At 58.2% G+C, this 562,317-nt stretch overlaps 1 long non-coding RNA gene and 1 pseudogene across 3 annotated transcripts; both read left to right on the plus strand.

The window, feature by feature from the left end:
* The first annotated feature begins 90,033 nt into the window (after positions 1-90,033).
* On the plus strand, positions 90,034-351,388 carry LOC135967862 (uncharacterized). 3 transcript variants are annotated; one of them, XR_010582180.2, is made up of 3 exons: positions 90,034-90,075; positions 347,516-347,641; positions 351,248-351,388. It is a non-coding gene; the product is annotated as an uncharacterized lncRNA (long non-coding RNA). The 3 variants fall into 3 exon arrangements; XR_012426415.1 differs by lacking the exon at positions 347,516-347,641 and adding an exon at positions 350,910-351,027; XR_012426416.1 differs by lacking the exons at positions 90,034-90,075; positions 347,516-347,641 and adding exons at positions 350,143-350,483; positions 350,910-351,027.
* Positions 351,389-376,326: 24,938 nt separating this feature from the next.
* Positions 376,327-377,345, plus strand: LOC141408879 (uncharacterized; annotated as a pseudogene).
* Positions 377,346-562,317: the final 184,972 nt, after the last annotated feature.

Consider the following 562,317-nt stretch of genomic DNA (forward strand, 5'->3'; position numbering starts at 1 on the left):
AGGAACGTCTCCGGACGGACGCCGGGAGTCGCAACGCGCCGGCCAGGATGACAAAACCGCAGGCGGAGTCCGGGGGAAGCGGCGCGTCGTCCCAGCCTCAGGCCTGCCCGGACGGCGTTGGGGTGAGTCTCCCCAAAAGTCTTGCCCCCGTGATCTCCACGACAGGTCCGCCCGCCTGTCCGTGGGCTGCTCTCTCCCCCGAGGGGCCTTCACGCCCGGAGCAGAAGCCTGCAGCGTCAGGGGGGCTGTGTGCCTGCGGGGGCTGCGTTTCTGTGCCGCTGCTGCCGTGTGACTGTGTGTGTGGGGGTCTCTCCCATTCTCTCTTGTCTCTCTGGCCCTCACTCTCTGTGTGTGTCTTTCCCTCTTTCTGCCGGTTGGTGTGTGCGTGCCCGTGTGCGTGGGTGCGTTCGGACGAATGCGCCCGGTGCGCCCAAAGGCGACTTCTTGCGCGTCGGCCTGGCTCTGCCGAGCCTCTTTCTTCTGCCTCTGTGCCTGGGTCTTGCGGCGGGCTCGTCAGTGGGTTTTCGCCGCCGTTCCACTTGGGGTCCTCCCTGAGGGCCTCGACCGCGTGAGGAGATGCGTCTTCCCCAGCAGCAGTGGAAATCTCCTTACCCGTGCCGAGCGGACTCTCTCCTGGGATCAAGATAACCACAGTCCAGCCAGGGCCAAAAGCCCCAGAGGAGCTCGTCGCCCTGCAGGAGAGGAGCAGACCCGCCTCAGAGGAGACGCTTGGACCTTTTCACGGCTCTTCTCTGAGAAATGAAGCCGCACCACGGCAGAAGCTTGAAGAGGAAGCCGGGAAGGGGGGATGCCAGGCCTCCCGGTCCCTGGAAGGCTGGCCTCTCCGGACAAGTCAGCCGTTGGGCAACCCTCCCCTTAGGCCCGCGGCGGTGGCACCGGGCAGTATCCGGCCCGGGCTCCGGCCTCTGCTCTGTCCTCCCTCTTGCTCTGTCTCCCCTGTCTCTCGGGGGCCTACACGCTTGTCGGTCTGGCTGAACGTCTTGGACGCAGATCGCTTCCCAGTGGGTCAGGGAGACACTCGTCGGAGATCCGTGTGGTGACGGTTTCTCTCTCCAAACCTGTTTCTGCTTGCTTGGGCAGGTTCCATGACCCTGGAGCTCCTGGCTCCCATACGTGTCTCCCACAGGGAAGCTGTCTTGCTCTCCCTGTTTCACCTCATGGCTGGGTGGCCTGCCTAGCATGAGCGCTAGGCCACCGTGAGGGGCCTTGTCTTCTTGGACAGGCGGTGCGGCACTTCCCCTCTGCACTTCCCCTCTCGTTCTTGAGGGACAGCCTCTCCTCTGCTCCTCTGAGCAGGTGGACTGACTCCCTGAATCTTCCGGCTCCCTCCTGGATCCCAGGCGATCTTTGATTTCCCTTGGAATCCACGGGCAGGTCCCTTGGGACCCTCTTCCACCCGGGCACAGGCCTGGACTCCGCTGTTGGTTTCGCCGTCGCCCCGTACGCCCGGGCTGACACGCATTCACATCGTCTGCTCGGGGATCGGCCAGTGCCACGCGTGGGGCCAATGGCTCCGCCGCGGAACCGCCCCTGTCCCTGCTGGCGCGGGTCCTGGAAAGCAGAGGCAGCTTGCGGGAGCCCCGGGGCTTTTGCAAGCGGGGCTAGGCCGCCGCTCTTTCGGAGGGGGAGGGAGGCCGAGGGCTCGTGGGTCAGTGAATTTTCGGCTGGCACCACGCCTTAAGGCCCAGGGGATGATTCTGTGCTGCAGCGAGGCCCCGCCTGCCTCAGCCGATGATGGCGAGTCCATCCTCTCTCACCCGGAGGGGTCCAAAATCCCATCCCAAGAGGAGTCCAGAGACCCCAGCGGAGGCCCTGAAGCTCCCCCTCCACCGGTGGCAGTCGGCTCAAGGAGGTCCTGAAGACAGGACTCCGGGGGTCTTGGTACTGGGATGCCCGCCGCCCCTTCTCCCACGCCGCCCCCTGCTGGAGCCCGGATCCGGCGGCCGTCGGGGCCGCAGCAGCAGCCCCCAGCGGCCCCCCCACCCCCGCTCCCCCCTGCCCCACCGCGCACACGCCCCCTCCCACCCCATCCCCGGCCGCGGCGCACCGCGCAGCCGCCGTTGTTTAAAGGGGCCGCAGCCTGACTTCCAGGTGGGGAGCGCGAGTGGGCCCGGCGCGGCAGGGCCAGTGCGCATGCGCGAGGCGCGAGCGGCCTCTCGCGTCACAGCGCTTCCCACGGTTGTCTTAGAAACCGGCCCCCTGAGGCTTGGCAAAGCAGGAGCCCTCCGTGGCGGCGCTGGGGTGTCGGGGCTGCGAGGCTCCTGCCTCACCTCTCCACGGGGTCGACAGGAACGTCTCCGGACGGACGCCGGGAGTCGCAACGCGCCGGCCAGGATGACAAAACCGCAGGCGGAGTCCGGGGGAAGCGGCGCGTCGTCCCAGCCTCAGGCCTGCCCGGACGGCGTTGGGGTGAGTCTCCCCAAACGTCTTGCCCCCGTGATCTCCACGACAGGTCCGCCCGCCTGTCCGTGGGCTGCTCTCTCCCCCGAGGGGCCTTCACGCCCGGAGCAGAAGCCTGCAGCGTCAGGGGGGCTGTGTGCCTGCGGGGGCTGCGTTTCTGTGCCGCTGCTGCCGTGTGACTGTGTGTGTGGGGGTCTCTCCCATTCTCTCTTGTCTCTCTGGCCCTCACTCTCTGTGTGTGTCTTTCCCTCTTTCTGCCGGTTGGTGTGTGCGTGCCCGTGTGCGTGGGTGCGTTCGGACGAATGCGCCCGGTGCGCCCAAAGGCGACTTCTTGCGCGTCGGCCTGGCTCTGCCGAGCCTCTTTCTTCTGCCTCTGTGCCTGGGTCTTGCGGCGGGCTCGTCAGTGGGTTTTCACCGCCGTTCCACTTGGGGTCCTCCCTGAGGGCCTCGACCGCGTGAGGAGATGCGTCTTCCCCAGCAGCAGTGGAAATCTCCTTACCCGTGCCGAGCGGACTCTCTCCTGGGATCAAGATAACCACAGTCCAGCCAGGGCCAAAAGCCCCAGAGGAGCTCGTCGCCCTGCAGGAGAGGAGCAGACCCGCCTCAGAGGAGACGCTTGGACCTTTTCACGGCTCTTCTCTGAGAAATGAAGCCGCACCACGGCAGAAGCTTGAAGAGGAAGCCGGGAAGGGGGGATGCCAGGCCTCCCGGTCCCTGGAAGGCTGGCCTCTCCGGACAAGTCAGCCGTTGGGCAACCCTCCCCTTAGGCCCGCGGCGGTGGCACCGGGCAGTATCCGGCCCGGGCTCCGGCCTCTGCTCTGTCCTCCCTCTTGCTCTGTCTCCCCTGTCTCTCGGGGGCCTACACGCTTGTCGGTCTGGCTGAACGTCTTGGACGCAGATCGCTTCCCAGTGGGTCAGGGAGACACTCGTCGGAGATCCGTGTGGTGACGGTTTCTCTCTCCAAACCTGTTTCTGCTTGCTTGGGCAGGTTCCATGACCCTGGAGCTCCTGGCTCCCATACGTGTCTCCCACAGGGAAGCTGTCTTGCTCTCCCTGTTTCACCTCATGGCTGGGTGGCCTGCCTAGCATGAGCGCTAGGCCACCGTGAGGGGCCTTGTCTTCTTGGACAGGCGGTGCGGCACTTCCCCTCTGCACTTCCCCTCTCGTTCTTGAGGGACAGCCTCTCCTCTGCTCCTCTGAGCAGGTGGACTGACTCCCTGAATCTTCCGGCTCCCTCCTGGATCCCAGGCGATCTTTGATTTCCCTTGGAATCCACGGGCAGGTCCCTTGGGACCCTCTTCCACCCGGGCACAGGCCTGGACTCCGCTGTTGGTTTCGCCGTCGCCCCGTACGCCCGGGCTGACACGCATTCACATCGTCTGCTCGGGGATCGGCCAGTGCCACGCGTGGGGCCAATGGCTCCGCCGCGGAACCGCCCCTGTCCCTGCTGGCGCGGGTCCTGGAAAGCAGAGGCAGCTTGCGGGAGCCCCGGGGCTTTTGCAAGCGGGGCTAGGCCGCCGCTCTTTCGGAGGGGGAGGGAGGCCGAGGGCTCGTGGGTCAGTGAATTTTCGGCTGGCACCACGCCTTAAGGCCCAGGGGATGATTCTGTGCTGCAGCGAGGCCCCGCCTGCCTCAGCCGATGATGGCGAGTCCATCCTCTCTCACCCGGAGGGGTCCAAAATCCCATCCCAAGAGGAGTCCAGAGACCCCAGCGGAGGCCCTGAAGCTCCCCCTCCACCGGTGGCAGTCGGCTCAAGGAGGTCCTGAAGACAGGACTCCGGGGGTCTTGGTACTGGGATGCCCGCCGCCCCTTCTCCCACGCCGCCCCCTGCTGGAGCCCGGATCCGGCGGCCGTCGGGGCCGCAGCAGCAGCCCCCAGCGGCCCCCCCACCCCCGCTCCCCCCTGCCCCACCGCGCACACGCCCCCTCCCACCCCATCCCCGGCCGCGGCGCACCGCGCAGCCGCCGTTGTTTAAAGGGGCCGCAGCCTGACTTCCAGGTGGGGAGCGCGAGTGGGCCCGGCGCGGCAGGGCCAGTGCGCATGCGCGAGGCGCGAGCGGCCTCTCGCGTCACAGCGCTTCCCACGGTTGTCTTAGAAACCGGCCCCCTGAGGCTTGGCAAAGCAGGAGCCCTCCGTGGCGGCGCTGGGGTGTCGGGGCTGCGAGGCTCCTGCCTCACCTCTCCACGGGGTCGACAGGAACGTCTCCGGACGGACGCCGGGAGTCGCAACGCGCCGGCCAGGATGACAAAACCGCAGGCGGAGTCCGGGGGAAGCGGCGCGTCGTCCCAGCCTCAGGCCTGCCCGGACGGCGTTGGGGTGAGTCTCCCCAAACGTCTTGCCCCCGTGATCTCCACGACAGGTCCGCCCGCCTGTCCGTGGGCTGCTCTCTCCCCCGAGGGGCCTTCACGCCCGGAGCAGAAGCCTGCAGCGTCAGGGGGGCTGTGTGCCTGCGGGGGCTGCGTTTCTGTGCCGCTGCTGCCGTGTGACTGTGTGTGTGGGGGTCTCTCCCATTCTCTCTTGTCTCTCTGGCCCTCACTCTCTGTGTGTGTCTTTCCCTCTTTCTGCCGGTTGGTGTGTGCGTGCCCGTGTGCGTGGGTGCGTTCGGACGAATGCGCCCGGTGCGCCCAAAGGCGACTTCTTGCGCGTCGGCCTGGCTCTGCCGAGCCTCTTTCTTCTGCCTCTGTGCCTGGGTCTTGCGGCGGGCTCGTCAGTGGGTTTTCGCCGCCGTTCCACTTGGGGTCCTCCCTGAGGGCCTCGACCGCGTGAGGAGATGCGTCTTCCCCAGCAGCAGTGGAAATCTCCTTACCCGTGCCGAGCGGACTCTCTCCTGGGATCAAGATAACCACAGTCCAGCCAGGGCCAAAAGCCCCAGAGGAGCTCGTCGCCCTGCAGGAGAGGAGCAGACCCGCCTCAGAGGAGACGCTTGGACCTTTTCACGGCTCTTCTCTGAGAAATGAAGCCGCACCACGGCAGAAGCTTGAAGAGGAAGCCGGGAAGGGGGGATGCCAGGCCTCCCGGTCCCTGGAAGGCTGGCCTCTCCGGACAAGTCAGCCGTTGGGCAACCCTCCCCTTAGGCCCGCGGCGGTGGCACCGGGCAGTATCCGGCCCGGGCTCCGGCCTCTGCTCTGTCCTCCCTCTTGCTCTGTCTCCCCTGTCTCTCGGGGGCCTACACGCTTGTCGGTCTGGCTGAACGTCTTGGACGCAGATCGCTTCCCAGTGGGTCAGGGAGACACTCGTCGGAGATCCGTGTGGTGACGGTTTCTCTCTCCAAACCTGTTTCTGCTTGCTTGGGCAGGTTCCATGACCCTGGAGCTCCTGGCTCCCATACGTGTCTCCCACAGGGAAGCTGTCTTGCTCTCCCTGTTTCACCTCATGGCTGGGTGGCCTGCCTAGCATGAGCGCTAGGCCACCGTGAGGGGCCTTGTCTTCTTGGACAGGCGGTGCGGCACTTCCCCTCTGCACTTCCCCTCTCGTTCTTGAGGGACAGCCTCTCCTCTGCTCCTCTGAGCAGGTGGACTGACTCCCTGAATCTTCCGGCTCCCTCCTGGATCCCAGGCGATCTTTGATTTCCCTTGGAATCCACGGGCAGGTCCCTTGGGACCCTCTTCCACCCGGGCACAGGCCTGGACTCCGCTGTTGGTTTCGCCGTCGCCCCGTACGCCCGGGCTGACACGCATTCACATCGTCTGCTCGGGGATCGGCCAGTGCCACGCGTGGGGCCAATGGCTCCGCCGCGGAACCGCCCCTGTCCCTGCTGGCGCGGGTCCTGGAAAGCAGAGGCAGCTTGCGGGAGCCCCGGGGCTTTTGCAAGCGGGGCTAGGCCGCCGCTCTTTCGGAGGGGGAGGGAGGCCGAGGGCTCGTGGGTCAGTGAATTTTCGGCTGGCACCACGCCTTAAGGCCCAGGGGATGATTCTGTGCTGCAGCGAGGCCCCGCCTGCCTCAGCCGATGATGGCGAGTCCATCCTCTCTCACCCGGAGGGGTCCAAAATCCCATCCCAAGAGGAGTCCAGAGACCCCAGCGGAGGCCCTGAAGCTCCCCCTCCACCGGTGGCAGTCGGCTCAAGGAGGTCCTGAAGACAGGACTCCGGGGGTCTTGGTACTGGGATGCCCGCCGCCCCTTCTCCCACGCCGCCCCCTGCTGGAGCCCGGATCCGGCGGCCGTCGGGGCCGCAGCAGCAGCCCCCAGCGGCCCCCCCACCCCCGCTCCCCCCTGCCCCACCGCGCACACGCCCCCTCCCACCCCATCCCCGGCCGCGGCGCACCGCGCAGCCGCCGTTGTTTAAAGGGGCCGCAGCCTGACTTCCAGGTGGGGAGCGCGAGTGGGCCCGGCGCGGCAGGGCCAGTGCGCATGCGCGAGGCGCGAGCGGCCTCTCGCGTCACAGCGCTTCCCACGGTTGTCTTAGAAACCGGCCCCCTGAGGCTTGGCAAAGCAGGAGCCCTCCGTGGCGGCGCTGGGGTGTCGGGGCTGCGAGGCTCCTGCCTCACCTCTCCACGGGGTCGACAGGAACGTCTCCGGACGGACGCCGGGAGTCGCAACGCGCCGGCCAGGATGACAAAACCGCAGGCGGAGTCCGGGGGAAGCGGCGCGTCGTCCCAGCCTCAGGCCTGCCCGGACGGCGTTGGGGTGAGTCTCCCCAAACGTCTTGCCCCCGTGATCTCCACGACAGGTCCGCCCGCCTGTCCGTGGGCTGCTCTCTCCCCCGAGGGGCCTTCACGCCCGGAGCAGAAGCCTGCAGCGTCAGGGGGGCTGTGTGCCTGCGGGGGCTGCGTTTCTGTGCCGCTGCTGCCGTGTGACTGTGTGTGTGGGGGTCTCTCCCATTCTCTCTTGTCTCTCTGGCCCTCACTCTCTGTGTGTGTCTTTCCCTCTTTCTGCCGGTTGGTGTGTGCCTGCCCGTGTGCGTGGGTGCGTTCGGACGAATGCGCCCGGTGCGCCCAAAGGCGACTTCTTGCGCGTCGGCCTGGCTCTGCCGAGCCTCTTTCTTCTGCCTCTGTGCCTGGGTCTTGCGGCGGGCTCGTCAGTGGGTTTTCGCCGCCGTTCCACTTGGGGTCCTCCCTGAGGGCCTCGACCGCGTGAGGAGATGCGTCTTCCCCAGCAGCAGTGGAAATCTCCTTACCCGTGCCGAGCGGACTCTCTCCTGGGATCAAGATAACCACAGTCCAGCCAGGGCCAAAAGCCCCAGAGGAGCTCGTCGCCCTGCAGGAGAGGAGCAGACCCGCCTCAGAGGAGACGCTTGGACCTTTTCACGGCTCTTCTCTGAGAAATGAAGCCGCACCACGGCAGAAGCTTGAAGAGGAAGCCGGGAAGGGGGGATGCCAGGCCTCCCGGTCCCTGGAAGGCTGGCCTCTCCGGACAAGTCAGCCGTTGGGCAACCCTCCCCTTAGGCCCGCGGCGGTGGCACCGGGCAGTATCCGGCCCGGGCTCCGGCCTCTGCTCTGTCCTCCCTCTTGCTCTGTCTCCCCTGTCTCTCGGGGGCCTACACGCTTGTCGGTCTGGCTGAACGTCTTGGACGCAGATCGCTTCCCAGTGGGTCAGGGAGACACTCGTCGGAGATCCGTGTGGTGACGGTTTCTCTCTCCAAACCTGTTTCTGCTTGCTTGGGCAGGTTCCATGACCCTGGAGCTCCTGGCTCCCATACGTGTCTCCCACAGGGAAGCTGTCTTGCTCTCCCTGTTTCACCTCATGGCTGGGTGGCCTGCCTAGCATGAGCGCTAGGCCACCGTGAGGGGCCTTGTCTTCTTGGACAGGCGGTGCGGCACTTCCCCTCTGCACTTCCCCTCTCGTTCTTGAGGGACAGCCTCTCCTCTGCTCCTCTGAGCAGGTGGACTGACTCCCTGAATCTTCCGGCTCCCTCCTGGATCCCAGGCGATCTTTGATTTCCCTTGGAATCCACGGGCAGGTCCCTTGGGACCCTCTTCCACCCGGGCACAGGCCTGGACTCCGCTGTTGGTTTCGCCGTCGCCCCGTACGCCCGGGCTGACACGCATTCACATCGTCTGCTCGGGGATCGGCCAGTGCCACGCGTGGGGCCAATGGCTCCGCCGCGGAACCGCCCCTGTCCCTGCTGGCGCGGGTCCTGGAAAGCAGAGGCAGCTTGCGGGAGCCCCGGGGCTTTTGCAAGCGGGGCTAGGCCGCCGCTCTTTCGGAGGGGGAGGGAGGCCGAGGGCTCGTGGGTCAGTGAATTTTCGGCTGGCACCACGCCTTAAGGCCCAGGGGATGATTCTGTGCTGCAGCGAGGCCCCGCCTGCCTCAGCCGATGATGGCGAGTCCATCCTCTCTCACCCGGAGGGGTCCAAAATCCCATCCCAAGAGGAGTCCAGAGACCCCAGCGGAGGCCCTGAAGCTCCCCCTCCACCGGTGGCAGTCGGCTCAAGGAGGTCCTGAAGACAGGACTCCGGGGGTCTTGGTACTGGGATGCCCGCCGCCCCTTCTCCCACGCCGCCCCCTGCTGGAGCCCGGATCCGGCGGCCGTCGGGGCCGCAGCAGCAGCCCCCAGCGGCCCCCCCACCCCCGCTCCCCCCTGCCCCACCGCGCACACGCCCCCTCCCACCCCATCCCCGGCCGCGGCGCACCGCGCAGCCGCCGTTGTTTAAAGGGGCCGCAGCCTGACTTCCAGGTGGGGAGCGCGAGTGGGCCCGGCGCGGCAGGGCCAGTGCGCATGCGCGAGGCGCGAGCGGCCTCTCGCGTCACAGCGCTTCCCACGGTTGTCTTAGAAACCGGCCCCCTGAGGCTTGGCAAAGCAGGAGCCCTCCGTGGCGGCGCTGGGGTGTCGGGGCTGCGAGGCTCCTGCCTCACCTCTCCACGGGGTCGACAGGAACGTCTCCGGACGGACGCCGGGAGTCGCAACGCGCCGGCCAGGATGACAAAACCGCAGGCGGAGTCCGGGGGAAGCGGCGCGTCGTCCCAGCCTCAGGCCTGCCCGGACGGCGTTGGGGTGAGTCTCCCCAAAAGTCTTGCCCCCGTGATCTCCACGACAGGTCCGCCCGCCTGTCCGTGGGCTGCTCTCTCCCCCGAGGGGCCTTCACGCCCGGAGCAGAAGCCTGCAGCGTCAGGGGGGCTGTGTGCCTGCGGGGGCTGCGTTTCTGTGCCGCTGCTGCCGTGTGACTGTGTGTGTGGGGGTCTCTCCCATTCTCTCTTGTCTCTCTGGCCCTCACTCTCTGTGTGTGTCTTTCCCTCTTTCTGCCGGTTGGTGTGTGCGTGCCCGTGTGCGTGGGTGCGTTCGGACGAATGCGCCCGGTGCGCCCAAAGGCGACTTCTTGCGCGTCGGCCTGGCTCTGCCGAGCCTCTTTCTTCTGCCTCTGTGCCTGGGTCTTGCGGCGGGCTCGTCAGTGGGTTTTCGCCGCCGTTCCACTTGGGGTCCTCCCTGAGGGCCTCGACCGCGTGAGGAGATGCGTCTTCCCCAGCAGCAGTGGAAATCTCCTTACCCGTGCCGAGCGGACTCTCTCCTGGGATCAAGATAACCACAGTCCAGCCAGGGCCAAAAGCCCCAGAGGAGCTCGTCGCCCTGCAGGAGAGGAGCAGACCCGCCTCAGAGGAGACGCTTGGACCTTTTCACGGCTCTTCTCTGAGAAATGAAGCCGCACCACGGCAGAAGCTTGAAGAGGAAGCCGGGAAGGGGGGATGCCAGGCCTCCCGGTCCCTGGAAGGCTGGCCTCTCCGGACAAGTCAGCCGTTGGGCAACCCTCCCCTTAGGCCCGCGGCGGTGGCACCGGGCAGTATCCGGCCCGGGCTCCGGCCTCTGCTCTGTCCTCCCTCTTGCTCTGTCTCCCCTGTCTCTCGGGGGCCTACACGCTTGTCGGTCTGGCTGAACGTCTTGGACGCAGATCGCTTCCCAGTGGGTCAGGGAGACACTCGTCGGAGATCCGTGTGGTGACGGTTTCTCTCTCCAAACCTGTTTCTGCTTGCTTGGGCAGGTTCCATGACCCTGGAGCTCCTGGCTCCCATACGTGTCTCCCACAGGGAAGCTGTCTTGCTCTCCCTGTTTCACCTCATGGCTGGGTGGCCTGCCTAGCATGAGCGCTAGGCCACCGTGAGGGGCCTTGTCTTCTTGGACAGGCGGTGCGGCACTTCCCCTCTGCACTTCCCCTCTCGTTCTTGAGGGACAGCCTCTCCTCTGCTCCTCTGAGCAGGTGGACTGACTCCCTGAATCTTCCGGCTCCCTCCTGGATCCCAGGCGATCTTTGATTTCCCTTGGAATCCACGGGCAGGTCCCTTGGGACCCTCTTCCACCCGGGCACAGGCCTGGACTCCGCTGTTGGTTTCGCCGTCGCCCCGTACGCCCGGGCTGACACGCATTCACATCGTCTGCTCGGGGATCGGCCAGTGCCACGCGTGGGGCCAATGGCTCCGCCGCGGAACCGCCCCTGTCCCTGCTGGCGCGGGTCCTGGAAAGCAGAGGCAGCTTGCGGGAGCCCCGGGGCTTTTGCAAGCGGGGCTAGGCCGCCGCTCTTTCGGAGGGGGAGGGAGGCCGAGGGCTCGTGGGTCAGTGAATTTTCGGCTGGCACCACGCCTTAAGGCCCAGGGGATGATTCTGTGCTGCAGCGAGGCCCCGCCTGCCTCAGCCGATGATGGCGAGTCCATCCTCTCTCACCCGGAGGGGTCCAAAATCCCATCCCAAGAGGAGTCCAGAGACCCCAGCGGAGGCCCTGAAGCTCCCCCTCCACCGGTGGCAGTCGGCTCAAGGAGGTCCTGAAGACAGGACTCCGGGGGTCTTGGTACTGGGATGCCCGCCGCCCCTTCTCCCACGCCGCCCCCTGCTGGAGCCCGGATCCGGCGGCCGTCGGGGCCGCAGCAGCAGCCCCCAGCGGCCCCCCCACCCCCGCTCCCCCCTGCCCCACCGCGCACACGCCCCCTCCCACCCCATCCCCGGCCGCGGCGCACCGCGCAGCCGCCGTTGTTTAAAGGGGCCGCAGCCTGACTTCCAGGTGGGGAGCGCGAGTGGGCCCGGCGCGGCAGGGCCAGTGCGCATGCGCGAGGCGCGAGCGGCCTCTCGCGTCACAGCGCTTCCCACGGTTGTCTTAGAAACCGGCCCCCTGAGGCTTGGCAAAGCAGGAGCCCTCCGTGGCGGCGCTGGGGTGTCGGGGCTGCGAGGCTCCTGCCTCACCTCTCCACGGGGTCGACAGGAACGTCTCCGGACGGACGCCGGGAGTCGCAACGCGCCGGCCAGGATGACAAAACCGCAGGCGGAGTCCGGGGGAAGCGGCGCGTCGTCCCAGCCTCAGGCCTGCCCGGACGGCGTTGGGGTGAGTCTCCCCAAACGTCTTGCCCCCGTGATCTCCACGACAGGTCCGCCCGCCTGTCCGTGGGCTGCTCTCTCCCCCGAGGGGCCTTCACGCCCGGAGCAGAAGCCTGCAGCGTCAGGGGGGCTGTGTGCCTGCGGGGGCTGCGTTTCTGTGCCGCTGCTGCCGTGTGACTGTGTGTGTGGGGGTCTCTCCCATTCTCTCTTGTCTCTCTGGCCCTCACTCTCTGTGTGTGTCTTTCCCTCTTTCTGCCGGTTGGTGTGTGCGTGCCCGTGTGCGTGGGTGCGTTCGGACGAATGCGCCCGGTGCGCCCAAAGGCGACTTCTTGCGCGTCGGCCTGGCTCTGCCGAGCCTCTTTCTTCTGCCTCTGTGCCTGGGTCTTGCGGCGGGCTCGTCAGTGGGTTTTCGCCGCCGTTCCACTTGGGGTCCTCCCTGAGGGCCTCGACCGCGTGAGGAGATGCGTCTTCCCCAGCAGCAGTGGAAATCTCCTTACCCGTGCCGAGCGGACTCTCTCCTGGGATCAAGATAACCACAGTCCAGCCAGGGCCAAAAGCCCCAGAGGAGCTCGTCGCCCTGCAGGAGAGGAGCAGACCCGCCTCAGAGGAGACGCTTGGACCTTTTCACGGCTCTTCTCTGAGAAATGAAGCCGCACCACGGCAGAAGCTTGAAGAGGAAGCCGGGAAGGGGGGATGCCAGGCCTCCCGGTCCCTGGAAGGCTGGCCTCTCCGGACAAGTCAGCCGTTGGGCAACCCTCCCCTTAGGCCCGCGGCGGTGGCACCGGGCAGTATCCGGCCCGGGCTCCGGCCTCTGCTCTGTCCTCCCTCTTGCTCTGTCTCCCCTGTCTCTCGGGGGCCTACACGCTTGTCGGTCTGGCTGAACGTCTTGGACGCAGATCGCTTCCCAGTGGGTCAGGGAGACACTCGTCGGAGATCCGTGTGGTGACGGTTTCTCTCTCCAAACCTGTTTCTGCTTGCTTGGGCAGGTTCCATGACCCTGGAGCTCCTGGCTCCCATACGTGTCTCCCACAGGGAAGCTGTCTTGCTCTCCCTGTTTCACCTCATGGCTGGGTGGCCTGCCTAGCATGAGCGCTAGGCCACCGTGAGGGGCCTTGTCTTCTTGGACAGGCGGTGCGGCACTTCCCCTCTGCACTTCCCCTCTCGTTCTTGAGGGACAGCCTCTCCTCTGCTCCTCTGAGCAGGTGGACTGACTCCCTGAATCTTCCGGCTCCCTCCTGGATCCCAGGCGATCTTTGATTTCCCTTGGAATCCACGGGCAGGTCCCTTGGGACCCTCTTCCACCCGGGCACAGGCCTGGACTCCGCTGTTGGTTTCGCCGTCGCCCCGTACGCCCGGGCTGACACGCATTCACATCGTCTGCTCGGGGATCGGCCAGTGCCACGCGTGGGGCCAATGGCTCCGCCGCGGAACCGCCCCTGTCCCTGCTGGCGCGGGTCCTGGAAAGCAGAGGCAGCTTGCGGGAGCCCCGGGGCTTTTGCAAGCGGGGCTAGGCCGCCGCTCTTTCGGAGGGGGAGGGAGGCCGAGGGCTCGTGGGTCAGTGAATTTTCGGCTGGCACCACGCCTTAAGGCCCAGGGGATGATTCTGTGCTGCAGCGAGGCCCCGCCTGCCTCAGCCGATGATGGCGAGTCCATCCTCTCTCACCCGGAGGGGTCCAAAATCCCATCCCAAGAGGAGTCCAGAGACCCCAGCGGAGGCCCTGAAGCTCCCCCTCCACCGGTGGCAGTCGGCTCAAGGAGGTCCTGAAGACAGGACTCCGGGGGTCTTGGTACTGGGATGCCCGCCGCCCCTTCTCCCACGCCGCCCCCTGCTGGAGCCCGGATCCGGCGGCCGTCGGGGCCGCAGCAGCAGCCCCCAGCGGCCCCCCCACCCCCGCTCCCCCCTGCCCCACCGCGCACACGCCCCCTCCCACCCCATCCCCGGCCGCGGCGCACCGCGCAGCCGCCGTTGTTTAAAGGGGCCGCAGCCTGACTTCCAGGTGGGGAGCGCGAGTGGGCCCGGCGCGGCAGGGCCAGTGCGCATGCGCGAGGCGCGAGCGGCCTCTCGCGTCACAGCGCTTCCCACGGTTGTCTTAGAAACCGGCCCCCTGAGGCTTGGCAAAGCAGGAGCCCTCCGTGGCGGCGCTGGGGTGTCGGGGCTGCGAGGCTCCTGCCTCACCTCTCCACGGGGTCGACAGGAACGTCTCCGGACGGACGCCGGGAGTCGCAACGCGCCGGCCAGGATGACAAAACCGCAGGCGGAGTCCGGGGGAAGCGGCGCGTCGTCCCAGCCTCAGGCCTGCCCGGACGGCGTTGGGGTGAGTCTCCCCAAAAGTCTTGCCCCCGTGATCTCCACGACAGGTCCGCCCGCCTGTCCGTGGGCTGCTCTCTCCCCCGAGGGGCCTTCACGCCCGGAGCAGAAGCCTGCAGCGTCAGGGGGGCTGTGTGCCTGCGGGGGCTGCGTTTCTGTGCCGCTGCTGCCGTGTGACTGTGTGTGTGGGGGTCTCTCCCATTCTCTCTTGTCTCTCTGGCCCTCACTCTCTGTGTGTGTCTTTCCCTCTTTCTGCCGGTTGGTGTGTGCGTGCCCGTGTGCGTGGGTGCGTTCGGACGAATGCGCCCGGTGCGCCCAAAGGCGACTTCTTGCGCGTCGGCCTGGCTCTGCCGAGCCTCTTTCTTCTGCCTCTGTGCCTGGGTCTTGCGGCGGGCTCGTCAGTGGGTTTTCGCCGCCGTTCCACTTGGGGTCCTCCCTGAGGGCCTCGACCGCGTGAGGAGATGCGTCTTCCCCAGCAGCAGTGGAAATCTCCTTACCCGTGCCGAGCGGACTCTCTCCTGGGATCAAGATAACCACAGTCCAGCCAGGGCCAAAAGCCCCAGAGGAGCTCGTCGCCCTGCAGGAGAGGAGCAGACCCGCCTCAGAGGAGACGCTTGGACCTTTTCACGGCTCTTCTCTGAGAAATGAAGCCGCACCACGGCAGAAGCTTGAAGAGGAAGCCGGGAAGGGGGGATGCCAGGCCTCCCGGTCCCTGGAAGGCTGGCCTCTCCGGACAAGTCAGCCGTTGGGCAACCCTCCCCTTAGGCCCGCGGCGGTGGCACCGGGCAGTATCCGGCCCGGGCTCCGGCCTCTGCTCTGTCCTCCCTCTTGCTCTGTCTCCCCTGTCTCTCGGGGGCCTACACGCTTGTCGGTCTGGCTGAACGTCTTGGACGCAGATCGCTTCCCAGTGGGTCAGGGAGACACTCGTCGGAGATCCGTGTGGTGACGGTTTCTCTCTCCAAACCTGTTTCTGCTTGCTTGGGCAGGTTCCATGACCCTGGAGCTCCTGGCTCCCATACGTGTCTCCCACAGGGAAGCTGTCTTGCTCTCCCTGTTTCACCTCATGGCTGGGTGGCCTGCCTAGCATGAGCGCTAGGCCACCGTGAGGGGCCTTGTCTTCTTGGACAGGCGGTGCGGCACTTCCCCTCTGCACTTCCCCTCTCGTTCTTGAGGGACAGCCTCTCCTCTGCTCCTCTGAGCAGGTGGACTGACTCCCTGAATCTTCCGGCTCCCTCCTGGATCCCAGGCGATCTTTGATTTCCCTTGGAATCCACGGGCAGGTCCCTTGGGACCCTCTTCCACCCGGGCACAGGCCTGGACTCCGCTGTTGGTTTCGCCGTCGCCCCGTACGCCCGGGCTGACACGCATTCACATCGTCTGCTCGGGGATCGGCCAGTGCCACGCGTGGGGCCAATGGCTCCGCCGCGGAACCGCCCCTGTCCCTGCTGGCGCGGGTCCTGGAAAGCAGAGGCAGCTTGCGGGAGCCCCGGGGCTTTTGCAAGCGGGGCTAGGCCGCCGCTCTTTCGGAGGGGGAGGGAGGCCGAGGGCTCGTGGGTCAGTGAATTTTCGGCTGGCACCACGCCTTAAGGCCCAGGGGATGATTCTGTGCTGCAGCGAGGCCCCGCCTGCCTCAGCCGATGATGGCGAGTCCATCCTCTCTCACCCGGAGGGGTCCAAAATCCCATCCCAAGAGGAGTCCAGAGACCCCAGCGGAGGCCCTGAAGCTCCCCCTCCACCGGTGGCAGTCGGCTCAAGGAGGTCCTGAAGACAGGACTCCGGGGGTCTTGGTACTGGGATGCCCGCCGCCCCTTCTCCCACGCCGCCCCCTGCTGGAGCCCGGATCCGGCGGCCGTCGGGGCCGCAGCAGCAGCCCCCAGCGGCCCCCCCACCCCCGCTCCCCCCTGCCCCACCGCGCACACGCCCCCTCCCACCCCATCCCCGGCCGCGGCGCACCGCGCAGCCGCCGTTGTTTAAAGGGGCCGCAGCCTGACTTCCAGGTGGGGAGCGCGAGTGGGCCCGGCGCGGCAGGGCCAGTGCGCATGCGCGAGGCGCGAGCGGCCTCTCGCGTCACAGCGCTTCCCACGGTTGTCTTAGAAACCGGCCCCCTGAGGCTTGGCAAAGCAGGAGCCCTCCGTGGCGGCGCTGGGGTGTCGGGGCTGCGAGGCTCCTGCCTCACCTCTCCACGGGGTCGACAGGAACGTCTCCGGACGGACGCCGGGAGTCGCAACGCGCCGGCCAGGATGACAAAACCGCAGGCGGAGTCCGGGGGAAGCGGCGCGTCGTCCCAGCCTCAGGCCTGCCCGGACGGCGTTGGGGTGAGTCTCCCCAAACGTCTTGCCCCCGTGATCTCCACGACAGGTCCGCCCGCCTGTCCGTGGGCTGCTCTCTCCCCCGAGGGGCCTTCACGCCCGGAGCAGAAGCCTGCAGCGTCAGGGGGGCTGTGTGCCTGCGGGGGCTGCGTTTCTGTGCCGCTGCTGCCGTGTGACTGTGTGTGTGGGGGTCTCTCCCATTCTCTCTTGTCTCTCTGGCCCTCACTCTCTGTGTGTGTCTTTCCCTCTTTCTGCCGGTTGGTGTGTGCGTGCCCGTGTGCGTGGGTGCGTTCGGACGAATGCGCCCGGTGCGCCCAAAGGCGACTTCTTGCGCGTCGGCCTGGCTCTGCCGAGCCTCTTTCTTCTGCCTCTGTGCCTGGGTCTTGCGGCGGGCTCGTCAGTGGGTTTTCACCGCCGTTCCACTTGGGGTCCTCCCTGAGGGCCTCGACCGCGTGAGGAGATGCGTCTTCCCCAGCAGCAGTGGAAATCTCCTTACCCGTGCCGAGCGGACTCTCTCCTGGGATCAAGATAACCACAGTCCAGCCAGGGCCAAAAGCCCCAGAGGAGCTCGTCGCCCTGCAGGAGAGGAGCAGACCCGCCTCAGAGGAGACGCTTGGACCTTTTCACGGCTCTTCTCTGAGAAATGAAGCCGCACCACGGCAGAAGCTTGAAGAGGAAGCCGGGAAGGGGGGATGCCAGGCCTCCCGGTCCCTGGAAGGCTGGCCTCTCCGGACAAGTCAGCCGTTGGGCAACCCTCCCCTTAGGCCCGCGGCGGTGGCACCGGGCAGTATCCGGCCCGGGCTCCGGCCTCTGCTCTGTCCTCCCTCTTGCTCTGTCTCCCCTGTCTCTCGGGGGCCTACACGCTTGTCGGTCTGGCTGAACGTCTTGGACGCAGATCGCTTCCCAGTGGGTCAGGGAGACACTCGTCGGAGATCCGTGTGGTGACGGTTTCTCTCTCCAAACCTGTTTCTGCTTGCTTGGGCAGGTTCCATGACCCTGGAGCTCCTGGCTCCCATACGTGTCTCCCACAGGGAAGCTGTCTTGCTCTCCCTGTTTCACCTCATGGCTGGGTGGCCTGCCTAGCATGAGCGCTAGGCCACCGTGAGGGGCCTTGTCTTCTTGGACAGGCGGTGCGGCACTTCCCCTCTGCACTTCCCCTCTCGTTCTTGAGGGACAGCCTCTCCTCTGCTCCTCTGAGCAGGTGGACTGACTCCCTGAATCTTCCGGCTCCCTCCTGGATCCCAGGCGATCTTTGATTTCCCTTGGAATCCACGGGCAGGTCCCTTGGGACCCTCTTCCACCCGGGCACAGGCCTGGACTCCGCTGTTGGTTTCGCCGTCGCCCCGTACGCCCGGGCTGACACGCATTCACATCGTCTGCTCGGGGATCGGCCAGTGCCACGCGTGGGGCCAATGGCTCCGCCGCGGAACCGCCCCTGTCCCTGCTGGCGCGGGTCCTGGAAAGCAGAGGCAGCTTGCGGGAGCCCCGGGGCTTTTGCAAGCGGGGCTAGGCCGCCGCTCTTTCGGAGGGGGAGGGAGGCCGAGGGCTCGTGGGTCAGTGAATTTTCGGCTGGCACCACGCCTTAAGGCCCAGGGGATGATTCTGTGCTGCAGCGAGGCCCCGCCTGCCTCAGCCGATGATGGCGAGTCCATCCTCTCTCACCCGGAGGGGTCCAAAATCCCATCCCAAGAGGAGTCCAGAGACCCCAGCGGAGGCCCTGAAGCTCCCCCTCCACCGGTGGCAGTCGGCTCAAGGAGGTCCTGAAGACAGGACTCCGGGGGTCTTGGTACTGGGATGCCCGCCGCCCCTTCTCCCACGCCGCCCCCTGCTGGAGCCCGGATCCGGCGGCCGTCGGGGCCGCAGCAGCAGCCCCCAGCGGCCCCCCCACCCCCGCTCCCCCCTGCCCCACCGCGCACACGCCCCCTCCCACCCCATCCCCGGCCGCGGCGCACCGCGCAGCCGCCGTTGTTTAAAGGGGCCGCAGCCTGACTTCCAGGTGGGGAGCGCGAGTGGGCCCGGCGCGGCAGGGCCAGTGCGCATGCGCGAGGCGCGAGCGGCCTCTCGCGTCACAGCGCTTCCCACGGTTGTCTTAGAAACCGGCCCCCTGAGGCTTGGCAAAGCAGGAGCCCTCCGTGGCGGCGCTGGGGTGTCGGGGCTGCGAGGCTCCTGCCTCACCTCTCCACGGGGTCGACAGGAACGTCTCCGGACGGACGCCGGGAGTCGCAACGCGCCGGCCAGGATGACAAAACCGCAGGCGGAGTCCGGGGGAAGCGGCGCGTCGTCCCAGCCTCAGGCCTGCCCGGACGGCGTTGGGGTGAGTCTCCCCAAACGTCTTGCCCCCGTGATCTCCACGACAGGTCCGCCCGCCTGTCCGTGGGCTGCTCTCTCCCCCGAGGGGCCTTCACGCCCGGAGCAGAAGCCTGCAGCGTCAGGGGGGCTGTGTGCCTGCGGGGGCTGCGTTTCTGTGCCGCTGCTGCCGTGTGACTGTGTGTGTGGGGGTCTCTCCCATTCTCTCTTGTCTCTCTGGCCCTCACTCTCTGTGTGTGTCTTTCCCTCTTTCTGCCGGTTGGTGTGTGCGTGCCCGTGTGCGTGGGTGCGTTCGGACGAATGCGCCCGGTGCGCCCAAAGGCGACTTCTTGCGCGTCGGCCTGGCTCTGCCGAGCCTCTTTCTTCTGCCTCTGTGCCTGGGTCTTGCGGCGGGCTCGTCAGTGGGTTTTCGCCGCCGTTCCACTTGGGGTCCTCCCTGAGGGCCTCGACCGCGTGAGGAGATGCGTCTTCCCCAGCAGCAGTGGAAATCTCCTTACCCGTGCCGAGCGGACTCTCTCCTGGGATCAAGATAACCACAGTCCAGCCAGGGCCAAAAGCCCCAGAGGAGCTCGTCGCCCTGCAGGAGAGGAGCAGACCCGCCTCAGAGGAGACGCTTGGACCTTTTCACGGCTCTTCTCTGAGAAATGAAGCCGCACCACGGCAGAAGCTTGAAGAGGAAGCCGGGAAGGGGGGATGCCAGGCCTCCCGGTCCCTGGAAGGCTGGCCTCTCCGGACAAGTCAGCCGTTGGGCAACCCTCCCCTTAGGCCCGCGGCGGTGGCACCGGGCAGTATCCGGCCCGGGCTCCGGCCTCTGCTCTGTCCTCCCTCTTGCTCTGTCTCCCCTGTCTCTCGGGGGCCTACACGCTTGTCGGTCTGGCTGAACGTCTTGGACGCAGATCGCTTCCCAGTGGGTCAGGGAGACACTCGTCGGAGATCCGTGTGGTGACGGTTTCTCTCTCCAAACCTGTTTCTGCTTGCTTGGGCAGGTTCCATGACCCTGGAGCTCCTGGCTCCCATACGTGTCTCCCACAGGGAAGCTGTCTTGCTCTCCCTGTTTCACCTCATGGCTGGGTGGCCTGCCTAGCATGAGCGCTAGGCCACCGTGAGGGGCCTTGTCTTCTTGGACAGGCGGTGCGGCACTTCCCCTCTGCACTTCCCCTCTCGTTCTTGAGGGACAGCCTCTCCTCTGCTCCTCTGAGCAGGTGGACTGACTCCCTGAATCTTCCGGCTCCCTCCTGGATCCCAGGCGATCTTTGATTTCCCTTGGAATCCACGGGCAGGTCCCTTGGGACCCTCTTCCACCCGGGCACAGGCCTGGACTCCGCTGTTGGTTTCGCCGTCGCCCCGTACGCCCGGGCTGACACGCATTCACATCGTCTGCTCGGGGATCGGCCAGTGCCACGCGTGGGGCCAATGGCTCCGCCGCGGAACCGCCCCTGTCCCTGCTGGCGCGGGTCCTGGAAAGCAGAGGCAGCTTGCGGGAGCCCCGGGGCTTTTGCAAGCGGGGCTAGGCCGCCGCTCTTTCGGAGGGGGAGGGAGGCCGAGGGCTCGTGGGTCAGTGAATTTTCGGCTGGCACCACGCCTTAAGGCCCAGGGGATGATTCTGTGCTGCAGCGAGGCCCCGCCTGCCTCAGCCGATGATGGCGAGTCCATCCTCTCTCACCCGGAGGGGTCCAAAATCCCATCCCAAGAGGAGTCCAGAGACCCCAGCGGAGGCCCTGAAGCTCCCCCTCCACCGGTGGCAGTCGGCTCAAGGAGGTCCTGAAGACAGGACTCCGGGGGTCTTGGTACTGGGATGCCCGCCGCCCCTTCTCCCACGCCGCCCCCTGCTGGAGCCCGGATCCGGCGGCCGTCGGGGCCGCAGCAGCAGCCCCCAGCGGCCCCCCCACCCCCGCTCCCCCCTGCCCCACCGCGCACACGCCCCCTCCCACCCCATCCCCGGCCGCGGCGCACCGCGCAGCCGCCGTTGTTTAAAGGGGCCGCAGCCTGACTTCCAGGTGGGGAGCGCGAGTGGGCCCGGCGCGGCAGGGCCAGTGCGCATGCGCGAGGCGCGAGCGGCCTCTCGCGTCACAGCGCTTCCCACGGTTGTCTTAGAAACCGGCCCCCTGAGGCTTGGCAAAGCAGGAGCCCTCCGTGGCGGCGCTGGGGTGTCGGGGCTGCGAGGCTCCTGCCTCACCTCTCCACGGGGTCGACAGGAACGTCTCCGGACGGACGCCGGGAGTCGCAACGCGCCGGCCAGGATGACAAAACCGCAGGCGGAGTCCGGGGGAAGCGGCGCGTCGTCCCAGCCTCAGGCCTGCCCGGACGGCGTTGGGGTGAGTCTCCCCAAAAGTCTTGCCCCCGTGATCTCCACGACAGGTCCGCCCGCCTGTCCGTGGGCTGCTCTCTCCCCCGAGGGGCCTTCACGCCCGGAGCAGAAGCCTGCAGCGTCAGGGGGGCTGTGTGCCTGCGGGGGCTGCGTTTCTGTGCCGCTGCTGCCGTGTGACTGTGTGTGTGGGGGTCTCTCCCATTCTCTCTTGTCTCTCTGGCCCTCACTCTCTGTGTGTGTCTTTCCCTCTTTCTGCCGGTTGGTGTGTGCGTGCCCGTGTGCGTGGGTGCGTTCGGACGAATGCGCCCGGTGCGCCCAAAGGCGACTTCTTGCGCGTCGGCCTGGCTCTGCCGAGCCTCTTTCTTCTGCCTCTGTGCCTGGGTCTTGCGGCGGGCTCGTCAGTGGGTTTTCGCCGCCGTTCCACTTGGGGTCCTCCCTGAGGGCCTCGACCGCGTGAGGAGATGCGTCTTCCCCAGCAGCAGTGGAAATCTCCTTACCCGTGCCGAGCGGACTCTCTCCTGGGATCAAGATAACCACAGTCCAGCCAGGGCCAAAAGCCCCAGAGGAGCTCGTCGCCCTGCAGGAGAGGAGCAGACCCGCCTCAGAGGAGACGCTTGGACCTTTTCACGGCTCTTCTCTGAGAAATGAAGCCGCACCACGGCAGAAGCTTGAAGAGGAAGCCGGGAAGGGGGGATGCCAGGCCTCCCGGTCCCTGGAAGGCTGGCCTCTCCGGACAAGTCAGCCGTTGGGCAACCCTCCCCTTAGGCCCGCGGCGGTGGCACCGGGCAGTATCCGGCCCGGGCTCCGGCCTCTGCTCTGTCCTCCCTCTTGCTCTGTCTCCCCTGTCTCTCGGGGGCCTACACGCTTGTCGGTCTGGCTGAACGTCTTGGACGCAGATCGCTTCCCAGTGGGTCAGGGAGACACTCGTCGGAGATCCGTGTGGTGACGGTTTCTCTCTCCAAACCTGTTTCTGCTTGCTTGGGCAGGTTCCATGACCCTGGAGCTCCTGGCTCCCATACGTGTCTCCCACAGGGAAGCTGTCTTGCTCTCCCTGTTTCACCTCATGGCTGGGTGGCCTGCCTAGCATGAGCGCTAGGCCACCGTGAGGGGCCTTGTCTTCTTGGACAGGCGGTGCGGCACTTCCCCTCTGCACTTCCCCTCTCGTTCTTGAGGGACAGCCTCTCCTCTGCTCCTCTGAGCAGGTGGACTGACTCCCTGAATCTTCCGGCTCCCTCCTGGATCCCAGGCGATCTTTGATTTCCCTTGGAATCCACGGGCAGGTCCCTTGGGACCCTCTTCCACCCGGGCACAGGCCTGGACTCCGCTGTTGGTTTCGCCGTCGCCCCGTACGCCCGGGCTGACACGCATTCACATCGTCTGCTCGGGGATCGGCCAGTGCCACGCGTGGGGCCAATGGCTCCGCCGCGGAACCGCCCCTGTCCCTGCTGGCGCGGGTCCTGGAAAGCAGAGGCAGCTTGCGGGAGCCCCGGGGCTTTTGCAAGCGGGGCTAGGCCGCCGCTCTTTCGGAGGGGGAGGGAGGCCGAGGGCTCGTGGGTCAGTGAATTTTCGGCTGGCACCACGCCTTAAGGCCCAGGGGATGATTCTGTGCTGCAGCGAGGCCCCGCCTGCCTCAGCCGATGATGGCGAGTCCATCCTCTCTCACCCGGAGGGGTCCAAAATCCCATCCCAAGAGGAGTCCAGAGACCCCAGCGGAGGCCCTGAAGCTCCCCCTCCACCGGTGGCAGTCGGCTCAAGGAGGTCCTGAAGACAGGACTCCGGGGGTCTTGGTACTGGGATGCCCGCCGCCCCTTCTCCCACGCCGCCCCCTGCTGGAGCCCGGATCCGGCGGCCGTCGGGGCCGCAGCAGCAGCCCCCAGCGGCCCCCCCACCCCCGCTCCCCCCTGCCCCACCGCGCACACGCCCCCTCCCACCCCATCCCCGGCCGCGGCGCACCGCGCAGCCGCCGTTGTTTAAAGGGGCCGCAGCCTGACTTCCAGGTGGGGAGCGCGAGTGGGCCCGGCGCGGCAGGGCCAGTGCGCATGCGCGAGGCGCGAGCGGCCTCTCGCGTCACAGCGCTTCCCACGGTTGTCTTAGAAACCGGCCCCCTGAGGCTTGGCAAAGCAGGAGCCCTCCGTGGCGGCGCTGGGGTGTCGGGGCTGCGAGGCTCCTGCCTCACCTCTCCACGGGGTCGACAGGAACGTCTCCGGACGGACGCCGGGAGTCGCAACGCGCCGGCCAGGATGACAAAACCGCAGGCGGAGTCCGGGGGAAGCGGCGCGTCGTCCCAGCCTCAGGCCTGCCCGGACGGCGTTGGGGTGAGTCTCCCCAAACGTCTTGCCCCCGTGATCTCCACGACAGGTCCGCCCGCCTGTCCGTGGGCTGCTCTCTCCCCCGAGGGGCCTTCACGCCCGGAGCAGAAGCCTGCAGCGTCAGGGGGGCTGTGTGCCTGCGGGGGCTGCGTTTCTGTGCCGCTGCTGCCGTGTGACTGTGTGTGTGGGGGTCTCTCCCATTCTCTCTTGTCTCTCTGGCCCTCACTCTCTGTGTGTGTCTTTCCCTCTTTCTGCCGGTTGGTGTGTGCGTGCCCGTGTGCGTGGGTGCGTTCGGACGAATGCGCCCGGTGCGCCCAAAGGCGACTTCTTGCGCGTCGGCCTGGCTCTGCCGAGCCTCTTTCTTCTGCCTCTGTGCCTGGGTCTTGCGGCGGGCTCGTCAGTGGGTTTTCGCCGCCGTTCCACTTGGGGTCCTCCCTGAGGGCCTCGACCGCGTGAGGAGATGCGTCTTCCCCAGCAGCAGTGGAAATCTCCTTACCCGTGCCGAGCGGACTCTCTCCTGGGATCAAGATAACCACAGTCCAGCCAGGGCCAAAAGCCCCAGAGGAGCTCGTCGCCCTGCAGGAGAGGAGCAGACCCGCCTCAGAGGAGACGCTTGGACCTTTTCACGGCTCTTCTCTGAGAAATGAAGCCGCACCACGGCAGAAGCTTGAAGAGGAAGCCGGGAAGGGGGGATGCCAGGCCTCCCGGTCCCTGGAAGGCTGGCCTCTCCGGACAAGTCAGCCGTTGGGCAACCCTCCCCTTAGGCCCGCGGCGGTGGCACCGGGCAGTATCCGGCCCGGGCTCCGGCCTCTGCTCTGTCCTCCCTCTTGCTCTGTCTCCCCTGTCTCTCGGGGGCCTACACGCTTGTCGGTCTGGCTGAACGTCTTGGACGCAGATCGCTTCCCAGTGGGTCAGGGAGACACTCGTCGGAGATCCGTGTGGTGACGGTTTCTCTCTCCAAACCTGTTTCTGCTTGCTTGGGCAGGTTCCATGACCCTGGAGCTCCTGGCTCCCATACGTGTCTCCCACAGGGAAGCTGTCTTGCTCTCCCTGTTTCACCTCATGGCTGGGTGGCCTGCCTAGCATGAGCGCTAGGCCACCGTGAGGGGCCTTGTCTTCTTGGACAGGCGGTGCGGCACTTCCCCTCTGCACTTCCCCTCTCGTTCTTGAGGGACAGCCTCTCCTCTGCTCCTCTGAGCAGGTGGACTGACTCCCTGAATCTTCCGGCTCCCTCCTGGATCCCAGGCGATCTTTGATTTCCCTTGGAATCCACGGGCAGGTCCCTTGGGACCCTCTTCCACCCGGGCACAGGCCTGGACTCCGCTGTTGGTTTCGCCGTCGCCCCGTACGCCCGGGCTGACACGCATTCACATCGTCTGCTCGGGGATCGGCCAGTGCCACGCGTGGGGCCAATGGCTCCGCCGCGGAACCGCCCCTGTCCCTGCTGGCGCGGGTCCTGGAAAGCAGAGGCAGCTTGCGGGAGCCCCGGGGCTTTTGCAAGCGGGGCTAGGCCGCCGCTCTTTCGGAGGGGGAGGGAGGCCGAGGGCTCGTGGGTCAGTGAATTTTCGGCTGGCACCACGCCTTAAGGCCCAGGGGATGATTCTGTGCTGCAGCGAGGCCCCGCCTGCCTCAGCCGATGATGGCGAGTCCATCCTCTCTCACCCGGAGGGGTCCAAAATCCCATCCCAAGAGGAGTCCAGAGACCCCAGCGGAGGCCCTGAAGCTCCCCCTCCACCGGTGGCAGTCGGCTCAAGGAGGTCCTGAAGACAGGACTCCGGGGGTCTTGGTACTGGGATGCCCGCCGCCCCTTCTCCCACGCCGCCCCCTGCTGGAGCCCGGATCCGGCGGCCGTCGGGGCCGCAGCAGCAGCCCCCAGCGGCCCCCCCACCCCCGCTCCCCCCTGCCCCACCGCGCACACGCCCCCTCCCACCCCATCCCCGGCCGCGGCGCACCGCGCAGCCGCCGTTGTTTAAAGGGGCCGCAGCCTGACTTCCAGGTGGGGAGCGCGAGTGGGCCCGGCGCGGCAGGGCCAGTGCGCATGCGCGAGGCGCGAGCGGCCTCTCGCGTCACAGCGCTTCCCACGGTTGTCTTAGAAACCGGCCCCCTGAGGCTTGGCAAAGCAGGAGCCCTCCGTGGCGGCGCTGGGGTGTCGGGGCTGCGAGGCTCCTGCCTCACCTCTCCACGGGGTCGACAGGAACGTCTCCGGACGGACGCCGGGAGTCGCAACGCGCCGGCCAGGATGACAAAACCGCAGGCGGAGTCCGGGGGAAGCGGCGCGTCGTCCCAGCCTCAGGCCTGCCCGGACGGCGTTGGGGTGAGTCTCCCCAAAAGTCTTGCCCCCGTGATCTCCACGACAGGTCCGCCCGCCTGTCCGTGGGCTGCTCTCTCCCCCGAGGGGCCTTCACGCCCGGAGCAGAAGCCTGCAGCGTCAGGGGGGCTGTGTGCCTGCGGGGGCTGCGTTTCTGTGCCGCTGCTGCCGTGTGACTGTGTGTGTGGGGGTCTCTCCCATTCTCTCTTGTCTCTCTGGCCCTCACTCTCTGTGTGTGTCTTTCCCTCTTTCTGCCGGTTGGTGTGTGCGTGCCCGTGTGCGTGGGTGCGTTCGGACGAATGCGCCCGGTGCGCCCAAAGGCGACTTCTTGCGCGTCGGCCTGGCTCTGCCGAGCCTCTTTCTTCTGCCTCTGTGCCTGGGTCTTGCGGCGGGCTCGTCAGTGGGTTTTCGCCGCCGTTCCACTTGGGGTCCTCCCTGAGGGCCTCGACCGCGTGAGGAGATGCGTCTTCCCCAGCAGCAGTGGAAATCTCCTTACCCGTGCCGAGCGGACTCTCTCCTGGGATCAAGATAACCACAGTCCAGCCAGGGCCAAAAGCCCCAGAGGAGCTCGTCGCCCTGCAGGAGAGGAGCAGACCCGCCTCAGAGGAGACGCTTGGACCTTTTCACGGCTCTTCTCTGAGAAATGAAGCCGCACCACGGCAGAAGCTTGAAGAGGAAGCCGGGAAGGGGGGATGCCAGGCCTCCCGGTCCCTGGAAGGCTGGCCTCTCCGGACAAGTCAGCCGTTGGGCAACCCTCCCCTTAGGCCCGCGGCGGTGGCACCGGGCAGTATCCGGCCCGGGCTCCGGCCTCTGCTCTGTCCTCCCTCTTGCTCTGTCTCCCCTGTCTCTCGGGGGCCTACACGCTTGTCGGTCTGGCTGAACGTCTTGGACGCAGATCGCTTCCCAGTGGGTCAGGGAGACACTCGTCGGAGATCCGTGTGGTGACGGTTTCTCTCTCCAAACCTGTTTCTGCTTGCTTGGGCAGGTTCCATGACCCTGGAGCTCCTGGCTCCCATACGTGTCTCCCACAGGGAAGCTGTCTTGCTCTCCCTGTTTCACCTCATGGCTGGGTGGCCTGCCTAGCATGAGCGCTAGGCCACCGTGAGGGGCCTTGTCTTCTTGGACAGGCGGTGCGGCACTTCCCCTCTGCACTTCCCCTCTCGTTCTTGAGGGACAGCCTCTCCTCTGCTCCTCTGAGCAGGTGGACTGACTCCCTGAATCTTCCGGCTCCCTCCTGGATCCCAGGCGATCTTTGATTTCCCTTGGAATCCACGGGCAGGTCCCTTGGGACCCTCTTCCACCCGGGCACAGGCCTGGACTCCGCTGTTGGTTTCGCCGTCGCCCCGTACGCCCGGGCTGACACGCATTCACATCGTCTGCTCGGGGATCGGCCAGTGCCACGCGTGGGGCCAATGGCTCCGCCGCGGAACCGCCCCTGTCCCTGCTGGCGCGGGTCCTGGAAAGCAGAGGCAGCTTGCGGGAGCCCCGGGGCTTTTGCAAGCGGGGCTAGGCCGCCGCTCTTTCGGAGGGGGAGGGAGGCCGAGGGCTCGTGGGTCAGTGAATTTTCGGCTGGCACCACGCCTTAAGGCCCAGGGGATGATTCTGTGCTGCAGCGAGGCCCCGCCTGCCTCAGCCGATGATGGCGAGTCCATCCTCTCTCACCCGGAGGGGTCCAAAATCCCATCCCAAGAGGAGTCCAGAGACCCCAGCGGAGGCCCTGAAGCTCCCCCTCCACCGGTGGCAGTCGGCTCAAGGAGGTCCTGAAGACAGGACTCCGGGGGTCTTGGTACTGGGATGCCCGCCGCCCCTTCTCCCACGCCGCCCCCTGCTGGAGCCCGGATCCGGCGGCCGTCGGGGCCGCAGCAGCAGCCCCCAGCGGCCCCCCCACCCCCGCTCCCCCCTGCCCCACCGCGCACACGCCCCCTCCCACCCCATCCCCGGCCGCGGCGCACCGCGCAGCCGCCGTTGTTTAAAGGGGCCGCAGCCTGACTTCCAGGTGGGGAGCGCGAGTGGGCCCGGCGCGGCAGGGCCAGTGCGCATGCGCGAGGCGCGAGCGGCCTCTCGCGTCACAGCGCTTCCCACGGTTGTCTTAGAAACCGGCCCCCTGAGGCTTGGCAAAGCAGGAGCCCTCCGTGGCGGCGCTGGGGTGTCGGGGCTGCGAGGCTCCTGCCTCACCTCTCCACGGGGTCGACAGGAACGTCTCCGGACGGACGCCGGGAGTCGCAACGCGCCGGCCAGGATGACAAAACCGCAGGCGGAGTCCGGGGGAAGCGGCGCGTCGTCCCAGCCTCAGGCCTGCCCGGACGGCGTTGGGGTGAGTCTCCCCAAACGTCTTGCCCCCGTGATCTCCACGACAGGTCCGCCCGCCTGTCCGTGGGCTGCTCTCTCCCCCGAGGGGCCTTCACGCCCGGAGCAGAAGCCTGCAGCGTCAGGGGGGCTGTGTGCCTGCGGGGGCTGCGTTTCTGTGCCGCTGCTGCCGTGTGACTGTGTGTGTGGGGGTCTCTCCCATTCTCTCTTGTCTCTCTGGCCCTCACTCTCTGTGTGTGTCTTTCCCTCTTTCTGCCGGTTGGTGTGTGCGTGCCCGTGTGCGTGGGTGCGTTCGGACGAATGCGCCCGGTGCGCCCAAAGGCGACTTCTTGCGCGTCGGCCTGGCTCTGCCGAGCCTCTTTCTTCTGCCTCTGTGCCTGGGTCTTGCGGCGGGCTCGTCAGTGGGTTTTCGCCGCCGTTCCACTTGGGGTCCTCCCTGAGGGCCTCGACCGCGTGAGGAGATGCGTCTTCCCCAGCAGCAGTGGAAATCTCCTTACCCGTGCCGAGCGGACTCTCTCCTGGGATCAAGATAACCACAGTCCAGCCAGGGCCAAAAGCCCCAGAGGAGCTCGTCGCCCTGCAGGAGAGGAGCAGACCCGCCTCAGAGGAGACGCTTGGACCTTTTCACGGCTCTTCTCTGAGAAATGAAGCCGCACCACGGCAGAAGCTTGAAGAGGAAGCCGGGAAGGGGGGATGCCAGGCCTCCCGGTCCCTGGAAGGCTGGCCTCTCCGGACAAGTCAGCCGTTGGGCAACCCTCCCCTTAGGCCCGCGGCGGTGGCACCGGGCAGTATCCGGCCCGGGCTCCGGCCTCTGCTCTGTCCTCCCTCTTGCTCTGTCTCCCCTGTCTCTCGGGGGCCTACACGCTTGTCGGTCTGGCTGAACGTCTTGGACGCAGATCGCTTCCCAGTGGGTCAGGGAGACACTCGTCGGAGATCCGTGTGGTGACGGTTTCTCTCTCCAAACCTGTTTCTGCTTGCTTGGGCAGGTTCCATGACCCTGGAGCTCCTGGCTCCCATACGTGTCTCCCACAGGGAAGCTGTCTTGCTCTCCCTGTTTCACCTCATGGCTGGGTGGCCTGCCTAGCATGAGCGCTAGGCCACCGTGAGGGGCCTTGTCTTCTTGGACAGGCGGTGCGGCACTTCCCCTCTGCACTTCCCCTCTCGTTCTTGAGGGACAGCCTCTCCTCTGCTCCTCTGAGCAGGTGGACTGACTCCCTGAATCTTCCGGCTCCCTCCTGGATCCCAGGCGATCTTTGATTTCCCTTGGAATCCACGGGCAGGTCCCTTGGGACCCTCTTCCACCCGGGCACAGGCCTGGACTCCGCTGTTGGTTTCGCCGTCGCCCCGTACGCCCGGGCTGACACGCATTCACATCGTCTGCTCGGGGATCGGCCAGTGCCACGCGTGGGGCCAATGGCTCCGCCGCGGAACCGCCCCTGTCCCTGCTGGCGCGGGTCCTGGAAAGCAGAGGCAGCTTGCGGGAGCCCCGGGGCTTTTGCAAGCGGGGCTAGGCCGCCGCTCTTTCGGAGGGGGAGGGAGGCCGAGGGCTCGTGGGTCAGTGAATTTTCGGCTGGCACCACGCCTTAAGGCCCAGGGGATGATTCTGTGCTGCAGCGAGGCCCCGCCTGCCTCAGCCGATGATGGCGAGTCCATCCTCTCTCACCCGGAGGGGTCCAAAATCCCATCCCAAGAGGAGTCCAGAGACCCCAGCGGAGGCCCTGAAGCTCCCCCTCCACCGGTGGCAGTCGGCTCAAGGAGGTCCTGAAGACAGGACTCCGGGGGTCTTGGTACTGGGATGCCCGCCGCCCCTTCTCCCACGCCGCCCCCTGCTGGAGCCCGGATCCGGCGGCCGTCGGGGCCGCAGCAGCAGCCCCCAGCGGCCCCCCCACCCCCGCTCCCCCCTGCCCCACCGCGCACACGCCCCCTCCCACCCCATCCCCGGCCGCGGCGCACCGCGCAGCCGCCGTTGTTTAAAGGGGCCGCAGCCTGACTTCCAGGTGGGGAGCGCGAGTGGGCCCGGCGCGGCAGGGCCAGTGCGCATGCGCGAGGCGCGAGCGGCCTCTCGCGTCACAGCGCTTCCCACGGTTGTCTTAGAAACCGGCCCCCTGAGGCTTGGCAAAGCAGGAGCCCTCCGTGGCGGCGCTGGGGTGTCGGGGCTGCGAGGCTCCTGCCTCACCTCTCCACGGGGTCGACAGGAACGTCTCCGGACGGACGCCGGGAGTCGCAACGCGCCGGCCAGGATGACAAAACCGCAGGCGGAGTCCGGGGGAAGCGGCGCGTCGTCCCAGCCTCAGGCCTGCCCGGACGGCGTTGGGGTGAGTCTCCCCAAAAGTCTTGCCCCCGTGATCTCCACGACAGGTCCGCCCGCCTGTCCGTGGGCTGCTCTCTCCCCCGAGGGGCCTTCACGCCCGGAGCAGAAGCCTGCAGCGTCAGGGGGGCTGTGTGCCTGCGGGGGCTGCGTTTCTGTGCCGCTGCTGCCGTGTGACTGTGTGTGTGGGGGTCTCTCCCATTCTCTCTTGTCTCTCTGGCCCTCACTCTCTGTGTGTGTCTTTCCCTCTTTCTGCCGGTTGGTGTGTGCGTGCCCGTGTGCGTGGGTGCGTTCGGACGAATGCGCCCGGTGCGCCCAAAGGCGACTTCTTGCGCGTCGGCCTGGCTCTGCCGAGCCTCTTTCTTCTGCCTCTGTGCCTGGGTCTTGCGGCGGGCTCGTCAGTGGGTTTTCGCCGCCGTTCCACTTGGGGTCCTCCCTGAGGGCCTCGACCGCGTGAGGAGATGCGTCTTCCCCAGCAGCAGTGGAAATCTCCTTACCCGTGCCGAGCGGACTCTCTCCTGGGATCAAGATAACCACAGTCCAGCCAGGGCCAAAAGCCCCAGAGGAGCTCGTCGCCCTGCAGGAGAGGAGCAGACCCGCCTCAGAGGAGACGCTTGGACCTTTTCACGGCTCTTCTCTGAGAAATGAAGCCGCACCACGGCAGAAGCTTGAAGAGGAAGCCGGGAAGGGGGGATGCCAGGCCTCCCGGTCCCTGGAAGGCTGGCCTCTCCGGACAAGTCAGCCGTTGGGCAACCCTCCCCTTAGGCCCGCGGCGGTGGCACCGGGCAGTATCCGGCCCGGGCTCCGGCCTCTGCTCTGTCCTCCCTCTTGCTCTGTCTCCCCTGTCTCTCGGGGGCCTACACGCTTGTCGGTCTGGCTGAACGTCTTGGACGCAGATCGCTTCCCAGTGGGTCAGGGAGACACTCGTCGGAGATCCGTGTGGTGACGGTTTCTCTCTCCAAACCTGTTTCTGCTTGCTTGGGCAGGTTCCATGACCCTGGAGCTCCTGGCTCCCATACGTGTCTCCCACAGGGAAGCTGTCTTGCTCTCCCTGTTTCACCTCATGGCTGGGTGGCCTGCCTAGCATGAGCGCTAGGCCACCGTGAGGGGCCTTGTCTTCTTGGACAGGCGGTGCGGCACTTCCCCTCTGCACTTCCCCTCTCGTTCTTGAGGGACAGCCTCTCCTCTGCTCCTCTGAGCAGGTGGACTGACTCCCTGAATCTTCCGGCTCCCTCCTGGATCCCAGGCGATCTTTGATTTCCCTTGGAATCCACGGGCAGGTCCCTTGGGACCCTCTTCCACCCGGGCACAGGCCTGGACTCCGCTGTTGGTTTCGCCGTCGCCCCGTACGCCCGGGCTGACACGCATTCACATCGTCTGCTCGGGGATCGGCCAGTGCCACGCGTGGGGCCAATGGCTCCGCCGCGGAACCGCCCCTGTCCCTGCTGGCGCGGGTCCTGGAAAGCAGAGGCAGCTTGCGGGAGCCCCGGGGCTTTTGCAAGCGGGGCTAGGCCGCCGCTCTTTCGGAGGGGGAGGGAGGCCGAGGGCTCGTGGGTCAGTGAATTTTCGGCTGGCACCACGCCTTAAGGCCCAGGGGATGATTCTGTGCTGCAGCGAGGCCCCGCCTGCCTCAGCCGATGATGGCGAGTCCATCCTCTCTCACCCGGAGGGGTCCAAAATCCCATCCCAAGAGGAGTCCAGAGACCCCAGCGGAGGCCCTGAAGCTCCCCCTCCACCGGTGGCAGTCGGCTCAAGGAGGTCCTGAAGACAGGACTCCGGGGGTCTTGGTACTGGGATGCCCGCCGCCCCTTCTCCCACGCCGCCCCCTGCTGGAGCCCGGATCCGGCGGCCGTCGGGGCCGCAGCAGCAGCCCCCAGCGGCCCCCCCACCCCCGCTCCCCCCTGCCCCACCGCGCACACGCCCCCTCCCACCCCATCCCCGGCCGCGGCGCACCGCGCAGCCGCCGTTGTTTAAAGGGGCCGCAGCCTGACTTCCAGGTGGGGAGCGCGAGTGGGCCCGGCGCGGCAGGGCCAGTGCGCATGCGCGAGGCGCGAGCGGCCTCTCGCGTCACAGCGCTTCCCACGGTTGTCTTAGAAACCGGCCCCCTGAGGCTTGGCAAAGCAGGAGCCCTCCGTGGCGGCGCTGGGGTGTCGGGGCTGCGAGGCTCCTGCCTCACCTCTCCACGGGGTCGACAGGAACGTCTCCGGACGGACGCCGGGAGTCGCAACGCGCCGGCCAGGATGACAAAACCGCAGGCGGAGTCCGGGGGAAGCGGCGCGTCGTCCCAGCCTCAGGCCTGCCCGGACGGCGTTGGGGTGAGTCTCCCCAAACGTCTTGCCCCCGTGATCTCCACGACAGGTCCGCCCGCCTGTCCGTGGGCTGCTCTCTCCCCCGAGGGGCCTTCACGCCCGGAGCAGAAGCCTGCAGCGTCAGGGGGGCTGTGTGCCTGCGGGGGCTGCGTTTCTGTGCCGCTGCTGCCGTGTGACTGTGTGTGTGGGGGTCTCTCCCATTCTCTCTTGTCTCTCTGGCCCTCACTCTCTGTGTGTGTCTTTCCCTCTTTCTGCCGGTTGGTGTGTGCGTGCCCGTGTGCGTGGGTGCGTTCGGACGAATGCGCCCGGTGCGCCCAAAGGCGACTTCTTGCGCGTCGGCCTGGCTCTGCCGAGCCTCTTTCTTCTGCCTCTGTGCCTGGGTCTTGCGGCGGGCTCGTCAGTGGGTTTTCGCCGCCGTTCCACTTGGGGTCCTCCCTGAGGGCCTCGACCGCGTGAGGAGATGCGTCTTCCCCAGCAGCAGTGGAAATCTCCTTACCCGTGCCGAGCGGACTCTCTCCTGGGATCAAGATAACCACAGTCCAGCCAGGGCCAAAAGCCCCAGAGGAGCTCGTCGCCCTGCAGGAGAGGAGCAGACCCGCCTCAGAGGAGACGCTTGGACCTTTTCACGGCTCTTCTCTGAGAAATGAAGCCGCACCACGGCAGAAGCTTGAAGAGGAAGCCGGGAAGGGGGGATGCCAGGCCTCCCGGTCCCTGGAAGGCTGGCCTCTCCGGACAAGTCAGCCGTTGGGCAACCCTCCCCTTAGGCCCGCGGCGGTGGCACCGGGCAGTATCCGGCCCGGGCTCCGGCCTCTGCTCTGTCCTCCCTCTTGCTCTGTCTCCCCTGTCTCTCGGGGGCCTACACGCTTGTCGGTCTGGCTGAACGTCTTGGACGCAGATCGCTTCCCAGTGGGTCAGGGAGACACTCGTCGGAGATCCGTGTGGTGACGGTTTCTCTCTCCAAACCTGTTTCTGCTTGCTTGGGCAGGTTCCATGACCCTGGAGCTCCTGGCTCCCATACGTGTCTCCCACAGGGAAGCTGTCTTGCTCTCCCTGTTTCACCTCATGGCTGGGTGGCCTGCCTAGCATGAGCGCTAGGCCACCGTGAGGGGCCTTGTCTTCTTGGACAGGCGGTGCGGCACTTCCCCTCTGCACTTCCCCTCTCGTTCTTGAGGGACAGCCTCTCCTCTGCTCCTCTGAGCAGGTGGACTGACTCCCTGAATCTTCCGGCTCCCTCCTGGATCCCAGGCGATCTTTGATTTCCCTTGGAATCCACGGGCAGGTCCCTTGGGACCCTCTTCCACCCGGGCACAGGCCTGGACTCCGCTGTTGGTTTCGCCGTCGCCCCGTACGCCCGGGCTGACACGCATTCACATCGTCTGCTCGGGGATCGGCCAGTGCCACGCGTGGGGCCAATGGCTCCGCCGCGGAACCGCCCCTGTCCCTGCTGGCGCGGGTCCTGGAAAGCAGAGGCAGCTTGCGGGAGCCCCGGGGCTTTTGCAAGCGGGGCTAGGCCGCCGCTCTTTCGGAGGGGGAGGGAGGCCGAGGGCTCGTGGGTCAGTGAATTTTCGGCTGGCACCACGCCTTAAGGCCCAGGGGATGATTCTGTGCTGCAGCGAGGCCCCGCCTGCCTCAGCCGATGATGGCGAGTCCATCCTCTCTCACCCGGAGGGGTCCAAAATCCCATCCCAAGAGGAGTCCAGAGACCCCAGCGGAGGCCCTGAAGCTCCCCCTCCACCGGTGGCAGTCGGCTCAAGGAGGTCCTGAAGACAGGACTCCGGGGGTCTTGGTACTGGGATGCCCGCCGCCCCTTCTCCCACGCCGCCCCCTGCTGGAGCCCGGATCCGGCGGCCGTCGGGGCCGCAGCAGCAGCCCCCAGCGGCCCCCCCACCCCCGCTCCCCCCTGCCCCACCGCGCACACGCCCCCTCCCACCCCATCCCCGGCCGCGGCGCACCGCGCAGCCGCCGTTGTTTAAAGGGGCCGCAGCCTGACTTCCAGGTGGGGAGCGCGAGTGGGCCCGGCGCGGCAGGGCCAGTGCGCATGCGCGAGGCGCGAGCGGCCTCTCGCGTCACAGCGCTTCCCACGGTTGTCTTAGAAACCGGCCCCCTGAGGCTTGGCAAAGCAGGAGCCCTCCGTGGCGGCGCTGGGGTGTCGGGGCTGCGAGGCTCCTGCCTCACCTCTCCACGGGGTCGACAGGAACGTCTCCGGACGGACGCCGGGAGTCGCAACGCGCCGGCCAGGATGACAAAACCGCAGGCGGAGTCCGGGGGAAGCGGCGCGTCGTCCCAGCCTCAGGCCTGCCCGGACGGCGTTGGGGTGAGTCTCCCCAAAAGTCTTGCCCCCGTGATCTCCACGACAGGTCCGCCCGCCTGTCCGTGGGCTGCTCTCTCCCCCGAGGGGCCTTCACGCCCGGAGCAGAAGCCTGCAGCGTCAGGGGGGCTGTGTGCCTGCGGGGGCTGCGTTTCTGTGCCGCTGCTGCCGTGTGACTGTGTGTGTGGGGGTCTCTCCCATTCTCTCTTGTCTCTCTGGCCCTCACTCTCTGTGTGTGTCTTTCCCTCTTTCTGCCGGTTGGTGTGTGCGTGCCCGTGTGCGTGGGTGCGTTCGGACGAATGCGCCCGGTGCGCCCAAAGGCGACTTCTTGCGCGTCGGCCTGGCTCTGCCGAGCCTCTTTATTCTGCCTCTGTGCCTGGGTCTTGCGGCGGGCTCGTCAGTGGGTTTTCGCCGCCGTTCCACTTGGGGTCCTCCCTGAGGGCCTCGACCGCGTGAGGAGATGCGTCTTCCCCAGCAGCAGTGGAAATCTCCTTACCCGTGCCGAGCGGACTCTCTCCTGGGATCAAGATAACCACAGTCCAGCCAGGGCCAAAAGCCCCAGAGGAGCTCGTCGCCCTGCAGGAGAGGAGCAGACCCGCCTCAGAGGAGACGCTTGGACCTTTTCACGGCTCTTCTCTGAGAAATGAAGCCGCACCACGGCAGAAGCTTGAAGAGGAAGCCGGGAAGGGGGGATGCCAGGCCTCCCGGTCCCTGGAAGGCTGGCCTCTCCGGACAAGTCAGCCGTTGGGCAACCCTCCCCTTAGGCCCGCGGCGGTGGCACCGGGCAGTATCCGGCCCGGGCTCCGGCCTCTGCTCTGTCCTCCCTCTTGCTCTGTCTCCCCTGTCTCTCGGGGGCCTACACGCTTGTCGGTCTGGCTGAACGTCTTGGACGCAGATCGCTTCCCAGTGGGTCAGGGAGACACTCGTCGGAGATCCGTGTGGTGACGGTTTCTCTCTCCAAACCTGTTTCTGCTTGCTTGGGCAGGTTCCATGACCCTGGAGCTCCTGGCTCCCATACGTGTCTCCCACAGGGAAGCTGTCTTGCTCTCCCTGTTTCACCTCATGGCTGGGTGGCCTGCCTAGCATGAGCGCTAGGCCACCGTGAGGGGCCTTGTCTTCTTGGACAGGCGGTGCGGCACTTCCCCTCTGCACTTCCCCTCTCGTTCTTGAGGGACAGCCTCTCCTCTGCTCCTCTGAGCAGGTGGACTGACTCCCTGAATCTTCCGGCTCCCTCCTGGATCCCAGGCGATCTTTGATTTCCCTTGGAATCCACGGGCAGGTCCCTTGGGACCCTCTTCCACCCGGGCACAGGCCTGGACTCCGCTGTTGGTTTCGCCGTCGCCCCGTACGCCCGGGCTGACACGCATTCACATCGTCTGCTCGGGGATCGGCCAGTGCCACGCGTGGGGCCAATGGCTCCGCCGCGGAACCGCCCCTGTCCCTGCTGGCGCGGGTCCTGGAAAGCAGAGGCAGCTTGCGGGAGCCCCGGGGCTTTTGCAAGCGGGGCTAGGCCGCCGCTCTTTCGGAGGGGGAGGGAGGCCGAGGGCTCGTGGGTCAGTGAATTTTCGGCTGGCACCACGCCTTAAGGCCCAGGGGATGATTCTGTGCTGCAGCGAGGCCCCGCCTGCCTCAGCCGATGATGGCGAGTCCATCCTCTCTCACCCGGAGGGGTCCAAAATCCCATCCCAAGAGGAGTCCAGAGACCCCAGCGGAGGCCCTGAAGCTCCCCCTCCACCGGTGGCAGTCGGCTCAAGGAGGTCCTGAAGACAGGACTCCGGGGGTCTTGGTACTGGGATGCCCGCCGCCCCTTCTCCCACGCCGCCCCCTGCTGGAGCCCGGATCCGGCGGCCGTCGGGGCCGCAGCAGCAGCCCCCAGCGGCCCCCCCACCCCCGCTCCCCCCTGCCCCACCGCGCACACGCCCCCTCCCACCCCATCCCCGGCCGCGGCGCACCGCGCAGCCGCCGTTGTTTAAAGGGGCCGCAGCCTGACTTCCAGGTGGGGAGCGCGAGTGGGCCCGGCGCGGCAGGGCCAGTGCGCATGCGCGAGGCGCGAGCGGCCTCTCGCGTCACAGCGCTTCCCACGGTTGTCTTAGAAACCGGCCCCCTGAGGCTTGGCAAAGCAGGAGCCCTCCGTGGCGGCGCTGGGGTGTCGGGGCTGCGAGGCTCCTGCCTCACCTCTCCACGGGGTCGACAGGAACGTCTCCGGACGGACGCCGGGAGTCGCAACGCGCCGGCCAGGATGACAAAACCGCAGGCGGAGTCCGGGGGAAGCGGCGCGTCGTCCCAGCCTCAGGCCTGCCCGGACGGCGTTGGGGTGAGTCTCCCCAAAAGTCTTGCCCCCGTGATCTCCACGACAGGTCCGCCCGCCTGTCCGTGGGCTGCTCTCTCCCCCGAGGGGCCTTCACGCCCGGAGCAGAAGCCTGCAGCGTCAGGGGGGCTGTGTGCCTGCGGGGGCTGCGTTTCTGTGCCGCTGCTGCCGTGTGACTGTGTGTGTGGGGGTCTCTCCCATTCTCTCTTGTCTCTCTGGCCCTCACTCTCTGTGTGTGTCTTTCCCTCTTTCTGCCGGTTGGTGTGTGCGTGCCCGTGTGCGTGGGTGCGTTCGGACGAATGCGCCCGGTGCGCCCAAAGGCGACTTCTTGCGCGTCGGCCTGGCTCTGCCGAGCCTCTTTCTTCTGCCTCTGTGCCTGGGTCTTGCGGCGGGCTCGTCAGTGGGTTTTCGCCGCCGTTCCACTTGGGGTCCTCCCTGAGGGCCTCGACCGCGTGAGGAGATGCGTCTTCCCCAGCAGCAGTGGAAATCTCCTTACCCGTGCCGAGCGGACTCTCTCCTGGGATCAAGATAACCACAGTCCAGCCAGGGCCAAAAGCCCCAGAGGAGCTCGTCGCCCTGCAGGAGAGGAGCAGACCCGCCTCAGAGGAGACGCTTGGACCTTTTCACGGCTCTTCTCTGAGAAATGAAGCCGCACCACGGCAGAAGCTTGAAGAGGAAGCCGGGAAGGGGGGATGCCAGGCCTCCCGGTCCCTGGAAGGCTGGCCTCTCCGGACAAGTCAGCCGTTGGGCAACCCTCCCCTTAGGCCCGCGGCGGTGGCACCGGGCAGTATCCGGCCCGGGCTCCGGCCTCTGCTCTGTCCTCCCTCTTGCTCTGTCTCCCCTGTCTCTCGGGGGCCTACACGCTTGTCGGTCTGGCTGAACGTCTTGGACGCAGATCGCTTCCCAGTGGGTCAGGGAGACACTCGTCGGAGATCCGTGTGGTGACGGTTTCTCTCTCCAAACCTGTTTCTGCTTGCTTGGGCAGGTTCCATGACCCTGGAGCTCCTGGCTCCCATACGTGTCTCCCACAGGGAAGCTGTCTTGCTCTCCCTGTTTCACCTCATGGCTGGGTGGCCTGCCTAGCATGAGCGCTAGGCCACCGTGAGGGGCCTTGTCTTCTTGGACAGGCGGTGCGGCACTTCCCCTCTGCACTTCCCCTCTCGTTCTTGAGGGACAGCCTCTCCTCTGCTCCTCTGAGCAGGTGGACTGACTCCCTGAATCTTCCGGCTCCCTCCTGGATCCCAGGCGATCTTTGATTTCCCTTGGAATCCACGGGCAGGTCCCTTGGGACCCTCTTCCACCCGGGCACAGGCCTGGACTCCGCTGTTGGTTTCGCCGTCGCCCCGTACGCCCGGGCTGACACGCATTCACATCGTCTGCTCGGGGATCGGCCAGTGCCACGCGTGGGGCCAATGGCTCCGCCGCGGAACCGCCCCTGTCCCTGCTGGCGCGGGTCCTGGAAAGCAGAGGCAGCTTGCGGGAGCCCCGGGGCTTTTGCAAGCGGGGCTAGGCCGCCGCTCTTTCGGAGGGGGAGGGAGGCCGAGGGCTCGTGGGTCAGTGAATTTTCGGCTGGCACCACGCCTTAAGGCCCAGGGGATGATTCTGTGCTGCAGCGAGGCCCCGCCTGCCTCAGCCGATGATGGCGAGTCCATCCTCTCTCACCCGGAGGGGTCCAAAATCCCATCCCAAGAGGAGTCCAGAGACCCCAGCGGAGGCCCTGAAGCTCCCCCTCCACCGGTGGCAGTCGGCTCAAGGAGGTCCTGAAGACAGGACTCCGGGGGTCTTGGTACTGGGATGCCCGCCGCCCCTTCTCCCACGCCGCCCCCTGCTGGAGCCCGGATCCGGCGGCCGTCGGGGCCGCAGCAGCAGCCCCCAGCGGCCCCCCCACCCCCGCTCCCCCCTGCCCCACCGCGCACACGCCCCCTCCCACCCCATCCCCGGCCGCGGCGCACCGCGCAGCCGCCGTTGTTTAAAGGGGCCGCAGCCTGACTTCCAGGTGGGGAGCGCGAGTGGGCCCGGCGCGGCAGGGCCAGTGCGCATGCGCGAGGCGCGAGCGGCCTCTCGCGTCACAGCGCTTCCCACGGTTGTCTTAGAAACCGGCCCCCTGAGGCTTGGCAAAGCAGGAGCCCTCCGTGGCGGCGCTGGGGTGTCGGGGCTGCGAGGCTCCTGCCTCACCTCTCCACGGGGTCGACAGGAACGTCTCCGGACGGACGCCGGGAGTCGCAACGCGCCGGCCAGGATGACAAAACCGCAGGCGGAGTCCGGGGGAAGCGGCGCGTCGTCCCAGCCTCAGGCCTGCCCGGACGGCGTTGGGGTGAGTCTCCCCAAAAGTCTTGCCCCCGTGATCTCCACGACAGGTCCGCCCGCCTGTCCGTGGGCTGCTCTCTCCCCCGAGGGGCCTTCACGCCCGGAGCAGAAGCCTGCAGCGTCAGGGGGGCTGTGTGCCTGCGGGGGCTGCGTTTCTGTGCCGCTGCTGCCGTGTGACTGTGTGTGTGGGGGTCTCTCCCATTCTCTCTTGTCTCTCTGGCCCTCACTCTCTGTGTGTGTCTTTCCCTCTTTCTGCCGGTTGGTGTGTGCGTGCCCGTGTGCGTGGGTGCGTTCGGACGAATGCGCCCGGTGCGCCCAAAGGCGACTTCTTGCGCGTCGGCCTGGCTCTGCCGAGCCTCTTTCTTCTGCCTCTGTGCCTGGGTCTTGCGGCGGGCTCGTCAGTGGGTTTTCGCCGCCGTTCCACTTGGGGTCCTCCCTGAGGGCCTCGACCGCGTGAGGAGATGCGTCTTCCCCAGCAGCAGTGGAAATCTCCTTACCCGTGCCGAGCGGACTCTCTCCTGGGATCAAGATAACCACAGTCCAGCCAGGGCCAAAAGCCCCAGAGGAGCTCGTCGCCCTGCAGGAGAGGAGCAGACCCGCCTCAGAGGAGACGCTTGGACCTTTTCACGGCTCTTCTCTGAGAAATGAAGCCGCACCACGGCAGAAGCTTGAAGAGGAAGCCGGGAAGGGGGGATGCCAGGCCTCCCGGTCCCTGGAAGGCTGGCCTCTCCGGACAAGTCAGCCGTTGGGCAACCCTCCCCTTAGGCCCGCGGCGGTGGCACCGGGCAGTATCCGGCCCGGGCTCCGGCCTCTGCTCTGTCCTCCCTCTTGCTCTGTCTCCCCTGTCTCTCGGGGGCCTACACGCTTGTCGGTCTGGCTGAACGTCTTGGACGCAGATCGCTTCCCAGTGGGTCAGGGAGACACTCGTCGGAGATCCGTGTGGTGACGGTTTCTCTCTCCAAACCTGTTTCTGCTTGCTTGGGCAGGTTCCATGACCCTGGAGCTCCTGGCTCCCATACGTGTCTCCCACAGGGAAGCTGTCTTGCTCTCCCTGTTTCACCTCATGGCTGGGTGGCCTGCCTAGCATGAGCGCTAGGCCACCGTGAGGGGCCTTGTCTTCTTGGACAGGCGGTGCGGCACTTCCCCTCTGCACTTCCCCTCTCGTTCTTGAGGGACAGCCTCTCCTCTGCTCCTCTGAGCAGGTGGACTGACTCCCTGAATCTTCCGGCTCCCTCCTGGATCCCAGGCGATCTTTGATTTCCCTTGGAATCCACGGGCAGGTCCCTTGGGACCCTCTTCCACCCGGGCACAGGCCTGGACTCCGCTGTTGGTTTCGCCGTCGCCCCGTACGCCCGGGCTGACACGCATTCACATCGTCTGCTCGGGGATCGGCCAGTGCCACGCGTGGGGCCAATGGCTCCGCCGCGGAACCGCCCCTGTCCCTGCTGGCGCGGGTCCTGGAAAGCAGAGGCAGCTTGCGGGAGCCCCGGGGCTTTTGCAAGCGGGGCTAGGCCGCCGCTCTTTCGGAGGGGGAGGGAGGCCGAGGGCTCGTGGGTCAGTGAATTTTCGGCTGGCACCACGCCTTAAGGCCCAGGGGATGATTCTGTGCTGCAGCGAGGCCCCGCCTGCCTCAGCCGATGATGGCGAGTCCATCCTCTCTCACCCGGAGGGGTCCAAAATCCCATCCCAAGAGGAGTCCAGAGACCCCAGCGGAGGCCCTGAAGCTCCCCCTCCACCGGTGGCAGTCGGCTCAAGGAGGTCCTGAAGACAGGACTCCGGGGGTCTTGGTACTGGGATGCCCGCCGCCCCTTCTCCCACGCCGCCCCCTGCTGGAGCCCGGATCCGGCGGCCGTCGGGGCCGCAGCAGCAGCCCCCAGCGGCCCCCCCACCCCCGCTCCCCCCTGCCCCACCGCGCACACGCCCCCTCCCACCCCATCCCCGGCCGCGGCGCACCGCGCAGCCGCCGTTGTTTAAAGGGGCCGCAGCCTGACTTCCAGGTGGGGAGCGCGAGTGGGCCCGGCGCGGCAGGGCCAGTGCGCATGCGCGAGGCGCGAGCGGCCTCTCGCGTCACAGCGCTTCCCACGGTTGTCTTAGAAACCGGCCCCCTGAGGCTTGGCAAAGCAGGAGCCCTCCGTGGCGGCGCTGGGGTGTCGGGGCTGCGAGGCTCCTGCCTCACCTCTCCACGGGGTCGACAGGAACGTCTCCGGACGGACGCCGGGAGTCGCAACGCGCCGGCCAGGATGACAAAACCGCAGGCGGAGTCCGGGGGAAGCGGCGCGTCGTCCCAGCCTCAGGCCTGCCCGGACGGCGTTGGGGTGAGTCTCCCCAAAAGTCTTGCCCCCGTGATCTCCACGACAGGTCCGCCCGCCTGTCCGTGGGCTGCTCTCTCCCCCGAGGGGCCTTCACGCCCGGAGCAGAAGCCTGCAGCGTCAGGGGGGCTGTGTGCCTGCGGGGGCTGCGTTTCTGTGCCGCTGCTGCCGTGTGACTGTGTGTGTGGGGGTCTCTCCCATTCTCTCTTGTCTCTCTGGCCCTCACTCTCTGTGTGTGTCTTTCCCTCTTTCTGCCGGTTGGTGTGTGCGTGCCCGTGTGCGTGGGTGCGTTCGGACGAATGCGCCCGGTGCGCCCAAAGGCGACTTCTTGCGCGTCGGCCTGGCTCTGCCGAGCCTCTTTCTTCTGCCTCTGTGCCTGGGTCTTGCGGCGGGCTCGTCAGTGGGTTTTCGCCGCCGTTCCACTTGGGGTCCTCCCTGAGGGCCTCGACCGCGTGAGGAGATGCGTCTTCCCCAGCAGCAGTGGAAATCTCCTTACCCGTGCCGAGCGGACTCTCTCCTGGGATCAAGATAACCACAGTCCAGCCAGGGCCAAAAGCCCCAGAGGAGCTCGTCGCCCTGCAGGAGAGGAGCAGACCCGCCTCAGAGGAGACGCTTGGACCTTTTCACGGCTCTTCTCTGAGAAATGAAGCCGCACCACGGCAGAAGCTTGAAGAGGAAGCCGGGAAGGGGGGATGCCAGGCCTCCCGGTCCCTGGAAGGCTGGCCTCTCCGGACAAGTCAGCCGTTGGGCAACCCTCCCCTTAGGCCCGCGGCGGTGGCACCGGGCAGTATCCGGCCCGGGCTCCGGCCTCTGCTCTGTCCTCCCTCTTGCTCTGTCTCCCCTGTCTCTCGGGGGCCTACACGCTTGTCGGTCTGGCTGAACGTCTTGGACGCAGATCGCTTCCCAGTGGGTCAGGGAGACACTCGTCGGAGATCCGTGTGGTGACGGTTTCTCTCTCCAAACCTGTTTCTGCTTGCTTGGGCAGGTTCCATGACCCTGGAGCTCCTGGCTCCCATACGTGTCTCCCACAGGGAAGCTGTCTTGCTCTCCCTGTTTCACCTCATGGCTGGGTGGCCTGCCTAGCATGAGCGCTAGGCCACCGTGAGGGGCCTTGTCTTCTTGGACAGGCGGTGCGGCACTTCCCCTCTGCACTTCCCCTCTCGTTCTTGAGGGACAGCCTCTCCTCTGCTCCTCTGAGCAGGTGGACTGACTCCCTGAATCTTCCGGCTCCCTCCTGGATCCCAGGCGATCTTTGATTTCCCTTGGAATCCACGGGCAGGTCCCTTGGGACCCTCTTCCACCCGGGCACAGGCCTGGACTCCGCTGTTGGTTTCGCCGTCGCCCCGTACGCCCGGGCTGACACGCATTCACATCGTCTGCTCGGGGATCGGCCAGTGCCACGCGTGGGGCCAATGGCTCCGCCGCGGAACCGCCCCTGTCCCTGCTGGCGCGGGTCCTGGAAAGCAGAGGCAGCTTGCGGGAGCCCCGGGGCTTTTGCAAGCGGGGCTAGGCCGCCGCTCTTTCGGAGGGGGAGGGAGGCCGAGGGCTCGTGGGTCAGTGAATTTTCGGCTGGCACCACGCCTTAAGGCCCAGGGGATGATTCTGTGCTGCAGCGAGGCCCCGCCTGCCTCAGCCGATGATGGCGAGTCCATCCTCTCTCACCCGGAGGGGTCCAAAATCCCATCCCAAGAGGAGTCCAGAGACCCCAGCGGAGGCCCTGAAGCTCCCCCTCCACCGGTGGCAGTCGGCTCAAGGAGGTCCTGAAGACAGGACTCCGGGGGTCTTGGTACTGGGATGCCCGCCGCCCCTTCTCCCACGCCGCCCCCTGCTGGAGCCCGGATCCGGCGGCCGTCGGGGCCGCAGCAGCAGCCCCCAGCGGCCCCCCCACCCCCGCTCCCCCCTGCCCCACCGCGCACACGCCCCCTCCCACCCCATCCCCGGCCGCGGCGCACCGCGCAGCCGCCGTTGTTTAAAGGGGCCGCAGCCTGACTTCCAGGTGGGGAGCGCGAGTGGGCCCGGCGCGGCAGGGCCAGTGCGCATGCGCGAGGCGCGAGCGGCCTCTCGCGTCACAGCGCTTCCCACGGTTGTCTTAGAAACCGGCCCCCTGAGGCTTGGCAAAGCAGGAGCCCTCCGTGGCGGCGCTGGGGTGTCGGGGCTGCGAGGCTCCTGCCTCACCTCTCCACGGGGTCGACAGGAACGTCTCCGGACGGACGCCGGGAGTCGCAACGCGCCGGCCAGGATGACAAAACCGCAGGCGGAGTCCGGGGGAAGCGGCGCGTCGTCCCAGCCTCAGGCCTGCCCGGACGGCGTTGGGGTGAGTCTCCCCAAAAGTCTTGCCCCCGTGATCTCCACGACAGGTCCGCCCGCCTGTCCGTGGGCTGCTCTCTCCCCCGAGGGGCCTTCACGCCCGGAGCAGAAGCCTGCAGCGTCAGGGGGGCTGTGTGCCTGCGGGGGCTGCGTTTCTGTGCCGCTGCTGCCGTGTGACTGTGTGTGTGGGGGTCTCTCCCATTCTCTCTTGTCTCTCTGGCCCTCACTCTCTGTGTGTGTCTTTCCCTCTTTCTGCCGGTTGGTGTGTGCGTGCCCGTGTGCGTGGGTGCGTTCGGACGAATGCGCCCGGTGCGCCCAAAGGCGACTTCTTGCGCGTCGGCCTGGCTCTGCCGAGCCTCTTTCTTCTGCCTCTGTGCCTGGGTCTTGCGGCGGGCTCGTCAGTGGGTTTTCGCCGCCGTTCCACTTGGGGTCCTCCCTGAGGGCCTCGACCGCGTGAGGAGATGCGTCTTCCCCAGCAGCAGTGGAAATCTCCTTACCCGTGCCGAGCGGACTCTCTCCTGGGATCAAGATAACCACAGTCCAGCCAGGGCCAAAAGCCCCAGAGGAGCTCGTCGCCCTGCAGGAGAGGAGCAGACCCGCCTCAGAGGAGACGCTTGGACCTTTTCACGGCTCTTCTCTGAGAAATGAAGCCACACCACGGCAGAAGCTTGAAGAGGAAGCCGGGAAGGGGGGATGCCAGGCCTCCCGGTCCCTGGAAGGCTGGCCTCTCTGGACAAGTCAGCCGTTGGGCAACCCTCCCCTTAGGCCCGCGGCGGTGGCACCGGGCAGTATCCGGCCCGGGCTCCGGCCTCTGCTCTGTCCTCCCTCTTGCTCTGTCTCCCCTGTCTCTCGGGGGCCTACACGCTTGTCGGTCTGGCTGAACGTCTTGGACGCAGATCGCTTCCCAGTGGGTCAGGGAGACACTCGTCGGAGATCCGTGTGGTGACGGTTTCTCTCTCCAAACCTGTTTCTGCTTGCTTGGGCAGGTTCCATGACCCTGGAGCTCCTGGCTCCCATACGTGTCTCCCACAGGGAAGCTGTCTTGCTCTCCCTGTTTCACCTCATGGCTGGGTGGCCTGCCTAGCATGAGCGCTAGGCCACCGTGAGGGGCCTTGTCTTCTTGGACAGGCGGTGCGGCACTTCCCCTCTGCACTTCCCCTCTCGTTCTTGAGGGACAGCCTCTCCTCTGCTCCTCTGAGCAGGTGGACTGACTCCCTGAATCTTCCGGCTCCCTCCTGGATCCCAGGCGATCTTTGATTTCCCTTGGAATCCACGGGCAGGTCCCTTGGGACCCTCTTCCACCCGGGCACAGGCCTGGACTCCGCTGTTGGTTTCGCCGTCGCCCCGTACGCCCGGGCTGACACGCATTCACATCGTCTGCTCGGGGATCGGCCAGTGCCACGCGTGGGGCCAATGGCTCCGCCGCGGAACCGCCCCTGTCCCTGCTGGCGCGGGTCCTGGAAAGCAGAGGCAGCTTGCGGGAGCCCCGGGGCTTTTGCAAGCGGGGCTAGGCCGCCGCTCTTTCGGAGGGGGAGGGAGGCCGAGGGCTCGTGGGTCAGTGAATTTTCGGCTGGCACCACGCCTTAAGGCCCAGGGGATGATTCTGTGCTGCAGCGAGGCCCCGCCTGCCTCAGCCGATGATGGCGAGTCCATCCTCTCTCACCCGGAGGGGTCCAAAATCCCATCCCAAGAGGAGTCCAGAGACCCCAGCGGAGGCCCTGAAGCTCCCCCTCCACCGGTGGCAGTCGGCTCAAGGAGGTCCTGAAGACAGGACTCCGGGGGTCTTGGTACTGGGATGCCCGCCGCCCCTTCTCCCACGCCGCCCCCTGCTGGAGCCCGGATCCGGCGGCCGTCGGGGCCGCAGCAGCAGCCCCCAGCGGCCCCCCCACCCCCGCTCCCCCCTGCCCCACCGCGCACACGCCCCCTCCCACCCCATCCCCGGCCGCGGCGCACCGCGCAGCCGCCGTTGTTTAAAGGGGCCGCAGCCTGACTTCCAGGTGGGGAGCGCGAGTGGGCCCGGCGCGGCAGGGCCAGTGCGCATGCGCGAGGCGCGAGCGGCCTCTCGCGTCACAGCGCTTCCCACGGTTGTCTTAGAAACCGGCCCCCTGAGGCTTGGCAAAGCAGGAGCCCTCCGTGGCGGCGCTGGGGTGTCGGGGCTGCGAGGCTCCTGCCTCACCTCTCCACGGGGTCGACAGGAACGTCTCCGGACGGACGCCGGGAGTCGCAACGCGCCGGCCAGGATGACAAAACCGCAGGCGGAGTCCGGGGGAAGCGGCGCGTCGTCCCAGCCTCAGGCCTGCCCGGACGGCGTTGGGGTGAGTCTCCCCAAAAGTCTTGCCCCCGTGATCTCCACGACAGGTCCGCCCGCCTGTCCGTGGGCTGCTCTCTCCCCCGAGGGGCCTTCACGCCCGGAGCAGAAGCCTGCAGCGTCAGGGGGGCTGTGTGCCTGCGGGGGCTGCGTTTCTGTGCCGCTGCTGCCGTGTGACTGTGTGTGTGGGGGTCTCTCCCATTCTCTCTTGTCTCTCTGGCCCTCACTCTCTGTGTGTGTCTTTCCCTCTTTCTGCCGGTTGGTGTGTGCGTGCCCGTGTGCGTGGGTGCGTTCGGACGAATGCGCCCGGTGCGCCCAAAGGCGACTTCTTGCGCGTCGGCCTGGCTCTGCCGAGCCTCTTTCTTCTGCCTCTGTGCCTGGGTCTTGCGGCGGGCTCGTCAGTGGGTTTTCGCCGCCGTTCCACTTGGGGTCCTCCCTGAGGGCCTCGACCGCGTGAGGAGATGCGTCTTCCCCAGCAGCAGTGGAAATCTCCTTACCCGTGCCGAGCGGACTCTCTCCTGGGATCAAGATAACCACAGTCCAGCCAGGGCCAAAAGCCCCAGAGGAGCTCGTCGCCCTGCAGGAGAGGAGCAGACCCGCCTCAGAGGAGACGCTTGGACCTTTTCACGGCTCTTCTCTGAGAAATGAAGCCGCACCACGGCAGAAGCTTGAAGAGGAAGCCGGGAAGGGGGGATGCCAGGCCTCCCGGTCCCTGGAAGGCTGGCCTCTCCGGACAAGTCAGCCGTTGGGCAACCCTCCCCTTAGGCCCGCGGCGGTGGCACCGGGCAGTATCCGGCCCGGGCTCCGGCCTCTGCTCTGTCCTCCCTCTTGCTCTGTCTCCCCTGTCTCTCGGGGGCCTACACGCTTGTCGGTCTGGCTGAACGTCTTGGACGCAGATCGCTTCCCAGTGGGTCAGGGAGACACTCGTCGGAGATCCGTGTGGTGACGGTTTCTCTCTCCAAACCTGTTTCTGCTTGCTTGGGCAGGTTCCATGACCCTGGAGCTCCTGGCTCCCATACGTGTCTCCCACAGGGAAGCTGTCTTGCTCTCCCTGTTTCACCTCATGGCTGGGTGGCCTGCCTAGCATGAGCGCTAGGCCACCGTGAGGGGCCTTGTCTTCTTGGACAGGCGGTGCGGCACTTCCCCTCTGCACTTCCCCTCTCGTTCTTGAGGGACAGCCTCTCCTCTGCTCCTCTGAGCAGGTGGACTGACTCCCTGAATCTTCCGGCTCCCTCCTGGATCCCAGGCGATCTTTGATTTCCCTTGGAATCCACGGGCAGGTCCCTTGGGACCCTCTTCCACCCGGGCACAGGCCTGGACTCCGCTGTTGGTTTCGCCGTCGCCCCGTACGCCCGGGCTGACACGCATTCACATCGTCTGCTCGGGGATCGGCCAGTGCCACGCGTGGGGCCAATGGCTCCGCCGCGGAACCGCCCCTGTCCCTGCTGGCGCGGGTCCTGGAAAGCAGAGGCAGCTTGCGGGAGCCCCGGGGCTTTTGCAAGCGGGGCTAGGCCGCCGCTCTTTCGGAGGGGGAGGGAGGCCGAGGGCTCGTGGGTCAGTGAATTTTCGGCTGGCACCACGCCTTAAGGCCCAGGGGATGATTCTGTGCTGCAGCGAGGCCCCGCCTGCCTCAGCCGATGATGGCGAGTCCATCCTCTCTCACCCGGAGGGGTCCAAAATCCCATCCCAAGAGGAGTCCAGAGACCCCAGCGGAGGCCCTGAAGCTCCCCCTCCACCGGTGGCAGTCGGCTCAAGGAGGTCCTGAAGACAGGACTCCGGGGGTCTTGGTACTGGGATGCCCGCCGCCCCTTCTCCCACGCCGCCCCCTGCTGGAGCCCGGATCCGGCGGCCGTCGGGGCCGCAGCAGCAGCCCCCAGCGGCCCCCCCACCCCCGCTCCCCCCTGCCCCACCGCGCACACGCCCCCTCCCACCCCATCCCCGGCCGCGGCGCACCGCGCAGCCGCCGTTGTTTAAAGGGGCCGCAGCCTGACTTCCAGGTGGGGAGCGCGAGTGGGCCCGGCGCGGCAGGGCCAGTGCGCATGCGCGAGGCGCGAGCGGCCTCTCGCGTCACAGCGCTTCCCACGGTTGTCTTAGAAACCGGCCCCCTGAGGCTTGGCAAAGCAGGAGCCCTCCGTGGCGGCGCTGGGGTGTCGGGGCTGCGAGGCTCCTGCCTCACCTCTCCACGGGGTCGACAGGAACGTCTCCGGACGGACGCCGGGAGTCGCAACGCGCCGGCCAGGATGACAAAACCGCAGGCGGAGTCCGGGGGAAGCGGCGCGTCGTCCCAGCCTCAGGCCTGCCCGGACGGCGTTGGGGTGAGTCTCCCCAAAAGTCTTGCCCCCGTGATCTCCACGACAGGTCCGCCCGCCTGTCCGTGGGCTGCTCTCTCCCCCGAGGGGCCTTCACGCCCGGAGCAGAAGCCTGCAGCGTCAGGGGGGCTGTGTGCCTGCGGGGGCTGCGTTTCTGTGCCGCTGCTGCCGTGTGACTGTGTGTGTGGGGGTCTCTCCCATTCTCTCTTGTCTCTCTGGCCCTCACTCTCTGTGTGTGTCTTTCCCTCTTTCTGCCGGTTGGTGTGTGCGTGCCCGTGTGCGTGGGTGCGTTCGGACGAATGCGCCCGGTGCGCCCAAAGGCGACTTCTTGCGCGTCGGCCTGGCTCTGCCGAGCCTCTTTCTTCTGCCTCTGTGCCTGGGTCTTGCGGCGGGCTCGTCAGTGGGTTTTCGCCGCCGTTCCACTTGGGGTCCTCCCTGAGGGCCTCGACCGCGTGAGGAGATGCGTCTTCCCCAGCAGCAGTGGAAATCTCCTTACCCGTGCCGAGCGGACTCTCTCCTGGGATCAAGATAACCACAGTCCAGCCAGGGCCAAAAGCCCCAGAGGAGCTCGTCGCCCTGCAGGAGAGGAGCAGACCCGCCTCAGAGGAGACGCTTGGACCTTTTCACGGCTCTTCTCTGAGAAATGAAGCCGCACCACGGCAGAAGCTTGAAGAGGAAGCCGGGAAGGGGGGATGCCAGGCCTCCCGGTCCCTGGAAGGCTGGCCTCTCCGGACAAGTCAGCCGTTGGGCAACCCTCCCCTTAGGCCCGCGGCGGTGGCACCGGGCAGTATCCGGCCCGGGCTCCGGCCTCTGCTCTGTCCTCCCTCTTGCTCTGTCTCCCCTGTCTCTCGGGGGCCTACACGCTTGTCGGTCTGGCTGAACGTCTTGGACGCAGATCGCTTCCCAGTGGGTCAGGGAGACACTCGTCGGAGATCCGTGTGGTGACGGTTTCTCTCTCCAAACCTGTTTCTGCTTGCTTGGGCAGGTTCCATGACCCTGGAGCTCCTGGCTCCCATACGTGTCTCCCACAGGGAAGCTGTCTTGCTCTCCCTGTTTCACCTCATGGCTGGGTGGCCTGCCTAGCATGAGCGCTAGGCCACCGTGAGGGGCCTTGTCTTCTTGGACAGGCGGTGCGGCACTTCCCCTCTGCACTTCCCCTCTCGTTCTTGAGGGACAGCCTCTCCTCTGCTCCTCTGAGCAGGTGGACTGACTCCCTGAATCTTCCGGCTCCCTCCTGGATCCCAGGCGATCTTTGATTTCCCTTGGAATCCACGGGCAGGTCCCTTGGGACCCTCTTCCACCCGGGCACAGGCCTGGACTCCGCTGTTGGTTTCGCCGTCGCCCCGTACGCCCGGGCTGACACGCATTCACATCGTCTGCTCGGGGATCGGCCAGTGCCACGCGTGGGGCCAATGGCTCCGCCGCGGAACCGCCCCTGTCCCTGCTGGCGCGGGTCCTGGAAAGCAGAGGCAGCTTGCGGGAGCCCCGGGGCTTTTGCAAGCGGGGCTAGGCCGCCGCTCTTTCGGAGGGGGAGGGAGGCCGAGGGCTCGTGGGTCAGTGAATTTTCGGCTGGCACCACGCCTTAAGGCCCAGGGGATGATTCTGTGCTGCAGCGAGGCCCCGCCTGCCTCAGCCGATGATGGCGAGTCCATCCTCTCTCACCCGGAGGGGTCCAAAATCCCATCCCAAGAGGAGTCCAGAGACCCCAGCGGAGGCCCTGAAGCTCCCCCTCCACCGGTGGCAGTCGGCTCAAGGAGGTCCTGAAGACAGGACTCCGGGGGTCTTGGTACTGGGATGCCCGCCGCCCCTTCTCCCACGCCGCCCCCTGCTGGAGCCCGGATCCGGCGGCCGTCGGGGCCGCAGCAGCAGCCCCCAGCGGCCCCCCCACCCCCGCTCCCCCCTGCCCCACCGCGCACACGCCCCCTCCCACCCCATCCCCGGCCGCGGCGCACCGCGCAGCCGCCGTTGTTTAAAGGGGCCGCAGCCTGACTTCCAGGTGGGGAGCGCGAGTGGGCCCGGCGCGGCAGGGCCAGTGCGCATGCGCGAGGCGCGAGCGGCCTCTCGCGTCACAGCGCTTCCCACGGTTGTCTTAGAAACCGGCCCCCTGAGGCTTGGCAAAGCAGGAGCCCTCCGTGGCGGCGCTGGGGTGTCGGGGCTGCGAGGCTCCTGTCTCACCTCTCCACGGGGTCGACAGGAACGTCTCCGGACGGACGCCGGGAGTCGCAACGCGCCGGCCAGGATGACAAAACCGCAGGCGGAGTCCGGGGGAAGCGGCGCGTCGTCCCAGCCTCAGGCCTGCCCGGACGGCGTTGGGGTGAGTCTCCCCAAAAGTCTTGCCCCCGTGATCTCCACGACAGGTCCGCCCGCCTGTCCGTGGGCTGCTCTCTCCCCCGAGGGGCCTTCACGCCCGGAGCAGAAGCCTGCAGCGTCAGGGGGGCTGTGTGCCTGCGGGGGCTGCGTTTCTGTGCCGCTGCTGCCGTGTGACTGTGTGTGTGGGGGTCTCTCCCATTCTCTCTTGTCTCTCTGGCCCTCACTCTCTGTGTGTGTCTTTCCCTCTTTCTGCCGGTTGGTGTGTGCGTGCCCGTGTGCGTGGGTGCGTTCGGACGAATGCGCCCGGTGCGCCCAAAGGCGACTTCTTGCGCGTCGGCCTGGCTCTGCCGAGCCTCTTTCTTCTGCCTCTGTGCCTGGGTCTTGCGGCGGGCTCGTCAGTGGGTTTTCGCCGCCGTTCCACTTGGGGTCCTCCCTGAGGGCCTCGACCGCGTGAGGAGATGCGTCTTCCCCAGCAGCAGTGGAAATCTCCTTACCCGTGCCGAGCGGACTCTCTCCTGGGATCAAGATAACCACAGTCCAGCCAGGGCCAAAAGCCCCAGAGGAGCTCGTCGCCCTGCAGGAGAGGAGCAGACCCGCCTCAGAGGAGACGCTTGGACCTTTTCACGGCTCTTCTCTGAGAAATGAAGCCGCACCACGGCAGAAGCTTGAAGAGGAAGCCGGGAAGGGGGGATGCCAGGCCTCCCGGTCCCTGGAAGGCTGGCCTCTCCGGACAAGTCAGCCGTTGGGCAACCCTCCCCTTAGGCCCGCGGCGGTGGCACCGGGCAGTATCCGGCCCGGGCTCCGGCCTCTGCTCTGTCCTCCCTCTTGCTCTGTCTCCCCTGTCTCTCGGGGGCCTACACGCTTGTCGGTCTGGCTGAACGTCTTGGACGCAGATCGCTTCCCAGTGGGTCAGGGAGACACTCGTCGGAGATCCGTGTGGTGACGGTTTCTCTCTCCAAACCTGTTTCTGCTTGCTTGGGCAGGTTCCATGACCCTGGAGCTCCTGGCTCCCATACGTGTCTCCCACAGGGAAGCTGTCTTGCTCTCCCTGTTTCACCTCATGGCTGGGTGGCCTGCCTAGCATGAGCGCTAGGCCACCGTGAGGGGCCTTGTCTTCTTGGACAGGCGGTGCGGCACTTCCCCTCTGCACTTCCCCTCTCGTTCTTGAGGGACAGCCTCTCCTCTGCTCCTCTGAGCAGGTGGACTGACTCCCTGAATCTTCCGGCTCCCTCCTGGATCCCAGGCGATCTTTGATTTCCCTTGGAATCCACGGGCAGGTCCCTTGGGACCCTCTTCCACCCGGGCACAGGCCTGGACTCCGCTGTTGGTTTCGCCGTCGCCCCGTACGCCCGGGCTGACACGCATTCACATCGTCTGCTCGGGGATCGGCCAGTGCCACGCGTGGGGCCAATGGCTCCGCCGCGGAACCGCCCCTGTCCCTGCTGGCGCGGGTCCTGGAAAGCAGAGGCAGCTTGCGGGAGCCCCGGGGCTTTTGCAAGCAGGGCTAGGCCGCCGCTCTTTCGGAGGGGGAGGGAGGCCGAGGGCTCGTGGGTCAGTGAATTTTCGGCTGGCACCACGCCTTAAGGCCCAGGGGATGATTCTGTGCTGCAGCGAGGCCCCGCCTGCCTCAGCCGATGATGGCGAGTCCATCCTCTCTCACCCGGAGGGGTCCAAAATCCCATCCCAAGAGGAGTCCAGAGACCCCAGCGGAGGCCCTGAAGCTCCCCCTCCACCGGTGGCAGTCGGCTCAAGGAGGTCCTGAAGACAGGACTCCGGGGGTCTTGGTACTGGGATGCCCGCCGCCCCTTCTCCCACGCCGCCCCCTGCTGGAGCCCGGATCCGGCGGCCGTCGGGGCCGCAGCAGCAGCCCCCAGCGGCCCCCCCACCCCCGCTCCCCCCTGCCCCACCGCGCACACGCCCCCTCCCACCCCATCCCCGGCCGCGGCGCACCGCGCAGCCGCCGTTGTTTAAAGGGGCCGCAGCCTGACTTCCAGGTGGGGAGCGCGAGTGGGCCCGGCGCGGCAGGGCCAGTGCGCATGCGCGAGGCGCGAGCGGCCTCTCGCGTCACAGCGCTTCCCACGGTTGTCTTAGAAACCGGCCCCCTGAGGCTTGGCAAAGCAGGAGCCCTCCGTGGCGGCGCTGGGGTGTCGGGGCTGCGAGGCTCCTGCCTCACCTCTCCACGGGGTCGACAGGAACGTCTCCGGACGGACGCCGGGAGTCGCAACGCGCCGGCCAGGATGACAAAACCGCAGGCGGAGTCCGGGGGAAGCGGCGCGTCGTCCCAGCCTCAGGCCTGCCCGGACGGCGTTGGGGTGAGTCTCCCCAAAAGTCTTGCCCCCGTGATCTCCACGACAGGTCCGCCCGCCTGTCCGTGGGCTGCTCTCTCCCCCGAGGGGCCTTCACGCCCGGAGCAGAAGCCTGCAGCGTCAGGGGGGCTGTGTGCCTGCGGGGGCTGCGTTTCTGTGCCGCTGCTGCCGTGTGACTGTGTGTGTGGGGGTCTCTCCCATTCTCTCTTGTCTCTCTGGCCCTCACTCTCTGTGTGTGTCTTTCCCTCTTTCTGCCGGTTGGTGTGTGCGTGCCCGTGTGCGTGGGTGCGTTCGGACGAATGCGCCCGGTGCGCCCAAAGGCGACTTCTTGCGCGTCGGCCTGGCTCTGCCGAGCCTCTTTCTTCTGCCTCTGTGCCTGGGTCTTGCGGCGGGCTCGTCAGTGGGTTTTCGCCGCCGTTCCACTTGGGGTCCTCCCTGAGGGCCTCGACCGCGTGAGGAGATGCGTCTTCCCCAGCAGCAGTGGAAATCTCCTTACCCGTGCCGAGCGGACTCTCTCCTGGGATCAAGATAACCACAGTCCAGCCAGGGCCAAAAGCCCCAGAGGAGCTCGTCGCCCTGCAGGAGAGGAGCAGACCCGCCTCAGAGGAGACGCTTGGACCTTTTCACGGCTCTTCTCTGAGAAATGAAGCCGCACCACGGCAGAAGCTTGAAGAGGAAGCCGGGAAGGGGGGATGCCAGGCCTCCCGGTCCCTGGAAGGCTGGCCTCTCCGGACAAGTCAGCCGTTGGGCAACCCTCCCCTTAGGCCCGCGGCGGTGGCACCGGGCAGTATCCGGCCCGGGCTCCGGCCTCTGCTCTGTCCTCCCTCTTGCTCTGTCTCCCCTGTCTCTCGGGGGCCTACACGCTTGTCGGTCTGGCTGAACGTCTTGGACGCAGATCGCTTCCCAGTGGGTCAGGGAGACACTCGTCGGAGATCCGTGTGGTGACGGTTTCTCTCTCCAAACCTGTTTCTGCTTGCTTGGGCAGGTTCCATGACCCTGGAGCTCCTGGCTCCCATACGTGTCTCCCACAGGGAAGCTGTCTTGCTCTCCCTGTTTCACCTCATGGCTGGGTGGCCTGCCTAGCATGAGCGCTAGGCCACCGTGAGGGGCCTTGTCTTCTTGGACAGGCGGTGCGGCACTTCCCCTCTGCACTTCCCCTCTCGTTCTTGAGGGACAGCCTCTCCTCTGCTCCTCTGAGCAGGTGGACTGACTCCCTGAATCTTCCGGCTCCCTCCTGGATCCCAGGCGATCTTTGATTTCCCTTGGAATCCACGGGCAGGTCCCTTGGGACCCTCTTCCACCCGGGCACAGGCCTGGACTCCGCTGTTGGTTTCGCCGTCGCCCCGTACGCCCGGGCTGACACGCATTCACATCGTCTGCTCGGGGATCGGCCAGTGCCACGCGTGGGGCCAATGGCTCCGCCGCGGAACCGCCCCTGTCCCTGCTGGCGCGGGTCCTGGAAAGCAGAGGCAGCTTGCGGGAGCCCCGGGGCTTTTGCAAGCGGGGCTAGGCCGCCGCTCTTTCGGAGGGGGAGGGAGGCCGAGGGCTCGTGGGTCAGTGAATTTTCGGCTGGCACCACGCCTTAAGGCCCAGGGGATGATTCTGTGCTGCAGCGAGGCCCCGCCTGCCTCAGCCGATGATGGCGAGTCCATCCTCTCTCACCCGGAGGGGTCCAAAATCCCATCCCAAGAGGAGTCCAGAGACCCCAGCGGAGGCCCTGAAGCTCCCCCTCCACCGGTGGCAGTCGGCTCAAGGAGGTCCTGAAGACAGGACTCCGGGGGTCTTGGTACTGGGATGCCCGCCGCCCCTTCTCCCACGCCGCCCCCTGCTGGAGCCCGGATCCGGCGGCCGTCGGGGCCGCAGCAGCAGCCCCCAGCGGCCCCCCCACCCCCGCTCCCCCCTGCCCCACCGCGCACACGCCCCCTCCCACCCCATCCCCGGCCGCGGCGCACCGCGCAGCCGCCGTTGTTTAAAGGGGCCGCAGCCTGACTTCCAGGTGGGGAGCGCGAGTGGGCCCGGCGCGGCAGGGCCAGTGCGCATGCGCGAGGCGCGAGCGGCCTCTCGCGTCACAGCGCTTCCCACGGTTGTCTTAGAAACCGGCCCCCTGAGGCTTGGCAAAGCAGGAGCCCTCCGTGGCGGCGCTGGGGTGTCGGGGCTGCGAGGCTCCTGCCTCACCTCTCCACGGGGTCGACAGGAACGTCTCCGGACGGACGCCGGGAGTCGCAACGCGCCGGCCAGGATGACAAAACCGCAGGCGGAGTCCGGGGGAAGCGGCGCGTCGTCCCAGCCTCAGGCCTGCCCGGACGGCGTTGGGGTGAGTCTCCCCAAAAGTCTTGCCCCCGTGATCTCCACGACAGGTCCGCCCGCCTGTCCGTGGGCTGCTCTCTCCCCCGAGGGGCCTTCACGCCCGGAGCAGAAGCCTGCAGCGTCAGGGGGGCTGTGTGCCTGCGGGGGCTGCGTTTCTGTGCCGCTGCTGCCGTGTGACTGTGTGTGTGGGGGTCTCTCCCATTCTCTCTTGTCTCTCTGGCCCTCACTCTCTGTGTGTGTCTTTCCCTCTTTCTGCCGGTTGGTGTGTGCGTGCCCGTGTGCGTGGGTGCGTTCGGACGAATGCGCCCGGTGCGCCCAAAGGCGACTTCTTGCGCGTCGGCCTGGCTCTGCCGAGCCTCTTTCTTCTGCCTCTGTGCCTGGGTCTTGCGGCGGGCTCGTCAGTGGGTTTTCGCCGCCGTTCCACTTGGGGTCCTCCCTGAGGGCCTCGACCGCGTGAGGAGATGCGTCTTCCCCAGCAGCAGTGGAAATCTCCTTACCCGTGCCGAGCGGACTCTCTCCTGGGATCAAGATAACCACAGTCCAGCCAGGGCCAAAAGCCCCAGAGGAGCTCGTCGCCCTGCAGGAGAGGAGCAGACCCGCCTCAGAGGAGACGCTTGGACCTTTTCACGGCTCTTCTCTGAGAAATGAAGCCGCACCACGGCAGAAGCTTGAAGAGGAAGCCGGGAAGGGGGGATGCCAGGCCTCCCGGTCCCTGGAAGGCTGGCCTCTCCGGACAAGTCAGCCGTTGGGCAACCCTCCCCTTAGGCCCGCGGCGGTGGCACCGGGCAGTATCCGGCCCGGGCTCCGGCCTCTGCTCTGTCCTCCCTCTTGCTCTGTCTCCCCTGTCTCTCGGGGGCCTACACGCTTGTCGGTCTGGCTGAACGTCTTGGACGCAGATCGCTTCCCAGTGGGTCAGGGAGACACTCGTCGGAGATCCGTGTGGTGACGGTTTCTCTCTCCAAACCTGTTTCTGCTTGCTTGGGCAGGTTCCATGACCCTGGAGCTCCTGGCTCCCATACGTGTCTCCCACAGGGAAGCTGTCTTGCTCTCCCTGTTTCACCTCATGGCTGGGTGGCCTGCCTAGCATGAGCGCTAGGCCACCGTGAGGGGCCTTGTCTTCTTGGACAGGCGGTGCGGCACTTCCCCTCTGCACTTCCCCTCTCGTTCTTGAGGGACAGCCTCTCCTCTGCTCCTCTGAGCAGGTGGACTGACTCCCTGAATCTTCCGGCTCCCTCCTGGATCCCAGGCGATCTTTGATTTCCCTTGGAATCCACGGGCAGGTCCCTTGGGACCCTCTTCCACCCGGGCACAGGCCTGGACTCCGCTGTTGGTTTCGCCGTCGCCCCGTACGCCCGGGCTGACACGCATTCACATCGTCTGCTCGGGGATCGGCCAGTGCCACGCGTGGGGCCAATGGCTCCGCCGCGGAACCGCCCCTGTCCCTGCTGGCGCGGGTCCTGGAAAGCAGAGGCAGCTTGCGGGAGCCCCGGGGCTTTTGCAAGCGGGGCTAGGCCGCCGCTCTTTCGGAGGGGGAGGGAGGCCGAGGGCTCGTGGGTCAGTGAATTTTCGGCTGGCACCACGCCTTAAGGCCCAGGGGATGATTCTGTGCTGCAGCGAGGCCCCGCCTGCCTCAGCCGATGATGGCGAGTCCATCCTCTCTCACCCGGAGGGGTCCAAAATCCCATCCCAAGAGGAGTCCAGAGACCCCAGCGGAGGCCCTGAAGCTCCCCCTCCACCGGTGGCAGTCGGCTCAAGGAGGTCCTGAAGACAGGACTCCGGGGGTCTTGGTACTGGGATGCCCGCCGCCCCTTCTCCCACGCCGCCCCCTGCTGGAGCCCGGATCCGGCGGCCGTCGGGGCCGCAGCAGCAGCCCCCAGCGGCCCCCCCACCCCCGCTCCCCCCTGCCCCACCGCGCACACGCCCCCTCCCACCCCATCCCCGGCCGCGGCGCACCGCGCAGCCGCCGTTGTTTAAAGGGGCCGCAGCCTGACTTCCAGGTGGGGAGCGCGAGTGGGCCCGGCGCGGCAGGGCCAGTGCGCATGCGCGAGGCGCGAGCGGCCTCTCGCGTCACAGCGCTTCCCACGGTTGTCTTAGAAACCGGCCCCCTGAGGCTTGGCAAAGCAGGAGCCCTCCGTGGCGGCGCTGGGGTGTCGGGGCTGCGAGGCTCCTGCCTCACCTCTCCACGGGGTCGACAGGAACGTCTCCGGACGGACGCCGGGAGTCGCAACGCGCCGGCCAGGATGACAAAACCGCAGGCGGAGTCCGGGGGAAGCGGCGCGTCGTCCCAGCCTCAGGCCTGCCCGGACGGCGTTGGGGTGAGTCTCCCCAAAAGTCTTGCCCCCGTGATCTCCACGACAGGTCCGCCCGCCTGTCCGTGGGCTGCTCTCTCCCCCGAGGGGCCTTCACGCCCGGAGCAGAAGCCTGCAGCGTCAGGGGGGCTGTGTGCCTGCGGGGGCTGCGTTTCTGTGCCGCTGCTGCCGTGTGACTGTGTGTGGGGGGGTCTCTCCCATTCTCTCTTGTCTCTCTGGCCCTCACTCTCTGTGTGTGTCTTTCCCTCTTTCTGCCGGTTGGTGTGTGCGTGCCCGTGTGCGTGGGTGCGTTCGGACGAATGCGCCCGGTGCGCCCAAAGGCGACTTCTTGCGCGTCGGCCTGGCTCTGCCGAGCCTCTTTCTTCTGCCTCTGTGCCTGGGTCTTGCGGCGGGCTCGTCAGTGGGTTTTCGCCGCCGTTCCACTTGGGGTCCTCCCTGAGGGCCTCGACCGCGTGAGGAGATGCGTCTTCCCCAGCAGCAGTGGAAATCTCCTTACCCGTGCCGAGCGGACTCTCTCCTGGGATCAAGATAACCACAGTCCAGCCAGGGCCAAAAGCCCCAGAGGAGCTCGTCGCCCTGCAGGAGAGGAGCAGACCCGCCTCAGAGGAGACGCTTGGACCTTTTCACGGCTCTTCTCTGAGAAATGAAGCCGCACCACGGCAGAAGCTTGAAGAGGAAGCCGGGAAGGGGGGATGCCAGGCCTCCCGGTCCCTGGAAGGCTGGCCTCTCCGGACAAGTCAGCCGTTGGGCAACCCTCCCCTTAGGCCCGCGGCGGTGGCACCGGGCAGTATCCGGCCCGGGCTCCGGCCTCTGCTCTGTCCTCCCTCTTGCTCTGTCTCCCCTGTCTCTCGGGGGCCTACACGCTTGTCGGTCTGGCTGAACGTCTTGGACGCAGATCGCTTCCCAGTGGGTCAGGGAGACACTCGTCGGAGATCCGTGTGGTGACGGTTTCTCTCTCCAAACCTGTTTCTGCTTGCTTGGGCAGGTTCCATGACCCTGGAGCTCCTGGCTCCCATACGTGTCTCCCACAGGGAAGCTGTCTTGCTCTCCCTGTTTCACCTCATGGCTGGGTGGCCTGCCTAGCATGAGCGCTAGGCCACCGTGAGGGGCCTTGTCTTCTTGGACAGGCGGTGCGGCACTTCCCCTCTGCACTTCCCCTCTCGTTCTTGAGGGACAGCCTCTCCTCTGCTCCTCTGAGCAGGTGGACTGACTCCCTGAATCTTCCGGCTCCCTCCTGGATCCCAGGCGATCTTTGATTTCCCTTGGAATCCACGGGCAGGTCCCTTGGGACCCTCTTCCACCCGGGCACAGGCCTGGACTCCGCTGTTGGTTTCGCCGTCGCCCCGTACGCCCGGGCTGACACGCATTCACATCGTCTGCTCGGGGATCGGCCAGTGCCACGCGTGGGGCCAATGGCTCCGCCGCGGAACCGCCCCTGTCCCTGCTGGCGCGGGTCCTGGAAAGCAGAGGCAGCTTGCGGGAGCCCCGGGGCTTTTGCAAGCGGGGCTAGGCCGCCGCTCTTTCGGAGGGGGAGGGAGGCCGAGGGCTCGTGGGTCAGTGAATTTTCGGCTGGCACCACGCCTTAAGGCCCAGGGGATGATTCTGTGCTGCAGCGAGGCCCCGCCTGCCTCAGCCGATGATGGCGAGTCCATCCTCTCTCACCCGGAGGGGTCCAAAATCCCATCCCAAGAGGAGTCCAGAGACCCCAGCGGAGGCCCTGAAGCTCCCCCTCCACCGGTGGCAGTCGGCTCAAGGAGGTCCTGAAGACAGGACTCCGGGGGTCTTGGTACTGGGATGCCCGCCGCCCCTTCTCCCACGCCGCCCCCTGCTGGAGCCCGGATCCGGCGGCCGTCGGGGCCGCAGCAGCAGCCCCCAGCGGCCCCCCCACCCCCGCTCCCCCCTGCCCCACCGCGCACACGCCCCCTCCCACCCCATCCCCGGCCGCGGCGCACCGCGCAGCCGCCGTTGTTTAAAGGGGCCGCAGCCTGACTTCCAGGTGGGGAGCGCGAGTGGGCCCGGCGCGGCAGGGCCAGTGCGCATGCGCGAGGCGCGAGCGGCCTCTCGCGTCACAGCGCTTCCCACGGTTGTCTTAGAAACCGGCCCCCTGAGGCTTGGCAAAGCAGGAGCCCTCCGTGGCGGCGCTGGGGTGTCGGGGCTGCGAGGCTCCTGCCTCACCTCTCCACGGGGTCGACAGGAACGTCTCCGGACGGACGCCGGGAGTCGCAACGCGCCGGCCAGGATGACAAAACCGCAGGCGGAGTCCGGGGGAAGCGGCGCGTCGTCCCAGCCTCAGGCCTGCCCGGACGGCGTTGGGGTGAGTCTCCCCAAAAGTCTTGCCCCCGTGATCTCCACGACAGGTCCGCCCGCCTGTCCGTGGGCTGCTCTCTCCCCCGAGGGGCCTTCACGCCCGGAGCAGAAGCCTGCAGCGTCAGGGGGGCTGTGTGCCTGCGGGGGCTGCGTTTCTGTGCCGCTGCTGCCGTGTGACTGTGTGTGTGGGGGTCTCTCCCATTCTCTCTTGTCTCTCTGGCCCTCACTCTCTGTGTGTGTCTTTCCCTCTTTCTGCCGGTTGGTGTGTGCGTGCCCGTGTGCGTGGGTGCGTTCGGACGAATGCGCCCGGTGCGCCCAAAGGCGACTTCTTGCGCGTCGGCCTGGCTCTGCCGAGCCTCTTTCTTCTGCCTCTGTGCCTGGGTCTTGCGGCGGGCTCGTCAGTGGGTTTTCGCCGCCGTTCCACTTGGGGTCCTCCCTGAGGGCCTCGACCGCGTGAGGAGATGCGTCTTCCCCAGCAGCAGTGGAAATCTCCTTACCCGTGCCGAGCGGACTCTCTCCTGGGATCAAGATAACCACAGTCCAGCCAGGGCCAAAAGCCCCAGAGGAGCTCGTCGCCCTGCAGGAGAGGAGCAGACCCGCCTCAGAGGAGACGCTTGGACCTTTTCACGGCTCTTCTCTGAGAAATGAAGCCGCACCACGGCAGAAGCTTGAAGAGGAAGCCGGGAAGGGGGGATGCCAGGCCTCCCGGTCCCTGGAAGGCTGGCCTCTCCGGACAAGTCAGCCGTTGGGCAACCCTCCCCTTAGGCCCGCGGCGGTGGCACCGGGCAGTATCCGGCCCGGGCTCCGGCCTCTGCTCTGTCCTCCCTCTTGCTCTGTCTCCCCTGTCTCTCGGGGGCCTACACGCTTGTCGGTCTGGCTGAACGTCTTGGACGCAGATCGCTTCCCAGTGGGTCAGGGAGACACTCGTCGGAGATCCGTGTGGTGACGGTTTCTCTCTCCAAACCTGTTTCTGCTTGCTTGGGCAGGTTCCATGACCCTGGAGCTCCTGGCTCCCATACGTGTCTCCCACAGGGAAGCTGTCTTGCTCTCCCTGTTTCACCTCATGGCTGGGTGGCCTGCCTAGCATGAGCGCTAGGCCACCGTGAGGGGCCTTGTCTTCTTGGACAGGCGGTGCGGCACTTCCCCTCTGCACTTCCCCTCTCGTTCTTGAGGGACAGCCTCTCCTCTGCTCCTCTGAGCAGGTGGACTGACTCCCTGAATCTTCCGGCTCCCTCCTGGATCCCAGGCGATCTTTGATTTCCCTTGGAATCCACGGGCAGGTCCCTTGGGACCCTCTTCCACCCGGGCACAGGCCTGGACTCCGCTGTTGGTTTCGCCGTCGCCCCGTACGCCCGGGCTGACACGCATTCACATCGTCTGCTCGGGGATCGGCCAGTGCCACGCGTGGGGCCAATGGCTCCGCCGCGGAACCGCCCCTGTCCCTGCTGGCGCGGGTCCTGGAAAGCAGAGGCAGCTTGCGGGAGCCCCGGGGCTTTTGCAAGCGGGGCTAGGCCGCCGCTCTTTCGGAGGGGGAGGGAGGCCGAGGGCTCGTGGGTCAGTGAATTTTCGGCTGGCACCACGCCTTAAGGCCCAGGGGATGATTCTGTGCTGCAGCGAGGCCCCGCCTGCCTCAGCCGATGATGGCGAGTCCATCCTCTCTCACCCGGAGGGGTCCAAAATCCCATCCCAAGAGGAGTCCAGAGACCCCAGCGGAGGCCCTGAAGCTCCCCCTCCACCGGTGGCAGTCGGCTCAAGGAGGTCCTGAAGACAGGACTCCGGGGGTCTTGGTACTGGGATGCCCGCCGCCCCTTCTCCCACGCCGCCCCCTGCTGGAGCCCGGATCCGGCGGCCGTCGGGGCCGCAGCAGCAGCCCCCAGCGGCCCCCCCACCCCCGCTCCCCCCTGCCCCACCGCGCACACGCCCCCTCCCACCCCATCCCCGGCCGCGGCGCACCGCGCAGCCGCCGTTGTTTAAAGGGGCCGCAGCCTGACTTCCAGGTGGGGAGCGCGAGTGGGCCCGGCGCGGCAGGGCCAGTGCGCATGCGCGAGGCGCGAGCGGCCTCTCGCGTCACAGCGCTTCCCACGGTTGTCTTAGAAACCGGCCCCCTGAGGCTTGGCAAAGCAGGAGCCCTCCGTGGCGGCGCTGGGGTGTCGGGGCTGCGAGGCTCCTGCCTCACCTCTCCACGGGGTCGACAGGAACGTCTCCGGACGGACGCCGGGAGTCGCAACGCGCCGGCCAGGATGACAAAACCGCAGGCGGAGTCCGGGGGAAGCGGCGCGTCGTCCCAGCCTCAGGCCTGCCCGGACGGCGTTGGGGTGAGTCTCCCCAAAAGTCTTGCCCCCGTGATCTCCACGACAGGTCCGCCCGCCTGTCCGTGGGCTGCTCTCTCCCCCGAGGGGCCTTCACGCCCGGAGCAGAAGCCTGCAGCGTCAGGGGGGCTGTGTGCCTGCGGGGGCTGCGTTTCTGTGCCGCTGCTGCCGTGTGACTGTGTGTGTGGGGGTCTCTCCCATTCTCTCTTGTCTCTCTGGCCCTCACTCTCTGTGTGTGTCTTTCCCTCTTTCTGCCGGTTGGTGTGTGCGTGCCCGTGTGCGTGGGTGCGTTCGGACGAATGCGCCCGGTGCGCCCAAAGGCGACTTCTTGCGCGTCGGCCTGGCTCTGCCGAGCCTCTTTCTTCTGCCTCTGTGCCTGGGTCTTGCGGCGGGCTCGTCAGTGGGTTTTCGCCGCCGTTCCACTTGGGGTCCTCCCTGAGGGCCTCGACCGCGTGAGGAGATGCGTCTTCCCCAGCAGCAGTGGAAATCTCCTTACCCGTGCCGAGCGGACTCTCTCCTGGGATCAAGATAACCACAGTCCAGCCAGGGCCAAAAGCCCCAGAGGAGCTCGTCGCCCTGCAGGAGAGGAGCAGACCCGCCTCAGAGGAGACGCTTGGACCTTTTCACGGCTCTTCTCTGAGAAATGAAGCCGCACCACGGCAGAAGCTTGAAGAGGAAGCCGGGAAGGGGGGATGCCAGGCCTCCCGGTCCCTGGAAGGCTGGCCTCTCCGGACAAGTCAGCCGTTGGGCAACCCTCCCCTTAGGCCCGCGGCGGTGGCACCGGGCAGTATCCGGCCCGGGCTCCGGCCTCTGCTCTGTCCTCCCTCTTGCTCTGTCTCCCCTGTCTCTCGGGGGCCTACACGCTTGTCGGTCTGGCTGAACGTCTTGGACGCAGATCGCTTCCCAGTGGGTCAGGGAGACACTCGTCGGAGATCCGTGTGGTGACGGTTTCTCTCTCCAAACCTGTTTCTGCTTGCTTGGGCAGGTTCCATGACCCTGGAGCTCCTGGCTCCCATACGTGTCTCCCACAGGGAAGCTGTCTTGCTCTCCCTGTTTCACCTCATGGCTGGGTGGCCTGCCTAGCATGAGCGCTAGGCCACCGTGAGGGGCCTTGTCTTCTTGGACAGGCGGTGCGGCACTTCCCCTCTGCACTTCCCCTCTCGTTCTTGAGGGAGCAGGTGGACTGACTCCCTGAATCCCTGAATCTTCCGGCTCCCTCCTGGATCCCAGGCGATCTTTGATTTCCCTTGGAATCCACGGGCAGGTCCCTTGGGACCCTCTTCCACCCGGGCACAGGCCTGGACTCCGCTGTTGGTTTCGCCGTCGCCCCGTACGCCCGGGCTGACACGCATTCACATCGTCTGCTCGGGGATCGGCCAGTGCCACGCGTGGGGCCAATGGCTCCGCCGCGGAACCGCCCCTGTCCCTGCTGGCGCGGGTCCTGGAAAGCAGAGGCAGCTTGCGGGAGCCCCGGGGCTTTTGCAAGCGGGGCTAGGCCGCCGCTCTTTCGGAGGGGGAGGGAGGCCGAGGGCTCGTGGGTCAGTGAATTTTCGGCTGGCACCACGCCTTAAGGCCCAGGGGATGATTCTGTGCTGCAGCGAGGCCCCGCCTGCCTCAGCCGATGATGGCGAGTCCATCCTCTCTCACCCGGAGGGGTCCAAAATCCCATCCCAAGAGGAGTCCAGAGACCCCAGCGGAGGCCCTGAAGCTCCCCCTCCACCGGTGGCAGTCGGCTCAAGGAGGTCCTGAAGACAGGACTCCGGGGGTCTTGGTACTGGGATGCCCGCCGCCCCTTCTCCCACGCCGCCCCCTGCTGGAGCCCGGATCCGGCGGCCGTCGGGGCCGCAGCAGCAGCCCCCAGCGGCCCCCCCACCCCCGCTCCCCCCTGCCCCACCGCGCACACGCCCCCTCCCACCCCATCCCCGGCCGCGGCGCACCGCGCAGCCGCCGTTGTTTAAAGGGGCCGCAGCCTGACTTCCAGGTGGGGAGCGCGAGTGGGCCCGGCGCGGCAGGGCCAGTGCGCATGCGCGAGGCGCGAGCGGCCTCTCGCGTCACAGCGCTTCCCACGGTTGTCTTAGAAACCGGCCCCCTGAGGCTTGGCAAAGCAGGAGCCCTCCGTGGCGGCGCTGGGGTGTCGGGGCTTCGAGGCTCCTGCCTCACCTCTCCACGGGGTCGACAGGAACGTCTCCGGACGGACGCCGGGAGTCGCAACGCGCCGGCCAGGATGACAAAACCGCAGGCGGAGTCCGGGGGAAGCGGCGCGTCGTCCCAGCCTCAGGCCTGCCCGGACGGCGTTGGGGTGAGTCTCCCCAAAAGTCTTGCCCCCGTGATCTCCACGACAGGTCCGCCCGCCTGTCCGTGGGCTGCTCTCTCCCCCGAGGGGCCTTCACGCCCGGAGCAGAAGCCTGCAGCGTCAGGGGGGCTGTGTGCCTGCGGGGGCTGCGTTTCTGTGCCGCTGCTGCCGTGTGACTGTGTGTGTGGGGGTCTCTCCCATTCTCTCTTGTCTCTCTGGCCCTCACTCTCTGTGTGTGTCTTTCCCTCTTTCTGCCGGTTGGTGTGTGCGTGCCCGTGTGCGTGGGTGCGTTCGGACGAATGCGCCCGGTGCGCCCAAAGGCGACTTCTTGCGCGTCGGCCTGGCTCTGCCGAGCCTCTTTCTTCTGCCTCTGTGCCTGGGTCTTGCGGCGGGCTCGTCAGTGGGTTTTCGCCGCCGTTCCACTTGGGGTCCTCCCTGAGGGCCTCGACCGCGTGAGGAGATGCGTCTTCCCCAGCAGCAGTGGAAATCTCCTTACCCGTGCCGAGCGGACTCTCTCCTGGGATCAAGATAACCACAGTCCAGCCAGGGCCAAAAGCCCCAGAGGAGCTCGTCGCCCTGCAGGAGAGGAGCAGACCCGCCTCAGAGGAGACGCTTGGACCTTTTCACGGCTCTTCTCTGAGAAATGAAGCCGCACCACGGCAGAAGCTTGAAGAGGAAGCCGGGAAGGGGGGATGCCAGGCCTCCCGGTCCCTGGAAGGCTGGCCTCTCCGGACAAGTCAGCCGTTGGGCAACCCTCCCCTTAGGCCCGCGGCGGTGGCACCGGGCAGTATCCGGCCCGGGCTCCGGCCTCTGCTCTGTCCTCCCTCTTGCTCTGTCTCCCCTGTCTCTCGGGGGCCTACACGCTTGTCGGTCTGGCTGAACGTCTTGGACGCAGATCGCTTCCCAGTGGGTCAGGGAGACACTCTTCGGAGATCCGTGTGGTGACGGTTTCTCTCTCCAAACCTGTTTCTGCTTGCTTGGGCAGGTTCCATGACCCTGGAGCTCCTGGCTCCCATACGTGTCTCCCACAGGGAAGCTGTCTTGCTCTCCCTGTTTCACCTCATGGCTGGGTGGCCTGCCTAGCATGAGCGCTAGGCCACCGTGAGGGGCCTTGTCTTCTTGGACAGGCGGTGCGGCACTTCCCCTCTGCACTTCCCCTCTCGTTCTTGAGGGACAGCCTCTCCTCTGCTCCTCTGAGCAGGTGGACTGACTCCCTGAATCTTCCGGCTCCCTCCTGGATCCCAGGCGATCTTTGATTTCCCTTGGAATCCACGGGCAGGTCCCTTGGGACCCTCTTCCACCCGGGCACAGGCCTGGACTCCGCTGTTGGTTTCGCCGTCGCCCCGTACGCCCGGGCTGACACGCATTCACATCGTCTGCTCGGGGATCGGCCAGTGCCACGCGTGGGGCCAATGGCTCCGCCGCGGAACCGCCCCTGTCCCTGCTGGCGCGGGTCCTGGAAAGCAGAGGCAGCTTGCGGGAGCCCCGGGGCTTTTGCAAGCGGGGCTAGGCCGCCGCTCTTTCGGAGGGGGAGGGAGGCCGAGGGCTCGTGGGTCAGTGAATTTTCGGCTGGCACCACGCCTTAAGGCCCAGGGGATGATTCTGTGCTGCAGCGAGGCCCCGCCTGCCTCAGCCGATGATGGCGAGTCCATCCTCTCTCACCCGGAGGGGTCCAAAATCCCATCCCAAGAGGAGTCCAGAGACCCCAGCGGAGGCCCTGAAGCTCCCCCTCCACCGGTGGCAGTCGGCTCAAGGAGGTCCTGAAGACAGGACTCCGGGGGTCTTGGTACTGGGATGCCCGCCGCCCCTTCTCCCACGCCGCCCCCTGCTGGAGCCCGGATCCGGCGGCCGTCGGGGCCGCAGCAGCAGCCCCCAGCGGCCCCCCCACCCCCGCTCCCCCCTGCCCCACCGCGCACACGCCCCCTCCCACCCCATCCCCGGCCGCGGCGCACCGCGCAGCCGCCGTTGTTTAAAGGGGCCGCAGCCTGACTTCCAGGTGGGGAGCGCGAGTGGGCCCGGCGCGGCAGGGCCAGTGCGCATGCGCGAGGCGCGAGCGGCCTCTCGCGTCACAGCGCTTCCCACGGTTGTCTTAGAAACCGGCCCCCTGAGGCTTGGCAAAGCAGGAGCCCTCCGTGGCGGCGCTGGGGTGTCGGGGCTGCGAGGCTCCTGTCTCACCTCTCCACGGGGTCGACAGGAACGTCTCCGGACGGACGCCGGGAGTCGCAACGCGCCGGCCAGGATGACAAAACCGCAGGCGGAGTCCGGGGGAAGCGGCGCGTCGTCCCAGCCTCAGGCCTGCCCGGACGGCGTTGGGGTGAGTCTCCCCAAAAGTCTTGCCCCCGTGATCTCCACGACAGGTCCGCCCGCCTGTCCGTGGGCTGCTCTCTCCCCCGAGGGGCCTTCACGCCCGGAGCAGAAGCCTGCAGCGTCAGGGGGGCTGTGTGCCTGCGGGGGCTGCGTTTCTGTGCCGCTGCTGCCGTGTGACTGTGTGTGTGGGGGTCTCTCCCATTCTCTCTTGTCTCTCTGGCCCTCACTCTCTGTGTGTGTCTTTCCCTCTTTCTGCCGGTTGGTGTGTGCGTGCCCGTGTGCGTGGGTGCGTTCGGACGAATGCGCCCGGTGCGCCCAAAGGCGACTTCTTGCGCGTCGGCCTGGCTCTGCCGAGCCTCTTTCTTCTGCCTCTGTGCCTGGGTCTTGCGGCGGGCTCGTCAGTGGGTTTTCGCCGCCGTTCCACTTGGGGTCCTCCCTGAGGGCCTCGACCGCGTGAGGAGATGCGTCTTCCCCAGCAGCAGTGGAAATCTCCTTACCCGTGCCGAGCGGACTCTCTCCTGGGATCAAGATAACCACAGTCCAGCCAGGGCCAAAAGCCCCAGAGGAGCTCGTCGCCCTGCAGGAGAGGAGCAGACCCGCCTCAGAGGAGACGCTTGGACCTTTTCACGGCTCTTCTCTGAGAAATGAAGCCGCACCACGGCAGAAGCTTGAAGAGGAAGCCGGGAAGGGGGGATGCCAGGCCTCCCGGTCCCTGGAAGGCTGGCCTCTCCGGACAAGTCAGCCGTTGGGCAACCCTCCCCTTAGGCCCGCGGCGGTGGCACCGGGCAGTATCCGGCCCGGGCTCCGGCCTCTGCTCTGTCCTCCCTCTTGCTCTGTCTCCCCTGTCTCTCGGGGGCCTACACGCTTGTCGGTCTGGCTGAACGTCTTGGACGCAGATCGCTTCCCAGTGGGTCAGGGAGACACTCGTCGGAGATCCGTGTGGTGACGGTTTCTCTCTCCAAACCTGTTTCTGCTTGCTTGGGCAGGTTCCATGACCCTGGAGCTCCTGGCTCCCATACGTGTCTCCCACAGGGAAGCTGTCTTGCTCTCCCTGTTTCACCTCATGGCTGGGTGGCCTGCCTAGCATGAGCGCTAGGCCACCGTGAGGGGCCTTGTCTTCTTGGACAGGCGGTGCGGCACTTCCCCTCTGCACTTCCCCTCTCGTTCTTGAGGGAGCAGGTGGACTGACTCCCTGAATCCCTGAATCTTCCGGCTCCCTCCTGGATCCCAGGCGATCTTTGATTTCCCTTGGAATCCACGGGCAGGTCCCTTGGGACCCTCTTCCACCCGGGCACAGGCCTGGACTCCGCTGTTGGTTTCGCCGTCGCCCCGTACGCCCGGGCTGACACGCATTCACATCGTCTGCTCGGGGATCGGCCAGTGCCACGCGTGGGGCCAATGGCTCCGCCGCGGAACCGCCCCTGTCCCTGCTGGCGCGGGTCCTGGAAAGCAGAGGCAGCTTGCGGGAGCCCCGGGGCTTTTGCAAGCGGGGCTAGGCCGCCGCTCTTTCGGAGGGGGAGGGAGGCCGAGGGCTCGTGGGTCAGTGAATTTTCGGCTGGCACCACGCCTTAAGGCCCAGGGGATGATTCTGTGCTGCAGCGAGGCCCCGCCTGCCTCAGCCGATGATGGCGAGTCCATCCTCTCTCACCCGGAGGGGTCCAAAATCCCATCCCAAGAGGAGTCCAGAGACCCCAGCGGAGGCCCTGAAGCTCCCCCTCCACCGGTGGCAGTCGGCTCAAGGAGGTCCTGAAGACAGGACTCCGGGGGTCTTGGTACTGGGATGCCCGCCGCCCCTTCTCCCACGCCGCCCCCTGCTGGAGCCCGGATCCGGCGGCCGTCGGGGCCGCAGCAGCAGCCCCCAGCGGCCCCCCCACCCCCGCTCCCCCCTGCCCCACCGCGCACACGCCCCCTCCCACCCCATCCCCGGCCGCGGCGCACCGCGCAGCCGCCGTTGTTTAAAGGGGCCGCAGCCTGACTTCCAGGTGGGGAGCGCGAGTGGGCCCGGCGCGGCAGGGCCAGTGCGCATGCGCGAGGCGCGAGCGGCCTCTCACGTCACAGCGCTTCCCACGGTTGTCTTAGAAACCGGCCCCCTGAGGCTTGGCAAAGCAGGAGCCCTCCGTGGCGGCGCTGGGGTGTCGGGGCTGCGAGGCTCCTGCCTCACCTCTCCACGGGGTCGACAGGAACGTCTCCGGACGGACGCCGGGAGTCGCAACGCGCCGGCCAGGATGACAAAACCGCAGGCGGAGTCCGGGGGAAGCGGCGCGTCGTCCCAGCCTCAGGCCTGCCCGGACGGCGTTGGGGTGAGTCTCCCCAAAAGTCTTGCCCCCGTGATCTCCACGACAGGTCCGCCCGCCTGTCCGTGGGCTGCTCTCTCCCCCGAGGGGCCTTCACGCCCGGAGCAGAAGCCTGCAGCGTCAGGGGGGCTGTGTGCCTGCGGGGGCTGCGTTTCTGTGCCGCTGCTGCCGTGTGACTGTGTGTGGGGGGGTCTCTCCCATTCTCTCTTGTCTCTCTGGCCCTCACTCTCTGTGTGTGTCTTTCCCTCTTTCTGCCGGTTGGTGTGTGCGTGCACGTGTGCGTGGGTGCGTTCGGACGAATGCGCCCGGTGCGCCCAAAGGCGACTTCTTGCGCGTCGGCCTGGCTCTGCCGAGCCTCTTTCTTCTGCCTCTGTGCCTGGGTCTTGTGGCGGGCTCGTCAGTGGGTTTTCGCCGCCGTTCCACTTGGGGTCCTCCCTGAGGGCCTCGACCGCGTGAGGAGATGCGTCTTCCCCAGCAGCAGTGGAAATCTCCTTACCCGTGCCGAGCGGACTCTCTCCTGGGATCAAGATAACCACAGTCCAGCCAGGGCCAAAAGCCCCAGAGGAGCTCGTCGCCCTGCAGGAGAGGAGCAGACCCGCCTCAGAGGAGACGCTTGGACCTTTTCACGGCTCTTCTCTGAGAAATGAAGCCGCACCACGGCAGAAGCTTGAAGAGGAAGCCGGGAAGGGGGGATGCCAGGCCTCCCGGTCCCTGGAAGGCTGGCCTCTCCGGACAAGTCAGCCGTTGGGCAACCCTCCCCTTAGGCCCGCGGCGGTGGCACCGGGCAGTATCCGGCCCGGGCTCCGGCCTCTGCTCTGTCCTCCCTCTTGCTCTGTCTCCCCTGTCTCTCGGGGGCCTACACGCTTGTCGGTCTGGCTGAACGTCTTGGACGCAGATCGCTTCCCAGTGGGTCAGGGAGACACTCGTCGGAGATCCGTGTGGTGACGGTTTCTCTCTCCAAACCTGTTTCTGCTTGCTTGGGCAGGTTCCATGACCCTGGAGCTCCTGGCTCCCATACGTGTCTCCCACAGGGAAGCTGTCTTGCTCTCCCTGTTTCACCTCATGGCTGGGTGGCCTGCCTAGCATGAGCGCTAGGCCACCGTGAGGGGCCTTGTCTTCTTGGACAGGCGGTGCGGCACTTCCCCTCTGCACTTCCCCTCTCGTTCTTGAGGGACAGCCTCTCCTCTGCTCCTCTGAGCAGGTGGACTGACTCCCTGAATCTTCCGGCTCCCTCCTGGATCCCAGGCGATCTTTGATTTCCCTTGGAATCCACGGGCAGGTCCCTTGGGACCCTCTTCCACCCGGGCACAGGCCTGGACTCCGCTGTTGGTTTCGCCGTCGCCCCGTACGCCCGGGCTGACACGCATTCACATCGTCTGCTCGGGGATCGGCCAGTGCCACGCGTGGGGCCAATGGCTCCGCCGCGGAACCGCCCCTGTCCCTGCTGGCGCGGGTCCTGGAAAGCAGAGGCAGCTTGCGGGAGCCCCGGGGCTTTTGCAAGCGGGGCTAGGCCGCCGCTCTTTCGGAGGGGGAGGGAGGCCGAGGGCTCGTGGGTCAGTGAATTTTCGGCTGGCACCACGCCTTAAGGCCCAGGGGATGATTCTGTGCTGCAGCGAGGCCCCGCCTGCCTCAGCCGATGATGGCGAGTCCATCCTCTCTCACCCGGAGGGGTCCAAAATCCCATCCCAAGAGGAGTCCAGAGACCCCAGCGGAGGCCCTGAAGCTCCCCCTCCACCGGTGGCAGTCGGCTCAAGGAGGTCCTGAAGACAGGACTCCGGGGGTCTTGGTACTGGGATGCCCGCCGCCCCTTCTCCCACGCCGCCCCCTGCTGGAGCCCGGATCCGGCGGCCGTCGGGGCCGCAGCAGCAGCCCCCAGCGGCCCCCCCACCCCCGCTCCCCCCTGCCCCACCGCGCACACGCCCCCTCCCACCCCATCCCCGGCCGCGGCGCACCGCGCAGCCGCCGTTGTTTAAAGGGGCCGCAGCCTGACTTCCAGGTGGGGAGCGCGAGTGGGCCCGGCGCGGCAGGGCCAGTGCGCATGCGCGAGGCGCGAGCGGCCTCTCGCGTCACAGCGCTTCCCACGGTTGTCTTAGAAACCGGCCCCCTGAGGCTTGGCAAAGCAGGAGCCCTCCGTGGCGGCGCTGGGGTGTCGGGGCTGCGAGGCTCCTGCCTCACCTCTCCACGGGGTCGACAGGAACGTCTCCGGACGGACGCCGGGAGTCGCAACGCGCCGGCCAGGATGACAAAACCGCAGGCGGAGTCCGGGGGAAGCGGCGCGTCGTCCCAGCCTCAGGCCTGCCCGGACGGCGTTGGGGTGAGTCTCCCCAAAAGTCTTGCCCCCGTGATCTCCACGACAGGTCCGCCCGCCTGTCCGTGGGCTGCTCTCTCCCCCGAGGGGCCTTCACGCCCGGAGCAGAAGCCTGCAGCGTCAGGGGGGCTGTGTGCCTGCGGGGGCTGCGTTTCTGTGCCGCTGCTGCCGTGTGACTGTGTGTGTGGGGGTCTCTCCCATTCTCTCTTGTCTCTCTGGCCCTCACTCTCTGTGTGTGTCTTTCCCTCTTTCTGCCGGTTGGTGTGTGCGTGCCCGTGTGCGTGGGTGCGTTCGGACGAATGCGCCCGGTGCGCCCAAAGGCGACTTCTTGCGCGTCGGCCTGGCTCTGCCGAGCCTCTTTCTTCTGCCTCTGTGCCTGGGTCTTGCGGCGGGCTCGTCAGTGGGTTTTCGCCGCCGTTCCACTTGGGGTCCTCCCTGAGGGCCTCGACCGCGTGAGGAGATGCGTCTTCCCCAGCAGCAGTGGAAATCTCCTTACCCGTGCCGAGCGGACTCTCTCCTGGGATCAAGATAACCACAGTCCAGCCAGGGCCAAAAGCCCCAGAGGAGCTCGTCGCCCTGCAGGAGAGGAGCAGACCCGCCTCAGAGGAGACGCTTGGACCTTTTCACGGCTCTTCTCTGAGAAATGAAGCCGCACCACGGCAGAAGCTTGAAGAGGAAGCCGGGAAGGGGGGATGCCAGGCCTCCCGGTCCCTGGAAGGCTGGCCTCTCCGGACAAGTCAGCCGTTGGGCAACCCTCCCCTTAGGCCCGCGGCGGTGGCACCGGGCAGTATCCGGCCCGGGCTCCGGCCTCTGCTCTGTCCTCCCTCTTGCTCTGTCTCCCCTGTCTCTCGGGGGCCTACACGCTTGTCGGTCTGGCTGAACGTCTTGGACGCAGATCGCTTCCCAGTGGGTCAGGGAGACACTCGTCGGAGATCCGTGTGGTGACGGTTTCTCTCTCCAAACCTGTTTCTGCTTGCTTGGGCAGGTTCCATGACCCTGGAGCTCCTGGCTCCCATACGTGTCTCCCACAGGGAAGCTGTCTTGCTCTCCCTGTTTCACCTCATGGCTGGGTGGCCTGCCTAGCATGAGCGCTAGGCCACCGTGAGGGGCCTTGTCTTCTTGGACAGGCGGTGCGGCACTTCCCCTCTGCACTTCCCCTCTCGTTCTTGAGGGACAGCCTCTCCTCTGCTCCTCTGAGCAGGTGGACTGACTCCCTGAATCTTCCGGCTCCCTCCTGGATCCCAGGCGATCTTTGATTTCCCTTGGAATCCACGGGCAGGTCCCTTGGGACCCTCTTCCACCCGGGCACAGGCCTGGACTCCGCTGTTGGTTTCGCCGTCGCCCCGTACGCCCGGGCTGACACGCATTCACATCGTCTGCTCGGGGATCGGCCAGTGCCACGCGTGGGGCCAATGGCTCCGCCGCGGAACCGCCCCTGTCCCTGCTGGCGCGGGTCCTGGAAAGCAGAGGCAGCTTGCGGGAGCCCCGGGGCTTTTGCAAGCGGGGCTAGGCCGCCGCTCTTTCGGAGGGGGAGGGAGGCCGAGGGCTCGTGGGTCAGTGAATTTTCGGCTGGCACCACGCCTTAAGGCCCAGGGGATGATTCTGTGCTGCAGCGAGGCCCCGCCTGCCTCAGCCGATGATGGCGAGTCCATCCTCTCTCACCCGGAGGGGTCCAAAATCCCATCCCAAGAGGAGTCCAGAGACCCCAGCGGAGGCCCTGAAGCTCCCCCTCCACCGGTGGCAGTCGGCTCAAGGAGGTCCTGAAGACAGGACTCCGGGGGTCTTGGTACTGGGATGCCCGCCGCCCCTTCTCCCACGCCGCCCCCTGCTGGAGCCCGGATCCGGCGGCCGTCGGGGCCGCAGCAGCAGCCCCCAGCGGCCCCCCCACCCCCGCTCCCCCCTGCCCCACCGCGCACACGCCCCCTCCCACCCCATCCCCGGCCGCGGCGCACCGCGCAGCCGCCGTTGTTTAAAGGGGCCGCAGCCTGACTTCCAGGTGGGGAGCGCGAGTGGGCCCGGCGCGGCAGGGCCAGTGCGCATGCGCGAGGCGCGAGCGGCCTCTCGCGTCACAGCGCTTCCCACGGTTGTCTTAGAAACCGGCCCCCTGAGGCTTGGCAAAGCAGGAGCCCTCCGTGGCGGCGCTGGGGTGTCGGGGCTGCGAGGCTCCTGCCTCACCTCTCCACGGGGTCGACAGGAACGTCTCCGGACGGACGCCGGGAGTCGCAACGCGCCGGCCAGGATGACAAAACCGCAGGCGGAGTCCGGGGGAAGCGGCGCGTCGTCCCAGCCTCAGGCCTGCCCGGACGGCGTTGGGGTGAGTCTCCCCAAAAGTCTTGCCCCCGTGATCTCCACGACAGGTCCGCCCGCCTGTCCGTGGGCTGCTCTCTCCCCCGAGGGGCCTTCACGCCCGGAGCAGAAGCCTGCAGCGTCAGGGGGGCTGTGTGCCTGCGGGGGCTGCGTTTCTGTGCCGCTGCTGCCGTGTGACTGTGTGTGTGGGGGTCTCTCCCATTCTCTCTTGTCTCTCTGGCCCTCACTCTCTGTGTGTGTCTTTCCCTCTTTCTGCCGGTTGGTGTGTGCGTGCCCGTGTGCGTGGGTGCGTTCGGACGAATGCGCCCGGTGCGCCCAAAGGCGACTTCTTGCGCGTCGGCCTGGCTCTGCCGAGCCTCTTTCTTCTGCCTCTGTGCCTGGGTCTTGCGGCGGGCTCGTCAGTGGGTTTTCGCCGCCGTTCCACTTGGGGTCCTCCCTGAGGGCCTCGACCGCGTGAGGAGATGCGTCTTCCCCAGCAGCAGTGGAAATCTCCTTACCCGTGCCGAGCGGACTCTCTCCTGGGATCAAGATAACCACAGTCCAGCCAGGGCCAAAAGCCCCAGAGGAGCTCGTCGCCCTGCAGGAGAGGAGCAGACCCGCCTCAGAGGAGACGCTTGGACCTTTTCACGGCTCTTCTCTGAGAAATGAAGCCGCACCACGGCAGAAGCTTGAAGAGGAAGCCGGGAAGGGGGGATGCCAGGCCTCCCGGTCCCTGGAAGGCTGGCCTCTCCGGACAAGTCAGCCGTTGGGCAACCCTCCCCTTAGGCCCGCGGCGGTGGCACCGGGCAGTATCCGGCCCGGGCTCCGGCCTCTGCTCTGTCCTCCCTCTTGCTCTGTCTCCCCTGTCTCTCGGGGGCCTACACGCTTGTCGGTCTGGCTGAACGTCTTGGACGCAGATCGCTTCCCAGTGGGTCAGGGAGACACTCGTCGGAGATCCGTGTGGTGACGGTTTCTCTCTCCAAACCTGTTTCTGCTTGCTTGGGCAGGTTCCATGACCCTGGAGCTCCTGGCTCCCATACGTGTCTCCCACAGGGAAGCTGTCTTGCTCTCCCTGTTTCACCTCATGGCTGGGTGGCCTGCCTAGCATGAGCGCTAGGCCACCGTGAGGGGCCTTGTCTTCTTGGACAGGCGGTGCGGCACTTCCCCTCTGCACTTCCCCTCTCGTTCTTGAGGGACAGCCTCTCCTCTGCTCCTCTGAGCAGGTGGACTGACTCCCTGAATCTTCCGGCTCCCTCCTGGATCCCAGGCGATCTTTGATTTCCCTTGGAATCCACGGGCAGGTCCCTTGGGACCCTCTTCCACCCGGGCACAGGCCTGGACTCCGCTGTTGGTTTCGCCGTCGCCCCGTACGCCCGGGCTGACACGCATTCACATCGTCTGCTCGGGGATCGGCCAGTGCCACGCGTGGGGCCAATGGCTCCGCCGCGGAACCGCCCCTGTCCCTGCTGGCGCGGGTCCTGGAAAGCAGAGGCAGCTTGCGGGAGCCCCGGGGCTTTTGCAAGCGGGGCTAGGCCGCCGCTCTTTCGGAGGGGGAGGGAGGCCGAGGGCTCGTGGGTCAGTGAATTTTCGGCTGGCACCACGCCTTAAGGCCCAGGGGATGATTCTGTGCTGCAGCGAGGCCCCGCCTGCCTCAGCCGATGATGGCGAGTCCATCCTCTCTCACCCGGAGGGGTCCAAAATCCCATCCCAAGAGGAGTCCAGAGACCCCAGCGGAGGCCCTGAAGCTCCCCCTCCACCGGTGGCAGTCGGCTCAAGGAGGTCCTGAAGACAGGACTCCGGGGGTCTTGGTACTGGGATGCCCGCCGCCCCTTCTCCCACGCCGCCCCCTGCTGGAGCCCGGATCCGGCGGCCGTCGGGGCCGCAGCAGCAGCCCCCAGCGGCCCCCCCACCCCCGCTCCCCCCTGCCCCACCGCGCACACGCCCCCTCCCACCCCATCCCCGGCCGCGGCGCACCGCGCAGCCGCCGTTGTTTAAAGGGGCCGCAGCCTGACTTCCAGGTGGGGAGCGCGAGTGGGCCCGGCGCGGCAGGGCCAGTGCGCATGCGCGAGGCGCGAGCGGCCTCTCGCGTCACAGCGCTTCCCACGGTTGTCTTAGAAACCGGCCCCCTGAGGCTTGGCAAAGCAGGAGCCCTCCGTGGCGGCGCTGGGGTGTCGGGGCTGCGAGGCTCCTGCCTCACCTCTCCACGGGGTCGACAGGAACGTCTCCGGACGGACGCCGGGAGTCGCAACGCGCCGGCCAGGATGACAAAACCGCAGGCGGAGTCCGGGGGAAGCGGCGCGTCGTCCCAGCCTCAGGCCTGCCCGGACGGCGTTGGGGTGAGTCTCCCCAAAAGTCTTGCCCCCGTGATCTCCACGACAGGTCCGCCCGCCTGTCCGTGGGCTGCTCTCTCCCCCGAGGGGCCTTCACGCCCGGAGCAGAAGCCTGCAGCGTCAGGGGGGCTGTGTGCCTGCGGGGGCTGCGTTTCTGTGCCGCTGCTGCCGTGTGACTGTGTGTGTGGGGGTCTCTCCCATTCTCTCTTGTCTCTCTGGCCCTCACTCTCTGTGTGTGTCTTTCCCTCTTTCTGCCGGTTGGTGTGTGCGTGCCCGTGTGCGTGGGTGCGTTCGGACGAATGCGCCCGGTGCGCCCAAAGGCGACTTCTTGCGCGTCGGCCTGGCTCTGCCGAGCCTCTTTCTTCTGCCTCTGTGCCTGGGTCTTGCGGCGGGCTCGTCAGTGGGTTTTCGCCGCCGTTCCACTTGGGGTCCTCCCTGAGGGCCTCGACCGCGTGAGGAGATGCGTCTTCCCCAGCAGCAGTGGAAATCTCCTTACCCGTGCCGAGCGGACTCTCTCCTGGGATCAAGATAACCACAGTCCAGCCAGGGCCAAAAGCCCCAGAGGAGCTCGTCGCCCTGCAGGAGAGGAGCAGACCCGCCTCAGAGGAGACGCTTGGACCTTTTCACGGCTCTTCTCTGAGAAATGAAGCCGCACCACGGCAGAAGCTTGAAGAGGAAGCCGGGAAGGGGGGATGCCAGGCCTCCCGGTCCCTGGAAGGCTGGCCTCTCCGGACAAGTCAGCCGTTGGGCAACCCTCCCCTTAGGCCCGCGGCGGTGGCACCGGGCAGTATCCGGCCCGGGCTCCGGCCTCTGCTCTGTCCTCCCTCTTGCTCTGTCTCCCCTGTCTCTCGGGGGCCTACACGCTTGTCGGTCTGGCTGAACGTCTTGGACGCAGATCGCTTCCCAGTGGGTCAGGGAGACACTCGTCGGAGATCCGTGTGGTGACGGTTTCTCTCTCCAAACCTGTTTCTGCTTGCTTGGGCAGGTTCCATGACCCTGGAGCTCCTGGCTCCCATACGTGTCTCCCACAGGGAAGCTGTCTTGCTCTCCCTGTTTCACCTCATGGCTGGGTGGCCTGCCTAGCATGAGCGCTAGGCCACCGTGAGGGGCCTTGTCTTCTTGGACAGGCGGTGCGGCACTTCCCCTCTGCACTTCCCCTCTCGTTCTTGAGGGAGCAGGTGGACTGACTCCCTGAATCCCTGAATCTTCCGGCTCCCTCCTGGATCCCAGGCGATCTTTGATTTCCCTTGGAATCCACGGGCAGGTCCCTTGGGACCCTCTTCCACCCGGGCACAGGCCTGGACTCCGCTGTTGGTTTCGCCGTCGCCCCGTACGCCCGGGCTGACACGCATTCACATCGTCTGCTCGGGGATCGGCCAGTGCCACGCGTGGGGCCAATGGCTCCGCCGCGGAACCGCCCCTGTCCCTGCTGGCGCGGGTCCTGGAAAGCAGAGGCAGCTTGCGGGAGCCCCGGGGCTTTTGCAAGCGGGGCTAGGCCGCCGCTCTTTCGGAGGGGGAGGGAGGCCGAGGGCTCGTGGGTCAGTGAATTTTCGGCTGGCACCACGCCTTAAGGCCCAGGGGATGATTCTGTGCTGCAGCGAGGCCCCGCCTGCCTCAGCCGATGATGGCGAGTCCATCCTCTCTCACCCGGAGGGGTCCAAAATCCCATCCCAAGAGGAGTCCAGAGACCCCAGCGGAGGCCCTGAAGCTCCCCCTCCACCGGTGGCAGTCGGCTCAAGGAGGTCCTGAAGACAGGACTCCGGGGGTCTTGGTACTGGGATGCCCGCCGCCCCTTCTCCCACGCCGCCCCCTGCTGGAGCCCGGATCCGGCGGCCGTCGGGGCCGCAGCAGCAGCCCCCAGCGGCCCCCCCACCCCCGCTCCCCCCTGCCCCACCGCGCACACGCCCCCTCCCACCCCATCCCCGGCCGCGGCGCACCGCGCAGCCGCCGTTGTTTAAAGGGGCCGCAGCCTGACTTCCAGGTGGGGAGCGCGAGTGGGCCCGGCGCGGCAGGGCCAGTGCGCATGCGCGAGGCGCGAGCGGCCTCTCGCGTCACAGCGCTTCCCACGGTTGTCTTAGAAACCGGCCCCCTGAGGCTTGGCAAAGCAGGAGCCCTCCGTGGCGGCGCTGGGGTGTCGGGGCTGCGAGGCTCCTGCCTCACCTCTCCACGGGGTCGACAGGAACGTCTCCGGACGGACGCCGGGAGTCGCAACGCGCCGGCCAGGATGACAAAACCGCAGGCGGAGTCCGGGGGAAGCGGCGCGTCGTCCCAGCCTCAGGCCTGCCCGGACGGCGTTGGGGTGAGTCTCCCCAAAAGTCTTGCCCCCGTGATCTCCACGACAGGTCCGCCCGCCTGTCCGTGGGCTGCTCTCTCCCCCGAGGGGCCTTCACGCCCGGAGCAGAAGCCTGCAGCGTCAGGGGGGCTGTGTGCCTGCGGGGGCTGCGTTTCTGTGCCGCTGCTGCCGTGTGACTGTGTGTGTGGGGGTCTCTCCCATTCTCTCTTGTCTCTCTGGCCCTCACTCTCTGTGTGTGTCTTTCCCTCTTTCTGCCGGTTGGTGTGTGCGTGCCCGTGTGCGTGGGTGCGTTCGGACGAATGCGCCCGGTGCGCCCAAAGGCGACTTCTTGCGCGTCGGCCTGGCTCTGCCGAGCCTCTTTCTTCTGCCTCTGTGCCTGGGTCTTGCGGCGGGCTCGTCAGTGGGTTTTCGCCGCCGTTCCACTTGGGGTCCTCCCTGAGGGCCTCGACCGCGTGAGGAGATGCGTCTTCCCCAGCAGCAGTGGAAATCTCCTTACCCGTGCCGAGCGGACTCTCTCCTGGGATCAAGATAACCACAGTCCAGCCAGGGCCAAAAGCCCCAGAGGAGCTCGTCGCCCTGCAGGAGAGGAGCAGACCCGCCTCAGAGGAGACGCTTGGACCTTTTCACGGCTCTTCTCTGAGAAATGAAGCCGCACCACGGCAGAAGCTTGAAGAGGAAGCCGGGAAGGGGGGATGCCAGGCCTCCCGGTCCCTGGAAGGCTGGCCTCTCCGGACAAGTCAGCCGTTGGGCAACCCTCCCCTTAGGCCCGCGGCGGTGGCACCGGGCAGTATCCGGCCCGGGCTCCGGCCTCTGCTCTGTCCTCCCTCTTGCTCTGTCTCCCCTGTCTCTCGGGGGCCTACACGCTTGTCGGTCTGGCTGAACGTCTTGGACGCAGATCGCTTCCCAGTGGGTCAGGGAGACACTCGTCGGAGATCCGTGTGGTGACGGTTTCTCTCTCCAAACCTGTTTCTGCTTGCTTGGGCAGGTTCCATGACCCTGGAGCTCCTGGCTCCCATACGTGTCTCCCACAGGGAAGCTGTCTTGCTCTCCCTGTTTCACCTCATGGCTGGGTGGCCTGCCTAGCATGAGCGCTAGGCCACCGTGAGGGGCCTTGTCTTCTTGGACAGGCGGTGCGGCACTTCCCCTCTGCACTTCCCCTCTCGTTCTTGAGGGACAGCCTCTCCTCTGCTCCTCTGAGCAGGTGGACTGACTCCCTGAATCTTCCGGCTCCCTCCTGGATCCCAGGCGATCTTTGATTTCCCTTGGAATCCACGGGCAGGTCCCTTGGGACCCTCTTCCACCCGGGCACAGGCCTGGACTCCGCTGTTGGTTTCGCCGTCGCCCCGTACGCCCGGGCTGACACGCATTCACATCGTCTGCTCGGGGATCGGCCAGTGCCACGCGTGGGGCCAATGGCTCCGCCGCGGAACCGCCCCTGTCCCTGCTGGCGCGGGTCCTGGAAAGCAGAGGCAGCTTGCGGGAGCCCCGGGGCTTTTGCAAGCGGGGCTAGGCCGCCGCTCTTTCGGAGGGGGAGGGAGGCCGAGGGCTCGTGGGTCAGTGAATTTTCGGCTGGCACCACGCCTTAAGGCCCAGGGGATGATTCTGTGCTGCAGCGAGGCCCCGCCTGCCTCAGCCGATGATGGCGAGTCCATCCTCTCTCACCCGGAGGGGTCCAAAATCCCATCCCAAGAGGAGTCCAGAGACCCCAGCGGAGGCCCTGAAGCTCCCCCTCCACCGGTGGCAGTCGGCTCAAGGAGGTCCTGAAGACAGGACTCCGGGGGTCTTGGTACTGGGATGCCCGCCGCCCCTTCTCCCACGCCGCCCCCTGCTGGAGCCCGGATCCGGCGGCCGTCGGGGCCGCAGCAGCAGCCCCCAGCGGCCCCCCCACCCCCGCTCCCCCCTGCCCCACCGCGCACACGCCCCCTCCCACCCCATCCCCGGCCGCGGCGCACCGCGCAGCCGCCGTTGTTTAAAGGGGCCGCAGCCTGACTTCCAGGTGGGGAGCGCGAGTGGGCCCGGCGCGGCGGGGCCAGTGCGCATGCGCGAGGCGCGAGCGGCCTCTCGCGTCACAGCGCTTCCCACGGTTGTCTTAGAAACCGGCCCCCTGAGGCTTGGCAAAGCAGGAGCCCTCCGTGGCGGCGCTGGGGTGTCGGGGCTGCGAGGCTCCTGCCTCACCTCTCCACGGGGTCGACAGGAACGTCTCCGGACGGACGCCGGGAGTCGCAACGCGCCGGCCAGGATGACAAAACCGCAGGCGGAGTCCGGGGGAAGCGGCGCGTCGTCCCAGCCTCAGGCCTGCCCGGACGGCGTTGGGGTGAGTCTCCCCAAACGTCTTGCCCCCGTGATCTCCACGACAGGTCCGCCCGCCTGTCCGTGGGCTGCTCTCTCCCCCGAGGGGCCTTCACGCCCGGAGCAGAAGCCTGCAGCGTCAGGGGGGCTGTGTGCCTGCGGGGGCTGCGTTTCTGTGCCGCTGCTGCCGTGTGACTGTGTGTGGGGGGGTCTCTCCCATTCTCTCTTGTCTCTCTGGCCCTCACTCTCTGTGTGTGTCTTTCCCTCTTTCTGCCGGTTGGTGTGTGCGTGCCCGTGTGCGTGGGTGCGTTCGGACGAATGCGCCCGGTGCGCCCAAAGGCGACTTCTTGCGCGTCGGCCTGGCTCTGCCGAGCCTCTTTCTTCTGCCTCTGTGCCTGGGTCTTGCGGCGGGCTCGTCAGTGGGTTTTCGCCGCCGTTCCACTTGGGGTCCTCCCTGAGGGCCTCGACCGCGTGAGGAGATGCGTCTTCCCCAGCAGCAGTGGAAATCTCCTTACCCGTGCCGAGCGGACTCTCTCCTGGGATCAAGATAACCACAGTCCAGCCAGGGCCAAAAGCCCCAGAGGAGCTCGTCGCCCTGCAGGAGAGGAGCAGACCCGCCTCAGAGGAGACGCTTGGACCTTTTCACGGCTCTTCTCTGAGAAATGAAGCCGCACCACGGCAGAAGCTTGAAGAGGAAGCCGGGAAGGGGGGATGCCAGGCCTCCCGGTCCCTGGAAGGCTGGCCTCTCCGGACAAGTCAGCCGTTGGGCAACCCTCCCCTTAGGCCCGCGGCGGTGGCACCGGGCAGTATCCGGCCCGGGCTCCGGCCTCTGCTCTGTCCTCCCTCTTGCTCTGTCTCCCCTGTCTCTCGGGGGCCTACACGCTTGTCGGTCTGGCTGAACGTCTTGGACGCAGATCGCTTCCCAGTGGGTCAGGGAGACACTCGTCGGAGATCCGTGTGGTGACGGTTTCTCTCTCCAAACCTGTTTCTGCTTGCTTGGGCAGGTTCCATGACCCTGGAGCTCCTGGCTCCCATACGTGTCTCCCACAGGGAAGCTGTCTTGCTCTCCCTGTTTCACCTCATGGCTGGGTGGCCTGCCTAGCATGAGCGCTAGGCCACCGTGAGGGGCCTTGTCTTCTTGGACAGGCGGTGCGGCACTTCCCCTCTGCACTTCCCCTCTCGTTCTTGAGGGAGCAGGTGGACTGACTCCCTGAATCCCTGAATCTTCCGGCTCCCTCCTGGATCCCAGGCGATCTTTGATTTCCCTTGGAATCCACGGGCAGGTCCCTTGGGACCCTCTTCCACCCGGGCACAGGCCTGGACTCCGCTGTTGGTTTCGCCGTCGCCCCGTACGCCCGGGCTGACACGCATTCACATCGTCTGCTCGGGGATCGGCCAGTGCCACGCGTGGGGCCAATGGCTCCGCCGCGGAACCGCCCCTGTCCCTGCTGGCGCGGGTCCTGGAAAGCAGAGGCAGCTTGCGGGAGCCCCGGGGCTTTTGCAAGCGGGGCTAGGCCGCCGCTCTTTCGGAGGGGGAGGGAGGCCGAGGGCTCGTGGGTCAGTGAATTTTCGGCTGGCACCACGCCTTAAGGCCCAGGGGATGATTCTGTGCTGCAGCGAGGCCCCGCCTGCCTCAGCCGATGATGGCGAGTCCATCCTCTCTCACCCGGAGGGGTCCAAAATCCCATCCCAAGAGGAGTCCAGAGACCCCAGCGGAGGCCCTGAAGCTCCCCCTCCACCGGTGGCAGTCGGCTCAAGGAGGTCCTGAAGACAGGACTCCGGGGGTCTTGGTACTGGGATGCCCGCCGCCCCTTCTCCCACGCCGCCCCCTGCTGGAGCCCGGATCCGGCGGCCGTCGGGGCCGCAGCAGCAGCCCCCAGCGGCCCCCCCACCCCCGCTCCCCCCTGCCCCACCGCGCACACGCCCCCTCCCACCCCATCCCCGGCCGCGGCGCACCGCGCAGCCGCCGTTGTTTAAAGGGGCCGCAGCCTGACTTCCAGGTGGGGAGCGCGAGTGGGCCCGGCGCGGCAGGGCCAGTGCGCATGCGCGAGGCGCGAGCGGCCTCTCGCGTCACAGCGCTTCCCACGGTTGTCTTAGAAACCGGCCCCCTGAGGCTTGGCAAAGCAGGAGCCCTCCGTGGCGGCGCTGGGGTGTCGGGGCTGCGAGGCTCCTGCCTCACCTCTCCACGGGGTCGACAGGAACGTCTCCGGACGGACGCCGGGAGTCGCAACGCGCCGGCCAGGATGACAAAACCGCAGGCGGAGTCCGGGGGAAGCGGCGCGTCGTCCCAGCCTCAGGCCTGCCCGGACGGCGTTGGGGTGAGTCTCCCCAAAAGTCTTGCCCCCGTGATCTCCACGACAGGTCCGCCCGCCTGTCCGTGGGCTGCTCTCTCCCCCGAGGGGCCTTCACGCCCGGAGCAGAAGCCTGCAGCGTCAGGGGGGCTGTGTGCCTGCGGGGGCTGCGTTTCTGTGCCGCTGCTGCCGTGTGACTGTGTGTGTGGGGGTCTCTCCCATTCTCTCTTGTCTCTCTGGCCCTCACTCTCTGTGTGTGTCTTTCCCTCTTTCTGCCGGTTGGTGTGTGCGTGCCCGTGTGCGTGGGTGCGTTCGGACGAATGCGCCCGGTGCGCCCAAAGGCGACTTCTTGCGCGTCGGCCTGGCTCTGCCGAGCCTCTTTCTTCTGCCTCTGTGCCTGGGTCTTGCGGCGGGCTCGTCAGTGGGTTTTCGCCGCCGTTCCACTTGGGGTCCTCCCTGAGGGCCTCGACCGCGTGAGGAGATGCGTCTTCCCCAGCAGCAGTGGAAATCTCCTTACCCGTGCCGAGCGGACTCTCTCCTGGGATCAAGATAACCACAGTCCAGCCAGGGCCAAAAGCCCCAGAGGAGCTCGTCGCCCTGCAGGAGAGGAGCAGACCCGCCTCAGAGGAGACGCTTGGACCTTTTCACGGCTCTTCTCTGAGAAATGAAGCCGCACCACGGCAGAAGCTTGAAGAGGAAGCCGGGAAGGGGGGATGCCAGGCCTCCCGGTCCCTGGAAGGCTGGCCTCTCCGGACAAGTCAGCCGTTGGGCAACCCTCCCCTTAGGCCCGCGGCGGTGGCACCGGGCAGTATCCGGCCCGGGCTCCGGCCTCTGCTCTGTCCTCCCTCTTGCTCTGTCTCCCCTGTCTCTCGGGGGCCTACACGCTTGTCGGTCTGGCTGAACGTCTTGGACGCAGATCGCTTCCCAGTGGGTCAGGGAGACACTCGTCGGAGATCCGTGTGGTGACGGTTTCTCTCTCCAAACCTGTTTCTGCTTGCTTGGGCAGGTTCCATGACCCTGGAGCTCCTGGCTCCCATACGTGTCTCCCACAGGGAAGCTGTCTTGCTCTCCCTGTTTCACCTCATGGCTGGGTGGCCTGCCTAGCATGAGCGCTAGGCCACCGTGAGGGGCCTTGTCTTCTTGGACAGGCGGTGCGGCACTTCCCCTCTGCACTTCCCCTCTCGTTCTTGAGGGACAGCCTCTCCTCTGCTCCTCTGAGCAGGTGGACTGACTCCCTGAATCTTCCGGCTCCCTCCTGGATCCCAGGCGATCTTTGATTTCCCTTGGAATCCACGGGCAGGTCCCTTGGGACCCTCTTCCACCCGGGCACAGGCCTGGACTCCGCTGTTGGTTTCGCCGTCGCCCCGTACGCCCGGGCTGACACGCATTCACATCGTCTGCTCGGGGATCGGCCAGTGCCACGCGTGGGGCCAATGGCTCCGCCGCGGAACCGCCCCTGTCCCTGCTGGCGCGGGTCCTGGAAAGCAGAGGCAGCTTGCGGGAGCCCCGGGGCTTTTGCAAGCGGGGCTAGGCCGCCGCTCTTTCGGAGGGGGAGGGAGGCCGAGGGCTCGTGGGTCAGTGAATTTTCGGCTGGCACCACGCCTTAAGGCCCAGGGGATGATTCTGTGCTGCAGCGAGGCCCCGCCTGCCTCAGCCGATGATGGCGAGTCCATCCTCTCTCACCCGGAGGGGTCCAAAATCCCATCCCAAGAGGAGTCCAGAGACCCCAGCGGAGGCCCTGAAGCTCCCCCTCCACCGGTGGCAGTCGGCTCAAGGAGGTCCTGAAGACAGGACTCCGGGGGTCTTGGTACTGGGATGCCCGCCGCCCCTTCTCCCACGCCGCCCCCTGCTGGAGCCCGGATCCGGCGGCCGTCGGGGCCGCAGCAGCAGCCCCCAGCGGCCCCCCCCACCCCCGCTCCCCCCTGCCCCACCGCGCACACGCCCCCTCCCACCCCATCCCCGGCCGCGGCGCACCGCGCAGCCGCCGTTGTTTAAAGGGGCCGCAGCCTGACTTCCAGGTGGGGAGCGCGAGTGGGCCCGGCGCGGCAGGGCCAGTGCGCATGCGCGAGGCGCGAGCGGCCTCTCGCGTCACAGCGCTTCCCACGGTTGTCTTAGAAACCGGCCCCCTGAGGCTTGGCAAAGCAGGAGCCCTCCGTGGCGGCGCTGGGGTGTCGGGGCTGCGAGGCTCCTGCCTCACCTCTCCACGGGGTCGACAGGAACGTCTCCGGACGGACGCCGGGAGTCGCAACGCGCCGGCCAGGATGACAAAACCGCAGGCGGAGTCCGGGGGAAGCGGCGCGTCGTCCCAGCCTCAGGCCTGCCCGGACGGCGTTGGGGTGAGTCTCCCCAAAAGTCTTGCCCCCGTGATCTCCACGACAGGTCCGCCCGCCTGTCCGTGGGCTGCTCTCTCCCCCGAGGGGCCTTCACGCCCGGAGCAGAAGCCTGCAGCGTCAGGGGGGCTGTGTGCCTGCGGGGGCTGCGTTTCTGTGCCGCTGCTGCCGTGTGACTGTGTGTGTGGGGGTCTCTCCCATTCTCTCTTGTCTCTCTGGCCCTCACTCTCTGTGTGTGTCTTTCCCTCTTTCTGCCGGTTGGTGTGTGCGTGCCCGTGTGCGTGGGTGCGTTCGGACGAATGCGCCCGGTGCGCCCAAAGGCGACTTCTTGCGCGTCGGCCTGGCTCTGCCGAGCCTCTTTCTTCTGCCTCTGTGCCTGGGTCTTGCGGCGGGCTCGTCAGTGGGTTTTCGCCGCCGTTCCACTTGGGGTCCTCCCTGAGGGCCTCGACCGCGTGAGGAGATGCGTCTTCCCCAGCAGCAGTGGAAATCTCCTTACCCGTGCCGAGCGGACTCTCTCCTGGGATCAAGATAACCACAGTCCAGCCAGGGCCAAAAGCCCCAGAGGAGCTCGTCGCCCTGCAGGAGAGGAGCAGACCCGCCTCAGAGGAGACGCTTGGACCTTTTCACGGCTCTTCTCTGAGAAATGAAGCCGCACCACGGCAGAAGCTTGAAGAGGAAGCCGGGAAGGGGGGATGCCAGGCCTCCCGGTCCCTGGAAGGCTGGCCTCTCCGGACAAGTCAGCCGTTGGGCAACCCTCCCCTTAGGCCCGCGGCGGTGGCACCGGGCAGTATCCGGCCCGGGCTCCGGCCTCTGCTCTGTCCTCCCTCTTGCTCTGTCTCCCCTGTCTCTCGGGGGCCTACACGCTTGTCGGTCTGGCTGAACGTCTTGGACGCAGATCGCTTCCCAGTGGGTCAGGGAGACACTCGTCGGAGATCCGTGTGGTGACGGTTTCTCTCTCCAAACCTGTTTCTGCTTGCTTGGGCAGGTTCCATGACCCTGGAGCTCCTGGCTCCCATACGTGTCTCCCACAGGGAAGCTGTCTTGCTCTCCCTGTTTCACCTCATGGCTGGGTGGCCTGCCTAGCATGAGCGCTAGGCCACCGTGAGGGGCCTTGTCTTCTTGGACAGGCGGTGCGGCACTTCCCCTCTGCACTTCCCCTCTCGTTCTTGAGGGACAGCCTCTCCTCTGCTCCTCTGAGCAGGTGGACTGACTCCCTGAATCTTCCGGCTCCCTCCTGGATCCCAGGCGATCTTTGATTTCCCTTGGAATCCACGGGCAGGTCCCTTGGGACCCTCTTCCACCCGGGCACAGGCCTGGACTCCGCTGTTGGTTTCGCCGTCGCCCCGTACGCCCGGGCTGACACGCATTCACATCGTCTGCTCGGGGATCGGCCAGTGCCACGCGTGGGGCCAATGGCTCCGCCGCGGAACCGCCCCTGTCCCTGCTGGCGCGGGTCCTGGAAAGCAGAGGCAGCTTGCGGGAGCCCCGGGGCTTTTGCAAGCGGGGCTAGGCCGCCGCTCTTTCGGAGGGGGAGGGAGGCCGAGGGCTCGTGGGTCAGTGAATTTTCGGCTGGCACCACGCCTTAAGGCCCAGGGGATGATTCTGTGCTGCAGCGAGGCCCCGCCTGCCTCAGCCGATGATGGCGAGTCCATCCTCTCTCACCCGGAGGGGTCCAAAATCCCATCCCAAGAGGAGTCCAGAGACCCCAGCGGAGGCCCTGAAGCTCCCCCTCCACCGGTGGCAGTCGGCTCAAGGAGGTCCTGAAGACAGGACTCCGGGGGTCTTGGTACTGGGATGCCCGCCGCCCCTTCTCCCACGCCGCCCCCTGCTGGAGCCCGGATCCGGCGGCCGTCGGGGCCGCAGCAGCAGCCCCCAGCGGCCCCCCCACCCCCGCTCCCCCCTGCCCCACCGCGCACACGCCCCCTCCCACCCCATCCCCGGCCGCGGCGCACCGCGCAGCCGCCGTTGTTTAAAGGGGCCGCAGCCTGACTTCCAGGTGGGGAGCGCGAGTGGGCCCGGCGCGGCAGGGCCAGTGCGCATGCGCGAGGCGCGAGCGGCCTCTCGCGTCACAGCGCTTCCCACGGTTGTCTTAGAAACCGGCCCCCTGAGGCTTGGCAAAGCAGGAGCCCTCCGTGGCGGCGCTGGGGTGTCGGGGCTGCGAGGCTCCTGCCTCACCTCTCCACGGGGTCGACAGGAACGTCTCCGGACGGACGCCGGGAGTCGCAACGCGCCGGCCAGGATGACAAAACCGCAGGCGGAGTCCGGGGGAAGCGGCGCGTCGTCCCAGCCTCAGGCCTGCCCGGACGGCGTTGGGGTGAGTCTCCCCAAAAGTCTTGCCCCCGTGATCTCCACGACAGGTCCGCCCGCCTGTCCGTGGGCTGCTCTCTCCCCCGAGGGGCCTTCACGCCCGGAGCAGAAGCCTGCAGCGTCAGGGGGGCTGTGTGCCTGCGGGGGCTGCGTTTCTGTGCCGCTGCTGCCGTGTGACTGTGTGTGTGGGGGTCTCTCCCATTCTCTCTTGTCTCTCTGGCCCTCACTCTCTGTGTGTGTCTTTCCCTCTTTCTGCCGGTTGGTGTGTGCGTGCCCGTGTGCGTGGGTGCGTTCGGACGAATGCGCCCGGTGCGCCCAAAGGCGACTTCTTGCGCGTCGGCCTGGCTCTGCCGAGCCTCTTTCTTCTGCCTCTGTGCCTGGGTCTTGCGGCGGGCTCGTCAGTGGGTTTTCGCCGCCGTTCCACTTGGGGTCCTCCCTGAGGGCCTCGACCGCGTGAGGAGATGCGTCTTCCCCAGCAGCAGTGGAAATCTCCTTACCCGTGCCGAGCGGACTCTCTCCTGGGATCAAGATAACCACAGTCCAGCCAGGGCCAAAAGCCCCAGAGGAGCTCGTCGCCCTGCAGGAGAGGAGCAGACCCGCCTCAGAGGAGACGCTTGGACCTTTTCACGGCTCTTCTCTGAGAAATGAAGCCGCACCACGGCAGAAGCTTGAAGAGGAAGCCGGGAAGGGGGGATGCCAGGCCTCCCGGTCCCTGGAAGGCTGGCCTCTCCGGACAAGTCAGCCGTTGGGCAACCCTCCCCTTAGGCCCGCGGCGGTGGCACCGGGCAGTATCCGGCCCGGGCTCCGGCCTCTGCTCTGTCCTCCCTCTTGCTCTGTCTCCCCTGTCTCTCGGGGGCCTACACGCTTGTCGGTCTGGCTGAACGTCTTGGACGCAGATCGCTTCCCAGTGGGTCAGGGAGACACTCGTCGGAGATCCGTGTGGTGACGGTTTCTCTCTCCAAACCTGTTTCTGCTTGCTTGGGCAGGTTCCATGACCCTGGAGCTCCTGGCTCCCATACGTGTCTCCCACAGGGAAGCTGTCTTGCTCTCCCTGTTTCACCTCATGGCTGGGTGGCCTGCCTAGCATGAGCGCTAGGCCACCGTGAGGGGCCTTGTCTTCTTGGACAGGCGGTGCGGCACTTCCCCTCTGCACTTCCCCTCTCGTTCTTGAGGGACAGCCTCTCCTCTGCTCCTCTGAGCAGGTGGACTGACTCCCTGAATCTTCCGGCTCCCTCCTGGATCCCAGGCGATCTTTGATTTCCCTTGGAATCCACGGGCAGGTCCCTTGGGACCCTCTTCCACCCGGGCACAGGCCTGGACTCCGCTGTTGGTTTCGCCGTCGCCCCGTACGCCCGGGCTGACACGCATTCACATCGTCTGCTCGGGGATCGGCCAGTGCCACGCGTGGGGCCAATGGCTCCGCCGCGGAACCGCCCCTGTCCCTGCTGGCGCGGGTCCTGGAAAGCAGAGGCAGCTTGCGGGAGCCCCGGGGCTTTTGCAAGCGGGGCTAGGCCGCCGCTCTTTCGGAGGGGGAGGGAGGCCGAGGGCTCGTGGGTCAGTGAATTTTCGGCTGGCACCACGCCTTAAGGCCCAGGGGATGATTCTGTGCTGCAGCGAGGCCCCGCCTGCCTCAGCCGATGATGGCGAGTCCATCCTCTCTCACCCGGAGGGGTCCAAAATCCCATCCCAAGAGGAGTCCAGAGACCCCAGCGGAGGCCCTGAAGCTCCCCCTCCACCGGTGGCAGTCGGCTCAAGGAGGTCCTGAAGACAGGACTCCGGGGGTCTTGGTACTGGGATGCCCGCCGCCCCTTCTCCCACGCCGCCCCCTGCTGGAGCCCGGATCCGGCGGCCGTCGGGGCCGCAGCAGCAGCCCCCAGCGGCCCCCCCACCCCCGCTCCCCCCTGCCCCACCGCGCACACGCCCCCTCCCACCCCATCCCCGGCCGCGGCGCACCGCGCAGCCGCCGTTGTTTAAAGGGGCCGCAGCCTGACTTCCAGGTGGGGAGCGCGAGTGGGCCCGGCGCGGCAGGGCCAGTGCGCATGCGCGAGGCGCGAGCGGCCTCTCGCGTCACAGCGCTTCCCACGGTTGTCTTAGAAACCGGCCCCCTGAGGCTTGGCAAAGCAGGAGCCCTCCGTGGCGGCGCTGGGGTGTCGGGGCTGCGAGGCTCCTGCCTCACCTCTCCACGGGGTCGACAGGAACGTCTCCGGACGGACGCCGGGAGTCGCAACGCGCCGGCCAGGATGACAAAACCGCAGGCGGAGTCCGGGGGAAGCGGCGCGTCGTCCCAGCCTCAGGCCTGCCCGGACGGTGTTGGGGTGAGTCTCCCCAAAAGTCTTGCCCCCGTGATCTCCACGACAGGTCCGCCCGCCTGTCCGTGGGCTGCTCTCTCCCCCGAGGGGCCTTCACGCCCGGAGCAGAAGCCTGCAGCGTCAGGGGGGCTGTGTGCCTGCGGGGGCTGCGTTTCTGTGCCGCTGCTGCCGTGTGACTGTGTGTGTGGGGGTCTCTCCCATTCTCTCTTGTCTCTCTGGCCCTCACTCTCTGTGTGTGTCTTTCCCTCTTTCTGCCGGTTGGTGTGTGCGTGCCCGTGTGCGTGGGTGCGTTCGGACGAATGCGCCCGGTGCGCCCAAAGGCGACTTCTTGCGCGTCGGCCTGGCTCTGCCGAGCCTCTTTCTTCTGCCTCTGTGCCTGGGTCTTGCGGCGGGCTCGTCAGTGGGTTTTCGCCGCCGTTCCACTTGGGGTCCTCCCTGAGGGCCTCGACCGCGTGAGGAGATGCGTCTTCCCCAGCAGCAGTGGAAATCTCCTTACCCGTGCCGAGCGGACTCTCTCCTGGGATCAAGATAACCACAGTCCAGCCAGGGCCAAAAGCCCCAGAGGAGCTCGTCGCCCTGCAGGAGAGGAGCAGACCCGCCTCAGAGGAGACGCTTGGACCTTTTCACGGCTCTTCTCTGAGAAATGAAGCCGCACCACGGCAGAAGCTTGAAGAGGAAGCCGGGAAGGGGGGATGCCAGGCCTCCCGGTCCCTGGAAGGCTGGCCTCTCCGGACAAGTCAGCCGTTGGGCAACCCTCCCCTTAGGCCCGCGGCGGTGGCACCGGGCAGTATCCGGCCCGGGCTCCGGCCTCTGCTCTGTCCTCCCTCTTGCTCTGTCTCCCCTGTCTCTCGGGGGCCTACACGCTTGTCGGTCTGGCTGAACGTCTTGGACGCAGATCGCTTCCCAGTGGGTCAGGGAGACACTCGTCGGAGATCCGTGTGGTGACGGTTTCTCTCTCCAAACCTGTTTCTGCTTGCTTGGGCAGGTTCCATGACCCTGGAGCTCCTGGCTCCCATACGTGTCTCCCACAGGGAAGCTGTCTTGCTCTCCCTGTTTCACCTCATGGCTGGGTGGCCTGCCTAGCATGAGCGCTAGGCCACCGTGAGGGGCCTTGTCTTCTTGGACAGGCGGTGCGGCACTTCCCCTCTGCACTTCCCCTCTCGTTCTTGAGGGACAGCCTCTCCTCTGCTCCTCTGAGCAGGTGGACTGACTCCCTGAATCTTCCGGCTCCCTCCTGGATCCCAGGCGATCTTTGATTTCCCTTGGAATCCACGGGCAGGTCCCTTGGGACCCTCTTCCACCCGGGCACAGGCCTGGACTCCGCTGTTGGTTTCGCCGTCGCCCCGTACGCCCGGGCTGACACGCATTCACATCGTCTGCTCGGGGATCGGCCAGTGCCACGCGTGGGGCCAATGGCTCCGCCGCGGAACCGCCCCTGTCCCTGCTGGCGCGGGTCCTGGAAAGCAGAGGCAGCTTGCGGGAGCCCCGGGGCTTTTGCAAGCGGGGCTAGGCCGCCGCTCTTTCGGAGGGGGAGGGAGGCCGAGGGCTCGTGGGTCAGTGAATTTTCGGCTGGCACCACGCCTTAAGGCCCAGGGGATGATTCTGTGCTGCAGCGAGGCCCCGCCTGCCTCAGCCGATGATGGCGAGTCCATCCTCTCTCACCCGGAGGGGTCCAAAATCCCATCCCAAGAGGAGTCCAGAGACCCCAGCGGAGGCCCTGAAGCTCCCCCTCCACCGGTGGCAGTCGGCTCAAGGAGGTCCTGAAGACAGGACTCCGGGGGTCTTGGTACTGGGATGCCCGCCGCCCCTTCTCCCACGCCGCCCCCTGCTGGAGCCCGGATCCGGCGGCCGTCGGGGCCGCAGCAGCAGCCCCCAGCGGCCCCCCCACCCCCGCTCCCCCCTGCCCCACCGCGCACACGCCCCCTCCCACCCCATCCCCGGCCGCGGCGCACCGCGCAGCCGCCGTTGTTTAAAGGGGCCGCAGCCTGACTTCCAGGTGGGGAGCGCGAGTGGGCCCGGCGCGGCAGGGCCAGTGCGCATGCGCGAGGCGCGAGCGGCCTCTCGCGTCACAGCGCTTCCCACGGTTGTCTTAGAAACCGGCCCCCTGAGGCTTGGCAAAGCAGGAGCCCTCCGTGGCGGCGCTGGGGTGTCGGGGCTGCGAGGCTCCTGCCTCACCTCTCCACGGGGTCGACAGGAACGTCTCCGGACGGACGCCGGGAGTCGCAACGCGCCGGCCAGGATGACAAAACCGCAGGCGGAGTCCGGGGGAAGCGGCGCGTCGTCCCAGCCTCAGGCCTGCCCGGACGGCGTTGGGGTGAGTCTCCCCAAAAGTCTTGCCCCCGTGATCTCCACGACAGGTCCGCCCGCCTGTCCGTGGGCTGCTCTCTCCCCCGAGGGGCCTTCACGCCCGGAGCAGAAGCCTGCAGCGTCAGGGGGGCTGTGTGCCTGCGGGGGCTGCGTTTCTGTGCCGCTGCTGCCGTGTGACTGTGTGTGTGGGGGTCTCTCCCATTCTCTCTTGTCTCTCTGGCCCTCACTCTCTGTGTGTGTCTTTCCCTCTTTCTGCCGGTTGGTGTGTGCGTGCCCGTGTGCGTGGGTGCGTTCGGACGAATGCGCCCGGTGCGCCCAAAGGCGACTTCTTGCGCGTCGGCCTGGCTCTGCCGAGCCTCTTTCTTCTGCCTCTGTGCCTGGGTCTTGCGGCGGGCTCGTCAGTGGGTTTTCGCCGCCGTTCCACTTGGGGTCCTCCCTGAGGGCCTCGACCGCGTGAGGAGATGCGTCTTCCCCAGCAGCAGTGGAAATCTCCTTACCCGTGCCGAGCGGACTCTCTCCTGGGATCAAGATAACCACAGTCCAGCCAGGGCCAAAAGCCCCAGAGGAGCTCGTCGCCCTGCAGGAGAGGAGCAGACCCGCCTCAGAGGAGACGCTTGGACCTTTTCACGGCTCTTCTCTGAGAAATGAAGCCGCACCACGGCAGAAGCTTGAAGAGGAAGCCGGGAAGGGGGGATGCCAGGCCTCCCGGTCCCTGGAAGGCTGGCCTCTCCGGACAAGTCAGCCGTTGGGCAACCCTCCCCTTAGGCCCGCGGCGGTGGCACCGGGCAGTATCCGGCCCGGGCTCCGGCCTCTGCTCTGTCCTCCCTCTTGCTCTGTCTCCCCTGTCTCTCGGGGGCCTACACGCTTGTCGGTCTGGCTGAACGTCTTGGACGCAGATCGCTTCCCAGTGGGTCAGGGAGACACTCGTCGGAGATCCGTGTGGTGACGGTTTCTCTCTCCAAACCTGTTTCTGCTTGCTTGGGCAGGTTCCATGACCCTGGAGCTCCTGGCTCCCATACGTGTCTCCCACAGGGAAGCTGTCTTGCTCTCCCTGTTTCACCTCATGGCTGGGTGGCCTGCCTAGCATGAGCGCTAGGCCACCGTGAGGGGCCTTGTCTTCTTGGACAGGCGGTGCGGCACTTCCCCTCTGCACTTCCCCTCTCGTTCTTGAGGGACAGCCTCTCCTCTGCTCCTCTGAGCAGGTGGACTGACTCCCTGAATCTTCCGGCTCCCTCCTGGATCCCAGGCGATCTTTGATTTCCCTTGGAATCCACGGGCAGGTCCCTTGGGACCCTCTTCCACCCGGGCACAGGCCTGGACTCCGCTGTTGGTTTCGCCGTCGCCCCGTACGCCCGGGCTGACACGCATTCACATCGTCTGCTCGGGGATCGGCCAGTGCCACGCGTGGGGCCAATGGCTCCGCCGCGGAACCGCCCCTGTCCCTGCTGGCGCGGGTCCTGGAAAGCAGAGGCAGCTTGCGGGAGCCCCGGGGCTTTTGCAAGCGGGGCTAGGCCGCCGCTCTTTCGGAGGGGGAGGGAGGCCGAGGGCTCGTGGGTCAGTGAATTTTCGGCTGGCACCACGCCTTAAGGCCCAGGGGATGATTCTGTGCTGCAGCGAGGCCCCGCCTGCCTCAGCCGATGATGGCGAGTCCATCCTCTCTCACCCGGAGGGGTCCAAAATCCCATCCCAAGAGGAGTCCAGAGACCCCAGCGGAGGCCCTGAAGCTCCCCCTCCACCGGTGGCAGTCGGCTCAAGGAGGTCCTGAAGACAGGACTCCGGGGGTCTTGGTACTGGGATGCCCGCCGCCCCTTCTCCCACGCCGCCCCCTGCTGGAGCCCGGATCCGGCGGCCGTCGGGGCCGCAGCAGCAGCCCCCAGCGGCCCCCCCACCCCCGCTCCCCCCTGCCCCACCGCGCACACGCCCCCTCCCACCCCATCCCCGGCCGCGGCGCACCGCGCAGCCGCCGTTGTTTAAAGGGGCCGCAGCCTGACTTCCAGGTGGGGAGCGCGAGTGGGCCCGGCGCGGCAGGGCCAGTGCGCATGCGCGAGGCGCGAGCGGCCTCTCGCGTCACAGCGCTTCCCACGGTTGTCTTAGAAACCGGCCCCCTGAGGCTTGGCAAAGCAGGAGCCCTCCGTGGCGGCGCTGGGGTGTCGGGGCTGCGAGGCTCCTGCCTCACCTCTCCACGGGGTCGACAGGAACGTCTCCGGACGGACGCCGGGAGTCGCAACGCGCCGGCCAGGATGACAAAACCGCAGGCGGAGTCCGGGGGAAGCGGCGCGTCGTCCCAGCCTCAGGCCTGCCCGGACGGCGTTGGGGTGAGTCTCCCCAAAAGTCTTGCCCCCGTGATCTCCACGACAGGTCCGCCCGCCTGTCCGTGGGCTGCTCTCTCCCCCGAGGGGCCTTCACGCCCGGAGCAGAAGCCTGCAGCGTCAGGGGGGCTGTGTGCCTGCGGGGGCTGCGTTTCTGTGCCGCTGCTGCCGTGTGACTGTGTGTGTGGGGGTCTCTCCCATTCTCTCTTGTCTCTCTGGCCCTCACTCTCTGTGTGTGTCTTTCCCTCTTTCTGCCGGTTGGTGTGTGCGTGCCCGTGTGCGTGGGTGCGTTCGGACGAATGCGCCCGGTGCGCCCAAAGGCGACTTCTTGCGCGTCGGCCTGGCTCTGCCGAGCCTCTTTCTTCTGCCTCTGTGCCTGGGTCTTGCGGCGGGCTCGTCAGTGGGTTTTCGCCGCCGTTCCACTTGGGGTCCTCCCTGAGGGCCTCGACCGCGTGAGGAGATGCGTCTTCCCCAGCAGCAGTGGAAATCTCCTTACCCGTGCCGAGCGGACTCTCTCCTGGGATCAAGATAACCACAGTCCAGCCAGGGCCAAAAGCCCCAGAGGAGCTCGTCGCCCTGCAGGAGAGGAGCAGACCCGCCTCAGAGGAGACGCTTGGACCTTTTCACGGCTCTTCTCTGAGAAATGAAGCCGCACCACGGCAGAAGCTTGAAGAGGAAGCCGGGAAGGGGGGATGCCAGGCCTCCCGGTCCCTGGAAGGCTGGCCTCTCCGGACAAGTCAGCCGTTGGGCAACCCTCCCCTTAGGCCCGCGGCGGTGGCACCGGGCAGTATCCGGCCCGGGCTCCGGCCTCTGCTCTGTCCTCCCTCTTGCTCTGTCTCCCCTGTCTCTCGGGGGCCTACACGCTTGTCGGTCTGGCTGAACGTCTTGGACGCAGATCGCTTCCCAGTGGGTCAGGGAGACACTCGTCGGAGATCCGTGTGGTGACGGTTTCTCTCTCCAAACCTGTTTCTGCTTGCTTGGGCAGGTTCCATGACCCTGGAGCTCCTGGCTCCCATACGTGTCTCCCACAGGGAAGCTGTCTTGCTCTCCCTGTTTCACCTCATGGCTGGGTGGCCTGCCTAGCATGAGCGCTAGGCCACCGTGAGGGGCCTTGTCTTCTTGGACAGGCGGTGCGGCACTTCCCCTCTGCACTTCCCCTCTCGTTCTTGAGGGACAGCCTCTCCTCTGCTCCTCTGAGCAGGTGGACTGACTCCCTGAATCTTCCGGCTCCCTCCTGGATCCCAGGCGATCTTTGATTTCCCTTGGAATCCACGGGCAGGTCCCTTGGGACCCTCTTCCACCCGGGCACAGGCCTGGACTCCGCTGTTGGTTTCGCCGTCGCCCCGTACGCCCGGGCTGACACGCATTCACATCGTCTGCTCGGGGATCGGCCAGTGCCACGCGTGGGGCCAATGGCTCCGCCGCGGAACCGCCCCTGTCCCTGCTGGCGCGGGTCCTGGAAAGCAGAGGCAGCTTGCGGGAGCCCCGGGGCTTTTGCAAGCGGGGCTAGGCCGCCGCTCTTTCGGAGGGGGAGGGAGGCCGAGGGCTCGTGGGTCAGTGAATTTTCGGCTGGCACCACGCCTTAAGGCCCAGGGGATGATTCTGTGCTGCAGCGAGGCCCCGCCTGCCTCAGCCGATGATGGCGAGTCCATCCTCTCTCACCCGGAGGGGTCCAAAATCCCATCCCAAGAGGAGTCCAGAGACCCCAGCGGAGGCCCTGAAGCTCCCCCTCCACCGGTGGCAGTCGGCTCAAGGAGGTCCTGAAGACAGGACTCCGGGGGTCTTGGTACTGGGATGCCCGCCGCCCCTTCTCCCACGCCGCCCCCTGCTGGAGCCCGGATCCGGCGGCCGTCGGGGCCGCAGCAGCAGCCCCCAGCGGCCCCCCCACCCCCGCTCCCCCCTGCCCCACCGCGCACACGCCCCCTCCCACCCCATCCCCGGCCGCGGCGCACCGCGCAGCCGCCGTTGTTTAAAGGGGCCGCAGCCTGACTTCCAGGTGGGGAGCGCGAGTGGGCCCGGCGCGGCAGGGCCAGTGCGCATGCGCGAGGCGCGAGCGGCCTCTCGCGTCACAGCGCTTCCCACGGTTGTCTTAGAAACCGGCCCCCTGAGGCTTGGCAAAGCAGGAGCCCTCCGTGGCGGCGCTGGGGTGTCGGGGCTGCGAGGCTCCTGCCTCACCTCTCCACGGGGTCGACAGGAACGTCTCCGGACGGACGCCGGGAGTCGCAACGCGCCGGCCAGGATGACAAAACCGCAGGCGGAGTCCGGGGGAAGCGGCGCGTCGTCCCAGCCTCAGGCCTGCCCGGACGGCGTTGGGGTGAGTCTCCCCAAAAGTCTTGCCCCCGTGATCTCCACGACAGGTCCGCCCGCCTGTCCGTGGGCTGCTCTCTCCCCCGAGGGGCCTTCACGCCCGGAGCAGAAGCCTGCAGCGTCAGGGGGGCTGTGTGCCTGCGGGGGCTGCGTTTCTGTGCCGCTGCTGCCGTGTGACTGTGTGTGTGGGGGTCTCTCCCATTCTCTCTTGTCTCTCTGGCCCTCACTCTCTGTGTGTGTCTTTCCCTCTTTCTGCCGGTTGGTGTGTGCGTGCCCGTGTGCGTGGGTGCGTTCGGACGAATGCGCCCGGTGCGCCCAAAGGCGACTTCTTGCGCGTCGGCCTGGCTCTGCCGAGCCTCTTTCTTCTGCCTCTGTGCCTGGGTCTTGCGGCGGGCTCGTCAGTGGGTTTTCGCCGCCGTTCCACTTGGGGTCCTCCCTGAGGGCCTCGACCGCGTGAGGAGATGCGTCTTCCCCAGCAGCAGTGGAAATCTCCTTACCCGTGCCGAGCGGACTCTCTCCTGGGATCAAGATAACCACAGTCCAGCCAGGGCCAAAAGCCCCAGAGGAGCTCGTCGCCCTGCAGGAGAGGAGCAGACCCGCCTCAGAGGAGACGCTTGGACCTTTTCACGGCTCTTCTCTGAGAAATGAAGCCGCACCACGGCAGAAGCTTGAAGAGGAAGCCGGGAAGGGGGGATGCCAGGCCTCCCGGTCCCTGGAAGGCTGGCCTCTCCGGACAAGTCAGCCGTTGGGCAACCCTCCCCTTAGGCCCGCGGCGGTGGCACCGGGCAGTATCCGGCCCGGGCTCCGGCCTCTGCTCTGTCCTCCCTCTTGCTCTGTCTCCCCTGTCTCTCGGGGGCCTACACGCTTGTCGGTCTGGCTGAACGTCTTGGACGCAGATCGCTTCCCAGTGGGTCAGGGAGACACTCGTCGGAGATCCGTGTGGTGACGGTTTCTCTCTCCAAACCTGTTTCTGCTTGCTTGGGCAGGTTCCATGACCCTGGAGCTCCTGGCTCCCATACGTGTCTCCCACAGGGAAGCTGTCTTGCTCTCCCTGTTTCACCTCATGGCTGGGTGGCCTGCCTAGCATGAGCGCTAGGCCACCGTGAGGGGCCTTGTCTTCTTGGACAGGCGGTGCGGCACTTCCCCTCTGCACTTCCCCTCTCGTTCTTGAGGGACAGCCTCTCCTCTGCTCCTCTGAGCAGGTGGACTGACTCCCTGAATCTTCCGGCTCCCTCCTGGATCCCAGGCGATCTTTGATTTCCCTTGGAATCCACGGGCAGGTCCCTTGGGACCCTCTTCCACCCGGGCACAGGCCTGGACTCCGCTGTTGGTTTCGCCGTCGCCCCGTACGCCCGGGCTGACACGCATTCACATCGTCTGCTCGGGGATCGGCCAGTGCCACGCGTGGGGCCAATGGCTCCGCCGCGGAACCGCCCCTGTCCCTGCTGGCGCGGGTCCTGGAAAGCAGAGGCAGCTTGCGGGAGCCCCGGGGCTTTTGCAAGCGGGGCTAGGCCGCCGCTCTTTCGGAGGGGGAGGGAGGCCGAGGGCTCGTGGGTCAGTGAATTTTCGGCTGGCACCACGCCTTAAGGCCCAGGGGATGATTCTGTGCTGCAGCGAGGCCCCGCCTGCCTCAGCCGATGATGGCGAGTCCATCCTCTCTCACCCGGAGGGGTCCAAAATCCCATCCCAAGAGGAGTCCAGAGACCCCAGCGGAGGCCCTGAAGCTCCCCCTCCACCGGTGGCAGTCGGCTCAAGGAGGTCCTGAAGACAGGACTCCGGGGGTCTTGGTACTGGGATGCCCGCCGCCCCTTCTCCCACGCCGCCCCCTGCTGGAGCCCGGATCCGGCGGCCGTCGGGGCCGCAGCAGCAGCCCCCAGCGGCCCCCCCACCCCCGCTCCCCCCTGCCCCACCGCGCACACGCCCCCTCCCACCCCATCCCCGGCCGCGGCGCACCGCGCAGCCGCCGTTGTTTAAAGGGGCCGCAGCCTGACTTCCAGGTGGGGAGCGCGAGTGGGCCCGGCGCGGCAGGGCCAGTGCGCATGCGCGAGGCGCGAGCGGCCTCTCGCGTCACAGCGCTTCCCACGGTTGTCTTAGAAACCGGCCCCCTGAGGCTTGGCAAAGCAGGAGCCCTCCGTGGCGGCGCTGGGGTGTCGGGGCTGCGAGGCTCCTGCCTCACCTCTCCACGGGGTCGACAGGAACGTCTCCGGACGGACGCCGGGAGTCGCAACGCGCCGGCCAGGATGACAAAACCGCAGGCGGAGTCCGGGGGAAGCGGCGCGTCGTCCCAGCCTCAGGCCTGCCCGGACGGCGTTGGGGTGAGTCTCCCCAAAAGTCTTGCCCCCGTGATCTCCACGACAGGTCCGCCCGCCTGTCCGTGGGCTGCTCTCTCCCCCGAGGGGCCTTCACGCCCGGAGCAGAAGCCTGCAGCGTCAGGGGGGCTGTGTGCCTGCGGGGGCTGCGTTTCTGTGCCGCTGCTGCCGTGTGACTGTGTGTGTGGGGGTCTCTCCCATTCTCTCTTGTCTCTCTGGCCCTCACTCTCTGTGTGTGTCTTTCCCTCTTTCTGCCGGTTGGTGTGTGCGTGCCCGTGTGCGTGGGTGCGTTCGGACGAATGCGCCCGGTGCGCCCAAAGGCGACTTCTTGCGCGTCGGCCTGGCTCTGCCGAGCCTCTTTCTTCTGCCTCTGTGCCTGGGTCTTGCGGCGGGCTCGTCAGTGGGTTTTCGCCGCCGTTCCACTTGGGGTCCTCCCTGAGGGCCTCGACCGCGTGAGGAGATGCGTCTTCCCCAGCAGCAGTGGAAATCTCCTTACCCGTGCCGAGCGGACTCTCTCCTGGGATCAAGATAACCACAGTCCAGCCAGGGCCAAAAGCCCCAGAGGAGCTCGTCGCCCTGCAGGAGAGGAGCAGACCCGCCTCAGAGGAGACGCTTGGACCTTTTCACGGCTCTTCTCTGAGAAATGAAGCCACACCACGGCAGAAGCTTGAAGAGGAAGCCGGGAAGGGGGGATGCCAGGCCTCCCGGTCCCTGGAAGGCTGGCCTCTCTGGACAAGTCAGCCGTTGGGCAACCCTCCCCTTAGGCCCGCGGCGGTGGCACCGGGCAGTATCCGGCCCGGGCTCCGGCCTCTGCTCTGTCCTCCCTCTTGCTCTGTCTCCCCTGTCTCTCGGGGGCCTACACGCTTGTCGGTCTGGCTGAACGTCTTGGACGCAGATCGCTTCCCAGTGGGTCAGGGAGACACTCGTCGGAGATCCGTGTGGTGACGGTTTCTCTCTCCAAACCTGTTTCTGCTTGCTTGGGCAGGTTCCATGACCCTGGAGCTCCTGGCTCCCATACGTGTCTCCCACAGGGAAGCTGTCTTGCTCTCCCTGTTTCACCTCATGGCTGGGTGGCCTGCCTAGCATGAGCGCTAGGCCACCGTGAGGGGCCTTGTCTTCTTGGACAGGCGGTGCGGCACTTCCCCTCTGCACTTCCCCTCTCGTTCTTGAGGGACAGCCTCTCCTCTGCTCCTCTGAGCAGGTGGACTGACTCCCTGAATCTTCCGGCTCCCTCCTGGATCCCAGGCGATCTTTGATTTCCCTTGGAATCCACGGGCAGGTCCCTTGGGACCCTCTTCCACCCGGGCACAGGCCTGGACTCCGCTGTTGGTTTCGCCGTCGCCCCGTACGCCCGGGCTGACACGCATTCACATCGTCTGCTCGGGGATCGGCCAGTGCCACGCGTGGGGCCAATGGCTCCGCCGCGGAACCGCCCCTGTCCCTGCTGGCGCGGGTCCTGGAAAGCAGAGGCAGCTTGCGGGAGCCCCGGGGCTTTTGCAAGCGGGGCTAGGCCGCCGCTCTTTCGGAGGGGGAGGGAGGCCGAGGGCTCGTGGGTCAGTGAATTTTCGGCTGGCACCACGCCTTAAGGCCCAGGGGATGATTCTGTGCTGCAGCGAGGCCCCGCCTGCCTCAGCCGATGATGGCGAGTCCATCCTCTCTCACCCGGAGGGGTCCAAAATCCCATCCCAAGAGGAGTCCAGAGACCCCAGCGGAGGCCCTGAAGCTCCCCCTCCACCGGTGGCAGTCGGCTCAAGGAGGTCCTGAAGACAGGACTCCGGGGGTCTTGGTACTGGGATGCCCGCCGCCCCTTCTCCCACGCCGCCCCCTGCTGGAGCCCGGATCCGGCGGCCGTCGGGGCCGCAGCAGCAGCCCCCAGCGGCCCCCCCACCCCCGCTCCCCCCTGCCCCACCGCGCACACGCCCCCTCCCACCCCATCCCCGGCCGCGGCGCACCGCGCAGCCGCCGTTGTTTAAAGGGGCCGCAGCCTGACTTCCAGGTGGGGAGCGCGAGTGGGCCCGGCGCGGCAGGGCCAGTGCGCATGCGCGAGGCGCGAGCGGCCTCTCGCGTCACAGCGCTTCCCACGGTTGTCTTAGAAACCGGCCCCCTGAGGCTTGGCAAAGCAGGAGCCCTCCGTGGCGGCGCTGGGGTGTCGGGGCTGCGAGGCTCCTGCCTCACCTCTCCACGGGGTCGACAGGAACGTCTCCGGACGGACGCCGGGAGTCGCAACGCGCCGGCCAGGATGACAAAACCGCAGGCGGAGTCCGGGGGAAGCGGCGCGTCGTCCCAGCCTCAGGCCTGCCCGGACGGCGTTGGGGTGAGTCTCCCCAAAAGTCTTGCCCCCGTGATCTCCACGACAGGTCCGCCCGCCTGTCCGTGGGCTGCTCTCTCCCCCGAGGGGCCTTCACGCCCGGAGCAGAAGCCTGCAGCGTCAGGGGGGCTGTGTGCCTGCGGGGGCTGCGTTTCTGTGCCGCTGCTGCCGTGTGACTGTGTGTGTGGGGGTCTCTCCCATTCTCTCTTGTCTCTCTGGCCCTCACTCTCTGTGTGTGTCTTTCCCTCTTTCTGCCGGTTGGTGTGTGCGTGCCCGTGTGCGTGGGTGCGTTCGGACGAATGCGCCCGGTGCGCCCAAAGGCGACTTCTTGCGCGTCGGCCTGGCTCTGCCGAGCCTCTTTCTTCTGCCTCTGTGCCTGGGTCTTGCGGCGGGCTCGTCAGTGGGTTTTCGCCGCCGTTCCACTTGGGGTCCTCCCTGAGGGCCTCGACCGCGTGAGGAGATGCGTCTTCCCCAGCAGCAGTGGAAATCTCCTTACCCGTGCCGAGCGGACTCTCTCCTGGGATCAAGATAACCACAGTCCAGCCAGGGCCAAAAGCCCCAGAGGAGCTCGTCGCCCTGCAGGAGAGGAGCAGACCCGCCTCAGAGGAGACGCTTGGACCTTTTCACGGCTCTTCTCTGAGAAATGAAGCCGCACCACGGCAGAAGCTTGAAGAGGAAGCCGGGAAGGGGGGATGCCAGGCCTCCCGGTCCCTGGAAGGCTGGCCTCTCCGGACAAGTCAGCCGTTGGGCAACCCTCCCCTTAGGCCCGCGGCGGTGGCACCGGGCAGTATCCGGCCCGGGCTCCGGCCTCTGCTCTGTCCTCCCTCTTGCTCTGTCTCCCCTGTCTCTCGGGGGCCTACACGCTTGTCGGTCTGGCTGAACGTCTTGGACGCAGATCGCTTCCCAGTGGGTCAGGGAGACACTCGTCGGAGATCCGTGTGGTGACGGTTTCTCTCTCCAAACCTGTTTCTGCTTGCTTGGGCAGGTTCCATGACCCTGGAGCTCCTGGCTCCCATACGTGTCTCCCACAGGGAAGCTGTCTTGCTCTCCCTGTTTCACCTCATGGCTGGGTGGCCTGCCTAGCATGAGCGCTAGGCCACCGTGAGGGGCCTTGTCTTCTTGGACAGGCGGTGCGGCACTTCCCCTCTGCACTTCCCCTCTCGTTCTTGAGGGACAGCCTCTCCTCTGCTCCTCTGAGCAGGTGGACTGACTCCCTGAATCTTCCGGCTCCCTCCTGGATCCCAGGCGATCTTTGATTTCCCTTGGAATCCACGGGCAGGTCCCTTGGGACCCTCTTCCACCCGGGCACAGGCCTGGACTCCGCTGTTGGTTTCGCCGTCGCCCCGTACGCCCGGGCTGACACGCATTCACATCGTCTGCTCGGGGATCGGCCAGTGCCACGCGTGGGGCCAATGGCTCCGCCGCGGAACCGCCCCTGTCCCTGCTGGCGCGGGTCCTGGAAAGCAGAGGCAGCTTGCGGGAGCCCCGGGGCTTTTGCAAGCGGGGCTAGGCCGCCGCTCTTTCGGAGGGGGAGGGAGGCCGAGGGCTCGTGGGTCAGTGAATTTTCGGCTGGCACCACGCCTTAAGGCCCAGGGGATGATTCTGTGCTGCAGCGAGGCCCCGCCTGCCTCAGCCGATGATGGCGAGTCCATCCTCTCTCACCCGGAGGGGTCCAAAATCCCATCCCAAGAGGAGTCCAGAGACCCCAGCGGAGGCCCTGAAGCTCCCCCTCCACCGGTGGCAGTCGGCTCAAGGAGGTCCTGAAGACAGGACTCCGGGGGTCTTGGTACTGGGATGCCCGCCGCCCCTTCTCCCACGCCGCCCCCTGCTGGAGCCCGGATCCGGCGGCCGTCGGGGCCGCAGCAGCAGCCCCCAGCGGCCCCCCCACCCCCGCTCCCCCCTGCCCCACCGCGCACACGCCCCCTCCCACCCCATCCCCGGCCGCGGCGCACCGCGCAGCCGCCGTTGTTTAAAGGGGCCGCAGCCTGACTTCCAGGTGGGGAGCGCGAGTGGGCCCGGCGCGGCAGGGCCAGTGCGCATGCGCGAGGCGCGAGCGGCCTCTCGCGTCACAGCGCTTCCCACGGTTGTCTTAGAAACCGGCCCCCTGAGGCTTGGCAAAGCAGGAGCCCTCCGTGGCGGCGCTGGGGTGTCGGGGCTGCGAGGCTCCTGCCTCACCTCTCCACGGGGTCGACAGGAACGTCTCCGGACGGACGCCGGGAGTCGCAACGCGCCGGCCAGGATGACAAAACCGCAGGCGGAGTCCGGGGGAAGCGGCGCGTCGTCCCAGCCTCAGGCCTGCCCGGACGGCGTTGGGGTGAGTCTCCCCAAAAGTCTTGCCCCCGTGATCTCCACGACAGGTCCGCCCGCCTGTCCGTGGGCTGCTCTCTCCCCCGAGGGGCCTTCACGCCCGGAGCAGAAGCCTGCAGCGTCAGGGGGGCTGTGTGCCTGCGGGGGCTGCGTTTCTGTGCCGCTGCTGCCGTGTGACTGTGTGTGTGGGGGTCTCTCCCATTCTCTCTTGTCTCTCTGGCCCTCACTCTCTGTGTGTGTCTTTCCCTCTTTCTGCCGGTTGGTGTGTGCGTGCCCGTGTGCGTGGGTGCGTTCGGACGAATGCGCCCGGTGCGCCCAAAGGCGACTTCTTGCGCGTCGGCCTGGCTCTGCCGAGCCTCTTTCTTCTGCCTCTGTGCCTGGGTCTTGCGGCGGGCTCGTCAGTGGGTTTTCGCCGCCGTTCCACTTGGGGTCCTCCCTGAGGGCCTCGACCGCGTGAGGAGATGCGTCTTCCCCAGCAGCAGTGGAAATCTCCTTACCCGTGCCGAGCGGACTCTCTCCTGGGATCAAGATAACCACAGTCCAGCCAGGGCCAAAAGCCCCAGAGGAGCTCGTCGCCCTGCAGGAGAGGAGCAGACCCGCCTCAGAGGAGACGCTTGGACCTTTTCACGGCTCTTCTCTGAGAAATGAAGCCGCACCACGGCAGAAGCTTGAAGAGGAAGCCGGGAAGGGGGGATGCCAGGCCTCCCGGTCCCTGGAAGGCTGGCCTCTCCGGACAAGTCAGCCGTTGGGCAACCCTCCCCTTAGGCCCGCGGCGGTGGCACCGGGCAGTATCCGGCCCGGGCTCCGGCCTCTGCTCTGTCCTCCCTCTTGCTCTGTCTCCCCTGTCTCTCGGGGGCCTACACGCTTGTCGGTCTGGCTGAACGTCTTGGACGCAGATCGCTTCCCAGTGGGTCAGGGAGACACTCGTCGGAGATCCGTGTGGTGACGGTTTCTCTCTCCAAACCTGTTTCTGCTTGCTTGGGCAGGTTCCATGACCCTGGAGCTCCTGGCTCCCATACGTGTCTCCCACAGGGAAGCTGTCTTGCTCTCCCTGTTTCACCTCATGGCTGGGTGGCCTGCCTAGCATGAGCGCTAGGCCACCGTGAGGGGCCTTGTCTTCTTGGACAGGCGGTGCGGCACTTCCCCTCTGCACTTCCCCTCTCGTTCTTGAGGGACAGCCTCTCCTCTGCTCCTCTGAGCAGGTGGACTGACTCCCTGAATCTTCCGGCTCCCTCCTGGATCCCAGGCGATCTTTGATTTCCCTTGGAATCCACGGGCAGGTCCCTTGGGACCCTCTTCCACCCGGGCACAGGCCTGGACTCCGCTGTTGGTTTCGCCGTCGCCCCGTACGCCCGGGCTGACACGCATTCACATCGTCTGCTCGGGGATCGGCCAGTGCCACGCGTGGGGCCAATGGCTCCGCCGCGGAACCGCCCCTGTCCCTGCTGGCGCGGGTCCTGGAAAGCAGAGGCAGCTTGCGGGAGCCCCGGGGCTTTTGCAAGCGGGGCTAGGCCGCCGCTCTTTCGGAGGGGGAGGGAGGCCGAGGGCTCGTGGGTCAGTGAATTTTCGGCTGGCACCACGCCTTAAGGCCCAGGGGATGATTCTGTGCTGCAGCGAGGCCCCGCCTGCCTCAGCCGATGATGGCGAGTCCATCCTCTCTCACCCGGAGGGGTCCAAAATCCCATCCCAAGAGGAGTCCAGAGACCCCAGCGGAGGCCCTGAAGCTCCCCCTCCACCGGTGGCAGTCGGCTCAAGGAGGTCCTGAAGACAGGACTCCGGGGGTCTTGGTACTGGGATGCCCGCCGCCCCTTCTCCCACGCCGCCCCCTGCTGGAGCCCGGATCCGGCGGCCGTTGGGGCCGCAGCAGCAGCCCCCAGCGGCCCCCCCACCCCCGCTCCCCCCTGCCCCACCGCGCACACGCCCCCTCCCACCCCATCCCCGGCCGCGGCGCACCGCGCAGCCGCCGTTGTTTAAAGGGGCCGCAGCCTGACTTCCAGGTGGGGAGCGCGAGTGGGCCCGGCGCGGCAGGGCCAGTGCGCATGCGCGAGGCGCGAGCGGCCTCTCGCGTCACAGCGCTTCCCACGGTTGTCTTAGAAACCGGCCCCCTGAGGCTTGGCAAAGCAGGAGCCCTCCGTGGCGGCGCTGGGGTGTCGGGGCTGCGAGGCTCCTGCCTCACCTCTCCACGGGGTCGACAGGAACGTCTCCGGACGGACGCCGGGAGTCGCAACGCGCCGGCCAGGATGACAAAACCGCAGGCGGAGTCCGGGGGAAGCGGCGCGTCGTCCCAGCCTCAGGCCTGCCCGGACGGCGTTGGGGTGAGTCTCCCCAAACGTCTTGCCCCCGTGATCTCCACGACAGGTCCGCCCGCCTGTCCGTGGGCTGCTCTCTCCCCCGAGGGGCCTTCACGCCCGGAGCAGAAGCCTGCAGCGTCAGGGGGGCTGTGTGCCTGCGGGGGCTGCGTTTCTGTGCCGCTGCTGCCGTGTGACTGTGTGTGTGGGGGTCTCTCCCATTCTCTCTTGTCTCTCTGGCCCTCACTCTCTGTGTGTGTCTTTCCCTCTTTCTGCCGGTTGGTGTGTGCGTGCCCGTGTGCGTGGGTGCGTTCGGACGAATGCGCCCGGTGCGCCCAAAGGCGACTTCTTGCGCGTCGGCCTGGCTCTGCCGAGCCTCTTTCTTCTGCCTCTGTGCCTGGGTCTTGCGGCGGGCTCGTCAGTGGGTTTTCGCCGCCGTTCCACTTGGGGTCCTCCCTGAGGGCCTCGACCGCGTGAGGAGATGCGTCTTCCCCAGCAGCAGTGGAAATCTCCTTACCCGTGCCGAGCGGACTCTCTCCTGGGATCAAGATAACCACAGTCCAGCCAGGGCCAAAAGCCCCAGAGGAGCTCGTCGCCCTGCAGGAGAGGAGCAGACCCGCCTCAGAGGAGACACTTGGACCTTTTCACGGCTCTTCTCTGAGAAATGAAGCCGCACCACGGCAGAAGCTTGAAGAGGAAGCCGGGAAGGGGGGATGCCAGGCCTCCCGGTCCCTGGAAGGCTGGCCTCTCCGGACAAGTCAGCCGTTGGGCAACCCTCCCCTTAGGCCCGCGGCGGTGGCACCGGGCAGTATCCGGCCCGGGCTCCGGCCTCTGCTCTGTCCTCCCTCTTGCTCTGTCTCCCCTGTCTCTCGGGGGCCTACACGCTTGTCGGTCTGGCTGAACGTCTTGGACGCAGATCGCTTCCCAGTGGGTCAGGGAGACACTCGTCGGAGATCCGTGTGGTGACGGTTTCTCTCTCCAAACCTGTTTCTGCTTGCTTGGGCAGGTTCCATGACCCTGGAGCTCCTGGCTCCCATACGTGTCTCCCACAGGGAAGCTGTCTTGCTCTCCCTGTTTCACCTCATGGCTGGGTGGCCTGCCTAGCATGAGCGCTAGGCCACCGTGAGGGGCCTTGTCTTCTTGGACAGGCGGTGCGGCACTTCCCCTCTGCACTTCCCCTCTCGTTCTTGAGGGACAGCCTCTCCTCTGCTCCTCTGAGCAGGTGGACTGACTCCCTGAATCTTCCGGCTCCCTCCTGGATCCCAGGCGATCTTTGATTTCCCTTGGAATCCACGGGCAGGTCCCTTGGGACCCTCTTCCACCCGGGCACAGGCCTGGACTCCGCTGTTGGTTTCGCCGTCGCCCCGTACGCCCGGGCTGACACGCATTCACATCGTCTGCTCGGGGATCGGCCAGTGCCACGCGTGGGGCCAATGGCTCCGCCGCGGAACCGCCCCTGTCCCTGCTGGCGCGGGTCCTGGAAAGCAGAGGCAGCTTGCGGGAGCCCCGGGGCTTTTGCAAGCGGGGCTAGGCCGCCGCTCTTTCGGAGGGGGAGGGAGGCCGAGGGCTCGTGGGTCAGTGAATTTTCGGCTGGCACCACGCCTTAAGGCCCAGGGGATGATTCTGTGCTGCAGCGAGGCCCCGCCTGCCTCAGCCGATGATGGCGAGTCCATCCTCTCTCACCCGGAGGGGTCCAAAATCCCATCCCAAGAGGAGTCCAGAGACCCCAGCGGAGGCCCTGAAGCTCCCCCTCCACCGGTGGCAGTCGGCTCAAGGAGGTCCTGAAGACAGGACTCCGGGGGTCTTGGTACTGGGATGCCCGCCGCCCCTTCTCCCACGCCGCCCCCTGCTGGAGCCCGGATCCGGCGGCCGTCGGGGCCGCAGCAGCAGCCCCCAGCGGCCCCCCCACCCCCGCTCCCCCCTGCACCACCGCGCACACGCCCCCTCCCACCCCATCCCCGGCCGCGGCGCACCGCGCAGCCGCCGTTGTTTAAAGGGGCCGCAGCCTGACTTCCAGGTGGGGAGCGCGAGTGGGCCCGGCGCGGCAGGGCCAGTGCGCATGCGCGAGGCGCGAGCGGCCTCTCGCGTCACAGCGCTTCCCACGGTTGTCTTAGAAACCGGCCCCCTGAGGCTTGGCAAAGCAGGAGCCCTCCGTGGCGGCGCTGGGGTGTCGGGGCTGCGAGGCTCCTGCCTCACCTCTCCACGGGGTCGACAGGAACGTCTCCGGACGGACGCCGGGAGTCGCAACGCGCCGGCCAGGATGACAAAACCGCAGGCGGAGTCCGGGGGAAGCGGCGCGTCGTCCCAGCCTCAGGCCTGCCCGGACGGCGTTGGGGTGAGTCTCCCCAAAAGTCTTGCCCCCGTGATCTCCACGACAGGTCCGCCCGCCTGTCCGTGGGCTGCTCTCTCCCCCGAGGGGCCTTCACGCCCGGAGCAGAAGCCTGCAGCGTCAGGGGGGCTGTGTGCCTGCGGGGGCTGCGTTTCTGTGCCGCTGCTGCCGTGTGACTGTGTGTGTGTGGGTCTCTCCCATTCTCTCTTGTCTCTCTGGCCCTCACTCTCTGTGTGTGTCTTTCCCTCTTTCTGCCGGTTGGTGTGTGCGTGCCCGTGTGCGTGGGTGCGTTCGGACGAATGCGCCCGGTGCGCCCAAAGGCGACTTCTTGCGCGTCGGCCTGGCTCTGCCGAGCCTCTTTCTTCTGCCTCTGTGCCTGGGTCTTGCGGCGGGCTCGTCAGTGGGTTTTCGCCGCCGTTCCACTTGGGGTCCTCCCTGAGGGCCTCGACCGCGTGAGGAGATGCGTCTTCCCCAGCAGCAGTGGAAATCTCCTTACCCGTGCCGAGCGGACTCTCTCCTGGGATCAAGATAACCACAGTCCAGCCAGGGCCAAAAGCCCCAGAGGAGCTCGTCGCCCTGCAGGAGAGGAGCAGACCCGCCTCAGAGGAGACGCTTGGACCTTTTCACGGCTCTTCTCTGAGAAATGAAGCCGCACCACGGCAGAAGCTTGAAGAGGAAGCCGGGAAGGGGGGATGCCAGGCCTCCCGGTCCCTGGAAGGCTGGCCTCTCCGGACAAGTCAGCCGTTGGGCAACCCTCCCCTTAGGCCCGCGGCGGTGGCACCGGGCAGTATCCGGCCCGGGCTCCGGCCTCTGCTCTGTCCTCCCTCTTGCTCTGTCTCCCCTGTCTCTCGGGGGCCTACACGCTTGTCGGTCTGGCTGAACGTCTTGGACGCAGATCGCTTCCCAGTGGGTCAGGGAGACACTCGTCGGAGATCCGTGTGGTGACGGTTTCTCTCTCCAAACCTGTTTCTGCTTGCTTGGGCAGGTTCCATGACCCTGGAGCTCCTGGCTCCCATACGTGTCTCCCACAGGGAAGCTGTCTTGCTCTCCCTGTTTCACCTCATGGCTGGGTGGCCTGCCTAGCATGAGCGCTAGGCCACCGTGAGGGGCCTTGTCTTCTTGGACAGGCGGTGCGGCACTTCCCCTCTGCACTTCCCCTCTCGTTCTTGAGGGACAGCCTCTCCTCTGCTCCTCTGAGCAGGTGGACTGACTCCCTGAATCTTCCGGCTCCCTCCTGGATCCCAGGCGATCTTTGATTTCCCTTGGAATCCACGGGCAGGTCCCTTGGGACCCTCTTCCACCCGGGCACAGGCCTGGACTCCGCTGTTGGTTTCGCCGTCGCCCCGTACGCCCGGGCTGACACGCATTCACATCGTCTGCTCGGGGATCGGCCAGTGCCACGCGTGGGGCCAATGGCTCCGCCGCGGAACCGCCCCTGTCCCTGCTGGCGCGGGTCCTGGAAAGCAGAGGCAGCTTGCGGGAGCCCCGGGGCTTTTGCAAGCGGGGCTAGGCCGCCGCTCTTTCGGAGGGGGAGGGAGGCCGAGGGCTCGTGGGTCAGTGAATTTTCGGCTGGCACCACGCCTTAAGGCCCAGGGGATGATTCTGTGCTGCAGCGAGGCCCCGCCTGCCTCAGCCGATGATGGCGAGTCCATCCTCTCTCACCCGGAGGGGTCCAAAATCCCATCCCAAGAGGAGTCCAGAGACCCCAGCGGAGGCCCTGAAGCTCCCCCTCCACCGGTGGCAGTCGGCTCAAGGAGGTCCTGAAGACAGGACTCCGGGGGTCTTGGTACTGGGATGCCCGCCGCCCCTTCTCCCACGCCGCCCCCTGCTGGAGCCCGGATCCGGCGGCCGTCGGGGCCGCAGCAGCAGCCCCCAGCGGCCCCCCCACCCCCGCTCCCCCCTGCCCCACCGCGCACACGCCCCCTCCCACCCCATCCCCGGCCGCGGCGCACCGCGCAGCCGCCGTTGTTTAAAGGGGCCGCAGCCTGACTTCCAGGTGGGGAGCGCGAGTGGGCCCGGCGCGGCAGGGCCAGTGCGCATGCGCGAGGCGCGAGCGGCCTCTCGCGTCACAGCGCTTCCCACGGTTGTCTTAGAAACCGGCCCCCTGAGGCTTGGCAAAGCAGGAGCCCTCCGTGGCGGCGCTGGGGTGTCGGGGCTGCGAGGCTCCTGCCTCACCTCTCCACGGGGTCGACAGGAACGTCTCCGGACGGACGCCGGGAGTCGCAACGCGCCGGCCAGGATGACAAAACCGCAGGCGGAGTCCGGGGGAAGCGGCGCGTCGTCCCAGCCTCAGGCCTGCCCGGACGGCGTTGGGGTGAGTCTCCCCAAAAGTCTTGCCCCCGTGATCTCCACGACAGGTCCGCCCGCCTGTCCGTGGGCTGCTCTCTCCCCCGAGGGGCCTTCACGCCCGGAGCAGAAGCCTGCAGCGTCAGGGGGGCTGTGTGCCTGCGGGGGCTGCGTTTCTGTGCCGCTGCTGCCCTGTGACTGTGTGTGTGGGGGTCTCTCCCATTCTCTCTTGTCTCTCTGGCCCTCACTCTCTGTGTGTGTCTTTCCCTCTTTCTGCCGGTTGGTGTGTGCGTGCCCGTGTGCGTGGGTGCGTTCGGACGAATGCGCCCGGTGCGCCCAAAGGCGACTTCTTGCGCGTCGGCCTGGCTCTGCCGAGCCTCTTTCTTCTGCCTCTGTGCCTGGGTCTTGCGGCGGGCTCGTCAGTGGGTTTTCGCCGCCGTTCCACTTGGGGTCCTCCCTGAGGGCCTCGACCGCGTGAGGAGATGCGTCTTCCCCAGCAGCAGTGGAAATCTCCTTACCCGTGCCGAGCGGACTCTCTCCTGGGATCAAGATAACCACAGTCCAGCCAGGGCCAAAAGCCCCAGAGGAGCTCGTCGCCCTGCAGGAGAGGAGCAGACCCGCCTCAGAGGAGACGCTTGGACCTTTTCACGGCTCTTCTCTGAGAAATGAAGCCGCACCACGGCAGAAGCTTGAAGAGGAAGCCGGGAAGGGGGGATGCCAGGCCTCCCGGTCCCTGGAAGGCTGGCCTCTCCGGACAAGTCAGCCGTTGGGCAACCCTCCCCTTAGGCCCGCGGCGGTGGCACCGGGCAGTATCCGGCCCGGGCTCCGGCCTCTGCTCTGTCCTCCCTCTTGCTCTGTCTCCCCTGTCTCTCGGGGGCCTACACGCTTGTCGGTCTGGCTGAACGTCTTGGACGCAGATCGCTTCCCAGTGGGTCAGGGAGACACTCGTCGGAGATCCGTGTGGTGACGGTTTCTCTCTCCAAACCTGTTTCTGCTTGCTTGGGCAGGTTCCATGACCCTGGAGCTCCTGGCTCCCATACGTGTCTCCCACAGGGAAGCTGTCTTGCTCTCCCTGTTTCACCTCATGGCTGGGTGGCCTGCCTAGCATGAGCGCTAGGCCACCGTGAGGGGCCTTGTCTTCTTGGACAGGCGGTGCGGCACTTCCCCTCTGCACTTCCCCTCTCGTTCTTGAGGGACAGCCTCTCCTCTGCTCCTCTGAGCAGGTGGACTGACTCCCTGAATCTTCCGGCTCCCTCCTGGATCCCAGGCGATCTTTGATTTCCCTTGGAATCCACGGGCAGGTCCCTTGGGACCCTCTTCCACCCGGGCACAGGCCTGGACTCCGCTGTTGGTTTCGCCGTCGCCCCGTACGCCCGGGCTGACACGCATTCACATCGTCTGCTCGGGGATCGGCCAGTGCCACGCGTGGGGCCAATGGCTCCGCCGCGGAACCGCCCCTGTCCCTGCTGGCGCGGGTCCTGGAAAGCAGAGGCAGCTTGCGGGAGCCCCGGGGCTTTTGCAAGCGGGGCTAGGCCGCCGCTCTTTCGGAGGGGGAGGGAGGCCGAGGGCTCGTGGGTCAGTGAATTTTCGGCTGGCACCACGCCTTAAGGCCCAGGGAATGATTCTGTGCTGCAGCGAGGCCCCGCCTGCCTCAGCCGATGATGGCGAGTCCATCCTCTCTCACCCGGAGGGGTCCAAAATCCCATCCCAAGAGGAGTCCAGAGACCCCAGCGGAGGCCCTGAAGCTCCCCCTCCACCGGTGGCAGTCGGCTCAAGGAGGTCCTGAAGACAGGACTCCGGGGGTCTTGGTACTGGGATGCCCGCCGCCCCTTCTCCCACGCCGCCCCCTGCTGGAGCCCGGATCCGGCGGCCGTCGGGGCCGCAGCAGCAGCCCCCAGCGGCCCCCCCACCCCCGCTCCCCCCTGCCCCACCGCGCACACGCCCCCTCCCACCCCATCCCCGGCCGCGGCGCACCGCGCAGCCGCCGTTGTTTAAAGGGGCCGCAGCCTGACTTCCAGGTGGGGAGCGCGAGTGGGCCCGGCGCGGCAGGGCCAGTGCGCATGCGCGAGGCGCGAGCGGCCTCTCGCGTCACAGCGCTTCCCACTGTTGTCTTAGAAACCGGCCCCCTGAGGCTTGGCAAAGCAGGAGCCCTCCGTGGCGGCGCTGGGGTGTCGGGGCTGCGAGGCTCCTGCCTCACCTCTCCACGGGGTCGACAGGAACGTCTCCGGACGGACGCCGGGAGTCGCAACGCGCCGGCCAGGATGACAAAACCGCAGGCGGAGTCCGGGGGAAGCGGCGCGTCGTCCCAGCCTCAGGCCTGCCCGGACGGCGTTGGGGTGAGTCTCCCCAAAAGTCTTGCCCCCGTGATCTCCACGACAGGTCCGCCCGCCTGTCCGTGGGCTGCTCTCTCCCCCGAGGGGCCTTCACGCCCGGAGCAGAAGCCTGCAGCGTCAGGGGGGCTGTGTGCCTGCGGGGGCTGCGTTTCTGTGCCGCTGCTGCCGTGTGACTGTGTGTGGGGGGGTCTCTCCCATTCTCTCTTGTCTCTCTGGCCCTCACTCTCTGTGTGTGTCTTTCCCTCTTTCTGCCGGTTGGTGTGTGCGTGCCCGTGTGCGTGGGTGCGTTCGGACGAATGCGCCCGGTGCGCCCAAAGGCGACTTCTTGCGCGTCGGCCTGGCTCTGCCGAGCCTCTTTCTTCTGCCTCTGTGCCTGGGTCTTGCGGCGGGCTCGTCAGTGGGTTTTCGCCGCCGTTCCACTTGGGGTCCTCCCTGAGGGCCTCGACCGCGTGAGGAGATGCGTCTTCCCCAGCAGCAGTGGAAATCTCCTTACCCGTGCCGAGCGGACTCTCTCCTGGGATCAAGATAACCACAGTCCAGCCAGGGCCAAAAGCCCCAGAGGAGCTCGTCGCCCTGCAGGAGAGGAGCAGACCCGCCTCAGAGGAGACGCTTGGACCTTTTCACGGCTCTTCTCTGAGAAATGAAGCCGCACCACGGCAGAAGCTTGAAGAGGAAGCCGGGAAGGGGAGATGCCAGGCCTCCCGGTCCCTGGAAGGCTGGCCTCTCCGGACAAGTCAGCCGTTGGGCAACCCTCCCCTTAGGCCCGCGGCGGTGGCACCGGGCAGTATCCGGCCCGGGCTCCGGCCTCTGCTCTGTCCTCCCTCTTGCTCTGTCTCCCCTGTCTCTCGGGGGCCTACACGCTTGTCGGTCTGGCTGAACGTCTTGGACGCAGATCGCTTCCCAGTGGGTCAGGGAGACACTCGTCGGAGATCCGTGTGGTGACGGTTTCTCTCTCCAAACCTGTTTCTGCTTGCTTGGGCAGGTTCCATGACCCTGGAGCTCCTGGCTCCCATACGTGTCTCCCACAGGGAAGCTGTCTTGCTCTCCCTGTTTCACCTCATGGCTGGGTGGCCTGCCTAGCATGAGCGCTAGGCCACCGTGAGGGGCCTTGTCTTCTTGGACAGGCGGTGCGGCACTTCCCCTCTGCACTTCCCCTCTCGTTCTTGAGGGAGCAGGTGGACTGACTCCCTGAATCCCTGAATCTTCCGGCTCCCTCCTGGATCCCAGGCGATCTTTGATTTCCCTTGGAATCCACGGGCAGGTCCCTTGGGACCCTCTTCCACCCGGGCACAGGCCTGGACTCCGCTGTTGGTTTCGCCGTCGCCCCGTACGCCCGGGCTGACACGCATTCACATCGTCTGCTCGGGGATCGGCCAGTGCCACGCGTGGGGCCAATGGCTCCGCCGCGGAACCGCCCCTGTCCCTGCTGGCGCGGGTCCTGGAAAGCAGAGGCAGCTTGCGGGAGCCCCGGGGCTTTTGCAAGCGGGGCTAGGCCGCCGCTCTTTCGGAGGGGGAGGGAGGCCGAGGGCTCGTGGGTCAGTGAATTTTCGGCTGGCACCACGCCTTAAGGCCCAGGGGATGATTCTGTGCTGCAGCGAGGCCCCGCCTGCCTCAGCCGATGATGGCGAGTCCATCCTCTCTCACCCGGAGGGGTCCAAAATCCCATCCCAAGAGGAGTCCAGAGACCCCAGCGGAGGCCCTGAAGCTCCCCCTCCACCGGTGGCAGTCGGCTCAAGGAGGTCCTGAAGACAGGACTCCGGGGGTCTTGGTACTGGGATGCCCGCCGCCCCTTCTCCCACGCCGCCCCCTGCTGGAGCCCGGATCCGGCGGCCGTCGGGGCCGCAGCAGCAGCCCCCAGCGGCCCCCCCACCCCCGCTCCCCCCTGCCCCACCGCGCACACGCCCCCTCCCACCCCATCCCCGGCCGCGGCGCACCGCGCAGCCGCCGTTGTTTAAAGGGGCCGCAGCCTGACTTCCAGGTGGGGAGCGCGAGTGGGCCCGGCGCGGCAGGGCCAGTGCGCATGCGCGAGGCGCGAGCGGCCTCTCGCGTCACAGCGCTTCCCACTGTTGTCTTAGAAACCGGCCCCCTGAGGCTTGGCAAAGCAGGAGCCCTCCGTGGCGGCGCTGGGGTGTCGGGGCTGCGAGGCTCCTGCCTCACCTCTCCACGGGGTCGACAGGAACGTCTCCGGACGGACGCCGGGAGTCGCAACGCGCCGGCCAGGATGACAAAACCGCAGGCGGAGTCCGGGGGAAGCGGCGCGTCGTCCCAGCCTCAGGCCTGCCCGGACGGCGTTGGGGTGAGTCTCCCCAAAAGTCTTGCCCCCGTGATCTCCACGACAGGTCCGCCCGCCTGTCCGTGGGCTGCTCTCTCCCCCGAGGGGCCTTCACGCCCGGAGCAGAAGCCTGCAGCGTCAGGGGGGCTGTGTGCCTGCGGGGGCTGCGTTTCTGTGCCGCTGCTGCCGTGTGACTGTGTGTGGGGGGGTCTCTCCCATTCTCTCTTGTCTCTCTGGCCCTCACTCTCTGTGTGTGTCTTTCCCTCTTTCTGCCGGTTGGTGTGTGCGTGCCCGTGTGCGTGGGTGCGTTCGGACGAATGCGCCCGGTGCGCCCAAAGGCGACTTCTTGCGCGTCGGCCTGGCTCTGCCGAGCCTCTTTCTTCTGCCTCTGTGCCTGGGTCTTGCGGCGGGCTCGTCAGTGGGTTTTCGCCGCCGTTCCACTTGGGGTCCTCCCTGAGGGCCTCGACCGCGTGAGGAGATGCGTCTTCCCCAGCAGCAGTGGAAATCTCCTTACCCGTGCCGAGCGGACTCTCTCCTGGGATCAAGATAACCACAGTCCAGCCAGGGCCAAAAGCCCCAGAGGAGCTCGTCGCCCTGCAGGAGAGGAGCAGACCCGCCTCAGAGGAGACGCTTGGACCTTTTCACGGCTCTTCTCTGAGAAATGAAGCCGCACCACGGCAGAAGCTTGAAGAGGAAGCCGGGAAGGGGAGATGCCAGGCCTCCCGGTCCCTGGAAGGCTGGCCTCTCCGGACAAGTCAGCCGTTGGGCAACCCTCCCCTTAGGCCCGCGGCGGTGGCACCGGGCAGTATCCGGCCCGGGCTCCGGCCTCTGCTCTGTCCTCCCTCTTGCTCTGTCTCCCCTGTCTCTCGGGGGCCTACACGCTTGTCGGTCTGGCTGAACGTCTTGGACGCAGATCGCTTCCCAGTGGGTCAGGGAGACACTCGTCGGAGATCCGTGTGGTGACGGTTTCTCTCTCCAAACCTGTTTCTGCTTGCTTGGGCAGGTTCCATGACCCTGGAGCTCCTGGCTCCCATACGTGTCTCCCACAGGGAAGCTGTCTTGCTCTCCCTGTTTCACCTCATGGCTGGGTGGCCTGCCTAGCATGAGCGCTAGGCCACCGTGAGGGGCCTTGTCTTCTTGGACAGGCGGTGCGGCACTTCCCCTCTGCACTTCCCCTCTCGTTCTTGAGGGAGCAGGTGGACTGACTCCCTGAATCCCTGAATCTTCCGGCTCCCTCCTGGATCCCAGGCGATCTTTGATTTCCCTTGGAATCCACGGGCAGGTCCCTTGGGACCCTCTTCCACCCGGGCACAGGCCTGGACTCCGCTGTTGGTTTCGCCGTCGCCCCGTACGCCCGGGCTGACACGCATTCACATCGTCTGCTCGGGGATCGGCCAGTGCCACGCGTGGGGCCAATGGCTCCGCCGCGGAACCGCCCCTGTCCCTGCTGGCGCGGGTCCTGGAAAGCAGAGGCAGCTTGCGGGAGCCCCGGGGCTTTTGCAAGCGGGGCTAGGCCGCCGCTCTTTCGGAGGGGGAGGGAGGCCGAGGGCTCGTGGGTCAGTGAATTTTCGGCTGGCACCACGCCTTAAGGCCCAGGGGATGATTCTGTGCTGCAGCGAGGCCCCGCCTGCCTCAGCCGATGATGGCGAGTCCATCCTCTCTCACCCGGAGGGGTCCAAAATCCCATCCCAAGAGGAGTCCAGAGACCCCAGCGGAGGCCCTGAAGCTCCCCCTCCACCGGTGGCAGTCGGCTCAAGGAGGTCCTGAAGACAGGACTCCGGGGGTCTTGGTACTGGGATGCCCGCCGCCCCTTCTCCCACGCCGCCCCCTGCTGGAGCCCGGATCCGGCGGCCGTCGGGGCCGCAGCAGCAGCCCCCAGCGGCCCCCCCACCCCCGCTCCCCCCTGCCCCACCGCGCACACGCCCCCTCCCACCCCATCCCCGGCCGCGGCGCACCGCGCAGCCGCCGTTGTTTAAAGGGGCCGCAGCCTGACTTCCAGGTGGGGAGCGCGAGTGGGCCCGGCGCGGCAGGGCCAGTGCGCATGCGCGAGGCGCGAGCGGCCTCTCGCGTCACAGCGCTTCCCACGGTTGTCTTAGAAACCGGCCCCCTGAGGCTTGGCAAAGCAGGAGCCCTCCGTGGCGGCGCTGGGGTGTCGGGGCTGCGAGGCTCCTGCCTCACCTCTCCACGGGGTCGACAGGAACGTCTCCGGACGGACGCCGGGAGTCGCAACGCGCCGGCCAGGATGACAAAACCGCAGGCGGAGTCCGGGGGAAGCGGCGCGTCGTCCCAGCCTCAGGCCTGCCCGGACGGCGTTGGGGTGAGTCTCCCCAAAAGTCTTGCCCCCGTGATCTCCACGACAGGTCCGCCCGCCTGTCCGTGGGCTGCTCTCTCCCCCGAGGGGCCTTCACGCCCGGAGCAGAAGCCTGCAGCGTCAGGGGGGCTGTGTGCCTGCGGGGGCTGCGTTTCTGTGCCGCTGCTGCCGTGTGACTGTGTGTGGGGGGGTCTCTCCCATTCTCTCTTGTCTCTCTGGCCCTCACTCTCTGTGTGTGTCTTTCCCTCTTTCTGCCGGTTGGTGTGTGCGTGCCCGTGTGCGTGGGTGCGTTCGGACGAATGCGCCCGGTGCGCCCAAAGGCGACTTCTTGCGCGTCGGCCTGGCTCTGCCGAGCCTCTTTCTTCTGCCTCTGTGCCTGGGTCTTGCGGCGGGCTCGTCAGTGGGTTTTCGCCGCCGTTCCACTTGGGGTCCTCCCTGAGGGCCTCGACCGCGTGAGGAGATGCGTCTTCCCCAGCAGCAGTGGAAATCTCCTTACCCGTGCCGAGCGGACTCTCTCCTGGGATCAAGATAACCACAGTCCAGCCAGGGCCAAAAGCCCCAGAGGAGCTCGTCGCCCTGCAGGAGAGGAGCAGACCCGCCTCAGAGGAGACGCTTGGACCTTTTCACGGCTCTTCTCTGAGAAATGAAGCCGCACCACGGCAGAAGCTTGAAGAGGAAGCCGGGAAGGGGGGATGCCAGGCCTCCCGGTCCCTGGAAGGCTGGCCTCTCCGGACAAGTCAGCCGTTGGGCAACCCTCCCCTTAGGCCCGCGGCGGTGGCACCGGGCAGTATCCGGCCCGGGCTCCGGCCTCTGCTCTGTCCTCCCTCTTGCTCTGTCTCCCCTGTCTCTCGGGGGCCTACACGCTTGTCGGTCTGGCTGAACGTCTTGGACGCAGATCGCTTCCCAGTGGGTCAGGGAGACACTCGTCGGAGATCCGTGTGGTGACGGTTTCTCTCTCCAAACCTGTTTCTGCTTGCTTGGGCAGGTTCCATGACCCTGGAGCTCCTGGCTCCCATACGTGTCTCCCACAGGGAAGCTGTCTTGCTCTCCCTGTTTCACCTCATGGCTGGGTGGCCTGCCTAGCATGAGCGCTAGGCCACCGTGAGGGGCCTTGTCTTCTTGGACAGGCGGTGCGGCACTTCCCCTCTGCACTTCCCCTCTCGTTCTTGAGGGAGCAGGTGGACTGACTCCCTGAATCCCTGAATCTTCCGGCTCCCTCCTGGATCCCAGGCGATCTTTGATTTCCCTTGGAATCCACGGGCAGGTCCCTTGGGACCCTCTTCCACCCGGGCACAGGCCTGGACTCCGCTGTTGGTTTCGCCGTCGCCCCGTACGCCCGGGCTGACACGCATTCACATCGTCTGCTCGGGGATCGGCCAGTGCCACGCGTGGGGCCAATGGCTCCGCCGCGGAACCGCCCCTGTCCCTGCTGGCGCGGGTCCTGGAAAGCAGAGGCAGCTTGCGGGAGCCCCGGGGCTTTTGCAAGCGGGGCTAGGCCGCCGCTCTTTCGGAGGGGGAGGGAGGCCGAGGGCTCGTGGGTCAGTGAATTTTCGGCTGGCACCACGCCTTAAGGCCCAGGGGATGATTCTGTGCTGCAGCGAGGCCCCGCCTGCCTCAGCCGATGATGGCGAGTCCATCCTCTCTCACCCGGAGGGGTCCAAAATCCCATCCCAAGAGGAGTCCAGAGACCCCAGCGGAGGCCCTGAAGCTCCCCCTCCACCGGTGGCAGTCGGCTCAAGGAGGTCCTGAAGACAGGACTCCGGGGGTCTTGGTACTGGGATGCCCGCCGCCCCTTCTCCCACGCCGCCCCCTGCTGGAGCCCGGATCCGGCGGCCGTCGGGGCCGCAGCAGCAGCCCCCAGCGGCCCCCCCACCCCCGCTCCCCCCTGCCCCACCGCGCACACGCCCCCTCCCACCCCATCCCCGGCCGCGGCGCACCGCGCAGCCGCCGTTGTTTAAAGGGGCCGCAGCCTGACTTCCAGGTGGGGAGCGCGAGTGGGCCCGGCGCGGCAGGGCCAGTGCGCATGCGCGAGGCGCGAGCGGCCTCTCGCGTCACAGCGCTTCCCACGGTTGTCTTAGAAACCGGCCCCCTGAGGCTTGGCAAAGCAGGAGCCCTCCGTGGCGGCGCTGGGGTGTCGGGGCTGCGAGGCTCCTGCCTCACCTCTCCACGGGGTCGACAGGAACGTCTCCGGACGGACGCCGGGAGTCGCAACGCGCCGGCCAGGATGACAAAACCGCAGGCGGAGTCCGGGGGAAGCGGCGCGTCGTCCCAGCCTCAGGCCTGCCCGGACGGCGTTGGGGTGAGTCTCCCCAAAAGTCTTGCCCCCGTGATCTCCACGACAGGTCCGCCCGCCTGTCCGTGGGCTGCTCTCTCCCCCGAGGGGCCTTCACGCCCGGAGCAGAAGCCTGCAGCGTCAGGGGGGCTGTGTGCCTGCGGGGGCTGCGTTTCTGTGCCGCTGCTGCCGTGTGACTGTGTGTGTGGGGGTCTCTCCCATTCTCTCTTGTCTCTCTGGCCCTCACTCTCTGTGTGTGTCTTTCCCTCTTTCTGCCGGTTGGTGTGTGCGTGCCCGTGTGCGTGGGTGCGTTCGGACGAATGCGCCCGGTGCGCCCAAAGGCGACTTCTTGCGCGTCGGCCTGGCTCTGCCGAGCCTCTTTCTTCTGCCTCTGTGCCTGGGTCTTGCGGCGGGCTCGTCAGTGGGTTTTCGCCGCCGTTCCACTTGGGGTCCTCCCTGAGGGCCTCGACCGCGTGAGGAGATGCGTCTTCCCCAGCAGCAGTGGAAATCTCCTTACCCGTGCCGAGCGGACTCTCTCCTGGGATCAAGATAACCACAGTCCAGCCAGGGCCAAAAGCCCCAGAGGAGCTCGTCGCCCTGCAGGAGAGGAGCAGACCCGCCTCAGAGGAGACGCTTGGACCTTTTCACGGCTCTTCTCTGAGAAATGAAGCCGCACCACGGCAGAAGCTTGAAGAGGAAGCCGGGAAGGGGGGATGCCAGGCCTCCCGGTCCCTGGAAGGCTGGCCTCTCCGGACAAGTCAGCCGTTGGGCAACCCTCCCCTTAGGCCCGCGGCGGTGGCACCGGGCAGTATCCGGCCCGGGCTCCGGCCTCTGCTCTGTCCTCCCTCTTGCTCTGTCTCCCCTGTCTCTCGGGGGCCTACACGCTTGTCGGTCTGGCTGAACGTCTTGGACGCAGATCGCTTCCCAGTGGGTCAGGGAGACACTCGTCGGAGATCCGTGTGGTGACGGTTTCTCTCTCCAAACCTGTTTCTGCTTGCTTGGGCAGGTTCCATGACCCTGGAGCTCCTGGCTCCCATACGTGTCTCCCACAGGGAAGCTGTCTTGCTCTCCCTGTTTCACCTCATGGCTGGGTGGCCTGCCTAGCATGAGCGCTAGGCCACCGTGAGGGGCCTTGTCTTCTTGGACAGGCGGTGCGGCACTTCCCCTCTGCACTTCCCCTCTCGTTCTTGAGGGACAGCCTCTCCTCTGCTCCTCTGAGCAGGTGGACTGACTCCCTGAATCTTCCGGCTCCCTCCTGGATCCCAGGCGATCTTTGATTTCCCTTGGAATCCACGGGCAGGTCCCTTGGGACCCTCTTCCACCCGGGCACAGGCCTGGACTCCGCTGTTGGTTTCGCCGTCGCCCCGTACGCCCGGGCTGACACGCATTCACATCGTCTGCTCGGGGATCGGCCAGTGCCACGCGTGGGGCCAATGGCTCCGCCGCGGAACCGCCCCTGTCCCTGCTGGCGCGGGTCCTGGAAAGCAGAGGCAGCTTGCGGGAGCCCCGGGGCTTTTGCAAGCGGGGCTAGGCCGCCGCTCTTTCGGAGGGGGAGGGAGGCCGAGGGCTCGTGGGTCAGTGAATTTTCGGCTGGCACCACGCCTTAAGGCCCAGGGGATGATTCTGTGCTGCAGCGAGGCCCCGCCTGCCTCAGCCGATGATGGCGAGTCCATCCTCTCTCACCCGGAGGGGTCCAAAATCCCATCCCAAGAGGAGTCCAGAGACCCCAGCGGAGGCCCTGAAGCTCCCCCTCCACCGGTGGCAGTCGGCTCAAGGAGGTCCTGAAGACAGGACTCCGGGGGTCTTGGTACTGGGATGCCCGCCGCCCCTTCTCCCACGCCGCCCCCTGCTGGAGCCCGGATCCGGCGGCCGTCGGGGCCGCAGCAGCAGCCCCCAGCGGCCCCCCCACCCCCGCTCCCCCCTGCCCCACCGCGCACACGCCCCCTCCCACCCCATCCCCGGCCGCGGCGCACCGCGCAGCCGCCGTTGTTTAAAGGGGCCGCAGCCTGACTTCCAGGTGGGGAGCGCGAGTGGGCCCGGCGCGGCAGGGCCAGTGCGCATGCGCGAGGCGCGAGCGGCCTCTCGCGTCACAGCGCTTCCCACGGTTGTCTTAGAAACCGGCCCCCTGAGGCTTGGCAAAGCAGGAGCCCTCCGTGGCGGCGCTGGGGTGTCGGGGCTGCGAGGCTCCTGCCTCACCTCTCCACGGGGTCGACAGGAACGTCTCCGGACGGACGCCGGGAGTCGCAACGCGCCGGCCAGGATGACAAAACCGCAGGCGGAGTCCGGGGGAAGCGGCGCGTCGTCCCAGCCTCAGGCCTGCCCGGACGGCGTTGGGGTGAGTCTCCCCAAAAGTCTTGCCCCCGTGATCTCCACGACAGGTCCGCCCGCCTGTCCGTGGGCTGCTCTCTCCCCCGAGGGGCCTTCACGCCCGGAGCAGAAGCCTGCAGCGTCAGGGGGGCTGTGTGCCTGCGGGGGCTGCGTTTCTGTGCCGCTGCTGCCGTGTGACTGTGTGTGTGGGGGTCTCTCCCATTCTCTCTTGTCTCTCTGGCCCTCACTCTCTGTGTGTGTCTTTCCCTCTTTCTGCCGGTTGGTGTGTGCGTGCCCGTGTGCGTGGGTGCGTTCGGACGAATGCGCCCGGTGCGCCCAAAGGCGACTTCTTGCGCGTCGGCCTGGCTCTGCCGAGCCTCTTTCTTCTGCCTCTGTGCCTGGGTCTTGCGGCGGGCTCGTCAGTGGGTTTTCGCCGCCGTTCCACTTGGGGTCCTCCCTGAGGGCCTCGACCGCGTGAGGAGATGCGTCTTCCCCAGCAGCAGTGGAAATCTCCTTACCCGTGCCGAGCGGACTCTCTCCTGGGATCAAGATAACCACAGTCCAGCCAGGGCCAAAAGCCCCAGAGGAGCTCGTCGCCCTGCAGGAGAGGAGCAGACCCGCCTCAGAGGAGACGCTTGGACCTTTTCACGGCTCTTCTCTGAGAAATGAAGCCGCACCACGGCAGAAGCTTGAAGAGGAAGCCGGGAAGGGGGGATGCCAGGCCTCCCGGTCCCTGGAAGGCTGGCCTCTCCGGACAAGTCAGCCGTTGGGCAACCCTCCCCTTAGGCCCGCGGCGGTGGCACCGGGCAGTATCCGGCCCGGGCTCCGGCCTCTGCTCTGTCCTCCCTCTTGCTCTGTCTCCCCTGTCTCTCGGGGGCCTACACGCTTGTCGGTCTGGCTGAACGTCTTGGACGCAGATCGCTTCCCAGTGGGTCAGGGAGACACTCGTCGGAGATCCGTGTGGTGACGGTTTCTCTCTCCAAACCTGTTTCTGCTTGCTTGGGCAGGTTCCATGACCCTGGAGCTCCTGGCTCCCATACGTGTCTCCCACAGGGAAGCTGTCTTGCTCTCCCTGTTTCACCTCATGGCTGGGTGGCCTGCCTAGCATGAGCGCTAGGCCACCGTGAGGGGCCTTGTCTTCTTGGACAGGCGGTGCGGCACTTCCCCTCTGCACTTCCCCTCTCGTTCTTGAGGGACAGCCTCTCCTCTGCTCCTCTGAGCAGGTGGACTGACTCCCTGAATCTTCCGGCTCCCTCCTGGATCCCAGGCGATCTTTGATTTCCCTTGGAATCCACGGGCAGGTCCCTTGGGACCCTCTTCCACCCGGGCACAGGCCTGGACTCCGCTGTTGGTTTCGCCGTCGCCCCGTACGCCCGGGCTGACACGCATTCACATCGTCTGCTCGGGGATCGGCCAGTGCCACGCGTGGGGCCAATGGCTCCGCCGCGGAACCGCCCCTGTCCCTGCTGGCGCGGGTCCTGGAAAGCAGAGGCAGCTTGCGGGAGCCCCGGGGCTTTTGCAAGCGGGGCTAGGCCGCCGCTCTTTCGGAGGGGGAGGGAGGCCGAGGGCTCGTGGGTCAGTGAATTTTCGGCTGGCACCACGCCTTAAGGCCCAGGGGATGATTCTGTGCTGCAGCGAGGCCCCGCCTGCCTCAGCCGATGATGGCGAGTCCATCCTCTCTCACCCGGAGGGGTCCAAAATCCCATCCCAAGAGGAGTCCAGAGACCCCAGCGGAGGCCCTGAAGCTCCCCCTCCACCGGTGGCAGTCGGCTCAAGGAGGTCCTGAAGACAGGACTCCGGGGGTCTTGGTACTGGGATGCCCGCCGCCCCTTCTCCCACGCCGCCCCCTGCTGGAGCCCGGATCCGGCGGCCGTCGGGGCCGCAGCAGCAGCCCCCAGCGGCCCCCCCACCCCCGCTCCCCCCTGCCCCACCGCGCACACGCCCCCTCCCACCCCATCCCCGGCCGCGGCGCACCGCGCAGCCGCCGTTGTTTAAAGGGGCCGCAGCCTGACTTCCAGGTGGGGAGCGCGAGTGGGCCCGGCGCGGCAGGGCCAGTGCGCATGCGCGAGGCGCGAGCGGCCTCTCGCGTCACAGCGCTTCCCACGGTTGTCTTAGAAACCGGCCCCCTGAGGCTTGGCAAAGCAGGAGCCCTCCGTGGCGGCGCTGGGGTGTCGGGGCTGCGAGGCTCCTGCCTCACCTCTCCACGGGGTCGACAGGAACGTCTCCGGACGGACGCCGGGAGTCGCAACGCGCCGGCCAGGATGACAAAACCGCAGGCGGAGTCCGGGGGAAGCGGCGCGTCGTCCCAGCCTCAGGCCTGCCCGGACGGCGTTGGGGTGAGTCTCCCCAAAAGTCTTGCCCCCGTGATCTCCACGACAGGTCCGCCCGCCTGTCCGTGGGCTGCTCTCTCCCCCGAGGGGCCTTCACGCCCGGAGCAGAAGCCTGCAGCGTCAGGGGGGCTGTGTGCCTGCGGGGGCTGCGTTTCTGTGCCGCTGCTGCCGTGTGACTGTGTGTGTGGGGGTCTCTCCCATTCTCTCTTGTCTCTCTGGCCCTCACTCTCTGTGTGTGTCTTTCCCTCTTTCTGCCGGTTGGTGTGTGCGTGCCCGTGTGCGTGGGTGCGTTCGGACGAATGCGCCCGGTGCGCCCAAAGGCGACTTCTTGCGCGTCGGCCTGGCTCTGCCGAGCCTCTTTCTTCTGCCTCTGTGCCTGGGTCTTGCGGCGGGCTCGTCAGTGGGTTTTCGCCGCCGTTCCACTTGGGGTCCTCCCTGAGGGCCTCGACCGCGTGAGGAGATGCGTCTTCCCCAGCAGCAGTGGAAATCTCCTTACCCGTGCCGAGCGGACTCTCTCCTGGGATCAAGATAACCACAGTCCAGCCAGGGCCAAAAGCCCCAGAGGAGCTCGTCGCCCTGCAGGAGAGGAGCAGACCCGCCTCAGAGGAGACGCTTGGACCTTTTCACGGCTCTTCTCTGAGAAATGAAGCCGCACCACGGCAGAAGCTTGAAGAGGAAGCCGGGAAGGGGGGATGCCAGGCCTCCCGGTCCCTGGAAGGCTGGCCTCTCCGGACAAGTCAGCCGTTGGGCAACCCTCCCCTTAGGCCCGCGGCGGTGGCACCGGGCAGTATCCGGCCCGGGCTCCGGCCTCTGCTCTGTCCTCCCTCTTGCTCTGTCTCCCCTGTCTCTCGGGGGCCTACACGCTTGTCGGTCTGGCTGAACGTCTTGGACGCAGATCGCTTCCCAGTGGGTCAGGGAGACACTCGTCGGAGATCCGTGTGGTGACGGTTTCTCTCTCCAAACCTGTTTCTGCTTGCTTGGGCAGGTTCCATGACCCTGGAGCTCCTGGCTCCCATACGTGTCTCCCACAGGGAAGCTGTCTTGCTCTCCCTGTTTCACCTCATGGCTGGGTGGCCTGCCTAGCATGAGCGCTAGGCCACCGTGAGGGGCCTTGTCTTCTTGGACAGGCGGTGCGGCACTTCCCCTCTGCACTTCCCCTCTCGTTCTTGAGGGACAGCCTCTCCTCTGCTCCTCTGAGCAGGTGGACTGACTCCCTGAATCTTCCGGCTCCCTCCTGGATCCCAGGCGATCTTTGATTTCCCTTGGAATCCACGGGCAGGTCCCTTGGGACCCTCTTCCACCCGGGCACAGGCCTGGACTCCGCTGTTGGTTTCGCCGTCGCCCCGTACGCCCGGGCTGACACGCATTCACATCGTCTGCTCGGGGATCGGCCAGTGCCACGCGTGGGGCCAATGGCTCCGCCGCGGAACCGCCCCTGTCCCTGCTGGCGCGGGTCCTGGAAAGCAGAGGCAGCTTGCGGGAGCCCCGGGGCTTTTGCAAGCGGGGCTAGGCCGCCGCTCTTTCGGAGGGGGAGGGAGGCCGAGGGCTCGTGGGTCAGTGAATTTTCGGCTGGCACCACGCCTTAAGGCCCAGGGGATGATTCTGTGCTGCAGCGAGGCCCCGCCTGCCTCAGCCGATGATGGCGAGTCCATCCTCTCTCACCCGGAGGGGTCCAAAATCCCATCCCAAGAGGAGTCCAGAGACCCCAGCGGAGGCCCTGAAGCTCCCCCTCCACCGGTGGCAGTCGGCTCAAGGAGGTCCTGAAGACAGGACTCCGGGGGTCTTGGTACTGGGATGCCCGCCGCCCCTTCTCCCACGCCGCCCCCTGCTGGAGCCCGGATCCGGCGGCCGTCGGGGCCGCAGCAGCAGCCCCCAGCGGCCCCCCCACCCCCGCTCCCCCCTGCCCCACCGCGCACACGCCCCCTCCCACCCCATCCCCGGCCGCGGCGCACCGCGCAGCCGCCGTTGTTTAAAGGGGCCGCAGCCTGACTTCCAGGTGGGGAGCGCGAGTGGGCCCGGCGCGGCAGGGCCAGTGCGCATGCGCGAGGCGCGAGCGGCCTCTCGCGTCACAGCGCTTCCCACGGTTGTCTTAGAAACCGGCCCCCTGAGGCTTGGCAAAGCAGGAGCCCTCCGTGGCGGCGCTGGGGTGTCGGGGCTGCGAGGCTCCTGCCTCACCTCTCCACGGGGTCGACAGGAACGTCTCCGGACGGACGCCGGGAGTCGCAACGCGCCGGCCAGGATGACAAAACCGCAGGCGGAGTCCGGGGGAAGCGGCGCGTCGTCCCAGCCTCAGGCCTGCCCGGACGGCGTTGGGGTGAGTCTCCCCAAAAGTCTTGCCCCCGTGATCTCCACGACAGGTCCGCCCGCCTGTCCGTGGGCTGCTCTCTCCCCCGAGGGGCCTTCACGCCCGGAGCAGAAGCCTGCAGCGTCAGGGGGGCTGTGTGCCTGCGGGGGCTGCGTTTCTGTGCCGCTGCTGCCGTGTGACTGTGTGTGTGGGGGTCTCTCCCATTCTCTCTTGTCTCTCTGGCCCTCACTCTCTGTGTGTGTCTTTCCCTCTTTCTGCCGGTTGGTGTGTGCGTGCCCGTGTGCGTGGGTGCGTTCGGACGAATGCGCCCGGTGCGCCCAAAGGCGACTTCTTGCGCGTCGGCCTGGCTCTGCCGAGCCTCTTTCTTCTGCCTCTGTGCCTGGGTCTTGCGGCGGGCTCGTCAGTGGGTTTTCGCCGCCGTTCCACTTGGGGTCCTCCCTGAGGGCCTCGACCGCGTGAGGAGATGCGTCTTCCCCAGCAGCAGTGGAAATCTCCTTACCCGTGCCGAGCGGACTCTCTCCTGGGATCAAGATAACCACAGTCCAGCCAGGGCCAAAAGCCCCAGAGGAGCTCGTCGCCCTGCAGGAGAGGAGCAGACCCGCCTCAGAGGAGACGCTTGGACCTTTTCACGGCTCTTCTCTGAGAAATGAAGCCACACCACGGCAGAAGCTTGAAGAGGAAGCCGGGAAGGGGGGATGCCAGGCCTCCCGGTCCCTGGAAGGCTGGCCTCTCTGGACAAGTCAGCCGTTGGGCAACCCTCCCCTTAGGCCCGCGGCGGTGGCACCGGGCAGTATCCGGCCCGGGCTCCGGCCTCTGCTCTGTCCTCCCTCTTGCTCTGTCTCCCCTGTCTCTCGGGGGCCTACACGCTTGTCGGTCTGGCTGAACGTCTTGGACGCAGATCGCTTCCCAGTGGGTCAGGGAGACACTCGTCGGAGATCCGTGTGGTGACGGTTTCTCTCTCCAAACCTGTTTCTGCTTGCTTGGGCAGGTTCCATGACCCTGGAGCTCCTGGCTCCCATACGTGTCTCCCACAGGGAAGCTGTCTTGCTCTCCCTGTTTCACCTCATGGCTGGGTGGCCTGCCTAGCATGAGCGCTAGGCCACCGTGAGGGGCCTTGTCTTCTTGGACAGGCGGTGCGGCACTTCCCCTCTGCACTTCCCCTCTCGTTCTTGAGGGACAGCCTCTCCTCTGCTCCTCTGAGCAGGTGGACTGACTCCCTGAATCTTCCGGCTCCCTCCTGGATCCCAGGCGATCTTTGATTTCCCTTGGAATCCACGGGCAGGTCCCTTGGGACCCTCTTCCACCCGGGCACAGGCCTGGACTCCGCTGTTGGTTTCGCCGTCGCCCCGTACGCCCGGGCTGACACGCATTCACATCGTCTGCTCGGGGATCGGCCAGTGCCACGCGTGGGGCCAATGGCTCCGCCGCGGAACCGCCCCTGTCCCTGCTGGCGCGGGTCCTGGAAAGCAGAGGCAGCTTGCGGGAGCCCCGGGGCTTTTGCAAGCGGGGCTAGGCCGCCGCTCTTTCGGAGGGGGAGGGAGGCCGAGGGCTCGTGGGTCAGTGAATTTTCGGCTGGCACCACGCCTTAAGGCCCAGGGGATGATTCTGTGCTGCAGCGAGGCCCCGCCTGCCTCAGCCGATGATGGCGAGTCCATCCTCTCTCACCCGGAGGGGTCCAAAATCCCATCCCAAGAGGAGTCCAGAGACCCCAGCGGAGGCCCTGAAGCTCCCCCTCCACCGGTGGCAGTCGGCTCAAGGAGGTCCTGAAGACAGGACTCCGGGGGTCTTGGTACTGGGATGCCCGCCGCCCCTTCTCCCACGCCGCCCCCTGCTGGAGCCCGGATCCGGCGGCCGTCGGGGCCGCAGCAGCAGCCCCCAGCGGCCCCCCCACCCCCGCTCCCCCCTGCCCCACCGCGCACACGCCCCCTCCCACCCCATCCCCGGCCGCGGCGCACCGCGCAGCCGCCGTTGTTTAAAGGGGCCGCAGCCTGACTTCCAGGTGGGGAGCGCGAGTGGGCCCGGCGCGGCAGGGCCAGTGCGCATGCGCGAGGCGCGAGCGGCCTCTCGCGTCACAGCGCTTCCCACGGTTGTCTTAGAAACCGGCCCCCTGAGGCTTGGCAAAGCAGGAGCCCTCCGTGGCGGCGCTGGGGTGTCGGGGCTGCGAGGCTCCTGCCTCACCTCTCCACGGGGTCGACAGGAACGTCTCCGGACGGACGCCGGGAGTCGCAACGCGCCGGCCAGGATGACAAAACCGCAGGCGGAGTCCGGGGGAAGCGGCGCGTCGTCCCAGCCTCAGGCCTGCCCGGACGGCGTTGGGGTGAGTCTCCCCAAAAGTCTTGCCCCCGTGATCTCCACGACAGGTCCGCCCGCCTGTCCGTGGGCTGCTCTCTCCCCCGAGGGGCCTTCACGCCCGGAGCAGAAGCCTGCAGCGTCAGGGGGGCTGTGTGCCTGCGGGGGCTGCGTTTCTGTGCCGCTGCTGCCGTGTGACTGTGTGTGTGGGGGTCTCTCCCATTCTCTCTTGTCTCTCTGGCCCTCACTCTCTGTGTGTGTCTTTCCCTCTTTCTGCCGGTTGGTGTGTGCGTGCCCGTGTGCGTGGGTGCGTTCGGACGAATGCGCCCGGTGCGCCCAAAGGCGACTTCTTGCGCGTCGGCCTGGCTCTGCCGAGCCTCTTTCTTCTGCCTCTGTGCCTGGGTCTTGCGGCGGGCTCGTCAGTGGGTTTTCGCCGCCGTTCCACTTGGGGTCCTCCCTGAGGGCCTCGACCGCGTGAGGAGATGCGTCTTCCCCAGCAGCAGTGGAAATCTCCTTACCCGTGCCGAGCGGACTCTCTCCTGGGATCAAGATAACCACAGTCCAGCCAGGGCCAAAAGCCCCAGAGGAGCTCGTCGCCCTGCAGGAGAGGAGCAGACCCGCCTCAGAGGAGACGCTTGGACCTTTTCACGGCTCTTCTCTGAGAAATGAAGCCGCACCACGGCAGAAGCTTGAAGAGGAAGCCGGGAAGGGGGGATGCCAGGCCTCCCGGTCCCTGGAAGGCTGGCCTCTCCGGACAAGTCAGCCGTTGGGCAACCCTCCCCTTAGGCCCGCGGCGGTGGCACCGGGCAGTATCCGGCCCGGGCTCCGGCCTCTGCTCTGTCCTCCCTCTTGCTCTGTCTCCCCTGTCTCTCGGGGGCCTACACGCTTGTCGGTCTGGCTGAACGTCTTGGACGCAGATCGCTTCCCAGTGGGTCAGGGAGACACTCGTCGGAGATCCGTGTGGTGACGGTTTCTCTCTCCAAACCTGTTTCTGCTTGCTTGGGCAGGTTCCATGACCCTGGAGCTCCTGGCTCCCATACGTGTCTCCCACAGGGAAGCTGTCTTGCTCTCCCTGTTTCACCTCATGGCTGGGTGGCCTGCCTAGCATGAGCGCTAGGCCACCGTGAGGGGCCTTGTCTTCTTGGACAGGCGGTGCGGCACTTCCCCTCTGCACTTCCCCTCTCGTTCTTGAGGGACAGCCTCTCCTCTGCTCCTCTGAGCAGGTGGACTGACTCCCTGAATCTTCCGGCTCCCTCCTGGATCCCAGGCGATCTTTGATTTCCCTTGGAATCCACGGGCAGGTCCCTTGGGACCCTCTTCCACCCGGGCACAGGCCTGGACTCCGCTGTTGGTTTCGCCGTCGCCCCGTACGCCCGGGCTGACACGCATTCACATCGTCTGCTCGGGGATCGGCCAGTGCCACGCGTGGGGCCAATGGCTCCGCCGCGGAACCGCCCCTGTCCCTGCTGGCGCGGGTCCTGGAAAGCAGAGGCAGCTTGCGGGAGCCCCGGGGCTTTTGCAAGCGGGGCTAGGCCGCCGCTCTTTCGGAGGGGGAGGGAGGCCGAGGGCTCGTGGGTCAGTGAATTTTCGGCTGGCACCACGCCTTAAGGCCCAGGGGATGATTCTGTGCTGCAGCGAGGCCCCGCCTGCCTCAGCCGATGATGGCGAGTCCATCCTCTCTCACCCGGAGGGGTCCAAAATCCCATCCCAAGAGGAGTCCAGAGACCCCAGCGGAGGCCCTGAAGCTCCCCCTCCACCGGTGGCAGTCGGCTCAAGGAGGTCCTGAAGACAGGACTCCGGGGGTCTTGGTACTGGGATGCCCGCCGCCCCTTCTCCCACGCCGCCCCCTGCTGGAGCCCGGATCCGGCGGCCGTCGGGGCCGCAGCAGCAGCCCCCAGCGGCCCCCCCACCCCCGCTCCCCCCTGCCCCACCGCGCACACGCCCCCTCCCACCCCATCCCCGGCCGCGGCGCACCGCGCAGCCGCCGTTGTTTAAAGGGGCCGCAGCCTGACTTCCAGGTGGGGAGCGCGAGTGGGCCCGGCGCGGCAGGGCCAGTGCGCATGCGCGAGGCGCGAGCGGCCTCTCGCGTCACAGCGCTTCCCACGGTTGTCTTAGAAACCGGCCCCCTGAGGCTTGGCAAAGCAGGAGCCCTCCGTGGCGGCGCTGGGGTGTCGGGGCTGCGAGGCTCCTGCCTCACCTCTCCACGGGGTCGACAGGAACGTCTCCGGACGGACGCCGGGAGTCGCAACGCGCCGGCCAGGATGACAAAACCGCAGGCGGAGTCCGGGGGAAGCGGCGCGTCGTCCCAGCCTCAGGCCTGCCCGGACGGCGTTGGGGTGAGTCTCCCCAAAAGTCTTGCCCCCGTGATCTCCACGACAGGTCCGCCCGCCTGTCCGTGGGCTGCTCTCTCCCCCGAGGGGCCTTCACGCCCGGAGCAGAAGCCTGCAGCGTCAGGGGGGCTGTGTGCCTGCGGGGGCTGCGTTTCTGTGCCGCTGCTGCCGTGTGACTGTGTGTGTGGGGGTCTCTCCCATTCTCTCTTGTCTCTCTGGCCCTCACTCTCTGTGTGTGTCTTTCCCTCTTTCTGCCGGTTGGTGTGTGCGTGCCCGTGTGCGTGGGTGCGTTCGGACGAATGCGCCCGGTGCGCCCAAAGGCGACTTCTTGCGCGTCGGCCTGGCTCTGCCGAGCCTCTTTCTTCTGCCTCTGTGCCTGGGTCTTGCGGCGGGCTCGTCAGTGGGTTTTCGCCGCCGTTCCACTTGGGGTCCTCCCTGAGGGCCTCGACCGCGTGAGGAGATGCGTCTTCCCCAGCAGCAGTGGAAATCTCCTTACCCGTGCCGAGCGGACTCTCTCCTGGGATCAAGATAACCACAGTCCAGCCAGGGCCAAAAGCCCCAGAGGAGCTCGTCGCCCTGCAGGAGAGGAGCAGACCCGCCTCAGAGGAGACGCTTGGACCTTTTCACGGCTCTTCTCTGAGAAATGAAGCCGCACCACGGCAGAAGCTTGAAGAGGAAGCCGGGAAGGGGGGATGCCAGGCCTCCCGGTCCCTGGAAGGCTGGCCTCTCCGGACAAGTCAGCCGTTGGGCAACCCTCCCCTTAGGCCCGCGGCGGTGGCACCGGGCAGTATCCGGCCCGGGCTCCGGCCTCTGCTCTGTCCTCCCTCTTGCTCTGTCTCCCCTGTCTCTCGGGGGCCTACACGCTTGTCGGTCTGGCTGAACGTCTTGGACGCAGATCGCTTCCCAGTGGGTCAGGGAGACACTCGTCGGAGATCCGTGTGGTGACGGTTTCTCTCTCCAAACCTGTTTCTGCTTGCTTGGGCAGGTTCCATGACCCTGGAGCTCCTGGCTCCCATACGTGTCTCCCACAGGGAAGCTGTCTTGCTCTCCCTGTTTCACCTCATGGCTGGGTGGCCTGCCTAGCATGAGCGCTAGGCCACCGTGAGGGGCCTTGTCTTCTTGGACAGGCGGTGCGGCACTTCCCCTCTGCACTTCCCCTCTCGTTCTTGAGGGACAGCCTCTCCTCTGCTCCTCTGAGCAGGTGGACTGACTCCCTGAATCTTCCGGCTCCCTCCTGGATCCCAGGCGATCTTTGATTTCCCTTGGAATCCACGGGCAGGTCCCTTGGGACCCTCTTCCACCCGGGCACAGGCCTGGACTCCGCTGTTGGTTTCGCCGTCGCCCCGTACGCCCGGGCTGACACGCATTCACATCGTCTGCTCGGGGATCGGCCAGTGCCACGCGTGGGGCCAATGGCTCCGCCGCGGAACCGCCCCTGTCCCTGCTGGCGCGGGTCCTGGAAAGCAGAGGCAGCTTGCGGGAGCCCCGGGGCTTTTGCAAGCGGGGCTAGGCCGCCGCTCTTTCGGAGGGGGAGGGAGGCCGAGGGCTCGTGGGTCAGTGAATTTTCGGCTGGCACCACGCCTTAAGGCCCAGGGGATGATTCTGTGCTGCAGCGAGGCCCCGCCTGCCTCAGCCGATGATGGCGAGTCCATCCTCTCTCACCCGGAGGGGTCCAAAATCCCATCCCAAGAGGAGTCCAGAGACCCCAGCGGAGGCCCTGAAGCTCCCCCTCCACCGGTGGCAGTCGGCTCAAGGAGGTCCTGAAGACAGGACTCCGGGGGTCTTGGTACTGGGATGCCCGCCGCCCCTTCTCCCACGCCGCCCCCTGCTGGAGCCCGGATCCGGCGGCCGTTGGGGCCGCAGCAGCAGCCCCCAGCGGCCCCCCCACCCCCGCTCCCCCCTGCCCCACCGCGCACACGCCCCCTCCCACCCCATCCCCGGCCGCGGCGCACCGCGCAGCCGCCGTTGTTTAAAGGGGCCGCAGCCTGACTTCCAGGTGGGGAGCGCGAGTGGGCCCGGCGCGGCAGGGCCAGTGCGCATGCGCGAGGCGCGAGCGGCCTCTCGCGTCACAGCGCTTCCCACGGTTGTCTTAGAAACCGGCCCCCTGAGGCTTGGCAAAGCAGGAGCCCTCCGTGGCGGCGCTGGGGTGTCGGGGCTGCGAGGCTCCTGCCTCACCTCTCCACGGGGTCGACAGGAACGTCTCCGGACGGACGCCGGGAGTCGCAACGCGCCGGCCAGGATGACAAAACCGCAGGCGGAGTCCGGGGGAAGCGGCGCGTCGTCCCAGCCTCAGGCCTGCCCGGACGGCGTTGGGGTGAGTCTCCCCAAACGTCTTGCCCCCGTGATCTCCACGACAGGTCCGCCCGCCTGTCCGTGGGCTGCTCTCTCCCCCGAGGGGCCTTCACGCCCGGAGCAGAAGCCTGCAGCGTCAGGGGGGCTGTGTGCCTGCGGGGGCTGCGTTTCTGTGCCGCTGCTGCCGTGTGACTGTGTGTGTGGGGGTCTCTCCCATTCTCTCTTGTCTCTCTGGCCCTCACTCTCTGTGTGTGTCTTTCCCTCTTTCTGCCGGTTGGTGTGTGCGTGCCCGTGTGCGTGGGTGCGTTCGGACGAATGCGCCCGGTGCGCCCAAAGGCGACTTCTTGCGCGTCGGCCTGGCTCTGCCGAGCCTCTTTCTTCTGCCTCTGTGCCTGGGTCTTGCGGCGGGCTCGTCAGTGGGTTTTCGCCGCCGTTCCACTTGGGGTCCTCCCTGAGGGCCTCGACCGCGTGAGGAGATGCGTCTTCCCCAGCAGCAGTGGAAATCTCCTTACCCGTGCCGAGCGGACTCTCTCCTGGGATCAAGATAACCACAGTCCAGCCAGGGCCAAAAGCCCCAGAGGAGCTCGTCGCCCTGCAGGAGAGGAGCAGACCCGCCTCAGAGGAGACGCTTGGACCTTTTCACGGCTCTTCTCTGAGAAATGAAGCCGCACCACGGCAGAAGCTTGAAGAGGAAGCCGGGAAGGGGGGATGCCAGGCCTCCCGGTCCCTGGAAGGCTGGCCTCTCCGGACAAGTCAGCCGTTGGGCAACCCTCCCCTTAGGCCCGCGGCGGTGGCACCGGGCAGTATCCGGCCCGGGCTCCGGCCTCTGCTCTGTCCTCCCTCTTGCTCTGTCTCCCCTGTCTCTCGGGGGCCTACACGCTTGTCGGTCTGGCTGAACGTCTTGGACGCAGATCGCTTCCCAGTGGGTCAGGGAGACACTCGTCGGAGATCCGTGTGGTGACGGTTTCTCTCTCCAAACCTGTTTCTGCTTGCTTGGGCAGGTTCCATGACCCTGGAGCTCCTGGCTCCCATACGTGTCTCCCACAGGGAAGCTGTCTTGCTCTCCCTGTTTCACCTCATGGCTGGGTGGCCTGCCTAGCATGAGCGCTAGGCCACCGTGAGGGGCCTTGTCTTCTTGGACAGGCGGTGCGGCACTTCCCCTCTGCACTTCCCCTCTCGTTCTTGAGGGACAGCCTCTCCTCTGCTCCTCTGAGCAGGTGGACTGACTCCCTGAATCTTCCGGCTCCCTCCTGGATCCCAGGCGATCTTTGATTTCCCTTGGAATCCACGGGCAGGTCCCTTGGGACCCTCTTCCACCCGGGCACAGGCCTGGACTCCGCTGTTGGTTTCGCCGTCGCCCCGTACGCCCGGGCTGACACGCATTCACATCGTCTGCTCGGGGATCGGCCAGTGCCACGCGTGGGGCCAATGGCTCCGCCGCGGAACCGCCCCTGTCCCTGCTGGCGCGGGTCCTGGAAAGCAGAGGCAGCTTGCGGGAGCCCCGGGGCTTTTGCAAGCGGGGCTAGGCCGCCGCTCTTTCGGAGGGGGAGGGAGGCCGAGGGCTCGTGGGTCAGTGAATTTTCGGCTGGCACCACGCCTTAAGGCCCAGGGGATGATTCTGTGCTGCAGCGAGGCCCCGCCTGCCTCAGCCGATGATGGCGAGTCCATCCTCTCTCACCCGGAGGGGTCCAAAATCCCATCCCAAGAGGAGTCCAGAGACCCCAGCGGAGGCCCTGAAGCTCCCCCTCCACCGGTGGCAGTCGGCTCAAGGAGGTCCTGAAGACAGGACTCCGGGGGTCTTGGTACTGGGATGCCCGCCGCCCCTTCTCCCACGCCGCCCCCTGCTGGAGCCCGGATCCGGCGGCCGTCGGGGCCGCAGCAGCAGCCCCCAGCGGCCCCCCCACCCCCGCTCCCCCCTGCCCCACCGCGCACACGCCCCCTCCCACCCCATCCCCGGCCGCGGCGCACCGCGCAGCCGCCGTTGTTTAAAGGGGCCGCAGCCTGACTTCCAGGTGGGGAGCGCGAGTGGGCCCGGCGCGGCAGGGCCAGTGCGCATGCGCGAGGCGCGAGCGGCCTCTCGCGTCACAGCGCTTCCCACGGTTGTCTTAGAAACCGGCCCCCTGAGGCTTGGCAAAGCAGGAGCCCTCCGTGGCGGCGCTGGGGTGTCGGGGCTGCGAGGCTCCTGCCTCACCTCTCCACGGGGTCGACAGGAACGTCTCCGGACGGACGCCGGGAGTCGCAACGCGCCGGCCAGGATGACAAAACCGCAGGCGGAGTCCGGGGGAAGCGGCGCGTCGTCCCAGCCTCAGGCCTGCCCGGACGGCGTTGGGGTGAGTCTCCCCAAAAGTCTTGCCCCCGTGATCTCCACGACAGGTCCGCCCGCCTGTCCGTGGGCTGCTCTCTCCCCCGAGGGGCCTTCACGCCCGGAGCAGAAGCCTGCAGCGTCAGGGGGGCTGTGTGCCTGCGGGGGCTGCGTTTCTGTGCCGCTGCTGCCGTGTGACTGTGTGTGTGGGGGTCTCTCCCATTCTCTCTTGTCTCTCTGGCCCTCACTCTCTGTGTGTGTCTTTCCCTCTTTCTGCCGGTTGGTGTGTGCGTGCCCGTGTGCGTGGGTGCGTTCGGACGAATGCGCCCGGTGCGCCCAAAGGCGACTTCTTGCGCGTCGGCCTGGCTCTGCCGAGCCTCTTTCTTCTGCCTCTGTGCCTGGGTCTTGCGGCGGGCTCGTCAGTGGGTTTTCGCCGCCGTTCCACTTGGGGTCCTCCCTGAGGGCCTCGACCGCGTGAGGAGATGCGTCTTCCCCAGCAGCAGTGGAAATCTCCTTACCCGTGCCGAGCGGACTCTCTCCTGGGATCAAGATAACCACAGTCCAGCCAGGGCCAAAAGCCCCAGAGGAGCTCGTCGCCCTGCAGGAGAGGAGCAGACCCGCCTCAGAGGAGACGCTTGGACCTTTTCACGGCTCTTCTCTGAGAAATGAAGCCGCACCACGGCAGAAGCTTGAAGAGGAAGCCGGGAAGGGGGGATGCCAGGCCTCCCGGTCCCTGGAAGGCTGGCCTCTCCGGACAAGTCAGCCGTTGGGCAACCCTCCCCTTAGGCCCGCGGCGGTGGCACCGGGCAGTATCCGGCCCGGGCTCCGGCCTCTGCTCTGTCCTCCCTCTTGCTCTGTCTCCCCTGTCTCTCGGGGGCCTACACGCTTGTCGGTCTGGCTGAACGTCTTGGACGCAGATCGCTTCCCAGTGGGTCAGGGAGACACTCGTCGGAGATCCGTGTGGTGACGGTTTCTCTCTCCAAACCTGTTTCTGCTTGCTTGGGCAGGTTCCATGACCCTGGAGCTCCTGGCTCCCATACGTGTCTCCCACAGGGAAGCTGTCTTGCTCTCCCTGTTTCACCTCATGGCTGGGTGGCCTGCCTAGCATGAGCGCTAGGCCACCGTGAGGGGCCTTGTCTTCTTGGACAGGCGGTGCGGCACTTCCCCTCTGCACTTCCCCTCTCGTTCTTGAGGGACAGCCTCTCCTCTGCTCCTCTGAGCAGGTGGACTGACTCCCTGAATCTTCCGGCTCCCTCCTGGATCCCAGGCGATCTTTGATTTCCCTTGGAATCCACGGGCAGGTCCCTTGGGACCCTCTTCCACCCGGGCACAGGCCTGGACTCCGCTGTTGGTTTCGCCGTCGCCCCGTACGCCCGGGCTGACACGCATTCACATCGTCTGCTCGGGGATCGGCCAGTGCCACGCGTGGGGCCAATGGCTCCGCCGCGGAACCGCCCCTGTCCCTGCTGGCGCGGGTCCTGGAAAGCAGAGGCAGCTTGCGGGAGCCCCGGGGCTTTTGCAAGCGGGGCTAGGCCGCCGCTCTTTCGGAGGGGGAGGGAGGCCGAGGGCTCGTGGGTCAGTGAATTTTCGGCTGGCACCACGCCTTAAGGCCCAGGGGATGATTCTGTGCTGCAGCGAGGCCCCGCCTGCCTCAGCCGATGATGGCGAGTCCATCCTCTCTCACCCGGAGGGGTCCAAAATCCCATCCCAAGAGGAGTCCAGAGACCCCAGCGGAGGCCCTGAAGCTCCCCCTCCACCGGTGGCAGTCGGCTCAAGGAGGTCCTGAAGACAGGACTCCGGGGGTCTTGGTACTGGGATGCCCGCCGCCCCTTCTCCCACGCCGCCCCCTGCTGGAGCCCGGATCCGGCGGCCGTCGGGGCCGCAGCAGCAGCCCCCAGCGGCCCCCCCACCCCCGCTCCCCCCTGCCCCACCGCGCACACGCCCCCTCCCACCCCATCCCCGGCCGCGGCGCACCGCGCAGCCGCCGTTGTTTAAAGGGGCCGCAGCCTGACTTCCAGGTGGGGAGCGCGAGTGGGCCCGGCGCGGCAGGGCCAGTGCGCATGCGCGAGGCGCGAGCGGCCTCTCGCGTCACAGCGCTTCCCACGGTTGTCTTAGAAACCGGCCCCCTGAGGCTTGGCAAAGCAGGAGCCCTCCGTGGCGGCGCTGGGGTGTCGGGGCTGCGAGGCTCCTGCCTCACCTCTCCACGGGGTCGACAGGAACGTCTCCGGACGGACGCCGGGAGTCGCAACGCGCCGGCCAGGATGACAAAACCGCAGGCGGAGTCCGGGGGAAGCGGCGCGTCGTCCCAGCCTCAGGCCTGCCCGGACGGCGTTGGGGTGAGTCTCCCCAAAAGTCTTGCCCCCGTGATCTCCACGACAGGTCCGCCCGCCTGTCCGTGGGCTGCTCTCTCCCCCGAGGGGCCTTCACGCCCGGAGCAGAAGCCTGCAGCGTCAGGGGGGCTGTGTGCCTGCGGGGGCTGCGTTTCTGTGCCGCTGCTGCCGTGTGACTGTGTGTGTGTGGGTCTCTCCCATTCTCTCTTGTCTCTCTGGCCCTCACTCTCTGTGTGTGTCTTTCCCTCTTTCTGCCGGTTGGTGTGTGCGTGCCCGTGTGCGTGGGTGCGTTCGGACGAATGCGCCCGGTGCGCCCAAAGGCGACTTCTTGCGCGTCGGCCTGGCTCTGCCGAGCCTCTTTCTTCTGCCTCTGTGCCTGGGTCTTGCGGCGGGCTCGTCAGTGGGTTTTCGCCGCCGTTCCACTTGGGGTCCTCCCTGAGGGCCTCGACCGCGTGAGGAGATGCGTCTTCCCCAGCAGCAGTGGAAATCTCCTTACCCGTGCCGAGCGGACTCTCTCCTGGGATCAAGATAACCACAGTCCAGCCAGGGCCAAAAGCCCCAGAGGAGCTCGTCGCCCTGCAGGAGAGGAGCAGACCCGCCTCAGAGGAGACGCTTGGACCTTTTCACGGCTCTTCTCTGAGAAATGAAGCCGCACCACGGCAGAAGCTTGAAGAGGAAGCCGGGAAGGGGGGATGCCAGGCCTCCCGGTCCCTGGAAGGCTGGCCTCTCCGGACAAGTCAGCCGTTGGGCAACCCTCCCCTTAGGCCCGCGGCGGTGGCACCGGGCAGTATCCGGCCCGGGCTCCGGCCTCTGCTCTGTCCTCCCTCTTGCTCTGTCTCCCCTGTCTCTCGGGGGCCTACACGCTTGTCGGTCTGGCTGAACGTCTTGGACGCAGATCGCTTCCCAGTGGGTCAGGGAGACACTCGTCGGAGATCCGTGTGGTGACGGTTTCTCTCTCCAAACCTGTTTCTGCTTGCTTGGGCAGGTTCCATGACCCTGGAGCTCCTGGCTCCCATACGTGTCTCCCACAGGGAAGCTGTCTTGCTCTCCCTGTTTCACCTCATGGCTGGGTGGCCTGCCTAGCATGAGCGCTAGGCCACCGTGAGGGGCCTTGTCTTCTTGGACAGGCGGTGCGGCACTTCCCCTCTGCACTTCCCCTCTCGTTCTTGAGGGACAGCCTCTCCTCTGCTCCTCTGAGCAGGTGGACTGACTCCCTGAATCTTCCGGCTCCCTCCTGGATCCCAGGCGATCTTTGATTTCCCTTGGAATCCACGGGCAGGTCCCTTGGGACCCTCTTCCACCCGGGCACAGGCCTGGACTCCGCTGTTGGTTTCGCCGTCGCCCCGTACGCCCGGGCTGACACGCATTCACATCGTCTGCTCGGGGATTGGCCAGTGCCACGCGTGGGGCCAATGGCTCCGCCGCGGAACCGCCCCTGTCCCTGCTGGCGCGGGTCCTGGAAAGCAGAGGCAGCTTGCGGGAGCCCCGGGGCTTTTGCAAGCGGGGCTAGGCCGCCGCTCTTTCGGAGGGGGAGGGAGGCCGAGGGCTCGTGGGTCAGTGAATTTTCGGCTGGCACCACGCCTTAAGGCCCAGGGGATGATTCTGTGCTGCAGCGAGGCCCCGCCTGCCTCAGCCGATGATGGCGAGTCCATCCTCTCTCACCCGGAGGGGTCCAAAATCCCATCCCAAGAGGAGTCCAGAGACCCCAGCGGAGGCCCTGAAGCTCCCCCTCCACCGGTGGCAGTCGGCTCAAGGAGGTCCTGAAGACAGGACTCCGGGGGTCTTGGTACTGGGATGCCCGCCGCCCCTTCTCCCACGCCGCCCCCTGCTGGAGCCCGGATCCGGCGGCCGTCGGGGCCGCAGCAGCAGCCCCCAGCGGCCCCCCCACCCCCGCTCCCCCCTGCCCCACCGCGCACACGCCCCCTCCCACCCCATCCCCGGCCGCGGCGCACCGCGCAGCCGCCGTTGTTTAAAGGGGCCGCAGCCTGACTTCCAGGTGGGGAGCGCGAGTGGGCCCGGCGCGGCAGGGCCAGTGCGCATGCGCGAGGCGCGAGCGGCCTCTCACGTCACAGCGCTTCCCACGGTTGTCTTAGAAACCGGCCCCCTGAGGCTTGGCAAAGCAGGAGCCCTCCGTGGCGGCGCTGGGGTGTCGGGGCTGCGAGGCTCCTGCCTCACCTCTCCACGGGGTCGACAGGAACGTCTCCGGACGGACGCCGGGAGTCGCAACGCGCCGGCCAGGATGACAAAACCGCAGGCGGAGTCCGGGGGAAGCGGCGCGTCGTCCCAGCCTCAGGCCTGCCCGGACGGCGTTGGGGTGAGTCTCCCCAAAAGTCTTGCCCCCGTGATCTCCACGACAGGTCCGCCCGCCTGTCCGTGGGCTGCTCTCTCCCCCGAGGGGCCTTCACGCCCGGAGCAGAAGCCTGCAGCGTCAGGGGGGCTGTGTGCCTGCGGGGGCTGCGTTTCTGTGCCGCTGCTGCCCTGTGACTGTGTGTGTGGGGGTCTCTCCCATTCTCTCTTGTCTCTCTGGCCCTCACTCTCTGTGTGTGTCTTTCCCTCTTTCTGCCGGTTGGTGTGTGCGTGCCCGTGTGCGTGGGTGCGTTCGGACGAATGCGCCCGGTGCGCCCAAAGGCGACTTCTTGCGCGTCGGCCTGGCTCTGCCGAGCCTCTTTCTTCTGCCTCTGTGCCTGGGTCTTGCGGCGGGCTCGTCAGTGGGTTTTCGCCGCCGTTCCACTTGGGGTCCTCCCTGAGGGCCTCGACCGCGTGAGGAGATGCGTCTTCCCCAGCAGCAGTGGAAATCTCCTTACCCGTGCCGAGCGGACTCTCTCCTGGGATCAAGATAACCACAGTCCAGCCAGGGCCAAAAGCCCCAGAGGAGCTCGTCGCCCTGCAGGAGAGGAGCAGACCCGCCTCAGAGGAGACGCTTGGACCTTTTCACGGCTCTTCTCTGAGAAATGAAGCCGCACCACGGCAGAAGCTTGAAGAGGAAGCCGGGAAGGGGGGATGCCAGGCCTCCCGGTCCCTGGAAGGCTGGCCTCTCCGGACAAGTCAGCCGTTGGGCAACCCTCCCCTTAGGCCCGCGGCGGTGGCACCGGGCAGTATCCGGCCCGGGCTCCGGCCTCTGCTCTGTCCTCCCTCTTGCTCTGTCTCCCCTGTCTCTCGGGGGCCTACACGCTTGTCGGTCTGGCTGAACGTCTTGGACGCAGATCGCTTCCCAGTGGGTCAGGGAGACACTCGTCGGAGATCCGTGTGGTGACGGTTTCTCTCTCCAAACCTGTTTCTGCTTGCTTGGGCAGGTTCCATGACCCTGGAGCTCCTGGCTCCCATACGTGTCTCCCACAGGGAAGCTGTCTTGCTCTCCCTGTTTCACCTCATGGCTGGGTGGCCTGCCTAGCATGAGCGCTAGGCCACCGTGAGGGGCCTTGTCTTCTTGGACAGGCGGTGCGGCACTTCCCCTCTGCACTTCCCCTCTCGTTCTTGAGGGACAGCCTCTCCTCTGCTCCTCTGAGCAGGTGGACTGACTCCCTGAATCTTCCGGCTCCCTCCTGGATCCCAGGCGATCTTTGATTTCCCTTGGAATCCACGGGCAGGTCCCTTGGGACCCTCTTCCACCCGGGCACAGGCCTGGACTCCGCTGTTGGTTTCGCCGTCGCCCCGTACGCCCGGGCTGACACGCATTCACATCGTCTGCTCGGGGATCGGCCAGTGCCACGCGTGGGGCCAATGGCTCCGCCGCGGAACCGCCCCTGTCCCTGCTGGCGCGGGTCCTGGAAAGCAGAGGCAGCTTGCGGGAGCCCCGGGGCTTTTGCAAGCGGGGCTAGGCCGCCGCTCTTTCGGAGGGGGAGGGAGGCCGAGGGCTCGTGGGTCAGTGAATTTTCGGCTGGCACCACGCCTTAAGGCCCAGGGAATGATTCTGTGCTGCAGCGAGGCCCCGCCTGCCTCAGCCGATGATGGCGAGTCCATCCTCTCTCACCCGGAGGGGTCCAAAATCCCATCCCAAGAGGAGTCCAGAGACCCCAGCGGAGGCCCTGAAGCTCCCCCTCCACCGGTGGCAGTCGGCTCAAGGAGGTCCTGAAGACAGGACTCCGGGGGTCTTGGTACTGGGATGCCCGCCGCCCCTTCTCCCACGCCGCCCCCTGCTGGAGCCCGGATCCGGCGGCCGTCGGGGCCGCAGCAGCAGCCCCCAGCGGCCCCCCCACCCCCGCTCCCCCCTGCCCCACCGCGCACACGCCCCCTCCCACCCCATCCCCGGCCGCGGCGCACCGCGCAGCCGCCGTTGTTTAAAGGGGCCGCAGCCTGACTTCCAGGTGGGGAGCGCGAGTGGGCCCGGCGCGGCAGGGCCAGTGCGCATGCGCGAGGCGCGAGCGGCCTCTCGCGTCACAGCGCTTCCCACTGTTGTCTTAGAAACCGGCCCCCTGAGGCTTGGCAAAGCAGGAGCCCTCCGTGGCGGCGCTGGGGTGTCGGGGCTGCGAGGCTCCTGCCTCACCTCTCCACGGGGTCGACAGGAACGTCTCCGGACGGACGCCGGGAGTCGCAACGCGCCGGCCAGGATGACAAAACCGCAGGCGGAGTCCGGGGGAAGCGGCGCGTCGTCCCAGCCTCAGGCCTGCCCGGACGGCGTTGGGGTGAGTCTCCCCAAAAGTCTTGCCCCCGTGATCTCCACGACAGGTCCGCCCGCCTGTCCGTGGGCTGCTCTCTCCCCCGAGGGGCCTTCACGCCCGGAGCAGAAGCCTGCAGCGTCAGGGGGGCTGTGTGCCTGCGGGGGCTGCGTTTCTGTGCCGCTGCTGCCGTGTGACTGTGTGTGGGGGGGTCTCTCCCATTCTCTCTTGTCTCTCTGGCCCTCACTCTCTGTGTGTGTCTTTCCCTCTTTCTGCCGGTTGGTGTGTGCGTGCCCGTGTGCGTGGGTGCGTTCGGACGAATGCGCCCGGTGCGCCCAAAGGCGACTTCTTGCGCGTCGGCCTGGCTCTGCCGAGCCTCTTTCTTCTGCCTCTGTGCCTGGGTCTTGCGGCGGGCTCGTCAGTGGGTTTTCGCCGCCGTTCCACTTGGGGTCCTCCCTGAGGGCCTCGACCGCGTGAGGAGATGCGTCTTCCCCAGCAGCAGTGGAAATCTCCTTACCCGTGCCGAGCGGACTCTCTCCTGGGATCAAGATAACCACAGTCCAGCCAGGGCCAAAAGCCCCAGAGGAGCTCGTCGCCCTGCAGGAGAGGAGCAGACCCGCCTCAGAGGAGACGCTTGGACCTTTTCACGGCTCTTCTCTGAGAAATGAAGCCGCACCACGGCAGAAGCTTGAAGAGGAAGCCGGGAAGGGGAGATGCCAGGCCTCCCGGTCCCTGGAAGGCTGGCCTCTCCGGACAAGTCAGCCGTTGGGCAACCCTCCCCTTAGGCCCGCGGCGGTGGCACCGGGCAGTATCCGGCCCGGGCTCCGGCCTCTGCTCTGTCCTCCCTCTTGCTCTGTCTCCCCTGTCTCTCGGGGGCCTACACGCTTGTCGGTCTGGCTGAACGTCTTGGACGCAGATCGCTTCCCAGTGGGTCAGGGAGACACTCGTCGGAGATCCGTGTGGTGACGGTTTCTCTCTCCAAACCTGTTTCTGCTTGCTTGGGCAGGTTCCATGACCCTGGAGCTCCTGGCTCCCATACGTGTCTCCCACAGGGAAGCTGTCTTGCTCTCCCTGTTTCACCTCATGGCTGGGTGGCCTGCCTAGCATGAGCGCTAGGCCACCGTGAGGGGCCTTGTCTTCTTGGACAGGCGGTGCGGCACTTCCCCTCTGCACTTCCCCTCTCGTTCTTGAGGGAGCAGGTGGACTGACTCCCTGAATCCCTGAATCTTCCGGCTCCCTCCTGGATCCCAGGCGATCTTTGATTTCCCTTGGAATCCACGGGCAGGTCCCTTGGGACCCTCTTCCACCCGGGCACAGGCCTGGACTCCGCTGTTGGTTTCGCCGTCGCCCCGTACGCCCGGGCTGACACGCATTCACATCGTCTGCTCGGGGATCGGCCAGTGCCACGCGTGGGGCCAATGGCTCCGCCGCGGAACCGCCCCTGTCCCTGCTGGCGCGGGTCCTGGAAAGCAGAGGCAGCTTGCGGGAGCCCCGGGGCTTTTGCAAGCGGGGCTAGGCCGCCGCTCTTTCGGAGGGGGAGGGAGGCCGAGGGCTCGTGGGTCAGTGAATTTTCGGCTGGCACCACGCCTTAAGGCCCAGGGGATGATTCTGTGCTGCAGCGAGGCCCCGCCTGCCTCAGCCGATGATGGCGAGTCCATCCTCTCTCACCCGGAGGGGTCCAAAATCCCATCCCAAGAGGAGTCCAGAGACCCCAGCGGAGGCCCTGAAGCTCCCCCTCCACCGGTGGCAGTCGGCTCAAGGAGGTCCTGAAGACAGGACTCCGGGGGTCTTGGTACTGGGATGCCCGCCGCCCCTTCTCCCACGCCGCCCCCTGCTGGAGCCCGGATCCGGCGGCCGTCGGGGCCGCAGCAGCAGCCCCCAGCGGCCCCCCCACCCCCGCTCCCCCCTGCCCCACCGCGCACACGCCCCCTCCCACCCCATCCCCGGCCGCGGCGCACCGCGCAGCCGCCGTTGTTTAAAGGGGCCGCAGCCTGACTTCCAGGTGGGGAGCGCGAGTGGGCCCGGCGCGGCAGGGCCAGTGCGCATGCGCGAGGCGCGAGCGGCCTCTCGCGTCACAGCGCTTCCCACTGTTGTCTTAGAAACCGGCCCCCTGAGGCTTGGCAAAGCAGGAGCCCTCCGTGGCGGCGCTGGGGTGTCGGGGCTGCGAGGCTCCTGCCTCACCTCTCCACGGGGTCGACAGGAACGTCTCCGGACGGACGCCGGGAGTCGCAACGCGCCGGCCAGGATGACAAAACCGCAGGCGGAGTCCGGGGGAAGCGGCGCGTCGTCCCAGCCTCAGGCCTGCCCGGACGGCGTTGGGGTGAGTCTCCCCAAAAGTCTTGCCCCCGTGATCTCCACGACAGGTCCGCCCGCCTGTCCGTGGGCTGCTCTCTCCCCCGAGGGGCCTTCACGCCCGGAGCAGAAGCCTGCAGCGTCAGGGGGGCTGTGTGCCTGCGGGGGCTGCGTTTCTGTGCCGCTGCTGCCGTGTGACTGTGTGTGGGGGGGTCTCTCCCATTCTCTCTTGTCTCTCTGGCCCTCACTCTCTGTGTGTGTCTTTCCCTCTTTCTGCCGGTTGGTGTGTGCGTGCCCGTGTGCGTGGGTGCGTTCGGACGAATGCGCCCGGTGCGCCCAAAGGCGACTTCTTGCGCGTCGGCCTGGCTCTGCCGAGCCTCTTTCTTCTGCCTCTGTGCCTGGGTCTTGCGGCGGGCTCGTCAGTGGGTTTTCGCCGCCGTTCCACTTGGGGTCCTCCCTGAGGGCCTCGACCGCGTGAGGAGATGCGTCTTCCCCAGCAGCAGTGGAAATCTCCTTACCCGTGCCGAGCGGACTCTCTCCTGGGATCAAGATAACCACAGTCCAGCCAGGGCCAAAAGCCCCAGAGGAGCTCGTCGCCCTGCAGGAGAGGAGCAGACCCGCCTCAGAGGAGACGCTTGGACCTTTTCACGGCTCTTCTCTGAGAAATGAAGCCGCACCACGGCAGAAGCTTGAAGAGGAAGCCGGGAAGGGGAGATGCCAGGCCTCCCGGTCCCTGGAAGGCTGGCCTCTCCGGACAAGTCAGCCGTTGGGCAACCCTCCCCTTAGGCCCGCGGCGGTGGCACCGGGCAGTATCCGGCCCGGGCTCCGGCCTCTGCTCTGTCCTCCCTCTTGCTCTGTCTCCCCTGTCTCTCGGGGGCCTACACGCTTGTCGGTCTGGCTGAACGTCTTGGACGCAGATCGCTTCCCAGTGGGTCAGGGAGACACTCGTCGGAGATCCGTGTGGTGACGGTTTCTCTCTCCAAACCTGTTTCTGCTTGCTTGGGCAGGTTCCATGACCCTGGAGCTCCTGGCTCCCATACGTGTCTCCCACAGGGAAGCTGTCTTGCTCTCCCTGTTTCACCTCATGGCTGGGTGGCCTGCCTAGCATGAGCGCTAGGCCACCGTGAGGGGCCTTGTCTTCTTGGACAGGCGGTGCGGCACTTCCCCTCTGCACTTCCCCTCTCGTTCTTGAGGGAGCAGGTGGACTGACTCCCTGAATCCCTGAATCTTCCGGCTCCCTCCTGGATCCCAGGCGATCTTTGATTTCCCTTGGAATCCACGGGCAGGTCCCTTGGGACCCTCTTCCACCCGGGCACAGGCCTGGACTCCGCTGTTGGTTTCGCCGTCGCCCCGTACGCCCGGGCTGACACGCATTCACATCGTCTGCTCGGGGATCGGCCAGTGCCACGCGTGGGGCCAATGGCTCCGCCGCGGAACCGCCCCTGTCCCTGCTGGCGCGGGTCCTGGAAAGCAGAGGCAGCTTGCGGGAGCCCCGGGGCTTTTGCAAGCGGGGCTAGGCCGCCGCTCTTTCGGAGGGGGAGGGAGGCCGAGGGCTCGTGGGTCAGTGAATTTTCGGCTGGCACCACGCCTTAAGGCCCAGGGGATGATTCTGTGCTGCAGCGAGGCCCCGCCTGCCTCAGCCGATGATGGCGAGTCCATCCTCTCTCACCCGGAGGGGTCCAAAATCCCATCCCAAGAGGAGTCCAGAGACCCCAGCGGAGGCCCTGAAGCTCCCCCTCCACCGGTGGCAGTCGGCTCAAGGAGGTCCTGAAGACAGGACTCCGGGGGTCTTGGTACTGGGATGCCCGCCGCCCCTTCTCCCACGCCGCCCCCTGCTGGAGCCCGGATCCGGCGGCCGTCGGGGCCGCAGCAGCAGCCCCCAGCGGCCCCCCCACCCCCGCTCCCCCCTGCCCCACCGCGCACACGCCCCCTCCCACCCCATCCCCGGCCGCGGCGCACCGCGCAGCCGCCGTTGTTTAAAGGGGCCGCAGCCTGACTTCCAGGTGGGGAGCGCGAGTGGGCCCGGCGCGGCAGGGCCAGTGCGCATGCGCGAGGCGCGAGCGGCCTCTCGCGTCACAGCGCTTCCCACGGTTGTCTTAGAAACCGGCCCCCTGAGGCTTGGCAAAGCAGGAGCCCTCCGTGGCGGCGCTGGGGTGTCGGGGCTGCGAGGCTCCTGCCTCACCTCTCCACGGGGTCGACAGGAACGTCTCCGGACGGACGCCGGGAGTCGCAACGCGCCGGCCAGGATGACAAAACCGCAGGCGGAGTCCGGGGGAAGCGGCGCGTCGTCCCAGCCTCAGGCCTGCCCGGACGGCGTTGGGGTGAGTCTCCCCAAAAGTCTTGCCCCCGTGATCTCCACGACAGGTCCGCCCGCCTGTCCGTGGGCTGCTCTCTCCCCCGAGGGGCCTTCACGCCCGGAGCAGAAGCCTGCAGCGTCAGGGGGGCTGTGTGCCTGCGGGGGCTGCGTTTCTGTGCCGCTGCTGCCGTGTGACTGTGTGTGGGGGGGTCTCTCCCATTCTCTCTTGTCTCTCTGGCCCTCACTCTCTGTGTGTGTCTTTCCCTCTTTCTGCCGGTTGGTGTGTGCGTGCCCGTGTGCGTGGGTGCGTTCGGACGAATGCGCCCGGTGCGCCCAAAGGCGACTTCTTGCGCGTCGGCCTGGCTCTGCCGAGCCTCTTTCTTCTGCCTCTGTGCCTGGGTCTTGCGGCGGGCTCGTCAGTGGGTTTTCGCCGCCGTTCCACTTGGGGTCCTCCCTGAGGGCCTCGACCGCGTGAGGAGATGCGTCTTCCCCAGCAGCAGTGGAAATCTCCTTACCCGTGCCGAGCGGACTCTCTCCTGGGATCAAGATAACCACAGTCCAGCCAGGGCCAAAAGCCCCAGAGGAGCTCGTCGCCCTGCAGGAGAGGAGCAGACCCGCCTCAGAGGAGACGCTTGGACCTTTTCACGGCTCTTCTCTGAGAAATGAAGCCGCACCACGGCAGAAGCTTGAAGAGGAAGCCGGGAAGGGGGGATGCCAGGCCTCCCGGTCCCTGGAAGGCTGGCCTCTCCGGACAAGTCAGCCGTTGGGCAACCCTCCCCTTAGGCCCGCGGCGGTGGCACCGGGCAGTATCCGGCCCGGGCTCCGGCCTCTGCTCTGTCCTCCCTCTTGCTCTGTCTCCCCTGTCTCTCGGGGGCCTACACGCTTGTCGGTCTGGCTGAACGTCTTGGACGCAGATCGCTTCCCAGTGGGTCAGGGAGACACTCGTCGGAGATCCGTGTGGTGACGGTTTCTCTCTCCAAACCTGTTTCTGCTTGCTTGGGCAGGTTCCATGACCCTGGAGCTCCTGGCTCCCATACGTGTCTCCCACAGGGAAGCTGTCTTGCTCTCCCTGTTTCACCTCATGGCTGGGTGGCCTGCCTAGCATGAGCGCTAGGCCACCGTGAGGGGCCTTGTCTTCTTGGACAGGCGGTGCGGCACTTCCCCTCTGCACTTCCCCTCTCGTTCTTGAGGGAGCAGGTGGACTGACTCCCTGAATCCCTGAATCTTCCGGCTCCCTCCTGGATCCCAGGCGATCTTTGATTTCCCTTGGAATCCACGGGCAGGTCCCTTGGGACCCTCTTCCACCCGGGCACAGGCCTGGACTCCGCTGTTGGTTTCGCCGTCGCCCCGTACGCCCGGGCTGACACGCATTCACATCGTCTGCTCGGGGATCGGCCAGTGCCACGCGTGGGGCCAATGGCTCCGCCGCGGAACCGCCCCTGTCCCTGCTGGCGCGGGTCCTGGAAAGCAGAGGCAGCTTGCGGGAGCCCCGGGGCTTTTGCAAGCGGGGCTAGGCCGCCGCTCTTTCGGAGGGGGAGGGAGGCCGAGGGCTCGTGGGTCAGTGAATTTTCGGCTGGCACCACGCCTTAAGGCCCAGGGGATGATTCTGTGCTGCAGCGAGGCCCCGCCTGCCTCAGCCGATGATGGCGAGTCCATCCTCTCTCACCCGGAGGGGTCCAAAATCCCATCCCAAGAGGAGTCCAGAGACCCCAGCGGAGGCCCTGAAGCTCCCCCTCCACCGGTGGCAGTCGGCTCAAGGAGGTCCTGAAGACAGGACTCCGGGGGTCTTGGTACTGGGATGCCCGCCGCCCCTTCTCCCACGCCGCCCCCTGCTGGAGCCCGGATCCGGCGGCCGTCGGGGCCGCAGCAGCAGCCCCCAGCGGCCCCCCCACCCCCGCTCCCCCCTGCCCCACCGCGCACACGCCCCCTCCCACCCCATCCCCGGCCGCGGCGCACCGCGCAGCCGCCGTTGTTTAAAGGGGCCGCAGCCTGACTTCCAGGTGGGGAGCGCGAGTGGGCCCGGCGCGGCAGGGCCAGTGCGCATGCGCGAGGCGCGAGCGGCCTCTCGCGTCACAGCGCTTCCCACGGTTGTCTTAGAAACCGGCCCCCTGAGGCTTGGCAAAGCAGGAGCCCTCCGTGGCGGCGCTGGGGTGTCGGGGCTGCGAGGCTCCTGCCTCACCTCTCCACGGGGTCGACAGGAACGTCTCCGGACGGACGCCGGGAGTCGCAACGCGCCGGCCAGGATGACAAAACCGCAGGCGGAGTCCGGGGGAAGCGGCGCGTCGTCCCAGCCTCAGGCCTGCCCGGACGGCGTTGGGGTGAGTCTCCCCAAAAGTCTTGCCCCCGTGATCTCCACGACAGGTCCGCCCGCCTGTCCGTGGGCTGCTCTCTCCCCCGAGGGGCCTTCACGCCCGGAGCAGAAGCCTGCAGCGTCAGGGGGGCTGTGTGCCTGCGGGGGCTGCGTTTCTGTGCCGCTGCTGCCGTGTGACTGTGTGTGTGGGGGTCTCTCCCATTCTCTCTTGTCTCTCTGGCCCTCACTCTCTGTGTGTGTCTTTCCCTCTTTCTGCCGGTTGGTGTGTGCGTGCCCGTGTGCGTGGGTGCGTTCGGACGAATGCGCCCGGTGCGCCCAAAGGCGACTTCTTGCGCGTCGGCCTGGCTCTGCCGAGCCTCTTTCTTCTGCCTCTGTGCCTGGGTCTTGCGGCGGGCTCGTCAGTGGGTTTTCGCCGCCGTTCCACTTGGGGTCCTCCCTGAGGGCCTCGACCGCGTGAGGAGATGCGTCTTCCCCAGCAGCAGTGGAAATCTCCTTACCCGTGCCGAGCGGACTCTCTCCTGGGATCAAGATAACCACAGTCCAGCCAGGGCCAAAAGCCCCAGAGGAGCTCGTCGCCCTGCAGGAGAGGAGCAGACCCGCCTCAGAGGAGACGCTTGGACCTTTTCACGGCTCTTCTCTGAGAAATGAAGCCGCACCACGGCAGAAGCTTGAAGAGGAAGCCGGGAAGGGGGGATGCCAGGCCTCCCGGTCCCTGGAAGGCTGGCCTCTCCGGACAAGTCAGCCGTTGGGCAACCCTCCCCTTAGGCCCGCGGCGGTGGCACCGGGCAGTATCCGGCCCGGGCTCCGGCCTCTGCTCTGTCCTCCCTCTTGCTCTGTCTCCCCTGTCTCTCGGGGGCCTACACGCTTGTCGGTCTGGCTGAACGTCTTGGACGCAGATCGCTTCCCAGTGGGTCAGGGAGACACTCGTCGGAGATCCGTGTGGTGACGGTTTCTCTCTCCAAACCTGTTTCTGCTTGCTTGGGCAGGTTCCATGACCCTGGAGCTCCTGGCTCCCATACGTGTCTCCCACAGGGAAGCTGTCTTGCTCTCCCTGTTTCACCTCATGGCTGGGTGGCCTGCCTAGCATGAGCGCTAGGCCACCGTGAGGGGCCTTGTCTTCTTGGACAGGCGGTGCGGCACTTCCCCTCTGCACTTCCCCTCTCGTTCTTGAGGGACAGCCTCTCCTCTGCTCCTCTGAGCAGGTGGACTGACTCCCTGAATCTTCCGGCTCCCTCCTGGATCCCAGGCGATCTTTGATTTCCCTTGGAATCCACGGGCAGGTCCCTTGGGACCCTCTTCCACCCGGGCACAGGCCTGGACTCCGCTGTTGGTTTCGCCGTCGCCCCGTACGCCCGGGCTGACACGCATTCACATCGTCTGCTCGGGGATCGGCCAGTGCCACGCGTGGGGCCAATGGCTCCGCCGCGGAACCGCCCCTGTCCCTGCTGGCGCGGGTCCTGGAAAGCAGAGGCAGCTTGCGGGAGCCCCGGGGCTTTTGCAAGCGGGGCTAGGCCGCCGCTCTTTCGGAGGGGGAGGGAGGCCGAGGGCTCGTGGGTCAGTGAATTTTCGGCTGGCACCACGCCTTAAGGCCCAGGGGATGATTCTGTGCTGCAGCGAGGCCCCGCCTGCCTCAGCCGATGATGGCGAGTCCATCCTCTCTCACCCGGAGGGGTCCAAAATCCCATCCCAAGAGGAGTCCAGAGACCCCAGCGGAGGCCCTGAAGCTCCCCCTCCACCGGTGGCAGTCGGCTCAAGGAGGTCCTGAAGACAGGACTCCGGGGGTCTTGGTACTGGGATGCCCGCCGCCCCTTCTCCCACGCCGCCCCCTGCTGGAGCCCGGATCCGGCGGCCGTCGGGGCCGCAGCAGCAGCCCCCAGCGGCCCCCCCACCCCCGCTCCCCCCTGCCCCACCGCGCACACGCCCCCTCCCACCCCATCCCCGGCCGCGGCGCACCGCGCAGCCGCCGTTGTTTAAAGGGGCCGCAGCCTGACTTCCAGGTGGGGAGCGCGAGTGGGCCCGGCGCGGCAGGGCCAGTGCGCATGCGCGAGGCGCGAGCGGCCTCTCGCGTCACAGCGCTTCCCACGGTTGTCTTAGAAACCGGCCCCCTGAGGCTTGGCAAAGCAGGAGCCCTCCGTGGCGGCGCTGGGGTGTCGGGGCTGCGAGGCTCCTGCCTCACCTCTCCACGGGGTCGACAGGAACGTCTCCGGACGGACGCCGGGAGTCGCAACGCGCCGGCCAGGATGACAAAACCGCAGGCGGAGTCCGGGGGAAGCGGCGCGTCGTCCCAGCCTCAGGCCTGCCCGGACGGCGTTGGGGTGAGTCTCCCCAAAAGTCTTGCCCCCGTGATCTCCACGACAGGTCCGCCCGCCTGTCCGTGGGCTGCTCTCTCCCCCGAGGGGCCTTCACGCCCGGAGCAGAAGCCTGCAGCGTCAGGGGGGCTGTGTGCCTGCGGGGGCTGCGTTTCTGTGCCGCTGCTGCCGTGTGACTGTGTGTGTGGGGGTCTCTCCCATTCTCTCTTGTCTCTCTGGCCCTCACTCTCTGTGTGTGTCTTTCCCTCTTTCTGCCGGTTGGTGTGTGCGTGCCCGTGTGCGTGGGTGCGTTCGGACGAATGCGCCCGGTGCGCCCAAAGGCGACTTCTTGCGCGTCGGCCTGGCTCTGCCGAGCCTCTTTCTTCTGCCTCTGTGCCTGGGTCTTGCGGCGGGCTCGTCAGTGGGTTTTCGCCGCCGTTCCACTTGGGGTCCTCCCTGAGGGCCTCGACCGCGTGAGGAGATGCGTCTTCCCCAGCAGCAGTGGAAATCTCCTTACCCGTGCCGAGCGGACTCTCTCCTGGGATCAAGATAACCACAGTCCAGCCAGGGCCAAAAGCCCCAGAGGAGCTCGTCGCCCTGCAGGAGAGGAGCAGACCCGCCTCAGAGGAGACGCTTGGACCTTTTCACGGCTCTTCTCTGAGAAATGAAGCCGCACCACGGCAGAAGCTTGAAGAGGAAGCCGGGAAGGGGGGATGCCAGGCCTCCCGGTCCCTGGAAGGCTGGCCTCTCCGGACAAGTCAGCCGTTGGGCAACCCTCCCCTTAGGCCCGCGGCGGTGGCACCGGGCAGTATCCGGCCCGGGCTCCGGCCTCTGCTCTGTCCTCCCTCTTGCTCTGTCTCCCCTGTCTCTCGGGGGCCTACACGCTTGTCGGTCTGGCTGAACGTCTTGGACGCAGATCGCTTCCCAGTGGGTCAGGGAGACACTCGTCGGAGATCCGTGTGGTGACGGTTTCTCTCTCCAAACCTGTTTCTGCTTGCTTGGGCAGGTTCCATGACCCTGGAGCTCCTGGCTCCCATACGTGTCTCCCACAGGGAAGCTGTCTTGCTCTCCCTGTTTCACCTCATGGCTGGGTGGCCTGCCTAGCATGAGCGCTAGGCCACCGTGAGGGGCCTTGTCTTCTTGGACAGGCGGTGCGGCACTTCCCCTCTGCACTTCCCCTCTCGTTCTTGAGGGACAGCCTCTCCTCTGCTCCTCTGAGCAGGTAGACTGACTCCCTGAATCTTCCGGCTCCCTCCTGGATCCCAGGCGATCTTTGATTTCCCTTGGAATCCACGGGCAGGTCCCTTGGGACCCTCTTCCACCCGGGCACAGGCCTGGACTCCGCTGTTGGTTTCGCCGTCGCCCCGTACGCCCGGGCTGACACGCATTCACATCGTCTGCTCGGGGATCGGCCAGTGCCACGCGTGGGGCCAATGGCTCCGCCGCGGAACCGCCCCTGTCCCTGCTGGCGCGGGTCCTGGAAAGCAGAGGCAGCTTGCGGGAGCCCCGGGGCTTTTGCAAGCGGGGCTAGGCCGCCGCTCTTTCGGAGGGGGAGGGAGGCCGAGGGCTCGTGGGTCAGTGAATTTTCGGCTGGCACCACGCCTTAAGGCCCAGGGGATGATTCTGTGCTGCAGCGAGGCCCCGCCTGCCTCAGCCGATGATGGCGAGTCCATCCTCTCTCACCCGGAGGGGTCCAAAATCCCATCCCAAGAGGAGTCCAGAGACCCCAGCGGAGGCCCTGAAGCTCCCCCTCCACCGGTGGCAGTCGGCTCAAGGAGGTCCTGAAGACAGGACTCCGGGGGTCTTGGTACTGGGATGCCCGCCGCCCCTTCTCCCACGCCGCCCCCTGCTGGAGCCCGGATCCGGCGGCCGTCGGGGCCGCAGCAGCAGCCCCCAGCGGCCCCCCCACCCCCGCTCCCCCCTGCCCCACCGCGCACACGCCCCCTCCCACCCCATCCCCGGCCGCGGCGCACCGCGCAGCCGCCGTTGTTTAAAGGGGCCGCAGCCTGACTTCCAGGTGGGGAGCGCGAGTGGGCCCGGCGCGGCAGGGCCAGTGCGCATGCGCGAGGCGCGAGCGGCCTCTCGCGTCACAGCGCTTCCCACGGTTGTCTTAGAAACCGGCCCCCTGAGGCTTGGCAAAGCAGGAGCCCTCCGTGGCGGCGCTGGGGTGTCGGGGCTGCGAGGCTCCTGCCTCACCTCTCCACGGGGTCGACAGGAACGTCTCCGGACGGACGCCGGGAGTCGCAACGCGCCGGCCAGGATGACAAAACCGCAGGCGGAGTCCGGGGGAAGCGGCGCGTCGTCCCAGCCTCAGGCCTGCCCGGACGGCGTTGGGGTGAGTCTCCCCAAAAGTCTTGCCCCCGTGATCTCCACGACAGGTCCGCCCGCCTGTCCGTGGGCTGCTCTCTCCCCCGAGGGGCCTTCACGCCCGGAGCAGAAGCCTGCAGCGTCAGGGGGGCTGTGTGCCTGCGGGGGCTGCGTTTCTGTGCCGCTGCTGCCGTGTGACTGTGTGTGTGGGGGTCTCTCCCATTCTCTCTTGTCTCTCTGGCCCTCACTCTCTGTGTGTGTCTTTCCCTCTTTCTGCCGGTTGGTGTGTGCGTGCCCGTGTGCGTGGGTGCGTTCGGACGAATGCGCCCGGTGCGCCCAAAGGCGACTTCTTGCGCGTCGGCCTGGCTCTGCCGAGCCTCTTTCTTCTGCCTCTGTGCCTGGGTCTTGCGGCGGGCTCGTCAGTGGGTTTTCGCCGCCGTTCCACTTGGGGTCCTCCCTGAGGGCCTCGACCGCGTGAGGAGATGCGTCTTCCCCAGCAGCAGTGGAAATCTCCTTACCCGTGCCGAGCGGACTCTCTCCTGGGATCAAGATAACCACAGTCCAGCCAGGGCCAAAAGCCCCAGAGGAGCTCGTCGCCCTGCAGGAGAGGAGCAGACCCGCCTCAGAGGAGACGCTTGGACCTTTTCACGGCTCTTCTCTGAGAAATGAAGCCGCACCACGGCAGAAGCTTGAAGAGGAAGCCGGGAAGGGGGGATGCCAGGCCTCCCGGTCCCTGGAAGGCTGGCCTCTCCGGACAAGTCAGCCGTTGGGCAACCCTCCCCTTAGGCCCGCGGCGGTGGCACCGGGCAGTATCCGGCCCGGGCTCCGGCCTCTGCTCTGTCCTCCCTCTTGCTCTGTCTCCCCTGTCTCTCGGGGGCCTACACGCTTGTCGGTCTGGCTGAACGTCTTGGACGCAGATCGCTTCCCAGTGGGTCAGGGAGACACTCGTCGGAGATCCGTGTGGTGACGGTTTCTCTCTCCAAACCTGTTTCTGCTTGCTTGGGCAGGTTCCATGACCCTGGAGCTCCTGGCTCCCATACGTGTCTCCCACAGGGAAGCTGTCTTGCTCTCCCTGTTTCACCTCATGGCTGGGTGGCCTGCCTAGCATGAGCGCTAGGCCACCGTGAGGGGCCTTGTCTTCTTGGACAGGCGGTGCGGCACTTCCCCTCTGCACTTCCCCTCTCGTTCTTGAGGGACAGCCTCTCCTCTGCTCCTCTGAGCAGGTGGACTGACTCCCTGAATCTTCCGGCTCCCTCCTGGATCCCAGGCGATCTTTGATTTCCCTTGGAATCCACGGGCAGGTCCCTTGGGACCCTCTTCCACCCGGGCACAGGCCTGGACTCCGCTGTTGGTTTCGCCGTCGCCCCGTACGCCCGGGCTGACACGCATTCACATCGTCTGCTCGGGGATCGGCCAGTGCCACGCGTGGGGCCAATGGCTCCGCCGCGGAACCGCCCCTGTCCCTGCTGGCGCGGGTCCTGGAAAGCAGAGGCAGCTTGCGGGAGCCCCGGGGCTTTTGCAAGCGGGGCTAGGCCGCCGCTCTTTCGGAGGGGGAGGGAGGCCGAGGGCTCGTGGGTCAGTGAATTTTCGGCTGGCACCACGCCTTAAGGCCCAGGGGATGATTCTGTGCTGCAGCGAGGCCCCGCCTGCCTCAGCCGATGATGGCGAGTCCATCCTCTCTCACCCGGAGGGGTCCAAAATCCCATCCCAAGAGGAGTCCAGAGACCCCAGCGGAGGCCCTGAAGCTCCCCCTCCACCGGTGGCAGTCGGCTCAAGGAGGTCCTGAAGACAGGACTCCGGGGGTCTTGGTACTGGGATGCCCGCCGCCCCTTCTCCCACGCCGCCCCCTGCTGGAGCCCGGATCCGGCGGCCGTTGGGGCCGCAGCAGCAGCCCCCAGCGGCCCCCCCACCCCCGCTCCCCCCTGCCCCACCGCGCACACGCCCCCTCCCACCCCATCCCCGGCCGCGGCGCACCGCGCAGCCGCCGTTGTTTAAAGGGGCCGCAGCCTGACTTCCAGGTGGGGAGCGCGAGTGGGCCCGGCGCGGCAGGGCCAGTGCGCATGCGCGAGGCGCGAGCGGCCTCTCGCGTCACAGCGCTTCCCACGGTTGTCTTAGAAACCGGCCCCCTGAGGCTTGGCAAAGCAGGAGCCCTCCGTGGCGGCGCTGGGGTGTCGGGGCTGCGAGGCTCCTGCCTCACCTCTCCACGGGGTCGACAGGAACGTCTCCGGACGGACGCCGGGAGTCGCAACGCGCCGGCCAGGATGACAAAACCGCAGGCGGAGTCCGGGGGAAGCGGGGCGTCGTCCCAGCCTCAGGCCTGCCCGGACGGCGTTGGGGTGAGTCTCCCCAAAAGTCTTGCCCCCGTGATCTCCACGACAGGTCCGCCCGCCTGTCCGTGGGCTGCTCTCTCCCCCGAGGGGCCTTCACGCCCGGAGCAGAAGCCTGCAGCGTCAGGGGGGCTGTGTGCCTGCGGGGGCTGCGTTTCTGTGCCGCTGCTGCCGTGTGACTGTGTGTGTGGGGGTCTCTCCCATTCTCTCTTGTCTCTCTGGCCCTCACTCTCTGTGTGTGTCTTTCCCTCTTTCTGCCGGTTGGTGTGTGCGTGCCCGTGTGCGTGGGTGCGTTCGGACGAATGCGCCCGGTGCGCCCAAAGGCGACTTCTTGCGCGTCGGCCTGGCTCTGCCGAGCCTCTTTCTTCTGCCTCTGTGCCTGGGTCTTGCGGCGGGCTCGTCAGTGGGTTTTCGCCGCCGTTCCACTTGGGGTCCTCCCTGAGGGCCTCGACCGCGTGAGGAGATGCGTCTTCCCCAGCAGCAGTGGAAATCTCCTTACCCGTGCCGAGCGGACTCTCTCCTGGGATCAAGATAACCACAGTCCAGCCAGGGCCAAAAGCCCCAGAGGAGCTCGTCGCCCTGCAGGAGAGGAGCAGACCCGCCTCAGAGGAGACGCTTGGACCTTTTCACGGCTCTTCTCTGAGAAATGAAGCCGCACCACGGCAGAAGCTTGAAGAGGAAGCCGGGAAGGGGGGATGCCAGGCCTCCCGGTCCCTGGAAGGCTGGCCTCTCCGGACAAGTCAGCCGTTGGGCAACCCTCCCCTTAGGCCCGCGGCGGTGGCACCGGGCAGTATCCGGCCCGGGCTCCGGCCTCTGCTCTGTCCTCCCTCTTGCTCTGTCTCCCCTGTCTCTCGGGGGCCTACACGCTTGTCGGTCTGGCTGAACGTCTTGGACGCAGATCGCTTCCCAGTGGGTCAGGGAGACACTCGTCGGAGATCCGTGTGGTGACGGTTTCTCTCTCCAAACCTGTTTCTGCTTGCTTGGGCAGGTTCCATGACCCTGGAGCTCCTGGCTCCCATACGTGTCTCCCACAGGGAAGCTGTCTTGCTCTCCCTGTTTCACCTCATGGCTGGGTGGCCTGCCTAGCATGAGCGCTAGGCCACCGTGAGGGGCCTTGTCTTCTTGGACAGGCGGTGCGGCACTTCCCCTCTGCACTTCCCCTCTCGTTCTTGAGGGACAGCCTCTCCTCTGCTCCTCTGAGCAGGTAGACTGACTCCCTGAATCTTCCGGCTCCCTCCTGGATCCCAGGCGATCTTTGATTTCCCTTGGAATCCACGGGCAGGTCCCTTGGGACCCTCTTCCACCCGGGCACAGGCCTGGACTCCGCTGTTGGTTTCGCCGTCGCCCCGTACGCCCGGGCTGACACGCATTCACATCGTCTGCTCGGGGATCGGCCAGTGCCACGCGTGGGGCCAATGGCTCCGCCGCGGAACCGCCCCTGTCCCTGCTGGCGCGGGTCCTGGAAAGCAGAGGCAGCTTGCGGGAGCCCCGGGGCTTTTGCAAGCGGGGCTAGGCCGCCGCTCTTTCGGAGGGGGAGGGAGGCCGAGGGCTCGTGGGTCAGTGAATTTTCGGCTGGCACCACGCCTTAAGGCCCAGGGGATGATTCTGTGCTGCAGCGAGGCCCCGCCTGCCTCAGCCGATGATGGCGAGTCCATCCTCTCTCACCCGGAGGGGTCCAAAATCCCATCCCAAGAGGAGTCCAGAGACCCCAGCGGAGGCCCTGAAGCTCCCCCTCCACCGGTGGCAGTCGGCTCAAGGAGGTCCTGAAGACAGGACTCCGGGGGTCTTGGTACTGGGATGCCCGCCGCCCCTTCTCCCACGCCGCCCCCTGCTGGAGCCCGGATCCGGCGGCCGTCGGGGCCGCAGCAGCAGCCCCCAGCGGCCCCCCCACCCCCGCTCCCCCCTGCCCCACCGCGCACACGCCCCCTCCCACCCCATCCCCGGCCGCGGCGCACCGCGCAGCCGCCGTTGTTTAAAGGGGCCGCAGCCTGACTTCCAGGTGGGGAGCGCGAGTGGGCCCGGCGCGGCAGGGCCAGTGCGCATGCGCGAGGCGCGAGCGGCCTCTCGCGTCACAGCGCTTCCCACGGTTGTCTTAGAAACCGGCCCCCTGAGGCTTGGCAAAGCAGGAGCCCTCCGTGGCGGCGCTGGGGTGTCGGGGCTGCGAGGCTCCTGCCTCACCTCTCCACGGGGTCGACAGGAACGTCTCCGGACGGACGCCGGGAGTCGCAACGCGCCGGCCAGGATGACAAAACCGCAGGCGGAGTCCGGGGGAAGCGGCGCGTCGTCCCAGCCTCAGGCCTGCCCGGACGGCGTTGGGGTGAGTCTCCCCAAAAGTCTTGCCCCCGTGATCTCCACGACAGGTCCGCCCGCCTGTCCGTGGGCTGCTCTCTCCCCCGAGGGGCCTTCACGCCCGGAGCAGAAGCCTGCAGCGTCAGGGGGGCTGTGTGCCTGCGGGGGCTGCGTTTCTGTGCCGCTGCTGCCGTGTGACTGTGTGTGTGGGGGTCTCTCCCATTCTCTCTTGTCTCTCTGGCCCTCACTCTCTGTGTGTGTCTTTCCCTCTTTCTGCCGGTTGGTGTGTGCGTGCCCGTGTGCGTGGGTGCGTTCGGACGAATGCGCCCGGTGCGCCCAAAGGCGACTTCTTGCGCGTCGGCCTGGCTCTGCCGAGCCTCTTTCTTCTGCCTCTGTGCCTGGGTCTTGCGGCGGGCTCGTCAGTGGGTTTTCGCCGCCGTTCCACTTGGGGTCCTCCCTGAGGGCCTCGACCGCGTGAGGAGATGCGTCTTCCCCAGCAGCAGTGGAAATCTCCTTACCCGTGCCGAGCGGACTCTCTCCTGGGATCAAGATAACCACAGTCCAGCCAGGGCCAAAAGCCCCAGAGGAGCTCGTCGCCCTGCAGGAGAGGAGCAGACCCGCCTCAGAGGAGACGCTTGGACCTTTTCACGGCTCTTCTCTGAGAAATGAAGCCGCACCACGGCAGAAGCTTGAAGAGGAAGCCGGGAAGGGGGGATGCCAGGCCTCCCGGTCCCTGGAAGGCTGGCCTCTCCGGACAAGTCAGCCGTTGGGCAACCCTCCCCTTAGGCCCGCGGCGGTGGCACCGGGCAGTATCCGGCCCGGGCTCCGGCCTCTGCTCTGTCCTCCCTCTTGCTCTGTCTCCCCTGTCTCTCGGGGGCCTACACGCTTGTCGGTCTGGCTGAACGTCTTGGACGCAGATCGCTTCCCAGTGGGTCAGGGAGACACTCGTCGGAGATCCGTGTGGTGACGGTTTCTCTCTCCAAACCTGTTTCTGCTTGCTTGGGCAGGTTCCATGACCCTGGAGCTCCTGGCTCCCATACGTGTCTCCCACAGGGAAGCTGTCTTGCTCTCCCTGTTTCACCTCATGGCTGGGTGGCCTGCCTAGCATGAGCGCTAGGCCACCGTGAGGGGCCTTGTCTTCTTGGACAGGCGGTGCGGCACTTCCCCTCTGCACTTCCCCTCTCGTTCTTGAGGGACAGCCTCTCCTCTGCTCCTCTGAGCAGGTGGACTGACTCCCTGAATCTTCCGGCTCCCTCCTGGATCCCAGGCGATCTTTGATTTCCCTTGGAATCCACGGGCAGGTCCCTTGGGACCCTCTTCCACCCGGGCACAGGCCTGGACTCCGCTGTTGGTTTCGCCGTCGCCCCGTACGCCCGGGCTGACACGCATTCACATCGTCTGCTCGGGGATCGGCCAGTGCCACGCGTGGGGCCAATGGCTCCGCCGCGGAACCGCCCCTGTCCCTGCTGGCGCGGGTCCTGGAAAGCAGAGGCAGCTTGCGGGAGCCCCGGGGCTTTTGCAAGCGGGGCTAGGCCGCCGCTCTTTCGGAGGGGGAGGGAGGCCGAGGGCTCGTGGGTCAGTGAATTTTCGGCTGGCACCACGCCTTAAGGCCCAGGGGATGATTCTGTGCTGCAGCGAGGCCCCGCCTGCCTCAGCCGATGATGGCGAGTCCATCCTCTCTCACCCGGAGGGGTCCAAAATCCCATCCCAAGAGGAGTCCAGAGACCCCAGCGGAGGCCCTGAAGCTCCCCCTCCACCGGTGGCAGTCGGCTCAAGGAGGTCCTGAAGACAGGACTCCGGGGGTCTTGGTACTGGGATGCCCGCCGCCCCTTCTCCCACGCCGCCCCCTGCTGGAGCCCGGATCCGGCGGCCGTCGGGGCCGCAGCAGCAGCCCCCAGCGGCCCCCCCACCCCCGCTCCCCCCTGCCCCACCGCGCACACGCCCCCTCCCACCCCATCCCCGGCCGCGGCGCACCGCGCAGCCGCCGTTGTTTAAAGGGGCCGCAGCCTGACTTCCAGGTGGGGAGCGCGAGTGGGCCCGGCGCGGCAGGGCCAGTGCGCATGCGCGAGGCGCGAGCGGCCTCTCGCGTCACAGCGCTTCCCACGGTTGTCTTAGAAACCGGCCCCCTGAGGCTTGGCAAAGCAGGAGCCCTCCGTGGCGGCGCTGGGGTGTCGGGGCTGCGAGGCTCCTGCCTCACCTCTCCACGGGGTCGACAGGAACGTCTCCGGACGGACGCCGGGAGTCGCAACGCGCCGGCCAGGATGACAAAACCGCAGGCGGAGTCCGGGGGAAGCGGCGCGTCGTCCCAGCCTCAGGCCTGCCCGGACGGCGTTGGGGTGAGTCTCCCCAAAAGTCTTGCCCCCGTGATCTCCACGACAGGTCCGCCCGCCTGTCCGTGGGCTGCTCTCTCCCCCGAGGGGCCTTCACGCCCGGAGCAGAAGCCTGCAGCGTCAGGGGGGCTGTGTGCCTGCGGGGGCTGCGTTTCTGTGCCGCTGCTGCCGTGTGACTGTGTGTGGGGGGGTCTCTCCCATTCTCTCTTGTCTCTCTGGCCCTCACTCTCTGTGTGTGTCTTTCCCTCTTTCTGCCGGTTGGTGTGTGCGTGCCCGTGTGCGTGGGTGCGTTCGGACGAATGCGCCCGGTGCGCCCAAAGGCGACTTCTTGCGCGTCGGCCTGGCTCTGCCGAGCCTCTTTCTTCTGCCTCTGTGCCTGGGTCTTGCGGCGGGCTCGTCAGTGGGTTTTCGCCGCCGTTCCACTTGGGGTCCTCCCTGAGGGCCTCGACCGCGTGAGGAGATGCGTCTTCCCCAGCAGCAGTGGAAATCTCCTTACCCGTGCCGAGCGGACTCTCTCCTGGGATCAAGATAACCACAGTCCAGCCAGGGCCAAAAGCCCCAGAGGAGCTCGTCGCCCTGCAGGAGAGGAGCAGACCCGCCTCAGAGGAGACGCTTGGACCTTTTCACGGCTCTTCTCTGAGAAATGAAGCCGCACCACGGCAGAAGCTTGAAGAGGAAGCCGGGAAGGGGGGATGCCAGGCCTCCCGGTCCCTGGAAGGCTGGCCTCTCCGGACAAGTCAGCCGTTGGGCAACCCTCCCCTTAGGCCCGCGGCGGTGGCACCGGGCAGTATCCGGCCCGGGCTCCGGCCTCTGCTCTGTCCTCCCTCTTGCTCTGTCTCCCCTGTCTCTCGGGGGCCTACACGCTTGTCGGTCTGGCTGAACGTCTTGGACGCAGATCGCTTCCCAGTGGGTCAGGGAGACACTCGTCGGAGATCCGTGTGGTGACGGTTTCTCTCTCCAAACCTGTTTCTGCTTGCTTGGGCAGGTTCCATGACCCTGGAGCTCCTGGCTCCCATACGTGTCTCCCACAGGGAAGCTGTCTTGCTCTCCCTGTTTCACCTCATGGCTGGGTGGCCTGCCTAGCATGAGCGCTAGGCCACCGTGAGGGGCCTTGTCTTCTTGGACAGGCGGTGCGGCACTTCCCCTCTGCACTTCCCCTCTCGTTCTTGAGGGACAGCCTCTCCTCTGCTCCTCTGAGCAGGTGGACTGACTCCCTGAATCTTCCGGCTCCCTCCTGGATCCCAGGCGATCTTTGATTTCCCTTGGAATCCACGGGCAGGTCCCTTGGGACCCTCTTCCACCCGGGCACAGGCCTGGACTCCGCTGTTGGTTTCGCCGTCGCCCCGTACGCCCGGGCTGACACGCATTCACATCGTCTGCTCGGGGATCGGCCAGTGCCACGCGTGGGGCCAATGGCTCCGCCGCGGAACCGCCCCTGTCCCTGCTGGCGCGGGTCCTGGAAAGCAGAGGCAGCTTGCGGGAGCCCCGGGGCTTTTGCAAGCGGGGCTAGGCCGCCGCTCTTTCGGAGGGGGAGGGAGGCCGAGGGCTCGTGGGTCAGTGAATTTTCGGCTGGCACCACGCCTTAAGGCCCAGGGGATGATTCTGTGCTGCAGCGAGGCCCCGCCTGCCTCAGCCGATGATGGCGAGTCCATCCTCTCTCACCCGGAGGGGTCCAAAATCCCATCCCAAGAGGAGTCCAGAGACCCCAGCGGAGGCCCTGAAGCTCCCCCTCCACCGGTGGCAGTCGGCTCAAGGAGGTCCTGAAGACAGGACTCCGGGGGTCTTGGTACTGGGATGCCCGCCGCCCCTTCTCCCACGCCGCCCCCTGCTGGAGCCCGGATCCGGCGGCCGTCGGGGCCGCAGCAGCAGCCCCCAGCGGCCCCCCCACCCCCGCTCCCCCCTGCCCCACCGCGCACACGCCCCCTCCCACCCCATCCCCGGCCGCGGCGCACCGCGCAGCCGCCGTTGTTTAAAGGGGCCGCAGCCTGACTTCCAGGTGGGGAGCGCGAGTGGGCCCGGCGCGGCAGGGCCAGTGCGCATGCGCGAGGCGCGAGCGGCCTCTCGCGTCACAGCGCTTCCCACGGTTGTCTTAGAAACCGGCCCCCTGAGGCTTGGCAAAGCAGGAGCCCTCCGTGGCGGCGCTGGGGTGTCGGGGCTGCGAGGCTCCTGCCTCACCTCTCCACGGGGTCGACAGGAACGTCTCCGGACGGACGCCGGGAGTCGCAACGCGCCGGCCAGGATGACAAAACCGCAGGCGGAGTCCGGGGGAAGCGGCGCGTCGTCCCAGCCTCAGGCCTGCCCGGACGGCGTTGGGGTGAGTCTCCCCAAAAGTCTTGCCCCCGTGATCTCCACGACAGGTCCGCCCGCCTGTCCGTGGGCTGCTCTCTCCCCCGAGGGGCCTTCACGCCCGGAGCAGAAGCCTGCAGCGTCAGGGGGGCTGTGTGCCTGCGGGGGCTGCGTTTCTGTGCCGCTGCTGCCGTGTGACTGTGTGTGGGGGGGTCTCTCCCATTCTCTCTTGTCTCTCTGGCCCTCACTCTCTGTGTGTGTCTTTCCCTCTTTCTGCCGGTTGGTGTGTGCGTGCCCGTGTGCGTGGGTGCGTTCGGACGAATGCGCCCGGTGCGCCCAAAGGCGACTTCTTGCGCGTCGGCCTGGCTCTGCCGAGCCTCTTTCTTCTGCCTCTGTGCCTGGGTCTTGCGGCGGGCTCGTCAGTGGGTTTTCGCCGCCGTTCCACTTGGGGTCCTCCCTGAGGGCCTCGACCGCGTGAGGAGATGCGTCTTCCCCAGCAGCAGTGGAAATCTCCTTACCCGTGCCGAGCGGACTCTCTCCTGGGATCAAGATAACCACAGTCCAGCCAGGGCCAAAAGCCCCAGAGGAGCTCGTCGCCCTGCAGGAGAGGAGCAGACCCGCCTCAGAGGAGACGCTTGGACCTTTTCACGGCTCTTCTCTGAGAAATGAAGCCGCACCACGGCAGAAGCTTGAAGAGGAAGCCGGGAAGGGGGGATGCCAGGCCTCCCGGTCCCTGGAAGGCTGGCCTCTCCGGACAAGTCAGCCGTTGGGCAACCCTCCCCTTAGGCCCGCGGCGGTGGCACCGGGCAGTATCCGGCCCGGGCTCCGGCCTCTGCTCTGTCCTCCCTCTTGCTCTGTCTCCCCTGTCTCTCGGGGGCCTACACGCTTGTCGGTCTGGCTGAACGTCTTGGACGCAGATCGCTTCCCAGTGGGTCAGGGAGACACTCGTCGGAGATCCGTGTGGTGACGGTTTCTCTCTCCAAACCTGTTTCTGCTTGCTTGGGCAGGTTCCATGACCCTGGAGCTCCTGGCTCCCATACGTGTCTCCCACAGGGAAGCTGTCTTGCTCTCCCTGTTTCACCTCATGGCTGGGTGGCCTGCCTAGCATGAGCGCTAGGCCACCGTGAGGGGCCTTGTCTTCTTGGACAGGCGGTGCGGCACTTCCCCTCTGCACTTCCCCTCTCGTTCTTGAGGGAGCAGGTGGACTGACTCCCTGAATCCCTGAATCTTCCGGCTCCCTCCTGGATCCCAGGCGATCTTTGATTTCCCTTGGAATCCACGGGCAGGTCCCTTGGGACCCTCTTCCACCCGGGCACAGGCCTGGACTCCGCTGTTGGTTTCGCCGTCGCCCCGTACGCCCGGGCTGACACGCATTCACATCGTCTGCTCGGGGATCGGCCAGTGCCACGCGTGGGGCCAATGGCTCCGCCGCGGAACCGCCCCTGTCCCTGCTGGCGCGGGTCCTGGAAAGCAGAGGCAGCTTGCGGGAGCCCCGGGGCTTTTGCAAGCGGGGCTAGGCCGCCGCTCTTTCGGAGGGGGAGGGAGGCCGAGGGCTCGTGGGTCAGTGAATTTTCGGCTGGCACCACGCCTTAAGGCCCAGGGGATGATTCTGTGCTGCAGCGAGGCCCCGCCTGCCTCAGCCGATGATGGCGAGTCCATCCTCTCTCACCCGGAGGGGTCCAAAATCCCATCCCAAGAGGAGTCCAGAGACCCCAGCGGAGGCCCTGAAGCTCCCCCTCCACCGGTGGCAGTCGGCTCAAGGAGGTCCTGAAGACAGGACTCCGGGGGTCTTGGTACTGGGATGCCCGCCGCCCCTTCTCCCACGCCGCCCCCTGCTGGAGCCCGGATCCGGCGGCCGTCGGGGCCGCAGCAGCAGCCCCCAGCGGCCCCCCCACCCCCGCTCCCCCCTGCCCCACCGCGCACACGCCCCCTCCCACCCCATCCCCGGCCGCGGCGCACCGCGCAGCCGCCGTTGTTTAAAGGGGCCGCAGCCTGACTTCCAGGTGGGGAGCGCGAGTGGGCCCGGCGCGGCAGGGCCAGTGCGCATGCGCGAGGCGCGAGCGGCCTCTCGCGTCACAGCGCTTCCCACGGTTGTCTTAGAAACCGGCCCCCTGAGGCTTGGCAAAGCAGGAGCCCTCCGTGGCGGCGCTGGGGTGTCGGGGCTGCGAGGCTCCTGCCTCACCTCTCCACGGGGTCGACAGGAACGTCTCCGGACGGACGCCGGGAGTCGCAACGCGCCGGCCAGGATGACAAAACCGCAGGCGGAGTCCGGGGGAAGCGGCGCGTCGTCCCAGCCTCAGGCCTGCCCGGACGGCGTTGGGGTGAGTCTCCCCAAAAGTCTTGCCCCCGTGATCTCCACGACAGGTCCGCCCGCCTGTCCGTGGGCTGCTCTCTCCCCCGAGGGGCCTTCACGCCCGGAGCAGAAGCCTGCAGCGTCAGGGGGGCTGTGTGCCTGCGGGGGCTGCGTTTCTGTGCCGCTGCTGCCGTGTGACTGTGTGTGTGGGGGTCTCTCCCATTCTCTCTTGTCTCTCTGGCCCTCACTCTCTGTGTGTGTCTTTCCCTCTTTCTGCCGGTTGGTGTGTGCGTGCCCGTGTGCGTGGGTGCGTTCGGACGAATGCGCCCGGTGCGCCCAAAGGCGACTTCTTGCGCGTCGGCCTGGCTCTGCCGAGCCTCTTTCTTCTGCCTCTGTGCCTGGGTCTTGCGGCGGGCTCGTCAGTGGGTTTTCGCCGCCGTTCCACTTGGGGTCCTCCCTGAGGGCCTCGACCGCGTGAGGAGATGCGTCTTCCCCAGCAGCAGTGGAAATCTCCTTACCCGTGCCGAGCGGACTCTCTCCTGGGATCAAGATAACCACAGTCCAGCCAGGGCCAAAAGCCCCAGAGGAGCTCGTCGCCCTGCAGGAGAGGAGCAGACCCGCCTCAGAGGAGACGCTTGGACCTTTTCACGGCTCTTCTCTGAGAAATGAAGCCGCACCACGGCAGAAGCTTGAAGAGGAAGCCGGGAAGGGGGGATGCCAGGCCTCCCGGTCCCTGGAAGGCTGGCCTCTCCGGACAAGTCAGCCGTTGGGCAACCCTCCCCTTAGGCCCGCGGCGGTGGCACCGGGCAGTATCCGGCCCGGGCTCCGGCCTCTGCTCTGTCCTCCCTCTTGCTCTGTCTCCCCTGTCTCTCGGGGGCCTACACGCTTGTCGGTCTGGCTGAACGTCTTGGACGCAGATCGCTTCCCAGTGGGTCAGGGAGACACTCGTCGGAGATCCGTGTGGTGACGGTTTCTCTCTCCAAACCTGTTTCTGCTTGCTTGGGCAGGTTCCATGACCCTGGAGCTCCTGGCTCCCATACGTGTCTCCCACAGGGAAGCTGTCTTGCTCTCCCTGTTTCACCTCATGGCTGGGTGGCCTGCCTAGCATGAGCGCTAGGCCACCGTGAGGGGCCTTGTCTTCTTGGACAGGCGGTGCGGCACTTCCCCTCTGCACTTCCCCTCTCGTTCTTGAGGGACAGCCTCTCCTCTGCTCCTCTGAGCAGGTGGACTGACTCCCTGAATCTTCCGGCTCCCTCCTGGATCCCAGGCGATCTTTGATTTCCCTTGGAATCCACGGGCAGGTCCCTTGGGACCCTCTTCCACCCGGGCACAGGCCTGGACTCCGCTGTTGGTTTCGCCGTCGCCCCGTACGCCCGGGCTGACACGCATTCACATCGTCTGCTCGGGGATCGGCCAGTGCCACGCGTGGGGCCAATGGCTCCGCCGCGGAACCGCCCCTGTCCCTGCTGGCGCGGGTCCTGGAAAGCAGAGGCAGCTTGCGGGAGCCCCGGGGCTTTTGCAAGCGGGGCTAGGCCGCCGCTCTTTCGGAGGGGGAGGGAGGCCGAGGGCTCGTGGGTCAGTGAATTTTCGGCTGGCACCACGCCTTAAGGCCCAGGGGATGATTCTGTGCTGCAGCGAGGCCCCGCCTGCCTCAGCCGATGATGGCGAGTCCATCCTCTCTCACCCGGAGGGGTCCAAAATCCCATCCCAAGAGGAGTCCAGAGACCCCAGCGGAGGCCCTGAAGCTCCCCCTCCACCGGTGGCAGTCGGCTCAAGGAGGTCCTGAAGACAGGACTCCGGGGGTCTTGGTACTGGGATGCCCGCCGCCCCTTCTCCCACGCCGCCCCCTGCTGGAGCCCGGATCCGGCGGCCGTCGGGGCCGCAGCAGCAGCCCCCAGCGGCCCCCCCACCCCCGCTCCCCCCTGCCCCACCGCGCACACGCCCCCTCCCACCCCATCCCCGGCCGCGGCGCACCGCGCAGCCGCCGTTGTTTAAAGGGGCCGCAGCCTGACTTCCAGGTGGGGAGCGCGAGTGGGCCCGGCGCGGCAGGGCCAGTGCGCATGCGCGAGGCGCGAGCGGCCTCTCGCGTCACAGCGCTTCCCACGGTTGTCTTAGAAACCGGCCCCCTGAGGCTTGGCAAAGCAGGAGCCCTCCGTGGCGGCGCTGGGGTGTCGGGGCTGCGAGGCTCCTGCCTCACCTCTCCACGGGGTCGACAGGAACGTCTCCGGACGGACGCCGGGAGTCGCAACGCGCCGGCCAGGATGACAAAACCGCAGGCGGAGTCCGGGGGAAGCGGCGCGTCGTCCCAGCCTCAGGCCTGCCCGGACGGCGTTGGGGTGAGTCTCCCCAAAAGTCTTGCCCCCGTGATCTCCACGACAGGTCCGCCCGCCTGTCCGTGGGCTGCTCTCTCCCCCGAGGGGCCTTCACGCCCGGAGCAGAAGCCTGCAGCGTCAGGGGGGCTGTGTGCCTGCGGGGGCTGCGTTTCTGTGCCGCTGCTGCCGTGTGACTGTGTGTGTGGGGGTCTCTCCCATTCTCTCTTGTCTCTCTGGCCCTCACTCTCTGTGTGTGTCTTTCCCTCTTTCTGCCGGTTGGTGTGTGCGTGCCCGTGTGCGTGGGCGCGTTCGGACGAATGCGCCCGGTGCGCCCAAAGGCGACTTCTTGCGCGTCGGCCTGGCTCTGCCGAGCCTCTTTCTTCTGCCTCTGTGCCTGGGTCTTGCGGCGGGCTCGTCAGTGGGTTTTCGCCGCCGTTCCACTTGGGGTCCTCCCTGAGGGCCTCGACCGCGTGAGGAGATGCGTCTTCCCCAGCAGCAGTGGAAATCTCCTTACCCGTGCCGAGCGGACTCTCTCCTGGGATCAAGATAACCACAGTCCAGCCAGGGCCAAAAGCCCCAGAGGAGCTCGTCGCCCTGCAGGAGAGGAGCAGACCCGCCTCAGAGGAGACGCTTGGACCTTTTCACGGCTCTTCTCTGAGAAATGAAGCCGCACCACGGCAGAAGCTTGAAGAGGAAGCCGGGAAGGGGGGATGCCAGGCCTCCCGGTCCCTGGAAGGCTGGCCTCTCCGGACAAGTCAGCCGTTGGGCAACCCTCCCCTTAGGCCCGCGGCGGTGGCACCGGGCAGTATCCGGCCCGGGCTCCGGCCTCTGCTCTGTCCTCCCTCTTGCTCTGTCTCCCCTGTCTCTCGGGGGCCTACACGCTTGTCGGTCTGGCTGAACGTCTTGGACGCAGATCGCTTCCCAGTGGGTCAGGGAGACACTCGTCGGAGATCCGTGTGGTGACGGTTTCTCTCTCCAAACCTGTTTCTGCTTGCTTGGGCAGGTTCCATGACCCTGGAGCTCCTGGCTCCCATACGTGTCTCCCACAGGGAAGCTGTCTTGCTCTCCCTGTTTCACCTCATGGCTGGGTGGCCTGCCTAGCATGAGCGCTAGGCCACCGTGAGGGGCCTTGTCTTCTTGGACAGGCGGTGCGGCACTTCCCCTCTGCACTTCCCCTCTCGTTCTTGAGGGACAGCCTCTCCTCTGCTCCTCTGAGCAGGTGGACTGACTCCCTGAATCTTCCGGCTCCCTCCTGGATCCCAGGCGATCTTTGATTTCCCTTGGAATCCACGGGCAGGTCCCTTGGGACCCTCTTCCACCCGGGCACAGGCCTGGACTCCGCTGTTGGTTTCGCCGTCGCCCCGTACGCCCGGGCTGACACGCATTCACATCGTCTGCTCGGGGATCGGCCAGTGCCACGCGTGGGGCCAATGGCTCCGCCGCGGAACCGCCCCTGTCCCTGCTGGCGCGGGTCCTGGAAAGCAGAGGCAGCTTGCGGGAGCCCCGGGGCTTTTGCAAGCGGGGCTAGGCCGCCGCTCTTTCGGAGGGGGAGGGAGGCCGAGGGCTCGTGGGTCAGTGAATTTTCGGCTGGCACCACGCCTTAAGGCCCAGGGGATGATTCTGTGCTGCAGCGAGGCCCCGCCTGCCTCAGCCGATGATGGCGAGTCCATCCTCTCTCACCCGGAGGGGTCCAAAATCCCATCCCAAGAGGAGTCCAGAGACCCCAGCGGAGGCCCTGAAGCTCCCCCTCCACCGGTGGCAGTCGGCTCAAGGAGGTCCTGAAGACAGGACTCCGGGGGTCTTGGTACTGGGATGCCCGCCGCCCCTTCTCCCACGCCGCCCCCTGCTGGAGCCCGGATCCGGCGGCCGTCGGGGCCGCAGCAGCAGCCCCCAGCGGCCCCCCCACCCCCGCTCCCCCCTGCCCCACCGCGCACACGCCCCCTCCCACCCCATCCCCGGCCGCGGCGCACCGCGCAGCCGCCGTTGTTTAAAGGGGCCGCAGCCTGACTTCCAGGTGGGGAGCGCGAGTGGGCCCGGCGCGGCAGGGCCAGTGCGCATGCGCGAGGCGCGAGCGGCCTCTCGCGTCACAGCGCTTCCCACGGTTGTCTTAGAAACCGGCCCCCTGAGGCTTGGCAAAGCAGGAGCCCTCCGTGGCGGCGCTGGGGTGTCGGGGCTGCGAGGCTCCTGCCTCACCTCTCCACGGGGTCGACAGGAACGTCTCCGGACGGACGCCGGGAGTCGCAACGCGCCGGCCAGGATGACAAAACCGCAGGCGGAGTCCGGGGGAAGCGGCGCGTCGTCCCAGCCTCAGGCCTGCCCGGACGGCGTTGGGGTGAGTCTCCCCAAAAGTCTTGCCCCCGTGATCTCCACGACAGGTCCGCCCGCCTGTCCGTGGGCTGCTCTCTCCCCCGAGGGGCCTTCACGCCCGGAGCAGAAGCCTGCAGCGTCAGGGGGGCTGTGTGCCTGCGGGGGCTGCGTTTCTGTGCCGCTGCTGCCGTGTGACTGTGTGTGTGGGGGTCTCTCCCATTCTCTCTTGTCTCTCTGGCCCTCACTCTCTGTGTGTGTCTTTCCCTCTTTCTGCCGGTTGGTGTGTGCGTGCCCGTGTGCGTGGGTGCGTTCGGACGAATGCGCCCGGTGCGCCCAAAGGCGACTTCTTGCGCCTCGGCCTGGCTCTGCCGAGCCTCTTTCTTCTGCCTCTGTGCCTGGGTCTTGCGGCGGGCTCGTCAGTGGGTTTTCGCCGCCGTTCCACTTGGGGTCCTCCCTGAGGGCCTCGACCGCGTGAGGAGATGCGTCTTCCCCAGCAGCAGTGGAAATCTCCTTACCCGTGCCGAGCGGACTCTCTCCTGGGATCAAGATAACCACAGTCCAGCCAGGGCCAAAAGCCCCAGAGGAGCTCGTCGCCCTGCAGGAGAGGAGCAGACCCGCCTCAGAGGAGACGCTTGGACCTTTTCACGGCTCTTCTCTGAGAAATGAAGCCGCACCACGGCAGAAGCTTGAAGAGGAAGCCGGGAAGGGGGGATGCCAGGCCTCCCGGTCCCTGGAAGGCTGGCCTCTCCGGACAAGTCAGCCGTTGGGCAACCCTCCCCTTAGGCCCGCGGCGGTGGCACCGGGCAGTATCCGGCCCGGGCTCCGGCCTCTGCTCTGTCCTCCCTCTTGCTCTGTCTCCCCTGTCTCTCGGGGGCCTACACGCTTGTCGGTCTGGCTGAACGTCTTGGACGCAGATCGCTTCCCAGTGGGTCAGGGAGACACTCGTCGGAGATCCGTGTGGTGACGGTTTCTCTCTCCAAACCTGTTTCTGCTTGCTTGGGCAGGTTCCATGACCCTGGAGCTCCTGGCTCCCATACGTGTCTCCCACAGGGAAGCTGTCTTGCTCTCCCTGTTTCACCTCATGGCTGGGTGGCCTGCCTAGCATGAGCGCTAGGCCACCGTGAGGGGCCTTGTCTTCTTGGACAGGCGGTGCGGCACTTCCCCTCTGCACTTCCCCTCTCGTTCTTGAGGGACAGCCTCTCCTCTGCTCCTCTGAGCAGGTGGACTGACTCCCTGAATCTTCCGGCTCCCTCCTGGATCCCAGGCGATCTTTGATTTCCCTTGGAATCCACGGGCAGGTCCCTTGGGACCCTCTTCCACCCGGGCACAGGCCTGGACTCCGCTGTTGGTTTCGCCGTCGCCCCGTACGCCCGGGCTGACACGCATTCACATCGTCTGCTCGGGGATCGGCCAGTGCCACGCGTGGGGCCAATGGCTCCGCCGCGGAACCGCCCCTGTCCCTGCTGGCGCGGGTCCTGGAAAGCAGAGGCAGCTTGCGGGAGCCCCGGGGCTTTTGCAAGCGGGGCTAGGCCGCCGCTCTTTCGGAGGGGGAGGGAGGCCGAGGGCTCGTGGGTCAGTGAATTTTCGGCTGGCACCACGCCTTAAGGCCCAGGGGATGATTCTGTGCTGCAGCGAGGCCCCGCCTGCCTCAGCCGATGATGGCGAGTCCATCCTCTCTCACCCGGAGGGGTCCAAAATCCCATCCCAAGAGGAGTCCAGAGACCCCAGCGGAGGCCCTGAAGCTCCCCCTCCACCGGTGGCAGTCGGCTCAAGGAGGTCCTGAAGACAGGACTCCGGGGGTCTTGGTACTGGGATGCCCGCCGCCCCTTCTCCCACGCCGCCCCCTGCTGGAGCCCGGATCCGGCGGCCGTCGGGGCCGCAGCAGCAGCCCCCAGCGGCCCCCCCACCCCCGCTCCCCCCTGCCCCACCGCGCACACGCCCCCTCCCACCCCATCCCCGGCCGCGGCGCACCGCGCAGCCGCCGTTGTTTAAAGGGGCCGCAGCCTGACTTCCAGGTGGGGAGCGCGAGTGGGCCCGGCGCGGCAGGGCCAGTGCGCATGCGCGAGGCGCGAGCGGCCTCTCGCGTCACAGCGCTTCCCACGGTTGTCTTAGAAACCGGCCCCCTGAGGCTTGGCAAAGCAGGAGCCCTCCGTGGCGGCGCTGGGGTGTCGGGGCTGCGAGGCTCCTGCCTCACCTCTCCACGGGGTCGACAGGAACGTCTCCGGACGGACGCCGGGAGTCGCAACGCGCCGGCCAGGATGACAAAACCGCAGGCGGAGTCCGGGGGAAGCGGCGCGTCGTCCCAGCCTCAGGCCTGCCCGGACGGCGTTGGGGTGAGTCTCCCCAAAAGTCTTGCCCCCGTGATCTCCACGACAGGTCCGCCCGCCTGTCCGTGGGCTGCTCTCTCCCCCGAGGGGCCTTCACGCCCGGAGCAGAAGCCTGCAGCGTCAGGGGGGCTGTGTGCCTGCGGGGGCTGCGTTTCTGTGCCGCTGCTGCCGTGTGACTGTGTGTGTGGGGGTCTCTCCCATTCTCTCTTGTCTCTCTGGCCCTCACTCTCTGTGTGTGTCTTTCCCTCTTTCTGCCGGTTGGTGTGTGCGTGCCCGTGTGCGTGGGTGCGTTCGGACGAATGCGCCCGGTGCGCCCAAAGGCGACTTCTTGCGCGTCGGCCTGGCTCTGCCGAGCCTCTTTCTTCTGCCTCTGTGCCTGGGTCTTGCGGCGGGCTCGTCAGTGGGTTTTCACCGCCGTTCCACTTGGGGTCCTCCCTGAGGGCCTCGACCGCGTGAGGAGATGCGTCTTCCCCAGCAGCAGTGGAAATCTCCTTACCCGTGCCGAGCGGACTCTCTCCTGGGATCAAGATAACCACAGTCCAGCCAGGGCCAAAAGCCCCAGAGGAGCTCGTCGCCCTGCAGGAGAGGAGCAGACCCGCCTCAGAGGAGACGCTTGGACCTTTTCACGGCTCTTCTCTGAGAAATGAAGCCGCACCACGGCAGAAGCTTGAAGAGGAAGCCGGGAAGGGGGGATGCCAGGCCTCCCGGTCCCTGGAAGGCTGGCCTCTCCGGACAAGTCAGCCGTTGGGCAACCCTCCCCTTAGGCCCGCGGCGGTGGCACCGGGCAGTATCCGGCCCGGGCTCCGGCCTCTGCTCTGTCCTCCCTCTTGCTCTGTCTCCCCTGTCTCTCGGGGGCCTACACGCTTGTCGGTCTGGCTGAACGTCTTGGACGCAGATCGCTTCCCAGTGGGTCAGGGAGACACTCGTTGGAGATCCGTGTGGTGACGGTTTCTCTCTCCAAACCTGTTTCTGCTTGCTTGGGCAGGTTCCATGACCCTGGAGCTCCTGGCTCCCATACGTGTCTCCCACAGGGAAGCTGTCTTGCTCTCCCTGTTTCACCTCATGGCTGGGTGGCCTGCCTAGCATGAGCGCTAGGCCACCGTGAGGGGCCTTGTCTTCTTGGACAGGCGGTGCGGCACTTCCCCTCTGCACTTCCCCTCTCGTTCTTGAGGGACAGCCTCTCCTCTGCTCCTCTGAGCAGGTGGACTGACTCCCTGAATCTTCCGGCTCCCTCCTGGATCCCAGGCGATCTTTGATTTCCCTTGGAATCCACGGGCAGGTCCCTTGGGACCCTCTTCCACCCGGGCACAGGCCTGGACTCCGCTGTTGGTTTCGCCGTCGCCCCGTACGCCCGGGCTGACACGCATTCACATCGTCTGCTCGGGGATCGGCCAGTGCCACGCGTGGGGCCAATGGCTCCGCCGCGGAACCGCCCCTGTCCCTGCTGGCGCGGGTCCTGGAAAGCAGAGGCAGCTTGCGGGAGCCCCGGGGCTTTTGCAAGCGGGGCTAGGCCGCCGCTCTTTCGGAGGGGGAGGGAGGCCGAGGGCTCGTGGGTCAGTGAATTTTCGGCTGGCACCACGCCTTAAGGCCCAGGGGATGATTCTGTGCTGCAGCGAGGCCCCGCCTGCCTCAGCCGATGATGGCGAGTCCATCCTCTCTCACCCGGAGGGGTCCAAAATCCCATCCCAAGAGGAGTCCAGAGACCCCAGCGGAGGCCCTGAAGCTCCCCCTCCACCGGTGGCAGTCGGCTCAAGGAGGTCCTGAAGACAGGACTCCGGGGGTCTTGGTACTGGGATGCCCGCCGCCCCTTCTCCCACGCCGCCCCCTGCTGGAGCCCGGATCCGGCGGCCGTCGGGGCCGCAGCAGCAGCCCCCAGCGGCCCCCCCACCCCCGCTCCCCCCTGCCCCACCGCGCACACGCCCCCTCCCACCCCATCCCCGGCCGCGGCGCACCGCGCAGCCGCCGTTGTTTAAAGGGGCCGCAGCCTGACTTCCAGGTGGGGAGCGCGAGTGGGCCCGGCGCGGCAGGGCCAGTGCGCATGCGCGAGGCGCGAGCGGCCTCTCGCGTCACAGCGCTTCCCACGGTTGTCTTAGAAACCGGCCCCCTGAGGCTTGGCAAAGCAGGAGCCCTCCGTGGCGGCGCTGGGGTGTCGGGGCTGCGAGGCTCCTGCCTCACCTCTCCACGGGGTCGACAGGAACGTCTCCGGACGGACGCCGGGAGTCGCAACGCGCCGGCCAGGATGACAAAACCGCAGGCGGAGTCCGGGGGAAGCGGCGCGTCGTCCCAGCCTCAGGCCTGCCCGGACGGCGTTGGGGTGAGTCTCCCCAAAAGTCTTGCCCCCGTGATCTCCACGACAGGTCCGCCCGCCTGTCCGTGGGCTGCTCTCTCCCCCGAGGGGCCTTCACGCCCGGAGCAGAAGCCTGCAGCGTCAGGGGGGCTGTGTGCCTGCGGGGGCTGCGTTTCTGTGCCGCTGCTGACGTGTGACTGTGTGTGTGGGGGTCTCTCCCATTCTCTCTTGTCTCTCTGGCCCTCACTCTCTGTGTGTGTCTTTCCCTCTTTCTGCCGGTTGGTGTGTGCGTGCCCGTGTGCGTGGGTGCGTTCGGACGAATGCGCCCGGTGCGCCCAAAGGCGACTTCTTGCGCGTCGGCCTGGCTCTGCCGAGCCTCTTTCTTCTGCCTCTGTGCCTGGGTCTTGCGGCGGGCTCGTCAGTGGGTTTTCGCCGCCGTTCCACTTGGGGTCCTCCCTGAGGGCCTCGACCGCGTGAGGAGATGCGTCTTCCCCAGCAGCAGTGGAAATCTCCTTACCCGTGCCGAGCGGACTCTCTCCTGGGATCAAGATAACCACAGTCCAGCCAGGGCCAAAAGCCCCAGAGGAGCTCGTCGCCCTGCAGGAGAGGAGCAGACCCGCCTCAGAGGAGACGCTTGGACCTTTTCACGGCTCTTCTCTGAGAAATGAAGCCGCACCACGGCAGAAGCTTGAAGAGGAAGCCGGGAAGGGGGGATGCCAGGCCTCCCGGTCCCTGGAAGGCTGGCCTCTCCGGACAAGTCAGCCGTTGGGCAACCCTCCCCTTAGGCCCGCGGCGGTGGCACCGGGCAGTATCCGGCCCGGGCTCCGGCCTCTGCTCTGTCCTCCCTCTTGCTCTGTCTCCCCTGTCTCTCGGGGGCCTACACGCTTGTCGGTCTGGCTGAACGTCTTGGACGCAGATCGCTTCCCAGTGGGTCAGGGAGACACTCGTCGGAGATCCGTGTGGTGACGGTTTCTCTCTCCAAACCTGTTTCTGCTTGCTTGGGCAGGTTCCATGACCCTGGAGCTCCTGGCTCCCATACGTGTCTCCCACAGGGAAGCTGTCTTGCTCTCCCTGTTTCACCTCATGGCTGGGTGGCCTGCCTAGCATGAGCGCTAGGCCACCGTGAGGGGCCTTGTCTTCTTGGACAGGCGGTGCGGCACTTCCCCTCTGCACTTCCCCTCTCGTTCTTGAGGGACAGCCTCTCCTCTGCTCCTCTGAGCAGGTGGACTGACTCCCTGAATCTTCCGGCTCCCTCCTGGATCCCAGGCGATCTTTGATTTCCCTTGGAATCCACGGGCAGGTCCCTTGGGACCCTCTTCCACCCGGGCACAGGCCTGGACTCCGCTGTTGGTTTCGCCGTCGCCCCGTACGCCCGGGCTGACACGCATTCACATCGTCTGCTCGGGGATCGGCCAGTGCCACGCGTGGGGCCAATGGCTCCGCCGCGGAACCGCCCCTGTCCCTGCTGGCGCGGGTCCTGGAAAGCAGAGGCAGCTTGCGGGAGCCCCGGGGCTTTTGCAAGCGGGGCTAGGCCGCCGCTCTTTCGGAGGGGGAGGGAGGCCGAGGGCTCGTGGGTCAGTGAATTTTCGGCTGGCACCACGCCTTAAGGCCCAGGGGATGATTCTGTGCTGCAGCGAGGCCCCGCCTGCCTCAGCCGATGATGGCGAGTCCATCCTCTCTCACCCGGAGGGGTCCAAAATCCCATCCCAAGAGGAGTCCAGAGACCCCAGCGGAGGCCCTGAAGCTCCCCCTCCACCGGTGGCAGTCGGCTCAAGGAGGTCCTGAAGACAGGACTCCGGGGGTCTTGGTACTGGGATGCCCGCCGCCCCTTCTCCCACGCCGCCCCCTGCTGGAGCCCGGATCCGGCGGCCGTCGGGGCCGCAGCAGCAGCCCCCAGCGGCCCCCCCACCCCCGCTCCCCCCTGCCCCACCGCGCACACGCCCCCTCCCACCCCATCCCCGGCCGCGGCGCACCGCGCAGCCGCCGTTGTTTAAAGGGGCCGCAGCCTGACTTCCAGGTGGGGAGCGCGAGTGGGCCCGGCGCGGCAGGGCCAGTGCGCATGCGCGAGGCGCGAGCGGCCTCTCGCGTCACAGCGCTTCCCACGGTTGTCTTAGAAACCGGCCCCCTGAGGCTTGGCAAAGCAGGAGCCCTCCGTGGCGGCGCTGGGGTGTCGGGGCTGCGAGGCTCCTGCCTCACCTCTCCACGGGGTCGACAGGAACGTCTCCGGACGGACGCCGGGAGTCGCAACGCGCCGGCCAGGATGACAAAACCGCAGGCGGAGTCCGGGGGAAGCGGCGCGTCGTCCCAGCCTCAGGCCTGCCCGGACGGCGTTGGGGTGAGTCTCCCCAAAAGTCTTGCCCCCGTGATCTCCACGACAGGTCCGCCCGCCTGTCCGTGGGCTGCTCTCTCCCCCGAGGGGCCTTCACGCCCGGAGCAGAAGCCTGCAGCGTCAGGGGGGCTGTGTGCCTGCGGGGGCTGCGTTTCTGTGCCGCTGCTGCCGTGTGACTGTGTGTGTGGGGGTCTCTCCCATTCTCTCTTGTCTCTCTGGCCCTCACTCTCTGTGTGTGTCTTTCCCTCTTTCTGCCGGTTGGTGTGTGCGTGCCCGTGTGCGTGGGTGCGTTCGGACGAATGCGCCCGGTGCGCCCAAAGGCGACTTCTTGCGCGTCGGCCTGGCTCTGCCGAGCCTCTTTCTTCTGCCTCTGTGCCTGGGTCTTGCGGCGGGCTCGTCAGTGGGTTTTCGCCGCCGTTCCACTTGGGGTCCTCCCTGAGGGCCTCGACCGCGTGAGGAGATGCGTCTTCCCCAGCAGCAGTGGAAATCTCCTTACCCGTGCCGAGCGGACTCTCTCCTGGGATCAAGATAACCACAGTCCAGCCAGGGCCAAAAGCCCCAGAGGAGCTCGTCGCCCTGCAGGAGAGGAGCAGACCCGCCTCAGAGGAGACGCTTGGACCTTTTCACGGCTCTTCTCTGAGAAATGAAGCCGCACCACGGCAGAAGCTTGAAGAGGAAGCCGGGAAGGGGGGATGCCAGGCCTCCCGGTCCCTGGAAGGCTGGCCTCTCCGGACAAGTCAGCCGTTGGGCAACCCTCCCCTTAGGCCCGCGGCGGTGGCACCGGGCAGTATCCGGCCCGGGCTCCGGCCTCTGCTCTGTCCTCCCTCTTGCTCTGTCTCCCCTGTCTCTCGGGGGCCTACACGCTTGTCGGTCTGGCTGAACGTCTTGGACGCAGATCGCTTCCCAGTGGGTCAGGGAGACACTCGTCGGAGATCCGTGTGGTGACGGTTTCTCTCTCCAAACCTGTTTCTGCTTGCTTGGGCAGGTTCCATGACCCTGGAGCTCCTGGCTCCCATACGTGTCTCCCACAGGGAAGCTGTCTTGCTCTCCCTGTTTCACCTCATGGCTGGGTGGCCTGCCTAGCATGAGCGCTAGGCCACCGTGAGGGGCCTTGTCTTCTTGGACAGGCGGTGCGGCACTTCCCCTCTGCACTTCCCCTCTCGTTCTTGAGGGACAGCCTCTCCTCTGCTCCTCTGAGCAGGTGGACTGACTCCCTGAATCTTCCGGCTCCCTCCTGGATCCCAGGCGATCTTTGATTTCCCTTGGAATCCACGGGCAGGTCCCTTGGGACCCTCTTCCACCCGGGCACAGGCCTGGACTCCGCTGTTGGTTTCGCCGTTGCCCCGTACGCCCGGGCTGACACGCATTCACATCGTCTGCTCGGGGATCGGCCAGTGCCACGCGTGGGGCCAATGGCTCCGCCGCGGAACCGCCCCTGTCCCTGCTGGCGCGGGTCCTGGAAAGCAGAGGCAGCTTGCGGGAGCCCCGGGGCTTTTGCAAGCGGGGCTAGGCCGCCGCTCTTTCGGAGGGGGAGGGAGGCCGAGGGCTCGTGGGTCAGTGAATTTTCGGCTGGCACCACGCCTTAAGGCCCAGGGGATGATTCTGTGCTGCAGCGAGGCCCCGCCTGCCTCAGCCGATGATGGCGAGTCCATCCTCTCTCACCCGGAGGGGTCCAAAATCCCATCCCAAGAGGAGTCCAGAGACCCCAGCGGAGGCCCTGAAGCTCCCCCTCCACCGGTGGCAGTCGGCTCAAGGAGGTCCTGAAGACAGGACTCCGGGGGTCTTGGTACTGGGATGCCCGCCGCCCCTTCTCCCACGCCGCCCCCTGCTGGAGCCCGGATCCGGCGGCCGTCGGGGCCGCAGCAGCAGCCCCCAGCGGCCCCCCCACCCCCGCTCCCCCCTGCCCCACCGCGCACACGCCCCCTCCCACCCCATCCCCGGCCGCGGCGCACCGCGCAGCCGCCGTTGTTTAAAGGGGCCGCAGCCTGACTTCCAGGTGGGGAGCGCGAGTGGGCCCGGCGCGGCAGGGCCAGTGCGCATGCGCGAGGCGCGAGCGGCCTCTCGCGTCACAGCGCTTCCCACGGTTGTCTTAGAAACCGGCCCCCTGAGGCTTGGCAAAGCAGGAGCCCTCCGTGGCGGCGCTGGGGTGTCGGGGCTGCGAGGCTCCTGCCTCACCTCTCCACGGGGTCGACAGGAACGTCTCCGGACGGACGCCGGGAGTCGCAACGCGCCGGCCAGGATGACAAAACCGCAGGCGGAGTCCGGGGGAAGCGGCGCGTCGTCCCAGCCTCAGGCCTGCCCGGACGGCGTTGGGGTGAGTCTCCCCAAAAGTCTTGCCCCCGTGATCTCCACGACAGGTCCGCCCGCCTGTCCGTGGGCTGCTCTCTCCCCCGAGGGGCCTTCACGCCCGGAGCAGAAGCCTGCAGCGTCAGGGGGGCTGTGTGCCTGCGGGGGCTGCGTTTCTGTGCCGCTGCTGCCGTGTGACTGTGTGTGTGGGGGTCTCTCCCATTCTCTCTTGTCTCTCTGGCCCTCACTCTCTGTGTGTGTCTTTCCCTCTTTCTGCCGGTTGGTGTGTGCGTGCCCGTGTGCGTGGGTGCGTTCGGACGAATGCGCCCGGTGCGCCCAAAGGCGACTTCTTGCGCGTCGGCCTGGCTCTGCCGAGCCTCTTTCTTCTGCCTCTGTGCCTGGGTCTTGCGGCGGGCTCGTCAGTGGGTTTTCGCCGCCGTTCCACTTGGGGTCCTCCCTGAGGGCCTCGACCGCGTGAGGAGATGCGTCTTCCCCAGCAGCAGTGGAAATCTCCTTACCCGTGCCGAGCGGACTCTCTCCTGGGATCAAGATAACCACAGTCCAGCCAGGGCCAAAAGCCCCAGAGGAGCTCGTCGCCCTGCAGGAGAGGAGCAGACCCGCCTCAGAGGAGACGCTTGGACCTTTTCACGGCTCTTCTCTGAGAAATGAAGCCGCACCACGGCAGAAGCTTGAAGAGGAAGCCGGGAAGGGGGGATGCCAGGCCTCCCGGTCCCTGGAAGGCTGGCCTCTCCGGACAAGTCAGCCGTTGGGCAACCCTCCCCTTAGGCCCGCGGCGGTGGCACCGGGCAGTATCCGGCCCGGGCTCCGGCCTCTGCTCTGTCCTCCCTCTTGCTCTGTCTCCCCTGTCTCTCGGGGGCCTACACGCTTGTCGGTCTGGCTGAACGTCTTGGACGCAGATCGCTTCCCAGTGGGTCAGGGAGACACTCGTCGGAGATCCGTGTGGTGACGGTTTCTCTCTCCAAACCTGTTTCTGCTTGCTTGGGCAGGTTCCATGACCCTGGAGCTCCTGGCTCCCATACGTGTCTCCCACAGGGAAGCTGTCTTGCTCTCCCTGTTTCACCTCATGGCTGGGTGGCCTGCCTAGCATGAGCGCTAGGCCACCGTGAGGGGCCTTGTCTTCTTGGACAGGCGGTGCGGCACTTCCCCTCTGCACTTCCCCTCTCGTTCTTGAGGGACAGCCTCTCCTCTGCTCCTCTGAGCAGGTGGACTGACTCCCTGAATCTTCCGGCTCCCTCCTGGATCCCAGGCGATCTTTGATTTCCCTTGGAATCCACGGGCAGGTCCCTTGGGACCCTCTTCCACCCGGGCACAGGCCTGGACTCCGCTGTTGGTTTCGCCGTCGCCCCGTACGCCCGGGCTGACACGCATTCACATCGTCTGCTCGGGGATCGGCCAGTGCCACGCGTGGGGCCAATGGCTCCGCCGCGGAACCGCCCCTGTCCCTGCTGGCGCGGGTCCTGGAAAGCAGAGGCAGCTTGCGGGAGCCCCGGGGCTTTTGCAAGCGGGGCTAGGCCGCCGCTCTTTCGGAGGGGGAGGGAGGCCGAGGGCTCGTGGGTCAGTGAATTTTCGGCTGGCACCACGCCTTAAGGCCCAGGGGATGATTCTGTGCTGCAGCGAGGCCCCGCCTGCCTCAGCCGATGATGGCGAGTCCATCCTCTCTCACCCGGAGGGGTCCAAAATCCCATCCCAAGAGGAGTCCAGAGACCCCAGCGGAGGCCCTGAAGCTCCCCCTCCACCGGTGGCAGTCGGCTCAAGGAGGTCCTGAAGACAGGACTCCGGGGGTCTTGGTACTGGGATGCCCGCCGCCCCTTCTCCCACGCCGCCCCCTGCTGGAGCCCGGATCCGGCGGCCGTCGGGGCCGCAGCAGCAGCCCCCAGCGGCCCCCCCACCCCCGCTCCCCCCTGCCCCACCGCGCACACGCCCCCTCCCACCCCATCCCCGGCCGCGGCGCACCGCGCAGCCGCCGTTGTTTAAAGGGGCCGCAGCCTGACTTCCAGGTGGGGAGCGCGAGTGGGCCCGGCGCGGCAGGGCCAGTGCGCATGCGCGAGGCGCGAGCGGCCTCTCGCGTCACAGCGCTTCCCACGGTTGTCTTAGAAACCGGCCCCCTGAGGCTTGGCAAAGCAGGAGCCCTCCGTGGCGGCGCTGGGGTGTCGGGGCTGCGAGGCTCCTGCCTCACCTCTCCACGGGGTCGACAGGAACGTCTCCGGACGGACGCCGGGAGTCGCAACGCGCCGGCCAGGATGACAAAACCGCAGGCGGAGTCCGGGGGAAGCGGCGCGTCGTCCCAGCCTCAGGCCTGCCCGGACGGCGTTGGGGTGAGTCTCCCCAAAAGTCTTGCCCCCGTGATCTCCACGACAGGTCCGCCCGCCTGTCCGTGGGCTGCTCTCTCCCCCGAGGGGCCTTCACGCCCGGAGCAGAAGCCTGCAGCGTCAGGGGGGCTGTGTGCCTGCGGGGGCTGCGTTTCTGTGCCGCTGCTGACGTGTGACTGTGTGTGTGGGGGTCTCTCCCATTCTCTCTTGTCTCTCTGGCCCTCACTCTCTGTGTGTGTCTTTCCCTCTTTCTGCCGGTTGGTGTGTGCGTGCCCGTGTGCGTGGGTGCGTTCGGACAAATGCGCCCGGTGCGCCCAAAGGCGACTTCTTGCGCGTCGGCCTGGCTCTGCCGAGCCTCTTTCTTCTGCCTCTGTGCCTGGGTCTTGCGGCGGGCTCGTCAGTGGGTTTTCGCCGCCGTTCCACTTGGGGTCCTCCCTGAGGGCCTCGACCGCGTGAGGAGATGCGTCTTCCCCAGCAGCAGTGGAAATCTCCTTACCCGTGCCGAGCGGACTCTCTCCTGGGATCAAGATAACCACAGTCCAGCCAGGGCCAAAAGCCCCAGAGGAGCTCGTCGCCCTGCAGGAGAGGAGCAGACCCGCCTCAGAGGAGACGCTTGGACCTTTTCACGGCTCTTCTCTGAGAAATGAAGCCGCACCACGGCAGAAGCTTGAAGAGGAAGCCGGGAAGGGGGGATGCCAGGCCTCCCGGTCCCTGGAAGGCTGGCCTCTCCGGACAAGTCAGCCGTTGGGCAACCCTCCCCTTAGGCCCGCGGCGGTGGCACCGGGCAGTATCCGGCCCGGGCTCCGGCCTCTGCTCTGTCCTCCCTCTTGCTCTGTCTCCCCTGTCTCTCGGGGGCCTACACGCTTGTCGGTCTGGCTGAACGTCTTGGACGCAGATCGCTTCCCAGTGGGTCAGGGAGACACTCGTCGGAGATCCGTGTGGTGACGGTTTCTCTCTCCAAACCTGTTTCTGCTTGCTTGGGCAGGTTCCATGACCCTGGAGCTCCTGGCTCCCATACGTGTCTCCCACAGGGAAGCTGTCTTGCTCTCCCTGTTTCACCTCATGGCTGGGTGGCCTGCCTAGCATGAGCGCTAGGCCACCGTGAGGGGCCTTGTCTTCTTGGACAGGCGGTGCGGCACTTCCCCTCTGCACTTCCCCTCTCGTTCTTGAGGGACAGCCTCTCCTCTGCTCCTCTGAGCAGGTGGACTGACTCCCTGAATCTTCCGGCTCCCTCCTGGATCCCAGGCGATCTTTGATTTCCCTTGGAATCCACGGGCAGGTCCCTTGGGACCCTCTTCCACCCGGGCACAGGCCTGGACTCCGCTGTTGGTTTCGCCGTCGCCCCGTACGCCCGGGCTGACACGCATTCACATCGTCTGCTCGGGGATCGGCCAGTGCCACGCGTGGGGCCAATGGCTCCGCCGCGGAACCGCCCCTGTCCCTGCTGGCGCGGGTCCTGGAAAGCAGAGGCAGCTTGCGGGAGCCCCGGGGCTTTTGCAAGCGGGGCTAGGCCGCCGCTCTTTCGGAGGGGGAGGGAGGCCGAGGGCTCGTGGGTCAGTGAATTTTCGGCTGGCACCACGCCTTAAGGCCCAGGGGATGATTCTGTGCTGCAGCGAGGCCCCGCCTGCCTCAGCCGATGATGGCGAGTCCATCCTCTCTCACCCGGAGGGGTCCAAAATCCCATCCCAAGAGGAGTCCAGAGACCCCAGCGGAGGCCCTGAAGCTCCCCCTCCACCGGTGGCAGTCGGCTCAAGGAGGTCCTGAAGACAGGACTCCGGGGGTCTTGGTACTGGGATGCCCGCCGCCCCTTCTCCCACGCCGCCCCCTGCTGGAGCCCGGATCCGGCGGCCGTCGGGGCCGCAGCAGCAGCCCCCAGCGGCCCCCCCACCCCCGCTCCCCCCTGCCCCACCGCGCACACGCCCCCTCCCACCCCATCCCCGGCCGCGGCGCACCGCGCAGCCGCCGTTGTTTAAAGGGGCCGCAGCCTGACTTCCAGGTGGGGAGCGCGAGTGGGCCCGGCGCGGCAGGGCCAGTGCGCATGCGCGAGGCGCGAGCGGCCTCTCGCGTCACAGCGCTTCCCACGGTTGTCTTAGAAACCGGCCCCCTGAGGCTTGGCAAAGCAGGAGCCCTCCGTGGCGGCGCTGGGGTGTCGGGGCTGCGAGGCTCCTGCCTCACCTCTCCACGGGGTCGACAGGAACGTCTCCGGACGGACGCCGGGAGTCGCAACGCGCCGGCCAGGATGACAAAACCGCAGGCGGAGTCCGGGGGAAGCGGCGCGTCGTCCCAGCCTCAGGCCTGCCCGGACGGCGTTGGGGTGAGTCTCCCCAAAAGTCTTGCCCCCGTGATCTCCACGACAGGTCCGCCCGCCTGTCCGTGGGCTGCTCTCTCCCCCGAGGGGCCTTCACGCCCGGAGCAGAAGCCTGCAGCGTCAGGGGGGCTGTGTGCCTGCGGGGGCTGCGTTTCTGTGCCGCTGCTGCCGTGTGACTGTGTGTGTGGGGGTCTCTCCCATTCTCTCTTGTCTCTCTGGCCCTCACTCTCTGTGTGTGTCTTTCCCTCTTTCTGCCGGTTGGTGTGTGCGTGCCCGTGTGCGTGGGTGCGTTCGGACGAATGCGCCCGGTGCGCCCAAAGGCGACTTCTTGCGCGTCGGCCTGGCTCTGCCGAGCCTCTTTCTTCTGCCTCTGTGCCTGGGTCTTGCGGCGGGCTCGTCAGTGGGTTTTCGCCGCCGTTCCACTTGGGGTCCTCCCTGAGGGCCTCGACCGCGTGAGGAGATGCGTCTTCCCCAGCAGCAGTGGAAATCTCCTTACCCGTGCCGAGCGGACTCTCTCCTGGGATCAAGATAACCACAGTCCAGCCAGGGCCAAAAGCCCCAGAGGAGCTCGTCGCCCTGCAGGAGAGGAGCAGACCCGCCTCAGAGGAGACGCTTGGACCTTTTCACGGCTCTTCTCTGAGAAATGAAGCCGCACCACGGCAGAAGCTTGAAGAGGAAGCCGGGAAGGGGGGATGCCAGGCCTCCCGGTCCCTGGAAGGCTGGCCTCTCCGGACAAGTCAGCCGTTGGGCAACCCTCCCCTTAGGCCCGCGGCGGTGGCACCGGGCAGTATCCGGCCCGGGCTCCGGCCTCTGCTCTGTCCTCCCTCTTGCTCTGTCTCCCCTGTCTCTCGGGGGCCTACACGCTTGTCGGTCTGGCTGAACGTCTTGGACGCAGATCGCTTCCCAGTGGGTCAGGGAGACACTCGTCGGAGATCCGTGTGGTGACGGTTTCTCTCTCCAAACCTGTTTCTGCTTGCTTGGGCAGGTTCCATGACCCTGGAGCTCCTGGCTCCCATACGTGTCTCCCACAGGGAAGCTGTCTTGCTCTCCCTGTTTCACCTCATGGCTGGGTGGCCTGCCTAGCATGAGCGCTAGGCCACCGTGAGGGGCCTTGTCTTCTTGGACAGGCGGTGCGGCACTTCCCCTCTGCACTTCCCCTCTCGTTCTTGAGGGACAGCCTCTCCTCTGCTCCTCTGAGCAGGTGGACTGACTCCCTGAATCTTCCGGCTCCCTCCTGGATCCCAGGCGATCTTTGATTTCCCTTGGAATCCACGGGCAGGTCCCTTGGGACCCTCTTCCACCCGGGCACAGGCCTGGACTCCGCTGTTGGTTTCGCCGTCGCCCCGTACGCCCGGGCTGACACGCATTCACATCGTCTGCTCGGGGATCGGCCAGTGCCACGCGTGGGGCCAATGGCTCCGCCGCGGAACCGCCCCTGTCCCTGCTGGCGCGGGTCCTGGAAAGCAGAGGCAGCTTGCGGGAGCCCCGGGGCTTTTGCAAGCGGGGCTAGGCCGCCGCTCTTTCGGAGGGGGAGGGAGGCCGAGGGCTCGTGGGTCAGTGAATTTTCGGCTGGCACCACGCCTTAAGGCCCAGGGGATGATTCTGTGCTGCAGCGAGGCCCCGCCTGCCTCAGCCGATGATGGCGAGTCCATCCTCTCTCACCCGGAGGGGTCCAAAATCCCATCCCAAGAGGAGTCCAGAGACCCCAGCGGAGGCCCTGAAGCTCCCCCTCCACCGGTGGCAGTCGGCTCAAGGAGGTCCTGAAGACAGGACTCCGGGGGTCTTGGTACTGGGATGCCCGCCGCCCCTTCTCCCACGCCGCCCCCTGCTGGAGCCCGGATCCGGCGGCCGTCGGGGCCGCAGCAGCAGCCCCCAGCGGCCCCCCCACCCCCGCTCCCCCCTGCCCCACCGCGCACACGCCCCCTCCCACCCCATCCCCGGCCGCGGCGCACCGCGCAGCCGCCGTTGTTTAAAGGGGCCGCAGCCTGACTTCCAGGTGGGGAGCGCGAGTGGGCCCGGCGCGGCAGGGCCAGTGCGCATGCGCGAGGCGCGAGCGGCCTCTCGCGTCACAGCGCTTCCCACGGTTGTCTTAGAAACCGGCCCCCTGAGGCTTGGCAAAGCAGGAGCCCTCCGTGGCGGCGCTGGGGTGTCGGGGCTGCGAGGCTCCTGCCTCACCTCTCCACGGGGTCGACAGGAACGTCTCCGGACGGACGCCGGGAGTCGCAACGCGCCGGCCAGGATGACAAAACCGCAGGCGGAGTCCGGGGGAAGCGGCGCGTCGTCCCAGCCTCAGGCCTGCCCGGACGGCGTTGGGGTGAGTCTCCCCAAAAGTCTTGCCCCCGTGATCTCCACGACAGGTCCGCCCGCCTGTCCGTGGGCTGCTCTCTCCCCCGAGGGGCCTTCACGCCCGGAGCAGAAGCCTGCAGCGTCAGGGGGGCTGTGTGCCTGCGGGGGCTGCGTTTCTGTGCCGCTGCTGCCGTGTGACTGTGTGTGTGGGGGTCTCTCCCATTCTCTCTTGTCTCTCTGGCCCTCACTCTCTGTGTGTGTCTTTCCCTCTTTCTGCCGGTTGGTGTGTGCGTGCCCGTGTGCGTGGGTGCGTTCGGACGAATGCGCCCGGTGCGCCCAAAGGCGACTTCTTGCGCGTCGGCCTGGCTCTGCCGAGCCTCTTTCTTCTGCCTCTGTGCCTGGGTCTTGCGGCGGGCTCGTCAGTGGGTTTTCGCCGCCGTTCCACTTGGGGTCCTCCCTGAGGGCCTCGACCGCGTGAGGAGATGCGTCTTCCCCAGCAGCAGTGGAAATCTCCTTACCCGTGCCGAGCGGACTCTCTCCTGGGATCAAGATAACCACAGTCCAGCCAGGGCCAAAAGCCCCAGAGGAGCTCGTCGCCCTGCAGGAGAGGAGCAGACCCGCCTCAGAGGAGACGCTTGGACCTTTTCACGGCTCTTCTCTGAGAAATGAAGCCGCACCACGGCAGAAGCTTGAAGAGGAAGCCGGGAAGGGGGGATGCCAGGCCTCCCGGTCCCTGGAAGGCTGGCCTCTCCGGACAAGTCAGCCGTTGGGCAACCCTCCCCTTAGGCCCGCGGCGGTGGCACCGGGCAGTATCCGGCCCGGGCTCCGGCCTCTGCTCTGTCCTCCCTCTTGCTCTGTCTCCCCTGTCTCTCGGGGGCCTACACGCTTGTCGGTCTGGCTGAACGTCTTGGACGCAGATCGCTTCCCAGTGGGTCAGGGAGACACTCGTCGGAGATCCGTGTGGTGACGGTTTCTCTCTCCAAACCTGTTTCTGCTTGCTTGGGCAGGTTCCATGACCCTGGAGCTCCTGGCTCCCATACGTGTCTCCCACAGGGAAGCTGTCTTGCTCTCCCTGTTTCACCTCATGGCTGGGTGGCCTGCCTAGCATGAGCGCTAGGCCACCGTGAGGGGCCTTGTCTTCTTGGACAGGCGGTGCGGCACTTCCCCTCTGCACTTCCCCTCTCGTTCTTGAGGGACAGCCTCTCCTCTGCTCCTCTGAGCAGGTGGACTGACTCCCTGAATCTTCCGGCTCCCTCCTGGATCCCAGGCGATCTTTGATTTCCCTTGGAATCCACGGGCAGGTCCCTTGGGACCCTCTTCCACCCGGGCACAGGCCTGGACTCCGCTGTTGGTTTCGCCGTCGCCCCGTACGCCCGGGCTGACACGCATTCACATCGTCTGCTCGGGGATCGGCCAGTGCCACGCGTGGGGCCAATGGCTCCGCCGCGGAACCGCCCCTGTCCCTGCTGGCGCGGGTCCTGGAAAGCAGAGGCAGCTTGCGGGAGCCCCGGGGCTTTTGCAAGCGGGGCTAGGCCGCCGCTCTTTCGGAGGGGGAGGGAGGCCGAGGGCTCGTGGGTCAGTGAATTTTCGGCTGGCACCACGCCTTAAGGCCCAGGGGATGATTCTGTGCTGCAGCGAGGCCCCGCCTGCCTCAGCCGATGATGGCGAGTCCATCCTCTCTCACCCGGAGGGGTCCAAAATCCCATCCCAAGAGGAGTCCAGAGACCCCAGCGGAGGCCCTGAAGCTCCCCCTCCACCGGTGGCAGTCGGCTCAAGGAGGTCCTGAAGACAGGACTCCGGGGGTCTTGGTACTGGGATGCCCGCCGCCCCTTCTCCCACGCCGCCCCCTGCTGGAGCCCGGATCCGGCGGCCGTCGGGGCCGCAGCAGCAGCCCCCAGCGGCCCCCCCACCCCCGCTCCCCCCTGCCCCACCGCGCACACGCCCCCTCCCACCCCATCCCCGGCCGCGGCGCACCGCGCAGCCGCCGTTGTTTAAAGGGGCCGCAGCCTGACTTCCAGGTGGGGAGCGCGAGTGGGCCCGGCGCGGCAGGGCCAGTGCGCATGCGCGAGGCGCGAGCGGCCTCTCGCGTCACAGCGCTTCCCACGGTTGTCTTAGAAACCGGCCCCCTGAGGCTTGGCAAAGCAGGAGCCCTCCGTGGCGGCGCTGGGGTGTCGGGGCTGCGAGGCTCCTGCCTCACCTCTCCACGGGGTCGACAGGAACGTCTCCGGACGGACGCCGGGAGTCGCAACGCGCCGGCCAGGATGACAAAACCGCAGGCGGAGTCCGGGGGAAGCGGCGCGTCGTCCCAGCCTCAGGCCTGCCCGGACGGCGTTGGGGTGAGTCTCCCCAAAAGTCTTGCCCCCGTGATCTCCACGACAGGTCCGCCCGCCTGTCCGTGGGCTGCTCTCTCCCCCGAGGGGCCTTCACGCCCGGAGCAGAAGCCTGCAGCGTCAGGGGGGCTGTGTGCCTGCGGGGGCTGCGTTTCTGTGCCGCTGCTGCCGTGTGACTGTGTGTGTGGGGGTCTCTCCCATTCTCTCTTGTCTCTCTGGCCCTCACTCTCTGTGTGTGTCTTTCCCTCTTTCTGCCGGTTGGTGTGTGCGTGCCCGTGTGCGTGGGTGCGTTCGGACGAATGCGCCCGGTGCGCCCAAAGGCGACTTCTTGCGCGTCGGCCTGGCTCTGCCGAGCCTCTTTCTTCTGCCTCTGTGCCTGGGTCTTGCGGCGGGCTCGTCAGTGGGTTTTCGCCGCCGTTCCACTTGAGGTCCTCCCTGAGGGCCTCGACCGCGTGAGGAGATGCGTCTTCCCCAGCAGCAGTGGAAATCTCCTTACCCGTGCCGAGCGGACTCTCTCCTGGGATCAAGATAACCACAGTCCAGCCAGGGCCAAAAGCCCCAGAGGAGCTCGTCGCCCTGCAGGAGAGGAGCAGACCCGCCTCAGAGGAGACGCTTGGACCTTTTCACGGCTCTTCTCTGAGAAATGAAGCCGCACCACGGCAGAAGCTTGAAGAGGAAGCCGGGAAGGGGGGATGCCAGGCCTCCCGGTCCCTGGAAGGCTGGCCTCTCCGGACAAGTCAGCCGTTGGGCAACCCTCCCCTTAGGCCCGCGGCGGTGGCACCGGGCAGTATCCGGCCCGGGCTCCGGCCTCTGCTCTGTCCTCCCTCTTGCTCTGTCTCCCCTGTCTCTCGGGGGCCTACACGCTTGTCGGTCTGGCTGAACGTCTTGGACGCAGATCGCTTCCCAGTGGGTCAGGGAGACACTCGTCGGAGATCCGTGTGGTGACGGTTTCTCTCTCCAAACCTGTTTCTGCTTGCTTGGGCAGGTTCCATGACCCTGGAGCTCCTGGCTCCCATACGTGTCTCCCACAGGGAAGCTGTCTTGCTCTCCCTGTTTCACCTCATGGCTGGGTGGCCTGCCTAGCATGAGCGCTAGGCCACCGTGAGGGGCCTTGTCTTCTTGGACAGGCGGTGCGGCACTTCCCCTCTGCACTTCCCCTCTCGTTCTTGAGGGACAGCCTCTCCTCTGCTCCTCTGAGCAGGTGGACTGACTCCCTGAATCTTCCGGCTCCCTCCTGGATCCCAGGCGATCTTTGATTTCCCTTGGAATCCACGGGCAGGTCCCTTGGGACCCTCTTCCACCCGGGCACAGGCCTGGACTCCGCTGTTGGTTTCGCCGTCGCCCCGTACGCCCGGGCTGACACGCATTCACATCGTCTGCTCGGGGATCGGCCAGTGCCACGCGTGGGGCCAATGGCTCCGCCGCGGAACCGCCCCTGTCCCTGCTGGCGCGGGTCCTGGAAAGCAGAGGCAGCTTGCGGGAGCCCCGGGGCTTTTGCAAGCGGGGCTAGGCCGCCGCTCTTTCGGAGGGGGAGGGAGGCCGAGGGCTCGTGGGTCAGTGAATTTTCGGCTGGCACCACGCCTTAAGGCCCAGGGGATGATTCTGTGCTGCAGCGAGGCCCCGCCTGCCTCAGCCGATGATGGCGAGTCCATCCTCTCTCACCCGGAGGGGTCCAAAATCCCATCCCAAGAGGAGTCCAGAGACCCCAGCGGAGGCCCTGAAGCTCCCCCTCCACCGGTGGCAGTCGGCTCAAGGAGGTCCTGAAGACAGGACTCCGGGGGTCTTGGTACTGGGATGCCCGCCGCCCCTTCTCCCACGCCGCCCCCTGCTGGAGCCCGGATCCGGCGGCCGTCGGGGCCGCAGCAGCAGCCCCCAGCGGCCCCCCCACCCCCGCTCCCCCCTGCCCCACCGCGCACACGCCCCCTCCCACCCCATCCCCGGCCGCGGCGCACCGCGCAGCCGCCGTTGTTTAAAGGGGCCGCAGCCTGACTTCCAGGTGGGGAGCGCGAGTGGGCCCGGCGCGGCAGGGCCAGTGCGCATGCGCGAGGCGCGAGCGGCCTCTCGCGTCACAGCGCTTCCCACGGTTGTCTTAGAAACCGGCCCCCTGAGGCTTGGCAAAGCAGGAGCCCTCCGTGGCGGCGCTGGGGTGTCGGGGCTGCGAGGCTCCTGCCTCACCTCTCCACGGGGTCGACAGGAACGTCTCCGGACGGACGCCGGGAGTCGCAACGCGCCGGCCAGGATGACAAAACCGCAGGCGGAGTCCGGGGGAAGCGGCGCGTCGTCCCAGCCTCAGGCCTGCCCGGACGGCGTTGGGGTGAGTCTCCCCAAAAGTCTTGCCCCCGTGATCTCCACGACAGGTCCGCCCGCCTGTCCGTGGGCTGCTCTCTCCCCCGAGGGGCCTTCACGCCCGGAGCAGAAGCCTGCAGCGTCAGGGGGGCTGTGTGCCTGCGGGGGCTGCGTTTCTGTGCCGCTGCTGCCGTGTGACTGTGTGTGTGGGGGTCTCTCCCATTCTCTCTTGTCTCTCTGGCCCTCACTCTCTGTGTGTGTCTTTCCCTCTTTCTGCCGGTTGGTGTGTGCGTGCCCGTGTGCGTGGGTGCGTTCGGACGAATGCGCCCGGTGCGCCCAAAGGCGACTTCTTGCGCGTCGGCCTGGCTCTGCCGAGCCTCTTTCTTCTGCCTCTGTGCCTGGGTCTTGCGGCGGGCTCGTCAGTGGGTTTTCGCCGCCGTTCCACTTGGGGTCCTCCCTGAGGGCCTCGACCGCGTGAGGAGATGCGTCTTCCCCAGCAGCAGTGGAAATCTCCTTACCCGTGCCGAGCGGACTCTCTCCTGGGATCAAGATAACCACAGTCCAGCCAGGGCCAAAAGCCCCAGAGGAGCTCGTCGCCCTGCAGGAGAGGAGCAGACCCGCCTCAGAGGAGACGCTTGGACCTTTTCACGGCTCTTCTCTGAGAAATGAAGCCGCACCACGGCAGAAGCTTGAAGAGGAAGCCGGGAAGGGGGGATGCCAGGCCTCCCGGTCCCTGGAAGGCTGGCCTCTCCGGACAAGTCAGCCGTTGGGCAACCCTCCCCTTAGGCCCGCGGCGGTGGCACCGGGCAGTATCCGGCCCGGGCTCCGGCCTCTGCTCTGTCCTCCCTCTTGCTCTGTCTCCCCTGTCTCTCGGGGGCCTACACGCTTGTCGGTCTGGCTGAACGTCTTGGACGCAGATCGCTTCCCAGTGGGTCAGGGAGACACTCGTCGGAGATCCGTGTGGTGACGGTTTCTCTCTCCAAACCTGTTTCTGCTTGCTTGGGCAGGTTCCATGACCCTGGAGCTCCTGGCTCCCATACGTGTCTCCCACAGGGAAGCTGTCTTGCTCTCCCTGTTTCACCTCATGGCTGGGTGGCCTGCCTAGCATGAGCGCTAGGCCACCGTGAGGGGCCTTGTCTTCTTGGACAGGCGGTGCGGCACTTCCCCTCTGCACTTCCCCTCTCGTTCTTGAGGGACAGCCTCTCCTCTGCTCCTCTGAGCAGGTGGACTGACTCCCTGAATCTTCCGGCTCCCTCCTGGATCCCAGGCGATCTTTGATTTCCCTTGGAATCCACGGGCAGGTCCCTTGGGACCCTCTTCCACCCGGGCACAGGCCTGGACTCCGCTGTTGGTTTCGCCGTCGCCCCGTACGCCCGGGCTGACACGCATTCACATCGTCTGCTCGGGGATCGGCCAGTGCCACGCGTGGGGCCAATGGCTCCGCCGCGGAACCGCCCCTGTCCCTGCTGGCGCGGGTCCTGGAAAGCAGAGGCAGCTTGCGGGAGCCCCGGGGCTTTTGCAAGCGGGGCTAGGCCGCCGCTCTTTCGGAGGGGGAGGGAGGCCGAGGGCTCGTGGGTCAGTGAATTTTCGGCTGGCACCACGCCTTAAGGCCCAGGGGATGATTCTGTGCTGCAGCGAGGCCCCGCCTGCCTCAGCCGATGATGGCGAGTCCATCCTCTCTCACCCGGAGGGGTCCAAAATCCCATCCCAAGAGGAGTCCAGAGACCCCAGCGGAGGCCCTGAAGCTCCCCCTCCACCGGTGGCAGTCGGCTCAAGGAGGTCCTGAAGACAGGACTCCGGGGGTCTTGGTACTGGGATGCCCGCCGCCCCTTCTCCCACGCCGCCCCCTGCTGGAGCCCGGATCCGGCGGCCGTCGGGGCCGCAGCAGCAGCCCCCAGCGGCCCCCCCACCCCCGCTCCCCCCTGCCCCACCGCGCACACGCCCCCTCCCACCCCATCCCCGGCCGCGGCGCACCGCGCAGCCGCCGTTGTTTAAAGGGGCCGCAGCCTGACTTCCAGGTGGGGAGCGCGAGTGGGCCCGGCGCGGCAGGGCCAGTGCGCATGCGCGAGGCGCGAGCGGCCTCTCGCGTCACAGCGCTTCCCACGGTTGTCTTAGAAACCGGCCCCCTGAGGCTTGGCAAAGCAGGAGCCCTCCGTGGCGGCGCTGGGGTGTCGGGGCTGCGAGGCTCCTGCCTCACCTCTCCACGGGGTCGACAGGAACGTCTCCGGACGGACGCCGGGAGTCGCAACGCGCCGGCCAGGATGACAAAACCGCAGGCGGAGTCCGGGGGAAGCGGCGCGTCGTCCCAGCCTCAGGCCTGCCCGGACGGCGTTGGGGTGAGTCTCCCCAAAAGTCTTGCCCCCGTGATCTCCACGACAGGTCCGCCCGCCTGTCCGTGGGCTGCTCTCTCCCCCGAGGGGCCTTCACGCCCGGAGCAGAAGCCTGCAGCGTCAGGGGGGCTGTGTGCCTGCGGGGGCTGCGTTTCTGTGCCGCTGCTGCCGTGTGACTGTGTGTGGGGGGGTCTCTCCCATTCTCTCTTGTCTCTCTGGCCCTCACTCTCTGTGTGTGTCTTTCCCTCTTTCTGCCGGTTGGTGTGTGCGTGCCCGTGTGCGTGGGTGCGTTCGGACGAATGCGCCCGGTGCGCCCAAAGGCGACTTCTTGCGCGTCGGCCTGGCTCTGCCGAGCCTCTTTCTTCTGCCTCTGTGCCTGGGTCTTGCGGCGGGCTCGTCAGTGGGTTTTCGCCGCCGTTCCACTTGGGGTCCTCCCTGAGGGCCTCGACCGCGTGAGGAGATGCGTCTTCCCCAGCAGCAGTGGAAATCTCCTTACCCGTGCCGAGCGGACTCTCTCCTGGGATCAAGATAACCACAGTCCAGCCAGGGCCAAAAGCCCCAGAGGAGCTCGTCGCCCTGCAGGAGAGGAGCAGACCCGCCTCAGAGGAGACGCTTGGACCTTTTCACGGCTCTTCTCTGAGAAATGAAGCCGCACCACGGCAGAAGCTTGAAGAGGAAGCCGGGAAGGGGGGATGCCAGGCCTCCCGGTCCCTGGAAGGCTGGCCTCTCCGGACAAGTCAGCCGTTGGGCAACCCTCCCCTTAGGCCCGCGGCGGTGGCACCGGGCAGTATCCGGCCCGGGCTCCGGCCTCTGCTCTGTCCTCCCTCTTGCTCTGTCTCCCCTGTCTCTCGGGGGCCTACACGCTTGTCGGTCTGGCTGAACGTCTTGGACGCAGATCGCTTCCCAGTGGGTCAGGGAGACACTCGTCGGAGATCCGTGTGGTGACGGTTTCTCTCTCCAAACCTGTTTCTGCTTGCTTGGGCAGGTTCCATGACCCTGGAGCTCCTGGCTCCCATACGTGTCTCCCACAGGGAAGCTGTCTTGCTCTCCCTGTTTCACCTCATGGCTGGGTGGCCTGCCTAGCATGAGCGCTAGGCCACCGTGAGGGGCCTTGTCTTCTTGGACAGGCGGTGCGGCACTTCCCCTCTGCACTTCCCCTCTCGTTCTTGAGGGACAGCCTCTCCTCTGCTCCTCTGAGCAGGTGGACTGACTCCCTGAATCTTCCGGCTCCCTCCTGGATCCCAGGCGATCTTTGATTTCCCTTGGAATCCACGGGCAGGTCCCTTGGGACCCTCTTCCACCCGGGCACAGGCCTGGACTCCGCTGTTGGTTTCGCCGTCGCCCCGTACGCCCGGGCTGACACGCATTCACATCGTCTGCTCGGGGATCGGCCAGTGCCACGCGTGGGGCCAATGGCTCCGCCGCGGAACCGCCCCTGTCCCTGCTGGCGCGGGTCCTGGAAAGCAGAGGCAGCTTGCGGGAGCCCCGGGGCTTTTGCAAGCGGGGCTAGGCCGCCGCTCTTTCGGAGGGGGAGGGAGGCCGAGGGCTCGTGGGTCAGTGAATTTTCGGCTGGCACCACGCCTTAAGGCCCAGGGGATGATTCTGTGCTGCAGCGAGGCCCCGCCTGCCTCAGCCGATGATGGCGAGTCCATCCTCTCTCACCCGGAGGGGTCCAAAATCCCATCCCAAGAGGAGTCCAGAGACCCCAGCGGAGGCCCTGAAGCTCCCCCTCCACCGGTGGCAGTCGGCTCAAGGAGGTCCTGAAGACAGGACTCCGGGGGTCTTGGTACTGGGATGCCCGCCGCCCCTTCTCCCACGCCGCCCCCTGCTGGAGCCCGGATCCGGCGGCCGTCGGGGCCGCAGCAGCAGCCCCCAGCGGCCCCCCCACCCCCGCTCCCCCCTGCCCCACCGCGCACACGCCCCCTCCCACCCCATCCCCGGCCGCGGCGCACCGCGCAGCCGCCGTTGTTTAAAGGGGCCGCAGCCTGACTTCCAGGTGGGGAGCGCGAGTGGGCCCGGCGCGGCAGGGCCAGTGCGCATGCGCGAGGCGCGAGCGGCCTCTCGCGTCACAGCGCTTCCCACGGTTGTCTTAGAAACCGGCCCCCTGAGGCTTGGCAAAGCAGGAGCCCTCCGTGGCGGCGCTGGGGTGTCGGGGCTGCGAGGCTCCTGCCTCACCTCTCCACGGGGTCGACAGGAACGTCTCCGGACGGACGCCGGGAGTCGCAACGCGCCGGCCAGGATGACAAAACCGCAGGCGGAGTCCGGGGGAAGCGGCGCGTCGTCCCAGCCTCAGGCCTGCCCGGACGGCGTTGGGGTGAGTCTCCCCAAAAGTCTTGCCCCCGTGATCTCCACGACAGGTCCGCCCGCCTGTCCGTGGGCTGCTCTCTCCCCCGAGGGGCCTTCACGCCCGGAGCAGAAGCCTGCAGCGTCAGGGGGGCTGTGTGCCTGCGGGGGCTGCGTTTCTGTGCCGCTGCTGCCGTGTGACTGTGTGTGGGGGGGTCTCTCCCATTCTCTCTTGTCTCTCTGGCCCTCACTCTCTGTGTGTGTCTTTCCCTCTTTCTGCCGGTTGGTGTGTGCGTGCCCGTGTGCGTGGGTGCGTTCGGACGAATGCGCCCGGTGCGCCCAAAGGCGACTTCTTGCGCGTCGGCCTGGCTCTGCCGAGCCTCTTTCTTCTGCCTCTGTGCCTGGGTCTTGCGGCGGGCTCGTCAGTGGGTTTTCGCCGCCGTTCCACTTGGGGTCCTCCCTGAGGGCCTCGACCGCGTGAGGAGATGCGTCTTCCCCAGCAGCAGTGGAAATCTCCTTACCCGTGCCGAGCGGACTCTCTCCTGGGATCAAGATAACCACAGTCCAGCCAGGGCCAAAAGCCCCAGAGGAGCTCGTCGCCCTGCAGGAGAGGAGCAGACCCGCCTCAGAGGAGACGCTTGGACCTTTTCACGGCTCTTCTCTGAGAAATGAAGCCGCACCACGGCAGAAGCTTGAAGAGGAAGCCGGGAAGGGGGGATGCCAGGCCTCCCGGTCCCTGGAAGGCTGGCCTCTCCGGACAAGTCAGCCGTTGGGCAACCCTCCCCTTAGGCCCGCGGCGGTGGCACCGGGCAGTATCCGGCCCGGGCTCCGGCCTCTGCTCTGTCCTCCCTCTTGCTCTGTCTCCCCTGTCTCTCGGGGGCCTACACGCTTGTCGGTCTGGCTGAACGTCTTGGACGCAGATCGCTTCCCAGTGGGTCAGGGAGACACTCGTCGGAGATCCGTGTGGTGACGGTTTCTCTCTCCAAACCTGTTTCTGCTTGCTTGGGCAGGTTCCATGACCCTGGAGCTCCTGGCTCCCATACGTGTCTCCCACAGGGAAGCTGTCTTGCTCTCCCTGTTTCACCTCATGGCTGGGTGGCCTGCCTAGCATGAGCGCTAGGCCACCGTGAGGGGCCTTGTCTTCTTGGACAGGCGGTGCGGCACTTCCCCTCTGCACTTCCCCTCTCGTTCTTGAGGGACAGCCTCTCCTCTGCTCCTCTGAGCAGGTGGACTGACTCCCTGAATCTTCCGGCTCCCTCCTGGATCCCAGGCGATCTTTGATTTCCCTTGGAATCCACGGGCAGGTCCCTTGGGACCCTCTTCCACCCGGGCACAGGCCTGGACTCCGCTGTTGGTTTCGCCGTCGCCCCGTACGCCCGGGCTGACACGCATTCACATCGTCTGCTCGGGGATCGGCCAGTGCCACGCGTGGGGCCAATGGCTCCGCCGCGGAACCGCCCCTGTCCCTGCTGGCGCGGGTCCTGGAAAGCAGAGGCAGCTTGCGGGAGCCCCGGGGCTTTTGCAAGCGGGGCTAGGCCGCCGCTCTTTCGGAGGGGGAGGGAGGCCGAGGGCTCGTGGGTCAGTGAATTTTCGGCTGGCACCACGCCTTAAGGCCCAGGGGATGATTCTGTGCTGCAGCGAGGCCCCGCCTGCCTCAGCCGATGATGGCGAGTCCATCCTCTCTCACCCGGAGGGGTCCAAAATCCCATCCCAAGAGGAGTCCAGAGACCCCAGCGGAGGCCCTGAAGCTCCCCCTCCACCGGTGGCAGTCGGCTCAAGGAGGTCCTGAAGACAGGACTCCGGGGGTCTTGGTACTGGGATGCCCGCCGCCCCTTCTCCCACGCCGCCCCCTGCTGGAGCCCGGATCCGGCGGCCGTCGGGGCCGCAGCAGCAGCCCCCAGCGGCCCCCCCACCCCCGCTCCCCCCTGCCCCACCGCGCACACGCCCCCTCCCACCCCATCCCCGGCCGCGGCGCACCGCGCAGCCGCCGTTGTTTAAAGGGGCCGCAGCCTGACTTCCAGGTGGGGAGCGCGAGTGGGCCCGGCGCGGCAGGGCCAGTGCGCATGCGCGAGGCGCGAGCGGCCTCTCGCGTCACAGCGCTTCCCACGGTTGTCTTAGAAACCGGCCCCCTGAGGCTTGGCAAAGCAGGAGCCCTCCGTGGCGGCGCTGGGGTGTCGGGGCTGCGAGGCTCCTGCCTCACCTCTCCACGGGGTCGACAGGAACGTCTCCGGACGGACGCCGGGAGTCGCAACGCGCCGGCCAGGATGACAAAACCGCAGGCGGAGTCCGGGGGAAGCGGCGCGTCGTCCCAGCCTCAGGCCTGCCCGGACGGCGTTGGGGTGAGTCTCCCCAAAAGTCTTGCCCCCGTGATCTCCACGACAGGTCCGCCCGCCTGTCCGTGGGCTGCTCTCTCCCCCGAGGGGCCTTCACGCCCGGAGCAGAAGCCTGCAGCGTCAGGGGGGCTGTGTGCCTGCGGGGGCTGCGTTTCTGTGCCGCTGCTGCCGTGTGACTGTGTGTGGGGGGGTCTCTCCCATTCTCTCTTGTCTCTCTGGCCCTCACTCTCTGTGTGTGTCTTTCCCTCTTTCTGCCGGTTGGTGTGTGCGTGCCCGTGTGCGTGGGTGCGTTCGGACGAATGCGCCCGGTGCGCCCAAAGGCGACTTCTTGCGCGTCGGCCTGGCTCTGCCGAGCCTCTTTCTTCTGCCTCTGTGCCTGGGTCTTGCGGCGGGCTCGTCAGTGGGTTTTCGCCGCCGTTCCACTTGGGGTCCTCCCTGAGGGCCTCGACCGCGTGAGGAGATGCGTCTTCCCCAGCAGCAGTGGAAATCTCCTTACCCGTGCCGAGCGGACTCTCTCCTGGGATCAAGATAACCACAGTCCAGCCAGGGCCAAAAGCCCCAGAGGAGCTCGTCGCCCTGCAGGAGAGGAGCAGACCCGCCTCAGAGGAGACGCTTGGACCTTTTCACGGCTCTTCTCTGAGAAATGAAGCCGCACCACGGCAGAAGCTTGAAGAGGAAGCCGGGAAGGGGGGATGCCAGGCCTCCCGGTCCCTGGAAGGCTGGCCTCTCCGGACAAGTCAGCCGTTGGGCAACCCTCCCCTTAGGCCCGCGGCGGTGGCACCGGGCAGTATCCGGCCCGGGCTCCGGCCTCTGCTCTGTCCTCCCTCTTGCTCTGTCTCCCCTGTCTCTCGGGGGCCTACACGCTTGTCGGTCTGGCTGAACGTCTTGGACGCAGATCGCTTCCCAGTGGGTCAGGGAGACACTCGTCGGAGATCCGTGTGGTGACGGTTTCTCTCTCCAAACCTGTTTCTGCTTGCTTGGGCAGGTTCCATGACCCTGGAGCTCCTGGCTCCCATACGTGTCTCCCACAGGGAAGCTGTCTTGCTCTCCCTGTTTCACCTCATGGCTGGGTGGCCTGCCTAGCATGAGCGCTAGGCCACCGTGAGGGGCCTTGTCTTCTTGGACAGGCGGTGCGGCACTTCCCCTCTGCACTTCCCCTCTCGTTCTTGAGGGACAGCCTCTCCTCTGCTCCTCTGAGCAGGTGGACTGACTCCCTGAATCTTCCGGCTCCCTCCTGGATCCCAGGCGATCTTTGATTTCCCTTGGAATCCACGGGCAGGTCCCTTGGGACCCTCTTCCACCCGGGCACAGGCCTGGACTCCGCTGTTGGTTTCGCCGTCGCCCCGTACGCCCGGGCTGACACGCATTCACATCGTCTGCTCGGGGATCGGCCAGTGCCACGCGTGGGGCCAATGGCTCCGCCGCGGAACCGCCCCTGTCCCTGCTGGCGCGGGTCCTGGAAAGCAGAGGCAGCTTGCGGGAGCCCCGGGGCTTTTGCAAGCGGGGCTAGGCCGCCGCTCTTTCGGAGGGGGAGGGAGGCCGAGGGCTCGTGGGTCAGTGAATTTTCGGCTGGCACCACGCCTTAAGGCCCAGGGGATGATTCTGTGCTGCAGCGAGGCCCCGCCTGCCTCAGCCGATGATGGCGAGTCCATCCTCTCTCACCCGGAGGGGTCCAAAATCCCATCCCAAGAGGAGTCCAGAGACCCCAGCGGAGGCCCTGAAGCTCCCCCTCCACCGGTGGCAGTCGGCTCAAGGAGGTCCTGAAGACAGGACTCCGGGGGTCTTGGTACTGGGATGCCCGCCGCCCCTTCTCCCACGCCGCCCCCTGCTGGAGCCCGGATCCGGCGGCCGTCGGGGCCGCAGCAGCAGCCCCCAGCGGCCCCCCCACCCCCGCTCCCCCCTGCCCCACCGCGCACACGCCCCCTCCCACCCCATCCCCGGCCGCGGCGCACCGCGCAGCCGCCGTTGTTTAAAGGGGCCGCAGCCTGACTTCCAGGTGGGGAGCGCGAGTGGGCCCGGCGCGGCAGGGCCAGTGCGCATGCGCGAGGCGCGAGCGGCCTCTCGCGTCACAGCGCTTCCCACGGTTGTCTTAGAAACCGGCCCCCTGAGGCTTGGCAAAGCAGGAGCCCTCCGTGGCGGCGCTGGGGTGTCGGGGCTGCGAGGCTCCTGCCTCACCTCTCCACGGGGTCGACAGGAACGTCTCCGGACGGACGCCGGGAGTCGCAACGCGCCGGCCAGGATGACAAAACCGCAGGCGGAGTCCGGGGGAAGCGGCGCGTCGTCCCAGCCTCAGGCCTGCCCGGACGGCGTTGGGGTGAGTCTCCCCAAAAGTCTTGCCCCCGTGATCTCCACGACAGGTCCGCCCGCCTGTCCGTGGGCTGCTCTCTCCCCCGAGGGGCCTTCACGCCCGGAGCAGAAGCCTGCAGCGTCAGGGGGGCTGTGTGCCTGCGGGGGCTGCGTTTCTGTGCCGCTGCTGCCGTGTGACTGTGTGTGGGGGGGTCTCTCCCATTCTCTCTTGTCTCTCTGGCCCTCACTCTCTGTGTGTGTCTTTCCCTCTTTCTGCCGGTTGGTGTGTGCGTGCCCGTGTGCGTGGGTGCGTTCGGACGAATGCGCCCGGTGCGCCCAAAGGCGACTTCTTGCGCGTCGGCCTGGCTCTGCCGAGCCTCTTTCTTCTGCCTCTGTGCCTGGGTCTTGCGGCGGGCTCGTCAGTGGGTTTTCGCCGCCGTTCCACTTGGGGTCCTCCCTGAGGGCCTCGACCGCGTGAGGAGATGCGTCTTCCCCAGCAGCAGTGGAAATCTCCTTACCCGTGCCGAGCGGACTCTCTCCTGGGATCAAGATAACCACAGTCCAGCCAGGGCCAAAAGCCCCAGAGGAGCTCGTCGCCCTGCAGGAGAGGAGCAGACCCGCCTCAGAGGAGACGCTTGGACCTTTTCACGGCTCTTCTCTGAGAAATGAAGCCGCACCACGGCAGAAGCTTGAAGAGGAAGCCGGGAAGGGGGGATGCCAGGCCTCCCGGTCCCTGGAAGGCTGGCCTCTCCGGACAAGTCAGCCGTTGGGCAACCCTCCCCTTAGGCCCGCGGCGGTGGCACCGGGCAGTATCCGGCCCGGGCTCCGGCCTCTGCTCTGTCCTCCCTCTTGCTCTGTCTCCCCTGTCTCTCGGGGGCCTACACGCTTGTCGGTCTGGCTGAACGTCTTGGACGCAGATCGCTTCCCAGTGGGTCAGGGAGACACTCGTCGGAGATCCGTGTGGTGACGGTTTCTCTCTCCAAACCTGTTTCTGCTTGCTTGGGCAGGTTCCATGACCCTGGAGCTCCTGGCTCCCATACGTGTCTCCCACAGGGAAGCTGTCTTGCTCTCCCTGTTTCACCTCATGGCTGGGTGGCCTGCCTAGCATGAGCGCTAGGCCACCGTGAGGGGCCTTGTCTTCTTGGACAGGCGGTGCGGCACTTCCCCTCTGCACTTCCCCTCTCGTTCTTGAGGGAGCAGGTGGACTGACTCCCTGAATCCCTGAATCTTCCGGCTCCCTCCTGGATCCCAGGCGATCTTTGATTTCCCTTGGAATCCACGGGCAGGTCCCTTGGGACCCTCTTCCACCCGGGCACAGGCCTGGACTCCGCTGTTGGTTTCGCCGTCGCCCCGTACGCCCGGGCTGACACGCATTCACATCGTCTGCTCGGGGATCGGCCAGTGCCACGCGTGGGGCTAATGGCTCCGCCGCGGAACCGCCCCTGTCCCTGCTGGCGCGGGTCCTGGAAAGCAGAGGCAGCTTGCGGGAGCCCCGGGGCTTTTGCAAGCGGGGCTAGGCCGCCGCTCTTTCGGAGGGGGAGGGAGGCCGAGGGCTCGTGGGTCAGTGAATTTTCGGCTGGCACCACGCCTTAAGGCCCAGGGGATGATTCTGTGCTGCAGCGAGGCCCCGCCTGCCTCAGCCGATGATGGCGAGTCCATCCTCTCTCACCCGGAGGGGTCCAAAATCCCATCCCAAGAGGAGTCCAGAGACCCCAGCGGAGGCCCTGAAGCTCCCCCTCCACCGGTGGCAGTCGGCTCAAGGAGGTCCTGAAGACAGGACTCCGGGGGTCTTGGTACTGGGATGCCCGCCGCCCCTTCTCCCACGCCGCCCCCTGCTGGAGCCCGGATCCGGCGGCCGTCGGGGCCGCAGCAGCAGCCCCCAGCGGCCCCCCCACCCCCGCTCCCCCCTGCCCCACCGCGCACACGCCCCCTCCCACCCCATCCCCGGCCGCGGCGCACCGCGCAGCCGCCGTTGTTTAAAGGGGCCGCAGCCTGACTTCCAGGTGGGGAGCGCGAGTGGGCCCGGCGCGGCAGGGCCAGTGCGCATGCGCGAGGCGCGAGCGGCCTCTCGCGTCACAGCGCTTCCCACGGTTGTCTTAGAAACCGGCCCCCTGAGGCTTGGCAAAGCAGGAGCCCTCCGTGGCGGCGCTGGGGTGTCGGGGCTGCGAGGCTCCTGCCTCACCTCTCCACGGGGTCGACAGGAACGTCTCCGGACGGACGCCGGGAGTCGCAACGCGCCGGCCAGGATGACAAAACCGCAGGCGGAGTCCGGGGGAAGCGGCGCGTCGTCCCAGCCTCAGGCCTGCCCGGACGGCGTTGGGGTGAGTCTCCCCAAAAGTCTTGCCCCCGTGATCTCCACGACAGGTCCGCCCGCCTGTCCGTGGGCTGCTCTCTCCCCCGAGGGGCCTTCACGCCCGGAGCAGAAGCCTGCAGCGTCAGGGGGGCTGTGTGCCTGCGGGGGCTGCGTTTCTGTGCCGCTGCTGCCGTGTGACTGTGTGTGTGGGGGTCTCTCCCATTCTCTCTTGTCTCTCTGGCCCTCACTCTCTGTGTGTGTCTTTCCCTCTTTCTGCCGGTTGGTGTGTGCGTGCCCGTGTGCGTGGGTGCGTTCGGACGAATGCGCCCGGTGCGCCCAAAGGCGACTTCTTGCGCGTCGGCCTGGCTCTGCCGAGCCTCTTTCTTCTGCCTCTGTGCCTGGGTCTTGCGGCGGGCTCGTCAGTGGGTTTTCGCCGCCGTTCCACTTGGGGTCCTCCCTGAGGGCCTCGACCGCGTGAGGAGATGCGTCTTCCCCAGCAGCAGTGGAAATCTCCTTACCCGTGCCGAGCGGACTCTCTCCTGGGATCAAGATAACCACAGTCCAGCCAGGGCCAAAAGCCCCAGAGGAGCTCGTCGCCCTGCAGGAGAGGAGCAGACCCGCCTCAGAGGAGACGCTTGGACCTTTTCACGGCTCTTCTCTGAGAAATGAAGCCGCACCACGGCAGAAGCTTGAAGAGGAAGCCGGGAAGGGGGGATGCCAGGCCTCCCGGTCCCTGGAAGGCTGGCCTCTCCGGACAAGTCAGCCGTTGGGCAACCCTCCCCTTAGGCCCGCGGCGGTGGCACCGGGCAGTATCCGGCCCGGGCTCCGGCCTCTGCTCTGTCCTCCCTCTTGCTCTGTCTCCCCTGTCTCTCGGGGGCCTACACGCTTGTCGGTCTGGCTGAACGTCTTGGACGCAGATCGCTTCCCAGTGGGTCAGGGAGACACTCGTCGGAGATCCGTGTGGTGACGGTTTCTCTCTCCAAACCTGTTTCTGCTTGCTTGGGCAGGTTCCATGACCCTGGAGCTCCTGGCTCCCATACGTGTCTCCCACAGGGAAGCTGTCTTGCTCTCCCTGTTTCACCTCATGGCTGGGTGGCCTGCCTAGCATGAGCGCTAGGCCACCGTGAGGGGCCTTGTCTTCTTGGACAGGCGGTGCGGCACTTCCCCTCTGCACTTCCCCTCTCGTTCTTGAGGGACAGCCTCTCCTCTGCTCCTCTGAGCAGGTGGACTGACTCCCTGAATCTTCCGGCTCCCTCCTGGATCCCAGGCGATCTTTGATTTCCCTTGGAATCCACGGGCAGGTCCCTTGGGACCCTCTTCCACCCGGGCACAGGCCTGGACTCCGCTGTTGGTTTCGCCGTCGCCCCGTACGCCCGGGCTGACACGCATTCACATCGTCTGCTCGGGGATCGGCCAGTGCCACGCGTGGGGCCAATGGCTCCGCCGCGGAACCGCCCCTGTCCCTGCTGGCGCGGGTCCTGGAAAGCAGAGGCAGCTTGCGGGAGCCCCGGGGCTTTTGCAAGCGGGGCTAGGCCGCCGCTCTTTCGGAGGGGGAGGGAGGCCGAGGGCTCGTGGGTCAGTGAATTTTCGGCTGGCACCACGCCTTAAGGCCCAGGGGATGATTCTGTGCTGCAGCGAGGCCCCGCCTGCCTCAGCCGATGATGGCGAGTCCATCCTCTCTCACCCGGAGGGGTCCAAAATCCCATCCCAAGAGGAGTCCAGAGACCCCAGCGGAGGCCCTGAAGCTCCCCCTCCACCGGTGGCAGTCGGCTCAAGGAGGTCCTGAAGACAGGACTCCGGGGGTCTTGGTACTGGGATGCCCGCCGCCCCTTCTCCCACGCCGCCCCCTGCTGGAGCCCGGATCCGGCGGCCGTCGGGGCCGCAGCAGCAGCCCCCAGCGGCCCCCCCACCCCCGCTCCCCCCTGCCCCACCGCGCACACGCCCCCTCCCACCCCATCCCCGGCCGCGGCGCACCGCGCAGCCGCCGTTGTTTAAAGGGGCCGCAGCCTGACTTCCAGGTGGGGAGCGCGAGTGGGCCCGGCGCGGCAGGGCCAGTGCGCATGCGCGAGGCGCGAGCGGCCTCTCGCGTCACAGCGCTTCCCACGGTTGTCTTAGAAACCGGCCCCCTGAGGCTTGGCAAAGCAGGAGCCCTCCGTGGCGGCGCTGGGGTGTCGGGGCTGCGAGGCTCCTGCCTCACCTCTCCACGGGGTCGACAGGAACGTCTCCGGACGGACGCCGGGAGTCGCAACGCGCCGGCCAGGATGACAAAACCGCAGGCGGAGTCCGGGGGAAGCGGCGCGTCGTCCCAGCCTCAGGCCTGCCCGGACGGCGTTGGGGTGAGTCTCCCCAAAAGTCTTGCCCCCGTGATCTCCACGACAGGTCCGCCCGCCTGTCCGTGGGCTGCTCTCTCCCCCGAGGGGCCTTCACGCCCGGAGCAGAAGCCTGCAGCGTCAGGGGGGCTGTGTGCCTGCGGGGGCTGCGTTTCTGTGCCGCTGCTGCCGTGTGACTGTGTGTGTGGGGGTCTCTCCCATTCTCTCTTGTCTCTCTGGCCCTCACTCTCTGTGTGTGTCTTTCCCTCTTTCTGCCGGTTGGTGTGTGCGTGCCCGTGTGCGTGGGTGCGTTCGGACGAATGCGCCCGGTGCGCCCAAAGGCGACTTCTTGCGCGTCGGCCTGGCTCTGCCGAGCCTCTTTCTTCTGCCTCTGTGCCTGGGTCTTGCGGCGGGCTCGTCAGTGGGTTTTCGCCGCCGTTCCACTTGGGGTCCTCCCTGAGGGCCTCGACCGCGTGAGGAGATGCGTCTTCCCCAGCAGCAGTGGAAATCTCCTTACCCGTGCCGAGCGGACTCTCTCCTGGGATCAAGATAACCACAGTCCAGCCAGGGCCAAAAGCCCCAGAGGAGCTCGTCGCCCTGCAGGAGAGGAGCAGACCCGCCTCAGAGGAGACGCTTGGACCTTTTCACGGCTCTTCTCTGAGAAATGAAGCCGCACCACGGCAGAAGCTTGAAGAGGAAGCCGGGAAGGGGGGATGCCAGGCCTCCCGGTCCCTGGAAGGCTGGCCTCTCCGGACAAGTCAGCCGTTGGGCAACCCTCCCCTTAGGCCCGCGGCGGTGGCACCGGGCAGTATCCGGCCCGGGCTCCGGCCTCTGCTCTGTCCTCCCTCTTGCTCTGTCTCCCCTGTCTCTCGGGGGCCTACACGCTTGTCGGTCTGGCTGAACGTCTTGGACGCAGATCGCTTCCCAGTGGGTCAGGGAGACACTCGTCGGAGATCCGTGTGGTGACGGTTTCTCTCTCCAAACCTGTTTCTGCTTGCTTGGGCAGGTTCCATGACCCTGGAGCTCCTGGCTCCCATACGTGTCTCCCACAGGGAAGCTGTCTTGCTCTCCCTGTTTCACCTCATGGCTGGGTGGCCTGCCTAGCATGAGCGCTAGGCCACCGTGAGGGGCCTTGTCTTCTTGGACAGGCGGTGCGGCACTTCCCCTCTGCACTTCCCCTCTCGTTCTTGAGGGACAGCCTCTCCTCTGCTCCTCTGAGCAGGTGGACTGACTCCCTGAATCTTCCGGCTCCCTCCTGGATCCCAGGCGATCTTTGATTTCCCTTGGAATCCACGGGCAGGTCCCTTGGGACCCTCTTCCACCCGGGCACAGGCCTGGACTCCGCTGTTGGTTTCGCCGTCGCCCCGTACGCCCGGGCTGACACGCATTCACATCGTCTGCTCGGGGATCGGCCAGTGCCACGCGTGGGGCCAATGGCTCCGCCGCGGAACCGCCCCTGTCCCTGCTGGCGCGGGTCCTGGAAAGCAGAGGCAGCTTGCGGGAGCCCCGGGGCTTTTGCAAGCGGGGCTAGGCCGCCGCTCTTTCGGAGGGGGAGGGAGGCCGAGGGCTCGTGGGTCAGTGAATTTTCGGCTGGCACCACGCCTTAAGGCCCAGGGGATGATTCTGTGCTGCAGCGAGGCCCCGCCTGCCTCAGCCGATGATGGCGAGTCCATCCTCTCTCACCCGGAGGGGTCCAAAATCCCATCCCAAGAGGAGTCCAGAGACCCCAGCGGAGGCCCTGAAGCTCCCCCTCCACCGGTGGCAGTCGGCTCAAGGAGGTCCTGAAGACAGGACTCCGGGGGTCTTGGTACTGGGATGCCCGCCGCCCCTTCTCCCACGCCGCCCCCTGCTGGAGCCCGGATCCGGCGGCCGTCGGGGCCGCAGCAGCAGCCCCCAGCGGCCCCCCCACCCCCGCTCCCCCCTGCCCCACCGCGCACACGCCCCCTCCCACCCCATCCCCGGCCGCGGCGCACCGCGCAGCCGCCGTTGTTTAAAGGGGCCGCAGCCTGACTTCCAGGTGGGGAGCGCGAGTGGGCCCGGCGCGGCAGGGCCAGTGCGCATGCGCGAGGCGCGAGCGGCCTCTCGCGTCACAGCGCTTCCCACGGTTGTCTTAGAAACCGGCCCCCTGAGGCTTGGCAAAGCAGGAGCCCTCCGTGGCGGCGCTGGGGTGTCGGGGCTGCGAGGCTCCTGCCTCACCTCTCCACGGGGTCGACAGGAACGTCTCCGGACGGACGCCGGGAGTCGCAACGCGCCGGCCAGGATGACAAAACCGCAGGCGGAGTCCGGGGGAAGCGGCGCGTCGTCCCAGCCTCAGGCCTGCCCGGACGGCGTTGGGGTGAGTCTCCCCAAAAGTCTTGCCCCCGTGATCTCCACGACAGGTCCGCCCGCCTGTCCGTGGGCTGCTCTCTCCCCCGAGGGGCCTTCACGCCCGGAGCAGAAGCCTGCAGCGTCAGGGGGGCTGTGTGCCTGCGGGGGCTGCGTTTCTGTGCCGCTGCTGCCGTGTGACTGTGTGTGTGGGGGTCTCTCCCATTCTCTCTTGTCTCTCTGGCCCTCACTCTCTGTGTGTGTCTTTCCCTCTTTCTGCCGGTTGGTGTGTGCGTGCCCGTGTGCGTGGGTGCGTTCGGACGAATGCGCCCGGTGCGCCCAAAGGCGACTTCTTGCGCGTCGGCCTGGCTCTGCCGAGCCTCTTTCTTCTGCCTCTGTGCCTGGGTCTTGCGGCGGGCTCGTCAGTGGGTTTTCGCCGCCGTTCCACTTGGGGTCCTCCCTGAGGGCCTCGACCGCGTGAGGAGATGCGTCTTCCCCAGCAGCAGTGGAAATCTCCTTACCCGTGCCGAGCGGACTCTCTCCTGGGATCAAGATAACCACAGTCCAGCCAGGGCCAAAAGCCCCAGAGGAGCTCGTCGCCCTGCAGGAGAGGAGCAGACCCGCCTCAGAGGAGACGCTTGGACCTTTTCACGGCTCTTCTCTGAGAAATGAAGCCGCACCACGGCAGAAGCTTGAAGAGGAAGCCGGGAAGGGGGGATGCCAGGCCTCCCGGTCCCTGGAAGGCTGGCCTCTCCGGACAAGTCAGCCGTTGGGCAACCCTCCCCTTAGGCCCGCGGCGGTGGCACCGGGCAGTATCCGGCCCGGGCTCCGGCCTCTGCTCTGTCCTCCCTCTTGCTCTGTCTCCCCTGTCTCTCGGGGGCCTACACGCTTGTCGGTCTGGCTGAACGTCTTGGACGCAGATCGCTTCCCAGTGGGTCAGGGAGACACTCGTCGGAGATCCGTGTGGTGACGGTTTCTCTCTCCAAACCTGTTTCTGCTTGCTTGGGCAGGTTCCATGACCCTGGAGCTCCTGGCTCCCATACGTGTCTCCCACAGGGAAGCTGTCTTGCTCTCCCTGTTTCACCTCATGGCTGGGTGGCCTGCCTAGCATGAGCGCTAGGCCACCGTGAGGGGCCTTGTCTTCTTGGACAGGCGGTGCGGCACTTCCCCTCTGCACTTCCCCTCTCGTTCTTGAGGGACAGCCTCTCCTCTGCTCCTCTGAGCAGGTGGACTGACTCCCTGAATCTTCCGGCTCCCTCCTGGATCCCAGGCGATCTTTGATTTCCCTTGGAATCCACGGGCAGGTCCCTTGGGACCCTCTTCCACCCGGGCACAGGCCTGGACTCCGCTGTTGGTTTCGCCGTCGCCCCGTACGCCCGGGCTGACACGCATTCACATCGTCTGCTCGGGGATCGGCCAGTGCCACGCGTGGGGCCAATGGCTCCGCCGCGGAACCGCCCCTGTCCCTGCTGGCGCGGGTCCTGGAAAGCAGAGGCAGCTTGCGGGAGCCCCGGGGCTTTTGCAAGCGGGGCTAGGCCGCCGCTCTTTCGGAGGGGGAGGGAGGCCGAGGGCTCGTGGGTCAGTGAATTTTCGGCTGGCACCACGCCTTAAGGCCCAGGGGATGATTCTGTGCTGCAGCGAGGCCCCGCCTGCCTCAGCCGATGATGGCGAGTCCATCCTCTCTCACCCGGAGGGGTCCAAAATCCCATCCCAAGAGGAGTCCAGAGACCCCAGCGGAGGCCCTGAAGCTCCCCCTCCACCGGTGGCAGTCGGCTCAAGGAGGTCCTGAAGACAGGACTCCGGGGGTCTTGGTACTGGGATGCCCGCCGCCCCTTCTCCCACGCCGCCCCCTGCTGGAGCCCGGATCCGGCGGCCGTCGGGGCCGCAGCAGCAGCCCCCAGCGGCCCCCCCACCCCCGCTCCCCCCTGCCCCACCGCGCACACGCCCCCTCCCACCCCATCCCCGGCCGCGGCGCACCGCGCAGCCGCCGTTGTTTAAAGGGGCCGCAGCCTGACTTCCAGGTGGGGAGCGCGAGTGGGCCCGGCGCGGCAGGGCCAGTGCGCATGCGCGAGGCGCGAGCGGCCTCTCGCGTCACAGCGCTTCCCACGGTTGTCTTAGAAACCGGCCCCCTGAGGCTTGGCAAAGCAGGAGCCCTCCGTGGCGGCGCTGGGGTGTCGGGGCTGCGAGGCTCCTGCCTCACCTCTCCACGGGGTCGACAGGAACGTCTCCGGACGGACGCCGGGAGTCGCAACGCGCCGGCCAGGATGACAAAACCGCAGGCGGAGTCCGGGGGAAGCGGCGCGTCGTCCCAGCCTCAGGCCTGCCCGGACGGCGTTGGGGTGAGTCTCCCCAAAAGTCTTGCCCCCGTGATCTCCACGACAGGTCCGCCCGCCTGTCCGTGGGCTGCTCTCTCCCCCGAGGGGCCTTCACGCCCGGAGCAGAAGCCTGCAGCGTCAGGGGGGCTGTGTGCCTGCGGGGGCTGCGTTTCTGTGCCGCTGCTGCCGTGTGACTGTGTGTGTGGGGGTCTCTCCCATTCTCTCTTGTCTCTCTGGCCCTCACTCTCTGTGTGTGTCTTTCCCTCTTTCTGCCGGTTGGTGTGTGCGTGCCCGTGTGCGTGGGTGCGTTCGGACGAATGCGCCCGGTGCGCCCAAAGGCGACTTCTTGCGCGTCGGCCTGGCTCTGCCGAGCCTCTTTCTTCTGCCTCTGTGCCTGGGTCTTGCGGCGGGCTCGTCAGTGGGTTTTCGCCGCCGTTCCACTTGGGGTCCTCCCTGAGGGCCTCGACCGCGTGAGGAGATGCGTCTTCCCCAGCAGCAGTGGAAATCTCCTTACCCGTGCCGAGCGGACTCTCTCCTGGGATCAAGATAACCACAGTCCAGCCAGGGCCAAAAGCCCCAGAGGAGCTCGTCGCCCTGCAGGAGAGGAGCAGACCCGCCTCAGAGGAGACGCTTGGACCTTTTCACGGCTCTTCTCTGAGAAATGAAGCCGCACCACGGCAGAAGCTTGAAGAGGAAGCCGGGAAGGGGGGATGCCAGGCCTCCCGGTCCCTGGAAGGCTGGCCTCTCCGGACAAGTCAGCCGTTGGGCAACCCTCCCCTTAGGCCCGCGGCGGTGGCACCGGGCAGTATCCGGCCCGGGCTCCGGCCTCTGCTCTGTCCTCCCTCTTGCTCTGTCTCCCCTGTCTCTCGGGGGCCTACACGCTTGTCGGTCTGGCTGAACGTCTTGGACGCAGATCGCTTCCCAGTGGGTCAGGGAGACACTCGTCGGAGATCCGTGTGGTGACGGTTTCTCTCTCCAAACCTGTTTCTGCTTGCTTGGGCAGGTTCCATGACCCTGGAGCTCCTGGCTCCCATACGTGTCTCCCACAGGGAAGCTGTCTTGCTCTCCCTGTTTCACCTCATGGCTGGGTGGCCTGCCTAGCATGAGCGCTAGGCCACCGTGAGGGGCCTTGTCTTCTTGGACAGGCGGTGCGGCACTTCCCCTCTGCACTTCCCCTCTCGTTCTTGAGGGACAGCCTCTCCTCTGCTCCTCTGAGCAGGTGGACTGACTCCCTGAATCTTCCGGCTCCCTCCTGGATCCCAGGCGATCTTTGATTTCCCTTGGAATCCACGGGCAGGTCCCTTGGGACCCTCTTCCACCCGGGCACAGGCCTGGACTCCGCTGTTGGTTTCGCCGTCGCCCCGTACGCCCGGGCTGACACGCATTCACATCGTCTGCTCGGGGATCGGCCAGTGCCACGCGTGGGGCCAATGGCTCCGCCGCGGAACCGCCCCTGTCCCTGCTGGCGCGGGTCCTGGAAAGCAGAGGCAGCTTGCGGGAGCCCCGGGGCTTTTGCAAGCGGGGCTAGGCCGCCGCTCTTTCGGAGGGGGAGGGAGGCCGAGGGCTCGTGGGTCAGTGAATTTTCGGCTGGCACCACGCCTTAAGGCCCAGGGGATGATTCTGTGCTGCAGCGAGGCCCCGCCTGCCTCAGCCGATGATGGCGAGTCCATCCTCTCTCACCCGGAGGGGTCCAAAATCCCATCCCAAGAGGAGTCCAGAGACCCCAGCGGAGGCCCTGAAGCTCCCCCTCCACCGGTGGCAGTCGGCTCAAGGAGGTCCTGAAGACAGGACTCCGGGGGTCTTGGTACTGGGATGCCCGCCGCCCCTTCTCCCACGCCGCCCCCTGCTGGAGCCCGGATCCGGCGGCCGTCGGGGCCGCAGCAGCAGCCCCCAGCGGCCCCCCCACCCCCGCTCCCCCCTGCCCCACCGCGCACACGCCCCCTCCCACCCCATCCCCGGCCGCGGCGCACCGCGCAGCCGCCGTTGTTTAAAGGGGCCGCAGCCTGACTTCCAGGTGGGGAGCGCGAGTGGGCCCGGCGCGGCAGGGCCAGTGCGCATGCGCGAGGCGCGAGCGGCCTCTCGCGTCACAGCGCTTCCCACGGTTGTCTTAGAAACCGGCCCCCTGAGGCTTGGCAAAGCAGGAGCCCTCCGTGGCGGCGCTGGGGTGTCGGGGCTGCGAGGCTCCTGCCTCACCTCTCCACGGGGTCGACAGGAACGTCTCCGGACGGACGCCGGGAGTCGCAACGCGCCGGCCAGGATGACAAAACCGCAGGCGGAGTCCGGGGGAAGCGGCGCGTCGTCCCAGCCTCAGGCCTGCCCGGACGGCGTTGGGGTGAGTCTCCCCAAAAGTCTTGCCCCCGTGATCTCCACGACAGGTCCGCCCGCCTGTCCGTGGGCTGCTCTCTCCCCCGAGGGGCCTTCACGCCCGGAGCAGAAGCCTGCAGCGTCAGGGGGGCTGTGTGCCTGCGGGGGCTGCGTTTCTGTGCCGCTGCTGCCGTGTGACTGTGTGTGTGGGGGTCTCTCCCATTCTCTCTTGTCTCTCTGGCCCTCACTCTCTGTGTGTGTCTTTCCCTCTTTCTGCCGGTTGGTGTGTGCGTGCCCGTGTGCGTGGGTGCGTTCGGACGAATGCGCCCGGTGCGCCCAAAGGCGACTTCTTGCGCGTCGGCCTGGCTCTGCCGAGCCTCTTTCTTCTGCCTCTGTGCCTGGGTCTTGCGGCGGGCTCGTCAGTGGGTTTTCGCCGCCGTTCCACTTGGGGTCCTCCCTGAGGGCCTCGACCGCGTGAGGAGATGCGTCTTCCCCAGCAGCAGTGGAAATCTCCTTACCCGTGCCGAGCGGACTCTCTCCTGGGATCAAGATAACCACAGTCCAGCCAGGGCCAAAAGCCCCAGAGGAGCTCGTCGCCCTGCAGGAGAGGAGCAGACCCGCCTCAGAGGAGACGCTTGGACCTTTTCACGGCTCTTCTCTGAGAAATGAAGCCGCACCACGGCAGAAGCTTGAAGAGGAAGCCGGGAAGGGGGGATGCCAGGCCTCCCGGTCCCTGGAAGGCTGGCCTCTCCGGACAAGTCAGCCGTTGGGCAACCCTCCCCTTAGGCCCGCGGCGGTGGCACCGGGCAGTATCCGGCCCGGGCTCCGGCCTCTGCTCTGTCCTCCCTCTTGCTCTGTCTCCCCTGTCTCTCGGGGGCCTACACGCTTGTCGGTCTGGCTGAACGTCTTGGACGCAGATCGCTTCCCAGTGGGTCAGGGAGACACTCGTCGGAGATCCGTGTGGTGACGGTTTCTCTCTCCAAACCTGTTTCTGCTTGCTTGGGCAGGTTCCATGACCCTGGAGCTCCTGGCTCCCATACGTGTCTCCCACAGGGAAGCTGTCTTGCTCTCCCTGTTTCACCTCATGGCTGGGTGGCCTGCCTAGCATGAGCGCTAGGCCACCGTGAGGGGCCTTGTCTTCTTGGACAGGCGGTGCGGCACTTCCCCTCTGCACTTCCCCTCTCGTTCTTGAGGGACAGCCTCTCCTCTGCTCCTCTGAGCAGGTGGACTGACTCCCTGAATCTTCCGGCTCCCTCCTGGATCCCAGGCGATCTTTGATTTCCCTTGGAATCCACGGGCAGGTCCCTTGGGACCCTCTTCCACCCGGGCACAGGCCTGGACTCCGCTGTTGGTTTCGCCGTCGCCCCGTACGCCCGGGCTGACACGCATTCACATCGTCTGCTCGGGGATCGGCCAGTGCCACGCGTGGGGCCAATGGCTCCGCCGCGGAACCGCCCCTGTCCCTGCTGGCGCGGGTCCTGGAAAGCAGAGGCAGCTTGCGGGAGCCCCGGGGCTTTTGCAAGCGGGGCTAGGCCGCCGCTCTTTCGGAGGGGGAGGGAGGCCGAGGGCTCGTGGGTCAGTGAATTTTCGGCTGGCACCACGCCTTAAGGCCCAGGGGATGATTCTGTGCTGCAGCGAGGCCCCGCCTGCCTCAGCCGATGATGGCGAGTCCATCCTCTCTCACCCGGAGGGGTCCAAAATCCCATCCCAAGAGGAGTCCAGAGACCCCAGCGGAGGCCCTGAAGCTCCCCCTCCACCGGTGGCAGTCGGCTCAAGGAGGTCCTGAAGACAGGACTCCGGGGGTCTTGGTACTGGGATGCCCGCCGCCCCTTCTCCCACGCCGCCCCCTGCTGGAGCCCGGATCCGGCGGCCGTCGGGGCCGCAGCAGCAGCCCCCAGCGGCCCCCCCACCCCCGCTCCCCCCTGCCCCACCGCGCACACGCCCCCTCCCACCCCATCCCCGGCCGCGGCGCACCGCGCAGCCGCCGTTGTTTAAAGGGGCCGCAGCCTGACTTCCAGGTGGGGAGCGCGAGTGGGCCCGGCGCGGCAGGGCCAGTGCGCATGCGCGAGGCGCGAGCGGCCTCTCGCGTCACAGCGCTTCCCACGGTTGTCTTAGAAACCGGCCCCCTGAGGCTTGGCAAAGCAGGAGCCCTCCGTGGCGGCGCTGGGGTGTCGGGGCTGCGAGGCTCCTGCCTCACCTCTCCACGGGGTCGACAGGAACGTCTCCGGACGGACGCCGGGAGTCGCAACGCGCCGGCCAGGATGACAAAACCGCAGGCGGAGTCCGGGGGAAGCGGCGCGTCGTCCCAGCCTCAGGCCTGCCCGGACGGCGTTGGGGTGAGTCTCCCCAAAAGTCTTGCCCCCGTGATCTCCACGACAGGTCCGCCCGCCTGTCCGTGGGCTGCTCTCTCCCCCGAGGGGCCTTCACGCCCGGAGCAGAAGCCTGCAGCGTCAGGGGGGCTGTGTGCCTGCGGGGGCTGCGTTTCTGTGCCGCTGCTGCCGTGTGACTGTGTGTGTGGGGGTCTCTCCCATTCTCTCTTGTCTCTCTGGCCCTCACTCTCTGTGTGTGTCTTTCCCTCTTTCTGCCGGTTGGTGTGTGCGTGCCCGTGTGCGTGGGTGCGTTCGGACGAATGCGCCCGGTGCGCCCAAAGGCGACTTCTTGCGCGTCGGCCTGGCTCTGCCGAGCCTCTTTCTTCTGCCTCTGTGCCTGGGTCTTGCGGCGGGCTCGTCAGTGGGTTTTCGCCGCCGTTCCACTTGGGGTCCTCCCTGAGGGCCTCGACCGCGTGAGGAGATGCGTCTTCCCCAGCAGCAGTGGAAATCTCCTTACCCGTGCCGAGCGGACTCTCTCCTGGGATCAAGATAACCACAGTCCAGCCAGGGCCAAAAGCCCCAGAGGAGCTCGTCGCCCTGCAGGAGAGGAGCAGACCCGCCTCAGAGGAGACGCTTGGACCTTTTCACGGCTCTTCTCTGAGAAATGAAGCCGCACCACGGCAGAAGCTTGAAGAGGAAGCCGGGAAGGGGGGATGCCAGGCCTCCCGGTCCCTGGAAGGCTGGCCTCTCCGGACAAGTCAGCCGTTGGGCAACCCTCCCCTTAGGCCCGCGGCGGTGGCACCGGGCAGTATCCGGCCCGGGCTCCGGCCTCTGCTCTGTCCTCCCTCTTGCTCTGTCTCCCCTGTCTCTCGGGGGCCTACACGCTTGTCGGTCTGGCTGAACGTCTTGGACGCAGATCGCTTCCCAGTGGGTCAGGGAGACACTCGTCGGAGATCCGTGTGGTGACGGTTTCTCTCTCCAAACCTGTTTCTGCTTGCTTGGGCAGGTTCCATGACCCTGGAGCTCCTGGCTCCCATACGTGTCTCCCACAGGGAAGCTGTCTTGCTCTCCCTGTTTCACCTCATGGCTGGGTGGCCTGCCTAGCATGAGCGCTAGGCCACCGTGAGGGGCCTTGTCTTCTTGGACAGGCGGTGCGGCACTTCCCCTCTGCACTTCCCCTCTCGTTCTTGAGGGACAGCCTCTCCTCTGCTCCTCTGAGCAGGTGGACTGACTCCCTGAATCTTCCGGCTCCCTCCTGGATCCCAGGCGATCTTTGATTTCCCTTGGAATCCACGGGCAGGTCCCTTGGGACCCTCTTCCACCCGGGCACAGGCCTGGACTCCGCTGTTGGTTTCGCCGTCGCCCCGTACGCCCGGGCTGACACGCATTCACATCGTCTGCTCGGGGATCGGCCAGTGCCACGCGTGGGGCCAATGGCTCCGCCGCGGAACCGCCCCTGTCCCTGCTGGCGCGGGTCCTGGAAAGCAGAGGCAGCTTGCGGGAGCCCCGGGGCTTTTGCAAGCGGGGCTAGGCCGCCGCTCTTTCGGAGGGGGAGGGAGGCCGAGGGCTCGTGGGTCAGTGAATTTTCGGCTGGCACCACGCCTTAAGGCCCAGGGGATGATTCTGTGCTGCAGCGAGGCCCCGCCTGCCTCAGCCGATGATGGCGAGTCCATCCTCTCTCACCCGGAGGGGTCCAAAATCCCATCCCAAGAGGAGTCCAGAGACCCCAGCGGAGGCCCTGAAGCTCCCCCTCCACCGGTGGCAGTCGGCTCAAGGAGGTCCTGAAGACAGGACTCCGGGGGTCTTGGTACTGGGATGCCCGCCGCCCCTTCTCCCACGCCGCCCCCTGCTGGAGCCCGGATCCGGCGGCCGTCGGGGCCGCAGCAGCAGCCCCCAGCGGCCCCCCCACCCCCGCTCCCCCCTGCCCCACCGCGCACACGCCCCCTCCCACCCCATCCCCGGCCGCGGCGCACCGCGCAGCCGCCGTTGTTTAAAGGGGCCGCAGCCTGACTTCCAGGTGGGGAGCGCGAGTGGGCCCGGCGCGGCAGGGCCAGTGCGCATGCGCGAGGCGCGAGCGGCCTCTCGCGTCACAGCGCTTCCCACGGTTGTCTTAGAAACCGGCCCCCTGAGGCTTGGCAAAGCAGGAGCCCTCCGTGGCGGCGCTGGGGTGTCGGGGCTGCGAGGCTCCTGCCTCACCTCTCCACGGGGTCGACAGGAACGTCTCCGGACGGACGCCGGGAGTCGCAACGCGCCGGCCAGGATGACAAAACCGCAGGCGGAGTCCGGGGGAAGCGGCGCGTCGTCCCAGCCTCAGGCCTGCCCGGACGGCGTTGGGGTGAGTCTCCCCAAAAGTCTTGCCCCCGTGATCTCCACGACAGGTCCGCCCGCCTGTCCGTGGGCTGCTCTCTCCCCCGAGGGGCCTTCACGCCCGGAGCAGAAGCCTGCAGCGTCAGGGGGGCTGTGTGCCTGCGGGGGCTGCGTTTCTGTGCCGCTGCTGCCGTGTGACTGTGTGTGTGGGGGTCTCTCCCATTCTCTCTTGTCTCTCTGGCCCTCACTCTCTGTGTGTGTCTTTCCCTCTTTCTGCCGGTTGGTGTGTGCGTGCCCGTGTGCGTGGGTGCGTTCGGACGAATGCGCCCGGTGCGCCCAAAGGCGACTTCTTGCGCGTCGGCCTGGCTCTGCCGAGCCTCTTTCTTCTGCCTCTGTGCCTGGGTCTTGCGGCGGGCTCGTCAGTGGGTTTTCGCCGCCGTTCCACTTGGGGTCCTCCCTGAGGGCCTCGACCGCGTGAGGAGATGCGTCTTCCCCAGCAGCAGTGGAAATCTCCTTACCCGTGCCGAGCGGACTCTCTCCTGGGATCAAGATAACCACAGTCCAGCCAGGGCCAAAAGCCCCAGAGGAGCTCGTCGCCCTGCAGGAGAGGAGCAGACCCGCCTCAGAGGAGACGCTTGGACCTTTTCACGGCTCTTCTCTGAGAAATGAAGCCGCACCACGGCAGAAGCTTGAAGAGGAAGCCGGGAAGGGGGGATGCCAGGCCTCCCGGTCCCTGGAAGGCTGGCCTCTCCGGACAAGTCAGCCGTTGGGCAACCCTCCCCTTAGGCCCGCGGCGGTGGCACCGGGCAGTATCCGGCCCGGGCTCCGGCCTCTGCTCTGTCCTCCCTCTTGCTCTGTCTCCCCTGTCTCTCGGGGGCCTACACGCTTGTCGGTCTGGCTGAACGTCTTGGACGCAGATCGCTTCCCAGTGGGTCAGGGAGACACTCGTCGGAGATCCGTGTGGTGACGGTTTCTCTCTCCAAACCTGTTTCTGCTTGCTTGGGCAGGTTCCATGACCCTGGAGCTCCTGGCTCCCATACGTGTCTCCCACAGGGAAGCTGTCTTGCTCTCCCTGTTTCACCTCATGGCTGGGTGGCCTGCCTAGCATGAGCGCTAGGCCACCGTGAGGGGCCTTGTCTTCTTGGACAGGCGGTGCGGCACTTCCCCTCTGCACTTCCCCTCTCGTTCTTGAGGGACAGCCTCTCCTCTGCTCCTCTGAGCAGGTGGACTGACTCCCTGAATCTTCCGGCTCCCTCCTGGATCCCAGGCGATCTTTGATTTCCCTTGGAATCCACGGGCAGGTCCCTTGGGACCCTCTTCCACCCGGGCACAGGCCTGGACTCCGCTGTTGGTTTCGCCGTCGCCCCGTACGCCCGGGCTGACACGCATTCACATCGTCTGCTCGGGGATCGGCCAGTGCCACGCGTGGGGCCAATGGCTCCGCCGCGGAACCGCCCCTGTCCCTGCTGGCGCGGGTCCTGGAAAGCAGAGGCAGCTTGCGGGAGCCCCGGGGCTTTTGCAAGCGGGGCTAGGCCGCCGCTCTTTCGGAGGGGGAGGGAGGCCGAGGGCTCGTGGGTCAGTGAATTTTCGGCTGGCACCACGCCTTAAGGCCCAGGGGATGATTCTGTGCTGCAGCGAGGCCCCGCCTGCCTCAGCCGATGATGGCGAGTCCATCCTCTCTCACCCGGAGGGGTCCAAAATCCCATCCCAAGAGGAGTCCAGAGACCCCAGCGGAGGCCCTGAAGCTCCCCCTCCACCGGTGGCAGTCGGCTCAAGGAGGTCCTGAAGACAGGACTCCGGGGGTCTTGGTACTGGGATGCCCGCCGCCCCTTCTCCCACGCCGCCCCCTGCTGGAGCCCGGATCCGGCGGCCGTCGGGGCCGCAGCAGCAGCCCCCAGCGGCCCCCCCACCCCCGCTCCCCCCTGCCCCACCGCGCACACGCCCCCTCCCACCCCATCCCCGGCCGCGGCGCACCGCGCAGCCGCCGTTGTTTAAAGGGGCCGCAGCCTGACTTCCAGGTGGGGAGCGCGAGTGGGCCCGGCGCGGCAGGGCCAGTGCGCATGCGCGAGGCGCGAGCGGCCTCTCGCGTCACAGCGCTTCCCACGGTTGTCTTAGAAACCGGCCCCCTGAGGCTTGGCAAAGCAGGAGCCCTCCGTGGCGGCGCTGGGGTGTCGGGGCTGCGAGGCTCCTGCCTCACCTCTCCACGGGGTCGACAGGAACGTCTCCGGACGGACGCCGGGAGTCGCAACGCGCCGGCCAGGATGACAAAACCGCAGGCGGAGTCCGGGGGAAGCGGCGCGTCGTCCCAGCCTCAGGCCTGCCCGGACGGCGTTGGGGTGAGTCTCCCCAAAAGTCTTGCCCCCGTGATCTCCACGACAGGTCCGCCCGCCTGTCCGTGGGCTGCTCTCTCCCCCGAGGGGCCTTCACGCCCGGAGCAGAAGCCTGCAGCGTCAGGGGGGCTGTGTGCCTGCGGGGGCTGCGTTTCTGTGCCGCTGCTGCCGTGTGACTGTGTGTGGGGGGGTCTCTCCCATTCTCTCTTGTCTCTCTGGCCCTCACTCTCTGTGTGTGTCTTTCCCTCTTTCTGCCGGTTGGTGTGTGCGTGCCCGTGTGCGTGGGTGCGTTCGGACGAATGCGCCCGGTGCGCCCAAAGGCGACTTCTTGCGCGTCGGCCTGGCTCTGCCGAGCCTCTTTCTTCTGCCTCTGTGCCTGGGTCTTGCGGCGGGCTCGTCAGTGGGTTTTCGCCGCCGTTCCACTTGGGGTCCTCCCTGAGGGCCTCGACCGCGTGAGGAGATGCGTCTTCCCCAGCAGCAGTGGAAATCTCCTTACCCGTGCCGAGCGGACTCTCTCCTGGGATCAAGATAACCACAGTCCAGCCAGGGCCAAAAGCCCCAGAGGAGCTCGTCGCCCTGCAGGAGAGGAGCAGACCCGCCTCAGAGGAGACGCTTGGACCTTTTCACGGCTCTTCTCTGAGAAATGAAGCCGCACCACGGCAGAAGCTTGAAGAGGAAGCCGGGAAGGGGGGATGCCAGGCCTCCCGGTCCCTGGAAGGCTGGCCTCTCCGGACAAGTCAGCCGTTGGGCAACCCTCCCCTTAGGCCCGCGGCGGTGGCACCGGGCAGTATCCGGCCCGGGCTCCGGCCTCTGCTCTGTCCTCCCTCTTGCTCTGTCTCCCCTGTCTCTCGGGGGCCTACACGCTTGTCGGTCTGGCTGAACGTCTTGGACGCAGATCGCTTCCCAGTGGGTCAGGGAGACACTCGTCGGAGATCCGTGTGGTGACGGTTTCTCTCTCCAAACCTGTTTCTGCTTGCTTGGGCAGGTTCCATGACCCTGGAGCTCCTGGCTCCCATACGTGTCTCCCACAGGGAAGCTGTCTTGCTCTCCCTGTTTCACCTCATGGCTGGGTGGCCTGCCTAGCATGAGCGCTAGGCCACCGTGAGGGGCCTTGTCTTCTTGGACAGGCGGTGCGGCACTTCCCCTCTGCACTTCCCCTCTCGTTCTTGAGGGAGCAGGTGGACTGACTCCCTGAATCCCTGAATCTTCCGGCTCCCTCCTGGATCCCAGGCGATCTTTGATTTCCCTTGGAATCCACGGGCAGGTCCCTTGGGACCCTCTTCCACCCGGGCACAGGCCTGGACTCCGCTGTTGGTTTCGCCGTCGCCCCGTACGCCCGGGCTGACACGCATTCACATCGTCTGCTCGGGGATCGGCCAGTGCCACGCGTGGGGCTAATGGCTCCGCCGCGGAACCGCCCCTGTCCCTGCTGGCGCGGGTCCTGGAAAGCAGAGGCAGCTTGCGGGAGCCCCGGGGCTTTTGCAAGCGGGGCTAGGCCGCCGCTCTTTCGGAGGGGGAGGGAGGCCGAGGGCTCGTGGGTCAGTGAATTTTCGGCTGGCACCACGCCTTAAGGCCCAGGGGATGATTCTGTGCTGCAGCGAGGCCCCGCCTGCCTCAGCCGATGATGGCGAGTCCATCCTCTCTCACCCGGAGGGGTCCAAAATCCCATCCCAAGAGGAGTCCAGAGACCCCAGCGGAGGCCCTGAAGCTCCCCCTCCACCGGTGGCAGTCGGCTCAAGGAGGTCCTGAAGACAGGACTCCGGGGGTCTTGGTACTGGGATGCCCGCCGCCCCTTCTCCCACGCCGCCCCCTGCTGGAGCCCGGATCCGGCGGCCGTCGGGGCCGCAGCAGCAGCCCCCAGCGGCCCCCCCACCCCCGCTCCCCCCTGCCCCACCGCGCACACGCCCCCTCCCACCCCATCCCCGGCCGCGGCGCACCGCGCAGCCGCCGTTGTTTAAAGGGGCCGCAGCCTGACTTCCAGGTGGGGAGCGCGAGTGGGCCCGGCGCGGCAGGGCCAGTGCGCATGCGCGAGGCGCGAGCGGCCTCTCGCGTCACAGCGCTTCCCACGGTTGTCTTAGAAACCGGCCCCCTGAGGCTTGGCAAAGCAGGAGCCCTCCGTGGCGGCGCTGGGGTGTCGGGGCTGCGAGGCTCCTGCCTCACCTCTCCACGGGGTCGACAGGAACGTCTCCGGACGGACGCCGGGAGTCGCAACGCGCCGGCCAGGATGACAAAACCGCAGGCGGAGTCCGGGGGAAGCGGCGCGTCGTCCCAGCCTCAGGCCTGCCCGGACGGCGTTGGGGTGAGTCTCCCCAAAAGTCTTGCCCCCGTGATCTCCACGACAGGTCCGCCCGCCTGTCCGTGGGCTGCTCTCTCCCCCGAGGGGCCTTCACGCCCGGAGCAGAAGCCTGCAGCGTCAGGGGGGCTGTGTGCCTGCGGGGGCTGCGTTTCTGTGCCGCTGCTGCCGTGTGACTGTGTGTGTGGGGGTCTCTCCCATTCTCTCTTGTCTCTCTGGCCCTCACTCTCTGTGTGTGTCTTTCCCTCTTTCTGCCGGTTGGTGTGTGCGTGCCCGTGTGCGTGGGTGCGTTCGGACGAATGCGCCCGGTGCGCCCAAAGGCGACTTCTTGCGCGTCGGCCTGGCTCTGCCGAGCCTCTTTCTTCTGCCTCTGTGCCTGGGTCTTGCGGCGGGCTCGTCAGTGGGTTTTCGCCGCCGTTCCACTTGGGGTCCTCCCTGAGGGCCTCGACCGCGTGAGGAGATGCGTCTTCCCCAGCAGCAGTGGAAATCTCCTTACCCGTGCCGAGCGGACTCTCTCCTGGGATCAAGATAACCACAGTCCAGCCAGGGCCAAAAGCCCCAGAGGAGCTCGTCGCCCTGCAGGAGAGGAGCAGACCCGCCTCAGAGGAGACGCTTGGACCTTTTCACGGCTCTTCTCTGAGAAATGAAGCCGCACCACGGCAGAAGCTTGAAGAGGAAGCCGGGAAGGGGGGATGCCAGGCCTCCCGGTCCCTGGAAGGCTGGCCTCTCCGGACAAGTCAGCCGTTGGGCAACCCTCCCCTTAGGCCCGCGGCGGTGGCACCGGGCAGTATCCGGCCCGGGCTCCGGCCTCTGCTCTGTCCTCCCTCTTGCTCTGTCTCCCCTGTCTCTCGGGGGCCTACACGCTTGTCGGTCTGGCTGAACGTCTTGGACGCAGATCGCTTCCCAGTGGGTCAGGGAGACACTCGTCGGAGATCCGTGTGGTGACGGTTTCTCTCTCCAAACCTGTTTCTGCTTGCTTGGGCAGGTTCCATGACCCTGGAGCTCCTGGCTCCCATACGTGTCTCCCACAGGGAAGCTGTCTTGCTCTCCCTGTTTCACCTCATGGCTGGGTGGCCTGCCTAGCATGAGCGCTAGGCCACCGTGAGGGGCCTTGTCTTCTTGGACAGGCGGTGCGGCACTTCCCCTCTGCACTTCCCCTCTCGTTCTTGAGGGACAGCCTCTCCTCTGCTCCTCTGAGCAGGTGGACTGACTCCCTGAATCTTCCGGCTCCCTCCTGGATCCCAGGCGATCTTTGATTTCCCTTGGAATCCACGGGCAGGTCCCTTGGGACCCTCTTCCACCCGGGCACAGGCCTGGACTCCGCTGTTGGTTTCGCCGTCGCCCCGTACGCCCGGGCTGACACGCATTCACATCGTCTGCTCGGGGATCGGCCAGTGCCACGCGTGGGGCCAATGGCTCCGCCGCGGAACCGCCCCTGTCCCTGCTGGCGCGGGTCCTGGAAAGCAGAGGCAGCTTGCGGGAGCCCCGGGGCTTTTGCAAGCGGGGCTAGGCCGCCGCTCTTTCGGAGGGGGAGGGAGGCCGAGGGCTCGTGGGTCAGTGAATTTTCGGCTGGCACCACGCCTTAAGGCCCAGGGGATGATTCTGTGCTGCAGCGAGGCCCCGCCTGCCTCAGCCGATGATGGCGAGTCCATCCTCTCTCACCCGGAGGGGTCCAAAATCCCATCCCAAGAGGAGTCCAGAGACCCCAGCGGAGGCCCTGAAGCTCCCCCTCCACCGGTGGCAGTCGGCTCAAGGAGGTCCTGAAGACAGGACTCCGGGGGTCTTGGTACTGGGATGCCCGCCGCCCCTTCTCCCACGCCGCCCCCTGCTGGAGCCCGGATCCGGCGGCCGTCGGGGCCGCAGCAGCAGCCCCCAGCGGCCCCCCCACCCCCGCTCCCCCCTGCCCCACCGCGCACACGCCCCCTCCCACCCCATCCCCGGCCGCGGCGCACCGCGCAGCCGCCGTTGTTTAAAGGGGCCGCAGCCTGACTTCCAGGTGGGGAGCGCGAGTGGGCCCGGCGCGGCAGGGCCAGTGCGCATGCGCGAGGCGCGAGCGGCCTCTCGCGTCACAGCGCTTCCCACGGTTGTCTTAGAAACCGGCCCCCTGAGGCTTGGCAAAGCAGGAGCCCTCCGTGGCGGCGCTGGGGTGTCGGGGCTGCGAGGCTCCTGCCTCACCTCTCCACGGGGTCGACAGGAACGTCTCCGGACGGACGCCGGGAGTCGCAACGCGCCGGCCAGGATGACAAAACCGCAGGCGGAGTCCGGGGGAAGCGGCGCGTCGTCCCAGCCTCAGGCCTGCCCGGACGGCGTTGGGGTGAGTCTCCCCAAAAGTCTTGCCCCCGTGATCTCCACGACAGGTCCGCCCGCCTGTCCGTGGGCTGCTCTCTCCCCCGAGGGGCCTTCACGCCCGGAGCAGAAGCCTGCAGCGTCAGGGGGGCTGTGTGCCTGCGGGGGCTGCGTTTCTGTGCCGCTGCTGCCGTGTGACTGTGTGTGTGGGGGTCTCTCCCATTCTCTCTTGTCTCTCTGGCCCTCACTCTCTGTGTGTGTCTTTCCCTCTTTCTGCCGGTTGGTGTGTGCGTGCCCGTGTGCGTGGGTGCGTTCGGACGAATGCGCCCGGTGCGCCCAAAGGCGACTTCTTGCGCGTCGGCCTGGCTCTGCCGAGCCTCTTTCTTCTGCCTCTGTGCCTGGGTCTTGCGGCGGGCTCGTCAGTGGGTTTTCGCCGCCGTTCCACTTGGGGTCCTCCCTGAGGGCCTCGACCGCGTGAGGAGATGCGTCTTCCCCAGCAGCAGTGGAAATCTCCTTACCCGTGCCGAGCGGACTCTCTCCTGGGATCAAGATAACCACAGTCCAGCCAGGGCCAAAAGCCCCAGAGGAGCTCGTCGCCCTGCAGGAGAGGAGCAGACCCGCCTCAGAGGAGACGCTTGGACCTTTTCACGGCTCTTCTCTGAGAAATGAAGCCGCACCACGGCAGAAGCTTGAAGAGGAAGCCGGGAAGGGGGGATGCCAGGCCTCCCGGTCCCTGGAAGGCTGGCCTCTCCGGACAAGTCAGCCGTTGGGCAACCCTCCCCTTAGGCCCGCGGCGGTGGCACCGGGCAGTATCCGGCCCGGGCTCCGGCCTCTGCTCTGTCCTCCCTCTTGCTCTGTCTCCCCTGTCTCTCGGGGGCCTACACGCTTGTCGGTCTGGCTGAACGTCTTGGACGCAGATCGCTTCCCAGTGGGTCAGGGAGACACTCGTCGGAGATCCGTGTGGTGACGGTTTCTCTCTCCAAACCTGTTTCTGCTTGCTTGGGCAGGTTCCATGACCCTGGAGCTCCTGGCTCCCATACGTGTCTCCCACAGGGAAGCTGTCTTGCTCTCCCTGTTTCACCTCATGGCTGGGTGGCCTGCCTAGCATGAGCGCTAGGCCACCGTGAGGGGCCTTGTCTTCTTGGACAGGCGGTGCGGCACTTCCCCTCTGCACTTCCCCTCTCGTTCTTGAGGGACAGCCTCTCCTCTGCTCCTCTGAGCAGGTGGACTGACTCCCTGAATCTTCCGGCTCCCTCCTGGATCCCAGGCGATCTTTGATTTCCCTTGGAATCCACGGGCAGGTCCCTTGGGACCCTCTTCCACCCGGGCACAGGCCTGGACTCCGCTGTTGGTTTCGCCGTCGCCCCGTACGCCCGGGCTGACACGCATTCACATCGTCTGCTCGGGGATCGGCCAGTGCCACGCGTGGGGCCAATGGCTCCGCCGCGGAACCGCCCCTGTCCCTGCTGGCGCGGGTCCTGGAAAGCAGAGGCAGCTTGCGGGAGCCCCGGGGCTTTTGCAAGCGGGGCTAGGCCGCCGCTCTTTCGGAGGGGGAGGGAGGCCGAGGGCTCGTGGGTCAGTGAATTTTCGGCTGGCACCACGCCTTAAGGCCCAGGGGATGATTCTGTGCTGCAGCGAGGCCCCGCCTGCCTCAGCCGATGATGGCGAGTCCATCCTCTCTCACCCGGAGGGGTCCAAAATCCCATCCCAAGAGGAGTCCAGAGACCCCAGCGGAGGCCCTGAAGCTCCCCCTCCACCGGTGGCAGTCGGCTCAAGGAGGTCCTGAAGACAGGACTCCGGGGGTCTTGGTACTGGGATGCCCGCCGCCCCTTCTCCCACGCCGCCCCCTGCTGGAGCCCGGATCCGGCGGCCGTCGGGGCCGCAGCAGCAGCCCCCAGCGGCCCCCCCACCCCCGCTCCCCCCTGCCCCACCGCGCACACGCCCCCTCCCACCCCATCCCCGGCCGCGGCGCACCGCGCAGCCGCCGTTGTTTAAAGGGGCCGCAGCCTGACTTCCAGGTGGGGAGCGCGAGTGGGCCCGGCGCGGCAGGGCCAGTGCGCATGCGCGAGGCGCGAGCGGCCTCTCGCGTCACAGCGCTTCCCACGGTTGTCTTAGAAACCGGCCCCCTGAGGCTTGGCAAAGCAGGAGCCCTCCGTGGCGGCGCTGGGGTGTCGGGGCTGCGAGGCTCCTGCCTCACCTCTCCACGGGGTCGACAGGAACGTCTCCGGACGGACGCCGGGAGTCGCAACGCGCCGGCCAGGATGACAAAACCGCAGGCGGAGTCCGGGGGAAGCGGCGCGTCGTCCCAGCCTCAGGCCTGCCCGGACGGCGTTGGGGTGAGTCTCCCCAAAAGTCTTGCCCCCGTGATCTCCACGACAGGTCCGCCCGCCTGTCCGTGGGCTGCTCTCTCCCCCGAGGGGCCTTCACGCCCGGAGCAGAAGCCTGCAGCGTCAGGGGGGCTGTGTGCCTGCGGGGGCTGCGTTTCTGTGCCGCTGCTGCCGTGTGACTGTGTGTGTGGGGGTCTCTCCCATTCTCTCTTGTCTCTCTGGCCCTCACTCTCTGTGTGTGTCTTTCCCTCTTTCTGCCGGTTGGTGTGTGCGTGCCCGTGTGCGTGGGTGCGTTCGGACGAATGCGCCCGGTGCGCCCAAAGGCGACTTCTTGCGCGTCGGCCTGGCTCTGCCGAGCCTCTTTCTTCTGCCTCTGTGCCTGGGTCTTGCGGCGGGCTCGTCAGTGGGTTTTCGCCGCCGTTCCACTTGGGGTCCTCCCTGAGGGCCTCGACCGCGTGAGGAGATGCGTCTTCCCCAGCAGCAGTGGAAATCTCCTTACCCGTGCCGAGCGGACTCTCTCCTGGGATCAAGATAACCACAGTCCAGCCAGGGCCAAAAGCCCCAGAGGAGCTCGTCGCCCTGCAGGAGAGGAGCAGACCCGCCTCAGAGGAGACGCTTGGACCTTTTCACGGCTCTTCTCTGAGAAATGAAGCCGCACCACGGCAGAAGCTTGAAGAGGAAGCCGGGAAGGGGGGATGCCAGGCCTCCCGGTCCCTGGAAGGCTGGCCTCTCCGGACAAGTCAGCCGTTGGGCAACCCTCCCCTTAGGCCCGCGGCGGTGGCACCGGGCAGTATCCGGCCCGGGCTCCGGCCTCTGCTCTGTCCTCCCTCTTGCTCTGTCTCCCCTGTCTCTCGGGGGCCTACACGCTTGTCGGTCTGGCTGAACGTCTTGGACGCAGATCGCTTCCCAGTGGGTCAGGGAGACACTCGTCGGAGATCCGTGTGGTGACGGTTTCTCTCTCCAAACCTGTTTCTGCTTGCTTGGGCAGGTTCCATGACCCTGGAGCTCCTGGCTCCCATACGTGTCTCCCACAGGGAAGCTGTCTTGCTCTCCCTGTTTCACCTCATGGCTGGGTGGCCTGCCTAGCATGAGCGCTAGGCCACCGTGAGGGGCCTTGTCTTCTTGGACAGGCGGTGCGGCACTTCCCCTCTGCACTTCCCCTCTCGTTCTTGAGGGACAGCCTCTCCTCTGCTCCTCTGAGCAGGTGGACTGACTCCCTGAATCTTCCGGCTCCCTCCTGGATCCCAGGCGATCTTTGATTTCCCTTGGAATCCACGGGCAGGTCCCTTGGGACCCTCTTCCACCCGGGCACAGGCCTGGACTCCGCTGTTGGTTTCGCCGTCGCCCCGTACGCCCGGGCTGACACGCATTCACATCGTCTGCTCGGGGATCGGCCAGTGCCACGCGTGGGGCCAATGGCTCCGCCGCGGAACCGCCCCTGTCCCTGCTGGCGCGGGTCCTGGAAAGCAGAGGCAGCTTGCGGGAGCCCCGGGGCTTTTGCAAGCGGGGCTAGGCCGCCGCTCTTTCGGAGGGGGAGGGAGGCCGAGGGCTCGTGGGTCAGTGAATTTTCGGCTGGCACCACGCCTTAAGGCCCAGGGGATGATTCTGTGCTGCAGCGAGGCCCCGCCTGCCTCAGCCGATGATGGCGAGTCCATCCTCTCTCACCCGGAGGGGTCCAAAATCCCATCCCAAGAGGAGTCCAGAGACCCCAGCGGAGGCCCTGAAGCTCCCCCTCCACCGGTGGCAGTCGGCTCAAGGAGGTCCTGAAGACAGGACTCCGGGGGTCTTGGTACTGGGATGCCCGCCGCCCCTTCTCCCACGCCGCCCCCTGCTGGAGCCCGGATCCGGCGGCCGTCGGGGCCGCAGCAGCAGCCCCCAGCGGCCCCCCCACCCCCGCTCCCCCCTGCCCCACCGCGCACACGCCCCCTCCCACCCCATCCCCGGCCGCGGCGCACCGCGCAGCCGCCGTTGTTTAAAGGGGCCGCAGCCTGACTTCCAGGTGGGGAGCGCGAGTGGGCCCGGCGCGGCAGGGCCAGTGCGCATGCGCGAGGCGCGAGCGGCCTCTCGCGTCACAGCGCTTCCCACGGTTGTCTTAGAAACCGGCCCCCTGAGGCTTGGCAAAGCAGGAGCCCTCCGTGGCGGCGCTGGGGTGTCGGGGCTGCGAGGCTCCTGCCTCACCTCTCCACGGGGTCGACAGGAACGTCTCCGGACGGACGCCGGGAGTCGCAACGCGCCGGCCAGGATGACAAAACCGCAGGCGGAGTCCGGGGGAAGCGGCGCGTCGTCCCAGCCTCAGGCCTGCCCGGACGGCGTTGGGGTGAGTCTCCCCAAAAGTCTTGCCCCCGTGATCTCCACGACAGGTCCGCCCGCCTGTCCGTGGGCTGCTCTCTCCCCCGAGGGGCCTTCACGCCCGGAGCAGAAGCCTGCAGCGTCAGGGGGGCTGTGTGCCTGCGGGGGCTGCGTTTCTGTGCCGCTGCTGCCGTGTGACTGTGTGTGTGGGGGTCTCTCCCATTCTCTCTTGTCTCTCTGGCCCTCACTCTCTGTGTGTGTCTTTCCCTCTTTCTGCCGGTTGGTGTGTGCGTGCCCGTGTGCGTGGGTGCGTTCGGACGAATGCGCCCGGTGCGCCCAAAGGCGACTTCTTGCGCGTCGGCCTGGCTCTGCCGAGCCTCTTTCTTCTGCCTCTGTGCCTGGGTCTTGCGGCGGGCTCGTCAGTGGGTTTTCGCCGCCGTTCCACTTGGGGTCCTCCCTGAGGGCCTCGACCGCGTGAGGAGATGCGTCTTCCCCAGCAGCAGTGGAAATCTCCTTACCCGTGCCGAGCGGACTCTCTCCTGGGATCAAGATAACCACAGTCCAGCCAGGGCCAAAAGCCCCAGAGGAGCTCGTCGCCCTGCAGGAGAGGAGCAGACCCGCCTCAGAGGAGACGCTTGGACCTTTTCACGGCTCTTCTCTGAGAAATGAAGCCGCACCACGGCAGAAGCTTGAAGAGGAAGCCGGGAAGGGGGGATGCCAGGCCTCCCGGTCCCTGGAAGGCTGGCCTCTCCGGACAAGTCAGCCGTTGGGCAACCCTCCCCTTAGGCCCGCGGCGGTGGCACCGGGCAGTATCCGGCCCGGGCTCCGGCCTCTGCTCTGTCCTCCCTCTTGCTCTGTCTCCCCTGTCTCTCGGGGGCCTACACGCTTGTCGGTCTGGCTGAACGTCTTGGACGCAGATCGCTTCCCAGTGGGTCAGGGAGACACTCGTCGGAGATCCGTGTGGTGACGGTTTCTCTCTCCAAACCTGTTTCTGCTTGCTTGGGCAGGTTCCATGACCCTGGAGCTCCTGGCTCCCATACGTGTCTCCCACAGGGAAGCTGTCTTGCTCTCCCTGTTTCACCTCATGGCTGGGTGGCCTGCCTAGCATGAGCGCTAGGCCACCGTGAGGGGCCTTGTCTTCTTGGACAGGCGGTGCGGCACTTCCCCTCTGCACTTCCCCTCTCGTTCTTGAGGGACAGCCTCTCCTCTGCTCCTCTGAGCAGGTGGACTGACTCCCTGAATCTTCCGGCTCCCTCCTGGATCCCAGGCGATCTTTGATTTCCCTTGGAATCCACGGGCAGGTCCCTTGGGACCCTCTTCCACCCGGGCACAGGCCTGGACTCCGCTGTTGGTTTCGCCGTCGCCCCGTACGCCCGGGCTGACACGCATTCACATCGTCTGCTCGGGGATCGGCCAGTGCCACGCGTGGGGCCAATGGCTCCGCCGCGGAACCGCCCCTGTCCCTGCTGGCGCGGGTCCTGGAAAGCAGAGGCAGCTTGCGGGAGCCCCGGGGCTTTTGCAAGCGGGGCTAGGCCGCCGCTCTTTCGGAGGGGGAGGGAGGCCGAGGGCTCGTGGGTCAGTGAATTTTCGGCTGGCACCACGCCTTAAGGCCCAGGGGATGATTCTGTGCTGCAGCGAGGCCCCGCCTGCCTCAGCCGATGATGGCGAGTCCATCCTCTCTCACCCGGAGGGGTCCAAAATCCCATCCCAAGAGGAGTCCAGAGACCCCAGCGGAGGCCCTGAAGCTCCCCCTCCACCGGTGGCAGTCGGCTCAAGGAGGTCCTGAAGACAGGACTCCGGGGGTCTTGGTACTGGGATGCCCGCCGCCCCTTCTCCCACGCCGCCCCCTGCTGGAGCCCGGATCCGGCGGCCGTCGGGGCCGCAGCAGCAGCCCCCAGCGGCCCCCCCACCCCCGCTCCCCCCTGCCCCACCGCGCACACGCCCCCTCCCACCCCATCCCCGGCCGCGGCGCACCGCGCAGCCGCCGTTGTTTAAAGGGGCCGCAGCCTGACTTCCAGGTGGGGAGCGCGAGTGGGCCCGGCGCGGCAGGGCCAGTGCGCATGCGCGAGGCGCGAGCGGCCTCTCGCGTCACAGCGCTTCCCACGGTTGTCTTAGAAACCGGCCCCCTGAGGCTTGGCAAAGCAGGAGCCCTCCGTGGCGGCGCTGGGGTGTCGGGGCTGCGAGGCTCCTGCCTCACCTCTCCACGGGGTCGACAGGAACGTCTCCGGACGGACGCCGGGAGTCGCAACGCGCCGGCCAGGATGACAAAACCGCAGGCGGAGTCCGGGGGAAGCGGCGCGTCGTCCCAGCCTCAGGCCTGCCCGGACGGCGTTGGGGTGAGTCTCCCCAAAAGTCTTGCCCCCGTGATCTCCACGACAGGTCCGCCCGCCTGTCCGTGGGCTGCTCTCTCCCCCGAGGGGCCTTCACGCCCGGAGCAGAAGCCTGCAGCGTCAGGGGGGCTGTGTGCCTGCGGGGGCTGCGTTTCTGTGCCGCTGCTGCCGTGTGACTGTGTGTGTGGGGGTCTCTCCCATTCTCTCTTGTCTCTCTGGCCCTCACTCTCTGTGTGTGTCTTTCCCTCTTTCTGCCGGTTGGTGTGTGCGTGCCCGTGTGCGTGGGTGCGTTCGGACGAATGCGCCCGGTGCGCCCAAAGGCGACTTCTTGCGCGTCGGCCTGGCTCTGCCGAGCCTCTTTCTTCTGCCTCTGTGCCTGGGTCTTGCGGCGGGCTCGTCAGTGGGTTTTCGCCGCCGTTCCACTTGGGGTCCTCCCTGAGGGCCTCGACCGCGTGAGGAGATGCGTCTTCCCCAGCAGCAGTGGAAATCTCCTTACCCGTGCCGAGCGGACTCTCTCCTGGGATCAAGATAACCACAGTCCAGCCAGGGCCAAAAGCCCCAGAGGAGCTCGTCGCCCTGCAGGAGAGGAGCAGACCCGCCTCAGAGGAGACGCTTGGACCTTTTCACGGCTCTTCTCTGAGAAATGAAGCCGCACCACGGCAGAAGCTTGAAGAGGAAGCCGGGAAGGGGGGATGCCAGGCCTCCCGGTCCCTGGAAGGCTGGCCTCTCCGGACAAGTCAGCCGTTGGGCAACCCTCCCCTTAGGCCCGCGGCGGTGGCACCGGGCAGTATCCGGCCCGGGCTCCGGCCTCTGCTCTGTCCTCCCTCTTGCTCTGTCTCCCCTGTCTCTCGGGGGCCTACACGCTTGTCGGTCTGGCTGAACGTCTTGGACGCAGATCGCTTCCCAGTGGGTCAGGGAGACACTCGTCGGAGATCCGTGTGGTGACGGTTTCTCTCTCCAAACCTGTTTCTGCTTGCTTGGGCAGGTTCCATGACCCTGGAGCTCCTGGCTCCCATACGTGTCTCCCACAGGGAAGCTGTCTTGCTCTCCCTGTTTCACCTCATGGCTGGGTGGCCTGCCTAGCATGAGCGCTAGGCCACCGTGAGGGGCCTTGTCTTCTTGGACAGGCGGTGCGGCACTTCCCCTCTGCACTTCCCCTCTCGTTCTTGAGGGACAGCCTCTCCTCTGCTCCTCTGAGCAGGTGGACTGACTCCCTGAATCTTCCGGCTCCCTCCTGGATCCCAGGCGATCTTTGATTTCCCTTGGAATCCACGGGCAGGTCCCTTGGGACCCTCTTCCACCCGGGCACAGGCCTGGACTCCGCTGTTGGTTTCGCCGTCGCCCCGTACGCCCGGGCTGACACGCATTCACATCGTCTGCTCGGGGATCGGCCAGTGCCACGCGTGGGGCCAATGGCTCCGCCGCGGAACCGCCCCTGTCCCTGCTGGCGCGGGTCCTGGAAAGCAGAGGCAGCTTGCGGGAGCCCCGGGGCTTTTGCAAGCGGGGCTAGGCCGCCGCTCTTTCGGAGGGGGAGGGAGGCCGAGGGCTCGTGGGTCAGTGAATTTTCGGCTGGCACCACGCCTTAAGGCCCAGGGGATGATTCTGTGCTGCAGCGAGGCCCCGCCTGCCTCAGCCGATGATGGCGAGTCCATCCTCTCTCACCCGGAGGGGTCCAAAATCCCATCCCAAGAGGAGTCCAGAGACCCCAGCGGAGGCCCTGAAGCTCCCCCTCCACCGGTGGCAGTCGGCTCAAGGAGGTCCTGAAGACAGGACTCCGGGGGTCTTGGTACTGGGATGCCCGCCGCCCCTTCTCCCACGCCGCCCCCTGCTGGAGCCCGGATCCGGCGGCCGTCGGGGCCGCAGCAGCAGCCCCCAGCGGCCCCCCCACCCCCGCTCCCCCCTGCCCCACCGCGCACACGCCCCCTCCCACCCCATCCCCGGCCGCGGCGCACCGCGCAGCCGCCGTTGTTTAAAGGGGCCGCAGCCTGACTTCCAGGTGGGGAGCGCGAGTGGGCCCGGCGCGGCAGGGCCAGTGCGCATGCGCGAGGCGCGAGCGGCCTCTCGCGTCACAGCGCTTCCCACGGTTGTCTTAGAAACCGGCCCCCTGAGGCTTGGCAAAGCAGGAGCCCTCCGTGGCGGCGCTGGGGTGTCGGGGCTGCGAGGCTCCTGCCTCACCTCTCCACGGGGTCGACAGGAACGTCTCCGGACGGACGCCGGGAGTCGCAACGCGCCGGCCAGGATGACAAAACCGCAGGCGGAGTCCGGGGGAAGCGGCGCGTCGTCCCAGCCTCAGGCCTGCCCGGACGGCGTTGGGGTGAGTCTCCCCAAAAGTCTTGCCCCCGTGATCTCCACGACAGGTCCGCCCGCCTGTCCGTGGGCTGCTCTCTCCCCCGAGGGGCCTTCACGCCCGGAGCAGAAGCCTGCAGCGTCAGGGGGGCTGTGTGCCTGCGGGGGCTGCGTTTCTGTGCCGCTGCTGCCGTGTGACTGTGTGTGTGGGGGTCTCTCCCATTCTCTCTTGTCTCTCTGGCCCTCACTCTCTGTGTGTGTCTTTCCCTCTTTCTGCCGGTTGGTGTGTGCGTGCCCGTGTGCGTGGGTGCGTTCGGACGAATGCGCCCGGTGCGCCCAAAGGCGACTTCTTGCGCGTCGGCCTGGCTCTGCCGAGCCTCTTTCTTCTGCCTCTGTGCCTGGGTCTTGCGGCGGGCTCGTCAGTGGGTTTTCGCCGCCGTTCCACTTGGGGTCCTCCCTGAGGGCCTCGACCGCGTGAGGAGATGCGTCTTCCCCAGCAGCAGTGGAAATCTCCTTACCCGTGCCGAGCGGACTCTCTCCTGGGATCAAGATAACCACAGTCCAGCCAGGGCCAAAAGCCCCAGAGGAGCTCGTCGCCCTGCAGGAGAGGAGCAGACCCGCCTCAGAGGAGACGCTTGGACCTTTTCACGGCTCTTCTCTGAGAAATGAAGCCGCACCACGGCAGAAGCTTGAAGAGGAAGCCGGGAAGGGGGGATGCCAGGCCTCCCGGTCCCTGGAAGGCTGGCCTCTCCGGACAAGTCAGCCGTTGGGCAACCCTCCCCTTAGGCCCGCGGCGGTGGCACCGGGCAGTATCCGGCCCGGGCTCCGGCCTCTGCTCTGTCCTCCCTCTTGCTCTGTCTCCCCTGTCTCTCGGGGGCCTACACGCTTGTCGGTCTGGCTGAACGTCTTGGACGCAGATCGCTTCCCAGTGGGTCAGGGAGACACTCGTCGGAGATCCGTGTGGTGACGGTTTCTCTCTCCAAACCTGTTTCTGCTTGCTTGGGCAGGTTCCATGACCCTGGAGCTCCTGGCTCCCATACGTGTCTCCCACAGGGAAGCTGTCTTGCTCTCCCTGTTTCACCTCATGGCTGGGTGGCCTGCCTAGCATGAGCGCTAGGCCACCGTGAGGGGCCTTGTCTTCTTGGACAGGCGGTGCGGCACTTCCCCTCTGCACTTCCCCTCTCGTTCTTGAGGGAGCAGGTGGACTGACTCCCTGAATCCCTGAATCTTCCGGCTCCCTCCTGGATCCCAGGCGATCTTTGATTTCCCTTGGAATCCACGGGCAGGTCCCTTGGGACCCTCTTCCACCCGGGCACAGGCCTGGACTCCGCTGTTGGTTTCGCCGTCGCCCCGTACGCCCGGGCTGACACGCATTCACATCGTCTGCTCGGGGATCGGCCAGTGCCACGCGTGGGGCCAATGGCTCCGCCGCGGAACCGCCCCTGTCCCTGCTGGCGCGGGTCCTGGAAAGCAGAGGCAGCTTGCGGGAGCCCCGGGGCTTTTGCAAGCGGGGCTAGGCCGCCGCTCTTTCGGAGGGGGAGGGAGGCCGAGGGCTCGTGGGTCAGTGAATTTTCGGCTGGCACCACGCCTTAAGGCCCAGGGGATGATTCTGTGCTGCAGCGAGGCCCCGCCTGCCTCAGCCGATGATGGCGAGTCCATCCTCTCTCACCCGGAGGGGTCCAAAATCCCATCCCAAGAGGAGTCCAGAGACCCCAGCGGAGGCCCTGAAGCTCCCCCTCCACCGGTGGCAGTCGGCTCAAGGAGGTCCTGAAGACAGGACTCCGGGGGTCTTGGTACTGGGATGCCCGCCGCCCCTTCTCCCACGCCGCCCCCTGCTGGAGCCCGGATCCGGCGGCCGTCGGGGCCGCAGCAGCAGCCCCCAGCGGCCCCCCCACCCCCGCTCCCCCCTGCCCCACCGCGCACACGCCCCCTCCCACCCCATCCCCGGCCGCGGCGCACCGCGCAGCCGCCGTTGTTTAAAGGGGCCGCAGCCTGACTTCCAGGTGGGGAGCGCGAGTGGGCCCGGCGCGGCAGGGCCAGTGCGCATGCGCGAGGCGCGAGCGGCCTCTCGCGTCACAGCGCTTCCCACGGTTGTCTTAGAAACCGGCCCCCTGAGGCTTGGCAAAGCAGGAGCCCTCCGTGGCGGCGCTGGGGTGTCGGGGCTGCGAGGCTCCTGCCTCACCTCTCCACGGGGTCGACAGGAACGTCTCCGGACGGACGCCGGGAGTCGCAACGCGCCGGCCAGGATGACAAAACCGCAGGCGGAGTCCGGGGGAAGCGGCGCGTCGTCCCAGCCTCAGGCCTGCCCGGACGGCGTTGGGGTGAGTCTCCCCAAAAGTCTTGCCCCCGTGATCTCCACGACAGGTCCGCCCGCCTGTCCGTGGGCTGCTCTCTCCCCCGAGGGGCCTTCACGCCCGGAGCAGAAGCCTGCAGCGTCAGGGGGGCTGTGTGCCTGCGGGGGCTGCGTTTCTGTGCCGCTGCTGCCGTGTGACTGTGTGTGTGGGGGTCTCTCCCATTCTCTCTTGTCTCTCTGGCCCTCACTCTCTGTGTGTGTCTTTCCCTCTTTCTGCCGGTTGGTGTGTGCGTGCCCGTGTGCGTGGGTGCGTTCGGACGAATGCGCCCGGTGCGCCCAAAGGCGACTTCTTGCGCGTCGGCCTGGCTCTGCCGAGCCTCTTTCTTCTGCCTCTGTGCCTGGGTCTTGCGGCGGGCTCGTCAGTGGGTTTTCGCCGCCGTTCCACTTGGGGTCCTCCCTGAGGGCCTCGACCGCGTGAGGAGATGCGTCTTCCCCAGCAGCAGTGGAAATCTCCTTACCCGTGCCGAGCGGACTCTCTCCTGGGATCAAGATAACCACAGTCCAGCCAGGGCCAAAAGCCCCAGAGGAGCTCGTCGCCCTGCAGGAGAGGAGCAGACCCGCCTCAGAGGAGACGCTTGGACCTTTTCACGGCTCTTCTCTGAGAAATGAAGCCGCACCACGGCAGAAGCTTGAAGAGGAAGCCGGGAAGGGGGGATGCCAGGCCTCCCGGTCCCTGGAAGGCTGGCCTCTCCGGACAAGTCAGCCGTTGGGCAACCCTCCCCTTAGGCCCGCGGCGGTGGCACCGGGCAGTATCCGGCCCGGGCTCCGGCCTCTGCTCTGTCCTCCCTCTTGCTCTGTCTCCCCTGTCTCTCGGGGGCCTACACGCTTGTCGGTCTGGCTGAACGTCTTGGACGCAGATCGCTTCCCAGTGGGTCAGGGAGACACTCGTCGGAGATCCGTGTGGTGACGGTTTCTCTCTCCAAACCTGTTTCTGCTTGCTTGGGCAGGTTCCATGACCCTGGAGCTCCTGGCTCCCATACGTGTCTCCCACAGGGAAGCTGTCTTGCTCTCCCTGTTTCACCTCATGGCTGGGTGGCCTGCCTAGCATGAGCGCTAGGCCACCGTGAGGGGCCTTGTCTTCTTGGACAGGCGGTGCGGCACTTCCCCTCTGCACTTCCCCTCTCGTTCTTGAGGGACAGCCTCTCCTCTGCTCCTCTGAGCAGGTGGACTGACTCCCTGAATCTTCCGGCTCCCTCCTGGATCCCAGGCGATCTTTGATTTCCCTTGGAATCCACGGGCAGGTCCCTTGGGACCCTCTTCCACCCGGGCACAGGCCTGGACTCCGCTGTTGGTTTCGCCGTCGCCCCGTACGCCCGGGCTGACACGCATTCACATCGTCTGCTCGGGGATCGGCCAGTGCCACGCGTGGGGCCAATGGCTCCGCCGCGGAACCGCCCCTGTCCCTGCTGGCGCGGGTCCTGGAAAGCAGAGGCAGCTTGCGGGAGCCCCGGGGCTTTTGCAAGCGGGGCTAGGCCGCCGCTCTTTCGGAGGGGGAGGGAGGCCGAGGGCTCGTGGGTCAGTGAATTTTCGGCTGGCACCACGCCTTAAGGCCCAGGGGATGATTCTGTGCTGCAGCGAGGCCCCGCCTGCCTCAGCCGATGATGGCGAGTCCATCCTCTCTCACCCGGAGGGGTCCAAAATCCCATCCCAAGAGGAGTCCAGAGACCCCAGCGGAGGCCCTGAAGCTCCCCCTCCACCGGTGGCAGTCGGCTCAAGGAGGTCCTGAAGACAGGACTCCGGGGGTCTTGGTACTGGGATGCCCGCCGCCCCTTCTCCCACGCCGCCCCCTGCTGGAGCCCGGATCCGGCGGCCGTCGGGGCCGCAGCAGCAGCCCCCAGCGGCCCCCCCACCCCCGCTCCCCCCTGCCCCACCGCGCACACGCCCCCTCCCACCCCATCCCCGGCCGCGGCGCACCGCGCAGCCGCCGTTGTTTAAAGGGGCCGCAGCCTGACTTCCAGGTGGGGAGCGCGAGTGGGCCCGGCGCGGCAGGGCCAGTGCGCATGCGCGAGGCGCGAGCGGCCTCTCGCGTCACAGCGCTTCCCACGGTTGTCTTAGAAACCGGCCCCCTGAGGCTTGGCAAAGCAGGAGCCCTCCGTGGCGGCGCTGGGGTGTCGGGGCTGCGAGGCTCCTGCCTCACCTCTCCACGGGGTCGACAGGAACGTCTCCGGACGGACGCCGGGAGTCGCAACGCGCCGGCCAGGATGACAAAACCGCAGGCGGAGTCCGGGGGAAGCGGCGCGTCGTCCCAGCCTCAGGCCTGCCCGGACGGCGTTGGGGTGAGTCTCCCCAAAAGTCTTGCCCCCGTGATCTCCACGACAGGTCCGCCCGCCTGTCCGTGGGCTGCTCTCTCCCCCGAGGGGCCTTCACGCCCGGAGCAGAAGCCTGCAGCGTCAGGGGGGCTGTGTGCCTGCGGGGGCTGCGTTTCTGTGCCGCTGCTGCCGTGTGACTGTGTGTGTGGGGGTCTCTCCCATTCTCTCTTGTCTCTCTGGCCCTCACTCTCTGTGTGTGTCTTTCCCTCTTTCTGCCGGTTGGTGTGTGCGTGCCCGTGTGCGTGGGTGCGTTCGGACGAATGCGCCCGGTGCGCCCAAAGGCGACTTCTTGCGCGTCGGCCTGGCTCTGCCGAGCCTCTTTCTTCTGCCTCTGTGCCTGGGTCTTGCGGCGGGCTCGTCAGTGGGTTTTCGCCGCCGTTCCACTTGGGGTCCTCCCTGAGGGCCTCGACCGCGTGAGGAGATGCGTCTTCCCCAGCAGCAGTGGAAATCTCCTTACCCGTGCCGAGCGGACTCTCTCCTGGGATCAAGATAACCACAGTCCAGCCAGGGCCAAAAGCCCCAGAGGAGCTCGTCGCCCTGCAGGAGAGGAGCAGACCCGCCTCAGAGGAGACGCTTGGACCTTTTCACGGCTCTTCTCTGAGAAATGAAGCCGCACCACGGCAGAAGCTTGAAGAGGAAGCCGGGAAGGGGGGATGCCAGGCCTCCCGGTCCCTGGAAGGCTGGCCTCTCCGGACAAGTCAGCCGTTGGGCAACCCTCCCCTTAGGCCCGCGGCGGTGGCACCGGGCAGTATCCGGCCCGGGCTCCGGCCTCTGCTCTGTCCTCCCTCTTGCTCTGTCTCCCCTGTCTCTCGGGGGCCTACACGCTTGTCGGTCTGGCTGAACGTCTTGGACGCAGATCGCTTCCCAGTGGGTCAGGGAGACACTCGTCGGAGATCCGTGTGGTGACGGTTTCTCTCTCCAAACCTGTTTCTGCTTGCTTGGGCAGGTTCCATGACCCTGGAGCTCCTGGCTCCCATACGTGTCTCCCACAGGGAAGCTGTCTTGCTCTCCCTGTTTCACCTCATGGCTGGGTGGCCTGCCTAGCATGAGCGCTAGGCCACCGTGAGGGGCCTTGTCTTCTTGGACAGGCGGTGCGGCACTTCCCCTCTGCACTTCCCCTCTCGTTCTTGAGGGACAGCCTCTCCTCTGCTCCTCTGAGCAGGTGGACTGACTCCCTGAATCTTCCGGCTCCCTCCTGGATCCCAGGCGATCTTTGATTTCCCTTGGAATCCACGGGCAGGTCCCTTGGGACCCTCTTCCACCCGGGCACAGGCCTGGACTCCGCTGTTGGTTTCGCCGTCGCCCCGTACGCCCGGGCTGACACGCATTCACATCGTCTGCTCGGGGATCGGCCAGTGCCACGCGTGGGGCCAATGGCTCCGCCGCGGAACCGCCCCTGTCCCTGCTGGCGCGGGTCCTGGAAAGCAGAGGCAGCTTGCGGGAGCCCCGGGGCTTTTGCAAGCGGGGCTAGGCCGCCGCTCTTTCGGAGGGGGAGGGAGGCCGAGGGCTCGTGGGTCAGTGAATTTTCGGCTGGCACCACGCCTTAAGGCCCAGGGGATGATTCTGTGCTGCAGCGAGGCCCCGCCTGCCTCAGCCGATGATGGCGAGTCCATCCTCTCTCACCCGGAGGGGTCCAAAATCCCATCCCAAGAGGAGTCCAGAGACCCCAGCGGAGGCCCTGAAGCTCCCCCTCCACCGGTGGCAGTCGGCTCAAGGAGGTCCTGAAGACAGGACTCCGGGGGTCTTGGTACTGGGATGCCCGCCGCCCCTTCTCCCACGCCGCCCCCTGCTGGAGCCCGGATCCGGCGGCCGTCGGGGCCGCAGCAGCAGCCCCCAGCGGCCCCCCCACCCCCGCTCCCCCCTGCCCCACCGCGCACACGCCCCCTCCCACCCCATCCCCGGCCGCGGCGCACCGCGCAGCCGCCGTTGTTTAAAGGGGCCGCAGCCTGACTTCCAGGTGGGGAGCGCGAGTGGGCCCGGCGCGGCAGGGCCAGTGCGCATGCGCGAGGCGCGAGCGGCCTCTCGCGTCACAGCGCTTCCCACGGTTGTCTTAGAAACCGGCCCCCTGAGGCTTGGCAAAGCAGGAGCCCTCCGTGGCGGCGCTGGGGTGTCGGGGCTGCGAGGCTCCTGCCTCACCTCTCCACGGGGTCGACAGGAACGTCTCCGGACGGACGCCGGGAGTCGCAACGCGCCGGCCAGGATGACAAAACCGCAGGCGGAGTCCGGGGGAAGCGGCGCGTCGTCCCAGCCTCAGGCCTGCCCGGACGGCGTTGGGGTGAGTCTCCCCAAAAGTCTTGCCCCCGTGATCTCCACGACAGGTCCGCCCGCCTGTCCGTGGGCTGCTCTCTCCCCCGAGGGGCCTTCACGCCCGGAGCAGAAGCCTGCAGCGTCAGGGGGGCTGTGTGCCTGCGGGGGCTGCGTTTCTGTGCCGCTGCTGCCGTGTGACTGTGTGTGGGGGGGTCTCTCCCATTCTCTCTTGTCTCTCTGGCCCTCACTCTCTGTGTGTGTCTTTCCCTCTTTCTGCCGGTTGGTGTGTGCGTGCCCGTGTGCGTGGGTGCGTTCGGACGAATGCGCCCGGTGCGCCCAAAGGCGACTTCTTGCGCGTCGGCCTGGCTCTGCCGAGCCTCTTTCTTCTGCCTCTGTGCCTGGGTCTTGCGGCGGGCTCGTCAGTGGGTTTTCGCCGCCGTTCCACTTGGGGTCCTCCCTGAGGGCCTCGACCGCGTGAGGAGATGCGTCTTCCCCAGCAGCAGTGGAAATCTCCTTACCCGTGCCGAGCGGACTCTCTCCTGGGATCAAGATAACCACAGTCCAGCCAGGGCCAAAAGCCCCAGAGGAGCTCGTCGCCCTGCAGGAGAGGAGCAGACCCGCCTCAGAGGAGACGCTTGGACCTTTTCACGGCTCTTCTCTGAGAAATGAAGCCGCACCACGGCAGAAGCTTGAAGAGGAAGCCGGGAAGGGGGGATGCCAGGCCTCCCGGTCCCTGGAAGGCTGGCCTCTCCGGACAAGTCAGCCGTTGGGCAACCCTCCCCTTAGGCCCGCGGCGGTGGCACCGGGCAGTATCCGGCCCGGGCTCCGGCCTCTGCTCTGTCCTCCCTCTTGCTCTGTCTCCCCTGTCTCTCGGGGGCCTACACGCTTGTCGGTCTGGCTGAACGTCTTGGACGCAGATCGCTTCCCAGTGGGTCAGGGAGACACTCGTCGGAGATCCGTGTGGTGACGGTTTCTCTCTCCAAACCTGTTTCTGCTTGCTTGGGCAGGTTCCATGACCCTGGAGCTCCTGGCTCCCATACGTGTCTCCCACAGGGAAGCTGTCTTGCTCTCCCTGTTTCACCTCATGGCTGGGTGGCCTGCCTAGCATGAGCGCTAGGCCACCGTGAGGGGCCTTGTCTTCTTGGACAGGCGGTGCGGCACTTCCCCTCTGCACTTCCCCTCTCGTTCTTGAGGGAGCAGGTGGACTGACTCCCTGAATCCCTGAATCTTCCGGCTCCCTCCTGGATCCCAGGCGATCTTTGATTTCCCTTGGAATCCACGGGCAGGTCCCTTGGGACCCTCTTCCACCCGGGCACAGGCCTGGACTCCGCTGTTGGTTTCGCCGTCGCCCCGTACGCCCGGGCTGACACGCATTCACATCGTCTGCTCGGGGATCGGCCAGTGCCACGCGTGGGGCCAATGGCTCCGCCGCGGAACCGCCCCTGTCCCTGCTGGCGCGGGTCCTGGAAAGCAGAGGCAGCTTGCGGGAGCCCCGGGGCTTTTGCAAGCGGGGCTAGGCCGCCGCTCTTTCGGAGGGGGAGGGAGGCCGAGGGCTCGTGGGTCAGTGAATTTTCGGCTGGCACCACGCCTTAAGGCCCAGGGGATGATTCTGTGCTGCAGCGAGGCCCCGCCTGCCTCAGCCGATGATGGCGAGTCCATCCTCTCTCACCCGGAGGGGTCCAAAATCCCATCCCAAGAGGAGTCCAGAGACCCCAGCGGAGGCCCTGAAGCTCCCCCTCCACCGGTGGCAGTCGGCTCAAGGAGGTCCTGAAGACAGGACTCCGGGGGTCTTGGTACTGGGATGCCCGCCGCCCCTTCTCCCACGCCGCCCCCTGCTGGAGCCCGGATCCGGCGGCCGTCGGGGCCGCAGCAGCAGCCCCCAGCGGCCCCCCCACCCCCGCTCCCCCCTGCCCCACCGCGCACACGCCCCCTCCCACCCCATCCCCGGCCGCGGCGCACCGCGCAGCCGCCGTTGTTTAAAGGGGCCGCAGCCTGACTTCCAGGTGGGGAGCGCGAGTGGGCCCGGCGCGGCAGGGCCAGTGCGCATGCGCGAGGCGCGAGCGGCCTCTCGCGTCACAGCGCTTCCCACGGTTGTCTTAGAAACCGGCCCCCTGAGGCTTGGCAAAGCAGGAGCCCTCCGTGGCGGCGCTGGGGTGTCGGGGCTGCGAGGCTCCTGCCTCACCTCTCCACGGGGTCGACAGGAACGTCTCCGGACGGACGCCGGGAGTCGCAACGCGCCGGCCAGGATGACAAAACCGCAGGCGGAGTCCGGGGGAAGCGGCGCGTCGTCCCAGCCTCAGGCCTGCCCGGACGGCGTTGGGGTGAGTCTCCCCAAAAGTCTTGCCCCCGTGATCTCCACGACAGGTCCGCCCGCCTGTCCGTGGGCTGCTCTCTCCCCCGAGGGGCCTTCACGCCCGGAGCAGAAGCCTGCAGCGTCAGGGGGGCTGTGTGCCTGCGGGGGCTGCGTTTCTGTGCCGCTGCTGCCGTGTGACTGTGTGTGTGGGGGTCTCTCCCATTCTCTCTTGTCTCTCTGGCCCTCACTCTCTGTGTGTGTCTTTCCCTCTTTCTGCCGGTTGGTGTGTGCGTGCCCGTGTGCGTGGGTGCGTTCGGACGAATGCGCCCGGTGCGCCCAAAGGCGACTTCTTGCGCGTCGGCCTGGCTCTGCCGAGCCTCTTTCTTCTGCCTCTGTGCCTGGGTCTTGCGGCGGGCTCGTCAGTGGGTTTTCGCCGCCGTTCCACTTGGGGTCCTCCCTGAGGGCCTCGACCGCGTGAGGAGATGCGTCTTCCCCAGCAGCAGTGGAAATCTCCTTACCCGTGCCGAGCGGACTCTCTCCTGGGATCAAGATAACCACAGTCCAGCCAGGGCCAAAAGCCCCAGAGGAGCTCGTCGCCCTGCAGGAGAGGAGCAGACCCGCCTCAGAGGAGACGCTTGGACCTTTTCACGGCTCTTCTCTGAGAAATGAAGCCGCACCACGGCAGAAGCTTGAAGAGGAAGCCGGGAAGGGGGGATGCCAGGCCTCCCGGTCCCTGGAAGGCTGGCCTCTCCGGACAAGTCAGCCGTTGGGCAACCCTCCCCTTAGGCCCGCGGCGGTGGCACCGGGCAGTATCCGGCCCGGGCTCCGGCCTCTGCTCTGTCCTCCCTCTTGCTCTGTCTCCCCTGTCTCTCGGGGGCCTACACGCTTGTCGGTCTGGCTGAACGTCTTGGACGCAGATCGCTTCCCAGTGGGTCAGGGAGACACTCGTCGGAGATCCGTGTGGTGACGGTTTCTCTCTCCAAACCTGTTTCTGCTTGCTTGGGCAGGTTCCATGACCCTGGAGCTCCTGGCTCCCATACGTGTCTCCCACAGGGAAGCTGTCTTGCTCTCCCTGTTTCACCTCATGGCTGGGTGGCCTGCCTAGCATGAGCGCTAGGCCACCGTGAGGGGCCTTGTCTTCTTGGACAGGCGGTGCGGCACTTCCCCTCTGCACTTCCCCTCTCGTTCTTGAGGGAGCAGGTGGACTGACTCCCTGAATCCCTGAATCTTCCGGCTCCCTCCTGGATCCCAGGCGATCTTTGATTTCCCTTGGAATCCACGGGCAGGTCCCTTGGGACCCTCTTCCACCCGGGCACAGGCCTGGACTCCGCTGTTGGTTTCGCCGTCGCCCCGTACGCCCGGGCTGACACGCATTCACATCGTCTGCTCGGGGATCGGCCAGTGCCACGCGTGGGGCCAATGGCTCCGCCGCGGAACCGCCCCTGTCCCTGCTGGCGCGGGTCCTGGAAAGCAGAGGCAGCTTGCGGGAGCCCCGGGGCTTTTGCAAGCGGGGCTAGGCCGCCGCTCTTTCGGAGGGGGAGGGAGGCCGAGGGCTCGTGGGTCAGTGAATTTTCGGCTGGCACCACGCCTTAAGGCCCAGGGGATGATTCTGTGCTGCAGCGAGGCCCCGCCTGCCTCAGCCGATGATGGCGAGTCCATCCTCTCTCACCCGGAGGGGTCCAAAATCCCATCCCAAGAGGAGTCCAGAGACCCCAGCGGAGGCCCTGAAGCTCCCCCTCCACCGGTGGCAGTCGGCTCAAGGAGGTCCTGAAGACAGGACTCCGGGGGTCTTGGTACTGGGATGCCCGCCGCCCCTTCTCCCACGCCGCCCCCTGCTGGAGCCCGGATCCGGCGGCCGTCGGGGCCGCAGCAGCAGCCCCCAGCGGCCCCCCCACCCCCGCTCCCCCCTGCCCCACCGCGCACACGCCCCCTCCCACCCCATCCCCGGCCGCGGCGCACCGCGCAGCCGCCGTTGTTTAAAGGGGCCGCAGCCTGACTTCCAGGTGGGGAGCGCGAGTGGGCCCGGCGCGGCAGGGCCAGTGCGCATGCGCGAGGCGCGAGCGGCCTCTCGCGTCACAGCGCTTCCCACGGTTGTCTTAGAAACCGGCCCCCTGAGGCTTGGCAAAGCAGGAGCCCTCCGTGGCGGCGCTGGGGTGTCGGGGCTGCGAGGCTCCTGCCTCACCTCTCCACGGGGTCGACAGGAACGTCTCCGGACGGACGCCGGGAGTCGCAACGCGCCGGCCAGGATGACAAAACCGCAGGCGGAGTCCGGGGGAAGCGGCGCGTCGTCCCAGCCTCAGGCCTGCCCGGACGGCGTTGGGGTGAGTCTCCCCAAAAGTCTTGCCCCCGTGATCTCCACGACAGGTCCGCCCGCCTGTCCGTGGGCTGCTCTCTCCCCCGAGGGGCCTTCACGCCCGGAGCAGAAGCCTGCAGCGTCAGGGGGGCTGTGTGCCTGCGGGGGCTGCGTTTCTGTGCCGCTGCTGCCGTGTGACTGTGTGTGTGGGGGTCTCTCCCATTCTCTCTTGTCTCTCTGGCCCTCACTCTCTGTGTGTGTCTTTCCCTCTTTCTGCCGGTTGGTGTGTGCGTGCCCGTGTGCGTGGGTGCGTTCGGACGAATGCGCCCGGTGCGCCCAAAGGCGACTTCTTGCGCGTCGGCCTGGCTCTGCCGAGCCTCTTTCTTCTGCCTCTGTGCCTGGGTCTTGCGGCGGGCTCGTCAGTGGGTTTTCGCCGCCGTTCCACTTGGGGTCCTCCCTGAGGGCCTCGACCGCGTGAGGAGATGCGTCTTCCCCAGCAGCAGTGGAAATCTCCTTACCCGTGCCGAGCGGACTCTCTCCTGGGATCAAGATAACCACAGTCCAGCCAGGGCCAAAAGCCCCAGAGGAGCTCGTCGCCCTGCAGGAGAGGAGCAGACCCGCCTCAGAGGAGACGCTTGGACCTTTTCACGGCTCTTCTCTGAGAAATGAAGCCGCACCACGGCAGAAGCTTGAAGAGGAAGCCGGGAAGGGGGGATGCCAGGCCTCCCGGTCCCTGGAAGGCTGGCCTCTCCGGACAAGTCAGCCGTTGGGCAACCCTCCCCTTAGGCCCGCGGCGGTGGCACCGGGCAGTATCCGGCCCGGGCTCCGGCCTCTGCTCTGTCCTCCCTCTTGCTCTGTCTCCCCTGTCTCTCGGGGGCCTACACGCTTGTCGGTCTGGCTGAACGTCTTGGACGCAGATCGCTTCCCAGTGGGTCAGGGAGACACTCGTCGGAGATCCGTGTGGTGACGGTTTCTCTCTCCAAACCTGTTTCTGCTTGCTTGGGCAGGTTCCATGACCCTGGAGCTCCTGGCTCCCATACGTGTCTCCCACAGGGAAGCTGTCTTGCTCTCCCTGTTTCACCTCATGGCTGGGTGGCCTGCCTAGCATGAGCGCTAGGCCACCGTGAGGGGCCTTGTCTTCTTGGACAGGCGGTGCGGCACTTCCCCTCTGCACTTCCCCTCTCGTTCTTGAGGGACAGCCTCTCCTCTGCTCCTCTGAGCAGGTGGACTGACTCCCTGAATCTTCCGGCTCCCTCCTGGATCCCAGGCGATCTTTGATTTCCCTTGGAATCCACGGGCAGGTCCCTTGGGACCCTCTTCCACCCGGGCACAGGCCTGGACTCCGCTGTTGGTTTCGCCGTCGCCCCGTACGCCCGGGCTGACACGCATTCACATCGTCTGCTCGGGGATCGGCCAGTGCCACGCGTGGGGCCAATGGCTCCGCCGCGGAACCGCCCCTGTCCCTGCTGGCGCGGGTCCTGGAAAGCAGAGGCAGCTTGCGGGAGCCCCGGGGCTTTTGCAAGCGGGGCTAGGCCGCCGCTCTTTCGGAGGGGGAGGGAGGCCGAGGGCTCGTGGGTCAGTGAATTTTCGGCTGGCACCACGCCTTAAGGCCCAGGGGATGATTCTGTGCTGCAGCGAGGCCCCGCCTGCCTCAGCCGATGATGGCGAGTCCATCCTCTCTCACCCGGAGGGGTCCAAAATCCCATCCCAAGAGGAGTCCAGAGACCCCAGCGGAGGCCCTGAAGCTCCCCCTCCACCGGTGGCAGTCGGCTCAAGGAGGTCCTGAAGACAGGACTCCGGGGGTCTTGGTACTGGGATGCCCGCCGCCCCTTCTCCCACGCCGCCCCCTGCTGGAGCCCGGATCCGGCGGCCGTCGGGGCCGCAGCAGCAGCCCCCAGCGGCCCCCCCACCCCCGCTCCCCCCTGCCCCACCGCGCACACGCCCCCTCCCACCCCATCCCCGGCCGCGGCGCACCGCGCAGCCGCCGTTGTTTAAAGGGGCCGCAGCCTGACTTCCAGGTGGGGAGCGCGAGTGGGCCCGGCGCGGCAGGGCCAGTGCGCATGCGCGAGGCGCGAGCGGCCTCTCGCGTCACAGCGCTTCCCACGGTTGTCTTAGAAACCGGCCCCCTGAGGCTTGGCAAAGCAGGAGCCCTCCGTGGCGGCGCTGGGGTGTCGGGGCTGCGAGGCTCCTGCCTCACCTCTCCACGGGGTCGACAGGAACGTCTCCGGACGGACGCCGGGAGTCGCAACGCGCCGGCCAGGATGACAAAACCGCAGGCGGAGTCCGGGGGAAGCGGCGCGTCGTCCCAGCCTCAGGCCTGCCCGGACGGCGTTGGGGTGAGTCTCCCCAAAAGTCTTGCCCCCGTGATCTCCACGACAGGTCCGCCCGCCTGTCCGTGGGCTGCTCTCTCCCCCGAGGGGCCTTCACGCCCGGAGCAGAAGCCTGCAGCGTCAGGGGGGCTGTGTGCCTGCGGGGGCTGCGTTTCTGTGCCGCTGCTGCCGTGTGACTGTGTGTGTGGGGGTCTCTCCCATTCTCTCTTGTCTCTCTGGCCCTCACTCTCTGTGTGTGTCTTTCCCTCTTTCTGCCGGTTGGTGTGTGCGTGCCCGTGTGCGTGGGTGCGTTCGGACGAATGCGCCCGGTGCGCCCAAAGGCGACTTCTTGCGCGTCGGCCTGGCTCTGCCGAGCCTCTTTCTTCTGCCTCTGTGCCTGGGTCTTGCGGCGGGCTCGTCAGTGGGTTTTCGCCGCCGTTCCACTTGGGGTCCTCCCTGAGGGCCTCGACCGCGTGAGGAGATGCGTCTTCCCCAGCAGCAGTGGAAATCTCCTTACCCGTGCCGAGCGGACTCTCTCCTGGGATCAAGATAACCACAGTCCAGCCAGGGCCAAAAGCCCCAGAGGAGCTCGTCGCCCTGCAGGAGAGGAGCAGACCCGCCTCAGAGGAGACGCTTGGACCTTTTCACGGCTCTTCTCTGAGAAATGAAGCCGCACCACGGCAGAAGCTTGAAGAGGAAGCCGGGAAGGGGGGATGCCAGGCCTCCCGGTCCCTGGAAGGCTGGCCTCTCCGGACAAGTCAGCCGTTGGGCAACCCTCCCCTTAGGCCCGCGGCGGTGGCACCGGGCAGTATCCGGCCCGGGCTCCGGCCTCTGCTCTGTCCTCCCTCTTGCTCTGTCTCCCCTGTCTCTCGGGGGCCTACACGCTTGTCGGTCTGGCTGAACGTCTTGGACGCAGATCGCTTCCCAGTGGGTCAGGGAGACACTCGTCGGAGATCCGTGTGGTGACGGTTTCTCTCTCCAAACCTGTTTCTGCTTGCTTGGGCAGGTTCCATGACCCTGGAGCTCCTGGCTCCCATACGTGTCTCCCACAGGGAAGCTGTCTTGCTCTCCCTGTTTCACCTCATGGCTGGGTGGCCTGCCTAGCATGAGCGCTAGGCCACCGTGAGGGGCCTTGTCTTCTTGGACAGGCGGTGCGGCACTTCCCCTCTGCACTTCCCCTCTCGTTCTTGAGGGACAGCCTCTCCTCTGCTCCTCTGAGCAGGTGGACTGACTCCCTGAATCTTCCGGCTCCCTCCTGGATCCCAGGCGATCTTTGATTTCCCTTGGAATCCACGGGCAGGTCCCTTGGGACCCTCTTCCACCCGGGCACAGGCCTGGACTCCGCTGTTGGTTTCGCCGTCGCCCCGTACGCCCGGGCTGACACGCATTCACATCGTCTGCTCGGGGATCGGCCAGTGCCACGCGTGGGGCCAATGGCTCCGCCGCGGAACCGCCCCTGTCCCTGCTGGCGCGGGTCCTGGAAAGCAGAGGCAGCTTGCGGGAGCCCCGGGGCTTTTGCAAGCGGGGCTAGGCCGCCGCTCTTTCGGAGGGGGAGGGAGGCCGAGGGCTCGTGGGTCAGTGAATTTTCGGCTGGCACCACGCCTTAAGGCCCAGGGGATGATTCTGTGCTGCAGCGAGGCCCCGCCTGCCTCAGCCGATGATGGCGAGTCCATCCTCTCTCACCCGGAGGGGTCCAAAATCCCATCCCAAGAGGAGTCCAGAGACCCCAGCGGAGGCCCTGAAGCTCCCCCTCCACCGGTGGCAGTCGGCTCAAGGAGGTCCTGAAGACAGGACTCCGGGGGTCTTGGTACTGGGATGCCCGCCGCCCCTTCTCCCACGCCGCCCCCTGCTGGAGCCCGGATCCGGCGGCCGTCGGGGCCGCAGCAGCAGCCCCCAGCGGCCCCCCCACCCCCGCTCCCCCCTGCCCCACCGCGCACACGCCCCCTCCCACCCCATCCCCGGCCGCGGCGCACCGCGCAGCCGCCGTTGTTTAAAGGGGCCGCAGCCTGACTTCCAGGTGGGGAGCGCGAGTGGGCCCGGCGCGGCAGGGCCAGTGCGCATGCGCGAGGCGCGAGCGGCCTCTCGCGTCACAGCGCTTCCCACGGTTGTCTTAGAAACCGGCCCCCTGAGGCTTGGCAAAGCAGGAGCCCTCCGTGGCGGCGCTGGGGTGTCGGGGCTGCGAGGCTCCTGCCTCACCTCTCCACGGGGTCGACAGGAACGTCTCCGGACGGACGCCGGGAGTCGCAACGCGCCGGCCAGGATGACAAAACCGCAGGCGGAGTCCGGGGGAAGCGGCGCGTCGTCCCAGCCTCAGGCCTGCCCGGACGGCGTTGGGGTGAGTCTCCCCAAAAGTCTTGCCCCCGTGATCTCCACGACAGGTCCGCCCGCCTGTCCGTGGGCTGCTCTCTCCCCCGAGGGGCCTTCACGCCCGGAGCAGAAGCCTGCAGCGTCAGGGGGGCTGTGTGCCTGCGGGGGCTGCGTTTCTGTGCCGCTGCTGCCGTGTGACTGTGTGTGGGGGGGTCTCTCCCATTCTCTCTTGTCTCTCTGGCCCTCACTCTCTGTGTGTGTCTTTCCCTCTTTCTGCCGGTTGGTGTGTGCGTGCCCGTGTGCGTGGGTGCGTTCGGACGAATGCGCCCGGTGCGCCCAAAGGCGACTTCTTGCGCGTCGGCCTGGCTCTGCCGAGCCTCTTTCTTCTGCCTCTGTGCCTGGGTCTTGCGGCGGGCTCGTCAGTGGGTTTTCGCCGCCGTTCCACTTGGGGTCCTCCCTGAGGGCCTCGACCGCGTGAGGAGATGCGTCTTCCCCAGCAGCAGTGGAAATCTCCTTACCCGTGCCGAGCGGACTCTCTCCTGGGATCAAGATAACCACAGTCCAGCCAGGGCCAAAAGCCCCAGAGGAGCTCGTCGCCCTGCAGGAGAGGAGCAGACCCGCCTCAGAGGAGACGCTTGGACCTTTTCACGGCTCTTCTCTGAGAAATGAAGCCGCACCACGGCAGAAGCTTGAAGAGGAAGCCGGGAAGGGGGGATGCCAGGCCTCCCGGTCCCTGGAAGGCTGGCCTCTCCGGACAAGTCAGCCGTTGGGCAACCCTCCCCTTAGGCCCGCGGCGGTGGCACCGGGCAGTATCCGGCCCGGGCTCCGGCCTCTGCTCTGTCCTCCCTCTTGCTCTGTCTCCCCTGTCTCTCGGGGGCCTACACGCTTGTCGGTCTGGCTGAACGTCTTGGACGCAGATCGCTTCCCAGTGGGTCAGGGAGACACTCGTCGGAGATCCGTGTGGTGACGGTTTCTCTCTCCAAACCTGTTTCTGCTTGCTTGGGCAGGTTCCATGACCCTGGAGCTCCTGGCTCCCATACGTGTCTCCCACAGGGAAGCTGTCTTGCTCTCCCTGTTTCACCTCATGGCTGGGTGGCCTGCCTAGCATGAGCGCTAGGCCACCGTGAGGGGCCTTGTCTTCTTGGACAGGCGGTGCGGCACTTCCCCTCTGCACTTCCCCTCTCGTTCTTGAGGGACAGCCTCTCCTCTGCTCCTCTGAGCAGGTGGACTGACTCCCTGAATCTTCCGGCTCCCTCCTGGATCCCAGGCGATCTTTGATTTCCCTTGGAATCCACGGGCAGGTCCCTTGGGACCCTCTTCCACCCGGGCACAGGCCTGGACTCCGCTGTTGGTTTCGCCGTCGCCCCGTACGCCCGGGCTGACACGCATTCACATCGTCTGCTCGGGGATCGGCCAGTGCCACGCGTGGGGCCAATGGCTCCGCCGCGGAACCGCCCCTGTCCCTGCTGGCGCGGGTCCTGGAAAGCAGAGGCAGCTTGCGGGAGCCCCGGGGCTTTTGCAAGCGGGGCTAGGCCGCCGCTCTTTCGGAGGGGGAGGGAGGCCGAGGGCTCGTGGGTCAGTGAATTTTCGGCTGGCACCACGCCTTAAGGCCCAGGGGATGATTCTGTGCTGCAGCGAGGCCCCGCCTGCCTCAGCCGATGATGGCGAGTCCATCCTCTCTCACCCGGAGGGGTCCAAAATCCCATCCCAAGAGGAGTCCAGAGACCCCAGCGGAGGCCCTGAAGCTCCCCCTCCACCGGTGGCAGTCGGCTCAAGGAGGTCCTGAAGACAGGACTCCGGGGGTCTTGGTACTGGGATGCCCGCCGCCCCTTCTCCCACGCCGCCCCCTGCTGGAGCCCGGATCCGGCGGCCGTCGGGGCCGCAGCAGCAGCCCCCAGCGGCCCCCCCACCCCCGCTCCCCCCTGCCCCACCGCGCACACGCCCCCTCCCACCCCATCCCCGGCCGCGGCGCACCGCGCAGCCGCCGTTGTTTAAAGGGGCCGCAGCCTGACTTCCAGGTGGGGAGCGCGAGTGGGCCCGGCGCGGCAGGGCCAGTGCGCATGCGCGAGGCGCGAGCGGCCTCTCGCGTCACAGCGCTTCCCACGGTTGTCTTAGAAACCGGCCCCCTGAGGCTTGGCAAAGCAGGAGCCCTCCGTGGCGGCGCTGGGGTGTCGGGGCTGCGAGGCTCCTGCCTCACCTCTCCACGGGGTCGACAGGAACGTCTCCGGACGGACGCCGGGAGTCGCAACGCGCCGGCCAGGATGACAAAACCGCAGGCGGAGTCCGGGGGAAGCGGCGCGTCGTCCCAGCCTCAGGCCTGCCCGGACGGCGTTGGGGTGAGTCTCCCCAAAAGTCTTGCCCCCGTGATCTCCACGACAGGTCCGCCCGCCTGTCCGTGGGCTGCTCTCTCCCCCGAGGGGCCTTCACGCCCGGAGCAGAAGCCTGCAGCGTCAGGGGGGCTGTGTGCCTGCGGGGGCTGCGTTTCTGTGCCGCTGCTGCCGTGTGACTGTGTGTGGGGGGGTCTCTCCCATTCTCTCTTGTCTCTCTGGCCCTCACTCTCTGTGTGTGTCTTTCCCTCTTTCTGCCGGTTGGTGTGTGCGTGCCCGTGTGCGTGGGTGCGTTCGGACGAATGCGCCCGGTGCGCCCAAAGGCGACTTCTTGCGCGTCGGCCTGGCTCTGCCGAGCCTCTTTCTTCTGCCTCTGTGCCTGGGTCTTGCGGCGGGCTCGTCAGTGGGTTTTCGCCGCCGTTCCACTTGGGGTCCTCCCTGAGGGCCTCGACCGCGTGAGGAGATGCGTCTTCCCCAGCAGCAGTGGAAATCTCCTTACCCGTGCCGAGCGGACTCTCTCCTGGGATCAAGATAACCACAGTCCAGCCAGGGCCAAAAGCCCCAGAGGAGCTCGTCGCCCTGCAGGAGAGGAGCAGACCCGCCTCAGAGGAGACGCTTGGACCTTTTCACGGCTCTTCTCTGAGAAATGAAGCCGCACCACGGCAGAAGCTTGAAGAGGAAGCCGGGAAGGGGGGATGCCAGGCCTCCCGGTCCCTGGAAGGCTGGCCTCTCCGGACAAGTCAGCCGTTGGGCAACCCTCCCCTTAGGCCCGCGGCGGTGGCACCGGGCAGTATCCGGCCCGGGCTCCGGCCTCTGCTCTGTCCTCCCTCTTGCTCTGTCTCCCCTGTCTCTCGGGGGCCTACACGCTTGTCGGTCTGGCTGAACGTCTTGGACGCAGATCGCTTCCCAGTGGGTCAGGGAGACACTCGTCGGAGATCCGTGTGGTGACGGTTTCTCTCTCCAAACCTGTTTCTGCTTGCTTGGGCAGGTTCCATGACCCTGGAGCTCCTGGCTCCCATACGTGTCTCCCACAGGGAAGCTGTCTTGCTCTCCCTGTTTCACCTCATGGCTGGGTGGCCTGCCTAGCATGAGCGCTAGGCCACCGTGAGGGGCCTTGTCTTCTTGGACAGGCGGTGCGGCACTTCCCCTCTGCACTTCCCCTCTCGTTCTTGAGGGACAGCCTCTCCTCTGCTCCTCTGAGCAGGTGGACTGACTCCCTGAATCTTCCGGCTCCCTCCTGGATCCCAGGCGATCTTTGATTTCCCTTGGAATCCACGGGCAGGTCCCTTGGGACCCTCTTCCACCCGGGCACAGGCCTGGACTCCGCTGTTGGTTTCGCCGTCGCCCCGTACGCCCGGGCTGACACGCATTCACATCGTCTGCTCGGGGATCGGCCAGTGCCACGCGTGGGGCCAATGGCTCCGCCGCGGAACCGCCCCTGTCCCTGCTGGCGCGGGTCCTGGAAAGCAGAGGCAGCTTGCGGGAGCCCCGGGGCTTTTGCAAGCGGGGCTAGGCCGCCGCTCTTTCGGAGGGGGAGGGAGGCCGAGGGCTCGTGGGTCAGTGAATTTTCGGCTGGCACCACGCCTTAAGGCCCAGGGGATGATTCTGTGCTGCAGCGAGGCCCCGCCTGCCTCAGCCGATGATGGCGAGTCCATCCTCTCTCACCCGGAGGGGTCCAAAATCCCATCCCAAGAGGAGTCCAGAGACCCCAGCGGAGGCCCTGAAGCTCCCCCTCCACCGGTGGCAGTCGGCTCAAGGAGGTCCTGAAGACAGGACTCCGGGGGTCTTGGTACTGGGATGCCCGCCGCCCCTTCTCCCACGCCGCCCCCTGCTGGAGCCCGGATCCGGCGGCCGTCGGGGCCGCAGCAGCAGCCCCCAGCGGCCCCCCCACCCCCGCTCCCCCCTGCCCCACCGCGCACACGCCCCCTCCCACCCCATCCCCGGCCGCGGCGCACCGCGCAGCCGCCGTTGTTTAAAGGGGCCGCAGCCTGACTTCCAGGTGGGGAGCGCGAGTGGGCCCGGCGCGGCAGGGCCAGTGCGCATGCGCGAGGCGCGAGCGGCCTCTCGCGTCACAGCGCTTCCCACGGTTGTCTTAGAAACCGGCCCCCTGAGGCTTGGCAAAGCAGGAGCCCTCCGTGGCGGCGCTGGGGTGTCGGGGCTGCGAGGCTCCTGCCTCACCTCTCCACGGGGTCGACAGGAACGTCTCCGGACGGACGCCGGGAGTCGCAACGCGCCGGCCAGGATGACAAAACCGCAGGCGGAGTCCGGGGGAAGCGGCGCGTCGTCCCAGCCTCAGGCCTGCCCGGACGGCGTTGGGGTGAGTCTCCCCAAAAGTCTTGCCCCCGTGATCTCCACGACAGGTCCGCCCGCCTGTCCGTGGGCTGCTCTCTCCCCCGAGGGGCCTTCACGCCCGGAGCAGAAGCCTGCAGCGTCAGGGGGGCTGTGTGCCTGCGGGGGCTGCGTTTCTGTGCCGCTGCTGCCGTGTGACTGTGTGTGGGGGGGTCTCTCCCATTCTCTCTTGTCTCTCTGGCCCTCACTCTCTGTGTGTGTCTTTCCCTCTTTCTGCCGGTTGGTGTGTGCGTGCCCGTGTGCGTGGGTGCGTTCGGACGAATGCGCCCGGTGCGCCCAAAGGCGACTTCTTGCGCGTCGGCCTGGCTCTGCCGAGCCTCTTTCTTCTGCCTCTGTGCCTGGGTCTTGCGGCGGGCTCGTCAGTGGGTTTTCGCCGCCGTTCCACTTGGGGTCCTCCCTGAGGGCCTCGACCGCGTGAGGAGATGCGTCTTCCCCAGCAGCAGTGGAAATCTCCTTACCCGTGCCGAGCGGACTCTCTCCTGGGATCAAGATAACCACAGTCCAGCCAGGGCCAAAAGCCCCAGAGGAGCTCGTCGCCCTGCAGGAGAGGAGCAGACCCGCCTCAGAGGAGACGCTTGGACCTTTTCACGGCTCTTCTCTGAGAAATGAAGCCGCACCACGGCAGAAGCTTGAAGAGGAAGCCGGGAAGGGGGGATGCCAGGCCTCCCGGTCCCTGGAAGGCTGGCCTCTCCGGACAAGTCAGCCGTTGGGCAACCCTCCCCTTAGGCCCGCGGCGGTGGCACCGGGCAGTATCCGGCCCGGGCTCCGGCCTCTGCTCTGTCCTCCCTCTTGCTCTGTCTCCCCTGTCTCTCGGGGGCCTACACGCTTGTCGGTCTGGCTGAACGTCTTGGACGCAGATCGCTTCCCAGTGGGTCAGGGAGACACTCGTCGGAGATCCGTGTGGTGACGGTTTCTCTCTCCAAACCTGTTTCTGCTTGCTTGGGCAGGTTCCATGACCCTGGAGCTCCTGGCTCCCATACGTGTCTCCCACAGGGAAGCTGTCTTGCTCTCCCTGTTTCACCTCATGGCTGGGTGGCCTGCCTAGCATGAGCGCTAGGCCACCGTGAGGGGCCTTGTCTTCTTGGACAGGCGGTGCGGCACTTCCCCTCTGCACTTCCCCTCTCGTTCTTGAGGGACAGCCTCTCCTCTGCTCCTCTGAGCAGGTGGACTGACTCCCTGAATCTTCCGGCTCCCTCCTGGATCCCAGGCGATCTTTGATTTCCCTTGGAATCCACGGGCAGGTCCCTTGGGACCCTCTTCCACCCGGGCACAGGCCTGGACTCCGCTGTTGGTTTCGCCGTCGCCCCGTACGCCCGGGCTGACACGCATTCACATCGTCTGCTCGGGGATCGGCCAGTGCCACGCGTGGGGCCAATGGCTCCGCCGCGGAACCGCCCCTGTCCCTGCTGGCGCGGGTCCTGGAAAGCAGAGGCAGCTTGCGGGAGCCCCGGGGCTTTTGCAAGCGGGGCTAGGCCGCCGCTCTTTCGGAGGGGGAGGGAGGCCGAGGGCTCGTGGGTCAGTGAATTTTCGGCTGGCACCACGCCTTAAGGCCCAGGGGATGATTCTGTGCTGCAGCGAGGCCCCGCCTGCCTCAGCCGATGATGGCGAGTCCATCCTCTCTCACCCGGAGGGGTCCAAAATCCCATCCCAAGAGGAGTCCAGAGACCCCAGCGGAGGCCCTGAAGCTCCCCCTCCACCGGTGGCAGTCGGCTCAAGGAGGTCCTGAAGACAGGACTCCGGGGGTCTTGGTACTGGGATGCCCGCCGCCCCTTCTCCCACGCCGCCCCCTGCTGGAGCCCGGATCCGGCGGCCGTCGGGGCCGCAGCAGCAGCCCCCAGCGGCCCCCCCACCCCCGCTCCCCCCTGCCCCACCGCGCACACGCCCCCTCCCACCCCATCCCCGGCCGCGGCGCACCGCGCAGCCGCCGTTGTTTAAAGGGGCCGCAGCCTGACTTCCAGGTGGGGAGCGCGAGTGGGCCCGGCGCGGCAGGGCCAGTGCGCATGCGCGAGGCGCGAGCGGCCTCTCGCGTCACAGCGCTTCCCACGGTTGTCTTAGAAACCGGCCCCCTGAGGCTTGGCAAAGCAGGAGCCCTCCGTGGCGGCGCTGGGGTGTCGGGGCTGCGAGGCTCCTGCCTCACCTCTCCACGGGGTCGACAGGAACGTCTCCGGACGGACGCCGGGAGTCGCAACGCGCCGGCCAGGATGACAAAACCGCAGGCGGAGTCCGGGGGAAGCGGCGCGTCGTCCCAGCCTCAGGCCTGCCCGGACGGCGTTGGGGTGAGTCTCCCCAAAAGTCTTGCCCCCGTGATCTCCACGACAGGTCCGCCCGCCTGTCCGTGGGCTGCTCTCTCCCCCGAGGGGCCTTCACGCCCGGAGCAGAAGCCTGCAGCGTCAGGGGGGCTGTGTGCCTGCGGGGGCTGCGTTTCTGTGCCGCTGCTGCCGTGTGACTGTGTGTGGGGGGGTCTCTCCCATTCTCTCTTGTCTCTCTGGCCCTCACTCTCTGTGTGTGTCTTTCCCTCTTTCTGCCGGTTGGTGTGTGCGTGCCCGTGTGCGTGGGTGCGTTCGGACGAATGCGCCCGGTGCGCCCAAAGGCGACTTCTTGCGCGTCGGCCTGGCTCTGCCGAGCCTCTTTCTTCTGCCTCTGTGCCTGGGTCTTGCGGCGGGCTCGTCAGTGGGTTTTCGCCGCCGTTCCACTTGGGGTCCTCCCTGAGGGCCTCGACCGCGTGAGGAGATGCGTCTTCCCCAGCAGCAGTGGAAATCTCCTTACCCGTGCCGAGCGGACTCTCTCCTGGGATCAAGATAACCACAGTCCAGCCAGGGCCAAAAGCCCCAGAGGAGCTCGTCGCCCTGCAGGAGAGGAGCAGACCCGCCTCAGAGGAGACGCTTGGACCTTTTCACGGCTCTTCTCTGAGAAATGAAGCCGCACCACGGCAGAAGCTTGAAGAGGAAGCCGGGAAGGGGGGATGCCAGGCCTCCCGGTCCCTGGAAGGCTGGCCTCTCCGGACAAGTCAGCCGTTGGGCAACCCTCCCCTTAGGCCCGCGGCGGTGGCACCGGGCAGTATCCGGCCCGGGCTCCGGCCTCTGCTCTGTCCTCCCTCTTGCTCTGTCTCCCCTGTCTCTCGGGGGCCTACACGCTTGTCGGTCTGGCTGAACGTCTTGGACGCAGATCGCTTCCCAGTGGGTCAGGGAGACACTCGTCGGAGATCCGTGTGGTGACGGTTTCTCTCTCCAAACCTGTTTCTGCTTGCTTGGGCAGGTTCCATGACCCTGGAGCTCCTGGCTCCCATACGTGTCTCCCACAGGGAAGCTGTCTTGCTCTCCCTGTTTCACCTCATGGCTGGGTGGCCTGCCTAGCATGAGCGCTAGGCCACCGTGAGGGGCCTTGTCTTCTTGGACAGGCGGTGCGGCACTTCCCCTCTGCACTTCCCCTCTCGTTCTTGAGGGAGCAGGTGGACTGACTCCCTGAATCCCTGAATCTTCCGGCTCCCTCCTGGATCCCAGGCGATCTTTGATTTCCCTTGGAATCCACGGGCAGGTCCCTTGGGACCCTCTTCCACCCGGGCACAGGCCTGGACTCCGCTGTTGGTTTCGCCGTCGCCCCGTACGCCCGGGCTGACACGCATTCACATCGTCTGCTCGGGGATCGGCCAGTGCCACGCGTGGGGCTAATGGCTCCGCCGCGGAACCGCCCCTGTCCCTGCTGGCGCGGGTCCTGGAAAGCAGAGGCAGCTTGCGGGAGCCCCGGGGCTTTTGCAAGCGGGGCTAGGCCGCCGCTCTTTCGGAGGGGGAGGGAGGCCGAGGGCTCGTGGGTCAGTGAATTTTCGGCTGGCACCACGCCTTAAGGCCCAGGGGATGATTCTGTGCTGCAGCGAGGCCCCGCCTGCCTCAGCCGATGATGGCGAGTCCATCCTCTCTCACCCGGAGGGGTCCAAAATCCCATCCCAAGAGGAGTCCAGAGACCCCAGCGGAGGCCCTGAAGCTCCCCCTCCACCGGTGGCAGTCGGCTCAAGGAGGTCCTGAAGACAGGACTCCGGGGGTCTTGGTACTGGGATGCCCGCCGCCCCTTCTCCCACGCCGCCCCCTGCTGGAGCCCGGATCCGGCGGCCGTCGGGGCCGCAGCAGCAGCCCCCAGCGGCCCCCCCACCCCCGCTCCCCCCTGCCCCACCGCGCACACGCCCCCTCCCACCCCATCCCCGGCCGCGGCGCACCGCGCAGCCGCCGTTGTTTAAAGGGGCCGCAGCCTGACTTCCAGGTGGGGAGCGCGAGTGGGCCCGGCGCGGCAGGGCCAGTGCGCATGCGCGAGGCGCGAGCGGCCTCTCGCGTCACAGCGCTTCCCACGGTTGTCTTAGAAACCGGCCCCCTGAGGCTTGGCAAAGCAGGAGCCCTCCGTGGCGGCGCTGGGGTGTCGGGGCTGCGAGGCTCCTGCCTCACCTCTCCACGGGGTCGACAGGAACGTCTCCGGACGGACGCCGGGAGTCGCAACGCGCCGGCCAGGATGACAAAACCGCAGGCGGAGTCCGGGGGAAGCGGCGCGTCGTCCCAGCCTCAGGCCTGCCCGGACGGCGTTGGGGTGAGTCTCCCCAAAAGTCTTGCCCCCGTGATCTCCACGACAGGTCCGCCCGCCTGTCCGTGGGCTGCTCTCTCCCCCGAGGGGCCTTCACGCCCGGAGCAGAAGCCTGCAGCGTCAGGGGGGCTGTGTGCCTGCGGGGGCTGCGTTTCTGTGCCGCTGCTGCCGTGTGACTGTGTGTGTGGGGGTCTCTCCCATTCTCTCTTGTCTCTCTGGCCCTCACTCTCTGTGTGTGTCTTTCCCTCTTTCTGCCGGTTGGTGTGTGCGTGCCCGTGTGCGTGGGTGCGTTCGGACGAATGCGCCCGGTGCGCCCAAAGGCGACTTCTTGCGCGTCGGCCTGGCTCTGCCGAGCCTCTTTCTTCTGCCTCTGTGCCTGGGTCTTGCGGCGGGCTCGTCAGTGGGTTTTCGCCGCCGTTCCACTTGGGGTCCTCCCTGAGGGCCTCGACCGCGTGAGGAGATGCGTCTTCCCCAGCAGCAGTGGAAATCTCCTTACCCGTGCCGAGCGGACTCTCTCCTGGGATCAAGATAACCACAGTCCAGCCAGGGCCAAAAGCCCCAGAGGAGCTCGTCGCCCTGCAGGAGAGGAGCAGACCCGCCTCAGAGGAGACGCTTGGACCTTTTCACGGCTCTTCTCTGAGAAATGAAGCCGCACCACGGCAGAAGCTTGAAGAGGAAGCCGGGAAGGGGGGATGCCAGGCCTCCCGGTCCCTGGAAGGCTGGCCTCTCCGGACAAGTCAGCCGTTGGGCAACCCTCCCCTTAGGCCCGCGGCGGTGGCACCGGGCAGTATCCGGCCCGGGCTCCGGCCTCTGCTCTGTCCTCCCTCTTGCTCTGTCTCCCCTGTCTCTCGGGGGCCTACACGCTTGTCGGTCTGGCTGAACGTCTTGGACGCAGATCGCTTCCCAGTGGGTCAGGGAGACACTCGTCGGAGATCCGTGTGGTGACGGTTTCTCTCTCCAAACCTGTTTCTGCTTGCTTGGGCAGGTTCCATGACCCTGGAGCTCCTGGCTCCCATACGTGTCTCCCACAGGGAAGCTGTCTTGCTCTCCCTGTTTCACCTCATGGCTGGGTGGCCTGCCTAGCATGAGCGCTAGGCCACCGTGAGGGGCCTTGTCTTCTTGGACAGGCGGTGCGGCACTTCCCCTCTGCACTTCCCCTCTCGTTCTTGAGGGACAGCCTCTCCTCTGCTCCTCTGAGCAGGTGGACTGACTCCCTGAATCTTCCGGCTCCCTCCTGGATCCCAGGCGATCTTTGATTTCCCTTGGAATCCACGGGCAGGTCCCTTGGGACCCTCTTCCACCCGGGCACAGGCCTGGACTCCGCTGTTGGTTTCGCCGTCGCCCCGTACGCCCGGGCTGACACGCATTCACATCGTCTGCTCGGGGATCGGCCAGTGCCACGCGTGGGGCCAATGGCTCCGCCGCGGAACCGCCCCTGTCCCTGCTGGCGCGGGTCCTGGAAAGCAGAGGCAGCTTGCGGGAGCCCCGGGGCTTTTGCAAGCGGGGCTAGGCCGCCGCTCTTTCGGAGGGGGAGGGAGGCCGAGGGCTCGTGGGTCAGTGAATTTTCGGCTGGCACCACGCCTTAAGGCCCAGGGGATGATTCTGTGCTGCAGCGAGGCCCCGCCTGCCTCAGCCGATGATGGCGAGTCCATCCTCTCTCACCCGGAGGGGTCCAAAATCCCATCCCAAGAGGAGTCCAGAGACCCCAGCGGAGGCCCTGAAGCTCCCCCTCCACCGGTGGCAGTCGGCTCAAGGAGGTCCTGAAGACAGGACTCCGGGGGTCTTGGTACTGGGATGCCCGCCGCCCCTTCTCCCACGCCGCCCCCTGCTGGAGCCCGGATCCGGCGGCCGTCGGGGCCGCAGCAGCAGCCCCCAGCGGCCCCCCCACCCCCGCTCCCCCCTGCCCCACCGCGCACACGCCCCCTCCCACCCCATCCCCGGCCGCGGCGCACCGCGCAGCCGCCGTTGTTTAAAGGGGCCGCAGCCTGACTTCCAGGTGGGGAGCGCGAGTGGGCCCGGCGCGGCAGGGCCAGTGCGCATGCGCGAGGCGCGAGCGGCCTCTCGCGTCACAGCGCTTCCCACGGTTGTCTTAGAAACCGGCCCCCTGAGGCTTGGCAAAGCAGGAGCCCTCCGTGGCGGCGCTGGGGTGTCGGGGCTGCGAGGCTCCTGCCTCACCTCTCCACGGGGTCGACAGGAACGTCTCCGGACGGACGCCGGGAGTCGCAACGCGCCGGCCAGGATGACAAAACCGCAGGCGGAGTCCGGGGGAAGCGGCGCGTCGTCCCAGCCTCAGGCCTGCCCGGACGGCGTTGGGGTGAGTCTCCCCAAAAGTCTTGCCCCCGTGATCTCCACGACAGGTCCGCCCGCCTGTCCGTGGGCTGCTCTCTCCCCCGAGGGGCCTTCACGCCCGGAGCAGAAGCCTGCAGCGTCAGGGGGGCTGTGTGCCTGCGGGGGCTGCGTTTCTGTGCCGCTGCTGCCGTGTGACTGTGTGTGTGGGGGTCTCTCCCATTCTCTCTTGTCTCTCTGGCCCTCACTCTCTGTGTGTGTCTTTCCCTCTTTCTGCCGGTTGGTGTGTGCGTGCCCGTGTGCGTGGGTGCGTTCGGACGAATGCGCCCGGTGCGCCCAAAGGCGACTTCTTGCGCGTCGGCCTGGCTCTGCCGAGCCTCTTTCTTCTGCCTCTGTGCCTGGGTCTTGCGGCGGGCTCGTCAGTGGGTTTTCGCCGCCGTTCCACTTGGGGTCCTCCCTGAGGGCCTCGACCGCGTGAGGAGATGCGTCTTCCCCAGCAGCAGTGGAAATCTCCTTACCCGTGCCGAGCGGACTCTCTCCTGGGATCAAGATAACCACAGTCCAGCCAGGGCCAAAAGCCCCAGAGGAGCTCGTCGCCCTGCAGGAGAGGAGCAGACCCGCCTCAGAGGAGACGCTTGGACCTTTTCACGGCTCTTCTCTGAGAAATGAAGCCGCACCACGGCAGAAGCTTGAAGAGGAAGCCGGGAAGGGGGGATGCCAGGCCTCCCGGTCCCTGGAAGGCTGGCCTCTCCGGACAAGTCAGCCGTTGGGCAACCCTCCCCTTAGGCCCGCGGCGGTGGCACCGGGCAGTATCCGGCCCGGGCTCCGGCCTCTGCTCTGTCCTCCCTCTTGCTCTGTCTCCCCTGTCTCTCGGGGGCCTACACGCTTGTCGGTCTGGCTGAACGTCTTGGACGCAGATCGCTTCCCAGTGGGTCAGGGAGACACTCGTCGGAGATCCGTGTGGTGACGGTTTCTCTCTCCAAACCTGTTTCTGCTTGCTTGGGCAGGTTCCATGACCCTGGAGCTCCTGGCTCCCATACGTGTCTCCCACAGGGAAGCTGTCTTGCTCTCCCTGTTTCACCTCATGGCTGGGTGGCCTGCCTAGCATGAGCGCTAGGCCACCGTGAGGGGCCTTGTCTTCTTGGACAGGCGGTGCGGCACTTCCCCTCTGCACTTCCCCTCTCGTTCTTGAGGGACAGCCTCTCCTCTGCTCCTCTGAGCAGGTGGACTGACTCCCTGAATCTTCCGGCTCCCTCCTGGATCCCAGGCGATCTTTGATTTCCCTTGGAATCCACGGGCAGGTCCCTTGGGACCCTCTTCCACCCGGGCACAGGCCTGGACTCCGCTGTTGGTTTCGCCGTCGCCCCGTACGCCCGGGCTGACACGCATTCACATCGTCTGCTCGGGGATCGGCCAGTGCCACGCGTGGGGCCAATGGCTCCGCCGCGGAACCGCCCCTGTCCCTGCTGGCGCGGGTCCTGGAAAGCAGAGGCAGCTTGCGGGAGCCCCGGGGCTTTTGCAAGCGGGGCTAGGCCGCCGCTCTTTCGGAGGGGGAGGGAGGCCGAGGGCTCGTGGGTCAGTGAATTTTCGGCTGGCACCACGCCTTAAGGCCCAGGGGATGATTCTGTGCTGCAGCGAGGCCCCGCCTGCCTCAGCCGATGATGGCGAGTCCATCCTCTCTCACCCGGAGGGGTCCAAAATCCCATCCCAAGAGGAGTCCAGAGACCCCAGCGGAGGCCCTGAAGCTCCCCCTCCACCGGTGGCAGTCGGCTCAAGGAGGTCCTGAAGACAGGACTCCGGGGGTCTTGGTACTGGGATGCCCGCCGCCCCTTCTCCCACGCCGCCCCCTGCTGGAGCCCGGATCCGGCGGCCGTCGGGGCCGCAGCAGCAGCCCCCAGCGGCCCCCCCACCCCCGCTCCCCCCTGCCCCACCGCGCACACGCCCCCTCCCACCCCATCCCCGGCCGCGGCGCACCGCGCAGCCGCCGTTGTTTAAAGGGGCCGCAGCCTGACTTCCAGGTGGGGAGCGCGAGTGGGCCCGGCGCGGCAGGGCCAGTGCGCATGCGCGAGGCGCGAGCGGCCTCTCGCGTCACAGCGCTTCCCACGGTTGTCTTAGAAACCGGCCCCCTGAGGCTTGGCAAAGCAGGAGCCCTCCGTGGCGGCGCTGGGGTGTCGGGGCTGCGAGGCTCCTGCCTCACCTCTCCACGGGGTCGACAGGAACGTCTCCGGACGGACGCCGGGAGTCGCAACGCGCCGGCCAGGATGACAAAACCGCAGGCGGAGTCCGGGGGAAGCGGCGCGTCGTCCCAGCCTCAGGCCTGCCCGGACGGCGTTGGGGTGAGTCTCCCCAAAAGTCTTGCCCCCGTGATCTCCACGACAGGTCCGCCCGCCTGTCCGTGGGCTGCTCTCTCCCCCGAGGGGCCTTCACGCCCGGAGCAGAAGCCTGCAGCGTCAGGGGGGCTGTGTGCCTGCGGGGGCTGCGTTTCTGTGCCGCTGCTGCCGTGTGACTGTGTGTGTGGGGGTCTCTCCCATTCTCTCTTGTCTCTCTGGCCCTCACTCTCTGTGTGTGTCTTTCCCTCTTTCTGCCGGTTGGTGTGTGCGTGCCCGTGTGCGTGGGTGCGTTCGGACGAATGCGCCCGGTGCGCCCAAAGGCGACTTCTTGCGCGTCGGCCTGGCTCTGCCGAGCCTCTTTCTTCTGCCTCTGTGCCTGGGTCTTGCGGCGGGCTCGTCAGTGGGTTTTCGCCGCCGTTCCACTTGGGGTCCTCCCTGAGGGCCTCGACCGCGTGAGGAGATGCGTCTTCCCCAGCAGCAGTGGAAATCTCCTTACCCGTGCCGAGCGGACTCTCTCCTGGGATCAAGATAACCACAGTCCAGCCAGGGCCAAAAGCCCCAGAGGAGCTCGTCGCCCTGCAGGAGAGGAGCAGACCCGCCTCAGAGGAGACGCTTGGACCTTTTCACGGCTCTTCTCTGAGAAATGAAGCCGCACCACGGCAGAAGCTTGAAGAGGAAGCCGGGAAGGGGGGATGCCAGGCCTCCCGGTCCCTGGAAGGCTGGCCTCTCCGGACAAGTCAGCCGTTGGGCAACCCTCCCCTTAGGCCCGCGGCGGTGGCACCGGGCAGTATCCGGCCCGGGCTCCGGCCTCTGCTCTGTCCTCCCTCTTGCTCTGTCTCCCCTGTCTCTCGGGGGCCTACACGCTTGTCGGTCTGGCTGAACGTCTTGGACGCAGATCGCTTCCCAGTGGGTCAGGGAGACACTCGTCGGAGATCCGTGTGGTGACGGTTTCTCTCTCCAAACCTGTTTCTGCTTGCTTGGGCAGGTTCCATGACCCTGGAGCTCCTGGCTCCCATACGTGTCTCCCACAGGGAAGCTGTCTTGCTCTCCCTGTTTCACCTCATGGCTGGGTGGCCTGCCTAGCATGAGCGCTAGGCCACCGTGAGGGGCCTTGTCTTCTTGGACAGGCGGTGCGGCACTTCCCCTCTGCACTTCCCCTCTCGTTCTTGAGGGACAGCCTCTCCTCTGCTCCTCTGAGCAGGTGGACTGACTCCCTGAATCTTCCGGCTCCCTCCTGGATCCCAGGCGATCTTTGATTTCCCTTGGAATCCACGGGCAGGTCCCTTGGGACCCTCTTCCACCCGGGCACAGGCCTGGACTCCGCTGTTGGTTTCGCCGTCGCCCCGTACGCCCGGGCTGACACGCATTCACATCGTCTGCTCGGGGATCGGCCAGTGCCACGCGTGGGGCCAATGGCTCCGCCGCGGAACCGCCCCTGTCCCTGCTGGCGCGGGTCCTGGAAAGCAGAGGCAGCTTGCGGGAGCCCCGGGGCTTTTGCAAGCGGGGCTAGGCCGCCGCTCTTTCGGAGGGGGAGGGAGGCCGAGGGCTCGTGGGTCAGTGAATTTTCGGCTGGCACCACGCCTTAAGGCCCAGGGGATGATTCTGTGCTGCAGCGAGGCCCCGCCTGCCTCAGCCGATGATGGCGAGTCCATCCTCTCTCACCCGGAGGGGTCCAAAATCCCATCCCAAGAGGAGTCCAGAGACCCCAGCGGAGGCCCTGAAGCTCCCCCTCCACCGGTGGCAGTCGGCTCAAGGAGGTCCTGAAGACAGGACTCCGGGGGTCTTGGTACTGGGATGCCCGCCGCCCCTTCTCCCACGCCGCCCCCTGCTGGAGCCCGGATCCGGCGGCCGTCGGGGCCGCAGCAGCAGCCCCCAGCGGCCCCCCCACCCCCGCTCCCCCCTGCCCCACCGCGCACACGCCCCCTCCCACCCCATCCCCGGCCGCGGCGCACCGCGCAGCCGCCGTTGTTTAAAGGGGCCGCAGCCTGACTTCCAGGTGGGGAGCGCGAGTGGGCCCGGCGCGGCAGGGCCAGTGCGCATGCGCGAGGCGCGAGCGGCCTCTCGCGTCACAGCGCTTCCCACGGTTGTCTTAGAAACCGGCCCCCTGAGGCTTGGCAAAGCAGGAGCCCTCCGTGGCGGCGCTGGGGTGTCGGGGCTGCGAGGCTCCTGCCTCACCTCTCCACGGGGTCGACAGGAACGTCTCCGGACGGACGCCGGGAGTCGCAACGCGCCGGCCAGGATGACAAAACCGCAGGCGGAGTCCGGGGGAAGCGGCGCGTCGTCCCAGCCTCAGGCCTGCCCGGACGGCGTTGGGGTGAGTCTCCCCAAAAGTCTTGCCCCCGTGATCTCCACGACAGGTCCGCCCGCCTGTCCGTGGGCTGCTCTCTCCCCCGAGGGGCCTTCACGCCCGGAGCAGAAGCCTGCAGCGTCAGGGGGGCTGTGTGCCTGCGGGGGCTGCGTTTCTGTGCCGCTGCTGCCGTGTGACTGTGTGTGTGGGGGTCTCTCCCATTCTCTCTTGTCTCTCTGGCCCTCACTCTCTGTGTGTGTCTTTCCCTCTTTCTGCCGGTTGGTGTGTGCGTGCCCGTGTGCGTGGGTGCGTTCGGACGAATGCGCCCGGTGCGCCCAAAGGCGACTTCTTGCGCGTCGGCCTGGCTCTGCCGAGCCTCTTTCTTCTGCCTCTGTGCCTGGGTCTTGCGGCGGGCTCGTCAGTGGGTTTTCGCCGCCGTTCCACTTGGGGTCCTCCCTGAGGGCCTCGACCGCGTGAGGAGATGCGTCTTCCCCAGCAGCAGTGGAAATCTCCTTACCCGTGCCGAGCGGACTCTCTCCTGGGATCAAGATAACCACAGTCCAGCCAGGGCCAAAAGCCCCAGAGGAGCTCGTCGCCCTGCAGGAGAGGAGCAGACCCGCCTCAGAGGAGACGCTTGGACCTTTTCACGGCTCTTCTCTGAGAAATGAAGCCGCACCACGGCAGAAGCTTGAAGAGGAAGCCGGGAAGGGGGGATGCCAGGCCTCCCGGTCCCTGGAAGGCTGGCCTCTCCGGACAAGTCAGCCGTTGGGCAACCCTCCCCTTAGGCCCGCGGCGGTGGCACCGGGCAGTATCCGGCCCGGGCTCCGGCCTCTGCTCTGTCCTCCCTCTTGCTCTGTCTCCCCTGTCTCTCGGGGGCCTACACGCTTGTCGGTCTGGCTGAACGTCTTGGACGCAGATCGCTTCCCAGTGGGTCAGGGAGACACTCGTCGGAGATCCGTGTGGTGACGGTTTCTCTCTCCAAACCTGTTTCTGCTTGCTTGGGCAGGTTCCATGACCCTGGAGCTCCTGGCTCCCATACGTGTCTCCCACAGGGAAGCTGTCTTGCTCTCCCTGTTTCACCTCATGGCTGGGTGGCCTGCCTAGCATGAGCGCTAGGCCACCGTGAGGGGCCTTGTCTTCTTGGACAGGCGGTGCGGCACTTCCCCTCTGCACTTCCCCTCTCGTTCTTGAGGGACAGCCTCTCCTCTGCTCCTCTGAGCAGGTGGACTGACTCCCTGAATCTTCCGGCTCCCTCCTGGATCCCAGGCGATCTTTGATTTCCCTTGGAATCCACGGGCAGGTCCCTTGGGACCCTCTTCCACCCGGGCACAGGCCTGGACTCCGCTGTTGGTTTCGCCGTCGCCCCGTACGCCCGGGCTGACACGCATTCACATCGTCTGCTCGGGGATCGGCCAGTGCCACGCGTGGGGCCAATGGCTCCGCCGCGGAACCGCCCCTGTCCCTGCTGGCGCGGGTCCTGGAAAGCAGAGGCAGCTTGCGGGAGCCCCGGGGCTTTTGCAAGCGGGGCTAGGCCGCCGCTCTTTCGGAGGGGGAGGGAGGCCGAGGGCTCGTGGGTCAGTGAATTTTCGGCTGGCACCACGCCTTAAGGCCCAGGGGATGATTCTGTGCTGCAGCGAGGCCCCGCCTGCCTCAGCCGATGATGGCGAGTCCATCCTCTCTCACCCGGAGGGGTCCAAAATCCCATCCCAAGAGGAGTCCAGAGACCCCAGCGGAGGCCCTGAAGCTCCCCCTCCACCGGTGGCAGTCGGCTCAAGGAGGTCCTGAAGACAGGACTCCGGGGGTCTTGGTACTGGGATGCCCGCCGCCCCTTCTCCCACGCCGCCCCCTGCTGGAGCCCGGATCCGGCGGCCGTCGGGGCCGCAGCAGCAGCCCCCAGCGGCCCCCCCACCCCCGCTCCCCCCTGCCCCACCGCGCACACGCCCCCTCCCACCCCATCCCCGGCCGCGGCGCACCGCGCAGCCGCCGTTGTTTAAAGGGGCCGCAGCCTGACTTCCAGGTGGGGAGCGCGAGTGGGCCCGGCGCGGCAGGGCCAGTGCGCATGCGCGAGGCGCGAGCGGCCTCTCGCGTCACAGCGCTTCCCACGGTTGTCTTAGAAACCGGCCCCCTGAGGCTTGGCAAAGCAGGAGCCCTCCGTGGCGGCGCTGGGGTGTCGGGGCTGCGAGGCTCCTGCCTCACCTCTCCACGGGGTCGACAGGAACGTCTCCGGACGGACGCCGGGAGTCGCAACGCGCCGGCCAGGATGACAAAACCGCAGGCGGAGTCCGGGGGAAGCGGCGCGTCGTCCCAGCCTCAGGCCTGCCCGGACGGCGTTGGGGTGAGTCTCCCCAAAAGTCTTGCCCCCGTGATCTCCACGACAGGTCCGCCCGCCTGTCCGTGGGCTGCTCTCTCCCCCGAGGGGCCTTCACGCCCGGAGCAGAAGCCTGCAGCGTCAGGGGGGCTGTGTGCCTGCGGGGGCTGCGTTTCTGTGCCGCTGCTGCCGTGTGACTGTGTGTGTGGGGGTCTCTCCCATTCTCTCTTGTCTCTCTGGCCCTCACTCTCTGTGTGTGTCTTTCCCTCTTTCTGCCGGTTGGTGTGTGCGTGCCCGTGTGCGTGGGTGCGTTCGGACGAATGCGCCCGGTGCGCCCAAAGGCGACTTCTTGCGCGTCGGCCTGGCTCTGCCGAGCCTCTTTCTTCTGCCTCTGTGCCTGGGTCTTGCGGCGGGCTCGTCAGTGGGTTTTCGCCGCCGTTCCACTTGGGGTCCTCCCTGAGGGCCTCGACCGCGTGAGGAGATGCGTCTTCCCCAGCAGCAGTGGAAATCTCCTTACCCGTGCCGAGCGGACTCTCTCCTGGGATCAAGATAACCACAGTCCAGCCAGGGCCAAAAGCCCCAGAGGAGCTCGTCGCCCTGCAGGAGAGGAGCAGACCCGCCTCAGAGGAGACGCTTGGACCTTTTCACGGCTCTTCTCTGAGAAATGAAGCCGCACCACGGCAGAAGCTTGAAGAGGAAGCCGGGAAGGGGGGATGCCAGGCCTCCCGGTCCCTGGAAGGCTGGCCTCTCCGGACAAGTCAGCCGTTGGGCAACCCTCCCCTTAGGCCCGCGGCGGTGGCACCGGGCAGTATCCGGCCCGGGCTCCGGCCTCTGCTCTGTCCTCCCTCTTGCTCTGTCTCCCCTGTCTCTCGGGGGCCTACACGCTTGTCGGTCTGGCTGAACGTCTTGGACGCAGATCGCTTCCCAGTGGGTCAGGGAGACACTCGTCGGAGATCCGTGTGGTGACGGTTTCTCTCTCCAAACCTGTTTCTGCTTGCTTGGGCAGGTTCCATGACCCTGGAGCTCCTGGCTCCCATACGTGTCTCCCACAGGGAAGCTGTCTTGCTCTCCCTGTTTCACCTCATGGCTGGGTGGCCTGCCTAGCATGAGCGCTAGGCCACCGTGAGGGGCCTTGTCTTCTTGGACAGGCGGTGCGGCACTTCCCCTCTGCACTTCCCCTCTCGTTCTTGAGGGACAGCCTCTCCTCTGCTCCTCTGAGCAGGTGGACTGACTCCCTGAATCTTCCGGCTCCCTCCTGGATCCCAGGCGATCTTTGATTTCCCTTGGAATCCACGGGCAGGTCCCTTGGGACCCTCTTCCACCCGGGCACAGGCCTGGACTCCGCTGTTGGTTTCGCCGTCGCCCCGTACGCCCGGGCTGACACGCATTCACATCGTCTGCTCGGGGATCGGCCAGTGCCACGCGTGGGGCCAATGGCTCCGCCGCGGAACCGCCCCTGTCCCTGCTGGCGCGGGTCCTGGAAAGCAGAGGCAGCTTGCGGGAGCCCCGGGGCTTTTGCAAGCGGGGCTAGGCCGCCGCTCTTTCGGAGGGGGAGGGAGGCCGAGGGCTCGTGGGTCAGTGAATTTTCGGCTGGCACCACGCCTTAAGGCCCAGGGGATGATTCTGTGCTGCAGCGAGGCCCCGCCTGCCTCAGCCGATGATGGCGAGTCCATCCTCTCTCACCCGGAGGGGTCCAAAATCCCATCCCAAGAGGAGTCCAGAGACCCCAGCGGAGGCCCTGAAGCTCCCCCTCCACCGGTGGCAGTCGGCTCAAGGAGGTCCTGAAGACAGGACTCCGGGGGTCTTGGTACTGGGATGCCCGCCGCCCCTTCTCCCACGCCGCCCCCTGCTGGAGCCCGGATCCGGCGGCCGTCGGGGCCGCAGCAGCAGCCCCCAGCGGCCCCCCCACCCCCGCTCCCCCCTGCCCCACCGCGCACACGCCCCCTCCCACCCCATCCCCGGCCGCGGCGCACCGCGCAGCCGCCGTTGTTTAAAGGGGCCGCAGCCTGACTTCCAGGTGGGGAGCGCGAGTGGGCCCGGCGCGGCAGGGCCAGTGCGCATGCGCGAGGCGCGAGCGGCCTCTCGCGTCACAGCGCTTCCCACGGTTGTCTTAGAAACCGGCCCCCTGAGGCTTGGCAAAGCAGGAGCCCTCCGTGGCGGCGCTGGGGTGTCGGGGCTGCGAGGCTCCTGCCTCACCTCTCCACGGGGTCGACAGGAACGTCTCCGGACGGACGCCGGGAGTCGCAACGCGCCGGCCAGGATGACAAAACCGCAGGCGGAGTCCGGGGGAAGCGGCGCGTCGTCCCAGCCTCAGGCCTGCCCGGACGGCGTTGGGGTGAGTCTCCCCAAAAGTCTTGCCCCCGTGATCTCCACGACAGGTCCGCCCGCCTGTCCGTGGGCTGCTCTCTCCCCCGAGGGGCCTTCACGCCCGGAGCAGAAGCCTGCAGCGTCAGGGGGGCTGTGTGCCTGCGGGGGCTGCGTTTCTGTGCCGCTGCTGCCGTGTGACTGTGTGTGTGGGGGTCTCTCCCATTCTCTCTTGTCTCTCTGGCCCTCACTCTCTGTGTGTGTCTTTCCCTCTTTCTGCCGGTTGGTGTGTGCGTGCCCGTGTGCGTGGGTGCGTTCGGACGAATGCGCCCGGTGCGCCCAAAGGCGACTTCTTGCGCGTCGGCCTGGCTCTGCCGAGCCTCTTTCTTCTGCCTCTGTGCCTGGGTCTTGCGGCGGGCTCGTCAGTGGGTTTTCGCCGCCGTTCCACTTGGGGTCCTCCCTGAGGGCCTCGACCGCGTGAGGAGATGCGTCTTCCCCAGCAGCAGTGGAAATCTCCTTACCCGTGCCGAGCGGACTCTCTCCTGGGATCAAGATAACCACAGTCCAGCCAGGGCCAAAAGCCCCAGAGGAGCTCGTCGCCCTGCAGGAGAGGAGCAGACCCGCCTCAGAGGAGACGCTTGGACCTTTTCACGGCTCTTCTCTGAGAAATGAAGCCGCACCACGGCAGAAGCTTGAAGAGGAAGCCGGGAAGGGGGGATGCCAGGCCTCCCGGTCCCTGGAAGGCTGGCCTCTCCGGACAAGTCAGCCGTTGGGCAACCCTCCCCTTAGGCCCGCGGCGGTGGCACCGGGCAGTATCCGGCCCGGGCTCCGGCCTCTGCTCTGTCCTCCCTCTTGCTCTGTCTCCCCTGTCTCTCGGGGGCCTACACGCTTGTCGGTCTGGCTGAACGTCTTGGACGCAGATCGCTTCCCAGTGGGTCAGGGAGACACTCGTCGGAGATCCGTGTGGTGACGGTTTCTCTCTCCAAACCTGTTTCTGCTTGCTTGGGCAGGTTCCATGACCCTGGAGCTCCTGGCTCCCATACGTGTCTCCCACAGGGAAGCTGTCTTGCTCTCCCTGTTTCACCTCATGGCTGGGTGGCCTGCCTAGCATGAGCGCTAGGCCACCGTGAGGGGCCTTGTCTTCTTGGACAGGCGGTGCGGCACTTCCCCTCTGCACTTCCCCTCTCGTTCTTGAGGGAGCAGGTGGACTGACTCCCTGAATCCCTGAATCTTCCGGCTCCCTCCTGGATCCCAGGCGATCTTTGATTTCCCTTGGAATCCACGGGCAGGTCCCTTGGGACCCTCTTCCACCCGGGCACAGGCCTGGACTCCGCTGTTGGTTTCGCCGTCGCCCCGTACGCCCGGGCTGACACGCATTCACATCGTCTGCTCGGGGATCGGCCAGTGCCACGCGTGGGGCCAATGGCTCCGCCGCGGAACCGCCCCTGTCCCTGCTGGCGCGGGTCCTGGAAAGCAGAGGCAGCTTGCGGGAGCCCCGGGGCTTTTGCAAGCGGGGCTAGGCCGCCGCTCTTTCGGAGGGGGAGGGAGGCCGAGGGCTCGTGGGTCAGTGAATTTTCGGCTGGCACCACGCCTTAAGGCCCAGGGGATGATTCTGTGCTGCAGCGAGGCCCCGCCTGCCTCAGCCGATGATGGCGAGTCCATCCTCTCTCACCCGGAGGGGTCCAAAATCCCATCCCAAGAGGAGTCCAGAGACCCCAGCGGAGGCCCTGAAGCTCCCCCTCCACCGGTGGCAGTCGGCTCAAGGAGGTCCTGAAGACAGGACTCCGGGGGTCTTGGTACTGGGATGCCCGCCGCCCCTTCTCCCACGCCGCCCCCTGCTGGAGCCCGGATCCGGCGGCCGTCGGGGCCGCAGCAGCAGCCCCCAGCGGCCCCCCCACCCCCGCTCCCCCCTGCCCCACCGCGCACACGCCCCCTCCCACCCCATCCCCGGCCGCGGCGCACCGCGCAGCCGCCGTTGTTTAAAGGGGCCGCAGCCTGACTTCCAGGTGGGGAGCGCGAGTGGGCCCGGCGCGGCAGGGCCAGTGCGCATGCGCGAGGCGCGAGCGGCCTCTCGCGTCACAGCGCTTCCCACGGTTGTCTTAGAAACCGGCCCCCTGAGGCTTGGCAAAGCAGGAGCCCTCCGTGGCGGCGCTGGGGTGTCGGGGCTGCGAGGCTCCTGCCTCACCTCTCCACGGGGTCGACAGGAACGTCTCCGGACGGACGCCGGGAGTCGCAACGCGCCGGCCAGGATGACAAAACCGCAGGCGGAGTCCGGGGGAAGCGGCGCGTCGTCCCAGCCTCAGGCCTGCCCGGACGGCGTTGGGGTGAGTCTCCCCAAAAGTCTTGCCCCCGTGATCTCCACGACAGGTCCGCCCGCCTGTCCGTGGGCTGCTCTCTCCCCCGAGGGGCCTTCACGCCCGGAGCAGAAGCCTGCAGCGTCAGGGGGGCTGTGTGCCTGCGGGGGCTGCGTTTCTGTGCCGCTGCTGCCGTGTGACTGTGTGTGGGGGGGTCTCTCCCATTCTCTCTTGTCTCTCTGGCCCTCACTCTCTGTGTGTGTCTTTCCCTCTTTCTGCCGGTTGGTGTGTGCGTGCCCGTGTGCGTGGGTGCGTTCGGACGAATGCGCCCGGTGCGCCCAAAGGCGACTTCTTGCGCGTCGGCCTGGCTCTGCCGAGCCTCTTTCTTCTGCCTCTGTGCCTGGGTCTTGCGGCGGGCTCGTCAGTGGGTTTTCGCCGCCGTTCCACTTGGGGTCCTCCCTGAGGGCCTCGACCGCGTGAGGAGATGCGTCTTCCCCAGCAGCAGTGGAAATCTCCTTACCCGTGCCGAGCGGACTCTCTCCTGGGATCAAGATAACCACAGTCCAGCCAGGGCCAAAAGCCCCAGAGGAGCTCGTCGCCCTGCAGGAGAGGAGCAGACCCGCCTCAGAGGAGACGCTTGGACCTTTTCACGGCTCTTCTCTGAGAAATGAAGCCGCACCACGGCAGAAGCTTGAAGAGGAAGCCGGGAAGGGGGGATGCCAGGCCTCCCGGTCCCTGGAAGGCTGGCCTCTCCGGACAAGTCAGCCGTTGGGCAACCCTCCCCTTAGGCCCGCGGCGGTGGCACCGGGCAGTATCCGGCCCGGGCTCCGGCCTCTGCTCTGTCCTCCCTCTTGCTCTGTCTCCCCTGTCTCTCGGGGGCCTACACGCTTGTCGGTCTGGCTGAACGTCTTGGACGCAGATCGCTTCCCAGTGGGTCAGGGAGACACTCGTCGGAGATCCGTGTGGTGACGGTTTCTCTCTCCAAACCTGTTTCTGCTTGCTTGGGCAGGTTCCATGACCCTGGAGCTCCTGGCTCCCATACGTGTCTCCCACAGGGAAGCTGTCTTGCTCTCCCTGTTTCACCTCATGGCTGGGTGGCCTGCCTAGCATGAGCGCTAGGCCACCGTGAGGGGCCTTGTCTTCTTGGACAGGCGGTGCGGCACTTCCCCTCTGCACTTCCCCTCTCGTTCTTGAGGGAGCAGGTGGACTGACTCCCTGAATCCCTGAATCTTCCGGCTCCCTCCTGGATCCCAGGCGATCTTTGATTTCCCTTGGAATCCACGGGCAGGTCCCTTGGGACCCTCTTCCACCCGGGCACAGGCCTGGACTCCGCTGTTGGTTTCGCCGTCGCCCCGTACGCCCGGGCTGACACGCATTCACATCGTCTGCTCGGGGATCGGCCAGTGCCACGCGTGGGGCTAATGGCTCCGCCGCGGAACCGCCCCTGTCCCTGCTGGCGCGGGTCCTGGAAAGCAGAGGCAGCTTGCGGGAGCCCCGGGGCTTTTGCAAGCGGGGCTAGGCCGCCGCTCTTTCGGAGGGGGAGGGAGGCCGAGGGCTCGTGGGTCAGTGAATTTTCGGCTGGCACCACGCCTTAAGGCCCAGGGGATGATTCTGTGCTGCAGCGAGGCCCCGCCTGCCTCAGCCGATGATGGCGAGTCCATCCTCTCTCACCCGGAGGGGTCCAAAATCCCATCCCAAGAGGAGTCCAGAGACCCCAGCGGAGGCCCTGAAGCTCCCCCTCCACCGGTGGCAGTCGGCTCAAGGAGGTCCTGAAGACAGGACTCCGGGGGTCTTGGTACTGGGATGCCCGCCGCCCCTTCTCCCACGCCGCCCCCTGCTGGAGCCCGGATCCGGCGGCCGTCGGGGCCGCAGCAGCAGCCCCCAGCGGCCCCCCCACCCCCGCTCCCCCCTGCCCCACCGCGCACACGCCCCCTCCCACCCCATCCCCGGCCGCGGCGCACCGCGCAGCCGCCGTTGTTTAAAGGGGCCGCAGCCTGACTTCCAGGTGGGGAGCGCGAGTGGGCCCGGCGCGGCAGGGCCAGTGCGCATGCGCGAGGCGCGAGCGGCCTCTCGCGTCACAGCGCTTCCCACGGTTGTCTTAGAAACCGGCCCCCTGAGGCTTGGCAAAGCAGGAGCCCTCCGTGGCGGCGCTGGGGTGTCGGGGCTGCGAGGCTCCTGCCTCACCTCTCCACGGGGTCGACAGGAACGTCTCCGGACGGACGCCGGGAGTCGCAACGCGCCGGCCAGGATGACAAAACCGCAGGCGGAGTCCGGGGGAAGCGGCGCGTCGTCCCAGCCTCAGGCCTGCCCGGACGGCGTTGGGGTGAGTCTCCCCAAAAGTCTTGCCCCCGTGATCTCCACGACAGGTCCGCCCGCCTGTCCGTGGGCTGCTCTCTCCCCCGAGGGGCCTTCACGCCCGGAGCAGAAGCCTGCAGCGTCAGGGGGGCTGTGTGCCTGCGGGGGCTGCGTTTCTGTGCCGCTGCTGCCGTGTGACTGTGTGTGTGGGGGTCTCTCCCATTCTCTCTTGTCTCTCTGGCCCTCACTCTCTGTGTGTGTCTTTCCCTCTTTCTGCCGGTTGGTGTGTGCGTGCCCGTGTGCGTGGGTGCGTTCGGACGAATGCGCCCGGTGCGCCCAAAGGCGACTTCTTGCGCGTCGGCCTGGCTCTGCCGAGCCTCTTTCTTCTGCCTCTGTGCCTGGGTCTTGCGGCGGGCTCGTCAGTGGGTTTTCGCCGCCGTTCCACTTGGGGTCCTCCCTGAGGGCCTCGACCGCGTGAGGAGATGCGTCTTCCCCAGCAGCAGTGGAAATCTCCTTACCCGTGCCGAGCGGACTCTCTCCTGGGATCAAGATAACCACAGTCCAGCCAGGGCCAAAAGCCCCAGAGGAGCTCGTCGCCCTGCAGGAGAGGAGCAGACCCGCCTCAGAGGAGACGCTTGGACCTTTTCACGGCTCTTCTCTGAGAAATGAAGCCGCACCACGGCAGAAGCTTGAAGAGGAAGCCGGGAAGGGGGGATGCCAGGCCTCCCGGTCCCTGGAAGGCTGGCCTCTCCGGACAAGTCAGCCGTTGGGCAACCCTCCCCTTAGGCCCGCGGCGGTGGCACCGGGCAGTATCCGGCCCGGGCTCCGGCCTCTGCTCTGTCCTCCCTCTTGCTCTGTCTCCCCTGTCTCTCGGGGGCCTACACGCTTGTCGGTCTGGCTGAACGTCTTGGACGCAGATCGCTTCCCAGTGGGTCAGGGAGACACTCGTCGGAGATCCGTGTGGTGACGGTTTCTCTCTCCAAACCTGTTTCTGCTTGCTTGGGCAGGTTCCATGACCCTGGAGCTCCTGGCTCCCATACGTGTCTCCCACAGGGAAGCTGTCTTGCTCTCCCTGTTTCACCTCATGGCTGGGTGGCCTGCCTAGCATGAGCGCTAGGCCACCGTGAGGGGCCTTGTCTTCTTGGACAGGCGGTGCGGCACTTCCCCTCTGCACTTCCCCTCTCGTTCTTGAGGGACAGCCTCTCCTCTGCTCCTCTGAGCAGGTGGACTGACTCCCTGAATCTTCCGGCTCCCTCCTGGATCCCAGGCGATCTTTGATTTCCCTTGGAATCCACGGGCAGGTCCCTTGGGACCCTCTTCCACCCGGGCACAGGCCTGGACTCCGCTGTTGGTTTCGCCGTCGCCCCGTACGCCCGGGCTGACACGCATTCACATCGTCTGCTCGGGGATCGGCCAGTGCCACGCGTGGGGCCAATGGCTCCGCCGCGGAACCGCCCCTGTCCCTGCTGGCGCGGGTCCTGGAAAGCAGAGGCAGCTTGCGGGAGCCCCGGGGCTTTTGCAAGCGGGGCTAGGCCGCCGCTCTTTCGGAGGGGGAGGGAGGCCGAGGGCTCGTGGGTCAGTGAATTTTCGGCTGGCACCACGCCTTAAGGCCCAGGGGATGATTCTGTGCTGCAGCGAGGCCCCGCCTGCCTCAGCCGATGATGGCGAGTCCATCCTCTCTCACCCGGAGGGGTCCAAAATCCCATCCCAAGAGGAGTCCAGAGACCCCAGCGGAGGCCCTGAAGCTCCCCCTCCACCGGTGGCAGTCGGCTCAAGGAGGTCCTGAAGACAGGACTCCGGGGGTCTTGGTACTGGGATGCCCGCCGCCCCTTCTCCCACGCCGCCCCCTGCTGGAGCCCGGATCCGGCGGCCGTCGGGGCCGCAGCAGCAGCCCCCAGCGGCCCCCCCACCCCCGCTCCCCCCTGCCCCACCGCGCACACGCCCCCTCCCACCCCATCCCCGGCCGCGGCGCACCGCGCAGCCGCCGTTGTTTAAAGGGGCCGCAGCCTGACTTCCAGGTGGGGAGCGCGAGTGGGCCCGGCGCGGCAGGGCCAGTGCGCATGCGCGAGGCGCGAGCGGCCTCTCGCGTCACAGCGCTTCCCACGGTTGTCTTAGAAACCGGCCCCCTGAGGCTTGGCAAAGCAGGAGCCCTCCGTGGCGGCGCTGGGGTGTCGGGGCTGCGAGGCTCCTGCCTCACCTCTCCACGGGGTCGACAGGAACGTCTCCGGACGGACGCCGGGAGTCGCAACGCGCCGGCCAGGATGACAAAACCGCAGGCGGAGTCCGGGGGAAGCGGCGCGTCGTCCCAGCCTCAGGCCTGCCCGGACGGCGTTGGGGTGAGTCTCCCCAAAAGTCTTGCCCCCGTGATCTCCACGACAGGTCCGCCCGCCTGTCCGTGGGCTGCTCTCTCCCCCGAGGGGCCTTCACGCCCGGAGCAGAAGCCTGCAGCGTCAGGGGGGCTGTGTGCCTGCGGGGGCTGCGTTTCTGTGCCGCTGCTGCCGTGTGACTGTGTGTGTGGGGGTCTCTCCCATTCTCTCTTGTCTCTCTGGCCCTCACTCTCTGTGTGTGTCTTTCCCTCTTTCTGCCGGTTGGTGTGTGCGTGCCCGTGTGCGTGGGTGCGTTCGGACGAATGCGCCCGGTGCGCCCAAAGGCGACTTCTTGCGCGTCGGCCTGGCTCTGCCGAGCCTCTTTCTTCTGCCTCTGTGCCTGGGTCTTGCGGCGGGCTCGTCAGTGGGTTTTCGCCGCCGTTCCACTTGGGGTCCTCCCTGAGGGCCTCGACCGCGTGAGGAGATGCGTCTTCCCCAGCAGCAGTGGAAATCTCCTTACCCGTGCCGAGCGGACTCTCTCCTGGGATCAAGATAACCACAGTCCAGCCAGGGCCAAAAGCCCCAGAGGAGCTCGTCGCCCTGCAGGAGAGGAGCAGACCCGCCTCAGAGGAGACGCTTGGACCTTTTCACGGCTCTTCTCTGAGAAATGAAGCCGCACCACGGCAGAAGCTTGAAGAGGAAGCCGGGAAGGGGGGATGCCAGGCCTCCCGGTCCCTGGAAGGCTGGCCTCTCCGGACAAGTCAGCCGTTGGGCAACCCTCCCCTTAGGCCCGCGGCGGTGGCACCGGGCAGTATCCGGCCCGGGCTCCGGCCTCTGCTCTGTCCTCCCTCTTGCTCTGTCTCCCCTGTCTCTCGGGGGCCTACACGCTTGTCGGTCTGGCTGAACGTCTTGGACGCAGATCGCTTCCCAGTGGGTCAGGGAGACACTCGTCGGAGATCCGTGTGGTGACGGTTTCTCTCTCCAAACCTGTTTCTGCTTGCTTGGGCAGGTTCCATGACCCTGGAGCTCCTGGCTCCCATACGTGTCTCCCACAGGGAAGCTGTCTTGCTCTCCCTGTTTCACCTCATGGCTGGGTGGCCTGCCTAGCATGAGCGCTAGGCCACCGTGAGGGGCCTTGTCTTCTTGGACAGGCGGTGCGGCACTTCCCCTCTGCACTTCCCCTCTCGTTCTTGAGGGACAGCCTCTCCTCTGCTCCTCTGAGCAGGTGGACTGACTCCCTGAATCTTCCGGCTCCCTCCTGGATCCCAGGCGATCTTTGATTTCCCTTGGAATCCACGGGCAGGTCCCTTGGGACCCTCTTCCACCCGGGCACAGGCCTGGACTCCGCTGTTGGTTTCGCCGTCGCCCCGTACGCCCGGGCTGACACGCATTCACATCGTCTGCTCGGGGATCGGCCAGTGCCACGCGTGGGGCCAATGGCTCCGCCGCGGAACCGCCCCTGTCCCTGCTGGCGCGGGTCCTGGAAAGCAGAGGCAGCTTGCGGGAGCCCCGGGGCTTTTGCAAGCGGGGCTAGGCCGCCGCTCTTTCGGAGGGGGAGGGAGGCCGAGGGCTCGTGGGTCAGTGAATTTTCGGCTGGCACCACGCCTTAAGGCCCAGGGGATGATTCTGTGCTGCAGCGAGGCCCCGCCTGCCTCAGCCGATGATGGCGAGTCCATCCTCTCTCACCCGGAGGGGTCCAAAATCCCATCCCAAGAGGAGTCCAGAGACCCCAGCGGAGGCCCTGAAGCTCCCCCTCCACCGGTGGCAGTCGGCTCAAGGAGGTCCTGAAGACAGGACTCCGGGGGTCTTGGTACTGGGATGCCCGCCGCCCCTTCTCCCACGCCGCCCCCTGCTGGAGCCCGGATCCGGCGGCCGTCGGGGCCGCAGCAGCAGCCCCCAGCGGCCCCCCCACCCCCGCTCCCCCCTGCCCCACCGCGCACACGCCCCCTCCCACCCCATCCCCGGCCGCGGCGCACCGCGCAGCCGCCGTTGTTTAAAGGGGCCGCAGCCTGACTTCCAGGTGGGGAGCGCGAGTGGGCCCGGCGCGGCAGGGCCAGTGCGCATGCGCGAGGCGCGAGCGGCCTCTCGCGTCACAGCGCTTCCCACGGTTGTCTTAGAAACCGGCCCCCTGAGGCTTGGCAAAGCAGGAGCCCTCCGTGGCGGCGCTGGGGTGTCGGGGCTGCGAGGCTCCTGCCTCACCTCTCCACGGGGTCGACAGGAACGTCTCCGGACGGACGCCGGGAGTCGCAACGCGCCGGCCAGGATGACAAAACCGCAGGCGGAGTCCGGGGGAAGCGGCGCGTCGTCCCAGCCTCAGGCCTGCCCGGACGGCGTTGGGGTGAGTCTCCCCAAAAGTCTTGCCCCCGTGATCTCCACGACAGGTCCGCCCGCCTGTCCGTGGGCTGCTCTCTCCCCCGAGGGGCCTTCACGCCCGGAGCAGAAGCCTGCAGCGTCAGGGGGGCTGTGTGCCTGCGGGGGCTGCGTTTCTGTGCCGCTGCTGCCGTGTGACTGTGTGTGTGGGGGTCTCTCCCATTCTCTCTTGTCTCTCTGGCCCTCACTCTCTGTGTGTGTCTTTCCCTCTTTCTGCCGGTTGGTGTGTGCGTGCCCGTGTGCGTGGGTGCGTTCGGACGAATGCGCCCGGTGCGCCCAAAGGCGACTTCTTGCGCGTCGGCCTGGCTCTGCCGAGCCTCTTTCTTCTGCCTCTGTGCCTGGGTCTTGCGGCGGGCTCGTCAGTGGGTTTTCGCCGCCGTTCCACTTGGGGTCCTCCCTGAGGGCCTCGACCGCGTGAGGAGATGCGTCTTCCCCAGCAGCAGTGGAAATCTCCTTACCCGTGCCGAGCGGACTCTCTCCTGGGATCAAGATAACCACAGTCCAGCCAGGGCCAAAAGCCCCAGAGGAGCTCGTCGCCCTGCAGGAGAGGAGCAGACCCGCCTCAGAGGAGACGCTTGGACCTTTTCACGGCTCTTCTCTGAGAAATGAAGCCGCACCACGGCAGAAGCTTGAAGAGGAAGCCGGGAAGGGGGGATGCCAGGCCTCCCGGTCCCTGGAAGGCTGGCCTCTCCGGACAAGTCAGCCGTTGGGCAACCCTCCCCTTAGGCCCGCGGCGGTGGCACCGGGCAGTATCCGGCCCGGGCTCCGGCCTCTGCTCTGTCCTCCCTCTTGCTCTGTCTCCCCTGTCTCTCGGGGGCCTACACGCTTGTCGGTCTGGCTGAACGTCTTGGACGCAGATCGCTTCCCAGTGGGTCAGGGAGACACTCGTCGGAGATCCGTGTGGTGACGGTTTCTCTCTCCAAACCTGTTTCTGCTTGCTTGGGCAGGTTCCATGACCCTGGAGCTCCTGGCTCCCATACGTGTCTCCCACAGGGAAGCTGTCTTGCTCTCCCTGTTTCACCTCATGGCTGGGTGGCCTGCCTAGCATGAGCGCTAGGCCACCGTGAGGGGCCTTGTCTTCTTGGACAGGCGGTGCGGCACTTCCCCTCTGCACTTCCCCTCTCGTTCTTGAGGGACAGCCTCTCCTCTGCTCCTCTGAGCAGGTGGACTGACTCCCTGAATCTTCCGGCTCCCTCCTGGATCCCAGGCGATCTTTGATTTCCCTTGGAATCCACGGGCAGGTCCCTTGGGACCCTCTTCCACCCGGGCACAGGCCTGGACTCCGCTGTTGGTTTCGCCGTCGCCCCGTACGCCCGGGCTGACACGCATTCACATCGTCTGCTCGGGGATCGGCCAGTGCCACGCGTGGGGCCAATGGCTCCGCCGCGGAACCGCCCCTGTCCCTGCTGGCGCGGGTCCTGGAAAGCAGAGGCAGCTTGCGGGAGCCCCGGGGCTTTTGCAAGCGGGGCTAGGCCGCCGCTCTTTCGGAGGGGGAGGGAGGCCGAGGGCTCGTGGGTCAGTGAATTTTCGGCTGGCACCACGCCTTAAGGCCCAGGGGATGATTCTGTGCTGCAGCGAGGCCCCGCCTGCCTCAGCCGATGATGGCGAGTCCATCCTCTCTCACCCGGAGGGGTCCAAAATCCCATCCCAAGAGGAGTCCAGAGACCCCAGCGGAGGCCCTGAAGCTCCCCCTCCACCGGTGGCAGTCGGCTCAAGGAGGTCCTGAAGACAGGACTCCGGGGGTCTTGGTACTGGGATGCCCGCCGCCCCTTCTCCCACGCCGCCCCCTGCTGGAGCCCGGATCCGGCGGCCGTCGGGGCCGCAGCAGCAGCCCCCAGCGGCCCCCCCACCCCCGCTCCCCCCTGCCCCACCGCGCACACGCCCCCTCCCACCCCATCCCCGGCCGCGGCGCACCGCGCAGCCGCCGTTGTTTAAAGGGGCCGCAGCCTGACTTCCAGGTGGGGAGCGCGAGTGGGCCCGGCGCGGCAGGGCCAGTGCGCATGCGCGAGGCGCGAGCGGCCTCTCGCGTCACAGCGCTTCCCACGGTTGTCTTAGAAACCGGCCCCCTGAGGCTTGGCAAAGCAGGAGCCCTCCGTGGCGGCGCTGGGGTGTCGGGGCTGCGAGGCTCCTGCCTCACCTCTCCACGGGGTCGACAGGAACGTCTCCGGACGGACGCCGGGAGTCGCAACGCGCCGGCCAGGATGACAAAACCGCAGGCGGAGTCCGGGGGAAGCGGCGCGTCGTCCCAGCCTCAGGCCTGCCCGGACGGCGTTGGGGTGAGTCTCCCCAAAAGTCTTGCCCCCGTGATCTCCACGACAGGTCCGCCCGCCTGTCCGTGGGCTGCTCTCTCCCCCGAGGGGCCTTCACGCCCGGAGCAGAAGCCTGCAGCGTCAGGGGGGCTGTGTGCCTGCGGGGGCTGCGTTTCTGTGCCGCTGCTGCCGTGTGACTGTGTGTGTGGGGGTCTCTCCCATTCTCTCTTGTCTCTCTGGCCCTCACTCTCTGTGTGTGTCTTTCCCTCTTTCTGCCGGTTGGTGTGTGCGTGCCCGTGTGCGTGGGTGCGTTCGGACGAATGCGCCCGGTGCGCCCAAAGGCGACTTCTTGCGCGTCGGCCTGGCTCTGCCGAGCCTCTTTCTTCTGCCTCTGTGCCTGGGTCTTGCGGCGGGCTCGTCAGTGGGTTTTCGCCGCCGTTCCACTTGGGGTCCTCCCTGAGGGCCTCGACCGCGTGAGGAGATGCGTCTTCCCCAGCAGCAGTGGAAATCTCCTTACCCGTGCCGAGCGGACTCTCTCCTGGGATCAAGATAACCACAGTCCAGCCAGGGCCAAAAGCCCCAGAGGAGCTCGTCGCCCTGCAGGAGAGGAGCAGACCCGCCTCAGAGGAGACGCTTGGACCTTTTCACGGCTCTTCTCTGAGAAATGAAGCCGCACCACGGCAGAAGCTTGAAGAGGAAGCCGGGAAGGGGGGATGCCAGGCCTCCCGGTCCCTGGAAGGCTGGCCTCTCCGGACAAGTCAGCCGTTGGGCAACCCTCCCCTTAGGCCCGCGGCGGTGGCACCGGGCAGTATCCGGCCCGGGCTCCGGCCTCTGCTCTGTCCTCCCTCTTGCTCTGTCTCCCCTGTCTCTCGGGGGCCTACACGCTTGTCGGTCTGGCTGAACGTCTTGGACGCAGATCGCTTCCCAGTGGGTCAGGGAGACACTCGTCGGAGATCCGTGTGGTGACGGTTTCTCTCTCCAAACCTGTTTCTGCTTGCTTGGGCAGGTTCCATGACCCTGGAGCTCCTGGCTCCCATACGTGTCTCCCACAGGGAAGCTGTCTTGCTCTCCCTGTTTCACCTCATGGCTGGGTGGCCTGCCTAGCATGAGCGCTAGGCCACCGTGAGGGGCCTTGTCTTCTTGGACAGGCGGTGCGGCACTTCCCCTCTGCACTTCCCCTCTCGTTCTTGAGGGAGCAGGTGGACTGACTCCCTGAATCCCTGAATCTTCCGGCTCCCTCCTGGATCCCAGGCGATCTTTGATTTCCCTTGGAATCCACGGGCAGGTCCCTTGGGACCCTCTTCCACCCGGGCACAGGCCTGGACTCCGCTGTTGGTTTCGCCGTCGCCCCGTACGCCCGGGCTGACACGCATTCACATCGTCTGCTCGGGGATCGGCCAGTGCCACGCGTGGGGCCAATGGCTCCGCCGCGGAACCGCCCCTGTCCCTGCTGGCGCGGGTCCTGGAAAGCAGAGGCAGCTTGCGGGAGCCCCGGGGCTTTTGCAAGCGGGGCTAGGCCGCCGCTCTTTCGGAGGGGGAGGGAGGCCGAGGGCTCGTGGGTCAGTGAATTTTCGGCTGGCACCACGCCTTAAGGCCCAGGGGATGATTCTGTGCTGCAGCGAGGCCCCGCCTGCCTCAGCCGATGATGGCGAGTCCATCCTCTCTCACCCGGAGGGGTCCAAAATCCCATCCCAAGAGGAGTCCAGAGACCCCAGCGGAGGCCCTGAAGCTCCCCCTCCACCGGTGGCAGTCGGCTCAAGGAGGTCCTGAAGACAGGACTCCGGGGGTCTTGGTACTGGGATGCCCGCCGCCCCTTCTCCCACGCCGCCCCCTGCTGGAGCCCGGATCCGGCGGCCGTCGGGGCCGCAGCAGCAGCCCCCAGCGGCCCCCCCACCCCCGCTCCCCCCTGCCCCACCGCGCACACGCCCCCTCCCACCCCATCCCCGGCCGCGGCGCACCGCGCAGCCGCCGTTGTTTAAAGGGGCCGCAGCCTGACTTCCAGGTGGGGAGCGCGAGTGGGCCCGGCGCGGCAGGGCCAGTGCGCATGCGCGAGGCGCGAGCGGCCTCTCGCGTCACAGCGCTTCCCACGGTTGTCTTAGAAACCGGCCCCCTGAGGCTTGGCAAAGCAGGAGCCCTCCGTGGCGGCGCTGGGGTGTCGGGGCTGCGAGGCTCCTGCCTCACCTCTCCACGGGGTCGACAGGAACGTCTCCGGACGGACGCCGGGAGTCGCAACGCGCCGGCCAGGATGACAAAACCGCAGGCGGAGTCCGGGGGAAGCGGCGCGTCGTCCCAGCCTCAGGCCTGCCCGGACGGCGTTGGGGTGAGTCTCCCCAAAAGTCTTGCCCCCGTGATCTCCACGACAGGTCCGCCCGCCTGTCCGTGGGCTGCTCTCTCCCCCGAGGGGCCTTCACGCCCGGAGCAGAAGCCTGCAGCGTCAGGGGGGCTGTGTGCCTGCGGGGGCTGCGTTTCTGTGCCGCTGCTGCCGTGTGACTGTGTGTGTGGGGGTCTCTCCCATTCTCTCTTGTCTCTCTGGCCCTCACTCTCTGTGTGTGTCTTTCCCTCTTTCTGCCGGTTGGTGTGTGCGTGCCCGTGTGCGTGGGTGCGTTCGGACGAATGCGCCCGGTGCGCCCAAAGGCGACTTCTTGCGCGTCGGCCTGGCTCTGCCGAGCCTCTTTCTTCTGCCTCTGTGCCTGGGTCTTGCGGCGGGCTCGTCAGTGGGTTTTCGCCGCCGTTCCACTTGGGGTCCTCCCTGAGGGCCTCGACCGCGTGAGGAGATGCGTCTTCCCCAGCAGCAGTGGAAATCTCCTTACCCGTGCCGAGCGGACTCTCTCCTGGGATCAAGATAACCACAGTCCAGCCAGGGCCAAAAGCCCCAGAGGAGCTCGTCGCCCTGCAGGAGAGGAGCAGACCCGCCTCAGAGGAGACGCTTGGACCTTTTCACGGCTCTTCTCTGAGAAATGAAGCCGCACCACGGCAGAAGCTTGAAGAGGAAGCCGGGAAGGGGGGATGCCAGGCCTCCCGGTCCCTGGAAGGCTGGCCTCTCCGGACAAGTCAGCCGTTGGGCAACCCTCCCCTTAGGCCCGCGGCGGTGGCACCGGGCAGTATCCGGCCCGGGCTCCGGCCTCTGCTCTGTCCTCCCTCTTGCTCTGTCTCCCCTGTCTCTCGGGGGCCTACACGCTTGTCGGTCTGGCTGAACGTCTTGGACGCAGATCGCTTCCCAGTGGGTCAGGGAGACACTCGTCGGAGATCCGTGTGGTGACGGTTTCTCTCTCCAAACCTGTTTCTGCTTGCTTGGGCAGGTTCCATGACCCTGGAGCTCCTGGCTCCCATACGTGTCTCCCACAGGGAAGCTGTCTTGCTCTCCCTGTTTCACCTCATGGCTGGGTGGCCTGCCTAGCATGAGCGCTAGGCCACCGTGAGGGGCCTTGTCTTCTTGGACAGGCGGTGCGGCACTTCCCCTCTGCACTTCCCCTCTCGTTCTTGAGGGACAGCCTCTCCTCTGCTCCTCTGAGCAGGTGGACTGACTCCCTGAATCTTCCGGCTCCCTCCTGGATCCCAGGCGATCTTTGATTTCCCTTGGAATCCACGGGCAGGTCCCTTGGGACCCTCTTCCACCCGGGCACAGGCCTGGACTCCGCTGTTGGTTTCGCCGTCGCCCCGTACGCCCGGGCTGACACGCATTCACATCGTCTGCTCGGGGATCGGCCAGTGCCACGCGTGGGGCCAATGGCTCCGCCGCGGAACCGCCCCTGTCCCTGCTGGCGCGGGTCCTGGAAAGCAGAGGCAGCTTGCGGGAGCCCCGGGGCTTTTGCAAGCGGGGCTAGGCCGCCGCTCTTTCGGAGGGGGAGGGAGGCCGAGGGCTCGTGGGTCAGTGAATTTTCGGCTGGCACCACGCCTTAAGGCCCAGGGGATGATTCTGTGCTGCAGCGAGGCCCCGCCTGCCTCAGCCGATGATGGCGAGTCCATCCTCTCTCACCCGGAGGGGTCCAAAATCCCATCCCAAGAGGAGTCCAGAGACCCCAGCGGAGGCCCTGAAGCTCCCCCTCCACCGGTGGCAGTCGGCTCAAGGAGGTCCTGAAGACAGGACTCCGGGGGTCTTGGTACTGGGATGCCCGCCGCCCCTTCTCCCACGCCGCCCCCTGCTGGAGCCCGGATCCGGCGGCCGTCGGGGCCGCAGCAGCAGCCCCCAGCGGCCCCCCCACCCCCGCTCCCCCCTGCCCCACCGCGCACACGCCCCCTCCCACCCCATCCCCGGCCGCGGCGCACCGCGCAGCCGCCGTTGTTTAAAGGGGCCGCAGCCTGACTTCCAGGTGGGGAGCGCGAGTGGGCCCGGCGCGGCAGGGCCAGTGCGCATGCGCGAGGCGCGAGCGGCCTCTCGCGTCACAGCGCTTCCCACGGTTGTCTTAGAAACCGGCCCCCTGAGGCTTGGCAAAGCAGGAGCCCTCCGTGGCGGCGCTGGGGTGTCGGGGCTGCGAGGCTCCTGCCTCACCTCTCCACGGGGTCGACAGGAACGTCTCCGGACGGACGCCGGGAGTCGCAACGCGCCGGCCAGGATGACAAAACCGCAGGCGGAGTCCGGGGGAAGCGGCGCGTCGTCCCAGCCTCAGGCCTGCCCGGACGGCGTTGGGGTGAGTCTCCCCAAAAGTCTTGCCCCCGTGATCTCCACGACAGGTCCGCCCGCCTGTCCGTGGGCTGCTCTCTCCCCCGAGGGGCCTTCACGCCCGGAGCAGAAGCCTGCAGCGTCAGGGGGGCTGTGTGCCTGCGGGGGCTGCGTTTCTGTGCCGCTGCTGCCGTGTGACTGTGTGTGTGGGGGTCTCTCCCATTCTCTCTTGTCTCTCTGGCCCTCACTCTCTGTGTGTGTCTTTCCCTCTTTCTGCCGGTTGGTGTGTGCGTGCCCGTGTGCGTGGGTGCGTTCGGACGAATGCGCCCGGTGCGCCCAAAGGCGACTTCTTGCGCGTCGGCCTGGCTCTGCCGAGCCTCTTTCTTCTGCCTCTGTGCCTGGGTCTTGCGGCGGGCTCGTCAGTGGGTTTTCGCCGCCGTTCCACTTGGGGTCCTCCCTGAGGGCCTCGACCGCGTGAGGAGATGCGTCTTCCCCAGCAGCAGTGGAAATCTCCTTACCCGTGCCGAGCGGACTCTCTCCTGGGATCAAGATAACCACAGTCCAGCCAGGGCCAAAAGCCCCAGAGGAGCTCGTCGCCCTGCAGGAGAGGAGCAGACCCGCCTCAGAGGAGACGCTTGGACCTTTTCACGGCTCTTCTCTGAGAAATGAAGCCGCACCACGGCAGAAGCTTGAAGAGGAAGCCGGGAAGGGGGGATGCCAGGCCTCCCGGTCCCTGGAAGGCTGGCCTCTCCGGACAAGTCAGCCGTTGGGCAACCCTCCCCTTAGGCCCGCGGCGGTGGCACCGGGCAGTATCCGGCCCGGGCTCCGGCCTCTGCTCTGTCCTCCCTCTTGCTCTGTCTCCCCTGTCTCTCGGGGGCCTACACGCTTGTCGGTCTGGCTGAACGTCTTGGACGCAGATCGCTTCCCAGTGGGTCAGGGAGACACTCGTCGGAGATCCGTGTGGTGACGGTTTCTCTCTCCAAACCTGTTTCTGCTTGCTTGGGCAGGTTCCATGACCCTGGAGCTCCTGGCTCCCATACGTGTCTCCCACAGGGAAGCTGTCTTGCTCTCCCTGTTTCACCTCATGGCTGGGTGGCCTGCCTAGCATGAGCGCTAGGCCACCGTGAGGGGCCTTGTCTTCTTGGACAGGCGGTGCGGCACTTCCCCTCTGCACTTCCCCTCTCGTTCTTGAGGGACAGCCTCTCCTCTGCTCCTCTGAGCAGGTGGACTGACTCCCTGAATCTTCCGGCTCCCTCCTGGATCCCAGGCGATCTTTGATTTCCCTTGGAATCCACGGGCAGGTCCCTTGGGACCCTCTTCCACCCGGGCACAGGCCTGGACTCCGCTGTTGGTTTCGCCGTCGCCCCGTACGCCCGGGCTGACACGCATTCACATCGTCTGCTCGGGGATCGGCCAGTGCCACGCGTGGGGCCAATGGCTCCGCCGCGGAACCGCCCCTGTCCCTGCTGGCGCGGGTCCTGGAAAGCAGAGGCAGCTTGCGGGAGCCCCGGGGCTTTTGCAAGCGGGGCTAGGCCGCCGCTCTTTCGGAGGGGGAGGGAGGCCGAGGGCTCGTGGGTCAGTGAATTTTCGGCTGGCACCACGCCTTAAGGCCCAGGGGATGATTCTGTGCTGCAGCGAGGCCCCGCCTGCCTCAGCCGATGATGGCGAGTCCATCCTCTCTCACCCGGAGGGGTCCAAAATCCCATCCCAAGAGGAGTCCAGAGACCCCAGCGGAGGCCCTGAAGCTCCCCCTCCACCGGTGGCAGTCGGCTCAAGGAGGTCCTGAAGACAGGACTCCGGGGGTCTTGGTACTGGGATGCCCGCCGCCCCTTCTCCCACGCCGCCCCCTGCTGGAGCCCGGATCCGGCGGCCGTCGGGGCCGCAGCAGCAGCCCCCAGCGGCCCCCCCACCCCCGCTCCCCCCTGCCCCACCGCGCACACGCCCCCTCCCACCCCATCCCCGGCCGCGGCGCACCGCGCAGCCGCCGTTGTTTAAAGGGGCCGCAGCCTGACTTCCAGGTGGGGAGCGCGAGTGGGCCCGGCGCGGCAGGGCCAGTGCGCATGCGCGAGGCGCGAGCGGCCTCTCGCGTCACAGCGCTTCCCACGGTTGTCTTAGAAACCGGCCCCCTGAGGCTTGGCAAAGCAGGAGCCCTCCGTGGCGGCGCTGGGGTGTCGGGGCTGCGAGGCTCCTGCCTCACCTCTCCACGGGGTCGACAGGAACGTCTCCGGACGGACGCCGGGAGTCGCAACGCGCCGGCCAGGATGACAAAACCGCAGGCGGAGTCCGGGGGAAGCGGCGCGTCGTCCCAGCCTCAGGCCTGCCCGGACGGCGTTGGGGTGAGTCTCCCCAAAAGTCTTGCCCCCGTGATCTCCACGACAGGTCCGCCCGCCTGTCCGTGGGCTGCTCTCTCCCCCGAGGGGCCTTCACGCCCGGAGCAGAAGCCTGCAGCGTCAGGGGGGCTGTGTGCCTGCGGGGGCTGCGTTTCTGTGCCGCTGCTGCCGTGTGACTGTGTGTGTGGGGGTCTCTCCCATTCTCTCTTGTCTCTCTGGCCCTCACTCTCTGTGTGTGTCTTTCCCTCTTTCTGCCGGTTGGTGTGTGCGTGCCCGTGTGCGTGGGTGCGTTCGGACGAATGCGCCCGGTGCGCCCAAAGGCGACTTCTTGCGCGTCGGCCTGGCTCTGCCGAGCCTCTTTCTTCTGCCTCTGTGCCTGGGTCTTGCGGCGGGCTCGTCAGTGGGTTTTCGCCGCCGTTCCACTTGGGGTCCTCCCTGAGGGCCTCGACCGCGTGAGGAGATGCGTCTTCCCCAGCAGCAGTGGAAATCTCCTTACCCGTGCCGAGCGGACTCTCTCCTGGGATCAAGATAACCACAGTCCAGCCAGGGCCAAAAGCCCCAGAGGAGCTCGTCGCCCTGCAGGAGAGGAGCAGACCCGCCTCAGAGGAGACGCTTGGACCTTTTCACGGCTCTTCTCTGAGAAATGAAGCCGCACCACGGCAGAAGCTTGAAGAGGAAGCCGGGAAGGGGGGATGCCAGGCCTCCCGGTCCCTGGAAGGCTGGCCTCTCCGGACAAGTCAGCCGTTGGGCAACCCTCCCCTTAGGCCCGCGGCGGTGGCACCGGGCAGTATCCGGCCCGGGCTCCGGCCTCTGCTCTGTCCTCCCTCTTGCTCTGTCTCCCCTGTCTCTCGGGGGCCTACACGCTTGTCGGTCTGGCTGAACGTCTTGGACGCAGATCGCTTCCCAGTGGGTCAGGGAGACACTCGTCGGAGATCCGTGTGGTGACGGTTTCTCTCTCCAAACCTGTTTCTGCTTGCTTGGGCAGGTTCCATGACCCTGGAGCTCCTGGCTCCCATACGTGTCTCCCACAGGGAAGCTGTCTTGCTCTCCCTGTTTCACCTCATGGCTGGGTGGCCTGCCTAGCATGAGCGCTAGGCCACCGTGAGGGGCCTTGTCTTCTTGGACAGGCGGTGCGGCACTTCCCCTCTGCACTTCCCCTCTCGTTCTTGAGGGAGCAGGTGGACTGACTCCCTGAATCCCTGAATCTTCCGGCTCCCTCCTGGATCCCAGGCGATCTTTGATTTCCCTTGGAATCCACGGGCAGGTCCCTTGGGACCCTCTTCCACCCGGGCACAGGCCTGGACTCCGCTGTTGGTTTCGCCGTCGCCCCGTACGCCCGGGCTGACACGCATTCACATCGTCTGCTCGGGGATCGGCCAGTGCCACGCGTGGGGCCAATGGCTCCGCCGCGGAACCGCCCCTGTCCCTGCTGGCGCGGGTCCTGGAAAGCAGAGGCAGCTTGCGGGAGCCCCGGGGCTTTTGCAAGCGGGGCTAGGCCGCCGCTCTTTCGGAGGGGGAGGGAGGCCGAGGGCTCGTGGGTCAGTGAATTTTCGGCTGGCACCACGCCTTAAGGCCCAGGGGATGATTCTGTGCTGCAGCGAGGCCCCGCCTGCCTCAGCCGATGATGGCGAGTCCATCCTCTCTCACCCGGAGGGGTCCAAAATCCCATCCCAAGAGGAGTCCAGAGACCCCAGCGGAGGCCCTGAAGCTCCCCCTCCACCGGTGGCAGTCGGCTCAAGGAGGTCCTGAAGACAGGACTCCGGGGGTCTTGGTACTGGGATGCCCGCCGCCCCTTCTCCCACGCCGCCCCCTGCTGGAGCCCGGATCCGGCGGCCGTCGGGGCCGCAGCAGCAGCCCCCAGCGGCCCCCCCACCCCCGCTCCCCCCTGCCCCACCGCGCACACGCCCCCTCCCACCCCATCCCCGGCCGCGGCGCACCGCGCAGCCGCCGTTGTTTAAAGGGGCCGCAGCCTGACTTCCAGGTGGGGAGCGCGAGTGGGCCCGGCGCGGCAGGGCCAGTGCGCATGCGCGAGGCGCGAGCGGCCTCTCGCGTCACAGCGCTTCCCACGGTTGTCTTAGAAACCGGCCCCCTGAGGCTTGGCAAAGCAGGAGCCCTCCGTGGCGGCGCTGGGGTGTCGGGGCTGCGAGGCTCCTGCCTCACCTCTCCACGGGGTCGACAGGAACGTCTCCGGACGGACGCCGGGAGTCGCAACGCGCCGGCCAGGATGACAAAACCGCAGGCGGAGTCCGGGGGAAGCGGCGCGTCGTCCCAGCCTCAGGCCTGCCCGGACGGCGTTGGGGTGAGTCTCCCCAAAAGTCTTGCCCCCGTGATCTCCACGACAGGTCCGCCCGCCTGTCCGTGGGCTGCTCTCTCCCCCGAGGGGCCTTCACGCCCGGAGCAGAAGCCTGCAGCGTCAGGGGGGCTGTGTGCCTGCGGGGGCTGCGTTTCTGTGCCGCTGCTGCCGTGTGACTGTGTGTGTGGGGGTCTCTCCCATTCTCTCTTGTCTCTCTGGCCCTCACTCTCTGTGTGTGTCTTTCCCTCTTTCTGCCGGTTGGTGTGTGCGTGCCCGTGTGCGTGGGTGCGTTCGGACGAATGCGCCCGGTGCGCCCAAAGGCGACTTCTTGCGCGTCGGCCTGGCTCTGCCGAGCCTCTTTCTTCTGCCTCTGTGCCTGGGTCTTGCGGCGGGCTCGTCAGTGGGTTTTCGCCGCCGTTCCACTTGGGGTCCTCCCTGAGGGCCTCGACCGCGTGAGGAGATGCGTCTTCCCCAGCAGCAGTGGAAATCTCCTTACCCGTGCCGAGCGGACTCTCTCCTGGGATCAAGATAACCACAGTCCAGCCAGGGCCAAAAGCCCCAGAGGAGCTCGTCGCCCTGCAGGAGAGGAGCAGACCCGCCTCAGAGGAGACGCTTGGACCTTTTCACGGCTCTTCTCTGAGAAATGAAGCCGCACCACGGCAGAAGCTTGAAGAGGAAGCCGGGAAGGGGGGATGCCAGGCCTCCCGGTCCCTGGAAGGCTGGCCTCTCCGGACAAGTCAGCCGTTGGGCAACCCTCCCCTTAGGCCCGCGGCGGTGGCACCGGGCAGTATCCGGCCCGGGCTCCGGCCTCTGCTCTGTCCTCCCTCTTGCTCTGTCTCCCCTGTCTCTCGGGGGCCTACACGCTTGTCGGTCTGGCTGAACGTCTTGGACGCAGATCGCTTCCCAGTGGGTCAGGGAGACACTCGTCGGAGATCCGTGTGGTGACGGTTTCTCTCTCCAAACCTGTTTCTGCTTGCTTGGGCAGGTTCCATGACCCTGGAGCTCCTGGCTCCCATACGTGTCTCCCACAGGGAAGCTGTCTTGCTCTCCCTGTTTCACCTCATGGCTGGGTGGCCTGCCTAGCATGAGCGCTAGGCCACCGTGAGGGGCCTTGTCTTCTTGGACAGGCGGTGCGGCACTTCCCCTCTGCACTTCCCCTCTCGTTCTTGAGGGACAGCCTCTCCTCTGCTCCTCTGAGCAGGTGGACTGACTCCCTGAATCTTCCGGCTCCCTCCTGGATCCCAGGCGATCTTTGATTTCCCTTGGAATCCACGGGCAGGTCCCTTGGGACCCTCTTCCACCCGGGCACAGGCCTGGACTCCGCTGTTGGTTTCGCCGTCGCCCCGTACGCCCGGGCTGACACGCATTCACATCGTCTGCTCGGGGATCGGCCAGTGCCACGCGTGGGGCCAATGGCTCCGCCGCGGAACCGCCCCTGTCCCTGCTGGCGCGGGTCCTGGAAAGCAGAGGCAGCTTGCGGGAGCCCCGGGGCTTTTGCAAGCGGGGCTAGGCCGCCGCTCTTTCGGAGGGGGAGGGAGGCCGAGGGCTCGTGGGTCAGTGAATTTTCGGCTGGCACCACGCCTTAAGGCCCAGGGGATGATTCTGTGCTGCAGCGAGGCCCCGCCTGCCTCAGCCGATGATGGCGAGTCCATCCTCTCTCACCCGGAGGGGTCCAAAATCCCATCCCAAGAGGAGTCCAGAGACCCCAGCGGAGGCCCTGAAGCTCCCCCTCCACCGGTGGCAGTCGGCTCAAGGAGGTCCTGAAGACAGGACTCCGGGGGTCTTGGTACTGGGATGCCCGCCGCCCCTTCTCCCACGCCGCCCCCTGCTGGAGCCCGGATCCGGCGGCCGTCGGGGCCGCAGCAGCAGCCCCCAGCGGCCCCCCCACCCCCGCTCCCCCCTGCCCCACCGCGCACACGCCCCCTCCCACCCCATCCCCGGCCGCGGCGCACCGCGCAGCCGCCGTTGTTTAAAGGGGCCGCAGCCTGACTTCCAGGTGGGGAGCGCGAGTGGGCCCGGCGCGGCAGGGCCAGTGCGCATGCGCGAGGCGCGAGCGGCCTCTCGCGTCACAGCGCTTCCCACGGTTGTCTTAGAAACCGGCCCCCTGAGGCTTGGCAAAGCAGGAGCCCTCCGTGGCGGCGCTGGGGTGTCGGGGCTGCGAGGCTCCTGCCTCACCTCTCCACGGGGTCGACAGGAACGTCTCCGGACGGACGCCGGGAGTCGCAACGCGCCGGCCAGGATGACAAAACCGCAGGCGGAGTCCGGGGGAAGCGGCGCGTCGTCCCAGCCTCAGGCCTGCCCGGACGGCGTTGGGGTGAGTCTCCCCAAAAGTCTTGCCCCCGTGATCTCCACGACAGGTCCGCCCGCCTGTCCGTGGGCTGCTCTCTCCCCCGAGGGGCCTTCACGCCCGGAGCAGAAGCCTGCAGCGTCAGGGGGGCTGTGTGCCTGCGGGGGCTGCGTTTCTGTGCCGCTGCTGCCGTGTGACTGTGTGTGTGGGGGTCTCTCCCATTCTCTCTTGTCTCTCTGGCCCTCACTCTCTGTGTGTGTCTTTCCCTCTTTCTGCCGGTTGGTGTGTGCGTGCCCGTGTGCGTGGGTGCGTTCGGACGAATGCGCCCGGTGCGCCCAAAGGCGACTTCTTGCGCGTCGGCCTGGCTCTGCCGAGCCTCTTTCTTCTGCCTCTGTGCCTGGGTCTTGCGGCGGGCTCGTCAGTGGGTTTTCGCCGCCGTTCCACTTGGGGTCCTCCCTGAGGGCCTCGACCGCGTGAGGAGATGCGTCTTCCCCAGCAGCAGTGGAAATCTCCTTACCCGTGCCGAGCGGACTCTCTCCTGGGATCAAGATAACCACAGTCCAGCCAGGGCCAAAAGCCCCAGAGGAGCTCGTCGCCCTGCAGGAGAGGAGCAGACCCGCCTCAGAGGAGACGCTTGGACCTTTTCACGGCTCTTCTCTGAGAAATGAAGCCGCACCACGGCAGAAGCTTGAAGAGGAAGCCGGGAAGGGGGGATGCCAGGCCTCCCGGTCCCTGGAAGGCTGGCCTCTCCGGACAAGTCAGCCGTTGGGCAACCCTCCCCTTAGGCCCGCGGCGGTGGCACCGGGCAGTATCCGGCCCGGGCTCCGGCCTCTGCTCTGTCCTCCCTCTTGCTCTGTCTCCCCTGTCTCTCGGGGGCCTACACGCTTGTCGGTCTGGCTGAACGTCTTGGACGCAGATCGCTTCCCAGTGGGTCAGGGAGACACTCGTCGGAGATCCGTGTGGTGACGGTTTCTCTCTCCAAACCTGTTTCTGCTTGCTTGGGCAGGTTCCATGACCCTGGAGCTCCTGGCTCCCATACGTGTCTCCCACAGGGAAGCTGTCTTGCTCTCCCTGTTTCACCTCATGGCTGGGTGGCCTGCCTAGCATGAGCGCTAGGCCACCGTGAGGGGCCTTGTCTTCTTGGACAGGCGGTGCGGCACTTCCCCTCTGCACTTCCCCTCTCGTTCTTGAGGGAGCAGGTGGACTGACTCCCTGAATCCCTGAATCTTCCGGCTCCCTCCTGGATCCCAGGCGATCTTTGATTTCCCTTGGAATCCACGGGCAGGTCCCTTGGGACCCTCTTCCACCCGGGCACAGGCCTGGACTCCGCTGTTGGTTTCGCCGTCGCCCCGTACGCCCGGGCTGACACGCATTCACATCGTCTGCTCGGGGATCGGCCAGTGCCACGCGTGGGGCCAATGGCTCCGCCGCGGAACCGCCCCTGTCCCTGCTGGCGCGGGTCCTGGAAAGCAGAGGCAGCTTGCGGGAGCCCCGGGGCTTTTGCAAGCGGGGCTAGGCCGCCGCTCTTTCGGAGGGGGAGGGAGGCCGAGGGCTCGTGGGTCAGTGAATTTTCGGCTGGCACCACGCCTTAAGGCCCAGGGGATGATTCTGTGCTGCAGCGAGGCCCCGCCTGCCTCAGCCGATGATGGCGAGTCCATCCTCTCTCACCCGGAGGGGTCCAAAATCCCATCCCAAGAGGAGTCCAGAGACCCCAGCGGAGGCCCTGAAGCTCCCCCTCCACCGGTGGCAGTCGGCTCAAGGAGGTCCTGAAGACAGGACTCCGGGGGTCTTGGTACTGGGATGCCCGCCGCCCCTTCTCCCACGCCGCCCCCTGCTGGAGCCCGGATCCGGCGGCCGTCGGGGCCGCAGCAGCAGCCCCCAGCGGCCCCCCCACCCCCGCTCCCCCCTGCCCCACCGCGCACACGCCCCCTCCCACCCCATCCCCGGCCGCGGCGCACCGCGCAGCCGCCGTTGTTTAAAGGGGCCGCAGCCTGACTTCCAGGTGGGGAGCGCGAGTGGGCCCGGCGCGGCAGGGCCAGTGCGCATGCGCGAGGCGCGAGCGGCCTCTCACGTCACAGCGCTTCCCACGGTTGTCTTAGAAACCGGCCCCCTGAGGCTTGGCAAAGCAGGAGCCCTCCGTGGCGGCGCTGGGGTGTCGGGGCTGCGAGGCTCCTGCCTCACCTCTCCACGGGGTCGACAGGAACGTCTCCGGACGGACGCCGGGAGTCGCAACGCGCCGGCCAGGATGACAAAACCGCAGGCGGAGTCCGGGGGAAGCGGCGCGTCGTCCCAGCCTCAGGCCTGCCCGGACGGCGTTGGGGTGAGTCTCCCCAAAAGTCTTGCCCCCGTGATCTCCACGACAGGTCCGCCCGCCTGTCCGTGGGCTGCTCTCTCCCCCGAGGGGCCTTCACGCCCGGAGCAGAAGCCTGCAGCGTCAGGGGGGCTGTGTGCCTGCGGGGGCTGCGTTTCTGTGCCGCTGCTGCCGTGTGACTGTGTGTGGGGGGGTCTCTCCCATTCTCTCTTGTCTCTCTGGCCCTCACTCTCTGTGTGTGTCTTTCCCTCTTTCTGCCGGTTGGTGTGTGCGTGCCCGTGTGCGTGGGTGCGTTCGGACGAATGCGCCCGGTGCGCCCAAAGGCGACTTCTTGCGCGTCGGCCTGGCTCTGCCGAGCCTCTTTCTTCTGCCTCTGTGCCTGGGTCTTGTGGCGGGCTCGTCAGTGGGTTTTCGCCGCCGTTCCACTTGGGGTCCTCCCTGAGGGCCTCGACCGCGTGAGGAGATGCGTCTTCCCCAGCAGCAGTGGAAATCTCCTTACCCGTGCCGAGCGGACTCTCTCCTGGGATCAAGATAACCACAGTCCAGCCAGGGCCAAAAGCCCCAGAGGAGCTCGTCGCCCTGCAGGAGAGGAGCAGACCCGCCTCAGAGGAGACGCTTGGACCTTTTCACGGCTCTTCTCTGAGAAATGAAGCCGCACCACGGCAGAAGCTTGAAGAGGAAGCCGGGAAGGGGGGATGCCAGGCCTCCCGGTCCCTGGAAGGCTGGCCTCTCCGGACAAGTCAGCCGTTGGGCAACCCTCCCCTTAGGCCCGCGGCGGTGGCACCGGGCAGTATCCGGCCCGGGCTCCGGCCTCTGCTCTGTCCTCCCTCTTGCTCTGTCTCCCCTGTCTCTCGGGGGCCTACACGCTTGTCGGTCTGGCTGAACGTCTTGGACGCAGATCGCTTCCCAGTGGGTCAGGGAGACACTCGTCGGAGATCCGTGTGGTGACGGTTTCTCTCTCCAAACCTGTTTCTGCTTGCTTGGGCAGGTTCCATGACCCTGGAGCTCCTGGCTCCCATACGTGTCTCCCACAGGGAAGCTGTCTTGCTCTCCCTGTTTCACCTCATGGCTGGGTGGCCTGCCTAGCATGAGCGCTAGGCCACCGTGAGGGGCCTTGTCTTCTTGGACAGGCGGTGCGGCACTTCCCCTCTGCACTTCCCCTCTCGTTCTTGAGGGACAGCCTCTCCTCTGCTCCTCTGAGCAGGTGGACTGACTCCCTGAATCTTCCGGCTCCCTCCTGGATCCCAGGCGATCTTTGATTTCCCTTGGAATCCACGGGCAGGTCCCTTGGGACCCTCTTCCACCCGGGCACAGGCCTGGACTCCGCTGTTGGTTTCGCCGTCGCCCCGTACGCCCGGGCTGACACGCATTCACATCGTCTGCTCGGGGATCGGCCAGTGCCACGCGTGGGGCCAATGGCTCCGCCGCGGAACCGCCCCTGTCCCTGCTGGCGCGGGTCCTGGAAAGCAGAGGCAGCTTGCGGGAGCCCCGGGGCTTTTGCAAGCGGGGCTAGGCCGCCGCTCTTTCGGAGGGGGAGGGAGGCCGAGGGCTCGTGGGTCAGTGAATTTTCGGCTGGCACCACGCCTTAAGGCCCAGGGGATGATTCTGTGCTGCAGCGAGGCCCCGCCTGCCTCAGCCGATGATGGCGAGTCCATCCTCTCTCACCCGGAGGGGTCCAAAATCCCATCCCAAGAGGAGTCCAGAGACCCCAGCGGAGGCCCTGAAGCTCCCCCTCCACCGGTGGCAGTCGGCTCAAGGAGGTCCTGAAGACAGGACTCCGGGGGTCTTGGTACTGGGATGCCCGCCGCCCCTTCTCCCACGCCGCCCCCTGCTGGAGCCCGGATCCGGCGGCCGTCGGGGCCGCAGCAGCAGCCCCCAGCGGCCCCCCCACCCCCGCTCCCCCCTGCCCCACCGCGCACACGCCCCCTCCCACCCCATCCCCGGCCGCGGCGCACCGCGCAGCCGCCGTTGTTTAAAGGGGCCGCAGCCTGACTTCCAGGTGGGGAGCGCGAGTGGGCCCGGCGCGGCAGGGCCAGTGCGCATGCGCGAGGCGCGAGCGGCCTCTCGCGTCACAGCGCTTCCCACGGTTGTCTTAGAAACCGGCCCCCTGAGGCTTGGCAAAGCAGGAGCCCTCCGTGGCGGCGCTGGGGTGTCGGGGCTGCGAGGCTCCTGCCTCACCTCTCCACGGGGTCGACAGGAACGTCTCCGGACGGACGCCGGGAGTCGCAACGCGCCGGCCAGGATGACAAAACCGCAGGCGGAGTCCGGGGGAAGCGGCGCGTCGTCCCAGCCTCAGGCCTGCCCGGACGGCGTTGGGGTGAGTCTCCCCAAAAGTCTTGCCCCCGTGATCTCCACGACAGGTCCGCCCGCCTGTCCGTGGGCTGCTCTCTCCCCCGAGGGGCCTTCACGCCCGGAGCAGAAGCCTGCAGCGTCAGGGGGGCTGTGTGCCTGCGGGGGCTGCGTTTCTGTGCCGCTGCTGCCGTGTGACTGTGTGTGTGGGGGTCTCTCCCATTCTCTCTTGTCTCTCTGGCCCTCACTCTCTGTGTGTGTCTTTCCCTCTTTCTGCCGGTTGGTGTGTGCGTGCCCGTGTGCGTGGGTGCGTTCGGACGAATGCGCCCGGTGCGCCCAAAGGCGACTTCTTGCGCGTCGGCCTGGCTCTGCCGAGCCTCTTTCTTCTGCCTCTGTGCCTGGGTCTTGCGGCGGGCTCGTCAGTGGGTTTTCGCCGCCGTTCCACTTGGGGTCCTCCCTGAGGGCCTCGACCGCGTGAGGAGATGCGTCTTCCCCAGCAGCAGTGGAAATCTCCTTACCCGTGCCGAGCGGACTCTCTCCTGGGATCAAGATAACCACAGTCCAGCCAGGGCCAAAAGCCCCAGAGGAGCTCGTCGCCCTGCAGGAGAGGAGCAGACCCGCCTCAGAGGAGACGCTTGGACCTTTTCACGGCTCTTCTCTGAGAAATGAAGCCGCACCACGGCAGAAGCTTGAAGAGGAAGCCGGGAAGGGGGGATGCCAGGCCTCCCGGTCCCTGGAAGGCTGGCCTCTCCGGACAAGTCAGCCGTTGGGCAACCCTCCCCTTAGGCCCGCGGCGGTGGCACCGGGCAGTATCCGGCCCGGGCTCCGGCCTCTGCTCTGTCCTCCCTCTTGCTCTGTCTCCCCTGTCTCTCGGGGGCCTACACGCTTGTCGGTCTGGCTGAACGTCTTGGACGCAGATCGCTTCCCAGTGGGTCAGGGAGACACTCGTCGGAGATCCGTGTGGTGACGGTTTCTCTCTCCAAACCTGTTTCTGCTTGCTTGGGCAGGTTCCATGACCCTGGAGCTCCTGGCTCCCATACGTGTCTCCCACAGGGAAGCTGTCTTGCTCTCCCTGTTTCACCTCATGGCTGGGTGGCCTGCCTAGCATGAGCGCTAGGCCACCGTGAGGGGCCTTGTCTTCTTGGACAGGCGGTGCGGCACTTCCCCTCTGCACTTCCCCTCTCGTTCTTGAGGGACAGCCTCTCCTCTGCTCCTCTGAGCAGGTGGACTGACTCCCTGAATCTTCCGGCTCCCTCCTGGATCCCAGGCGATCTTTGATTTCCCTTGGAATCCACGGGCAGGTCCCTTGGGACCCTCTTCCACCCGGGCACAGGCCTGGACTCCGCTGTTGGTTTCGCCGTCGCCCCGTACGCCCGGGCTGACACGCATTCACATCGTCTGCTCGGGGATCGGCCAGTGCCACGCGTGGGGCCAATGGCTCCGCCGCGGAACCGCCCCTGTCCCTGCTGGCGCGGGTCCTGGAAAGCAGAGGCAGCTTGCGGGAGCCCCGGGGCTTTTGCAAGCGGGGCTAGGCCGCCGCTCTTTCGGAGGGGGAGGGAGGCCGAGGGCTCGTGGGTCAGTGAATTTTCGGCTGGCACCACGCCTTAAGGCCCAGGGGATGATTCTGTGCTGCAGCGAGGCCCCGCCTGCCTCAGCCGATGATGGCGAGTCCATCCTCTCTCACCCGGAGGGGTCCAAAATCCCATCCCAAGAGGAGTCCAGAGACCCCAGCGGAGGCCCTGAAGCTCCCCCTCCACCGGTGGCAGTCGGCTCAAGGAGGTCCTGAAGACAGGACTCCGGGGGTCTTGGTACTGGGATGCCCGCCGCCCCTTCTCCCACGCCGCCCCCTGCTGGAGCCCGGATCCGGCGGCCGTCGGGGCCGCAGCAGCAGCCCCCAGCGGCCCCCCCACCCCCGCTCCCCCCTGCCCCACCGCGCACACGCCCCCTCCCACCCCATCCCCGGCCGCGGCGCACCGCGCAGCCGCCGTTGTTTAAAGGGGCCGCAGCCTGACTTCCAGGTGGGGAGCGCGAGTGGGCCCGGCGCGGCAGGGCCAGTGCGCATGCGCGAGGCGCGAGCGGCCTCTCGCGTCACAGCGCTTCCCACGGTTGTCTTAGAAACCGGCCCCCTGAGGCTTGGCAAAGCAGGAGCCCTCCGTGGCGGCGCTGGGGTGTCGGGGCTGCGAGGCTCCTGCCTCACCTCTCCACGGGGTCGACAGGAACGTCTCCGGACGGACGCCGGGAGTCGCAACGCGCCGGCCAGGATGACAAAACCGCAGGCGGAGTCCGGGGGAAGCGGCGCGTCGTCCCAGCCTCAGGCCTGCCCGGACGGCGTTGGGGTGAGTCTCCCCAAAAGTCTTGCCCCCGTGATCTCCACGACAGGTCCGCCCGCCTGTCCGTGGGCTGCTCTCTCCCCCGAGGGGCCTTCACGCCCGGAGCAGAAGCCTGCAGCGTCAGGGGGGCTGTGTGCCTGCGGGGGCTGCGTTTCTGTGCCGCTGCTGCCGTGTGACTGTGTGTGTGGGGGTCTCTCCCATTCTCTCTTGTCTCTCTGGCCCTCACTCTCTGTGTGTGTCTTTCCCTCTTTCTGCCGGTTGGTGTGTGCGTGCCCGTGTGCGTGGGTGCGTTCGGACGAATGCGCCCGGTGCGCCCAAAGGCGACTTCTTGCGCGTCGGCCTGGCTCTGCCGAGCCTCTTTCTTCTGCCTCTGTGCCTGGGTCTTGCGGCGGGCTCGTCAGTGGGTTTTCGCCGCCGTTCCACTTGGGGTCCTCCCTGAGGGCCTCGACCGCGTGAGGAGATGCGTCTTCCCCAGCAGCAGTGGAAATCTCCTTACCCGTGCCGAGCGGACTCTCTCCTGGGATCAAGATAACCACAGTCCAGCCAGGGCCAAAAGCCCCAGAGGAGCTCGTCGCCCTGCAGGAGAGGAGCAGACCCGCCTCAGAGGAGACGCTTGGACCTTTTCACGGCTCTTCTCTGAGAAATGAAGCCGCACCACGGCAGAAGCTTGAAGAGGAAGCCGGGAAGGGGGGATGCCAGGCCTCCCGGTCCCTGGAAGGCTGGCCTCTCCGGACAAGTCAGCCGTTGGGCAACCCTCCCCTTAGGCCCGCGGCGGTGGCACCGGGCAGTATCCGGCCCGGGCTCCGGCCTCTGCTCTGTCCTCCCTCTTGCTCTGTCTCCCCTGTCTCTCGGGGGCCTACACGCTTGTCGGTCTGGCTGAACGTCTTGGACGCAGATCGCTTCCCAGTGGGTCAGGGAGACACTCGTCGGAGATCCGTGTGGTGACGGTTTCTCTCTCCAAACCTGTTTCTGCTTGCTTGGGCAGGTTCCATGACCCTGGAGCTCCTGGCTCCCATACGTGTCTCCCACAGGGAAGCTGTCTTGCTCTCCCTGTTTCACCTCATGGCTGGGTGGCCTGCCTAGCATGAGCGCTAGGCCACCGTGAGGGGCCTTGTCTTCTTGGACAGGCGGTGCGGCACTTCCCCTCTGCACTTCCCCTCTCGTTCTTGAGGGACAGCCTCTCCTCTGCTCCTCTGAGCAGGTGGACTGACTCCCTGAATCTTCCGGCTCCCTCCTGGATCCCAGGCGATCTTTGATTTCCCTTGGAATCCACGGGCAGGTCCCTTGGGACCCTCTTCCACCCGGGCACAGGCCTGGACTCCGCTGTTGGTTTCGCCGTCGCCCCGTACGCCCGGGCTGACACGCATTCACATCGTCTGCTCGGGGATCGGCCAGTGCCACGCGTGGGGCCAATGGCTCCGCCGCGGAACCGCCCCTGTCCCTGCTGGCGGGGGTCCTGGAAAGCAGAGGCAGCTTGCGGGAGCCCCGGGGCTTTTGCAAGCGGGGCTAGGCCGCCGCTCTTTCGGAGGGGGAGGGAGGCCGAGGGCTCGTGGGTCAGTGAATTTTCGGCTGGCACCACGCCTTAAGGCCCAGGGAATGATTCTGTGCTGCAGCGAGGCCCCGCCTGCCTCAGCCGATGATGGCGAGTCCATCCTCTCTCACCCGGAGGGGTCCAAAATCCCATCCCAAGAGGAGTCCAGAGACCCCAGCGGAGGCCCTGAAGCTCCCCCTCCACCGGTGGCAGTCGGCTCAAGGAGGTCCTGAAGACAGGACTCCGGGGGTCTTGGTACTGGGATGCCCGCCGCCCCTTCTCCCACGCCGCCCCCTGCTGGAGCCCGGATCCGGCGGCCGTCGGGGCCGCAGCAGCAGCCCCCAGCGGCCCCCCCACCCCCGCTCCCCCCTGCCCCACCGCGCACACGCCCCCTCCCACCCCATCCCCGGCCGCGGCGCACCGCGCAGCCGCCGTTGTTTAAAGGGGCCGCAGCCTGACTTCCAGGTGGGGAGCGCGAGTGGGCCCGGCGCGGCAGGGCCAGTGCGCATGCGCGAGGCGCGAGCGGCCTCTCGCGTCACAGCGCTTCCCACGGTTGTCTTAGAAACCGGCCCCCTGAGGCTTGGCAAAGCAGGAGCCCTCCGTGGCGGCGCTGGGGTGTCGGGGCTGCGAGGCTCCTGCCTCACCTCTCCACGGGGTCGACAGGAACGTCTCCGGACGGACGCCGGGAGTCGCAACGCGCCGGCCAGGATGACAAAACCGCAGGCGGAGTCCGGGGGAAGCGGCGCGTCGTCCCAGCCTCAGGCCTGCCCGGACGGCGTTGGGGTGAGTCTCCCCAAAAGTCTTGCCCCCGTGATCTCCACGACAGGTCCGCCCGCCTGTCCGTGGGCTGCTCTCTCCCCCGAGGGGCCTTCACGCCCGGAGCAGAAGCCTGCAGCGTCAGGGGGGCTGTGTGCCTGCGGGGGCTGCGTTTCTGTGCCGCTGCTGCCGTGTGACTGTGTGTGGGGGGGTCTCTCCCATTCTCTCTTGTCTCTCTGGCCCTCACTCTCTGTGTGTGTCTTTCCCTCTTTCTGCCGGTTGGTGTGTGCGTGCCCGTGTGCGTGGGTGCGTTCGGACGAATGCGCCCGGTGCGCCCAAAGGCGACTTCTTGCGCGTCGGCCTGGCTCTGCCGAGCCTCTTTCTTCTGCCTCTGTGCCTGGGTCTTGCGGCGGGCTCGTCAGTGGGTTTTCGCCGCCGTTCCACTTGGGGTCCTCCCTGAGGGCCTCGACCGCGTGAGGAGATGCGTCTTCCCCAGCAGCAGTGGAAATCTCCTTACCCGTGCCGAGCGGACTCTCTCCTGGGATCAAGATAACCACAGTCCAGCCAGGGCCAAAAGCCCCAGAGGAGCTCGTCGCCCTGCAGGAGAGGAGCAGACCCGCCTCAGAGGAGACGCTTGGACCTTTTCACGGCTCTTCTCTGAGAAATGAAGCCGCACCACGGCAGAAGCTTGAAGAGGAAGCCGGGAAGGGGGGATGCCAGGCCTCCCGGTCCCTGGAAGGCTGGCCTCTCCGGACAAGTCAGCCGTTGGGCAACCCTCCCCTTAGGCCCGCGGCGGTGGCACCGGGCAGTATCCGGCCCGGGCTCCGGCCTCTGCTCTGTCCTCCCTCTTGCTCTGTCTCCCCTGTCTCTCGGGGGCCTACACGCTTGTCGGTCTGGCTGAACGTCTTGGACGCAGATCGCTTCCCAGTGGGTCAGGGAGACACTCGTCGGAGATCCGTGTGGTGACGGTTTCTCTCTCCAAACCTGTTTCTGCTTGCTTGGGCAGGTTCCATGACCCTGGAGCTCCTGGCTCCCATACGTGTCTCCCACAGGGAAGCTGTCTTGCTCTCCCTGTTTCACCTCATGGCTGGGTGGCCTGCCTAGCATGAGCGCTAGGCCACCGTGAGGGGCCTTGTCTTCTTGGACAGGCGGTGCGGCACTTCCCCTCTGCACTTCCCCTCTCGTTCTTGAGGGAGCAGGTGGACTGACTCCCTGAATCCCTGAATCTTCCGGCTCCCTCCTGGATCCCAGGCGATCTTTGATTTCCCTTGGAATCCACGGGCAGGTCCCTTGGGACCCTCTTCCACCCGGGCACAGGCCTGGACTCCGCTGTTGGTTTCGCCGTCGCCCCGTACGCCCGGGCTGACACGCATTCACATCGTCTGCTCGGGGATCGGCCAGTGCCACGCGTGGGGCCAATGGCTCCGCCGCGGAACCGCCCCTGTCCCTGCTGGCGCGGGTCCTGGAAAGCAGAGGCAGCTTGCGGGAGCCCCGGGGCTTTTGCAAGCGGGGCTAGGCCGCCGCTCTTTCGGAGGGGGAGGGAGGCCGAGGGCTCGTGGGTCAGTGAATTTTCGGCTGGCACCACGCCTTAAGGCCCAGGGGATGATTCTGTGCTGCAGCGAGGCCCCGCCTGCCTCAGCCGATGATGGCGAGTCCATCCTCTCTCACCCGGAGGGGTCCAAAATCCCATCCCAAGAGGAGTCCAGAGACCCCAGCGGAGGCCCTGAAGCTCCCCCTCCACCGGTGGCAGTCGGCTCAAGGAGGTCCTGAAGACAGGACTCCGGGGGTCTTGGTACTGGGATGCCCGCCGCCCCTTCTCCCACGCCGCCCCCTGCTGGAGCCCGGATCCGGCGGCCGTCGGGGCCGCAGCAGCAGCCCCCAGCGGCCCCCCCACCCCCGCTCCCCCCTGCCCCACCGCGCACACGCCCCCTCCCACCCCATCCCCGGCCGCGGCGCACCGCGCAGCCGCCGTTGTTTAAAGGGGCCGCAGCCTGACTTCCAGGTGGGGAGCGCGAGTGGGCCCGGCGCGGCAGGGCCAGTGCGCATGCGCGAGGCGCGAGCGGCCTCTCGCGTCACAGCGCTTCCCACGGTTGTCTTAGAAACCGGCCCCCTGAGGCTTGGCAAAGCAGGAGCCCTCCGTGGCGGCGCTGGGGTGTCGGGGCTGCGAGGCTCCTGCCTCACCTCTCCACGGGGTCGACAGGAACGTCTCCGGACGGACGCCGGGAGTCGCAACGCGCCGGCCAGGATGACAAAACCGCAGGCGGAGTCCGGGGGAAGCGGCGCGTCGTCCCAGCCTCAGGCCTGCCCGGACGGCGTTGGGGTGAGTCTCCCCAAAAGTCTTGCCCCCGTGATCTCCACGACAGGTCCGCCCGCCTGTCCGTGGGCTGCTCTCTCCCCCGAGGGGCCTTCACGCCCGGAGCAGAAGCCTGCAGCGTCAGGGGGGCTGTGTGCCTGCGGGGGCTGCGTTTCTGTGCCGCTGCTGCCGTGTGACTGTGTGTGGGGGGGTCTCTCCCATTCTCTCTTGTCTCTCTGGCCCTCACTCTCTGTGTGTGTCTTTCCCTCTTTCTGCCGGTTGGTGTGTGCGTGCCCGTGTGCGTGGGTGCGTTCGGACGAATGCGCCCGGTGCGCCCAAAGGCGACTTCTTGCGCGTCGGCCTGGCTCTGCCGAGCCTCTTTCTTCTGCCTCTGTGCCTGGGTCTTGCGGCGGGCTCGTCAGTGGGTTTTCGCCGCCGTTCCACTTGGGGTCCTCCCTGAGGGCCTCGACCGCGTGAGGAGATGCGTCTTCCCCAGCAGCAGTGGAAATCTCCTTACCCGTGCCGAGCGGACTCTCTCCTGGGATCAAGATAACCACAGTCCAGCCAGGGCCAAAAGCCCCAGAGGAGCTCGTCGCCCTGCAGGAGAGGAGCAGACCCGCCTCAGAGGAGACGCTTGGACCTTTTCACGGCTCTTCTCTGAGAAATGAAGCCGCACCACGGCAGAAGCTTGAAGAGGAAGCCGGGAAGGGGGGATGCCAGGCCTCCCGGTCCCTGGAAGGCTGGCCTCTCCGGACAAGTCAGCCGTTGGGCAACCCTCCCCTTAGGCCCGCGGCGGTGGCACCGGGCAGTATCCGGCCCGGGCTCCGGCCTCTGCTCTGTCCTCCCTCTTGCTCTGTCTCCCCTGTCTCTCGGGGGCCTACACGCTTGTCGGTCTGGCTGAACGTCTTGGACGCAGATCGCTTCCCAGTGGGTCAGGGAGACACTCGTCGGAGATCCGTGTGGTGACGGTTTCTCTCTCCAAACCTGTTTCTGCTTGCTTGGGCAGGTTCCATGACCCTGGAGCTCCTGGCTCCCATACGTGTCTCCCACAGGGAAGCTGTCTTGCTCTCCCTGTTTCACCTCATGGCTGGGTGGCCTGCCTAGCATGAGCGCTAGGCCACCGTGAGGGGCCTTGTCTTCTTGGACAGGCGGTGCGGCACTTCCCCTCTGCACTTCCCCTCTCGTTCTTGAGGGAGCAGGTGGACTGACTCCCTGAATCCCTGAATCTTCCGGCTCCCTCCTGGATCCCAGGCGATCTTTGATTTCCCTTGGAATCCACGGGCAGGTCCCTTGGGACCCTCTTCCACCCGGGCACAGGCCTGGACTCCGCTGTTGGTTTCGCCGTCGCCCCGTACGCCCGGGCTGACACGCATTCACATCGTCTGCTCGGGGATCGGCCAGTGCCACGCGTGGGGCCAATGGCTCCGCCGCGGAACCGCCCCTGTCCCTGCTGGCGCGGGTCCTGGAAAGCAGAGGCAGCTTGCGGGAGCCCCGGGGCTTTTGCAAGCGGGGCTAGGCCGCCGCTCTTTCGGAGGGGGAGGGAGGCCGAGGGCTCGTGGGTCAGTGAATTTTCGGCTGGCACCACGCCTTAAGGCCCAGGGAATGATTCTGTGCTGCAGCGAGGCCCCGCCTGCCTCAGCCGATGATGGCGAGTCCATCCTCTCTCACCCGGAGGGGTCCAAAATCCCATCCCAAGAGGAGTCCAGAGACCCCAGCGGAGGCCCTGAAGCTCCCCCTCCACCGGTGGCAGTCGGCTCAAGGAGGTCCTGAAGACAGGACTCCGGGGGTCTTGGTACTGGGATGCCCGCCGCCCCTTCTCCCACGCCGCCCCCTGCTGGAGCCCGGATCCGGCGGCCGTCGGGGCCGCAGCAGCAGCCCCCAGCGGCCCCCCCACCCCCGCTCCCCCCTGCCCCACCGCGCACACGCCCCCTCCCACCCCATCCCCGGCCGCGGCGCACCGCGCAGCCGCCGTTGTTTAAAGGGGCCGCAGCCTGACTTCCAGGTGGGGAGCGCGAGTGGGCCCGGCGCGGCAGGGCCAGTGCGCATGCGCGAGGCGCGAGCGGCCTCTCGCGTCACAGCGCTTCCCACGGTTGTCTTAGAAACCGGCCCCCTGAGGCTTGGCAAAGCAGGAGCCCTCCGTGGCGGCGCTGGGGTGTCGGGGCTGCGAGGCTCCTGCCTCACCTCTCCACGGGGTCGACAGGAACGTCTCCGGACGGACGCCGGGAGTCGCAACGCGCCGGCCAGGATGACAAAACCGCAGGCGGAGTCCGGGGGAAGCGGCGCGTCGTCCCAGCCTCAGGCCTGCCCGGACGGCGTTGGGGTGAGTCTCCCCAAAAGTCTTGCCCCCGTGATCTCCACGACAGGTCCGCCCGCCTGTCCGTGGGCTGCTCTCTCCCCCGAGGGGCCTTCACGCCCGGAGCAGAAGCCTGCAGCGTCAGGGGGGCTGTGTGCCTGCGGGGGCTGCGTTTCTGTGCCGCTGCTGCCGTGTGACTGTGTGTGGGGGGGTCTCTCCCATTCTCTCTTGTCTCTCTGGCCCTCACTCTCTGTGTGTGTCTTTCCCTCTTTCTGCCGGTTGGTGTGTGCGTGCCCGTGTGCGTGGGTGCGTTCGGACGAATGCGCCCGGTGCGCCCAAAGGCGACTTCTTGCGCGTCGGCCTGGCTCTGCCGAGCCTCTTTCTTCTGCCTCTGTGCCTGGGTCTTGCGGCGGGCTCGTCAGTGGGTTTTCGCCGCCGTTCCACTTGGGGTCCTCCCTGAGGGCCTCGACCGCGTGAGGAGATGCGTCTTCCCCAGCAGCAGTGGAAATCTCCTTACCCGTGCCGAGCGGACTCTCTCCTGGGATCAAGATAACCACAGTCCAGCCAGGGCCAAAAGCCCCAGAGGAGCTCGTCGCCCTGCAGGAGAGGAGCAGACCCGCCTCAGAGGAGACGCTTGGACCTTTTCACGGCTCTTCTCTGAGAAATGAAGCCGCACCACGGCAGAAGCTTGAAGAGGAAGCCGGGAAGGGGGGATGCCAGGCCTCCCGGTCCCTGGAAGGCTGGCCTCTCCGGACAAGTCAGCCGTTGGGCAACCCTCCCCTTAGGCCCGCGGCGGTGGCACCGGGCAGTATCCGGCCCGGGCTCCGGCCTCTGCTCTGTCCTCCCTCTTGCTCTGTCTCCCCTGTCTCTCGGGGGCCTACACGCTTGTCGGTCTGGCTGAACGTCTTGGACGCAGATCGCTTCCCAGTGGGTCAGGGAGACACTCGTCGGAGATCCGTGTGGTGACGGTTTCTCTCTCCAAACCTGTTTCTGCTTGCTTGGGCAGGTTCCATGACCCTGGAGCTCCTGGCTCCCATACGTGTCTCCCACAGGGAAGCTGTCTTGCTCTCCCTGTTTCACCTCATGGCTGGGTGGCCTGCCTAGCATGAGCGCTAGGCCACCGTGAGGGGCCTTGTCTTCTTGGACAGGCGGTGCGGCACTTCCCCTCTGCACTTCCCCTCTCGTTCTTGAGGGACAGCCTCTCCTCTGCTCCTCTGAGCAGGTGGACTGACTCCCTGAATCTTCCGGCTCCCTCCTGGATCCCAGGCGATCTTTGATTTCCCTTGGAATCCACGGGCAGGTCCCTTGGGACCCTCTTCCACCCGGGCACAGGCCTGGACTCCGCTGTTGGTTTCGCCGTCGCCCCGTACGCCCGGGCTGACACGCATTCACATCGTCTGCTCGGGGATCGGCCAGTGCCACGCGTGGGGCCAATGGCTCCGCCGCGGAACCGCCCCTGTCCCTGCTGGCGCGGGTCCTGGAAAGCAGAGGCAGCTTGCGGGAGCCCCGGGGCTTTTGCAAGCGGGGCTAGGCCGCCGCTCTTTCGGAGGGGGAGGGAGGCCGAGGGCTCGTGGGTCAGTGAATTTTCGGCTGGCACCACGCCTTAAGGCCCAGGGGATGATTCTGTGCTGCAGCGAGGCCCCGCCTGCCTCAGCCGATGATGGCGAGTCCATCCTCTCTCACCCGGAGGGGTCCAAAATCCCATCCCAAGAGGAGTCCAGAGACCCCAGCGGAGGCCCTGAAGCTCCCCCTCCACCGGTGGCAGTCGGCTCAAGGAGGTCCTGAAGACAGGACTCCGGGGGTCTTGGTACTGGGATGCCCGCCGCCCCTTCTCCCACGCCGCCCCCTGCTGGAGCCCGGATCCGGCGGCCGTCGGGGCCGCAGCAGCAGCCCCCAGCGGCCCCCCCACCCCCGCTCCCCCCTGCCCCACCGCGCACACGCCCCCTCCCACCCCATCCCCGGCCGCGGCGCACCGCGCAGCCGCCGTTGTTTAAAGGGGCCGCAGCCTGACTTCCAGGTGGGGAGCGCGAGTGGGCCCGGCGCGGCAGGGCCAGTGCGCATGCGCGAGGCGCGAGCGGCCTCTCGCGTCACAGCGCTTCCCACGGTTGTCTTAGAAACCGGCCCCCTGAGGCTTGGCAAAGCAGGAGCCCTCCGTGGCGGCGCTGGGGTGTCGGGGCTGCGAGGCTCCTGCCTCACCTCTCCACGGGGTCGACAGGAACGTCTCCGGACGGACGCCGGGAGTCGCAACGCGCCGGCCAGGATGACAAAACCGCAGGCGGAGTCCGGGGGAAGCGGCGCGTCGTCCCAGCCTCAGGCCTGCCCGGACGGCGTTGGGGTGAGTCTCCCCAAAAGTCTTGCCCCCGTGATCTCCACGACAGGTCCGCCCGCCTGTCCGTGGGCTGCTCTCTCCCCCGAGGGGCCTTCACGCCCGGAGCAGAAGCCTGCAGCGTCAGGGGGGCTGTGTGCCTGCGGGGGCTGCGTTTCTGTGCCGCTGCTGCCGTGTGACTGTGTGTGGGGGGGTCTCTCCCATTCTCTCTTGTCTCTCTGGCCCTCACTCTCTGTGTGTGTCTTTCCCTCTTTCTGCCGGTTGGTGTGTGCGTGCCCGTGTGCGTGGGTGCGTTCGGACGAATGCGCCCGGTGCGCCCAAAGGCGACTTCTTGCGCGTCGGCCTGGCTCTGCCGAGCCTCTTTCTTCTGCCTCTGTGCCTGGGTCTTGCGGCGGGCTCGTCAGTGGGTTTTCGCCGCCGTTCCACTTGGGGTCCTCCCTGAGGGCCTCGACCGCGTGAGGAGATGCGTCTTCCCCAGCAGCAGTGGAAATCTCCTTACCCGTGCCGAGCGGACTCTCTCCTGGGATCAAGATAACCACAGTCCAGCCAGGGCCAAAAGCCCCAGAGGAGCTCGTCGCCCTGCAGGAGAGGAGCAGACCCGCCTCAGAGGAGACGCTTGGACCTTTTCACGGCTCTTCTCTGAGAAATGAAGCCGCACCACGGCAGAAGCTTGAAGAGGAAGCCGGGAAGGGGGGATGCCAGGCCTCCCGGTCCCTGGAAGGCTGGCCTCTCCGGACAAGTCAGCCGTTGGGCAACCCTCCCCTTAGGCCCGCGGCGGTGGCACCGGGCAGTATCCGGCCCGGGCTCCGGCCTCTGCTCTGTCCTCCCTCTTGCTCTGTCTCCCCTGTCTCTCGGGGGCCTACACGCTTGTCGGTCTGGCTGAACGTCTTGGACGCAGATCGCTTCCCAGTGGGTCAGGGAGACACTCGTCGGAGATCCGTGTGGTGACGGTTTCTCTCTCCAAACCTGTTTCTGCTTGCTTGGGCAGGTTCCATGACCCTGGAGCTCCTGGCTCCCATACGTGTCTCCCACAGGGAAGCTGTCTTGCTCTCCCTGTTTCACCTCATGGCTGGGTGGCCTGCCTAGCATGAGCGCTAGGCCACCGTGAGGGGCCTTGTCTTCTTGGACAGGCGGTGCGGCACTTCCCCTCTGCACTTCCCCTCTCGTTCTTGAGGGAGCAGGTGGACTGACTCCCTGAATCCCTGAATCTTCCGGCTCCCTCCTGGATCCCAGGCGATCTTTGATTTCCCTTGGAATCCACGGGCAGGTCCCTTGGGACCCTCTTCCACCCGGGCACAGGCCTGGACTCCGCTGTTGGTTTCGCCGTCGCCCCGTACGCCCGGGCTGACACGCATTCACATCGTCTGCTCGGGGATCGGCCAGTGCCACGCGTGGGGCCAATGGCTCCGCCGCGGAACCGCCCCTGTCCCTGCTGGCGCGGGTCCTGGAAAGCAGAGGCAGCTTGCGGGAGCCCCGGGGCTTTTGCAAGCGGGGCTAGGCCGCCGCTCTTTCGGAGGGGGAGGGAGGCCGAGGGCTCGTGGGTCAGTGAATTTTCGGCTGGCACCACGCCTTAAGGCCCAGGGGATGATTCTGTGCTGCAGCGAGGCCCCGCCTGCCTCAGCCGATGATGGCGAGTCCATCCTCTCTCACCCGGAGGGGTCCAAAATCCCATCCCAAGAGGAGTCCAGAGACCCCAGCGGAGGCCCTGAAGCTCCCCCTCCACCGGTGGCAGTCGGCTCAAGGAGGTCCTGAAGACAGGACTCCGGGGGTCTTGGTACTGGGATGCCCGCCGCCCCTTCTCCCACGCCGCCCCCTGCTGGAGCCCGGATCCGGCGGCCGTCGGGGCCGCAGCAGCAGCCCCCAGCGGCCCCCCCACCCCCGCTCCCCCCTGCCCCACCGCGCACACGCCCCCTCCCACCCCATCCCCGGCCGCGGCGCACCGCGCAGCCGCCGTTGTTTAAAGGGGCCGCAGCCTGACTTCCAGGTGGGGAGCGCGAGTGGGCCCGGCGCGGCAGGGCCAGTGCGCATGCGCGAGGCGCGAGCGGCCTCTCACGTCACAGCGCTTCCCACGGTTGTCTTAGAAACCGGCCCCCTGAGGCTTGGCAAAGCAGGAGCCCTCCGTGGCGGCGCTGGGGTGTCGGGGCTGCGAGGCTCCTGCCTCACCTCTCCACGGGGTCGACAGGAACGTCTCCGGACGGACGCCGGGAGTCGCAACGCGCCGGCCAGGATGACAAAACCGCAGGCGGAGTCCGGGGGAAGCGGCGCGTCGTCCCAGCCTCAGGCCTGCCCGGACGGCGTTGGGGTGAGTCTCCCCAAAAGTCTTGCCCCCGTGATCTCCACGACAGGTCCGCCCGCCTGTCCGTGGGCTGCTCTCTCCCCCGAGGGGCCTTCACGCCCGGAGCAGAAGCCTGCAGCGTCAGGGGGGCTGTGTGCCTGCGGGGGCTGCGTTTCTGTGCCGCTGCTGCCGTGTGACTGTGTGTGGGGGGGTCTCTCCCATTCTCTCTTGTCTCTCTGGCCCTCACTCTCTGTGTGTGTCTTTCCCTCTTTCTGCCGGTTGGTGTGTGCGTGCCCGTGTGCGTGGGTGCGTTCGGACGAATGCGCCCGGTGCGCCCAAAGGCGACTTCTTGCGCGTCGGCCTGGCTCTGCCGAGCCTCTTTCTTCTGCCTCTGTGCCTGGGTCTTGCGGCGGGCTCGTCAGTGGGTTTTCGCCGCCGTTCCACTTGGGGTCCTCCCTGAGGGCCTCGACCGCGTGAGGAGATGCGTCTTCCCCAGCAGCAGTGGAAATCTCCTTACCCGTGCCGAGCGGACTCTCTCCTGGGATCAAGATAACCACAGTCCAGCCAGGGCCAAAAGCCCCAGAGGAGCTCGTCGCCCTGCAGGAGAGGAGCAGACCCGCCTCAGAGGAGACGCTTGGACCTTTTCACGGCTCTTCTCTGAGAAATGAAGCCGCACCACGGCAGAAGCTTGAAGAGGAAGCCGGGAAGGGGGGATGCCAGGCCTCCCGGTCCCTGGAAGGCTGGCCTCTCCGGACAAGTCAGCCGTTGGGCAACCCTCCCCTTAGGCCCGCGGCGGTGGCACCGGGCAGTATCCGGCCCGGGCTCCGGCCTCTGCTCTGTCCTCCCTCTTGCTCTGTCTCCCCTGTCTCTCGGGGGCCTACACGCTTGTCGGTCTGGCTGAACGTCTTGGACGCAGATCGCTTCCCAGTGGGTCAGGGAGACACTCGTCGGAGATCCGTGTGGTGACGGTTTCTCTCTCCAAACCTGTTTCTGCTTGCTTGGGCAGGTTCCATGACCCTGGAGCTCCTGGCTCCCATACGTGTCTCCCACAGGGAAGCTGTCTTGCTCTCCCTGTTTCACCTCATGGCTGGGTGGCCTGCCTAGCATGAGCGCTAGGCCACCGTGAGGGGCCTTGTCTTCTTGGACAGGCGGTGCGGCACTTCCCCTCTGCACTTCCCCTCTCGTTCTTGAGGGAGCAGGTGGACTGACTCCCTGAATCCCTGAATCTTCCGGCTCCCTCCTGGATCCCAGGCGATCTTTGATTTCCCTTGGAATCCACGGGCAGGTCCCTTGGGACCCTCTTCCACCCGGGCACAGGCCTGGACTCCGCTGTTGGTTTCGCCGTCGCCCCGTACGCCCGGGCTGACACGCATTCACATCGTCTGCTCGGGGATCGGCCAGTGCCACGCGTGGGGCCAATGGCTCCGCCGCGGAACCGCCCCTGTCCCTGCTGGCGCGGGTCCTGGAAAGCAGAGGCAGCTTGCGGGAGCCCCGGGGCTTTTGCAAGCGGGGCTAGGCCGCCGCTCTTTCGGAGGGGGAGGGAGGCCGAGGGCTCGTGGGTCAGTGAATTTTCGGCTGGCACCACGCCTTAAGGCCCAGGGGATGATTCTGTGCTGCAGCGAGGCCCCGCCTGCCTCAGCCGATGATGGCGAGTCCATCCTCTCTCACCCGGAGGGGTCCAAAATCCCATCCCAAGAGGAGTCCAGAGACCCCAGCGGAGGCCCTGAAGCTCCCCCTCCACCGGTGGCAGTCGGCTCAAGGAGGTCCTGAAGACAGGACTCCGGGGGTCTTGGTACTGGGATGCCCGCCGCCCCTTCTCCCACGCCGCCCCCTGCTGGAGCCCGGATCCGGCGGCCGTCGGGGCCGCAGCAGCAGCCCCCAGCGGCCCCCCCACCCCCGCTCCCCCCTGCCCCACCGCGCACACGCCCCCTCCCACCCCATCCCCGGCCGCGGCGCACCGCGCAGCCGCCGTTGTTTAAAGGGGCCGCAGCCTGACTTCCAGGTGGGGAGCGCGAGTGGGCCCGGCGCGGCAGGGCCAGTGCGCATGCGCGAGGCGCGAGCGGCCTCTCGCGTCACAGCGCTTCCCACGGTTGTCTTAGAAACCGGCCCCCTGAGGCTTGGCAAAGCAGGAGCCCTCCGTGGCGGCGCTGGGGTGTCGGGGCTGCGAGGCTCCTGCCTCACCTCTCCACGGGGTCGACAGGAACGTCTCCGGACGGACGCCGGGAGTCGCAACGCGCCGGCCAGGATGACAAAACCGCAGGCGGAGTCCGGGGGAAGCGGCGCGTCGTCCCAGCCTCAGGCCTGCCCGGACGGCGTTGGGGTGAGTCTCCCCAAAAGTCTTGCCCCCGTGATCTCCACGACAGGTCCGCCCGCCTGTCCGTGGGCTGCTCTCTCCCCCGAGGGGCCTTCACGCCCGGAGCAGAAGCCTGCAGCGTCAGGGGGGCTGTGTGCCTGCGGGGGCTGCGTTTCTGTGCCGCTGCTGCCGTGTGACTGTGTGTGTGGGGGTCTCTCCCATTCTCTCTTGTCTCTCTGGCCCTCACTCTCTGTGTGTGTCTTTCCCTCTTTCTGCCGGTTGGTGTGTGCGTGCCCGTGTGCGTGGGTGCGTTCGGACGAATGCGCCCGGTGCGCCCAAAGGCGACTTCTTGCGCGTCGGCCTGGCTCTGCCGAGCCTCTTTCTTCTGCCTCTGTGCCTGGGTCTTGCGGCGGGCTCGTCAGTGGGTTTTCGCCGCCGTTCCACTTGGGGTCCTCCCTGAGGGCCTCGACCGCGTGAGGAGATGCGTCTTCCCCAGCAGCAGTGGAAATCTCCTTACCCGTGCCGAGCGGACTCTCTCCTGGGATCAAGATAACCACAGTCCAGCCAGGGCCAAAAGCCCCAGAGGAGCTCGTCGCCCTGCAGGAGAGGAGCAGACCCGCCTCAGAGGAGACGCTTGGACCTTTTCACGGCTCTTCTCTGAGAAATGAAGCCGCACCACGGCAGAAGCTTGAAGAGGAAGCCGGGAAGGGGGGATGCCAGGCCTCCCGGTCCCTGGAAGGCTGGCCTCTCCGGACAAGTCAGCCGTTGGGCAACCCTCCCCTTAGGCCCGCGGCGGTGGCACCGGGCAGTATCCGGCCCGGGCTCCGGCCTCTGCTCTGTCCTCCCTCTTGCTCTGTCTCCCCTGTCTCTCGGGGGCCTACACGCTTGTCGGTCTGGCTGAACGTCTTGGACGCAGATCGCTTCCCAGTGGGTCAGGGAGACACTCGTCGGAGATCCGTGTGGTGACGGTTTCTCTCTCCAAACCTGTTTCTGCTTGCTTGGGCAGGTTCCATGACCCTGGAGCTCCTGGCTCCCATACGTGTCTCCCACAGGGAAGCTGTCTTGCTCTCCCTGTTTCACCTCATGGCTGGGTGGCCTGCCTAGCATGAGCGCTAGGCCACCGTGAGGGGCCTTGTCTTCTTGGACAGGCGGTGCGGCACTTCCCCTCTGCACTTCCCCTCTCGTTCTTGAGGGACAGCCTCTCCTCTGCTCCTCTGAGCAGGTGGACTGACTCCCTGAATCTTCCGGCTCCCTCCTGGATCCCAGGCGATCTTTGATTTCCCTTGGAATCCACGGGCAGGTCCCTTGGGACCCTCTTCCACCCGGGCACAGGCCTGGACTCCGCTGTTGGTTTCGCCGTCGCCCCGTACGCCCGGGCTGACACGCATTCACATCGTCTGCTCGGGGATCGGCCAGTGCCACGCGTGGGGCCAATGGCTCCGCCGCGGAACCGCCCCTGTCCCTGCTGGCGCGGGTCCTGGAAAGCAGAGGCAGCTTGCGGGAGCCCCGGGGCTTTTGCAAGCGGGGCTAGGCCGCCGCTCTTTCGGAGGGGGAGGGAGGCCGAGGGCTCGTGGGTCAGTGAATTTTCGGCTGGCACCACGCCTTAAGGCCCAGGGGATGATTCTGTGCTGCAGCGAGGCCCCGCCTGCCTCAGCCGATGATGGCGAGTCCATCCTCTCTCACCCGGAGGGGTCCAAAATCCCATCCCAAGAGGAGTCCAGAGACCCCAGCGGAGGCCCTGAAGCTCCCCCTCCACCGGTGGCAGTCGGCTCAAGGAGGTCCTGAAGACAGGACTCCGGGGGTCTTGGTACTGGGATGCCCGCCGCCCCTTCTCCCACGCCGCCCCCTGCTGGAGCCCGGATCCGGCGGCCGTCGGGGCCGCAGCAGCAGCCCCCAGCGGCCCCCCCACCCCCGCTCCCCCCTGCCCCACCGCGCACACGCCCCCTCCCACCCCATCCCCGGCCGCGGCGCACCGCGCAGCCGCCGTTGTTTAAAGGGGCCGCAGCCTGACTTCCAGGTGGGGAGCGCGAGTGGGCCCGGCGCGGCAGGGCCAGTGCGCATGCGCGAGGCGCGAGCGGCCTCTCGCGTCACAGCGCTTCCCACGGTTGTCTTAGAAACCGGCCCCCTGAGGCTTGGCAAAGCAGGAGCCCTCCGTGGCGGCGCTGGGGTGTCGGGGCTGCGAGGCTCCTGCCTCACCTCTCCACGGGGTCGACAGGAACGTCTCCGGACGGACGCCGGGAGTCGCAACGCGCCGGCCAGGATGACAAAACCGCAGGCGGAGTCCGGGGGAAGCGGCGCGTCGTCCCAGCCTCAGGCCTGCCCGGACGGCGTTGGGGTGAGTCTCCCCAAAAGTCTTGCCCCCGTGATCTCCACGACAGGTCCGCCCGCCTGTCCGTGGGCTGCTCTCTCCCCCGAGGGGCCTTCACGCCCGGAGCAGAAGCCTGCAGCGTCAGGGGGGCTGTGTGCCTGCGGGGGCTGCGTTTCTGTGCCGCTGCTGCCGTGTGACTGTGTGTGTGGGGGTCTCTCCCATTCTCTCTTGTCTCTCTGGCCCTCACTCTCTGTGTGTGTCTTTCCCTCTTTCTGCCGGTTGGTGTGTGCGTGCCCGTGTGCGTGGGTGCGTTCGGACGAATGCGCCCGGTGCGCCCAAAGGCGACTTCTTGCGCGTCGGCCTGGCTCTGCCGAGCCTCTTTCTTCTGCCTCTGTGCCTGGGTCTTGCGGCGGGCTCGTCAGTGGGTTTTCGCCGCCGTTCCACTTGGGGTCCTCCCTGAGGGCCTCGACCGCGTGAGGAGATGCGTCTTCCCCAGCAGCAGTGGAAATCTCCTTACCCGTGCCGAGCGGACTCTCTCCTGGGATCAAGATAACCACAGTCCAGCCAGGGCCAAAAGCCCCAGAGGAGCTCGTCGCCCTGCAGGAGAGGAGCAGACCCGCCTCAGAGGAGACGCTTGGACCTTTTCACGGCTCTTCTCTGAGAAATGAAGCCGCACCACGGCAGAAGCTTGAAGAGGAAGCCGGGAAGGGGGGATGCCAGGCCTCCCGGTCCCTGGAAGGCTGGCCTCTCCGGACAAGTCAGCCGTTGGGCAACCCTCCCCTTAGGCCCGCGGCGGTGGCACCGGGCAGTATCCGGCCCGGGCTCCGGCCTCTGCTCTGTCCTCCCTCTTGCTCTGTCTCCCCTGTCTCTCGGGGGCCTACACGCTTGTCGGTCTGGCTGAACGTCTTGGACGCAGATCGCTTCCCAGTGGGTCAGGGAGACACTCGTCGGAGATCCGTGTGGTGACGGTTTCTCTCTCCAAACCTGTTTCTGCTTGCTTGGGCAGGTTCCATGACCCTGGAGCTCCTGGCTCCCATACGTGTCTCCCACAGGGAAGCTGTCTTGCTCTCCCTGTTTCACCTCATGGCTGGGTGGCCTGCCTAGCATGAGCGCTAGGCCACCGTGAGGGGCCTTGTCTTCTTGGACAGGCGGTGCGGCACTTCCCCTCTGCACTTCCCCTCTCGTTCTTGAGGGACAGCCTCTCCTCTGCTCCTCTGAGCAGGTGGACTGACTCCCTGAATCTTCCGGCTCCCTCCTGGATCCCAGGCGATCTTTGATTTCCCTTGGAATCCACGGGCAGGTCCCTTGGGACCCTCTTCCACCCGGGCACAGGCCTGGACTCCGCTGTTGGTTTCGCCGTCGCCCCGTACGCCCGGGCTGACACGCATTCACATCGTCTGCTCGGGGATCGGCCAGTGCCACGCGTGGGGCCAATGGCTCCGCCGCGGAACCGCCCCTGTCCCTGCTGGCGCGGGTCCTGGAAAGCAGAGGCAGCTTGCGGGAGCCCCGGGGCTTTTGCAAGCGGGGCTAGGCCGCCGCTCTTTCGGAGGGGGAGGGAGGCCGAGGGCTCGTGGGTCAGTGAATTTTCGGCTGGCACCACGCCTTAAGGCCCAGGGGATGATTCTGTGCTGCAGCGAGGCCCCGCCTGCCTCAGCCGATGATGGCGAGTCCATCCTCTCTCACCCGGAGGGGTCCAAAATCCCATCCCAAGAGGAGTCCAGAGACCCCAGCGGAGGCCCTGAAGCTCCCCCTCCACCGGTGGCAGTCGGCTCAAGGAGGTCCTGAAGACAGGACTCCGGGGGTCTTGGTACTGGGATGCCCGCCGCCCCTTCTCCCACGCCGCCCCCTGCTGGAGCCCGGATCCGGCGGCCGTCGGGGCCGCAGCAGCAGCCCCCAGCGGCCCCCCCACCCCCGCTCCCCCCTGCCCCACCGCGCACACGCCCCCTCCCACCCCATCCCCGGCCGCGGCGCACCGCGCAGCCGCCGTTGTTTAAAGGGGCCGCAGCCTGACTTCCAGGTGGGGAGCGCGAGTGGGCCCGGCGCGGCAGGGCCAGTGCGCATGCGCGAGGCGCGAGCGGCCTCTCGCGTCACAGCGCTTCCCACGGTTGTCTTAGAAACCGGCCCCCTGAGGCTTGGCAAAGCAGGAGCCCTCCGTGGCGGCGCTGGGGTGTCGGGGCTGCGAGGCTCCTGCCTCACCTCTCCACGGGGTCGACAGGAACGTCTCCGGACGGACGCCGGGAGTCGCAACGCGCCGGCCAGGATGACAAAACCGCAGGCGGAGTCCGGGGGAAGCGGCGCGTCGTCCCAGCCTCAGGCCTGCCCGGACGGCGTTGGGGTGAGTCTCCCCAAAAGTCTTGCCCCCGTGATCTCCACGACAGGTCCGCCCGCCTGTCCGTGGGCTGCTCTCTCCCCCGAGGGGCCTTCACGCCCGGAGCAGAAGCCTGCAGCGTCAGGGGGGCTGTGTGCCTGCGGGGGCTGCGTTTCTGTGCCGCTGCTGCCGTGTGACTGTGTGTGTGGGGGTCTCTCCCATTCTCTCTTGTCTCTCTGGCCCTCACTCTCTGTGTGTGTCTTTCCCTCTTTCTGCCGGTTGGTGTGTGCGTGCCCGTGTGCGTGGGTGCGTTCGGACGAATGCGCCCGGTGCGCCCAAAGGCGACTTCTTGCGCGTCGGCCTGGCTCTGCCGAGCCTCTTTCTTCTGCCTCTGTGCCTGGGTCTTGCGGCGGGCTCGTCAGTGGGTTTTCGCCGCCGTTCCACTTGGGGTCCTCCCTGAGGGCCTCGACCGCGTGAGGAGATGCGTCTTCCCCAGCAGCAGTGGAAATCTCCTTACCCGTGCCGAGCGGACTCTCTCCTGGGATCAAGATAACCACAGTCCAGCCAGGGCCAAAAGCCCCAGAGGAGCTCGTCGCCCTGCAGGAGAGGAGCAGACCCGCCTCAGAGGAGACGCTTGGACCTTTTCACGGCTCTTCTCTGAGAAATGAAGCCGCACCACGGCAGAAGCTTGAAGAGGAAGCCGGGAAGGGGGGATGCCAGGCCTCCCGGTCCCTGGAAGGCTGGCCTCTCCGGACAAGTCAGCCGTTGGGCAACCCTCCCCTTAGGCCCGCGGCGGTGGCACCGGGCAGTATCCGGCCCGGGCTCCGGCCTCTGCTCTGTCCTCCCTCTTGCTCTGTCTCCCCTGTCTCTCGGGGGCCTACACGCTTGTCGGTCTGGCTGAACGTCTTGGACGCAGATCGCTTCCCAGTGGGTCAGGGAGACACTCGTCGGAGATCCGTGTGGTGACGGTTTCTCTCTCCAAACCTGTTTCTGCTTGCTTGGGCAGGTTCCATGACCCTGGAGCTCCTGGCTCCCATACGTGTCTCCCACAGGGAAGCTGTCTTGCTCTCCCTGTTTCACCTCATGGCTGGGTGGCCTGCCTAGCATGAGCGCTAGGCCACCGTGAGGGGCCTTGTCTTCTTGGACAGGCGGTGCGGCACTTCCCCTCTGCACTTCCCCTCTCGTTCTTGAGGGACAGCCTCTCCTCTGCTCCTCTGAGCAGGTGGACTGACTCCCTGAATCTTCCGGCTCCCTCCTGGATCCCAGGCGATCTTTGATTTCCCTTGGAATCCACGGGCAGGTCCCTTGGGACCCTCTTCCACCCGGGCACAGGCCTGGACTCCGCTGTTGGTTTCGCCGTCGCCCCGTACGCCCGGGCTGACACGCATTCACATCGTCTGCTCGGGGATCGGCCAGTGCCACGCGTGGGGCCAATGGCTCCGCCGCGGAACCGCCCCTGTCCCTGCTGGCGCGGGTCCTGGAAAGCAGAGGCAGCTTGCGGGAGCCCCGGGGCTTTTGCAAGCGGGGCTAGGCCGCCGCTCTTTCGGAGGGGGAGGGAGGCCGAGGGCTCGTGGGTCAGTGAATTTTCGGCTGGCACCACGCCTTAAGGCCCAGGGGATGATTCTGTGCTGCAGCGAGGCCCCGCCTGCCTCAGCCGATGATGGCGAGTCCATCCTCTCTCACCCGGAGGGGTCCAAAATCCCATCCCAAGAGGAGTCCAGAGACCCCAGCGGAGGCCCTGAAGCTCCCCCTCCACCGGTGGCAGTCGGCTCAAGGAGGTCCTGAAGACAGGACTCCGGGGGTCTTGGTACTGGGATGCCCGCCGCCCCTTCTCCCACGCCGCCCCCTGCTGGAGCCCGGATCCGGCGGCCGTCGGGGCCGCAGCAGCAGCCCCCAGCGGCCCCCCCACCCCCGCTCCCCCCTGCCCCACCGCGCACACGCCCCCTCCCACCCCATCCCCGGCCGCGGCGCACCGCGCAGCCGCCGTTGTTTAAAGGGGCCGCAGCCTGACTTCCAGGTGGGGAGCGCGAGTGGGCCCGGCGCGGCAGGGCCAGTGCGCATGCGCGAGGCGCGAGCGGCCTCTCGCGTCACAGCGCTTCCCACGGTTGTCTTAGAAACCGGCCCCCTGAGGCTTGGCAAAGCAGGAGCCCTCCGTGGCGGCGCTGGGGTGTCGGGGCTGCGAGGCTCCTGCCTCACCTCTCCACGGGGTCGACAGGAACGTCTCCGGACGGACGCCGGGAGTCGCAACGCGCCGGCCAGGATGACAAAACCGCAGGCGGAGTCCGGGGGAAGCGGCGCGTCGTCCCAGCCTCAGGCCTGCCCGGACGGCGTTGGGGTGAGTCTCCCCAAAAGTCTTGCCCCCGTGATCTCCACGACAGGTCCGCCCGCCTGTCCGTGGGCTGCTCTCTCCCCCGAGGGGCCTTCACGCCCGGAGCAGAAGCCTGCAGCGTCAGGGGGGCTGTGTGCCTGCGGGGGCTGCGTTTCTGTGCCGCTGCTGCCGTGTGACTGTGTGTGTGGGGGTCTCTCCCATTCTCTCTTGTCTCTCTGGCCCTCACTCTCTGTGTGTGTCTTTCCCTCTTTCTGCCGGTTGGTGTGTGCGTGCCCGTGTGCGTGGGTGCGTTCGGACGAATGCGCCCGGTGCGCCCAAAGGCGACTTCTTGCGCGTCGGCCTGGCTCTGCCGAGCCTCTTTCTTCTGCCTCTGTGCCTGGGTCTTGCGGCGGGCTCGTCAGTGGGTTTTCGCCGCCGTTCCACTTGGGGTCCTCCCTGAGGGCCTCGACCGCGTGAGGAGATGCGTCTTCCCCAGCAGCAGTGGAAATCTCCTTACCCGTGCCGAGCGGACTCTCTCCTGGGATCAAGATAACCACAGTCCAGCCAGGGCCAAAAGCCCCAGAGGAGCTCGTCGCCCTGCAGGAGAGGAGCAGACCCGCCTCAGAGGAGACGCTTGGACCTTTTCACGGCTCTTCTCTGAGAAATGAAGCCGCACCACGGCAGAAGCTTGAAGAGGAAGCCGGGAAGGGGGGATGCCAGGCCTCCCGGTCCCTGGAAGGCTGGCCTCTCCGGACAAGTCAGCCGTTGGGCAACCCTCCCCTTAGGCCCGCGGCGGTGGCACCGGGCAGTATCCGGCCCGGGCTCCGGCCTCTGCTCTGTCCTCCCTCTTGCTCTGTCTCCCCTGTCTCTCGGGGGCCTACACGCTTGTCGGTCTGGCTGAACGTCTTGGACGCAGATCGCTTCCCAGTGGGTCAGGGAGACACTCGTCGGAGATCCGTGTGGTGACGGTTTCTCTCTCCAAACCTGTTTCTGCTTGCTTGGGCAGGTTCCATGACCCTGGAGCTCCTGGCTCCCATACGTGTCTCCCACAGGGAAGCTGTCTTGCTCTCCCTGTTTCACCTCATGGCTGGGTGGCCTGCCTAGCATGAGCGCTAGGCCACCGTGAGGGGCCTTGTCTTCTTGGACAGGCGGTGCGGCACTTCCCCTCTGCACTTCCCCTCTCGTTCTTGAGGGAGCAGGTGGACTGACTCCCTGAATCCCTGAATCTTCCGGCTCCCTCCTGGATCCCAGGCGATCTTTGATTTCCCTTGGAATCCACGGGCAGGTCCCTTGGGACCCTCTTCCACCCGGGCACAGGCCTGGACTCCGCTGTTGGTTTCGCCGTCGCCCCGTACGCCCGGGCTGACACGCATTCACATCGTCTGCTCGGGGATCGGCCAGTGCCACGCGTGGGGCCAATGGCTCCGCCGCGGAACCGCCCCTGTCCCTGCTGGCGCGGGTCCTGGAAAGCAGAGGCAGCTTGCGGGAGCCCCGGGGCTTTTGCAAGCGGGGCTAGGCCGCCGCTCTTTCGGAGGGGGAGGGAGGCCGAGGGCTCGTGGGTCAGTGAATTTTCGGCTGGCACCACGCCTTAAGGCCCAGGGGATGATTCTGTGCTGCAGCGAGGCCCCGCCTGCCTCAGCCGATGATGGCGAGTCCATCCTCTCTCACCCGGAGGGGTCCAAAATCCCATCCCAAGAGGAGTCCAGAGACCCCAGCGGAGGCCCTGAAGCTCCCCCTCCACCGGTGGCAGTCGGCTCAAGGAGGTCCTGAAGACAGGACTCCGGGGGTCTTGGTACTGGGATGCCCGCCGCCCCTTCTCCCACGCCGCCCCCTGCTGGAGCCCGGATCCGGCGGCCGTCGGGGCCGCAGCAGCAGCCCCCAGCGGCCCCCCCACCCCCGCTCCCCCCTGCCCCACCGCGCACACGCCCCCTCCCACCCCATCCCCGGCCGCGGCGCACCGCGCAGCCGCCGTTGTTTAAAGGGGCCGCAGCCTGACTTCCAGGTGGGGAGCGCGAGTGGGCCCGGCGCGGCAGGGCCAGTGCGCATGCGCGAGGCGCGAGCGGCCTCTCGCGTCACAGCGCTTCCCACGGTTGTCTTAGAAACCGGCCCCCTGAGGCTTGGCAAAGCAGGAGCCCTCCGTGGCGGCGCTGGGGTGTCGGGGCTGCGAGGCTCCTGCCTCACCTCTCCACGGGGTCGACAGGAACGTCTCCGGACGGACGCCGGGAGTCGCAACGCGCCGGCCAGGATGACAAAACCGCAGGCGGAGTCCGGGGGAAGCGGCGCGTCGTCCCAGCCTCAGGCCTGCCCGGACGGCGTTGGGGTGAGTCTCCCCAAAAGTCTTGCCCCCGTGATCTCCACGACAGGTCCGCCCGCCTGTCCGTGGGCTGCTCTCTCCCCCGAGGGGCCTTCACGCCCGGAGCAGAAGCCTGCAGCGTCAGGGGGGCTGTGTGCCTGCGGGGGCTGCGTTTCTGTGCCGCTGCTGCCGTGTGACTGTGTGTGGGGGGGTCTCTCCCATTCTCTCTTGTCTCTCTGGCCCTCACTCTCTGTGTGTGTCTTTCCCTCTTTCTGCCGGTTGGTGTGTGCGTGCCCGTGTGCGTGGGTGCGTTCGGACGAATGCGCCCGGTGCGCCCAAAGGCGACTTCTTGCGCGTCGGCCTGGCTCTGCCGAGCCTCTTTCTTCTGCCTCTGTGCCTGGGTCTTGCGGCGGGCTCGTCAGTGGGTTTTCGCCGCCGTTCCACTTGGGGTCCTCCCTGAGGGCCTCGACCGCGTGAGGAGATGCGTCTTCCCCAGCAGCAGTGGAAATCTCCTTACCCGTGCCGAGCGGACTCTCTCCTGGGATCAAGATAACCACAGTCCAGCCAGGGCCAAAAGCCCCAGAGGAGCTCGTCGCCCTGCAGGAGAGGAGCAGACCCGCCTCAGAGGAGACGCTTGGACCTTTTCACGGCTCTTCTCTGAGAAATGAAGCCGCACCACGGCAGAAGCTTGAAGAGGAAGCCGGGAAGGGGGGATGCCAGGCCTCCCGGTCCCTGGAAGGCTGGCCTCTCCGGACAAGTCAGCCGTTGGGCAACCCTCCCCTTAGGCCCGCGGCGGTGGCACCGGGCAGTATCCGGCCCGGGCTCCGGCCTCTGCTCTGTCCTCCCTCTTGCTCTGTCTCCCCTGTCTCTCGGGGGCCTACACGCTTGTCGGTCTGGCTGAACGTCTTGGACGCAGATCGCTTCCCAGTGGGTCAGGGAGACACTCGTCGGAGATCCGTGTGGTGACGGTTTCTCTCTCCAAACCTGTTTCTGCTTGCTTGGGCAGGTTCCATGACCCTGGAGCTCCTGGCTCCCATACGTGTCTCCCACAGGGAAGCTGTCTTGCTCTCCCTGTTTCACCTCATGGCTGGGTGGCCTGCCTAGCATGAGCGCTAGGCCACCGTGAGGGGCCTTGTCTTCTTGGACAGGCGGTGCGGCACTTCCCCTCTGCACTTCCCCTCTGGTTCTTGAGGGACAGCCTCTCCTCTGCTCCTCTGAGCAGGTGGACTGACTCCCTGAATCTTCCGGCTCCCTCCTGGATCCCAGGCGATCTTTGATTTCCCTTGGAATCCACGGGCAGGTCCCTTGGGACCCTCTTCCACCCGGGCACAGGCCTGGACTCCGCTGTTGGTTTCGCCGTCGCCCCGTACGCCCGGGCTGACACGCATTCACATCGTCTGCTCGGGGATCGGCCAGTGCCACGCGTGGGGCCAATGGCTCCGCCGCGGAACCGCCCCTGTCCCTGCTGGCGCGGGTCCTGGAAAGCAGAGGCAGCTTGCGGGAGCCCCGGGGCTTTTGCAAGCGGGGCTAGGCCGCCGCTCTTTCGGAGGGGGAGGGAGGCCGAGGGCTCGTGGGTCAGTGAATTTTCGGCTGGCACCACGCCTTAAGGCCCAGGGGATGATTCTGTGCTGCAGCGAGGCCCCGCCTGCCTCAGCCGATGATGGCGAGTCCATCCTCTCTCACCCGGAGGGGTCCAAAATCCCATCCCAAGAGGAGTCCAGAGACCCCAGCGGAGGCCCTGAAGCTCCCCCTCCACCGGTGGCAGTCGGCTCAAGGAGGTCCTGAAGACAGGACTCCGGGGGTCTTGGTACTGGGATGCCCGCCGCCCCTTCTCCCACGCCGCCCCCTGCTGGAGCCCGGATCCGGCGGCCGTCGGGGCCGCAGCAGCAGCCCCCAGCGGCCCCCCCACCCCCGCTCCCCCCTGCCCCACCGCGCACACGCCCCCTCCCACCCCATCCCCGGCCGCGGCGCACCGCGCAGCCGCCGTTGTTTAAAGGGGCCGCAGCCTGACTTCCAGGTGGGGAGCGCGAGTGGGCCCGGCGCGGCAGGGCCAGTGCGCATGCGCGAGGCGCGAGCGGCCTCTCGCGTCACAGCGCTTCCCACGGTTGTCTTAGAAACCGGCCCCCTGAGGCTTGGCAAAGCAGGAGCCCTCCGTGGCGGCGCTGGGGTGTCGGGGCTGCGAGGCTCCTGCCTCACCTCTCCACGGGGTCGACAGGAACGTCTCCGGACGGACGCCGGGAGTCGCAACGCGCCGGCCAGGATGACAAAACCGCAGGCGGAGTCCGGGGGAAGCGGCGCGTCGTCCCAGCCTCAGGCCTGCCCGGACGGCGTTGGGGTGAGTCTCCCCAAAAGTCTTGCCCCCGTGATCTCCACGACAGGTCCGCCCGCCTGTCCGTGGGCTGCTCTCTCCCCCGAGGGGCCTTCACGCCCGGAGCAGAAGCCTGCAGCGTCAGGGGGGCTGTGTGCCTGCGGGGGCTGCGTTTCTGTGCCGCTGCTGCCGTGTGACTGTGTGTGGGGGGGTCTCTCCCATTCTCTCTTGTCTCTCTGGCCCTCACTCTCTGTGTGTGTCTTTCCCTCTTTCTGCCGGTTGGTGTGTGCGTGCCCGTGTGCGTGGGTGCGTTCGGACGAATGCGCCCGGTGCGCCCAAAGGCGACTTCTTGCGCGTCGGCCTGGCTCTGCCGAGCCTCTTTCTTCTGCCTCTGTGCCTGGGTCTTGCGGCGGGCTCGTCAGTGGGTTTTCGCCGCCGTTCCACTTGGGGTCCTCCCTGAGGGCCTCGACCGCGTGAGGAGATGCGTCTTCCCCAGCAGCAGTGGAAATCTCCTTACCCGTGCCGAGCGGACTCTCTCCTGGGATCAAGATAACCACAGTCCAGCCAGGGCCAAAAGCCCCAGAGGAGCTCGTCGCCCTGCAGGAGAGGAGCAGACCCGCCTCAGAGGAGACGCTTGGACCTTTTCACGGCTCTTCTCTGAGAAATGAAGCCGCACCACGGCAGAAGCTTGAAGAGGAAGCCGGGAAGGGGGGATGCCAGGCCTCCCGGTCCCTGGAAGGCTGGCCTCTCCGGACAAGTCAGCCGTTGGGCAACCCTCCCCTTAGGCCCGCGGCGGTGGCACCGGGCAGTATCCGGCCCGGGCTCCGGCCTCTGCTCTGTCCTCCCTCTTGCTCTGTCTCCCCTGTCTCTCGGGGGCCTACACGCTTGTCGGTCTGGCTGAACGTCTTGGACGCAGATCGCTTCCCAGTGGGTCAGGGAGACACTCGTCGGAGATCCGTGTGGTGACGGTTTCTCTCTCCAAACCTGTTTCTGCTTGCTTGGGCAGGTTCCATGACCCTGGAGCTCCTGGCTCCCATACGTGTCTCCCACAGGGAAGCTGTCTTGCTCTCCCTGTTTCACCTCATGGCTGGGTGGCCTGCCTAGCATGAGCGCTAGGCCACCGTGAGGGGCCTTGTCTTCTTGGACAGGCGGTGCGGCACTTCCCCTCTGCACTTCCCCTCTCGTTCTTGAGGGAGCAGGTGGACTGACTCCCTGAATCCCTGAATCTTCCGGCTCCCTCCTGGATCCCAGGCGATCTTTGATTTCCCTTGGAATCCACGGGCAGGTCCCTTGGGACCCTCTTCCACCCGGGCACAGGCCTGGACTCCGCTGTTGGTTTCGCCGTCGCCCCGTACGCCCGGGCTGACACGCATTCACATCGTCTGCTCGGGGATCGGCCAGTGCCACGCGTGGGGCCAATGGCTCCGCCGCGGAACCGCCCCTGTCCCTGCTGGCGCGGGTCCTGGAAAGCAGAGGCAGCTTGCGGGAGCCCCGGGGCTTTTGCAAGCGGGGCTAGGCCGCCGCTCTTTCGGAGGGGGAGGGAGGCCGAGGGCTCGTGGGTCAGTGAATTTTCGGCTGGCACCACGCCTTAAGGCCCAGGGGATGATTCTGTGCTGCAGCGAGGCCCCGCCTGCCTCAGCCGATGATGGCGAGTCCATCCTCTCTCACCCGGAGGGGTCCAAAATCCCATCCCAAGAGGAGTCCAGAGACCCCAGCGGAGGCCCTGAAGCTCCCCCTCCACCGGTGGCAGTCGGCTCAAGGAGGTCCTGAAGACAGGACTCCGGGGGTCTTGGTACTGGGATGCCCGCCGCCCCTTCTCCCACGCCGCCCCCTGCTGGAGCCCGGATCCGGCGGCCGTCGGGGCCGCAGCAGCAGCCCCCAGCGGCCCCCCCACCCCCGCTCCCCCCTGCCCCACCGCGCACACGCCCCCTCCCACCCCATCCCCGGCCGCGGCGCACCGCGCAGCCGCCGTTGTTTAAAGGGGCCGCAGCCTGACTTCCAGGTGGGGAGCGCGAGTGGGCCCGGCGCGGCAGGGCCAGTGCGCATGCGCGAGGCGCGAGCGGCCTCTCACGTCACAGCGCTTCCCACGGTTGTCTTAGAAACCGGCCCCCTGAGGCTTGGCAAAGCAGGAGCCCTCCGTGGCGGCGCTGGGGTGTCGGGGCTGCGAGGCTCCTGCCTCACCTCTCCACGGGGTCGACAGGAACGTCTCCGGACGGACGCCGGGAGTCGCAACGCGCCGGCCAGGATGACAAAACCGCAGGCGGAGTCCGGGGGAAGCGGCGCGTCGTCCCAGCCTCAGGCCTGCCCGGACGGCGTTGGGGTGAGTCTCCCCAAAAGTCTTGCCCCCGTGATCTCCACGACAGGTCCGCCCGCCTGTCCGTGGGCTGCTCTCTCCCCCGAGGGGCCTTCACGCCCGGAGCAGAAGCCTGCAGCGTCAGGGGGGCTGTGTGCCTGCGGGGGCTGCGTTTCTGTGCCGCTGCTGCCGTGTGACTGTGTGTGGGGGGGTCTCTCCCATTCTCTCTTGTCTCTCTGGCCCTCACTCTCTGTGTGTGTCTTTCCCTCTTTCTGCCGGTTGGTGTGTGCGTGCCCGTGTGCGTGGGTGCGTTCGGACGAATGCGCCCGGTGCGCCCAAAGGCGACTTCTTGCGCGTCGGCCTGGCTCTGCCGAGCCTCTTTCTTCTGCCTCTGTGCCTGGGTCTTGCGGCGGGCTCGTCAGTGGGTTTTCGCCGCCGTTCCACTTGGGGTCCTCCCTGAGGGCCTCGACCGCGTGAGGAGATGCGTCTTCCCCAGCAGCAGTGGAAATCTCCTTACCCGTGCCGAGCAGACTCTCTCCTGGGATCAAGATAACCACAGTCCAGCCAGGGCCAAAAGCCCCAGAGGAGCTCGTCGCCCTGCAGGAGAGGAGCAGACCCGCCTCAGAGGAGACGCTTGGACCTTTTCACGGCTCTTCTCTGAGAAATGAAGCCGCACCACGGCAGAAGCTTGAAGAGGAAGCCGGGAAGGGGGGATGCCAGGCCTCCCGGTCCCTGGAAGGCTGGCCTCTCCGGACAAGTCAGCCGTTGGGCAACCCTCCCCTTAGGCCCGCGGCGGTGGCACCGGGCAGTATCCGGCCCGGGCTCCGGCCTCTGCTCTGTCCTCCCTCTTGCTCTGTCTCCCCTGTCTCTCGGGGGCCTACACGCTTGTCGGTCTGGCTGAACGTCTTGGACGCAGATCGCTTCCCAGTGGGTCAGGGAGACACTCGTCGGAGATCCGTGTGGTGACGGTTTCTCTCTCCAAACCTGTTTCTGCTTGCTTGGGCAGGTTCCATGACCCTGGAGCTCCTGGCTCCCATACGTGTCTCCCACAGGGAAGCTGTCTTGCTCTCCCTGTTTCACCTCATGGCTGGGTGGCCTGCCTAGCATGAGCGCTAGGCCACCGTGAGGGGCCTTGTCTTCTTGGACAGGCGGTGCGGCACTTCCCCTCTGCACTTCCCCTCTCGTTCTTGAGGGAGCAGGTGGACTGACTCCCTGAATCCCTGAATCTTCCGGCTCCCTCCTGGATCCCAGGCGATCTTTGATTTCCCTTGGAATCCACGGGCAGGTCCCTTGGGACCCTCTTCCACCCGGGCACAGGCCTGGACTCCGCTGTTGGTTTCGCCGTCGCCCCGTACGCCCGGGCTGACACGCATTCACATCGTCTGCTCGGGGATCGGCCAGTGCCACGCGTGGGGCCAATGGCTCCGCCGCGGAACCGCCCCTGTCCCTGCTGGCGCGGGTCCTGGAAAGCAGAGGCAGCTTGCGGGAGCCCCGGGGCTTTTGCAAGCGGGGCTAGGCCGCCGCTCTTTCGGAGGGGGAGGGAGGCCGAGGGCTCGTGGGTCAGTGAATTTTCGGCTGGCACCACGCCTTAAGGCCCAGGGGATGATTCTGTGCTGCAGCGAGGCCCCGCCTGCCTCAGCCGATGATGGCGAGTCCATCCTCTCTCACCCGGAGGGGTCCAAAATCCCATCCCAAGAGGAGTCCAGAGACCCCAGCGGAGGCCCTGAAGCTCCCCCTCCACCGGTGGCAGTCGGCTCAAGGAGGTCCTGAAGACAGGACTCCGGGGGTCTTGGTACTGGGATGCCCGCCGCCCCTTCTCCCACGCCGCCCCCTGCTGGAGCCCGGATCCGGCGGCCGTCGGGGCCGCAGCAGCAGCCCCCAGCGGCCCCCCCACCCCCGCTCCCCCCTGCCCCACCGCGCACACGCCCCCTCCCACCCCATCCCCGGCCGCGGCGCACCGCGCAGCCGCCGTTGTTTAAAGGGGCCGCAGCCTGACTTCCAGGTGGGGAGCGCGAGTGGGCCCGGCGCGGCAGGGCCAGTGCGCATGCGCGAGGCGCGAGCGGCCTCTCGCGTCACAGCGCTTCCCACGGTTGTCTTAGAAACCGGCCCCCTGAGGCTTGGCAAAGCAGGAGCCCTCCGTGGCGGCGCTGGGGTGTCGGGGCTGCGAGGCTCCTGCCTCACCTCTCCACGGGGTCGACAGGAACGTCTCCGGACGGACGCCGGGAGTCGCAACGCGCCGGCCAGGATGACAAAACCGCAGGCGGAGTCCGGGGGAAGCGGCGCGTCGTCCCAGCCTCAGGCCTGCCCGGACGGCGTTGGGGTGAGTCTCCCCAAAAGTCTTGCCCCCGTGATCTCCACGACAGGTCCGCCCGCCTGTCCGTGGGCTGCTCTCTCCCCCGAGGGGCCTTCACGCCCGGAGCAGAAGCCTGCAGCGTCAGGGGGGCTGTGTGCCTGCGGGGGCTGCGTTTCTGTGCCGCTGCTGCCGTGTGACTGTGTGTGTGGGGGTCTCTCCCATTCTCTCTTGTCTCTCTGGCCCTCACTCTCTGTGTGTGTCTTTCCCTCTTTCTGCCGGTTGGTGTGTGCGTGCCCGTGTGCGTGGGTGCGTTCGGACGAATGCGCCCGGTGCGCCCAAAGGCGACTTCTTGCGCGTCGGCCTGGCTCTGCCGAGCCTCTTTCTTCTGCCTCTGTGCCTGGGTCTTGCGGCGGGCTCGTCAGTGGGTTTTCGCCGCCGTTCCACTTGGGGTCCTCCCTGAGGGCCTCGACCGCGTGAGGAGATGCGTCTTCCCCAGCAGCAGTGGAAATCTCCTTACCCGTGCCGAGCGGACTCTCTCCTGGGATCAAGATAACCACAGTCCAGCCAGGGCCAAAAGCCCCAGAGGAGCTCGTCGCCCTGCAGGAGAGGAGCAGACCCGCCTCAGAGGAGACGCTTGGACCTTTTCACGGCTCTTCTCTGAGAAATGAAGCCGCACCACGGCAGAAGCTTGAAGAGGAAGCCGGGAAGGGGGGATGCCAGGCCTCCCGGTCCCTGGAAGGCTGGCCTCTCCGGACAAGTCAGCCGTTGGGCAACCCTCCCCTTAGGCCCGCGGCGGTGGCACCGGGCAGTATCCGGCCCGGGCTCCGGCCTCTGCTCTGTCCTCCCTCTTGCTCTGTCTCCCCTGTCTCTCGGGGGCCTACACGCTTGTCGGTCTGGCTGAACGTCTTGGACGCAGATCGCTTCCCAGTGGGTCAGGGAGACACTCGTCGGAGATCCGTGTGGTGACGGTTTCTCTCTCCAAACCTGTTTCTGCTTGCTTGGGCAGGTTCCATGACCCTGGAGCTCCTGGCTCCCATACGTGTCTCCCACAGGGAAGCTGTCTTGCTCTCCCTGTTTCACCTCATGGCTGGGTGGCCTGCCTAGCATGAGCGCTAGGCCACCGTGAGGGGCCTTGTCTTCTTGGACAGGCGGTGCGGCACTTCCCCTCTGCACTTCCCCTCTCGTTCTTGAGGGAGCAGGTGGACTGACTCCCTGAATCCCTGAATCTTCCGGCTCCCTCCTGGATCCCAGGCGATCTTTGATTTCCCTTGGAATCCACGGGCAGGTCCCTTGGGACCCTCTTCCACCCGGGCACAGGCCTGGACTCCGCTGTTGGTTTCGCCGTCGCCCCGTACGCCCGGGCTGACACGCATTCACATCGTCTGCTCGGGGATCGGCCAGTGCCACGCGTGGGGCCAATGGCTCCGCCGCGGAACCGCCCCTGTCCCTGCTGGCGCGGGTCCTGGAAAGCAGAGGCAGCTTGCGGGAGCCCCGGGGCTTTTGCAAGCGGGGCTAGGCCGCCGCTCTTTCGGAGGGGGAGGGAGGCCGAGGGCTCGTGGGTCAGTGAATTTTCGGCTGGCACCACGCCTTAAGGCCCAGGGGATGATTCTGTGCTGCAGCGAGGCCCCGCCTGCCTCAGCCGATGATGGCGAGTCCATCCTCTCTCACCCGGAGGGGTCCAAAATCCCATCCCAAGAGGAGTCCAGAGACCCCAGCGGAGGCCCTGAAGCTCCCCCTCCACCGGTGGCAGTCGGCTCAAGGAGGTCCTGAAGACAGGACTCCGGGGGTCTTGGTACTGGGATGCCCGCCGCCCCTTCTCCCACGCCGCCCCCTGCTGGAGCCCGGATCCGGCGGCCGTCGGGGCCGCAGCAGCAGCCCCCAGCGGCCCCCCCACCCCCGCTCCCCCCTGCCCCACCGCGCACACGCCCCCTCCCACCCCATCCCCGGCCGCGGCGCACCGCGCAGCCGCCGTTGTTTAAAGGGGCCGCAGCCTGACTTCCAGGTGGGGAGCGCGAGTGGGCCCGGCGCGGCAGGGCCAGTGCGCATGCGCGAGGCGCGAGCGGCCTCTCGCGTCACAGCGCTTCCCACGGTTGTCTTAGAAACCGGCCCCCTGAGGCTTGGCAAAGCAGGAGCCCTCCGTGGCGGCGCTGGGGTGTCGGGGCTGCGAGGCTCCTGCCTCACCTCTCCACGGGGTCGACAGGAACGTCTCCGGACGGACGCCGGGAGTCGCAACGCGCCGGCCAGGATGACAAAACCGCAGGCGGAGTCCGGGGGAAGCGGCGCGTCGTCCCAGCCTCAGGCCTGCCCGGACGGCGTTGGGGTGAGTCTCCCCAAAAGTCTTGCCCCCGTGATCTCCACGACAGGTCCGCCCGCCTGTCCGTGGGCTGCTCTCTCCCCCGAGGGGCCTTCACGCCCGGAGCAGAAGCCTGCAGCGTCAGGGGGGCTGTGTGCCTGCGGGGGCTGCGTTTCTGTGCCGCTGCTGCCGTGTGACTGTGTGTGGGGGGGTCTCTCCCATTCTCTCTTGTCTCTCTGGCCCTCACTCTCTGTGTGTGTCTTTCCCTCTTTCTGCCGGTTGGTGTGTGCGTGCCCGTGTGCGTGGGTGCGTTCGGACGAATGCGCCCGGTGCGCCCAAAGGCGACTTCTTGCGCGTCGGCCTGGCTCTGCCGAGCCTCTTTCTTCTGCCTCTGTGCCTGGGTCTTGCGGCGGGCTCGTCAGTGGGTTTTCGCCGCCGTTCCACTTGGGGTCCTCCCTGAGGGCCTCGACCGCGTGAGGAGATGCGTCTTCCCCAGCAGCAGTGGAAATCTCCTTACCCGTGCCGAGCGGACTCTCTCCTGGGATCAAGATAACCACAGTCCAGCCAGGGCCAAAAGCCCCAGAGGAGCTCGTCGCCCTGCAGGAGAGGAGCAGACCCGCCTCAGAGGAGACGCTTGGACCTTTTCACGGCTCTTCTCTGAGAAATGAAGCCGCACCACGGCAGAAGCTTGAAGAGGAAGCCGGGAAGGGGGGATGCCAGGCCTCCCGGTCCCTGGAAGGCTGGCCTCTCCGGACAAGTCAGCCGTTGGGCAACCCTCCCCTTAGGCCCGCGGCGGTGGCACCGGGCAGTATCCGGCCCGGGCTCCGGCCTCTGCTCTGTCCTCCCTCTTGCTCTGTCTCCCCTGTCTCTCGGGGGCCTACACGCTTGTCGGTCTGGCTGAACGTCTTGGACGCAGATCGCTTCCCAGTGGGTCAGGGAGACACTCGTCGGAGATCCGTGTGGTGACGGTTTCTCTCTCCAAACCTGTTTCTGCTTGCTTGGGCAGGTTCCATGACCCTGGAGCTCCTGGCTCCCATACGTGTCTCCCACAGGGAAGCTGTCTTGCTCTCCCTGTTTCACCTCATGGCTGGGTGGCCTGCCTAGCATGAGCGCTAGGCCACCGTGAGGGGCCTTGTCTTCTTGGACAGGCGGTGCGGCACTTCCCCTCTGCACTTCCCCTCTCGTTCTTGAGGGAGCAGGTGGACTGACTCCCTGAATCCCTGAATCTTCCGGCTCCCTCCTGGATCCCAGGCGATCTTTGATTTCCCTTGGAATCCACGGGCAGGTCCCTTGGGACCCTCTTCCACCCGGGCACAGGCCTGGACTCCGCTGTTGGTTTCGCCGTCGCCCCGTACGCCCGGGCTGACACGCATTCACATCGTCTGCTCGGGGATCGGCCAGTGCCACGCGTGGGGCCAATGGCTCCGCCGCGGAACCGCCCCTGTCCCTGCTGGCGCGGGTCCTGGAAAGCAGAGGCAGCTTGCGGGAGCCCCGGGGCTTTTGCAAGCGGGGCTAGGCCGCCGCTCTTTCGGAGGGGGAGGGAGGCCGAGGGCTCGTGGGTCAGTGAATTTTCGGCTGGCACCACGCCTTAAGGCCCAGGGGATGATTCTGTGCTGCAGCGAGGCCCCGCCTGCCTCAGCCGATGATGGCGAGTCCATCCTCTCTCACCCGGAGGGGTCCAAAATCCCATCCCAAGAGGAGTCCAGAGACCCCAGCGGAGGCCCTGAAGCTCCCCCTCCACCGGTGGCAGTCGGCTCAAGGAGGTCCTGAAGACAGGACTCCGGGGGTCTTGGTACTGGGATGCCCGCCGCCCCTTCTCCCACGCCGCCCCCTGCTGGAGCCCGGATCCGGCGGCCGTCGGGGCCGCAGCAGCAGCCCCCAGCGGCCCCCCCACCCCCGCTCCCCCCTGCCCCACCGCGCACACGCCCCCTCCCACCCCATCCCCGGCCGCGGCGCACCGCGCAGCCGCCGTTGTTTAAAGGGGCCGCAGCCTGACTTCCAGGTGGGGAGCGCGAGTGGGCCCGGCGCGGCAGGGCCAGTGCGCATGCGCGAGGCGCGAGCGGCCTCTCGCGTCACAGCGCTTCCCACGGTTGTCTTAGAAACCGGCCCCCTGAGGCTTGGCAAAGCAGGAGCCCTCCGTGGCGGCGCTGGGGTGTCGGGGCTGCGAGGCTCCTGCCTCACCTCTCCACGGGGTCGACAGGAACGTCTCCGGACGGACGCCGGGAGTCGCAACGCGCCGGCCAGGATGACAAAACCGCAGGCGGAGTCCGGGGGAAGCGGCGCGTCGTCCCAGCCTCAGGCCTGCCCGGACGGCGTTGGGGTGAGTCTCCCCAAAAGTCTTGCCCCCGTGATCTCCACGACAGGTCCGCCCGCCTGTCCGTGGGCTGCTCTCTCCCCCGAGGGGCCTTCACGCCCGGAGCAGAAGCCTGCAGCGTCAGGGGGGCTGTGTGCCTGCGGGGGCTGCGTTTCTGTGCCGCTGCTGCCGTGTGACTGTGTGTGTGGGGGTCTCTCCCATTCTCTCTTGTCTCTCTGGCCCTCACTCTCTGTGTGTGTCTTTCCCTCTTTCTGCCGGTTGGTGTGTGCGTGCCCGTGTGCGTGGGTGCGTTCGGACGAATGCGCCCGGTGCGCCCAAAGGCGACTTCTTGCGCGTCGGCCTGGCTCTGCCGAGCCTCTTTCTTCTGCCTCTGTGCCTGGGTCTTGCGGCGGGCTCGTCAGTGGGTTTTCGCCGCCGTTCCACTTGGGGTCCTCCCTGAGGGCCTCGACCGCGTGAGGAGATGCGTCTTCCCCAGCAGCAGTGGAAATCTCCTTACCCGTGCCGAGCGGACTCTCTCCTGGGATCAAGATAACCACAGTCCAGCCAGGGCCAAAAGCCCCAGAGGAGCTCGTCGCCCTGCAGGAGAGGAGCAGACCCGCCTCAGAGGAGACGCTTGGACCTTTTCACGGCTCTTCTCTGAGAAATGAAGCCGCACCACGGCAGAAGCTTGAAGAGGAAGCCGGGAAGGGGGGATGCCAGGCCTCCCGGTCCCTGGAAGGCTGGCCTCTCCGGACAAGTCAGCCGTTGGGCAACCCTCCCCTTAGGCCCGCGGCGGTGGCACCGGGCAGTATCCGGCCCGGGCTCCGGCCTCTGCTCTGTCCTCCCTCTTGCTCTGTCTCCCCTGTCTCTCGGGGGCCTACACGCTTGTCGGTCTGGCTGAACGTCTTGGACGCAGATCGCTTCCCAGTGGGTCAGGGAGACACTCGTCGGAGATCCGTGTGGTGACGGTTTCTCTCTCCAAACCTGTTTCTGCTTGCTTGGGCAGGTTCCATGACCCTGGAGCTCCTGGCTCCCATACGTGTCTCCCACAGGGAAGCTGTCTTGCTCTCCCTGTTTCACCTCATGGCTGGGTGGCCTGCCTAGCATGAGCGCTAGGCCACCGTGAGGGGCCTTGTCTTCTTGGACAGGCGGTGCGGCACTTCCCCTCTGCACTTCCCCTCTCGTTCTTGAGGGACAGCCTCTCCTCTGCTCCTCTGAGCAGGTGGACTGACTCCCTGAATCTTCCGGCTCCCTCCTGGATCCCAGGCGATCTTTGATTTCCCTTGGAATCCACGGGCAGGTCCCTTGGGACCCTCTTCCACCCGGGCACAGGCCTGGACTCCGCTGTTGGTTTCGCCGTCGCCCCGTACGCCCGGGCTGACACGCATTCACATCGTCTGCTCGGGGATCGGCCAGTGCCACGCGTGGGGCCAATGGCTCCGCCGCGGAACCGCCCCTGTCCCTGCTGGCGCGGGTCCTGGAAAGCAGAGGCAGCTTGCGGGAGCCCCGGGGCTTTTGCAAGCGGGGCTAGGCCGCCGCTCTTTCGGAGGGGGAGGGAGGCCGAGGGCTCGTGGGTCAGTGAATTTTCGGCTGGCACCACGCCTTAAGGCCCAGGGGATGATTCTGTGCTGCAGCGAGGCCCCGCCTGCCTCAGCCGATGATGGCGAGTCCATCCTCTCTCACCCGGAGGGGTCCAAAATCCCATCCCAAGAGGAGTCCAGAGACCCCAGCGGAGGCCCTGAAGCTCCCCCTCCACCGGTGGCAGTCGGCTCAAGGAGGTCCTGAAGACAGGACTCCGGGGGTCTTGGTACTGGGATGCCCGCCGCCCCTTCTCCCACGCCGCCCCCTGCTGGAGCCCGGATCCGGCGGCCGTCGGGGCCGCAGCAGCAGCCCCCAGCGGCCCCCCCACCCCCGCTCCCCCCTGCCCCACCGCGCACACGCCCCCTCCCACCCCATCCCCGGCCGCGGCGCACCGCGCAGCCGCCGTTGTTTAAAGGGGCCGCAGCCTGACTTCCAGGTGGGGAGCGCGAGTGGGCCCGGCGCGGCAGGGCCAGTGCGCATGCGCGAGGCGCGAGCGGCCTCTCGCGTCACAGCGCTTCCCACGGTTGTCTTAGAAACCGGCCCCCTGAGGCTTGGCAAAGCAGGAGCCCTCCGTGGCGGCGCTGGGGTGTCGGGGCTGCGAGGCTCCTGCCTCACCTCTCCACGGGGTCGACAGGAACGTCTCCGGACGGACGCCGGGAGTCGCAACGCGCCGGCCAGGATGACAAAACCGCAGGCGGAGTCCGGGGGAAGCGGCGCGTCGTCCCAGCCTCAGGCCTGCCCGGACGGCGTTGGGGTGAGTCTCCCCAAAAGTCTTGCCCCCGTGATCTCCACGACAGGTCCGCCCGCCTGTCCGTGGGCTGCTCTCTCCCCCGAGGGGCCTTCACGCCCGGAGCAGAAGCCTGCAGCGTCAGGGGGGCTGTGTGCCTGCGGGGGCTGCGTTTCTGTGCCGCTGCTGCCGTGTGACTGTGTGTGTGGGGGTCTCTCCCATTCTCTCTTGTCTCTCTGGCCCTCACTCTCTGTGTGTGTCTTTCCCTCTTTCTGCCGGTTGGTGTGTGCGTGCCCGTGTGCGTGGGTGCGTTCGGACGAATGCGCCCGGTGCGCCCAAAGGCGACTTCTTGCGCGTCGGCCTGGCTCTGCCGAGCCTCTTTCTTCTGCCTCTGTGCCTGGGTCTTGCGGCGGGCTCGTCAGTGGGTTTTCGCCGCCGTTCCACTTGGGGTCCTCCCTGAGGGCCTCGACCGCGTGAGGAGATGCGTCTTCCCCAGCAGCAGTGGAAATCTCCTTACCCGTGCCGAGCGGACTCTCTCCTGGGATCAAGATAACCACAGTCCAGCCAGGGCCAAAAGCCCCAGAGGAGCTCGTCGCCCTGCAGGAGAGGAGCAGACCCGCCTCAGAGGAGACGCTTGGACCTTTTCACGGCTCTTCTCTGAGAAATGAAGCCGCACCACGGCAGAAGCTTGAAGAGGAAGCCGGGAAGGGGGGATGCCAGGCCTCCCGGTCCCTGGAAGGCTGGCCTCTCCGGACAAGTCAGCCGTTGGGCAACCCTCCCCTTAGGCCCGCGGCGGTGGCACCGGGCAGTATCCGGCCCGGGCTCCGGCCTCTGCTCTGTCCTCCCTCTTGCTCTGTCTCCCCTGTCTCTCGGGGGCCTACACGCTTGTCGGTCTGGCTGAACGTCTTGGACGCAGATCGCTTCCCAGTGGGTCAGGGAGACACTCGTCGGAGATCCGTGTGGTGACGGTTTCTCTCTCCAAACCTGTTTCTGCTTGCTTGGGCAGGTTCCATGACCCTGGAGCTCCTGGCTCCCATACGTGTCTCCCACAGGGAAGCTGTCTTGCTCTCCCTGTTTCACCTCATGGCTGGGTGGCCTGCCTAGCATGAGCGCTAGGCCACCGTGAGGGGCCTTGTCTTCTTGGACAGGCGGTGCGGCACTTCCCCTCTGCACTTCCCCTCTCGTTCTTGAGGGAGCAGGTGGACTGACTCCCTGAATCCCTGAATCTTCCGGCTCCCTCCTGGATCCCAGGCGATCTTTGATTTCCCTTGGAATCCACGGGCAGGTCCCTTGGGACCCTCTTCCACCCGGGCACAGGCCTGGACTCCGCTGTTGGTTTCGCCGTCGCCCCGTACGCCCGGGCTGACACGCATTCACATCGTCTGCTCGGGGATCGGCCAGTGCCACGCGTGGGGCCAATGGCTCCGCCGCGGAACCGCCCCTGTCCCTGCTGGCGCGGGTCCTGGAAAGCAGAGGCAGCTTGCGGGAGCCCCGGGGCTTTTGCAAGCGGGGCTAGGCCGCCGCTCTTTCGGAGGGGGAGGGAGGCCGAGGGCTCGTGGGTCAGTGAATTTTCGGCTGGCACCACGCCTTAAGGCCCAGGGGATGATTCTGTGCTGCAGCGAGGCCCCGCCTGCCTCAGCCGATGATGGCGAGTCCATCCTCTCTCACCCGGAGGGGTCCAAAATCCCATCCCAAGAGGAGTCCAGAGACCCCAGCGGAGGCCCTGAAGCTCCCCCTCCACCGGTGGCAGTCGGCTCAAGGAGGTCCTGAAGACAGGACTCCGGGGGTCTTGGTACTGGGATGCCCGCCGCCCCTTCTCCCACGCCGCCCCCTGCTGGAGCCCGGATCCGGCGGCCGTCGGGGCCGCAGCAGCAGCCCCCAGCGGCCCCCCCACCCCCGCTCCCCCCTGCCCCACCGCGCACACGCCCCCTCCCACCCCATCCCCGGCCGCGGCGCACCGCGCAGCCGCCGTTGTTTAAAGGGGCCGCAGCCTGACTTCCAGGTGGGGAGCGCGAGTGGGCCCGGCGCGGCAGGGCCAGTGCGCATGCGCGAGGCGCGAGCGGCCTCTCACGTCACAGCGCTTCCCACGGTTGTCTTAGAAACCGGCCCCCTGAGGCTTGGCAAAGCAGGAGCCCTCCGTGGCGGCGCTGGGGTGTCGGGGCTGCGAGGCTCCTGCCTCACCTCTCCACGGGGTCGACAGGAACGTCTCCGGACGGACGCCGGGAGTCGCAACGCGCCGGCCAGGATGACAAAACCGCAGGCGGAGTCCGGGGGAAGCGGCGCGTCGTCCCAGCCTCAGGCCTGCCCGGACGGCGTTGGGGTGAGTCTCCCCAAAAGTCTTGCCCCCGTGATCTCCACGACAGGTCCGCCCGCCTGTCCGTGGGCTGCTCTCTCCCCCGAGGGGCCTTCACGCCCGGAGCAGAAGCCTGCAGCGTCAGGGGGGCTGTGTGCCTGCGGGGGCTGCGTTTCTGTGCCGCTGCTGCCGTGTGACTGTGTGTGGGGGGGTCTCTCCCATTCTCTCTTGTCTCTCTGGCCCTCACTCTCTGTGTGTGTCTTTCCCTCTTTCTGCCGGTTGGTGTGTGCGTGCCCGTGTGCGTGGGTGCGTTCGGACGAATGCGCCCGGTGCGCCCAAAGGCGACTTCTTGCGCGTCGGCCTGGCTCTGCCGAGCCTCTTTCTTCTGCCTCTGTGCCTGGGTCTTGCGGCGGGCTCGTCAGTGGGTTTTCGCCGCCGTTCCACTTGGGGTCCTCCCTGAGGGCCTCGACCGCGTGAGGAGATGCGTCTTCCCCAGCAGCAGTGGAAATCTCCTTACCCGTGCCGAGCAGACTCTCTCCTGGGATCAAGATAACCACAGTCCAGCCAGGGCCAAAAGCCCCAGAGGAGCTCGTCGCCCTGCAGGAGAGGAGCAGACCCGCCTCAGAGGAGACGCTTGGACCTTTTCACGGCTCTTCTCTGAGAAATGAAGCCGCACCACGGCAGAAGCTTGAAGAGGAAGCCGGGAAGGGGGGATGCCAGGCCTCCCGGTCCCTGGAAGGCTGGCCTCTCCGGACAAGTCAGCCGTTGGGCAACCCTCCCCTTAGGCCCGCGGCGGTGGCACCGGGCAGTATCCGGCCCGGGCTCCGGCCTCTGCTCTGTCCTCCCTCTTGCTCTGTCTCCCCTGTCTCTCGGGGGCCTACACGCTTGTCGGTCTGGCTGAACGTCTTGGACGCAGATCGCTTCCCAGTGGGTCAGGGAGACACTCGTCGGAGATCCGTGTGGTGACGGTTTCTCTCTCCAAACCTGTTTCTGCTTGCTTGGGCAGGTTCCATGACCCTGGAGCTCCTGGCTCCCATACGTGTCTCCCACAGGGAAGCTGTCTTGCTCTCCCTGTTTCACCTCATGGCTGGGTGGCCTGCCTAGCATGAGCGCTAGGCCACCGTGAGGGGCCTTGTCTTCTTGGACAGGCGGTGCGGCACTTCCCCTCTGCACTTCCCCTCTCGTTCTTGAGGGACAGCCTCTCCTCTGCTCCTCTGAGCAGGTGGACTGACTCCCTGAATCTTCCGGCTCCCTCCTGGATCCCAGGCGATCTTTGATTTCCCTTGGAATCCACGGGCAGGTCCCTTGGGACCCTCTTCCACCCGGGCACAGGCCTGGACTCCGCTGTTGGTTTCGCCGTCGCCCCGTACGCCCGGGCTGACACGCATTCACATCGTCTGCTCGGGGATCGGCCAGTGCCACGCGTGGGGCCAATGGCTCCGCCGCGGAACCGCCCCTGTCCCTGCTGGCGCGGGTCCTGGAAAGCAGAGGCAGCTTGCGGGAGCCCCGGGGCTTTTGCAAGCGGGGCTAGGCCGCCGCTCTTTCGGAGGGGGAGGGAGGCCGAGGGCTCGTGGGTCAGTGAATTTTCGGCTGGCACCACGCCTTAAGGCCCAGGGGATGATTCTGTGCTGCAGCGAGGCCCCGCCTGCCTCAGCCGATGATGGCGAGTCCATCCTCTCTCACCCGGAGGGGTCCAAAATCCCATCCCAAGAGGAGTCCAGAGACCCCAGCGGAGGCCCTGAAGCTCCCCCTCCACCGGTGGCAGTCGGCTCAAGGAGGTCCTGAAGACAGGACTCCGGGGGTCTTGGTACTGGGATGCCCGCCGCCCCTTCTCCCACGCCGCCCCCTGCTGGAGCCCGGATCCGGCGGCCGTCGGGGCCGCAGCAGCAGCCCCCAGCGGCCCCCCCACCCCCGCTCCCCCCTGCCCCACCGCGCACACGCCCCCTCCCACCCCATCCCCGGCCGCGGCGCACCGCGCAGCCGCCGTTGTTTAAAGGGGCCGCAGCCTGACTTCCAGGTGGGGAGCGCGAGTGGGCCCGGCGCGGCAGGGCCAGTGCGCATGCGCGAGGCGCGAGCGGCCTCTCGCGTCACAGCGCTTCCCACGGTTGTCTTAGAAACCGGCCCCCTGAGGCTTGGCAAAGCAGGAGCCCTCCGTGGCGGCGCTGGGGTGTCGGGGCTGCGAGGCTCCTGCCTCACCTCTCCACGGGGTCGACAGGAACGTCTCCGGACGGACGCCGGGAGTCGCAACGCGCCGGCCAGGATGACAAAACCGCAGGCGGAGTCCGGGGGAAGCGGCGCGTCGTCCCAGCCTCAGGCCTGCCCGGACGGCGTTGGGGTGAGTCTCCCCAAAAGTCTTGCCCCCGTGATCTCCACGACAGGTCCGCCCGCCTGTCCGTGGGCTGCTCTCTCCCCCGAGGGGCCTTCACGCCCGGAGCAGAAGCCTGCAGCGTCAGGGGGGCTGTGTGCCTGCGGGGGCTGCGTTTCTGTGCCGCTGCTGCCGTGTGACTGTGTGTGTGGGGGTCTCTCCCATTCTCTCTTGTCTCTCTGGCCCTCACTCTCTGTGTGTGTCTTTCCCTCTTTCTGCCGGTTGGTGTGTGCGTGCCCGTGTGCGTGGGTGCGTTCGGACGAATGCGCCCGGTGCGCCCAAAGGCGACTTCTTGCGCGTCGGCCTGGCTCTGCCGAGCCTCTTTCTTCTGCCTCTGTGCCTGGGTCTTGCGGCGGGCTCGTCAGTGGGTTTTCGCCGCCGTTCCACTTGGGGTCCTCCCTGAGGGCCTCGACCGCGTGAGGAGATGCGTCTTCCCCAGCAGCAGTGGAAATCTCCTTACCCGTGCCGAGCGGACTCTCTCCTGGGATCAAGATAACCACAGTCCAGCCAGGGCCAAAAGCCCCAGAGGAGCTCGTCGCCCTGCAGGAGAGGAGCAGACCCGCCTCAGAGGAGACGCTTGGACCTTTTCACGGCTCTTCTCTGAGAAATGAAGCCGCACCACGGCAGAAGCTTGAAGAGGAAGCCGGGAAGGGGGGATGCCAGGCCTCCCGGTCCCTGGAAGGCTGGCCTCTCCGGACAAGTCAGCCGTTGGGCAACCCTCCCCTTAGGCCCGCGGCGGTGGCACCGGGCAGTATCCGGCCCGGGCTCCGGCCTCTGCTCTGTCCTCCCTCTTGCTCTGTCTCCCCTGTCTCTCGGGGGCCTACACGCTTGTCGGTCTGGCTGAACGTCTTGGACGCAGATCGCTTCCCAGTGGGTCAGGGAGACACTCGTCGGAGATCCGTGTGGTGACGGTTTCTCTCTCCAAACCTGTTTCTGCTTGCTTGGGCAGGTTCCATGACCCTGGAGCTCCTGGCTCCCATACGTGTCTCCCACAGGGAAGCTGTCTTGCTCTCCCTGTTTCACCTCATGGCTGGGTGGCCTGCCTAGCATGAGCGCTAGGCCACCGTGAGGGGCCTTGTCTTCTTGGACAGGCGGTGCGGCACTTCCCCTCTGCACTTCCCCTCTCGTTCTTGAGGGAGCAGGTGGACTGACTCCCTGAATCCCTGAATCTTCCGGCTCCCTCCTGGATCCCAGGCGATCTTTGATTTCCCTTGGAATCCACGGGCAGGTCCCTTGGGACCCTCTTCCACCCGGGCACAGGCCTGGACTCCGCTGTTGGTTTCGCCGTCGCCCCGTACGCCCGGGCTGACACGCATTCACATCGTCTGCTCGGGGATCGGCCAGTGCCACGCGTGGGGCCAATGGCTCCGCCGCGGAACCGCCCCTGTCCCTGCTGGCGCGGGTCCTGGAAAGCAGAGGCAGCTTGCGGGAGCCCCGGGGCTTTTGCAAGCGGGGCTAGGCCGCCGCTCTTTCGGAGGGGGAGGGAGGCCGAGGGCTCGTGGGTCAGTGAATTTTCGGCTGGCACCACGCCTTAAGGCCCAGGGGATGATTCTGTGCTGCAGCGAGGCCCCGCCTGCCTCAGCCGATGATGGCGAGTCCATCCTCTCTCACCCGGAGGGGTCCAAAATCCCATCCCAAGAGGAGTCCAGAGACCCCAGCGGAGGCCCTGAAGCTCCCCCTCCACCGGTGGCAGTCGGCTCAAGGAGGTCCTGAAGACAGGACTCCGGGGGTCTTGGTACTGGGATGCCCGCCGCCCCTTCTCCCACGCCGCCCCCTGCTGGAGCCCGGATCCGGCGGCCGTCGGGGCCGCAGCAGCAGCCCCCAGCGGCCCCCCCACCCCCGCTCCCCCCTGCCCCACCGCGCACACGCCCCCTCCCACCCCATCCCCGGCCGCGGCGCACCGCGCAGCCGCCGTTGTTTAAAGGGGCCGCAGCCTGACTTCCAGGTGGGGAGCGCGAGTGGGCCCGGCGCGGCAGGGCCAGTGCGCATGCGCGAGGCGCGAGCGGCCTCTCGCGTCACAGCGCTTCCCACGGTTGTCTTAGAAACCGGCCCCCTGAGGCTTGGCAAAGCAGGAGCCCTCCGTGGCGGCGCTGGGGTGTCGGGGCTGCGAGGCTCCTGCCTCACCTCTCCACGGGGTCGACAGGAACGTCTCCGGACGGACGCCGGGAGTCGCAACGCGCCGGCCAGGATGACAAAACCGCAGGCGGAGTCCGGGGGAAGCGGCGCGTCGTCCCAGCCTCAGGCCTGCCCGGACGGCGTTGGGGTGAGTCTCCCCAAAAGTCTTGCCCCCGTGATCTCCACGACAGGTCCGCCCGCCTGTCCGTGGGCTGCTCTCTCCCCCGAGGGGCCTTCACGCCCGGAGCAGAAGCCTGCAGCGTCAGGGGGGCTGTGTGCCTGCGGGGGCTGCGTTTCTGTGCCGCTGCTGCCGTGTGACTGTGTGTGTGGGGGTCTCTCCCATTCTCTCTTGTCTCTCTGGCCCTCACTCTCTGTGTGTGTCTTTCCCTCTTTCTGCCGGTTGGTGTGTGCGTGCCCGTGTGCGTGGGTGCGTTCGGACGAATGCGCCCGGTGCGCCCAAAGGCGACTTCTTGCGCGTCGGCCTGGCTCTGCCGAGCCTCTTTCTTCTGCCTCTGTGCCTGGGTCTTGCGGCGGGCTCGTCAGTGGGTTTTCGCCGCCGTTCCACTTGGGGTCCTCCCTGAGGGCCTCGACCGCGTGAGGAGATGCGTCTTCCCCAGCAGCAGTGGAAATCTCCTTACCCGTGCCGAGCGGACTCTCTCCTGGGATCAAGATAACCACAGTCCAGCCAGGGCCAAAAGCCCCAGAGGAGCTCGTCGCCCTGCAGGAGAGGAGCAGACCCGCCTCAGAGGAGACGCTTGGACCTTTTCACGGCTCTTCTCTGAGAAATGAAGCCGCACCACGGCAGAAGCTTGAAGAGGAAGCCGGGAAGGGGGGATGCCAGGCCTCCCGGTCCCTGGAAGGCTGGCCTCTCCGGACAAGTCAGCCGTTGGGCAACCCTCCCCTTAGGCCCGCGGCGGTGGCACCGGGCAGTATCCGGCCCGGGCTCCGGCCTCTGCTCTGTCCTCCCTCTTGCTCTGTCTCCCCTGTCTCTCGGGGGCCTACACGCTTGTCGGTCTGGCTGAACGTCTTGGACGCAGATCGCTTCCCAGTGGGTCAGGGAGACACTCGTCGGAGATCCGTGTGGTGACGGTTTCTCTCTCCAAACCTGTTTCTGCTTGCTTGGGCAGGTTCCATGACCCTGGAGCTCCTGGCTCCCATACGTGTCTCCCACAGGGAAGCTGTCTTGCTCTCCCTGTTTCACCTCATGGCTGGGTGGCCTGCCTAGCATGAGCGCTAGGCCACCGTGAGGGGCCTTGTCTTCTTGGACAGGCGGTGCGGCACTTCCCCTCTGCACTTCCCCTCTCGTTCTTGAGGGACAGCCTCTCCTCTGCTCCTCTGAGCAGGTGGACTGACTCCCTGAATCTTCCGGCTCCCTCCTGGATCCCAGGCGATCTTTGATTTCCCTTGGAATCCACGGGCAGGTCCCTTGGGACCCTCTTCCACCCGGGCACAGGCCTGGACTCCGCTGTTGGTTTCGCCGTCGCCCCGTACGCCCGGGCTGACACGCATTCACATCGTCTGCTCGGGGATCGGCCAGTGCCACGCGTGGGGCCAATGGCTCCGCCGCGGAACCGCCCCTGTCCCTGCTGGCGCGGGTCCTGGAAAGCAGAGGCAGCTTGCGGGAGCCCCGGGGCTTTTGCAAGCGGGGCTAGGCCGCCGCTCTTTCGGAGGGGGAGGGAGGCCGAGGGTCCTGCACGCTTCTCGGTCTGTCTGAATGTCTTCAACATGGGACAGTTTTCATTTCATCAGGAGATACTTCCTAGGGGTCCGGATCTTGATTGCTTTCGTCTCCTGTGGTATTTCTTATTGTTTGTACCGGTTTAATTACTCTGGACCTCTGGACCTCATACCTATCTGGGAGCGGGGACTTCGATTGATCTTCATGTCTCAAGTGATTGCTGCCTGGTCCCTCCAACACCAGCGTGATGTGACCTCTCCGTGGCTCACCTTGCCTGCCAGGATAGGCAGTGTTTTATCCCGCCTGTAATTTTTCGCTTATTTCTGAAATCCCTTCGTTTCCTCTGCTCCTGGGCAAAATGCCTTCAAGCACTGAATCTTTTGACTGCCACGGATTTCAAGTCTCCCAAGGGATTGGGTTTTGCTGGTTGTCAGGGGAGGTGGTGTCAGGGGAACCACCTGGTGGTGGGCTCTTGGTGGGGTATACTTTTTCAAAATGTCTTTGCCCCTCTGGCAGGCATCCCTGCATGTGGCTTGGACTCTAGCACAGGTCCTGTCTCACAGGTTTTCAGGTGTGCTTGGCTTGTCCTCAACTTTGTGTGGGAGATCCCAGTGGCCCCTGGGCACATGCCTGGACCTCACTATCTGCCTCAGCATCGTCCCAGATGACCTCAAAGACACACGCTCACTCCATCTGCTCTTGGGGGAAGTCAATGCCATGTGTGGTCACATTGGCTCTATCTTGGCCTCACCTTTGTCTCTTGTTGCATGTGTTGGGGAAAGCTGTGTCGGGATTTCGGAGTCCCCGGGCCTTGGAGACGAAGGTAAACCCCTGCCCTACTCAGGAAGGAGGGAGGCAATGGACTCATGGGCTAGTTTATTCAGCCAACAGCAGGCCATGCAACTCTTGGGATCTTTGTGTGCCCCAGCGAGGCCCTTCCCGCCTCACTACTTTGTAACCCCATTCCTGATCACCCGGTCGGATCCATTATTGGATTCGAAGAGGTGTCCAGAGAGCCCAGCGGGCATCCCGAAGCTCCTCCTCCACCGGGAACCAAAGCAGAAAACCAATCAAGAAGGTCCTGACGATAGGACTCCTATGGGTCTGACCCTGGCTCTCGTGCAGGCACCTCTCCTAGTCCTCTTCCCACCGGCCGCCTCGGACTGCTCCGCTGCTGCCACTGCCGCCCCAGTCCCTGCGTCGCGTCGCCACCATTTTTTAAGGGGTCCCCAGCCTGACTCTCTGGAGCAAAGGGGGAGTCAGCCTCGCCAGTGCTCATGCGCGAGGCCTGAGCCGCCGTTTTGATCACATCGATTGACACCATTTCCTGGGGATGGGTCCCTGAGACTTGGCGAAGTAGGAGCCCTGTGTGATAGTGCGTCAGAGTCGGGGCTGACAGCAGTCCTGGCCAGGGCGTTAACAGGATGGTCTCCAGAGGCCGGGATTCACGGAGAACCAACCAGCAGGAAAAAACCTCAGGAGGAAGAAACCTCCGGTTGATCTCCGGGGAGGCAGCGCGAGATCCCAGCCTCAGGTCAGGATTCGTGGAGCGTCAGGGAGGCCTCTTTCCCAATCTTCACTTCACCTGCCACCGCCTCAGTCCCCACAGCCCCCGCTCCACCGTATTTTTTTTTACGTAGTCAGTGTCTCACTGTCACCCAGTCTGGAGTGCAGTGGCGAGATCTCAGCTCACTGCAAAGTCTTCCTCCCGGATTCAAGGGATTCTCTTCCCTCCGCCTCCCGAGTACCTGGGATTAGAGGGATTAGTCAGAGTCAGGGCTAAGACCAGCTCTCACCAGCGGCATAGACTGGATGGTCTTGGAGGCCAGGATTCACGGAGGGTCGTCCAGGAGGAAGAAACCATGGGCAGAGGGCTGGGGAAGCAGCGCGGGATCCCAGGCTCAGGCCTGCACCGACTGATGGTGTGCCAGTGAGGCTCTTCAAAAGAGGAGAGGTTTGCTTGTGTGCCTGTGGGCTGCTCTCTTACCCACGGGTCATAGTCACAGAGAGCAGAACCCGGCAGCTTCAGGGGCTGCCTGGGAGTGGGTGTTACCCTGCCACTGCCATACGTCTTTGTGCATTTGTGTGTGTGCCTGCGTCTCTTCTTTCTCTCTCCTTTCTCTCTCTTTCGCTCTGTGTCTGTGTCTGTGTGTGTGTGTGTGTGTGTGTGTGTGTGTGTTGGGACACATGTGCCCTGTGTGCCGGAGGGTGGTATCTTGTACATTGACCTTCCCTCTGGTCAGCCTCTCCCTGCGTCTCTGCCTGGGGCATGTGGCCGGTTGTCAGCCGTTTTTCCGCTGTTCCAGTTTGGGTTTGTGAAAGTCTGGAGGAGTTGGGGAGCTGTGTCTATCTGGTAAGGATTTAAATCACCTCTCCACCCTGAGAGGCCTCTTTTCTAGGATTAAGACCTCTACCCCCCAGCCAAGGGTAATAGTCTCACCTGAGAAGTCATTGTCTACCTGCAGGAGCGGAGCAGAGCGACCTCAAAGAAGATGGTTCTCATTCCTCTCTCTCTTTCATCTCATTGAGAAATCTAGCCACAGGGTAACACAGGTTTTGAAAAGAAGGGAACGGGACCATGGCAAGGATCTGTGAGTGTGCAGGCTGTGTTTCACATATAATTAAACATAGTCTAGTGAGTGTTCTGCAGATAGCTGGCATTTAACTTTGTTTTATTGAATCAAAGAAAGAAAAAATGCTGAGAAAAAAATGACACAACTTGCCTGCCAGTCCGTCTGATTGTTACAAATTTAATAGTAATTTTAATTTATCTCATGTAAAGGTCCTTGGCAGTGATACCTAATTTCCTAAGATAGCCTTGCTTTATTTGGTATGTTTAAGATGTCATGCATATCAGAGTATCTGGAAATTCTTCCCAACTCCCTTGACATAATGATTAATCACATTTCCAAAACAACATAACAAAACAAACAACAGAAAATCATTTGTTACTTAGTTCCTTCAAATTTGTTTATTTAAGTTGTGGTTCCTTCATGTGCGAAACATTTTCATGTCTCTGGCACTCTTCCAGCCACAGATTTCATCTTAAACAACCTAAGTATTGAAATGCTTGTGCCCTTTGATTAATTTTTCTTACATAAATACTTTGATATAAAAGCTACATTGAGGCTGGGTGCAGTGGCTCACACCTCTAATCCCAGCTCTTTGGGAGGCGGAGGCCAGCAGATCACAGGGTCAGGAGATCAAGACCATCCTGGCCAACATGGTGAAACCCCATCTCTTCAAACATACAAAGAATTAGCCAGTGGAGGCCAGGCGTTGCTTCATGCCTGTTATCCCACACTTTGGGAGGCTGCGGCAGGCAGATCAAGGAAGGTCAGGAGTTCGAGATGAGACCAGTCTGCCCAACCTGGCAAAACCTGTGTCTATTAAAACTATAAAAAATTAGCCAGGTGTGGTGGCAGGCACCTGTAATCCCAGCTACTCAGGAGGCTGAGGAAGGAGAATTGCTTGAACCAGGAGGCGGAGGTTGCAGTGAGCTGAGATCATGCCACTGCACTCCAGCCTGGGTGACAAGAGTGAAAATTTACCTGAAAAAAAAAAAAAGAAAGAAAGAAACCTTGTCTATACCAAAAATACAAAAATTAAACCCTGAAGGTCACGTCCGAATGAGAAAGACATTGTTTGGCTCAAATTGTCTGACACTAAGGAATAGTGCAGACTGGCCAAGTGAGGTGACTCACACCTATAATCCCAGCACTTTGGGAGGCCAAGGCAGGTGGATCACCTGAGGTCAGGAGTTCAAGACCTGCCTGACCAACATGGTGAAACTCCGTCTCTACTAAAAAAAAAAGTACAAGAAAATTAGCCGGGCGTGGTGGTGCATGCCTGTAAATCCCAGCTACTCAGGAGGCTGAGGCAGGAGAATTGCTTGAATCCAGGTGGCAGAGGTTGTGGTGGGTAGAGATCATGCCACTACACCTTAGCCTGGGCAACAAGAGTGAAAATCTGTCTCAAAAAAAAAATAGTGAAGAGTTAGGGCAGATTTATTTTCAGAGAAGCAGGGAATCTGGAATTTTGGGTGAAATGTCCCAATTTCCAGAAGCTGAAAATGCTCTCAAAGGTAAAATTCAAGTTAGCCTATATCAAGCTTCTCCTTGTTCTATGTGTGAATAGCTAGTCTGTATCTTCACCTATGTATATTTAAAAATCAACCTTAAGAAAGCCCTTGGCCACAATAATCCTTCCACATGGTAGCAAGAGCCCAGCCTCTGAGACTGTGCTTCCTTCCCGCCTCCCACTGGAATGCCTTCCCCCTAATCTCCAAGGTATCAAACCGGTCAGGGGCAGCAGAGACAACCCTACTTCTGGGAGTCCCCCCCAACCCCTTGAAGTCACAGGCATCTCTGATGTCCCTGCCCTTCATCCACATCACTGAACAATTAAGTGCACACATCTCTGTACTTCTATTTAAACCATTCCATATGTGTTTACAATTAACGACTTCATGAATGACTGCAGTATGGATGGAGCAGAAAGGAATGCTGAGGGAGGACTCCGGTTAGAATGAGCTGCTTTTCCAGGACTAGGAATGAACTTTCCCCAGTACCAACCAGGCAGCCTCCAGGGCAAGAAAAGGTAAGGGGATCCATCCTGTTGACAGCCAAGACGGAATTACAGGTAATTCTCACCTCTTTTTCGACTCTCAGTTGGAAACCCCCAGCCACAAGGTGAAGCACAGTCCACTCCAGAGCTCCACAGTTGGGGCCGGGGATGTCACAGAAATCACTAGGGCAGCCAGTTCCCATCCAGGGGGAGCCCAGACTGACCCAGCACCCTCAAGCTTTGCTCCAAACTCAGGCCAGGGAGTGAAGCCCTTGTCCCCAAGCCACAGAGTGAGGGTTTGTCTCTAACCCTGTAGGCTCCAGTGAAAGGAAAATGGCCTGCAGGTGCCCACAGGAGAGCACCTGAGTTCTGAGACAGCTCTACGGCTCCCAGCCTTCATTCCCATGAGTAACACAGGGACACACAGAGGGGCATGCTGACTGCCTATAGGGCACCCATGGAACACAGATGCACCCTGCAGATCCTGAAACCGGTCAGGTAATGAGGTGCAGAGGTGTGGGGAAGACCTTACTGGGTGCCAACCAGCCTAACCGGCCGGGGTCACAGACCAGAAGTGCTTCTGACATTAACCAGACACAGGGAAGGTGTGTAGGATGGGTAGTAGAAGTGACTGCAGAGGCCTCTGGGGATTGTAGTTTTGGAGCTAGAGAGGTGGGAAAGCAGTTGGTTTTGCCCACAAAGGGTGCCTCTGACATCTGCACAGCACACACAAGCAAGTTTAGGAGCCTACTGTTAAGATGCCCAAGTGACATTGACAAGTTTCGCTGGGAGCCAATGAGGTCTGCTGACCACAAGAGCATCGCGGTACTGCTGAAGGATTCTGGAAAATGTGGTCCGGGTTGGCCGGTAGGCACTGACCTTCCCCTGAAGGTGACCTGAGCTCACCACGCAAGTCTCCTCCCTGGTGTGCCCTTCCCCAAGCAGATGCCAGATTGGGACAGAAGCAGCTCAGGGAGAGGCGATGCTTTGCCAGGACTCCTGGTTTGCAGGTGACACTGGCCCTGTGCTGCCTACAGTAGGAGGGTGTACCAGGACAGGGAACCCCAAGGCTGTTTTCAGGAAGAGCAAGATTGGCTTGCAGCAAACTCCCGGAATGGAGATGGGGAGAGTCTTGTAGCATTTCCCCGGCATTTTAGGGGATGGAGCCTGGACCTGAGTGAACAGCAAAAGGCCGCCTGGTGGTAGTGGTGGTGAGGATGGGAGACTTGAGCCAGAAATTCCTGAGGATCTTTTTTTTTTTTTTTTTTTTTTTTTTTTTTTTTTTTTTGACAGAGTCTCGCTCTGTCACCCAGACTGGAGTGCAATGGTGTGATCTCGGCTCATTGCAACCTCTGCCTCCCAGGTTCAAGAGATTCTCCTGCCTCAGCCTCCCAAGTGGCTGGGATTACAGGTGCCTGCCACCATGCCCAGCTAATGTTTTTATATATATTTTTAGTAGCAATGGCGTTTTGCCATGCTGCCCAGCCTGGTCTTGAATACTCGACCTGAAGTGATCCACCTGCCTCGGCCTCCCAATGTGTTGGGATTACAGGCATGAGCCCCCAGGCCGATCTCATTTTTATCTTTTCTCTTACAGGTTTTTATTTTGTCTTTTTTTTTTTATCTTAAAGGTGCGGCTTGGAGGAAACTTCTGGAGGGTGGGGTGGTGCTGAAGAGGAGGCAACATTGTAACTGTTTTGTTCAACATGGGTGTTTTCTTTATGCATCAATTTGTATTTTTAAAGATATTATATTAAAATTTTGTTTATCTTGATTACTGAGTTTTTTTGGTGCCCCATAATTTCTCTATCCATAGTCCTGAGCCTTGATACAAAGTGAGGACCTGGCCTCTGGACATCAAGCAGCCAGAAATTCCCTTAGGAGCTTTCTCTGAATTGTTGAATTGTGAGTGATTATTTTCCTTTCCTGACTTCCCTAATATCCACAATTTCCTCGTAATCATCCTCCAAAGCCACACCCACAAGGAACCTCTGAGACCTATCATGAAGCAGATATTCAAAAATTATTTGTAAATCTTCACACACCACCCCTGCCACAATGTCTTCCAACATCACTTTGCCTGGAGAATTAAAAAACAAGGTTTGCATGTTGAGTATCAGCCTCTCCCATTGGGTGGGTGTTTAGGAAGGAGGATCAGCCAAGAGTCTTATTCCAGCCCAGGTAAATGACCTTGCCAAAGATTTGATATCCACAAATGTGGAATCCTTGTAACAGAACTCAGTGGGAACCAAAGTCAGGCATGGGGCTGGGCTTTAAGGAGCACAAACGAAAAGGAAGGACTAGAAAACTTCAGAAAGGTACTGGTGGGGGATGGCGGGGTAGGGGGGATGGGGGACAGTGAGGATGTGGGATCCTGAGATAATCCGAATCCCTATGTGTAGACGTATGTGTACAAAGGCTGTAAAGAGAGACCCAGGCTGATGGGGTATCTGTAATCAAACATAATGTGGCAGCAGGTCAAGTGATACGGGGACTCTGGAAAAACAGAACAAGCAGCAAAATGAGCAGTATCAAACTCCACAGAAGTTAACCAACACCAAGACACTAAGAAAGGTATTCCAGGAGGATCCAGGTGCCTGTGCAAAGACCAAGCAGTGAGCAGACGTGTGTGTTCGTGATTCCATTAGCATAAACTGAACATCATCTAATACAGCATCTCACAGTTCTGTGTGCATCAGACTCAGCTGGGGGACTTGTTAAATACAGATTGTTGGGTCTCACTCCTAGAGTTTCTGGTTCAGTGTTTTGCGGTGCAGCCTGTGAGTCTGTACTTCCAGCATGTTTTTCAGGTACTGCTAATACTGTTGATCCAAGGACTTTACTATGATCTAATTTAATACTAGGTTTGGGGAGGTACTAAAGAGCAAAGAAACAACAGAGGAAGGGACCTGAAGCCTGTAGGGGCTTTTTTGTAAACTCCTCAAATATAAAAGCCTTCAAGGCACTCAAACAGCATTTACAGCATCATGTCTACAAATACAAGATACCACGCAGGGAGTGCTCCATCAAGTAGAGAGATAAGCCCACTGAGTGTCCCTGTCTCAGTCTGTTTGTGTTGCTATAACAGAATACCACAGACTGAGTGATTTATAAGCAAGAGTTCACTTGGTTTACGGTTCTGAACACTGGAAAAGTGAGGGGGCTGCATCTGGTGAAGGTCTTGCTATGCTGTCCTATAGTGGAAGGTGGAAGGGCAAGAGAGTGACCACATGTGAGAAGAGGGAGGGGGAAAGGGAGAAAGGAAAGGAAGCCATCCTCATTCTTTTATCAGGAACCCACTCCCAAGACAACTAACCCCCTCCGCCTTCATCCATTCCTGAGGGCAGAGCCTTTATGACCTAATCGTCTCTTCATGGTCCCAGTGGGCAGCGCTATTGCATTACGGGTTGAGTTTCCAGCACATGAACTTCGGGGAACACCTTCAAACCACAGCAGTCCTCGTGCAAGCCTTCCAGAAAACCTGCATGCCTGGCACTCTGGAATCCCTCTTTTCCACCCCTTCTCACTGCAACTCTAACATCATGATCCCTCATCATTTTCCATTCAAGCACAGGAAAGAACATAATCACTACACCCATTTTTTATGAACCATTCCTAAATTAAAATAATTCTATCACTCAAATAGAAATTTGCAAAAACAAATTTTCATTTTTGATATTAGTGAATATGAATTTGAATTTTTTTTCTTTTTTTTTTTTTTTTTTTTGAGAAGGAGTTTTGCTCTGTGGCCCAGGCTGGAATGAAGTCATGAGATCTTGGCTCACTGCATCCTCTGCCCCCGGGTTCAAGCAATTCTCCTGCCTACCGAGTAGCTGGGATTATCAGCACCCGCCAACACGCCCAGCTAATTTTTGGGGTTTTTTTTGTTTGTTTTTTTGTTTTGTTTTTTTGAGATGGAGTTTCACTATTGTTGCCCAGACTCGAGTACAATGGCGTGATGTTGGCTCAGCGCAAACTCCGCCTCGCAGGTTCAATCGATTCTCCTGCCTCAGCGTCCCAAGTAGTTGGGATTACAGGCATGCACCACCACACCTGGCTAATTTTGTATTTTTAGTAGAGACGGGGTGTTGCCATGTTGGCCAGGCTGGTCTCGAACCCCTGACCTCAGGTGATCCGCCCATCTCGGCTTCCCAAAGTGCTGGATTACAGGCATGAGCCTCTGCGCCCGGCCCTGAATATGAAATTCTGTATTAGTTTAATGAAAATTCTAAAATATATAGAAAGTAAAAATAATTATCAAAAGTGTTCAATGATGCAAAGCAACACATACCGTGAGATCTTATATCCTAAAATATATAGACCTAAATATGTTATTTTAAAAATCAGGCAGAAACATAAGGGGCTGTATAGACACCTTTCAAAATAAGCTTTCTGGCCAGGAGCGGTGGCTCATGCTGTAATCCCAGCACTCTGGGAAGCCGAGGTGGGGAGATCACCTGAGGTCAGGAGTTCAGGACCAGCCTGGCCAACATGGTGAAACCCCATCTCTACTAAAAATACAAAAATTAGCTGGGCATGATGGTGGGCACCTGTAATCCCAACTACTCAAGAGGCTGAGGCAGGGAGAACTGCTTGAACCTGGGAGGCGGAGGTTGTAGGGAGCTGAAACATGCCATTGTACTCCACTCTGGGCGACAAAGCAAGACTCCATCTCAAGAAAAATAATAATAATATTAAATAAAATAAAATAAGCTTTCTAGGTTGGGCACAGTGGAAGGTGGAAGGGCAAAAGACTCACCACATGTGAGAGGAGGGAAGGGGAAAGGGAGAAAGGGAAGGAAGCCTTTCTTTGGGAGGCTGAGGCGGGCACATCACTTGAGGTCAGGAGTTCGAGACCAGCCTAGCCAAAATGGCAAAACTCTGTCTCTACTAAAAAGACAAAAATTAGCCAGACTTGGTGGTGCACATCTGTAATCCCAGCTACTTGGGAAGCTGAGGCAGGAGAATCACTTGAACCTGGAAGGCAGAGGTTGTACTGAGCCGAGATCGCACCACTGCACTGCAGTCTGGGTGACAGAGCGAGACTCCATTTCAAAAAAACAAACAAACAAAAAAACAAAAAACACTTTTTGCAGGGGTGTGGGGTAGACAGGAATCAAGGCAGAGAGAGCAGTGGGGATATACATAAAATCACCCTCCACAGCTGTGCTGTCCAATAAGACTCCACTACTTGGGAGGCTGAGGTGGGAGGATCATTGGAGCCCTGAAGGTCGAGGCTGCAGTGAGCTGAGATTGTGCCACTGCACTCCAGTCTGGGTGACAGAGTGAGACCCTATCTTCAAAAAAAAAATTAGATGGGCATGGTGGTGGTCAGGAACAGTCTGACCAACATGGAGAAACCCTGTTTCTACTAAAAATACAAAAGTAGCCAGGTGTAGTGGCACATGATTGTAATCCTACTCGGGAGGCTGAGGCAGGAGAATCCTTTGAACCCAGGAGGTGGAGGTTGCAGTGAGCTGAGATCATGCCACGGCACTCCAGCCTGGCAACAGAGTGAGACTCTGTCTCAAAAAAAAAAAAAAGAAAATATACAATTTTGGAGGGAAGTTTCAAAATCAATCAGTGAGCACCCCCCAGGTTTATCCTTATGTAAAGTGCCCCCTCTGCACATGCAGGATTATATAAACCTTGAAAATATTATGCTACGTGGAAGAAGCCAGTCACAAAATACCACATGTTATGTAATTCCATTTAAATAAAATGTCCAAAATACAACAATACGTTGAGACAGAAAGTAGATTAGTGGTGGCCCAGGATTAGGGGAGTTGGGGGGGAAATGGAGGGTTACAGGGTTTACTTAGGGGTCATGAAAATGATCTAAAATTTATTGTGGTGATGTTTGCACAACAGTGCAAATATACTGAAAACTATTGAATTTTGCACTTTAAATGGGTGGCTTCTGTGGTATGTTATTAATATTTCTCAATAAAACTTCAAAAATGTATATAGTGCTTGTGTGTCTTTTAATGTATTATTCCTCCAGAGTTCAGTCCACAGTTTTACACTTGATGAAGAAATTAAGAGTTTGTTTCTTCTTCTTTTTTTCTTTTTTGAGACCGAGTCTCCCTCTGTTGCCCAGACCAGAGTACATTGGCACGATCTCGGCTCACTGCAACCTCCAGGCTAATTTTTGTATTTGTAGTAGAGACAGTGTTTCACCATGTTGGCTAGGCTGGTCTCGAACTTCTGATTTCAAGTGAGTCCCCAACCATGGCCTCCCAAAGTGCTAGGATTACAGGCATGAGCCACCGCAGCTGGCCCAAGATTAGTTTCCGTTGTTTCAGATGCCCTAGGATCATTTTATTCTACCTTAATTTCTGACGCATCACCTCAGTGGAAATTTTACATTAGGTCCCAAAGTATTTTACTCTTTTTAAGTTTTTATCAGCTGGGTACAGTGGCTCACACCTGTAATCTCAACACTTTGGGAGGCCAAGGTGGGAGTATCAGTTGAGCCCAGGAGTTCAAGACCAGTCTCTGCAACATAGTCACACCCACATATCTACAAAATAAAATTTTTTAAGTAGGGGACATATTGGTGCATGCCTGTGGTCTCAGCTACTACATAGGCTGAGGTAGGAGGATCACTTGAGCCCAGGAGGTGGAGACCGTGGTGGCCATGATTATACCACTGCACTCCAGCCTGGGTGACAGAGCAATACCTTGTCTAAAAAAATTATTTTTAGTTAGAATTTTTTTTTAGAAAACAAAGTATACACTTAGTGACTCGATACAAATGAATGACTTTGATAATCTAAAGAAACCAAAATAAATAAATAAAAACCCACAGCCATTCTTCTTATGTGAGTCTCTGGTGTCTCTGAGTTGTAAGAATTATGAATTATGATTAATAACAAATACGCATGACAAGGATTCAATAAGGGATAGGCATTAATAAATTGCAATGCATACTTACTGGAGTAAGGCCTTTAAAGATGTACAAGAAAAAGAAAGAGAAAAGGCATTGAAAAACTATATTGCCTACCAAAACGCTAAAGTTTACCTAAGTCCATTAATCAGCACACACACACATGCGCAATGGGTGTGTAAAATGGTCAACACAGTCTCTCATGAATGTATCCTCTTATTAATAGGTCTGTGGGGGTAAGAGATGAGGTTCTATAGATCCTGGTATCAGGGATGGGGAATCTGTGAGGTCCCTGGGGTGAGAGATGAGGGTCTGTAGATTAGGGATGGGTGGTCTTTGGGATAGTGATGAGGTCCATGGAGCCAATGATTGTGGGTATGTAGGGTCAGTGATGAGGGAATCTGGTGTCAGTGATGGGATGTGTGTGGAATCAATGAGACAGTGTGGAATCAATCTGTGAAAACCAGACTTGTGGTGTCATCTCTCAGGCTGATGCGTCCTGATCTGTGTGTCAGTGGTGGAAATTCTATGGGGTCAGAGTGTGGCTGGCAGGTTCCTGCCACTGGGTATTCTGGGTCTGGCCAAGCACACAGATTCCCTTACCTGGTCCTGGCTAGAGAGGCCCTTCTCAAGGACTCCTCACGTGAAAGGTGGGTTGGTGGTGGCTTTTTTTTTTTTTTTTTTTAAGGGACATTTGGCTTTTTCTTTTGGGTTTTGTTTTTACAGTTAGAGACCACAGACACATGCAGCTTTTAGGAAGAAATTTTTGTCTGGGCGGTCGCTAGGTCCTTTGGGCCAAGCTGTCTAATGAGGGAGAAGCTCACCATTCCCTCAGCGCAGTTCAGGTCCAGACGGTCGCTTTAAGGTGTCCCCACAGTGGCGTGCAAGTGGCTTGTGGCTTTGGGTTGGAAGAAACAACTAAGAAAGTCCCAGGAGCGCTCCTCAGGCTGGATCTGTCCCAGCTGGAAGAAAAGCCTCCCTAACCCATCAGGTGCCAATGGGAGATGCCTCTGGGCTGTGAGAGGCTGGCAGAGACGGGACCTGCAGACCCAGAGAGTTCGGGTACAGAAGCCTGTTACCGCCAGATGCTGAGGCGTTGTCGTGGGAACCAAGGCCCTTTTGGGTCAGATCAGAGCCTTTCTCAGACAATTCTTTTGGTAACTGGGGAGCTCCTGTGCAGCACACACTCCTATGAAGGCCTAGTGTGCCATCTCCCGCAGAGTCTTCTTTGGTCTGAGAGCCACTTGTTTCTTACATCCCTGCACTAATCTCGCCATCTGCTCCTATGTAGCCCAGGCATTTGCCACATGCTGGTCCTCTCTTTCCTGACAGGCGGGCTGTCTCTCCAGCTTCTGTGAGGACAGTTCAAATTATGGAGGAGAGGGCAGGTGCAGCGCAGCAGTGACAAGGGGAGTATGGTTGAGTTGGGGGAGCAGGGGCTCATTTTTCTTTGTAGCTCAGATTCCTAAGCCTGTGACTTTGAGAATCGATGTCTTCCTTGCAACATTTCAATCTGAGGCTCTTGAGGAGAGGGCAGAGTTGGAGCCAGATGGAAGTGTGGTAGGGAGAGGAGTGGGTGTAGGGAACATGGAGAATGTATCAGGTGGTGTCTTTATTCCTGGCACCTTACTTTACCTGCTGGAGTTTCCTAGTCTGCTCCTTGACCCTGAAGGGGTCTGAGGGGGGATGTTGGTTGCCAGTATGGGTGATTTTGCCTCACTGCAACCTCCGCCTCCCAGGTTCAAGAGAGTCTCCTGCCTCAGCCTCTCTAGTAGCTGGGACTACAGGTGTCCGCCACCACACCTGACTAAATTTTTTATATTTAGTAGAGATGGGTTTTCACCATGTTAGCCAGGATGGTGTCGATCTCCTGACCTCGTGATCCACCTGCCTTGGCCTCCCAAAGTGCTGGGATTACAGGCATGAGCCATTGCACCCGGCTCAGAATCTACAGTTTAACAAGATCTGCAGATGATCCTTATGTGTGTAAAAGTTTGATAAGCACTGCTCTATCTAGCCCACTGGTTCCCAGCCCAGGCCTGCACATTAGAATCCCCTGGAGAGGCTTTTCAAAAGTATTTGTGCCCAGGTCCCACTGTAATGCACTTGATTTAGGAATGAGCCAGGGCGTGGGTTTAGTTTCAGAGCTCTCCAGGTGATTGTAATGTGCAACCAGGGCTGAGAACCACCGCTATGGGTATCACCCTCAGTTAGGAGAAGAGTTCCCCATCAGGGCACTGTTTTGAACATTCTGTTATGAAAGTTTGAAAGAGCAGCCAAAAGCTACAAAGCCATAACTACCTGCTGAGAACAGAACTGGAGCAGGCACAGGCAGATTACTCTCTTTCATGCTTCTCCCCTCTCACCTCACAAGTCTCTCTTCCTTTTGCTTGCCTTTGACCTCCCATTCTTTTAGTTTCTTTTTTGCTCTCCTTTAATGATATATAATATTAGTTAATTTAAAAATTGGTTATAATTATATAACTATGTAGCTAATTATATAACTATATATTAATTATATAGTAGTTAATATAAAACACTTTCCACAGGAGCCTATCATTTTAGTATGTAAAACACTGAAATGTATATAGACGACCCTTGAACAACATGTCCACTTCTAGGCAAATTTTATTCTGCCTCTGCCACCCCGAGACAGCAAGGCCAACCCCTCCTCTTCCTCCTCCTCCTCAGCCTACTCAAGGTGAAGATGACGATGCAGGCCTGCCGTTATGATGATCCACTTACACTTGATGAACAGTAAATATCTTTTCTCTTCCTTATGATTTTCTTAATAACATTTCATTTTCTCTAGCTTACTTTATTGTAATTATATGGTGTATAATACATATAACATACATCATATGTGTTCATCAACTGTTTCTGGTTTCAGGCTTCAGGTCAACAGTAGTTAAGTTTTGGGAGAGTCAAAAATTAAACCTGAATTTTCAACTGCATGGGAGTAGGTGTCCCTAACCCACATGTTGTTCAAAGGTCAACTGTATTTAGTTTTAACATATGAAATCTTATTAGATAATATGAACAGGAGATAGCTTAAAAGCCCTTGTATTCTGAAAGCTACATGGCTTTGATGTGCCATTTTAATAACAGGTAAATTGAATGTTTTGGATTTCTGTCTGTAAAACAAAACCAATGCAACTACTAGTTGAGATGCTTTGTATTTGCATATGGCCCTTGACAGACACCACCAACCCCTAATCCCCAGACACACTCCTCAGAATTTGACCCTAATCGAAGTTTTCACCCTATTTTAGGGCACATGTTTATGCAGTGTGTACTATGAGAGCGCACTTAGTGCAGTTAGATTATGCAGTCTTCTGGGACAGTTTGGCCATTCCAAGGGGCTTTGCCATACAATAAAAACCATTAGCACTGAACTTCAAAGACATTAGGCGAAGTGAAAGAAGCCAGACACAAAAGACTACGGATTGTATGATTCCATTTGTATAAAATGCCCAGAAAAGGCATATCTATAGAGACAGAAGGTAAATTAGCGGTTACCTGGGGTGGGAGAGAGAAATAACTGCAAATGGACACTGCGGGGTTTTGGTGGGGGGAGGGGATAGAAATGTTTTAAAATTAGATTATTCCTATTGTGGCACAATTCTATAAATAGATTCAAAAACTATCCAATTGTACCGGTAAAACAGATGCATTCATTGATATGTAAATTATACCTCAATAAAGCTACTTAAAAATAGCAAATAACCAAAAAATTAGCACTAAATATTTCTCCACCTTAAAATAAGCTCTTTCACCCTCATCCTTTTCCAGTAATATCCGGTGAAGAGGAAGGAGCAAAATGGTTTTAACGCAGACTCACTTATTTAAGAAAAGTATATATTCCCAATGCCGGTGGTGGTTCGTTACCACTTTTATTTGCTTTCGAGTATTCTGAGGTCTGGCAAGGCAAGGAAAGGAGGGAGAGGGGGGAAAAGGAGGAAAATTTGAAAAGAAATAAAAGCTATCGGACTTTTTTTGTTTGTTTGTTTGTTTTTGAGACGGAGTTTCGCTCTTGAATCTGGGAGGCGGACATTTTTAAAACAGCTGCCTGGGGAAGCGGCCGGACGCAGGGGAAGGCAGCGCTGCTGGAAGGTGTTAACCCCACGGGCGCAGACATCTGGCGGGAGCGAGGGCTTTGGCAGAGCCCGGGCCGCCCTTACTAGTCTGTACAGGGGAATTGTCCCACCTGCTGATTTATCATTCCCTAATGTCACGGCGATGGGATGTTGAAATTGTAGCTAGAATGTGAAATACGAAAACCACGAAGACTATGGTTTAGCGTCTGGGGAAGATCAGCTTTAACCTGCAGAACATCTTGTAAACGGGAGGCATCCTTGGCCCTCGCCTGTAGGTTTTTTACTCCAACACTCAAGCTGGGGATCTGGGCGGGCAGAACGTTCTTGGGTTAGAGCAGACAGAGGCAAGAGTGGAATTAATAAAAGCAAAACCACTTCTGTGCTGCTATGGGGATAGTGCGAGCGAGCGCCGGGAGGACCAAAGTAAATTTTAATTAAACAGAGACCTGATGTTGAAGGATAAATAAAACAACGTGGGGTGTAAACAGCTTAAATCAGGGATTCAAATGACACCTGCGGGTGACTAGACACGAGGTGGATCCTGATAATTTGTAGTCTCGGAGAAGATGCAGATGAGTAGGATAATATCCACAAATTTTGCTCCTTAAAAGAAATAATAGCTTGAATTTTAAGGAGGTACTAAATAAGAGAACTAAGTGGGAGAATGATTTTAACAGTTATCTGTGGAGGAAAAGGTAAGTTAGCAAAGGAAACACAAAACTACATGTGTGTAAATCTTGCATCAAAAAAAGTAAAAGATCAATGCTTTGTGTGATTTCTTTCTTTCCTCCTAGGATTTACATAGTGTGTTGAAGTTTTTCCTTTTCTTTTTCTTTTTTTTTTTTTTTATATTTCCACCGTTCAGCATGCTCCTATTTACAGGGTAAAATGCAGTTTCCACATTGTTTGTTGGGTTATCAAAATAAGCGTTGACCACCGTTCCCGCAATGCTTACGGTTTGTTTTAATTACTTCCTGTCATACCAAATGCATCTACCATATGGATTTTAAGAATTGGCCTCAAGATATGGGCGTGCTGTGTTGAAAAATAGGACAACTTGACTACTGAATCTTCAGGTTCATTCATTTGTTCATTTATTCATTCATCCAGAAAAACGACCGCCCCAGGCACTGTACAGAAATGAACAAGTCTGCCTGCCTTCACATAGCACGCTATCTGCTCAATGGGATGATACAAAAAGTGTGTGTGTGTGTGTGTGTGTGTGTGTGTGTGTGCACGTGTGTAGCTGGTACCCAGCTAGAGTACGGAGTCCATTTTGCAACAATAGGCGGAAATATATATAAAGGAGTTCTTTTTCTGTCCAGCAATATCGGGCAGTGGAACTTTGCCAGAAGTCAGTAGTTCAGGTAACTGAAGATAATCATTCTTAAGAACCAATTAAAAAATTGTAAAAGAATGTTTGCTGGGAATCACTCTAAAATATAGCACTTACTCCTTTGCCTTCCTTTCATTTGGTCATGATGACCCTTGATTACAGTTGCTTTAATACAGGGAGTCAGGGGCCTGGGAGGTTTTTGTTTACTTGTGTGTTTATTATATGTCACAGTTTCATCCTTATTGCTGTGTGATTTGGGGCCATTAACCTCACTAGTTGTGCTTCTTCATCTGTAAAAGGAGGGGATGGACCTCACTAGAAGTTCTTTAAAGGCCTATTCTAGTTTTGATGTTCGTTGCTTACGTTGTGCCATTAGAAAAGTCCCAGTGCCTTTACACCATGGACGGTAGCACGCCCCTTTGGAAAATGCCCGTAGTATGTGAGGACTTGGGACCCTTGTTAGGATCAAGGCTGTGCTTGTTAGAATTGTGTCCAAGGTACCTGTGAACATGTTCTGAGGGAGGCTATGTGAAGCTCTTGGAGGTTTCAGGTCATGAACTTGACAGCCTTTGTGAACTTGTCAGGATGCCCACAGGTTTCTTTTTGTTTTATTTCTCTCTTATTCCTATTTATTTATTTGGCTTGTTTCTGCTTTCAGTCATAGTCTGGAAAATTGAGGGCACTTTAAACCTTATCTCTAGATAAATGGAGTATAACTACACATATACACCTTCTAATTGTGCTATTTCGAGGCAGAGGGAAATTTTTCCTACTGTGCATCTCTAAATTTCCAGAACAATGGCACAAAATACATTCCACTTTTCTGTGCATCAATTTAAGTTAGCTTCTTCTCTGAAACTGCTATCAAGGAATTTAGCAAACATTTAGTAAATAGGCACCTTCTCTGCTCCAGCCCTGGGAGAGTTGCTGAAAACAGAGAGATGAAAAGCCTGATCCCTAACAGGGTGAAGTTCCCTGGTATATGTAGCTCACTGGCATAATGTCATGACACAGCCCTGCATGGCCCGCAGGTCTCACCACACTCTCTCATGGGTTTGTAATTCAGATGCATTTGTATGTTTTGCCCCAGATAAAGACCTAAAAAGTGCAAGTGAAATCCCACTGTTCTGTTAAAATAGAAAACATGTTTGATGTTGCCTATATTTATGCCTTCTCCACATATTTGATAATTAAAGGGTTATTTTCTATCCTAACAATCGATGTAATACATGATTATTATGGAAATCTTAGAAAATACAGAAAACTTGGAAAAAGGGAATAAAAATCTGCATGAGTTGCTCCACTTAGAGGCAACTACTGGCAACACTCTGGCCTATTTCCTTCAGGTCTATATTCTTACTTACTGACACTTTGCCAGGCACTGTGCTAGTGACACTATAATCAATGACTGCATCCTCCCCTCAGAGCTCACGGCTTGGAGACCTTGTGTTAAGTGTGATGACCTGGAAGTACAAAAAGAAAGTAGGAGGGGCTTGACCTCAGGGCACTTCCATGGACTCTGGGTTTAGGAAAGGGTTTCCAGAGGGAGAGGCATTTAAGTTGAGACCTCGGGGCACTTGCATGGACTCTGGGTTTAGGGAAGGGTTTCCAGAGGGAGAGATATTTAAGTTGAGACCTAACGAATCAAGGGAAGTGGTCCAGGAGATGGGAAGGGTGGCAATGGGGGGAAGTTGTGAGTGAAACATGGCACTGGGGTGACTGGAGGGCAGAGGGCTGAGGCCTCCAGGAGGAGGAGAGATAAGAGATGGTGCTGCAGAGGTAAGCCAGGCCCCAGGCAGGGAGCTCATCAACCCAGTTATTACTATTCTGTAGCAACAACTTTGGGTCCTGAGTCTTTCTGGTTTTATTTCATTTTAGATTCTGCACTAAATACCGTAGCATAATCTTGTTTTATATTAATATAAATTATTTTAATGGATATATAATATTCCCCCAATGGATGAGGCATCATTGACTTAACTGTGCCCCTTTTGTTGAAGATGAATCTAACAAGAATTTAAAACAAAAAAGAGACTTTTTTTTCTTCATATTCCACTCCCCTGTAGTTCTCCAGTCTCCAGATAATGGTAAAACTGGAACATTCTAAGCAAGGTAGATATATTCATGCTTTTTTACCCCAAATCAGAGCTTGAACCATCAACTAGAATCCACTGCCTCAGGACTCCTGGCAGCAGCTGTTAAATTCCCTTCCAGAAGCAGAATCAACACAGCTTTCATTTCTTCCTCTAAGCAGCCTACTCCTGCATCCAAAGAAAGATCAATGCACAGAACCAGTTTCTAGGTAGTACCAAATCCCCTCTTCCTTCCTCCACTGGTCTCCCCCTCTTCCCCCTACTCTGAAGAAACTAGGATCAGAATCAGTTGACAAAAATATCAACCTTTTATTACAGAAAGCACTTTAGAAGGAAGAATCATCACAGACAAAAATCGTGTATGATGAAACACACCCTTTCATCCCTCTTAACCCAGGAAAGTTACGAGCACTCATTCATACCTTCATTCATTGGTTTATTCAACAAGTACTTATTTGGTGTTAGGCCACCCTCTGAGTATAGAGTAAGGGCCAAAACCAACCTAGCTGCTGCCTTGCAGACCCTACAGCTGAGAAAAGAGTCTGACATCACCTGTTATCATTGGCCCCTGAAATTCTCTGCTGGAGTCTCCAGAGACACTTCCTCTTTCCAGACTTTGCCATGTTCTTTAGTAACTCTAGGCCTTCATCTGTTCATTTATTCATTGATTCATTTGCTCATATGTTCAGTTAGTATGTGTCATTGGTGGGCAGGACTATTTGGTTTTCACAGAAAAAAAAAGTCAGTACATCAACAAACAGTGGCCGGTGAAATAGGGACTGTGCTGGGACAGGGGAACAAATACCTAATCCATGGGGTCAAAAAAGACCTCCCTGAAGAGGAGCCATTTAAACTGAGATCTGAAGAATGTATAGGCATCAGCCAGGTGAAAAGAATCAGAAGGATGTTTTACCAGAAGAGGCAGGACGTACGAAATCCTGGGAGTGAAAGCCGCTGTGATGAAGCTCGAAAAACCAAAATGAGTGCAGCAAAACTTGAGTAGAAAATGCCAAGGAAGAACAGTAACAACTGAGGCTTCAGAGGTGGGTAGGGCCAGGCCCTAGAGCCTTGTAAGCCATCCTGCGCAGTTTCAGAAGCTATTGAAGAGCATTCGGTGGAGGGGATTGACACAGATTTGCATATTAGAAACATCATTCAGACTTGTAGGGAATATGTATTGGAGGAGGAAAAGGAAGAGGAGGACAAACAATGGAATAGGGAGACTTGAGACATCTGGAAGCTGATATAATATTCTAGCCAAGCCAGGTACAGTGGCTCACACCTGTAATCCCAGCAGTTTGGGAGGCCTAGGCGGGCGGATCACGAGGTCAGGAGTTCGAGAGCAGTCTGGTCAACATGGCGAAACCCTGTCTCTACTAAAAATACAAAAATTAGCCAGGTGCGATGGCACACGCCTTAGTCCCAGCACTCCGGAGGCTGAGGCAGGAGAATCGCTTGAACCCGGGAGGCGGAGGTTGCAGTGAGCCAAGACCGCGCCATTGCACTCCAGCCTGGGTGACAAAGTGAGACTCTGTCTAAACAAACAAACAAAAAATTCTAGCCAAGAGATAATGGAACCCTGGGAGATATGGATAAATTTTAGAGCTATTTAGTAGGAGACATACAAAAACTCAATGAATGATTAGATGTGGAGGGTTGGGGTCAGCCAGGAACATTTCTAGGTTTCTGGTTTAGGCAACTGGCTGAAGAGTGAGTTTCTTGCTACTGTGGTGTTCACTGTTTATTCCCAGAGAATGGGAACTATCTATTAAATGAATCAATGAATGCATGGAAGAATACAGACAATCATTTTAGAAGGAGATGAAATGATACGTTCCGTTTTGGACGTGGTGGGCTTAAGGCATCTGTGGGATATCTGAGTGGAGAAATGTCCATGAGACCGCAGGTCTGAGCTCCAGAGAGAAGTTTTGGGCACAGCCTTTGCAGTGCTATGCCCTGTGTAGAGTGGGAATAACAGCCCCTCCTCTGCTTCAGATCACCATGAGAATCAAATGAGGGAAGACAACAGTGGTGCTCTGAAAATAGTCATATGTTGGAGGAAAGGGATTAGGTTTCGAACCAGCCAAACCTGATTTTAATCTGTACTTACCTCTTTATGAGCTGTGCATTCTTGGGTAAGTCAATTAATGTCTCTGAGCCTTGGGTTTTCATCCACAAAATGGAGTAGATATCACCTCTCTCCTAAGGTTACCATGAAGCTTAGGTTAACTAAGCTGCCTTCAAATCTGGTGCTATATAAAGGCTCAAAATGGTGTCATCACCATTATTGTTTCGCAATGTGTAGTAATGTCCTTAGTCCTGTCCTTTTTAATTATTTTGAGGAGCTGTAACTTTGAGTCTATCTACCCTCCACCCACTCAAAATGTCACACGCACCTGTTTCATGAATCTTCTTACCTTTCTCCATCACATTGTAGCTCTACACTGTGTCTTCCTCCATAGGCCAACTAGACCAAAAATGGTAACATGTATGTGAGCTTCATACTGATACCTCCATGAGGAAGAGATACAAAGCTTAGGTTCTAAAATAAAAAGAACTTGCTTCAAACACCCAACTTCACCACTTGTAGGTGGGTGACCTTGGGCACATCATTTAAACTCTCTAAAACTCGGTTTCCTTGTCTGTAAAATGAAAATAATAATAGTGCTTACCTCACAGCTCATAGGAAGAAACAGAGAAAACTGAGAAAGTGGCTCACCAAGGAGTCTCAACTCACTGAGGGTGAATATTGTTTTATCTGTATTAGCCTGGTCTCATACTGCTAATAAAGACATACCTGAGACTAGGTAATTTATAAAGGAAAGAGGTTTAATTGAATCACAGTTCCACATGGCTGGGGAGGCCTCACAATCATAGTGGAAGGCAGAGGAGCAAAGTCACATCTTGAATGGCAGCAGGCAAGCCAGAGAGAGTATGTGCAGGGGAACTCCCCTTTATAAAACCATCAGATCACGTGAGACTCATTCACTATAACAGGAACAGCAGGAAAAGACCCGCCCTCATGATCCAATTACCTCCCACCGAGTCCCTCCCATGACACGTGGGAATTATGGGAGCTACAGTTCGATATTTGGGTGGGGACACAGCCAAAGCACATATCAGTATCTAAAACCTGCCACTAATTATGTTCCATCAAACCTCCTTTCCTGTTAGATAGTAGCACCCTTAATGGTATTTCATTCTGGTTCTATAACTCGCTTGGCCATTTTTTGTTTTCTCATTTTTATTGTTGTTTTTGTTGTTGTTTTAAGTAGCCTTATTTCAATCCTTTGGATTAATTCTTATTCAGTGAAAACCTACAGATTCTGAAAGCTGGCTGCCTGGATTGGAATCCTAGCTCTGCCACTTACTAACTGAGAGCTTTGGGCATGTTACTCAACCTCTGTGCCCCAGTTTCATCATCTGTAAAATGGGGATAATGATAGTAGCTACCTCATAGGAACATTGCCAGGGTTAAATGAGTCAATATGATTAAGGTGCTTAGAAGAGTGCCAGGCACAGGAAGTAAGTGCTATGAAAGTTTTGCTATTAGTATACCAAACTCGAAGTCCTCATCCTCTTCACCAGGCAAGATTAGACCTGAGCTTTGTCTCCTTACAGTTCTGGTGTTCACTTCCATCATCCTTTCTTCTCCCTCAATATTACCAGAATGAGACCAGTATTGGGGTCTGAAGAAGAAGTAAAAGACAGTTGTTGTCCCATTTGACCCAGCAAAGAGACATTCTCTCCTATCCAGCAGTAATGCACTATGCATGGGCTTGATGCTGACCAGTGGTGCTTCCATAGGCCCTCTAAGGAGAGCCCCCTCCTGTGTACCTCCCATAGCCATTGATTGTCCTTTCAGACTCTTGGCTTGTATCTTCCTGCCCCAGCTCACAGCATCCTGCTACATGCCTCAGATGTTCCATTCAGCAGTGGTCACAGGCTCCTGAACTCACCTATTCTTGGTAGCAAACTATTAGGACCATGGGCCTATGCAGAATCAATTTTATGTCCCAGCTGGGACTGAAACTCCAGGTCAGGGGACAGGAAGATGGGTCTTGCCCTCTCTCTACCCACAACCCTCACCAAGTAGCTCACCCCAGGGCTGTTCACCCACACCCTGGACACTGCGGCATTCAACTGAATTAAAGGGCTCACTGGTTCTTAAACAAGCCAGGAGCTTATAGAGCCCACATCCTGCCACCTCGACAAGGGTTTCCCAGAGGCCTGCCTCCCTTGGCTTGAAAAAGGGAAGCAGCTCCCTCGGCTCCCACAACAGGCCAGATTGGTCTTCCTCTAGGCCTTTCCTTATAGCCAGCATTGTGGGGTTGGGGCTGGTGGAGTGATGCCCACACATTCTGAAAAAGTGGTTCCTCCAGTAGCCCCATGCCACAGTTCCCTGACGCTAGAAAGTAGGGTTCTTGACCAGGTGCGGTTGCTCATGCCTGTTATTCCGGGACTTTGGGAGGCTGAGGCGGGGGGATCACCTGAGGTCAGAAGTTCCAGACCAGCCTGGCCAACATGGTAAACCCCATCTCTACTAATAATATAAAAAGTAGCTGGGCGTGGTGGTGACACATGCCTGTAATCCCAGCTACTTGGGAGGCTGAGGCAAGAGAATCACTTGAACCAGGAAGGCAGAGGTTGCAGTGAGCCGAGATTGTGCCATTGCACTCCAGCCTGCACGACAAGAGTGAAATTCCATCTCAAAAGGAATGAGAGAAAGAAAGAAAGAAAGAAAGAAAGAGAAGAGAAGAGAAGAGAAGAGAAGAGAAGAAAAGAAAAGAAAAGAAAAGAAAAGAAAAGAGAAAAGAAAAGAAAAGGAAAAGGAAGGGTCCTTGATCCCTTTCTTAGCTGCAGGCTTTGGTTACCAATTTATGTACATGACATACAACACCATCCTGTGACATATAATTTTTTTTTTAAAAAAGAATTTGCACATTGTTTTCAAAGCATATTTGAATGAGTAAATGAATGAAAACCAGTCATATTATAAACCCATATTATAAATATAATAATAAACTCATCAATTAAGTGACAACAATAATAAACTATAATATTATAAATATGATCATTGTATAAATAATATTTAAAGGCCAGGTGTGTTGGCTCATGCCTGTAATCCCAGCACTTTAGGAGGCCAAAGTGGGCAGATCACAAGGTCAAGAGATGGAGACCATCCTGGCCAACATGGTAAAACCCTGTCTCTACTAAAAATACAAAAATTAACTGGGCATGGTGGCACACACCTATCATCCCAGCTACTTGGGAGGCTGAGGCAAGAGAATCGCTTGAACCTGGGGGGCGGAGGTTGCACTGTGCCAAGACTGTGTCACTGCACTCCAGCCAGTGCCACAGAGTGAGACTCCATCTCAAAAAAAAAAAGAAAAAGGAAAAACAACATACAAATTGTGTGACTAATGAATATGAACATATTTCTTTCTTTTTATAAAATGTTTTGAATCTTGGTGTTTGATTATGAAATATTCTATTTATGTACATACTTCTTATACAAATTTGAATACAATTTTCATTAAAATGTTTCCGTTACTTCTGCCTTTTTTTCATCTTCCTTCTGCTTGTCCATGACTTCATGTTTTCCAGAGGAACTTACGAGTCCTCAGTAAATGACATCTTAAACATATTTTTGGATTTTTCTGTCTATCGTCTGCATTATAATCCTGTTGAAAGTAAGATCCATGTTTTATTTTTCTGATCAGTAGTTTGAGAACTCATGAGATGCTGTTAAATCTATGAATTTTTTGTGTGGAAATATTGACCAGTTCTTTTTTCTTTTCTTTTCTTTCTTTTTATTTTTTTCTTTGAGACATAGTCTCGTTCTGTCACCCAGGCTGGAGTGCAGTGGTGCAATCTGGGCTCACTACAACCTCCATCTCCTGGGTTCAAGTGATTCTCCTGCCGCAGCCTCTTAGGTAGCTGGGACTACAGGCATGAGCCACCACACCTGCTAATTTTTTGTATTTTTAGTTGAGACGGGGTTTCGCCATGTTGGCCAGGCTGGTCTCAAACTCTTGGCCCCAAAGTGCTGGGATTACAGGTGTGAGCCACCATGCCCAGCCATTCAATTATTATTTCATATGAACATCTTTAAACATAAGAAGTGCTGAAAGAACAGTAAAACAATCTCTTATGTACCCATCATGTGGATTCAATAATTAATATTTTGCCATGCTTTTATATGTCCGTATCCGTGCGTTTATTTTTTGTGCTGAGACATCATGATGTTTCACTCCTAAGAAATTAAATATGTATTTTCTACCAAAAAAAGGAGCTCCCAGTCAGGCGTAGTGTCTCATGCCTCTAATCCCAGAACCTTGTGAGGTGGAGGAGGGCAGATCACCAGATGTCAGGAGTTGGAGACAAGCCTGGCCAACATAGTGAAACCCCGTCTCTACTAAAAATACAAACATTAGTCAGGTGTGGTGGCGCATGCCTGTAATGCCAGCTACTTGGGAGGCTGAGGCAGGAGAATCACTTGAATCCAGGGGCCGAGGTTGCAGTGAGTTGAGATCGCAGCACTGCACTCCAGCTTGGGCAACAGAGCGAGACTCCGCCTCAAAAAGAAAAAAAAAAAAAAAAAAAGGTGCTCCCCATATAACAAAATGCCATTATCACACCTTAGAAGATTAACCATATTGTCCTAATATTATAGATGATCCAGTCTTTGTTCACGTTTTTCCAATTGTCCCCAGAATGCCTTTCATCATTTTTAAAATTCCAGGATATAATCAGGTTTCAAGCTTTGCATCTGGTTGCTATATCTTAAAAATCTAAACTTTTCTTTCTGGTCAGGTGTGGTGGCTCACACTTGTAATCCCAGCACTTTGAGAGGTCAAGGCGGGCAGATCATTGGAGGTCAGGAGTTCAAGACCACCCTGGCCAACATGGCAAAACCCCATCTCTACTAAAAATACAAAAATTGGCTGGCCGGGGTGGCATGCACCTGTAATCCCAGCTACTTGGGAGACTGAGGCAGGAGAATCACTTAATCCTGGGAGGTGGAGGTTGCAGTGAGCTGAAATGGTGCCACTGCATTCCAGCCTGGGGGACACAGCAAGATTCCATCTCCAAAATAAAGAGAGCACATTCTGGGAGCCACTTCCAGGAATATGTATAGATTCTAAAAATGTTAAAAGATAAGCACCAGGTATATCAGCTCACACTTGAAATCCCAGCATTTAGGTAGATGGGAAGGTAGGAGGATTGCTTGATTTGAGGTTGGGAGTTGGAGACTAGCCTGGGTCACATAATGAGACCCCCATCTATACAAAAAGTTTTTTAAAGTAGAAGGGCGTGGTGGCCTATGCCTATGTTCCTAGCTACTCAGGAACCTGGGGTAGAAGTATCACTTTGAGCCCAGGAATTCAATGCTATACTGAGCTATGACTGTGCCACTGTGCTCCAACCTGGGCAACAGTGAGATCCTGTCTCTTAAAAAGTAAATTAAAAAAAAAAAAAAACATAGGAGGGGGTCAGGCTAAGCCAAAGAAGGACATGAAGGACATCGTATTTGATAAGTATCAGTGTCACTGAGGCTCAGCAGGATCTTCTTCTGGGCCTGTGAACTTGTTTAATTTCTACTTAGAAAGTTTTTCCTCCAGGCCACGTGTGGTGGCTCACGCCTGTAATCCCAGCACTTTGGGAGGCCAAGGCGGGTGGATACCTGAGGTCAGGAGCTCGAGGCCAGCCTGACCAACATGGTGAAACCCCATCTCTACTAAAAATACAAAAGTACCTGGGCGTGGTGGCATATGCCTGTAATCCCAACAACTCGGGAGAGTAGCTGAGACAGGAGAATCGCTTGAACCTGGTGGTGTGTGCCTGTAATCCCAGTTACTTGAGAGAGTAGCTGAGGCAGGAGAATCACTTGAACCCGGGAGGTGGAGGTTGCGATGAGCCAAGATGGCGCTGTTGCACTACAGCCTGGGCAACAAGAGCAAAATTCTGTCAAAAAAAAAAAAAAAAAGAAAAGAAAAAAAGGAACGAAGGAAGGAAGGAAGGAAGGAAGGAAGGAAGGAAAGAAAGAAGACAAAAGAAAGTTCTCTCCCCATATACCTGTAAGGATCATTATCTTAATTTTCTTCATGTCTTGACATGATTCTTGCCTTGTCAGAGATCATCCTATCTGAAATTGAAACTATTTACCACTTCCAAAATTTTTTTTCCATAGCACTTAAAACTTTTTTTTTTTTTTTTTTTTTTTTTTTTTTGAGATGGAGTCTCACTCTGTCACCCAGGCTGGAGTGCACTGGTGTGATCTCAGCTCACTGCAACCTCCCCCTCCAGGGTTCAAGTGATTCTCCCGCCTTAGCCTCCCAAGTAGCTGGGATTACAGGCACCTGCCACAAAGACCAGCTAATTTTTTTTTTTTTTTTTGTATTTTTAGTAGAGATGGGGTTCACCATGTTGGCCAGGCTGGTCTTGAACTCCTTACCTCAGGTGATCCGCCCACCTTAACCTCCCAAAGCATTGGGATTACAGGCACGAGCCACCGCACCTTGCCATGGCTAATTTTTTATTTTTCGTGGAGACAGGGTTTCACCACGTTGGCCTGGCTGGTCTCGAACTCCTGACCTCAAGTGATCTGTCTGCTTCATCTTCCCAAAGTGTTGGGATTAGAAGCGGGAGCCACTATACCTGGATTGCTTTTTAACAAACCATCTCTATTCTTATTTCCACTAGAATGTAAACTTGATGACAGCAGAAGATACCAATGTTGTTCAATACTGTTTATCCCTAGAGCCTAGAACTGTGCTATGTACATGGTAAGGAGACAAGTATTTGCTGAATGAATATTTTGAGCAGCTGTTCTTAGACTGTTTGGTCTCAGAAAGTCTACTTTTTTTTTCTGTAGAGGTGGGGTCTCACTATGTTGTCAAGCCTGGTCTTAAATTCCTGGGCTCAAGAGATTCTCCCACCTTGGCCTCCAAAAGTGTTGGGATTACAGATGTGAGCCACCATGTCCAGCCTTGTTCTTTCTTTCTGAGAACATTTATAACCTCCGTATTTTCTGTTTTAAAATGTACGGTAATGTGTCTAGGTATGGGTCTTATTCTTACTCAAGTGGGCCCTTTGACTTACAGTAGAGGCATTTTTTTCTTCTTTGAATATTTCCTCCAATGAGTTTTCTTTTCTTTGGTTTTTTGTTTTTGTTTAGTTTTTTTTTTTTTTTTTTTTTTTGGAACTTCTTTTACTCAGCTTTTTGTTTCCTTGGTGTATCCTCTGAATTTGTCATTGAAACTTCTACCATGAAATGATACTTTTCATTTGTGATCCTATTTTATTGGCCAAATGAGCACCTAGCCATGCCTGAGTTTGCTAGGGTGAGGCAGGCTATGCCTTCTGGGACAAGGTGCCTTCTTATTGATGAATGTGGATACGCTCCACTTTATCTTTTTTTTTTTTTTTTGTCCCTCTCTCACAGTCTTAATTTCTAAGGGAGCTTTCCTTTCCATTTCTTGCTTACAAAATCCTGTTATTGTTTAACTGACAAAATATCTTCTACCTATTCCTGATTGGTTTTAGTGTTGTTTGCTGGGCCTTGCGTTTATTTCCTTATAGTTTTTTCTCTTGATTTTGATGTCTTTCATGTTAGTGGAATTAGTGGAATATTTGTTAACAGCTCACTAAAAGGTGATCATAAGCTCTTTTGTGCCTGGATGCTCATATCTGGTAGGCTTCAGTGACTGAAAAGTGAAATGCTTAGTGAACCATTTGTTTCTGGAACAAGAAGACACCTTGTTCCAGAAGGCATAGCCTGCCTCACCCCAGCAAACTCAGTCATGGCTAGGTGCTCGCTAGGCCAATAAAATAGGATCACAAATAAAAAGTGTCATTTCATGGTAGAAGTTTCAATGACAAATTCAGAGGATACACCAAGGAAACAAAAAGCTGAGTAAAAGAAGTTCCAAAAACAAAACAACAAAAAAAAAAAAAAAAAGAAAAAAAAAGAAAAGAAAACTCATTGGAGGAAATATTCAAAGAACAAAAAAAAAATTGGTTTCTGTCTTGTAGAAGGGTTATACTGTCTGACTCCAATGAACTCAGCCACGCCCAAGTCCTTTGTTTTAGCCAATGAAATATGAATAAAAGTGGCACTTATCATCTTGGAGGGGCATATTAATGAGGTTTTGTTTGTTTGTTTTCTTTTGTTTTTGTAAGTCTTGCTGTGTCACCCAGGCTGGAGGTGGAGTGCAGTGATGCGATCTCAGCTCACTGCAAGCTCTGCCTCCCAGGTTCAAGCAATTCTCATGTCTCAGCCTCCCAAGCAGCTGGCACTACACGTGCACACCACCACTCCAGGCTAATTTTTTGTATTTTTAGTAGAGATGGGTTTTCTCCATGTTGGCCAGGCTGCTAATGAGGTTCATTGTGGGCTTTTCAGTTTCTCCAGAGAAGGATCCTCTTGTATCCTGTCCGTAGGTGTATATACCTCATTGCCAGCATCTTTTGTCTACATCTGCAGAATGGTGCTGCAGGTCTTACCATATATGTAGGTTTAATCTCTGATTTCCATATAGAAGCTAATTCCTGTCATCTCATTTCCTGAATGCCCCTGAGCTCTGATTAAATTTCTGCAAGGATAAACTTCTATTTCTTATAAAGGTGTGACCTGTCCTTTTTTCTCATGAGAGGACATTGCATGTTCAACTGCTCCTTACACTTTTTTCAATCACCATCCTTTATTCCTTTTGAAAAACCTAATTCCCTTCATTTTCTGAGTCTTTCTGATATTTTGTGGTACAAATCACTGGCGTTCTCTTCTGCAGTACATTTCCATTATTTGAGTTTCCTCAGACAACTCTGCTGTGCACTGAAATCTTCCATATCCTTTCCATTATTGAAAAATCTGTTAATATCTGTTGTTGTGTACCAGTGTCTCTTCTATATTTTTTTTCTTGTGAGTTTGTACAACTTTCCCCTTTCTTATCATTTTCATAGGGTTTTGGGAGGAAGCCCATGTTGTTGGTTGATCTATTCTCTTTCTTTTAAATATGAGCATTATTTAACCAGGTGTGGTGGTGCATGCCTGTAATCCCAGTTACACGGGAGGCTGAGGCAGGAGAATGGCTTGAACACAGGAGGCGGAGGTTGCAGTGAGCCGAGATCGCACCACTGTACTTCAGCATGGGTAATGAGCAAAATTCTGTCTCATAAATAAATAAGTAAATAAATAAATAGAAATTTGAGCAGTATTTTTCTTCTTAGACATCCCAGGTGGACTTTCTAATATTTATGTAGTCATCTTTTTCTTCTATTTAACAATTCTTCATTATTTGTTATGCAACTTGCTAAATTCTGAAATAGAAAGGTTATTTTTCAAGAGTACTCTCAGCTTTGTGGACCCATTTATGTTAATTTTCTACCTAGATCACCTCAAGTAGGGTTCCCTTCTCATGATTTAGTTGGAAGCATTAATAATATAGATGCTTTTCATATTGGGATATGGGCTACCAGAGTTAATCTCAAAAAAGCACAGTCTGACGTTTTATTGCTTGTAATGGGAAATTTCACAAATAAAAGTGATGGCAGTACAAAGGCAAGATGAAGGGCTTACCATGTGCCAGCCATGGCTCTGGGCACTTTACGAATTAACTTCTTTGTGCTATGGTTCTTTATGCTCCATTTTAGAAGAAGCCTGAGAAGATGATGAAGAGATAGATAGACAGGCACAAGGACTTGGGAGACATGTTGATCCATCTCCAGTAAAGACTGAGGAAAAGAGCATTGAATATAAGAAAAAATACTTCCTCTGTTCTCAGACCTTATTTCTTTTAAGGCCACACCCTTCTGAAGTTTTGAGTTTGAATCACAACCTGGACTGAAATCATGAGGGAGCTTGTGTAGGAAAGAATCATCAAGGGAGTTAGTTGGGAGCTTCTCTACCACAGCTTACTCCTTATGGTATTAACCCCCTTTAAATGTAAATACCTTTGGTTTAAACATTTGTACCTCATCTGATACCAGAGTGTTCACACTGGAGAGAAACCCTATGAATTTACTGAATGTGGGGGAACTTTTACTCAGATGTCACATTGCATTGAACATAGAAGTCATGCTGAAGAGAAACCCTGTGCGACTAAGGAGTGTTGACAAGCCCTTAGCTAGATGACAACCCTCACTGAGAAGCAGCAAATTCATGCTGGAGAGAAACCAGTGAAGATAGCAATACTTTATTGAATAACAGAAAATTTTTCTGGAGAGAAAGCATTGAATGTACTGTGTGTGATAACATTTCCTCTCAAACCGTATCCCTTACTCTGCATTTAGGAGGTCACACACAGAGAAGCCTCATAAATGTAAGAGATGTGGAAATATCTTAAGCCAAAAGTACATCCTCATTCATCAAGAAATTTGTACTGGACAGAAACCTTGTGAATATGGGAAAGCTTCCATTCAGATGTCACACCTCAGCCGGCAGAGAATTTACAGTGGGGAAAACCCCTTTGCCTGTAAGCTATGCTATTTTTCAGCCGCAAATCAAACCTCACTGAGCATGAGCATTTTCACATGAGAGAGAAACCTTTTGAATGTAACAAGTGTGGAAAAGCCTTTAGCCAAAAGGAGTATGTCATTAAACATCAGAACTCCCATGCCGGTGAGAAGCTTTTTGAATGTATTGAATGTGGAAAATCCTTTAGCCAGAAGGAAAACCTCCTTATGCACCAGAAAATTCACACTGGAGAAAAATCTTTTGAATGTAAAGATTGCAGGAAAGCTTTCATTCAGAAGACAAACCTCATCAGACACCAGAGAACTCACACAGGAGAGAAGCCCTTTGTATGTAAGCAGTGTGGAAAAACCTTAGTGGTAAATCCAACCTTACTGAGCATGACAAAATGCAAATTGGAGAGAAGACTTTTAAACGTAGTGAATGTGGAACAACCTTTGTTTAGAAGAAGTACCTCATACAACATCAGAACCTTCACAGTGGAGAGAAACGCTATGAATGTAACGAATGTGGAAAAGCCTTCTCTCAGCAAACATCACTTATTCTACATGTGAGAATTCATCCAGGTGATAAACCTCACAAATACAATGCCTGTGGAAAAGGCTTCTCTCAGAGCTCAGAGCTCTCAGAGCTCATCTCTCACAGTGCGTGTGAGAAGCCATACAGGTGAGAAGCCCTATGGTTGTAATGAATGTGGGAAAGCTTTCTCTCAGTTCTCAACCCTTGCTGTGCATTTGAGAATACACACAGGTAAGAACCCTTATCAGTGGAGCGGCTGTGGGAAAGCTTTCAGCAAGAAGTCACACAACATTAGACACTAGAAAATTCATCCTCACTAAAAACCCCATGAACGCCTAGAAAGTGGGGAAGCTTTCATCAGAAATTCGCACCTCATCATGTACCAGAAATAATCCTTCTGAAGCAAAGCACCACAAATGAGGTTAACTTTAACAAATACTAAAAACTCAAGGGACGTCCTTGGGGGACGTGCCCTGGTGGCCACTGGCTTCTTATGGTGCCCACACTGCTGCTGATGCCATAGGGGAGCCACAGGGCCACACTGGGGGCTGTTCTGGAATTGGTGGTTTTCATCTTCATGTTAGGTAGGAACTGGCAGGCACCTTGGCTGTCCTTGTGGCCTCTGCCCTGCCCCTGGTCCTCCCCAGGTTGCTGATTTTCTGGGCTGCTGCTCTTCCAGGAGGAATTAAAGGTGGCAATGGCTGAAACCTGTGCTTTGGATTAGCAGAGACCCTAGGCTGTGTCATGCAGAAAAGGGAAGGATTGCAGATGGTGGTGGGATCAGCCAAAGGCAAGGGCTTCACTGTGGTGCTGGAGCCCTCCAGGTTGGGATGTTTGCATACAGCCCAGGTCCAGTTAGGTGGCCCATCAGCGAGTCCTGGATCTGGTCTCACTCATAAGCCATGGACAACATGAGCTCAATTTGCCAGGGCTCCCTGGGAGGGGATTGGAGATCCTGGGAAAAGGCTGGGCCGCCTGTTACTCCCACCCCACACCCTGCCTCCTGTAATCCCTTAGGAGGTCCACACTTTGAGTTGTCAGCCAGAGACAGTAACTCAAAACCTCAGCTTTAGGCAGCCAGAAGCCCAGAAATGAGGGAGAGGGCAGGCCTAGACACCAAAATAAAAGTCTATATATTTTAATATAAATACCAGAGGTGTTTGAACCAGAGCAACTCCATCTTGAATAGGTCCTGGGTAATTTAGGCCCCACCCTTAAGCCTGGAGAATCTTGAATGAGGCTGAGACCTACTGGGCTGCATTCCCAGGAAGGTAGACATTCTACGTCACAGGATGAGATAGGAAGTCGGCACAAGATACAGGTCACAAAGACCTTGCTGATAAAACAGGTTGCGGCAAAGAAGCCAGCCACAACAAAGATGGTGATGAAAGTGATGTCTGGTTGTCCTCACTACTCATTGTATGCTAATTATGATGCATTAGCATGCTAAAAGACACTCCCACCAGCATCATGACAGTTTAGGAATGCCATGGCAATGTCAGAAAGTTACCCTATATGGTCTAAAAGGGGGACAAACCCTCAATTCCAGGAATTGCCCACACCTTTCCTGGAAGACTCATGGATAATCCACCCCTTGTTTAGTATATAATCAAAAAGTAACGATAAGTACAAGCAGTTGAGCACCCCATGCCACTGCTCTGCCTATGGCGTGGCCATTCTTTCATTCCTTTGCTTTCTCTAATAAACTTGCTTTCACTTCATGGATTCGCCTCAAATTCTTTCTTGCACGAGATCCAAGAATTCTCTGTTGGGGTCTGGATCAGGACCCCTTCCCAGTAACATAAATATGTAATGAAACAAAGGTCCATAACTTGACCCAATTGGAAACACAAAATTTACTATAAGGATTTAATATAACAAAGAGATAAAAAGGGCCCTGATTGTCTTTTGTGCCTGTACAGCATGGGCTCCAGATTAACAAATGCTAAAATGCACCAATTGACAAAGCTTCATGAACTTAGCCAATGCTGGGACTCAACTTACAGTTATGCCTGGGATGAACACTGCAATGCCTGTAATCCTGGCAAAATAACTATAGAGGAAAAATAGGCATGCTTTATTTTAACTGTAGCTTTGCCTAAATTTCGCATAGGCATAATACTCATTGCCCTAAAATATGCTCTAACACAGTGAATAATAAATATGATTCAATTAAGTCTTTGGCACTTATAAATTGGCTTGGACCTTGGAGGTCCCCAGTTAAAATAATATGACTATGACTATGACTGTGAGACAAATTGGACCTTGTAGATCCCCAGTTAAAATAGTTCATATGACTCTGCAAGTTATAGCCAGATGTGTTGGTCTGCTAGGGCTGCCAGAGCCTGGGTGACTTTAACAATCAGAATGTATTTCCTCACTGTTCTGGAGGCTGGAATTCCAAGACTGAGGTGTGAGGGATTTGGTTTCTCTGAGGCCTCTCTCTTGACCCGAGATGACCTTTCCTATGGGCACACCCAGCACTGAAGTCTCTTTATGTCTCCAAATTGCTTCTTTTATAGAGACACCTGTCATGTTGGATTAGGGCCCACCTTAATGGTCTCATTTTAACTTAATCACACCCTTTAAAGGCTGTATCTGTAAATACGAGCACATTCTGAGGTACCGGGGGTAAGGGCTTCAATATGTAATTTTGGGAGAGACACAATTCAGATGTATAGGACCTTCAAGTTTAAAACTTAATATGTAAAACCTTATTAATAAAAGGGTGATTCTCTCCACTGCTTCTCCAATTGACAGCTCAATCTTGCCTGTGCTTAAGCCTGGAAAAAAATAAATGGTGCTTCACGGTGGTTTACTACAACCTTAAGATTGTAATCCTTTCATTAAGGCCCCTATACCCAATAGCCAGTATTAAAGAACTTACTGACCCCATCCAATCAACAACTGGTAAAGATTTTACTGTTTTAGATGTGGCTATCATGTTCTGTTCTGTGCCTACTTCAATAGCCTCTCTGCCCTAATTCACCTTCACCTGCAATGGGACATGGTACTTCTTTTCTAGGCTACCCATGGGGTACTCCAACAGCGTTGCCACCACATACAGTCTTCATAGAGTGCTTAAGTACACCCAGCTTTCTCCAGGAGCTCAGGTCACCCCAGACCCTCATCCCAGACAGCATTGCCCTGGAGCTCATAGCTGGAGATGACATCGCCCAGGGAGTTCTCAGGCAAAATTTTGATCTCTACAAACCATGACATGTAGAGAGGGACACACATCTGATTCAACAGTCCCTGATCCAGTGATCCACGGACACATTTGCCCACAAGGAATAACCTAGAATCTCTGTCTGCTGGAGGTCAGGGGCATTACATGAGCTGAGTAGAACTTAGTTTTTAATCACCAGACATAGGCAAGGTGTTTAAGTTTACACATAGGCAAGGTGTTTACAAGGTGTTTAAGTTTACATTTGAAAGTTACACTTTCAAGCAGCACAGTCCTCACTCAAGGTGAGGTAAATATTGCTGCAAAGGAACAACAGCTGCATTGTTGGAGTTCTGCTTTTGAGGGCTGTGTGTGTGTGTGTGTGTGTGTGTGCGTGCGCACGTGCATTGATTTCTTTCACAAAATACATTTTCAAATACTTCCTTACTCCATTCAACATTGCCCCTTCCTTTTAAATAAATTTTTTGAAAACTAATAAACCTATTTTATTTATTTACATTTTAAATTTACATTTCTTTACAAACTGTTTGCTATTAGTCTACAGTGAAAAGTCAACACTTTATAAAATAAGATTGGCTAAATTAAAAGCTTGTCAATTCTACTACTTTGAAAGGCTATACCCATTATCAGAAAGTCTGGGCTATTCAAAATATTTTACAAAATTCTGAAACTTTGAAAAGCTGCAAGATTTGGGGACAGCAAGATGAGGTGTTTTCTCTAACAGCCAGTTTTGTTCACTGTATTATGAAATAAGTACTTTTTAAATTAACAACTTGAATTCTAAAACATATTTTTGAAAATAAATAATGATTTTGTAAAAATAGAAAATCTGTTGTATCTTTATCTTAAAATTCATTTCTTATCTGTTTTCTAGATTTGATGTTTTGCCATTTTACAGGATACTAGACAAGAGGATCTCAATTTGGATTGCTATATTGGGCTCCTAATATCCTAATATAATTTTAAATCATCCCCAACAATGCATTATTACCATATATATCAATAATTCCCAAACTGTGCTATAAGCTATGTATACTATTGATATTTTTCAGCTAAAATATACTTATAAATACGTAAAAATATAAAAATATATTTATCTAGGTGTTGTTATGCAATAATGCACTTTTCAAAAAGAAACGATATACCAGTCTCAAGAATACCTGGAAGCTGCATGAAAATTCTTGATTCCTTTTATATATAGTGACAGAAAAAGATGTAAATCTAACAATTGGCTGTTTTTATTGTATAAAGTTTTTTCTATAAGCACATGTGGATTAAGTATTTGTTATTCCACATTCCCCATGTCACCAGCACTGTGTGCCCATGGCACGGCTATTCTAACACTGCAGCCGTGGGGCTGAGGGCGGCAGACTGGGCACCTGCACTGAGCCACATTCATCACATAGTTGGACCAGCCCTGAGCTGGGGGCGGAAGCATCCTGACGTGAAAAGCTGTTTGCCAAGTACAATGACCACATGTTTTGTCTATTTTGAATCCACCATTACAACAAAATCTACACTCTTGACAGATGAGACAGGCAGATATGATCTTTGAACACGAGTGAGAAAGACGTTCACACAGACTCCCATCCTCCCTCATGTGACTGGAGGATTAAAATGGCAGTGGGGGGAGTGGATGTTCAGCTCAGGGGCAGATCAGTGACACTGTCACAGCTATTTTAGGACCTGAAATATTTATATGAGCTTATTCCAAACCCTGATACATAATTAATGAACTCAGAACTGTACACAAAGGGAAACAAAAAACCACTGTGACAGTGTCCAGGTCCCTCATCAACTCCCCAGAAGTCAAGGAGGTCAAGGCTGGTCTCAAACTCCTGGGCTCAAGAGATCCGCCCACCTCGACCTCCCAAAGCTCTGGGATTACAGGCATAAGCCACCACACACGGCCTAGTTAAGTTCTTTCCATATGTTTGGAATGAATGTGTTTCCAGGACAAAAGCTTACAATGACATCTTTCTTACCTGTAAGATACCCAAAGAGCAGAGAGAGGGTCCCAAGCCTGGCTAAGCATCCAGAACACTGGGGGAGCTTTAAAAACACAGATATAAATGATTATGCCTCACCCCTTACTTACTGAGTCACAATCCCAGAGATGGAAGCGCCCAGAGATCTGTCTTTTCAGAACTCCTCCGGCTCTCCAGGTGGTGCTGACAATCAGGCAGATTGACAGCCAGTACTGCAGGCAGCTCCTCCCAGATGTCAGGAGCAGGGGAGTCACCAGGGCTAGGTCAGACTGAAGGTTCTGGTGCACCAGGGGTGGGGAGGGGCTTGAGAGTTGGCCTTTCCAACAAGCTTCCCAGAGAGGCTGGTTTGCTGATCCTCAGACCAGGCTTTGAGGGTGCACAGCACTCTTCCTCTAGGCGTGTGTCCACATGCCTAACACCTTTGTTGTTGCATTGCCCCAGGCATGAAGTGCAGGGTGCCCCCTCTACGCCTTCAGCCCTGCTCTCTCCCCTGCTGACCCCCAAATCACTAGGGTTTGGACTTGCCTTCATAAAGGGAGCTCTCAGCTCAGGGGTGGGCCCTCCCCACTGGCCCCCTCTTTCCAAGGCCCAGCATCAGCAGGAGCTGCTCGAGCAATTCATCCTGAGGGGTCTATGTGGTGTGAAAGGCTCAGGGAGACTGTTCTGTTTATTGTCAAGGGCCAGGAAACAAAGCCTGGGAACAAAGTCTGGAAATGCTCAACCAAGTGGTGATGATTGACAAGATAGGGCCGGGTGCGGAGGAGACTCCCACACACAGCAGGACCGAGTGAGCGCCAATTCTTCCTTCTAACACTGGCACCAAGGAGAGACCACGATGGGCCCCCTGAGCTTCCTTTGGTTTTCCCTGCCATCTTCATGGTCCTCCACTGCACTTGAATGATGAGTCCTGAGGGTCCGAGTAACTTGCAGGGATTGCTGTGCTGCCAGGAGCGGGTGAAAGAAGAGGCGAGAGCAGCCAACTCAGCTAAAAAGAAAGCCAGAGGAGAGGGTGGGTATTTAGGAAGCAGGGATTTTTAATTTCAAGTGAATTCTGTAATTAAGGAAAAGGGGTGGCGATGGTGGGGCTCGGGACTGGGTGCTCTGGCACTGTCCCTAACGGCAATCACAGTGCTGGCTTTGCTCCTGTGCTGCCGTCCCTCCTGTCTCTCAGCAATAGGAAGAACACGTTTGCTTTTGATGCACGTGGTGCAGCAGGCCTGGGATGCCGCATTTCACACAAGCTTCAGGTAACCCCAGTGCTGCTGGTCCATAGACCACGCTGTGAGTAGCAAGGTCACAAACTCCCCCGAAGGAGGGGAGTAGCTGGGCTGGGTTTCTGAGAGACCCTATTACGATTGGACTACTTTGGGCCTCCCTTCTTGAGAACGCAAAACAGCTGCTGGGTGTGCTGAAGCCATTTTCACCCCACAACAAAGAAGGTCAGCACCTTTCTCCACACAATGATATAAGGTTTTGTTTTCATATAAAACCTCAACAGATGAATGAGGCCACTAGCCGTGATTTCAGAAAGAAAGGCTAAAATAGCAACTATTTTTTTTTGACAGAGTCTTGCTCTGTCACCCAGGCTGGAGTGCAGTGGCTCGATCTCCACTCACTGCAACTTCTGACTCCTGGGTTCAAGCAATCTGCTTGCCTCAGCCTCCCGATTAGCTGGGACTACACGTGCATGCCACACCTGGCTAATTTTTGTACTTTCAGTAGAGACAGGGTTTCACCATGTTGGCCATGCTGGTCTTGAACTCCTGACCTGAAGTGATCCACCTGTCTTTGCCTCCCAAAGTGCTGGGATTACAGATATGAGCCACGATACCTGGCCCACAAATACCAACTATTCTTTAAACAAAAAATTATTATGTTGGAGGCACAGTGGCTCATGCTGTAATTTCAATACCTTGGGAGGCCAAGGCAGGCAAATTGCTTGAGCCCTGGAGTTGGAGACCAGCCTGAGCAACATGGCGAAACCCTGCCTCTGCAAAAAGTTTTTTAAAAATTAGCTGGGCATAGTGGCATTCATCTATAGTCCCAGCTACTCAGGAAGCTGAGGTGGGAGGATTGCTTGAGCCTGGGAGGTTGAGGCTGCAGTGAGCTGTGATGGCACCACTGCACTCCAGCCTAGATGACAGAGTGAGACAGGGTCTCACACATACACACTTTGGGAGAGATGTCCCTCATAATTAAACTAGGTTAACACAGATGATTTTATTTAACAGCTGAAATGGTTCTGTTACCTGGGAGCTTGTTTTATATTTAGTTGATCTTGGAGGATCCATCATGAACCCCCCTAGAAGTGCCCACAGTGACGTGTTCCATGAGTGCTTGATGGAAAACCATACATTTCTAAGGCCCTGGTGGCAGGCAGCAGTTATGCAATGGCATGAGGAAAATCCATTTAGTAGAGTTGTCCAAAAGTGCAGTGGCCTGGCTCGGTAAGCTGTAAATTATCTGTCCCTGTGAGGGGTAGAAAGTGAGGATGGAGAAGGAAGGAATATGCCAGACAGGGGTTGAACCAGACGGGCTTCTTCCAGTTGTCAGCTTCATGACTACAGGTACTGTCCACGTCTCCAGGATCCACCAAGGATGCCTCTGATAATGTAACATGTACCCCCTTTTTTCTTGGGCAGTTTATTCCAACAAGTGAGCTATGGTGCAGGCATTGGGCCACACAGTATCTGTTTGACTTTCAGGGGCTTAGGTCAGCTTGGTGGAGTTCTCTGGGTCCCTCTAGAGAATCATCCAACCGAGGGATGGCCTGCAGGGTCCCGCCCCACCCCTAAAGCACTTACATTCATACAAAATCCTGGAGCTGAATATTCTCAGCAGGCTTATTCCTCATAGCCAAAAGCCAGAAACAAATCCAGATGTTCTTCGAGGAGCAAATGGTGAAACAGTTGGGGTCATTGTGGAAATGGAGGGAAGGCTTTGGAGAGATACATAGGAAGAATGAATAGGACTCAGTAATGGACTGTTTATGACTTGGGGGGATACAGGCTGAAGAAACTCTTCTAGAGTCTGGAATGGGGTCCCTAGGTGAGCCGTCACACCATTTATTTAGACAGTAAGTCTGGGTCACAGCCAAGTCAAGGAAGACGACCTAGACTATAGAGCGGGATCAGTTTTAATATGTAATGTCAAAGAGGCATTTCAGTCTGGAAATCAGCTAGGCAGCTGTACATATAATTCTGAGTGGAGATAAAATCTGGAGGTTGTAAGAATAGAGTTAATAATTAATGCATTAAAAATCAATTTGGTCACCTGGAGGGCTTGGGGTTCTTTTTTTCCAGCATACCAATAAAAGAATAACAGAGTCCAGGGGTGAGTTATGATGCACTTCAGATTTTAAATCCCAAGCAGGGGTTGTGAGCGCACTGGCAAAAACTGGGGAGGAGCATCCAGAAAGGCAGGACGTTCCAGAAGGAGAAACATCAGCATCAGAAGCCAGGAGCAAGATGGAAACAAAAGGGAGCCACTTACCTGGACTGCTCCTTGGACGTGGTAAATGGAAAGTGGCCATTAGATTTTCCATCATGGAACTGTCAAAAGACAAAAGCACAACAGATTTAGTTTAAATATCCTAATTGACTTTATTTCCTATTCTAGAATCAGGCAACACTTCATTCCATAAAACAGACTGAGCGTTCCTCCCAGCAGAGTGGGGGAGATGGGCTTTATGGATAGAAAAGGCTGAAGCAGAAACAGAGAACAAAACACGGATTGGTTGCAAAGTTACTTTCCTTGTAAACATTAAAGCAGACGGGAGGGACTGCTTATCATGCTGGCTAAACCTGGCCTGTTGGGGATTTGCCTTTTATCTCTCTGTGTCCTGACTTCTCAGAAGGTCAGATCAACAACTTAGTTTTGGTTTGGAAAGATGGAACTTTCGCACGAGGAACTCCATTCCAGTCTAATCTTGTTACTGAACTCAACCTGGGTCGGCTTGCCCCGTGCGGTAAAACCAAACACACACACTGAGGTTTGCAGCAGGAGAAAGGAAGGTGTTAACTTGCAGGACACCAAGCAAGGAAAATGGGGCAGCTTACGCTTCAGACCCAATCTCCTGGATGGTTTACAAGCAAGGGATTTTAAAGGCAGGGGAATATTTCAGGAAAGCAGAAGTTACAGGGAAACCATAAATCAATACAGAGGGTATACCTTGGTTTGGCCCAAAAAGGTGGAAGCTCTTGAAGCAAGGGGCTTGCAGGTCATAGGTGGCTTCAGGATTCTTTGATTGCAATTGGTTAAGGAAGCCAGGCTTTGTCTAAAAACTTGGGGTCAGCAGAAAGCAATGTTAAGGTCTGGCTTATGGGCATGACTCTCTCCAGGCCCGTGAGAAAGAAATTTAGAACAAAGAGCAGCCGTCAGAGCGCAGCCCTCAGCTCCCCTGTCATCTGAGGTCTCTGTGATGATGGTCAGTATTTTCCATCTGAGGTGGGTCTGCCGAAAAACAATTTAGGGACATATGCTAAGATATGATCTTTAGTTTCAATAGGGGACCAAACACCTTGTGGCTCTGACTTACTTGAGTGGTTATTACTTGAAGCTATGATTCCCTCTTGCTTATCAGGTGGCTCATCTACTTCTCAAGGCCAGCTAGGTGCCTGCAATTTCCCTTGAAGGAAATCAAGATTTTCTTTTGTTTCCACACTTGGAGGAGGCCCAGCAGGCCTCTAATAGGGGTCCCTGCTCCATCTCAGCCTGTTGGGCCTAGTGCAGAAGCTCAGTCCAAACCAATGGCCTCCTGTAAACGTATTTTACAGAAGTCAGCAGTGTCCATAGCAAGGGAGAGTTTCTTGAGCAACCTGCTGGGAGACATAGGAGTGAAATAAAGAGGGAATGTCAGGTGAAAACATTGAAAAGATGAGTACTGACAAGTATTTACAGAGGGCTGACTCTGAAGTGGTTCCAAGAAAGTGGGATCTTGAAAAGCAGGTAGTGGAGGGAAAAATGGCTTCCCCTTCCCCTTCTAGGTTCTTTGGCTGGGCTAGGAATTAAATTGACATGACAGGCTAATAGGAGAAAAACCATTTTAATTACGTCTGTATGCACAGGAATCCCACAAAGTATAGACCACGAGAAGGGCCAGATAATTGAAGCTTAGATAGCGTCCTGAGTTACAGAAAGGAACAGGTGCTTGGGGCTTCTATATATAAAGGCGGCCGCCAGGTGTCGCCAGACAACCAGCCTGAAAGCCAGCCGGAGGGATCTGGATCGCCGGCCCGCCGGCCAGCAGGACGCCAGGCCTCGTCCGGGTCCACCTCGGTTCGCATTCCCACCTCGGGGCTCCCTGGCAGGCATGAGTGGAACCGTGAGATCCCTGGCAGCCAAAAGAAGCCTTGGAAAATTGGGGGGGGAAGCGCCCGGGGCCAGGGACAGCTGCCGGGCTGGGGACAGACTCCCCAGCGCCTCCCGGGCCAGATCCCCACCCAGAGTGGACTTCAAAATTCACCGAAGTGGGCCTGCCTCAGCCTCCCCAGGGGCATTTAGAAATTTCTGCGGACCGAAAACCCCTCCTGCGTCCTCTTCAGAACTATAACTGTTTATATCTAATCACTATTTATGTAGATTTAGTATTTATAAAGTATAATTTATACTTATGATTCTATAAATTTATATTATTTATATTCATATAGTTTTTAAATGTAAGTAAATTATTATTTGTTTATAATACTTGCTTATAACAATTACTATTGCTATATAAACCTCAGGTTCCCCCATCCCCCTGCCCCTACCCTTCCCTCCTCACCTCCCCACAGGCCTCCCCCCACGCCCATCTCCCCTTCCCTTGCTCCCTTCCCCTCTCCCAAATTCTAGTTGCCCATCTGCTGGGTTGGGCTGCTGGTCGATCTGATCAACTTTCTGAGGCCACATCAAAACTGCAGAAAAGGCTGATCGACCCAGCAACTCTAACAAAGATCATCCGTCGGACATCTGGTCACCCCTCTATCTCGGAGCCAGAGGATGCAGGCTCTTCACCGGTGGGGAGGGTAGGGCCTCAAAGTCCAAACACAATATCTCATTATGCAGGCCGCAGCTAAATCCACTGCGCCTTCCCCGTTTTTCTCGTACTGCCCAAGCCAGTCTCCACCTCCGAGACAAGACTCCGAAAAAGGTGTAAAGCTCAAATCGGATGATCACGACCCACGCGTGGCCACGGACGGTCCCATGTTACCCTTTGCAGTCCTCCTGGAACAGGCGGGCCGGTCCTCACCTCCGGGGCGGGGCTCAGAGATAATGGGTGTAATGGAAGGCCTGAGGACAAGGCCCCAAACCAGTCGGCGTCCGGGCGGGGTACCCCATCCCCCATTCATACTCTCGGAAGGCCCATCGATTCCTGCGTGCACTAGTTGATCAGCTCAGGCCACAGCACTCCGAGTTTAAGAGCGCGCCTCCAACGCTGACCTGCAGGTTTAATCTCCGACGAAAGGACGAAGAGTACACCGGGCAAAGCTGGGCTCATCCTGCCAGTGCTGCCAGTCGCCTGAACTCTGCACAGCACTCTGTGGCCAAATCCCCTTTCTTGCCGGCTTCTCCAGAGCGCAGGAGAGAAAACCTAAACAGTGCAGCCAGGTGGCGCCCGACAGCCGGTGCGAGCAGCCGCGGATCGGATCGGCATAGCTGGCGGTAGAGGCCTCTCCAAGTCCGGGGCTACCTGGTATCGCGTTTCTCAGCCGGGGGCGGACAGAGGAGCTCTCAGTTGGCACGGCCTAGAATGGTGCGACCCCGCAGCCGAAGGGGACTTGAAAATTTTTCCTAACCACCGTTAGGCTCCGAGAGACTGCTACCGGCTAGGACAGACCGCCCACGCGGCTCCGGGAAGGGCGATCTTCTCCGCTAACCGGGAACGTTTCCGGAGACCCCCCCGGGACCGGCGCCCTGCCTCATCTTCCCAGCGCAGCGGGGTCCCGGGCTCCCAGCGTATTCGAAAGTTTTGAGGCGGGAGAGACCCTGAAGTTGAAACTGTGAAAGGGAGAACGTGGGTGAATCGCTTTTATTCTGTCTTTTGGAAGTGGGGAAGCCTTTCTAAACCACAAAATAAACCCAGAAGCCATCAAGGAAATGATTGATCAGCTTGACAACATAACGTTTGAACAAAATACACAAGCAAAGTCCAAAGATAACAAATGACTGTGGAGATCAATTCTGCAAATACGCGGGTGATAAGAATATTGATTTCATTCACAGTAGCCAAGATACGGAAGCAACCTAAGCATCTACCAGTGGGTGAACAAATAAAGAAAATGCGGTGCATGTACACCATGCGGTACTATCCCGCCTTTGAATAAAAGGAATTCCTGCCATTGGCGACAACATGGATGAACGTGAAGGCCATTGTACTAAGCAAAGTAAGCCAGGCACAGACACAAATACCACTTGGTCTCTCCTGTACGTGGAATCTGAAAATAGCTGAACTCATAGAAACGGAGAGTAGAATGGAGGCTACCTGAGGCCGGGGGAAGGGCAGGAGCGGGGAGACGTTGGTCAACGGGTACAAGGATTCAGTTAGACAAGAGGAATACGTTTTAGTGATCCACATGACACGGTGACTGTAGTTAATGCATTATATATGTCAAAATTCCTAAAATAGAAGATTTTAAATATTCTTACCACAAAAAATAGATGAGTTGGTGATGGATATCTTAATTAGCTTAAAGTAATTGTCCCACCAATGTATACATATATCGAAACATCACATTGTATCCTATAAATATATACAATTATGATTTGTCAATTAAAAATAAACTTTAAAAATCGTTTGAAAAGATTTCAGCATTATTTACTATAATAACAAAAAAACTGGTGTAGGGGTTGATAGCCATTCATTAAGAGGGGCTGGGTTAAATAAACTCCAGTACATCCACACCGTACACTGTGTGAATTTGTTTTGTTTTGTTTTAGATGAGATAAATGTTGATGATGAAATATTAAATGAAGAATTTAAAACAAGAATTGAGTTACCCCTATTTCAACACATTAAATAGCTAGTAAAGACCGTGTGGTATGGACAGAGGGAGATGATCTACAGAACAGAAAAAAGATAGAAAACAAATGCACCCAGCTGGTTTTTGACAAGCATGCGAAAGCAACTCATGGGAGAAAAGTGGCCTTTCCATCAAATGGGAGTCGGGCAATTGCACATCACAGGCACAGCAAACAAGCAGGCAAACCAAAACCCTTGACCTAGACACTGTCAACTTTAAAATCCTAAGCCCCCACCAAATGAATGGACCCCGTCTTGGCCAAGGGGACCTCAGGAAAATCTTAAAAATTTAGTTCTAGTCATAATGGGGTGGGAGGTCAGGCACACCTCATTATACCCCCTGCCTTTTGGGGTTTAGACCAGCATTAATGTTAACATAGAGATCAGAAGACTGACAGAACAGACTCTGTGGCAATAAAACACCAAATTATAAACAGGACTTAAGGCCACGCCAGGCAAGGGTGAAGTCACTAACCCTACGCCTAGAGAATAAACTGTGTTCTAAGGGCCACAAGGCTTTTCTTTTACTCTAGCAGCTAAACAACCACTTGCGTCGAGATGGACAAGATTAAAACAATGTCCAGCTCCACCACCTACTGACTTACTGAACCCCTGCTCTACCAGCCATAACTTCCTGATAACACCACCAACCATGGAGTGTCTCTGGCTGGTTTACAGAGGCTGCACACTTGTGTGCCTTCATGCCCTGAAAAGACCTGTTGACATATAGGACCTAATTGTAATACATTTAAATGTTAAGTCTCCACTCCAAAGTGAACATGGGTCATATGCTACATGCATGTCTGTTCAATATGCATGTATCAGCACCACATTCATGAATATTCATAGCTCCTCCTATAACCTGTTGAATATGTATGTTTAGCCAACCTGCTCAGCATAAAGCTCCAACCCCAACCCCTCCTCCTTCAAAGTGCCTCTTTCTGGTTTTCTGGTCCCTTGGCTGGGATGGCCACCTTGTAGGCTGTAATCCTTATGAGAAATAAAGTCTCCTCACCTTTCTAAATGGATAAATTGTGGGGGTTTTACCCTCACACCTCATACAAACATTAACTCCAAATGGATCACACATTTCAATGTAAAATGTAAAACTATAAAACTTCAGGGAAAAATAATTCTTAGAGAATAATGGGATCTAGACTAAAAAAGGAGATTTTGTACTTGACATCAAAAGTATGGTTCATAAAGAGAGAGGGATAAATTGGAAGTCATCAAAATTAAAAACCCAGGCTCTGTGAAAGGTCCTCTGTTTTTTTTTGTTTGTTTGTTTGTTTGTTTTCTGAGATGGAGTCTCACTCTGTTGCCCAGGCTGGAGTGCAGTGGCACAATCTCGGCTCAGCGCAACCTCCGCCTCCCAGGTTCAAGTGATTCTCCTGCCTCAGCCTCCCAAGCAGCTGGGACTACAGGTGCATGCCGCCATGCCCAGATAATTTTTGTAATATTTTTTACACATTGTTGTAGAATATGTGGTTTGCAAATATTTTCTTCTGATCTATACTTTGTTTTCATCCTCTTAACAGGACCTTTCAACTGGGTGTGGTGGCTCACGCCTGTAATCCCAGCACTTTGGGAGGCCGAGCCAGGCAGATCACCAGGTCAGGAGTTCAAGACAAGCCTGACTAATATGGTGAAACCCCATCTCTACTAAAAACACAAAAATTAGCCAGGAGTGGTGGTGGCCATCTGTAATCCCAGCACTTTGGGAGGTAGAGGCGGGCAGATCACGAGGTCAAGAGATTGAGACCATCCTGGCCAACATGGCGAAACCCTTTGTGGATGGAAAAACTTCATTCAGTGTTTTTATAACAATGACAAATAATAATGGTAATCATTACAATAGTGATGAACAACAGCAACAATAACTATTATCATTATTAACCTCGGGGGATGAAAGAGTAGGGTACAGACTCTGGAGAATGGCCACCTACCCCTGCTGGGTCCCAGGGTGGCTGGAGTCAGAGCCCCAGGTTTGCGCATGCAACGTGCTCTGTGAAGGCAATGGGCGAGCAGCAGGAGGAAAGGTAAGTAGCTCTAAGAGGGTGCGGCAGACCAGTGAGGACCCTGGGAGGGGAAACGGGGGAGGGGCGAGCAGGGAGAGGGACCCAGTTTGGGCACCCACTGCCTGGTCAGTGAGCTGCCAAAGCTTCCTCCACAAGGGCTAGACACCTGGTCCATGCCTGCCTACCCGGCCCCAGGCCAGCAAACTGCGGGCACCAGCTCACGGTGCACAGAAATATGCACTCTGGATGAATCGCACACCTCAATGTTAAACTAAAAGAGAAAACCTCAGTAGAGAATGTTAAGCTTTTGTGTCCCCTGGAGAAATGTTCTTCAGTGTGGCAGAGCAGAAACCCAGGTGGTTGGCAGCCGTCTGGTGTGGTGCCAGGGCAGAGCGCTGACCTGTTAGAGCAGCCTGGAGTTCTGCCAGCTGTGACCCACCGCGCCGCCTTCTGTATCTGCAGGGTAAGACCTTCAGGTTTAGCACCGCAAACCCAGGCATTTGGAGCCTGTTGGGCCAGCGTTGCTGATCAGGTGCAGATGGGCCTGCTGACTTCACCTGAATTGTAGCTGCCAGCCTTCTTGAGAAATGGGGGCGCAGATGTGACTCAGCAGGCTGAGGCCTCGGGTGCACCATTACTGCCTGAACACACGTCCCCCAGGCACTTGGGGCCCCCAACGCCCAAAGCGGCCATGAGGTGCGGGGCCTCCCTCTGGCTAGGGGGAGCAAGGAGACAGCGAGTGTGGTAGCCAGGGCTGGGCCTCAGCACTCCCAGGGGGGTGTGGGTGTGATGAGTGCCATCAGGCCAAGTCCACAGTGAAGGTTTGTAGGACTGGGGCTGGCGGCTGGCCTTGAATCCTGAGCCACCCACCAGTGGCAAACTGCAGTTTTGCAGGAGGATCACTGGAGCCCAGGATTTCAAGGCTGCAGTGAGCCATCATTGTGCCACTGCACTCCAGCCTAGGCAACAGAAATTGTAGTATTTGCATATAACCTTCACACATCCTCCACATGCTTTAAATCAGGGGTGTCCAATCTTTTGGTTTTTCTCGGCCACATTGGAAGAAGAATTGTCTTGGGTCACCCATAAAATACAATAACACTAAAGATAGCTGATGAGCTTTAAAAAATCGCAAAAAAAAAAAATCTCATGTTTTAAGAAAGTTTACAAATTTGTTTTGGAGGGTAGGCCACAGGTTGGACAAGGTTGATTTAAATCACCTCTAGATTACTTGTATCTAATACAATGTAAATACTATGTAAATAGTTGTTATATTGTATTATTTAGAGAATAATGGCAAGAAAAAAAGTCTGTATGTTTAGTACAGACACAACCATTCTTTTTTTTCAAATGTTTTTGCATCAAGTTTGGCTGAATCCATGGATGCAGAACCCATGGATGAAGGAGGGACTGTACTCTGTGTGGATTGCTATGTGGGAATGGGAAAAACACTTTGGTTTGGCTTTCCATTGCACCTTTGTCATTTTTGGTGATGTTTTATCTTTGCAAATTAGTTAGTAGAAAAGTTGTCTTATTTGAGAATATATTCAAGAGCTTAAAGATTTTTTAAATCTTTATTAGACTTATATTTTTCTAAGAATTGACCACTTACTGCTCTTGATAGCAGTGTGAACACCAGCAAAGCAGTCAACTGATAAATCATGCAGTTCATGCACTGGAAAGGAGAGCTTTAATTCTTGTGAAGGAGTGCAGCTCACAGGCTTGGAAGTGTAGCCTCTGGCTCTGCCAAAAGCAAGTGCTTCAAGGGAGGGGTAAAGGGAGTAGGAATTTATGATGAGTGGAGTGGCAGAACGTATATATTCAATAAGTTATAGGAGTAGTAATGAATATTTATGAAAGGAACGTGAATGTGCCGTTGAGTTTCATACCTCTTCATGGGTCACGTGTTCATGTATTAGCATGATCTGGGGGTGGAGTTTTTAGCCTCTGACATCAAAAGGTGCATCAGGGGCCACAAACCACTCACTGTGCATCCTCTGTGAGCCAGCCAAAACCGGTCCAGAGGCGGTGGTTTGTTTTAGGAAAGATGCACTGTGAAGCTGGTGACTATCACTCCAAAACTGCAAAGAAGTAGGGTGAGTCCAGCCACGGCCTCAGATGATTGGCTAAAGATGATAAAGGAATGAGTCCTGTGTTTCTGATTTGCCAGAGTTGGTTTCTGCTTACTCCTTAAGAGTTTGGTTAAAGATTATATGGAAGGGACATGCTGAAATATGTCTGACCTCCCATCTCATCATGGCCAGGAGCTCAGTTTTCAAGGTTTCTCTGGGGTCCCCTTGGCCAAGAGAAGGCTCTATCAGTCAGTTGGGGGAACTTATGATTTAATTTTTATTCCTCAGGTCATTTTAATAGACCTTGCAACTTTAAAATAAGCATTATCAGGTCTAAGAACTCAGTGTGTGAGCACCACTCAAGCACCACAGCCTGCTGCCAAGATGCTAAATGTTGTAAGAAAATTACAAGGAAGCGGGGCCCCAGACGGGCACCCCAGCTCTTTACCACACTTCCTCCCTGCATTGGCCACGTGGCCACGTGATCCTCTATACTATGAACCTCTTCTCTGAAAACATGACTAAGGTACCACAAAACCAAGCTCCTAGAGGCACCTGGCAATGACGGATTTGCTGAGCTCCCTCTCCTCCCTTTTTCTCCCTCATGCCTCCATATCTTGCTTCCCCGAGCCCCCACGTCCCCCTGCTTTTTAGTTGATCTTTTCCTGGCCTGACCTCGACACCCCTCATCTTATGGCCCTGTCACCCCCATGTCCCTTGTCACCTCACCCCCGTGCCTTATTTCCTCTGAGCTGGGTTTGTCCCTCGAACAGTGGCCCGTGGCCCCCACCCCCTCACTGTTTCCTTGTCCCTCTCCCCCAAAACGTTGGACTCAGTTCTGGGGGGGACTCGATCCTCCGCTCCTCACCCAGACTCACTAGGGCCATTTGACCTCCCCACATCTCTCTTCCCAGGCCCCTCTTTAGTCCAGGCCTACCCGAGACCCCTGGACTCTGCCCTGGCCCTGTGCTCAGCGTCCCCCAGGGTCCCTGCTCCGAAGTCCCTGCTTCCCCGAGGCCTGGACACCTCCCTAGGCTCTGCTGTCGCTCGGCCTCGCTGCCCCAATTCTTCGTGGCTCAGCACTCTCTGTGTCCCACAACCCGAGCCATCCACCACTTCTCTGACCGCACCCCCGCCTCCCTGTCTGCCAGGCTGAGGAACACCCGAGCCTGCAGGCTGGAAACAGAACCGAATGCGCGCTTTAACAGTTGTCCATTTAGCAGGAGGTTTTGAGCTTTGACTGTATACTGTAAGACTCAAGAACTGTACACAAACATACTGTTGGAAAATTTGTTTTAGGAATATCAAGTGAATAATAATGATTTTACTCTTGTTTCATTTTGTTTTTGACACAAGACCTTGTTCTGTTGCCCAGGCTGGAGTACAGTGGCAGGATCATGGTTCACTACAGCTGCTGCCTCCTGGGCTTAAGCAGTCCTCCTACTTCAGCCTCCTGAGTAACTGGAACCACAGACGCACATCACCAGGCCCCGGTAAATTTTTTATTTTTTTGGTAGAGACAGAGTCTCATTATGTTGCCCAAGCTAGTCTTGAACTTGTGGGCTCAAGTGATCCTGTCTCGCCTCAGGCTCCCAAAGTGCTGGGATTACAGGCATGAGTCATCATGCCCAGAAGAAAGATTTTATTATGTGGAAATAAAAGGATATTAAAATATAACTTGAAATAACCCATTTCCTTGCAAATGATTTTTCCACCAGTTAATCAAACAATGCCAACAGGAGACACTGTCACATTCTTTATTGAACAAACAATACCTCAAATAACTTCATGTAAATACTACTGGGAAACAGCATTTTATTAAAATGTTGTTTGAATTTCGTATTTTATCAAAGTCTAACATATTAGTAATAATATATTCTTTTTATTCAACTTTAAAGTTCTATTCAACAATAGCAATTTATAATTTTATATTAATAAAATGTCATTGATAGTTTAATGTTATAACTTAGCATTAATGAAGCCAGCACAGATGGTATAATGTTCATATTTTAATTTATAGGTTTAATGTACACATACATAATTCAACATTAATGGCTTCTTTAATTACTCTGCCATTAATATTGTAATTCTATATTATCATTAAGAGTTGCCCTTCTATGTTAATATTAGACATTTTAGCATTTGTCAGTTCTATCAAGCTTTTCTCACTGTTTCTTCTTTGAATTCCAGACATGACTGCAGTCCTCTCTTCTAAAATCTGAGGGCTTTCGCTGGCTGGGTGCTACTGGAAGAACTGTAACCTGGTTGTTACCTCAACCGTATTTTCTTTTAAACGTTTTAATTAAAAGAAGTTTTTAAAAATGTGGAAATATTCACTTCTTTAAATACAGTGGGAATAGGTATGGATGAAGTCTGTTTCTCCTCTTTTGATCCAGGGGCACTTCTCAGAACTCTTCCAAGTGCCAGATCCCGGGCCACGGGCAGCTTGGCCCCGGCAGCAGTTCAGTTACCCCATCATGGCTGGGGCACCAGGGGAACCCCACAGGTGGGCAAAAATTACCATAGACTTTAACACAAGCAACCAGCACCAACATCATGGTACTTGATCTTCCGACTTCCTGCACTACCAACTCTATGTCTCATCACATTCTCCTCTGGCCTCTCAGCCCCCAGCACGCATGCTTCAGCCTCTGTTTCTGCTGAGGCCGTTTCTTCATACACCCTAGAACACAGAACACAGGACAGAGACAGAGACTTTAGTAGGAATAGTGACATTTAAAAACTTATCAGAGATATGAAAAACCAACTACATGAAATATGGCAGTATGTTAAGGCTTTGTGAATAAAAACACAATAAAGAGGGGGTGTGTAAAGCTATTTTCCAAACATCCTTCCAAACCAAGGCTTTTGAGGGAACAAGCCCTCCCAGTAGGTGGCAGGATAGGCCCAGCAGTGTCTTCATCCCATTGCTGTCATGAGTTAGGAAAGGCTGAATTCTATTTTACACGCAAAAGAAAACATTTATTTAATTAAAGATTCAGGCTACAATACAGTTCTTCATAAAACATTAAAATATTTTTATTATCGATATTTTTCTGTTGCTTTGTCTCACGAAAACATGATTTGCCTTTGTGAAACCTGAAGTTTCCTATTCTATCAATGAGAAGGTATATCAAGTGGATAGTCCATCCAGTGTATCCAACATCAGCTACAAAATGTCTCCCTTTTCCCTAATTTTGCCTTTTTTTCCCTTTGTCATTCTTGAGTCTCTGTTAGTGCACCAAGGAAGTGAAGATGTGTACTTAAAGAAATGCCAACATCTGCTGAAGATTAGATTCCATATTTTGTATTTTAGTTGATGTAATGATGACTTTAGTTATAATGACTTTAGTTGATGTAATGATTCTAATGAACGGGAAAGATTTTGTTTCCCATTTTAAAAGACACCATTAAATCATGCTGAATATTTTTAAATTTATTATGGATGTGTATTCAAGGGGTTGCCATTTACCTGCTTCAGTCTTCCCTCTAAACCAATCCTAAGAAATACCTAGGCTGAATTCATATCACATGAAAATTCATCACATGATGTCCTACTTAGGTCAAAAAGTATAAAAACTGACATTATGGAGAAAGATTTCATTGTAACCAGGACAGAAAGACACTAAGGCACACAGTGCTCAGAGCGGCGTGCTGACAAGATCTCTGGTGTGAGGCCATTGCCTGGACACCTGCTGGGCTTTGTCCTGGACACCATTCATTCACTTGAGCATGTTTGGTACCCAGGGTTCCTTCAGGTACATCAGTATTCAGTGGCGTGCCCAGAAGTCACATGACTCTCATGTTCGGGGTGCAAAGTCAGACTTGACTTGCTTTGGGAAGTTTTTCGGCTGCAGGCTGTGTCAGGAAGCTTCATGGAAGGGAAAAATCAACAGCATCAGCTAGGATGGAAGTACGTAAACTGATGATGACCTTGCACATGTGGCTTCATTAGCAATGCATCTGCCAGTCTCCAAAACAGTGCAGATTCAATGCAATCCAGGAGGAAATTGACTCACGTGAACAGGGAAAATGCAACTAACAATTCATGGTGCTTTTTGGTTGTGGAGACCTTTCTCTGTGCTACTGTTTTCCAAAGGAAGGCTGTGTCTTCAGAAACAAATAAACTGATCAAGATATACTTTCAAATGTTTCATGTAGAATTGTTTCTAATCTTCTAGCTACAGGATACTTTGTGACCCAGAGAATGCGCCACTCTCCTGCCTGTGCGTGGGGCTCATCCACTCCCAAGCCATTCAGGGTCTCTCAGTGCTATAATTCAGAGGATCTTTGAGAGAGCACAAGAGAGACTGTTGATATGAATGATTTGCTCTGTTGGCTACAACTGTCTTACATGTGTCATTCAATACCTTTATATATTACACTTCAGGACATTCCAGGTCTCATGCAAATCTCGCAGAGGAAATTTTCCAAGGGTTTTAGACCCTCCTCTCCCATTTGGGAGGTTTTGTTGATTTCTAACTTCAGAATGAGGTGTTGGGACATGCCATGTTCCGGTTTCCATGGCCATGACAGAGCTGGACGACAGGGGTGACCACAGAGGCACAGTCCTGAAAGCACTGCACAATAAGAATGCAGAGCATCTACTCAGGGTAGAGGATGGCTACAGAAACACGCTCAATTTGTCATGGCGGGTACAGTGGGCATGGGAAGTGGGCACAGGAAGCACAGCTGGTGTCTTCAGGGGCACCCCCAACCTCTGCCATGATACCAAAGGAAGATGTAACTGACCACAGGGAGGAGGATGCCACATGGTCCTGCTCTGTCCTCTTCAATCTGCTTGGTGCTTTTGCTGTTGCAGAGCTCCTGTGAGGCAGGGTGCTGTGCAGCAGCAGCACTGAGGATGGCGTCCATAGTAACAGCCTCTCAGATGTGTGTGACACACACGTGCAAAATCAATGGCAGGCCCGGTGCTATTACATGAGCAACTACTTTTTACAATTATTTTAAAACAATATACGGCAACATTGGGAAGCTGCTTTCCTTTAAAATGGTTCAATGTTTTTAGTTTGGACAAGACTTGACTACATTAATTTTCACATGATTGTGCTCAGGCACAAGCTCATGCATGAGGCATGACCAAAAATAGTTCTGGAAAGATAAGGCTAGTCTACAAGCCAAGGGCACGCACATGACAGGGGGCACCTTTCGATGGTGGGGACACAGGAGGAGCATGCTGAGAAACCCTGTGAGCCGACCTTCCCGCCGCCAAGGTTGCAGCCTCCACTACTGCAGCTCTGACTCACAGTTTATATTGCTGAAGTCGAATAAAATATAGAGATAAATCTCTAAACGTAACACTGATTATTTAGGAGGCAAGAATGGCAATGTGGGGCATACTCACAGATCAGATGGTCTTCAGTATGTTCCAAGAACAAAGATAAAGTTGAGAGTTTTTATTTTAAAATTCATGTAGAACCAAAAAGAGCCCACATAGCCCATGGGCAATTCTAAGCAGAAAGAACAAAGCTGGAGGCATCACGCTACCTGACTTCAAACTGTATTACAGGGCTACAGTAATCAAAACAGCATGGTACTGGAACAAAAAGAGGCACATAGACCAATGGAACAGAATAGAGAACCCAGAAATGAGGCCGTATACCTATGAGCATCTGATCTTTGACAAACCTGACAAAAACAAGCATTGGGAAAGGATTCTCTATTCAATAAATGGTGCTGGGATACTGGACCCCTTCCTCTCTCCATATACAAAAATCAACTCAAGATGGATTAAAGCAGAGGTCCCCAATCCCTGGGCAATGGACTGGTACCAGTCTGTGTCTTGTTAGGAACCAGGCCGCACAGCAGGAGGTGAGTGGCTGGTGAGCAAGCATAACCACCTGAGTTCCACTTCCTGTCAGATCAGCAGCGGCATTAGATTCTCATAAGGGTGCGAACACTGTTGTGAACTGCACGTGTGAGGGATCTAGGTTGTGAACTCCTTTTGAGAATCTAACTAATACCCGATGACCTGAAGTGGAACAGTTTCATCCCGAAACCATCCCACTGCCGACTGCTTTCTGTGGGAACATTGTCTTCCACAGAATCAGTCCCTGGTACCAAAAAGGTTGTGGACTGCTGGATTAAAGATTTAAATGTAAAACCCAAAACTGTAAAAACCCTGGAAGACAACCTAGGCAATACCATCTTGGACATAGAAACGGACAAAGACTTCATGACGAAGACACCAAAAGCAATTGCAACAAAAGCAAAAATTGACAGATGGAATCTAATTAAACTTAAGAGCTTCTGCAGAGCAAAAGAAACTGTCAACAAAGTAAACAGAAAACCTACAGAATGGGAGAAAATATTTGCAAACTATGCATCTGACAAAGGCCTAATATTCAGCATCTCTAAGGAATTTAAAGAAATGTACAAGAGAAAAACAACCCCATTAAAAAGTGGGCAAAGACATGAAGAGACACTTTTCAAAAGAAGACAAACATGTGGCCAATAAGCATATAAAAAAAAACTCAGTATCACTGATCATTAGAGAAACACAAATCAAAACCATAGTGCGATACCTTCTCACACCAGTCAGAATGTCAGAATGCCAATTATTAAAAAGTCACAAAATAACAGATGCTGGAGAAAAGGGAACACTTGTACACTGTTGGTGGGAGTGTAAATTAGTTCAACCATTGTGGAAAGCAGTGTGGCAATTCCTCAAAGAGCTAAAAACAGAACTACCATTTGACTCGGCAATCCCACTTGGGATTTACATACCCAGAGGAATATACATTGTACTGTAAAAACACATGCACACAAATATTCATTGCAGCACTATTCACAATAGCAAAGACATGGAATCAACTTAAATGACCATCAATGACAGATTAGATAAAGAACATGTGGCATATAAACACCATGGAATACTATGCAGCCATAAAAAATGAGATTATGTCTTTTTCAGGAACATGGATGGAGCGGGAGGCCATTATCCTTAGCAAACCAAGGCAGAAACAGAAAACGAGATACCACATATTCTCACTTATAAGTGGGAGCTAAATGATGACAACACATGGACACATAGAGGGGAACAGACACTGGGGCTTACTTGAGGGTGGAGGGTTGGAGGAGGGAGAAGGGCAGAAAAGATAACTAATGGGTACTGGGTTTAATACCTGGGTGATGAAAAAATCTGTACAACCAACGCCCATGACAGAGTTCACCTATGTAAACTGATAACAAACCTGCACATGCACCTTCAAACCTAAAATAAAAGTTTTTTTTTTTAAAGAAAGGTGACAGTTTTATTAGAGAAATGTTAGGTACAGCTTGGAAAGAAAGTATATTGGCTCTGGCGAAGCTTCTGAGAGCTGGTGAGCTCTGACTGGTGAGTGACAGCCGGAGGTAAGGTTGGTCTTCGAGTCAGGGCAGTGTGTTTGAGGAAATACGAGCTTAAACTGGTCCTTGGGTTGCAGCAGGCCTTTTCAGCAACTAGCCTTGTGGAAAAATCAATTCTCAGAACAGGTTCTCTTGGTATGATCAGTGCTCTCATCCTGCAAGCCTGTCCCCATGCCATGAGCACCCAGTAGACAGTCCCTCAGGGCCCGGGACCATGGGGCTTCTGCGTCATCGTGGGCAGCAAGGACTTCAAGCATCCTCTCCACTTCTGGGTCACCCCCGGAAGCAAGGCTGCCATAGCTAATTTGTGTATCGGAGATGTAATCACAGCCATGGCCCAGGGAAATACCAGCCATAGGGCACTCTGGGACACTCAGAACAAAATCAAACAAAATCAAAATTTGCTCTAGGGACCCTCACAGTCCTGTTGCTTTGTGATAGCTTTATGCCTAGCAATAGAAAGGCTTTCTTTGCACCCTCTTTGCACTTCTTTTCTTTGAATATTTGGTGAAAGAATCATTCCAATGACTGCTTTGTAGTCAGTGTGATGTTTGAAAGGGTGCTGTAGATCCAGGAAACCCTGATAGTGAGGCTGTGGCAGTGTACTTAATTTGCATTCAACTTTCTTTTCATTCCATTCCTTTGAGAGAAACAGTCTAAAATGGAACTGTGATATTAAAGCCTGTGGATGGGCCATCAGGTGCAACTGAGGCATATGCAGCGGACTGTGCCCACAGGAAATGTTTCCTAGGAACTTGCACTGTATTCCCTGTTTGATGTTCTAATTATATGCTAAATTGTGTGCCTCTGAGCAGCAGGAACCCTTGGAAGGTCAAGCACCTTCTCTGGGGCAGCAGCACCTCTGCCTGAAGACCCAGAGGCAGAATCTGAGGGCAGAGGCAGCAGCAGGAGCGGGATTGAGGCCGAGGCTGCTTACCTAACCCCATCATGACAGTAGGAAGAAAACGCCCTAGGAATCTCTCAAACCCACTGTTCATTATGACTCTCCCTCCGAAGCTCAGGCATTCCACCCTCCTCGGCCTCCCAAAGTGCTGGGATTACAGGCCTGAGTCACCATGCCTGGCCTAAATACATAATTTTAGAAATATGTGAGACCTTGAGATGAGCAGAGACTGCAACATCCTTCATTTCTGAATGCATTTGTTGAGTCTATAGGAATAATTGGGTGGAAAAGTAAGACCATTATAAGCAAAGCAGCATTAATGCCAAAGGGAGAGGCAAGTTGAGATTTTTACCAGTGCAAATTGGCTGACAGGGCTGCTAATGAAATTCTCCACATAAGGAATCTGGGTGACTAAGCAGTGGTTCTGAAAAACTGATGGCAGGCAGGTTGAAAATAGAGAGACGTTGCTTAAGCCCTGATGGATGGTGGGGCCTGATCCCATTTTGGAAGCTTCTAGGGACAGAACCCAAGTCATCTAAACTACTGATTAAATTGAGGACATAACCCTCTAGCTCCATAACAAAGGAACAAAGCACGTTCTTTCTGTAAGAACTTACCAGCTTGGGTGTCTGCTGCTATTTTGTATTTAAATTGTGGCACACAATAGAAAACTAGAAGACATGAAAAGTTTTAAGACAATGTGATTCCTGATAAAAAAAATTAAAAAGCCTAATTCTGTGAAGAAAGTTAATGGTAGCTTGAGGATAGCATTGAATCTATAAATTGGTCATTTTCACGATATTGATTCTTCCTATCCAGGAGCATGGAATGTTCTTCCATTTGTTTGTGTCTTCTCTTATTCCCTTGAGCAGTGGTTTGTAGTTCTCCTTGAAGAGGTCCTTTGCATTCCTTGTAAGTTGTATTCCTCGGTATTTTATTCTGTTCGTAGTAATTGTGAATGGGAGTTCACTCATGATTTGACTCTCTGTCTATTACTGGTGTATAGGAATGCTTGTGATTTTTGCACATTGATTTTTTATCCTGAGACTTTGCTGAAGTTCCTTATTGGCTCAAGGAGATTTGGGGCCGAGATGATGGGGTTTTCTAAACACACAAGCATGTCATCTGCAAAGAGACAATTTGACTTGCTCTCTTTCTATTTGAATACCTTTATTTCTTTCTCTTGCCTGACTGCCCTGACCAGAACTTCCAATATTATGTTGAATAGGAGTGGTGAGAGAGGGCTACTGCTGTCAAAACACTTTCAAGGCAATACAATTAGATGAAAGTATTTTAAAAAAAGTTAAAAAGTCAAAAGAAGTAGAACTATAGATGATACAAATACAGAAATCAGTAGATGAAAAAAATTAAAGTAATTTAGAAGAAAAAATGGATGAATTGGTATACAAATGAAGAATTTCAGCAGAGAAAAGGAAAACAAAAAGAGAAAATTCTAGAACTGAGAATTGTAATGTTGGACGTGAACAATTAATCTGATTATCTTAAAGTAGAATGGACACAGAAAAAAAAGTTATTGACTTCAAATAAAGTCATTTGAAATTCTCTAAACTGAAGCACAGAGAGGAAAAAGAAATAATAATTTTTAAATAGATAATCAGAGCCCTGTAGGAGAATTTTCAAATGGTATCATATTGGTATAGTACAACAAAATTGGAAAATAAAATGGGGAAATAATACCACTTACAATAGTGGTTAAAAAAACACAAAACCATAAAATACTGAATAATAATCGTAAAGAACCACGTGTAAGACCTGTACATTGAAAATTATTGAAATAAAAAACTAAATAGAGAAATAATGTCGTAAATTAGAAGTCAAAATGTTAAGAGGCCATTTGTCCTGATATGTATATACTCATAGCCATCATAGTCATATCATTTCAAATTCTAGCATGTTTTTAAATTCCAGAACTGAAAATGTTTATTCCGTATTTTATTAAAAAATGCAGAAGAGTCAAGGCAATTCTTAAAAAAAAAAAGGAGGACTTACCATATTTCCAGGCAGAATAAAACTACATTAATTAAGCCAATGAGTGTTAGTACACAGACAAATATATCAATAGGCCTAAAGAGCGTATACAATGACTTGATTTTGACAAATGCACCAATGCAGTTCAATAGGATAACGGAGCGCTCTCTCTCTTTCTCTCCCTCTTGCTCTCTCTCTCTCCCTCTGGTTTTGCTCTATTGCCCAAGCTGGAGTATAGGGACATGATCATAACTTAATATAACCTTAAACTCCTGGGGTTAAGTGATTCTCCCTCCTCAGGCTCCTGAGTAGCTAGAACTAGTTTTTGTAGAGATAGTGTCTCACTATGTTGCCCAAGCAGTGTTCTTCAATTTAAAATACAAATATTTCTGGGGAAAAATATATCAAAATGTAAAAAACGGTTTAAAAAATCAGTTAACATTGACCATCTACATTATTTCTTATACTAAAATTAATTCAACGTAAACATAAATGTCAAAAACTAAAAACTTTAAAGCTTTTAGAAGGAAACATGCACAAATTTCCTGGTGTAGCAAGTGTTTGTTTAGGGCAAATAAGGCCTATCCATTTTAAAAAGTTGAAAAATTAGGTTTGAAATTAAGATATTTTGCTCACAGAAAGATAAACTTAAGGAAATAAAAAGATGATTCACAGATTCAGAAAAAATATTCATAAAGCATATAGCTGACAAAGAATGTGTATCCAGAACATATAAGCCCCACAAATCAACAATAACAAAATAATAAGCAACACACTTTTAAAAAATGACCAAAAGATTTGGACAGACACTTAGAAAATCAAATATCCATATAGCAATAAGCATATTAAAAGGTTCTCAATTGTCATGGCTAATGCAAATTGCATGTACAATCAGATTTTAAAATAAAAACAACTACATATACCAAACAGGCTCATATATGAAAAACCTGAAAAGCAAGGAATGATGAGAATGTAGAGCAACTGGAACTCTTAGGGTGAGAATCTAAAATTGTACTACCTCCTTGCAAAACTGCCAAGTAATCTCCAATAAAGTTAAAATACTTTGACCATATGAACCAGCAATTTCACTCCATGTATGATTGTGTATGTCTGCAATCAGCCATCAGGTAGCTAGCTGGTTTCCTTAGGAAATGGTGCCATTTAGGGCTCTATTTGTGTGTCTGTTATTAGCAGGTTTTGTACTTAATGATGGGGATCATTTGTTGAGCTCTGTATAACCTCCACACATGTCATTAGGGCCTTGTTGTACATGGCTCCATTGAGCAAAGAGAAGAGTGGTGGGGGAAAGAGATTGATTGACATCAGAGAAAGGATCTTGTCTGTTTAATTCTTAAGGTCCTAGGTTGTGGATACCCTCTGGTGGACGTTCATGTGGCACATGATCATCTTTATATGCTGCACCAAGGTATTCATCACCTTACTTCAGTCTCAGCCTTTGTTGTTACCAATTTGTCAGTGTTGTTCTTTCTCCATCCCTGAATAAGCAGCCAGCATATAGCATTGGCTATAAGCTGGTGTCAGTCTTTATCATTGGTCGTCTCTAAATCATGTAAAGTAAGCAACCAACCCACTGGGAGGATAGCCATTCACTGCTGTCTTTATCTTTCCTTTATTTTAACTCATGGCAGAACATTGTGCAGATTTATTTACCAGCCAGGTTGGTCTTGTTTCATTTTTCATTAACTGGTTTTAGAATACTTTCCACAAGGCTGTAAGTGGTGGAGTAAGAGGCAGTCATGGGAGTGGACCCTGAAATCCAAAGCACTTTGTGCCGTTTACCCATGCACTCGGCACCTGCCAGTGCTGGATTCCATGCTATTCCCATCTTACAATGCAACAGCTGCTGAAAATGTTCCAATTTTATGATTTGGTAAATTACATAATACCAAGTACATAACAGGTAGTTTCTATTGTGTAGATACTTGGTGTCACATGGTTATGTATTCATAGAGCCCAGTAGCAAAACGGGGACTGCTTTTCAGACGGCATATAGTTGTCAGGGAAAGAGGGAAAGAGAACATGGCTTAACTCCAAAGCTCTCAGGGCCTGCACTGCAGTTCTTATATTGGGGCTTGCTAAAAGCTTTATTCAGCATCTCTCTACTACAGATCTTTCCAAAACAGTTACGATTGTGGGTCCTAAGTTTAAAGGGACAGGGCAGCTTGCACTGCAGCCTAAACTTGCTGCAGAGACTTTTTGCTCCCAAGTCCTGCTCAAAACCATGAGGTGTTCAATTAACTTAGTAAACACCTTGGCACAGTAAGGCTGAATAAGTTATAATTACCCCCAAATCTAGAGCATCACCACCTTTAATTTTTTTTAATTGATTGGCAGGGGTAAATATAGTGGTTGAATTTTACTTTATAAAAGAGATCCCAACATACCACGGATCAGAGGGTCCAGAAATTTCACCAATGTAGCAGGCCTCTGAGTTTCATGGGTATTATCACCCTCTCTTGGGTACACATGTATTTCTTCCTACTCACTAGGCACAATGAAGAAAATATCATCAATAAAATGAACTAGCAAAATACTTTGTAGGCCATCAGGAAAATTAAGCTCGCTTTAGAATATATTATGGACAGAGAACGGGAGGGCTGATGAGTGACAAGGGCATAATGGTATACTGTTTTTCCTAATATAGAAAGACAAATTGCTTCTAACTAATTTTGCTGGTAGCAATAATGAAAAAAATTGTCAAGTCATTATCTGTATACTAGGTGCCAAGGGCTGTGATGCTTTGCTCTCTAAAAAACACTACATCTAAAAAGATGCAATTAGAATTGCATGAGTGTAACTGGCCAATAATTTTTATGTTTTTATAAGTTGTACAATCTTTACTTGTTGTGATGTCAAGGATATGCTAACCCAATTCAATGAATTGGAAAGTACTGGCTCTTTTACAAATTCTATGTAAAAGTTGGTGAATCCTTAGAATTACTTTTTGAGTGTTTGCTGGAATGTATAAGCAAAGCCATTTGGACCAATTATATCTTGTATATAACTGTATTTTATTATCATTGAATTTCTTTAATATTAAGAAGTCCATTCAGTTCATCTTTTGAGTTTTTCTCTGAAGAAATTTTATGTAAGCTAATCTTATTTTCATAAAACTCATCATGTTATTCCTATTACATTTCATTCTCTCTACCATGCAATATGTCCCTTTTTTACATTCCAGATATTATTTGTAACTTTTATCTCGATCGACATTTCCAGAAAATTATCTGCTTTTCAGTATTTTCAAACAACCAAATTAGCCTTTAATTTTTTTTCTGAAAATTTCCAACTTTATGTGACATTGCAGTTATCTTTGTAATTTACTTAAAATTGTTGTCAACTGTTTTATCTATGTATGAAGTTAATGTATATTCCTCAGTTGGTGGCTACAATGCTGATTAAAAATTGTACTTACAATTTTATCTTTTATCTAAGTGACCATTTACTAAAGAGATATGTTAAAAATCCAGTATGTCAGTGAATTCTTATGGTACTTCATTTTTTTATTGCATATTTGAGGCTTTATTAATATATTCTAGTTAATAATTTTTATAGTGTTTTATAACTTTTTATTCTTATGTAATCCCACCCTCCCCTTTTTTAGCCTAGAATCAAACCATACAAAGGTGGAATATGGTTTCTTCGGACATGGAAAGATTCAAACCATTAGGATGTTCTTCAGCAAAATAATGGGGTAATCCATGAGAAAGAAAGCCATGGAATCTAAAAAGCAATGGAACAACCCAATTAAACAATGAAGGCAAGTCCCAGAATGAGATCTCTGTAATATAATAAATCTAAACTATAACCAGTTTGGACTGAGAAAGACAATGAAAGACTGGAAGTTTGGTAGCTGGAGAACAAGAAAAAAGGCTTTATAGCATATAATCTATATTTATGAAGTTAAACATTAATATAATGAAAACAAGTAATAATATATAGGGGAAAAATCAACTAGACACTCAAAAAGGGGGAAAACTGGATGAGAAAAATGGTTCCCAGATAGGAAATAAAATGAAAAAGAGCACACTTTTAAGCACTACGTAAAAGACAGCGTCTTTCAGACTGGATGCCTAGTGAAGGAAATTTATATTCCAATATGCTACTTGGATTAGTAGAGTGCTATATTTATTTGGTCATTAAAAATGCCTGTGGCATAAGGGTGACGGGAAAAGAGACAAATGTTAATATTATTATTGTAAAAAATAAGCAGTCAAAAGATTATTGAATATATGGATGTTTGTATATATTTTTGAATTTAAATTATAAATGATAGGATATTTAAAATTATGTAAATATAAAAAATTAGAAAGAAAAAACTATTTGCAATCTCAATGCTCATGATTCATATTGAAATCAATTACTATTTTTTAAAGTTAATAAATCAATAAATACAGGTAGAAGTATATTTTCTGCAATTATGACAATACACATTTACCTATGTAAAACTGATGAAATTACTCAAGATATTCCATGTGTTTGTGGTCAGCTACTACATCTCACATTGAAGATAAGACTTGGACATTTGTACTCTACAAATAAAACTGTGAGTCACTTTGAAACTTCACCGCATCACCTGTGTTTTCTTTCTAAGACACATACACTTGTTAGAAACTTCACTCATCAAAGAAAGACTTGAGTGGGCTAACTGAATGCTGGTTGTGAGGGAACCAGTATGGTCATACCACTGTGAAAAAGAGTAGTTAGTTTGTTGTCAACTCCAGCCTAGAGTGTTTGATTGATATCTGGGTGACATATACCAACTCTTGGACCAAGATGGACAATAAATTAAAAACAAAACAAATAACCTCAACATTTAGAAACTGAATCTTTAACCAAACAAAAGATAAGTAGGAAGCTAGTGAGTATGTTCTGGGATCACTGCCTGAGTCCAGAGGGTTTTTGACCAACTGTCTATCAGACAGTCACTGCTTGCCTGTGTATTCTTCTGGCATGAAAGTATAGCACCAATTGAGACATGCTAGCTTTTTATCTCTTAATCTGTAAGCCCATGGTTTGCTAGTGAGTAGAATGGTGATAGGGTCTGAAGACGGTTTTCAGCTAACCTGGAAAAGCTAATTATTTATGGTAATGTAAACCTATCAACCATTGAGTGAGTAGAGCTGTGACAGCCTACAACCAGGTGAAGTAATTTTTACTGTCTTGGTGACCATCAGCATGACACAACATTAGATGGAAACCGTATTACTATTAAATTAAGGCATCCAAATTTATTTTTAGAGCATGGTTTTCTCTTAAGTACGTTATTATAAGTCACTTTACAGCATCTAGCAATCCACTATCCTGCCCTATTGCTCCTGTATTTCACAAGTGAATGTCTTCCTTAAAATAGCCATAATACTTTCTTTGCTCCCAGCCCCCAGGGAACAGCGTGTTTTAATTAACATATACGTTACACAAATATCTGCTCATCTTAGTTTTCTGCATAAAAGGGACAGAAATTTGTTCCACCAAAGAAGTAAAGTCAACACGTTCAGAGGGTGTGTTGCAGGTATATTAGCATTTCAGAGGCACAAGTGTCATGACTGGTTTAACTAAACAAAGCTATAATGTACATTTCAGAAAACTGCCAGGGAGAAAAATCAATTCTGTATTTGAGTTGAATTCAAATTGATCCAGCACTATGTATCTGCATTCTGCATATCCCTGCTGGGATTTCTACAAACTATTTGCAATGAAAGGCTTATTTAACTTTGTTTAGAGAGAGTCATATATTTGCCATTTTTCTTCAACTGAAAGGTCTGTTCTTAGAAACTTACGGAAATAAGTTGTATCCTCAAAAGTGACTACTGTTGACCTATTTTTCAATTTTTATATAGGTATAATTATTAAAATTTTAAGATTTGATTATAAATTTATTCATTGTAGGAGATGGACTAAGTAAATTGGTACTGGCATATATAATCTAATGTCAGATTAAGCAATGGTAGTGAATATTATGCCATGTATATATTTAGTGTTTCTATAATTGATAAAAGATTGGTTTGTAAGGTAAATCTGATAAGTAAAGGAATTTGTATGACATTTAGTACTTATTATTTTTTTAATCTTTTCCAAATCTTAGGATGAGGCAAGATGGTGTTGTGTTGTCATTGTATTTGAAATAACAATGCATATGAAAAGTCAATAAATTAAAATTTTATACTTAAAGTCATTTTCAGTTTAAAGAATTGAATCAACAAAATATAGTTTTTTGAGTAAAAAATAAATTTATAGGATTTGACCTTTGTTTTAAGCTACTGTTTATTTGCTGCTCCAGTTTCAGTGTAAAACATTCCTATTCATTATTTAAAATATAAAGTGTGATAAATTCATCTTACAAAATTAAAAAAAGTTCAAGCAGTTACTCCACATTATCAAACTAACTATGTAGACCATCAAGGCTGTAGCATCACAGAGCTCCTGTTGGAATCATTCACATAGAGGAAACTGAGAATGGAAACCCCTGTTGTGCAATAAGGAACATAAATGGAGGTTCATGGTTCTGGGAAAGCCCTGCAGCCTTCATGAGGACTGTGAATGCTTTTCTTTTCCTTCGTGTCAATTACACAAAAAGGAGGACTTGAAACTTCACCTGCTTTCTAATGTGCTCAGAACTTTCCCCCTTCTCTCTCTAATTGACAGCACTTTGAGCAGCCTGAGTAAGTACTTCATACTGAGTATCTACCAAAGGTGATTCGCCTTATTGTCCGACCTGTCTAGTTATCCTGTCCAAAGAAAGATACAGTACAGAGCCATTAAAAGGAACTACCCTCTTATTCTGTTAAAATGAAAGATGGGAACAATAACAAAGAATTCTTCAATGGCCCTGCATGGAACATGACCATATGTCCACATTTGCCATTATGACCAGATCTGTAAGATCTTAGTTTGCAATGTGGCACACAGTCATTTTTCATCTTGGTTAGGCTACAAGATGGGAGCCACAGCCTGTCTATTGGTTAAAAGATTAATCACCCAAGTAGTTTCAGGCCTATTCTAATTGATTTGTTACAATTTACTGAGGAAATCATCTTCCAAAGTACCTAACCATATCTTTAAAATAAGAATAATTATTTTTTGCCTAATGTAGTGAGATGGAACTTATTAACTCATAGTGGTCTTAGATCTTTTCTTGTTAATCTTGAATTTAGTTCCCCTGAAGAAATACACACACACACCTGTGTTTATATATATATACACACACATACACATATATATAATCACAGAAATATTAGTCACAAATAAAACTTTTATAAATTGCTTTTTGTGACAATGGCCTTGGATCCTTCCAACTCTGATATAATAATCACCAGCTGAAGATGTCTCTACATCCTTTAATTTCTTCAATTTCTCTACAACTTCTTGCCATGTTCTATCTATTGTTCCAACCGCATGTTTCCTTGTTACTTTTTTGTTAATTATCAATATGCTTATGTCAAAAAGGTGTCAATGAACAGTGTTTGGGTAAAGACTCTGATAATAGAAAACTTGGTGAGAAGAGGGCATGATACTCTATTGTAAGGAAATTTCCCATAAAATTATATCTATACAGAATAGATTTATGACGGGTGAGTAGCCATACTCATGGAAAAGCCCTTTGATTGTGCCCTTCGTGCTTTTAAACATGCAGCAAATCAGTAATTCTTGATAGAGAGAGATTTGGAGATTTGAGAAATAAGTTGAAGCTGCAGTTTTGGGAAGCAAAACAACAAAATGAGACTCATGCAGTTTTTCATCTCTGAAATGAAAAATAAGCTCATGGGAAAAAATTGACATTGACATCTAAAACGCTGGCCATTTAGAGACACAACTCTCATTGGCTCTGTATCAAAGATCTCTTTGACATTACATCGATCAGATTTTAAATTTATGAGAAAAACACAGCAAAATGTAGCTTCCATCAGACATGATATGAACTACTAGCTTGAAGTAGTTCATATTTCATCACACTACATTTCTGTCAATGATGTCACATCTTTGTTAACCTAGGTTTTCATTTATTGCTCCGATAAAAAGTGCACAGAAATCAATATGAAATTGGAAATGAAGGTGATAGCATCCAAACAGATTCCAAAATTTGAAAAGTTCAAGGAACATAAATCGACTCAGACTCCTAATGACTTGGTAATTGCGGTAATTTAAAAATAAAATAAAAATATTTTTTCATTTATGCCTATATTTTTCCTAAGGGCTACTAAATTCTTAAGACATAAATTGTTTGGACCTAACTATTCATAAGCAGAATAGTTAAACATTGTTTTTGGCCAATTACTGAGACACAAACGGTTTGTGGATCAAGGAAGTTTGGGAATCTCTGAATCACACAATTTTGTTGTTTGACATTGTTCAATCATTTGACAGTTGATTTTGCTTTAACAATAATCATAAAAGGCCAAGTGACATTCTAGGAAGTTTTTTGTTTTTTGATTTGTGTGTGTGTGTGTGTGTGTGTGTGTAATTCCTATACTCTGTGACTAAATAGTCCCCAGTTCCCCAGTCTCTGCCTATAAGTGAATTGAGGCAGGGTTTTCTTAATTAGGTAGTTGAGCAGCATATACTGCTTTCCACAGCTCCTCCTGGAGTGAGACTGGTGAGGCTGCTCCATGGTGGACATGGGATAAAAACTCTTTGGTAGGAAGACTGACAATAATATGGAACATGAGGTGTTAGTGAAAAACCATTTCACGCTGTTTGATGAAAACAATGAAACAACTGTTTGGTATCTCATCCCTAGATCAATCTAAGAATGTTAAAATGTCCTCACCCTGGTTCTTATCACAAAGAATGTGGACATTCACTTGAATCTTTGGGGCAATATTGTCAGCCAATTATCAGGCCCTGGCCCTCTATCCTTGTCAAAAAGTCTTTACTCTCCAATGTGCATCTCAAATTCCTATTCCTCCTAAGCCCTGCTTTAATCCCCTAGATGCAATTAGTGAAGCCCTCTTTTCTGCACCCATCCATAGCATTGTTTCTTGTTGTTTATATATGCTTTCCCTAGTTTGTAAATTATTTAAAATAGGAATATTCTCAGGAAACCTTTTTCAAGTTGTTCTAATAGGCCTTCTGCTTTTATGAATAACTACAAATTTAATTATTTTTCTTGTCTTTTGGAAAATAAATATCATTAATAAATTATGATTGTTGCCCATTGCAGGAACTTAATCTTATGGAATGCATAGAAAATGACAGTAATTCTATAATATCTGAGGGTAAATGGATGAGGCCATGACTGACTAAGATACTGACTGGCTTTGGTCACCCCCATGGTGAAGAGAAATCACTATTCCAGCACACCTGAAACCCACTTGTAGCACACTATGTACTCAGCATTATTAGTTGATAAGGTGAGTTTTATCACGCTTTGGTTACACTAACATCATTGCATAAATTTCACAGAAGAAAACTCACAAGCATTATAACAAATGTAATACATAAGCTTGTAAAATTCCCGTAAGATCTCTCTATCCCAAAATAATTGAGCTAGATGTTTAATGTTGTTATTAAAGAACTATGCAGAGCTTGGCATTAAAACCATTTCTCCCTGGGGCCTCTGCCCACAGGGGAATCTTCTGAGGTGAAGTGATTGAATGCTAGTCTTTTGAGATTCCATTACTATGATCATTTCTTATTCATGCAGTATTTGCTGGACTAACATGTAGCACAGACCAAGCATACAGGTAAATGGACCCGCCATATAATCCAGGGTAAGCAGTGTAGGAAGTCATGAAACTGTGGTGCCATGGATCATATCATGTTTAAAATACTCTTGTAGCTGCCCGTAACATTCAGAATTAAACATTAGCTCCTCACCATGGCTTCCTTGGTTGCATGTTGTATACTAATTCCTCTAACCTCATTCAATCACTCTGCAGATACTCATTGAGTATTCCAGATATTTGGGACAGATATGTGAGCAAAATTAAGATCTTTGCCCTCATGGTGTTAACATTGAAATCCAAAGAGAAAACAGACAAACTATAAATATGTAGAGTAAATAGAACGTTAGAGGCAATCAGGCAATGGAAAAAAAGAAGAAACTGGGGAGAAGAAACTGGATTGAGAAAACCAGCAGGAAAAGGGTAAGCAGTTCTTTTCTGTAGAGAATCAGATAATGTTTTAGGCTTTGCAGGCCATACAATTTCTATTGCAACTACTCAACCCTGTATTGTGAGGACAGCTATAGACAATACATTAATGCATGGGTATGGCTGTGCACCAGTAAAACTTTATTTGCGAAAATGGGCAGTTGGCATGATCTGGGCCAAGAGCTGTAATTTGTGATCTCTGGGATTAGAGTGTTGAATCCTCACTGGGGAATGTTTCAATGAGAAGGTAGATTTGAGAAAGGACTTAAAAAGACTTTTTACATTTCTAGCATACACTTAGCACCGAGAGTAGTACCTGGCACACAGTAAATATTAAATAATTATTTGTTAAATGAATTAAGTGGACACTCAAGGCATATTTGTTTAATCAATGAGTGAATGTCATTTCTAAAGAGTGCACTTAACATTTAGTTCCAGCAAATTGCCATGAAAGATTGAAGTATTTGTTACCAGATTGTATAAGTTTTCAAGAGAACCTAGAACTCCAAATTTTTATGTAAAAGCTCTCAATTTTAAATAACTGTAATTCAAAAATAAAAGCCCTTTGCATATGAAACTGAATCTTTCTGCAAGCTAGTTTTCTGGGACCTCTACTGTATACATTCACAGGGTAAACCAGTTGGTGTTTGTGAGTCTGTTTTCTACACTGCAGTGTGGAAACTGACTTAGGTGACTTGTTAAAGTCAATGGCTAGTTAGTAGTAGCACAAGGCACAAATTCACTTCTTCTGACCTCCTACTTTTATTCTCTGCCTATGAGCACTAAACATGTTAAAACCGTTTGTCCGGTAGACGCAATATGCTCTCCTAAGGAAGTGTTCATAGACTTCATGTACAAATTTTGAAACCTATAGCAGTTTATGGAATACACATTTTTTTTTACTCATATCTTTTTACCTGGCTTTCCTCCCAAGGAGTAATCGTCCCAAATCTTTGAGTTTGTCTGGCATAATTTTCAAGTAAAGTAAAAGTCAGAAGGGATCACATTTCATTCAACAGTGTGCCTCTGAGTGTGAGCACCATATCTAACCAATGGTAGATGTTTAGCATATATGATTTGCTTAAATGAATGAAAGAAATATGTAGTAATTAAAATATTTGGGAACTGGATGTAACTGAAATATTATTTCAGGCATGTATTATTGGAAAAGCAATTTTACTCAAGCCATGAGTACTAAAACTCTAGTATTATTGACATCAATTAAATATATGGATAATTGTTGAATCTGTAATGAATGAAAAACTTGAATGACCTAAGGCTCCCAACTCTGAATATGCAATATAATACTAATTGTGGATAATGTTTATTGCACTTTTGATTTGTCGTGAATATTAAGCATTTTCTATTTTTTATTGGTGTCTAACTTTAGAGGGACATAATTTCATTATCTTCCATTTCGTGGGTCAAACAACTGAGGCACAGAGAAGTTATATTCCTGGTGCAGGGTCACATAGGCAAGAAAGGGCCTAGTCATGGTTTCATCTCCAAAGCAGCCTTTCTTCAACTACTAAGGCGGCTTTGATGATTTAGCTAAAGTGAACTTTTCAAAGCAGAACTCTGGGAATTGTTTCTTCAATTACACTATTCAAATAAACTATTCTCTTTTCACTCACTTTTTTATTTTAAAATTATGGTACCATTATTTTAAAACGACACAGTCAGCTAGTTGGAGGACTTACCTAGATGTTAAATGGTTAATAGAGGTCACAGTATAAATGAAAACATCCTTTAATCTGGTCGTTGTGTCACATTTCTAACATTTCCATTTTCTTCCTTCTCTCATATCATTTATATATCAGTGTTTGATAATTACAGTGGTTTGTTCTAATATTATTTGAGTTCTAAATGTTCCCTAAAAGCTACTCTATGTCATCGTTAACTGGCAATGTTTCCTAGTATGCCTGATGGTGTGGAGGGGTAATATTCCCTTTTTTTCTGTCAGTGATAGCAGCTGTCAACCCCTAAAACACTGAAAAACTGATATTAACAGTTTTTGTCAAAGCAAGGGCAAGAGACTTCAGAGGTGAATAAATCTAGAACAGCCAACACTGCAGTCTCTTGAGCAGTTTGTTTGTTATAAATACAAATCAATACCACAAGTGGCACCTTTTTGCTTTCAACACCTATGATTATAAACAATTATCTTCATAAAATGGTCTCAGCTTTTTAATGTGTTGTTTTAGATATTATTGAAACCTTATAAAAGCAACACTTTCTACAAACAGGATCAGTGTTTGATGTGTATTAAATGAGGTCAGATAGTTAAATTTGAAAAAATAATTTATAAATATTCAGATAAGAAAATTAAAATTACAAAAGCAGAGTTTGTCATCATTAAGCTGAATTACAACTGTGTGTAGTTAATGCTATATCTACATGGCTACGTTTTGGTTAAAACAGTTTTAGTAATCAAATCATCTACCTCATTCTCCAATTTAACCACCTATTTCATCTGTACACTCTAACATTCAGTACACATTCCCTTCAGAAATGACCTAGCTTTCATCCAGTTCAGCAATTAGGGTAGCTGCAACCCATGATGTGCTATCATCCCCCAGCTACAAAACAACATACAATATTTAAAGGTTAAAAACTCATTGAGAATTTATGAAATGGTAATCCATTCTGTGTTCATGAAAATAGGCAATCCTATTTGAAAATCTTTAAACCAATGTAAACTCTAGAAAATTCAGTGTTGAAGTATGGGAAGAATAAAGACTTTGCACTACTATGGTGTGTAACAATGCAGTGTCAGACTCGTCATTTACAGTAAATGCCTTGATTGGACTTTCCTCTGGATTGTCATTATGCTGCTGAAGATCAAATTTGCTCAAGTCTGTGGGAATTCCATCATATTTTCTTCCCCCTAGTTCCAAACAGGAAGAGAAGGGTTTTGAGGTCCCTTGGCAAAACCAAAAAGAAAACACTCACACTCACAAACAATGTGAAAACAAAATGGCAGACCTAATCCTTGACTCCATGTCCAAATGACGTTGAGGCAATATTACTTTTGCAACATTTGTATTCTGCCCAATATATCACATCATGAGATTCCTCAAAAAACTTGGAAGTCTGAGAGCTGCAAAACAGAAAGCAGTTAAGTTGATGTCTACATTTGGATTTCTTTTTCAGGTTACATGTCTAAGTGTCTATCGTAGGCTAAGGTTAGAGGCTTCTGTTGGGGAGCTGTGCTTTTGATGTGGTTTTGGCTTCTTACTGCAAAGGGAAAAAAATTCCTCAGATAAAGTTAAGTTCACAGAGCTCTGTTTCATCCGCCAAAGACAATTTTGAGTTATAGAAATTCAAGCGGTAAAATGACAAAAAGATTCATTTCTCTGGATGCGGTTTTCTTTTGTGAATATTGAATACTTTCACCCTCTGTTAGGGAAAGCAATCATTTCACACAATCTTAAAATTGGTTTAGTGGAATGAAGGAACTTAGTAGAAGGGCTGTTTTCCTTTTATATTCTTGTTGATACACAACAGGGATGTCTTTCCTCACTAATTTTTAAGCTACTGTGACCTTCACATCACAGATGCTCAACATCTAAGTGGCTGGAGCAGCCAGGCCTCACCCTGGTCTTGTTTTTGAGTAAACATGCTTCTGTTCTGACCTGGAACTTGACATTTAGGGGCCAAGATGCCAGAGTGTGTCAGGAAAATTTCACCAATTCTACTCCTTGCAAAGTCATTCTCACCTGGCTGTGAGATATATTGTGAGATATTGGGCAGAACACAAATTCTGCAAAAGTAATATTGTCTCAACTTCATTCTCACCTGGCCTCTGCTTTACCTGAAGTCCATTAACTTTACCAGGTCAGAGAAGGCTGCTTTTCCTTCTCATGGAGAGAAAAGCTTAAGTTGATCAACATTCCCAAAGCACAGAGTGATGCCTCAGATGTAGGGCAAAATACTGTTCAGCACACTTCTTGTTTCTTAGTATGGGCAGATCTCAACTTGTATTTATAAATGCTTGTAACCTTCAATTCTGGTACTCACTTCTCTCACCTCCACCACACTCACCCTCCCTCCTCAGGGCATTTGCTTTGCCATGCTACACAGCCTGACTTCATGTCTCTCCCTGTGTCCAACCTTCCATGCTTTCATTTTATATTAGCATCTGTTGCTTACTGGATGCATACTAAGTGCCAAGCTCTGTTCTGAACATTTTAGACAAAATCTCTCAAAACATCCCAGAACCACCCTGCAAGGGAGGCATTAGGATTATTGCTACTTTACAGAGAAGGACTACTGAGGTTGTTTACCTTCCCTCAGGTCACTGAGTGGCAGAGCCTGCGTTCTAGGCAAATCTAACAAATTGAACTGTGCTTTTAACCTTTTTACCACTCTCTCCAATATCTCCATATATATATATATATATGTATATATATATGGTATTCATTTGGCCCTTGGTAGAAATGACATTATTTGCCTACACATATGAATTAAAATTTATATTCTGAGTGAATCTAATTTGAAAACAAATTTTAATCTGTAGAATTCAGTGGCATGTGGCACAGTCACAGCACATGTACCATCACCATTATCTAGCTCCAGAACATTTTTATCATGCCAAAAGGCAACTCTGCACCCCTCAAAGCAATCTCTCCCCCATTTCTCCCCACTCTCAGCCCCTGGCAACCCCTCACCAGTCAACTTTCTGCCCCAAAAGATTTTTATGTCTCATATAAATGGAATCATACTGTATGTGGCCTTTTGTGTCTGGCTTCTTTCACTTAATGGCTAAAATGGTAAATTTTATGTTATGCGAATATTACTGCAAAACAAAAATTAATAAAATTAAAATGGTTGTAGGGAGAAACTCTTAGTTTAAAATGCTCAAGTTTTCATTTAAGGAGTAAAATTAATTTTTTGATTGATGTTTGAAGCAAATCATAGAAGTTAAACAAATAAATTAAAAATGGTTTTGGCAGAACCCCTAAAAAGAACTGCAGATTCTCTCGGTGCCCCCCACCCTGGCACTCGGCATGTACCGCTCAGCACATGGTCATTGAAAATGTGCTGAGTGCTGGGCAGGGATGACTGCAGGCAAACAACTTCCAAACAGAGAAGCTGCAGAGATGTAAAAACATGATTCAGAATTTTCTCCAGAGGAGCTTCAGCTTTCAATTTCCTGCTTTCCAGGTCCTCTCCAATTCTCAAAAGGGTGCTGCATAATTATCTGAATAACATCCAATTTAACTTTATCTATACTAACGTATAAGTATGTTAAAGTGACTCTAATTATACTGATGGGCTCAGGCCCTGGCATGAACCCCACTTGACACGGAGGCCTGGGCCTATCACTCCATGGCATTTAAAGGTGCTAAGAAATCACACACACACCAGAGGTTGAGGTAATCTGAAAGTGACAGCCTGTAAATCTACCCTGGTTGTGGCGGTGGTGATGGGATGGGTTGTCTTAATGGCAAAAAGAGTAAAAGGAAGTTCATCTGAAATTGCAGCAGGAGTCTTCTCCCTCCCACCTCTCTTGTTTTGTTTTTTGTTTGTTTTGTTTTTTTGTGGGGGAAGGGAGCAAAGAAGAGAAGGGTAAGAAATGTAGGTGTTTCCCAGAGATTTTGGCAGTCTGCCCTTAATTGGCATTTGCTAAAGGCCACTGGGCAAAGAGAAATTGGAGAATCCTGAGAATTGGGCAGTTGAGAATGAGAAGCCAGGAGAAAGGCTAGAGGTGTTCATATCTCCATGAAGAGACAGTACCGCCACCTGGGAGACAAGTCACCTTAGCCTCTGTGATCCAGGGTTGGAATATTCTATTCAAAATTTCCACAAATATGTTTATATCACTTACCATGTTTGGAATCATGTTCACTGTGGCCACCGTTGGAGTGAAGATGGGGCTACTAATAGGTAGGCCTTGGACCTTTGTGGGCCATGGTGTGTGCTGGGGATCACTGAGATTAGAACCTCATTTATCACGCATCTTTTCATGTTGTGCAACCTCCCAGTTGCCAGATACTAAAATCACAACTCTGAATGCATGAGATCTGAGAAGTTTTATGGCTTAGAACAGATCAGCCTCCTCTCTAATGTTAATCTCTGAACTACTGAAAATGGTGGTACTTTGCTGCATAGCAGTGGCTTTGCAAGGCTTTCTGGCTGGTAAAAAAGAACCCCAGGAGGAGGAGCTGAGGGGCAAGACTGCACTCAGCAAGGCCAACATGGAGGAGGCCAGCAAGTAGGAGGCTAGTCTTTAGAGCCTCTGGTTTGCTTTCCTTTCTCCCTACGTATCCATATTTTTCCTTTAGAAGCAAGTTTCTCATTTTCTCCTCCTCCACCCTGGTTTTAGAAAAGGTATGATCACCTCCCTCACTCACTCAATCAGGACCCATAAATGCCTGGTACATAGGCCACCAAGACCACCAGTCATCCTGTGCCCAGGTGGGCATCTCGAATCCATCACTCTAATCTCTCCTGTTGAGCTGAGGTGTGGCCCCATCATTCTTCCTAATGGAGCACTCTTGACAACCATAGCCACTTTTAGAGTTGGCACAAAGCATAAAATTTTGCAATCTTGGCTGAGAGAGATCACTGGCAGACACATTTTAAAGTGACCTCTTTTAGGGTCATTTGCATTTTAGCAAAAGACAAAAATGCAGTAAGCCAGAAAAGTGAGCTCATTGTGGACTGACAAGCCTCTGGCATTTCTCAGCAAGGACTCATTCTCAGGCCAGGATAGGTAACTAGTTTGATGAAAGCAGCAAAAATCTTTTGTTTTGGCAGCCACTTGTGAGAAGTAAGCCTTTAGAGGTGCAAGCACCACTCTCAAACTTGGGAAGAATGAGAGTGCATTACAGAACTGTGCTGGGCAAGGCAGAATGGACATCATTATCTGGTGTAACTTCCAGTTGCTACATCTAGGATAACAGCAAACTCATCCAGTGGTCATCCCCATTAAATTATCTCATGGATATTTACTGCCAGGGGAGAAGGGGCATCAATAATATTTCTGAAACTCCAGACACTAACGGTAGATGTTCAAAGGCTAGTATCTGAACGAAGTAGTCTTTAGAAGACTATTTTTTGACATTTTCTCAGAAGCATTTTCAAATTTTATTATAAATTGCTTTCATCTGAAGTATACACCAAAGACTTGGCATATTATAGCAGTTCTCTTGTCCTAAGGCTTCTATTTTTATAAAAATGCAACATCTCTAAAACTGTCATACCCTAACTCTTCTGCAATCCATTTAATAGAATTAGATGCTGTGAAATATCCATCTGGGTTTCTTTAGGCGGCTCATATGTAACAGTAAATTGTACATGTTTTTGTATCAATAGATCTGTACCAGGTCTACAGCTTACTTTACCTGTGAAACAAGGAGTCTCTAGGAAATTTTGAAGCTATAGACATTATGTTGAGCCTTAAGAGTTTTGGGGATTACTCAAGGGAAAGAAACCATGAAGGCTCAAAGACCAGTAGAAAGAGCATGCACTCTAGGGATAGGCAAATCTGGGATTGATTTTATCATGCTGGTGACCTCAGAAAAGTTATGTAATTTCACTAAGGACAAATTACTCTTTAAAACAAGGATGGCAGTAGCAACACCTCCTTGGATTACTATGATTGAATACGGCAATGTATGTAATATTTGACACATCAATATTTTTTCCCTAGACTCTTTTTCTAAAAATCATGAGCAATAAATTAGTTTTTACCAATATACTCATTTAGTCATCCATTTATTTGCTCAATAAATCTTTCTCAAATTCATGCTTTAAAACAATCCATAAAGTATAGTCATTACCTCTCCCTACCCAAACTCCCTGGGGTTTGATAGAGGAAGAGGATGTTTATATGAATAACTACAATATTAGCATAGGAAAATTGTTGGTATTTGAGTTTTATAGGGATGAATGAACAGGTAGAGCACCAATAGCTAACAATGGGATACAAGAAGTAAGCCACAGAAGCAGAAACTTCCTTGGGAAATCAGAAGGGCAGTACCCTAAGGGCCTGACACGGTTAGGCTTTCTCTACCCAAATCTCTTCTTGAATTGTAATCTCCATAAACCCCATAATCCCCACGTCAAGGGAAAAACTACGTGGAGGTAACTGAATCATTGCTTCCCCCATGCTGTTCTCATGATAGCAAGTGAGTTCTCACAGGATTTGATGGTTTTATAAGGGGCTCTTCCCCCTACCCTCAGCGCTCAATCTATCCTGCCACCCTGTGAAGAAGGTGCCTGCTTCTCCTTTGCCTTTGGCTATGATTATAACTTTCCTGAGGCCTCCCCAGCCATGCAGAACCGAGTCAATTAAATCTTTTTCCTTTATAAATTACCCAGTCTTGGCTATTTCTTCATAGTAGTATGACAATGGACTAATATAGTGCCCTAATGTAAAATTACTCCTCCTAAAAATGTATCTTTCAGAAAGAGGCTATAGTCTTATATTCAGTGACTATAAAATCTTTTATATAATGAGGGGCTACATTTGTTACACAAAAGCTTTTTTTTAAAGAAATGGAAATCATAAATATACACGCAGGGCAAATAAAACGGCCATCTTCCCTAATATATGCAGACAGGTACTTAGACGTTAGGATAAAACTTCTGAAACAGCAGCACAAAGAGATCCAAAGATGTGCCATACCTCAAACAACTTGGTAGAAATAAATATACTAAACCTGATACTGAAGTGAACTGTGGAAATAATAACTAAAGCAGTGACAAGAGTGACTTATCTGAAAGATAGATGAAGATATTGAATAAAATTGTTATGAATATGAAATTAGAGAAAATGAGCATATTATATAATACTGTATTTATATATAAGATAATAAATGGAACTGTCTAATTTAGCACATTGATTAAATATTAGCCGAGACAATTTACTCTTTTATCTAAATCAAAAAGTTTATTTAAAAAGTCATTTTTTTTTCTTTTGGTTTTTCTATTTTCCTTAGTCAGAACATGATGACTTAAATGTATTTGGACCTATACAACACACCAGCCTGTACAGGGTGCAGGGAATTAGGAGAAGGTAAATTTGAAAGAGTTGTTGGGCTCCAGTTGTGGAAGATTTTAGTCAACTGGTGAGGCAGCCAAAGCATGACTTTAGTTTTGCTGTTGGTGGGAAGCCAGAGCTCATGTGTGAGTAGGAGAGAGCTGATCCCTGGAGCTAAGCTTCAGAAAGACGAATCTGGCTGTAGACTGCAGATGGAAACATGTGTAATAGGTCCAAATAAGAGTGCTACTTCAACAGGGACATTATTAAAGGCAGACACTGGGGATGAAAAAAAATAGTTGTGAGAAGTAACATGCATAAATATTTATATAATTTGGCTACTGGAAAGAGAAATTTCATTGATATTTTATATATAAAAATGTACCACGAAGCAATATATTGCTGTAGCAAAACTGCACTTGTAGCCCATAAATATATCTTTAAAAATTCTCTAGAAAATAGTTTATTAACAGAATTCACTGATGTACCTAATTAATTCCCAGAGCCTAGAGTCATGCAGTAAGGGGCCTTAATAAATATTTGTTTTCGAAGGAATAGATTATGGTTAACACATTTTTAGACTGAAGGGAATGGAGAAAAATAAAAAGGCAAAATGTATGTGTTACTACATGTTAATTTTTAATCTTTTAAATATTTAAGGGAAAAGGGAACTCTGGATTTGGGGATGTGGCCACAGTTAAAATTCATCTAAGCTTTTATAGACCAATAGACTAATTACCTTACACTTTGTTGGCCTGTTGGTTGCTATAAAAGCACTTTCCTATTGGCCAAACCTTCATGTCCTTTGCTGCAATTTAAGAAATTGCCCCCTTGTTTTAATATTTTCTGGTGGTGAATGCTTCCTATCCCTCTAAACCTCATACAAAGCTTTCAAATTTGCTTTTGCTCATTAAGAGTAGATCTAAGCCATACTAGCCAAACCAATCAATTTGAATACAAATATCTGTAAAAAAAAAAAAAATGGATTCTAGGATGAATGACCAACTGAAGATGATACTTTTCACAGCAACAAGGAAAAGTTAGTTGGATAGAAATCTAATTTCTAGGGATTCAATTTCTATCACTAGAGGTGGCAGAAAGAATTAAAGTCATCTTATTTTCTTCACCAACTTCCACTGACCAAGAGCAAAGATTTAAAAACCTGTGTAGCCTTGGAAACAGAATTTGAAGTTAACTAGACAATGGCTGAATTTGAATCAAGATTAAAACTTGGGTAAAAATTCTCAGGAAAATAGTCTCTGAGACAGAAGATGAATATAAATATCTTTATTAGGAGAAAAAATGAAATAACACTTTGATCTCATGAAAATAAAAAAAATCCATTGAAACTTCTGCTCAAAAAGCTGATAAAATATTCTTAGCACACTTGAAAACATTAAAATCTATAGCTGACTCTTGAACAACAGTGGTTTGAACTGCATCAACTTACATGCAGATTTTCTTCTGCCTCTGCCACCCCTGAGACAATAAGGCCAACCCGTCTCTCTTCCTCCTCCTCCTCAGCCTAGTTGGTATAAAGATGGTGAGGATGAAGGCCTTCATGATAATCCACAACTACTTAGTGAATAGTAAATATATTTTATGTTCCTTATGATTTTCTTAATTACATTTTCTTTTCTCTAGCTTACTTTACTGTAAAAATACAATATATAATTCATATAACATTAAAAAATGTGTTATTTGACTATGTTATTGGTAAGGCTATTGGTCAAAGGTGGGTCATTAGTAGTCAGGTTTTGGGGGAGTCAGAAATTATACTTGAATTTTCGACTGTGGGGGGAGCAGGCACCCCAATCCTCACATTGTTCAAGAATCAGTTGAATTTACTTCTGTCTTGTTTTCAAGAGCAGTTCATCAACTAAAATATATTCTGCATGATAAACTAGTTATTACGTTCTGAGAATAATAAATTCTCAGGAACTAGTCACTTTACAAAATAGCTTTTTTTGGAATTGACCATCAGTTAAATTTTATCTCACAGCTCGTCAACAGAGAAAAACAACTTGCTCTACTATTTAAAATGTGCTTACAGGTTGTTTGAACCAACTGGTCAGTTTAACCTAGCTGTTCAAAATTTAAGAACAAAATTTAAGAACTAAAATTACCTATAGTAATTTTCTTAGTCTTGACCACGGATTAGATTACCTGAGAAGCTTTTAAACACCCAGATAACCTGGCCACACACAAGACTAATTAAACTAGAATCTCTGGGGACTGGGATCAAGCATGATTCCCTAGGAGACATCAATGTATTGTCAAGGCTGAAAACTACCGATCAAAATCAAAACATCCAAATGGGAAAGTTCTGACTAGTGATTTTCATATTATTCAAATACCAAATTTTAAAAATGTTATCTCAAATGAAAACAAAAAAATGATTCCTCCTTTCAACTATTCAGCCATTCTACTGTTGAAGATTATTTGTGGCCTCAAGAATCCTGTTATAATGGCCAATGATCCTGACAGACTTTTTTTAAGTATAACATGAAATCCATAAAAATGTGGAATATAAACGTTTTACTAATTAGTACTTATCAAACAAAGTAGGAAGTAAACATTAGGAAAATCACGAGAAGAAAAGCGCCACCTGAAACACCATAAACCCAAATGTTTACTCAGCCATCCGTTTAAAATAGAGATAACATAAGAAGCTTAGCATACAGAAGTCTGCAGCATTTGAGAGACAGGGTAACACTAGATCTCACAACCTCTAGCTGATCATTAGTTCTGCACTTGAACACCAGCACCTTAGCCAGCTGTGCACTCAACTGCAGAAGTTAGGGCAATGTTCTAGCATACTCTGTCAATTGGCAGGTATAATCAGGAGTTAAAACGATTCTCTCTTAGAACATCACAGGAATATAGATTTCCTATTAGAAATGTCTATGAAAAAAACCTTAGAATGTTATTACATGGTACCATTTTTTTTGGTTGAATAAAATCCAGTATTTTTTATTTATCAAACTCCAATTTCATTTCACAAATGTAAGTTATCATCAGCTCCCCATCCACTTTCCCCCATCTTCTTATCTCTTTCCCACCCTACACTTTCTCTCCCCCACAACCCGGGCTCCAAAAAGAAAAAAAAAATATCCCTCAGCTATTTCATCTTAATAACACTGCAAAAATCAAAACCAGTGTCTCCTGCCCCCAGAACAGTGGGTATCCCCACCTGGCTGCCTCCTGTAGCTCATGCAAAATTCAACCTACAATTATAGATGCATTCTCAGTTTATGCTGCACTTGAGATTCAATGGTGACTACTGTCAAGATGGAGAGATTTGTGAATAAAAATACATTTCAACAGCAAATATAAATTAGTTTTGTCTTATTTGCCATTGACATGGGTAATGTACAGATAGTCCCTGATATATGATGGTTCAACTTATAATTTTTTGACTTTACAATGGTGCAAAAGTGATATGAGTTCAGTAGAAATCATACTTTGAGTACTCATACGACCATTCTGTTTTTCATTTTCAGTACAGTAGTCAATAACTCACGAGATATTCAATACTTCATTTTAAAGTAGGCTTTGTGTTAGATGATTTTGTCTAACTATAGACTAATGTAAATGTTCTGAGCATGTTTAAGGTAGTGTAACTTGAGCCATAATGTGTGGTAGGTTACAGGTTTTTTTTTAACACTCAAAAAGATCAATTTTATTTATTATCTGGAATTAACAGGCATTTTCTTCTTTTTTAAGTTATACTTTAAGTTCTAGGATACATGTGCACAACGTGCAGGTTTGTTACATATGTATACATGTGCCATGTTGGTATGCTGCATCAACTCGTCATTTACATTAGGTATATCTCCTAATGCTATCCCTCCCCTCTACCACCTCCCCACAATAGGACCCGGTGTGTGATGATCCCCTTCCTGTGTCCAAGTGATTTCACTGTTCAATTCCTATGAGTGAGAACATGTGGTATTTGGTTTTCTGTTCTTGCGATAGTTTGCTGAGAATGATGGTTTCCAGCTGCATCCATGTCCCTACAAAGGACACAGACTCATCCTTTTTATGACTGCATAGTATTCCATGGTGTGTATGCCACATTTTCTTAATCCAGTCTGTCACTGATGGACATTTGGGTTGATTCCAAGTCTTTGCTATTGTGAATAGTGCTGCAATGAACATACGTGTGCATATGTCTTTATAGCAGCATGACTTATAATCCTTTGGGTATATACCCAGTAATGGGATGGCTGGGTCAAATGGTATTTCTAGTTCTAGACCCTTGAGGAATGACCACACTGTTTTCCATAATGGTTGAACTAGTTTACAGTCCCACCAACAGTGTTCCTATTTCTTCACATCCTCTCCAGCACCTGTTGTTTCCTGATTTTTTAATGATTGCCATTCTAACTGATGTGAGATGGTATCTCATTGTGGTTTTGATTTGCATTTCTCTGATGACGAGTGATGATGAGCATTTTTTCATGTGTCTGTTGGCTGTATGAATAGATCTTTTGAGAAGTGTCTGTTCATATCCTTATGCCCACTTTTTGATGGGGTTGTTTGTTTTTTTTCTAAACCCAAGAGACTACTACTGGAAATAAGTAACAAGAGAAACGTTAAAAACTACACAAATACATGGAAATTAAACAACATGCTCCTGAATAACCAATGAATGAATTAAAAAATTAAGAAAATGTAAAAATTCCTTAAAACAAAGAAAATGGAGATATCACAAACCAAAATCTATGAGATACAGAAAAAGCAGTATTAAGAGGGAAGTTTACAGCAATAAATGTTTACATTGAAAAAGTAGAAAGAATTCAAATAAAGAAATCATAAATAAAATTTCATGATGTCCTTAAGAACAAACCAAACCTCAAATTAGTAGAAAGACAAAATCAAATATACCAGGGTAGTCATAAGTGAAAGTGGTCTCACAATACAGAAGATTAAATGATCAAATCTTTGTTTTTTTAAAAAATAAACAAAACTGACAAACCTTTAGCTAGACTAAGAAAAAAGAGAGACCCCAATAAATAATATCAGAACCCAAAAAGGAGACATAAAAACTGAGATTGCAGAAATACAAATACTCATTACAGTATATTATGAGCAACTACATGCCAACAATTTCAAAAACTCAGACTAAATTGATAAATTCCTGGACATATACAACCTACCAAGATTGAACCATGAAGAAATAGAAAACGTCAACAAACAAATAACAAGAAAACTGATGCTGTACTTAAAATTGTCTCCCATGAAAAAAAAATCCCAGACCCTGATGGCTTCATTAATCAATTCTACCAAACATTTAATGTAGAACTAGTACCAGTTCTACTCAAATTATTCAAATAAAATTGAAGAGGGGGGAATACTTCATAAATTTTTTCATGAAGCTAGCTTCCCTGATCCAAGACCAGAAAACGGCATAGCAAAAGTAGAAAACTATAGGCCAGTATCACTGGTGAAAATAAATGTAAAAATCCTGAACAAAATATTAGCAAACCAAATTCAACAATGCATTAAAAAGATCATTCACCGTGATCAAGTGGGATTCATTTCAGGAATGTAAGTATGGTACACCATATGCAGGAATAATATGTAACATCCACAGAAGCAAGAACAAAAACCATATGATCATTTCAATAGATGCTGAAAAGCGTCTGAGAAAATTCAACATCACTTTATGATAGAAACTCTTGACAAATTAGATATAGAAGGAAAAACAACTCAAAATAGTAACGATTTCATAGGACAAACCCACAGCTAACATTGTGTTGAATGGAGAAAAATGGAAAGTCTTTGCTCTAAGGTCCGGAACAAAGCATGGATGCCTACTTTTACCACTTTTATTCAACATAATATGGGAAGTCTTAGCCATAGCAATTAGGCAAGAGAAGGAAATAAAGGACATCTAAATTGGAAAGGAAAAAGTCAAATTAGCCTTGTTTGCAGATGATATAATCTTATACTTACAAAAACCTAAAGGCTCCACCAAAAAACTCTTGTAACTGATAAACGAATTAAGTAAAGTTGCAGGATACAAAATCAACATACAAAAATCAGTAGCATTTATATACACCAACAGTGAACAACCTGAAAAATAAATCATTTGCAATAACTATAAAGAATATAAAATACCTACAAGTCAATTTAACAAAAAAAAAAGAGAGAGAAAGATCTATACAAGGAAAAGTATAAAATGCTAATTGAAGATGATATATGAAAATAGAAAGATATTCTAAGCACACGGATTGGAAGAACTAGTATTATTAAAATGATGATACTTCCCAAAGCAATTTAAAGATTTAGTGCAATCCCCATCAAAATACCAAAGGCATTCTTCACATACGTAGAAAAACTCGTAAAATGTATGTGGAACTCAAAATATCAATGGAGTGGCATAGTCAGGGCTCACTAAGGCCTCAACCTCTCAGGCTCAAGCCATCTTCCCACCTCAGCCCCCCGAGTATTCTGGGATTAGAGGCATCCACCACCACACCTGGCTAACTTATATTTGAATTTCAGTAGAGATGAGGTCCCACTATGTTACCCAAGCTGGTCTCAAACTTCTGAGCTCAAGAGATTCTCCCACCTGAGCCTCCCCAGGTGCTGGGATTACAGGTGTGAGCCACTGTGCCTAGCTGGAACTCAAAATATCTTCAATAGTCAAAGCAACCCTAAGCAAAAAGGACAACGCTGAAGGCATCACACTACCTGACTTTCTAAACACAAGGGAATACCTGTGTTCAGACTTCAAAATATACTATAAACCTATAGTAGGCAAATCAGCATGGCACTGGCATAAAAACAGACACCTACATAAATGAAACAAAATAAAAATTTAAAAAATGAAAAAAATAAAAAAATACAAAACTGAAAATAAAAAAATGAAACAAAATAAAAAACTCAGACTTACATACATGATAAAATCCCCAAATTTATATGCAGATGTATATTCAGGCTATCACCCTGACTATGCATGTCTAAAATGTCTAGTAGAGATGAGGTCTAGAGGTCTCATCTCTACTAAAGATCTTTGCTACTGAGTTAAAAAAAAAAAACATGTTTCTGAATTATCCAAACAGTTGCTTTGTTTTTCCTATGGCAGATTGAACCTTAGATTGAACTTTCATACTTATCTTGAGTTGTTACAATATCATTTAATCTTATGCACTCAGGTTTCATTATTCAATATTCAGTTATTTATTCTGAGATATTCTAGTAGATATCTTCATTAGGTCAGAATTTCAATAGTAATAGTTTTTCAAGGAAAGACGAGTCTTTTAATGGAACTGGGGAGTCTTTGAACTCCATGCATAAACAGTGGGGGTGTCTTGAAACACCTGGTTTTGTTACTTTTTCCTGTTTTGTCAGGGATTACATATTGCTATAGTCCTTTCTCATCCTATATTTCTTCTAAGCTGCATTCCTTTTGATGTAGAACATTTTATCTTTATCTTTTCCTGCAGGATTTATATAGTTTCAATATGCTCCTCATTGATTCCAGATTACACTATCGCCTGCCCTCATGAGATGTGTTTATCCTCAAGAATTCCTGATAGCCCTCCGGTGTGTATGTGTGTACACTCATGTATTTGGCTTTCAGCTACAGTCACCATATGGTATATCTCAGTCTGTCCTCTTCTGCTCCAGTTCATGTTCCCCATTGTTGATAGTTCTGCTCACGAAGCCAACTGAAGGAGCTCCAGTATTGTCACGGCTCATATCCATTGATAAGCATTGGTGAGAACTTAAGCAATTCAATGCTTTTTAGATACAAAGATTCAGATGAATCTTATGAAAACTTTTCAGGGTTGAAAGGCTAGTACTCTTTGCCATAGATGCCAAGAGATCAAAAGTAGATGAAATGGATCCTCCACAGCAAAATTGGGAGTAGGTGCAAAATTAGAGGAATGGGAACATAATGAAATGTGGCAATGGGGAAATTATTTTGTTATTGTTGTTTATGCAAGCATTGCTTTGAAGGTATTAGGGCTTTAACCAGGCTGAAAATATCCATACACTTTTTTAAAAGTACCAAGATCTACTTAAAATTTCTCAGAATTCTACAGGTTAAACAAGTCCCTGCAATATATTATTTCATATTTACAATGAACCACTGAGACTAAAAGAGGAACTGGACACTGTCATAGAATAGATAGAAGTAATAAATGTCCTCTGTACATCACTACATATAATTGGTCACATTTCATCAATAATTGAGATTTTTTTTATCTTGTTTCATCTACTCACAGGAGACTACCACACTTACCTTTCTCCTGCAACAGGCACACAGGCTACTCCAAGTTTCCTGGTGGTTCTGAAGAGGGGTCCACAGATGCCTGTGAGCCAGGCTCTCTATCATGATTACATATAGAAGATCCAGTACCTCCTTGCCCACCTCCTGAGGGAGCCTCAGTATTGCCCCTGCTAGTAGTCCTGGTGACAATGCCCATATACATGCCAAGGGAGCAATCTGGCTCTTATCTTCCAAAGATGTCAGTGGGATTCGTGAAAGACCTGGGGAGATATTCCTTTCTTCAGCATGAGGCAGCTCACTCTCACTTGGGCCTCTGCTCTCTCAGGGTTGTGCAAGGACTACCATGAAGATAATGTTGTCAGGATATAGTATCTCTCTCCCCTCTTATAGTTAGTTCAAAAGACCAATTCCTACCCTTTCTCCTTTTCTCTTTTATTTTTTATTACACTTTAAGTTCTAGGGTACATGTGCACAATGTGCAGGTGTGTTACATATGTATAGTGTCATATTGGTGTGCTGCACCCATTAACTCGTCATTTACACTAGGTATATCTCCTAATGCTATCCCTCCCCCCTCCCCCACCCCCCAACAGGCCCCGATGTGTGATGTTCCCCTTCCTGTGTCCAAGTGTTCTCATTGCTCAATTTCCCGCTATGAGTGAGAACATGCGGTGTTTGGTTTCCTGTTCTTGCAATAGTTTGCTGAGAACTATGGTTTCCAGCTGCATCCATGTCCCTACAAAGGACATGAACTCATTCTTTTTTATGGCTGCACAGTATTCCATGGTGTGTATGTGCCACATTTTCCTAATCCAGTCTGTCATTGATGGACATTTGGGTTGGTTCCAAGTCTTTGCTATTGTGATTAGTGCTGCAATAAACATACGTGTGCATGTGTCTTTATAGCAGCATGATTTATAATCCTTTGGGTATATACCCAGTAATGGGATGGCTGGGTCAAATGGTATTTCTAGTTCTAGATCCTTGAGGAATCACCACACTGTCTTCCACAATGGTTGAACTAGTTTACAGTCCCACCAACAGGATAAAAGTGTTCCTATTTCTCCACATCCTCTCCAACACCTGTTTCCTGACTTTTTAATGATCGCCATTCTAACTGCTGTCAGATGGTATCTCATTGTGGTTTTGATTTGCATTTCTGTGATGGCCAGTGATGATGAGCATTTTTTCATGTGTCTGTTGGCTGTATAAATGTCTTCTTTTGAGAAATGTCTGTTCACATCCTTTGCCCACTTTTTCATGGGGTTGTTTTTTTCTTGTAAATTTGTTTTGAGTTTTTTGTAGATTCTGGATATTAGCTCTTTGTCAGATGAGTAAATTGCAAAATTTTTTTCCCATTCTGTAGGTTGCCTATTCACTCTGATGGTGTTTCTTTTGCTGTGCAGAAGCTCTTTAGTTTAATTAGATCCCATTTGTCAATTTTGGCTTTTGTTGCCGTTGCTTTTGGTGTTTTAGACATGAAGTCCTTGCCCATGCCTATGTCCTGAATAGTATTGCCGAGGTTTTCTTCTAGGGTTTTTATGGTTTTAGGTCTAACTTAAGTCTTTAATCCATCTTGAATTAATTTTTGTGTAAGGTGTAAGTAAGGGATCCAGTTTCAACTTTCTACAATATATGGCTAGCAAATTTTCCCAGCACCATTTATTAAATAGGGAATCTTTTCCCAATTTCTTATTTTTCTCAGGGTTGTCAAAGATCAGATGGTTGTAGATGTATGCAGAGGATATGAGTGTATATCTAGAAAACCCCATCGTCTCAGCCCAAAATCTCCTTAAGCTGATAAGCAACTTCAGCAAAGTCTCAGGACACAAAATCAATGTACAAAAATCACAAGCATTCTTATACACCAATAACAGAGAAACAGAGAGCCAAATAATGAGTGAACTCTTGTTCACAATTGCTTCAAAGAGAATAAAATACTAGGAATCCAACTTACAAGGGATGTGAAGGACCTCTTCAAGGAGAACTACAAATCACTGCTCAACGAAAAAAAAGAGGACACAAATAAATGCAAGAACATTCCATGCTCATGGATAGGAATAATCAATATCTTGAAAATGGCCATACTACCCAAGGTAATTTATAGATTCGATGCCATCCCCATCAAGCTACCAATGACTTTCTTCACAGAAGTGGAAAAAACTAAAGTTCATATGCAACCAAAAAAGAGCCCACATTGCCAAGTCAATCCTAAGCCAAAAAAACAAAGCTGGAGGCATCATGCTACCTGACTTCAAACTATCCTATAAGGCTACAGTAATGAAAACAGCATGGTACTGGTACCAAAACAGAGATATAGACCAAAGGAACAGAACAGAGCCCTCAGAAATGAGTATGATTTTTGATACTGTGTATTAACGTACCAGCATAACCCAATGGACCAATATTTTCCAATGACCAATATATGATGTCACAAAATAATGCATGGATTAAAGAATAATCCAAAGTGCCTGAGATCTAATGTACTCTGAAGTAACGGAACATAAAAAGTGCATTGTTGAGAGTTGGGAGCAAGATGGCCGAATAGGAACAGCTCCAGTCTCCAACTCCCAGCGCGAGCGACACAGAAGACCGGTGATTTCTGCATTTTCAACTGAGGTACTGGGTTCATCTCACTAGGGACTGCCTGACGATCGGTGCTGGTCAGCTGCTGCAGCCCGACCAGCGAGAGCTGAAGCAGGGCGAGGCATTGCCTCACTGGGAAGCGCAAGGGGGAAGGGAATCCCTTTTCCTAGCCAGGAGAACTGAGACACACAACACCTGGAAAATCGGGTAACTCCCACCCCAATACTGCGCTTTAAGCAAACAGGCACACCAGGAGATCATATCCCACACCTGGCCAGGAGGGTCCCACACCCACGGAGCCTACCTCGTTGCTAGCACAGCAGTCTGTGATCTACCGGCAAGGCAGCAGCGAGGCTGGGGGAGGGGCGCCCGCCATTGCTGAGGCTTAAGTAGGTAAACAAAGCTGCTGGGAAGCTCGAACTGGGTGGAGCTCACAGCAGCTCAAGGAAACCTGCCTGTCTCTGTAGACTCCACCTCTGGGGACAGGGCACAGTAAATAATAACAAATGCAGCAGAAACCTCTGCAGACGCAGATGACTCTGTCTGACAGTATTGAAGAGAGCAGTGGATCTCCCAACACGGAGGCTGAGATCTGAGAAGGGACAGACTCCCTGCTCAAATGGGTCCCTGACCCCTGAGTAGCCTAACTGGGAGACATCCCCCACTAGGGGCAGTCTGACACCCCACACCTCACAGGGTAGAGTACACCCCTGAGAGGAAGCTTCCAAAGCAAGAATCAGACAGGTACACTCGCTGTTCAGAAATATTCTATCTTCTGCAGCCTCTGCTGCTGATACCCAGGCAAACAGTGTCTGGAGTGGACCTCAAGCAATCGCCAACAGACCTACAGCTGAGGGTCCTGACTGTTAGAAGGAAAACTATCAAACAGGAAGGACACCTACACCAAAACCCCATCAGTACATCACCATCATCAAAGACCAGAGGCAGATAAAACCACAAAGATGGGGAAAAAGCAGGGCAGAAAAGCTGGAAATTCCAAAAATAAGAGCGCATCTCCCCTGGCAAAGGAGCGCAGCTCATCGCCAGCAACGGATCAAAGCTGGACGGAGAATGACTTTGACGAGATGAGAGAAGAAGGCTTCAGTCCATCAAATTTCTCAGAGCTAAAGGAGGAATTACGTACCCAGCGCAAAGAAACTAAAAATCTTGAAAAAAAAGTGGAAGAATTGATGGCTAGAGTAATTAATGCAGAGAAGGTCATAAACGAAATGAAAGAGATGAAAACCATGACACAAGAAATACGTGACAAATGCACAAGCTTCAGTAACCGACTCGATCAACTGGAAGAAAGAGTATCAGCGATTGAGGATCAAATGAATGAAATGAAGCGAGAAGAGAAACCAAAAGAAAAAAGAACAAAAAGAAATGAACAAAGCCTGCAAGAAGTATGGGATTATGTAAAAAGACCAAATCTACGTCTGATTGGGGTGCCTGAAAGTGAGGGGGAAAATGGAACCAAGTTGGAAAACACTCTTCAGGATATCATCCAGGAGAACTTCCCCAACCTAGTAGGGCAGGCCAACATTCAAATCCAGGAAATACAGAGAACGCCACAAAGATACTCCTCGAGAAGAGCAACTCCAAGACACATAATTGCCAGATTCACCAAAGTTGAAATGAAGGAAAAAATCTTAAGGGCAGCCAGAGAGAAAGGTCGGGTTACCCACAAAGGGAAGCCCATCAGACTAACAGCAGATCTCTCGGCAGAAACTCTCCAAGCCAGAAGAGAGTGGGGGCCAATATTCAACATTCTTAAAGAAAAGAATTTTCAACCCAGAATTTCATATCCAGCCAAACTAAGTTTCATAAGTGAAGGAGAAATAAAATCCTTTACAGATAAGCAAATGCTTAGAGATTTTGTCACCACTAGGCCTGCCTTACAAGAGACCCTGAAGGAAGCACTAAACATGGAAAGGAACAACTGGTACCAGCCATTGCAAAAACATGCCAAAATGTAAAGACCATCGAGGCTAGGAAGAAACTGCATCAACTAACGAGCAAAATAACCAGTTAATATCATAATGGCAGGATCAAGTTCACACATAACAATCTTAACCTTAAATGTCAATGGACTAAATGCTCCAATTAAAAGACACAGACTGGCAAACTGGATAAAGAGTCAAGACCCATCAGTCTGCTGTATTCAGGAGACCCATCTCACACGCAGAGACATACATAGGCTCAAAATAAAGGGATGGAGGAAGATTTACCAAGCAAATGGAGAACAAAAAAAAGCAGGGGTTGCAATACTAGTCTCTGATAAAACAGACTTTAAACCATCAAAGATCAAAAGAGACAAAGAAGGCCATTACGTAATGGTAAAGGGATCAATTCAACAGGAAGAGCTAACTATCCTAAATATATATGCACCCAATACAGGAGCACCCAGATTCATCAAGCAAGTCCTTAGAGACTTACAAAGAGACTTAGACTCCCATACAATAATAATGGGAGACTTCAACACTCCACTGTCAACATTAGACAGATCAACGAGACAGAAAGTTAACAAGGATATCCAGGAATTGAACTCATCTCTGCAGCAAGCAGACCTAATAGACATCTATAGAACTCTCCACCCCAAATCAACAGAATATACATTCTTCTCAGCACCACATCGTACTTACTCCAAAATTGACCACGTAATTGGAAGTAAAGCACTCCTCAGCAAATGTACAAGAACAGAAATTATAACAAACTGTCTCTCAGACCACAGTGCAATCAAACTAGAACTCAGGACTAAGTAACTCAATCAAAACCACTCAACTACATGGAAACTGAACAACCTGCTCCTGAATGACTACTGGGTACATAACGAAATGAAGGCAGAAATAAAGATGTTCTTTGAAACCAATGAGAACAAAGATACAACATACCAGAATCTCTGGGACACATTTAAAGCAGTGTGTAGAGGGAAATTTATAGCACTAAATGCCCACAAGAGAAAGCAGGAAAGATCTAAAATTGACACTCTAACATCGCAATTAAAAGAACTAGAGAAGCAAGAGCAAACACATTCGAAAGCTAGCAGAAGGCAAGAAATAACTAAGATCAGAGCAGAACTGAAGGAGATAGAGACACAAAAAACCCTCCAAAAAATCAATGAATCCAGGAGTTGGTTTTTTGAAAAGATCAACAAAATTGACAGCCCACTAGCCAGACTAATAAGAAAAGAGAGAAGAATCAAATCGACGCAATTAAAAATGATAAAGGGGATATCACCACCGACCCCACAGAAATACAAACTACCATCAGAGAATACTATAAACACCTCTATGCAAATAAACTGGAAAATCTAGAAGAAATGGATAATTTCCTGAACACTTACACTCTTCCAAGACTAAACCAGGAAGAAGTTGAATCCCTGAATAGACCAATAGCAGGCTCTGAAATTGAGGCAACAATTAATAGCCTACCAACCAAAAAAAGTCCAGGACCAGATGGATTCACAGCTGAATTCTACCAGAGGTACAAGGAGGAGTTGGTACCATTCCTTCTGAAACTATTCCAATCAATAGAAAAAGAGGGAATCCTCCCTAACTCATTTGATGAGGCCAACATCATCCTGATACCAAAGCCTGGGAGAGACACAACAAAAAAAGAGAATTTTAGACCAATATCCCTGATGAACATCAATGCAAAAATCCTCAATAAAATACTGGCAAACCGGATTCAGCAACACATCAAAAAGCTTATCCACCATGATCAAGTGGGTTTCATCCCTGGGATGCAAGGCTGGTTCAACATTCGCAAATCAATAAACATAATCCAGCATATAAACAGAACCAAAGACAAGAACCACATGATTATCTCAACAGATGCAGAAAAGGCTTTTGACAAAATTCAACAGCCCTTCATGCTAAAAACGCTCAATAAATTAGGTATTGATGGAACATACCTCCAAATAATAAGAGCTATTTATGACAAACCCACAGCCAATATCATACTGAATGGGCAAAAACTGGAAAAATTCCCTTTGAAAACTGGCACAAGACAGGGATGCCCTCTCTCACCACTCCTATTCAACATAGTGTTGGAAGTTCTGGCTAGGGCAATCAGGCAAGAGAAAGAAATCAAGGGTATTCAGTTAGGAAAAGAAGAAGTCAAATTGTCCCTGTTTGCAGATGACATGATTGTATATTTAGAAAACCCCATTGTCTCAGCCCAAAATCTCCTTAAGCTGATAAGCAACTTCAGCAAAGTCTCAGGATACAAAATTAATGTGCAAAAATCACAAGCATTCTTATACACCAGTAACAGACAAACAGAGAGCCAAATCAGGAATGAACTTCCATTCACAATTGCTTCAAAGAGAATCAAATACCTAGGAATCCAACTTCCAAGGGATGTAAAGGACCTCTTCAAGGAGAACTACAAACCACTGCTCAGTGAAATCAAAGAGGACACAAACAAATGGAAGAACATACCATGCTCATGGATAGGAAGAATCAATATCGTGAAAATGGCCATACTGCCCAAGGTAATTTATAGATTCAATGCCATCCCCATCAAGCTACCAATGACTTTCTTCACAGAATTGGAAAAAACTGCTTTAAAGTTCATATGGAACCAAAAAAGAGCCCGCATCTCCAAGACAATCCTAAGTCAAAAGAACAAAGCTGGAGGCATCACGCTACCTGACTTCAAACTATACTACAAGGCTACAGTAACCAAAACAGCATGGTACTGGTACCAAAACAGAGATATAGACCAATGGAACAGAACAGAGTCCTCAGAAATAATACCACACATCTACAGCCATTTGATCTTTGATAAACCTGAGAGAAAGAAGAAATGGGGAAAGGATTCCCTATTTAATAAATGGTGCTGGGAAAATTGGCTAGCCATAAGTAGAAAGCTGAACCTGGATCCTTTCCTTACTCCTTATACGAAAATTAATTCAAGATGGATTAGAGACTTAAATGTTAGACCTAATACCATAAAAATCCTAGAGGAAAACCTAGGTAGTACCATTCAGGACATAGGCATGGGCAAAGACTTCATGTCTAAAACACCAAAAGCAATGGCAGCAAAAGCCAAAATTGACAAATGGGATCTAATTAAACTGAAGAGCTTCTGCACAGCAAAAGGAACTACCATCAGAGTGAACAGGCAACCTACAGAATGGGAGAAAATTTTTGCAATCTACTCATCTGACAAAGGGCTAATATCCAGAACCTACAAAGAACTCAAACAAATTTACAAGAAAAAAACAAACAACCCCATCAAAAAGTGGGCAAAGGATATGAACAGACATTTCTCAAAAGAAGACATTCATACAGCCAACAGACACATGAAAAAATGCTCATCATCACTGGCCATCAGAGAAATGCAAATCAAAACCACAATGAGATACCATCTCACACCAGTTAGAATGGCAATCATTAAAAAGTCAGGAAACAACAGGTGCTGGAGAGGATGTGGAGAAATAGGAACACTTTTACACTGTTGGTGGGATTGTAAACTAGTTCAACCATTATGGAAAACAGTATGGCGATTCCTCAAGGATCTAGAACTAGATGTACCATATGACCCAGCCATCGCATTACTGGGTATATACCCAAAGGATTATAAATTATGGTGCTATAAAGACACATGCACACGTATGTTTATTGCAGCACTATTCACAATAGCAAAGACTTGGAATCAACCCAAATGTCCATCAGTGACAGATTGGATTAAGAAAATGTGGCACATATACACCATGGAATACTATGCAGCCATCAAAAAGGATGAGTTTGAGTCCTTTGTAGGGACTTGGATGCAGCTGGAATCCATCATTCTTAGCAAACTATCACAAGAACAGAAAACCAAACACCGCATGTTCTCACTCATAGGTGGGAACTGAACAATGAGATCACTTGGACTCAGGAAGGGGAACATCACACACCGGGGCCTATCATGGGGAGGGGGGAGGGGGGAGGGATTGCATTGGGAGTTATACCTGATGTAAATGACGAGTTGATGGGTGCAGCACACCAACATGGCACAAGTATACATATGTAACAAACCTGCACGTTATGCACATGTACCCTCCAACTTAAAGTATAATAATAATAAATAAATTAAAAAAAAAAAAGAAAAGAGAATCTCATAGAAGCAGATGTACTCAATTATGTTACCTCTGTGGTTTCATTTAAGCAATTTGTTTTGTGAAGGGACACAAATCCAACCAGATTTTAACAGTGTATAAATATGTATTTATTAATTTAATTACAATAACAATACTCTCAACTCTCCATTTGAATAAAGGAGAACATCTGATATCTGTTCTGGGGCACTGTGCACTACAGGTGTGTGGAAATACCGATGCCCTCAGCTGTGTGGCAGGCTCAGTGGGACCTGGAGTGCTGGAGACCCTGGGCCATTCACCTCTAGCCACAAAAGTCTTTGTCCATTTACCCCCACTGCTATAGAAATATCATATTCAGTGGTTGTTATGATGCAAAAGAAAAGAAGAAGGGAAATTTATTAAACCTTTACATATAAGTTATGTTAGTAAATAAAGTCAACTTTCTTCTGGTTTAACTAAAAAACTATACTATACATATTTATGCCTTCTGGAAATTTTAAATATTTTGAAGCAAAGCAACTCATTATTGGTAAGACAACCAATTAAAACTGCAGAATTGTAGAGGTTATGGGTTACATGTATAAGAAAATTTCATAGCAATAATCTTTTAAGACTATGTGAAGAGACTCCACAGTGAAGCAGAAATCAGAAGAGGCTCCTAGACAGAAGAGACTTGCCTTGTCTCAGATGAGACTTTGGACAGCGGACATTTGGGTTAATGCTGAAATGAGTTAAGACTTTGGGGTACTGTTGGGAAGGTATGATAGGTTTTGAGATGTGAGGACATGAGATTTGGAGGGGCCAGGAGTGAAATAATATGGTTTGGCTATGTCCCTACCCACATCTCAACCTGAATTGTATAGCTCAGAATTCCCACGTTGTTAGGGGAGGGACCCAGGGGGAGGTAGTTGAATCCCTAGGGTCTCTGAAATTAGAACAGAATTAAGAATACTGTGTATGCTCTCATTCACCAATTTATCAAAAGTAGTTTTATGATTCAGGAGGGTGTCTGTTCTTCTGCAATTAGAAGAAAAGAAAGAATATTTTATATTTCGACTCTTTGAATTTTCTTCACTAACAGTATTTCCAAGGCTAGGTAAGGGAGTTGCAAGTAGCACCAAGAGAAAAAAGCAGGCTTGAGCAGCTTTTTAAAAATGGTCTTAAAATATGCAAAATGGAGCCAGGTGTGGTAGCTCACTCTTGTGATCCCAGCAATTTGGGAGCCTGAGGTGGGAGGATTGCTTGAGGCCAAAAGTTTTGAGACCAGCCTGGGCAGCATAGTAAGATCCCCATCGTTACAAAAAAATAATAATTTTTTAAAAAATTAGCTGGATGTAGTGGTGCATGCCTTAGAGTCCTAGTTTCTTGGAAGACTGAGGTAGGAGGAGCTCTTGAGCCCAGGAGTTCAAGTCTGCAGTGAGCTACGATTGCACCACTGTCCTCAAGCCTGGGCAACAAAGTGAGACACTGTCTCTCTCCATATATATTAGTATATAAATAAATATATATATTTATAAATAAATATACATAAATAAATATATACTTATAAATATATAAATAAATATATTTATAAGTAAATATATATTTATAAATAAATATAGTAAATATATATTTATAAATAAATATAGTAAATATATATTTATAAATAAATATATTTATAAGTATATATAAATATATATTACATAATATACAAAAAATATATATATACACATGGAAAAGAGAAGAGGCCAAATTATCAAAGACATTACTGAAGAAGAAGAAATATTTGTCCTGCCAAATATCAGAACTTTTATAAAGCTACAGCAATTAAGACAGTGTGGTCTTCACTGATTAACTGACTAATGAAAGAGAACAGAGCGCTCCCAAATAAATCTCCACAAATTTAATCTTTGATATGTGATGTAGATCACATGGCAGATCAGCAAGAAAAGAAAGGACTTTTCAATAAATAGAATAGAAAAATAGGGTTATTGATATAGGAAACAAAATGAAATTATATTTCTACTTTGCTCTATATACAAACATTAAATTCCAGATGGACCAGACTTACATGTCAGAAACAAAACTTTAAAACTTTTAATAGAAAATGTAAGTGAATGAGACACAAAAAGCCATTTAACCATTAAAAAAGAATAGACATTTTGACTATCACAAAATTAAGAACTTTTTCCATCAAAAAGTGGAAAGATGGGGGGACATGGTATCTCAAGCCTGTAATGCCAAACACCTGAGGTCAGGAGTTTGAGACCAGGCTGGCCAACATGGTGAAACCCAGTCTCTAGTAAAAATACAAGAAATTAGCCGGGCATTGGTGGCAGACACCTGTAATCCCAGCTACTTGGGAAGCTGAGGCATGAGAATCATCTGAATCCAGGATGTCTAGGTTGCAGTGAGCCACTGCACTCCAGCCTGAAAGACAGAGCGAGACTCTGTCTCAAAAAAAATTTTTAAATTAAAAAATAAAAGTTAAAAATTGAAAAGATAAACTATAAACTAGAGGAAGATATTTGCAGTACCTAAAACCTATGAAAGATTAATATCATATCGATGAAGTGTAAGGAGCTCCTATGAATTAATTTTGAAAATAGCAACCCAACAGAAAATTGGGAAAAGACATTAATAGGGATTTCACAAAAGATAAAGTCCCCAAAACATAAAAATTTTCTCACCCTCATTAGTAATCAGGAAAATGCACAAGATGCTACATATCTATTCTCTTCAAAAGTATTAAGAAGTTTGACAATACCAAATGTACTAGTCCACATTCACACTGCTGATAAAGACATATGTGAGATGGGGAAGAAAAAGAGGCTTAATTGGATTAAGGGTTCCACATGGCTGAGGAGGTCTCAGAGTTATGGTGGTGGATGAACAGCACTACTTACATGGCAGTGGCAAGAGAATGTGAGAAGGAAGCAAAAGAAGCAAAAGACAGAACCCTTGAAAAACCCATCAGACCTTGTGAGACTTATTCGCTATCACAAGAACAGCATGGGAATCTCCGGCCCCAGGGATTCAGCTACCTTCCCCTGGGTCCCTCCTCGAACACGTGGGAATTCTGAGTGATACAACTCAAGTTGAGATGTGGGTAGGGACATGGGCAAACTATATTATTATGCTCCTGGCCCCTCCAAATCTCTTGTCCTCAGATTTCAAAACCTATCATGCTTTCCCAACAGTCCCCCAAAGTCTTAACTCATTTAGGCATTAACCCAAATGTCTGCTGTCCAAAGTCTCATCCAAGACAAGGCAAGTCTCTTCTGCCTATGAGCCTGTAAAATCCAAAGCAAGCTAGTTACTTCCTGGATACAATGAGGGTACAGGTAATTGAGTACATACAGCTGTTCCAAATGGGAGTAATTGGCCAAAACAAAGGGGTTACAAGCCTCATGCAAGTCTCAAATCCAGCAAGGTAGTCAAATTTTAAAGATCCAAAATGATCTCCTTTGACTCCATATTTCACATCAAGGTCATGCTGATGCAAGAGGTGGGCTCCCATGGTCTTAGGTTGTTCTGCCCCTGTGGCTTTGCAGGGTATATCCCACCTCCTGGCTGTTTTTATGGGCTGATGGTGAGTGTCTGCACCTTTTCCAGTCTCACGGTGCAAACTGTCAGTGAATCTACCATTCCGGGGTCTGAAGGACAGTGGCCCTCTTCTGAGAGCTCCACTAGGAAGTGCCCCAGTAGGGACTCTGTGTAGGGGCTACGACCCCACATTTCCCTTCTGCACAGCCCTAACAGAAGTTCTCCATCAGAGCCGCACCCCTGCAGCAAACTTCAGCTTGGACATCCAGGAGTTTTCTGAGTTCTATGTTGGCTCCTTTCAGCCATGGGTGGAGGTGCTGAAATGCACCACACTAAGGCCCTAGGCTACATACAGCAGAGTCAACCTGGGCCTGGCCCAGAAAACAATTTTTTCCTCCTGGGCCTCCAGACTCATGATGGGCGGGGCTGCTATGATGACCTGTGAAATGTCCTGTAGACATTTTCCCCATTGTCTTGGGGATTAACATTCAGCTTCTCGTTATTCATGCAAATTTCTGCAGACAGCTTGAATTTATCCTCAGAAAATGGGATTTTCTTCTCTATCACATTGTCAGGTTGCAAATTTTCCAAACCTATATGCTCTGCTTCCTTTATAAAACTGAAGGCCTTTAACATCACCCTAGTCACCTCTTGAATGCTTCACTGCTTAGAAATTTCTTCCAGCAGATACCATAAACCATCTCTCTCAAGTTCAAAGTTTCACAAATCTCTAGGGCAGGGGCAAAGTGTTGCCATTCTCTTTGCTAAAACATGAGAATCACCTTTGCTCCAGTTCCCAACAAGTTCCTCATCTCCATCTGAGACCACCTTAGCCTGGACCTTATTGTTCATAACACTATCAATATTTTTGTAAAAGCCATTCAACAAGTCTCTAGGAGGTTCCAAATTTTCCCACATTTTCCAGTCTTCTTCTGAGCCCTCCAAACTGTTCCAACCTCTGCCTGTTACCAAGTTTCAAAGTCGCTTCCACATTTTGGGGTAACTTTTCAGCAGCACTCCAGTCCACTGGTACCAATTTACTGTATTAGTCCGCTTTCACACTGCTGATAAAGACATACCTCAGTCTGAGAACAAAAAGAGGCGTTAAGAAAAATAACTGTAATTGGATTTACAGTCCTACATGGTGGGGGAGGCCTCGGTCATGTCAGGATGTGAAAGGCACTTCTTACATGGCAGCAGCAAGAGAAAATGAGGAGGAAGCCAAAGCAGAAACCCCTGATAAACCCATCAGACCTCATAAGACTTTTTCAATATCACAAGAATACCACAGAAAAGATTGGCCTCCGTGATTCAATTACCTCACCCTGGTCCCTCCCACAACATGTGGGAATTCTGGGAGATAGAATTCAAGCTAAGATTTTGGTGGGAACACAGCCAAACCGTATCACCAAATACGGAGAGACTGTGGATCCACAAGATCATCTCGAACTTATGCAGAAGGTGAGAGTTTAAATTAGAACAACCACTTTGGAAAACAATTTGGATTATCTTATAAAGATGAGCATACTCATATGTTATGGCAAAGTAATCCCTCTACCATAGGCCCTGGAGAAACTCTCGTGCATATGTCACAGAAGTAGTAAAAAAAAAAAAAGAAAAGAAAAGAAATGCTCATGTAATACCATTCATAATAGCAACAATCTGGAAATAAGCCAAATGTTTATTAATAAGAAAATGAGTAAATTAATGGGAGAATGGGTAAATAAATTATACTCTTAAAAAACTAAATAACGTGTCATTTAGGGCAATCATATATATGCAATAAAACAATGGCTTTTAAAGGAAGGGAATCCTAAACATAAATTCAGGGTAGTAGTTACCCTGGGGCTGAAGGGTGTAAATCAGGAAAAAGGACAGAGGAGGAGCAGATGTTAGGATCAGGACCTTAGTTCTTGGTTGTGTTGTGAGTTCACAAGTGATTACCATATTATTCAAATACATTCAAGTACATTTACATAGATGCCTAGGCACAGACAAGGATTAAATAGGAGCCAAGGTATGCTATGAGCCAAGGATTATGACTAATCAAATTTTATGCACTTTAAGCCATTTGAAAAACAGAAAAGCAAAACAGCAAAATAATTTTTAAGAAATTGAATATAGGATGCTATGTTCTGAATGTTTCCCCCTAAAATTAATCACCAATGTCATAGGATTAGGAATAGGGCCTTTAGGTAGTGATTCAGGCATGAAGGAAGAGTCTTCATAAATGGGTTTAGGGTCCTTACACAAGGACTGGAGGAAGTGGGCTTTCCCTGTTTTGCCCTTCTGCCTTCTGCCAGGTGAGGGCACATTGCATCCCCTCCTGAAGACACAGTGCACAAGGCGCCATCTTGGATGCAGAGACCAAGCCCTCACCAGACACCAATCCTGCTGGTACCTTGATGTTGGACATCCAGCCTATGGAACTGTGAGAAATACATTTTTGTTCTTCAGAAATTACCCAGCCTTGTGTATTTTCTTATATAATAACACAAACTCATTAAGGCATAATGCCTCTTGTCATTTTCTTCTGCAATTTTCTTTGTTGCCTCTTTACACTGGCTCACTTTATATTTGATCCTTCATAATATCTCTCACTTTTGGTTTTTCACATTTCTGTTCCAAATGTATTCTTAGATACATATTTTTCACTATTTGTTAGTATCCAGGTCAGAAAGTCCAGGATACATTATCTCAAGGATTTAGTTTCTGCAACAACATAAGTATTAATGCCTCCTGCAAACTAGGTATTTCCTATCCAATTGTAACTGCCATCTGGAAGCAAAGTGTAATTACAGTCTATGAATGCAGGGTTGATTTTTAGTGTACCCAGGGTGTGGTTCAATGCTAATTTTTAATCATGCAGATATATTGAGTGCTTGGCACACAAGTGTGTCAGTTGCCAGTTAATCTCTGTATTTATCCATACTGTTACAGAGTGAAGGTACAGACTGTGAAGTTGGACCAGGTATCACACCCACAACATTTGGGGATCTTTGATTTTTTTTTTTTAACCTTTAGCTGCTTAACTGTCACATGTAGCAGCTCAGCTGAAAGGCACTTTTATTGTGGGGACTTTCCCTTAGTGCTCTGTGGTGCACAAGAGCAGATCTATGTAGAAGCATTTAAATATTTTATGCATCAACAGGAAAATTAAAGGAACAAATTCTTATTGTGTCTTTTAGTCCCTGAATACAAAACCACAGTGACAATAACTAGGTCATGGCATTGTATTCAGAGAGGGTCAGCCTTGGCCTTTGAGAGTGAGTCCCCTTTACCCCACTGTCAAGACTCACTGAGCAGGCCAGGCGCTGTGGCTCATGCCTGTAATCCCAGCACTTCGGGAGGCCAAGGCAGGCGGATCACGAGGTCAGGAGATTGAGACCACCCTGGGTAACATGGTGAAACCCCGTCTCTACTAAAAATACAAAACATTAGCCGGGCATGGTGGCGGGTGCCTGTAGTCCCAGCTACTCAGGAGGCTGAGGCAGGAGAATGACATGAACCTGGGCGGCGGAGACTGCAGTGAGCCAAGAGTGCACCACTGCACTCCATCCTGGGCGACAGCGTGAGACTCTGTCTCAAAAAAATAAAAATAAAAATAAAAAACAATAAAAACTCAATGAGCAGTTGGGAAAGTTCAGGTGGAACAGGCAGTGAATAGCAAACACGGTGGGGGCACTCACTGTCATGAGCGGCCTTGCCGGCCATAGTCAGTAGACCTGTCTTCTGCTTGACAGCAGGCAGGTTGACAAGCATTTTCTTGGAGAGTTTCTTGATTCTTCCCATTTGTGGCAGGATGGACTGAATTAGAAGAGCTCAGGAAGGTTGTTAAAGAACACAGAAAAACAAGATGAATTGTACTCCTCAGCAGGCCTAGCTTAGAGCAGCATGTCCTTGAAGCCTCAGCCTCTCCTGGGACACAGCATAATGCCCCTAATGATTTGAAATTTGGTGGAGAGTGGGTTGCTAATCCCTGTGTTCAGGGAAAAAAGGGACATCAATAGCAAAAGGTTATAAAATAAGTGGGCCTAACATCAGCTTATTGCAGGAGGTAGGGATTTAAGATGTAAGAATTTACCTGCATGTGGAAGCTCACACCTGTAATCTCAGCACTTGGGGAGGCCAACGCAAGAGGACGGCTTGAGCCCAGGAGTTTGACATGACCCAGGCAACATAGTAAGTCCCCATTCGCACAAAAATGTTTTTGAAAAAAGTAGCTGGGTGGGGGCACATGCCTATAGTTCCAGGTACCTGGGAGGCTGAGGCAAGAAAATCGCTTAAGCCTGGGAGATTGAGACTGCAGTGAGCTATGATCACAATGCACACCAGCCTGTGAGTCAGGAGACCCCAGTTGGTGCCCCGAAGCTCCCCCTCCACTGGTAGATGTCGGCTCAAGTAGGTCCTGAGGACAAGAGTCTCGGGGGTCCGGCCCTGGAGGCCCCGAAGCCCCCACTCGCACAAAGACCCCTACTATATCCGCGCTCCAGCCGCCAACAGGACTGCCACAGAAGCCCCCGCCCAGGCGTCAATGAACCTGTTTAAAGGGGCCGCAGCCGGAATTGGAACAGCAAAGGAGTCGGCCTGGGCAATGCGCATGCGCGTGGTGCTAGCCCGTTCTCCTGTCACAGTGACCCCAACGGTTGGCTGAGGACAACTCCCTGAGCCTTAACAAAACAGGAGCCCTCCGTGGCAGTGCCTCAGTGTCGAGGCACCAGCCTGACCAATCCAGGGAGTCGTAAAAACACAGGACACTACGCTACACGGAGGGCTGACCAGGATGCAGAAACAGCAGACAGAGTACAAGGAAAGCAGAGCGGAATCCCAGACTCAGGCCTCCCGGACGGCATTCAGGTGAGACCCTCAAAAGCTGTGCCTTCGTGATCTCGAGACAGGTCTGCTTGTGTGCCTGTGGGCTGCTCTCTCACCTGAGGGTCGTGTTACCGAAGAGCAGAACCCCTCAGCCTCAGGTATTATCTGGGGGTGTGTGTTTCTCTGCCACTGCTGTATGTCTGTGTGAGTGTGTCTCGTCTTCTCTCCTCTCTCTCTGCCTCTCACTGTCTGTCTGTTTCTCACGTTTCTTTGTTTGTCTGTGTGTGTGTGTGCTTGTGTGCGTGTGTGTTGGGAAGAATGTGTTCAGTGCGCTACAAAGCAATTTCTTGCAGGAAGGCTGGTCTTTGGTGAGCCTCTTTCTGCGTCCCGGGCTGGGTTATGTGCCAGTTGTCAATCACGTCCGTACCAGTTCCACTCTGGATTTCTGAAGGCCTCCATAATGTGAGGAGATGTGTCGGTCTCAGGAAAATTGAAATTTCAGACCGATCCTGAGCTGCTACTTTTCCATGATCAAGATGATCACACTCCAGCCATAAAAAAAGAAAAGCCTCAAAGAACACAATATCCTACGGGAGGGGAGCAGACCTAGGTGAAAGGAGATGGTTCTATCCCTTCGCGTCTCTTCTCAGAGAAATAAAGACACACCACGAAACAATCTTAAAGAAAACGCTGAGAACGGAAAGGAAGAGGATGCCTGTCAAAGGAACAGAAGCCTCTCAGGACAAACTAACTGATTTGCACTTCTCCCCTTACGCCGGCGGAAATGGTTTCCAGGAGTTCTTAAATGGTTTCTGTCTGCTCTAGGGTGCGCCACTGCCACGAGTGCTCACTTGGAATCACCTCGGAAACGCCACTGGACCTCTTTAAATGTGTGCTGGAAAACAGGATCAGTTTGAGGAGACCCAGGTCATTCAGAATCAACTCAGGCCACTGCTCTTTTAAAAGAGGGAGGCAGAGGGCTCACGCGTCAGTGAATTTTCAGCTGACACCACGCCTTGAGGTCCATAAGATGATTCTGGGCTGCAGCCAGGCCCTGCCTGCCTCAGTCGATGTGCTCAGCCCATACATTCTCACCCGGAGAGGTTCAGAATCGGATCTGACGAGGGGTCGTGAGATGACCCCAGCAGGTGCCCTGAAGCTCCCCCTCCCCCGGTGGAAATCGGCTCAAGGAGGTCCTGAAGACAGGACTCCTGGGGGTCTTGGCTTTGGAACTGGGACGCCGCCCGCGGCCTCCTCTCCCACGCGGCCCCCTACCGGACCCCGGATCCAGCCGCTGCCAAGGCTGCAGCAGGAGAGCCCCTGGCGCCCAGCGGCAGCCATCCTTTAAAGGGGACGCAGCCCGACTGCCTGCAGCGGAGCGCGGGGCGGCCCAGCCAATGCGCATGCGCGAGGCGCGAGCGGGCTGGGGGCTGCCTTCACAGTGCTTCCCACAGTTGTCACAGAAACCACGCCCCGACGCTTGGCAAACAGGAGCCCTCCGTGGCAGTGCTTGGGTGTCGGGGCTCCGAGGCTCCAGCCTGACCCCTCCACGGGCTCGACAGGACTGTCTCCGGTCGCCAGGAGTCTTGACAAAGGGCTGACAGGATTGTTGAAAGCACAGGCGGAATCCGAGGGAAGCAGCACCACATCCCAGCCTCAGGCTCGCCCGGATGCTGTTCGGGTGAGTCTCCCCAGAAGTCGTGCGCCCGGGATCTCGAGGATGGGTCGGCCTGCAGGCCCGTGGGCTGCTCTCTCAACCGAGGGTCGTTCTGGTCGAGAGTCGAACCCCGTAGCCACAGCGGCTGCCTAGGGGTGTTTGTTTCTGCGCCGCTGCTCTATGACAGTGTGCGTGTGCGTGTGCCTGTGCGTGTGTGTGTGTGTCTCCCATTTTCGATTCTCTGTCTGTCACTCTCTGTGAGTTTCTTCCCCTCTCTCTGTCGGTTGACCTGTGTGTGTGTGTGGGTGTGTCTGTGTGTGTTTGCAGGAATATGCCCTGTGCGCCTAAAAGCGATTTCTTGCCGGTCGGCATGTCTTTGGTAAGGCTGCTTCCGAGTCTCTGCCTGGGTCGTGTGTCCCCTTTCCAGCCGTTTTCGCGGCGATTGCACTTGGGTTTCTGAAGGCCTCCACCACGTGAGGAGATGCGTCGCTCCCGGAGCAGTTGAAATCTCATCCCCATCCCGTGCGGCCTCTTTTCTGGGATCAAGACGAACACACTCCAGCCACGGACAAAAGCCACACGGGAGCTCATTGTCCTGCAGGAGAGGAGCAGGCCCACGTCACAGAAGAGTCTTGCGTCTTTTCAGGGCTCTTCTCTGAGAAAAGAAGCCACACCACCACACAGACTGAAAGAGGAAGCCGGGAATGGGAGATGGCCACAATCCCAGTCACTGCAACGCTGGCCTCACTGGAAAAGCCACCCGTTTGGCACCACTCCCCTTAAGCCCGTGGGGGTGGCACGGTGCTGTACCCCGCCTGGGCTCTGGCCTCTGCTCCGTCGTCCCTCTGGCTGTGTATCCCCTGTTTCTCCGGGGCGTAGATGCTTCTTGGTCTGGCTGGATGTCTTCCATAAGGATCATTTCCCAGTCCATCAGGGAGACACTTCCTTGAGATCCCTGTCATGATCGTTTATCTCTCCAAACCTGCTTCGGTTTGAGCCGATTTCCACCGGGGGAGGGGGAGCTTCAGGGCGCCTGCTGGGGTCTCAGGACTCCGCTTCAGATCCGATTCTGGAGCCCTCCGGGTGAGAAAGCATGGGCTGAGCACACCTAGTGAGGCAGGCAGGCAGGGCCTCGCTGCAGCCCACAATCATCCCATGGGCCTCAAGGCGTGCTGTCAACTGAAAGTTCACTGACCCATCTGAGCCCTCTGCCTCCCTCCTCCTTTGAAAGACAAGTCCTTGTCTTCTGGGACAGGTGCTGTCGCCTTTCCTCTGCACATCCAGTCTCATTCCTGAGAGTGAGACTCCCCTCTGCTCCTGGGTGGACTGAGCCCCTGAAACTTTTGGCCCGCTGCTAGATCCCAGGCGTTCTTTGATTTTCCCTGGCATTCATGGAAAGGTCACCTGTGCCCCCCTTCCACCGGGCACATGCCTGGACACCATTGTTTCTTTGGCCATCGCCCCGTGTGCCCTCACTGACACACGTTCACACCATCTGCTCTAGGGTACGCCAGTGCCACGCATTGGCTCCACCACGGAATCGCCCCTGGACCTGTTTACACGTGCGCTGGAGAGCGCAATCAGCTTGAAGGAGCCCCAGGCCCTTCAGAATCACGGCAGGCCACTGCTCTTTCAAGGGAGGGAGGCAGAGGGCTCACGGGTCAGTGAATTTTCAGCTGACACCACGCCTTGAGGTCCGTGGGATGATTCTGGGCTGCACCCAGGCCCTGCCTGCCTCAGTCGATGTGCTCAGCCCATCCATTCTCACCCGGAGGGGTCCAGAATCGGATCTGACGGGGGGTCGTGAGATGACCCCAGCAGGTGCCCTGAAGCTCCCCCTCCCCCGGTGGAAATCGGCTCAAGGAGGTCCTGAAGACAGGACTCCTGGGGGTCTTGGCTTTGGACCTGGGACGCCGCCCGCGGCCCCCTCTCCCACGCGTCCCCCTACCGGACCCCGGATCCAGCCGCTGCCAAGGCTGCAGCAGGAGAGCCCCTGGCGCCCAGCGGCCGCCATCGTTTAAAGAGGACGCAGCCCGACTGCCCACAGCGGAGCGCGGGGCGGCCCAACCAATGCGCATGCGCGAGCCGCGAGCGGGCGGAGGGCTGCCATCACAGTGCTTCCCACGGTTGTCACAGAAACCACGCCCCGACGCTTGGCAAACAGGAGCCCTCCGTGGCAGTGCTTGGGTGTTGGGGCTCCGAGGCTCCAGCCTGACCCCTCCACGGGCTCGTCAGGACTGTCTCCGGACGCCAGGAGTCGTGGCAAACGGCTGACCAGATTGTTGAAAGCGCAGGCGGAGTCCGAGGGAAGCAGCGCCTCATGCCAGCCTCAGGCCCGCCCGGACGCTGTTCGGGTGAGTCTCCCCAGAAGTCGTGCGCCCGGGATCTCGAGGACGGGTCGGCCTGCAGGCCCGTGGGCTGCTCTCTCAACCGAGGGTCGTTCTAGTCGAGAGTCGAACCCCGTAGCCACAGCGGCTGCCTGGGGGTGTTTGTTTCTGCACCGCTGCTCTATGACAGTCTCTGAGTGTGTGCGTGTGCGTGTGTGTGAGTGTGTGTGTGTGTGTGTCTCCCATTTTCGATTCTCTGTCTGTCACTCTCTGTGAGTTTCTTCCCCTCTCTCTGTCGGTTGACCTGTGTGTGTGTGTGGGTGTGTCTGTGTGTGTTTGCAGGAATATGCCCTGTGCGCCTAAAAGCGATTTCTTGCCGGTCGGCATGTCTTTGGTAAGGCTGCTTCCGAGTCTCTGCCTGGGTCGTGTGTCCCCTTTCCAGCCGTTTTCGCGGCGATTGCACTTGGGTTTCTGAAGGCCTCCACCACGTGAGGAGATGCGTCGCTCCCGGAGCAGTTGAAATCTCATCCCCATCCCGTGCGGCCTCTTTTCTGGGATCAAGACGAACACACTCCAGCCACGGACAAAAACCACACGGGAGCTCATTGTCCTGCAGGAGAGGAGCAGGCCCACGTCACAGAAGAGTCTTGAGTCTTTTCAGGGCTCTTCTCTGAGAAAAGAAGCCACACCACGACACAGGCTGAAAGAGGAAGCCGGGAATGGGAGATGGCCACAATCCCAGTCACTGCAACGCTGGCCTCACTGGAAAAGCCACCCGTTTGGCACCACTCCCCTTAAGCCCGAGGGGGTGGTACGGTGCTGTACCCCGCCTGGGCTCTGGCCTCTGCTCCGTCGTCCCTCTGGCTGTGTATACCCTGTTTCTCCGGGGCGTAGATGCTTCTTGGTCTGGCTGGATGTCTTCCATAAGGATCATTTCCCAGTCCATCAGGGAGACACTTCCTCGAGATCCCTGTCATGATCGTTTCTCTCTCCAAACCTGCTTCGGTTTGAGCCGATTTCCACCGGGGGAGGGGGAGCTTCAGGGTGCCTGCTGGGGTCTCAGGACTCCGCTTCAGATCCGATTCTGGAGCTCTCTGGGTGAGAAAGCATGGGCTGAGCACACCTAGTGAGGCGGGCAGGGCCTCGCTGCAGCCCACAATCATCCCATGGGCCTCAAGGCGTGCTGTCAACTGAAAGTTCACTGACCCATCTGAGCCCTCTGCCTCCCTCCTCCTTCGAAAGACAAGTCCTTGTCTTCTGAGACAGGTGCTGTCGCCTTTCCTCTGCACATCCAGTCTCATTCCTGAGAGTGAGACTCCCGTCTGCTCCTGGGTGGACTGAGCCCCTGAAACTTTTGGCCTACTGCTGGATCCCAGGCGTTCTTTGATTTTCCCTGGCATTCATGGAAAGGTCACCTGTGCCCCCCTTCCACGGGGCACATGCCTGGACACCAGTGTTTCTTTCGCCATCGCCCCGTGTGCCCTCACTGACACACGTTCACCCCATCTGCCCTAGGGGACGCCAGTGCCCCGCATTGGCTCCACCTCGGAATCGCCCCTGGACCTGTTTACACGTGTCCTGGAAAGCACAATCAGCTTGAAGGAGCCCCAGGCCCTTCAGAATCACGGCAGGCCACTGCTCTTTCAAAGGAGGGATGCAGAGGGCTCACGGGTCAGTGAATTTTCAGCTGACACCACGCCTTGAGGCCCATGGGATGTTTCTGGGCTGCAGCGAGGCCCTGCCTGCCTCAGTCGATGTGCTCAGCGCATCCATTCTCACCCAGAGGGGTCCAGAATCGGATCAGACGGGGGGTCGTGAGATGACCCCAGCAGGTGCCCTGAAGCTCCCCCTCCCCGGGTGGAAATCGGCCCAAGGAGTTCCTGAGGACAGGACTCCTGGGGATCTTGGCTTTGGACCTGGGACGCCGCCCGCGGCCCCCTCTCCCACGCGGCCCCCTACCGGACCCCGGATCCAGCCGCTGCCAAGGCTGCAGCAGGAGAGCCCCTGGCGCCCAGCGGCCGCCATCGTTTAAAGGGGACGCAGCCTGTCTGCCCGCAGCGGAGCGCGGGGCGGCCGAGCCAATGCGCATGCGCGAGGCGCGAGCGGGCGGGGGGCTGCAGTCACAGTGGTTCCCATGGTTGTCACGGAAACCACGCCCCGATGCTTGGCAAACAGGAGCCCTCCGTGGCGGTGCTTGGGTGTCGGGGCTCCGAGGCTCCAGCCTGACCTCTCCACGGGGTCGACAGGACTGTCTCCGGACGCCAGGAGTCGTGGCAATGGGTTGAGCAGATTGTTGAAAGCACAGGCGGAGTCCGAGGGAAGCAGCGCCGCATCCCAGCCTCAGGCCCGCCCAGACGCTGTTCGGGTGAGTCTCCCCAGAAGTCGTGCCCCCGGGATCGCGAGGACGGGTCGGCCTGCAGGCCCGTGGGCTGCTCTCTCAACCGAGGGTCTTTCTGGTGGAGAGTCGAACCCCGTAGCCACAGCGGCTGCCTGGGGGTGTTTCTTTCTGCGCCCCTGCTCTATGACTGTGTGTGTGTGCGTGTGTGTGTGTGTGTGTGAGTGTGTCTCCCATTTTCGATTCTCTCTGTCTGTCACTCTCTGTGAGTTTCTTGCCCTCTCTCTGTCGGTTGACGTGTAAGAGTGTGTGTGTGTGTGTGTGTGTGTGTGTGTGTCTGTGTGTTTGCAGCAACGTGCCCTGTGCGCCAAAAAGCGATTTCTTGCCGGTCGGCATGTCTTTGGTAAGCGTCCTTCTGAGTCTCTGCCTGGGTCGTGTGTCCCCTTTTCAACCATTTCCTGGGCGGTTCCACTTGGGTTTCTGAAGGCCTCGAGCACGTGAGGAGATGCGTCGCTCCCGGAGCCGTTGAAATCTCATCCCCATACCGTGCGGCCTCTTTTCTGGGATCAAGACGAACACACTCCAGCCACGGACAACAGCCACACGGGAGCTCATTGTCCTGCAGGAGAGGAGCAGGCCCACATCACAGAAGAGGCTTGCATCTTTTCAGGGCTCTTCTCTGAGAAAAGAAGCCACACCACGACACAGGCTGAAAGAGGAAGCCGGGAATGGGAGATGGCCACAATCCCAGTCACTGCAACGCTGGCCTCACTGGACAAGCCACCCGTTAGGCACCACTCCCCTTAAGCCTGTGGGGGTGGCACGGTGCTGTACCCTGCCTGGGCTCTGGCCTCTGCTCCGTCGTCCCTCTGGCTGTGTATCCCCTGTTTCTCAGGGGCATAGCTGCTTCTTGGTCTGGCTGGATGTCTTCCATGAGGATCATTTCCCAGTCCATCAGGGAGACACTTCCTGGAGATCCCTGTCATGATCGTTTCTCTCTCCAAACCTGCTTCGGTTTGGGCCGATTTCCACCGGGGGAGGGGGAGCTTCAGGGCGCCTGCTGGGGTCTGAGGACACCGCTTCAGATCCCATTCTGGACCCCTCCGTGTGAGAAAGCATGGGCTGAGCACACCTAGTGAGGTGGGCAGGGCCTCGCTGCAGCCCGCAATCATCCCATGGGCCTCAAGGTGTGCTGTCAACTGAAAGTTCACTGACCCATCTGAGCACTCTGCCTCCCTCCTCCTTCGAAAGACAAGTCCTTGTCTTCTGAGACAGGTGCTGTCGCCTTTCCTCTGCACATCCAGTCTCATTCCTGAGAGTGAGACTCCCGTCTGCTCCTGGGTGGACTGAGCCCCTGAAACTTTTGGCCTACTGCTGGATCCCAGGCGTTCTTTGATTTTCCCTGGCATTCATGGAAAGGTCACCTGTGCCCCCCTTCCACCGGGCACATGCCTGGACACCAGTGTTTCTTTCGCCATCGCCCCGTGTGCCCTCACTGACACACGTTCACCCCATCTGCCCTAGGGGACGCCAGTGCCCCGCATTGGCTCCACCTCGGAATCGCCCCTGGACCTGTTTACACGTGTCCTGGAAAGCACATCAGCTTGAAGGAGCCCCAGGCCCTTCAGAATCACGGCAGGCCACTGCTCTTTCAAAGGAGGGATGCAGAGGGCTCACGGGTCAGTGAATTTTCAGCTGACACCACGCCTTGAGGCCCATGGGATGTTTCTGGGCTGCAGCGAGGCCCTGCCTGCCTCAGTCGATGTGCTCAGCGCATCCATTCTCACCCAGAGGGGTCCAGAATCGGATCAGACGGGGGGTCGTGAGATGACCCCAGCAGGTGCCCTGAAGCTCCCCCTCCCCGGGTGGAAATCGGCCCAAGGAGTTCCTGAGGACAGGACTCCTGGGGATCTTGGCTTTGGACCTGGGACGCCGCCCGCGGCCCCCTCTCCCACGCGGCCCCCTACCGGACCCCGGATCCAGCCGCTGCCAAGGCTGCAGCAGGAGAGCCCCTGGCGCCCAGCGGCCGCCATCGTTTAAAGGGGACGCAGCCTGTCTGCCCGCAGCGGAGCGCGGGGCGGCCGAGCCAATGCGCATGCGCGAGGCTCGAGCGGGCGGGGGGGCTGCAGTCACAGTGGTTCCCACGGTTGTCACGGAAACCACGCCCCGATGTTTGGCAAACAGGAGCCCTCCGTGGCGGTGCTTGGGTGTCGGGGCTCCGAGGCTCCAGCCTGACCTCTCCACGGGGTCGACAGGACTGTCTCCGGACGCCAGGAGTCGTGGCAATGGGTTGAGCAGATTGTTGAAAGCACAGGCGGAGTCCGAGGGAAGCAGCGCCGCATCCCAGCCTCAGGCCCGCCCAGACGCTGTTCGGGTGAGTCTCCCCAGAAGTCGTGCCCCCGGGATCGCGAGGACGGGTCGGCCTGCAGGCCCGTGGGCTGCTCTCTCAACCGAGGGTCTTTCTGGTGGAGAGTCGAACCCCGTAGCCACAGCGGCTGCCTGGGGGTGTTTCTTTCTGCGCCCCTGCTCTATGACTGTGTGTGTGTGCGTGTGTGTGTGTGTGTGTGAGTGTGTCTCCCATTTTCGATTCTCTCTGTCTGTCACTCTCTGTGAGTTTCTTGCCCTCTCTCTGTCGGTTGACGTGTAAGAGTGTGTGTGTGTGTGTGTGTGTGTGTGTGTGTGTGTGTCTGTGTGTTTGCAGCAACGTGCCCTGTGCGCCAAAAAGCGATTTCTTGCCGGTCGGCATGTCTTTGGTAAGCGTCCTTCTGAGTCTCTGCCTGGGTCGTGTGTCCCCTTTTCAACCGTTTCCTGGGCGGTTCCACTTGGGTTTCTGAAGGCCTCGAGCACGTGAGGAGATGCGTCGCTCCCGGAGCCGTTGAAATCTCATCCCCATACCGTGCGGCCTCTTTTCTGGGATCAAGACGAACACACTCCAGCCACGGACAACAGCCACACGGGAGCTCATTGTCCTGCAGGAGAGGAGCAGGCCCACATCACAGAAGAGGCTTGCATCTTTTCAGGGCTCTTCTCTGAGAAAAGAAGCCACACCACGACACAGGCTGAAAGAGGAAGCCGGGAATGGGAGATGGCCACAATCCCAGTCACTGCAACGCTGGCCTCACTGGACAAGCCACCCGTTAGGCACCACTCCCCTTAAGCCTGTGGGGGTGGCACGGTGCTGTACCCTGCCTGGGCTCTGGCCTCTGCTCCGTCGTCCCTCTGGCTGTGTATCCCCTGTTTCTCAGGGGCATAGCTGCTTCTTGGTCTGGCTGGATGTCTTCCATGAGGATCATTTCCCAGTCCATCAGGGAGACACTTCCTGGAGATCCCTGTCATGATCGTTTCTCTCTCCAAACCTGCTTCGGTTTGGGCCGATTTCCACCGGGGGAGGGGGAGCTTCAGGGCGCCTGCTGGGGTCTGAGGACACCGCTTCAGATCCCATTCTGGACCCCTCCGTGTGAGAAAGCATGGGCTGAGCACACCTAGTGAGGTGGGCAGGGCCTCGCTGCAGCCCGCAATCATCCCATGGGCCTCAAGGTGTGCTGTCAACTGAAAGTTCACTGACCCATCTGAGCACTCTGCCTCCCTCCTCCTTTGAAAGACAAGTCCTTGTCTTCTGAGACAGGTGCTGTCGCCTTTCCTCTGCACATCCAGTCTCATTCCTGAGAGTGAGACTCCCGTCTGCTCCTGGGTGGACTGAGCCCCTGAAACTTTTGTCCTACTGCTGGATCCCAGGCGTTCTTTGATTTTCCCTGGCATTCATGGAAAGGTCACCTGTGCCCCCCTTCCACCGGGCACATGCCTGGACACCAGTGTTTCTTTCGCCATCGCCCCGTGTGCCCTCACTGACACACGTTCACCCCATCTGCCCTAGGGGACGCCAGTGCCCCGCATTGGCTCCACCTCGGAATCGCCCCTGGACCTGTTTACACGTGTCCTGGAAAGCACAATCAGCTTGAAGGAGCCCCAGGCCCTTCAGAATCACGGCAGGCCACTGCTCTTTCAAAGGAGGGATGCAGAGGGCTCACGGGTCAGTGAATTTTCAGCTGACACCACGCCTTGAGGCCCATGGGATGTTTCTGGGCTGCATCGAGGCCCTGCCTGCCTCAGTCGATGTGCTCAGCGCATCCATTCTCACCCAGAGGGGTCCAGAATCGGATCAGACGGGGGGTCGTGAGATGACCCCAGCAGGTGCCCTGAAGCTCCTCCTCCCCGGGTGGAAATCGGCCCAAGTAGTTCCTGAGGACAGGACTCCTGGGGATCTTGGCTTTGGACCTGGGACGCCGCCCGCGGCCCCCTCTCCCACGCGGCCCCCTACCGGACCCCGGATCCAGCCGCTGCCAAGGCTGCAGCAGGAGAGCCCCTGGCGCCCAGCGGCCGCCATCGTTTAAAGGGGACGCAGCCTGTCTGCCCGCAGCGGAGCTCGGGGCGGCCGAGCCAATGCGCATGCGCGAGGCGCGAGAGGGCGGGGGGCTGCCGTCACAGTGGTTCCCACGGTTGTCACGGAATCCACTCCCCGACGCTTGGCAAACAGGAGCCCTCCGTGGCGGTGCTTGGGTGTCGGGGCTCCGAGGCTCCAGCCTGACCTCTCCACGGGGTCGACAGGACTGTCTCCGGACGCCAGGAGTCGTGGCAAAGGGTTGACCAGATTGTTGAAAGCACAGGCGGAGTCCGAGGGAAGCAGCACCGCATCCCAGCCTCAGGCCCGCCCGGATGCTGTTCGGGTGAGTCTCCCCAGAAGTCGTGCCCCCGGGATCGCGAGGACGGGTCGGCCTGCAGGCCCGTGGGCTGCTCTCTCAACCGAGGGTCTTTCTGGTGGAGAGTCGAACCCCGTAGCCACAGCTGCTGCCTGGGGGTGTTTCTTTCTGCGCCCCTGCTCTATGACTGTGAGTGTGTGTGCGTGTGTGTGTGTGTGTGTGAGTGTGTCTCCCATTTTCGATTCTGTCTGTCACTCTCTGTGAGTTTCTTGCCCTCTCTCTGTCGGTTGACGTGTAAGAGTGTGTGTGTGTGTGTGTGTGTGTGTGTGTGTCTGTGTGTTTGCAGCAACGTGCCCTGTGCGCCAAAAAGCGATTTCTTGCCGGTCGGCATGTCTTTGGTAAGCGTCCTTCTGAGTCTCTCCCTGGGTCGTGTGTCCCCTTTTCAACTGTTTCCTCGGCGGTTCCACTTGGGTTTCTTCTCCGGAGCTGCGCGCCCCGAACATAGCAAATAATAATTAATGATTAAACGCCCGAGCTGTATTCCTTTCCACCTTCTACCTCCTCCCTAGATTTGTTGTTTCTCTTTTGTATCAATACCTCATAATAGATGGCGCTCTTCCTGCTTCTTCTTCACTTGTTTTTCCCCCCGGCGGCTGCGAAAATTGTTACTTTTTAGCACAGGCACCATCCCGTGCCCGGGAAAATTACCAACTGACAGCGCAGGTGCAACATGACGTTCGACCAGAGAAACCAATACCTACTTGGTCACGCCCTCTGCGATGAGATCATCTCCGCCTCTGGCCCAACCCCTTCCCCTCCATGTGTATATAAGGCACTGCATTACCGCCATTAAACTAGACTTGATCAGAGCATTGTCTTGTCTCCATTTCTCGTGTCTCTTGTCCCCCAAATTCCCACTCCCTCCTCCAGGGCCTGCTTCCACGATCCTGCGGGCCGGGATACGTGGCGCCCGAACAGGGACCTGGAAACGAGGGACTCCATGAGGAAGAGGACGCCAAAGGATGGTCGACCACTAATAAAGACAAAAGGAGTCAAATTCTTCCGATCACCGCGGGAACCTCCCGCGTCAGAATCGAAGGTAAGTGGCGCGTCCGAAATGGGACAAGAATTAAGCCAACATCAAATATATGTAGGACAATTAAAAGAGGCTTTAAAGATACGAGAAGTAAAGGTTAAAGGTAATGATTTGTTTAAATTTTTTGATTTTGTAAAAGACACTTGCCCTTGGTTCCCACAGGAAGGAACTATTGATATTAAAAGATGGCGTAGAGTAGGGGATTGTCTTCAGGACTATTATAATACTTTTGGGCCAGGAAAAATTCCTGTAACTGCCTTCTCTTTGGAACCTCATTAGAGATTTAATAGATAAGAAGGAGGCCGATCCGCAAGTCATGGCTGCGGTTGCTCAGACAGAGCATATTTTAAAGGTTAGCTCCCGCTCTAACCTCACAAAGCCTCCGCAAGATACGGAGGAGGATCTCATTTCCCTCGAAAGTGATCATGAGGAAATCAAGTCTCCTTCTGTAACAGATAAAGAAATGCCACACGAAAACAAACAAAAAAAAATACCCAATTTTACAGATGCTTCAAAAGGAGGAGGAAATTAATAAGCCTAATCAATCGGACATAAATTGGGATGATTTAGAGGAAGAGGCAGCTAAATATCACAACCCTGATTTGCCTCCCTTTACTTCATACCCACCCCCATATAATAAGACACATAATGAGGCTTCTGCGCCCATTGTTATGGCAGCAATAGATCCCAAAGAAGAATTAAAGCAAAAAATTGCTCAACTAGAAGAACAAATTAAACTTGAAGAGTTACATCAATCATTGATAATTAGGCTCCAAAAGTTAAAAACAGGAAATGAAAAAATACCCAACTCAGACGCTATGGAGGGTTCCTTGCGCCCACTTCAGCGGCCTGGATAACATGTTCCAAGAGGGGGGTTAGTTGCTAGCCGACATAGAGAAGACTCCTCCCCAAAGACGTTTTTCCGGTCACTGAAACCATAGATGAACAGGGACAGGCTTGGAGGCATCATACTGGATTTGATTTTACTATTATAAAAGAGTTAAAGACTGCTGCCTCTCAGTATGGGGCTACTGTTCCATATACTCTTGCTATAGTGGAATCTGTAGCTGAGAATTGGCTCACTCCTACAGACTGGAATACCTTAGTTAGGGCAGTCCTTTCTGGGGGAGACCACTTAATTTGGAAGTCAGAGTTCTTTGAAAATTGTAGAGATACAGCTAAAAGAAATCAACAGGCAGGAATCGGTTGGGATTTTGATATGTTAACTGGTTCAGGTAATTATGCAGACACTCAGGCCCAAATGCAGTATGACCCTGGACTGTTCTCACAAATCCAGGCTGCTGCTACAAAAGCCTGGAGAAAACTTCCCGTTAAAGGAGATCCAGGGGCCTCGCTCACAGCGGTTAAACAAGGACCCGATGAGCCATTTTCAGACTTTGTGCATAGACTTATGACCACGGCAGGTAGAATTTTTTGGAAATGCAGAAACGGGTGTAGATTATGTTAAACAGTTAGCTTATGAAAATGCTAACCCCGCCTGCCAAGCGGCAATCAGACCTTATCGAAAGAAAACAGATTTAACAGGATACATTCGCCTTTGTTCAGATATTGGGCCCTCATATCAACAAGGCCTAGCAATGGCCGCCGCTTTTAGCGGCCAAACAGTAAGAGACTTCCTCATTAATAAAGGTAAAGATAAAGGGGGATGTTTTAGGTGCGGTAAAAGGGGACACTTTGCAAAAGATTGCCATGAAAACCAAAATAAGAATTCAGAAGCAAAAATCCCAGGCCTTTGCCCAAGGTGTAAAAGAGGAAGGCACTGGGCAAACGAATGTAAATCTAAAACTGATAGTCAAGGAAATCCTTTACCCCCCAGGCAGGGAAACGGGATGAGGGGCCAGCCCCAGGCCCCGAAACAAGCATATGGGGCAGTCAGCTTTGTTCCAGCCAGCAACAGCAATCCATTTCAAAACTTAGTAGAGCAACCCCAGGAAGTGCGGGATTGGACCTCAGTTCCACCTCCCACACAGTACTAACACCTGAAATGGGACTGCAAACCTTAAATACCGGAATATATGGACCCTTACCACCTAACACTTTTGGGCTACTTTTAGGAAGAAGTAGTGTCACCATGAGAGGCTTACAAGTCCTCCCTGGAGTTATCGATAATGATTATGAAGGAGAAATTAAAATTATGGCCAGAGCTATTAATAGTATTATTACTGTCCCTCAAGGAGTTAGAATAGCTCAGTTAATCCTGCTACCTTTGGTTAAAACAGATAATAATATCCAATACTCTAATAGAAATATAAAAGGTTTTGGATCATCAGATATATATTGGGTGCAACCAATTACAAATCAAAAACCCTCTCTAACCTTATGGTTAGACGGGAAGGCATTCACTGGACTAATAGACACAGGGGCTGATGTAACGATCATTGAACAGGAAGATTGGCCCTCTCATTGGTCTACTACAGAAACTTTAACTCACTTGAGAGGAATTGGGCAAAGCAGTAATCCTAAACAAAGTTCTAAATACCTAACATGGACAGATAAAGAAAACAATTCAGGCCTCATTAAGCCATTTGTCATTCCTCACCCACCTGTTAACCTTTGGGGGCGAGATCTGCTTTCTCAAATGAAAATTATAATGTGTAGTCCAAATGATATAGTTACTGCACAAATGTTAACTCAAGGATACATCCCTGGTAAAGGTCTTGGAAAAGGAGAAAATGGTATCCCACAGCCTATACTGGTTTCAGGACAACTTGATAAAAAGGGGTTTGGAAATTTTTAGCTCAGGCCACTGACATACCTGCACCCCAAAGGTGCGCTGACCCCATTACTTGGAAGTCAGATGAGCCCGTTTGGGTTGATCAGTGGCCTTTACTCAATGATAAACTAAGTGCTGCCCAACAGTTAGTGCAGGAACAACTGATAGCAGGGCATATTGTGGAAAGTAATTCTCCTGGGAATACACCTATTTTTGTTATTAAAAAGAAGTCTGGTAAATGGAGACTCTTACAAGATTTGAGAGCAGTAAATATCACTATGATCCTTATGGGTGCCATACAACCAGGATTGCCTTCACCGGTTGCGATTCCTCAAAAATATTTTAAAATCATTATTGACCTTAAAGATTGCTTTTTTACAATTCCCCTTCACCCTGCTGACCAAAAAAGATTTGCCTTTAGTCTTCCATCCACAAATTTTAAACAACCAATGAAGCGTTATCAATGGAAAGTTTTACCTCAGGGTATGGCTAATAGTCCTACCTTGTGTCAAAAATATGTAGCTGCCGCTATAGAGCCAGTCAGAAAAACATGGGCACAAATGTATATTATACATTATATAGATGATATTTTAATAGCAGGAGAAATTGGCGAACAAGTCTTACAGTGTTTTGCCCAACTCAAACAGGAGTTAACAGCAGCAGGACTACAAATAGCCCCAGAAAAGGTACAATTACAAGATCCATACACCTATCTTGGTTTCCAAATTAATGGACCCAAAATCATTAATCAAAAGGCCGTTATACGTCGTGATCATTTAAAAACTTTAAATGATTTCCAAAAATTACTGGGAGACATAAATTGGCTTCGACCATACTTAAAGCTCACCACAGGAGAGTTAAAACCTCTTTTCGATATATTAAAAGGAGACTCTAATCCAAAATCTCCCAGGTCCATTACCAAAGAAGCATTAATAGCACTCCAACAGGTAGAACATACCATTGCAACACAATTTGTTACCAGCATTGATTATTCTCAGCCATTAATATTCATTATTTTTAATACAACAATAACCCCTACTGGCTTATTCTGGCAAAATAATCCCATTATGTGGGTACACCTGCCCTCCTCCCCCAAAAAGGTTTTGTTGCCTTATTATGATGCCATAGCTGATCTAATTATCTTGGGAAGAGAAAACAGTAGAAAATACTTTGGAATAGAACCCTCTACTATTATACAACCCTACACTCAATCACACATCCATTGGCTGTTACAAAATACGGAAGCCTGGCCAATTGCTTGCGCTTCTTACACTGGCGTGATTGACAACCATTACCCACCTAACAAACTCATTCAATTTTGCAAACTTCATGCGTTTGTATTTCCCCATATTACCAGTAAAGAACCTCTCAATAATGCATTACTAATTTTCACTGATGGATCTTCCACAGGACTTGCCGCTTACACCTACAATAATGTAGTCGTTAAGTTCCAGACCACTTATACATCAGCTCAGCTGGTCGAATTGCAAGCTATAATTGCAGCACTATCAGCTTTTCCTTGTCAGCCACTTAACATTTATACAGACAGCGCCTACCTGGCTCATTCAATACCCCTCTTAGAGACCGTGTCTCAAATTAAACATATTTCAGACACAGCTAACCTATTTTTACAATGCCAACAACTTATTCAAAAAAGGACTACTCCCTTTTTTCTTGGGCATATTAGAGCACATTCAGGATTACCGGGACCTTTAGCACAAGGTAACGCAACAGCTGACACGGCAACAAAAACCATAGCCACAGTCACTACAGACAATTTGCAACAAGCGCAAAAAGCACATGCCTTACATCATTTAAACGCCCAAACCTTAAGGCTTATGTTTAAACTTACCAGAGAACAAGCTCGACAAATAGTTAAACAATGCGCCAACTGCATAACATATTTACCTGTTCCCCATTTAGGAGTTAACCCCCAAGGACTCATCCCCAACGAAATTTGGCAAATGGACGTTACTCACCACTTAGAATTCGGTCAACTAAAATATATCCATGTATGCATAGACACCTATAGTGGATTCATCAGTGCAACTCTCCAAACAGGAGAGGCCACCAAACATGTCATAGCTCATCTATTACACTGCTTTTCTATTTTAGGAATACCCAAACAAATCAAAACAGACAATGGCCCCGGTTATATAGCCAAAGCCTTCTTACAATTTTGTAATACCCTACAAATTAAACATACCACAGGCATTCCCTATAATCCCCAAGACAAGGTATAGTAGAAAGAGCTCATCTGTCATTAAAAACTATTATCACAAAATTAAAAGGGGGGAGCTGGTACCCCGTGAAGGGTACCCCCAGAAACATACTCAATCATGCCCTGTTTATCCTTAATTTTTTAAATTTGGACAGTCATGGAAAATCGGCTGCCGACCGTTTCTGGCATCCTGAATCTCAAAAACAGTTTGCAATGGTAAAATGGAAAGATCCACTTGATAATTCATGGCATGGCCCCGATCCAGTTTTAATTTGGGGAAGAGGCTCAGTATGCATCTTCTCACAAAAAAATGATGCAGCCAGATGGCTGCCTGAAAGATTGGTAAGACAAATAAATCATAACCATTGTCAGTCCAGGGAAGATAAATCTCCCTGAGAAGTTCTTTCCTTTTTGTTTTTCAGAAAATGAAGCCTAACATGAAATTCCTTTGGAGAATAATCGCTCTATATAACATAGTGACAGTCTATGCAGGTTTTGGTGACCCTCGTAAGGCAAGAGAATTATTACGAAAACAATATGGCCAGCCTTGTGATTGCAGAGGGGGACAAATATCTGAACCTCCGTCAGATAGAATCACCCAGGTGACTTGCACGGGCAAGACAGCTTACCTAATGCCAAACCAGTTATGGAAATGTAAGTCTACCCCAAGAGATACCTCACCTAGCGGGCCGCTCCTAGAATGCCCTTGTAGCTCTTTCCAATCTTCTGTACATAGTTCCTGTTATACCTCCTATCAACAATGCAAATCAGGCAATAGAACATACTATACGGCCACGTTACTAAAAACACAAACTGGAGGTACCAATAGCGTACAAGTATTAGGATCCACTAATAAACTTGTACAATCACCTTGTAACGGCCAAAAAGGACAGCTTGTTTGTTGGAGCACTACCGCCCCCATTCACATTTCTGATGGAGGAGGCCCATTAGATACTGCAAGAATTAAAACCGTCCAGAAAAAATTAGAAGAAATTCATAAAGCTCTATATCCGGAACTTCAATATCACCCCTTAGCCTTGCCTGAGATTAGAGATAATTTTAGGCTCGATGCTCAAACTTTTGATATCCTCAATGCTACTTACAATTTACTTCAAATGTCCAATACAAGTCTGGCCCATGATTGTTGGCTTTGCCTTAAGATGGGCCCCCCTATTCCTCTAGCTATACCTAACCTTTCATTGTCCTATGTCAATTACTCAAATGAATCCTTAGTAAATAATTCCTGTCCTATTACCCCCCCCCTTAGTTCAACCGATGACGTTTTCTAATTCCACTTGCCTCTTTTCACCATCATATAATAACACTAAAGAGATCGATTTAGGCTATGTTGTGTTTGACAGCTGTACCTCCATAATCAATGCCACCAACCCTTTGTGTGCTGTAAATGGCTCGGTTTTCGTTTGTGGAAACAACATGGCATATACTTATCTACCTACACATTGGACAGGGCTTTGTGTTCTAGCCACTCTTCTCCCCGACATTGATATCATCCCTGGAGATGAACCTATCCCCATCCCCGCTATTGAACATTTTATTTATAGACCAAAACGAGCCATACAATTTATTCCCTTGTTGGCAGGACTAGGAATCACCACTGCTTTTACTAGAGGAGCCACAGGCCTAGGAGTCTCACTAACCCAATATACTAAATTATCCAATTAATTAATTTCAGATGTACAGACCTTATCCAGTACTATACAAGATTTACAAGATCAAGTAGATTCATTAGCAGAAGTAGTTCTCCAGAATAGAAGAGGTCTAGATTTGTTAACGGCAGAACAGGGAGGGATATGTTTGGCTTTACAGGAAAAGTGCTGTTTTTACGCCAACAAATCCGGAATCGTCAGAGATAAGATAAAAACGTTACAAGAAGAACTAGAAAAGCGCAGAAAAGGCCTGGCCGCCAATCCCTTGTGGACTGGACTCGATGGACTTCTCCCCTATCTCCTGCCATTTCTTGGTCCTTTACTTACTCTTCTACTCTTCCTCACTCTCGGGCCTATAATCCTTAATAAGCTTATGGCATTTGTCAGACAACAAATCGAGGCCTTCCAGGCCAAACTTATACAGGTCCATTATCATCGCCTTGAGATGACTGAAAATGGTGAGTCTTATTTACCTTAATAAGACCACCTCCCCTGTGTGCTGAACTGGACAGTCAATGATGGGTAAGAGGACACTATCCCCATCGGAGCCTAAGACAGGAGGGCCGCCCTTGCTGCTGCCTTATCCCATGACGGGCCTAGAAGATGGGGATGAGTTGACCCAACCTAAGACAGGCGCAGTTCCCGAGGGGTCATTTCTTATCATAAAATAATAAAAAGGGGGACCTGTCCGGAGCTGCGCGCCCTGGCCATAGCAAATAATAATTAATGATTAAACGCCCGAGCTCTATTCCTTTCCACCTTCTACCTCCTCCCTAGATTTGTTGTCTCTCTTGTATCAATACCTCATAATAGATGGCGCTCTTCCTGCTTCTTCTTCACTTCTTTTTCCCCCGCGGCTGCGAAAATTGTTACTTTGTAGCACAGGCACCATCCCGTGCCCAGGAAAATTAACAACTGACAGCGCAGGTGCAACATGACATTCGACCAGAGAAACCAATACCTACTTGGTCACGCCCTCTGCGATGAGATCATCTCCGCCTCTGGCCCAACCCCTTCCCCTCCAAGTGTATATAAGGCACTGCATTACCGCCATTAAACGACACTTGATCAGAGCACTGTCTTGTCTCCATTTCTCGTGTCTCTTGTCCCCCAAATTCCCACTCCCTCCTCCAGGGCCTGCTTCGACGATCCCGCGGGCCGGGATAGTTTCTGAAGGCCTCGACCACGTGAGGAGATGCGTCGCTCCCGGAGCAGTTGAAATCTCATCCCCATCCCGTGCGGCCTCTTTCCTGGGATCAAGACGAACACACTCCAGCCACGGACAACAGCCACACGGGAGCTCATTGTCCTGCAGGAGAGGAGCAGGCCCACATCACAGAAGAGGCTTGCATCTTTTCAGGGCTCTTCTCTGAGAAAAGAAGCCACACCACGACACAGGCTGAAAGAGGAAGCCGGGAATGGGAGATGGCCACAATCCCAGTCACTGCAACGCTGGCCTCACTGGACAAGCCACCCGTTAGGCACCACTCCCCTTAAGCCTGTGGGGGTGGCACGGTGCTGTACCCTGCCTGGGCTCTGGCCTCTGCTCCGTCGTCCCTCTGGCTGTGTATCCCCTGTTTCTCAGGGGCATAGCTGCTTCTTGGTCTGGCTGGATGTCTTCCATGAGGATCATTTCCCAGTCCATCAGGGAGACACTTCCTGGAGATCCCTGTCATGATCGTTTCTCTCTCCAAACCTGCTTCGGTTTGGGCCGATTTCCACCGGGGAAGGGGGAGCTTCAGGGCGCCTGCTGCGGTCTCAGGACACCGCTTCAGATCCGATTCTGGACCCCTCCGTGTGAGAAAGCATGGGCTGAGCACACCTAGTGAGGCGGGCAGGGCCTCGCTGCAGCCCACAATCATCCCATGGGCCTCAAGGCGTGCTGTCAACTGAAAGTTCACTGACCCATCTGAGCACTCTGCCTCCCTCCTCCTTCGAAAAACAAGTCCTTGTCTTCTGAGACAGGTGCTGTCGCCTTTCCTCTGCACATCCAGTCTCATTCCTGAGAGTGAGACTCCCGTCTGCTCCTGGGTGGACTGAGCCCCTGAAACTTTTGGCCTGCTGCTAGATCCCAGGCGTTCTTTGATTTTCCCTGGCATTCATGGAAAGATCACCTGTGCCCCCCTTCCACCGGGCACATGCCTGGACACCAGTGTTTCTTTCGCCATCGCCCCGTGTGCCCTCACTGACACACGTTCACCCCATCTGCCCTAGGGGACGCCAGTGCCCCGCATTGGCTCCACCTCGGAATCGCCCCTGGACCTGTTTACACGTGTCCTGGAAAGCACAATCAGCTTGAAGGAGCCCCAGGCCCTTCAGAATCACGGCAGGCCACTGCTCTTTCAAAGGAGGGACGCAGAGGGCTCACGGTCAGTGAATTTTCAGCTGACACCACGCCTTGAGGCCCATGGGATGTTTCTGGGCTGCAGCGAGGCCCTGCCTGCCTCAGTCGATGTGCTCAGCCCATCCATTCTCACCCAGAGGGGTCCAGAATCGGATCAGACAGGGGGTCGTGAGATGACCCCAGCAGGTGCCCTGAAGCTCCCCCTCCCCGGGTGGAAATCGGCCCAAGGAGTTCCTGAGGACAGGACTCCTGGGGATCTTGGCTTTGGACCTGGGACGCCGCCCGCGGCCCCCTCTCCCACGCGGCCCCCTACCGGACCCCGGATGCAGCCGCTGCCAAGGCTGCAGCAGGAGAGCCCCTGGCGCCCAGCGGCCGCCATCGTTTAAAGGGGACGCAGCCTGTCTGCCCGCAGCGGAGCGCGGGGCGGCCGAGCCAATGCGCATGCGCGAGGCGCGAGCGGGCGGGGGGCTGCAGTTACAGTGGTTCCCACGGTTGTCACGGAAACCACGCCCCGACGCTTGGCAAACAGGAGCCCTCCGTGGCGGTGCTTGGGTGTCGGGGATCGAGGCTCCAGCCTGACCTCTCCACGGGGTCGACAGGACTGTCTCCGGACGCCAGGAGTCGTGGCAAAGGGTTGAGCAGATTGTTGAAAGCACAGGCGGAGTCCGAGGGAAGCAGCGCCGCATCCTAGCCTCAGGCCCGCCCGGATGCTGTTCGGGTGAGTCTCCCCAGAAGTCGTGCCCCCGGGATCGCGAGGACGGGTCGGCCTGCAGGCCCGTGGGCTGCTCTCTCAACCGAGGGTCGTTCTGGTCGAGAGTCGAACCCCGTAGCCACAGCGGCTGCCTGGGGGTGTTTCTTTCTGCGCCCCTGCTCTATGACTGTGTGCGTGTGTGCGTGTGTGTGTGTGTGTGAGTGTGTCTCCCATTTTCGATTCTCTCTGTCTGTCACTCTCTGTGAGTTTCTTGCCCTCTCTCTGTCGGTTGACGTGTAAGAGTGTGTGTGTGTGTGTGTGTGTGTGTGTGTGTGTGTGTGTCTGTGTGTTTGCAGCAACGTGCCCTGTGCGCCAAAAAGCGATTTCTTCCCGGTCGGCATGTCTTTGGGAAGCGTCCTTCCGAGTCTCTGCCTGGGTCGTGTATCCCCTTTTCAACCGTTTCCTGGGCGGTTCCACTTGGGTTTCTGAAGGCCTCGAGCACGTGAGGAGATGCGTCGCTCCCGGAGCAGTTGAAATCTCATCCCCATCGCGTGCGGCCTCTTTTCAGGGATCAAGACGAACACACTCCAGCCACGGACAACAGCCGCACGGCAGCTCATTGTCCTGCAGGAGGGGAGCAGGCCCACATCACAGAAGAGGCTTGCATCTTTTCAGGGCTCTTCTCTGAGAAAAGAAGCCACACCACGACACAGGCTGAAAGAGGAAGCCAGGAATGGGGAGATGGCCACAATCCCAGTCACTGCAACGCTGGCCTCACTGGACAAGCCACCCGTTAGGCACCACTCCCCTTAAGCCTGTGGGGGTGGCACGGTGCTGTACCCTGCCTGGGCTCTGGCCTCTGCTCCGTCGTCCCTCTGGCTGTGTATCCCCTGTTTCTCAGGGGCATAGCTGCTTCTTGGTCTGGCTGGATGTCTTCCATGAGGATCATTTCCCAGTCCATCAGGGAGACACTTCCTGGAGATCCCTGTCATGATCGTTTCTCTCTCCAAACCTGCTTCAGTTTGGGCCGATTTCCACCGGGGGAGGGGGAGCTTCAGGGCGCCTGCTGCGGTCTCAGGACACCGCTTCAGATCCGATTCTGGACCCCTCCGTGTGAGAAAGCATGGGCTGAGCACACCTAGTGAGGCGGGCAGGGCCTCGCTGCAGCCCACAATCATCCCATGGGCCTCAAGGCGTGCTGTCAACTGAAAGTTCACTGACCCATCTGAGCACTCTGCCTCCCTCCTCCTTCGAAAGACAAGTCCTTGTCTTCTGAGACAGGTGCTGTCGCCTTTCCTCTGCACATCCAGTCTCATTCCTGAGAGTGAGACTCCCGTCTGCTCCTGGGTGGACTGAGCCCCTGAAACTTTTGGCCTGCTGCTAGATCCCAGGCGTTCTTTGATTTTCCCTGGCATTCATGGAAAGATCACCTGTGCCCCCCTTCCACCGGGCACATGCCTGGACACCAGTGTTTCTTTCGCCATCGCCCCGTGTGCCCTCACTGACACACGTTCACCCCATCTGCCCTAGGGGACGCCAGTGCCCCGCATTGGCTCCACCTCGGAATCGCCCCTGGACCTGTTTACACGTGTCCTGGAAAGCACAATCAGCTTGAAGGAGCCCCAGGCCCTTCAGAATCACGGCAGGCCACTGCTCTGTCAAAGGAGGGACGCAGAGGGCTCACGGGTCAGTGAATTTTCAGCTGACACCACGCCTTGAGGCCCATGGGATGTTTCTGGGCTGCAGCGAGGCCCTGCCTGCCTCAGTCGATGTGCTCAGCGCATCCATTCTCACCCAGAGGGGTCCAGAATCGGATCAGACGGGGGGTCGTGAGATGACCCCAGCAGGTGCCCTGAAGCTCCCCCTCCCCGGGTGGAAATCGGCCCAAGGAGTTCCTGAGGACAGGACTCCTGGGGATCTTGGCTTTGGACCTGGGACGCCGCCCGCGGCCCCCTCTCCCACGCGGCCCCCTACCGGACCCCGGATCCAGCCGCTGCCAAGGCTGCAGCAGGAGAGCCCCTGGCGCCCAGCGGCCGCCATCGTTTAAAGGGGACGCAGCCTGTCTGCCCGCAGCGGAGCGCGGGGCGGCCGAGCCAATGCGCATGCGCGAGGGGCGAGAGGGCCCGGGGCTGCCTTCACAGTGGTTCCCACGGTTGTCATGGAAACCACGCCCCGACGCTAGGCAAACAGGAGCCCTCCGTGGCGTTACTTGGGTGTCGTGGCTCCGAGGCTCCTGCCTGACCTCTCCACGGGGTCGACAGGGCTGTCTCCGGACGCCAGGAGTTGTGGAAAAGCACAGGCGGAGTCCGAGGGAAGCAGCGCCGCATCCCAGCCTCAGGCCCGCCCGGACGCTGTTCGGGTGAGTCTCCCCAGAAGTCGTGCCCCCAGGATCTCGAGGACGGGTCGGCCTGCAAGCCCGTGGGCTGCTCTCTCAACTGAGGGTCGTTCTGGTCGAGAGTCGAACCCCGTAGCCTCAGAGGCTGCCTGGGGGTGTTTCTTTCTCCACCCCTGCTCTATGACTGTGTGTGTGTGTGTATTTGTGTGTGTCTCCCATTTTCGATTCTCTCTGTCAGTCACTCTCTGTGAGTTTCTTGCCTTCTCTCTGTCTTTTGACGTGTAAGTGTGTGTGTGTGTGTGTGTGTGTGTCTGTGTTTTTGCAGCAATGTGCCCTGTGCGCCAAAAAACGATTTCTTGCCGTCGGCATGTCTTTGGTAAGCGTCCTTCCGAGTCTCTGCCTGGGTCGTGTGTCCCCTTTTCAACCGTTTCCTGGGCGGTTCCACTTGGCTTTCTGAAGGTCTCGACCACGTGAGGAGATGCGTCGCTCCCGGAGGAGTTGAAATCTCATCCCCATCCCGTGCGGCCTCTTTTCTGGGATCAAGACGAACACACTCCAGCCACGGACAACAGCCGCACGGGAGCACATTGTCCTGCAGGAGAGGAGCAGGCCCACATCACAGAAGAGGCTTGCATCTTTTCAGGGCTCTTCTCTGAGAAAAGAAGCCACACCACGACACAGGCTGAAAGAGGAAGCCGGGAATGGGAGATGGCCACAATCCCAGTCACTGCAACACTGGCCTCACTGGACAAGCCACCCGTTAGGCACCACTCCCCTTAAGCCTGTGGGGGTGGCACGATGCTGTACCCTGCCTGGGCTCTGGCCTCTGCTCCGTCGTCCCTCTGGCTGTGTATCCCCTGTTTCTCAGGGGCATAGCTGCTTCTTGGTCTGGCTGGATGTCTTCCATGAGGATCATTTCCCAGTCCATCAGGGAGACACTTCCTGGAGATCCCTGTCATGATCGTTTCTCTCTCCAAACATGCTTCGGTTTGGGCCGATTTCCACCGGGGGAGGGGGAGCTTCAGGGCGCCTGCTGGGGTCTGAGGACACCGCTTCAGATCCGATTCTGGACCCCTCCGTGTGAGAAAGCATGGGCTGAGCACACCTAGTGAGGTGGGCAGGGCCTCGCTGCAGCTCGCAATCATCCCATGGGCCTCAAGGCGTGCTGTCAACTGAAAGTTCACTGACCCATCTGAGCACTCTGCCTCCCTCATCCTTCGAAAGACAAGTCCTTGTCTTCTGAGACAGGTGCTGTCGCCTTTCCTCTGCACATCCTGTCTCATTCCTGAGAGTGAGACTCCCATCTGCTCCTGGGTGGACTGAGCCCCTGAAACTTTTGGCCTGCTTCTAGATCCCAGGCGTTCTTTGATTTTCCCTGGCATTCATGGAAAGATCACCTGTGCCCCCCTTCCACCGGGCACATGCCTGGACACCAGTGTTTCTTTCGCCATCGCCCCGTGTGCCCTCACTGACACACGTTCACCCCATCTGCCCTAGGGGACGCCAGTGCCCCGCATTGGCTCCACCTCGGAATCGCCCCTGGACCTGTTTACACGTGTCCTGGAAAGCACAATTAGCTTGAAGGAGGCCCAGGCCCTTCAGAATCATGGCAGGCCACTGCTCTTTCAAAACAGGTACGCAGAGGGCTCACGGGTCAGTGAATTTTCAGCTGACACCACGCCTTGAGGCCCATGGGATGTTTCTGGGCTGCAGCGAGGCCCTGCCTGCCTCAGTCGATGTGCTCAGCGCATCCATTCTCACCCGGAGGGGTCCAGAATGGGATCAGACGGGGGGTCGTGAGATGACCCCAGCAGGTGCCCTGAAGCTCCCCCTCCCCCAGTGGAAATCGGCCCAAGGAGTTCCTGAGGACATGACTCCTGGGGGTCTTGGCTTTGGACCTGGGACGCCGCCCTCGGCCCCCTCTCCCACGCGGCCCCCTACCGGACCCCGGATGCAGCCGCTGCCAAGGCTGCAGCAGGAGAGCCCCTGGCGCCCAGCGGCTGCCATCGTTTAAAGGGGACGCAGCCTGTCTGCCCGCAGCGGAGCGCGGAGCGCCCGAGCCAATGCGCATGCTCGAGGGCCAGCGGGTGGGGGGCCGCCGTCAGAGTGGTTCGGAAGGTTGTCACAGAAACAACGCCCCGACGCTTGGACAACAGTAGGCCTCTGTGGCAGTGCTTGGGTGTCGGGTCTCCGAGGCTCCAGCCTGACTTCTCCACAGGGTCCACAGGATTGTCTCCGGACACCAGGAGTCGTGGCAACGGGCTGACCAGATTGTTGAAAGCACAGGCCGAGTCCGAGAGAAGCTTTGCCACATCCCAGCCTCAGGCCCGCCCGGACACTGTTCGGGTGAGTCTCCCCAGTAGTGGTGTCCCCGGGATCTCGAGGTCGGATCGGCCTGCAGGCCCGTTGGCTGCTCTCTCAACCGAGGGTCGTTGTGGTCGAGAGTCGAACCCCTTAGCCACAGCGGCTGCCTGGGGGTGTTTGTTTCTGCGACACTGCTGTATGACTGTCTGTCTGTGTGTGTGTCTGTGTGTGTGTGTGTGTGTGTTTTTGTGTGTCTCCCATTTTCGATTATCTCTCTGTCTGTCACTCTCTGTGAGTTTCTTGCCCTTTCTCTGTCGGTGGACCTGTGTGTGTGTGTTTGCAGGAATGTGCCCTGTGCGCCAAAAAGCGATTTCTTGCCGGTCGGCATGTCTTTGGTAAGCCTCCTTCCGAGTCTCTGCCTGGGTCGTGTGTCCCCTTTTCAACCGTTTCCTCGGCGGTTTCACTTGGGTTTCTGAAGGCATCTACCTCGTGAGGAGATGCGTCGCTCCCAGAGAAGTTGAAATCTCATCCCCATCCCGTTCGGCCTCTTTTCTGGGATCAAGACGAACACATTCCAGCCACGGACAACAGCCGCACGGGAGCTCATTGTGCTGCCCACATCACAGAAGAGGATTGCATCTTTTCAGGGCTCTTCTCTGAGAAAAGAAGCCACACCACGACAGAGGCTGAAAGAGGAAGCCAGGAATAGGAGATGGCTACACTGCCAGTCACTGAAACGCTGGCCTCACTCTTCAATCCACCCGTTTGGCACCACTCCCCTTAAGCCCGTGGGGGTGGCACGGTGCTGTAGCCTGCCTGGGCTCTGGCCTCTGCTCTGTTGTCCCTCTCGCTGTGTATCCCCTGTTTCTCTGGTGCATAGATCCTTTTTGGTCTGGCTGAATGTCTTCCATAAAGATCATTTCCCAGTACATCTGGGAGACACTTCCTGCAGATCCCTGTCATGATGGTTTCTCTCTCCAAACCTGCTTGGGTGTCAGCCGATTTCCACCGGTGGAGGGGGAGCTTCGGGGTGCCTGCTGGGGTCTCAGGACTCCGCTTCACATCCGATTCTGGAGCCCTTTGGGTGAGACAGCATGGGCTGAGCACACCTAGTGAGGCAGGCAGGGCCTCGCTGCAGCCCACAATCATCCCATGGGCCTCAAAGCCTGCTGTCAACTGAAAGTTCACTGACCCATCTGAGCCCTCTGCCTCCCTCCTCCTTTGAAAGACAAGTCCTTGTCTTCTGGGACAGGTGTTGTCGCATTTCCTCTGCACATCTAGTCTCATTCCTGAGAGTGAGACTCCCCTCTGCTCCTCGGTGGAATGACCCCCTGAAACTTTTTGTCTGCTGCTAGATCCCAGGCGTTCTTTGATTTTCCCTGGCATTTATGAAAAAGTGCCTTTTGCCCCCCTGCTACTGAGCACATGAATGGACACTGTTATTTCTTTCGCCATTGTCCCATATGCCCTCAGTGACACGTTCTGACACTCTGCTCCAGGATACATCAGTGCCATGCGTGGTGGCATTGTCGCCACCTGGAAATCATCCCTGGAATTGTTTACAGGTGTACTGGGAAGTGCATCAGCTTGAAGGGGCCCCAGACCCTTCAGAATCATGGCAGCCTACTGCTCTTTCAAAGGAGGGAGGCAGAGGGCTCACGGGTCAGTGAACTCTCAGCTGACACCACGTCTTGAAGCCCATGGGATCATTTTGGGCTGTAGCGAGGCCCAGCCTGCCTCCGTAGATGTGCTCTGGTGATCCTTTTTGTCCCAGAGTGGTCCAGAGTCGGGTCTGATGAGGGGTCCTGAGACGATCCCAGGGGCCCCCCTGAAGCTGCCCATCCCCTGGTGACAATCGGCCCAACGAGGTCCTGCAGATGGGACTCCCGGCGGTTGGGTCTGGGGACACCGTCCGTGGCCCGGTCTCCCACGTGGCCCCCTACTAGAGCCGGGATCCAGCCGATGGCAAGGCTGCAGCAGGAGGGCCCCTGGTGCCGAGCTGCTGTCATTGTTTACAGTGGACTCAGTATGTCTGCTGGGAGCGGAATTCCATGACGCTACCAGTGTCCTGGAATGCGGTATCAGCTTGCAGGAGCCCTTGGTAAAGAAGACTAGGCTAGCTGGAGACAAAAAATGCAAGGAAAGGCATAAACCAATGGGAGCCAGTGGTATTAATGGTGGCACTTGGTAACTTGCAGATGAGGAGCAGTTTTTGGACAGAAAAGAGGGTAACATATTTGTTGACTACCTGGTCTGTGTCACCTTTTTTTGTAATCTCCCAGCTACCCTGTGAGATAAACATTATTATTCCCATCTTATTGATGAAGAAACTGACTTTCAGAAAATGTTTAATTCCCCAAGGCTGCCATGTGGATGATCTGAGTCTTAGGGCCAGCTCTGTCTGGCTCTACATTCTTTTTCACACCATCACATTAACCTTTGGGAAATGAAGGAGGCAAGGCATAAGGTAGTGAGGCCCAGAGTTTCCCATAGGAACCCATCAGTGGATCTGTCAAAGTCAAAACATGAGCTGAAATATGTTATAATAATACTTAGCAGGGACCCGGGTATAGTGTCTCACACCTATAAGCCCAACACTTTGGGAGGCCAATGCGCGTGGATCACTTGAGCTCAGGCCAGCATGGTGAAACCCCGTGTACAAAAAATTCAAAAGATTAGCTGAGTGTGGTGGTGCATGCCTGTAATCCCAGCTACTTGGGAGCCTGAGGCACGAGAATCACTTGAATCTGGGAGGCTGAAGTTGCAGTAAGCTCGGATCATGCCACTGCACTCCAGCCAAGGAGACAGAGCAAGACTCCATTTCAAAACAAACAAACACAAACAAAACAAAACGAACAAAAAAACCTTAGAAGGGGAAGAAGTCATCTGAAGAGAGCTCTGACACAGCCCTTGGTTTCTTCTAAGGAGCAACAGTGGAGTTAGGAGCTGTGCCTTATTCCTCTGTGCTCTCTGGTGCCTTGTGCTTGTTTATTGAACAGTCTATGTCATTGTTTTCCTGGAATAGCATAGTGATTAAGAGCATGGGCTTTCAAATTTGACAGATCCAGATTTAAATCCTGTCTTCACTGGAAATGGTGGTTTTTTATTATACATGGAAATAATTGAAAATGGATCCCTAGCTCATACTAGCAAAAATCAATTCCAAGTGGATTAAGAATCCGAATTGGACACCATTGTTTGTTTCACCATTGCCCTGTATGCCCTCAGTGACACACGCTCACACCGTCTGCTCTAGGATACGCCAGCGCCACGCGTGGTCGCATTGGCTCCATTGGTTGCATTGGTCGAACATCAGCAAAATTTAAAACATTCAGAAGATATACATATAAGCAAATATCTTTATGACCTGAGAAAGGGACCAAATTCTTAATCAAGACACAAAAATTGCTAGCTATAAAATAAAAGATACATACATTTGATTGTATTAAAACTAAGAATTGAACAGATTTTTGGAGCGGGGCCAAGATGGCCAACTAGAAGCAGCCCTGATTGGAGGCTGCCATCAAAAATAAGCAAAAGAGCATACGCATTCAGCACTGGCAAACAAGGTATCCAAGTTCTCTCATCAGGACTGACTGGGCAGCTGGTGTGACCCACAGAGAGGAAGGAATAGTGGTGTGGTACAGTGGGCCACCTAAGAAGCACAAGGAGCTGGGGACCCCCCAGCCACTAGCCAAGGGAAGTGGTGAGTGAGTATGCCACCCAAGCTGGGAAACTGCTTTTTCCATGGAACTGTGTAACCCACAAATAGGAATATCCCACTTGTGAGTCTACACCTCTGGGGCCTAGAGTCCTAACCATGAGCCACACAGATTTTCAACATCCACTCAGCTAGAATCTGCTTAAACCTGCTGAGTTCCCTGTGGGGAGGGGTGGCCGCCTGCTGTCTAAGCCATCTGAGTTCCTTGGTGGAGGGGCGGCAGGCAACACTGGGCCTGCTAGCTGCCTAACACACTAAGCTCCCAGGGCAGGAGAAAGGATGGCAGCCATCTCTACAGCTCCAGGCTGGGCTTTTCCCCTGATGGAACCAGGGAGACCGGATGGCTTGGTCCCAAGAGGTATTCCCCACAGCCCAACACACCAGCTGTGGCAGACTGTGTCCAGAATGCCTCTTCAGGCCTGACCCTGACCCTGACCCAGCCCTCCTCACTGGGTGGGGCCTCCCTGTAGGAACTCCAACAACTCCAGCCAGGGACTCAGGGACAAAACTCTGATTTCTCTGGGCCTGAGCTCCTAGGGATAGGGTGACCATAGTTTCCATGGAACAGCAGACTTAGTGATCCCTCCCACTATTTCTGAGGAATATGGGCAGCCCAGATGAGTGGGTTTCCCCCAGCATGAGTCACCCCCCTCCACCAAGGCACAAACACTTCATTAAATGGGTCCTGCTACCTATGCCACCCAATTGTGTGAGACCCTCCAACAGGGGTGTCAACACCCTAAATAAGAGTGTTCCTACTGGCATCTGGTTGGTGCCCCTTGAGGTCAAAGATCCCAGGGGAAGAAGCAGACACCCATCTTGGCTGTTCTCCAGCCTCCTCAAGTGATATCTCCAGGCATGGGAGCAAACCAGATGAATAAGGCCTGAGGTGAACCCACAGCAAACCGCAGCCACCCTACAGAAGAAGGACCTGAACATTGAAAGAAAAACAAACAAAGAAAGAGAATGCAACAACAACATTATCAACAAATATGTCCCCACAAAAACCTCATCCAAGGGTCAACATCTCAAAAACTGAAACTAGACAAACTCATGAAGACGAGAAAGAATCAACAAAAAAAACTCTGAATTCCCAAAAGGTGAGAGTGCCTATTCTCCAAATGATCACAACACCTCCAGCAAGGGCACAAAACTGGAGGGAGGATGAAATGGACAAACCGACAGGAGTAGGCTACAGAAGGTAGGTAATAACAAATTCTTCTGAGCTAAAGGAGCCTGTTCTAACCCAATGCAAAGAAACTGAGAACTTTGATAAAATGTCAGAGGAGCTGCTAACTAGAATAACCCATTTAGAAAGGAACATAAATGACCTGGTGGAGGTGAAAAACACAGCACGAGAACTTCTTGAAGCATGCACAAGTGTGAATAGCTAAATCAATCAAGTGGAAGAAAGAATATCACAGTTCAAAGACCATCTTGCTGAAATAAGGGAGGCTGACAAAATTAGAGAAAAAAGAATGAAAAAGAATGAACAAAACTTCAGAGAAATATGGGACTATATAAAAAGACTGAACCTATGATTGATTGGAGTACCTGAAAGAGATGCAGAGAATGGAACCAAGTCGGAAAACACATTTCAGTGTATTATCTAGGAGAACTTCCCCAACCTAGCAAGACAGGCCAACATTCAAATTCAGGAAATACAGAGAACACTACTAAGATACTCCATGAGAAGATCATAATCCTCAGATACATAATCCTCACATAATCCTCAGATTCTCCAAGGTCAAAATGAAGGAAAAAATGTTAAGGGCAGCCTGGGACAAAGGCCAGATCACCTACAAAAGGAAGCCTATTAGACTAACAGTGGATCTCTGAGCAGAAACCCTATAAGCCAGAGAAGAGTGGGGGCCAATATTCAACATTCTTAAAGAAAAGAATTTTCAACCCACAATTTCGTATCTAGCCAAACTAAGCTTTATAAGTGAAGGAGAAATAAAATCCTTCTCAGACAAACAAATGCTGAGGGATTTTTGTCACCACCAGGCCTGCCTTGCAAGAACTCCTAAAGGAAGCACTAAATATGGAAAGGAAAAACCGGTACCAGCTACTGCAAAAGCACACCAAAATATAAAGACCAAAGACACTATGAAGAAACTGCATCAACTAGTGTGCAAAATAATGAGCTAGCATCATGATAACAGGATCAAATTCACATATAACAATATTAACCTTAAATATAAATGGACTAAATATCCCAGTTAAAAGACACAGACTGGCAAATTGGATAAAGAGTCAAGACCCATCAATGTGCTGTATTCAGGAAACCCATCTCACATGTAAAGACACACATAGGCTCAAAATAAAGGGATGGAGGAAAATTTACCAAGCAAATGGAAAGAGAAAAAAAAAGCAGGGGTTGCAATCCTAGTCTCTGACAAAACAGACTTTATATCAACAAAGATAAAAAAAGACACAGACGGGCATTACATGATGGTAAAGGGATTAATCCAACAAGAAATACTAACTATCCTAAATAAACATGCATCCATTACAGGAGCACCCAGATTCATAAAACAAGTTATTTTAGAGACTACAAAGAGGCTTAGACTCACACAATTTAACATCCAACTGTCAATATTAGACAGATCAATGAGACAGAAAATTACAAAGATATTCAGGACTTGAACTCAGCTCTGGATCAAGGGGACCCAATAGATATCTACAGAAATCTCCACCCCAAATCAACAGAATATACGTTGTTCTCAGTGTCACATGGCACTTATTCTAAAATTGACCGTGTAATTGGAAGTAAACACTCCTCAGCAAATACAAAAGTACTGAAATCATAATGAACAGTCTCTCAGACCACAGTGCAATCAAATTAGAACTCAGGATTAAGAAACTCATTCAAAACCACACAACTACGTGAAAATTGAACAACCTGCTTCTGAATGATTCCTGGCTAAATAATGAAATCAAAGCAGAAAGTAAGAAGTTCTTTGAAACTAATGAGAATAAAGAGACAACGTACCAGAATCTCTAGGACACAGCTAAAGCAGTGTTAAGAGGAAAATGTATAGCACTAAATACCCACATCAGAAAGCTAGAAAGATCTCAAATCAACACCCTAACAGCACAATTAAAAGAACTAGAGAAGCAAGAGCAAACAAATCTAAAAGCTAGCAGAGACAACAAATAACTAAGATTAGAGCAGACCTGAAGGAGTTAGAGACATGACAAACTCTTTAAAAAATCAATGAATCCAGGAGCTGATTTTCTGAAAAAAAAAAAAAAATAGACTGCTAGCTAGACTAATAAAGAAGAAAAGAGAGAAAAATCAAATAGACACAATAAAAAATGATAAAGGGGATATCACCACTGACCCCACAGAAATAGAAACTACTCTCAGAGAATACTATAAACACCTCTATGCAAATGATCCAGAAAATCTAGAAGAAATTGTTAAATTCCTGGACACATACACCCTCCCAAGACTAAACCAAGAAGAAGTTGAATCCCTGAATAGGTCAAAAACTCTCAATAAACTAGATATTGATGGAACGTATTTCAAAATAATAAGAGCTATTTATGACAAACTCACAGCCAATATCATACTGAACAAAGCTGGAGACATCACGCTACTTGACTTCAAACTATACTACAAGGCTACAGTAATCAAAACAGCATGGTACTGGTACCAAAACAGACATATAAACAAACGGAACAGAACAGACACCTCAGAAATAATGCCATACATCTACAACCATCTGATCTTTGACAAACCTGACAAAAACAAGCAATGAGGAAAGGATTCACTATTTCATAAATGGTGCTGGGAAAACTGGCTAGCCATATGCAGAAAACTGAAACTGGGCCCCTTCCTTACACCTTATACAAAAAATAACTCAAGATGGATTACAGACTTAAATGTAAAACTGAAAACCATAAAAGTCCTTGAAGAAAACCTAGGCAATGCCATTCAGGATATAGGAATGGGCAAAAATCTCATGATGAAAACACCAAAAGCAATTGCAATGAAAGCTAAAATTGACAAATGGGATCTAATTAAGCTAAAGAGCTTCTGCACAACAAAATAAACTATCATCAGAGTGAACAGGCAACCTACAGAATGGGAGAAAAATTTTGTGAACCAGGCATCGAACAAAGGTCTAATATCCAGCATTCATAAGAAACTTAAACAAATTTACAAGAATATAACAACCCCATCAAAAAGTGGGCAAAGGATATGAACTAGCAGCTCTCAAAAGAAGACATTTATGTGGCAAACAAACACACAAAAAAGCTCAACATCACTGATCATTAGAGAAATGCAAATCAAAACCACAATGAGATATCATCTCATGCCAGTCAGAATGGCAATTATTAAAATGTCAAGAAACAATAGATGCTGGTGAGGCTGTGGAGAAATAGGAATGCTTTTACACTGTTTTTGGGAGTGTAAATTAGTTCAAACACTGTGGAGGACAGTGTGACGATTCCTCAAGGATCTAGAACCAGAAATACCATTTGACCCAACAATCCCATTACTGGGTATATACCCAAAGGAATATAAATCATTCTACTATAAAGAAACATGCACATGTATGTTTATTGCAGCACTATTTACAATAGCAAAGACATGGAACCAACACAAATGCCCATCAATGACAGACTGGATAAAGAACATGTGGTACATATACACCATGGAATACTATGCAGCCATAGAAAGGAATGAGATCATGTCCTTTGCAGGGACATGGATAAAGCTGAAAGCCATCATCCTCAGCAAACTGACACAAAAACAGAAAATCAAACACCACAGGTTCTCACTCATAAGTGGGAGTTGAACAAAGAGAACACATGGATACAGGGAGGGGAACAACACACTCTGGGGTCTGTGGGGGGTTGGGGGTGAGGCATCAGGACAAACAGCCAATGTATGCGGGGCTTAAAACCTAGATAATGGGTTGATAGCAAACCACCATGGCACACCTACACCTATGTAACAAACCTGCATGTTCTGCATGTGTATCCTGGAACTTAAAGTAAAATAAAAAATAAAAAATAAGAATTTCTGCACAAAAGTAAAAATACAAGCTACAAACTTGGAGAAAATATTTGAAACACAGCTAACAAAAGATTAGTTTTAAAAAAATACGTAAAGCACTTCTAAAATAAGAAAAAACTCAATAGGAAAATGGGCAAAAGCCGCAAAGAAGCATTTCATAGAACAAGAAACACCTTTAACTAATAAGTCTATAACTAGATACTCACCTCACCAATAATCATGAAGGGACATTTCATCACCATGAAATGCCAGTTTATACACATATGACTAACAAATCCAAGAGGTATGACTATACCAAACGTTGGATATCAACAGGGTCTCAAACACATTGCTGGGGGGAAACTGGAAAACAATTTGGCATTATCTGTTAAAGTTGAATTCTGGCATACCCAGCAAATCTATTTGATGTATTCCCTATTTCTCTAAGTATATACCCAAGAGGAAATTTAGTACATGTACGCCAGGAGGCACATATACAAAGACTAACCACGGTTGAACTTGCCAAAATAGCAAAAACCTGAAACCAACCTAACTACCTATTGAAAGGAGAATGCATAAACAAATAATAGTATACTCATAAAATGGAATATTCCACAGCATAAAGACAAAAGAGTTACAGCTGGACTCCTTCACATGGGTGAATCAAAGCAGCATCATGTTGAATGAAAAGAGGCAAATCACAGAAGACTGCATACACAACATGATATGCTTCTTATAAAATTTGAAAACTAAGCAAAATTAAAACAAAACTAAGCAAAACTGAATAATATACAACTTATGTACACACATTTCTGTTTTAAAAACCTTTTAAAAGAGGCAAGGAAATGCTAAGCATAATATTCAAGAAATATTTATCTCTGGGGAGAAGATAGAGGTTGGAAAGTAGAAAACACACAGGGAGCTATAAGTTGTTGAATATTCTGTTCTTGTTTTGGGAAGTGGGTTCCAAGTATTTATTATATTATTTAGTGTATATACATAAAGTAAAAGAAAAGATGGCTTTCAATGGATCAGTGCGGATAATTGCCATGAATGATTAATTCTGATTAATCCAATCCTGTGAACCAAAGAGCCAATCAGTCAATAAATAAGAAATCCTGGCTCCATCACATGCTAATTTTATGAAATTTTATTCACTAAGGGGAAAGAAAAAACATGGACTATTATAAGAATTAACTGAGAGATAATGGGAACTGTTTTATATCAGCTTTATTGGGATGTAATTCATATCCCATACAATTCACCCATTTAAAGTGTATATAATTCAGTGGTTTTTCATATGGAGTTGTGAAACCATTACCACAATCAATTTTAGAACTCTTTCATCACCCCACAAAGAAATCCTGTACCCATCAGGAGTCATTTCCTATACTCCCCCATCCCCCAACCACCAATCTATGTCTTTACAGATTTCCCTACTCTGAACACTTCATATAAATGGAATCATAGAATATGTGGTCTTTTGTGATGGGAGCTAATATTTTTATTATCTTTTCCTAGGGCAGAGTATGGTGGTGTGAATCTCTACTGGCCTACAAACATCTGCAGCTTAGCTGCCAACATAAATGTTAGCTGTAGTTATAACCATCAAAATCATTTTGTAAATGGTTAAGCACTGCATATCATCTAGACACTGCAATACGTTGTCTTATTGTTTTTTTTTTCACAAGTCTAACGTAGCACTATCAAGCAGGCATAGAGAAGCCAGACAACTTGGTCAAGGTCACATGGGTAGTTACGGATTCAAAACAGGGGTTTATACCAAGATATGTCTGGATTGAGAATCCAGGATTTTATCACTACCTGATAATGTCTCTACATATGATGAAAAGCTATTCCCACTTTTTTTGTGTGTAAGGGGTGATAATTAGCTTAATTTTATATGATTTTTTGTTGTTATTGTTTCTGTCAAAGTTAATTTGCAGTTTTCATTGAAATCAAGTAGGGTTAATGGCTTGAGTTATTCTTTGCCTGCCTAAAGTTATCCAATATTTAATCATTTTTCTTCCTAGAAAAACTTAACCTGTGGGAAAAGTAGTAATTATCACTCAAGAGAAGTGTCCCAATGAATGAGTAGCAGATTATTGACTTAAGGATTAGTAAAACATAAACAACTCCCTACGTCCTTCATTTTGGTGTTCAGTTAAGGATGCACCAATCTGTTCTGAGGTTCCTGTGGGTGTAAGGTCAGAGTAACAGGAGCTGTTGTTTTATGGGCATTGGGACAGATTTTCTCTGAGTGTCTAGCAGTGGTCATTGCATATGGCAAATAAATGACAGATAACAAAGACATGAAATTGGGAAAACAGTTAAACCCAATTTGATTTAGTTTAACACATGGAGATTCCAGAATTTCTCTAAAGGAGGGGTCAGTGTTTTTCTTGGAAGAGGGCACTCAAGACGGTAATTTTGTGCTAGTTTTACAAAGCAGAGAACTCTGTTCTGTTGATTACACATTTATTTGGAAGAAGAGTTGTTGCTTTTGGAATGTATACATTCATACAGAAAGAATGTATACATTCTAGCGAGGGGAGGAGCAGAGAGTTCAGCCCCTCTCACCCCACCCCTACAAATGCTGCTATGCCCATCACACCAGCACCAGCCCCCTTCATTCCCTAGCAGTATTACTAATAATACTAATTATTCCATACCAGGTGATTGACACTCATATTTAAGCGAAACTTCACAATAACACTGTGAGGTAGGTGTTAGCATTCTTATTTTATAGAAAAGGAAACTGAAGTTCACAGAGGTTAAGTAACTTGCTTGTTGTCTCACAGTTAAACAGCCAAGTGGGAATTTTTTTTTTTTTTTTTTTTTTTTTTTTGAGACGGAGTCTCACTCTGTCACCCAGGCTGCAGTGCAGTAGCGCGATTCGGCTCACTGCAAGCTCCACCTCCCGGGTTCATGCCATTCTCCTGCCTCAGCCTCCTGAGTAGCTGGGACTACAGGCACCCATCACCACACCTGGCTAATTTTTTGAAATTTTAGTAGAGACGGGGTTTCACTGTGTTAGCCAGGATGGTCTCGATCCCCTGACCTCGTGATCTGCCCACCTCGGCCTCCCAAAGTGCTGGGATTACAGGCGTGAGCCACCACTCCCGGCCTCCAAGTGGGAATTTTAATATAGAACTGACTGACCTCAAAGCTCACTACAGATTATCAGGATGTAAAGGGAAGGGTGATATCTACTTGTGTGTTGTAATGCAGAGGTTCTAAAAGGACACCATGTGCCTCCTATCAGGAAAAGCCATCCCCAGTCAACTCCAATACAAGTCAACCATTTCCATCTTAATGTTATTATTTAGAGGATTGATATTATTGGTTATTATTGTGTCCTATCAGAATTCAACTAAAGTTTGTAATACAGTTGGATGGGTTCTCACTGATTTATATACAGTGTGAGGCATAGATATCTCACCTTCCCCAAGAATGAAAGCCAAGTCTTTAAAGAGATGCAGGCTCTATTTTACTTAGAAAAACATTAGCCATCATTTGAATATTCATAGAAAGATCAAGAACATGGCACTAATCTCCAGAGACTTAAAGACTATTTAAATAGTTCCTCGATGCAACATTCTTATTGGTTGAGTGTTGTAAACAATTGTGAAACATATTGTGTCTACCATAGAAGTGATGTCACTTCACCATGAAATCACAAGATTATATTATCACACACACAAATCAGGCATTCTCAATGATTTATGTAGCCAAATGCCAGACTTCTAGAAAAGAGCTGATGTGGCACTGTAGTTAGGCATCTAATATGATATGGCTAGTAGTCTCCTTGGTCTGCTAAATTCCAGAGAGACTAGCAGTCTGCACAGGATACTGAAGTAAAAATGACCACATCTGTCACCACTGAGTAAAGGACAGATGGCAGAACTGGGATGGGGACTCATGCACAAGGTTCTAAGGGAGATAAAATGAAAACCACCTTTTCTCAATCTCCTTTCCTGGTCTTGGACTAAGCTCTCAAAATATGTGGCAATGGCCTCCATAGTTTCTTAAGTAACCAATTAACAAGTCAAGTCAATTTCTAAACAACTGACTTGCACATTTTCCTCTATCTCTGATCACCTTTCCAACAAAATTCCTCAAAAGAGTTGTTGATATGGACTATCTCTCATTTCTCTTCTGCAGTTCTCTCTATAACCTCTCAGACTTCTCTTGACAAGGCCACCGGTGACTTCTGTGTTGCCAGACTCTGTGGTCAGTTCTCCAATCCTTGACCTTTCAGCCACATTTGACAGTCAATCACACTGTCCCTGGATGGAAGCCTGGAATTTGGGGCTATTTTGTTCACTATTGTATCCCAGCTTCTGGAATAGTGCCTAGTGCATAGTAGGTGCTTCATAAATAGTTATTGAATAAATTGTTCACTTCCTGAAGGAGGTGAATCATAAAGAATAGGTAAGAACTAACCAGTCAGGTGAGAATGAAAGAGAATTCTGGCCAGAAGAAATAGAAGCTCAAAGCCACAGAGGCCTGAGAGGATGTGGCAGATTCAGTAACATCCAAGTAGTTCTGAATGGTTCTGAAGGATGCTCTCCATTAATTCCCATCTCCATTCAGGGGTCTCTTGCAAAGTGGGGCCCCTTCATCCCTAGGGTGATTAGGCCATTTCCTGGCTTATTTTAGGGAGAAGCTCTTGGAGCCTGAGACTCATTGCCCCCCCTTCCCAGCTCAGGTTTTCTCACCTGAGGAGCAAGAGCTGCAGGTGAGGGCCACGGGAAAGGAGGGAGTGAAGAGAGAAGAGAAGGGACAAGCTCTCAGATCAATCCTGTGAGTTCATCACACCGGAAAGGTGGATCCAGGAAAGCCATGTTTGGCAGGTAATGGGCTCTGCCTGTGTGACTCAGCAGCCTCTAGCATGGCATCCAAGCTGAGCTGGTTGAAGAAAGCCTCATTCCCCAAGGCCTGTTGAGTGAGTTTGTAAAGGGCTCACCAAAATGCATTACAAAGTCATTCACTGTTCCAGTAAGATGCTTTAAAACCAGGCTCAGAACTAGTCCAAAAAGAGGGAGTCTTGATCCAAGTTCACAATGTATGTGAATAAGTCACCCAGCATCTGTCAGCAGGCTTTACTTCCATGTAAACTGGAAGTCAACAACATTCTGTTGGGTGTGCAGCCCTTTAGTAAAGGGCTACTGGTTCTCAAAGACTCCGGGACTGAGATCCTCAGCCTCCACAACAGGGCCGCTTCACACACCTCTTGCTTTTCTCGCCAAAGTGTCTCAGAGTGTTTTCACAGGATGGACGACTTATCCCATTCAGTGGATGAGGCCCAGAGAAGCTAAGTTCTGCCTGCAACCACCCAAGTCTGTTCCTGAAGTCAGAATTGAGACCTAGACCTGCCAGCCCTGTTGTGGCCATTGGATGACATCCTCTAAGGGACTCCAGAGGACAACAGAGGCCACAGGGCAAGTCTTGTTGCATGGAAACCGGTGGGCAAAGGGGATGGGCAGGTGTGGGGGTGGAGCACTGAGAACAACTCAAAGCGCATGTCCTACCTGAGGTGTGTCAATGGTATTTTCTTTGTAAATAAAGGACATCAGTGCTGAGATTAGTAGTTGTATAATCATAAAAGGTTGAACTGGAAGGGGCCCTGGGAGAGCATCAGTCCAATTTCTTTTGTTTCTTGGTGAGGAAATGGAGATCCAGAAGGTCTGTTTCAGTTGCTCAAGGTCACACGGTTAGTTTATGCTGGTGCCAGCACTGGAAGGCTTGCATCTTCAGCACAAATCGTGTGCTCTTTGCAAATGCTAGTTGTTCTTGCAATAATTCTGTTTGTTGACGTCACATTGAAACCAGGTCAATCTCCCCCTCTAAAATGTTAGGTAGCTCCTCCTCTCTGCTCTTCTGACCTCTGAACTGAATCCACGGAAAGACATCACTGTTAAAATGTGGGTGTGCACTGCTCGGCATTGTAATTGAAGACTTAAAACCTCTTGAATCTTCTCCTCATTTGGTCTTGGAGCCAAAACTAACACAGTCATGGAGAGAAATGCTGGGAAACCTCCAAGACACTCTTGGAGAGGCAGCTTCTGGGAGCTGGTGAGCATGGTTTCACTTACAAGGTCAGGCCCACTCTGGGGCATGTATGTGAGGGAAATGTGTTTGGAGCTGTGTTCTCAGGCTACTTTCCTGGGCCTTCCATTCCACTAAGTGATGATCATGGCTCTTGGCAGGGGTGGCAGCTGCCAGTGGGAAGCCCTCCCATCACTCACTCACCCACCAGGTGTTCTTCCCAGCCACCAGAGCAGCTTGGCAGGGAGTGCCACTGCCAGGGTGCTGATGGGCAAGGCGGTGCAGTTCTTGCTCCTCTGCCGTCCAGGTGTCAACAGATGGGATATGGATCTGCCCTCCCTTAACAAATAAATAGAACTTTTTCAGGCTGAGTAATCTCACATGGGATAAGCCAGACTGCCAGTTACCCCAGGTTTTCCAGCCAGGATCAAGCCTCTTTAGTCCTGGATCACAGACCCCATCAGAATTCTTGTACAGAGTGGTATTTCCAGAATGCTGGTCACCCACTGGGTAGCCATAAGGCTGCATATCCCTCACACTGGAGTTGCAGGGAGCCAAGTATTCCTGGAGTTCTCTTTGGCAAATGTCCTACCCCAGTTCCCACAATCTATGTTCATGGTTCTGTGCAGATGCACAGTTCCTCCCAGTCAGCCCCAGGAAAGAGTGAAACTGCTGATGAGACAGCTTAAGGAAGGGGCACTCTCTCTTGCAGGGAAAGACATCTGCCCCAAACCTTTTCATTCTTCCCCCAGCTGCTTTCTGACCTCAGTGAAATGGGCAGGGAGACAAACTCTTGAGTAATGTTCATCTTTCTGTTGATTGGCTTCCAATGTCAGACCTCTAGTGAAGGGGGTAGTCTATCTGGGTCCTGACAAGTGAGAAGGGGATGCTGGCAAGGTGGACAGAGACCAGGCTGGAAGTTGAGTCCTGGAGTTCCACAGCCATCTAGGATAAAGCTCATAGTGTTAACGTGGTTAAGAGTACCAGCCTAGGAATCAAAAGTCCCGGGGTTTGAGATGCTTGCTTAGGTGTCACTTAACTTGTTTGAATCTCAGTTTCTTCAGCTGTAAAATGGGGATACTAATACCTTCCCTGCTCACTCCACCTAATTATGAGTTAGAATAAATGAGAGCTTTTTTTTTTTTTTTTTTTTTTTTTTTGAGACGGAGTCTCGCTGTGTCACCCAGGCTGGAGTGCAGTGGCGCGATCTCGGCTCACTGCAAGCTCCGCCTCCCGGGTTTACGCCATTCTCCCGCCTCAGCCTCCGAGTAGCTGGGACTACAGGCGCCCGCCACCACGTCCGGCTAATTTTTTGTATTTTTAGTAGAGACGGGGTTTTACCATATTAGCCAGGATGGTCTCGATCTCCTGACCTCGTGATCCACCCGCCTCGGCCTCCTAAAGTGCTGGGATTACAGGCTTGAGCCACCGCGCCCGGCCAATGAGAGCTTTTGGAAAGCCAGTGAGTACTCCCCAGAAATAAGTTTTCACTTTGCCCTGGTTCCTTGTTTTTTGTTTGTTTGTTTGTTTTGTTGTTGTTTGTTTATTTGTTTTGGAGACAGTCTTACTCTGTCACCCAGGCTGACTGCAACCTCTACTTCTGGGTTCAAGTAATTCTCATGCCTCAGCCTTCTGAGTAGCTGGGACTACAGGCATGCACCAGCATGCCTAGCTAATTTTTTGTATTTTAGTAGAGACGGGGTTTCACCATGTGCTTGGGCTGGCTGGTCTTGAACTCCCTTAGCTCAGGCAATCTGCCGACCTCAACCTCCCAAAGTGTTAAAATTACAGATGTTAGCCACTGTGCCCGGCCCACTTTGCCCTCATGAGCAGTCACGGTGTTCCCACCTGGTGGTTGGTTTAGCCACCCTGGACCATTGCTGAGTGAGGAGTGGGCTCCCCTATGAGGGAGGACAATGCAGGTGAGCCCCTGGGATTATCATTTGTTCCCCTCCTTTCTGTAAATTGTCTACAGTCACTGCTCAAAGAAGAAAGGGACACCTTCCCTAGTTTCAAGGAGGGACTAGCCTTGCCCCTGATGGCTGTGGCTGATCCACGAGGAAGTAAACTTGGACTGAGAAAACACAAACTGTCTTGGCCTGCAACATACATCCTATTGGTAAACCTATTGATAAACCCTACCATCAATAAGACACCTGTCTGGACCTTTCAGGTCTGAACAGACAGGGCAGTGTGGGGAAAAGAAAGAGAGATCAGACTGTTACTGTGTCTACATAGAAAGAAGTAGACATAAGAGACTCCATTTTGTTCTGTACTAAGAAAAATTCTTCTGCCTTGAGATGCTGTTAATCTGTAACCCTACCCCTGACACTGTGCTTGCAGAGACAGGTGTTGTGTTTACTCAAGGTTTAATGGATTTAGGGCTATGCAGGATGTGCTTTGTTAAACAAGTGCTTGAAGGCAGTATGCTTGTTAAAAGTCATCACCATTCTCTAATCTCAAGTACCAGGGACACAAACACTGCGGAAGGCTGCAGGGACCTCTGCTGAGGTAAGCCAGGTATTGTCCAAGGTTTCTACTCATGTGATAATCTGAAATATGGCCTCATGGGAAGGGAAAGACCTGACTGTCCCCCAGCCTTGCACCCGTAAAGGGTCTGTGCTGAGGAGGATTAGTAAAAGAGGAAGGCCTCTTTGCAGTTGAGATAGAGGAAGCCATCTGTCTCCTGCTCGTTCCTGGGCAATGGAACGGCCTCCATGTAAAACCCTATTGTATGTTCTATTTATTGAGATAGGAGAAAACTACCTTAGGGCTGGAGAAAACCACCTTAGGGCTGGAGGTGAGATGTGCTAGTGGCAACACTGCTCTTTAATGCACGGAAATGTTTGTGGAGATGTTTGTATACATGCACATCAAGGCACAGCACCTTTCCTTAAACTTATTTATGACACAGAGATATTTGTTCACATGTTTTCCTGCTGACCCTCTCCCCACTATTACCCTGTGTCCTGCCACACCCCCCTCTCCAAGATGGTAAAGATAATGATCAATAAATACTGAGGAAACTCAGAGACCCGTGCTGGTGCGGGTCCTCTGTATACTGAGCGCAAGTCCCCTGGACCTACTTTTTTTTCTCTATACTTTGTGTCTCTTTCTTTTCTCAAGTCTCTCGTTCTACCTGACGAGAAATGCCCACAGGTGTGGAGGTTCAGGCCACCCCTTCAGGACAGCTGCTGAGAACCTGGGGAAACTGACAATACAATTCCTCTCTGTGGTCTGAACCTTCCCTCTTCTCACTGCATCACCAGTGCAGGCGTCTCTGACTCACACAAGACCGGTTTTTAAGCACAGGGTCACATCAAGGTCAAACCGTCCACCTCAGTGCTATAGAAACTCACCTCTGACTGCGAACCTCCAGGTTTTGTTTAATCTACCAAACAATGAATTGGCACTTTTCACTGAGGAATGACTACTGGGGCCCTTTAGAGCTGGTTTAAGCTCCATGACTTAATGACTCTCCTGTTTAATGGAAGCCAAAGCTGTTTAAGTGGTCACAGCTGCCAGGAACTTTGCTAAGAGAATGAAACTTTCTGAGAACGTTGGGCAGTAGCAGCGCTAATCTCTGAGCCCACCACCCCTCACTCGTCCTTATCTCAGGCTTGTTTTGACAGCACCTGGAGCTGGTCCCATGAGAAGAGCCGCAACCTCGCTCCTTTCCCTTTTCATGTCTTCTGCTGCAGCCCATGGTTTGCTGCAGGGGGGAAGGAAGAAACAATCAAGCATTGTCTTGGTGAGGACTGGTGTGTCAGGCCTCATGGAATAAATATTATTTGCCTGGGAGGGGAACTGGCTGGAAGACAACTCACAGTGTCAGGTGTGGGCTGAGGTGGAGGGGCAGGAGGGTGGTGATGTTTGGATTTGTTTTTTTTTTTATTAGTTTAATCTTTTTCTCTCTAGTGCTGTGGGTTTTTTCCCCTGACAGGCCATTAAGCATGAAGCTTGTGTCTTACCCAGCCTCTGCCAGGAAGAAACAAAAGAGATTTTCCAAAGCATGTGCCCTTGTGTTACTGGGGCTCCTTGGTCACTCCCTGTCCAGTTGTGTGTGGCAAAGGGTGCACACTGCAAGACCCTCACAGGGTGAAAACTCCTCTGGGAGCCCTCCATCTGCATCTGCAGCTCTGGCAGCCCCAGATGTCTTACCTGATGGGTTCATGGCTCTGTCATTTTGTCCCTCAGGCAAATATTGAAAGGACGGGAGGCTCCTTTGTAGGTCTGGGGAAACTGGGCACCACCCCCAACCCTGGTATCCCAGTCAGTCAGCACTTATTGAGTTCTTACTGTATGCAGGTCACTAACGGCTCTAGCCTGCTGCATTTCACAGTTCCTTCAAGTCTTTTGCCTTAGGAAAACTGTACGTCTCTCTAGAATAAAGAACTAAAGGCCAGTGACTAAGCAACAGACACTGAAGGATTGCTCCATAAAGGCCGAGCCCTCCTCATCTCAGAAGAATGAGAACATTTTCTTGTAAGGAAAATAAGGGCCTTGTAGCCTTTCCACAGCCACAGAGCAGTGGAGTAGTGAAAGGGTGCCTCCACTGTGCAATCAAAAGTCTTCTTTCTGGCCAGGAATAGTTGCTCACACCTGTAATCCCAACATTTTGGGAAGCCAAGACAGGAGGATCACTTGAGCCCAGGAGTTTGAGACCAGCCTGGGCCACATGGTGAGGCCCCAGCTCTACAGAAAAATTTTAAAAACTACTCAGGGATGGTGGCATGCACCTGTGGTCCCAGCTACTTAGGAGGCTGAGGCGGGAGAATTGCTTGAGCCCAGGAGGTAGAGGCTGCAGGTGAGCCATGTTCTCCCTACTGTATTCCAGCCCAGGCAACAGAATGAGACTCTATCTCCCCACCCGCAAAAAAAGTGTTTAACCATAAACCTTTCCCTCATCCCTAAATCCATTTTGGGTATAAGCCACCTACCCAATGGCCATAATAATAGTTATTGATGATTGAGAATGTACAGTATGTTGGGAACTTGCTAAGTGCTTTCCATATATTATCTCACCATGTGGTAAGCCTGGAGAAAGCTTGGAGAGAGTGAGGAACTGCCCAAAGTCACAGAGGTCATCAGGCTTCCTGAGAATGGCACCACGGCCTTGGCTTTACAGGCATAGCACTTGAGTTCACCTTCACGTGCTGGGGATCCTGTGTTCCCAGAAGGCAGAGACCCCATCTGTGTACTTAATTTTTTTTGTATACAAAATGATTCAGTCCTGTGCTCAGTGCTATGAACAATTAGGGATTTAATACATGCTTTTTGAGGGTGATAATGATCTCACCATCCCAGCCAGTGAAATAAACATTCCCTCCCTTCTATCAAAGAGAAACAAAGAGCCACAGCAGGCCAAGACACCCTAGGCACACTGCAGGTGTGTGGAGATGGCACCAGCAGGCGAGTCCCGCAGACCTGGCTTTGGATCCTGGCCTGGTCACCCACAGCCTGGCCCCTGGGGTGCACCAGCTGACCTCTCCAAGGCCAAGTTTCCTCAAACATGGGAGAAAGTCACAGCACCTACCTCGTAGGTCATTGTGAAAATGAAGTGAGAAAATGCCCACGGTGTTGCCAGCAGCCCCGCCTGGTGGAAGGTAGGTGTTCCATGTCAGTTTCCTTACTCAGCGCCCAGGCATCTTCTTCCTTTTGTGGAGCTCTCAACACTCAAGTGCCCCTTCAGTAAGACCTGGAATGCAGTTTGTTGACCAAAGGAGTGCTGGCAGGGAGGGAGGATCTTCACTTGGGTGGCCATATCTCCTATGTCTGCTCTTGGTCCCCCTCTGCCTTGGGGACATTCCCACCAACATACACTGCTGGCACCACACCCTGCTGACCAGCATGAACTGCTCTTCTTACTTACCCCAAAAGCCTAGACTTGAATATCCTGTTGTCCTCAGTGGCAAGGCTGAGACCAGGCTGGAGCTTTTAAACAAGATGTAATTCAAGTGAGGAGTAACATGCAAGCAACTCTTAAGATGACTGCTGCACCCTGTGGCCCACACAGAGAGGCTCTCTGCCCTCCAGCCTGTCTAGAGTCCACAAGGCCCGGGCTGGAGAGAAAGAGGACAAGGAGCCAGATGTCTCTCTCCTACCCACGACCTGCTTTCTAAGTTCTTACTTCCATACTGAAGACAGTCCTTCTTCCCAGGGGATACCAGGAGTCAGAGTTTCTTTCAGTGACTCTTGCCTCATTATATTCAGGAATGTGGCCCACCAGATAAACTTGTCAATTCAACAATAAATCCTGTGTCTAAACATGCAATGCTCCCTGGAATAGTGGGGAAAGGGAAGAGGAGGGGAATTTGATTACAAGTGCTTTATATTTATGCTGTCTCATTAGATGCTTCCAACAGAACTATCAGATATTTTAGGACCATCATTCCTAATTGCAGATAACAAAATTTTGGCTTGGAGAGGTTAAGGGAATGACCAAGCTAAGTCCAGTTCTCCTGTCTCCCTCCCTTGAGTCCAGGATGCCAACCAGTTGCTGAATCTTCCCCAAGAACAAGCCTGGGGCCAGAGTGAGAAAGGGGCTTCCTGGAGGTGCTGAGTTAAATCGGAACTGGATGCAGCCACAGGCAAGGGGACATGGTGTTTGTTAGCCCACCTAACACTCACTGTTCTCTAAACATTTCTTTTTCATGTATTTTTGATGCCCTGTACCTGTTATTTTGAAAGACATTTCCTGCTTCCATGCCCAACAAACTCGTATTTAATATTTAAAGCCCAATTAAAAGATCTCTCCCTCTTGAGGCTTCACATGTTTTCTCTCTGCTGAGTTTTAGTTACTCCTTCCGTACCTCCCCTGACGGCACCCATGCATACCTCAACAGCATCGCCACATCGTGTTCTTTGGCATGAGCCTTATAGTGGACTGGAATCTCAAGGTAGCCCCAGTACCTAGTATTGTGCCAGGAACGTGGTAGGTATTTAATAAATCTGGACTGATTAAATGAATAAGTGAGTTCATGAGCCCAAGTACAGTTATCCCTTGGTAGCCCTAGAGGATTCATTTTAGCACCTTCCAGGGATACCAAAATCCACAGATGCCCAAGTCCCTGATATAAGATGGGACAGTATTTGTATATAACCTATGCACTTCCTCCATATACTTTACATCATCTCTAGGTTACTTATGATATCCAATACAATGTAATGCTATATAAATCTTTATACCTTATTGTTGAGGGAAAATGACAAGAAAAAAAGAGTCTGCATATGTTCAGTACAGATGCAATTTTTTGAATATTTTCCATCTCAGGTGAGTTGAATTCATGGGTATGGACCCCACAGAGAGCTATATTCTATCAGGACTTGCTGAGTACTCAAAATAGGCAACTGGCCTGTGAGCACAGGGCTGGTTACTTCAGAGCCTGATCTGACCTCCAGGCATCCCGACTCCTAGCCAGGGTAGTCTGTGAAGTTTGGTTTGTTTCACCTGGGTGCCATGTCTTTAGGTTATGTAATTGTTAAGATAGGAGTCATTTTTGGCTACTTTGTGACAGATAAATATGTCAAACGCTCAAAAGAGGTACATTTCTTCCCTTGCGGCTGTGGAGCTGTGACTGCTGAGGCCACAGGCTGTATTGGTTATCTTCACATCTCTCTGTAGTTGTAAATGGCAGTGACCTATGGCAGTGGTATCTAGGCCAACTATTAAACATTTATAATGCCCAGAAACCAATTTGTGGCAGCGGGCAATTAGTTCCATCATGTTTTTAATTTTTCTCCCTTTGAAGTTTAATAGATGGTTATTATGATGTAGTCTTCACTGCCTCCAATTCTTCAGGCTGTGTGCACCCTCAGTCAGCAGCCAGAGAAAATTAGACTCTACAGAGAAACGATGTAACCTGAGGCGATGCTTTGGATTCCATTTCTGAGCCCGTTGCCCTGCCCAGGTCTTCTTTGTCCATGAAGAGAGTTAGGATGAAAGGGGATTTGGAATACATGCATTTAGCCAACCTTACTATGTGTTGGTTACTGGGGACGCACAGAGAGCAAGATTTGGTACCTCTCTTCACAGAACTTCTAGATTAGCAGGGGAAGAAAGGTTGCGAACAGGAATTTGCAGTCTAGTGTGATGCGTGCTATGATAGAGGAAGCTCAGGGGAGAGAGCTCAAGGGTGAGAAGCAGTTAGCCAGCTAGACATGCAGAGGAAGACTGCTCCAGGCAAGGAAGATGGGAGGTGAGAGAGAGGTGGCACTTCTGAAGAGCTCAAAGTCGTGCATACGGCTGGACTCAGCATGGCAGACTCTGGAACTTCTGGAGCTACACCTGGGGTGTGATGCCTTGAAGTCTTCATGCATTTGCCAGAAAATAAAGCTAGTTTCACTTAAAATTGCCAGGTCATGAAAGGCTGAGATAAATGACAGTCCAGTGCTAGGACAGAAGGGGATAGGAGGGGGCATAATTTCTCAGTAGTGCTTTCCTTGTGGATGGTCAGCGCAGGCAAAAATTTGCCCAAAGTACACGTTGTGTCAGGGAGACTCTTTCTCCAAGCCATTTGTAGCTTTGGGGACTAAGGAGGTTGAGGAGACAGGGAACCGTGAATAAAAGGATTATAATTTACCATTAATTGTCAACTTTTCTCTTTCTACTTGCTTCTTCCCCAGTGCTTGTAAAACATGCTTAAAAGTCTCTCATTCTTTAAAAAATAAAAACAGTCTAACTAAATATAAGTCATCCTTCATCTTTTTATGCTTGCAAGATCTCTCTTTATCTCTTCCCTTCCCTTGAAAACTAAGTTCCTAAAAAATGTACACTCACCTCTCCTTTCATGTATTTTTTTCATAGACAAAGCCAGGCTTGTGTCTACACTCCACAAAGCCACTATGACAACAGTCACCAGTGCCCTCAATGGCAAGTTCCAATGGGCTCATTTGTTCATTCAGCAGGAATTACATGCATCTACTCTGAACCAGGCAGTGTTCCAGGCATGGGGATGTACTGGTGTGAAGGCTTCTTGGTGCTTATGTTTTCATGAACTCCTTTTGGTTCTTCAGTATCTGTAGCATTTGCCATGGTTTGGCTTCACCTTCTGGAAAGACTCTCATATCCCATGACAAAATATGTGGTTGTCCTTCTGTCTTTCTTATTATTCCTTCCCAGTCTCCTTTGCAGATTCCTCTTCCTCTACCTATTCATTAAAGATTGGTAGTAAGTAGGTTGTAGGCTCAAGACTAACCCTCCAAGATTTTATCTTTCCTTAATGTTAGTTCTTCAGCATGTATCTCGGGATCCACATAAACAGCTGCCTGTGGACATATCCGCATGAACGGCACCTCAATATAACCTAACCAAAGCTGAGCCCCCATCTTCTTCTCCTGAGTTCCCCATCTCTGTGAATCCTCTGTGCAGTCAGGGAAGCTGGGAGTCTTCCTGGACTCATCGTTTTTCCTATCCCCATGCTCTCTATGCCCAAAGCCTGGGTCCTAGTTCAGGGCCCACATCACCTCTCATGGAACCCTGCTATAGTTTCCTTCCCACATCCCATCCAACTCTTCAGCCAGGCTGTTAACAGAATGGTCTTCCTAAATTGCAAATTTGACCATGTCCTTCCCTGATAGTCTCCATTTATCTAACAACAGTTCTCAAAGTATAATGTGGAACCCAATACACTTTCAGAGAGTACATGATGTCAAAACTATTTTAATAATAAGAATAGGAGATTATTTAGCCTTTTCACTGTGTTGATATTTGCACTGATGGTGCAAAAGAAATAGTGGGCAAATCAGTAGCTGCCTCAGCACAAATTAAGGCATAAACAGAACTATACTATAACCTAGTGTTTGTATTCTTTTTACCTCATTCATTTGTAGAAGAAAGAAAAAAAGCTAGTTTCACTTAGAAATACCACTATGAAGCAGTAAAAACATTAACTTTTAAAAATCTCAGCCCTTCAATGAGCATCTTTTAAATATTCTGCTAGTCAAAATGCAAAGTAATCATAAACAATTCTGCTACATACCAAAGTACCGTGGTTGTCTCAGGGAAAAGCATTTGTGTGATCATTTGAGTAGCAAGTTAACTAGCTTTCTTTTCTTCTACCTAACATCATTTTTACTTGAAAACATGACTGACTGTGATTATTCAGACTTGAGTATTTGGCAGCTTTAATCTCGAAAATTAATAAAGTGAGCTTGTCACTTCAAGGAAAACAACTAGCAGTGTTTGTTGCCAATGATAAAATGTGATCTTTCAAGCAAAATTAGAATTTTGGTAAACATGCATCTGTCACCATGAGCATGACAGCTTCCCAACACTTAGCGACTTTTCTGATGAGATTAGTGGTGATATTGAGAAACATGTGGAGTCTGTTCTGGGTCTTGTTATAATGAGATACATCAACATTTGGAAGATTTACGTAACTCAGCCAATATCTTCCAAATAACCAATGGTGGATATTACAAAATCATGCACACATAAAAAAGCCTATTCAGGTGCAAGATGGGTCAATGGATTTTAATGTAACAGAGTTTGAAATGTTTGTTAATATGGCTTCAGATTCCACATTGCAACCAACTTTTGAGAATCTACCAGTTATACAGTTTTAGTATGGTATCAAAGAATATCCATAATGATCTAAAAAGGCTTCTCCCCTTTCCAGCTATCCTTATGAGGCAAGATTTTCTTCATACACTTCAACCAAAACAACATACTGTAAAAAATTGAAATCTAGCTATCTTCTAGTAAACCAGATGTCTCTTATTTTTTTTTTTATCTTGGACAATACAAAGATGTTACCTATATTGACATGTTATGGCCTTATTACTATTACTTTAAATAAATAACAAAATACTTAATATTCCTGGTTTTAATTTTGAATATAATAAATATCTATACAACATACATGAACACAAAATCCCTGGTCTCCAATTGTTTTTAAAAGCATAAAGGCATCATAAAACCCAAAACTTAGGAAATTACTGGCCTGCAGGTTTGAGGTCTCAACTTCTCTACACAACAGTCATTCTTTAGCCTCTGTCACCTTTTCCACCCCAGTCCTCCGTCTTGCCCTGTCACCCCTATAGCATCACGACTCCTCCTGTTTCTGCCTCAGCAGCACTGCCAGCCTCCTCAGGTGCCAGGCTGGCTCCAGGCTTTACACCTTTGCTCATCCTCTGCCTTGGCTGACATTTCCATACATGTTTTTTCTTGTGTTTTTTTACTGTCATTCAAACGCCCATTCGTTTTTCAAACACACTCCCTCCTGGTGTGCCCTCGAGAATTCTCTTCAAGCACCTGCAGCATGTCAGTGCTGGTTCTCCTGTTTGACCTCCAGGCTTGCCATAGGTAAAATTGTGGACATTTCCCTAAGATAAGCGAGCGTTATTTGTAATGTTTTACTGTTACTAACAAAGCTGCCTTAGACATGCTTGTACATGTCTTTCTGGGCACTTGTGCAAGAGGTTCTCAAGGAGATTCCTGGAAGGGAATTACTGGGTCAAAAGGTTTGTGCAGCTTCACCTTTACGAAGCATTGCTAAGCTGTCTCCAAATTGATTACACTGATATATACTACCATCAGCAAGAAATCACACCTGATTTATCCATGTTCTTGCCAACACTTGATGTAATCAGACTAATTATTTTTCTAAACTGATAGCTATGTAATTTCAATTATCTTTTAGCTTATTACTAACACAGGTAAAATCATTCTATAATCCACTCAGGTTTCCTGTTCTGTGAATTGTTCAGAAATATCCTTTGTTTGTTTTTCTTTTGGGTTGTCCTTTTCTTACTGACTTGTAATTATTTACATATTCTGGATATTAATCTTTTACCTGCCCTCTACACCACAAATTTCTCCTCTCTGTTTGTGGCTGGTCTTTTAACTTGGCCTATGGAGTTTTCTAGTGTATAGGAGTTTTACATTTTAATACAACCAAATTTAACAATCTTTTCCTTCAAAATTTAAACTTTTTATGTATTGTCTAATTACTTCTTCCCCATCCCAAGTTTATAAAATATTGCATATATTTTTGTGTAAAACATTGAGAGTTTTACTTTTTACATTCGAGTCTTTATTCCTGAATTTATTTTTTGGTAAGGTGTAAAAAATAAATCTACTTTTATATTTTCCCACATATATAATCAAATTGTATAAATATTCACTTAGTGGATTTGACTCAAATCCTTTAGCTCTCGTAGTAGCTGTGTGTCACAGGTTTGATTGCTACTGTTTTCACTGTTACTATTATAAATGCTTTCTAACGCCCATTATGATTCCTTTGTTGAACTAGGAATTTTATAGAAGTGTGTCTATATTGTCCAAATGTAGGAAGGTAGAATGCTTTGTCTATTTTTTATTATTAATTTCATGCCTATGAAATTAATTGTGTATTGTGCTTGTATAATCTGGTCTAATTATATGAACTGGGATTTTTTGGTATTTTTTGAAATTTGCTTTATGGTTAGTACATGGTAAAATTTTATAAATATTCCAGAATGCTTGAAAGAATGTATGTTCTCTAATAGTTGGAGCCAAGTTTTGTATTCTTTCACTTACACCAATCTTATTGCCTATACTATTCTATCTTTTCCCATAGGATTATGGATTTCTCCTCATAGTGCTGTACATTTTTGGTCTCTCTATATATACATTTAAGTCTAGGTGATTGCATACTACTGGGCTTTCTGAGGAGGTCTCCCACAAATAGCACCCTCCTCGCTGCCTGGATCTGAAGAAATTGAGAAATAAAACAAAAAGTAAAGATACAGCTTAAAATATCACCTTTACTTTTAACTTGATTATTGAAAACCTCCTCCATGGTGAGTGCTCTCTGGTGTTCACCCTATAAATAACTGTCCTTAAATCAACACAAGGATACCCCAGAATTATTGCAGGTTTAGTTTCAGACCACCATAACAAAATGAATATCACAATAAAGTGAGTCATGTGAAATTTTTGGTTTCCCAGTACATGTAAAATTATGTTTACATGACACCATTGTGTATTAAGTGTGCAACAGCATTAGATCTAAAAAATAATGTATACACCTTAATTTTAAAATAGTGTATTGCTAAAAGAATGCTAATCATCACCTGAACCTTCAGAGAGTCATAACCTTTTTGTTGATGGAGGGTCTTGCCTCGGTGTTGACAATTGCTGACTGATCAGAGTGGTGGTTGCTGAAGTTTGGGGTGGCTGCGGCAATTTCTTAAAATAGGACAATGAACTTTGCCACTTTGATTGACTCTTCCTTACATGAAAGGTTTCTCTGTAGCACACAGTGCTGTTTGACAGCATTTTACCCACAATATAACTTCTTTCAAAACTGGAGTCGATCCTCTCAAATCCTGCCACTGCATTATCAACTAAGTTCATAGGATATTCTGAATCCCTTGTTGTCATTTCAACAATGTTCACAGCATCTTCACCAGGAGTAGATTCCATCTCAAGAAACCGCTTTCTTTGCTCATCCATAAGAAGCAACTGCTCATCTGTTAATTGTTTCATGAGATTGCAGCAATTCAGTCATATCTTCAGCCTCTACTTCCAATCCTAGTTCTCTTACTATTTCCACCACATCTGCAGTTATTTCCTCCACTGAACTCTTGAAGCCCTCAAAGTCATCGATGAGGCTTGAAATCAACTTCTTCCAAATTCCTGTGAATGTGGATATTTTTACCTTCTCTCATGAATCATGGATGTTCTTAATGGCATCTAGAATGGTGAATCCTGTCCAGAAAGTTTTCACTTAACTTTTCCCAGATCAATCAGAGGAATCACTATTTATGGCAGTTATAGCCTTACAAAATGTATTTCTTAAATAATAATATTTAAAATTCAAAATTACTCCTTGATTCATAGGTTGCAAAATCAGTATTATGTTGGCAGGCACGAAGACATGAATCTCCTTGCACATCTCCATTAGAGCTCTTGGATGATCAGGTGCATTTTCAATAAGCAGTAATATTTTGAAAGGGATCTTTTTTTCTGAGCAGTAGGTCTCAACAGTGAGCTGAAAATATTCATCAAGCCATGCTGTAAACAGATGCACTGTCATCCAGGCTTCGTTGTTCCATTTATATAGCACAGACAGAATTGATTTCACATAATTCTTAAGGGCCCTAAGATCTTCAGAACGGTCAATGAGCACTGTCTTCAACTTCAAGATACCAGCTGAATTCGACACTAATTGAAGAGTCACTCTATACTTTGAAGCTTTGAAGCCAGATACTGACTTATCCTCTGTATCTGTGAAAGTCCTAGATGGCACCTTCTTCCAATAGGAGTTTGCTTCATCTGCATTGAAGATCTGTTGTTTAGTGTAGCCACCATCAATTATCTTAGCTAGATCTTCTGGATAATTTGCTACAGCTTCTACATCAGCACTTGCTGCTTCACTTTGAACTTTTATATTGTGGAAATGGCTTCTTTCTTTAAACCTCATGAAACAACCGTTGCTAGCTTCCAACTTTTCTGCAGCTTCCTCACCTCTCTGTTTCCATAGAATTGAAGACAGTTACAACCTTGCTCTGGATTAGGCTTTGCCTTAAGGGAATGCTGTGGTTGGCTTGATCTTCTATCCAGACCACTCGAACTTTCTCCACATCAGCAATAAGGCTGTTTCACTTTATTATCATTCATGTGTTCATGAGAGTGACATTTTTAATTTCCTTCAAGAATTTTTCCTTTGCATTCACAACTTAGCTAACTGGTACAAGATACCTAGCTTTTGGCCTATCTTGGCTTTCAACATGCCTTCCTCAGTAAGCCTAATCATTTCTAGCTTTTGCTTTAAAGAGAAAGACATGTGTCTCTTCTTTTCACTTGAACATTTAGAAACCATTGTAGGGTTATTAACTAGTCTAATTTCAATATTGCTGTGTCTCAGGGAGTAGAGAGACTTGAGCAGAGGAAGAGAGATGGGTTAATGGCTGGTCAGTGGGGCAGTCAGAACACACACATTTATTAAGTTCTTACATGGTGTAGTTTGTGCCTCCCAAAAACAATTACAATGGTAATATCAAAGATCATTGATCATTGATCATCATTACAGAATAATAATAATGAAAAAGTTTGAAATATTGCAAGAATTATCAAAATGTGATGAAGAAATATAAAGTGAGAACATGCTGCTGGAGAAATTGTGCTGATAGACTGTCATTGTAACAAATCTTCAGTCTGTTAAAAACACAATACCTGTGAAACACAGTTAAGCAAAGCACAATAGCGCAAGGTAGGCCTGTATAGATTTATACCTCAAGGCAACTTTCCTTCCATACAAAGGGGAAACAGATATATTCCAGATGTTCCTCCCACTGGGGTGGCTTCCCTTTATCACAGTTCTTAAGGGCATTCCTGGGTAGAATTGCACTGCCATGCAGGAGCCATCATCCACTTCCAGCCAGCACCAATATACTATGGACATCCATTTCAACGCTGGGCCTCTGGTTATTCTTTCTCTATTAATTGGTCATTTAAAATGTTCCATAAGCAGCCAGGCATGGTGGCTCACACCTGTAATCCAAGAACTCTGAGAGGCCAAGACAGGCAGATCACCTGATGTCAGGAATTCGAGACCAGCCTGACCAACATGGCAAAACTCCCATCTCTACTAAAAATACAAAAAATTAGCCAGGCATGGTGGCATGCTCCTGGAGTCCCAGCTACTCAGGAGGCTGAGGCAGCAAATCACTTGAACTGGGGGACACAGGTTGCAGTGAGCTGAAATCGTGCCACTGCACTCTAGCCTGGGTGACACAGTGAGACTCCATCTCAGAAAAAAAAAAATGTTCCATAAGGTTGTAGCTATGGGTTGAGGGTGTGGTGGCAAAGGAGTAGTAACTGATACCATGGGAATCCAAGCCACCTGTTCATGGAATTTATTTGTGCATTCTGGATCTGCCGTATCCATTTAACATACTGCCTGTGTCCAATTTTATTATATAGTGGATCAGAGAATATCCAGTTCATGATGGATGTTTCAGGTCACAGTTACTGGGTGTCTTTTGGTCAGGCATGCAGTTTCTGCAGAGTGTGTTAGCAATTCAAGAACTGATTTTCATAGTTATTGGCAAAGATGGACAGGCTTACTCCCAATCCCTAGGGGTAATTGGAGTAATTACCCCACTGGGTCTTAGTTGAGGCTCTATAAAGAATTACCCCATTGGTAATTCTCCCATTGGGTCTTAGTTGAGGCTCTATAAAGCATCCCTGTCTGTCAGAAACATTTTAGTTACCATTGGAACTGATAGGTCACAAGGCACAAGTGTCAGAGTAGCTCACACAGCGGTCTGGGTCTGTTTTATAGTTTCTTGCTCCAGGACTTATTCAAAACTGACAGCTTTATAAATTACCTGGTAAATATATTAATGTGGTAGATATTTGCCTGCAAAATCTAAAGCAACCCATCAAGTACTATGCTTCTTTCTTCATGGTGGGCACTTGAAGATACAGTCTTGTCTCTCACTTACAGGAGGATATCCTGACATAAACTAGGCCCATGGCCTTCTTTACAGATTTTTCTGTCTTCTGAAGTTTCATGGCATTTATCTCTCATCTTCTGGCATGCATATGTCTTATTAATACATTTAAGTTATGTGATACTTCCTGTCCACCAGATCTAATTAGCATAATGACCAGAATAATGTTCTGTAGGATAGAAAGATGCTTAAGATCCTGTGATATTATATTATATTATGACAGAGAGCAGGAGATTGACATGACTCTGAGGAAAGACTGTGAAAGTGCACTGCTGACCCTTCCAGCTGAAAGCAAACCTTTTGATTTGCTTCTGATTATCTTTATTGATGTATATACAAAAAAAAACTATAAAACAACAATGTGAATGTAAATTGTGCATTTGAAAATCATTAAAGTGATAAATTTCATATTTAAAAAAATAGAAAATATCTGCTAGGTCAATAGCTGCATACCAGGTGCCAGAAGATCTGTTGACTTTCACCAGTAAATAGTCCACCTTCAGAATAGCAGCTTGAATAGGAGTTACCACATGATTACGTTTGAAATAATCCACAGTCATCCTCAAAGACCCACATAGCTTTTTTACCAGCAAAGCAAAAACATGTTCATTAAAGGGTGATGCCATAGGAATAACCACCCACTGCTTTTTAGAAGTTCTTAGTGGAGGAAATATGTCTGAAATTCCCTTATAGAAAGTCAGTTTTGAGGAACCCTTTTTGGTCCATCTTAACCTAATAGCTATCACTCCACAGATCAGATAACCAATATGGAGATTATGCTGGTTACTAAGCATTTCTAAGTTGTACTGTATAGTCTGGGGTAGGGATGACAGTAGGTTAGGTTCCTTATTTTATTGAACCCACAGTGAGACAAGTTTGAATCCGGAGTCCATCTATCCCCTAACATTCGTAAGTCCTCACTCTTGCCAGTGAACTCCAAGGCATTTGTGGAACTCTTGAGATTAGAATCAGCTCAAAGTCAGTGTCAAAAATACCCAAATGTTCTGCTTATTTCTCTGTTGTCAGTGCAGTCACTCTGGTTAATGGATGCTAGTTTCTTGGGGAAAGACATGAAGAAATATTTACAGCATACGCATGTGGTAACACTCAAGGGCCCTCTCCCAAAGGGGCTCAACTTTCTCCTCAATTGGAAGACTCCAAGTCTTTTTGAACTGACTTATGTCTGATAATTGGATAAGAGACTATGAAACCCTATTACAATGTCTTGATTTCTATGTTTGCCCACTAAACTTAGAATACTTCCACTTTTACACTACAGTTAGCACTTTGGCAGACTGTCTATCCATTCTATTCCTTTGCATCCCTAATCAATTTGCCATCATTTAGATCCATGTGAGTAAAAATATAGATCACCCCTGTCTTAGTCTATTTAAGCTGCTGTAACAAAATAATATAGATTTGGTATCTTATAAACGACAGAAATTTATTTTTCATAGTTTTAGAAGTTGGGAAGTCCAAGGTCAAGGTGCCAGCAGATTCAGTGTCTGGTGAGGGCCAGGCTTCATAAACAGCTCCTTCTTGCTGTGTCCTCACAAGGCAGAAGGGGCGAGAGGTCCTCTCTCAGGCCTCTTTTATAAGGGCACAGTCCCATTCATGAGGACTCCTCCCTCATGTCCTATTCACCTTCCAAAGGCCCTACTCCTAGCCATTACCTTGGGGGCTAGGATTTTAACATTTAAATTTGGGGGAGACAAACATTCAGACCATGGCACCATTTATTCCAGCAGCATATAATGATAATTTTGTACAAACATATTTTTGATGGCTAAGCATCACCACCAGGGCTCTATCATACCAACACCCATTATTCCCACTGAAATCAGGGAACTGAACTTCTTTGCAACATCTGCCCACCGTGATCTCTGACCTATGGCAGATAGCCACAACACTTTCAATTAATTCTGATGCTCTCCTGAGCAATGCAGTTTTATATCTTAAGGAAGGGGATGGCCTCTAGGATTTCCTGGGATGGTTAAGCAGTGACTGAGCAAGCTGCTCATGTTAAGTTCATTCCAACAGTCCCATCTCTTGAGCCTTTAGACTCCTTTCTCTACATTATTGATTTTAGGGTTTTGCTATTTGAATATGATCTATGAATTAGAACTTGTTTGAAATACATAACCCCAGGCTCACCCTAGTCCTACAGAATCAGAATCTGCATTTCAACAAGATCATCAGGTGATTCTTCTGCATGTTAAATTTTGAGAAACCATGCTCTAAGTCATTGTTGAATACAGGCTTCAGTTAAGTATCACATCATAACTGTCTGAGTCAATATGTTACATCTAGAATTCCAGGTGACTGCTCCAATATTAATTAATTCTGCCTGATCTAATCTTTTATTCCATCTTCCTGGGTCCTACTCCTTCAGAATTTACTCCCATTCTGCCTAAGGGAAAACAAACACATTAAAATATGACCTGACTGGGAGAAAGCTAGGGGCAGAGTTACCCATAGGGTATGCAAGGTGCTGGGCAGACATATTTTGTCTACATAAACAATTCTGTTTAAAAATATATTGTCAAAATCATGGGCACATGTGAGTTGAAATAATTTATAATATATGCATAACTCTTTGGAACCTGTTTCTATTGAAACAACATAGATCTCCTTGCCTCTGCAGTTCCCTAAAACCACTTATCAATTAACACGGGTTGCATCATTACTCGTGGCATTGCATCATGTATCATACTGCCCATGAATACTGGCTTCCAATGACTCAAAAGTTGCAATTGTGCATCATTCATGATGACTACAAATGCAAGCTCTTCCAGTGTATGCAAGATGTGAATGATAATTTGTTTTCTGGTCATTGTTAAGCTTACCATTCTGAATTTAATAGTATAAACATAGAACAGGGCTTCTTCCAATCACATCTTGAACTCTTTAGGGCATAATCACTACAGCCTGAATGTGGTCTCATTCAATGTTGAACGTATCTCTGCTCTCAACACAGCATCACTGGGAGGGAGAATAGACAAAAGACCTATGGGAAGAGTGAGAAGGGGGGCACTGTTTGTGCATGAAATGTCTGTTCTTCCAATTCGCATTTCTTAATACTGACCTGAAGAGCACAATGACACATCTTCCTAGATGGTGACTCCTGACCTAAAACTACATCATCCCTGCAGACTCCCTCCCTACAAGCCCTGCCCTGGCCCACCCACAAGCTGTACTTCAACTTCAGTGCTTATGGCTCTAGCTGCCAGGATCTTTGCTTATGTGTGCTACCTAAAGCCTTCCTTGTTTTTGTCTTCTGAACTCAACTCTGTTTTAAAAGTTTTTAGTGTATATTATCTAGAATTCCCAGGTAATTGTCATGGGAGAGATGTATTTGTCTCAACGTACAAGGTTTCCAAAACCAAAGTCCTCACTATCTTTCTATTTCAAATAAATTCAACTTAATTCATCTCAATTTATCATCCATATATTGAGAACCTAAAATGTATCAATTCATTACTAGACATTGGAGATCAAGAGCTAACACTCAATTCCTGCTTTTAAGAAATGTGCAGTCTCGTGGAAAAGGCAAGCATATTTTAAAATTATAACACAGTTTGGTAAGTTCATGTCCATTTTTCAGAATAAGCAGTGGGAGGGACAGACTGAAAGGAGACAGGGCAAGAGACCAGAGACCAGTATTATACAGTGATTATTTGACTAAGACATTACAGGGTCCATAATAGTGTTTCCATGTGAGATTTCTTCCCTGACATTTCTCAAGAAATTTATATTTTTCTAAGTCCTGGATTTTAGAAAAATCAGTCAAGAAATCAGAAAAATGAAAGTATTATAATTCTTCTGTGAGAATTAGAGCTTAGCAATTAACAAAGAGACATTGCTGGCTAAAAGGAACCTAATGACATACGCCAAAAGTAAGAATAGGAACCCTGAGCCACAGAGACAAGTATTAAGGGTGACATATCTGAAAACCAGACAGAGGCATGTGAGAGAGAAGCAGTCACAGCCCAATCAGTCTTGTTTAGGGCTGTGGCCATGGAGTCAGTGTGTGTTGGTAGCCCTGTCTGCTGGTAATCAGTCACTCTTGCAAATGAAATAAATATTAATAAGATTATACATACAGTATATGTTATATAAGTCCTATAAGTAGTATGTCAAGAAATACAAGTTGTGGAAACAAAATAAATCCCTAAATGGACAATTTTGTCATGCAAATCCATGTGGGTGATGGTAACTTTGTTAGAAGATATGAGTGTCGTGTTATTTGAGTATGGCCCAAATTGTTGGCATTTTCTAGTGTTTACATATCTGCTATTCATTGATGTTCTTTTCAAGTACGTTGACCCCTCGCAAAAAAAAAAAAAAAAAAAAAACTACGAAGAGAATAAATTGATGTTGTTTTATGATGTTCTAGTAAGAAATCAGAAACTGATCTAAAATCTGAATTGACAAACATAATATATTTTTCAATGGACAAATGAAAACCAAAACAAGCAGATAAAATATTTTCATTGCTAAAAAAGGAAATGAACTTATTTGAAGGAACATGTTCCCTGACTCCCAATTTGAAGATACTTTTGAACACATCTTTAACCAATCAATTCAATTAATGTAATACAAGATGAAAGACATTTTTCTACATTTGGAATATTTGTCCTAATATTGTCCAAAACTATTTGACAGTGAAATTCATGCCTATGTGTCTTACAATTTTATTTTAAGGATAATTTTTAAAATATTTAATATTTGTTGTATTATCACTCAATGTGCCAATAATCTTTACTTGGCATTGATTTTGTGTTTATTTTCTCTTCTAATGTTTTCTGTTATCAAATATGTATATTAGTTAGAGGCCATTTTTACATGTTATTGAAATACATAATTGTGTCACAATATTTTGGTTCATAGTAATAGTAGCAAAGCATTTATTATTACCACTTTTTCTTTCTTTACAGAAAGCCTCTCAATTTTTTAGTATAACCCTGTTACAGAAAAATTCTTCATTATTTATGATTATGACCAATTTTTATTTTTTAAAAACACGTAAGTAATATTCTGTATTTAGTAATACACTAAATACAGAATAACTTACGAGTTTGCAAATTACTAGGCATTCCATTTTCTTGTTTCTGCATCACAAAAGTTAATATCCGTCAGGAATTTGGAAGCAGTGGCCAGTACTAAGACAGCCACAGTGGAAATGAAGAGGAAAGAAAAAACTAAAGAGGTATTTAAGAGGCAGGATGGCTATGATTGAGTGGCTGATGAGATGTGAGGAATAGGAGAGAAAGAGGAATCTAGACTAACTTCTAAGCATCTGGTTTTGTTGACTTGGTTGGTACAGATTTCAGGAAAAAAGGCAGGGGGTGCTAGTAATAGTAGTAGTAGTAGTAACGTTGCCCTTTTGAAATCCATTCTTGATCCTACAGCCAGAGGGGTGGTAGTGAGGGGCCTTAGCTCAGCTGAGATTGTCACAGCACATAAAGTTTAAGGAGCCCGAGTTACTTGGCTGGGGATGTCCTTGGGTGTTTGCAGCTTAGCACAGGGGTTTGTTCAGGAGTGGGAGGCTTGCCATTCATCCACAAATAGATGGGAGCTATAATCACGGGCATGTCAGTATTTGTTTCCAAGTACGTCAGACTTGTTTAACAGATCTCAAGTATAACAGAAGAGATGGGTGTTTGGGAGCAATATGGGATAATTACTTTATAGCTTTCTCAGCCTTACCCATTATCTTATCCATTGTCTTAGTAATTTTGGCAAACAAAACATGACAGCTGGTTGTGGCCTTTACCCTCTAGAACTTACACAGTTACAGATATATATATACTGTTACAGTTACAGTTACAGATTATATATATATATATATATATATATATATATGTATACACACACACTGTAAAAAGTAAAGAAGAAATGCCTTCTGGTTTTACTTAAGATTGAAACCAAAATTTCAGTGAGAAGGAGAAATCATCTTCTTTCTCCACTCCCTTTTCCTTTAGTTACAACAACATTTACACACACACAGAGGGAAAAATTATGAAAATAAGTCAAGTAGAAAAAATACAGTACAGGTAATGACAAGAGATGAAGAGAGCTCAGCAGAACCACTGTGTCACATTAATACAATACAGTCAATCTGTGTGATACAAGAACCTCATTCTAACGATTTTTTAAAACTTGAGCCTTTGTGGCCTGTTCTGGTTCATACACTGCAGAGCTTAGAGGTAAAGGTGAAGGCTCCAGAGTCAACCGAATTGAGGTTTCAATCCCAACACCACTGTTCTGGGCTACGTCACCTTAGGTGAGCTATGCAATCGCTCTAAGCTTCAGTTTCTATATGTGTGAAATGAGTCACCCTTGACTTCTCCCATTCTCTAACCTCTCCACCAGTCATCCACTAAACATTTCTTGTATCTGCTAACTTCTCTCCATCCCCACTGCCATGTCCAAGTTATGGACATCTCATATGTGGACTGTTACAGCAGGGTCTAGTTGTTCTCCCCACATCCATGTTGCTCTCTTGAAATCCATTATTGATCCTTCAGCCAGAGGCATCATTTGAAATCATAAACTGGATCATATCATTCTGCTACTTAAAACCCTGTGATATCTCCCCATTGCTTTTGGAGTTTACCACCACTACCACCTGACAATGGGGTGCCTACCAAAACACTCTGATCTCCCTCTTCAACCTCCATCTCCTCTACCTCACGCACTTCGACCATTAACCTCCTTTCATCCTTCAAGTCTCAGCTTAGAAGCCACTTTCTCAGGAAGTCTTTTTTCCTCCCCACCCCACACCCTACTTCCTGCCTCTGGGTGTTCCAACAACACGATGTACTTCTCTCATCATGACACACATCACACTCAATGACAGTTAGCTATTCACTTGTCCATATTCCCAAGTAGACCATAAGCACTTAAGAGCAGTTACACGTTTATCTTGTTCATGTTGCATCCTCCACCACTTAGCACCGTACTTGGGGTATAGTAAGTGCTCAAAAATAATTGTTGCATGAATAAATAAGTGAATCAAACTTCTAATTTTCTGTGTTTCTACCTGGGGTGTGGTCTCTCATCCTGGCCTTACTTCCTGCTTGCTGTGCTCACTTCATACTGGTTACTGATCACATGATACCGAATCTAGATTCCTAGTTGATATATATGTATAATAGATATATTTACAAATTAAATATAATATCTACATAATAGATAAATTATAATTACATAAACATAATATTTAATATATTTGATTGTTCTGTAATTAATTGATTAATTATTTGATTGACTTTGATTTCTTCATTCTTCCATTTCATCAGCCTTTGACCATCTTATTTTTATAGTAACTATAGCCCACTGGCAGTTTATTTTAATCCGATTTATGCATTCTGCCTTTTCTAATTTTTTATTAATTTTTAAATAATTACTTCTTGTATCAGCCACAATTTTATCAGGAAAATAGAAGCCACTCTGTGTCTTCTACATATTAATCATTTTAAGACAAGAAAGTGAAGCTTCTGCAACTATTAGGGAAGTGAAGGTCAAGGAGGCAATTGTTAACACTCTGCTTGGAGCACTGAAGCACATGATTTCCAGGAGCTCACCTTGGAAACTGCAAAACTTACAAACCCACAGACAACATCCTACTGTATGGGCAAAAGCTGGAAGCATTCCCCTTGAAAACCAGTATAAGACAAAGATGCCCTCTCTCATCACTCCTATTCAACATATTATTGGAAGTCCTGGCCAGAACAATCAGGAAAGAGAAAAAAATAAAGGCATCCAAATAGAAAGAGAAGAAGTCAAACTATCCCTATTTGCAGATGGCATGACCTATATCTAGAAAATCCCATAGTCTCAGCCCAAAATCTCCTTAAGCTGACTCAGGATACAAAATCAATGTACAAAAATCACCAGCATTGCTATTCACCAACAACAGTCAAGCCAAGAGCCAAATCAGGAACACAATCACATTCACAAATGCCACAGAAAGAATAAAATACAGCCAAGATGGTCAAATAGAAACAGCTAAGATATGCAGCTCCCAGAGAGATGGATGCAAAAGGCAAGGAAATTTTGCATTTCCAACTGAGGTACAAAGTTCCTCTCATTGGGGCTGACTAGATGGTTGGCACAACTCACAGAGAGCAAAGAAAAGCAGGATAGTGCGTCATATCACCCGGGAGCTGCACGGGGCAAAGGGATCTCCCTTCCCCAGCCAAGAGAAGTGGTGAGGGACTTTGCTGCCCACCAGGGGTGCCACACTTTTCCTACAGATTTTTGGAATCCATGAATCAGAAGATTCCTTCATGAGCCTACAACATCAGGGCCTTGGGTCTCAAGCACAAAACTAGACAGATCAATGACAGCTGCTACCATCCATAGCTGTTCAGGCAGGCACTGAGCTGCAAGAGTTTTTACATACTCCAGTGGTGTGTGGAACTCCAATGAGGCAGGAGAACTGTCCATCCCGTGGAAAGGGGGCTGAAGATAGGGAGCCAAACGGTCTCACTCATTGGGTCCCACTCCTACAGAAACCCTCAAGCTAAGACCCACTGGCTTGAAATCCCCACTGCCAGTAAGCCATCTGGAGTCTGCCTAAGATGACCAAGTTCTCAGGGGGAGGAGCAACCACCATTACTTTGGCTCTAGTTAGTAGTTTTCTCCTCCCAGTGTTAAGGATACTGGGAGGTTTGAACTGGGCAGTATTCCCCATAGTGCAGCAAAGCGAATGTGGCAGATCATGGCCAGATCACTTCCTTAGGTGGGAGCTGGATCCATCCCTCCTCACCAGACAAGGCCTCCCTGTAGGAATTTCAGCAGCTCCCATCAGGGGCTTACAGACAGAACTCTCATGTACCTGGGACAGAGCATCTGGGGGGAGGGGCAGCAAAAGTCTCAGGTTCAGGGGACTTAATCTTTCTGGCTTGCTGGCTCTGAAGAGACCAGCTGATCCAGATAAGGGGGATTCCCCCAGCACAGAACACTAGCTCCACTAAGGGGGAGTCAGACGTCCTTCTTAAGTGGTTCCCTGATCCCATGTCTCCTGACTAGGTGAGACTTTCCAGTGGGGGTCACCAGATACCTCACACAGGAGATTTCAGGCTGGCATCAGGTTGGTGACCCTCTGGGATGAAGCTTCCAGAGGAAGGAGCAGGCAGCAATATTTGCTGTTCTGCAGTCTCCACTGGTGATACTCAGGCACGGTCTGAAGCAGACCTCCAGCAAACTGCAGCAGACCTGAAGAAGAGGGCCCTGACTGTTAGAAGAAAAACAAACAAACAGAAAGCAACAACTCAACAACATCAACAAAAAAGACCCTACAAAAACCTTACCCAAAGATCAACAGCCTCATAGATTAAAGGTAGATAAATCCATGAAGTTTAGAAAAAACCAATGCAAAAACACTGAAAATATCGAAAGCCAGAATGCGTCTTCTCTTCCAAATGACCACAGCACTTCTCCAGCAAGGGCACAGAATGGAGTGGAAGCTGAGATGGATGAACTGACAGAAGTAGGCTTCAGAAAGTGGGTAATAACGAATTTCACTGAACTAAAGGAGCATGTTCCAACCCAATGCAAAGATGCTAAGAACTATGAAAAAAGATTACAGGAGCTGGTAACTAGAATAACCAGTTTAGAGAGGAACATAAATGACATGATGGACAGAAATCAAGAAGGCCTTTGAAATCAGTGAGAAATCTCTGGGACACAGTTAAAGCAGTGTTAAGAGGGAAAATATAGCACTAAGCGCCCACATCAAAAAGCTAGAAATATCTCAGATCAACATCCTAACACCACAGGTGAAAGAACTAGCGAGCCAAGAGCAAACAAACCCCAGAGTTAATAGAGGACAATAAAAAAACAAGCTCAGAGCAGAACTGAAGGAGACAGAGATACGAAAAGTCCTTCAAAAAAATCAATGAATCCAGGAGCTGTTTTTTTTGGGGAAAAAAAAAATCAACAAAATACATAGACCACTAGCAAGACTAACAAAGAAGAAAAGAGAAGATTTAAATAAGCACAATAAGAAATAATACAGGGGATATCACCACTGATCCCAAACAAAGACAAACAACTGTTAGAGAATACTATAAATACCTCTATGCAAATAAATGGGAAAATCTAGAAGAAACTGATAAATTCCTAGACATATACAACCTCCCAAGACTGAACCAGGAAGAAGTTGAATCCCTGAATAGAACAATAGCAAGTTTTAAAATTGAGGCAGTAATAAATATCCTACCAATCAAAAAAGTTCAAGTCCAGATGGATTTACAGCTGAATTCTACCAGAGGTAAAAGAAAGACAAAAAAGACATATAGGCCAGTGGGACAGAATAGAGAACTCAGAAATAAGGCCACACAACTACAATTATCTGATCTTTGACAAACTTGACAAAAACAAGCAATGAAGAAAGGATTCCCTATTCAATAAGTGGTTCTGGGAGAACTGGCTAGCTATGTTGCAGAAAATTGAAACTAGATCCCTTCCTTACACCTTATACAAAAATTAACTCAAACTGGATTAAAAACTTAAATGTAAATTACAAAACTATAATAACCCTAGAAGAAAACCTAGGTAATAGCATTCAGGACATAGGCACGAGCAAAAATTTCATGTTGAAAACATCAAAAGCAATTTCAACAGAAGAAAAAGTTGACAAATGGGATCTAATTAAACTGAAGAGCTTCTGCATAGCAAAAAGAACTATCAACAGAGTGAACAGACAACCTACAGAATGGGAGAAAATTGTTGCAATCTACCCAAAGGTCTAATATCCAGAATCTACAAGGAACTTAAGGAAATTTACAAGAAAAGAAACAAAGAATCCCATTAAAAAGTGGGCAAAGGATATGAACAGACCCTTCTCAAAAAAAGACATAATGTGGCCACAAATATATGGAAAAAAGCTCAACATCACTGATCATTAGAGAAATGCAGATCAAAACCACAATGAGATACCATCTCATGCCAGTCAGAATAATTAAAACGTCAAGAAACAACGGATGCTGGCGAGGTTGCAGAGAAGTAGGGATGCTTTTACACTGTTGGTGGGGATGTAAATTAGTTCAACCATTGTGGAAGACAGTGTAGCGATTCCTCAAAGATTTAGAACCGGAAATACCATTTGACCCAGCAATCCTATTACTGGGTATATACCCAAAGGAATATAAATCATTCTGTTATAAAGATACATGCATGCGTGTGTTCACTGCAGCACTATTCACAATAGCAAAGGCATGGAATTAACCCAAATGCCCATCAGTGATAGACTGGATAAAGGAAATGTGCTACATATACACCATAGAATACTGTGCAGCCATAAAAAAGAATGAGATCATGTCTTTTTCAGGGACATGGATGAAGCTAGAAGTCATTGTCTTCAGCAAACTAACACAGGAACAGAAAACCTAATACCACATGTTCTCACTTATAAGTGGGAGCTGAGCAATAAGATTACATGGACACAGGAAGGAGAACAAGAGTCACTGGGGCCTGTTGGGGGAGGATGTTGAAGGAGAACATTAGGGAAAAGAGCTAATGCATGCTGGGCTTAATCTAGGTGACGGGGTGATAGGTGCTGCAAACCACCATGGCACACGTTTACCTATGTAACAAACCTGCACATCCTGCACATGTACTCCAGAACTTAAAAAAAATTTTAAAACACACCTAGGAACACAGCTAAACAAAGAGGTGGAAGCGCTCTATAAGCAGAACTGCAAAACACTGCTCAAAGAAATCAGAGATGACACAAACAAATGGAAAAACATTCCATGCTCATAGATAGGAAGATTCAATATCATTAAAATGGCCATACTGCTCAAAGCAATTTATAGATTCAATGTTATTCCTATTAAATTACCATTGACATTCTTCAAGAATTAGAAAAACTATTTTAAAATTCATATGGAACCAATAAAGAGCCCGAATAGCCAAAGCAATCCTACGCAAAAAGAGCAAAGCTGAAGACATCATGCTGCCCAACTTCAAACTACACTACAGGGTTACCATAACTGAAACAGCATGGTATTGGTATCAAAACAGACACATAGACCAAAGGAACAGAATAGAGAAAACAGAAATAAGACCTCACACCTACAATTATCTGATCTTTGATAAACCTAAAAAAACAAGCAAACCCCGTCTCTACTAAAAAAAAAAAAATACAAAAAATTAGCCGGGCATGGTGGCGGGCGCCTGTAGTCCCAGCTACTCAGGAGGCTGAGGCAGGAGAATGGCGGGAACCCGGGAGGCGGAGCTTGCAGTGAGCCGAGATCGCGCCACTGCACTCCAGCCTGGGCAACAGCGTGAGACTCCGTCTCAAAAAAAAAAAAAAAAAAAACAAGCAATGGGGAAACAATTTTCTGCTCAATAAGTGATGCTGGGATAACTGGCTAGCCATATGCAGAAGATTGAAACTAGAATGCTTCCTTACACCTCAAGGTGGATTAAAGACTTAAATGTAAGACCCAAAACTATAAAACTCTGGAAGAAAACCTAGGTAATATCATTCTGGAAATAGAAATCGGCAAAAATATCATATTGAAGATGCCAAAAGCAATTTCATCAAAAGCAAAAATTGACAAATGGAATCTAATTAAACTAAACAGCTTCTGGACAGCAAAAGAAACTATTGACGGAGAGAACAGACAACCTACAGAATGGGAGAAAATGTTTGCAAACTAGGCATCTGACTAAGGTCTAATATCCAGGATCTATAAGGAACTTAAACAGATTTACAAAAAGAAAAAAAAAATGAAACCCCATTAAAAAGTGGGCAAAGGACATGAGCAGACACTTTTCAAAAGAAGATATACATGTGGCCAACAATCATATGAAAAAATGCACAACATAAGTGATCATTAGAGAAATGCAAATCAAAACCACAATGAGATACCATCTCACACCAGTCAGAATGGCTACCATTTAAAAGTGAAAAATAACAGATGCTGGCAAGGTTGTGGAGAAAAAGGAAAGCTTATACACTGTTGGTGGGAGTGTAAATTAGTTCAACCATTGCGGAAGACAATGTGGCAATTCCTCAAAGACCTAAAGACAGAAATACTATTTGACCCTGCAATCCCATTACTGAGTATATACCCTAAGGAATATAAATCGTCCTATCATAAAGACACATGTACACATGTGTTCATTGTGGCACTATTCACAATAGCAAAGATTGAATCAACCTAAATGCCCATCAACTGTAGACTGGATAAAGAAAATGTGGTACATATATACTATGGAATACTATGCAACCATTAAAAAAAAAAAAAAAAAAACAAAAAAAAACCACACACACAAAAAAACAAGATCTTGTCCTTTCCAGGGATGTGTATGGAGCTGGAGGCCATTATCCTTAGCAAACTGTGCAGGAACAGATGACCGGATACCACATGTTCTCACTTATAAGTGGGAGCTGAACACTGAGAACGCATGGACACATAGAGGGGAGCAACACACACTGGGGCCTATTTGGAGGATGGAGAGTGGGCAGAGGGAGAGAGTCAGGAAAAATAACTAATGGGTACTAGGCACAATATCTGGGTGATGAAAAATCTGCACAACAAAGCCCCATGACACACATTTACCTATGTAACGAACCTGCACATGTACACCGAATTTAAAATAAAAGTTAAAAATGAGAGAGAGAGAGAGAGAGAGAGAGAGAGGAGTCTGCACCAGAGGCCAAGCTAACCAAATCATAAAATTTAAGACCTAAATGCAATTACCTAGCTCTAGTTCAACGTCTTTAGTTTACAGGTAAAGAAAATGAGGTGCAGAGGACAAATAAGTATTTATTATTTAATAAAAAGCATTCCTTATAATATTATTACAATATTTATTATTTAGTAAGTATTATCCTTTTCATATATTTCTGGATTTCATGTGACAATATGTGTTACGGGTTTCAGGGTTTATATTCATGAGGAATATCACTCTCATTTTCCTGTAATGTTTTTGTCTAGTTTTGCTATTTTTAGTAGCTTTATTGAGGTATAATTTACACATCAATGAATGCATCTATTTTACCAGTACAATTAGATAGTTTTTGAATATATTTATATAATTGTGTCACAATAGGAATAATCTAATTTTGGAACATTTCTATCCCCTCCCCCCACGAAAACCTGGCAGTGTCCATTTGCAGTTATTTCTCTCTCCCACCCCAGGTAACTGCTAATTTACCTTCTCTCTATAGATATGTCTTTTCTGGGCATTTTATACAAATGGAATCATACAATAGTCTTTTGTGTCTGGCTTCTTTCACTTCCCCTAATGTCTTTGAAGTTCAGTGCTAATGGCTTTTATTATATGGCAAAGCCCCTTGGAATGGCCAAACTGTCCCAGAAGACTACATAATCTAACTGCACTAAGTGCGCTCTCATAGTACACACTGCATAGACATGTGCCCTAAACTAGGGTGAGAACTTTGATTAGGGTCAAATTCTGAGGAGTGTGTCTGGGGATCGGGGGGTGGCAGGTCTGTTCAGGGCCATATGCAAATACAAAGCATCTTAACTAGTAATTGCATTGGTTTTGTTTTAGAGACAGAAATCCAAAACATTCAATTTACCTGTTATTAAAATGGCACATCAAAGCCACGTAGCTTTCAGAATACAAGGGCTTTTAAGCTATCTCCTTTTCATATTATTTAATAAGATTCCATATGTTAAAACTAAACACAGTTGACCCTTGAACAACATGTGGGTTAGGGACACCTACTCCCATGCAGCTGAAAATTCGAGTTTAATCTTTGACTCTCCCAAAACTTAACTACTGTTGACCTGAAGCCTGAAACCAAAACAGTTGATGAACACATAAGATGTATGTTATATGTATTATATACCATATTCTTACAATAAAGTAAGCTAGAGGAAATGAAATGTTATTAAGAAAATCATAAGGAAGAGAAAAGATATTTACTGTTCATCAAGTGTAGGTGGATCATTATAAAGGCAGACCTTCGTCGTCATCTTCACCTTGAGTAGGCTGAGGAGGAGGAAGAAGAGGAGGGGTTGGCCTTGCTGTCTCGGGCTGGCAGAGGCAGAAGAAAATCTGCCTAGAAGTGGACATGTTGTTCAAGGGTCGTCTATATACATTTCAGTGTTTTACATACTAAAATGATATGCTCCTGTGGAAAGTGTTTTATATTAACTACTATATAATTAATATATAGTTATATAATTAGCTATATAGTTATATAATTATAAACAATTTTTAAAGTAACTAATATTATATATCATTAAGGGAGAGTGAAAGAGAAACTAAAAGAATGGGAGGTCAAAGGCAAGCAAAAGGAAGACAGATTTGTGAGGCGAGAGGGGAGAAGCATGAAAGAGAGTAATCTGCCTGTACCTGCTCCAGTTCTGTTATCAGCAGGTAGTTATGGCTTTGCAGCTTTTGGCTGCTCTTCCGAACTTCCATGACAGAATGTTCAAAACAGTGCCCTGATGGGGAACTCTTCTAACTGAGGGTGATACCCATAGCGGTGGTTCTTAGCCCTGGTTGCACATTACAATCACCTGGGGAGCTCTGAAACCAAACCCATGCCCTGACTCATTCCTAAATCAAGTGCATTATAGTGGGACCTGGGCACAAGTACTTTTGAAAAGCCTCTCCAGGGGATTCTAATGTGCAGGCCTGGGCTGGGAACTAGTCGGCTAGATAGAGCAGTGCTTATCAAACTTTTACACACATAAGGATCACCTGGATATCTTGTTAAACTGTAGATTCTGGGCCAGGCGCAATAGCTTATGCCTGTAATCCCAGCACTTTGGGAGGCCAAGGCAGGTGGATCACAAGGTCAGGAGATAGAGACCATCCTGGCTAACACAGTGAAAACCCATCTCTACTAAAATACAATAAATTAGCCGGGCATGGTGGCAGGCACCGGTAGTCCCAGATACTCAGGAGACTGAGGAAGGAGAATGGTGTGAACCTGGGAGGCGGAGCTTGCAGTGAGCCAAGATAGCACCTCTGCACTCCAGCCTGGGCAATAGAGCAAGACTCCGGCTCAAAACACACACACACACACACACACACACACACACACACACACATACACACACACACACAGACACACACACACACACAAACAAAAAAACTGTAGATTCTGAGTCAATAGGTCTGAGGTGGGGGCCTGAGAGTCTGCTTTTATAATAAGCTCCCAGAAATGCTGATGTTGCTGGCCCCTGAAACACGTCTCAAAAGCTGAGGAGCTAGAGGAAATCCAGGTTTGTGTGTGTGTGTGTGTGTGTGTGTGTGTGTGGCATGGCATGGAGTATTCCATCATTTACTTTGGTTAGTTCTTAAAGTGGGGCCCCCAAACCATCAGCATTAGTATCACCTGAGAACTTGTTAGAAATGCACATCCTCAGGCCCTACCCCAGATTTATTAAATCAGAAACTCTGGGGGTAGGGCCCAGCAGTTTGTGTTTTAACAAGCCCTGCAGGTGATGTTGATTGATATTTACATTTGAGAGCCACTGATCTACTTTTTTTTCCCTAAGCATGCTCTGCCTCTATATATATGTATTCCTTCCAGCTGGCATCCCTTCTTCTTACTGCCTTCTCCTCCATCCAAAGCTCTCATCAAACTGAGATTTCCATTCTGCAAAACTCACCTTTTCTCTGACGCCTTCTATCCAGTAGTATGCTGGTGTTTCATAATTGGCCTTCCTAGAGGCTGATGCATAGCATTTGCTGATTTCTGTGGTGTAAATACTCCCACCATAGCCACCTTCAAGCTATGAATGTGAAGATGCTGAAAGCAGAGTTGGGAAGAGATGCACACTCACTACAGAGACGGGCTCTGGCTAGCTGGTTCCAGCACACAACTATTCCGCTAGAGTTATCCCACTGTCTCACATATTTGGCTGTGGGTCTGCCTCCTGGCTAGATGGTGTATTCCTTAAGCTTAGTTCCGTGTCATTTCTCTCTGCCCTCCACCATCTCTAGAATGGGGCCAATACATAGGTCTTTCATATCTTTTTATTGAATTGAACGCAATCTCCATTATGACAACACGAACTCACACCCACACACACAATTGAACTTTTCAAAATGAAAATTATTCAACCATGAGATGACTGTTTTAGCTTTAAAAAATTAAAATGTTGATTGAGCATTATAAAATTTATCATCTACATTTTATTTCCAGGATTTGGGCACATGTTAAAGTTTAATTCTGATGGTGTCCATTGGAGACCTTAAGAATGAGAAGCACTGATTTTTTTCACTTTAAATGTATGTGTGGAGGCCAGGCACGGTGGCTCATTCCTGTAATCCTAGCACTTTGGGGGGCCAAGGCAGGCAGATTGCCTGAGCTCAGGAGTTCGAGACCAGCCTGACCAACATGGTGAAACCCCATCTCTACTAAAAATACAAAAATTAGCTGGGCATGGTGGTACATGCCTGTAATCTCAGCTACTCAGGAGGCTGAGGTAGAAGAATCCCTTGAATCCAGGAGGCGAAGGTTGCAGTGAGCCAAGATTGCAAGATCATGCCACTGCACTCCAGCCTGGGAAAAGGAGGGAGACTCTGTCTCAAAAAAAAAAAAAAAAAAAAAAAAAAGTATGCATGGAAGTAGAAGGCTCCAGATGATGGCCTCACATGGGGGAGCTCACAGAGGGGAGGGTGCTGGGACCCCAGGGAGGTGCTCCTAGCTCTGCCACTGACCTGGGCTCACTTTTGCCCCATCCCACACTCATCAGTAAAGGAGGACCCTGCAATAGATTGCCGGCTCTCATGATCTGTTCTATCTCTGGTTATTAAACTTGAATTTAGGACTTCAAATTCTCTTTAAACTGAGAAGAAAACATTAATTCAGAAAGATTCTTTCCATTAAAAAAAGTGTTTATATTTTATGATAAAGGGTTAAGTACCCACTATGCTCTAGAGTCAAGGCTTGTCTTGTCTTCTTGTCCTCTTTCTTCCTGATGAATTGCTTGACACTTCCCTGATCCTACAGCACTTTTCTTTAGAAAATAACATTTGGTTCTGGTCATGGAGAAGTTTGGGCTTTGCTGATTTAAGGCCATAAAGAATATAACAGCAAATTTAAATACTTTCATATCTATAAAAGCACAAGTCTTGAAATAACAAATGTTAACATAGGACACTCAATGTTAGGTCTTTATAATAGAGTTTCCTTTCATCATCAGAGGTTCAGTTGCTATTTAGTTCTAAATCTCTTTTGTAACTTTAAGCCTTGTATTCAGTTATAATTTTCTATTTGCTAGATCATGTTAAGGCTGAACTATAATTTTAGGGTTCAGATTTCAATGGATTAACTTTATAGTATAAACAATTAGGAAATACACTTTTTCTCTAATCTTGCATTTCAATGACCATGGCATTGATTCTGTAGAGGTAGACTTTATCAATACATTGTGTTGTCTTATTTTAATATACAAATAAACATCTGTGCCAATACCAGAGACCATTTTCAAAAGACTCTCCAAGAAGACTTAAATTTTTTTAGTAAGTGGCAGGTGAGAGTTCAGGGGTACCTATTCCTTTTGCAATTCAAAAACATAAATTAGGATAATTGTTTTAGAAAATGCTTAGAGAAAGAGATGTGCTGATAAGTTTGAGCTCTAATTAAGCAGCTTCTTCTACAGCTCATGCTTTAATTCAATTCCAGGTATTCTCGCCTTTTGCTAGTCAATACTGACACAGATCTGTCTACTTTAAGATCATTTGTATTATCCCTTCAATTGGGTTCACAACTTGGGTTTTAACATTAGATGAAGGAAAACAATAAAAGATAGTTTTGAATTTACACAAGTAATTTCAGAAAGGACCTCGGCAATGTTTTTCATTCATTTTCTACTCAGGTCTCCTTAGCATGGCAAACTGAAGGTAAAACAACAGAATTTTATTTCTTGACCCACAAAAAAATAATTTTAGGGATCTTTAGTTCACTCACCGGTATGTCATTCTCCAAGCCTCAAATTCCGGAGGGCTCCTCTTTCTTCCCTCTCCCTCACATTCTGTATCCAGACAATTGTTAAACCCTGCCCACTGGTGCTTTACTTCATCTAGAATGTATCCTCTCTTTTTTCTCTTGTTCTCAACTTGAGAAGGCACTGTCATCACCTGGGGAGCTTCATAAAAATGTTCAAACAGGACCTTCCCCTCAAAATTTGAAAAGATGTTTGAAGTGGGTCCTAAGAAACCTTCATTTCTAACAAGGCAACCAGCTAATTTTGAGGGGCCTTCCACAAGGAGGCCTTAGAGGATGGAAAATAAGAGCCAGTTTAAGAGGGAGAAAGCCTGTTCCAGACAGCAGGGGCAGCAGGCAAGGGGGCTGGGAGGTTGGGGAGCGGGGAACAGAGAGCAGATCACCCTGGGTCTCCCAGGCCTTAGGAAAACAGCTCTAAAACCCACCAAACCCATGAGAGAGTGTGGTGAGACCAGCAGGCATGTGGAATCAGACAAGTGGAATCTGAGGTGCCCTGCATCTCGGTTGAAAATATCACTTGGAAGCAGGAAATGAGGGTCAGAAGCTGAGGAGAGGGATCTGAGCTGGATTTGATGGTGAACTTTCTTGGAAAGAGTCTGTTAATTGGGATGAGAAGGGAGTCAAGATGGAAGTCCACTTAAAGTGTGACTGTGCAAGATGAACCTGCAAAAGAGACAGGAGGAAGAAAGGAACATGCTGTAAAAGTCAAGAGCAAAGGGAATTTTAAGAAAAAGGAAGTGGACCAGGCACGTTGGCTCACGCCTATAATCCTAGCACTTTGGGAGGCTGAGGCGGGTGGATCCCCTGAGGTCACGAGTTCAAGACCAGCATAGCTGACATGGTGAAACCCAGTCTCTTCAAAAAGAATAGAAAAATTAGAAAGGCATGATGGTGGGTGCCTGTGATCCCAGCTACTCTGGAGGCTGAGGCAGGAGAATCACTTGAACCCCAGGAGGTGGAGGTTGCAATGAGCTGAGATCACGCCACTGTACTCCAGCCTGGGTGACAGAGCAAGACTCTGTCTCAAAAAAAAAAATAAAAAGAAAAGAAAGAAAGAAAGAAAGAAAGAGGAAGTGGTTGACTATATCACGGTCACTTGAGAATTTTCTGTGCCCTAAACAATGCAGGTATATAATAAATGTTTTCTGAACTGATTAGAAATGCTGCCCAGGCCAGGGAAGTTAAGAAGTATGTATGGAGAGGCTGTGGGTCCCTGTGTGACCTTGGCAAGGGCAGCCTTAGAGGGGTGGGTGAGTGGGCGGATTGGTTGAGGAGGGATTAAGTGGCAGGTGAGTGTAGACAGTGTAGACACTGAATAACCGTCACTGAACAAGGTAAGGGGAGAGGTGGGCTGGTAGTTGAATGAGGAAGCAGGGTAGGGGGCAAGTTGGAAGATGGGAGAGTGGCAAAGAAGAAGAAATGTGACCTCCTTCCATCTGTGGGACATGGGCTTTTACTACCTGAGCCACTTGTATGTAGTTTTAATGAAATAGCTCCTCAAATTCAATTAAGATGCCAATTGTATTCATAGCCTACCCTACTAGTTACCCAAGTGAATATCATCATCCAATAATGAAATACCTCTAAAACAACCAAAAGCTGGGGACTGGGGATTAAAGGAACGAAACATATGATTTTTAGTTTTTTTTTTTTTGAGACGGTGTCACTCTGTCACCCTGGCTGGAGTGCAGTGATGCAATCATGGCACTGCAGCCTCGACCTACCCGGGCTCAGATGATCCTCCCTCCCAGATTCCAAAGTAGATGGGATTACAGGCGCACACCACCATGCCCGGCTAATTTTTGTATTTCTTTGTAGAGACCGGGCTCTGCCATGTTGCCCAGGCTGGTTTCAAACTCCAGGGCTGAAATGATCCACCTGATCCAGCCTTGTGAAGTGCTGGGATTACAGGCATGAGTCACCGGGCGTGGCCTGTTTTATTGTTTAATGCTTTAACATTCAAGGCTTCCAATTCCAAGCAACAGTCCCAGCCTTTGGTAATTAAGCCAAAAAGGTAGGCAGCTCACAGAATGATTGGGAGGGATAGAAATCCAGGCTCACAGTTAGGCTTCTAGGAACTATGCCCAAAATTATGCCATGGGACAGGTATAGTGAGTAAGTCACCTGCGTCTCCTGCTGGCACAAGAACTATGGGAATTGCCACTGTTGCCACACTGATGTGCTGTCTGCACCTGACACATGATACATGAGCAACTACTCTTGCCTGTGAAAGTCGGAACCTCTACCTCCACCCTTGCCCACAAAACGAATTCCATGTAAAACCTTAAGTTGATCAATTTTGAAATATCTTGATATGAGTTTCATTGGCGAAGCTTAGACACAAGACTTAGTCACATGCCCTACTTCAAAAGAGCCCAAGGAACTGAAGAAATTTCCTAGAGCTGCAAAATTGTTCAAAATGGACAGGGAGTGGTGGCTCATGACCATGATCCCAACATTTCGAGAGGATAAGGTGGGATGATTGCTTGAGCCCTGGAGTCTGAGGCTGCAGTGAGCTGTGACGGCATCGCTGCACTCAAGCCTGGGCAACAGAGTGAGCCTCTGTCTCAAAAATAATTTTTAAATGTTCAAAAAGTACTGAGTGGCCAGAAAAACAGAACAAATGCCTCCTATCTTCTATTTTTTGACATCTCATCAGTAACATACATCTTTCTTCCACAATCGAATTTAACATCTTCATCTACAACAAAACGTTCCTGCCCCATATACTGCCACTACCCCACTAACATAAATGCAAAGTTCCTGTGTCATAAGTTACTGTGACCATTTCTTTCCTTCCTTCCTTCCTTCCTTCCTTCCTTCCTTCCTTCCTTCCTTCCTTCCTTCCTTCCTCTCTTTCTCTTTCCTTCTTTCTTTCTTTTTTTTTTGTTTTCTTTTGAGACAGAATCTCACTCTGTCACCCAGGCTGGAGTGCAGTGGCATGATCCTGGCTCACTGCAACCTTCGCCTCCCCAGTTAAAGCAATTCTCCTGCCTTAGTATCCCAAGTAGCTAGGATTACAGGTGCATGCCACCGCTCCCAGCTTTTTTTTAATTATTATTATTTTTTATTTTTAGTAGAGATTGGGTTTCACCATGTTGGCCAGGATGGCCCTGAGCTCCTGATCTCGTGATCCACCCACCTCGGCCTCCTGAAGTGCTGGGATTACAGGTGTGGGCCGCTGTGCCTTGCGGAGATGTGTTCTAAGACCCGCGGTGGATGCCTGAACCTTGGATAGCATTGACCCAATTGCTGTCAATCAAAATGCATTTCTGTTTATGATTTCCATGCACAAATTTAATGCCTTTTTCATCTTAACTGAGCACTTATCATACATGTGGCTGTACATTTTAGAGCTTGGGGGTGCAACAAAAAAGACTGACAGAAATTTCTTTTTCCTTCTTGTATTTTCATCGCTAGAGAATTTGCTCTCACCATCGATCTTAGCAACGCGAGCACACGACTTCCCTTCCTTTCTTCCTTCCTTCCTTCCTTCCTTCCTTTTTTCTTCCTTCCTTCCTTCCTTTTTTTTCTTTTCTTTCTTTCTTTCTTTCTTTCTTTCTTTCTTTCTTTCTTTCTTTCTTTCTTTCTTTCTTTCTTTCTTTCTTTCTTTCTTTCTTTCTTCTTTCTTTTCTTTCTTGCTTTCTTTCTTTCTCTTTTTTCTTTCTTTCATCTTTTTTTTCCTGCCTTTCTCTTTATTTGTTTACTTATTTATTGAGATGGAATCTCACTCTGTCACACAGGTGGGAGTGCAGCAATGTGATATCAGCTCACTGCAACCTTCGCCTCCCAGGTTCAAGCGATTCTTGTGCCTCTGCCTCCCAAGTAGCTGGGATTAGGGCACCTGCCACCACGCCCAAATGATTTTTGTATTTTTTGTAGTGATGATGTTTCATCATGTCGGCCAGGCTAGTCTTGAACTCCCGACCTCAAATGATCCACCCGGTTCAGTCTCCCAGAGTGCTGGGATTACAGGTGTGAGCCACCACGCCTGGCCTGTATATGCTGTTGTATGCTTGCAAATACTTACATGAATCTTGAAGAACATCATGGAAAGATGCTTATCATCTTGTTAACTGGTTATTTTAAGAGTGGAACTTTTCCTTTGTATTTATTTGTAATGTTTCATTTTCATTATGCACATGTATTATTTTAATATGCTTAAATATTAATAAAGACAGGTAAAAAAAAGTATGTAATTTTAATTCAAGCTGAAATCATCAAGGCAATAATATATAATTAAATAGATAGAGCAGATAAAGCATTTAAAATCCCTGAAGGAAAAGGAGGGGAGTCTGGGTGCGGTGGCTCACACCTATAATCCCAGCACTTTGGGAGGCCGAGGTGTGCGGATCACCAGGGGTCAGAAGTTCGAGACCAGCTTGGTCAACATGGTGAAACCCTGTCTCTACCAAAAATACAAAAATTAGCCAGGCATAATGGCATGGGCATGTAATCCCAGCTACTGGGAAGGCAGAGACAGGAGAATCGCTTGAATCCGGGAGGCAGAGGTTGCAGTGAGCTGAGATTGTGCCACTGCATTCCAGCCTGGGTGACACAGCAAGACTCTGTCTCAATCAATCAGTCAATAAAAGGAGGGGGGAAAACACAAGTAAAAAACAAGTAATTCAAAAGTAGCAATGTATCTATCATAAGGCCTCAATTTGTGTAATTGGTGGAGCGTGGTGGCTCCAGTGTATCATAATGCCTAAATTTGTGGGATTGATGGAGCGTGATGGCTCCTGCCTGTAATCCCAGCACTTTGAGAGGCCAAGGTGGGTGGATCATCTGAGGTCAGGAGTTCGAGACCAGCCTGACCAACATTGTGAAATGCCGTCTCTACTAAATATAAAAAATTTAGTCAGGTGTGGTGGCGGACACCTGTAGTCCTAGCTACTAGAGAGGCTGAGGCAGGAGACTCCCTTGAACCCAGGAGGCAGAGGTTGCAGTGAGCCAAGATCACCCATACTGGCAACCAACATCTCCCCTCAGGCCCCTTCAGGGTCAAGAGAGTACATCTGGAACAGACTAGGAAACTCCAGCAGGTAAAGTAAGGTGCCAGGAATAAACACACCACCTGATACATTCTCCGTGTTCCCTACACCCACCCCTCTCCCTACCACGCTTCCATCCAGCTCCAACTCTGCCCTCTCCCCAAGAGCCTCAGATTGAAATGTTGCAAGGAAGACACCGATTCTCAAAGTCACAGGCTTAGGAATCTGAGCTACAAAGAAAAATGAGCCCCTGCTCCCCCAACTCACCCATACTTCCCTTGGCACTGCTGCCCTGCACCTGCCCTCTCCTCCATAATTTGAACTGTCCTCACAGAAGCTGGAGAGACAGCCCACCTGTCAGGAAAGAGAGGACCAGCATGGGACAAATGCCTGGGCTACGTAGGAGCAGATGGCGAGATTAGTGCAGGGATGTAAGAAACAAGTGGCTCTCAGACCAAAGAAGACTCTGCAGGAGACAGCACTAGGCCTTCACAAGGGTGTGTGCTGCACAGGAGCTCCCCAGTTACTGAAAGAATTGTCTGAGAAAGGCTCTGATCTGACCCAAAAGGCCCTTGGTTCCCATGTCAACGCCTCAGCATCTGGCAGTAACAGGCTTCTGTACCCGAACTCTCTGGGTCTGCAGGTCCCGTCTCTGCCAGCCTCTCACAGCCCAGAGGCATCTCCCATTGGTGCCTGATGGGTTAGGGAGGCTTTTTTTCCAGCTGTGACAGATCCAGCCTGAGGAGCGCTTCTGGGATTTTCTTAGTTGTTTCTTGCCACCCAAAGCCACAAGCCACTTGCATGCCACTGTGGGGATACCTTAAAGTGACCGTCTAGATCTGAATTGTGCTGAGGGAATGGTCAGCTTCTCTCTCATTAGACAGCTTGGCCCAAAGGACATAGCGACCGCCCAGACAAAAATTTCTTCCTAAAAGCTGCATGTGTCTGTGGTCTCTAAATGTAAAAATGAAACCCAAAAGAAAAAGCCAAATGTCCCTTAAAAAAAAAAAAAATCCACCAACAACCCACCTTTCACGTGAGGAGTCCTTGAGAAGGGCCTCTCCAGCCAGGACCAGGTAAGGGAATCTGTGCGCTTGGCCAGACCCAGAACACCCAGTAGCAGGAACCTGCCAGCCACACTCTGACCCCATTGAATTTCCACCACTGACACACAGATCAGGACGCATCAGCCTGAGAGATGACACCACAAGTCTGGTTTTCACAGATTGATTCCACACTCTCTCATTGATTCCACACACATCCCATCACTGACACCAGATTCCCTCATCACTGACCCTACATACCCACAATCATTGACTCCATGGACCTCATCACTATCCCAAAGACCACCCATCCCTAATCTACAGACCCTCATCTCTCATCCCAGGGACCTCACAGATTCCCCATCCCTGATACCAGGATCTATAGAACCTCATCTCTTACCCCCACAGACCTATTAATAAGAGGATACATTCATGGGAGACTGTGTTGACCATTTTACACACCCATTGCATGTGTGTTTTTGTGTGTGTGCGTGTGTGTGTGTGCTGATTAATGGACTTAGGTAAACTTTAGCGTTTTGGTAGGCAATGCAGTTTTTCAATGCCTTTTCTCTTTCTTTCTTTTTCTTGCACATCTTTAAAGGCCTTACTCCAGTAAGTGTGCATTGCAATTTATTAATGCCTATCCCTTATTGATTCCTTGTCATGCACTTTTGTTATTAATCATAATTCATAATTCTTACAACTCCGAGACACCAGAGACTCACATAAGAAGAATGGCTGCGGGTTTTTATTTATTTATTTATTTATTTTGGTTTCTTTAGATTATCAAAGTCATTCATTTGTATCGAGTCACTAAGTGTATACTTTGTTTTCTTAAAAAAAATTCTAATTATAAAAAACTCTTTTAGACAGGGTATTTGCTCTGTCACCTAGGCTGGAGTGCAGTGGTATAATCATGGCCACCATGGCCTCCAACTCCTAGGCTCAAGTGATCCTCCTACCTCAGCCTGTGTAGTAGCTGAGACCACAGGCATGCACCAATATGTCCCCTACTTAAAAAAAATTATTTTGTAGATATGTGGGTGTCACTATGTTGCAGAGACTGGTCTTGAACTCCTGGGCTCAACTGATACTCCCACCGTGGCCTCCCAAAGTGTTGAGATTACAGGTGTGAGCCACTGTACCCAGCTGATAAAAACTTAAAAAGAGTAAAATACTTTGGGACCTAATGTAAAATTTCCACTGAGATGATGCGTCAGAAATTAAGGTAGAATAAAATGATCCTAGGGCATCTGAAACAACGGAAACTAAATCTTGGGCCAGCCGTGGTGGCTCATGCCTGCAATCCCAGCACTTTGGGAGGCCAAGGTGGGGGACTCACTTGAGATCAGAAGTTCGAGACCAGCCTAGCCAACATGGTGAAACACTGTCTCTACTACAAATACAAAAATTAGCCTGGAGGTTGCAGTGAGCCGAGATCGTGCTAATGCACTCCAGTCTGGGCAACAGAGGGAGACTCTGTCTCAAAAAATAAAAAAAGAAGGAGAAACAAACTTTTAATTTCTTCATCAAGTGTAAAACTGTGGAGTGAACTCTGGAGGAATAATACATTAAATGACACACAAGCACTATATATTTCTTTGAAGTTTTATTGAGAAATATTAATAGCATACCACAGAAACCACCCATTTAAAGTGCAAAATTCAACAGTTTTCAGTATATTTGCACTGTTGTGCAAACATCACCACAATAAATTTTAGATCATTTTCATGACCCTGAAGTAAACCCCATAACCCTCCATTTCCTGCCAACTCCCCTAACCCTGGGCCACCACTAGTCTACTTTCTGTCTCTATGTATTGATGTATTTTGGACATTTTATTTAAACGGAATTACATAACATGTGGTATTTTGTGACTGGCTTCTTCCACTTAGCATAGTATTTTCAAGGTTTATTTAATCCTGCATGTGCAGAGGGGGCACTTTATATAAGGATAAACCTAGGGGGTGCTCGCTGATTGATTTTGAAACTTTCCTCCAAAATTGTATTTTTTTTTTTTTTTTTTTTTTTTTTGAGACGGAGTCTCGCTCTGTTGCCAGGCTGGAGTGCCGTGGCATGATCTCAGCTCACTGCAACCTCCACCTCCTGGGTTCAAAGGATTATCCTGCCTCAGCTTCCCGAGTAGGTGGGATTACAATCATGTGCCACCACACCTGGCTACTTTTGTATTTTTAGTAGAAACAGGGTTTCTCCATGTTGGTCAGACTGGTCCTGACCACCACCATGCCCAGCTAATTTTTTTTTTTTTTTTGGAAAGTAGGGTCTCGGCCGGGAGCGGTGGCTCAAGCCTGTAATCCCAGCACTTTGGGAGGCCGAGACGGGCGGATCACGAGGTCAGGAGATCGAGACCATCCTGGCTAACACGGTGAAACCCCGTCTCTACTAAAAAGTACAAAAAACTAGCCGGGCGAGGTGGCGAGCGCCTGTACTCCCAGCTACTCGGGAGGCTGAGCCAGGAGAATGGCGTAAACCCGGGAGGCAGAGCTTGCAGTGAGCAGAGATCCAGCCACCGCACTCCAGCCTGGGTGACAGAGCGAGACTCCGTCTCAAAAAAAAGAAAGTAGGGTCTCACTCTGTCACCCAGACTGGAGTGCAGTGGCACAATCTCAGCTCACTGCAGCCTCAACCTTCAGGGCTCAAATGATCCTCCCACCTCAGCCTCCCAAGTAGCTGGGACCGCAAACAAGTGCCACCACACCTCACTAATTTTTGTATGTTTTTGTTAAGACAGGGTTTTGGCATGTTGTACAGGCTGGTCTCGAACTCCAGAGCTCAAGTGATCCACCCACCTTGGCCTCCCAAAGTGCTGGGATTACTGGTGTAAGCCACTGCACTTGGCCTAATTTTTTTTTTTCCCTGAAGAGATGAGGTCTTGCTATGTTGTCCAGACTGGTCTCAAACTCCAGGATCATGCTATTCTCCCGCCTTGGAGTTCCAAAGTGCTGCGATTACAGGTGTGAGCCACCACACCAGCCCATTCTTTCTTTTATTCCGAGTATTCAGAATTTTTTTTAAATGTGTTTTCCACTTACAGCATTTTCAGGTTGGATTAGCCATCTTTCAAGTGCTCAGCAGTCTTATTGGACAGCACAGCTCTGGAGGGTGATTTTATGTACATCCCCACTGCTCTCTCTGCCTCGATTCCTGTCTACCCCACACCCCTGCAAAAAGTGTTTTGTTTGTTTGTTTGTTTGTTTGAAATGGAGTCTCGCTCTGTCACCTAGGCTGCAGTGCAGTAGTGCGATCTCGGCTCACTACAACCTCTGCCTTCTAGGTTCAAGTGATTCTTCTGCCTCAGCCTCCCAAGTAGCTGGGATTACAGATGTGCACCACCAAGTCCGGCTAATTTTTGTCTTTTTAGTAGAGACAGAGTTTTGCCATTTTGGCTAGGCTGGTCTCAAACCCCTGACCTCAAGTGATCTGCCCGCCTCAGCCTCCCAAGTAGCTGGGATTACAGATGTACGCCACCAAGTCTGGTTAATTTTTGTCTTTTTAGTAGAGACAGAGTTTTGCCATTTTGGCTAGGCTGGTCTCGAACTCCTGACCTCAAGTGATCTGCCCACCTCAGCCTCCCGAAGAAAGGCTTCCTTCCCTTTCTCCCTTTCCCCTTCCCTCCTCTCACATGTGGTGACTCTCTTGCCCTTCTACCTTCCACTGCGCCGAACCTAGAAAGCTTATTTTATTTATTATTATTATTATTATTTTTCTTGAGATGGAGTCTTGCTCTGTCGCCCAGACTGGAGTACAATGGCATGTTTCAGCTCCCTACAACCTCCACCTCCCGGGTTCAAGCAGTTCTCCCTGCCTCAGCCTCTTGAGTAGCTGGGATTACAGGTGACCACCATTATGCCCAGCTAATTTTTGTATTTTTAATAGAGACCGGGTTTCATCACGTTGGCCAGGCTTGTCCTGAACTCCTGACCTCAGGTGATCCCACCGCCTCAGCTTCCCAGAGTGCTGGGATTACAGGCGTGAGCCACCGCTCCTGGCCAGAAAGCTTATTTTGAAAGGTGTGTATACAGCCCCTTATGTTTCTGCCTGATTTTTAAAATAACATATTTAGGTCTATATATTTTAGGATATAAGATCTCACGGTATGTGTTGCTTTGCATCATTGAACACTTTTGATAATTATTTTTACTTTCTATATATTTTAGAATTTTCATTAAACTAATACAGAATTTCATATTCAGGGCCAGGCGCAGAGGCTCATGCCTGTAATCCGGTACTTTGGGAAGCCAAGATGGGCGGATCACCTGAGGTCAGGGGTTCGAGACCAGCCTGGCCAATATGGCAAAACCCCATCTCTACTAAAAATACAAAATTAGCCAGGTGTGATGGTGCACGCCTGTAATCCCAGCTACTTGGGACACTGAGGCGGGAGAATCACTTGAACCTGTGAGACGGAGTTTGCGGTGAGCCAAAATCACGCCATTGTACTCCAGCCTGGGCAACAAAAGTGAAACTCCATCTCAAAAAAAAAAAAAAAAAAGAAAGAAAAGAAAGCACAAAAATTAGCTGGGCGTGTTGGCGGGTGCTACTCGGGAGGCTGAGGCAGAAGAATTGCTTGAACCCAGGGGGCAGATGTTGCAGTGAGCCAAGATCTCATGACTTCACTCCAGCCTGGGCCACAGAGCAAAACTCCTTCTCAAAAAAAAAAAAAAAAAAAAGAAAAGAAAAGAAAAAAATTCAAATTCATCTTCACTCATATCAAAAATGAAAATTTATTTTTGCAAATTTCTATTTGAGTGGTAGAATTATTTTAATTTAGGAATGGTTCATAAAAAATGGGTGTAGTGATTACGTTCTTTCCTATGCTTGAATGGAAAATGATGAGGGAACATGTTAGAGTTGCAGTGAGAAGGGGTGGAAAAGAGGGATTCCAGAGTGCCAGTCACACAGGTTTTCTGGAAGGCTTGCATGAGGACTGCTGTGGTTTGAAGGTGTTCCCCAAAGTTCACGTGTTGGAAACTCAACCCATAATGCAACAGTGCTGACCAGTGGGACCATTAAGAGGCGATTAGGTCATAAAGGTTCTGCCCTCAGGAATGGATGAAGGCAGAGGGGGTTCGTTGTCTTGGGAGTGGGTTCCTGATAAAAGCATGAGGATGGCTTCCTTCCCTTTCTCCCTTTCCCCCTCCCTCCTCTCACATGTGGTCACTCTCTTGCCCTTCCACATTCCACTATAGGACAGCATAGCAAGACCTTCACCAGATGCAGGCCCCTCACTTTTCCAGTGTCCAGAACTGTAAACCAAGTGAACTCTTGCTTATAAATCACCCAGTCTGTGGTATTCTGTTATAGCAACGCAAACGGACTGAGACAGGGACACTCTGTGGGCTCATCTCTCTACTTGATAGAGCACTCCCTGCGTGGTATCTTGTATTCGTAGACATGATGCTGTAGATGCTCTTTGAGTGCCTTGAAGGCTTTTATGTTTGAGGAGTTTACAGAGAAGCCCCTACAGGCTTCAGGTCCCTTCTTCTGTTACTTCTTTGCTCTTTAGTACCTCCCCAAACCTAGTGTTAACTTAGATCACAGTGAGGTTCTTGGACCAACAGTATTAGCAGCACCTGAAAAACATGCTGGAAATACAGACTCACAGGCTGCACTGCAAAGTACTGAACCAGAAACTCTAGGAGTGAGACCCAGCAATCTGTATTTAACAAGCCCCCCAGGTGAGTCTGATGCACACAGAACTGTGACATGCTGTAATAGATCATGTTGAGTTCATGCTAACGGAATTACTAACACACACATCTGCTCACTGCTTGGTATTTGCACAGGCACCTGGATCCTCCTGGAATCCCCCATCCCTGTTGCTCCCTCAGGGAGTTTTCTAGTCCCTCTTACTTGAAGCATGTCTTTCAGAGCCCCACAGCACCCAGCTCGGGTATCTGGTGAGTACTGTGGTCTGCATATCCATGTTTGTGACATTCTGGGAAGGGTGGCCCAGGCTGTGATTTGCCATCTACTGCTGCAGGCTACGGATGGTATTCAGAAGGGAGGGGAGATGCTGTGTGCATGTTCTGAAGGGTTTCCCACTAAACAGAACAACCCTCTCCATAACTGTTTGATTTTACTTTATCTCCTCGTTGACTTCACAGTGTCAATGCAGTTTGTGTAAACGTCTCTACTGGGTGATGCATGCAGATAAATGTTTATGTGAACGTATAAAGTCTGTATGTGTGAGTGAACGCTCCACATCATGTCATTTATTGCCCATCATTACATATCTATGGTGTCTCGCTCATTCCTCTCATTTTCTGTTGTTTTACTTACTTTTACCTGAAGTACAATGACTGTTTATTAAATATTTAATTTCAACCATACTTCTATGGTATTTTTTCACCTCATATCGGACCTTCCTCCCTCACTGGACTTCAGTGTGGGACCCGCAGGTCTCAGGACCTTCTGGGCAGTCCCAACTTTTCTTGAATGTTCTCTCCAGCCAGCTGAGGCTGGAGAAGTGGGTGTTGGTATCACCCTGTGGCTCTAGCAGACCTCCAGTCTTACCCTGAACCCTGACGTTCTCACATGCATGGATTTAAATGCTGAGTCCAGCTAAGGGCAGATTAGGCCCATTTTCCTTATCTCCCTCCCAAGGGGCTGTTTCTTGTGTTTAGTGACTCCCCATATTTTTTAAAAAAATATATATAGATGAATTATATTGCACCCCATAAATTGCATGTTTGAAAAATATTTCAAAGAATAGTTATTCATTTTTCTTGCTTATTTTTGTCCATCTTCTAAATTTTATATATTTATGGGGTACAAAATATTGTGATTTTTCAGTACAGTGTGGAATGAGAATCAGATTTCCTATCCATTACCTCAAATACTTCACTTTTGAGTGTGTGATGAGAATCCTGTTTGTCACTTTCACTCATCAGCTCCTAATGTCTTCCATATTAGGGACAGGAAATGCTCCACACTTGACTTTCCCTCCTGTTTTCTTATCCACTGTCAACCCCTGAATGTACCCTCCAGGCTTGTCTGTCACCTTCTACACCTAGCCCGATCCTTGTGCACGCGCACCTTCCTCCCAGGGACTATCCTTAGGGAGTGACTTTATGCACAGACTTCACATGCTCTTCCCGCCTCCTTCATCCTCACAAGCCCCATCTCAGCCCCATCTGATTATTTCTTCCCTCTCTCATTTCCTGTTAATCTGTTGGTTTTCTAACCTGAAGGGTAACTGCTTACTCCTTAGTTTTTTGCCATAACTTCTAAGTCATAGGCTGCTTTTCCTCCAGACATGATTTTAGTCTGATTCTATAAGTCTTGGTATGTAGTTTTATTCACTGGAAAATTTTTGTTTTTGAGACAGAGTCTAGCTCTATGGCCCAGGCTGGAGGACAGTGGTGCCATCTTGGCTCACTGCAACCTCTGCCTCATGGGCTAAAGCAATTCTCTTGCCTCAGCCTCCCGAGTAGCTGGAATTATGGGCACGCCCCCCCACACCCAGCTAATTTTTGTATTTTTAGTAGAGACGGGGTTTCACCATGTCAGCCAGGTTCCTCTCAAACTCTGAACCTCAAGTGATCTGCCCGACTCGGCCTCCCAAAGTACTGGGATTACAGGTGTGAGTCACTGTGCTCCGTCCCTTTGCACTATATTTAAGTGATGAAATTTTCGGACACTGAGGTAGCCTCATTCCACAAGTTTGGATCTGAGGCATTTTCACTATTGCTTCCTCCCATGTATTTCCCAGTTTGCAGGTCAGTTTCTTGTTTTAACTCATCAGTGACACAGTGGGTTATATAGCTTTGAATTTCAAACAATATTTTTTAAAATTTCTTTTTGCTGATTTTTATCTATGTTAATTTTAACTGGACATGTTCCATAGATGGGCATCACTAAATATTTTTTTCATTCTGTAATTTGATGGATTTTCACATCTCAAGCCAGCTAAGAGTGTGGGAAATATGACTGCTTAAAGCACAGGTATCACAAGTGATTCGTATTCACGATGGTAATCCAGATAAGGGTGTACCATTGTACCTGGCCCACAGCACTCAGTAACTGTCACCTTTGATTTCTTTTATTTATTTATTTATTTGAGACGGAGTTTTGCTCTGTCCCCCAGACTGGAGTGCAATGGCTTGATCTCTGCTCACTACAACCTGCGCCTCCCAGGTTCAAGTGATTCTCCTGCCTCAGTCTCTCTCTTTTTCTTTTTTTGAGATGGAGTCTTGCTCTGTTGCCCAGTCTGGAGTGCAGTGGCGCGATCTCGACTCACTGCAAGCTCCACATCCCGGGTTCACACCATTCTCCTGCCTCAGCCTCCAGAGCAGCTGGGACTACTGGTGCCCGCCACCACGCCCACCTAATTTTTTTTGTATTTTCAGTAGGGACAGGGTTTCACTGTGCTAGCCAGGATGGTCTGGATCTCCTGACCTCATGATCTGGCCACCTCGGCCTTCCCATGTCCTGGGATTATAGGTGTGAGCCACGGTGCCCTGCCCTGCCTCAGTCTCTTGAGTAGCTGGGATTACAGGCACCCGCTACCACACCCAGCTAATTTTTGTATTTTTACTGCAGATGAGCTTTCACCATGTTTGCCAGGCTGGACTTGAACCTCAAATGATCTGCCCGCCTCGGCCTCCCAAAGTGCTAGGATTACAGGCGTGAGCTACCGTGCCCAGCTTGTCACCTTGATTTAAATGAATGTAGCTTTTTTAGTGTCTTGGTGTTTGTTAACTTCTGTGGAGTTTGATACTGCTCATTTTGCTGCTTGTTCTGTATTTCCAGAGTCCCCTTATCACTTGACCTGCTGTCACATTATATTTGATTTATTACAGATACCCCATCAGCCTGGGTCTCTCTTTACAGCCTTTGTACACATACGTCTACACATAGGGACTTGGATTATCTCAGGATCCCACATCCTCACTGTCCCTCATCCCCCCTACCCTGCCACCCCCAGCCAGTACCTTTCTGAAGTTTTCTAGTCCTTCCTTTTCGTTTGTGCTCCTTAAAGCCCAGCCCCATACCTGACTTTGGTTCCCACTGAGTTATGTTACAAGGATTTCACATTTGTGGATATTAAATCTTTGGCAAGGTCATTTACCTGGGCTGAGTAAGGCTGATCCTCCTTCCTAAACACCCACCCAATGGGAGAGGCTGATACTCAACATGCAAACCTCGTTTTTTAATTCTCCAGGCAAAGTGATGTTGGAAGACATTCTGGCGGGGGTGGTGTGTGAAGATTTACAAATAATTTTTGAATATCTGCTTCGTGATAGGTCTCAGAGGTGCCTTGTGGGTGTGGCTTTGGAGGGATGATTACGAGGAAATTGTGGATATTAGGGAAGTCAGGAAAGGAAAATATCACTCACAATTCAACAATTCAGAGAAAGCTCCTAAGGGAATTTCTGGCTGCTTGATGCCCAGAGGCCAGGTCCTCACTTTGTATCCAGGCTCAGGACTATGGATAGAGAATTTAAAAGGGCACCAAAAAAACTCAGTAATCAAGATAAACAAAATTTTAATGTAATATATTTAAAAATACAAATTGATGCATAAAGAAAACACCCATGTTGAACAAAACGGTTACAATGTTGCCTCCTCTTCAACACCACCCCACCCTCCAGAAGTTTCTTCCAAGCCGCACCTGTAAGATAAGAAAAAGATAAAATAAAAACCTGTAAGAGAAAAGATAAAAATGGGGTGGGCCTGGGGGCTCATGCCTGTAATCCCAGCACAATGGGAGGCCAAGGCAGGTGGATCACTTCAGGTTGGGTGTTCAAGACCAGGCTGGGCAACATGGCAAAACACCGTTGCTACTAAAAATACAAAAGAAAAAAAAAAATTAGCTGGGCATGGTTTCAGGCACCTGTAATCCCAGCCACTTGGGAGGCTGAGGCAGGAGAATCACTTGAACCCGGGAGGCAGAGGTTGCAATGAGCCGAGATCACACCATTGCACTCCAGTCTGGGTGACAGAGCGAGACTCTGTCAAAAAAAAAAAAAAAAAAAAAAAAAGACTCTCAGGAATTTCTGGCTCAAGTCTCCCATCCTCACCACCACGACCACCAGGCGGTCTTTTGCTGTTCACCCAGGTCCAGCCTCCATCCCCTAAAATCCCGGGGAAATGTGACAAGACTCTCCCCATCTCCATTCCAGGAGTTTGCCGCAAGCCAATCTTGCTCTCTCTGAAAACAGCCTTGGGGTTCCTTGTCCTGGTACACCCTCCTACTGTAGGGGACACAGGGCCAGTGTTACCTACAAACCAGGAGTCCCGGCAAAGCATCACCTCTCCCTGAGCTGCTTCTGTCCCAACCTGGCATCTGCTCGGAGAAGGGCACACCAGGGAGGAGACTTGTGTGGTGCGCTCAGGTCACCTTCACGGGAAGGTCAGTGCATACCGGCCAACCTGGACCACATTTTCCAGAATCCTTCAGCAGTACTGCGATGCTATTGTGGTCAGCAGACCTCATTGGCTCACAGTGAAACTTGTCAATGTCACCTGGGCATCTTAACAGTGGGCTCCTAAACTTGGCTGTATGTGCTGTGCAGATGTCAGAGGCACCCTGTGTGGGCAAAACCAACTGCTTTCCCGCCTCTCTACCTCCAAAACTACAATCCCCAGAGGCCTCTGTGGTCACTTCTACTACCCATCATACACACCTTCCGTGTCACGTTAACATCAGAAGCACTTCTGGTCTGTGGCCCCGGCTGGTTAGGCTGGTTGGCACCCAGTAAGGCCTCCCTCCAGGTCTTCCCCACACCTCTGCACCTTGTTATCTGACCGGCTTCAGGATCCGCAGGGAGCATCCGTGTTCCATGGGTGCCCTATAGGCAGTCAGCATGCCCCTCTGCGTGTCCCTGTGTTTCTCACGGGGATGAAGGCTGGGAGCCGTAGAGCTGTCTCAGAACTCAGGTGCTCTCCTGTGGGCACCTGCAGGCCATTTTCCTTTCACTGGAGCCCACAGGGTTAGAGACAAACCCTCACTCTGGGGCTTGGGGACAAGGGCTTCACTCCCTGGCCTGAGTTTGGAGCTAAGCTTGAGGGTGCTTGGTCAGCCTGGGGCCCCTCTGGATGGGAATTTGCTGCCCTGGTGATTTCTGTGACATCCCTGAGCCCAACTGTGGGGCTCTGGAGTGGACTGCGCTTCACCTCCACTGAAGGGGTTTTCCACCTGAGAGTCAAAAAAGAGGTGAGATTACCTGTAATTCCATCTTGGCTGTCAAGAGGATGGATCCCCTTACCTTTTCTTGCCCTGGAGGCTGCCTGGTTGGTACTGGGGAAAGTTCATTCCTAGTCCTGGAAGAGCAGCTCATTCTAAACGGAGTCCTCCCTCAGCATTCCTTTCTGCTCCATCCATACCGCAGTCATGAAGTCGTTAATTGTAAACACATATGGAATGGTTTAAATAAAAGTACAGAGATGTGTGTGCTTAATTGTTCAGTGATGTGGATGAAGGGCAGGGACATCAGAGATGCCTGTGACTTCAAGGGGTTGGGGAGGACTCCCAGAAGTAGGGCTGTCTCAGCTGCCCCTGACCGGTTTGATACCTTGGAGATTAGGGGGAAGGCATTCCAGTGGGAGGCGCGAAGGAAGCACAGTCTCAGAGGCTGGGCTCTTGCTATGGTGTGGAAGGATTATGGTGGCCAAGGGCCTTCTTAAGATTGATTTTTAAATATACATAGGTGAAGATACAGACTAGCTATTCACACATAGAACAAGGAGAAGCTTGATACAGGCTAACTTGAATTTTACATTTGAGAGCATTTTCAGCTTCTGGAAATTAGGACATTTCACCCAAAATTCCAGATTCCCTGCTTCTCTGAAAATAAATCTGCCCTAACCCTTCACTATTTTTTTTTTGAGACAGAGTTTCACTCTTGTTACCCAGGCTGGGGTGCAGTGGCACAATCTCCACTCACCACAACCTCTGCCACCTAGGTTCAAACGATTCTCCTGCCTCAGCCTCCTGAGTAGCTGGGATTTACAGGCATGTGCCACCACGCCTGGCTAATTTTCTTGTACTTTTTTTTTTAGTAGAGATGGAGTTTCACCATGTTGGTCAGGCAGGTCTTGAACTCCTGACCTCCGGTGATCCACCCACATTGGCCTCCCAAAGTGCTGGGATTATAGGTGTGAGTCACCTCACTTGGCCAGTCTGCACTATTTCTTAGTGTCAAACAATTTGAGCTAAACAATGTCTTTCTCATTAGGATGTGACCTTCAGGGTTTAATTTTTGTATTTTTAGTATAGACAAGGTTTCTTTTTTCTTTTTTTTTTTTCAGGTAGATTTTCACTCTTGTCACCCAGGCTGGAGTGCAGTGGCATGATCTCAGCTCACTGCAACCTCCACCTCCTGGGTACAAGCAATTCTCCTTCCTCAGCCTCCCGAGTAGCTGGGATTACAGGCGCCTGCCACCACACCCGGCTAATTTTTTATAGTTTTAGTAGACACGGGATTCACCAGGTTGGGCAGACTGGTCTAGTGTCAAACTCCTGACTTTCAGTGGTCTGCGGGCTGCAGCCTCCCAAAGTGTGGGATTACCTGGCCTACACTGGCTAATTCCTTGTGTGTTTAAAGAGATGGGGTTTCACCATGTTGTCCAGGATGGTCTTGATCTCCTGACCTTGTGATCTGCTGGCCTCGGCCTCCCAAAGAGCTGGAATTAGAGGTGTGAGCCACTGCACCCGGCCTCAATGTAGCTTTTTATCAAAGTATTTATGTAGGAAAAATTAATCAAAGGGCACAAGCATTTCAATACTTACGTTGTTTAAGATGAAATCTGTGGCTGGAAGAGTGCCAGACACATAAAAATGTTTTGTGCATGAAGGAATCACAACTTAAATAAACAAATTTGAAGGAAGTAAGTAAAAAATGATTTTCTGTTGTTTGTTTTGTTAAGTTATTTTGGAAATGTGATTAATCATGTATGTCAAGGGAGTTGTTAAGAATTTCCAGATACTCTGATATGTATGACATCATAATCATACCAAATAAAGCAAGGCTATTTTAGGAAATTAGGTTTCACTGCCAAGGACCTTTACATGAGAAGATAAATTAAAATTACTGTTAAATTTGTAACAATCAGATGGACTGGCAGGCAAATTGTGTCATTTTTTTCTCAGCATTTTTTCTTTTCCTTGATTCAATAAAACAAAGTTAAATGCCAGCTATCTGCAGAACACTCACTAGACTATGTTTAATGATATGTGAAACACAGCCTGCACACTCACAGATCCTTGCCATGGTCCTGTTCCCTTCTTTTCAAAACCTGTGTTACCCTGTGGCTAGATTTCTCAATGAGATGAAAGAGAGAGAGGAATGAGAACCATCTTCTTTGAGGTCGCTCTGCACCGCTCCTGCAGGTAGACAATGACCTCTCCGGTGAGGCTGTTATCCTTGGCTGGGGGGTAGCGGTCTTAATCCTAGAAAAGAGGCCTCTCAGGGTGGAGAGGTGATTTAAATCCTTACCAGATAGACACAGCTCCCCACCTCGTCCAGACTTTCACAAACCCAAACTGGAACCACAGAAAAACGACTGACAACCGGCCACATGCCCCAGGCAGAGATGCAGGGAGAGGCTGACCAGAGGGAAGGTCAACGTACAAGATACCACCCTCCGGTGCACAGGGCACATGTATCCCAACACACACACACACACGGACACACACGGACACAGAGTGAAAGAGTAAGAAAGGAGAGAGAGAGAAAGAAGAGACGCAGGCACACACACAAACGCACAAAGACATATGGCAGTGGCAGGGTAACACCCACTCCCAGGCAGCCCCTGAAGCTGCCGGGTTCTGCTCTCTGTGACTATGACCCGTGGGTAAGAGAGCAGCCCATGGGCACACAAGCAAATCTCTCCTCTTTTGAAGAGACTCACTGGCACACCGTCAGTCGGTGCAGGCCTCAGCCTGGGATCCCACGCTGCTTCCCAGGCCCTCCACCCGCGGTTTCTTCCTCCTGGACGACCCTCCGCGAATCCTGGCCTCCAAGACCATCCTGTCTATGCCCTGGCGAGGGCTGGTCTTAGCCCCGACTCTGACTAATCCCTCTAACCCCAGGTGCTGGGGAGGTGGACGCAAGAGAATCACTTGAACCCGGGCGGAAGACTTTGCAGTGAGCTGAGATCCCTCCACTGCACTCCAGACTGGGTGACAGTGAGACACCGACTACATTGAAAAAAAAAAATATGGTGGAGCGGGGGCTGCGGGGACTGAGGTGGTGTCAGGTGAAGCGAAGATTGGGAGAGAGGCCTCCTTGACGCTCCGCAAATCCTGGCCTGAGGCTGGGATCTCTCACTGCCTTCCCGGAGATCTGCCTGAGGTTTTTTCCTCCTGAGGTTTCTTCCTGCTGGGTGATTATCCGTGAATCCCGGCCTGTGGAGACCATCCTGTTAACGCCCTGGCCAGGACTGCTCTCAGCCCCGACTCTGACGCACTATCACACAGGGCTACTACTTCGCCAAGTCTCAGGGACCCATCCCCAGAAAATGGTGTCAATCGCTGTGACCAAAACGGCGGCTCAGGCCTCGCGCATGAGCACTGGCGAGGCCGACTCCCCCTTTGCTCCGGAGAGTCAGACTGGGGACCCCTTAAAAAATGGCAGAGACATGACGCTACAGGGACTGGGGCAGCGGTGGCAGCAGCAGAGCAGTCCAAGGCGGCGGGTGGGAAGAGGACTAGGAGAGGGGCCTGCGCGAGAGCCAGGGTCAGACCCATAGGAGTCCTATCGTCAGGACCTTCTTGATTGGTCTTCTGCTTTGGTTCCTGGTGGAGGAGGAGCTTCGGGGTTCCCGCTTGTCTCTCTGGACACCTCTTCGAATCCAATAACGGATCTGAGTGGGTGATCAGGAATGGGGTTACAATGTAGGGAGGAGGGAAGGGCCTCGCTGGGGCACAGAAAGATCCCAAGAGCCGCAAGGCCTGCTGTCTGCTGAAAATAAACTGGCCCATGAACTCACTGCCTCCTTCCTTCCTGAATGGAGCAGTAGTTTGCCTTTGTCTCATAGGCCCGGGGAATCCAAAATCCTGACACAGCTTTCCACAACACATGCAACAAGAGACAGAGGCAAGTCCGAGATAGAGCCAAAGTGACCACACGTGGCACTGACGTCCCCTAAGAGCAGATGGAGTGAGCTTGTGTCTTTGACACCGTATGGGACGATGCTGAGACGGACAGAGAGGTTGAGGTGTGAGCCCGTGGGCCACTGGGATCTCCCACAGAAAACTGAGGAAAAGCCAAGCACACTTGAAAACCTGAGAGACAAGGCCTTTGTCCGAGTACAAGCCACATACAGGGATGCCTGCCAGAGGGGCATAGAGGTTTTGACAAAGTATACCCCACAGACATCCCGCCACCAGACCGCTCACCTGACACCACCTCCCGTGATAACCAACAAATCCCAATCCTTTTGGCTGCTTGAAATCCGTGGCAGTCAAAAGATTCAGTGCTTGAAGACACTTTCCCCAGGAGAAGAGGAATATGAAGGACCTCAGGAAAAACAGAAAAAGAGAAGGGGGGAGGCAACACTGCCTTTCCCGGCAAGCAAAGGTCACCATGGTGGGGTTGCTTCATGCTAGCCAAGGACTGAACACGCAGCCATCACATGGGACCTGAAGACCAAGGAAAGCCCCTGTCATAGACAGGTATGAGGCCCAGAGATCCAGAGTAATCAAACCTGACCAGTCAATGAGAAATAGGATAGGAGACAGAAGCAATCATGAAACAAAAATGGAGGAAGTATCTCTCTGATGAACTCGGAACTGTTTTCTGTTAAACACAATTATCCAGACAACGAAGGTTCTACGCTTCTCAGACAGGAAGCAGAAGGACAGAGGAAATGCTACACCTGTCCTAGAAGACAAGGCCAGTCACGCTCGCCTACTGCTCGTGCCAGGCAAGCCACCCAGCCATGAGGTGAAACAGGGAGAGCAAGACAGCTTCCCTGTTGGAGACACGTGTGGAAGCCAAGAGCTCCAGGGTCATGGAACCTGCCCAAGCCAGCAGAAACAGGTTTGGAGAGAGAGACCGTCACGACACGGATCTCCCACGGCTGTCTCCCTGACGGACTGGGAAGCCATCTGTGTTGAAGACATTCAGCCAGACCGAGAAGCATCTAGGCCCCTGAGAAACGGGGGAGACAGAGCAAGAGGGAGGGCAGAGCAGAGGCCGGAGCCCAGGCCGCTTACTGCTCGGTGCCACCGCCGGGGGCCTAAGGGGAGGGTTGCCCAAAGGCCGACTTGTCCAGAGAGGCCAGCGTTCCAGGGACTGGGAGGCTTGGCATCTCCCCTTCCCGGCTTCCTCTTCAAGCTTCTGCCGGGGTGTGGCTTCATGTCTCAGAGAAGCGCCGTGAAAAGGTCCAAGCGTCTCCTCTGAGGCGGGTGTGCTCCTCTCTTGCAGGGCGACGAGCTCCTCTGGGGCTTTTTGTCCCTGGCTGGACTGTGGTTATCTTGATCCTAGGAGAGAGTCCGCTGGCTGGGCAAGGGTAATGAGATTTCCACAGCTGCGGGGAAGAAGCATCTCCTCATGTGGTCGAGGCCCTCAGGGACCCAAAGTGGAATGGCGGCGGAAACCATTGACAAGCCGCCACATGACCCAGGCACAGAGGCAGAAAGAGGCTCAGCAGAGCCAGGCCGACACGCAAGAAGTCGCTTTTGGGCGCACAGGGTGCGAAAGTCCGAACACGCACACGCGTACGGGCGCGCATACACACACACACACACACACAAACACACACACACACACACACACACACACACAAACCGGCAGAAAGAGGGAACGACGCAGAGAGTGAGGGCCAGAGAGAGAAGAGAGAATGGGAGAGACACGGACACACGCAGTCACACAGCAGCGGCACAGAAACACACCCCCGCAGGCAACCCCTGACGCTGCAGGCTTCTGCTCCGGGCGTGAAGGCCCCTCGGGGGAGAGAGCAGCCCACGGACACGCAGGCGGACCTGTCCTGCACATCACGAGGCCAAGACTTTTGGGGAGACTCACCCCAACAGCGTCCGGCCGGGCCTGAGGCTGGGACGACGCGCCGCTTCCCCCGGACTCCCCCTGCGGTTTTGTCATCCTGGCCGGCGCATTGCGACTCCCGGCGTCGTCCGTCCGGAGACGTTCCTGTCGACCCCGTGGAGAGGTGAGGCAGGAGCCTCGCAGCCCCGACACCCAAGCACCGCCACGGAGCGCTCCTGCTTTGCCAAGTCTCCGGGCCGGTTTCTAAGACAACCGTGGGAATCACTGTGACGGGAGGGGCCGCTGGAGCCTCGCGCATGCGCACTGGCCCTGCCGCGCTGGGCCCACTCGCGCTCCCCACCTGGAAGTCAGGCTGCGGCCCCTTTAAACAACGGCGGCTGCGCGGGGCGCCGGGGCCCGGGATGGGGTGGGAGGGGGCGTGTGTGTGGTGGGGCAGGGGGGATGGGGGGGGCCGCTGGGGACTCCCGCTGCAGCCCCGGCGGCCGCCGGATCCGGGCTCCAGCAGGGGGCGGCGTGGGAGAAGGGGCCGCGGGCATCCCAGTGCCAAGACCCCCGGAGTCCTGTCTTCAGGACCTCCTTGAGCCGACTTCCACCGGTGGAGGGGGAGCTTCAGGGCGTCTGCTGGGGTCTCAGGACTCCTCTTCAGATGGGATTTTGGACCCCTCCGGGTGAGAAAGGATGGGCTCGCCATCATCTGCTGAGGCAGGCGGGGCCTCACTGCAGCACAGAATCATCCCCTGGGCCTTAAGGCGTGGTGTCAGCTGAAAATTCACTGACCCATGAGTCCTCGGCCTCCCTCCCCCTCTGAAAGAGCGGAGGCCTTCCCCACCCCCCAACCCCCAACCCCAGGCTTGCAAAACCCCGGGGTTCCTGCAAGCTGCTACTGCCTTCCAGGACACGCGCAAACAGGGACAGGGGCGGTTCCGCGGCGGAGCCCATGGCCCCACGCGTGGCACTGGCGTATCCCCGAGCCGACGATGGGAACGTGTGCCAGCCCGGGCATACGGGGCGACGGCGAAACCAACAGCGGTGTCCAGGCCCGTGCCCGGTGGAAGAGGGTCTCAAGGGACCTGTCCGTCCATTCCAAGGGAAACCAAAGAAGGCTCGGGATCCAGGAGGGGCCCAGAAGATTCACGGAGTCAGTCCACCCAGGAGCAGAGGAGAGGCTGTCCCTCAAGAATGAGACGGGAAGTGCAGAGGGGAAATGCCACACCGTCTGTCCAAGAAGACCAGGCCAGTCACGCTCGCCTACCGCTCGTGCCAGGCAAGCCACCCAGCCATGAGGTGAAACAGGGAGAGCAAGACAGCTTCCCTGTCGGAGACACGTGTGGAAGCCAAGAGCTCCAGGGTCATGGAACCTGCCCAAGCCAGCAGAAACAGGTTTGGAGAGAGAGACCGTCACGACACGGATCTCCCACGGCTGTCTCCCTGACGGACTGGGAAGCCATCTGTGTTGAAGACATTCAGCCAGACCGAGAAGCATCTAGGCCCCTGAGAAACGGGGGAGACAGAGCAAGAGGGAGGGCAGAGCAGAGGCCGGAGCCCAGGCCGCTTACTGCTCGGTGCCACCGCCGGGGGCCTAAGGGGAGGGTTGCCCAAAGGCCGACTTGTCCAGAGAGGCCAGCGTTCCAGGGACTGGGAGGCTTGGCATCTCCCCTTCCCGGCTTCCTCTTCAAGCTTCTGCCGGGGTGTGGCTTCATGTCTCAGAGAAGCGCCGTGAAAAGGTCCAAGCGTCTCCTCTGAGGCGGGTGTGCTCCTCTCTTGCAGGGCGACAAGCTCCTCTGGGGCTTTTTGTCCCTGGCTGGACTGTGGTTATCTTGATCCTAGGAGAGAGTCCGCTGGCTGGGCAAGGGTAATGAGATTTCCACAGCTGCGGGGAAGACGCATCTCCTCACGTGGTCGAGGCCCTCAGGGACCCAAAGTGGAACGGCGGCGGAAACCATTGACAAGCCGCCACATGACCCAGGCACAGAGGCAGAAAGAGGCTCAGCAGAGCCAGGCCGACACGCAAGAAGTCGCTTTCGGGCGCACAGGGCGCGAAAGTCCGAACACGCACACGCGTATGGGCGCGCATACACACACACACACACACAAACACACACACACACACACACACACAAACCGGCAGAAAGAGGGAACGACGCAGAGAGTGAGGGCCAGAGAGAGAAGAGAGAATGGGAGAGACACGGACACACGCAGTCACACAGCAGCGGCACAGAAACACACCCCGGCAGGCAACCCCTGACGCTGCAGGCTTCTGCTCCGGGCGTGAAGGCCCCTCGGGGGAGAGAGCAGCCCACGGACACGCAGGCGGACCTGTCCTGCACATCACGGGGCCAAGACTTTTGGGGAGACTCACCCCAACAGCGTCCGGCCGGGCCTGAGGCTGGGACGACGCGCCGCTTCCCCCGGACTCCGCCTGCGGTTTTGTCATCCTGGCCGGCGCATTGCGACTCCCGGCGTCGTCCGTCCGTGGAGAGGTGTCGACCCCGTGGAGAGGTGAGGCAGGAGCCTCGCAGCCCCGACACCCAAGCACCGCCACGGAGGGCTCCTGCTTTGCCAAGCCTCGGGGGCCGGTTTCTAAGACAACCGTGGGAATCACTGTGACGGGAGGGGCCGCTGGAGCCTCGCGCATGCGCACTGGCCCTGCCGCGCCAGGCCCACTTGTGCTCCCCACCTGGAAGTCAGGCTGCGGCCCCTTTAAACAACGGCGGCTGCGCGGGGCGCCGGGACCCGGGATGGGGTGGGAGGGGGCGTGTGTGTTGGTGGGCAGGGGGGAGGGGTGGGCCGCTGGGGACTCCCGCTGCAGCCCCGGCGGCCGCGGGATCCGGGCTCCAGCAGGGGGCGTCGTGGTAGAAGGGGCCGCGGGCATCCCAGTGCCAAGACCCCGGGAGTCCTGTCTTCAGGACCTCCTTGAGCCGACTTCCACCGGTGGAGGGGGAGCTTCAGGGCGTCTGCTGGGGTCTCAGGACTCCTCTTCAGATGGGATTTTGGATCCCTCCGGGTGAGAAAGGATGGGCTCGCCATCATCTGCTGAGGCAGGCGGGGCCTCAGTGCAGCACAGAATCATCCCCTGGGCCTTAAGGCGTGGTGTCAGCTGAAAATTCACTGACCCATGAGTCCTCGGCCTCCCTCCCCCTCTGAAAGAGCGGCGGCCTTCCCCACCCCCCACCCCCCACCCCCCAGGCTTGCAAAAGCCCCGGGGCTCCTGCAAGCTGCTACTGCCTTCCAGGACACGCGCAAACAGGGACGGGGCGGTTCCGCGGCGGAGCCCATGGCCCCACGCGTGGCACTGGCATATATCTGAGCCGACGATGGGAACGTGTGCCAGCACGAGAACTAGAGGTGCATGACCTCAGCAAGACTTTCTCCTAGCTCCAGTGGGCACCACAGACCCAGGAGACTGCCCTCCCACCACCCACGTGGCCAGGAGGAGCATCACAGAACACAACAGTCAACTGCTTTAGGGGGTCCTCAACTTGGTGGCTTTCCAGGGTTCCAGGAGGCAAATGAGCAGAAAATGCAGGTTCTAAGGGTACCAATTGGGACCTTGGAAGCGTCTCTTGTCTCCTCTTTGCCTCCAGCTCCTGGGGTATGCTGCTCATTCTCAAGGCATTCTTAGCCAGGGCAGCGATTTCCCCCAACTTCCAAATGAGAACCTCAAGGACCGAACAGGGCCTGCTCTTGTCCCAGGGTTTTTGACAGAGTCCAGTGCCTGGGAACATTCTGTCTTATCCCAAATCATCACTCAGGCCCCCAAGCCCCTCTCTGCTCTGAAGGACCCGCAGGAGTAAAAAGCATTTTCCAAGTGTCTCAGCACACACTCGGCCATTCCTAAAGAATGAAGGCCAACAGACACTTCTGAGTACATGTAAGGTTGTGGTTCCTTACTCCAAACAAATCACATTATTCATAAAAATGAGAAAATAGGGGCTTAATCCCCTGTACCTACACTATGACAGGTGGGACCATCTGATTCCAGGTACCCACAGAGGTGAACTGCAGGACCCTAACCTTGTCTTTCCAAGGCTGTTCCGTGCAGGGCCCTGACCCAGGAAGAACCCTGGAAGCTTTTGGATCCTCCTGCCCATGCTCTGGACCCTTTTCTGAGCCTGACTCTAAAACTCAGCAGATTGAATAGGACTTGCTGGTTGTACCTCGGTCAAGGGTGTTACCTCCTCTATCTCTAATTCCTCACATAGTTCTTGCCATGTTCTCCCACCTGTCCTGTTCTCCAGAATAAAAGGTGATAAGCAACTGACTGGTAACTCCATCTGGATGTGTAAGAGCATCTCCTACCTAGCAAATTGTTACAGAATTGACATCCGCCACCCTCAATCCTATTCCCACTAAAGTCCCCCCATCTCAAGCACCATGGTCTTCGAGCTGCTCAAGTCAAAATTTTAGGTTTTATTCATCCCTGGGGGCTATTGTTCCCTCGCTCTGCAATTTCATTTCATAAATCAGTCCTACATCTCTCCAGAACTTTTTTTATTGTTTCCACTTCTCTCTGTGTCCATTAATTTCATGATGTTCCGGGCCACCACTGATTCTCACCTGGATGTCTATAGTGACATCCCCTGCTGTCCTGACTTCCACTGCCACCTGCCTACAACTCACTCTCCATGCAGCAGGCAAAATGTCTGTGTAACATTTACATCTAACTATGCTACTTGCTGCTGAAAACCATCTAAAGGCCTTCCAACACACATGTCATGAAATCAGAACTTCTCATTCAGATGGCAAAGGCTAACAGTGTTGCCCTCCAGTATCCATTATTCTGTTATGCCTTCTTACCAGAACACCTTCAGGGCTGCAATGATGAATAAATATGTAAAGCCCAGTTATCAGGTTGGTGATATAACACAAAATCCTAATTTAAAGTGGCTCAGTTTTCCCATACAACTGAAGTTTGAGAAACTTAAATTTGTTTTATCTGAATTCCTGTCTTAGAAAACCAACCATCAGTACTCCCAGATAGTATCAAGGAATTGAAACTTTCCGACAGTGCATTGGATAATGAGATGCACCTACTGCTTATTGGCCAACTCCTCTTAATCACCCTTTCCTGATTCCTGTTTTCCTGTATGTAGTTACATTCATTTCCCACTAGATACACCCCTAACTTTAGTTGGGATGGGAGACTGACTTAAAGCTGATCTATGACATCTGCTGATGACATCTGCTGATGACATCTGCTGATGACATCTGCATTAAAGCCTTTCTTCCCTGGAAATACTCCTTGTCTTAGTGATTGGCTTTCAGTGTGGTGAGCAACTTGACCTAGGCAGAACCCGTGGCATTTAGCAACATAATTTTTAACTTTTCTTGTCACCAGAAGTCATCAGCTTTGTGATTCTGGCCAATGAAATGGAATTCTACTAGAAAGTTCTTCGAGAATTTTGGCTTTCCTGATGCAAGTTTTACCACACACTGGTGGCACTTTCTTCCATGTTTCGTGTCTGGGATACAATTTTGATGGCCAGAGCAACCATAGCTATATTGGAACAGTGACATAAAGTCTAAGAGACTCCAAAAGAATACATCACTGAGCCTTTTCAGCCATTAAAACTATCTAACTCCACCTCGGACTTCCCATTACCTGATAAAATGAACCTCCTTGTGTTGAACTCACTGTATTGAAGATTGAGTTTCTCATATTTAACTGCAAATGATCCACCTTGCCTATCAGGGCCTGCATCTTCTAGTTCTTGGACTCTATTGTCTGCATCTTTCTAGTTGTTCAATTCGTTCTTTCTCATTTTTGTCTCAAGACCTCCCCTAAGTAAACACTCCCAACTCTGTACACAACCATCCCCATTCCATTGCCTGGTCTCTCTTGCAATGCTTACATTTATCTTTTTATTAGCTGACTCCTAATGCTGGAATTAAAACTTTTTGGAAATAGGAACCTCAACTCAGTTTTTAATCATTGAATATGTGGTGCCTAAAAGAATAATGGTAGGCACTTAGTAAACAATTGCTGATGAATGGAAGGAATGGGTCCAACTCTCAAGTGCAATTTCTTTAGTTATCAAAATTTTGAACGTAATGTACAGTCATAATGAGATGTTCTTTTGGAACTTTACAATGGAAGGGATAATGAAAATTTAATACTTGGATTGTTATGGCTGATGTGTTTTCTCTCTGCAGTCCCATAAACAGAAAAAGCAAAACCATAAGCAGAAGACTATCAGGAGAGGATGAAATAAACAGGCCTTGTTTGTTGTGCTTTTCTGTTTGTTTGTTCTTATGTATTGTTTTCTGTTTATCTTTGATAGTTTGGAGGAGCTTCGGAAAGGAAAAGAAATAAACTTATTTTTTTCTATTTTAAGATCAAATGTTTAAATCTATATCACATCTGTACTCATCTCTTTTTCAAAATTCTGTTTCATTTGCATTAATTGTCTTTTTAGTTAGAATTTCTACTAATATGAAAAAGTTATTTTAAAATTTTAATATTTTATGATCTGTTGTTTCTTAAAGTGGTTTGAAGTCCTTACGTATGTTAAACTTTTTATTTTACTCATACGATCTTTCTAGGCTTTCAGGTAGTTGATTTAGTTCTTTTTTTAGATTAATTTTTTTCTAAAAATTTATTTGAAATTAGATATACCTCCAATTCCTGTTTTAAATTTATTCTCAGAAACTTTACATGTCTAAATTTATCAATTTACCTGTTGTTTTCTCTTTAACCTCAGAAAATAACAGAAAGTGATTCTCAAAAATTTTTACAACTTTACACACACACACACACACACACACACACACACACACACACACAGAGCAATGAAAACAACTATGGAACAAAGGAAACAACACAAAACAACTAAAGTTTAAAATACAGTGATTGTTCATGCAAAAGCAGATAGAAGAATATTTTGAAGCAGAAATCCAAAATCTCATCATAGTTCTAGACAAAAGGAAAAGAAAATGCAAAGTGGATCCTCATTAGTTTCAGAGAAAAATTGGGAAAATATTGTGTATCAGAAATTAAGATTAAATTACAATGTTCCTCAGGCAGGGTATGAATAACTGAAAACATTGTGTTAGAAATAGGGGATAGAAACAAAGTTAAGAGAAAAAAACAAAATTAAGAATGTTATCAAAAGAATTAGGAATATGTGTGTAAGATAAGATATGCAAAGAGAATCTGGCAGAGGTGTAATTGGAGTAACTTATTTCCCTCACTTTTTTTCTTTGAGGAAACGTGAAACGGTGGAATAGAATTAATTTTAAGACTATAACAGTCTCATAAACACACACACGCACACATGCATGCATGCGTGCACACACACACACTTTATTGAAATAAAACAAAATTTGAATTTATATATTGAGATTCACCTATCATACACCTGAACATTTTGGCTGAGAGATCATAATTCTAAAATATATTGTAATAAAAAGTTAAACCTTAAAAATTATGTAGTGAGTGAACCTTCAAGTATAAAGACCAAGTCACTTACAAAAAACAAAAGAAATCAAGTTGGTCTTAGATTCAGGCCCCAGATACACATCAGGCCCAGGTCCACACCAGTGCTCTACATGGACCTCATGCCCAGCATGAACATCTAGCTCCAAGGAGACATCAGTCCCCAGGTAAATAGTCCGCAGATGAACGTCCAGCCCAAGGTGGATATCAGGACCCAAGTTTAATTCAGGCCCCAGAGGGATACCTAAGCCTCAGGCAGACACCAAACCCCAAGTAAACATAAGGTCCCAGCTGGACATCAGTCCTCAGCTGGACATCAGTCCGCAGCTGTGCACCAGTCCCCAGGTGAATATTTGGTCCTCAGCTGAACATCAAACCTCAGGAGCACGTCAGGTCCCATGTGGACAGAAGGTCCAAGTGGAAATCTAGACCTATGAGAAACATCAGGTCCCTGATAGACACACAGGCTCAGATGGACACCAGGGCCCTTGATGGAAATGATACACCATATAAACACCCAGGACCCAGGTTTGTATCAGGTCCCAGGTGAATTTTAGGCACCTGGCAAACATCAGGCCTCAGGTGGACACTGGACTCAAAGTGTACATCAGGACCCAGGTTGATCTCCAGACCCCAGATGGACACCAGGTGGACATCAGGCCACTGGAGGATACGCAGGCACCAGGTGGATATCTAGCTCTAGGTGCACACTCCCCCAGGCCTTAGGGAGACATCAGGGACCAAGTAGTCATCCATACCCCAGAAGAATATCCTGGACACATGCAAACAACAGGCCCCGGATGCACACTTAGGCCTTAAATATCAGGCTTCAGGTGGACATCAGACTCTAGGTTGACACCCAGGCCCCAGGTGGATAACAGGCCCCAGGTGGATAACAGGCCCCAAGTGAACTCCAGGCCCCAGCTGAACATCAGTTCCCAGGTGGTCTCCCAGACCCCAGATGGAAATGAGGCCCTAAGTGGACATTAATTCCCAGGTAGATACCAAGACCCCTGGTGAACATCAACCCCCAGGTTGACACCCAGGGCCCTGGTGAACATGAGGTTTCAGATGAAAACCAGGCCCAAAGTGGACATAGGCCCCTAACAGACAACAGGTCTTAGATGTATAGCTAAGCCCCAGGTTGCCACCAGTTTCCAGGTGAATATTCAGGCCTATGGGGACACTCAGATCCCAGGTTGATATAGGCCCCAGGTAAACACCAGGCCCCAGGTGGACATCAGGGCTCAAGTGGACACACAGGCTCCAGGTGTATATCAGGCCACAGGTATATACCATTTTCCTGGTATATATTAGTACCCAAGGGGACACTGAACTCCAGGTGTACATCAGGCTCACAGGTGGACACCCAGGCCGCATATGGACACCAGGCTACAGGTGAGCATCAGGCTGCAGGATGATCCCCAGGCCTTAGGTACTATCAGGCTTTATAAGGACACCAGGTCCCAGATTGACATCAGGGCCCAATTGGGGACTCAGGTTCTACGTAGACACCCAGGCCTCAAGTAGCATCAGGGCCAAGGTGGATGCTAGACTCCAGGTGGAAATCAGGCCCTAGTTGGACATTAGACCTTAGGTAGACACATGAGACCCTGGTGAACATCAGGCCCCAGGATTAACTCCAGGCCTTATGTGAACATCTGGTCCCAGTTGGATATCAGATCCCAGGAGCACATCAGTCCCCAGGTGGATATCAGCTTCCAAGGTGACATCAGGCCACAAGGGGACACTGGGCTCGAGGTGTACATCAGGCCTCAGATGGACACTCAGGCCCCAGATGTACACCAGGCTCAGGTGGAAATAAAGGCACAGATAACACCATGCCCTAGGTGGTTACCTAGGCTTCAGGTGGACATCAGGTTCCTAGGTGGACACCCAGACCCCAGGCGGACACCAGCCCACAAGTGGACATTAGACCACAGGACACCCAGGCCCCAGATAGATATCAGACTCCAGAGGAACACCCAGGCCCCAGGTGGACATCAGGTCCCAGGTTAATTCCAGGCCCCAGATGGACCTCAGGCCCCACCTGGACACAAGTCCCTAGGTAGATACATAGGTCCTGGGGAACATCAGGCCTTAGGTGAAGTTCCAGGCCAGTGAGTATCATGTCCCAGTGGACATCCAGGCTCCGGGTAAATACCCCAGCCCCAAGTTGACACCAGATCCTAGGTGGACACAGAGGCCCCAGCTGTACAACAGGTCCCAGGTGGACACTGGTCCTAGATAGACAACCATGCTGAAGGTGGATGCCAGTCCCCAGGTGAATACCTAGGCTGAAGATTGATATCAGCCCCCAGGTGAACACCAGGACCCAGGGGGACACCACTCACCAGTTGGATTCCTAGGCCCTGGGTGAACATCAGGTCCCATGTGGACATCCAGGTCCCAGGTGTAACTAGGTTCCTGGTAGACATCAGGCCCCAGGAGGACACTGGAATCCAGGCAGTAAATTGACACCAAGGAACCAGATGAACACCAGGCCAACTGGAGGACATCAGGCCTGAAAAGAGAACTTAGGCCCCAGGTGGAAAACCAGTCCCCAGTTAGACATCAAGCTTCAGGTGGACATTATGCCCTGGGTGGCCATAAGGCCCCAGGTGGTTGGCCAGGCTCCAGGTGGACATCAGATCGAAGCTGAACATCAGACTCTAGGTGGACATCAGGTTCCAGGTTGACATCAGGCCCCAGGTGGACACCTAACTTAAGGTTTTCATCAGGTCCCAGATTGACACCCGGAACCAGGTAGACATCAGGCCCCAGGTGAATACCAGGCCCTGGTGGACATCAGGCCCCAGGTAGAAACCTGGACCTAGTTGCATACCTAGGCTCCCAGTAGACTTCAGGCTCCAAGTTGACATTCAGGCCCCCAGTGGTCACCTGGCCCCACATGGACACTCAGGCCCCAGGTGCACATGATGTTTCAAGTGGGCTCCAAGGCGCCATGTTGCTATTCAGGTCCCAGGTGGACATTAGGTCCCAGGTGAACAAGGCTCAAGGTTGTCTCTCAAGTCCCAGGCTGGACAGTGGTGGGAGTGGGGGCGGTGGCAGTGTGGGAACCCTCACTGCTTACTTTGCTCTCTGACTCTCCATAGTGCATATCCTCCAGACACCGGCTGCTCTCCTGCACTCAGATTTTCGATGTATTTTACCTAAGATTTTAAGAATCAAAAATTTTTATTTCCTAATTGGTTCTTTATTAATATTCTCAAACTAAACTCCCTTTCTCAATACTCTGTATGAATCTCTTTTTTAAAGATAAATCAAACCAGCTATGAAAACCAGCAGATGTTTCTGTCACTGTCTAGTTATAAGCAGATGAGTTTCTTTAGCCTTGCTGAGTCTTCTTGAAGCTACCACTCACAGGCACACACTAAGCAAAAACCAACTGGGAATTTTGATGTCTGCAAAATGTGCCTAGGGTTCTGGGTCACTGGGATGATGAACAGGAGACCTACACAATGTACACTGCAACCATCAGCATGCAGAGAATTGAGAGCTATCTATGAAAACTGTATTTGGGATGGTGGGCAAAATAGAGTGGTTCTTTCGAAAAACACTCTTACAGAATCTACGAATAAAAACCATTGATATATCACCTGCAAAATATTTGGAAATTCAACCTCCTGGATCGATCATTTGTGCATTAATATTCTTGATTCAAATAAAGATCTAATTAGTATTCTGGAGATAAAAAGGGAGTAAAGCATTTGGGGGAAGAAGCTGATCTATATATATATCTCAAAAATCCTTTTTTTTTTGTTTTTTTGAGACGGAGTCTCGCAGTCTCGCTCTGTCGCCCAGGCTGGAGTGCAGTGGCCGGATCTCGGCTCACTGCAAGCTCCGCCTCCCGGGTTTATGCCATTCTCCTGCCTCAGCCTCCTGAGTAGCTGGGACTACAGGCGCCTGCCACCTTGCCCGGCTAGTTTTTTGTATTTTTTAGTAGAGACGGGGTTTCACTGTGTTAGCCAGGATGGTCTTGATCTCCTGACCTCGTGATCCGCCCGTCTCGGCCTCCCAAAGTGCTGGGATTACAGGCTTGAGCCACCATGCCCGCCCTCAAAATTCTTAAAAAATATATATATATATATATATATATATATATATATATATAGAGAGAGAGAGAGAGAGAGAGAGAGAGAGAGAGAGATGAAGTGGTATTCACTCTGTTGCCCAGGCTGGAGTGCAGTGGTGCGATCTCTGCTCACTGCAGTCTCTGCCTCCGGATTTCAAGTGATTCTTCTGCCTCAGATTCCTGAGTAGCTGGGTTTACAGGTGTGCACCACCACACCCAGCTCATTTTTGTATTTTTATTAGATATAGGGTTTATCATGTTGGCCAGGCTGGTCTCGAGCTCCTGACTTCAAGTGATCTGCCTGCCTTGGCCTCCCAAGATGCTGGGATTACAGGTATGAGCCACCACACTCAGTCTGTTGCAGTATTAATGGGAGCCACTTACTAAGATGAGACAGTATCACCTGAGAATGAGGCAAGTCACCAGGACAGGTAGTGTAATAATGCACTTCCTCCTGACAGCAGGAGATTTGGTAGAACTTCCAGACTCGATAAGCTTCTTGTGTACCTAATGCTTGCTAGAATTTTTTCTGTCTTATTTGAGAGGATTGATCAAATGCTAAAGGAACTGAAATAGCCACAAGGAGGCTGTAGTTTCTTTTTTTTTTTTTTTTTTTTTTTTTTTTTTTTTTTTTTTATTTTTTTAATTTATTTATTATTATTATACTTTAAGTTGTAGGGTACATGTGCATAACGTGCAGGTTTGTTACATATGTATACTTGTGCCATGTTGCTGTGCTGCACCCATCAACTCGTCATTTACATCAGGTATAACTCCCAATGCAATCCCTCCCCCCTCCCCCCTCCCCATGATAGGCCCCGGTGTGTGATGTTCCCCTTCCTGAGTCCGAGTGATCTCATTGTTCAGTTCCCACCTATGAGTGAGAACATGCGGTGTTTGGTTTTCTGTTCTTGTGATAGTTTGCTAAGAATGATGGATTCCAGCTGCATCCAAGTCCCTACAAAGGACTCAAACTCATCCTTTTTTATGGCTGCATAGTATTCCATGGTGTATATGTGCCACATTTTCTTAATCCAATCTGTCACTGATGGACATTTGGGTTGATTCCAAGTCTTTGCTATTGTGAATAGTGCTGCAATAAACATACGTGTGCATGTGTCTTTATAGCAGCATAATTTGTAATCCTTTGGGTATATACCCAGTAATGGGATGGCTGGGTCATATGGTACATCTAGTTCTAGATCCTTGAGGAATCGCCATACTGTTTTCCATAATGGTTGAACTAGTTTACAATCCCACCAACAGTGTAAAAGCGTTCCTATTTCTCCACATCCTCTCCAGCACCTGTTGTTTCCTGACTTTTTAATGATTGCCATTCTAACTGGTGTGAGATGGTATCTCATGGTGGTTTTGATTTGCATTTCTCTGATGGCCAGTGATGATGAGCATTTTTTCATGTGTCTGTTGGCTGTATGAATGTCTTCTTTTGAGAAATGTCTGTTCATGTCCTTTGCCCACTTTTTGATGGGGTTGTTTGTTTTTTTCTTGTAAATTTGTTTGAGTTCTTTGTAGGTTCTGGATATTAGCCCTTTGTCAGATGAGTAGATTGCAAAAATTTTCTCCCATTCTGTAGGTTGCCTGTTCACTCTGATGGTAGTGTCTTTTGCTGTGCAGAAGCTCTTTAGTTTAATGAGATCCCATTTGTCAATTTTGGCTTTTGCTGCTGTTGCTTTTGGTGTTTTAGACATGAAATCTTTGCCCATGCCTATGTCCTGAATGGTACTACCTAGGTTTTCCTCTAGGATTTTTATGGTATTAGGTCTAACATTTAAGTCTCTAATCCATCTTGAATTAATTTTCGTATAAGGAGTAAGGAAAGGATCCAGTTTCAGCTTTCTACTTATGGCTAGCCAATTTTCCCAGCACCATTTATTAAATAGGGAATCCTTTCCCCATTTCTTGTTTCTCTCAGGTTTGTCAAAGATCAAATGGCTGTAGATGTGTGGTATTATTTCTGAGGACTCTGTTCTGTTCCATTGGTCTATATCTCTGTTTTGGTACCAGTACCATGCTGTTTTGGTTACTGTAGCCTTGTAGTATAGTTTGAAGTCAGGTAGCGTGATGCCTCCAGCTTTGTTCTTTTGGCTTAGGATTGTCTTGGAGATGCGGGCTCTTTTTTGGTTCCATATGAACTTTAAAGCAGTTTTTTCCAATTCTGTGAAGAAACTCATTGGTAGCTTGATGGGGATGGCATTGAATCTATAAATTACCTTGGGCAGTATGGCCATTTTCACAATATTGATT

Source organism: Macaca fascicularis, chromosome 16, assembly GCF_037993035.2.
Source record: "Macaca fascicularis isolate 582-1 chromosome 16, T2T-MFA8v1.1".
Lineage (NCBI taxonomy): Eukaryota > Metazoa > Chordata > Mammalia > Primates > Cercopithecidae > Macaca > Macaca fascicularis.